At 37.7% G+C, this 576716-nt stretch overlaps 1 protein-coding gene across 1 annotated transcript; it reads left to right on the top strand.

Annotated features, from left to right (window-relative positions):
* The first annotated feature begins 228125 nt into the window (after window positions 1–228125).
* On the top strand, window positions 228126–541959 carry LOC150079251 (voltage-gated potassium channel subunit beta-2-like). The gene is made up of 17 exons (XM_090383003.1): window positions 228126–228164; window positions 228966–229126; window positions 263330–263373; window positions 283154–283191; window positions 296544–296623; window positions 346392–346436; window positions 371665–371709; window positions 371809–371852; window positions 413900–413986; window positions 415760–415845; window positions 419395–419515; window positions 446009–446103; window positions 448578–448592; window positions 452362–452397; window positions 463778–463904; window positions 497190–497278; window positions 541376–541959. Exons 1-17 carry the CDS (start codon window positions 228126–228128, stop codon window positions 541460–541462), a joined length of 1239 nt encoding a protein of 412 aa, XP_090239129.1. The 3' UTR covers window positions 541463–541959.
* Window positions 541960–576716: the final 34757 nt, after the last annotated feature.

The raw sequence follows: 576716 nt of genomic DNA, 5'->3' as shown, positions 1-576716 counted from the left end.
TAAGAGGCAATGTTAATGAGACTATTAGTAATACATGCTGTAGTCTCAAAATCATTGTCCGAAACAATGTGTTAGAATTTTTATATCGTCTGTATACGAGATGATTTTCTCATTGTTACGAACAGGTGGTGCGATGATGGCTATAAATAACAAGCTAGACAGAACTCCTCCTCCTCCTCCTTATAGAACAGAACACCAGCAGAGACCGCCTTGTGTCCATGGGCATCAATCTGTAATACCCTGTCGTGGAGTAGTGATGCTGTGAACCCGAGGATATTACCTTGAATTAGATAGTGGGCTTCAAGTAACCAATTTATTCTTGAAATCCTCTGATTCACGGACAACTGCTTCTGAGACCCTTGGGTGCACCTTGGGCTACGTTGGGCGCAGTTTTTCCGCCCAACGGACAATACGTTTCGAGCTGTTGCCAAAATTTGTGGTCTCTCGATGATGTTCGACTTTGGCCAATTGTTTCCCTAACGAAAATGATGTTCCAGGATGACTCGAGATGTTTTGAAATTCGTCTTAAGAAAGATCCACACCTATGGCATGACCTGGCTTCTACGCTCAAATTCTCTAAACTCATCTCCGCATGGCATGTTGATTCTGCTGCTTCATTCACACCATCAAGCTCTTCCCTCTAATATATATTCAAAACCAATAATTTTCATAAAGTGTGCCTACTCAATAGTGTCCCGATACTTTTAGTAACATGGTATAAATGTGTTTGACAAAATGTGCAGTATAGGTTAAGTCATATTTAAACCATATACAGCTGGCATGCGCATATTTTATTTCCGTTTTGTTAAAGCGTTTGGTCTTTCTAAGTACCCAAACAATAAACTATCAAATAACATTCCTTACCATAGTGTTGAATCAGTCAGAATACGTTACTGATCATTCTTCTAATTCAATATAACGAAGTGAATACTCGAGATTTCACATGTCTCAACAAAAATCTAACATTTTCCTTCAGAGTTGTTTATTGGTGATTGAAACATTATATTAAAGGAGGCGGCAAAGCAACTAAGCAAACCCTTAGCCATAATTATGAGAGCATCCTTGGACTTAGCGGAGGTCCCCACGGACTGGAGATGTGCAAATGAATCCCCAATTCACAAAGGGGGATCGAAGGGTGGCACGAGTAATTACAGACCAGTTAGTTTAACTTCCGGGTAAAATAATGGAGTCACTGGTTAAAGATGCATTGCAGGATCATCTAGACAAGACTGCAGCAATAATTCAGACATAGCATGGGTTTGTTAAGGGAAAGTCTTGTCTGACAAATTTGATAGCATATTATGATGTGGTTACAAAGGAACTGGATGCAAAAAATAATTTTGATATCATATATTTGGATTTCAGGAAAGCTTTTGACACTGTTGCGCATGGAAGACTATTGTACAAATTGGAGCAGAATGGTATTAAGGGTAATTTGCTACAATGGATAAAAGGATGGTTAAGTGGGAGAAGACAGAGGGTGGTAATCAATGGGTGCTGCTCTTCGTGGACTAATGTTAGTGGAGTCGCACAGGGTTCGGTGTTGGGTCCACTGTTGTTTTGTGTATTTATCAATGATATTGATGAAGGTATATCATGCTTAGTGTCAAAGTTTGCAGATTATACAAAGGTTGGCAGGGTTGTTAATGAGAGTAATGGCAGTGTGCTACTGACAGGATCTAGATAATTTGGGCAGATGGGCTAAGAAGTGGCAACTGAAGTTTAACCTTGACAAATGCAAAGTACTGCATATGGGTAGAAGTAACCCCAGAGAAACGTACCAACTGTGTGGTACTACATTTAAGGTGGTAGAAAATGAAAAAGACCTGGGTGTAATTGTGCAATCAGATATGAATTTTTCTGAGCAATGCAGACAGGCTGCCGGGGAAGGTCATGGGGTTTTGTCAATGATATATAGGAATTTTGCTAGCAGGGGAAAAGGAGGTGATTGTCCCTCTGTATAAGGCAATGGTCAGGCCATGCCTTGAGTACTGCGTACAGGTCTGGAGGCCTCATTTTAGGAAGGATGTAGATTTGCTTGAGCGTGTACAGAGAAGGGCAACAAGATTGGTGAGGGGAATGAAGGGATCCTCTTACCAAGAGAGGCTTAAGTTTTGCAAATTGCAATGGCTGGAGAGTAGGCACCTGCGCGGTGATGATCTGATTGAGGTGTATAAGGCCTTGAATGGGTTGAGCACGTTGAATTCTGATGGGATCCTTCCACTTGTTCAGATTACGAACCTAAGGGGGCATAAATTCAAATTAAGAAAAGACAGATGTAGAATAGATGTGCGGAAATTTGCCTTTGGACAGCGGGTGGTTAATTGCTGGAACAAACTTCCATCTGTCGTTGTGGAAGTTGATAGGTTAAATAAATTTAAGGAGGAACTGGACAGGCATTTGGAGGGAATGGTGTTTTTTTTTTTTTTTTTTTTTTTTTGTTGTTGGCTGATGCTGCATAAGCTCATAGACTTGCTTTCTTGCATCACATGCCACTACTACTACTACTACATTGTTGGTTTCTGTAATGAATAATATATCAAAGTTCAATTGATTTTGTTTTTTTCTAGGAAGCTTCATACATTTGCCTTTCCTGTTAACTTTTATCTCTCGGAGATAACTTAATTGGCTCAAATAGCTAGAAGGAAACCTCATCCAGAACTAGTGAACTATAAGCAGTCAATATCATATTTGCATGTTTACTGACGCCATTCAGACTATCCTGCTTTGAGAGTTGTAAATCAATATCATATGGGTATTCAGATAGGTGTTCTATTATGTAATTACTTATGCACATTATTGTATTATTTTTGTCCAAGGAATTTATCGCTAATTCCAGTAGAAAATTACACCAGTTTATTTTTATTTTACGAGATTTGCTTGCTGTAATAATTGTAAAGATGTTACGTAAACTAATCATGGAGTTCCATAAAATATTCGGGTCGTTTCTCCTTTATCCATAACACAGATAATCTTAAATCTAATTAATTCCGTGTTGCATTCTTATGTTCACTTTAAGTTATATTCATCGGCTCTCTTCTTCCAACTATGTGTCGTTGGAGATGTGGAGCTATGTTAATTAAGGTATACGAGTGTTTCTCGCCTTCCAATTCTGGGAACTTCTTTTTGAGCGAACCGAAATTCATGACTGTTCCACGAGTGGCTTATGGATCATAACACGTTTAGTTCCCACCGTTGGGAATATTCAGTATTTTGTGCGTTTACTTGGGTACTTAACGATTCTGCCAGCAGGTCGTGACCACTAGACGAGAACAACGGAGCTATAGCATCCCTGTAGCCGGCTGCAAATCAATGTGTGGTAGCACTCACGTGTCTTATCTGTTTGGGTATTACCGGATAGCAGTGTCATATGTTCATCTACTTCATAATTATGACACACACACACACACACACACACACACACACACACACACACACACACACACACACACACATCAAGAACGTTACGTTATTTTGAATGAATTTAATCACAATATCAAAGGCTGACAAAAGCAAAATCTCTGACAATTACACTTATTTCTCTTTACTTATCAAGCTATTTTATGTTGAGTATTTCCTTCATAATTGCTATAAATATGTTGTTTAGTTAATGTATAATTAATTACACAACACATTCATAGCAATCTGTTAAGTTTCGTCTTACTGTCATGTGCTGGAGGCATAATTCAAATACATGTATTATAATTTTGAAGAAAATATATGAGAACGCTACCTCTTTTATTAGACTAGACAAAGACAGTAGGAAATTTAAAATCGAGAAAGGAGTTCGGCAAGGAGACACAATATCTCCAAAGCTGTTTACTGCTGCCCTTGAGGAAGCTTTCAGAAGATTAAACTGGTCGCAGAAAAGAGTCAATGTGAATGGAGAGTACCTAAACCATTTACGATTTGCAGATGACATTGTGGTAATAAGCCACGATTCCAAAGAATTAGAGGAAAATCTTAATCAGTTATGCAGAGTTAGTAAGGATTTTGGACTAAAAATGAATATGGTTAAAATAAAAGTAATGATGAACAAGTATGCCACAGAAAGGGATATAATGATTGAAGGATCAGTAGTTGAAAAGGTGGAGTCATATACTTATCTGGGACAAGTCATTAGGATTTTGGATGGATAGCATTCAGAAAATATGGTCGCATACTGAGGAGCAATATCCCAATTTGTCTGAAACGTAAAACAATGAACCAATGTATACTCCCCACCATGACTTTTGGAAGTGAAACTTGGGCACTCACCAAAAGAATGTAAGAGAAGCTGAGAACGACTCAGCGAAGAATGGAACGAATTATATTGGGAATCAGACTTAAATAAGAAGAGAAACACGAGAGAAACACATGGATTAGGCAGCAAACTCAAGTAAAGGACATTCTTATCAAAACTAAAGAACTAAAATGGTCTTGGGCAGGACACAAAGCTCGAAGACATGATGACAGATGGACTAAGGAAATAACAGAATGGTACCCAAGAGGAGCTAGAAGAAAACCTGGAAGACAACAACGGAGATGGACAGATGAAATTCATGAGTTTATGGGTAGTAAATGGATGGCCATTGCACAAAACAGAAGGAACTGGAAAGTTTCTGGAGAGGCCTTCATCCTGCAGTGGATTGAAAATGGCTGATGATGATAATGATGATGTTAAGTTAAAACAAATAATATGCAGTTGCGCGGTGAATAAAAAACACAATAAAATCCAAGAAAACTGAAGTCCAGCGAACTCATTTCCACTTTAAAAGACCCGATATTCTGTTGATTCTGAACCTTTCCAAAATGATAGCATGTAATAATCCACTCAACCATGGAGGCTCCGAAAGCAGTCATACTTCAGCCTGGTTCTCTCTCAAGCCTTGCCTAAAGCTGTCTACAGGGGATTTTTCAACTATGCAAAGGTTTTATTATATGATTAGGAACATGGTCGCAAAAATTAAAAAGGAAATTTCTTATAAAGTTATTGTATTATATGTTAATTAATGAATAAATCAGATTAGTGGATATTTTGGTCCACTTAAAAGCCGTTATAAGAAATATTATTAGAATATAATATACTCATATTTTATTGTTTATATTTCAGGTTCTAAGTGAATAGTCAAAATCTGCATCTCGCCTTAGTATCTCTTTTTGCTTAATTGAAAATGCTTTTTGGGGGAGGGGAGAAATTAGTTATCAGAAATAATAACTAATTTCGCAAAGAGAAGAGTTTGTACTTTGCTCAGTCATATTTATATTATTATTATTTTGTTGCTTTAAATTCCCGATAAATCTTAATGAGAAAAAAAAACAAAACTGATTTTAGTTACGTAATAGAAATATATTACACCAGAAGTCCATAAATAATTCAATAATTTTGGGCTTTCTTCTCTAGGGAATCACAATATTAATACAAACAGAACTTTCAAAGTATTTGATCCACGTAATTTAACAATTCTCAAGAACATTTTTTCCCTAGTTGCGAATCAGCATGTGCCTTCTTTATGTCTTTGCGTTATATAAAAATTTTGATACTTGAGCTTTCTTCTAAAAAGCGGTAATGTTAGCCAGGATATTCCAGTTTGTTGTATACTCGTTCTCCATTTCTTTAACTACCATTAAAGCATTATGCAGTACTCTCACAGTTTAAATAACTATTCCATTCTCCAACAGACTTCCTGAGCTCTCAGTAACGGATTGCAATACTAATACTAGAACAGCCCTAATGGGACTTCTTATTTTCTTCGTAACGTTCCATTTTTTTCTATTTTGTTGATACATTCAAGTTCTGTTTTCACAAAGTTTAAATTCATGAACTGCAAAGCTCCCAGACATAGCTGTTTCTTTGTCTTCCAGTGACTCGCTTTTGACAGCGACACGTTTGTGCGCTCTCTTGGCACATTATGGAAAAAAATCAATCAAAATGAGGAAAATATTCACGTGCGCTTCACGCTGAAGGAGAGAGAAGCGATATTCTATACTTATCTGTTTCAAGAAATAATGCCAATGGAAAGAACTGTATAGGAGAAATATATGTGGTAAATTTCAAGACGAGAATTACTCGGTAGGTTTATTTCGTTTACCCTAGTGATTATCCTTCTAGAGAATACTTGCCCATAATTATTTTGGGTCTACAAATATTTGCTTTTTAACTCTTCACTAGTAGTGTGCTCAAGATCATCGATAAATGCGTATCGTGCCGTACTCAGAAACGTGGATATAGCTCTGGGGGGGATTGTCTGGATTGTCTACTAGTGTCGAAAACTATTGATTAATGCCTTGCATGATTCCCGCGATCTTATGTGCAAATACTTCTGATGACAGCTACTTCTGCTCAATATTTCTGATGACAGCCTGCCAGAAATGCATATTTAATATCATCCTCAATCGGAGAAACGATCTCTGTTTTCGATGTTCTACGTACAAGAAAATAACTCAAACGAGTCATTGAACGCAACCTTCTGCTGAGGAGCTCTAGCTTCAAGACCTCATGCACTAACTTATTGACCTTACAATATTAAGAAATGTGGATGATGGCTCCATTCCTCCTCCCGCAAAAAACAAACAAACAAAAACCGCTGTTTGTTTAAAGTGACATATCTACCAAATATTTAATGATAATGCTCTCTCTCAGACATGCCATGATTATCATAACACGTGTTTTCTTCGTAATTGCCGGCTCTATGCTTCAGTTTCAGTACACCCTTTACTAATTTGACTGATTAATTTGGTTTTCTCACATTTCAGCACAGTGCAAGCTCACTTACTGATTTTTACATGTATATTCATTTAGCAGCACCTTACATTTTCTTTTCATGAGAAATGCGAAGTCAGCATACAAACAACAACAGCAAACCTTATCATATTAAGACCGCCCTAGATAACCTCATCTGCCCATGCGTAATATGTCCATAAACTGTGTGTGTGTGTGTTCTCTGTTTGATTTGCCTATTTGCTGTACGAAAAGTTTCTGGAGGAAAGGGAATCTTACTATCTCCTCTGAGACCGAATAATTCAATCAGGGAGTGAAAAAAAACCCATGGTTGATGGGATTCGAACCTGAGCCTTATCCGCTTGTTTTTTTTTTTTTTTTGTTAGTTGTTGGCGTATCGGCTTCTGTGGCCATATTGCACCTCCCAAGGTTTTTGCATTTTCTACTCTGATCCAAGCCCGAAGTGGGATTCGAACCCGCGACCTTTGGGTATCCGCTTGGTGTGAGAGGTTAACATACAGAATAAAACTCATTGACTTCAAAAGAAGGTTAGTGTTCCTCCACGTCGTGCTGTAATGTACCAAAGCCGAACTAGTCACATTGGAGTACATATTACTTTGGTATCAGTGCCGCCGAAAATCCCGACGTCGATTGTATTTAAAAAAAAAATAAATAAAATAAATAGTTTAAGAGTCCATATCTCAGCAATTGTTTGCGATAAAAAATGTTTTTCATGTAATCAAAACTACCGCTAAAAACATTAAAATTTTATTTGAACACATGGAACATGCACCAGGTGGGTATAAAATAAGTTTCTCTATTCAGGAGACCCTAGTGTCAAAACGGTTAGATTTAGCAATGTGAAAATCGGTAGTATGTCATTTAGGTTATGGGGAAGCGATTTGTAGAAGAAAAAAAATTAGTTCAAATTTCCGCCGACAGGACAAAAATGGCGCTGCACATATGTAAAAGTTGTCATTTACTTCAAGACACGCTGCTTACCCAAATGACATCATGGTAGATAAAAGCAAAAAGGCCAATGCCACCATCAATAACCATTTTGGCTCTTACAGAAAAGGAACATGCTCTTTTAGTAAAACTGTTTTATCAGAATAATAGTAACACGAATGCAGCACTACTTGAATATTAAACATTTGCTTAAAGAAACTCTGACGTCAGTGGGATTTCGAAAACTAATAAAGAAATTTGAAGCGACCCAGGACTTAGGTGTAATTGTAGGTAGAGGACGACCACATATCGGAACAGAGGTAGTGGATGAAGTGGCAATTGCAATGGCCTCCAGGTCAGAATGTGAAACGCTGTCAGAGGTGTGTCAAGAGACTTCAACCGTCCTTGGTCTACTGTACGTAAAGTGCTTCGAATAATTTTACGCTGGTTCCCGTACAAGATTCACGTAGTGCAAGAACTAACGTCTTGTGATCAGCAACAACGAATAGACTTTGCTCTACGATTTCGTATGGAACTTGACGAAACATGGGCTCGAATGATCTTGTGGTCTGATGAGGCACATTTCACTCATCATGGTGCTGTAAATACACAACTGCCGAATATGGGGATCTCTCATCCATCTGCTGTGCATGAAAGACCACTACAAAGTCCATACATTACAGTATGGTGTGTGGATTCACAGCTCAGTTTATATTCGGGCCATTTTTCTTTGAAGAGTTTACACCTCATGTCCCCCCCCCCCGTCAGGTGTACGGTAACTAGTGCACGGTACTGCGCTCTTCTTAGAGATCACATTATTCCCGCTCTGCAAGAAAGGCAGTTCTTGAAAACCGTAGTGTTCATGCACGATGGTGCCTCTCCCCACTTCGGAAATAATCGCATCATTTTTAGAGACTTTCCGCAGTTCTGGCCATCCCGATCAACAGATCTCAATCCCTGTGATTTCTGGCTATGGGGATACCTGAAAGACAGGGTTTACCGTGGCTGCATACAGACGCTTGTCGATTTGAAAGCAAGCATTAAGCAGCATGTAGCCAACGTCACCAATGAGATGCTACGCGAAACTGTGTCGCACGCAGTCCTTTGTTTTCAGAATGTCATCTCAAGTGAAGGAAAGCACATAGAACAATATCTGTAGATTTCTAAGTTCTGATGTTAAAATTTAATCGTAAGTTAAGTATTCCATTTCATGTTTAAAGTGTCAATTTCTCCCCTGGTGGCAGAAATTTTAATTTTTTTTTTCTTCTATAAATCGCTTCCCCATACCCTAAATGACATACCCACCGATTTCGAAGTAGTGGGTATGTCATTTAGGGTATGGGGAAGCTAACCGTTTTGACATTGGGGTCTCCTGAATAGAGAAACTTATTTTAAAACCACTCGGTATATGAGTGTATATTTAGTGGGTGCCGAACAGAACACTGTCAATGGCAGAGGTTTTACTGTACTTGTGTTTCACTTGGTCAGTTTTGTTAATACTGTAATTATTTCCAAAAATAAAATGAAAAGCAGTACCACCTTCGCCTTATATTCGATGTCATTAGGGTTTTCTGTCAAAATTAACATCATAAGGTCGTTGATATAGCTCATGCAAGATCTTTTAACAACTGACGGCAACACGTAGCATTGGTACGATCAATCACACTGCCAAAAGCGTCACGCCGAGCAATGCACGTACGCGGAACTCGCAAAGCAGTTGTAGTTGAATGGTTTCAAATGCTTTAAGGAAAGTTCCGGAAAGGGTCTAAAGAAATAAATAAAAAACCAACCAAACTGAAATGTTTGAAATTCTTCACCGACCTAAATTTCCGTGAACTTTCAGAAACTTTCTTATAAAAAGTCTTTCGCACGTACAGCTGTTCTCTTTGCATCGGCCCGCAGCTGACATAAATGGTTCTTTTATTGGGTTGGGTCGTATGGAAGATATGTATGTTTCGGAGAAGTAGCAGGAGATACAACGAGCGATAAGAGATAAATACTTAGTTGAGTGAAAGATCTTCTGCCCTTTCCTTCTCTACAACCTTCCAGGTTTTCAGATGAGGACGTTATACAGTTAGTGACTACTTTATTAGGTACACCCCCTTTTTATGAAATGTGTACTCGTGCATTAAAAGCACGTGTTCGTATCACACGATATAACGAACGCAGGTAAGCAGATACGTAGGGACATGCTATATATGCGTAATTCAGATTGTTCATTTTCCTAACAGAAAACCAGACAATCCTAACCACGCAGTCAACAAACACCCTTGATCTTTTTCTCACGAACAACCCTTCTCAGTGCACTGTCGAGGTGAGTGGTGCTCTAGGTACCGCAGATCACAACTTAGTGATGGTCTCTTCTCCAACGGAGCCCTTCTCTCATGGCCATACCCAACCTCGTGTTGTTTGGCATTACAAAAATGCCAAATGGGATGAGCTGCGAGATTTCTCTTTTTATTTTCCTTGGTCTGATTACTGTTTCAAAACTGATGATGTCAACGTTTGCTCAGATAGGACCGTGTCAGTGAAATTATTCTTGTAAGTCTTTTATTCCACACTCCACCTTAAAAGCTCGTCCTTTATCTAAACTTTGGTTTTCCAATAAATGTGCTAAGGCTGTTCAAGAAGGCGCACTATAGTCATGTAGCTAATGTGCCAATAAACAACCATACCACACTCACACACACACTCGCTGTACGAGAGAAGAACGTTTCATATCGTAGTTGGCTTGTTTCCAGATCTTAAGTTTCATTTTCTGTCTACACCAACTCGAAACAATTGTAAAGCAGTTATTAATCTGTCCAAATTAGATTTCGAATAGGGAAAGAGTAGATAACTTGTCCGAATGGTTGCCGAGCATTCTGGTCTCTTGCTAAAGCTACTGGACGCAAATTTTGCCCATCTCTATTCCCACCTCTGTCAAAACCAATCTATGTTCCGGTTCTGATTTTGACAGAGTTGATAATAGAGTCAAAAGATAAAGACTACCTGGTAGCAGGCTACTTTTCTTCTAACTCGTGGACTGGTGATCTTGATAAACCACCACCTACCATTCACAGTGTACTCCATTCAATGCCTCCTGTGGTCTTCTGTAAAAAGGCTAGTAGAAGGATTTTGACGAATCTTGATGCTAAGAAAGCTCCAGATTATGATGGTATTTCTCCACTTGTTCTCAAAACCTGTGCTCCTGAAATTAATCCTGTTATGTGTCGCCTTTTTCGCTTTCTTATTCCAAAGGTGTTTTTCCTTACAAATCCCTCCAAATCAGTTATTGTCCCATTGCAATTACTTCTACTCTTTCTAAAGTAATGGAGAAACCAATTAACCGCCAACTCTTAAACTATCTGGAAACCTTCCATCTGATCAATGATCGCCAGTATGGATTCCTTAAGTGTCGATCCACTGGTGATATTCTGGCTTATGTTACCCATCTACGGACAAATTGAATGGAAACGTTTGGTGAAACTCAGCAGTTGCTCTTGACATTTCAAAGGCTTTTGATCGTGTTTGACATAAAGGTCTTCTAAATAAACTTCCATCTTATGGTTTGCCATCTGTTTTTTGTAATGGGTATCCAGGTTTCTCTCTGACTGTTCACTGTGGGTGATGGTAGATGGCTCTCTGTCTTCTAACTTCTCCACTAATACTGGTGTTAGCCAAGGTTTAGTTCTTTCTCCCACTCTTTTCCTCTTGTATATTAATGACCTTTGATCGGAAATGCTATCCCTAATTTTGATGTTGATAGCACATTGCTTTTAATTTTGAGAAACCTTTCTCTGCTCAATCAGCTTCAACTTCTCGAATATCCGCTACCAATTCCTTAAATTCTGATCTCCAGGACATCCTTGTCCCACTGAAGAATTCAGTGGGACAAGGATGACTTAGTTGATTTCAATCCTTCTAAAACTTAGTCCTGTATTATATCTCGCTAAAAGGATGATTCCGCTCCAATGCTTATCTTCGATGACACTCCGATTTATTGGTAAGATCACATCTCTCTTTTGGGGATTACCCTGACTTTTAATCTCTCTCTCTTGGAATAAGCACATTAAAACATTGCTTCCTCTGCATCTAAAAAACTGGATTTTCTCTTTCGCTCTCGCCGTTACTTTTCTTCCAAACAGCTGTTCGCTCTGTACAAATCGCAGATCCGCCCTACCATGGAATACTATTCTCACATCTGGGGCCGTGTCCCCAAAACCCCTCTCAGGCTTCTAGATTCCATTCAAAAAAGGCCAGTTAGGTTAATTAATGACTCATATCTAACAGAGTCTCTTCACTCTCAGTCTTATAGACGTTCTGTTTCTGTTGCATGCCTTTTTTGTAGATACTTCCATTGACACTATTCTTGTGGATTGGTTTCTACAGTTCCTTCTCTCTCTCTCTCTCTCTCTCTCTCTCTCTCTCTCTCTCTCTCTCTCTCTCTCTCTCTCTCTCTCTCTCTCTCTCTCAAACCAGTCCGAACACTTGCCGCTACCAGTCAACATTGCTTTACTGTCCAACTTCAAACTCACAGAACCAGCTTTTCTTCGTCATTTATTCATTCAGACTTTCGCTTTCTGGAACAAACTTCCTTCAACGTATTTCCTGAAAATTACAGTCGACAGAAGTTCAAGTCTAATGTTAACAAATATCGTCTTTCATCTTCTCAACCTTCAACCCATGCACGGTACTAACTAGTATAGGTTCTAATACCTCTTGTGTTTGGAGTTTTCATAAAATAATAATAATAGAATGGGCAGTACGAAAGATTTAAGTGACTTTGAACGTGCCACGATAGTTAGCGCCAGATCTGCCGATATGAGTAACTCGGAAATTGCAACCCTCGTGGGGTTTTCACATATGACTTTCTCTCGGGTGTATTGAGATTAGTCCAATGACCAAACAAAATCCAGCCAACGGCGATTTTTTTGTTGAAAATGACATCATTGATACTATTTTGTCGAAAACTACTCATTGATGTGAAAGACCAGTGGAGACTGTTAAGATATGTGGTGAGGAACAAACCAGGAAACATCTGATGCACGACTGCCTGCTGTTCGAAGACCTTCGCTGCCATCTCATAATGAGAATTCACTTCAACCCGGGATCGGGAACACCTCATGTTGATGGAGGAGGATCACTACCGGGCTCTTTCACACTTTGCTCAAGAAATGTTCACCAGACTAAGGACCCTACCGCGACCGCCCTAGAGTCTACTGCTCAATGCCGATTAAAGCAAAGGACATATATATATATATATATCCACAAATGAAGCACGAATACCATCAACTATCTTGACCACTGGAACAAAGTGAACATGAACAAATTCATGATGATGCAGTACCACTCTAATTTTAAAGAATGATGATGATACAATATCACATTACTTTTAGAGGGTGTTGAAGTAGTGCCTTGAGATGACATAATTTTACGTATAGAGGGAGTTTTCTTTGATTTCATAGCTTTTCAAACAAATGATATCTCTAAGATTTCTCCGAGAAAATGTTGCTGTTGGCGTCTGTGCATTAGCTGCGAGTACAAAACATAAGATCATTTTGTTGTAAAGCTTTATTCTTTGAAAACTACCACTGAAAACCGATTATGGTGTTATCGATTTTATATGACTGTCCGGTTCCCCTAATACAGGATTTTAAGACACTGGTATTAATGTTAAATGGGTCTAGTATCTTCAATAATTTAGGTGTAAAAGTTCCACAAGTGCTTTTTAGGAGGAAATGACACTATCCATATGAAGCTACCTTATGCATTCTTTTACAGAATGACGTCAGAAAACCGTTCATTGTCGTTGTGACGTAGCCTGAGTGGTCAATCGCGCGAGTGCAGTAGCACACGCTCTTTGAATGCACCGGGGTTCAAGCCCGTGACTGCTAAATACGATTAATATTTGTATTGATTGATTTTATTGTAAACTCCACTGACCTGGTGCCGGAGTATTAAAAAAAAAAACAAAAAAACTGTAAATTCTAGTTTATATCAAAATAGTTATGATTTGAAGCAGCAAAATGAAACTATTAATTTGAGAGTACACTGTAAAATAAATTAGTTTATTTTCAGCTGCAGTTTATCAGTATGAATGGTGGTAATATTGGGAGAGAGAAAATCTTCCAGTCACTGGCAGATCTGACCACAGCTTTCGAAAAAATTATACCTACAGAATAAAAATGATTATTTTATATCATTTTACCTATTCCTATTCCTTAGTAAACTATTGTCCGTTATTTTGGTAAAAAAAAAAAAAAAAGAGTAATACGTGTTTGCGGTTCTAGTAACTCTGTGCTCAATAAATTTCAGTGACGTTTATACCTTTAATTATACCTTAATCGTAATCGCTGCATTACGATTTGAATGCAGCGAAATCAAACTATATTGCATTTATAGTACACTATAGGTTTCAGTGTAAGTGGTGGAAGATTGGAGGGGGGAGTGGAGGAAGAGGCAGCATAAAGTATACAGTACCTTCCATCAGGTCCTCGTTGATAACGTAGTAATCAACCAAAAGCCCGAAAATTTGAACATTTCAGCATTTCTCGACCAGAAATTCGATCTCGCTTCAGAGGTTTCACCAGGGCTCTTTAGGTCATGGCTACTGCAGAGAACGTGACCTGGCTATAATGTTATCAAGCATCAATCAGTTGTGAATTTCTGTCAGTTTTTCATTCTATACTAATTATCCTCAATAACAATTCACAAATGAAAATTATTTTATAATATGTATAATGAAATTAATGTACAAATCACTGTACATTTTTCTTTACTAAAATGTAAACTAGATATATAGTAAAATTTGCTTGTATATTAATCCCTAAATCACGTTAACATTCTCCTGGTGTAAACCCCTCGCCTTAAGGGCTTCACTTTGATGTAGTTTTCGTATGTCGATATTTCATAACAGGTGATTATTCATTAATATTAGGCTGCTCGCTTGGTGGAATATTATAAGATATTCTTAAAGAAAAGTATTCAGGTATTTCACCTTTTGTTATGCATATTTCAAAATTATATCATGCGTTGAGAATAACACTCTGTTATAGCAACATGGAATGTGAAGACTATTCCTTCTTATAACCTGCTGTAGTTTTTCCTTCTTAACCTACTATACATTTTGAGCTGAATATTTCTCGCTTTAACCAGTACTTTCTTATAATGGGAAAAAACTTTGCCAATCCCATATTGTATATATTTCGGCCTCTTTTGATGTGTGCGTGCAGTTGAGTAGTCGTGAAAATCTTGGGCTTACGGAAATGGCTGATTGTTTCTGGTATACGATGAACTGGCAGTCTTCTCTATACATTCAGCAATTTCGCTGTATTCGCTTCACTAGTGACAAATGGATATTTGCGTTGTTTGTCGTTAATGGGTACATTTCCCAACTTACTTTCTGCGCAAGCCATAAAACGCACTACATTACGAAAGAGCAGCCGTCTGTAAACAATAACAAAAAATATTGTTTAATCGATTAACTGCGTCATCATGATGGACTAATGTAATGGCTCATCATCAAAAACTAAAAGTTATTCTCTTTATTCATAAGAAATATACTAGCTACTTCTGTTAGACATTCAGAAAGTATTGCATTAATGGAATGTAGCTCATTTCACATTTAGAACAACCTGCCATACCCATACTTTCTTTTAAATCAATGGAGAGGAGAGTAGCGCATTAGCAATGTGTACAAATCTGATTTTTACTTGTAAAGTAAGACGTGAGCAGTCAGTTTGATTAATTGTTCAATGATGTATTCAAACACACCGATATCAGCTTACAAATTGCTTTTTTTTTTTCTTTTTTGGTTAGTGTAGTGCAAAAACCTCCCCAGGTTTTGCACTACTCTGATCCAAGCCAGAGGCGGGATTTGAACCAGCGACCTTTGGGTTGCCAGGCAGGCACTTTACCCACCTGGCTAGCCCGGTCGGCTCTAAGAATTGCACTGTTATCATATTAACTGATATCGCTGTTATCATGTTAACTGATATCGATCACTTTACACTACCTTAAAAATCATGAGAAACTTGAGTTATGAACAAAACATGCACTTTTTTCAAAGAAATTAATAGTTGGCCCACCTTTGGCCGTAATGATTTCTGTTAGAAAGCTGATGGTATTTTTCTCCGCTCCTCCTTTAAAACATTCGTTGGCTCCTTTAGGGAGAGAGATCTTTTCTTTATTCTGCATTCCACTTCATTATTCCGCATTCTTAGCCTTTTCCTTAATCTGCTTTCCAAAGACTTTCAATTTGGTTGAGGTTTGATTTTGTGTTGGCCAGTGCAATGTACGGATGCTGTGCTCTACAAACCGCACATTCACAATCCTTGCTCGTGACATGCTGCGTTGTAGTGCAATGTGAAAGAGCAACTTTCATAAAATTACTACACGATAAAGCACGCAAAATTGTCCAGAACGTTAATGTAGCACTCCGTATTCATGGTTTCATATAATGCAGATGGTGGACCCAATCTATACGAGTATGGTTCAGGTTCAATAACGTCGCCTAGCTCAGTACCGTCATCATAACAATATTGTGCGACGTCATTTTGATGTCGCGTCATCTGTGTAGCTCTTACAATTATTTATTACTAATGGCGTCAAAAATTCATACGTTTCGTGAATGACTTTTTTCTGTGATTTTATTCTTCAATGTAAACAAAAGTAATTAAGTTTAGTTAGAATTTTTTTTTCTCAGTGCAACTTTTAAGTTATTTATTAAAGGAGAATATTAGATATAAAATATAGAGTTCAATGATTTGAAAAAAAAAAAAAAAAAAAGTGCTGCCTTACTTTTTTTAATGAAACCCCCAAACACGAAAGATATTAAAACCTATAGTACTTAATATCATACTTGAGTTAAAGGTTAAGAAAATCAAATAAGATAAAGGTGTCTGAAATTGCATTATGTTCTTGTTTATACTCCCGCACGACCACCGGAGGTGGTCGTGCGGGAGTATAAACTAGGTCAGAAGAATTTACAGTAAATCATGAATACAACTGTTAATCGAATTTAGCAGTCACGGGCTTGAACCACGATCCACTTAAATGGCGTATACATCTGCATTCTCACTCCTGACCAATCGGCTGCATCATACGGTTCTTACCGGCCGGTGTCAACTGTATGATGCAGCAGAAAATAGAGCAGAAAAAAGTATAAAATAGAGCAGAAAAATAAATCATGGGATAGTCACAGAGCTATGAAAAGTATTGACGCCTACAACAGGTACAAGTTGATCTGAAATAGTACCACATATAAGGTTAGAGAGGCGAGGTTAAGAGAACAAAGAATAGGGGCTAGAAAATTTTCATGTATGTGAATACGATGAAGAAAGCTAACTAGATTGGACCCTCGTGCAATGGATGTGGGAAAGTCTTAGATAACAGCTGATGTTGCGGATGAATTGAATAGGTACTTTGCATCGATCTTTACTGGCAAAAGGCCTTTCGTGCTGAGAAGAGGCTGTACGAATGAGGCAGTGCCATATGAACTTAGCGATATCGTAATTACAAATGATTGTTCATTTGAAACACGTTTGAGCATAAAGGCAAGTAAGACTTCCGGAGATACAGCATTCTGAAGGACACACAACATGGCTTTGTTGAGAGAGAGAGAAAGAGACTAAAAGTAATAACAAAAATGTAGTAAAAATTATACAAGAGATATTTTTGCCGTAGTAAAATAATGTATTCTTCAAAATCATTTTGAATACCTACAGAAATGAAAAGAAAGCAATACAATAAGTAACGTATGTACAAGTAAAACTACTTTTGTCCAAGACTTCTTCTACAGAAGGAGGGTCCTCCAAAGGGTTACTGGTATCCAGAAGATATTCGAATATCCTTTTTCTTCTTCTTCTAAAAATGGTCGGTGGACACCTACAAAGAATATTTTCAAACAGACTATTTATTTAAAATACGTGCCATTCCTCATTTAAATAAATTATGTACAATGTGCAATTATGTTATAGAGCGTTCGTACATGACGTTTTTGTCCTAAAGTTCCGTTGGTGGCGTAAGATTAAAAATAATAATAACAAAAATTTGAAATTGTCTTAGTTACTTTTCGTGAAATACTTGAAAAGTGCTCTGAGGAAATAAAAATTTAAACTATAGTAGTAATAAACAAATTCTAAACGTAACCGAATGTTTTTTTATTGGCGGCAGTAATGAACTCCAGCTGTTCCTACTACGAGAAACACTCCCAATCCTGACATAGTCTCCTCCTCCTCCTCCCAGCTCTAAAGCTTGGACAGCACTACCATGTAGTACGCGTTCTCCAGGCATCTTCCATACCCAAACATATCTGTCAAAATGGAAGAGCGTGTAGTGTGAATTCTAGCTTCACGAGGTTGTTTCCATTGTTCCATAGTCCAAAGTCCAAGTTCAGTGTGTGCATATGTTATGTGTTTTGTTATCACACGCTCGTAAGCTGCGGTCTTTTCTTGAAAATGCATTGTGTGGCTCTCTACCTGTCGTTAAACAATTACAGGTTTGTTTGAGGCCGCTCACAGATCTAAATTCAAATTCTCTTTGGTCTTAATTGCGAGATGAGCTAATCAGCCTTCTCACGGCGTCAGCTCGGTTCCTGTCAGCTAGTCTTTTATGCCCATCTGGAAGTTTCTGGGGCTCAATGCTACCTATGGATCTTCAGTGAGTGAGTCAGTGTGTTTCGGTTTGGTTTTAGTTTTTATGGCGCATGAGCGACAGAGTCAGTGTGCGTGCGTGTATTAAGCATAAGGCCATGAGGCGAAATGATATATTATGTCTGTAAATTGTGAGTATTCTGTGGTCAGTTTTCCTGTTTGCTGGACAAAAAAAAACCCCCAAGTTTCTGGGTATAAAACCGTGCAACCCACCCCTGAGGCCGATTAACTCAGCCACGATGTGAGAAAAGCCTACAAAAATTCCTCACGCCACTGACAGGTATCGAACTCGGGCATTTTTAACCCGGTCTGGGGAGGACGGTGATTATACCTCTGTATTATTACCCCGAGTGTATATTTACATTTATTCAGCCCATTGCTAATTGGCAACCTTGGGAACGTTTATTTCTTGAGAGTAGCGTGCATAGACATTTTCCCCATGTGGCATCCAACTATCATTCTCCTCTGAAACTTTGCTAGCTATTTTCGTGTGATCATCGTTCGACGTAAGTTTGAAAGGAATTCCATGCTAACGCTGATCACTTTTAAAAATAGGCCTAAATATTTACATATTTCTTAGTCACACACACACACAATTTACTGGAATCAGAAGGATGTCTCATAACGTTTCGTAGGGCAGTGTATATATATATATATATATATATTTATTATTATTTATGAGCGATACGTTTTATTTGATTTATGTTAAATACTTTTATATTCTTCTACACTAGTTTTGCTAAATAAATTCATCTATTTTTTTTATCATTAACTTTAAGACAGATTTCCTGCTCTTACTATGCGATACAGGTAGTCCATGCCTAGATAAAAATGTGAGAGGAAGTGAAATGTGAATGTACACCGTGGACTGAGTTCCCAGTTGACCCAAAGCATCTGTGCGCTCAGTCCACTGTAAAAGTTTGTATATTCGCTCTGCATGCGGAACGACATGAGGCCTGTTAAATGTATTCCTGCATGAATTGATCTTTAAGAAATTCCTCCAGTCAGGATCGATGGGATTTTAACCCACACCTTTCCAAGTGAGTGTCGAAGGTCACACGCGCTGTCAAGACCAACGCCACTAATGGAATCCAAGAGATACGTACGGGAAGAGATGCGAACACGCATCCGTTTCTGCCACTACACATTATTTAACTGTTTGTGTATTTTTATCATTTGTGTTTTATTAAGCGGAAAGTTTCTTTTTTCACATGCCCATTTATGTTTTGTGACTTTTTTTTTATTATTATTATAAGACATTTATTATTCAATTATTATGTTGAATACTGTCTCTTGTAATGGCTTTCTAAGTTTATGGTTTCTAATTATGCAGCGTGCAGTGGGCATACGCTATAAAGTCCGAGGATTTCTCGAGATAGATAATATAAGAACATTGCCGTATTTAGCAGTCACAGAAGCTCGAGCCACGGTAAACTCAAACGCGTATACTACTGTACCCTTGCAATGACCACTCAACTACTTCAAAGCCAATAGTAATTTATGTACAGTGAGCTCAAAAATATAACTTCTTTCCCTTCACATCAAGATTTTTCGCAAAACGTCATACTTTCTTTGTGTCTTCGAATAAAATGCGCAAAAATGACACCAGTATTTTATTTATTATTTTTTATAAGATTAGCTGGTTACCGTAATCGCTAATCTAATAAAGAGCAGTGTACATTATCCCACATCTCCTACATCCCACAACTTGTTAAACTAAGGGTTATTGGCTACGTTTCTGGATCAACTATGTAGACATGTATAGTATCTTATGTAGGACGCCACCTGAACGAAAGTTCAACTTCGCCTTTGTACACTGTGATAGTTACAGAGCACTGTAACAGGTTAGAAATGTCTGTAATATTATATTCGTGCAATGTATGTTGTTGTGTTGTTTAGTTGTTTCTGGCCGTTTTGTCACCAGTCAGGCGATCACCTGGAAAGCCTGCCCAGTGTCCGTCTGCACCACGGGAAGGTAAGCCACAACTACGCATGGAGCATGGCCAGCCTCAACAGTCACGCACTGAATGTCTAAAGAGAGTTTAAAGCCATTCAAAAGAACCCCTTGCTGCGCTGAACCACACACACACACACTCACACGCACACGCGCACGCACACACACACGCGCACACACACGCGCACGCGCACACACACACACACACACACACACACACACACACACACACACACACACACACAAGACAGGACAGCAGAAGACGAAGAAATAAAGAAAAGAATATCATAAAGTAAAAAACAAAATAACTAAAAATAAATAAATAAAATAATAATAAATAATAAAATCTTTATCCATGTCTTTGCCCACGTCTTTATGCAGTGATGCGTAAAGTAGTCCACAAAGATAAACGTGTACTGTCAAACAGAAGTAGTAATGTCATTCAAAAACAAGATCAGCAAGAACAAGTTCTAGATATTATTTTGTTAATCTGGAGTGGCATCAGAAGTCACTGGTTGATGACGGTATCAATGAGCAGAGAAAGGATTCAGTTGTGGAGAGTCTTGATAAAGAATGAACCAGAAAAATGCAGCATCTGTTAAAATCTTCGTGTGTTCTTGAAAACCAGCAAAATTTTGGACATTACGTCATCAGGACGACAAACGAAGCAACAGGTTGTATTTTCATTTATGCAGTGTTTTCAGTTTGATTGCATCAATTAACATTGACGTTGAAAGTCTTCCTGCGATTAAAAGCAGCACTGCAGAAAGTTTGAAGGGCCTGGAAATTGTGACAGATATGAGTATCTTCTCGCATCCAGGAAACAAGTTTGATACTGTTGCCTTAAGAGCCAATCTTAGGTCCTCGTAAATGGAGCATTCAAAAAGTACGTGAGGAGAGTCTTCCAGTAGCCCACATCGACAGAGACTGTATTAGAAAGTCTGAATTGGTAGAGTTTTGCATTAAACAAACCATGTCCAGTTAGTATATAGGAGGTAAACAGTAAGGGTGAAAACCATTTTTTGTGAACGATGAAAGTAGTGCAGTTACGTCAGGAACGAATTTTTTGGTAATAGCTCCTTTTTCGGTAGAATTCCGTGTATTCGGCCAGGTGTTGACTAACAAATTCCAGCATTGGGTTCGTTCAGTTTTGGGATCAGCCTGAGGATTGACAATGAATCCCAGAAATTCCGCAGAAATGCCTCTGCGGATGTAAAAACAAAGTCCTCTAAACACAACATGCAGATCAAGTGGTATAGTGCCCGCAAGAGTCTGTAGAGCTGGAGTTGATATTGTTCGGCAAACGTTAGTCGGTCTCAGACGTAGATAGGACAGCATTTTGTCTGTAAATTGTCGTACAGGCAATTTACAGACAAAATAAATATATGGGTAGATGTAATCATTTACAGGGGATCCTAATAACATAATTTGGTTTTTGTTCGGCAAACGTGAAGTAGGCTGAGGAGAAAGCAATTTTGAATAGTATTTAGCTTAGTTTGTACAGTTTTAAGTGCAGTACGTCTAAACCAAAGACTGGCAGCATAGGTTGTAATTGGGATTATGGCAGCATTATAAAATAGACGCGTAAGATTTAGTGTTCAATCCCCAGCCTTGTATGGTAATTTGGAGCAGCATTGCGGTAAAACTCTTAACTTTGACGGACAGATGTCGAATATCTGCAGTAAACGAAAAGCGGTCGTCGATGATGCTCCTAAAAATTTGGTGCTTCGGACAAGTGGAAGTGATTTCTTGTCAAGTTTTACAACTGGTGGTCTGCCATAGTCTAAAATTTGTGTTTAAAAATCATGATTTTCGATTTGGTTGGGGATAATTTTAATTTGTTCTTAGAGGACCACGACGATAGTTCAAAGAGTACTTAATTGGCATAGAGTTCTAAATCAGATCTGGATCAACTATATGATTAAATCTTTAGACCAAAAATGCAGTTGATCCATGTGTCGTGTCTTATCTAAACGTTAGTTCAACTCCGTCATGGTTCTCTATGATGATATACAAAATCTGTAGAATGGCCAGAAATGAGTGTAATACTATGTTTGCGCAGTGTGTCTGTGTGTTCTTTAGTTGTTTATGGCCAGTTAGCTACCAGGAAGGCTGCTTCCCGTCCACGCAACGAGAAGGTGGGCCCAACTATACACGTACTAAACTAAATGTATTATTAGCAGCACCCATAGGAAGAAGCGCTGGTCGTATGGGTGCAAACAGTCTCCTGTATTCACGTACGGTGGTTAAGAAAGAGTCCTGCATCCACTGGAGATTGTGCAATACCAGTGGATGCCAGCAGCTCCCGTACCCGGGAAGTTCAAATCTGGGTGCGAGCAGGTGAAAATCCAGTCTCTAATAAACTGGAGACTAGTGAATCCTGCCCCGGAAGGAGTTGATCCAGAAACTAATTATTGTATCATGCAGTTGATCTATAAACTAATTATTGTATCACCCTGTTGATCCAGAAACTAATTATTGTATCATAAAGTTGATCCATCTGTTATTTTAACAGGTTGTTGTATTAGATAATTGTTAAAAATTCAATTACAATTGTTACAATTGTTAATAAATGAACCGACAGTTCTCTACATTTTTTGGTAGCTTTATTGAAGAAGCAAAGGAAAATTGTGCGTGTTCGAGATGAAACTTAGCGACCAAGGGCGAAGCCCCCTAGTTATTTATTATTTTATTTTTTATTTATTTCTATTTTTATTTTTTATTTATTTTTATTATTTTTATTTTTTGTGGATACGGGATTTACTGGCACCCACTGGTATAGTGCTACCTCCAGTGGGTGTGGTTTTTCTTCCTTCCTAGGACAAACAAATACTAGGTGGTCCACCTCCTGGTGGTTAGGGATACACTTAGTTGTGGCCCACTCCTCATGGTATAGATGGACATTGGGCAGGCTTTCCAGGTGATCGCCTTCCTGGTGACAAAAAAAGCAAGAAACAACACAATGCAAAAATATAACATAACATTACACGCATTTCTGGGTGTTTTACAGTTTCTGTATCATTCCAAAGTACTTGGGCAGAGCTGAAGTAACGTTCCTGAGCGCTGTACATAAGATACTGTACATGTCTACCTACTTAGTGGTCTGCGCTGTAGCGCAGTGGTATCGTCACCGTCCTCTCCCACGGGGTGAAAGAGACCTGGGTTTGAATCCCGTAGATGACGTGAGTAACTTTTATGTGATTTTTTTTTCACTCCTTGGCTGAGTTAGTTGGTCTCAGACGTAGATAGTAAGATATTTTCGCCCGGAAAAACGGGATTTTTCGTCCAGCAAAGCAGAGAAATCGACGAGAGAACACACGCAATTTACAGGCACAATACAAAAAAAAAATCAAATTATTATATTAGGGCCACCCATAATTATTTATATATATGCCCATATATGTATTATGTCTGTAAATTGCGTGTGTTCTCTGATAGATTTGCCTGTTTTTCTGCACGAAAAAACTCCAGTTTATGGGGGGGAACCTTGCTATATACGCCTGAGACCGACTAACTCAGCCACGGAGTGAAAAAAGAGACAATATACATAGGTAGTTGAATTAACATTTCAGGTTACCCTAAAGAACAGTTTACCCACTTGGTAAGTCAGTTCATGCATCTTGTGGCGCGCCTCCTCCTAACATGAACGGGTGCTGGGCTGGCTTTCCAGCTGATCGCCTTCCTGGTAGTAAAGTGGCCAGAAACAACTACACACACACACACACACACACACACACACACACACACACACACACACACACACACACACACACACACACACACACACACACACACCACAAACGTAGCACAACACACATTTTTGGCCGATTGTAATGCTATGTACCATCACAGTATACCACGGCGGAACTGAATTAACGTTTAGAAACCTCCCTACATAAGATACAACATGTTTTGTACTCCCTGACTCAAACTGTATCACTTGCACCATCTCTCCACAAGGCGTCTGCGCGGGTAGCACAGTGGTATCGTCACGATCCTCCCCATACCGGGTGGAAAAGGCCTGGGTTCGAATCCCGTCGATGACGCGAGGAACTTTAATGGGCTTTTTTCACTCCGTGGCTGAGTTAGTTGGTCTCAGGCGTAGATAGTAAGGTTTTTCTCCCCAGTAACTGGGGTTTTTTCGTCCAGCAAAACAGGCAAATCAACCATAGAACATACGCAATTTACAGACACAAATGTATTGTGTCTGTGTGGTTAATGTATTTAATTACGGGCAACCTTATAATAATAATCTCTCCACAAGGTTCATTTAGTTCCACCCTTCAGAAACTTCGTCCTAGACGAATGGTAGCTTAAATCCTTTTCGAACTCTACAAAATTGACTTATACCGAATTGATTGTCCTAATTCGTGAACTTTCATGCCTGTCTCTAGAGTTCTCTTCAAATATTATTATGGTGATCTTTTTACGTTGGTCTGTTACAAACAAGCTGTCTGTATCGCCTACAAAGGCTAAAACGATGCTCTTAAAAGGCTCCTTTGATATAAATCATCCTTCCATCATTAAAAAACAAGAAAAATCTCTTTTCATAAGTTATTGGGTCTCGTAATTGACTGTAAAATGACCTATACAAAACGTATTTATCATCTTTTTGTTAAAGTCAAGGCTACTATATCCCTACTTCTCCGTCTCTCAGAACAGTCCTTGGGATTAAACCATCGCACCTTACTGCACTCTACAAGCCTGTGTTCTGTAAATTTGTACTAAATGTGCTGGAGCGTGGTTTTGGCAAGTTAAAAAGAGTACCATTTAAACTAAACTTCAATCAATTCAGCGATCTATGCTATCTCGTAATGAGCCCGTCCTGCGGGACTGTGTGCTTCTGTCCTGCAGGTTCTAATTGGATGCCTCCGTTTGCCCTCGTTTTGTTATATAGAGGAGTATGTTATCAATCGGGCATGGGTTCCCTCCTGACTTCTATGATATTTCCTTAAACATTACATCTGGAACATCCTTTTGCAATGCTGGTTTGATAGGTGGGATGTTTCAACAAAAGGATGGTTCACCTACAAATTTATTTCACCGGTACCTTTCACTATCCGTGAATCCAGATTGTTTCACGGATGAATCATTCTGGATAGTGAATCCAGATTGATTCACTAGCATTTGTGCATATGAAAGCGTGTATATACTCTCTATCTTCTGACTGGTCATGACTGCCTTAATGCAAAACTGGCTAGTTTTAATCTTTCACACTTTGTATTTGTGGCCATCCCGATTGGGAGCACACCTCTTTCACGGCAAACTTTATCAGGACCTTCGTCACTTCCTCGTTTATATCATGCAGCTGTTCTCGGAAATGAAACTTCTCTCGTAAGGTCAACTGAAAATATCCAGCTCTTCTAAGATTATTCCTGCCAAGTCTTAGATCTCCAGCGACGTCTTCTGGCTTCTCCTGTGACTACTACCTTTAAAAAAACCTCTTTATTAGAGTCACCAGGAAAGTTACTTCATCTACCGATGTGTATTGTGTCTATAAATTGCTTGTTCTCTGGTCGATTTGCCTGCTTTTCTGGACGAAAAACCCCGAGTTCCTGGGAAAAAACTTTGTTATCTACGCCTGAGACCAACTAACTCAGCCACTGAGTGAAAAAAGACCATAAAAGTTCCTCGCATCATGGATGGGATTCGAACCCGGGCCTTTTCCGCCCGGTGTGGGGAGGACGGTGATGATACCACGGTGCTACCCGCTCAGATCTGACTGGTACCTTGCATTCTTAACAATCACGTCATTGCTTACTCTGCAGGGCAGTGCGGGATTCGCCATTTCTTTAATCTCCCCAAACTCGATTCCTTGCCAAGTTCTTTTTCCTCCTTTCCCTTTCGCTCTCTCTACAACATCCCCCTTTTTAATTGTTTTTATGGCGACTCCGTAGCCAGGTGGGAAGGAGCAGCAGTGCATAGCACACGCTTCTTGATTAGACCGGGATTCGAACCCGTCACCACCAAATACGGAGGATGCGGAAAGGTCAGGGAATGACCACCGCATATCCCGGAGCAATATGGCCTTAGTTTTTTTTTTTTTTTTTATGAGAACCCCAAACACGAGAGGTATTATAACCTATAGTACTTAGTACCGTGCTTGGGTTGGAGGTTGAGAAGACGAAAGAAGATATTTGTTGATATTGGACTTGAACTTCTGTAGATTGTAATTTTCAGGAAATACGTATGAAGGAAGGTTGTTCCAGAAAACGGCAGTTGAATGAATAAATGAGGAGGATGAAAAGTTGGTTCTGTGGATTTGAAGTTGGACAGTAAATGGATGTTGGCTGGTGGCGGCACGTGTTCGGACTGTTTTGAAAGAGAGAGCGGGAATTATAGAAGCCAATTCAGAAGAACAGTGCCCGTGGAAGTATCTGTAGAAGAGGCATGCAGCAGAAACAGTGCATCTATGAGAAAGCGAGTGGAGAGACTCTGTTAGAGATGAATCATTAATTAACCTAACTGCCCTCTTCTGAATGGAATCAAGAAGCCTGAGAGAGGTTTTGGGGGCACCACCCCAGATGTGGGAACAATATTCCATGGCAGGGCGGATTTGCGATTTATATAGAGTGAGCAGCTGTTTGGGAGAAAAGTAACGCCGAGAGTGAAAGAGAAAACCAAGTTTTTTAGATGCAGAGGAAGCAATATTTGTAATGTGCTTGTGCCAAGAGAGATTAGAAGTCAGGGTAATCCCCAAAAGAGATATATCATTTTGCCTAGAAATCGGAGTGTCACTAAAGATAAGCATAGGAGCAGAAGAATCCTTTTTGCGAGATATAAGACAAGATTGAGTTTTAGAAGGGTTGAAATCAACTAAGTTGTCTTTGTCCCACTGGAGAATTACCTGAAGATCGGCATTTAAGGAAGTGGCAGCGGATTTTCGAGAACTTGAAGCTGATTGAGCTGGACAAGGTTTCTCAAAATGGAAAGTTGAATGCAATTTGCTATCATCGGCAAAACTATGGATAGGATTTCCAGTCAATGGAAGGTCATTGATATACAAGAGGAAAAGAGGGGGCGAAAGAACTGAACCTCGGGGGTCACCGGCATTAGTGGAGAAGTTAGAAGACAGAGAACCATCTACCATCACCCTCAGTGAGCGATCAGAGAGAAAACTGAATAACCAATTACTAAAACAGTTGGCAAACCATAAGATGAAAGCTTGTTTAGAAGACCTTTATGCCAAACACGATCAAAAGCCTTTGAGATGTCAAGAGCAACTACTTGTGTTTCACCGAACCTTTCCATTGAATTAGTCCATAAATGGGTAGCATAAGCCAGAATATCACCAGTGGATCGACACTGACGGAATCCATACTGGCGATCGTTGATCAGACGGAAGGTTTCTAGGTAGTTTAAGAGTTGGCGGTTAATTGATTTCTCCATTACTTTAGAAAGAGTAGAAGTAATTGCAATGGGACGATAATTGGATGGGACGGATTTGTCACCCTTTTTAGGAACTGGCTGGATATGAGCAAATTTCCAAGCAGAAGGAAAAACACCTTTGGAATAAGAAAGTGAAAAAAGGCGGCAAAGAATAGGTTTGTTCTGGAGCAGAGGTTTTGAGAACAAGTGGAGAAATACCATCAGGACCTGGAGCTTTCTTAGCATCAAGATTCATCAAAATCCTTCTGATATCCTTTTGACGGAAGACCACAGGGCATTGAATGGAGCGTGTTAGGAATGGTGGGAGGTGTTTTACCAAGATCATTAATACATGAGCTCGAAGAAAAATGGGATGCTAGCAGGTCAGCTTTATCCTTGGCTGAAGTGACAACAGAACCATCTGGTTTGGACAGAGGTGGGAGCAGAGATGGGCAAAAGTTGCGGCCAATAGCTTTGGCAAGAGACCAGAATGCTCGGCTACCATTAGGGCAAGAAGCAAGTTTTCTACTCTTAGCCTGTTCAAACTCTAGTTTGGACTGATTAATAACTGCTTTACAATTGTTTCGAGCTTTGGTGTAGGCAGAAAATGAAACTGAAGAATTAGAAACAAGCCAATTTCGATATGCAACGTTCTTCTCTTGGACGGCCTTAGCACATTTATTGGAAAACCAAGGTTTAGATAAAGGGCGAGATTTTAAAGTGGAGTGTGGGATAAAGGATTTCATTCCTGCAAGAATAATTTCACTGACACGATCTGAGCAAACGTTGACCTCAGAAGTTTTGAAACAGTAATCAAACCAAGGAAAAGAAGAAAAGAAGTCTCGCAGGTCATCCCATTTTGCATTCTTGTAATGCCAAACAATACGAGGTTGGGAATAGGCATGAGATAAAGGTTCCATTGGAGAAGAGACAATCACCAAGTTGTGATCTGAAGTGCCTAAAGGACCTCTCACTTCAAGCTTGTACTTAGAAGGGTTGTTTGTGAGAAAAAGATCAAGCGTATTGGCTGTATGATTAGGATTGTCCGGTATTCTTGTAGGTAAATGAAGAATCTGTGCTAGGTCATTAGTAATTGCAAAAGCCTCAGCATCTCGACCTGCTGGGTCGGTGTGACTAGAAAACGGAAGCCAGCTGGAGTTGTGAACGTTAAAATCACCAAGGAAAATTACCTCACTGTTAGGAAAGTTGGACTGGAGAAAGTCAAGTTGCAAAGAGAGGAAGTCAAAGAGCTCCAAGTGATTAGTGGAGTTGGGAGAACAGTAGAGACAACAGATGAATTTTACACAATGAGGTAGAGAGATTTTAAGCCAGAGAAGATCAAAGAGAGGAGATTCCAAATTGCCAAGTCTCTGACAGGGAATATCAGAACGGACATATGCACAAGTACCACCTTTGAGGCGAAAGGAATCATACAGCAAATAATTTGGACATCTGAGATGAGCAGTAGTTGAATCAACTGATAACTGAGATTCAGTCAGAAAACGTACATGGGGTTTGGAAGACTGCAAGTGGAAATGGACATCGTTAAGATTAGAATTGAGACCACGTATATTTGTGAAATGAATTAGGAAGTCCTTGGGAGGTTTAGATCTTTTCGCAGATAAGCTTGCTCTATTATTTTGACAATTCATGGTGTATTCAATAGTAAGAAAAAGTGGGTGGGACATGCTGTATGAAGTAATGAAATTTTTGGATATGGCGTACATGTGGTAAGAATATACCCAGATCCTTGACATAACGTGGCCTCGACAATGCTCCCCGCATACACACTACTCGGACTCCCTCCAGTCACTATCTGGCAGAGTAGAGGTAGCAAGATTATACACTAGCTGATCCGGAAGCTTCCTAGAGAGTTACCAATAGGTTCAGTCCGGTGTACTAACTAGCGGCCGGCCTGCGAACACCGTTTTAGAGCTGTACCCTCGAAATGTAAGGAATATTGGATCTCGCCACGACATTCATCATAACCTCAAAAATCATCAATCATACTGCATGATGGAAGAGATAGGGAAGGGTTGGCCGGAACTTAGCTCTAGAGACTAAACATGGGTTCCACCATTTCAAGCCTCCAATAAGCAAAGTGGTGGTATTTCACCAGTTGATGAGAGTCATCTACCACCTAGTACTGCCTGGTAACATAGAGGGGCGGCGTTCCTCCATGTGGTGTGGGCGCCACACCTCGACCCCTGCTTACGTTGGTTCACACCTGGGTGGTCACCCACCATGTACTTGTGCATGAAGGTTATACCCAGGATTACTAACAGTCCCACCATCGTGAAGGTGCAAGCAGAGGATTTGGCTGTCATAGACCGTCCGGACTTCGCCGAAATTGGGTCCACTTTGACTTGAGTGTCACCGGAATATCAGTTCCATCAGCGTTTTAGACTCCCAGGTAGCAAGAACAGCTTGTCTGGCATATCTGAGAGAATGTCTGTGACAACCTCAAGGACCATTGTTGCTCCTAAAAACCAAACAACACAACACACACACACACAATTTTTTTTATTATTATTTTATTTTATTTTTTTATTTTTTTTGAATGATATAAAAAAAAAAAAAAAATTCAGTTTATACTCCGGGACGAACACACAGCCAGAGGAGTTCACAAATAAGATACAAAGAATACGAGATACAGCACCATATTTAGCAGTCGCTGGCTTGAGTCCCCGGTCATTCAAATCACAAGTACTTATGCACCCTCGTGCTTGACCATTCGGCTACGGCGGCTTCCAAAACTCCTGATTGGGATTATTTTCGGTCCACCTCCTCGTGTTGGAGACTGGCAATGGGCAGGCTTTCCTGGTGGAAAAGTGGCCATAAACAAGTAAACAACACACACTGCACAAACATAACATCACACAGATTCTGGTCGTTTTATAGAGTTTTGTATCATCACAGTATACCACGGTGAAGTTGAACTAGCGTTCTGGAGTTTTCTTACATAAGATGAGGCGCCTCCGTAGCCAGATGGGAAGGAGCAGCAGTGTATAGTATACGCTTCTTGATTAGACCGGGGTCCGAACCCGTCACCACCAAATACGGAGGATGCGGAAAGGTCAAGGGAATGACCACCGCATATTCCCGGAGCAATATGGCCTTAGTTGCTAATGCTCCTAAAAAGATATTATACGTGTCTACATTCATGTTATTATACCCCATTTTCTGTATGATATTCCAAATTTTAACCTGTATGATAATGGATGGCGGGGTTACCAAAATTTGGCAGGAACCGCCTAGTACAATAAAGAAAAAAAAATTACATTTTTACACATTCTACTTACCGTATTCAAATTCTAAATCCCTTATATCTGAGTTATACGATGTCTGTGATACCGCACAGTGTTTTCATTTGATGACTTCTCCAATACTTCAAATTCATCAAATTTATTCACTATGCTCCTAGCATTAGTGTACATGTAACTGTTTTTACTCTTAATAACTGTAACGCAGCCCGTGCATCTTCTTGTTCCATGGGGGAAGAGGCCGAGCAGGTCTTAAAGTCTCCGACACTTTTCTTTCCAGATTGCTGCATGTTCCAGTAGAAGCAGTGCAAGAATCGCTTTCACTCTGCCAGCGGCTAATGTTCATCTGATAGTCTACGCTAGTAGTTATCGAAGCACCTAACTGCCTCGATAGCAATGAAAATATTCTTGCACTCCTCGCTATTTAAGTGTCTCCCATCCTTGTAGAGAAACAGTCTATCGTGTTAACAAGCACATACCATAATGAGAGAAAGTCTACCCCATGAGCCTTGGACATTCTCTCCATGGTCGAACTGATTGATAAGGCTATCATCATTCCTATCATGTTTGGGTAGGATTGCAACTACTTTCATTTCAGTCCTAACTTGCGATATAACGATAATTAAGAATGAAGTAATGTATCATTTATACTGGATAGTCATTAACCAGATTCAATTCTAAAACATCCATATACTCGGTATCTTATGTACAATGCTCTATCCAGGGGCGTATTCAGGGGTGGGCAGAGAGGGCATATGCACCCCTAACCAAAAATTCGAAATTAAAGAAAATGAACGCAGGAGGCATTCTAAAAAAAAAAAAATTAAGAAACCCGGTCGCCATTCCCCCCACCTCCTTTCAATGACACTTGGATACGCCACTGGCTCTATCTACCTTCCGTTCTAACATATGGCTCTTAATTATAGTAAGCAACTTTGCCTAACCAAGCGTACGACTGCAGAAGATTTAAAGTATTGCTTTATGATGTTTTAATTTGGAATATCATATATATTTTTGAGAATTCAGCTATATTCAAAGATATTTGAGAATGGATATTATAAATTTTAAAAGTAAGTATTATGACAACACATTTAGTATACTTCTATAACGTGCAAAGTAGTGATTTTTCTTTGCCTGGAAGCATACTAGATTCTGTCCTAAACTTTTCTGTGGTATTTGTGAATCAAGTGGATTGCTGTGGAAATTATTTATTTATTATTATTATTACCATCATTATTATTATTTATGTGAAAACCCGAAACGCAAAGTGTGGATAGGATATCCAGCCAGTAGAAAAGGGTGAGAGACGGAGCGGCAGGGATGTAGACCCGTAACTTCCTATCTGGACCGCTACTAATGCAGTCTGTTTGGTATAGTGGGTAGTGATTTACCAAGCTCGTTGATACAAGAGTTGGAAAAAAAGTTGGATGCTGTAAGTCCGATTTATCTTAAGCTAAGAATGCATTGGATCCATCAGGTTGTAGCAGAGGTGGAAGAAACACTGATAGAAGTTGCGACGTGGCTTTTTTCAAAGACCAGAAAGCTCGACTACTTTTTGGACAAGAGGTTAGTCTTTTATCCTTAGGCTCTTCAAAATCGAGTTTGGATTGTTTAATAACTGTTTTGCGACTGTTGAGAGTATTAGTAAATGCAGAGTATGAAACAGCAGATTTGGATTCAATCCAAATCTGCTGTTTCATACTCTGACAATAATGTTGCGATGTGCTACATTATTGTCTTGAAATGCCTTAGCCTTAAACTGTTATATTAAGGCCACTCAAGAATTAACTTATATGCCCATGTGTATGACGTCCATAAATTGCATGTGTTCTTTGATCGATTTGCCTGTTTTTCTGGACGAGAAACCTAATTTTTCGGATAGTGTATAGTGTGTTTAGGGTCTAACGGCACCAGGGATTCCCCCATCTCCGCGTAGTTTATATTGTTGTGTTATACAGTACATTGTACAGTCCAAAGATTTAAAAGTGTATGGATTTTGTAGTGTACCCTTGTTCTTCTGGCCATTTAGCCGCTGGGCTCCTTGTAGGTCTCAACGTTGCCCACACTAAGCCCCATGGAGGCAGACTAGGTACACCAGTAGTTTGTTTTACTCAGAAAATTACTTTGTTTTACCAGTAATTCCTGATATTTCAGTGGCTAGGGCCTATGGGGAAAAAATTGTGGGTGGGAGGGGGCAGTCTTGTTATTTACGCCTGAGACCAACTAATTCAGTGTCACAGAGTGAAAACAGCCCGTAAAATTTCTTCGCGTCATTGATGGGATTCGAACAACACGGGCCTTTGCCATCAGATGTTTGGAAGACGGTGACTAATAACCATTGTGCTACCGCGCAAACAGTGTTAGGCTTAGCCCATTTTTTTTTTTTTTTCTTTTTTCTTTTTCTTTTGGAAAACCAAGGTGTAGATAAAGGATGAGATTTTAAGGTGGAATGAAATAGAATAAAGGCCATTTTGAAAAAGAGACCATAATTACCACAAAACAAAGTTGACGCTACAGGTAGGGTTATTCGTTATTCTTGGAAAAAGTGTGCACGACCACTGTGATGCTTCGGTGTATTCTGTCTATAATTGTGTATTTTTCATTTGATCTGCTGTTTTCTGGATGAAAAACCCAACTTTCCAGGAGAAAAAAATCAAAGCCGTCGTTTGAGACTGACTAACTGAGTCATGCTCTGAGAAAACCCCATAAAAATTCTTAGCATCATTGACGGGATTTGAACACAGGATTTGGATTTTCCACCCGATATGGAAAGTCGGTGATTATGACCACTGCGAGTGGATATCTCTTTTATAGCAAAATATTTTAAAATAACTTCTTCCTGCAGCCTAATTCGCAAATTATATTAGTAAGAAGTTTTGTTATTTAACAGCTTTATCTTGAGTACTTGCTCTGGTATTCTGTGTTGCGACTGTTATTTCACTACACTAAATTTAAATTTTCACTCCATACATGGAATTTATATTTCTTTTCATAACCTGTTCCATTACCTGATGATGATGATCTCTTTAGTTTTTGTGCATATAAGTCAAGTTTGAAGAATGTCTTTAAGATTGCAATGCCTAAACACTGACACCAGAAGCTCTGTTCCGTAATTTTTAATTAATATATTCATATTCTTACACGTATAGAATGAGGAGGAGGATAATATTCTTTAATATTCTTATTACACATACAGAATTTTTGAATGTGTTGTCAACTACCTTTGAAACATATGCCGTATTATTACATCATCATCGACATGTCTGATATTACAATGTAGTGCGCCTGTTTTACTCTTAAGTACAAATCCGTCGTGTTATGCAGATAGCTAATTTAATTGGTTGGACAGATAGATAGATACCGCTGTTGTTGCTTTTCAATCACTGCCATCCAGCTGATTACTGTACCAGCCGGAACATTACACACACATTTCGTTGACATCTTTGGTATAAATGGCTTTTCTGATTATTATGAACTTCGTCTATTAAACTTCTGTTTTGATAAAATTCCCTTATTTATATTCAATCAAGTATTGGAGTTGAGAGAAATACACAGCTTAAATTCTTTCTTTTGAAAATATAGTCTTTGTAGTTGTTCTGTAGTGGTGTGGTCCGTGAGTTGATCCGTGAATTAAACAAGCTTCGAATTCTTTTGTGCTCGCCGAGATTAAATTAAATTATTCAGACTAGAATTCTTGATGCACTTGGTTTTTTCATGACGGAAAGACTCGCTCCATTTAAATGAAACAGAGTTGTGTATTTGTGTTACTCTGGAACTTGTCTTATGGTAATATAATTCAAATATTTGTTGTTTTCTAATTAATATTGCCACAGGCACCGGAGACTTTATTTAAGTTTGTAAGTATGTAAACAAACTTTTAACATCAAATTATCTTATTTTATGTAAATAGCTTTATTCTTCCGTATTCTTTATTCTTCTTTTCTTCTGTATTGCAAACAGTGACTTGCCAAACTGTCCTTTGGATTGCCACATGGCATGGCAAATTTGTAATAGTCGCAGTGCTGCTAGTATTTAACTCTTTTCATAACCCACTAGGCACACCACAAGTTGTAAACTACTTCGATAATAAACTTAAAAAAAAAAAAAAAAGAACGAAAGAATAATATGAATAGTTTATTCAAAAGAGGGGATAGTTTTATTTACTAACGATGTGTTCTCTGTATCCTGTCATCACATTCCGACACAAAGCTATACTTTTTTTTTGTCTTATGTGTAAGTATTTAAACACTGAAATTGTTCTCTCCATTTTCGTCGCAGTGTTTCTCTGTTCTCCAGGCCACGATCCGAGAGATTGATGGAAGTTCAGTAAAATTTGCTTCATCAGAATCCTTACAACGACAGTTCATTACTCTTGTCAGATGCTTTCTTTGTGACCTGTCACAACAGGAGAGCTAAAATCTCTGAATTTAAGCTTCCCTCTTTTTTCAGTGTACGACTAGTTGGCTCATTAATATGCAGTAATCTTCCTAATAAATAGGAGATGGGATCTCAGAGGGGTTTATGATATTTAAGTTTCGTGTTTTACTTAAATTGCCTCTAGCAGTATAGAATTTGGTTGAGAACTTGATTCATCTTGCCATTTCGTTATTTAGATTCTACCGCCGTTCTTCCCCATATCCATTTGTTTATACCGCCTATGACGCGATTGTTCGTCCTACGTTTGACACTCTCTGGGGATCTTCCGCAGTGATCTACACTTTACCTTAGTGTTTGACTTTGAAGTTGGTCGGTAAATTAGAATCGAATAGAAGTGTTCGCCCGAAGCAACACAGCAAGAGAATAAGGTGTGATGACCGCTTTAGTCAGTAACTAAACTTGGTTATTCCGGTTGACTGAAGAACTAACGTTATCAGTGAGATTGATTATCTGACTGATGCTTGTGTTCGTCAGCCAAACATTTCTCTTTGTTATGTACAATTAATAGGCGTCATTTACAGTACTTTTGAGTTTTTCCTTCAAATTGAATTTAGAGCCTCACCATTAAGCAATTAATTAAACCGTCTTTTATTCATTTTATGTGTGATAATACAGATTTTGTGTGTCTACTTTGAAAAATAAATAGTGGTATTTTTGCTTATGAAAAAATTCCGTCATTCAATGGATACTCAAATGGAGCACATCTTTACTGTCACAAACGCTTTTGCACAAAGCGCTGAGGTATTTCAATTAATACTCTAAAAGAATAACAATTTAATTCGTTTACTTAATGTTTTTAGCAATGCTCTCCGACGAAAATAGTTAATTTTTGATACAACTTTCTTAATTTTTCTACTTAGAAATGTTTATTCTTCATGATTCTATTGATATAACGAAATAATTCTATTCGTTGTACAAATAGCATTATTTCGTTATGCACTGATATTTATAACAGGGTTGACCAACTTCTGATAACAAAATATTTCGTACCTTAGTGATTATCCATGAGCCGCAAAACTGTACGCATTTTTGGACTCCTCTAGTGATTAAATGAACAGGCTGTAATTAAATAAAAATTAAAATAAGATAACTGAAATGTGAAAATTATATAAAACTTGATTTGCTTGTTCTTATTTTGTTTTGTCCTTTATTATGTGTCTCCTGTTCTTTGCGTACCGATTTTATTTCTCTATCAAATTAGAATAGAAGTCAGTATTTTCAGAAAATAAAATGGATAATTAAAGAATAAAAATAAATGAATTTTTTATTTTAGTATTTTCAACTTTTACATAATGTGTTCGCTCCAAATTTCGGGTAGCAAGAGAATGTACTACAGTGCTCGTTATATTACTAGCGAACATTTCCCAGATCACAGAAACAGTGATTATACCGAGATGGGCGTGACGCCAACCATGTTCCTCGCAACCCCTCTACCACTACATGATCGGTAGTAGTTGCGACAGAGTGGAGTCTCTTTCTTTCGTGTAATGTGAAATAGTAGATCTAGCTAAAGAACCTGAAGAAAGCTAATCCATAGGGATGAAATTCTAACAGGAATACCGATGCTCTTACCGTATCTATTGAACAAATAGTTTTTGTTGACCTATTTCAGTAATGAGGAGACTGTTACACGCATAGGACAGAAATTTGTCAGCAGCGTTCCCTATATGTCAAGCTTGTTTTCGGAATACATAATGAAAGCTTTACTAAAAATTTTTTTCTCACACACATGTACATTAAATTTGATGATGTTATAATTTTTTCTCTCCTCATTATCTTCTTCTTTTTAAAAATTTTGCATTCTTTTTTCGAACCGTGTTCTTGTTAAATAATAAGCACTTTTTGGTGTGCTTCTTATTTAATTTGATTCATATAAACATTACTTTGCTATTATTATTGCGAACAGCGTAGGTTCTTAGCGTTCTAAACAATAAACGACATACCTTCGCGACTATCTCAGAGGTTACGATCTATGTTTCTTAAACATGATGTAGGGAAAAGCTTGAGTAAGAATGTCTGAAGAGGTTTTCATGAGTCTTTTTCTTTCTTCGTGGCAGAGTTAGTAGGTTTCGAGACAATGTTGCCTCCCCTTTTCCCGGGATTTTTAACCAGCAAAATAGGCAGACCAACCGTACATAACGCGCAGTATACAGGCCAGAAAGGTGATTCAACTGAGAAAAGATCTAATTTTTAAAAAACTATTATTCAGCTTGAATATTCAAACAAGGTAGAAACTCTACACCTGATGAAAATATAAATAAGTTTCTTGTTTATTATTCTGCGTTTGCGGCTACAGGATCAAAGAATCTCACAAAGACACTGTATATTGAATAATTTTTAAAAAATTATTGATTCGCTTTAATGGTTAAACAATTTAGAAACTTTAGACGTGACGAAAACAAGATTAGTTCTTCTGTTTATTATTCTGGGATGGCGACTACACAGGATCAGGAATCTCACAAGACACCGTATATTACCATATCTAATGGTATCATCTCGGGGGAGGGGGAGATGGACTCTGAGAATGGAAGATATTAGAACAGGGGTGGGCACGCATGAGGTCAATGAGAGCCGCATTCCGGTTTTTCATATATTATAAAGAGCCACACCATAGTTACATAGTATTAAATACACAAATTCAAATTTAATTTAATTTAATTAATATGATTACATATTCTACACAAGCCTTAAGTGCTATGTAAAGTATACATATATATAAGAAAATATAATTAAGAGAAAGAAAATACAAAATAATTATTTCAAAATTTTAATAATAAAAATGCATTAATAAAAAGTATAACATTTAACGAAGACCTTTGGTCAAATCTTTGAAATTTGGTGTAAAATTTGTTAAAGCCGTTCGCAGCAATTCAGCGAGATGATGATTGGTCAACTGTGAACGATATTTCGACTTTACGAACTTCATTGTGGAGTACAAAGATTCACAGCAATATGTTGTACCAAAAATTGAAATTAGAAGGCAAGCGGCTTTCTTTAAATGTGGATATTTTGATTCTGGCACGAGTTTCCAAAATTCAATTACATTAGTAGATTTGTGCTGCATTTGCAATGCCTGATCCTCTTTCATCTCTAATAACTCCAATTGCCCAGCCGCTTTTTCAACAAATATTATTTCAGAAATTGGAAATCCATCTTCAATAATATCACAAATAAATGGGTTCACAAAATATGCAAATGTAGATTTCAAACTTTTCAAATCTTCAAACCTATGTTCGAAATCTGCTTGCAATTCTTCCAATTTTTCTTTGTATTCGTCTAACTTTTCTTCTTTGATATTAATTATATTTGCTTTTACTCGTGGAAAATGATTAAATATTTTGTTCTTAAGATCGTACACAAAAAGTCGAAGTTTAGCTTCAAAACTAAATACAGTTTGTGACAAATCAATAATATTTTTTTCCTTTCCTTGTAAAGCCAAATTAAGTGTTTGCAAATGTTCTATAATGTCTGTAAGGAACATTAAGTCAGAAAGCCAAGTTTCATTTTCTAATTCTGGGTATTTTTTACCTTTTTCTTTTGTAAATGTTATGATAGGATTTAGGAGTTCCACAAAACGGCCCAAAACATTGTAAGTTGACAGCCATCTTACAACACACCATAGGGATAAATCACTGGGCAATTCATCTGTTTCGTCATTCCCTCGCAACTCTTCTAAAAAGTTCTTAAATTGACGATGTGTTTTGGCATTTGTTCTAATTAAATTCAAAATCTGCAAAACAATCTTCCACACATTTTCGTATTTGAAGTACTTCGCTATGAGATGCTCGCGGTGAATTATGCAGTGAAGAGGTAAGAAACGTGGAATTTTAGGATCGCTGTTTAAAAGACCAATGAGACCTTGGTTTTTCCCTACCATTGCAGGCGCTCCGTCAGTCGCAACACTTACAAGTTTATCACGAGGCAATTCAAACCTATTCATTACTTCATCAAGCGCATTTCTAACATCGATACCGCGAGTTGTTTCGATAAGAGCTACTAGGTCTAACATTTCTTCCTTCACATTTACGTCTGCAGATACATAGCGGACAAAAACGGCCAATTGTGGAACATCCTGAATGTCTGTAGACTCGTCGAGAGCTAAACTAAATGCTGTACAATTTTTCAAATCACACATCAAACTATTTTCAACATTTTTACTAATTGCACCAATACGACGCTCAGTTGTACGGCATGACATAGGAACCTGTGCGATCAATTTATGCAGTTTTGTATTATCTGGATCCAAAACTTTAACCACTTCTTCCAAGTTTCTTTTAATAAATTCTCCTTCTCCATATGGACGTTTGGCACGAGCAATATTCCAAGCTATCAAAAAACTAGCTTCGTTTGCTCTGTCATCTTCGCGACTAAAAGAAGACAAGAGTCCTTGTTGCTTATGAAGACCAGATTGCAAGGACTTAAGTTTCTCTGTTCGCAATTTTGAATTTAATGGATATTGAGTTGAAAAGTGGGGATGACTTACTTCGTAATGTCGACGTAAGTTGCTTACTTTGTAGTTTGCAATTGTAACTTTACAAATAAGACACAACGACTTTCCATTATTGTCAATAAAAGCAAAATTTTCTACCCAGTCTTCTTGAAAGATTCTATTTTCTTGTTCGTATTTTCGTTTTTTGATATTTTCTGAGGTCATGTTATCAAAAAATTTAAATAACTTTAATTCCAAAGTCTGAAATTGAAACAAAATAATTAGATTAATTTACGGCGCGGAAAAATTACACTCGTAACTTTTTACGCACAAGTCCACTGATGGCGCCAGCAGTGTAAATGCGCACGGATTTATTTATAATCAAAATAAAAATAGCAAGATATCTAGACAAAAAAAAAAAAAATAAACACAACATAAAATCCGTATAACAAAATATTATTAACTTAGTTATATTTTTATAATTTAACAAGATTCACTGAAAAAATTTCTGAAATAATAAAAAAAAACGGATTTAAATTTTCAATGGGAGCCGCACTTAACTCAACGAAGAGCCGCATGCGGCTCTGAGAGCCGCATTTTTTTTTCTTTTTCTGTGATTAATAAAAGTAAAAAGTGAATATACGAGTAGTTATCTCGTTATCAATTAATTACTAAGATTATAATTGTATAGAACACTTAATAAAATTCTATAGTTTTACGTTTCTAAACTTAGCCGTTCAGTTTAATAACAACTGTGTAATATTTATTACTCTTCTCCCATATACCCTTTAAATCTCTTTTCTCTATATATATATCTTTATAAGCTCAACACGTTCACCAGTCTTACAAAATAATACACGCAAAGCATGCAAGAAATGTCTAAAGATTATAGACCATTAAAACTTCATTTAATCTCTGAATTTCTTTTTTCAATACAATTTTTATTAAAAAAAAAAAAAAAAAAAAACAACAACCCAATAGTTGCCGGATTTATATTTTATCGAAATTTGGGATGGCTCAACAAATCTTTCCGAAAGAATTAAATATAAAATTTACGAAAATCCGTCCATTGGCGAGTTTTTACATATCGACTGACCGACGAACGGACATGATAAAGACGATGGGCGCTTAGCATCTTTATATGCGAACGCGCCTAAAAATAGAAAATTGGAACATAAATAATAAACAAAATATATTATGAATGAATTGCAGTTGAAATTGAAGCAAAAATATCAGTAAAGAGAACCCAATAATACAATAATAATGTAATTTGAAGATTATAACATAAACTCCAGGGGCTCACATCTGGTGAGTATGGGCTTGGCACACCTAGGGTCCTGATCTGGATATCATCATTCTTCTCTTTCTTGGTGATTTCTCTCTCTCTCTCTCTCTCTCTCTCTCTCTCTCTCTCTCTCTCTCTCTCTCTCTCTCTCTCTCTCTCTCTCTCTCTCTCTCTCAGGGTAACTCTGGATTTTTCTTTTTCTTTTTTTTTTTTTGGGTGGTGCAGCATAATCCTCAAGCTTCCTTACGCCATATGGCTAATAATAATAATAATAAAGGAAATGTCGATGCAAAATGAAAAAGGCAATGTAATAACTAATAATGAAATTTTAGGAGTGGACAATAATGAACTAATTTATATAAATGTATAACAAACTTAACAAAAAGCAAATCAATATCAATTTGTTGCTATTGTTTGGTTGGTTGTCGTACGGTTTTAAACGCATCAGCAACTTAGGCCATATTGCACTATATATAATATGTCTCTAAATTGCTTGAGTTCTGTGGTCGATTTGCTGTTTACTGGACGAAAACCCCAGCTTCTGATAGAAAAGTCATGCTACCCTTGCCCAAGACTCAGCCACGCTGTGAAAATAAATCCATAAAAACTCCTTGCCCCAATGTCGAGCTGAGGTCTTTTCCACCAGGTGTGGGGGAGGACGGTGATTATATTAACTGTGTTATCCACGAGAGCTCAGTGTGTTTGGTACTTGTGCTAGATACTTGAGGGAGAAAACAAATGTAAAAACATTGAAAAGAAAAATTGAAATGGGCTTTACTTTTGTTTTTTTTTATTATTATTTTTGTAAAAAAATATATAATAAATAAATTTAAAATTATAATTTTATCATAACTGTATAACTTGCAGTAATAAATAAGTAGTACATTTACTTTAAGAAATTTAGAAGAATTAAACATGAACCTTTTAAATAAGATAAGGTGAGATTATTAAACTGATATCTCTCCTATTTTATTATTGCTATACACTAATTATTTATCTGTCTCTTAAGTCTTATAATCATTATTATAATTACTGATTTGTAACTAATGTAAACCCCGCTAGCACCTTGCTGTCCAGAGGTGAGATGAAGGCCGGCGTAGCCGAGTGGTCAAACGCGCCAGTGCTTTGAGTGACCCGCATTCAAGCCCATGACTGCTGAATACGATGCTGTTTCTTGTATTCTCTCTCTACCTTGTGAACTCCTCTGACCATCCCGGAGTATAAACAGAAAAATTTATTTATGATCTCCAACTCAATAAATCAATAAATACATTATTTCCAATGTGACTGAGGCGTGGAGTTTAGCAAAGTGGAATTGGATGGTTCTCTTTTTTGGTGATGCGAAAAGTATGAATGATCGCGAAAGTTCCTTTTTTTTATTTTTAATAGAATTTAATAACTCATAAAATGATATTCAGCTTTATAAATAAAAAAACCCCTTTAATATGCATGATAAATGATAATACACGAATCATCATGAGCCATTTTCAATGCACTTCAGGATGTCCAGCAATTTTCCAGTTCCTTGTTCATCATCAGTAGGCGGCCACTGATGATGAAGCCCACTAGCTTCGAAACGATCGTCTGAGTGGTGGTATCCTCTGAAAATAAATAACAGTAGTCTTCTCTACCAGAGAAGCTTTATTTATTTGAAGTAGTGCAATACCAGCTATCTCGTTGTGAAGGCACGCAAAATATGCGATACAATTAAAACGATACATTTTACACTACATACGTAGTTCAAATTTATGGGTAAACTATGGTGTATTTACACCGATATTATATAGTTAACAGAAATCATACACGAACATCACCAGACTCGATACAATTGAAAATGTTTGTGGTGTCGTTTTATTATAAATATACAAACTAATTCTCTTGGGTGCGTTTTCTTTGCATATTTTCTATTTCCATGTATTATTTCCACCACTTCTTACCACACCACGACCAAGTTCGGTCCGTGACTTTCGGCTCTTCGTATGCAGGCGGAAATAAGTCACCTTCGTTTCGTGAAAAAGTTGGCATATTTTGTAGAGACAAAAATGCAGATAATTAAGCGATACTGCGTGCGCTGCATGTTGCAATCTCTTATTGGCTTCCCTACAATAAATCCCTGCGAAATTCGTTATGCGAGATGTGGCAGGATGAAAAGAATTTCTATTAGAATGAGTTTAGTACGAAAACTTTCGTATACTACAAAAGAATGACCTAGTCCTCTAAATACAGTCCTTTTATACCTTTGAAATGACACTTGTTTTAGACATTTCTAAATAAAATTTGGTACTAGGGGCCAATCAAAACCATTAATAAGTATTAAAATCATTCCTTGTCCAGTTTAGTAGATCTTAATATACTCTGATGATAATTGATTCTTTACCTTAATAATATCTTTTGACTATCAGGGTCAAAAGATATTATGCAGTCTTTCTATGCAGTCAGAAAGATTTCCCACAGGAAATCTTTCTAACTGCATAGAAAGATTTCCTGTGGGAAACTTTTAAGCCTCATTAAATCTTTTCCAAAGATAGCACATTAAACAAACACAAAGTTCTCCTTTCGAGATCGAAAACTGCGCACAATCACCAAATTGCGTCACTCATATGGCGTCACCAATCATTACAAGAACTGTGCTGCAGAATGGCCACTTCCCACCAAGCCTATAAATTTCAAAGAATACTGCTGCGTTCATACACCTGGCTTAACAAACTTCTCTGTCACGATACCTCCTGTGTTAGACTAACAGCGATAATTAATTAATATGTACATAAATGATTATACTGCGAGCTCTGATAATTAAACGCAGTTTTCGCTCATTTTCCCCCCTTTAATGTGACGTTCCGTAGATCTCATTCCACTTTAAGCATCATTCTTAAATATGTCCATATATGACATACTTGTCCACTCTGCCTCACCCCACCCTATCCGCTTCTGCCTGTTCAGTTCGAAGTAATTTCATACAAGGACTAATTTTTTTTTTTTTTTTTTTTTTTTTTTTGATTTGGTAGTTGTTGGCGCATCGGCTTCTGTGGCCATATTGCACCTCCAAAGGTTTTTGCAGTACTTTGATCCAAGCCCGAGGCGGGAATCGAACCCGCGACCTTTGGGTTGCCGGGCAGGTACTTTACCCACTCGGCTAGCCCGGTCGGCTCAAGGACTAATAAAAATTTCGTAAATTTTATTAGTCCTCCTTCCACTTGTTCAATTTTTCAATTTTGTCGGAAATGCATTTGTTACATTTACGCTAAAAAAATCCCAGGTTTCCTGGGATTTTATAGTGTAAATATACTAAATGTACGGTACCGAATATTGGTACATAAATATATATGAACATTTCACACGCGAAGCTCCATCAAATTCCAGAAAACCTAAAATTTTATGGAGTTCCTTACCAGTATGTTTAATTTAGACAGTAGAAATACACTTTCTGAACTGCATTTTATTTATATTTTGTTGGTGGTGGTGTCGCTATACAGTTATTTTGTAATACAGGAAAAAAAACCGCAGCCGAATATGGCGAAATCTTAAAATGTAATTTTTCAGTTTTAAGGTTTCGTCATATCTGATCAGACGAATTTTGTTTGTATGCCCCTGTTTGCTGTTGCTAATAATTATTTTATTTTCTGAAACACTGTATTAACACAACTGATTGTTTATAGTCTTAATTAGTGTGAGGACAAACGTTTTTAAAACCGTTGTCCTCCCTGCTCATAAGGCAATACTTTATTTGATGAATGACAGTAAACTAAAATCATTAGTTTAGTTTATTGGTTCAACGTCAAAAATGCAATCCCCGACAGAGTTCGAAATACCAGATTAAGAACTGGTAATGCATATCAAGGAAACTTATCTGATTCTAAGAATTACAATTTATCATGAGGGAATTCTAACGATATAGTGTGGCAGATTCATAAGTCTGATCTATCCCTTGCTTTCTTTGATGTACAGATCCTTGGAATCTGAATGCAACCACTTTTACTTTAACCCACCTTATCACACGATAACTTTTAGGAACCGTCACTCATTAGGTGTTTTTCGTCCACTTCCATCAACAGACAGCTAGGAGCGAATTTTAGTCAATACTACCTTAACCTATTCAGTAAGAATTCATTCTGTGACAATTATTTCAAGCAATACAGTAGGCAGCAAGTAAAGGAGGCCAACAAACAAAAGTCATGAATTGTTTTCAGAAGGCGTTCGCGGATAGCAGTGGATATAACCACCATCCTTCCCACACCAGGTGGAAAAGGCATGGGTTTAAATCCCGCCAATGAAGCGAGAAATTTTTTATCTGCTTTTTTCACAGCTTGGCTGAGTTAGTCGTTCTCAGGCGAGGGTTGCGTGATATTAGTTGATTTCAATACTTCTAAAACTCAGCCTTGTCTTATATCTCGCAAAAAAGATTCTTCTGCTCCTATGCTTATCTTTGGTGACACTCCGATTTCTAGGCAAAATGATATATCTCTTTTGGGGATTACCCTGACTTCTAATCTCTCTCTTGGCACAAGCACATTACAAATATGGCTTCCTCAACATCTAAAAAACTTGGTTTTCTCGTTCGCTCTCGGCATTACTTTTCTTCCAAACAGCTGTTCACTCTGTACAAATCACAAATCCGCCCTACCGTGGAATATTGTTCCTACATCGGGGGTGGTGCCCCCCAAAACCTCTCACAGGCTTCTTGATTCCATTCAGAAGAGGGCAGTTAAGTTAATTAATGATTCATCTCTAACACAGTCTCTCCATTCGCTGTCTCATAGACGTACTGTTTCTGCTGCATGCCTCTACAGATATTTCCATGGGCACTGTTCTTCTGAATTGGCTTCTATAATTCCTGCTCTCATTTTCAAAACAGTCCGAACACGTGCAGCCACCAGGCAACATCCATTTACTGTCCAACTTCAAACTCACAGAACCACCTTTTCATCTTCCTCGTTTATTCATTCAACTGCCATTTTCTGGAACCTTCCTTCGAATGTATTTCCTGAAAATTACAGTCTACAGAAGTTCAAGTCCAATGTCAACAAATATCTTCTTTCATCTTCTCAACCTCTAACCCAAGCACGGTATTAAGTACTATAGGTTCTAATACCTCTCGTATTTGGGGTTTACATAAAAAAAAAAAAAGTTATCTCCCGGAAGTCCGAGATTTTCGTCCAGGAAAAAATTCGGTCACAGAATACGTGCAGTTTGCATACACAGTATACTGACGCTTCATAGCTTTAGTTACTTTGGCGCTTAATACACTCATTTTCAGAAGGCATCAGCACCCTTAGTCTCCTACCCTCCCCTCTACAACTCAGATCTATCCCAGTAGCACAGTGGTTATAATCACTGACCACCCTACATCAGGTGGAAAAGGCCTGGTGTAGGGAGGACGAATCCCCACAACAGTTCGAATCCTGTCAATGACACGAGTTCCTCGTGTCATTGACGGGATTCCAAATGTTATGGGCTTTATTTACTCCGCGGCTGAGTTAGTCGGTCTCAGGTGTGGATACCAAGGTTTCTTCCTTTCCCCACACCGGAAATTCGGATTTTTCATACAGCAAAACAGGCAGATCGACCAGAGAATACACTCAATTTATGGACATATTACACCTGAGCAGATAAGTTACTTGTTCGGTGGCACTAATATGATTTCTTCCTCTTCTCTCCCTCCTCATAACCCAGGACGTGGGTTGGGGAAATACATAGGGGATACAACCTATTTCTTTGATCTGAATCTTACCCCAGAGACCCTTACTTATGATTCATTGCTTTAGTTATTGATATTGTCTATCCAAAAGTATCCAGTTTTTATGATATTATTCTGTGTAATATCATATTATTTTATGAAATTACACAAACTCCGACCTTTATACAAAACGGTCGGAGTTTGTGTTTATACTCGTAATAAGTCCCATTTTGTTTTCGTTGTTGTTTGCAACTTAGAGGATGCTTCGCCGAAACCTTAATTTAATTTGGGATTAATTGCAAATAAGAGCAAAATTGGTCATCATTATTATTGATTATTACTGGCAGCGGAAGGCGTGGGTGTCTGACCAGAACCTAGCAACTCTACTTGCCTACTTCAAAAACGTCGCTATTGTCGACTGAGGATGTAATTTATCGGATGGAAAGGTATGTTCAAGAGTACAGAGGAAAGTATGTTCTGGGCATATTTGTAGATTACCATGGTGCGTTCGATATGCTTTGGTGGGAGGACATCCTGTCGAGGATAAACAGACAGGATGCTCCAATCAGTTATATTCAGTATTCAGAAAGACTGTCTGAATCTTGATCTTCTCTGCAGACAGAGTTTACTAAAATAAGAAATATTCAAAGAGGATACCCTCGGGGCTCGGTTGTCGGTCCTCATGCTTGGTGCCTTGCATTGGACGAATTCATAAAATCAAAATTATGTTGGAATCGATATCATTGCTTATGCTGATGACCTGTTGCTGTTGATATAAAGATATGCAAGATCTCAATTAGAAGCAAGAACATCCCAGGGCTTTGGAGATCTGTGGATCTGTTAGAGTGGTCTGAGCAGTATATGCTCCAGATCTCAAAGTAAGGAGTATGTAAGACCACACAGATGCTCCTGAAGGGGCATCTGTGTGGTCTTACATACTTCTTACAGCATGCTAAGTATTTGAAAGGCAAGATAAGGTATTCCAGGATAAACAAGATTTTGTATTCCAGGCTCATTTGAGAACTGACTAGGGAATTAAAGGACGAGTATAGTGCTTGCTATATGATTGTCTATTCGTCCCAGTAATGACTGACTTACGCCTCCAGGGCTTGGATTCATAGGATAACCTATTTACACATAAAAAGGCGTATTTTTCAAGCTCAGAGGTTCGCTCTCTTATCCATCACCAGGGGCCTGCCGTACAGTCTGTTCTGATGCACTCCAGGTTATTGCTGGGAAATTATCAGTTGATTTACAGATAGTATTGTCAGTCTTGAAAAAATATTGTCAAAAAAGTCGTGAAAAAAGTATTGTCAGTACACGAAAAAATATAAAAATAACAATTCTGGATATCACTTCATGTCCTGAGGGGGGAAGGCAGTCTAAGAATGATATCAAGGAAGAGAAGAAAAAAAGGATTACTGCCCAAATAATATTGCTCTGGCAACAGAGATGGAACGAATCAGATAAAGGGCGAATAATCCATATATTCCTACCGAGAGTGGAAATACTGTACTAATGCCAGAAATAAATCTTGGCTTCAATTTGGATTGAGTGCTACCTTCCTGATAACAGGGCATGGACTTGCTAAAAGGTTGTGGGGGGGTGGTTAGTGGATGTTAATACCTTTTTTTTTTATTATTATTTATTTCTTTAATAATACATCGCGTTAACCTTCCAGACCCACCTCTTTTAACTTTGTATTTCTCAATTAAATTTCCCCCTTAATTTATCCCCCTCCACGTTAACACCTGACTTGTATACTGCACAGAAGATCACAGATTCTGGGGGAATAATAGTTCGTGAATGTCTCCTCTGGACTGGCTGAGTATTCAGAATGACTCAATACTACACATGATAAACATATACAATTTTGTTTATTTCACGGTATATACATAAAAGAATTGTATCATACAACATCAATTGGTATAATGTTAATAACTGGCATTATATGTGTGTTAAGGTGTAAAATTAATAGCAAATGATATAATATGCCTCTTCGTGTCTTTCTGCTTTTTCTCCTTCTGGTTTAGGTTACATCTCATAACATTATTTTTACTTTCTAACAGTTAAACTTCCCAACTGGAATTACCTCAGTGGGCTTAACACCTCTATGGATATTGTCCTAGATTTATAAATCCCCGCTATAATCTTTCATTAATTTATCCCTTCCAAAATAATTCAATCTTAATATCTTGTAACGTTTCAAGTACATAGAACACCTTTACATCTTAACTTAGAACATACCAGTCTCAAGTACATGTATCTAAATCTTCCTTGCTTTAACTTATCCTTGAGATGAAGTACATACATCTATGAACCCTTTTCTTCCTTTTATACTAATCAATACCAAATCTACTATCAACTAAATAAATATTTTTCTAAAGTCCTTCTCTTCAAATCTAGCTTAAAATTATTATCTCGTACTTACATATTAACTTAGGGAATCACTCTTTACACAACCTTTTCTCAGTTCAGGGGCGACTCATCATCAACAGCATAGCGCATCATCAGGCTTCAACTGAAATTTTTCATCGGCAGAGTACTGCTGTTCATCTACAGGGATTCTCCTACGTTCAGGAACTCGCTCTTCTTGCATTACGGCTATTAAATAAATTGCTCCGGCCTGCGTTTTGGGCGTCTGATCAGTTCGACGAAACTGGGAAGCATAATAGAATTATCAGGACTCTTCTTACTACTTTATTAAGAAGCCTGGCTATGTAGCTCTTCCTTATCTTGCTATACCGAGGCTTTTCGATCCCTTTTTTTTTTTTCAGCTCCAGCATAGGTGTTTCCATCTTTCAACGGTTATCTCCTTCCTATTCCAACAACTCTTAAACAGCAACTCCCACAACTCATTACTCTGTCCGCTACCTTCTGGCGATTCTCCCGGCACTTCTCAGGATTTCTTTCCAGCCGCACATCACTCAGGCATCTCCACGGGAACTCTCAAAAAACTTCCAAACTGCCAAAACTCACAACTCTCCCACAAAAAAACCTCCCTTTCCCTGTCTTGCATCTCCTTTTTGTTTCAGCCGCTCATTCTATTTTGATCCAATCGTCGTTCGTTCTTCATCATCTCATTATTCTCATTCGCTCTCTCCCACTTCTTCCGTTTTTCTTGGCCCTTCCCTCTCCTGGGGTAACTTCCTGTTCACGAGATTTCCAGAAACTTCGATGAACTACTGGGCGTCTAGAAATTTCTAGATATTTCCTTGTGATCATTCCCGATTCACTTACCGCTATTAGTCCACTCTGTTTTTTCTCTACCGCTCCTTGAAATTAATAAGTGCTCAGGGAGTAGGTCTGTTTCATCTAGCGGCTAGCCATTACCACATAGTGTATATCGCATCCAGGGTTTCCTTCACCCTCTTAGTTCTTAAAATCTTCCTCTCCACAAGGGGGAGTCGGTTCCCTTGTTCTTTTCTTCCAAAGAGCTGCTCACTTTCTGTTTATGCGACCATGAACTGGCCTTACGATGCTCCCTTTGTACTAGTGTTCCAGTGCTCCCATTGTTTTGTGTACCGTCCTGCTACCCCCCGTTGTTACGTTAATCCTACCCTACTTGACTGTATGGTACAGAGCGATCGCAATCTAAGCTGAAAATCATCCTATGTAAATAATATTATTTAATATATACATATTTTTCTTGTTATGTTATAATACAGTATTTATAACATAACATTCGCTAGGATAAGTGTAAGAATTTTGTTCTTACAAGGTTATATGAGATAGGTTTAGCTCCTAATGGATTGTGTACTTGTGGCAAAGAAGAGACTTCTATTCATATGATGTTAAGTTGTGTGAATTATGTTGACCTAAGTGACCTATGTAAACGCAAGTAAATAATTACAAGTGATATTTATTCGACCTTGGGAATGAGCGTGGTGAGGTAACTAATGGGAGAAGAGGGATGCGGGTCACGTGGTACAAGTGGGCGATGCAATTCGTCACTACAATTGCATACGTAAATAATTACCTGGGTCGTTTTCTGATTAGTTATCGATCAGTGTATTTCGACAGGTATGTCTTTTACATAGAAAAGATTTGACTTACTTCGTCATACCTCTACATTTTACGTAGAAAAGCAAAGCGAGCAGGGGGTGAAGCCCCCAGCCTAGTTATAGTTATTTATATTTATTATTTTTTTTTATTTATTATTTTATTTTATTTATTTACTTATTTATTATTTTTTGCACCTTGTACTAAGTCTACGCAGGTAGCACACATTAGATTCGAGGATGATGAAAGTCGTCTAGGTATTAGGTGAATCTCATCATCCAGCGCAATACCACCACTTTGCTTATTGCAGACTTGAATATGTGAAACTCATGTTTAGTATGCAGCACAAAGATCTAATAACCCCCATCTCTTTTATCATAAAGTATGAATGGTTTTCTTTTGTGGTTATTATAAGCATCATGGCGAGATCAATACAATTTGATCTCACCATGATGTCCATCATGCCCTCGTGGGTAGCACAGTTGGTAGAATCGCCGTACTCCCTACACCAGGAGGACGGCGATTCTACCAACTGTGCGTTCGGTGGAAAAGACCTGAGTTCGAATCCAGTCGATGAAATGAGAAATTTTTATGGACCTTTTTCACAAGTTGACCGAATTCGTCAGTCTCAGGCGAAGGTTGCATAGTTTTTTCTCCCGGCAATTCGGGTTTTTCATCCAGCAAACAGAAAATGAATCACAGATCACACGCAATTTACAGACGGTATAAACAGTACGATATGGCCCTAGTCGCTGATGCGCCTAAAACAAACAATCGATGCCTATCATAATCCCAAAAGTTAATGCCTTAGGGAAAACCGCGTAACTATACGAGTTAATGCCGTAGAGAAAAATCGAATCGGATGCTCGATTAAGTCCTGATTGTATACAATCAGGGCTTGATCTTTCAGTGCAGAATGTTCTGGCTCCGCCTGTCTTACTATGGATTCGATTGTAAGGGAAACCGAAAATATATTCTGTAATAAATACGGAAAAGAACCCGTGTATGTCTGCAACGTCCTGATTGTATACAATCAGGGCTTGATCTTTCAGTGCAGAATGTTCTGGCTCCGCCTGTCTTACTATGGATTCGATTGTAAGGAAAACCGCAAATATATTCTGTAATAAATAGGGAAAAGAACCCGTGTATGTCTGCAACGTTCGAAAATTGATAATGTGATTAACTACTTATCACTTTTTAAGAGTAATAAAAGGTGTACAGTGATTTAGTTCATTAATGACTCGCATCTGGTGAGTATGGGCTTGGCACACCCAGGGTCCCGAGATGGATATCATAATTCATATCTTCCTTGGTGATTCCCTTCTACTTCTCTTCTCTCTCTCTCTCTCTCTCTCTCTCTCTCTCTCTCTCTCTCTCTCTCTCTCTCTCTCTCAGGGTAGCTTAGAATTTTTTTTTTTTTTTGGCTGGTGCAGCAAAAGCCTCAGGCTTCCTTCCATACCTGATGATGATAATAATAATAAAATGTAAATAAACTAACTGATTACTTGGTCAAAAAATGTGAGGTCATACTGGTAAAATACAGCGAGCAATATGCATATGCTGACACTCAAACAAAATGTTCTTGTGTCTGCAGTTCTGTCCAGATGTGATAAGAGGGAATATGTGCGCATCCAAACTGCGTTTCAGGATAAAGCACAATGCGATGTCTTTTACTTAGACATCAAAGGTGCTTGCGATAACATTGATCACCATTGAAATACTGAAAAATCATTTCCTCATTGACACAATGGTTATATCCTATCTACAGTACAGCCTAAATCATAGAAATCTCATCTTCCCCACTAATACTGATAATATTCTCGTCACAGGCATTCCTCAAGGAGGTGTTCTCTCCAGTGTTATATTTTCAGCATTTCTACAACCACTTCTACAAGAAAATCCAAATCTGCTGGCTTATGCCGATGATTTAAAGTTGTTTATTATTTCCAAATCCTGTGATGACATTTCCAAGGTTAGATTAAAATTTCCAATTTCCAATTAAAATTGCAAATGTTTCAATTCCCAACGTATATGCTTACAAAGACCTAGGAGTTGTTTTTGACAAAAATCTTTCATTTAATTCTCACTATGTATATGTTGCTAAAAAATTCAGAAATCAAAATGGCTGATCAAGCAAGAAACAGCGGCGATTCAAGATAGAAAAACAGTCATAAACCATGTTCAGAGATTCATTTTTCCCATTATGTCTTATGCCTCCGAAATCTGGTCTGGAGCTCCTCAAGTTACCGTAAAAAAATTCCCTGCTCTAGAGTATTGGGTTCTTAGATGGTTGAACAATAAACTTCGTTTTCCCAGTACAATATCCAGGCAACAGCTTTATAAAAACTTAAAAACAAAGCCTCTGCTACAGATGATCAACGAGTCTGGAGTCATGTTTCTTGCAAAATTAATTACTTTTGCAACCAATTCACCAAACCTACCAATATAATAGCTCCCACCAACAGAGAAAACTCAAGAAACCAACAACAATTCAAATCCAAACTCTCCAGACTAAAACAAATGGACAGGATGTTCCCCAATGCGCCCCTTCACCTCATAAATTATCACTACATTGATTGTAAGAGGTTTCTCAACTCTGAAGCCTACAGGAGTCTCATTTCCAAACAAATTATGAGAAATACAAACAGCTGCCTGCCTGCAACCCAGTAACTACATCCGAGAGCCAAATGTGATGTTCTGCAATAGATATTTTTGATCATTATAATTCATATTCGTTGTTAATGTATATATAGAATATGCTATGTATTTTTATATATATTTGTCTCCTTTGTACTGAATTTATGTCCCTAGCCTAGTGCTGTGATCGGCTTGCTGTAGTTGCAATAAATGAATATTTATTTATTTATTTATTTATGATGAATGCCTTATGGATTTACTGTAAACTTCAGGGATCTGCAAGGCTTATGGGAAAATTTTTTTCTCAACATGGTGTGCCCTAAAAGAAATTTTTTAATTTGTTCGTTTTGCAAAAATGCTGAACTAAAGATAGAACTCATTTGAACTAAAGATAGAATTCATTTGAACTGAGGAGGTGGAAGAGTTTTCTTGCTAGTGTCATTAAGTTCGCCTTAAATTCTGGGGAACTGTCAAATCGTCGGATTAGAGTATGACATTAGAATGACACTTACACCCTTCCTGTAAGTACTTGATTACGATATGTAATTACTTTATGCAGTGAAGAGACATCGAAGTAGATGCATAAATCATAAGCAATCACATACAATCAGGAAAGACATATTTAAGAAACTATAAGAGATAGATACATCAGAGTTGTAAATGGTTAAAAGATACGAAATTGAATTTGTCTATTTGTATAATAAAGCCAGGAGCATTGAATAGAATAGAATAGAATCTTTAATTGCAGCAATGATAGACATACAATTAGTCCCGTCACGGCATGGTGGTGCCAGGGGTTAACAAAACATATTTACAAAAGAGATACACATGAGAAAAAAAAAGATAAATCAGATTATTAACAAGGCACAGTTTTACATTTTCAGTTCGACGAGGATACCCTTCCTGTATTTTTTATTATTGACTACTTCTTGGAGGTCCCCGTCGATGGCTTGCAGTGAGGGCAGCATTTGCTTTGGCAGGAATCTGTCGGTTAGTACTAGCCGGTTACGGTTTGCTAGCAGCTGTGCTGAAGACCGGAGATAAGGGGGAGGAATGCGCCAAGAGCAGTGATCCCAGAAGTTCGGCTCTGTAATTTTACCGGTGGCCATCTTGATGGTGAACAGCAGCCTTCTTTCTGCGATGTAGGACCGGAGCCTGCGTAGTTGAAGAGCTTCTGCTAACTGCGTTGATCTGAGAGCTGGGGGAAGGTGGAGTTTGCTGTTGGCCCATTTTAGAAGCCAGAATTCGGTAGAGAATATTCTTTTGACGTTGGATAAGGCGGCCGAGGCCCATATCTCTGAAGCATACAGTATTGTCGGGTAAAGGATTGATACGATGTATCTTTTTACCAGTTGTGGGTCGGTGGTGTGGAGCAGCTGTTGTTTGGCGACCCAGCGTAGTGAGTTCAGCCTCGACTGTATGAGGTTTATGTGATCGTTGAAAGATAGTTTGGAGTCGAAGACGACCCCCAGATCTTTGTGTGTTTGAACACTTGGAACTGAGGAGCCGTTAAGCACAGGCTCCAACGTTGTTGGGCTGCCCTTTAGAGAGTAAGTTATTTGTGCTGATTTTAGGGGGTTTATTTGGAGGTTGAAGGTATTGAGGTAGTCAGCCATGTCCTGCAGTTTGCTAGTGATTTGCTGAGTGATTTCGGCTGCCGAGTTGGATGGCGATATTTTAGTAAGGAGCTTGACATCGTCAGCATATGTGATCCAATTGCACTTATTGGTCACAAATGGCACCATGATTGCTGAGAAGAGAATGCCAGGCAGGACCCCCCCCCTTGAGGTACACCGGCAGTTATGTGGCGCGTGAAGGTCTTTGTTCCGATCTTTAGAACAAGGGTCCTCTTCGATAGGAGAGATTCTAGGAACCAGAGAACATCGCCGCGAAAATTGAAGTAGTTTTCTAAGAGACGTAGGAGATTAGGTATATAGATGGCATCAAAAGCGGAATGGATGTCAAGATATATAACTGACAATTCCTGTCTTTGTTCGAAGGCATCTAAGATGTGCAGAGTGGTTGTTACAAGGTTAGTTATAGTTGACCTTCCTGATATCCCATAGTGTATTTGCTGAGGACTGTCACGGAGAATTTGATGGGTGAAGACGGTAGCAATGCTTTCTCCAGAATTTTTAGCAATACAGAGGCGCAAGCGATGGGTCTATGTTGGCTTGGGAGCGTCGATTGTTGGTGCTTAGGAAGGGGGCCAGACAGAGTACCTGTTCCACTGGGGTGGAAAGAAATGAACTTCGAGGCATCTGTTGTATAGGTTGAGGAGTGAGTCGATGATGAAGACACTTAAACATTTGATTATGAACTGGGGGATGCCATCGTCACCGGTGGTTGTTGTGAGAGGGAGAGTATTAATGGCCTGCATCAGTTGTTGCTTGGAAATTCGGATCGTAGCGAGACTATCAGTGAGATGAGAGCGGTTGAGGAGTGGCCGATTAGGTAGAGCTAGAGGTTGATTAGAAAATCTGGCGACGTAGTTGAGCCAGTCAATTGGGTCGATGTTGCTGGAAGAACTAGCCTTTGTTTTGTAGAATGGTTTTCCCCTTTTTAGGGTTCTTTCGAGGTGCTTTTTAATTGAAGCTGATTTGTTTCTGTTGAATTCGGCCCTGGCTTTGGAGAATGAAATGCGGTCTTGGACATCGCCGGAAGCTTTCCACTTGGCGTGTAGTAATTGTTTGTAGTGGAAACTTTGGTTGAGCTGGGTTAGGTCAACCATTGTCAATAAATTCAATGAATTTGAGCTCTTGGTTAGGTCGACCAATGTTGTTTTAATAGGATAAACAGAGACATGGTTTCATCCAGAGATAGGAGATGAATAATATTATTATGGTGAGTATAGCGTGCTCAGGAGAGAGAGAGGGGGGGGGTCGAAGGGGGAGAAAAGTTATGCCTCTTATCAAAAGCTCTGAAAGCAGTCACACTGTGTTCCCATTTAGATCAAGTTCAAATGGACGTTGATTCTGGTTGGAGCAAGATGACTTGCAGTAAAGAGAAGATGGTAGTCAGGGTACGTTACAGACCAAAACAATTCTGAGTGGTATGACAAATTTTTCTATAGGCAACTTGGATCGGCAGTGAAGTGTTATTTCTCATTATGGTCTGCTTCAGCCTGCGTCTTATAGATTGGAAAACATGGAATGGAAATACACCTTAGAGGAAACGGATTTTTTTATCCATCTGGATGATTGTTATTTATTCCAACATGTCAGAGAAAGTACAAGGGGCTGGAATATCTTCGAGCACATCATCCAAAACTTTTATCCAAGATTTGACACTGGAAACCGACAGCAGATAATGACCGCAATACTGTAAAATGGATATTGTCCAAAGAGTTTTCTGTGGTCAAAGAAAAAGGGTAAGGCTTCAATTTCAAGAGCGAAATTGAATTCCGAGAAATACCTCGGCTCTAGGGAACCGAGGTATTTCTTTGGCTGTTTCAAGTGGAGTGACAACTATGCGCCGTTGGATCAGTGTTCACTACTACGAGAGGTATTCAAGGTTATTATTAGTATTAGTAGTGGAAAACGATACAATGATACAGCATTAGCAAAAAAAAAAATAAAATAAAATAACCCTGAGGTCTCGTAAGACCGAAAAGGCTTACCTTAGGCATGGTATGCACATGATAAAACATCGTTTATCCTTGAAAACTGAATTGAACCTTAGCTCTGTAATAATTAAAACTCCTTATTCCTCAAATTCAAATCCCAGTTTTTTTTACGAGAAATTTGTATATATCATTTCCAAATTCCATAACCATTCCTCACAGTTCCAAATTGATGCAGTCAGATATCCCAGTTTTAGAATGACTTTCTTCTTCTTTTCGCTTACAACTCAAAGATGGTTATCTAAATTTATTTTGTTTAGCTTCCATTTTATGCGTTTCCCCTGACTAGTAATTTTGTGTTATTTTGCTAAAGCTACTCCAAAGTCACATTAGTAACCGCTTGGGCTGTCTCTTTGATTCGCCCGCCATCAGTAAGGACCACCTCTTACTGTACTAATTGATATCTTTAACTGGTTCCCTATCACTCTTTTTTTATCTCTTATTTTAAAAGTTTAAACTTTCCGTTCTTTGTTTTCTCATTGATTCTTTATATCTAGAAACTCAATCAATGTACATCATAAAAATATTTTTCGCTTTATTCTCCTACTATTATACAGTATAAATAAATATGATCTTTATTGTAAGGTTCCTAGGTACAGAAGGTACCCTACCTCTACAAACCCTTCATGGCACTAAGCCAGGGGTTTTTGCAAGGCTAGAAATATTCCAGGGTACATTTTATATCCCTAGTTTTTCTCCTACTTCTATTCCCTGCGTTTCCTGAAGTATCAATACACACAGTGGCAAAAAAATACAAACTTTTATTCAGTATCAAATCGGGCTGCACTTGTTTCGAATAACAGCAAGTGTCCGACTCGATATGGACTCCTATAAGGTGTTTTATGCCTTTCGGTCTAATTGCAGCTAATTCCAGCAAAATATCGCGCAGCTGCGATAAAGTTGAAGCAAGTGGACTTCGTTGCCGAATCGCTCTCTTTCTCCAGCATATTCCACGCATTTTCAATAGGATTGAGATCAGTTGAATGTAGGGAATAGGGAAGATGGTGGAAATCCATATCATGTTCTCCGAACCATTCTTGCATGATTCTGGCACGATGCGCTGTTGCATTGGCATCCATAAAGTGGCCATCACCTTCGAGATAAAAGTGTATTATTGCAGGATGCAGTAGTTCTGATACGAAATTCAGATACCCCTTGGATGGCATTCGATCTACTACCGGTATCAACGGACCCGATCCGTACCAACAAAACATTTCCCATACCACGATACCACCTCCAGAGGCTTGGGTTGTCCTAACAAGGCAAGCAGAGTCCATTGTTTCATGAGGTTCTCGCTACACTCTGAATACAATCAGTGAAAAAAAAAAAAAAAAAAATATATATATATATATATATATGTATGTATTGTGATTCATCTGACCACATGACTTTCTTCCATTTTTCTGCTGTCCAACCAAAACGTTCTCGGCACCACTGCAAGCGGATTTTTCTATTTTTCTCTGAAACAGTTGGCTTCCGAATAGGCAGGCGACTGCCAGTAGCGATTTTTTTCAATTCCCTTGCGTATGCTACGCGTTGAAATGGGGCAGTCTGGGCTTGATTGAATTCAGATATTATTTGCGCTATTTGTTGCACACTGGATGTCCTATGTTTCCGCAGAACCCTCCTTAGAGTATGACTGCTTTACTCTTGAAGTATTGTTTTTCTGCCACATTTACTCCTTTGAGATGTGGAAGAACGCTTGCTTTCCAGTCATAAAAAAAACTTTGAGATGGATTCTTTTGAGAAACCAGTTTGTCTTTCGTTTCTTGAATCGTGGCTCCTGCTAATATGCACCCACGATAAGACCTTTTTCAAAGTCTGATAGATCACGCGTTTTCCTCCATTCTGACTTCAGATTACTGCAGTCGAACAGCATGTGTAGTCTTTATACGGAACGAAGCAACGCGTCATCATCCCACGTCAGAGTTTTCTTTGCATCTATTTGTATTTCTTCTGTCTGTGACTGGCTACATAGGTTAATACAAAGGTTCGTATTATTTTGGCAAGTGTGTGTATTAATCAGGTCAAATGATACAAGTATGTGAGCTTATTTTGCCTTCCTCTCTAGCTGTTCCGGGGCGTAGTTTCTAACTTCAAATGAACTAAATAAAAATAAAACAAAAAATTATCAAAAAAAAAAAAAAAAAAAATCCGTGAGTCAATCACAGGTTGCTCATTTCTAAAATATAACATTCCATCTTGTCAGGCTCTCTACTTCATCTATCTTGGGAGATAACTTATTCCAGTGATAAACAACACTCTACCCGAAGATGAATTTCATGAAATCTAATCTTTTGTTGCTTTTCAAAATTTTATATGTGTATCGTCTTGTCCTTGTTGCGCCTGTCAACTTGAAAGTACTACTCTCTTTAGTTCTGCTTGTTATTTTAAGGGCTTTAAACACCTCTATTGGGTCACCTCTAAAGTGCCTACTCTCTAGGCTTTGCAGTCCACACGTCCAAGATTTTCCTGATAGGAACAACCATTAGCACTCCCAGCAAATCTTGTTTCCTTTCTTTGAATCCTCTCTAGAGCTTCTATCCAGAAAACTGAATTTACATGATATCTGAGGTATCATTGCCAGACCGTCATATAGAAATAGATGCCAGACCAACGCACTCCCGTACAGATCTAAGCTGCGTAGCATGTTCTCCCTGGACAATATTCATTCACCTTAACTCCATCCAAATATTTAATAGGTTATCCATAGACGTTGAGAAGCTGTGCAAGGACAAAACCTACAGATCTTCCACTCTTGCAGATATGTATGCCCTCGTCATACTCTAGGTGAGTCTCTTGGAGATGCCGCTCTATCCACGCTTTGTTGTGTCTTTATGTATTTTTATACGTTGTCTTTGTGTTTATGTATTTTTATATGTTTAAGGATGTATCTGGACTCAGTACACAATGCATTTGTCCGTCATTATTTATTTAATTTCTGTATGTAACTCGTGTTCTCTAGCTGTATAGCTGTAAAGGGGAATTTCTTCGGAAATAAATTGATATTAATAATAATAATAAGTTCATAAGTTCTGTGGGTTTTTTAGGTGAGGCCTAAAGACCTGAATCCACCATCGTTTTATAAAGAGCAATAATAAAATCCTTTCTGCTGGCAAAGTTCCAATTGTCATTGTGAGTATACTCTTGGTCTTCCTGGCTGCATGCTTACGCTTCGATATCTGCTTGTATCGTAATGCCTAAATCTTTTTGTCCTCTTGAGCCACTTTTAATTCGTTGTCCACTAGTCTGTTTCTTTTCTCAGTTGTTATCTTTTAGACAATATGTCTAACCAATCTGTGTCATTCTGTTGTAACACGACATATTCCCTATTGTTTACCATCCTATCTTTATTTGAATCTGGAACAGGTTTTGATAGCTTTCTCTATACCTTCATCAATATCATTAAATCGGAAACAGGTGGTACCCCAACACCGAAGTCTGATGGACTCGCTCGCTGCATTAGTCCACTCTAAAGGAGGTTGCATTAATTACTACTCTCTGTTTCATTTCACTCAGCCAGCCGCTAGCCCATCAGAAATGTCTGGAGATCCCTGGGTTTTGGGTAAGATAAACTATACTCGCTAATCCACATATCAGAAATTAGTATTAATATATAGCTTAATTGACCGAATAATTAATTAACCTTGCTTAATTCATTTCTTTATTAATGTACATAAAAAATGTTTTCCCTTTATCCTTCTGCTATTATTTAAATAAATATTTGTAAGGCTAGAAATCTTCGTCTTGCAACTTTACATCTTGCTTATTAATTGAATAATTAGTTAAGCATGGTGCAAATATCATATTTCTGAATTAAAAAAAATGACTTTGGTAGGACGAGATAATTATTAGTAATTCACTTTACTCCTGGCACTTCGTAAAAGAATTTAATGTTTTAAATTGACAGCGAGTCTTTTGTGCGTCCTTTTGTATCGCACTGAATGCGGAAATAGAAATGAGAACTGCGCTCTTAAGTGACAGTGTTACGAGGTGAAAACCAGCCTTTCTCTCTGGGGAGTGTGTTGTTATTCGAGGTGACCCACACAAGTGAATTAATAAATGATGTAAATTGGAAGCAACACAGCCACAAGGTATCTCTGAGAGGCTTTAGATGTTGGGCCAGTATCGATCGAACCAACCAACTATATTACAATCACTTCGCCTGCAACATTCCTTCGAAGTGTTTCAACAAAACATTATATTATTGAGTCTTCACTTATACAGCTTATCTCTCCCTCTCTCTCTCTCTCTCTCTCTCTCTCTCTCTCTCTCTCTCTCTCTTCTGATACTGACTCAGATTAGTAATGTAATCGACGTCTGTATTTTGTGGCTTTCTTTTCGGATATTTGTTCCATATTAGCTATTTATCCTTTCCTATTATCATTCTAATCATATATTTAATCGCTTTTCGACACTTTGTCAAAGAACTGTATCCAACACTGACAAATGACAAATTGTTGTACATAGACACTGATATTTTTATTCTTATCACTGCGAACTGTATTGAATTCTGCTCTATTAAGAAAGATTAGTCTCTTTTTTCTTTGGTCAACGACAATGCTAAATGTGGGACTGTACGGTTCTATTCTTTTTTATTGTTTGCACACAGCGTTTGGCGTTCTAGGCACCGCTGTAGGGAAATTTTCTTTCGATTCCGTAGTGAATGGCGTGTAAGCAGCTGCCTCTTCATTACCACCCTGGTTGTTAGGGTATACTGTTTCATCGAGATGTTCTCAGCTGATTTACTTCATGCAATAAATTTCCCGGTTATGTTGAAATAAATACGAAATGTCCAAAGCGGAAGAAATTTATATATTTTCTTATCGGGACTACCAAAGGACTAATGATCTACTCTGCACTACAAACGCATAAAATAAAAAATAAAAAAACTATCAAGTTTAGGATCTCCCGACAGTTGCTTCATCTACTCGTGCGTATTGTGTCTGTAAACTGCTTTTCTGCAGAGGGAATAAAGTCCATAGCGTCAATGTCAGGATTCGAACCTAGACCTTTTCTCCCGGTGTGGGGAGAATGGTGATTATAACCACTGTGCTACGTCGACCTGCAGACGTATAAAACTCTCATATTAGGGCCACCTCTTGGTATGGGTAGATGAGTTCGAACTGATCTGCCCATGAGTAATACGCGGATTTTTTTGCGAAAGAAAACCGTAGTTTCCAAGGGGTAGAACCCTGCTGTCCTCGCCTGAGACCAACTAACTCAACCACTGAGTGAAAAAAAGCTCATAAAAATTCCTGGTGCCATTGACGGGATTCGAACTGCACGTTTTCCACCCGGTATGGGGAAGATGATGATTGTAAGCACTGTGCTACACGCATTATTGGTTTTCAGTTTGACGTTCAGGATATGTTTTTTAAGGGTGCGCGGACACTTCATGGAAATAGTTTTGTTATTTATTAATTTTTATTATATTTATATATCTTATATTAAAGTTTTATTATGCTTTAATTTTATTATATTGTATATATCTTATATTAAAGTTTTATTCTGTCTTAATTTTATTATATTGTATATAAAAGTTTTATTATTTCTTAATTTTTTTACATTAAATAATGTGTTTATCATAAGGTTAACAAAAGTTTTATACTTAATTTTTTAAACTCAAATCATATGATTATTTCAGCCTTTCGATATATGGTCATGTCATGAAAATAACTGATTTGGTATGCTAATATTTTTACCGAATGTACTGCATATTATGGAATGGGGAAGCAACATAAAAATAATGAAAAAATTAGTCAAAACTATATCATACATATCATATTATTGTAATACTTAAAGCGCTCATTCAGTCTAGTCCACTTTGTGGGAATGTGTGCGTTTGTTATTCCAGTACAAGAAGACTCAAGTTTCCCGATTATCGGGCATTCTCTTACCTGAATCCACTCAGTTATAGTATATACTTTATACAGCACATATGTGTTATACTCCTCCGTTATGTACTAACTCAAATCGGTCAAAAAAATCATAAATAATAAACTGAATATTTACTTTTTATTTTATATAGTATCATCCCAATATAAATTAATCTCTTGTTTGCCGAAGGTATTACTATTAAACCATTAAGGCATTAAACCATAATTACTATTAAACATTAAAATATAAATACTTACAAAGCATAGTTTTTATATTATCTGTGAACCTCGCCATCTCTTTTTAGTGCCACATTACTGGACAATCTATTTCTCATTCCGTTGAAATAGGACTTAATGCGTTGGTAGTGTTTGCTTTTCTCCACAGTTATAGATTGGTTCAAATGCACAAGTATCAAGTATTTTTTGCTTTAAATGTACACTATATGACCAAAAGTATTCGGACATTCCTTCAAGACTCTTATATACTGTGCAACAAGTCTCCCGCGCATACATATCGGATCAGATTTACCAGTATATATAAAATCTGTTTAGTCTGCTTGTGCAGGATAGAACTTTAGAGGCCTGTGTGGATTGTGGATTGGAACTTTCAACGTATGATGATGATTGGCTATCATATCAATAGCCTTTCTGCGCGCTTAACTGCTACTCTCTGAACCTCTAAATATTCACTATAACACTATAATATTCTAAGGTGGAAGACCGTTGATTCCCAATGACAAAAGGTCTAGATGGCCTCACAAACTCAAGGAATACGTTCGACGAACATAAAGATGGTAGTTCGTGACTCACATCATCTGCAAAAAAACATCAAAGCAGGTCCAGGAGGCCACAAGAACATCTGTCAGTGCATCAATTATCTATCAGGAAGATGCATACTTGGCTTCAGTAGTACGGCAACTGCACAGAAGCCGGATAACACAATCGCCAGTGCGAAACGATGTTTGGAGACGTATCGTTCTCGTCATTCATGGATTCTAGAACAGTGGCAGAAAATACTGATAGAGTGGCAAATCACGCTAGAGAATGCTTCGTTCCGAAGGACGTGCTTGTTGGAGTGTATCATCTTGACCTTGAAGTTTGTTGGAGGCTGTCTGATGTTATGGACTCTTTCATCTGGTTCACCCTTGACCTATTGGTGGTAATAGCTGAAAGAATGAATTATGCAAAACAATCATGACCTAGTTGGACATTTTGGATAATTATGCACTATCTACATTGTGGCGGTACTACGGAAACGGGCCCTGCCAGTGTAAACGTAACAACACGCCATTCAGCGAGGATTATACAGGACTAGTTTGTGGAGAGCGACGTCGACTAATTGGATTGGCAAGCTCCAACGCACTGGTCTTAATCTCGTTAAACACCCGTGGAATGAATTGAAGCGCCTAATTAGGCTCTGGCCAAAACAACCTTCTTCCAAACCGCCTCGGTAGCTTCTTTATATGATGAAATAAGGTGTGATCCGAATTTTGGCCTACTTGCACCACTAGGAGTTAGCAAGAAGTATGCCCAGGACGGGCTGAGGCTGTTATACAGACCATGGGTTTGACTCTCCTATGTATTCCAACCCTCCCGATTGGAACCCAAACCTCTTGAAACGAGTAACGAAACAGCCATCTGTCACGGACGTCTTCTCCGAATATTTTCGGTTATATATGTACACTAGCATGCCATTCCTTTGGAAAACCGAAAACTACATTCCTCATCATAGTGTGTTAATGAAATGGGAAGATATTTGAGTTACAGAATGTTTAGATTTTCTGGACATCTTTGTTCAAATTTGTTCACGATGACTTGGAGCTCACATGACCTGGCCATATCGAAACATGCCACACATAACCTTGCAGCAGAGCTGAATCTCCTGACCTCACTTCCCAAAGAAACCGCTGTCCTAAATGAGTTACGGCAGCTACAGGTAGCTAATGCTAGTGCTGTGAAGTGGAGTTTATATATGGCAGTAGTAATATTGCTGTACATTAGCACATTGAAGTGGCTACATAACTTCGCTCACCTCTATGATCAGTTTTCCGGACGTTAGAGTGATGATGCCAACTGACTGATATCGTCACGAACTGTGATCCAATAGTGGAGTTACTCTAATTAGTAATTAGAGTAACTCCACTGATACTCAATTACTTACTCTAATAGTTTATGCCAATACTGAAGAAGAGCCCACATTGTTCATTTACAGTTACGGAGTGGGGGCAACAACTCTTACAGTAATTTTACTTGAATAGTGATGGAAAATAAATGCTCTTGAAGTGTTGGATACTGGAGTTCAAAGGAAAATTAATATTACCTAATGTAATATACCGATTAAGCTGGGGAAAATTGCCTGCACTCTTATTTTGAAAGCACAATATATACGAGTATATATATATATATATATATATATATATATATAGAGAGAGAGAGAGAGAGAGAGAGAGAGAAAGTTGTATTCGCTTCTTTAGTGTGAGAATAGGATTTTCTCTGTGGCTGCTGTAACAGAAGTGCAGTTTAAGTAATGTAATAAATATGCATTTATACTTGAATTAATTATGAATTACTGCTTCGAAAGCCTTGAATATAGTACTGCGTATGTGTAAGGGGATAGGAAATGCATTTCTCTAGGGGGTGTGCTGCAGTGGACTTGGAGGGGCTGCTCGCGCGAGCCCCTTGTTACATTTTTAGGGATTGTCTGAGCCCCTTGTTATATATATATATTGATAAAATGTAACAAACTATTTTAACCGGGAATGATCCTTCGCTGAAGTTCTTCTTGAACTTGCTCTTTGTTTATAGATTGGCAGCACACATCTGCATTTATCTCCCTACAAGATGTCCAGAATGATGCTAGTTGTTGCCTCGTCAATTATGACAGCTTTGCTGTCGAATTTTATAACGTTTACCAACACTTTTATATTTCAGTAGGAATTGTGTACACTTATGAGCCAAAACATTATGACTATTTACCTAATAGCGTTGGACCGCGTTTCACCGTGATAACTGCTTACACCCGGCGTGGCATCGACTCCAAGAGACCGTGGAAGGTGTCCTCAGGTATCCTTAACCAGCTGGGCAGAAGAACGTCCCCGAGTTCGGCAGCGGAGCAAGGCACTGGCGTGGACAGGAGAATGCTGCTTTCCACCTCATCTCACAAATATTTGAGGGAATTGATTTCGTGAAATTTGGCACTCAGGGAAGCATACGAAATGCTTGGACATGATCCTCGAACAATTCCTACACAATGCGGATCTTGTTACACGGCACGTTATCTTGTTGAAAGGGTCCCGTGCCACCTGGATACACGATCCTCTTGTAGGGCAAAACTTGTTCAGAAAAATTGCTGAGATAAGATCTGGTGGACAGGGTGTGTTCAGTGGGGATGAGGAGACCCAGTAATGTCCACGAAAACATCCCCCTAACCATGATACCATCGCTGCCAGCCTGTTTTCGTCTAACCAGTCTGATTGCAATTGTACACCTGTCGAATACGCACACGTCCATCGGCGTGATGGAGCTGGAACCGTGATTCATCAGACCAGGCGAATCGTTTCCCGTCATCCAATATCGAGGAATGATGCTTGGTGCTAGTTGGACGGTCGTTCAACATGAGCACATGAACAGGTCGGCTACTCCGTAGGCATATCTACAAGAGTGTCCGCTGGATGGTGTACTAGAGAACATTTCTCTGGGCCCCCTGGTTGTAGTCTGCTGTTAATTGAGGGATTGTGACCGTCTGTTGTCCTCAACAGCACAAGGTCTCCCCGACCCGGCACGTAGGGTAGTTGTATGTCCTTTTTCGGATCATCCCCGCTACACTTTCATTATAGCGGTTTTCGAAGAGCCGACATTACCTGAGGTTGCTTAGATGCTGGTCCCAGGCTTTCTAGCGCCGCAAATCATTCTCCGTTCAAATTCGGGCATGTCCTTCCCTTTCTCCATTGTGAAGGCTTTGTACTGATGAACGGACTGGACTACCCTTGCCGTCACTGTATAAATAAAACCTTTCACTTATTACTGTGACCGTTTGACTACGTATAAAAGAAAAGATTAATAAAGATCAAAATTTGCCGTTGTATTTGCATAACTTTTTATGATTACCCAGTCTTTCTGAAGATAGATAAAATACTTAAAGGTTGAAAATATCATATGCTTTGTGTTAACTTAACACTAAGTAAAAGATACAGTAACTTGTGATAAATTTAGACTAAGAGATATATGTTATGAGTGATACGGAAAAGTATATTATTCAGATTAAAAACTGAACAAAACAAGAACAGTGTTATACTGAAGTGTGACACTGTTCTTGTTTTGTCTCTTAAGCTGTTTCTACATTTCTGGCCAAGTTAACGATGGCCACTTGTCTATTTGTGCACAGGTTGTCATAAAACGACAGGAAAGGTTATGCAAAGGTGGCAGTCGGATTTGTTCCAACTTGTGAGAAAGTATTTTGATGCAGGAGTGGATGCTGTCCAGTAATGTTGCTTGAAAAGGGCGTTAGCAGAACTCATAGTTAAGATGAAGAACATTCTCGGTAAGTATAGGCTCTCTTAAGGTTGATCTCTGAAAATAAATTGGTTTATTTAAATCTGTTCAGTGGTTACTTTAATCAGGTATAAAAATGCATCTTAAATAGATGGATTGGTAATAATGTATTAAGATACCATATATAAAAGTAACTAATTATCTTAATTCTTTGATGCTTTGAATTAATTAAATAAAATGTATCCAGCAGCTATAGAGCTGGTAAGTCATGTACACATTATTGCATATACTGTAACTGAGTGGAATTACTAAGAGCACTTCTAACTATTGCAAAACTTTTTCTGAAATGGAAATTTTTGCCACAGTCCAATATTGATTGTATGAACTTTGGGTTCTAATCAGTCATAGAAATAATTATATATTTCTTACTCTTTTAGTTATTTATTTATTTATTCTGTTTATTTAACCAAATGGTTTTGCCCCTTAACATCAGGTTGCAAGTAGGACTTAAGTTTACAATATAGTCATCCTATTTTTGTAATAAAATTACAATGAAATGTAAAATTAGAATACAACTAAAATAAAGGTAAAATTACAAATGGTTGGTATAGATCGTTTAAATTTACAAATTAAAACTTACAATATTATGCTTGTGGCATAGAATCATATTTATATATAAGAACAATTGAATTTACAAATTTATAAAATTTACATTGTCGCACATCGGTATCTTCTTCATCTTTTGGTAGCCTTACTGTCAGTTCATTGTTCTAATGTTCATTAAGACTATGGGGAGTTAAGTCATTCAATGACTTTCGAGTCCGAAACATTTATATTGTTTTTCTGATTTTCTTGTCCTTTACATACATATACTGCTGCTGCTGCTGTTGTAAGGTTTTAGGCGCATCAGAAATATCGGCCATATTGCACCGTATATAATATGTCTGCAAAACTGCATTGTTCTATGGTCGAATTGCTGTTTGCTAGACCAGTGGTTCCCAAACTATAGTGTGTTTAGGGTCTAACGGCACCAGGGGTTCCCCCCCATCTCCGCGTAATATACATTGTGGTGTGATACAGAACACTGTAGAGGCCAAAGATTTAAAAGTGTGTGGATATTGTGGTGTGTAATGTTTTGTACCGTTGTCCATCTGGTCTTTTAGCCGTTGGGTCTTAAATGAGACCCACCGTTGCCCACACTATACCTAGTGGAGGCAGACCAGGTACACCAGTATTTTAGAAATTTACTATTTACTCTGGCAGGTCCTGCCACTTAATTTCCTGAGATTTCAGTGGCTAGGACCTAAAAAAAAAGTAGGGGGGGACGCTAGAAATTGGGTCAGGTCGAAAGAGATATAAGTTATGCGGGTTAGAGTTCATTTTTTTTTTAATTTAATTTTATTATTTTTTTTATTTTAGTGTGGGGCTTGTGTAGTTTTGGCAAGGGTCAAATGCTAGTCGCAAGATAGCTAGAGAGGGAAGGGAGACTGAAGACTAGGAGGTGAAAGACAGAAATATGGGGTCAATAGTGAAGATAACCCAAAAGTCGGCGGGGCAGGCCCATGCCTCACCAGGTGAAGATAGGGGATAGCAGGGGGGGAGGGTACAGAGTAACCATCCCCTGCCAAGGGAAGGGAAAGAAAGTGAATCGAGTGAGGGTACCCGGTTCAGATCGCCTAATGATGTTTTGGCAGCAAACTGCGTAATGTCTTTGTATGCCATTCCTGGGACATGTTGTCCCGTCCTTGTGAGTGGTCAAGTCCAGATAATGACTCCAGTTTAAGCCAGTGGTCAGATCCATGTTAAGTTAATGATTAGTTTTTCAGATTGTAGCTGTTAGGTTTTTGTTTGGTTGACACATCTTAGGATCTTTATTATGGATGACGAGTGGTTCCCAAACTACTGAGATCTTCGAACCCTTTCAAATATCAAAAAAGTTTGCGGACCCCTATATATAATATATTTATATATATATATATATGGTCGACTGCCGTTTCGCGGATCCCCTGGAACTGGTCTACGGACATGTCTGAACTGGTCTACTGGTACATGGACCCCAGTTTGGAAAACGCTGTGCTAGACGAAAAATCTGAGTTTCTGGAGAGAGAAAAAAAAAAAAAAAAACACGCTACCCTGGCCTGAGACCTATTAACTCAGCTGCGTTGCGAAAAAGGCCCATAAAAATCCCTGATATCATCGATGGGATTCGAACTCAGGTCTTTCCACCCGGTGGTGGGAGCACGGTGACAAAACATTACCCACGAGGGCTACGTAACTATGTATAGAGATCGACCCTCATATCATTGACCCCTGCTAATGTGTTAGCTGGAAACATGCCTTTTGTAAACATACCTTGCTTATACAGCGAGATTTTAAGGAATGAAACGAAGTGGCAAGTGTCTATTCGACGAATGTCTACTGTTTATTTTTGGCCTCTTTTTTTAGTATTGACGACATTTAGTATTGAAGGCGCAACCAACTTTCTCGTTATAAGTTTTGATAACGTCAGTGTATTTATACTGTTACGCTGTGCTTATAGGGCTGCAGTCACTCTTTCTCTACTATAATGTAGTTTTCCTGCCCATAGTCACCTATGCGGCAGGAGCTTGGTTTCATCGGGCCACCAATTCCAAAATGAGGTTAAACCTGAATTCCATCCAGCGGAGCATGCTCCTTTCTATTCTCAGAGTCTGTAGAACAGTTTCCACCGCTGCTGTGCGAGTTATTGTGGGGTCCTTTCCTTTGGATCTATTTGTCATCTATCATGGCCTCTGCTATCGACATAAAAAACAAATACCTTCAGACTTACTTGATATCCAGCTAAATTTAAATGAAGATCCTAAAAAAGAGAAATCCGGATGCTTTAACGAGCTAATTAAATAAATGAATAAATATTCATTTATTGCAAATACAGCAAGCCCATCACAGCACGTGGCTAGGGGCAGGTAAAAATACAACGGGAATGACATAAAATAATCGAGTATATGTACATAGCAGATTTTATATAGATATTAACAATGCCTAAGAATTTTAGTTATGAATTTAAAAATTGCAGAACAGTTATGAATTTTAAAAAAAAATTGCAGAACAGGACATTTGGCTTTCAGTTGAAATTACTGGGTTGGATTATTTTTCTTCATTTTATCGGAGATCTGACTCCTGTAGGCTTCAGAGTTGATTAACCTGTTGCAATCAATGTTGTGATGATTTATGAGGTGAAGAGATGCATTGGGGAACATTCTGTCCATTTGTTTGAGCCTGGAGAGGTTGGATTTGAATTGCTATCTGGTAGACCCGATGGGACACTACCCCGCTTGGAGCGGCCACAAGAAAATTCCTGCCTCGTGTGACCTTCTTACTATCTAAATCGGTTAAAACCTGGTGCTCCTTAACTAAAAACCAAACTATTATATTTAGGCCACCCGAATAATTAAATTCATCTGCCGTGCTGTGTCTTACGTCTGTTAATTTTCGTATGTTCTGTGGTCGATTTGTCTGTTTCCTGGACGAAAAACCTCAGTTTCTGGGGGAAAAAACCTTTCTATCTACGCCTGAGACCGACTAATTCAGCCGCGGAATGAAAAAAGCCCATTAAAGCTCATTCCTCGCGTCATCGACGGGATTAGAACCCGGGCCTTTTCCACCCGGTGTGGGAGGACGGTGACGATACCACTGTGCTACCGTGCAGACTGCAGAATAAGAACCATCTTTTAGCTTTTCAGAACTTTGCTTCTGAGGTGTTTGCTCGCAGAAAGAGAATCAACGCCGGAGTAGCGAACGAAAATAGTCCGCCAAATACACCTGTGTGAGTGGGAAAACAGTTTGCTTCTCTGCTATCCTGGATAACAAAACATGTACTTTCAGAGGACACTCAGAGATTTCTGTGCAGTGCTGAGCACCAAAATTAGCTATATTTTCTTCTATGGGTCGTTTCCGCAAGGATCGTCATTGCACTGATCTTAAACGTCATCAATTTGACTTCTAAATTATCCTGGATACAAGGATACTTATATTATTATTCTTTACCAACACTACTGTTTTTTTTTTCTCTTCTCCTGCTAACCAGCATCACTCTTTTATTTATTCTTAAATTAATTAGGCAGATTACATAAATATATATATTTATTTATATGTATATATATTTTTTTTAATCCCAACTAGCACCAATGTATTATTATTTTTTATTTTTTTATTTTTTCTCTGTCGTATTTTACTATATTTTATTTTATTCTCTTTTCTTTCAGTACCAGCACCACGGGGTAGTGTTTTTTTCTCTCTCTCTCTCTCTCTCCTTTCCTTTCCTCTGGAATGGGCCCCAGAGGATCCTGACCTACCTTTTGGCAACGCTAGGTGGGTCAGAGTCTCTTCTGAGACAGTACGTGCTCTACTGGAACTGGCCCACCTTCCCGTGGTGTGGACGAGTACCCAGAATCATCTGTCCAGGTGACTGATGTTTCTGGGTAGCCAAGAGACCAGAACAGAACAACAGAATACACTCAAACCTACACCAACATATTTCCGACCCTTTTGCAGTTTACTCTCTTCTTCACAGAGACACGAAGCGGAATTGAACAGACGTTCCAGGTGCCGCCCTATAGATACAGTATACACATGTCCACATTGTCTTCTACAGTGTGTGCGCGTGTAGCACAGTGGTATCGTCACCGTCCTCCCCAACCGGGTGGAAAAGACTCGGTTCGAATCTCATCGATGACGCGAGGAACTTTAATGGGTTTTTTTCACTCTGTGGCTGAGTTAGTCGGTCTCAGGCGTAGATAGCAAGGTTCCCCCCCCCAAAAAAAAACTGGGGGTTTTCTTCCAGTAAAACAGGCAAATCAACCAGAAAATTCACCCAATTTACAGACATAATACATAAACGGGTGTGTGTAAAGTGACCAGACTTCCCGGATTTCTGTCGTTTGCCCCGCATTGCAAACTGTCCCGGATTAGACATGTAGCTATCGACATCAACAAAAACACAACTAACCGTAGAAACGCTGAAAGCAGTACTACAGGTTAAGTGCAATTTTGCTAATTCTTGTGAAGAATTTTACGAACAATAGCAAATAATGAAGAATTATTAAGAAAAATTCACTCAGCGGAAAAATATATTTAATTTTTCTTGTTTTTATTAAAATAAGTATGTATTTTTATTATTAGTATTATTTCACAGAAAAATTCTAATCTTTTTTCACTAAACAAAAATGAAAGTCGATTAAAAACATGACCCCTCTAACAAGTGGTATTTTTTCTTCTAATTACAACTAGTTTTCTCAGTTCACGTCCTTCACGCAACCTTCTGTTCGTCACCTAGCTTAACACGAGGGGTACCGTATACTGAATTTCGGCCTTTATGTTAAAAAAAAAAAAAAAAAAAAAAAAAAAAAAAAATTAATGAAAATTATACATTTTTTTAAAGAGTATATACATTTTTTATAAGTTTAGTTCAAAGAAGTATATATATTTAATTTATATTTTTGTATGTTTATATTTTTTATAATAAAAAAATAGAAAAAAAAATGTATATTGTTTCTAGGGGGGGTTGTAAAATACCCTCCTCAGATATCCTGCATTGGAATACTAAGGATCTGGTCACTTTAGACCGTATATGTAATCATTTATGGGAGACCCTAATATAATAATTGTCTTCTACAGTGATGCATTCATTTTTATCTTAATTTGTGGTAGTGATGGAATGTTAAATTCTCATCCCACATTTACCCCAGTATAGTGTGGGATGTTTCCTTTTGTATGTCTTGATTATTTTATGCCACAGCTTGTATATTATTATTTCTTTTCTTCTTCGTTATTGTTAGCTGTGCTGTTTCTTATGTTTAGACTTGGGCCAGCTGATGCTAACCACTGTGAAAGGTCTTTGTTCTATATTGCAACATTTTATTTATAACTTTCGGTGTGCTCTGGATCATTAGATTCCATAAAGATTTAAAGAATTTTAAATCGTCTCAAAGAAAGTTAAGAATCTCGTATGGGATAACTGCGAAGAGTGTTAGCAATAGAATTTCCCGTTGTGGTAAGTTCCTTTCAACAACACATTATATACTCACTTCACCATTAAATATATTCGGCTTAGTCGAATGTTGTCAATTGCAAGAAAGGCAGATTTGATACCATAAAGTCAAGGGGATTTGTTAAATGTCGATCTTTGTTGCAGGATACTATGACGATAAGAAGGTTGGTGTGAAAAGTCGGTGTATTCGTTTGCTTTGGAATCGGTTTTATGAGATGCTCTCACCACAGATTATCAAAGATGAGATAACACCACATGTCTGGTGTTATCTCATCTTTGATGATCTTTTCAAATAGGTGTCATATATCTATAATGTAAGTAGAACATACTTTAGTATAAAGAATAGGAATTTATCTGGCCGTACTATTGCTCGGTTCGGAGCAATTAATAAAGATTATTTATTAATTGTAGTATGAATAGATCTTTGCTGTCGCTAAAATACTTCAGTGGAAATTTTAGTTTCTTATTTTATAAGAGATATGGAATTTGTATTTTGAATTTCATAATTCTTCCTCGTATTATAGCATACAGTTACCCATTTTTAAAAACTGCCTTCATCCATTGAGGAATTTATTATAGCTACACACAGAGCGTACAAATAAAGAAGAAATATATGAGCTTTCGGCTATATGGTAGCCTTCATCAGAATTAAAAATACATGAATGGCAGTTGGAATGAAGATGTGCACTGCCAGGTGCGTGAGACGCGAGGTTTAATTGTTTGTTGACGTCTGTGGCTGTGACGCATGATGACGTGGCCAGCGTTTGTCCAATGATAGAACTACTGACTCTGTGATCGGGTTGACTTGGCAACCACTGTTCCTGTTCAAGGATTTATCCGAAGATTTTATATTTAACGATTCCAACCAGGTACGCTTTAGGTAATGGTGGGATCTGTCTACCACCACGACATCGCGGTGTGGGTCGATGTCGTGGTGGGTTGTCCAGACATGTTCGGCGATAGCTGAGTGTTCTATATCCGCTAAACGGATCGCTCTTTTGTGCTCCGAGAGACGTTTCTCGAGTCGACGTCCAGTCTCTCCAAAGTAGCAGCTAGTGCAGTCACGGCAAGAGATGCGGTAGACCAAACCGCTCTGCAGAAGGGTGGGGACAGCTGTTTTCACGTTGGAAATAAAAGAACGCAGTTTCTTGCCTGGGAGTTGGATGCACTTTATTCCGTGCGTTCTCAGGATTCTACCGATCTGTTGTGACAGGTTGGGGTAGTATGGGATGAATGCCCTCGTGGATGGCTCGTCACTGTTGGTGTTGTAGCTGGTCGTCACGATGTCACGTGTCTGTAGATCACACCTGTCGAGGACGTCAATGGGGTAGCCACACCTCGTAAGGTCTACTTTGACCCTAGTGACCTCTTTGCGTCTTTCATCAGCGGAGCTGGAGTGTGTCCAGGCGCGAGTAAGCAAGGTTCGGGCAGTGGAGAGGAGGTGGCCTCGCGCGTGTGCTGACCGGAAGTTGGTAAACTGGCCAGCACACATGGGCTTACGATAAACTGTAGTCCTCAGGTATGTGCCTTCACGTCGGACAAGTGTATCTAGGTATGGTAAAGAGTTGTTCGACTCCAGCTCAATCGTGAATTTTATGAAGGGCGATAGTGAGTTGAGGTATGATAGAAGTCGCTGACCTGAGTCTCTAGGGATGACCACGAACACATCGTCAACATAGCGACACCAAAAGGCGATGTGATCTGGTGCGTGTGCAAACGCACGTCCCTCTAACTCCTCCATCACGATGTTTGCTGTGACTGAGCTGACAGGGGAACCCATGGCCGTGCCATGTATCTGCTGGTAGACTGAGTCATTAAATATGATCGCACCCCCTGTTAAGCACAGTCTGAGGGCGGCGGAAATGTCATCGGGTGTGAGACCAGTTCTGTCGTTGAGGGTTCTATCATTGTCCAAGAGTTGTTTTGCACAAGAAATGGCAAGTTCCACAGGGATGGAGGTAAAGAGCGATATGACGTCGAACGATGCCATAACTTGATCCTGCGAGATGGATACAGTGCGAATCCTCTTTATGAATTCAACACTGTTGGAGACTGTGTGGGTGGTCTTGCCAACTAGAGGAGAAAGAAGTCTCGAGACAAATTTAGACAGCTCGTAAGTCGGTGATCCACAGCAGGATACAATTGGTCTCAGTGGTGTGTCTTCTTTGTGCACTTTCGGTAGGCCGTAAAACCGTGGGATCTGACATCCGGAAGCACGGAGGTGATTACGGGTTGACTGTGTGATCTTCCCTTGTTTCAGCCAACTGTTGATGAGGATATTCACCTCTGATTCCCATCGTTCTAAAACTCTGTTGGGGTTGATGGTCAGGGGTTTGTATACGGTAGTATCTCGTAAAAGTAGTAGCGCTTTCGCCATGTAATCAGTGTGATCCATTACAACCGTACGGCGGCCTTTGTCTGCCGGTAGAATGACGATGGACGAATCCTGTTTCAATGCCTTGAGGGCAGAAAACTGTGTACGGTTGAGGTTAGAAGAGACGGGGCGAGCACGGTGTAGAACTGCTGCAGTCTTCAAGCGGATTGTGTTGGCTACATCTTCTGGGAGGCGTGATAAGCTGGCTTCCACACCTAAGGCGATGTCGGTGATCGGCGGGTGCTTAGGAAGAACGGCAAATGTCATGCCAAGAGTCAATAAGTTTATTTGGTCCGCAGATAACTGTTTGCTGCTTAGGTTCAATACGAAGTCGGTGGAATTAGTGAGAGGGGTATTACGTTGGCTGCGAAATTGACGGGATTCATTAATCAAATTACAAAACTTACGTTTCTGCCGGGCACAATAAAGATCTGATTCTCTGACGGCCTGGTGACATAAAGTGTTGACCACATCGGTGTAAACGGGATCGGGAATCAGAGTCTTAAGGTCGGCTAGTAGGGTTGCCTTGCTCGCTGAAGCACGTTGTATGTCATGATGGAGGCAGCCGATCCATATACGTAGGGTTTTGAGGCCGAAGTTCCGACAGGCACGTCTCATGCGCTCATTAGAAAACGGTTGTTTGTAGCGAAACCCTTTCGGTATAATCTCGTTAGCTTTGCACCTATGCGCAAACCTCAGGTGTTGTCTACTACGGGCTATAAAGATAAAATCTTTCTGTAGTCTCACGACCATGTCGTATGCTGGTTGGCCAAGAATAGTACGAACATAACGAAACAGGCCTACGCGCTCTGGGTTCATTGAGGAATTTATTATAGCTACACACAGAGCGTACAAATAAAGAAGAAATATATGAGCTTTCGGCTATATGGTAGCCTTCATCAGAATTAAAAATACATGAATGGCAGTTGGAATGAAGATGTGCACTGCCAGGTGCGTGAGACGCGAGGTTTAATTGTTTGTTGACGTCTGTGGCTGTGACGCATGATGACGTGGCCAGCGTTTGTCCAATGATAGAACTACTGACTCTGTGATCGGGTTGACTTGGCAACCACTGTTCCTGTTCAAGGATTTATCCGAAGATTTTATATTTAACGATTCCAACCAGGTACGCTTTAGGTAATGGTGGGATCTGTCTACCACCACGACATCGCGGTGTGGGTCGATGTCGTGGTGGGTTGTCCAGACATGTTCGGCGATAGCTGAGTGTTCTATATCCGCTAAACGGATCGCTCTTTTGTGCTCCGAGAGACGTTTCTCGAGTCGACGTCCAGTCTCTCCAAAGTAGCAGCTAGTGCAGTCACGGCAAGAGATGCGGTAGACCAAACCGCTCTGCAGAAGGGTGGGGACAGCTGTTTTCACGTTGGAAATAAAAGAACGCAGTTTCTTGCCTGGGAGTTGGATGCACTTTATTCCGTGCGTTCTCAGGATTCTACCGATCTGTTGTGACAGGTTGGGGTAGTATGGGATGAATGCCCTCGTGGATGGCTCGTCACTGTTGGTGTTGTAGCTGGTCGTCACGATGTCACGTGTCTGTAGATCACACCTGTCGAGGACGTCAATGGGGTAGCCACACCTCGTAAGGTCTACTTTGACCCTAGTGACCTCTTTGCGTCTTTCATCAGCGGAGCTGGAGTGTGTCCAGGCGCGAGTAAGCAAGGTTCGGGCAGTGGAGAGGAGGTGGCCTCGCGCGTGTGCTGACCGGAAGTTGGTAAACTGGCCAGCACACATGGGCTTACGATAAACTGTAGTCCTCAGGTATGTGCCTTCACGTCGGACAAGTGTATCTAGGTATGGTAAAGAGTTGTTCGACTCCAGCTCAATCGTGAATTTTATGAAGGGCGATAGTGAGTTGAGGTATGATAGAAGTCGCTGACCTGAGTCTCTAGGGATGACCACGAACACATCGTCAACATAGCGACACCAAAAGGCGATGTGATCTGGTGCGTGTGCAAACGCACGTCCCTCTAACTCCTCCATCACGATGTTTGCTGTGACTGAGCTGACAGGGGAACCCATGGCCGTGCCATGTATCTGCTGGTAGACTGAGTCATTAAATATGATCGCACCCCCTGTTAAGCACAGTCTGAGGGCGGCGGAAATGTCATCGGGTGTCACACACCTGGTCACACACCTGGTCTCACACCCGATGACATTTCCGCCGCCCTCTGACTGTGCTTAACAGGGGGTGCGATCATATTTAATGACTCAGTCTACCAGCAGATACATGGCACGGCCATGGGTTCCCCTGTCAGCTCAGTCACAGCAAACATCGTGATGGAGGAGTTAGAGGGACGTGCGTTTGCACACGCACCAGATCACATCGCCTTTTGGTGTCGCTATGTTGACGATGTGTTCGTGGTCATCCCTAGAGACTCAGGTCAGCGACTTCTATCATACCTCAACTCACTATCGCCCTTCATAAAATTCACGATTGAGCTGGAGTCGAACAACTCTTTACCATACCTAGATACACTTGTCCGACGTGAAGGCACATACCTGAGGACTACAGTTTATCGTAAGCCCATGTGTGCTGGCCAGTTTACCAACTTCCGGTCAGCACACGCGCGAGGCCACCTCCTCTCCACTGCCCGAACCTTGCTTACTCGCGCCTGGACACACTCCAGCTCCGCTGATGAAAGACGCAAAGAGGTCACTAGGGTCAAAGTAGACCTTACGAGGTGTGGCTACCCCATTGACGTCCTCGACAGGTGTGATCTACAGACACGTGACATCGTGACGACCAGCTACAACACCAACAGTGACGAGCCATCCACGAGGGCATTCATCCCATACTACCCCAACCTGTCACAACAGATCGGTAGAATCCTGAGAACGCACGGAATAAAGTGCATCCAACTCCCAGGCAAGAAACTGCGTTCTTTTATTTCCAACGTGAAAACAGCTGTCCCCACCCTTCTGCAGAGCGGTTTGGTCTACCGCATCTCTTGCCGTGACTGCACTAGCTGCTACTTTGGAGAGACTGGACGTCGACTCGAGAAACGTCTCTCGGAGCACAAAAGAGCGATCCGTTTAGCGGATATAGAACACTCAGCTATCGCCGAACATGTCTGGACAACCCACCACGACATCGACCCACACCGCGATGTCGTGGTGGTAGACAGATCCCACCATTACCTAAAGCGTACCTGGTTGGAATCGTTAAATATAAAATCTTCGGATAAATCCTTGAACAGGAACAGTGGTTGCCAAGTCAACCCGATCACAGAGTCAGTAGTTCTATCATTGGACAAACGCTGGCCACGTCATCATGCGTCACAGCCACAGACGTCAACAAACAATTAAACCTCGCGTCTCACGCACCTGGCAGTGCACATCTTCATTCCAACTGCCATTCATGTATTTTTAATTCTGATGAAGGCTACCATATAGCCGAAAGCTCATATATTTCTTCTTTATTTGTACGCTCTGTGTGTAGCTATAATAAATTCCTCAATGAATCCAGAGCGCGTAGGCCTGTTTCGTTATGCCTTCATCCATGTCCTTTAGCTTTTGTGTGTTTGGTGCAATCCTTCTACCCTGTTTGCCCCGTCTTTATATCTGTGAAATAAAAGGCGGTATGTGTTGGAATAATGGGAAAAGATGATTATTGTCAGTAATGTCTAGTAGTTATACATTTAAATTCCTTAATATAAAGTGGCCTGATCGTGTGGTTAATAGGACCTTCTATCTAATGGCGTGTCGTTCTCTGAATATCTTCGGAATTTGCATAGTCGATGCTGTACGTAACCCCGCGTAAACCAGTTCAAGGTCTATCCTATCGGGATAATATCTCGCGAGTACATATTGCTGAAAATGAACTGTCAGGGTAGGAAAATCAATATGTAGTGAGAAAGAAAGCGATGTTATTGACTACGAACCATTTGATAACAGTCCCAAGAATTGCTGTAACATACACTGTGCTGCTACTTTATTAAGCACACCTACCTAGTAGCGTGTTGAACCTCCCTTAGCCTTCAAAACAGCCTAAATTCGTCTAGGTATGGATTGAACAAGATACTGAAAACGTTGTGCAGGATTGGAGTACAATGTAGACATGAGTGCGTGTGTCACGCAATTCCTTGAGATTCGACGGAGATGTAGGCCTGCAGCGAATAGCCTTTTCCAGCTCATCCCAAAGATGTTCAATAGGATTGAGATCCGTAGAAATGAGCGCCCCACTGAAGCAAAGAAAAATCATTGTCATGTTCCTGGAACCATTCCATAGTGATTCGGGCTTTGCGCACTGGTGCATTATCCTGCTGGAAGTAACCATCTCACTGAGGATAAACTGTCAACATGAACGGATGCACTTGGTCAGCAACGATGTTTAGGTACGATATGGCATTCAGACGTGAATCTGTGGGTATCAATGGACCCAACATGTGCCAAGAAAACATTCCTCACACCATAACACTGCCCTCACCACCTTGCACAGCAGTCATCAGACATGACGTGTCCATGGATTCATGTTGTTTTCTCCAAATTCTGAGCCTTCCATCAACGCGATGCACCAGAAACTTCTACTCGTCAGACCAAGCAACTGTTTTCCAATCCTCGATAGTCGTGCTGGTGTTGCAGTGCCCACAGGAGGCGTACTCTCTTGTTCTTCATTGATAACAAAGTACGCGATGTGACCGTCGGCTGTTTTAGCTTATTCGCGCCAAAGTGCAAATAGTGATTCGTTGCGATATTTTGTTCTGCACACCAAGGTTGTAATTCTGACGTGATGTGCGACATTGTGGCCCGTCTGTTTGCTTGCACAATTCTAGCCATCCTCCTCTGACCTCTTTCATCAACAAGCAATTTTATTCCACAGGAGTGCCGTTGAGAGGATGTTTTCTGTTCGTTGCACCATTGTCGATACACTCTTGAAACTGTGGTGCGTGAAAAGTTCAGGAGAACTGCCTTTTCAGAGATGCTTTGTCCAGCACGTCTTGCGCCTACTACCATGCCACGTTCGAAGTCCGTTAGGTCACTCCTTTTCCCCATTCTTGCCACGGTTTGTACGCTTAACTGATACTAGAAAGGTTGTTCTGCTGCATTTTTATACACAACTGTCGTCATATGACTTGGAACGTTGTGGGACAAACCATTTGTGTGCACAGCAGAGGTGTAACTAATAAAGTGGCAGTACAGTGTATGTACATGGGTAACAACATAGATAGCTGAGTAGGCAAAGCACAATACTGCTTAATGGTAAAACGATTAGGGTAACAATGAAATTTCTACAAAAATACTTATCGGCTATACAGGGTGATTCACTACCAGTGCGACAAACTTGCAGGAGGTGTAGGGGCCACAAAGACGAATCAGAATCACATAGCATTGCAGGGTCCGAAATGCCTTCGTCATGCGGTAGAGGACGTTGAAAGGGAGGTCGCGTGAACAGCGTTCCCGCTGGAAGTCAGCATTTGCGAACCGGTTCCCGAGGCAGTAGGATGGACGAGTATTCAAACGTTGAACTGGCCGACACTCGCGTATGCGCTGCGGACTGTAACGGGCGCGCCGCTCTGCGCTTGTACCAGGAACGTTTTCCGCACAGGCGTCCTCCTCATCATACGATTTTCGCACGTGTGCACAGAAGGTTACGTGAGACTGGTTGTTTCACGAGAGGTACCATGAATCGAGAGCGAACGACGAGGACGCCAGAAAATGAGGAGAATGTCCTACGTCTTGCAGAAGGCAATCCGAGTACGAGTACTCGAGCGAGAGGCCAACGATTGGGTATTTCCCAATCCAATGTATGGAGGATACTGTCAACAAACGAAATGAGTTCATACCATCTGCAACGCGTCCGATCATCGGAGCCTGCGGATTATCCACTCCGGAGGACTTTTGCTACTTGGTTTCTTCAACAGAGTGCGGCAGACAGCGCATTTGCTGCGTCCGTATTGTTTACGGATGAGGCAAGTTTCACAAGAGAGGGAACCTTCAATCAAAATAACGCCCATTTGTGGGATTTGTAGAACCTCCATGGTACGGAACACGTGCAACTCAACGCCATTTCTCTGTCAATGTTTGGGCCGGCATTGTTGGAGACCACCTCATTGGACCGTACCTTCTGCCCCCTCGTCTGGACGGTAGGGCATACTTGATCTTTGTACAGCAAGTCCTGCCCGAACTTATTGAAGAAGCACATGTTCCTCAGTCGTTGCGCCGCTCAGTGTGGTTCCAGCATGATGGGGCTCCCCCACATTACACCAGTGACGTCTGCCAACACCTAAACGTTACATTTGGACAGCATTGGATAGGTCGTGGTGGTCCGGTTAATTGGCCTGCTAGATCCCCGAACCTGTCATGCCTGGACTTCTTCTGCTGGGGTCAAATGAAGACATTGGTGTACGAGACCCCCGTTGATTCAGTTGAACACCTTGTCGCTCGCATCTCTGTAGCTGCCGGGGAGATTCGAGACACGCCAGGAATCTTCCAGAACGTTAGGGATTCCATGCGTCGGCGCTGTGAAGCCTGTGTGATGGCTTCTGGTCGAACTTTCGAACACCTTCTGTAGCATGGCTTTTTGCAATGTAAAACTTGTCATTAAAATGATTTCTGTTACACTAACGAGTTGCTGTTTCTGTTCTTTTTCTTTGCTCTTCTTTGTTCACGCGACTTCCCGCATGACGAAGGCATTTCGGACCCTGCAATGCTATGTGATTCCGATTCGTCTTTGTGCCCCCCCTACACCTCCTGCAAGTTTGTCGCATTGGTAGTGAATCACCCTGTATATAATCAGATGTCCTCAGTTCAGCTATTACCTAGTATCTAATGCAATATTACATCAGCAATCGGTAAACCTAGTATATTACCCCAGTAATTGTGTAATACGAGTATTGATTACCCTGAAAAACAAATTTTGGGTCATATTTTGTTACGGGCATGAAAGTCAGTTGACTAAAGATTCTGTGGTGCTAAACATGGAAATAGTGCTTAAAATGGCAGATTGGCTCTTGTTTTCAAAAAAGTAGTATTTTATATTTATACAAGTTATTTTTTATTTATATGGCAGTAAGATGTAGCTACGAATGTATAAAACACGGAACCTTTCGCTTTTATTCGTCTTCGGGATCATCTATTTTCATTATCCAAGAATAATCGGCTAGCATGGCGGCACTCCGTGTGCTTTTGTATCTTTGTTCCATTGCTGCGATGACTTGATGAGGCGCTCACCATGTTCGTCTCACACCACAACAGTTTGAGGCGCCTCCGTAGCCAGGTGGGAAGGAGCAGCAGTGCATAGCACACGCTTCTTGATTAGACCGGGGTTCGAGCCCGTCACCACCAAATACGGAGGATGCGGAAAGGTCAGGGAATGACCACCGCATATCTCGGAGCAATATGGCCTTAGTTGCTAATGCTCCAAAAAAAAAAAAAAAAAACACCCTAAAATAACAACAGTTTGACGAGAGTCTGCGCGTGTAACACAGTGGTATCGTCACCATCCTCCCCACACAGGATGGAAAAGGCCCGGGTTCGAATCCCTTCGATGACGCGAGGAACTTTAATGTCTTTTTTTTCACTCCGTGGCTGAGTTAGTCAGTCTCAGCGTAGATAGCAAGGTTTTTTACGCAGAATCTGGGGTTTTTCGTCCAGCAAAACAGACAAATCGACCATAGAACATACGCAATTTACAGACACACAGCACGGCAGATAAATTTAATTATTCGGGTGGCCTAAATATAATAGTTTTGGCAGGAAGAAATCCAAGTGTGAGTGCAAGAAATGCATCTTCAATGAGATATTGCACCCCAGTTTTTTGTAAGAAGTAAAGTGTGTTTAGGGTCAAACGGCACCAGGGGTTCCCCCCATCTCCGCGTAGTTTACATTGTGGGTGAACCAGTTGACTGGAAAAGCCAGAGATTTAAAAGTGTATGGACTTTGTATATGTGTGATGCCTTGTACCGTTCATCTAGTCATTTAGCCGCTGGGCCCCTACTGAGGCCCAACGTTGCCCCACTTACGCCACGTGGAGGCAGACCAGGAACCCAGTAGTCTGTTTCACTCTGGCAGGTCCTGCCACTTAATTTCCTGAGATTTCGGCGGCTAGGACCTTAAAAGAAAAAAAAAAGAAAGAAAGAAACGCGTCGACGTAGGGGTAGAATCGTTTAGTTTTGCTAGGCCAAGTTATGGGCGTAAGGTAATTTAGATATGTCAAGTTTTTGGTATGTAGGGCTTTCGCTAGCGTATAGATAGAGGGGGGAGGCAGAAGGCTGGGGGGAGAAAGACAGAAATATGGGGCCAATAGAGTAGGTAGCCCCAGTTTTCAGTGGGACATGCCCATGTCCCACCAGAGTAGAAGATATAGGGTGGAGAGGAGGGGAGGATGAAAATGTCCCCCCTCCCCCCAAGGAAGTAGGTATAAAGGTGAAGGGGCTAGAGTGCCCTCTTCATATCGCCATATGGCTATTGGCAGCTATTGTTTCAAGTTTCTTTACTCATGGGGCAAGCTCCGTCCTTGTGCTTGTGTCCCTCATCTTTAGTTGCAGCCTTTACATTGTGCTGGCTGGTGTCTCAATAGTGGTACTTGATGTCAGTCATTGTAGATGGTGATTAATGTCCTTCTCCTGACGAAGAGGTCTTGTGCGAACTGGGATAATGCTCTATATTCATCCTCAGTATCTATGAAATGGGATTCCAATTTGGTAGGTATCTTATTTTTGTTATAAGTACCCCTCTGAGCCCTTCATATTGTGGCCACTCGTACACTATGTGATTCCAGCTTTCTGTCTCCCCGCACGTACTGTTGGGGTCCTCAGTGAGTCTGAATCCGTGCAGCTTCTCATTGTAGGATCCGTATCCTGTTATTAGAGGAAGTAATGAGATCTTCCACAAGCTGCCTGTAGTTGCCGGCTTTAGCATTTCCAAGAAAACCACTCGAAACATTTCGAAAGGCTTTCCACGCTGATTTCTCGCTATCACTAAGGACACATTCAAACTGTTTGTCTTTGAAACTTTGCCTTATTTGTGGACAATGAAAACGCCTGCCTTAATCTTATCTCTGTAATAAGTCTTGGGAATTTCACTTCCAAAGCCTTCACGAAATTTTTCATGAGTTCCAATTTGATGTGGAGTGGTGGAAGCAAAACTTTATTTGGATCTACCGGAGGTTCAAATGCTGCGTTCTTAATTTCAGGTGTAATGACTTTCGTTAAGGCCAATTCCTCTTCTCGTAGTGCATATCCTTCGCTCGATTATCCCACTCGCAGAGAAAGCAACAATATTTAGTGTAACCCTTTTGTAATGGCGATTACCTTGAAATCACCACATATCTGCCACTCATATTCTGATGGGGTACACCTAAGAGGATGTTCTCCATGTTTGCGTATGTCTTTTTTTGTGGACGGCATACACAAGAGTTATTGAAGGCAGCATATTTCCATTGTATAATTACACAGCCTTAAGGCTAACCTTAGAAGCGTCTATAAATAGTCGCCATTCTTCGGGAACGTGCCTCATGTTCATTGCTGCCGACCATCAACATCCCATCCTTACAAACAGTGAGTCCACCTTCTGTTTGATCGAATTTATCATAGTCTTTATTTCCAGTACGAAATGTTGTCACTTTCACAGAATGATCTAGTAAATTCCACTGTTGTAGCCTCGAGACCAAAAGCTCTGCCTTATTCTTCGGGATTTCGAGATCACTGATGAGGTCATTAAGCTCACTTTCTGTGATGTTATGTGGTTCCGAAGGATAAAAGTTTGGACAAAATGGTGGATCCCTTGACGTAGACGGCTTCTGTACTTCGCGTATATTAAGTTGATTTTCATCAGTATCTTCATCTTCATCAGTGTGTACAGAAAAACGGTCGGGTGGTTTAGGAATAGGTAGTACGTCACCGTGAGGCACGGGAAATTGCAGATGGTATATTTGGGTACGTCACTGTCCGCTTTTTCTTCATTGTCCTCTGTTTTCTAATAGGAGGCACTATACAAAAGTAACAGTCTGTGACGCGCGATTTGTTGGCTCCCTCCATATCACGAGCACTGCGAAAGGCATAAAACATCCCTTTCGGTTCACCCACGCGTTGAGTTTTGATGAGCGGGTAATGTGTGGAGCATGTGTGGAGCCCAGTTCTTGTCTTGGTCGCTTACTTTACACCCAAAGTAGGAGAAGTAGGCCTTTTATGGCTCGAGTTAGAGGACAGTCTCTTGAAGCTAACGTGACTTCTCCACATACGTAACAGAAGTCATCCGGACTATTCACACAATTACGGGGCATATTAATCTTATACGACACAAATACTGCGCAAAAAGTAGGAATCTCGCAGAGAACAACCGTTAACTGAGAAGCAATTACCCACTACCTAGCCGTATTCGAGGATTACTGCAATAGAGTAAATACGGATTTGAGGCGAAGAAAAACCTATCACGTGATGCAGAGTGAGACGAAAGTTGCCGATCACGTGATAAGAGCGTTGTAATACTGAAGCTGCGGTGTTGCCATGCGTTTTTCCGAGAGCCATAGTTTATAATGTAGAATATCTCGCTGATATAAGACCCCAACTGTAATTCGTAAACATTAGCCACATGATCTCAAACATTCAAGTTACTAAAGCATATCCTAAGGTTAAGTTATCTAACTTTACATTTGTCCAAGGCGCCTCCGTAGCCAGGTGGGAAGGAGCAGCAGTGCGTAGCACACGCTTCTTGATTAGACCGGGGTTCGAGCCCGTCACCACCAAATACGGAGGATGCGGAAAGGTCAGGGAATGACCACCGCACAGGAGCAATATGGCCTTAGTTGCTAATGCTCCTAAAAACCAAATCTTCATCTTCATCAGTGTGTACAGAAAAACGGTCGGGTGGTTTAGGAATAGGTAGTACGTCACCGTGAGGCACGGGAAATTGCAGATGGTATATTTGGGTACGTCACTGTCCACTTTTTCTTCATTGTCCTCTGTTTTCTAATAGGAGGCACAATACAAAAGTAACAGTCTGTGACGCGCGATTTGTTGGCTCCCTCCATATCATGAGCACTGCGAAAGGCATAAAACATCCCTTTCGATTCACCCACGCGTTGAGTTTTGATGAACAGATAATGTGTGGAGGAATTGGACAAATGTTAACAACAACATTTGTCCAAAGAGGCTCTTATAGCAAAGAAATTCTTATCTTCAGAAGCACACAGAATGACAATAACTTGACGTTAACCAAAAAAGGAACAAAAGTTCAAGTATAAAACATATAAAAAGTTATGTTTCTACTCAAGGCAGAAGTCGAGCTGGCAAGGCTCCCAATCTTGAAGCCTTCGAGATGAGTACCCCGTAGCTGGGCCCCGATGTTCTATTCTCTTGTTGTTCCAGCCCTTCTTATATTAGGGCTTGGCCTTATACGAGTGCTGTGCAGTGAATCTTTCGCAGGGTTGAGCACCCTCAGTCAAAAACATAGCCAGAATTTCTGATAAAAAAATTAGGTACGGTATATGGATGTCGATGACTGTCCTATTTTATGGGCAAAACGTGAAACTAGCCGGAAGAGTTGGGAGCATGGCGACCATCGCGCAGTATGAGTATTTCGAAAATTCGAGAACTTTACAGTAAATGTCGATGTTGAACTAGCCATCATGGTGGCAGCGTCATGGTTTGTTAAAAATGCATGTTATACGATGGGATATCAAAAGGTTCGTACCCTGACCTAGATAAAACATCAGTAGAAAAATGCCGTTTTTAATATAAGTTGTCTACATATTCAATAACTAACATGTGAAATTTCATTCCCGTAGGTGATCGTACACCAGAGGTGGAGCCCGGAATCTGAGGAAGGACACTGTGGTTGACAAATTGAAATATCAAGCAGTGATGACGTTCCTGCATTTGCACGGCATTAAAGCTCAGGAAATTGACGAGAAAATGACAGCTGTGTATGAGCAGAACTGTCCATCCTATGACACTGTAAAAAAGTGGAAACGGGAGTTCCAGTGCGGTCGTACAAGTGTCTTTTACGAGCCAAGAGAAGGAAGGCCATCAACATCCACATATATTGAGACGGTTGCAAAGGTTGAGCAGCTGGTTCTTAGTGACGGACATGTGACAATTCCTTTCATCGCAAATGCAGTGGGAATTAGTTATGGTCTGCCCACAGCATTTTGCATGTCCATCTGCAGATGTTTAAGATCTCCGCACGATGGGTTCCAAGATTGCTGACGCCTTTGCTGACGCCTTTGCAGAAGCCGTTTCTACCACCAACTTTTTTGCCCAGTGCAGCTTCAAACTACTGCAACCGCCACCCTATTCTCCTGCCCTAGCACCAGGGGCGGCTCGTTGGTAGGCACTGCGGAACTGAGTAACCCCAGCTTTTTAAATCTTAATACACAGTCAACGGAGTTGCATGAAATTTTGTGAAGAACAATGCAACGCAATGAATATTTTTATTAACAGCTCCCGCATCTAGTATACTAATCCTCATTTCAATAATAAATGAATCAAAACACAAAATCGTTTTCAACTTTGAAGTTTAACCGTAGGTGGAACTGTGCTTTTCGCAATTCCAAAATTTGGTCCCAATGGTTGAGTCAATGGCTAGTTGGCAGGTTGCTACTACGCATTTGTTAGAGGTGATAAAACGAGTCAAAGGAATTGTGGAGTGAGCAGTGCCGATTGAACAGTGCACCAAACTTGAATGAAAAAGTTATTAATCTATCTTCAACAAATAAACACCAAAGAATGGATTTTATTTTTAAATAAAATTTCGAGATTACACAAGTCAGTTAATAATAAGTGTCCAGTTAATATTTTGTAGTATTTTTAACTTGCTTATTATTATCATTACCATCTATGTCTACATGTCTTATAACCAAGGCAATTTAATGTAACTTTAAGAAGCAGCACCCCCATACATCAGAGTCAGGAGCCGCCACTGCCTAGCACCATCAGACTTCTTCTTGTTTCGAGAAACGAAGAAACCATAGCGTAGACACCGCTTTGATTCGTTTCAGGAAGTCATCAATGAAGCGGAATCGTGGTTTCAACAAAAAAGTGCGGACTTCTATGATCAAGGCATTAAACAACTGATCCACAGATGGGAGAAATGTGTTACTATACATGGAGAGTACATAGAAAACATAGAGTACTAAAACGTTCCTGTGAAGTTTCACCTTTCTAAAGCTATTATTTCTAGGTAAGGGTATACGAACTTTTTGATACTCGTACATGCAGTTATTGCATGTTTTACGCACAGAATAAACTTAAAACGTTTAGTAACATAATGAAATAAGAAGATATTAGATTAGAAAGAAATGATGAAGCAGTGAATACTTTTTTTCGTTTCCGTATTCATAAATATTTTAATAAAAGAATAAATATCATTCACAAGAATTAATACATTTTTATTGATGGAATTTTCGTTTCAGGCGCACCATCAGTCAGTGCTTGTTGAGGGGGAAGGAGTTCAGAACTACGTGCCTGTAGAATTCCAAAAATTCTTCATGAGTGTCAAAAGTGAACATAACAAGGCAAACACCTTCATCCAAAACAGGTAAATATTGAGTAAACGTTGGAATTAAAAATATTTCTTCATTATTAACTCTTGCTTCAGTATTGCAGCTTAATAGGAGAGTGTTTCAAATGTAAACGAGATTTTAATTGTCTATATTTAACTGTCACGATATCGCGCCGCCGCTCTAAATGTATATTTAGGGATTGGTACAGTAGGACACGTTGGTCGTCCTGTGTGTACAGAGAGTGCTTCGCTGTAGCAGAGACAATAATAGCGAGTTCTTTGAGGGAGAGACACATCACTGCCATAAATGGAATTTCCAAAGAGACCTTCCAAGTTAACAGGGGAGTCCCACAAGGTGGTGTCAGGAGCAGGAGTGCAGTAGCACACGCTCTTTGAGTTGACCGGGGTTCAAGCCCCTGACTGCTGAATACGGTCGATCTGCCAACCCGCCCTGGACCGGGGTAGCAGATTATGGTCCATTTCCCTCAACATGAATCGTTGAGGAGGCTTCCATCCTGCAGTGGATTGATAATGGCTGCAGTTTACCATTTTTATTTAGAAAAATAAAGAAACTTAACGTTGATTTATGAAATGCGGGCTATTCGTATGTGCAATGTAAATAAACAAATATTCATTCAATACACTCTTTTAGTGTGTATTTAATGAAAGCCCCGTGTGCATTGTCTGTAAATTGCGTGTGTTCTGAGGTCGATTTTCTGTTTGCTGGCCAAAAAACCTGAGTTTCCGGGAGGAATAGCCATGCTACCCTCGCCTGAGAGCGACGAACTTAGTCACATTGTGAAAAAAACTCATAATTCCTCTCGTCATCTACGGGATTCGAACTCAGGTCTTTTCCACACGCTGTGGGGAGGAGGGCGATCCTACCAAATGTGGTAGGATCGCCCTCGAGGGCCATACGTATTACTTTAAGTTGCAGTGAAGTTTCTTAGAATAGTGTAACGAAATTCGCCAACATCTGTACCGTCTCGTGTTGAACGTCAGGTATTCTGTCTGATGCTAATGAATACCGTCAGAATACCTGACGGTATTCATTAGCATCAAATGATTCTTTCATGTTTACTCTGCCATACCAACATGACTCGCATCCTTGATGAACGCTGATATACAAAACCAGACTGTTTGAGGTATGTTAAAACATCCTCAGATCTTTTCTCCACACTGGGTGGAAAAGACCTGAGTTTTAGTCCCATTGATGGTGTGAGGAATTTTTATGGGCCTTTTTCACTACTTGGCTCAGTTAGTCGGTCTCAGGTGAGGGTAGCATGGTTTCCTCTCCCCGGAAACTCGGGTTTTTCGTTCAGCAAACAGAAATTCTACTACAGAATACACACAATTTATAGACAATATATTCGGAACAATATGGCCTTGGTTGCTGATGTTCCTAAAACCCTACTACAACAACAACCATAAGTAATAATAAACTAACACGAGGTACGTTTGTTTTCAAGAATTCCTTTTTGATGGTGTTGATCATATACGAACTGCAGTTTTCTCTGACGCACAACTGAAGGGCACATACAATGTTAACTCTTTTATCTGTTACAAAAATTAACTTGGAGAGGATGTCTTGCTGAAGATCTCATTTTCAGAACTCAACTCAGAGTGTCAGTTGATACATGTCGACGATGCCACTTGGCCTCAGAAACGATCCAACACATTCGCAGGATGCAAGGTGATCACCGGACAGAGTATACTCGTAGACACGACCAGGTGGCCAGAATAAAACATCAGAAGCTAGGGAGGAAATACCAGTTGATCAAAGAAAGTGTACCATATTACAATTACGAACCCCAGGCCGTACTTGAGACCCCAACTCACAAGCTGTTCTTGGACCGCGCCATAAAAACGGACAAGACAATCCCACACACCAGACCGGATATAACCTTTGTAGACAAGAAGGAAAAGACTACCTATCTGATTGACATAGCGGTGCTCAACGCTGGCAACCTCCAGAAAACCCAAGGAAAAGATCAGGATATACACACACACCTAAGACAGAAGATCAAATATGGCATATGCAGCAAGCAACAACCATCCCGATCATCGTGTCAACCACCCTTACGATGCCAAAGGCTCTACATAACAGCCTAGCAGCAATAGATCTGCCAGAAAACACATATAAGGAACTCCAGAAAGTTGAAGTCCTGCATGCCTGTAGGACAGTCAGGGAGTTCCTTGATCAATAGTAACACCAGACATAACTACTCTGTGCACTTGTTAGCAGTACCGGCTAGGGGATGGAACTCCCATCAGAGAGAAATAATATAAAAATAACAATAATAATTATCACTGTAATTAGCAATATATATTATCATTATATTACGAAGGGGCACATAGATACAAAGGAAGGCACTAAATAGCCATGGAGAAATAAGGTCGATTCTTATGATTAAGATCAGTTTTATTGTAGCCAAAAAAAAAAAAAAAAAAAACCTTCAAAATAAACTGATAAAATATCCAAATTAATACAGCAAAAATGCAGTCACGATTCGATAAAGATACTTCTTATCACGATGCGGACTTGGCAAATTTATTTATTATTTAACCAATTTGAGACCATCGTCTCACACATGAACACAAAGCTTCTAGCGGGGTTATGGTCCATGATACCCGTGCGCCTTAAAAATCTGAACAAACATACACATCTTATCGCGATGTATATGATGTATATGGAAGAGACAAATTAGCATGGCGGAATAAGATTTAAGATGCTTCAAAGCACTTAATTTTTCTGATTAATATAAACTTGATTATCGTCATTGCTATTGAAGTTTGACAGTCGAATTCGTTATTACTATTGGTACAGTAGTCAGTGATAAAATACTTCCATGATATGGAATTAAAAAATAAATAAATAAAGAAGGAAATTAGCTACTTCTTACAATAACTTCCACACCTCAGTACTATAAAATAAACAGGAAATTAGTAAGATTTTTTTCGTGTATGATTACCCCAAGCACGAGAGGTATTAGAACGTATTGTACTTAGTACCGTGCATAGGTTCAAGGATGAGAAGATGAAAAAAGATACTTGTTGACATTAAACTTGAATTTCTGTGTATGTGTGTGTGTGTGTGTGTATATATATATATATATATATATATATATATATATATAGAGAGAGAGAGAGAGAGAGAGAGAACGAACGTCTATGGGACAGAGAGTGGAGAAACTGTTAGAGAGAAGTCATTAATTAATCTAACTGCCCTCTTCTAAATGGAATCTAGAAGCCTGAGAGAGGTTTTGGGGGCACCGCCCCAGATGTGGAAACAGTATTCCCAGGTAGGGCGGATTTGCGATTTGTACAGAATGAACAGCTGTTTGGAAGATAAGTAATGCTGAGAGTGAAAGAGCAAACCAAGTTTTTTAGATGCAGAGGAAGCAATATTTGTAATGTGCTTGTGTCAAGAGAGATTAGAAGTCAGAGTAATCCCCAAAAGAGATATATCATCTTGCCTAGAAATCGGAGTGTCACCCAAGATAAGCATAGGAGCAGTAGGATCTTTTTTGCGAGATATAAGACAGGACTGAGTTTTAGAAGGATTGAAATCAACTAAGTTGTCTTTGCCCCACTGGAGACCACTTGGCAATCAGCATTTTAGTAATTGATCGTGAATATTCGAAAAGTTGCTGCTGTTTGTGCAGGGCAAGATTTCTCAAACTGTAAGTGGAATGCAACGTGCTGTCATCATCAAAACTTGGAAAAATCCCAGAATCTGGGATTTTTCGTCCAGCAAACACACCAAATTTACTTACAAAATAAATATATGGATAGATGTAATCATTTACTGGGAACCCTAATATCATAATTTGGTTTTTTGGTTTGTTGAGTTATTGGTTTTTCACCCGCACAACATAGAAATTGGCTCGTTAACACGCACTTTGAAAATAATATACGTGATAACCCATATAATGGTGCATTGTAACCAGAATGGTCGATTATAGTGTGCATAGTGTTAGGGTCGGGCACCACCTGTGGTTTCCCACATCTGCGCCATATGTACACTGTGAAGAAATACAGAACACTGTAAATGCCAGAAAAAGTGTAGTGTGTTGAATGTGAATGTGTAGTATTGTGTTGGGTTCTGTTGTGTGGCCTGGCATTTGGCCGCAGAACCCCAGATTTGACCCCACGTTGCCCGCACACACCACTAGGAGGTAGCCAGGTTGCCCATTATTCTCTGGCAGGTCTCCGTCAGGGTCGCCTGAGCTTCCTGAACGGAGACCAATTAAAAAAATAAAAAATAATAAAAATAAATAAAAAAATAATAAAATAATAATAAATAATAAAAAAGTAATAAAAAAATAAATAATAAAAAAGTAATAAAAAATAAATAAAATAAAATAAAATAATAATAAAATAAAATAAGTAAATAAATAAAAAATAAGGTAGAGTGCGGCAGTACAGGGTGTACGGAAGAAGATGGGGGATGATAGTAAGAGTAAGGGATGTAGGTGAGGGCATCCCCTAAATTGACAGTGGAGCATATGCTCCACCAGGAGAAAAGGGGGGAGGGGATAACTCCAGAAGCGTAGAAAAGCCACTCAGCGAGAGTGCTGAGTGTGACTTATATTTTGCGGTGGAGTGGTCAAGACCACTGGAGCCTTCCCAACCATATGGAAAGTTAGCAGGTAATCCTACTCTGGATGTTCCAGGGTTAGCAAGTCGATGCTGGTAAAACGGTCAAGTACAGAATTTTTATTTCAAGTTTGAATAAGTCCCTTACAGGTTTGTATCCCTGGCTTGAGTTGGTTGTAGAGTCCTGCGCCTGGTCGATTTTGAAACATTTTGCGAAGCTCAGAACAACTATTCTACAAGTGCAACCCCATCTAAACCGGTACAAATACCGGTTTTCTCTCACCGCCGACCGTCCTTGCTACTCTGCTATGACCCACAACACAACTACCCTTCTACCCTTGTTATCTGACAAGATTGCTTTCTCTTTTTAACAAAAAAAAAAAAAAAGTAACTGTTGGGCATTGGCGTGCAGTTGAAATAGGAATAGTTCCAAAGCAAAGTAGTATGTGGATCAGCTTTTTTCTTTTTTAACAAAACAACAAGCGGCCCCTAGCCAGAAACTGGCAAATCCGCTATGTGCATACATATATATATATATATATATATATATATATATATATATATACATATATATATATACATATATATATATATATATATATATATATATATATATATATATATATATATATATATACAATGATATATATATATGATACCTATAATGATACAATATATAGGCGTCTCCGTAGCCAGGTGGGAAGGAACAGCAGTGCGTAGCACACGCTTCTTGATTAGACCAGGGTTCGAGCCCGTCACTACCAAATACAGAGGATGCGGAAAGGTCAGGGAATGACCACCACATATCCCCGAGCAATATGGCCTTAGTTGCTAATAACAACATACAACAACATACAATATATAATGATATATACATATAATCGTGTTAATTATAATGTTAAAAATGTAATGAACATGTAACATGTTCACACGGCAAATCACATCACGCAACTAATCAGAAGTATTAATTTTGGTATAGGAACCAGAAGACAGCGGTCTTTTTCTGTCCTAGGAAGAACGAAAACCGCACCCACTGGAGGTAGTGCTATACCAATGGGTGTTAGCTAATTCTGTGTCCACAGCTGCCCAAACTGGGGTACCAGCTTAAATAAAGGAAAAAAAAAAGTAGGTGGCAGGCGATATTAGTTTTAAGAAATATCGATAGACATTGCAGGTGTTGGGTTGGTTCCTTGGTGTTGATAAACTTGAGAAGAGTTGCTTTCTTTTGGTGAAAACAGCAGAGAAGAACTGTTGTAGAGCTGAGAACGATTGAGAATTTTCAGTCAGCGCCACTTCATTTCCTTCAGAGAAGTTGCTGACAGCAGCTTGTAGTGTAGATCTGTCATCGTGGTACAGGTTGCAGCGATATAGAATAATAAAATAAATCTTCTGTTTATACTCCGGGACGACCAAACGGTCAGAGGAGTTCGCATGATAAATTGAATACAAGAAACAGCACCGTATTCAGTAGTCACGGGCTTGAATCCCGGTCACTCAAGCCACATGTACTTAGGCACCCGCTCGCCTGACCACTAGGCTACGGCGGCCTGTGCGTCCAGGTTTCCTCAGCACCACGCAAGCAGAGATTGGTGTCAGACAAGCCAAATTGAAATAGTTTAGAGTTGATGGAGCCGTGCCCAATAAGTATGTACGATGTTGTTAGGCTGGAAGAAAACCATTGGCGGACGTTCTTGTTGAGAGGGAAGGTAACTGCAGGAACAAAAGGGCGGGTGACTTGACCAGTAGTACTGGAATCCCATCGTGATTGCCACACACTGATAAGTTCATTCCAGATTCTCCGTTTCTCGTCTTTGATGTTAGCAGTTAAGTTGCATGAGATGCCGAGAATCTCGCCGGGAACTCCGTGCTTTAGACGATAGCATAGTCCTTTGAAGATGACATGCAGGTCTAGTGGTAAGACTCCAGCAAGGACCTGCAGAGCAGCAGAGGACACTGTCCTGCAGGCCCGGAGCATGGCAAGCAGCATAATCCGTTGAATGGAGATGAGCTTGGAACGGAGTTTAACATTGACGGCTCTATGAAACCAGACTCCCGAAGAATATGTTGTTATTGGTACGAATACTGCTGTATAATATAGTAAGAGAGTCTTCCTATTTAGTCCCCAGTCCGATTTGGAAATTCGGATAACTGCTGCAGTGAACTTCTTAATCTTCGAGGCGAGGTGATTAATATGAGAGGAGAAGGTTAACCTGTCATCTAAAATTACGCCAAGATGTTTTAATTCAGGAACAAAAGGGATTTGCTTTCCGTCTATCTTTATATTTGGAGGTCTTCTGTAATCTAACTTGCCCTTAAAAACCATTAGTTTTGTTTCTGTGGCTTATATTCGCAGTTGATTAGCTTATATTCGCAGTTGATTGACCACTTGATTAGCTCAGAAAGAGTTATATTGGCTGATTGTTCTACTTGAAGACGCGATCGACCTGGAATTAGAAGAACCAAATCATCGTCGTAGGCGAAGGCAGAGATATTGTCAGGTTTTTGCTGAGCCAGCTGTCCAAAACTATGTTCCAGAAGAGGGGTCCCAGAACTGATCTCTGGGAGGCTTCCTCTTGAGATGGTCCTTGAGAGAGACTGCTGTTTCGAGATTACTTGGATGAGTCTATTTTAGAAGTAGCTTCTGATAACTTGGAACAGTTGCTGAGAGCACTTGGCTTTGGTAAGACGATTGAGAGCGGCTCTCGCACCAGAGGGAATCGAAAGCTCCCTTGAAGTCAATGAATATGGCCATTTCATATTTAGCCCTCAAAGCTGATATGTGGTTAACTAAAGAGACCAAGGCGTCTTCACAGGATTTTCCCTTCTTGAAGCCAAATTTGGATGGAGACATTAAGTTTTGACCTTCAATTAAATCTGCTACTCTGGGTGCTAACAGTCTTTCAAATATTTTGCCAAGGTTTGCCAAAAGAGAGATGGGTCTGTATGCTATGGGATCTGATTTATTTTTGTCCGGCTTGTGAATAATTTTGATCAGAGCTACCTTCCAGAGATTAGGAAATATCCCCTCAGTAAGACATTTGTTGTACATAGAAGTATTTCTGGAACGATTTCGGCAAATTTGATAATTACAGCATTTTCCACAAGATCTAAACCCGGAAATTTATGGATATTTATTTTGCTTAGGGCCTGCTTTAGCTCAGGAAGAGTGAAGAGATCCGTTTCATATGATGAGTGGTAGGTTGAGTTGCTGTTCATGATAGATATTTGTTCTGGAGTTTCTGCGGTGAGATCGTCCAGGGGAAGCAAGCGATCCAGGATGGCGTTAACTGAGTCATTCCAGTTAGTGGTTTCTGTATTTTTGTTCACTACAGTGTTGTACACTCCATGAGAGTGTTACTTGTTTTTGCTAATTTTATATAATAGACACTAGGGATCAGAATTTCCTGTGGAGTGAACTAAGTATTGCCAGGAGGCAAGTTTTTGTTTTGCAATTGTATTTATGTATTCGTTCCGCTGGCTTTTATAGATATTTTTTAGTCTGGTGACTTGTGGTTCAGGCCAGTACCTTCTCCGTTGAAAGTCTCTGCGTGCTTTGTGTACTTATTTGCGCAGAGTGGAAAGTTCAGCTGTCCACCATGGAACTGTAGTATGCTTGCTAATTTTCTTAGCGGAGCGTTCTGTAGCACGAAGTAAGGCAGCCTGTACATAGAATGCATATTCTGAGGCATTGAACTGGTTCAAAGACCGGCGAGTGTCAACGTTAAAATCCTGGTGAATTGAAGACATAAATAAAGGCCATTTGATGGTTTTGATAGAAAATCTTCTAAGATCTTTTGGAGGAGGAGAAGGAGGGGGATCTGTAGTATTTAGAAGGAGAGATACCTTAAAAGTGATTGCTCGGTGGTCACTGTTTGTGTAGTCAGTACGTATGGTCCAATCAGAGATCCTCGAGGACATGGCGGACGTTGAAATGGTTAAATCAATGTTTGATTCTCCGTGGACGTTTGAGAAGGTGTGCGGTTGGTTGGGTAAGTTGTGCAGATTTAAATTGTAGGTGAATAAAAATTCCTCGAAAATCCTACCTCTGTTGTCCAAGACACTGCTGAACCATAAGAAAGATTTTGCGTTTGAATCAGTTGTAATTATTAAATATGTGGGATTTAAAATAGCAAACACCTGTTCTAGATATCTTTGTGATAAATTAATATCTGCTGATGGTGGACAATATAGTGACAGTAAGTAGAATGAGAAAGTTGATGTAGAGACTAAAATACAGGTGGAATTTTGATTACACAAGCCAGAGATAACAGTGATATCCAGCTTGTTGTTGAATACGACGATAGTAGATTTAGGATCTGTTGCAGAGGACTGGTTGATTCTTGTAGTCATGGGATATTCCATAACTTTGGAAGATTGCCCATAAATGTGCTTAGAGACATAAGGTTCCTGAATGCATATAATATCAAATAAATTTTCTGTTGCAATGAGCCTGATCTGAACAGCAACGCATCTAGAGTGTTGTGCATTGATCTGCATGATTGTAAGTTGGAAGGGAGAGTCTGGTTCGCTGCCTAGCTATTCAGAGAGAGGCACACTGCCCGTCTTTGGTCTCGAGATCGCTTGTACCGCTGGTTGTTCATTATGATTGCCAAACGATGGTATTACCAAGAGACCTGCGGGCCAGATATCTGTGTTTAGATATCTTTCTATATTGGGACTTTTGATCTTAATCCGGAAAGAGGAATAGGATGGGTGCCTGGTATGGACCTTTATGGGGGTACCGGGTATGTTGAGCTGCTTCAGAAGGGTTTCAATTTGTTCTACTGTTGTTTCCGGGCATAGTCGACTTATAAAAATGCTGGAGGGCCTTTCCCTCCTTCCTCTACGCTGCACCGTTTTAATACCCAGTGTGTTAGGGTTAGAGCCAATAATGGCATCATTCTGAGCTGCTTGGGTGAAGAAGATCTTGTCTTGCTTGGAAGTAACGTTACTGTTGATAGGTGCTGATTTCATTCTCCATGCTCTTGGTTCAACTGTCTTCTTGGAGCTACTTTCAAACGGCATGTTGTGACCATCAGTTGTATTTGTTGCGTTACTGTTCGTTGTTGGTCGGAAGTAATGTTAGTATCAATGAAGAAGTCTTTCCACGGTCAAGTCGCATGTTTGTGTGCTCCCAGTTTAGTTACTATGTTCTTGTATTAGCTTCACCAAACTGATCCATATTGGACATCTGCGGAATCCAGGAAGTGTAAGCTATACGTCAATCCTTTCCATTTAATTCCATAAGTAACAGGTACAGTGCAATTTTCAATTTTAAAATTAATAGTATGTGGATCAGGCAGATATACCAGAAAGGCGGATCCTCCGCAACAAGTAAAATGGGTTTGCCATTTTATTATTATTATTGTTATTAGCCATATGGTACAAGGAAGTCTGAGGCTTATGCTGCACCAGCCAAAAAAAAAAGAAATTCCCGAGTTACCCCCTGAGAGAGAGAGAGAGAGAGAGAGAAGTAGAAAGGAATCACCAAGAAAGAAAAGAATGATGATATCCGGCTCAGGACTCTGGGTTTGCCAAGCCCATACTCATCAGATGTGAGTCCCCGGGGTTTTCACAGGATTACGTGTTACCGTGAAAAATGGCAAATTGTTGCGTGATAGTTTGGTGAGTACTACAATTGAGTGTATCAAATAGAGACCAGAAAATCATATAAGTAAAAGGTTTGTGAAACAGAGAATTTTTGATCACTTAGAAAGGAGGAATGCAGAAATTCAGAAAATAAAATAAAAAAAAAAAATCATATAAATTTTTTCATCCATTTATTTCGCGTAAAGTGTATTCAAGCCGATCCCACTTATTAGCATTAGTAGATTCGTATGATGCAAGAAAGCAAGCTTATTAGCATCAGACAAAAAAAAAAAAAAAAACTTTCCTTTGCAGCCTTTAGTATGGATGACTGTCCATCCATACTAAAACAATTTTACAATATGGAGAAATTGTTATGCTGAAGATAATAGGCGCATACTCAACCAATCCGTGCTTGCTGGAATAGCAGCGTGGTTTAGTTGAATGATGGAAAGCTAGAAGGAAATGACCGGCACCGAAACCAGGTGAAAGGAAAAACAACTATTATTATAAAATTAAAAGAAATACAGTATCATTAAAATAAAATATATTAATATATTTTATAATTAGTAATTATAATTAATACATATAATATACAGTATATAATTAATTTCTTATATAATAATTGCTTATTTAATCACTATTAAGGAGTCGAGTTTGTTTATAATTAATACAGATAGCCTGTTCAGTATGCATGAAAAAATATATATAATAATTGCTGGAATTCCATTAGTCCGATTTTAATGAAATTTAGAAACGGTCGGCAAATCATTCTAAAATAGCCAAATATAATTTTTTATGAAAATCTATCCACCCGAAATCGAGTTTGTTTCAATGCGGACGAATATAGTGAAGACAGTGGCGCTTTAATAAGCAATAGGTTTGTAAGCGTGTTAGCATATATGCAATCGCCCTCACAAACGAAGGTGTTTAGTGCGCTCTGTCAAAAATATGAACGGTATTGTGATCACTTTATTAACCATTTACAGTACAGCATGTTAAACGTTTGTATTTTCGGTCTTCCTTTGTCATGCACTGAATTCACCGAATTATCGTACTCAACAAATTGTTATAGCCGGTTTGGTGAGTACTACGTGGTGAATTGGTGGTATTTACCTTTCACTAAATCCTCATACACTCAACTGCTACGCTTCGAATTGTCGCATACAGCACACTATCATGCATTGAACTGCCGTACAATAAATTGTCTTCCACCAATTTGTCTCTCTCTTCTAGACAGGCACGGGTTCGAACCTCGTCAGAAGGTGGGAGAATTTGTGAAGACCTGTTGAAATCGGGCTGTATTAATCCATCTTAGAGAGAGTACTTCTCCCCCTTCCCCATCAGTTGTTCAGGATTTTTTCAGGGCACAGCATGCAAGTTGGCTGATGAATACATAATACACGACCATTCATGTGAACCGAAATAAGACGTGACCTGGCGTATTATGAACATAGTTGATATGTCGAATCTAATCAGAAAGCATTTTCAAACATTAGTAGGAGTGGTTGGGAGGAAACGGAAATAAAGAAAAAAAAATTGAACACAGTCAAGTTTCCTTTTATACTTTGCAACGGCTCTTTGGCTAGCGTAGTTGACAATGAGCAGCGAATATTTAGGGGGGGTATACGATTGAGCGCAGCGACCATTTATTTTACCACAGCTAGCTATCAAATAAATTTCTAGAAGTTCGTATTCCATTTTGAATTCGATATTAAGAAATAGTCATTGCTGTGCTCGTCAAGCTGTATACCAACTTCAAGTGTAATGAAATTAGAAAGATAAAGATACAGATGCGTGACATTCTTAATGACATGACTTTTTTTAACAAGGTAAGATGACAATTAATTAATTTCTGACTTAAAACATTTCTTAATAAATTCACATGCATTAGAGGATTAACGTAAATACGGGAATCTTTTTGCATTACTTTCCCATAATACATTTAAGTACAAAATACAAAGGTTTATATGAAAATGGAACGTTGTTAAAGAATAAGCTAATTTTTTGAAAGATATTTATGCAATAGCTTAACAGTAGTTAGGAAATTTTAAAACTCAGTTTGCTTTCGTGGTAAAGAGAATTCAAGCATTCTTTTCGTTTTCATCACTTTTCCTGAAATAAGGTTTCGATTATTTAAATATCACAGATTTCGGTACCTTTTAAATTGAATTTTTTACATAATACCCTCTTTTTCCCGTACGAGTGGTAGAATTCTTACGGAGAGTACATTTTCTTGCGATGCCACTTGCCCCAACTTGGAACCCATTATCAAAATTCTTCTGGAATGGATTACGACGGTACAAAGTTGATTTATTCCTGACAGATGGATTTCACCATTTCTTGCCATTAGAAATACAAATGTTTCTAGATTGATATTCTAATTTTATTTTTCTTTCCTTTCAACTGCAGGTTAAGTCACAACTGTAATAGTCTAAATCATTTCCGTGACATATTTGTTTTTGTTTCAGTGAAAAGAAAAAGTACCATTATGAATTTGCGTGAATAAATTTACACATCACATATAAAGAATTTCGTTTTAACTTATACAGTACGTCTCTGTTCAAGTATCATTGATATTAAATGCTAACTGAAATCATCTTTGCTACTTCTCTCAAACCGATAGCTGTTTAAACTTACTTTTTATCGCCCATTACCTGAATATGGCATAAAATAAAAGCGCGAACATCATTATTTATCCGTGATAGATGTGTCAGTATTCAATTTGTATCTTTTATAAATATCAGTGCTAAAGGTAAAGGTTTTTTTTTTTTTTTTTTTTATTACTTTTATTTAGCTTGATAGGAATCAGTAACTCGTGCTGCCACAGGTAACACTAGTTTTTTTTTTTTATATATTCTTGGGAGGTTATTTTGAAAATATTGTTCTGTGTTGATTTCTATGTGCTACCTTCCTGACCGAAAGTATCGTTATTTATCCATAAAGTTTACACAGTCGACAAAAATATTATATCTGCTCCCAGTGCCGTCGTGGTATGGTAGGCATTCAAGCAAAATGCCTATAGCCCCATTTGGATAGGGGCGCTTCGCCGTCGTGCGGATTATTTAATTTTATGGGTAATCCATATGCTCTAGGCCAGGGGTGGACAATGAGTCGATCGCGGATTTAATTTCGGTTGATCACGACGAATTTTAAGTATACAGTCATCCCTCGATTTGTGCACCTTGTGCAATTAAATTTTTGAGATGGTAGATCGCGGCACATTTTGAAGGAAATAAAGTAGATCGCATCACAAATTAAGTTGGCCGCTCCTGCTCTAGGCAAATGGTTGATTTTATTTTTTTTTTTTTTTAAATCTGCAAATGGTTGATTTTTTTTTTTTTTTTTTTTTTTTTGTTAAATCTGCAAATGCTTGATTTGCCTAGGGCGTAAAAATATCTCACGACGGCACTGTCTGCACCTAAAACGAGGATTATAGAACAGTCGAAATAGTGCAGGGGTGCTCACGAGTGACGAACGATATTATCCCGTATTTCAGTCTGAATATATTCCTGGAGTAATGTACGGTATTAATTAATGTATTCTATAAATATGTATAAAATATATTCTTTATAGTAGTGTCATGAAAACGTTTTCGGTCACGGGCCCCTTTTTGATAGCTTTACCAGCGGACTCCAAAGAGCAAAGTGGTTTGCTTTATTGTTCTCAGTAATATAATGTAATTGACGAACAAATATATAACTCACCTTCACCATTTCCCTTCCGCTTCAAAGTATGCAGATAAAAAAAAAAAAAAAAAAAAAAAAATGGAAAGGAAAAAAAAAAAAAATGGAAATAAAATGAAATTTTGTCTATCTGTCATAGACCCATGGGGGTTGCTGAGGTGGGATAAATCTCTCTCAGAACATTTAAGAACATTTTGTTTTATAGTATATAATTGTACTTTTACTTGTTTACTTTTGTAGAATGCAGAACGCCCCCCCCCCCACCTCACAAACAAAATTCCCAGGCGCGACACTGCTGTTCATACGTAGGGCATTCGATACATAGCCGCTTATATCTTGTCTTAGGCGCCTCCGTAGCCAGATGGGAAGGATTTCTGAATATTTCTGAATTTTCAGCAGTGCGTAGCACACGCTTCTTGATTAGACCGAGGTTCGAGCCCGTCACCACCAAATACGGAGAATGCGGAAAGGTCAGGGAATGACCACCGCATATCCCGGAGCAATATGGCCTTAGTTGCTAATGCTCCTAAAAACCAAATAACAACAACAACAATATCTTGTCTTCTGGATGTGTTAGTTAGTCTCCACAAGTTACTTGTCAGACTTAAGTTACTGGTGAATTTGTACCTTTTTTTGCTATGTAACTCATTCTTGTATTATTTCAAACTGGGTTTCCACGGAGTTCACCCCGCGTAAACTCAAAGTTTGCGTGCCACTGCTTTCTGCAATATATTCTGTACACTGAAATAATTGTTAGTAATCTAAATGACATTAAATTTATTCAAAAATCTCAACCAACTAAATTTCATTAGTTTAAGTCACTAGAAGAAACTCAATTGTTGCGGTGATTTGTTTCTAATGGTTGTACAATGCGCATGCGCTTACTGAAACGGAAGAGTTCTACTACTGTTTTTGTGATTTTTAACACTTAAAAGAAATGCAGTACATATAATCATAGAAGTTACTAGAATGATATGAAAAAAATTTTGTGCGTTAGCAAAAATTTAGGCAGCGCGTTAGCAAACAAACAAAAATAAAAAGCACACAGTGACGACTAGTGCAAACTGAGAACATTTCATTTTTGTGCATTCTCCGCATTGGCCATTCATTCCTCCAACCAGCGCATAGCAACAAGTTGTTTTTTTTTATTTTTAAATAAGAAAATACAATAAAGCGTGTGTACCCCGTATGCACGAAAGTTCTTTTGTGAAAACATCATTGGCTTGGAAGTGATTAGCGAAATCCCTTTGTAGAATAGTATGGCGTCACAGTCATACTTCCTGCAGTAGTAATTGCAGGAGTTATTATTGTATCATCAAGACTACAAGTATTCAAGTATTTTTGTTAAGTTATTGGTGGTCCCCAGGATTTCCCCTATCTCCACCGTATATTAGGCGAAAAACTACATCAGCACAATCAGGGGCGTTCCTAGGCTATGTGGCTCCCGGATGCCAATTGAAATCTGCCGCCTCCCTTTAAAATTTTCTTCATATATGTATGTAAGTTTCCGGTTTTCAGGCGCCCCTTGAACGTTGGCGCCCAGGTGCAGTGCACCCCTTTCATTCTCGTGACGGCCCACCCCTGGGCACAATCATAAGGAATTGACACACAATCATCATAATCGACGTCACAATGATACTTCCTTAGTGTAAAGTGTATCTAGGGTCAAACGGCACCAGGGGTTTCCCCCATCTTTACTTTGTGTGGTGATACAGTTCACTGTAATGGCCAGAGATTTAAAAGTGTATGGATCTTGAAATGTGTGGTGTCATGTACCGTTGTTCTTCTGGCCATTTAGCCGCCAGGCCCCTGCTGAGGCCCGACGTTGCTCCACTTTCTCCCCGTGGAGGCAGACCAGGTACCTAGTAATTTGCATTTACTCTGGCATGTCCTGCCACCTATTTTCCTGAGATTTCAATGGCAAGGACCTAAAAAAAAAAAAAATAATAAATAAAAACATATATTGCACGTTGTATGTTGATCACATACATGTTTCCCTGTTTGAAGGGGTTGCGTTTGAAAATTTAATGGCCGAGGAGAGAGCGAAATAATTTAAAGAAGCTAGAATTTTGGTGTGGGTCTTGCGCTAGCGATAGAGAGGGGAGGAGACTGAAGGCTAGAGGGGAATAGCTAGGAAAGACTGGGGTCAATAGAGTAGACGACCCTAGCATGTGCCAGTGGGGCATGCCCATGCCCCACCAGAGAGAAAGATGTGGGAGGCAACGAGAAGGCTGTCGCCTCCCCTGGCAGAGGGGAAGGCGACAGCCTTCTCGTTGCCTCCCCCTTGCCATCCCACTTCCTTAGCGTGAGGTGACCCTCATATTTTCTGCAGTTACTTCAGCTGGAAGTATGGTTGCAACAATACAAATATTTGACCACGACATACGGCCGCCGTAGCCGAGTGGTCAAACGAGCAGGTGCTTAAGTACACGTGCCTTGATTGACCGGGGTTCAAGTCCGTGACTGCTAAATACGGTGCTGTATCTTGTGAAATCATCTGAACGTTTGGTCGTCCCGGAGTATAAACAGAAAATTTTATTTATTTGCATTTCCGTGACATTCCATTGTTAGGTGCCGCTATGGATGTTTTCATATCAGTAAATAAAAGTAAGCATACATACCTTAACAGTGCAATTAACTGCCCGATTTGTAAAATATGGTCACGTTTTTAAGAACGTTAGCATATATGCATAATGTGCCTATTTCTTTCACGCCTGCCCCCCGCTAGCATGTAACAACTCAACTTAACTCAACTCTCGAGATGGATTTTCATGAAAGTTATATTTGAACCTTTTAGAAAGATTTGTTAAGCATTCCAAATATCATTAAAATATGACTAATACAAATGCTACAATTATTATTTCTTTGTCCGGCCGTCTGCATGTAATAACTCTTCCCATGGATGGATTTTAAGGAAATTTTGTATTTCGCTCTGTAAGAAAGATTTGTCGACCCTTCCTACGTTTTAAAATCATGCCAATAGAATTCCAGCAATTATTATTTTCTGTTTTAGGAATATATATATATATCACATGGGCTATCCATATACTGTAGCTGAAACACTGGATATTATGCTTGCTAACATACACTGAAACGAAATTTTCCTTGTTCGCGCATAAATAGTGCTTTTTGTTGTAAATCGTGAATTATTAACATTTGCTAACGCGCCCGAAATGAAATTCCACCAGACGGTGTCAAAAGCTGCCTTAAAATCTATAAAAATCACCAATACGTAACGGGCGTCAGAATTATCTGCTAGCTGAGTGGTTTTCAGTAGTGCATCAATAGTTGAGCACCCCTGCTTGAAGCCAAACTGGAATGTAGAGGCGAGTCCTTTGGTTTCACAGACAGACTGAAGATGGATGAGAAGTAACCTCTCAAATACTTTTCCTAATATTGGCAATAGAGCAATTGGACGGTATTCTTTGGCTACACCAGAGGGACGATTTGGATCCTTCAGTAAAAGCCCGAGGTTGGCGTGTTTCCAACGTGTAGGAAAGGAGCCTTCATTAAGACACGTGTTGATTAGTTGTACTAGAACATCGGGTGCAACAGACCAAAGGTGCTTGATGGACTCCCCCTCGATGAGGTCCAGTCCGGGAGATTTTTCCATTTTTGGTTTTATTTATGGATAATGCAACCTCCTCTTCTGTGAAGGGTTCTTCTGTGACCGAGGGCAAATAGCCCTGATTCTCAGTGATGACGTTTCTGTGTACTTCAGTGTCATGATCAGGATTGTTTTGGAAGATTATTCTGTCTAGAATCTTGTTCATTGTCTCTTCCCAGGAAAGCGTCTCTGAGGAGCCGTCAGAACGGATAGAATTTATAATATCTGTGGACCCAACTTTGTTCCTTATGAGCTTGTGCACCAAACCCCAAGGGTTTTTATTGCCTTCCATCTCCACCAGGACACGCCAGGAACTTTGTTTGGCATGATAAATTTTGTTCGTGTATTCTCTCCCGATTGCATTGTATCTTTCCTTGTACCTTGCTACTGTTTGTGGTGGGTGTATTCTTCTTTTTCTTTGTAACTCTTTCCTTGCACGCTGGAGAGAGGAGTAGATATCTGTTAATTCTTCTGACCACCAAGGACAGTTCCTTGGTGGTCAGATACATTTTCGGGTACATTTTTTCATCGAGGCACATGATGCTTTATGGAGTAAGTCTTGCAGGAAATTAGTTTTCTGGTAGCTGTTCATGGTTCGAAACCGCTCAGCTGAATGGTGGTGAAGAGCATCTCGGATAATGTTCTCAAAGATATGCCATTTCGTAGTTCTAGTGGAGAATCTGATGGTATCGTGAACGTACATCAAACGAGTAGAGGTGCTGTTTTCAGTGCTATATGTTATTAGTCGATGATCACTGGTGGTGGTGGCAGTGTCGTGTACTTGCCAGTGCCTTAGTCTGTTGACAAGAGAGAGGGGGTTAATAATGTGATATCCAGATTAGACTCTCCATTTCCCGAGCTGTACGTAGTTGGCTGTCCAGGTAGGTTGACTATTACAAGTCCACGAGCGGCGATGAATTTCTGTAGTAGGTCTCCTCTGGCATCAGTGGTGGCATTATGCCATTGGGTTGATCGAGCATTTGAGTCAGCAGCTATGATAACATCTGCATTTCTAAGGAGGTCATGGGCTCGTTTAAGACGAGAAATGTGTGGCTATATCTCGGTGCCAAATTGGAAATACGCCGTGAGAAATATGATGCAGCCAAAGTTGCCCTCAACAGTTGCCCCAGCCAGATGTGGGCAGCATAGGGAATCAATTCTAGTGATGACTAGATCCGGATTGTGGACAATGATGGCTGGAAGACAGTTCTGTTGTGTAGTTTGAATTTTTCTGTACATTAGGGGATAACCAGAGACCCTGCCAAATATGCAGTAGGGCTCTTGTAGAAGGAGAAGATCAAGATTTAATTCCTCCATGAGGAGATGGAGCTGAGATGCCACTGAAGTTGATTTTTGTGCGTTTATTTGGGCTATTCGAAGTCTGGATGATGGTAAGTACGCTGTCCTACTTTCCATAATTGGTGTTATTGCGTATTATTTCAGGTGCTCTCTTGTAAACAAGGCATGATCCATTTCTCACAGAGTGGTCACTTGGTTTGTTGATGGCTTTACGATTGGCGTATTTAGGTGGCGAAGTTTTATGGGGCCTTTCTTTGTAAAGGTGGCCGGCTTCTGCACAGAAGCCGGCCACCGGTTTTTGTAAACATACCGGTTTTTGCTTCAGACATTTGGCTGATATGTGTCCGTATCCTAAACAGTTATAACATTTCAGAACTGGTACAAAATCCCTTATCCTATATGAGGAACAGCCTAGAAAGACTCTTTCTTGAATAATTAATTGTTTTCTGATTCTGGGAGATACTTCTATGATTCAATTTCGGCGATCACGTACCCTGGTTTTAGTGGAGTATTTGTAATTTCACTATAAGCATCCTCCTTCTCCATAGTCTCATAAAGATTCCTGTTGTAGATCTCTTTAATTAAGTCATCCTTCTGGATGGAACTTTCTACATCAAATAATATCAAGCTGGGCCCCATAAGCTTGGGGGTCTCGAAGACAAGACTAGTATCCACTTCGGTCCCGCAGGATTTTATCTTATCTAAGTCAGATTTCGTGGCTGTTTCAAGAATGATTTCTTTGTCCTTGATCTTGCGGAGGATACTTTTGATCTTGACATTACCTAGCTTTGGTTTGATAGTCTGAAGGATTTTGTTTTTCACTCCATCACTGTCAGCAATGTCGCAGCCCTCTCGAGCTTTAATGATGGGCATGTGTTTATATTCAGGGGTAGTTACTTTGGGCATTTTTGCTACAGCTGCATATGATAATTCTTGGGTCCTTACAGATGGGTCTACAGATATGGCTGTGGAGGTCTGGACGTCCGTAGGTATGACAGCAGGACTGTTGACAGTCGCAGTTAGTGTACAGTTAGTCAACTGGAGTTGTTCGTTTGTGCCTTTAAGTTGTTGATTTTCTATTATCAATTCATACAACATCTTCTCAAGGGAGCCCCAGCAACGTGTTATACATAGCGAGGTAGTTTTAGGGATCATACTGTTGTCACTGTTTAAGCAACACTCCACTTTACGTCTCAAAAGAGGGATTATCTTGCGATTGGGTATGTCATTGCTCAGAAATTTGGAAGTTCCTCGTCAACTTCAGCATCCTCCCAAAGCTTGGTGGGAGGGCATTTCAAGTGACCTATACATTTTTCTTGGTTAGTACCACCTTCAGCGAAGTTTTGCATACCACACTGGCTGGCATACAAATGTCTATCACTGAAATGCCGCCTTCTCCTTCCATTATTAAAAAATTCCAGTTTGGAGGTAACTGAATTATTGGGGGCTACTCCACAGTTGTTAAGGTTGCAGTTATCATTTACAGCGGATTGTACCTGGATATTGCGCTTTTCGTCATGAATTAGTTCTGAAGAGGAAGATGTATTATGTGTATGTGCTTTCATGATTTCAGAGCTGTGCAGAGCAGCAGGACTGTCAGTATAATTGCTACAGCTTTTACAACTGACGGATTCAACTCTCTATCTGCGTTTGATAGAGAGTTGAATCCATCAGTTTTACTATAATTATCAGGCTCACTTGCCTTTCCTTTGGTTTTCATTACTTTGTTTTGTGGAATTTTCTTATATTCATGCTTGGCATAGGAAGAGTTTCCTCTTTGCGAGTGGCAACTTTGATAGTTTATTGACACAGCAATCCCCTAGGATAATCAAGCAGCTAACACATTGAACAGTCAGCGAAGCAAGCTTCCGACACTGACTGCATGTGGTCTTTTCGGTGTTGGCGCTTTTCTTCTGTATCGGACTTGGCATATTTAGGCAATAAACAACTCTTACAAATTAACAGAACCAAATATGGAGGATGCGGAAAGGTCAGGAAATGACCACCGCATATCCCGGAGCAATATGGCCTTAGTTGCTAATGCTCCTAAAAACCAAATAACAAATAACAAACAAATTAACAGAAGTGGAATAGTTTGTTTTTCTGATTTGGAGCGAGGGCTTTAAAGCAATTCGTTACAACAACGACTAGCAGATGTATACTCGTCCACACCACGGGAAGGTGGGCCAGTCTCAGTAAAGCACGTACTCTTCTCGAAAGAGACTCTGGCCGCCGTAGCCTAGTGGTCAGGCGCGCGGGTGCATAAGTACACGTGCTTTGAGTGACCGGGGTTCAAGCCCCTGACTGCTGAATACGGTGCTGTTTCTTGTAATCTGTCTATCTTGTGAACTCCTCTGACCGTTTGGTCGTCCCGGAGTATAAACAGAAAATTTATTTAAAATTTATTTACTGGCAACACCAGGTGGGTCAGGATCCTCGGGGTCCGATTCCAGAGGGATAAAAACCCACCCTTGATGCAGGTTATGAAAAAAATAAATAAATAAATAGCGCTGGTAAAATTAAAAAAAAAGTCAGGTAAATAAGGAATTTGATTCTTTAAGTAAATAAGGAATTTAAACGACCCTCTTAAGTGCTAACCTTGACCCTGAAAGGTTTCCGAGTGGTCAGCTTTAGCGTTGCCAGGGTAGTAGAAGGAAAACTTTGTTCTGATGAAACATTACTGATTAGTTGAATAATAACACACACAGAAAAATGAAAATAAAAGGTTACCTGTCACATAGAATAATGTACTCGAACCGCCAATGGGTTCCTCATACTAACAGGAATGTCCTGTTATACGTTTCATCGCGATAAACTGTTTTAAACAATATATTTTTTGCGCTAAACACGGAACAACAAACTGCGTGGTCACACTTCCCGTCCTTCCAATACCAGACTTCAATCAGATTCGCCTGCAATGCATTCTTACATTGCAAGAATTACATTGTATATGTGAACAGAACATTGTATATGTGTAAAGGGCGGTTCCTAGAACGTCTGTTCAACTCCGCCTCGTGTCGCTGTGAAGGCCAGAATCAACTGTAAAGGACCAGAAATGTCATTGGTGTGGGTTTGTGTGTTCTATTCTGGCCGATTGGCTACCCAGAAGCATCAATCACCTGGAGAGATGATGCTGGATACTCGTCCTCCGTAGCCCAGTGGTCAGGAGCGGGAGTGCAGTAGCACACGCTCTTTGAGTATACCGGGGTTCAAGCCCCTGACTGCTGAATACGGTCGATCTGCCAACCCGCACTGGACCAGCGTGGCAGATTATGGTCCATTTCCCTCAGCATGAATTGTTGAGGAGGCTTCCATCCTGCAGTGGGTTGACAATGGCTGCACTTTACCTTTTTTTTTTTTTTTTACTCGTTCACACCACGGGAAGGTGGGCCAGTCTCAGTAAAGCACGTACCCTTCTCGAAAGAAACTCTGACCCACCTGCTGGCAACACCAGGTGGGTCAGGATCCTCGGGGTTCCATTCCAGAGGGATAAAAACCCACCCTTGATGCAGGTTATGAAAAAAAAAAAAAAAAATAGCGCTGGTAAAATTAAAAAAAAAAAGTCAAGTTATGAAGGCCTCTTGTTCCGGGCTCCATAATCATAAATAAAGAATACAGTTCGACTGAAAAAACTGTATCTAGATTTAATAGGGACTACAAAGGCATAAAATAAAATGAGACAAATAAATAGAAGCTTTCGAGATTAGGGATCTCTTCTTCAGCTGTGAAAAATATATAAAAAAACGTTACATACGGAATGTGCCGAGCGTGGTCATGTCAGGCAAACAGAGAGCGTGCACGTAATGCTGTGGCATTTACTGGGCAGAACTAGGTAATTGTTGCTGCGAATCAGTGGTGTATCCAGGTATCATCGTAAGGGAGGGCATGGCAATCAGAGTTTTTTGATTTTTTTTTAAGAACGCCTCCGGCCTTCTTTTTCTTTAATTTCAATTTTTTTGGCTATGGGGACAAATTTCTCCTTCTGCCTACCCCTGAACACGCCCCTGCTGCGAATGTAGGGTGCGCACATAAGCTGAGTGCCAGCACTTGTCACAATTTAAAATACAATAAATATTTAAAAAATATATAATTTATATTTTATTATTATAAAATATAAAATTTAAAAAAATTCTAAAATAAAATTGCTGCCCTAGGGTAGCTCACTCCAGACAGAACGCGAGGAAAATTTTTAAAAAAAAAAAAAAAAAATAGTAATAATGAAAACAAGTGGTGCTGGAAGAAAAAAATAAATAAAAATGCAGCCCTGGAGTGGCAGAACATGTCTGTTAAATAGCCTGCCCTCACCCGCCTTATGATGGTGGCGCGGCTGCCCCACTAACCCCCTTCCCTCAAGAGTAAAGTCCGCAGCGAAAACGCTGCGGAGCTTAGTCTACTCGCGTCCCTAGCCCTATCAAATTTTCGTGTACCCCTTGTCGCGAAAGGCGGTTCGTATGTTGTGAGGAGAAAACCGGAGTCAATCCCGGTGAAAAACCTCACGACCACGGTTTGAGACCACCAAACTCAATGCTGAATATCCCCTGGGAAATTCCCATGAGGGTAGCAGCTGGAATCGAACCTCGATCAGCTATTCAGCAAGCTGGCAACGTTGCCACAAGGCTACCGTGGCCCCGTATGCTATAACTTTAATTTCAGTATTTCACATCACATTTCTCACCAGTCACGTGTGATGTGATTGATAAACTTCTGTTACATTCCATTTTTAGGTGTTTTCATATCAGTAATGCCATAATATACAATATATATATAGCCTGTCCGATATGTATGATAAAATAAAGTAATAATATATAATGGTTGCCGGATTTCTGTTGGTCCGATTTTAATTAAACTTGGGATTTCTTCACAAATCTTTCTAAAAGAACCAAATATAAAATTCCATGAAAAGCCATTTACTCTGAGTCAAATTATTAAATGTGGACAAATAAATAAATGAAACTTGTCGGATTTCTATTCGCCCGATGTTAATGAAATATAGAATGGCTTGACAAATATTTTTAAAAGACCCAAATATAAAATTTCAAAACGATCTGTCCACTAGGAATCAAGTTGTTACATATGAACGGAGATGATGAAGACAACAGGCGCATTATGTATTTATGCTAACGCTCCTAAAACATCAAATGTTGCAATACCGTGTATTACTTCACTTATATATAGCTGATGAGCTTGAAATTTAGCTGTATCCCATATTGGCAGCTAGACTACAGTTTATTCAGGGTCTGGAGGAATGTCCTTGCTGAAATGGATTACATGACTCCGTACTAGTTCTGACGTGCTCGGCAGGCTGATGAAGGTGAGGAAAAATTCTGGCCCCCTGCTTTATGGTGAAAATACTTTTAACTGTTTGTGTATACTGTTGAGTGAATGGTAGGTTAGCCACTGTTGCATGGACGAAAAGCTTTCCTTCAGTGGACGCTGTCCTTAATTTCCGATATCCGTTAAAGCAAGGGTTTGCTGTATTGTATATTCGAGTAAATATCTTACCTTATTTGAAGTATATTTTGAGTGATATCAATAGTGACAAATGATGCAAGGAAGCAAGCTTATACAGCATAAGTAAAAAAAGAAATAACCTACCTATCTCATCTGTCCATCCCCTCTAATAATTTCAGAGCTATAGAGTAGGACAGTAAATGAGAATGTCTTATAATGGGGATTTTAACTCTCCAGATGTAGACTGCAATTTGTGGTTGGATACTCTCACACTAACAACACTTTTTAAATTTATTGGATGACTGTTTAATACAGCAGTACGTTAGAAAGGCAACAAGAGGCAGCAATACTCTTGGTCTTAATATTATTCAAGAAATCGATATTTGCTTTTATGGAAAGTGGTTTTTTGAAAGCTGCGATAAAAGGAAAGTGGGAGAGAAATTGTTGAAGATAAACATGAAAAAGGCACCTGGTGTGGATGGAGTCTGTCCAATTATATTAAGGGGGACAGCAAATAAGGTAAAGAAACTCTCAGGCATAATAATGAGAGCATCTGTGGATTCAAAGGAGGTCCCTAAGGACCGATATGTGCGAATGTATTCCCAATTCACAAATGGAGGATCGAAAGGTGACATGATTAATTACAGATCTGCTATCATAACGTCCGTTCCGGTAAAATAATGGAGCCACTGGTCAAAGAAGTAATGCAGGATCATCTAGACAGGAATGCAGTTATACTACAGTCAGAGCATGGATTTGTTAAGGGGTCTTTGTCTGACCAATCTGATTGGATACTATGATGCCTTGACAAAGGAACTGTATGGAAAAAAAATTTTTGATATTTACTTGGATTTCAGTAAGGCTTTTGATAGTGTTGCACATGCACTGTGCTGCCACTTTATTAGGTACACCCCTGCTGTGCACACAGATGGTTTGGCCCACAAATCACATGACCACAGTTGGGGATATAAATGCAACAGAACAACCTTTCTATTATCAGTTAAACGTACAAACCGTAGCAAGAGTGGGGAAAAAGAGTGATCGGGCGGACTTCGAACGTGGCATGGTAGTAGGTGCAAGACGTGCTGAACAAAGCATCTCTGAAACGGCAGTTTTCCTGAACTTTACACGCAACACAGTGTTTCAAGGGTGTATCGACAATGGTGCAACGAACAGAAAACATCCTCTCAACGGCACTCCTGTGGAATAAAATTGCTTGTTGATGAGAGAGGTCAGAGGAGGATGGCTAGAATTGTGCAAGCAAACAGACGGGCCACAATGTCGCACATCACATCAGAATACAACCTTGGTGCGCCGAACAAAATATCGCAACGGAAAACTAGTCGCACTTTGTCGTGAATGGGCTACAACAGCCGACGGCCACATCGCGTACCTTTATTATCAATGAAGAACAAGGGAGCACGCCTCCTGTGGGCACAGCAACACCAGCACTGGACTACCGAGGATTGGAAAACAGTTGCATGGTCTGACGAGTCGAAGTTTCTGGTGCATCGTGTTGATGGAAGGCTGAGAATTTGGCGAAAACAACATGAATCCATGGACACGTCATGTCTGACGACTACTGTGCAAGGTGGTGGGGCAGTGTTATTGTGTGAGGAATGTTTTCTTGGCACATGTTGGGTCCATTGATACCCATAGACTCACGTCTGAATGCCACATCGCACCCAAACATTGTTGCTGACCATGTGCATCCGTTCATGTTGACAGTCTATCCTCAGTCAGATGGTTACTTCCAGCAGGATAATGCGCCGGTGCACAAAGCCCAAATCACCATGGAGTGGTTCCAGGAATATGACATTTTTTATTTATTTTTTATTTTTGTGTTTTTGTATGGGCGACTCCTAGAACAGAGGTTAATCTCCGCCTCGTTGCTCTTTTCAGTTTTTACAGACTCTGTGAAGGTAAGGCCAGTGTGTGTCGTGTTAAAAAAAAAAAATAATAATATAATAAAAATAAATAGATAAATAAAAAAAATTTTTTTTTTTTAAACCAAATCCACACAGAAATATCCCAGGTTGAATGAAGATAGATGAAACGGAAGGGGGGAGAGAGAGAGGGGGGGGGGGGAGTTTTTATTTTCCCACACGGGGGAAAAAAAAAGTTTTTCATCCCACACGGGAGAAAGTTGTTGTTTTGGTTTTTAGGAGCATTAGCAACTAAGGCCATATTGCTCCGGGGATATGCTGTGGTCATTCCCTGACCTTTCCGCATCTTCCGTATTTGGTGGTGACGGGCTCCAACCGCGGTCTAATCAAGAAGCGTGTGCTATGGCACTGCTGCACCTGGCTACGGAGGCGCCACGGGAGAAAGTGATAGGAAAGAAAAACTGTGTTTGTGAGCTTATGTGTGTGTTCTGTAGCGTGATGTTGTGTTTTGGCCACCAGGAAGCAGTGGTCACCTGGACGACTTCCTCCAAGTACTCGTCCCTAGCAGCAGGAGGGCAAGGCCTCCCCTACTATCTGCACGCCCTCCTCCCTGGGAACTCTTTCTCCAGGGAGGAAAGAAAAACTTGTATAAGATGAAGAGAGGGAAGGAGTAAAGAGGAGAAGGACCATCCCGGCCCAGGGAAGTCCCAGTCCAGGATGGATTGCTAGAACAACAATGCAAACAAAAAAAAATAAAATAAAATAATAATAAATAAAATAAATTAATAATAATAATAAATAAAAATAATAAATAAATAATTTTTAAAAAATAAAATATAAAAATAAATATTAAATGAATAAAATAAACGTATAGTGTGAGAGAGGAGCTTTCCTGGTCTGGGCAGCCCCAGCCCAGGTCAGAACGCGGAAAAAAAAAAAAAAAAAGTTTAAATCCCACAACCTGGTCAAGGAAAAGGATAGAGCATCGGCCATGATGTCAGCAGGCAGAATGATGTGAAAAAAGAAGAAAAGAAAGAAAGAAAGAAGGAGGGATTTTTTTTAAATTAATTATCCCACAGGGGATGGATAGGAAAAGGCTAGCAGAAGAGTGCCAGTGCTACTAGTGCTAGCAGATCATGAGAAGAAGAGAGAGAAATAAAATAAAAATAAAAAGAACTAATTTCTTCCCATGCAAGACGAAAGAAGTGCTGAGTCGGCATTAAGCCAAGCGGACATTAGTTATTGAATTGCAGAAGCTTCTAGGATGATCCTCCTTCTACGATAGTGGTCTCCGACAGTTTTTAAATTCTGTACAGTGGGATAAACTGACGATATTACCAACAGTAAATTCTAAGTGGGAAGCATTTAAGGAATTAATCGTGGATGCTACTAAAAGTTTCATACCTATTAAGAAATATTGTTCAAGGTTTAGGCCTAAATGGTTATCCAATGCACTAATGAGACTCGTAACAGAGAAGAAAAATGCATGGGATGCCTATAAATTATCAAGCGACTCAGAAGCCTACGGCAGATATAAGCTAGTCTGTAATCAGGTCACAAAGGAGGTTAGGCAGGCGAAGGCAGATTACGAGAAATCCTTGGCAAAAGATGGTAAGAAAATCAGCAAGGATTTCTTTATTTATATAAACTCTAAAAGGAAGGAGATGAATCTGATTGGTCCACTTGACAACGATGGTTCGACTGTTGATGATCCTGCTCAGATAACAAACAAACTGAATGAGTATTTTGCATCTACATTCACACATGAGGAATTATTAAGGTTTTAAAATGGCAGAAGGTTATCAAATTGTAGCAGGATACTGATTTTTGTAATAACTGAAAGCAAAGTGGAGGAGAAATTGTTGAAGTTAAACATAAGAAAAGCACCTGGGTGGGTGGGATCTATCCAGTTATATTAAAGGAGGCGGCAAAGCAACTAAGCAAACCCTTAGCCATAATTATGAGAGCATCCTTGGACTCAAGGGAGGTTTCCACGGACTGGAGATGTGCAAATGTATCCCCAATTCACAAAGGGGGAGCGAAGGGTGACACGAGTAATTACAGACCAGTTAGTTTAACTTCTGTTCCGGGTAAAATAATGGAGTCGCTGGTTAAAGATGCATTGCAGGATCATCTAGACAAGACTGCAGCAATAATTCCGACACAGCATGGGTTTGTTAAGGGAAAGTCTTGTCTGACAAATTTGATAGGATATTATGATGTGGTTACAAAGGAACTGGATGCAAAAAATAATTTTGATATCATACATTTGGATTTCAGGAAAGCTTTTGACACTGTTGCGCATGTAAGACTATTGTACAAATTGGAGCAGAATGGTATTAAGGGTAAGTTGCTACAATGGATAAAAGGATGGTTAAGTGGGAGAAGACAGAGGGTGGTAATCAATGGGTGCTGCTCTTCGTGGACTAATGTTATTAGTGGAGTCCCACAGGGTTCGGTGTTAGGTCCACTGTTGTTTTGTATATTTATCAATGATATTGATGAAGGTAAATCAGCCTTAATGTCGAAGTTTGCAGATGATACAAAGGTTGGCAGGGTTGTTAATGACAGTAATGGCAGTGTGCTACTGCAACAGGATCTAGATAATTTAGGCATATGGGCTAAGAAGTGGCAACTGAAGTTTAACCTTGACAAATGCAAAATACTGCATATGGGTAGAAGTAACCCCAGAGAAACGTACCAACTGTGTGGTACTACACTTAAGGTGATAGAAAAATGAAAAAGACCTGGGAGTAATTGTGCAGTCAGATATGAAGTTTTCTGAGCAATGCAGACAAGCTGCCAGGGCAGGGCAAGGCATGGGGTTTTGTCAATGATATATAGGAATTTTGCTAGCAGGGAGAATTAGGTGATTGTTCCTCTGTATAAGGCAATGGTTAGACCACGCCTTGAGTACTGCGTACAGATTTTGAGGCCTCATTTTAGGAACGTTGTAGATTTACTTGAGCGTGTACAGAGAAGGGCAACAAGATTGGTGAGGGGAATGAAGGGATGCTCTTACCAAGAGGCTTAAGTTCTGCAAATTGCAGTGGCTGGAGACTAGGCACCTGCGCGGTGATCTGATTGAGGTGTATAAGGGCTTGAATGGGTTGAGCACACTGAATTCTGAAGGGATCCTTCCACTTATTCAGATTACGAACCTAAGGGGGCATAAATTCAAATTAAGAAAAGACAGATGTAGAATAGATGTGCGGAAATTTGCCTTTAGCCAGTGAGTGGTTAATTGCTGGAACAAACTTCCATCTGTCGTTGTGGAAGTTGATAGGTTGAATAAATTTAAGGAGGAACTGGACAGACATTTGGAGGGAATGGTGTGTTTTTTTTTTTTTTTTTGGCTGATGCTGCATAAGCTCATACACTTTCTTTCTTGCAGCACATGCCACTACTACGCTTGAATACCTCTACCGCAAAGTGCTGTAGTGCACCTAAGTTCCTTTTGGAATGGACCAGGAGTTCTACTTGGTCAGGAGAAAATCCCGAAATTACTGCCTGAAGTTGCTGTCTATGGTCCTCGTAGATAGTACATTCAAAGAGTAGATGTTCCCAACTCTCGACAGACCCACAGAAACAGAGATCGGTATTTAGTAGACCTAGTTGGTGGAGTTTCTGGTTGAGAGATCCATGTCCAGTGACCAGAAAGGAGGTTTCCATGCTGATTGAGAATCAATTGTTGACCGCTTTGCTGGTTGCGAATGTGACATCCGGTATAAATGTTCTCGTAACAACACCTTTTGTGGTCGTGTCCCATCTTGTCTGCCAGAAATTGATTAGCTCGTTATAGCAATGAGCTCTTTCCTGTTTGGTATCACTGTCCAGGTTGAGTTCAATATCCAGTATTTCAGTAGGGATTCTTTTCTTCAGGCGGTATTAAAGTCCTCTGTAGAAAAGGAATAAGATAAGGGGGATGTTTCCAGATATTACTTGCAATGCTGAAGTTGACACAGTTCTACAAGCGCAATGGGTATCAAGAATAATGCTTCTCTGAGTTAAGCTTCTCTCAGATTTTGCAATGGTCGCTCGGTGAAACCACGCTCCTGCAGCGTAGGTAAGAAAACAGCTTTATAGTATAACTGTAAGGTACGCTTAGAGAGACCCCAGTTTTTTCTGGAGATTCTGGTAATTGAGGCAGAGAATTTTCTGATTTTGGCGTATAAATGTTGCAAGTGTGGTAAGAAGGATAGCCGGTGATCAATAACGACCCCAAGGACCTTGTTCTGTGTCACCAAGGGGAGCCGTATTCCGTCTATCTTGACCTGAGGGGGCTGCCGAAGATCCAGTTTAGTTTTAAAAATCATCATATTTGTCTTGTGGGGCGCCTCCGTAGCCAGGTGGGAAGGAGCAGCAGTGTGTAACGCACGCTTCTTGATTAGACCGGGGTTCGAGCCCGTCACCACCAAATACGGAGGATGCGGAAAGGTCAGGGAATGACCACCGCATATTCTCGGAGCAATATGGCCTTAGTTGCTAATGCTCCAGAAACCAAAAAAACAAAAAACATTTGTCTTGTGAGGATTAATGTGCAGTTTGTTAGTCTTAGCCCAGTTGGTAAGGTTAGTTAGTACTAGGTTTGCAGTATCTTCCAGATCAAGTCTTGAATGTCCAGAGACAACAATGGTAAGGTCATCAGCAAATGCAATGACCTTGGTGTGTTCAAATGATCTGCTCAGCCAATCTTGTAAAACTACATTCCAGATCAGGGGTTCTAGGACAGATCCTTGGGGGTAGCCCCTAAGGACTAGTCTGGTGACGTGCCGATGTTTTGTTTCACCATAACTGACCTTTCAGAAAAGTAGTTTCTGGTTAGCCAGTAGAGTTGTGAGGAGCAGTTGGCTGATCAGAGACGCTCCATTGCACTCTCCCACCAAACTTTGTCAAATGCTTCCTCCAAGTCAACACAAACAGCAAGCTCATACTTTGACTTAGATGGTTCTAGATGAAGAACCAGGTCGAAGAACTAGGGCATCTTCGCAGGAGCGGCCAGGCGTGAAACGGTATTGTGCTGGGGAAATAAGATTTTGTGATTGGAATAAGTTGACAATCCTCAGGGCCATGAGGCGTTCCAGGATTTTGCCTAGGTTGGCCAAAAGTGCAATTGGCCTAAGGGATCTTGGCTCCATTGGTGGCTTCTTTGGTTTAGGTATAAGGCGGAGGAGCGCTTCCTTACAGTACTTCGGAAATTTTGACTACAGGAGGCATTTGTTAAACAGGAGTTGCAGTAGGCTGGGTTTTAATTTATAAAATCTTTGTAGAAACATATACTCAATCAAGTCGGGGCCCGAACATTTTTTTTTGGATTAATTTTCATCATAGCTGTGTCAAGTTCTTGTGGGGTAAAATGGTTAGTACTGTTGGATGCTATATAGTTAGCATTGTTTCTTCTGATTGTCATGTATTCTGGCATATCTGCTGATACGTCATCTGGAGGAAACAGTTTATCTAGTATCTCGTTGACTGAATCTTCCCAGTTGGTGGTTTCCTTCATAGCAGTGGTAACCAATCCATAGATTTCTGGGACAAAGGTTTTGCCCCTCGTGATTTTATACAGGAGCCCCCATGTGTTATTATTACTTGAGTCTCTGACAAATCCAGTCCAGGTTTCTCTTTGGCGAGCAGCAATAGCCTTGGTGTATTCATTCTTTGTCAGGTAGGCAGTGTGAAGACGTTCGACATCAGGGGGAGGCCAGTCTCTATGGCGGTGGTATTCTCTCCTGGCACTGTCGGTGTCTTTCCTGAGTTTGTTTTGTTCAACTGTCCACCAGGCACAGGGTCTTAGCACGATAATCTTTTTCCTAGCAGACTTGTACGCTGCTTTTGATAAAGAATTCTGAATCTTATGTCCTAGTTCAACTGCTGAGATGTGCTCCAGGCCCTGGATGTTTAAATCAGGGAAGTCATTCTGGATGGTGTCATCAAAAGCGGTCCAGTCAACTGTTTTCGTGGAGAACCTAACAAAGTCCGGGGTCCGGTTCATGAATGTTGAGTCTTTCAAGTTCAGGCAGAGGTTAAATAGGATCACTCTATGGTCACTGAGTGTCCAGCCTGGAATGACAGTCCATTCGCTGACTGCTGTCCTGAGATCCTTGGTCGAGACTGTAATGTCAATGTTGGACTGACCTGATGGACTGCAGAAGGTTGTTAGCTGGCTGGGCTGATTGTGGATAGTAAGATTCCTAGACAGGATTAAGTCTTCCAGGAGAAGTCCTCGAGGGTCCGAAGCCGGGGAGTGCCAGAGTGGGGATTTTGCATTAACATCTGAGGTGGTGGTGATAACTTTAGAGCCAAGAAGGTCCAATGCATGCTCAATATAGTGGATTGACTCTTCAACATCCATAGATGGTGGGCAGTATAGAGATATTAGATAGAATGAGTGTGAGTAGAATGTTATCTGAATACAGGTTGCAAATTTTGTGCATAACCCATGGATCACCAGTACAACAAGGTTTCTATTAAGCACCACAAGACAGGATTTTTGGTCTTTTGTAGTAGAGTGGATGACTTTTGCATGTATGGAGTACCCCATAATCTTATCACTGTTGGACATCGGAGTTCTGGAGGCATAGGGCTCTTGGATGGAGATTATATCTATTGCGTGTTCTTCTGCTGCTGCCCTTCTAATTTCATCAGCAACTGCCCGAGACCGGTGACCATTTATTTGCATTATTCTAAGTTTTGTAAAGGGATTCTTGTTCCTAGAGTTTACTGAGGCTGAATATATTAGGAGTGGTTGTGGTGGCCTATCATCGTCTGACTGTTTCTGTAGGAGGTTTAGAACAGGTTCATCCATCAGCGGTCGTTAGTCTTGCCAGGTTGAGGGCTCTTTGATATTCTGGGCAAGCTGCATCTCTGACCGAGTGACCATGCTCTTTCTTTCTCCTTTTTCAATGAGGACAGCAAGGACTCTCATCCCTGTGTGGGCATTCAGCAAGCACCATGTCCACTGCGGACACAGTGTCCACATGTAGGAGCGGAGTGGGTACAATACTGTGCTGTATGCCCAAAGCCAAGACACAAGAAACACTTTGTTAGTACTGTGAAGGGTCTGAATCGGTGAGCCCAGGAAGATTCTGTCATGGGACATGATGTACTTGAAGAGCCTGGGGGACACTAATGACGCGGTGCGTTGCCGCAGATGAGCGAGCCTTCATAGAGAACCTGTACACCATCTCTTGTTTAATCTCTTCAAAAGAGATGTCAGGGTTTTTGTTAAACAATTCCTCCAGTATTTCTGTATCAGTGATAGTATTGGGCACATCATAAACAAGGACTGATGGATCGGTGCGTTTAGACGGGTTGCTGGACAGGCCAGATGCCTGCAGTGCAGGTGCCGTGGAGATTGATGTCAGATCTTCCTTGTTGGTGGATTCCAGGAGGACTCCTCGGTTGCGAATGACACGTAGCGATTTAACTTTTAGTGCTTTAAAGTCTTTCTTTTGGGTGGTTAGAACCAAATCGTTGTCCTCCTCGCTTGTCTTAAGTTGGGAGCCTTCAGATGCACGCAGCAAGAGGATGCGCTGATCCTTTTTAGTGGCTTGTTTCCGTTGGAGGACAGCTTGTGGTTGCTGACTGATGGGAGATGGGTGTGCTGACCCCACGACAGAAGCATAGGATTTTGATGGAAGTCCACTTTGTTTCTCCTTTATCATCTTGACAGGCTCTGGGCCCTCACTTGAGGGCAAGGGTAGCTTGGAGATGGTACCAAGGACCTGCTCCAGGATAGCCGTATGGGAGGAAAGTTCCTCATTAGCAGCCTTGAGCTTAGCATTTTAAATAAGCAGGGATGTGGCTATTGACTCTAAGTTGTCCCACATCTCCTGAATGGAATTAGCAGCAAATCTGATGAATCTGTTTATTTCCTGGTTCAGAAAGTTTGCCAGGCCCCTATGCAGCATGGAGATGACCTGGTGGAATGAGGCTGCATCATTGTAGTCCAGCCCAGGGACTGAAGCAGTATCAGGAACAGCAAGTCTGCTAGAAGGCCTGAAGCAATCAGTTAATCCAGGGCAGAGGGAGGAAAAGGAGTTCGGTGCTGTGGCAGAAGTTGCTGGAGCAGAAGATGGAGCGAGAATGTGAGCAACTGGTGAGGCCAGGATCGGATGTGAGGACTTAAGATGGTTGTAGGATAGATGTGTGGATGTTTGCCTTCAGTCAGCGCGTGGTTGATTGTTGGAACAAATATAGTTGGGGAAGGATGTTACGTGGTTGTTTCCATTAAGATCATTACTATATTTAATACTACTCATATACCATGTGAAATTAATAATATAGTTTGGGAGGCCCTCCCTGTTTCAGCTAGTGATGAAATTGTGGCCATAGTGGCAGTTGGAGCTGTCAGAGTTTAGAGTGCTCTGATTGGGGTCTGAGGGCTGCTTGATTGGATGATTGGGTGGGGAAACTGGATAGAGGGCTTGAAGATGGGGAACAGGGGCTGCTGAGGCAAGAGATTCCAAGATGGAGGCAGCAACACGGTTTGAAATGCTAAAGTTTAGCTCAGCTGTGGGAGACTGGGGTGGATCAGCAGTAAGGATCCTGCTGTTTTTATCTTCTGGAGACAGGTTGTTTGAGGAGGAGAGGGGATGGGCCCGGGACCTTCTCTTGGTCTTCATCTTCTTCCTCCTCCTTGGTTTACCTCCTGACTTAGGTGAGAGGAGGTGCTCGGGGTCATAGGGTTCTTCCAAATTAGAGCTTGATTCATCCAGGGAGCTCATTACTAAGCATTTTCCCCAGTTGGGTTGAAACTTTGAACTTAAGTGAGCTGTCTGATAATTATTGGGTTCTCTTGATTTCCGTTGAAGGCACTTTTCCTGAAAACCTAAGTTCAAACTATTGTCACTGGGGGATGCTGCCAAATTACTTGATTTGCATAAAGAACCCGGATGAAGCATATTCTGTAGCGGCCACGTAGTACTTACCCTTAATTTCCATATTAATCAAAGTCATTATAAAATGTTCAAAGCTAAATCTTTTATCAATGATCTCTATTAATAATCATTAACTATGACGGCACCAATGAATCTCCTAACGAAGTTAATTAATTAATTAATTACAAACAATTATAAGCCCAAGCATGGAATAAGTGACTAGATTCGGATTGGCTAAGCCAGCTAATCCAGACCAGATCTTGTGATCAACAGTTCCAGACAACGGCCTTTGTTCTCAACAAATGAGGAAGAAGCAATGGCCACCTCCAGGTAACATAATTATTGAAGACAAAAACATTTCCCCACAATACTCAAAAAACTTTTTAGACACATCATTCTAAAAACATATGAGGCAAAATCGGAAATCCTAAAGAGTTACTAGGCACAATTCAAACTACCTAAAGTTAGTCAAAACTTATATATCATCAAGTTGGAAATTGCAGTGCAAAACAACGGCCAAACCTATATGGCGCTGGCTTGCTGTCCTCCGTTGGAGTTGACAGCACAAGACAAAAACTAAAAACTGCTATATCTCCAAAACACCTTAGAAGTTCGGCACAAAATAATATCTGTGGACTCACCGTCACCTAGGGAACTTGGATATCACGAAAAAAATCCAATATAGGGGAATTACACTACTTTTAAAAACACATAGAAACGGAGCACCAAATTACACGTCCATACTCTCGATTAGCCGAGGCTCGAGGAACATGACAATGACTTTTCTTGCTGCAGTGGCCCGCTCATTTCTTCGGATCTCAATGCTATTGACATCTTTGGGATAAGCTGGAAAGGGCTGTTTGCTGCAGGCCTACACCTCCGTCGAATCTGAAGGAACTGCGTGACACACTTATGTCTGCATGGTACTCCATTCCTGCACAACATTTTCAGCATCTTGTTCAATCCATGCCTAGACGAATTCTGGCTGTTTTGAAGGCTAAAGGAGGCTCAACGCGCTACTAGGTAGAGGTACCTAATAAAGTGGCAGCACAGTGTATATTACTGTACAAACTGGAGCAGTGTGGCTTTAAAGGCAAGTTGCTGATATGAATAAAAGGATTGTTAAGTGGAAGACAGAGAGTGGTTGTCAATGGGCACTGCTCTTCGTGTTATTAATGGAGCCCTCCCAGAGGTCAGTGTTTGCCCCATTGTTGTTTTCAGTATTTATTGATGATATCGATGAAAGTGTATCAGGCTTAATGTCTAAGTTCGCAGATGATACTAAGGTTGTCAGGGTGGGTAATGACAGTAATCAGGGTGAACTACTACAACAAAATCTAGGAAAATTAGGTTGATGGGCTGTGAAATGATAGTTTAAGTTTCACATTGACAAATGCAAGGTACTGCATATGGGTAGCAGTAATCCATGATTAACATACCAACTGTGCGGTACTACACTTAGGAGAGTGGAAATTGAAAAAGACCTGGGATAATTGTGCAGTCAGATATGAAATTCTCTGAAGAATGCAGACAGGCTGCCAGGACAGCTCATGGTGCTTTGTGAATGATAAACAGAAACTTTGCTAGCAGGTATAATGAGATGACTATTCCCGTGTACAACATCATGGTTAGGTCGCATCTTGAGTACTGTATACTGGTTTGGAAGCTTCACTTTAGGAAGGATGTAGATCTGCTGGAACGGGTACAGAAAAGGCCAACGAGATTGGTCAGGGGAACAAAATGGTGCTCTTACCAAGAAAAGCTTCCTTTCTGAAAATTGCAACGTCTGGAGACTAGGTACCTGCGAAGATATCTGATCGAGATGTTTAAGGCCTGGAATGGATTGAGTAAGCTAAATGTTCATGGCATTCTTCCTCTTTCTGAGACTACACATATGAGGGGGACATAAATTCAAGTTGAGGAAAGATGGTTGTAGGATAGATGTGTGGATGTTTGCCTTCAGTCAGCGCGTGGTTGATTGTTGGAACAAATATAGTTGGGGCAGGATGTTACGTGGTTGTTTTCCATTAAGATCATTACTATATTTAATGCTATTCGTATACCATGTGAAATTAATAATATAGTGTATTAAGCTGTTCGCCTAAACTACTATACATTAAGGTGACGTTTCAGGCATCTTACCGATACACTGTATATAGGCTATAGATCTTGAAGCTGAGGTGACATCGATGGTGGTTTCCTATATAGGGTGCTGCTGAAGGTCAGAAGATTTTTCGGTCTCTTTAATATATTGAAGGTGGATATTGCAAAGAAATCTTCCAGGGACTGTCCATTGAGGATTCCTGAGCGGTCTTCCGTTATGCTATATCACATGGGAGAGTGACAGTTGACGTCTGCAGAGAGAATGATCCTTCTATTGGGTAGTGAAGTTTGTACTGTTCAGAAGTAGGTAATAGCCTGTGCAATATCCTCACTTGAGCAGTACATTGAGATGACGTGAAGGGAGCCAATGGTTCTGATAATCTGGGCGCAGACCGCCCAGGGGGAACATAAGAATGTATTTTGGTGACTTATTGTGGGGTTCCTTACGAGGATGGCAGCCCAAGGGGTGTCGATTTTGGACGATTTTGTATGTAAGAGCGTAAACTCTCACTTGCTTGGCTATCGAAATACGAATTCGATATTTTCTTCAGCTGCCTTCACTCTAATTTGGTTGACCACAGCGCCGCATGCGCATTAATTTGCATAAACATTGAGACTGGAGTTGACTCTTTTAGAATTTGCTGCCATAATTAATTTTGTTTTTTGATTATCTTTGGCCTTCAGAGACTGGACATTTGCTGTCTCTGATAAAGAGTGGAGCGGTTTAGCTAGTTTGCATAGATGGGGTTATCCTCTTTGTTAAGACATGTGTTAGAATCATGGCCCTTTTGTGAATAGTTCCCGCACGTAGAATCGACCTGGGCGCTAAGTGTGCGTGGTATGGCCGAAGCGGCAGCAGCGGAAGCATTTTGGGACTGCCACATGTGGGTGTTCTGCCTCAGAGTGTATAGACGGTTGATCGCTAACGTCTTTAGATGGAGATTCAGTGCCCAAACGGGGAGTTACACGCCTTTTTTTCTTTTTGGAGGCCGAGCAGGCTGTACCGTTTATAATATCCTTATTACAAAGTCTGTTTCTTTAGTAATGGATTTATTTAGGCTACTTATGAAAAAGGTGAAGAGTAGCGGACCCAGCCAGGAGCTTTGAGGAATGTCTCTCCTGATATTGAAGGAGAGGAGCAACAACTGCAGCATTAAACGGTACGAGTAGCAGATTTGTCGATTGAGAAACTTTTTTTTTTTTTTAAGTTCATTGCTTCCAGGTAGCCAAAAGCTTTTAGCAAAATCAGTGCAGGCTATATCTATTTTCAAATTAGCATTTAAATTTATTTTAAGGTCAAGTGTTAGTAAATTTGTAATGGTAGGTATGAAGCCGTCGTGCATTCGTGAAAAGTATTCTTAAAACTACAGATAATTCAATGATTTTAGTCGGGGTATTTAACTTATCGATGGATCGATAGCCATAGGATTAAGCCGATTGCCTTTTTTGAATTGAAGAGTGATATAGGCCAAGGGGCTTAGAGGGGAACAGGTATCCTGTGTGTTATCAGACACTCAGCCTAAAACACTGATGGATCCAATATCTCTCTGTTACAGAAGATTTAGGAGAAGTCCGGTTGGCCTGCCTCCCTAAAATCCACTCATGCACACCTTCTCGATGGTAAGCCCTGTTACGTCACTTAGGTGGCAACGAACGTGTAGAGTGGTTCTCTTCAAGACGCCTGGTCAGCGTGAAGAGGAAAAGACCAAACCCTCCAGCAATATGAAAGCACGACGAAACAAATGGCCCTCAGTCCCCAGCAGCTTTCACTCTCCCTCTTACGGCAGCGAGAGGATTAGAGTGGAAGCAGAGGGTGCTAAGAATCTCTGGGTACTACCAGGCTGCCATGCACGGAAACTGAACTTGGCCTGTTATAATGTAAGAACACTCATCGGTGAAGACAGGATATTAGAGCTGGAAAAGGAATTAGAAAATGTGAATTGGAATATCATCGGTTTGGCTGAAACAAGAAGAAGAAATGAATCACTTATAAGTTTATCAAGTGGAAATCTGCTGTACACCAATGGTAACAGTGAAAGGAGTGAAGGTGGAGTTGGGTTTCTGGTCCATAAAGATTTTAAAAACAACATTTTGGAATTCAAAAGTACATCACCAAGAGTGTCAAGACTAATACTCAACATTTCTAAGAGATACAAGCTAAAGATTATAATGATTTATGCACCAACATCGAGCCATGATGATGAGGAGGTTGAAGAAATGTACACCGAAATTGAGAATCTTCTAGATGAGCAGAAAACCCACTACACTATTATTATGGGAGACTTCAATGCTAAGGTTGGAAAAAGACAAAACAGCGCAGAAAAGGGAACTATAGGAAATTTTGGAATTGGTGAAAGAAATGAAAGAGGTGAAAGACTTGTGGAATTTGCAGAATCTCAAGGACTGTCAGTAATGAACACTTTTTTCAAGAAAAGGGTGAACAGAAAGTGGACATGGAAGAGTCCAAATGGATTAACTACTAATGAAATCGACTTCATCCTCACTAACAGAAGATATATTGTGAATGATGTTACCGTCCTGAATAAGGTAAATGTTGGAAGTGATCACAGAATGGTAAGATGTACACTTGATATAGATGTAGGAAAGGAAAGGAAAAAACTGACTCGAGTAAATAATACAAAGGTCTTTGAGATAACAGAAGAGGAGAAAAAGCAGTATGTACTGGAACTTAAGAACAAGTATGAGCTTCTGCAGACTGCTGAGGGCCAAGATATCGACGAGGAATATTACAACTTTTTGAAAGTGATAAAGCCAAAGAAACCTATAGGGAAAAAGAAATCCAAAGAAGAAAAAATTAGTCAAGAAACACTTGTTATGATGAACCGAAGACGACAAATGAAAAGCAAGAAAAACACTGACAGGGAGAAAATTGAGTATACTGAGTTATGCAAAGCCATTAGAAAGAGACTCAGAGAGGACATAAGAAGATTTAACACAAGAAAAGTAGAACAAGCATTAAGGGAAAACAAAGGATTTAAATCAGCAGCCATGAGCAGTAATACAGAAAGACAAATGAAACTGAAGAATAGCGATGGTGTACTTATAAACAGCAGAGAAGGCATAATTCAAATAGCAGAAGACTACTATAGAGAATTATACAAGGAGCAGGGGAATGATGCTAGCAATGGGGAAGATGGATTGCAAAGTAGCAACACATACGACATACCCAATATTCTTCCTGATGAGGTAGAACATGCATTGAAGAAAATGAAGAATCAGAAAGCCCCGGGGGAAGATGAAGTTACTGTTGAGTTGTTAAAATTGGGAGGAAGAGACATAACACAAAAACTGGCAAGGCTCTTCACAAAGTGCATTAGAAAAGGTGCGGTACCTAAGCAGTGGAATAATGCAATCATAGTTTTGCTGCATAAGAAAGGAGATAAATCAGAAATTGGAAATTATAGACCAATTAGCTTGTTATCCCACATCTACAAGTTGTTCACAAGGGTCATTACCAACAGATTAGAAAGAATACTTGATGAGAATCAACCGAAAGAGCAAGCTGGCTTTAGGACAGGATTCTCAACTATGGATCACCTTCATGTAATATCACAGCTAATGGAGAAAGCAAATGAATATAAAACACCATTATGCCTGGCATTTGTGGATTATGAAAAGGCATTTGACTCCATACAGCATAAGGCAATGTTTCGGGCACTGGAAAGACAAGCCATTGATACCCCATATATTATGATTTTGAAGAAAATATACGAGAGTGCTACATCCTTTCTTAGACTAGACAAAGACAGTAGGAAATTTAAAATTGAGAAAGGAGTTCGACAAGGAGACACAATATCTCCGAAGCTGTTTACTGCTGCCCTTGAGGAAGCTTTCAGAAGACTAGACTGGTCGCAGAAAGGAGTCAATGTGAACGGAGAGTACCTAAACCATTTACGATTTGCAGATGACATTGTGGTCATAAGCCACGATCCCAAAGAATTAGAGGAAAATCTTAATCAGTTATGCACAGCTAGTAAGGATTTTGGACTAAAGATGAATATGGCTAAAACAAAAGTAATGATGAACAAGTATGCCACAGAAAGGGAAATAATGATTGAAGGAGCAGTAATTGAAAAGGTGGAGTCATATACTTCTCTGGGACAAGTTATTAGCTGTAATAATGATAAATGGCTGGAAGTCAAGAGAAGAATAAATTTTGGATGGATAGCATTCAGGAAATATAGTCACATACTGAAGAGCAATATTCCAGTTTGTCTGAAACGTAAAATAATGAACCAATGTGTACTCCCCACCATGACTTATGGAAGTGAAACTTGGGCACTCACCAAAAGAATGGAAGAGAAGCTGAGAACTACACAGCGAAGAATGGAACGAATCATATTGGGAATCAGACTGTTAGATAAGAAGAGAAACACATGGATTAGGCAACAAACTCAAGTAAAGGACATTCTTATCAAAACTAAAGAACTAAAATGGTCTTGGGCAGGACACATAGCTCGAAGACATGATGACAGATGGACTAAGAAAATAACAGAATGGTATCCAAGAGGAGCTAGAAGAAAACCTGGAAGACAAAGGCGGAGATGGATAGATGAAATTCATGAGTTTGTGGGTAGTAAATGGATGTCCAGTGCTCAAAACAGAAGGAACTGGAAAGTTGCTGGAGAGGCCTTCATCCTGCAGTGGATTGAAAATGGCTGATGATGATGATGATAGGCCATTGTTATGCGCGTTAGTTGATATGCTTAAAGCGCCTGTTGTCTTCCATATCGCATGTAACAACTCTACTCCTAATGGCTGGATTTTCTTGAAATTTTATATTTTCCTCGTTTAGAAAAATTTGTTGAGCCATCCAGAATTCATTAAAATCAGACCAATGGAAATCCAACAATTATTATTTCTTTGTCAGTTCACCCGCATGTAATGTGTGTATGCATTTTCATGATTGTCATAAACATAATTCCTACCATTGTTTGGCGCTTAATGGCCTTTAGCTGCCGTTGCGCCTTAAAATCTCAACAACAACATAAACGTAACATCCACATAAATATAAAAAATATTAAACTTTTTTAGAAATATTTGTCGAGTCCAAATTTCACTAAAATCGGAAGGGTAAAAGTCCGGAAATTAGCTCTCTGTACATTAAAAACGTTTTCTTCCTATATATATTCGAGCCATGGGAGAAAAGGGCGGGCAATTACGTGACTACAAATGCGCAGGTAAATAATTACATTGTTGTCTTCCATTCAAAGATAACTGCCTCCATAACGTTCTCCAACCTCATGCACGTATATAGAACGGGAGGCCTTGTCCTCCTGCTAGGGACGAGTACCTCGAGGAAGTCGTCCAGGTGATCATTGCTTCCAGGTAGCCAAAACACAAACACAAAGGCCTTCCACAACATCACGCTACAGAACACACACATAAGCTCACAAACAGTTTTCTTTCCTATCACTTTCTCCCGTGGGGATGAAAAACTTTTTTTTTCCCTCTCTTTCTCGCCTTCTTTTTCATCTATCTTCATCCATCATCGGATATTCCTATGTGAATTTAAAAAAAAAAATTATTTATTATTTATTTATTTTTTTACACGATACACACTGGCCTTACCTTGACAGAGTCTGTAAAAACTGAACAGAGCAACGAGGCGGAGATGAACTTCTGTTCTAGGAGCCGCCCATACAAAAACACAAAAATAAAATAAATAAAAAACCTCATGCACCTGCTTCACCCTCAAATACATGACCACGCCCGGTATCATTTGATATTCCATTGTAATATCAGTTGGTGAAGGGACCCAATATGTATATAGAGTTTAGTATTTTGTAAATATTTTAGTCCTGCTCTTTCGGATGCAACAATAATTCCTCATTCATTATTGAACCCGAAGCAAAAGGCCTTTTCCTAAGTGACCTATTAATTAAGTGAGAGCATACATTTGCGCGATATTTTTCCTATGTTGTATTAGTATTTAAGAATAAACAAGGATTTACCTTTTTATTCTGTCGGAAGGAATTCTTCTTGATCAACTCTCCTTTTTGTGAATTATAAAATAATGAAACAAATTGTCGTTAAATTAATCTAAAATAATTTACAAACAAACCCCCAGGATCGGATCGGCACACGCCAACCCAACCCCAGGAATATCAAACCCCCATGTCACCTCTAGTATTGGAAAACATTTTGTCAAAATTGCCACTCTAAATAGAAGTAAAATATTCTTAAGAGCGATTAAAATTTACGATTAAAATCCACTACAATTTGCTCCCCTCATACACTACCCTGCCATAAAAAGGTAACTCCTTGTTTATTCTTAAATAAAAATAAGTGACCTGCGTTTACATAAAACAGGTAAATAATTACATAGTGATATTTATTCGACCTTGATAATTCCGCGTGGTGGGGTCGCCATTGGGAGAAGAGGGAAGTGGGTCATATGGTACAAGTGGATGTGGCAATTACGTCACTGTAAATGCACAGGTGAAGAATTACATAAGTCATTTCCTGATTAGATATCGATGTGCGTTTCGACAGGTGGTCTTTTATGTAGAAAAGATTTGACTTACTCCGTCATACCTCTACATTTTATGTAGAAAAGCTTGCGCGGAGGTTGGCGAGCGAAGCCCCCTAGTTATTTTTTTTTTCATACACTACCCTGCCATTAATATATGGACATCCCCTGTTGATAGTTGGTCGTGTCCTACGATTTTGAATGCAAGATGATGCGATCGATGGACTGAATAGACTTCCACCGTGTAATAATAATAATAGGGTGCCACTTAAGCAGTCGGTATGTACGTGAATATCAACGGAACTGAAGATCCCTAGGTCGACGATTGGTAATGTGATCTGCAAATAGGAGTGAACTTGTGCTGCAACCCCCAAGAAACGACCCAAAAAGCTTCTGAAGTTGATGGAACGCGACAGGAGAGCTGCGAAGAATAGTCCGCTTGAAACGCAGGTCGTGCCTGATGCCCGGAGTCAATTGTGTAGAGAACCTCTGAGATACGTGTGAGGAAAAATTGTCCCAAAAGAAGAGCTTAACTGGTTGCCACTTTGAATGGAGAATGGCGAAAAATATTGGAGGACATTTAGAAAAAACTGGTGGAGAGTGTTTCACAAAGACTAGAGGCATAACGACTAAAGGTTTTAGCACACGTTGTTATTTTTTATGTAAATAAAGAATTTTTGGATATGCAGTCGTCCGGGTATTAATGGTAGGGCAGTTTTATATACTACTCTATATTTTAGCTCAAGGGCTGGATATTGTTTGTTGCCGTGCGCTGATTGGAGGGTGGCGCCTCCGTAGCCAGGTGGGAAGGAGCAGCAGTGCGTAGCACACGCTTCTTGATTAGACCGAGGTTCGAGCCCGTCACCACCAAATACGGAGGATGCGGAAAGGTCAGAGAACCACTGCATATCCCCGAGCAATATGGCCTTAGTTGCTAATGCTCCTAAAAACCAAATAACAACAACAGCTGATTGGAGGAATGAACGGCAATATGGCGGATGCGCAGAAACGACATACTCCCCCCAGTTCATGCATAAAAATCGTTGCTTTTTTGTTATTTTTATAAATCATGTATTATCGCTATTTATTATAACGTTCCTGAAATAGCGCACTGCGTTAACGCAGTGCGTACATTAACTAACTTGTTTGTTTTCAGGGAACATTCCGTCTTTAAAAGGAAATGTTTGTGAGATGTATTAAATGCGATAAGAATCCTTCCATCTAGAAAGCCATAGGAATATTTTCTGGTCCACTGCTGTTCTCTCAGGGGAAGCGATTAGTGGGATTTAAAAATAAATTAGAGTTAACTTCGAAATCGGTAGCAAGATTTCGAAGCGAATTAATCCATCCAGATCTCTGGATAGGCTAACTGCTGAGGCAGTTTTTGTGAGGTGGGGGGGAGGAAAGACACCAGTCTTAAAGTTGACTTAAAAAAAAAATTCATTGAGAAGTGGTTTGAGAGATGAGAGTTATGTAGGGCATTGTTTTGAATGTTATTAAGATAGTGCGTAAAATCTTTATTAATTAGAGACTTAAGTTGTTATTAAAAACAACATATTAAGTTATTTGTTATGTGTTTGACTTGTTATTACAAATAACATACTTATGTTGTTTGTAAGTAGGATTCGGTATAAAACTTTTTCTTCGATGTAAAATTATCACATAATTATCATTCGTTTAGGTTCGAATCCGGAAAGGCCGCTTTAGTCGAGGCTGTAGTTAGCTGTTCTCAAGCGTAGAGAATAGCATTTTCCATGTGATTTATTCCTGGATCCCCAACTCCAAGTGAATATGCACCTATGCAGACATAATACACAATAAAAGAGATCAGTTTGTTTGTTAGTTATTAATTTTTAAGGGCATTAGCAACTAAGGCCATATTGCTCCGGGATATGCGGTGGTCATTCCCTGACCTTTCCGCATCCTCCGTATTTGATGGTGACGGGTTTGAACCCCGGTCTAATCAAGAAGCGTGTGCTACGCACTGCTGCTCCTTCCCACCTGGCTACGGAGGCGGCTGAGATCACAGTAAGTATATTTGAATCAGCGCACTGTTGACCAAAGTGGTTCATTTGTCAAGGAAATCGCCCTCCGTCTCAAACGACCAACAAACGCCCACTAATATAACCGAGCAATTTTTATGTCTTTCCCAGTGCACATAACTTAATAGTTGTGCAACATTTTCTAACTATTTTTTTCTCTCTCAATTAAATGGATAAGGTTATTTCTCTTTCCCATATAAAAATGATGCGCCATGTTGTGAAACCATGTAGCAGTATCACTTTGACAGTCAATGTTGCTTTTTTTACGAAACTAAAACATTTAATAAAGGTTTTATTTTCATTATTAAATCATAAAAAAATATATTAAAGTGAGATCAGATGAAAGTACTAAAAATAATATGGTTAAATTGCAAACAGTGCTTGATGTGACACTATTTTTAAAGTTAAAGCTAAAAAAAGTAAAATTGGTGGGATGGTTTGCAAATTTCAGAAACATGAAAAAGGAGCAAAGAAATCTCCCTGCCCCCCCAAAAAATCAGTTACCTCCATTAGGTTGTCAAGCATCACACATTGGTTCTGAATTACATTTCTCTCGTAATATTGCGCTCTCTTTATAACAGTTTAAGAATTAACTACCTTAGGTGAATTAAACTATTTATTACAGAGACGAAAAAATGGATAGCTCCTTGTTGTGAATACTACTTGCATGCATGTTTGAAATCAGCAGTTTTTGAAGAGGTAAGGTAACCCGTCCTACTTCAAGAAATGTTGCCAAAGATTTCGTTGATTATATTTTCTTTAGTGAAGACGTTAGAAAAACGTGACACATTTTTCTAACGTTAGACTGCTAAACATAACTGCAATCACGAGATAACCACCCTGCATTGCAGTGATTTTCTCTCTCTCTCTCTCTCACACACACACACACACACACACTGATGAGACTTGGGAAATGGGCTGCTGTCTGTCTGGCATCGCGCCATGGTTAACCTGCTGTGATATTAATCCGATCACAACTGGATTCAAACTTGTGTATCTATCCATAGTGGTGAAAACGGTGCGGTCGCAAGAGTGGAGGCACCCCGGATTTAGACGAAACTACGTTTCACATTATTTAATTCATTTTACAAGACTGTTGATTGCCCAGACGTTGGGTTTTAAAACGGAAGTTTCAACCTTCCTTTGAGAAAATGAAGGCACAAGAGATACATAGGCAGAGGTATGATATACCTCTGCCTATGTCTCTGTTGTTATTATTTTGGATTTTTTTTATATAACTCGGGCTACTTCTGTTTATCCAATCCTCTATACCACCTTCACACATTGGTTTCCCCATTAGTTTATAGGAAACCAATGCGTGAAGGCCACTTTATAAATTATGGATCAGTTCAGGGTATATGCTTTCCCCCGTGAGTTATTCCGGATTTTTCATGCCTCACAATATGTAAATCTGTAAACGTGAACCCACACGTTACAGATATAACACACAATGGCGCAATGTGGTCTAAGTCGCCGTTGTGCCTAAAACCTAACAACATGTGTTTGCACAAATAATTGTTGTTGTTTGTTGGATTTATTGGTGCAAGGGCTACTAAGGCCATAATGCACCGCACAAATAGCATATGGTGAAAGTACTGATGTGGGGTTTATGGAAGCACTTTAAAGGCTCCAAAGGTAGAAGTGTGGAGTTAGCGAGAGTAGTAGTAGGGTTTTAGGAGCATCAGCGACTATGGCCATATTGCTCTGTGTGTATATTATCTGTAAATTGCGTGTGTTCTGGGGGCGTCCGTAGCCAGGTGGGCAGGAGCAGCAGTACGTAGCACACGCTTCTTGATTAGACCGGGGTTCGAGCCCGTAACCACCAAATACGGAGGATGCGGAAAGGTCAGGGAATGACCACCGCATATCCCCGGAGCAATATGGCCTTAGTTTCTAATGCTCCTAAATGCTCCTTAGTTGCTAATGCTCCTAACTCAGCCATGTTGTGAAAAAGACCCATAAAAGTTCCTCCCATTATCGACCAAAAGTATTTGAAGCGATCGCGTTTGTAAAAACACAAGAAATCATAACGAACAAATTAATGATGAGGTGTGGTCTGCCTTTTGGTCTCAATGAAAACATTGTTTCGTCGCGGAACACATTAGACCATTTCCTTGTAGCAGTAATTGTGCCTGTTTCTCCTTCAGTGCAATCGCCAGTTCAGCTACAGAAAATCGACATATTGGCCGTGCCCTGATCCTACGTTTCATTTCGTCCTGAAGGTGTTCGAACTGAGTTTAGTGTGGGCTCTGGGTCGACTAGGTGAATTATTGGTGATTATGGGGTATAGTTTAATACGCGTAGGTTACACCCCGTTTGGCCTCTCCCGTATTGTGAAATTAATTCATAACTGGGTTGTCTGTCAGATGTTATACCATTGGAGTACCTACCCGCTCACCGATAAAAGCCGAAATACCCCTAAAACGGTCAGCCGGTCGTTTTAGGGGTATTTGCATGATGTGCCCACTGAGAATAAGTAACAATAATCTTCTCTACTGGGTAGCGTTATCTATTCGAGGTATAATGAGATAGGCAACTCGTTGTGAAGGAATTCACAATATGAGATGTTATGTGTTTTTTTTTTTTTTTTTTGGTAGTTGTTGGCGCATCGGCTTCTGTGGCCATAATGCACCTCACAAGGTTTTTGCAGTACTTTGATCCAAGCCCGAGGCGGGATTCGAACCCGCGACCTTTGGGTTGCCAGGCAGGCACTTTACCCACCCGGCTAGCCCGGTCGGCAGATGTTATGTAATGGTGCCACTGCACAACTTCTGTTGATTTATTATGTATAGAAATGATGCTAGGCGCCTCCGTAGCCAGATGGGAAGGAGCAGCAGTGCGTAGCACACGCTTCTTGATTAGACCGGGGTTCGAACCCGTCACCACCAAATACGGAAGATGCAGAAAGGTCAGGGAATGACTATCGTATATCCCGGAGCAATATGTCCTTAGTTGCTAATGCTCCTAAAAACCAAATAACAAACAAATGATACTAATGCTTCTTAAGACACAGTAAAAAAAGATTAAAAACAAAACCATATACCTGATAGTGATAAGACTTGTTTTGAAGAACACGGCTCTTTAAAGTTCTGTTAAACAGAAGAGAAAATATAGATTTAATGGACTGGAAGAAATAATGATAAGCATTGTATAACCAGTAATTGGAAAAGCCGCCATTGCCGAATTTTTCCTGTGAACCTCCAAAGTAGTCTGGTATATAAGGAAAGTTCATGGATATTTTCTTTCTTTTGTACCAAAGGAATTAAGGCTATAAGACGTTAATGTACTGTCTGTAAATTGCCTTTATTCCATAGGCAGTTTGTTTCTCCGGAGGGAAAAATCCTCGCTCGAAACAGACTAACTTGGCCACACTGAAAAAAGTCTATAAAATTCCTCCCATCTTGGAGGAATTTGATCAGGTCTTTTACATCAGTTTGGAAAAAGGCCTGGATTCGAATTCTTCTGTGCTATCCATTAGGATCAGATATGGGGTGAAGGAAGTCACTGTACTTTTCGGATCCGAACCCATGCGACTTTGTGGTCGCCCATATTTACTTTTGTATGCTGGTAATCTCAAGATAATGGAAATGTCTTATGTGAAAACTGCTTCCACCCTATTGAAGCCACAGGGGAACACAGCTCTGACCAGTGGCGTATTCAGGGGTCAGCAAAGAGGGCATATGCCCCCTTAACCAAAAGTTTGAAATTAAGAAAAAGAACGCAGGAGGCTTTCTAAAAAAAAAAAAAAAAAAAAAAAAAACAACTCAAAAGCCTGGTAGGTATGCTCCCCCCCGCAATCACCTTACAATGATACCTGGTACGCCACTGACTGCTATTATTTTCTCAGAAATTCCAAGTTCTAGGTGTGTGTGTGTGTGTGTGTGTGTGTGTGTAATAGCAAATTAGTAGATGATAGGGACCATCCACACCATATTTAGATAACAAACAATTTTAATATAACACATTAATACATACAAAATATTGAATGAAATACAGTATTACATATGTCCAAATTATACAGTGAATTTTTTCTTTCTATTCATATAATTTTCTCATAATCATATATCATTTGGCAAATTACTAAATTATACAGAGTGTTCTATAATGAATATCCTTCTCGGCCTTTACTGTCGTCCTTTCCGCTAGGGGTTTTGGTGGATATCGGCGTGATTATGAAAAAGATTAAGTAGTCAAAAATACAAGCGATTTCTCAAAGCGACTCATTGCTGTTTTTTTTTACTAGTATTTGATAAGTGATTTTTATCAGAAACTGAACTTTCTCCTGCCAAGGTCAATGAACTTTATTTGAAAATTTTCGTTTTTTTTTCGGAAATGGGCCCCCTAAATTCCGTTTTGCCTTAGGCCCCATGAATGTATAACGCTCCACTGAAACACAATTACTTTATCTCCAATCATGCTCGAGACCGCTACGACTTTTTTTTTTTTTTTTTTTTCTTTCTCCTACTCACTCTTTCTATCTGGACTCCGTTATAGGCTGTGAACTTGGTTTCCTCTGTTGACAGAAATTTTGCCTCTCCTTTCCTGAATGTCAACAGTCTGTCTTTACTCTGAATGCATTCAAATTGGGTTATCTTTCAATCTGGGTTATTTCGTGTCCCATACTTTGAATGCCTGGCTTATTCAAGGCGGTACCAAATCCTAAACTACAAGTGAAATTTCTTGCACGAATTTATCGTCATACTTGCAAGAGGTAATTTTTGTCTAGAATGACCGATCAACCGGCCGATACGCCACCCTGAATTTTCTGGTGCATAATAACCTTTTTTGACCCGCACTTCCCATCCAAAACTTTCATTTTGTCTTGCCACCCTTCCTTTTTCCTGCTTTCACTTCAGTCTCTCTTTATCCCGCCAAAATGTCTACTTATATATCACAAATTGTTTCATTAAATTTTTCCTGCCCCTATCAACGACGTTCAATTTTTTTCTCCTACGCGACAAACGAATCACACCTAAACTAGGGAAGGGTCGATCAGGTAATGGTCGCCTCTATTGTGTTCTCTGATCTCATCCAGGTCATTTCCGGTCTACAAAGTTTGCCTGTTACCTAGTAAGTGCATGCAGTCCTTCAGCTCTATTGTATTTACTTTAACTTAAGGTATTTCTACCTCAATTCATGGGCAGTGCGTCAAGAACTCGTTGGTGTTCATCAGCCAGTGCTGCTTGTTCGGCACATCCTGAGGTGTATTACGACGATTCCTCTCTATGCTTCAGAAATTTGGTCATCTGCCCCTGCCTCATACCTTCAGAAGTATCTCAGTTTAGAGTACTGGTTGCTTAGATGTATGAAGGGTGGTAGGCCACCCCCTAACTATCTCCAGATCTATCCTAAAAGCAAATCTGGGCACCACTCCCTGGAAACATATCATCATGACAAAAAAATGTCCTCGCGCTTGCACGGCTTATAACGAGGCGAATTGATGCTCCATCAGTATCCACATTAATCTCTGGCCCTAGGAGGGCAAAAGGGGAGCACCCCGACTCCTATGTCCCTTTACGTCTTACGCTGTCAAGCATTGATTCCCTGGGTTCGGCCACGTTTCCAGCCAATTGTCTTCGGATCTTCAATAAATTTAGGATCCACCCTGATTGGTTCCGTGAAGACAAGCCCTACAGGAAGGAAATCCTCAAGAACTACTACCAGATAATGAACTTATAATACTCACCTGCTCCTGGACATGACAGACTTTTTTTTCTTTTTTTTTTTTTAAATTTGTCTATGACAAAGACTTTGTCTCCATGCAATCATATATTTTGTACATTGTATATTTAATCCTGTAAAAGTCTTGGGTGGAGCACGCATGTACTCTTGTTTATTGTACATTGTGTTTCTCGCACCTTAGGAAGTAAATATTCACAGTAAATATTCACACCCTTCTGGCACAGAGCCGTCCCGGGGTGACCCAAGGTTTCTTGGGAAATAAACTGATTTTAATAATAATAACTTGAAGTACATGAGATCAGCTACTTTTCACCTGCTGAACCCCCCCCCCCCCCCAATACATTCTTCAAGCTTACGCTCACGTTACAAAGTGCTATTTCTAGTTCAACTTAATTCAGTTTAACCGTTATATAAATTTTCAAGATTATTCATTTAATTTTCCCCCCCTTTGGAAGAGTTCTTACAATTTATTCTTATTGTATTTTCTTTTTGTAAATCGTTGGTGATTATTCTAATAATTTTTGCTCTAAATAATATCCTATAAACTGGTTGCTGTTTGCAAAAATAATTTGCACAAACTTCGGGAACTGAAGCAAACAATTTTAACGGTTGTGAACAACATTAATGAAGAAATGCTACCTGGGATAATAGAACCTTTGCAAAAATTACTATGGTCGTCTTTGAAAAGAAGCTATTTCACCCTTCCAGCACTTCTGATGTCATTGACTGATGTATATCATATACATATAATTCATCTCCAAAAATTTTCTGGACAACCCTGTTTTTCCTAATTCATTGGACCTTCTCGAATGATCAATTAACTTAGCCCGGTATATAATAAAGCGAATGAGCCATACGAGTTAGTTGTTCACGTTATGGCATGTAGAGACGAGTTAACTGATTTCAAATGAGGGGTTGAATGTCACATCGTTGATTTGTTGCCATGCAATTGCTGACAGCTTACATCATCCAAAGTCGCCCGTCGGCGATATTATCGCTAAATGGGAAGGTGACTGAGCTACCACCGTCTAACAACACACAGGATGACCATGGAGTATTACTTCACGTGATCAGAGGGTATTCTGAGGGGTAGTACGACAGTCTTGTCACACATCATAATGAAACGTCAACTAGGCGGTTGTACGGTTTTAGGCGCATCAGGAACTTAGAGCATACTGCGACGTATATAATGTCTGTAAACTGAGTGTTCTGTGGTCGATTTGCTGTTTGCTGGACAAAAAACCGCGTTTCCGGGAGGTAAAAGCCATGCTACCATCGCATGAGATGCTAGGAACATTGTAAATAAATTGGAAGTACTGGTTAAGTTATCAAATGCAGACATTGTAGGAATATCAGAGACATGGTGTCTCAGCCATAAGTGATGTTGCATTTTAATATGGGGAATACAGTGTAAACAGGAATAACGGACAGGACAGGAGAGGGGAGGAGTTATGTTCTTAGTTAAGAAGCATATTAAATCTAAAGCAGTGCATCCAATCGACATTGATGGCCATGTTCAGTCAGTTTGGTGTGACATAAGTACTGGGAAAACGAAAATGAAAGTAGGAGTGTGCTATAAGCCTGATGGCTATGGTAGATATAAACTAGTCTGTAATCAAGTCACAAAGGAGGTGGGGCAAGCTAAAGCAGATTACGAGAGGGCTCTGGCAAAGAACAACATCTAAGACTTCTATGCTGCTTACTTTAACAGTAAAAGGAAGGGGTTGAATCACACTGGAGCACTTGATGTCACCGAATTAACTGTTGATGACCCTGCTCAGGTTGCTGAGAAACTCAGTAGTTACTTTGCATCTGCATTCACACATAAGGAATTCATTAGGGAGGGAATGCCAAAAGTTTATCAAACTCTAACGGTGAGCTAAATGATTTTGTGATAATTGAAAAAGAAAGTGGAAGAGAAATTGTTGAAGCCAAATATAAAATAATAAAAATAATAATTTTATCCAACACTGGGAGACCCCGGTGACAGCGGATCACGGTCAGACTAAACACTCTATAAGCAGATATATAAATTGGCTTCTGGAAGACAATAATCCACAGCAATAACAGTAATTCTCAGAAATTAATATGACAGGATCAGGCGATATACTGGATCTTGAGGCATGAGGATCAGATGCAGTAGATGTTGGCGATTGTAGATTATCTCTGTTTGCACCCATTGAAGCTCGTCCGAAGAAGGAGTCCTCTATAGACTATATCTATAATGTAGGCTTTCAAAATGTGAAATCTTGCAAAAACGAATTTTTAGCAAAATTTTGGAAGGTGATTTAGATTTCTTTAGAAGGAAGTAGTTGACCTGCGGTTCCAGGAGCAAAGTTTGGGGTCATAGTGTTGAGTGGTTGTTTGAGGTATTCGCAAAGTGAACTGAACAAGAGGTGAGTAGAATCCTCTTTAACGTTTCTACCCCACGCACTTAAAGCAGTATCGGAGAGGTTGAAATAAAATAGTTTTGAGTTTAAGGGTCCATGGCCAGAGAGTAGAAAGGAACTGTAAAGATTTGGTGTAAACTAGGTTCTAACAATTGTAGTTTTTCTAACTTAATTGACGGTCGGAATAAATTTTTTGGTTGCTGCTCCTTTTGAAGAGGCACTCCTCTCTGTTGACACAATTATACTAGAAAGTTCCAACACTTCTTCCTTTCCTTCGCAGGGACAGTAGATGTATCGATCTCGAAATTATAATATTCAATGGTATTGCCATGTCTGTTGTGGTAATAGAATCTGCGAAAAACAACTGAGAGGTCTGAAGGAAGAGTTCTTATCAAAACTGGTGAGCGGGGATAGAAACAGTTCTGCAAATATGCAGGAGGGCAGTCAACAAAAATTCTCCGTATAGATTTTGCTTGAACCGTGAGAAGTTTATCTCTTTAGAATCAAAAGGTGGCCGCAAAAGTGACACTGGGCACAATTACAGATCTGTAAAGCTGACGTGAAGGTCTTAAAATCGGCCCCAGTCCTGTCGAATGATGATAAGCATGGCTGTAAATTTCTTACCCTTTAGGGCTAATTGTGGAATAAGAAGGTTGGGTGAAAGGTGCTTCATCAGTGAGGACCCCTGAATATGCGGTTGACATCAGGGCCGTTTTAAGAACTCTCGAGCCCTCCTGCGAATTTCTAAATGTGACCCCTATTCAATTTAAATTTTGTTTTATTTTTCTTCTGGGTCTCTCTTAGTCGCATTCCTAACCCTATGTATTAAAAGAGCTACTGGAAACTATGCTCATTCACCACGTCAAGGTGGAAACCCTTCGATGGAGTTTTTCTTTTTTATTCTTTTTCTTGTTTTTCTTATTTGACCAACAGGACGTAAAATACTATATTGGTGAAGACTGACTGGTTATTATATGACAAATAATAGAACCAGTAAGGTGGCCAACTGCAATAACGCTGACGATTATGCGGCGAATCTACATACTACAATTCGCCGAGCAATAACCCCAGGGGCTCACATCTGGTGAGTATAGGCTTGCCACACCCAGGGTCCTGAGCTGAATATCATCATTCTTCTCTTTCTCGGTGAATCCTTCTACTTCTGACTCTCTCGGGGTAATTCAGAAATTTAATTTTTTTTTTTGGCTGGTGCAGCATAAGCCTCAGGCTTCCTTGCACCATATGGCAAATAATAATAATAAAATTTGTCCACCAGCAGCGGACCTATAAGGCATCCGTGACGTCACTTTGCACGGAGCGTAGCAGACACTTAAAAATTATAATTACATAATATATAAGTATATATATTATTAATTTATAATCATAAGCAAAAATTAAATTTGCTAATAATTGTTTTAAATATTAATATTTTCGGCACTATTTAAAGAAAGCCTAAAACATTATTCGTATATCATTATGTTCCGTGTTTGCGGAGCTTTCGACCACAACGTAACATATAGGACAGAGGGTCTTTTAAAAAATTATTTAAGATCAACAAGCGAGGCCCCCAGTAGGCCGAAGCCCCTGGCGTCCACCGGGTGCGCCCATGCGTTAAAACGGCCCAGGTTGACATTAACTATTAGAAGGGTTTTCCCATTTAATTTAACAAATCAGAGATCCGTTATAATTCAATCTGTCCTTAAAGAGCATTAATTTTGTCTTTAAAGGAAATATTTTGAACTTTTTTTTAGAGGACCAAGAAATAAGGCTGCCTATTATGATGTTCCCGTGCAGTTCAAGCTCAGCCGCGAATTACCACTGACGAGGATGGTGATATCTTTAGCGTATTGCTAGTTTTGGACAGCCAGCCATCTAGAAAGAGGTTCCAGATCAAAGGGCGCAAAATTGACCCTTGAAGGAAACGAGTGACAGTTCTTGACGTAGGCTGATGTTTTAATAAATAGCAACATCATAAATAATAACCCTTCTCTTTCAAAGCCTTTCCACTCTCTTCTCTCTCATACACGTTTATTTTCTGCTTCATGCCTTTTCTGTGGGTACCTGTATGGGCACTGTTCTTCCGAATCTGTAATTCCCCCTCTCTCGTTTCCAAACCAGTATGAACATATGTAGCAACAAGTCGGCATCCATTCACTGTGCAACTCCACACTCACAAAACCAACTTTTCCTCCTTGTGTATTCTCTTCTACTTTTGTTTTCTGGAACAACCTTCCTTCACATGTATTTTTGCCGAAAATTACAATGTACTGAAATTCATGTACAGTACTAAGTATTATAGATTCCAATGCTATTCGTATTTAGGACGGTTTTAAAAAAAATGCATGATGTGCGAAATTTACTTTGTACACAAGCACAGCTCTTCTCTTTGCATTCCGTACTAACTTTTTTTTTTCTTTTAACTTAAGTTACCATATACGACCAGCACTTTATTTTTTTATTTTTATTATTTTTTTAATATTCTTCTTCGAAGTTCCTGTACACTTTATTATTTTTCTACAAATATTCCGTTCTCTTCCCGAGCCAGACTCTAACCTTTTGACCTCTCCTACTGTTCTCCTGGCGAGGTCTTTCCTCCCCCTCATTGCTCCTTTGTTTTCCTCCTGGCGATGTAGTGCTTTATCCAGGGTCCGATTTGCCTTGCCTGTGAGAACTAATTTTCATAAGAGTTTTTTTCTTTGACCTACTTTCTAAGGTTATTTATTTTGCATGCAAGCGACTTTATACTAGTCTTTTATTTTGTGAGTTTTAAGATTCTCTTGTAAATAATAGAATTATTTTTATTTTCCTGTTATTTAATTATTTATTCATTCTTCTGAGAATGAACTGTTATAATTTGTTTATTTATCGTATTATAATTAAAAAAATTGAGTAATGAAGGCAAGATACGTATAAAATCATGCAGTGATTTCATTTTTATATTTGTTGTTATAATTACGACCATGCGCAATGGTCACGTTATTGTGTAAAGTTTTGCATGAGTTGCTAATGTAATTGGCACTGTAAAAATGGCTTTTATCATGAGTTGGCAACCTATGTCCCACATTTTGGTTCAATCTTGCCCGCCAACTAATCCCTTATAAACGAATGTTTCAACGATTTCAAACTTCGAATAAATTAGCATCTTTCCCGCTGGTATTACATTATGATGAAGTTTTTGGCAACTTATTCACGCCCAACAGGAGTTAACAATGTTATGCTGCAGCTGGTTCAAAGAAGTGCAACCTCCCTCCTGCTACAATGGTCTCAACTAGGTGCACCCTCTTTACAGTGGACAAGTTGAATCCCACCCTTGAGGGATCGGGCGGGTCCACTGTAGCAGACTGTCTTTGCCAACTCACTCATTTTGCTAAACAGAATGAAGGAAACATTCCATTTCCATTGTTGAAAGAGTATTTCGCAAGAGGACATTACACATTGCTCGACAAAATTAACAGAACAAATGTTTTTCATGAATATTTTACTGTGAACAGTGCGCCGAACGCGAATATTTTATATAATAAGCATCTTGGCATGCAAATTGAGTATCCAATAGAAATCAATTTACCACCTTACATTATGCAAATTACGCAAATTATTCCTATAAAAACACGGGTTGCAACCACATAACTTCATTCTCGTCGTTCAGATGATTCTTTAAGATGGCGGGCCGTTGAGCGACTTGAACCAGGACAGTCGCAGGTGGCACGTTGGCTTAATGTGTCACGCAGTGTCGTCTCTGCACTATGGAAGTAGTTTTGGGAGACAGGAATCATTAGAAAAAGAGCTGACCAAAGTCGTCCGAGGGCTACATCAACCAGGACAGACCGCTATCTAGATCTAACAGCAAGATGGAACCCTACGATGTCCTGTCATCAACTGTCTCTTGAGGTTGCTGCGGCCACAGGTGAAAACATTTCCAACCGAACTGTGTTATGCAAATGGAGCCCTGAAAATACAAACCAAGGCTACGCAGGGAAGCCAGTGGTTTGTATTCCATTAACCTCAGATCTCGTCGAAACTGGTGCCATGAACACGCGACTTGGAGCCCTGACAAATGGGTTACAGTTCTGTTCTCTGATGAGTCCCATTTTAGCCTTCAAACAGATTCTAGACGTTATTTCGTCTGGAGACAAAGAGGAATACGGTATCATTCCTCCAACATCAGAGTAAGGGACTTACAGTGGAGGCGGTGTTCTCGTTTGTAGCGGAATAATGATCAACGGCCCCACCCGTCATGTTTTTGATAGAGGTACTGGAACTGCGCCGAGGGACCGAGAACAGATCCTCGAACCCTATGTGCGACTTTTTAGGGGTGCGGTTGGCCTAGATTTTCTTTTTCGTGCACGACAATGCCACTGCACAAAAAGCTCAAGTGCTGGAGAAATATCTTGAAACTGAAGATATCCAGCGATTTTTGTGGCCAACACGATCACAGACTTAAATCCGATCGAACATGTGTGGGACGCCCTTGGGCGACGCGGACAGCCAATTCCTCGATAACTTAATGAGCTAATCTGCGCTAGTGGAAGGATGGGATTTGTTGCCACAGAATCTTATAGGCGCCTCCGTAGCCAGGTGGGAAGGAGCACACGCTTCTTGATTAGACCGGGGTTCGAGCCCGTCACCACCAAATACGGAGGATGCGGAAAGGTCAAGGCAATGACCACCGCATATTCCCGGAGCAATATGGCCTTAGTTGCTAATGCTCCAAAAAACAACAAACAAACAAACAGCCACCCTTATATCCAGCATGGTTCTCCGCTGTCAGACCTGTTTAGCCGTTGGAGGGGATCATACGCCGTACTTATATCATGTGACAATACTTTCGAGCGTCTTGTATCGACTTCCGTAATGTAACTTTTTTTTGTAATCTTATACAACCCCTATAAATGCCCCTTTATACCTGTTCGAAGTTTCTCTCTGTCTCCTCATTTCATAGTTATTCTGTAGTACTATCATACAAAATTTTGTCCCGCTTCATCGCAAGCTGCACGAGTTATACCACGTTTTCTACGCGTTCTGTTAATTTTGTCGAGCAGTGTAGCGTAGTTCTCACGGAAGGAGTTTGTAAGAGGTTATAATTGAGCTAGGAAGAATCAGTTGTGTAGTCCAATTTATACTCTTTCGTGTATTTTAGCATCACAGAAAAATCAAGAAATACGATGAAATCTCTTAACTGTTATAATGAGAGTTAAAATATAATAGTAGAGTATTTACAATTAAAAACATCGAAAGAAATGTATGAATGGCAAAAATGACTTGCGTCACTTTATAAGGCTAATAAAAAAAATGAAGAAAAATTACTTACGCCACTGTCACATAAGTTAATAAAAATGAATGAAAAGAAAAATCTATCACTTCATCTTAATTTTCACATGAAATGAAAAGTAAGCAAACAAATAGATACATGAATAGTGAAAAATATGTTTTTTTTTTTTGTTTTTTTTTTTATGAGAACCCCAAACACGAGAGGTATTAGAACCTATAGTACTTAGTACCGTGCTTGGGTTCTTGCTTACTTAGTACCGTGCTTGTGAAAAATATGTTTGAAAATATAAAGAAAAACACAACATAACTAGGCATCTCCGTAGCCAGGTGGGAAGGAGCAGCAGCAGCAGTGCGTAGCGCAGGCTTCTTGATTAGACAGGGGTTCGAGCCCGTCACCACCAAATACGGAGGATGCGGAAAGGTCAGGGAATGACCACCGCATATTTCCGGAGCAATATGGCCTTAGGTGCTAATGCTTCAAAAAACCAACATAACTAAATTCTCTCTCTCTGATGGCGTTGAAATCTGTTCTTCATGTAAGTCTAAAGACCTCTTGTCTTCTCCTTTTGCAGTTGGTGTGGCGCACAAAAGGGATAAATGGCAAGAGTTCCATCAGATTCGTTTTCTTCAATTTCGTCGCTGGTTTTGTCGGGTATAATTTCTCGTGTGCGATAATTGAAAACAGTTTTAGTTAGCTCTTAAATTCAACAAAATCTAACCAAATTTTGCTTTAAATTCAAAATTGGAAAAATGCATAAAATCTTAAAGGGTCTCCTTGTAGGAATTTCAAAAGGACAACTGTTTTTCATACCGAATCCATTGCATCTATAACAGTGGCGAAACTTCCATCTGTCGTGGTGGAAGTTGATAGGTTGAATAAATTTAAGGAGGAACTGGACAGGCATTTGGAGGGAATGGTGTGATATATTTTTTTTTGGCTGATGCTGCATAAGCTCATACACTTGCTTTCTTGCATCACATGCACCACCACCACCACCACCACCACCACTACTACTACTATGTATACTAAGCCTAAAAGTTTGGAATTACAGCATATGACAATAGTTTTCGTTAATGTAAAGTATAATACAAAAAAAACCAACCCACTACAAAGTATTTTTAGCTTTTTTTTATTAGGCATTGAAAAATTTACAACAAAAAATATTGAAATGATTAATATTAACGGTTATACTGATTTTTCATAAAAACCACGAAACTTTATCATTGCCTTACACAGACTTCGCATTCAGGCGATTAATTTTATAATAGTGTGTTGATATTATTCCAAGTGATGTGCAAGGTTTCCCAATATATTTTGTGAAGTTGGGCAGATTTTACGGACTTGCCGTTCCAGATGAACCCATAAAAGCTCTACTGTAAGTCAGTCGATTGGGGTGACCACACCATAATTTGCAATACACCCCTTCTTAAAAAACCCCTTCACAATTTAGAACTATGCTAAGGGTCATTGGCTTGAAATTTTAAAATTTTCTTAGAATTCCTTCAATTCTGATTGTGACTCACTCCAAAAAAAAAAAAAAAGCAATCCCAGATCGTGGTGGCACACCACCGTGCTTGACTGTAGTACCGTTTTTTTTTTTTTTTTTTTTTCTCAGTTGTTCGTCTCACGTAAATTCTACGCTTGGCTCCAAAGTTTTAAATTGGATTCATCGGTCCACAGTACGTTTTTCCACTCTTCAATTGTCTAATGTTGATAGCTTTTAGCCCAAGCCAACCGATTTTCGGTTTTAGTAAAGGTTTTCGGACCGCTACCCAACTATGAAGCTCTTGTTTAAGACGAAGTTTTACAGTGGATGAAGACATGGGAGTTTCTCTGTTCCCATTGAACTCAGCTCGGATTTCAGGTGCAGTAAATCAAGAAATCAGTTATGGTCTTATTTTGTGCTTCTGTTGTTACACGGTCGTGGTTTGTTCTTTAAATTGCCAGTCTCCTTGAATCGTCGAATGGTAGTTTGTACTTCTTTAAATGAAACACCTAATTTAATGCCAATACTTCTCATGAAATAACTTTACTTATACGGAGTTATAATAACACTTCTTCTTTCAGTACTAATTTCCTTATTTCTTGCCATGTTTATCACAAAACTTACACTGAATGATTTTGTAAGTAAGGGCTCTTACTCTACAATTTATATTGTTGCAAAACAATAGAATCATCTATAATATTGAAACATTACTTCTCCTTTCTAGATAGTGGTATAAATTGCTGACTTTTTAGAAAGTTAGCAATACAGATTTTCTAGAATCATCTACAATGTTCAGTAATCTTCTATAATGTTTTTCTGTATTCATGAACCTTTTACACCTTTCTGGAATATTCTAGAAAAATCTTAAACATTATTTAAGTTTTTTGTTTTTATACATAATGTAAAATATTTTAATAAAATTTGATAAATAAGTTGGTTCTATTTTAATAAACACTCTGAGAATTAAAAAAAAAAAAAAAAAAAAGAAACGTGATTCCAGACTTTTAGGCTGGAGTGTGCTTCGCGTATTATATTCTGGTGGTCCTTGGCAAAATTTCTGCTAGTTACGATTTCACAGCCCTAGTTTCTTCCTCCTAAAAATTGGCATATGTTTTCGCATTAATCGACAAGAAAAATACGGATTGCTACCAAATTTTCAACATGTATTCTCTTTTTGGTGGGATGGTTCCAAGTTCAATTCCGACTTCGTAGCATTCCCTTCTGAGCCTCCCCTACAGAAATATTAATACAAATTTGGAACAGGAGTTCTGATTGTTTAAAAAATTTCAGTGCTTACTTAAATTATTTTACGCATCTTTGTAACAAATGTTCATGTCAATGGACTTAACGTTAGCAAATATTCATGATTTATAAATCATGAATATTTGCTAACGCGCCTGAAATGTACGCGCATTGCATACATTAACTAATATAGTAGTAGTAGTAGTAGTAGTAGTAGTGGCACATGATGCAAGAAAGCAAGTGTAGGAGCTTATGCAGCATCAGCCAAAAAAAAAAAAAAAAAAATCACACCATTCCCTCCAAATGCCTGTCCAGTTCCTCCTTAAATTTATTCAACCTATCAACTTCTACAACGACAGATGGAAGTTTGTTCCAGCAATTAACCACCCGCTGGCTAAAGGCAAATTTCCGCACATCTATTCTACATCTGTCCTTTCTTAATTTGAACTTATGTCCCCGTAGGTTCGTATTCTGAACAAGTGGGAGGATCCCATCAGAATTCAGCGTGCTCAACCCATTCAAGGCCTTATAGACCTCAATCAGATCACCGCGCAGGTGCCTAGTCTCCAGCCACTGCAATTTGCAGAACTTAAGCCTCTCTTGGTAAGAGGATCCCTTCATTCCCCTCACCAATCGTGTTGCTCTTCTCTGTACACGCTCAAGCAAATCTACATCCTTCCTAAAATGAGGCCTCCAGACCTGTACGCAGTACTCAAGGCGTGGCCTGACCATTGCCTTATACAGAGGGACAATCACCTCCTTTTCCCTGCTAGCAAAATTCCTATATATCATTGACAAAACCCCATGACCTGCCCTAGCAGCCTGTCTACATTGCTCAGAAAACTTCATATCTGACTGCACAATTACTCCCAGGTCTTTTTCATTTTCTACCACCTTAAGTGTAGTACCACACAGTTGGTACGTTTCTCTGGGGTTACTTCTACCCATATGCAGTACTTTGCATTTGTCAAGGTTAAACTTCAGTTGCCACTTCTTAACCCATCTGCCCAAATTATCTAGATCCTGTTGCAGTAGCACACTGCCATTACTGTCATTAACAACCCTGCCAACCTTCGTGTCATCTGCAAACTTCGACATTAAGCCTGATATACCTTCATCAATATCATTGATAAATATACAAAACAACAGTGGACCCAACACCGAACCCTGTGGGACTCCACTAATAACATTAGTCCACGAAGAGCAGCACCCATTGATTACCACCCTCTGTCTTCTCCCACTTAACCATCCTTTTATCCATTGTAGCAACTTACCCTTAATACCATTCTGCTCCAATTTGTACAGTAGTCTTCCATGCGCAACAGTGTCAAAAGCTTTCCTGAAATCCAAGTATATGATATCAAAATTATTTTTTGCATCCAGTTCCTTTGTGACCACATCATAATAACCAATCAAATTTGTCAGACAAGACTTTCCCTTAACAAACCCATGCTGTGTCTGAATTATTGCTGCAGTCTTGTCTAGATGATCCTGCAATGCATCTTTAACCAGTGACTCCATTATTTTACCCGGAACAGAAGTTAAACTAACTGGTCTGTAATTATTCGTGTCACCCTTCGAACCTCCTTTGTGAATTGGGGATACATTTGCACATCTCCAGTCCGTGGGAACCTCCCCTGAATCCAAGGATGCTCTCATAATTATGGCTAAGGGTTTGCTTAGTTGCTTTGCCGCCTCCTTTAATATAACTGGATAGATCCCATCCGCCCCAGGTGCCTTTCTTATGTTTAACTTCAACAATTTCTCCTCCACTTTGCTCTCAGTTATTACAAAATCATTAAGCACACTGCTACAATTTGATAACCTTCTTCCATTTTCAAACTGTAATGATTCCTCACGTGTGAATGTAGATGCAAAATACTCATTCAGTTTGTTTGCTATCTGAGCAGGATCATCAACAGTCGAACCATCGATGTCAAGTGGACCAATCATATTCAGCCCCTTCCTTTTAGAGTTTATATAAGTAAAGAAATCCTTGCTGTTTTTCTTAGCATCTTTTGCCAAAGATTTCTCGTAATCCGCCTTTGCCTGCCGAACCTCCTTTGTGACCTGATTACAGACTAGCTTATATCTGCTACAGGCTTCTGCGTCGCCTGATAATTTATATGCATCCCATGCATTTTTCTTCTCTGTTACGAGTCTCATTAGTTCATTTGATAACCATTTAGGCCTAAACCTTGAACAATATTTCTTCATCGGTATGAAAAGTCTAGTAGCTTCCACGATTAATTCCTTGAATGCTTCCCACTTAGAATTTACTGTTTGTAACATCGTCAGTCGATCCCACTGTACAGAATTTAAAAACTGTCTGAGACCACTGTACTCCCCTTTACGGAAGCAAAAACCCTTTCCTTTACCCCTGACGGTAGTTACCTCTTTGAGTAAATCCCACTTCAGCACACTGTGATCACTGCCACCTAGTGGTTCCTTTATCTGTGATTCTTATCCGCAAACATAACATCTGGAATGAAGTGAAGTTTTTTGGTGATACACATGTACCTTTTGTTGAGATATGCCATCAATTTTTGTCATAACTTTATTAATTCTAAATGATTAGCAAATGACATTACGTGGTGATTTTTCCATGGAATTTTTCTCTCCAAATAACCGCTCTTATACCACGCGATTTTAAAAAGGTTAATTTAGCCTTATTGACTAAATGTACTTTACAGTTAGGTAACGTTTCAGGAACCTTGCCGGAACCCATCATCATCAGACTGTACTTTAGTACTTGACTTTACTAAAGGACTGAAATGAATTTTTTAATTCGTTTCAGCAGCGATTCTTTTCTTTCTGAATGTTGGTGTTTATGTTTGTATATAAAACCCCAGCAAGGATCTGAAGCACCATTTTCGAGACCGTCCGACAGACTTGAACAGTAGCAAGTAGCATGTACCTCTGCATCATTGTATTCAGTGCTGTAGTCGTAAAATTAGCAGAAGGTATTCTCTGTGAATATTACGTATGCAGCGAGTATACTGTGCTTATTAATCGAATTCCAGAGGGTATACGGCGTATACCTGTGTGTGTGTGTATGTATATATATATAGTGGCGGACAAAAAAACTGCATCACTTGTGAATTTTGCAAATAATGTGTTTTGTGCTGCATTATGGGTTGCAGAAACGTTCGAAATGCATTTGTTAGGTGGGATATATATCTCTGTGAATGAAATTCAATAAAATGACTCCACCTGATATACCTAATTGCCATAAATATCTTCTCAAAGGATAAAATGCGTAATTAATGGAAATATGAGAAATCATGCAATTTGCATTAATGACAACCAAACGTACATTTACGTGTACAAACTGAAATGGCAAGTTAACGTAATAGTATTATGTACTGTAAATCAGCAAAATACGCTTTACGTGGCTACTGTGTTGGAGGGTGATATGCGCTCCTTCTCCTTTTCCTGACAGCCTGCAGCATCTTCCCGTCATCCTCGCACTCTTCTTGGACAGACGCTGAACGTATTTAGAGTATTATGTTGGACCTAATCTGTCTTAACTTCTGTAATTAATTAATGACTTGATCACTGTATATTTTATTTTACCCAATATTGATATTGTATTCATTTTTATAATTCTGTTTACCCTCCTACCATTTGATTGCTGTCAAGGGATAGATGTAACTTTTTCTTTACCTGATTAAATAATAATAATAAAGTCCTCAATATTTTGTTGTTCCTCCTCGAGCTGCAATTATAGCCGTGCAACGATCTGGCATAAAGTTAATCAACTTCTGGATATGCGGTTGCCCAATTTCGTGGTACCATGCCCTTACAGTGCTCTCCTGAAGCTGAATCTTACTTGTTGGCTTCTTCTGAGCAATTTTAGACGACATTATGTACCAGCAATTTTCAATAGGGTACAAATGTGGACTGTTGCCGGGCCAGTCCAACACTGTAATGCCAGAATTTCTGAGGTATGACTGCTAACATAACCTAACCTGAATATCCTATATGTTATAATGAATTAAGAAAATTTAAGGCTGAATTGAAAAGAGAGGGACCTGTAAAGTAAAAATGATTAAATTAATAAAAGTAATAGTAGCTAGCATCAGATATGGGTGGGCAAATTTGGCTATAAATCAAAAAAGGGGAGGGGTAAACAAATATGCAATCAAATCTGATGTTATCAACAGTAAATATTGATATATGATCAGATATTTCATCAGGGGGACTACACCTGATGATGTATCAAGGACTACGTTTCTATACTTGTCCATATCTGTGGAAGAGAAGTAAATTTAAGGTCAAAACTAAGTGGGATCAAAAAGGGAACAGCAGGGGTAGTCCCCTGATGAAGTACCTGATCATGTGGCATAGTATTTAGGGTTAGGCGCCACCTGCGGTTTCCCACATCTGCGCCGAATGTACTCTGTGATGGAATGCAGAACTACTGCATAAGCCAGAAAAAAAGTGTAGTGTCTTGTGTATGCAGAATTGTGTTATGTTCTGTCTTTGTGTCTCTGGCTACTTGGCCGCAGGGCACCTAGTGGCACTCTACATTGCCCGCCACCACCACTGGAAGGTGAGCCAGGCTGCCTTCATACTCTGGCTGATCTCCGCCAGGCGCCTGAGTTTTCTGGACGGATACCAAACAAAAAAAAAAAAAAAAAAAAGGGGAAGATAGTAGAAGTGGTGGAGTCAAAGTAGGCAACAGGAGGAGGATGAGGAAAGAAGGCATCCTACCGTGGAAAGAAGAGGTGGGAAGGGAGAAGTAGGAATCAGTCCTGGTCTGGGAACCCACCGAAGGCCAGAGAAAGGAAGACGGCTTGCAGAACAAGGGAGGGCTGAAAAGTAGGGAAGGTGCAACGGGAAGTGCCTGAGTTTGATTTATATGTTCAGTGCCGTCATTCTAACGTGGAAGATGTCCAATTAGGTATTCATTCAGTTCTGATTGTGGCCGGTGATGAGGGAAGAGCGGGTACGAGGAGAGATCATAGCGGTTTCAGGAACGTCTGGTGTGGATGTCTATGTTGTGTGATCAGACGTGGAGAGATGATACCAACGCCTTTTGAAGACTTCTGAGGCATATCTGCTAAAAACTAAAAACGCTTTTTTTTATTTTAACAGGTTTCTTTCCGGGTTGAGTGTGAGTAAATTTATATCCAGTGACAGTTGATTACGTAGGTCATGTATCAATATTTACTTTTGCTAATATCAGATTTGATTGCATATTTGTTCCCCCCGTTTTTCGTGGGGGAGGGAGAGCAAAATTTCTAGCCAAATTTGACCACCCATATCTGATGCTGGCTACTATTCCTTTTATTAATTTAATCATTTTTACTTTACAAGTAAAAATGATTAATTGGCTTTTCAATTCAGCCTATAATTTTACTTAATTCATTATAACATATAGGATATTCACATTCTTTCTTTCGTTTTCGCACCACCTACAATATCTCCTATTTCTGCTATCCTATTCCTATTAGATTTTGGAATTTTGTGTAATTTACGCTTCCATCTTCACACTTATCTGACTTATTAATTCCACCTTGCATATATAAACTTTTGCATCCTTTGCTGCTGCTTTGCGCGCTCAGGTGCATTTGTCATATCTTATTTCTTTATTTTTATCTCTCCACTGCTACTTCACGTTTTAACCCATTATTATATTTCATGCACGCGCACGCACACACACATGCGGCATATGTACTTATATATATTAAAAATAATATATATTGCCTACAAAGTATTGCTTACGAATCAAATTCTAATAAATTTATTTTTTAATTTTCTGTAAATATTTAATAATATTTGATTTTTCAAGTCTTTCAAAAACCAGAAGGTACACACTATTCAACTGAAAAAATCCAGAGGGTATATGACGTATACCCTCCACAACAGCCCTGACTGTATTGTAATTTCACATGCTTGGCTCTATGGAATCATGCCCCAGCAGTGTACATGGCTGTAGGGACAAACACAGCACATACATGTATGTGCTGTGTTTGTATGTTTGTTTGTTTGTATGTTTGTTTGTTTGTATGGTTGTATGTTTGTATGTTTCTACATGTATGTTTGTATTTACTACATACATGTAGTAAATACATGTATGTAGAGTTTTACTCTTCAGAATCCTTCTATCTTGAAAATTTTATTAACATTCCAGTAAATCTTTTAACTTTAGCAACAAGGTGAATGATTCAATTTATTCTTGAAAACAATCATGTTGGTTTTGTCAGGTGAAACTTTTAAGTTTATTAATCCATTCATACAGATCGTTGAAAACTACTTTTTTTTTTCCCCTCTGACTTTCTAGTGCAGAGAGGGACCACCAGAGATGATGATTGTGAGGTCGTTTGCGTACACTGTGGTATGAATATTGTCAAAGTGACAAATGCTGTATAACACAGTGTTCCATACAAGAGTACCCAAAATAGATTTTTGGGGCGCCCTCGAGTAACCGGTCTTGAACACAGTCTGATGCCTTGTTAGTTATGTTGGTTTTTTGAAGCATTAGCACCTAAGGCCATATTGCTCCGGAAATATGCGGTGGTCATTCCCTGACCTTTCCGCATCCTCCGTATTTGGTGGTGACGGGCTCGAACCCCTGTCTAATCAAGAAGCCTGCGCTACGCACTGCTGCTGCTGCTCCTTCCCACCTGGCTACGGAGATGCCTCTGATGCCTTGTGACCACAAGAACCTTTCTGTTCTGGAAATACCTTCAGACCATTTGGCAATCTGACGGGGGATGTCCAGGATTTACAGATTCGCTACTGATTTTAATCCAGTTGACCGGAAAATTTTGCAGTCCCCCCTCCGCCTAGTGATGCTCTTTTCTGATGATGTTGTAGGAAAAACTCGTCAGACTGCATTCTACAAAAATATTTATACATAAAACGTTTTTTGTGATGAGCTGATGCCCTGTTCTCTATTTTAATACTTTTCATTGAATAATGCCCACAACTGTAAAAGCAGCACTTGACATGATCTGATTTACTAAAGTCAAAATTATCGAAAAAGATTTCTTAGTCGTAATTTAAATATGATGTAAGTTAGTTTAGTAAACTTTTAAAAATGCCTCTGGAAAATAATTACACTGAAGCTTAAAGCGTAATTTCTTCAATCAGGGCTATCATTTTCATGATGTAAACTTTACATCCCTTATACCCAGGGCTATAGTGAGTATACGCCGTATATCCTCTCGATTTTTTTAGGTGAATAGCGTATACCTTCTGGTTTTTGAAAGACTAAAAAATTCCAGAGGGTATACGGCGTATACCGGTGTGTGTGTGTGTGTGTGTGTGTATATATATTTATTTATTTATACATTGGTGTTCAAAGAAAGTGCATGACCCCTTAAAATTGTAATTGTTGCCCGAATAACGTAAGTATATGGCAATATTTCTTACAGATTGCATCAGATAAGATTGACAAGCGTAGGTGATAACGTAATATTGCATCAGCTGTTACTTTCATCTATATAAGCACCCCCCTGCAAGAGTTGCAGTCATTCCTTGCTTCTATCAGGATGGTGAGTTACGTGCAGTGGACGCCACGAAGAAATAGTGCTATTATTGCTTCACGTGAGAAAGGATGTTCTTCCCGTCATATTGCTTATAGAGTGTCTTGTAATCAGCCGACAGTGAGTAGATTTCTTTCCAAACTCAAGAATACTGGTTCTGCTGGTAGGAAAAAAGGAACCGGACGCAAACGAGTCTCTATTCCAAAATAGGACTGCGTTTTGAAGCGCTTATGCCTTAAAAACCGTAAAGCTTCTTCGTCTGAGCTGAAAAAAGAATGGGAAGAACATACAGTCAGAAGACGCCTCTTCAAAAATAGACTTGTAGCCCGTCGTCCTAAGAGAAGTCCTTTCTCACACAAAAAATGAAAAAGGCCCGATTACTTTGGTGTAAGGAGCATGTCAAATGTGGACATGTGTTTTTGTAAAGGGCGGCTCCTAGAACGTGAGTTCATCTCCGCCTCGTATCTCTGTGAAGATCAGTATCACTACAAACGGGCCAGATGTGTGTGACGTAGGTTTGTGTGTGTTCTGTTCTGGCCTCTTGGCTACCCAGAAGCATCAGTCACCTGGTTATGTTGTTATTTGGTTTTTAGGAGCATTAGCAACTAAGGCCATATTGCTCCGGGAATATGCGGTGGTCATTCCCTGACCATTCCGCATCCTCCGTATTTGGTGGTGACGGGCTCGAACCCCGGTCTAATCAAGAAGCGTGTGTTATGCACTGCTGCTCCTTCCCACCTGGCTACGGAGAAGCCCCAGTCACCTGGACAGATGATTCTGGGTACTCGTCCACACCACGGGAAGGTGGGCCAGTCCCAATGGAGCACGTACTGTCTTGATACGAGACTCTAAACCACCTGATGTTGCTAAAAGGTGGGCCAGATTTCTCTGGGGGCCCACTCCAGAGAGGGAAAATTAATAAAAAAATAAATTAATTAAAAAAAATATAAAAATTTCCCGTGGTGCAAAAAAAAATAATAATAAATAAATAAAATAAATAAATAAAAATCCCCGTGGTGGAAAAAAAATAAATAAAATAACAATAATAATAATAATAATTCCCCGTGGTGAAAAAGAAAATATATTAAATAAATAATAATAAAAATAAATAAATTCATTCCCTGTGATGAGAAAGAGAGATCTGTCTGGCACCAGTGAGAGTCTAAATCCCAGGTGTCAGAACAGAGCGCCAGTAAAAAAAAAAAATATATGAAGTTAATAAATGAAAAATAATTAAAAATAAATAAATAATTTTAATCCCAAACCCTGGCTACAGTGAAAAAGAAGAAGCAGAGAGAGAAAAAAAAAAAAAGTGAGAAAGAATAAAAAGTGAGCCAAGACTGCTCCTAGTTCCAGGGCAGGCCTCGGAAACAGTGCAGAACGCAGATTATAGGGGGGGGGGGGAATTGCAATGAAGTAACAGTCAGTAGAAGTGACTTTCAGTTGGCAGTGGCATTGTTAATGATCTGGATTTCCACGTCGGTGTTTGGCGATCAGTGTCCTCCTCCAGGCAAATACCTCAGCTACAAAGGTCTGGAAGGCTTCGAGGTTGTTCTGGGTACATATCAGTTGATGCAGATCTGCTGGGGGGGAAGTCCTGGCTCTTATTTTGTAGACGGTTTCTGATGTCGTTGTAATGTACACGCTCCAGAAGCAAGTGTTTCCAACTTTCACTTTGTCCGCAAAAGCAGTAGGGAGTGTCCGTGAGTCCCAGTGTATGCAGTTTCTCATTTAGAGAACCGTGTCCGGTAATGAGAAAGGATGATTCAAGGCTGAGGGAGAACCATCGGGCGTTATTTTTAGTGGTTGCAAAGGTTACCTCCTGAAGAAAACTCCGAGTTACTACCCCTACATAAGAAGAATCCCATCTGGTCTGCCATACATTGAAGAGTTTATTGAGACATCGAGATTTCTCCTGCTTTATATCCGTAATTATTGAGAGTTCTATATCCAGGATCGTTGCCGGAATACCTTTTTTTAATTCGATAGCAGAGCCCCTTGTAGATTGTATAAAGGTTGAGAGGGAGGGTGCCTGCTATTACTTGGAGAGCTGCTGTAGAAACTGTACGACAGATTCATTGGGTAGCCAGTAACATAGCTCTTTGTATAGAGTTTAGCTTTTCTTTCATCTTAATGATGGGTACTCTGTGAAACCAGGCCCCGGCAGCAAAGGTTACTATTGGGAGAAAGAAGTTTTATAATAAAGAAGAAGGGTTCGTTTTGATAGTCCCCACTCACTTCTTGAGATCCGTATAATTGCAGCGGAAAAACTTTTGGTCTTGGAACTCAGATGCTGTAGATGGGGGAAGAAAGACAGGCGGTTGTCTATTACTACTCCCAGGACTTTTGTCTGTTCTATGAAGGTTAGCTGGCTGCCTCCGTAGCAAGGAGCAGCAGTGTATAGCACAAGCTTCCTAATTAGACCAGGGTTCAAGCCCATGACAACCAAATACGGAGGATACGGAAAGGTCAGGGGAATGACCACCGCATATCCCAGCAATATGGCCTTAGTTGCTAATGCTCCTAAAAACCAAATAAACAAACAACAAACATGAAGGTTAGCTGGATTCCATTGATTTTGACTTGGGGAGGGGGGCCCTTCGTAAGTCGAGTTGGTTTTTAAACACTATCTTAGTTTTGGCAGGGTTAATTTGCAATTTGTTGATTGTTGTCCAGGTAGAGAGATGGTTGAGCACTCGCTGTGCTGTGGATTCGAGGGCTGCTCTGAATGACCAGATGAGGTCGTCGGCGAATGCTTTGATTTGCGTTTTTTCAAAACGGTTACTGAGCCAGCTCTGGAGTACCATATTCCACACTAAGGGGGACAGGGAGCATGTCAAATGGATCCCCGAGTAGTGGAAGTCAGTTATTTTCTCGGATGAGAAGAAATTCACCCTGCATGGCTCTGATAGGAGTCAAACGATTCGCCGTATACGTGGTGAAGAATACCATCCAGACTGTATGGTGTCTACAGTGATATTCCCTACCAGCCAAATGATATGGGGGTGCATTTCGTATCGCGGTGTAGATCACCTGCAGTTTAAAGAAGGTTCCGTAAATGCCAATGGATACCTGGCTATATTGGAAGGCAAATTTCTGCAAACCATTAGAGACCATTTCAACCTGCCAAGTAACTGCATCTTTCAGGACGACTCTGCTCCTTGTCATTGAGCGAAATGTGTAAGTAGACACTTCTGTAGTTACGCTAGCTTAATTTCTGCATTACAGGTTCGACATAATGTGTTTACATTTGTTACAGGTGAAAAACTGGTTGGAAGAACGGTCCATTAAAACTCTTAGCTGGCCAGGAAACAGCCCGGACCTTAATCCTATAGAGAACTGTTGGCATCGTGTGGAATCTGCAGTTACCAGAAATAAACCAAAGGCACTTCGTGAACTTCAGGAAGCCATAAATCGTGTTTGGAACCTCGAACCATCAGTTGATTATCTTCAGAAATTGGAAATTGACCTTGTCAATTCCCCGACGGTGTTTTTTTTTTTTTTTGGTAGTTGTTGGCGCATCGGCTTCTGTGGCCATAGTGCACCTCCCAAGGTTTTTGCAGTACTTTGATCCAAGCCCGAGGCGGGATATGTGAGTAAAAAAAAAATATATATATATATATATATATATAAAAAATAAATATATATATTTATTTATGTGAGTTTTTTATATTAAATCATAACTAATATGAAAAAAAAATTAGAAAAACTGTTGTCATACGCTGTGATTCTAAACTTTTAGGCAGTAGTGTGTATATATATTTATTTATTTATGTGAGTTTTTTTTTTTTTTTTTTTTTTGGGTAATTGTTGGCGCAACGGCTTCTGTGGCCATAATGCACCTCCTAAGGTTTTTGCAGTACTTTGATCCAAGCCCGAGGCGGGATTCGAACCCGCGACCTTTGGGTTGCCAGGCAGGCACTTTACCCACCTGGCTAGCCCGGTCGGCCCCGACGGTGTGCTGCTGTCATGAGGGTCAGAGGCGGTTCAACTAAATATTAGTTTGCACCTGGTGAACTTTTCATTTTGTTTCCATTTAAAATGGCAAACTGAAGCACTGATAACATTACAGCCATAATTGTCGTGTTTACCAAAGCTGTTGTATAAAGGTTGCAAATGCTCATTTTGGAATATTTTGAGAGTACCTGTCAAATATTACTTAGCTTTGCCTTAACTATTAATAAATATCTTTTGTTTATATTTCTATTTGTGGTGCTAGTCATTAATGTAACATACCATCGCGAAAAAGGGTTAGAAATGTGAAATTCCTAGGTGATTCTCTTTCTTTGTACACCAGTGTATATGTACACTGTGCTGCCACTTTATTAGGTACACCCCTGCCAAGCACACAAATGGTTTGGCTCACAACGTTTCAAGTCACATGACCACAGTTGTGGATATAAATGCAACAGAACAATCTTTCTAGTATCAGTTAAGCGTACAAACCGTAGCAAGAATGGGGAAAAGGAGTGATCTAACGGACTTCAAACGTGGCATGGTTGTAGGTGCAAGACGTGCTGGACAAAGCATCTCTGAAACGGCAGTTCTCCTGAACTTTTCACGCACCACAGCTTCAAGGGTCTATCGACAATGGTGCAACGAACAGAAAACGTCCTCTCAATGGCACTCCTGTGAAAGAAAACCGCTTGTTGATGAGAGAGAGAGAGAGAGAGAGAGAGAGAGAGAGAGAGAGAGAGAGAGAGAGAGAGAGAGAGAGCTCAGAGAAGGATAGCTAGAATTGTGCAAGCAAACAGACGGGCCACAATGTCGCACATCACATCAGAATACAACCTTGATGCGCAGAACAAAATATCGGAACGGACCACTAGTCGCACTTTGTCGCGAATGAGCACAGCAACACCAGCACTGGACTATCGAGGATTAGAAAACAGTTGCTTGGTCTGACGAGTCCAAGTTCCTCGTGCATCATGATGATGGAAGGCTCAGAATTTGGCGAAAACAACATGAATCGATGAACCCATCGTGTCTGACGACTACTGTGTAAGGTGGTGGGGGCAGTGTTATGGTGTGGGGAATGTTTTCTTGGCACACGTTGGGTCCATTGATACCCATAGATTCACGTCTAAATGCCACATCGTTGCTGACCAAGTGCATCCGTTCATGTTCACAGTTTATCCTCAGTCAAATGGTTACTTCCAGCAGGATAATGCACCAGTGCACAAAGCCGGAATCACTATGGAATGGTTCCAGGAACATGACAATGACTTTTCTTTGCTGATGGCCCGCTCATTTCTTCGGATCTCAATGCTATTGAACATCTTTGGGATGAGCTGGAAAGGGCTGTTCGCTGCAGGCCTACACCTCCGTCGAATCTCAAGGAACTGCGTGACACACATATGTCTACATGATACTCCGTTCCTGCACAACGTTTTCACGAGTTTGTTCAATCCATGCCTAGACGAATTCAGGCTGTTTTGAAGGCTCAACACGTTACTAGGTAGGTGTACCTAATAAAGTCGCAGCACAGTGTATATATATATATACACTGATACACTGTGCTGCCACATATTCCGGTGTGTGTGTGTGTGTGTGTGTGTGTGTGTATATATATATATATATATATATATATATATACAGGGTGTTTCAGTTAAACGTTTCAGAACTTCTAAGAGGGGTAGGGTACATCCTGACAACTCGAAATCATATAGCAATGTGGGGTCGGAAATGCTTTCCTGAAGCGGTGTTGTACACAGAAGCACCATAAAGAAAAGAGACCGTAAGTGAGAAATCGTTTTAATAATACATGAAAAGAAGCAAAAGGTACATGGATTAAAGTAAGTGTTCGAAGTTTCTTCCACGGGCTACAATGCACGCCTCACATCTCCGACGCATGGACATCCGAACATTCTGGAATACTCCAGGCGAATTTCGAATTTCTTCGGCAGCTACTGCGATTCCTGCTGAAGTGTTGTTTTCCGATGAGGCATCCTTCACAAGGGAAGGAATTTTCAACACGCATAACGACCATATCTGGGCGGTCGAGAACCCGCATGCAATACGACGTCGTGCAGCACAGATTCGATTTTCGGTCAATGTATGGGCCGGTATTATGGGAGATCACCTCATCGGACCTTACCTGTTACCGTGTTGTCTAACCGGACCTATCTACTTGATCTTTCTGCAGCAAGTATTGCCACAACTTTTGAGAGATGAACAGATTTCTGCATCGACGCAACGGACAATGTGGTTCCAACACGATGGACCCCTGCCCATTATAGCGGAGATGTTCGTAACTACCTGGATGTCACATTTGGTCAACAGTGGATCGGACGTGGTGGTCCCGTGCGTTGGCCTGCTCGGTCACCCGACCTATCATGTCTTGATTTTTATTTCTGGGGTCATATGAAATCGCTAGTTTATGACACCCCTGTTGACAATGCTGAGGAGCTGGTTGCAAGAATCGCAGTAGCTGCCGAAGAAATTCGAAATTCGCCTGGAGTATTCCAGAATGTTCGGATGTCCATGCGTCGGAGATGTGAGGCGTGCATTGTAGCCCGTGGAAGAAACTTCGAACACTTACTTTAATCCATGTACCTTTTGCTTCTTTTCATGTATTATTAAAACGATTTCTCACTTACAGTCTCTTTTCTTTATGGTGCTTCTGTGTACAACACCGCTTCAGGAAAGCATTTCCGACCCCACATTGCTATATGATTTCGAGTTGTCAGGATGTACCCTACCCCTCTTAGAAGTTCTGAAACGTTTAACTGAAACACCCTGTATATATAACATGTAGTGGATTGTGCTTTTCTGCTGCCACTGATGTTAGCTTTTCTACTGTTTTTTTTTTTCTTATTTATTTTATTATATATTTTGATTACTTTTTATCTCTCTATTTAATTTTGGATTATATATTTAGATATATGGGTCTGCCCCATATACCCTCTGCATACGTAACATTCACAGAGATACCTTCTGCTCATTTTATGACTACAGCACTGCTTATACCACTCTTTATGAATTAATTATTTTCATTCAGTATAATACTGTAATGTGTTACTTCTGTCGTTACTTTTGTAATTAATGACTGGCTTCGTTTTCAGATTTAAAAGAAACAAGGTTAAGGAACTTGTAGGTCAGTGTAAGTCATTTTTTTTTTAAAGTTGACGACTTACATTCTGATTTTCACCAACTCAATTGTTAGAGAAGGAATCTCATTCATAATTTCAGGATTTTGAAAAAAAAAAAAAAAAAAAAAAAACCCTGAAAACATTTATGATTTTCCTTTTTTTTTTTTTTTTTTAAGAATTTTTTTTGCCTTTTGAAATAGAAGCATTCTGAAATGTTCAGGTTGAGCTCATTGACATGTGGGCTAATGATGAACTGTAAGACGCATGCCATTCAAATACTCGCGCTTTTAATCTATAGTACATTTTAGAAATGTACTATAGATTAAAAATTTCCCAATATCAAAGAGCTTGCAGCAAAATTGTTAGATGTTTTTGAAAGCACGTAATATGTGAGAAAATATTTCCAATAATGAAATTTGTAAAATAAAGTTCCTCAAGAATAACTGATGAATGTTTACATCACTGTTTATGCATATATATCCATTATCAGTGGCGGTTCTGAAATTATCTGAAAAAGAGTTTGAGGGTGGCTAAAGCAGTGTTCAGGAAAATCGTTCTGCTTTAATCATTATGTATCAGTGAAAAAAAAAAATCGTTATTTTTATCATTAAGGGAACTGTTTTTTTTTTTTTTTAAACGGGCCCCGAAGCGTGTGTCCCTAACCGTAAGTGTATTGTACCTGTAGAAGTGTGTTCACGTGCGAATTTACATAGTGCTATGACAAGCTGGAATAACTTATAACTTACGGGAAAAACCCTATACCTCCGTCTGAGATCGCCTAACTACAGCCTCGAACGAAGCGAGCTTTATAAATTCCTACAGAATTTAGGAATATAAATTCCTGAGTTCGAGTCCTGTCGACGAGCGGAGGAATTTCTTAAAGATCTCTTCAATCGGGGTTGTAGCTCTCCGATCTCAAGCAGAGAGAGTAAGGTTTCCTCTCAGCTTATTTCCGGTTTTTCAGCCCCCATAACATGTAAATCACCCGTTAACACACACACACACACACACACACACGCGCTCGCGCGCAAGTACAGACAAAACACACAATACAATACAGTGTAGTGGTTTAAGTTAGGGTCTCCAAACTTTTAGAGAAGCGGGCCACACGTGAATACATATTTGGCGGGCCGGAGAAAATTCCTAATTCCTGAAAACTGTGTTCTCCGCATAACTTTAGTGTTATGCAGAAAAACAACATTTTATACCTACATTTAGATTCACAAATAAATCGATGGATAAGTAATATAAAATATACCAGTTTGTTTTATATCAAATTTTAATTATTACTTATTTATTGTAATAATCAAAAAAATACAGTTAGTAATACAACAAATTTATAATTAATGCTGCGATGAATGTGATTGTAGAGTGCGACTAAGTTTCGTAATGTCGGGTTTTAAAGTAGTAGTTCCAATTCTTAAAAAGTCATGTAAATGCGGGTCAGTTAGACATGATCGTATTTTTGATTTTACATATTTCATTTTTGAAAAGGTCTGCTCGCATATCTATGTACTTCCAAAAATTGATGTAACGTTTTTGCAAAATTTTTAATTTTTGGATAAAATGACTCAGATAATGTTGAATAAAATTGAATTAGATTTTCATTTTTAAATATTGTATTCAGTGCATCATTATATTGAGGATCTACCACTCTAATTGTAAATTCTCATCAACATCGTTGACAGGTACGTCAAACGGATTTTGAAAAAGTTCAAACACATTTCAATTATTTTTTAAAATAATTGAAATGTGTTTGAACATTTCAAAAATTTTTTTGAAATGTTCCAATTTTTTAAAATAATTGAAAGGAGAAAATCTATCCGCAAAAATGTTTCCTGCAACAAACTAACGTTTTGAACAAAATTTTCAGTGGAAAAATTACAACTAGGCATATTTTTAGATAAACTATCGCAACATGGAAATGAGAAAAATATTCCGAAGTAGTTGACTTTTTAAATTACTGCAGTTTTGTTGAAAATGCTTTGACATTATAATACAATTCGTTGACAAGTTTGTCTCGTCCTTGTAGTTTCATATTAAGAAAATTCAGATGTTCAAATATATATCTGTTAAAAAGGCAAGGTTCCCCAACATTTGAGTTCTGACCGTTCTGGAACAGGTTTTAATTTATCGTTCATAAATAAATTGACATGACTGAATCTACGCCCAAACATTTTCGCAAACATTTGCTGGTGAATTATACAATGAAATTGCATTGGTTTTTTAATATTTTTACTCCCCAGATATTTTATGAAGCTGACCCACGAACCCAATTTTAGTACCGATCATCCGTTTTAGCGCCATCCGTCCTAACCGCTGATAGCAAATTCCAATTCAATTTGAGGCCGTCAAGTGCTTCTGACTCACTCCAAAATATGCTTTCACCTGTTGTATCTTTCAAGCGCTTTTTAATGCTCGTTTGTTTGTTATTTGGTTTTTAGGAGCATTAGCAACTAAGGCCATATTGCTCAGGGGATATGCAGTAGTCATTCTCTGACCTTTCCTCATCCTCCGTATTTGGAGCTCACGGGCTCGAACCCCGGTCGAATCAAGAAGCGTATGCTACGCACAGCTTCTCCTGGCTACGGAGGCGCCGCTTTTTAATGCAACTAGTTCTTCATTTACTGCAAAATTTTGATTTACACCTCTGATATAAATTAGTAATTTAACTGTATGGCTTGTATCTTCACGCTCATCAATTGCTATACAGTTCAATTGAACTGTATGGCTTGTATCTTCACGCTCATCAATTGCTATTGAAAAAATGTGTGAATTCACAAACTTTTTCTACGAGTTGATTTTGAACATCGGCTCCTAAATCTTCTATTCTTCTCGTTACAGTTGATGAAGATAAACTTACAGACGCAAAATTCTTTACTTTCTCAGGACATACTTCTGCAATTGCCAAACAAATTCGTTTTACAAATTCTCCATCGGTAAAGGCCCTTCCTTCTTCGGCAATGATTTGGGAATCTCGAAAAATATGCTCTAACTGCAAATAAATTTTGATGAGTAAAAGTTCTAATCTTCTGTTATTGACTTTGAAAAGTTTGGGTTAGTTCTTGGAGTTTTTCTGCCGCAGAGCTCCTTGAAATTTATCGTAATTTGAGGCATGTTTTGTGGTGTCGTGACGTTTCACATTATATTCCTTGAACACTGACAAGGCTTCATTGAAATAAGACACGTGCAAGTATCATTGAGCAGTGCAAAAAAGTAATTAATTGGCCACGGCTCATTAAAAACGTGACACTCAGCATCAACTTCGACATGATTTTTATGGGAGTCACTGGAATAAAAAAAAATACTAGTAAATATTGAAGTAAGCACTGAACGTGTCTTAAAACTTTATGAAATATTTTAACATAAAAGTTATTATTATATTCATATCACGTGAAATTAATAATATAATTTATTAGGCTGTTTGCCTAAAAAAATAACTTTATTACAATATAAAATATAGTTTTATATTATAATAATATAAAACTATATTATTAATTATAATATAGTTTAATAAGGGGACGTTTCGGGTATCTTACCGATACTCATCTTCAGACCATGCTGTGAGGAGAACAGAAAGGGCTAAAAATTTTGAATATTTTAGGATATTACAGTTATAATTATCAATAATACAATTGCAATTACCAATATTACAATTTGCAAATTACGATTCTAAAGTATTAAGTTTGAATTGCTGTTACAATAGAAAACAGTAAATTAAGGTAATATAAAGAGATTAAATTCATACATGCCGACAGCCTCCTCTTGCCAATGCTACCGGAAACTTTATGGGCATACAGGCTTCCAGGTTAATTTTTAGCAGAGAGATTAATTCCATTAACCAATAGGATAAGTGTCATGTTTTTATCCTGGTGACTCCCATACTCTTACCGATACAAATCATCAGACCATGCTTCAGACCTCGCAAAAGAATTAAATTATTTTGCGAGCCGAATCTGGCCCGCGGACCTGGGGTCCTGGTCTAAGTCACTGATATCCAACAACAGATTCCTCTAGTCAACAACGAGAATTGAACCCAGACTTCTCCAAACGGCTGGCAGACGACGATGTAAATTGCAGACTAGGCTTGTAGTGGAGGGCTCGGGAGTGAAGGGGCTATAGCCCTATTCACCTCTATCTGGTATCGCCTCTGTACTATCATCGTTCCAACAGATGTCTATTTTATTGCTGCTAAAATCTGTCGTAGTCCTTAACTAAAGTAAAGCAGAATGCCAATTCTAATTTTTTTCTAAATTTTCAAGTGTTGTTTCAAAATTTTCTTCGTTTATAAGCTATAGTTTAGCACTATTAAACGGTAAGGTAAGGTAAGGTAAGATAAGATAAGGTAAGCAGCAGCCATTATCAATCCACTGCACGATGGAAGCCTCTTCAACAATTCATGTTGGGGAAAATGGACCATAATCTGCCATGCGGAAACGGTATCTCTCTCTCTCTCTCTCTCTCTCTCTCTCTCTCTCTCTCTCTCTCTCTCTCTCTCTCTCTCTCTCTCTCTCTCTCATGTATTTTCGCTATTTTTGTTTTGCAGTTAGAGGCAAAACTCCTGTATTTAAATGTCTTACAACTAAGTCATCATATTATTCGATTGCTTTTTGGTTGTACCAGCTTTTTTAGAATTCTTGGTAAGTAATGTTGAATAAAATACGAACAAATTCAACCATAATGCAGGATGTCTACATAGAAATGAAAAAAACTTTGAAGGCTTACTTTTTATTGAAGAATGCAAAAAGAGGAATATTCACACAGATCATAATGAGTATGCTTGAGTTTCCTATATGCGCGAACATAACATCCTGGTTGATTAGGGTCCATAATGTTGATGTCTGTGATGGTAACCCATCACAGACATTCAATATGTGCGCCATTCTTAGCTTAGCTTTGAGTTACAACGGTATTCATTTTCCTTCCACATACTGTCTAACGTATCAAGGGGTACAGAAGCTGCTATTGTTGATGTGATGCACTTTTCCAGCTGAATAATGTCCTGTACCTTTGTGAAGTACACTTTACGTTTCACATACCTCCACAGAAAATTTCGAGCGGGGCAAGGTCAGGCAATCTCACTACCCAAGGAATGGATCCATCTCTACCTATCCAGCAGTCTGGCATCCAGGGTCAAAGAAGGAGCGGACAGTATGAGACCAGTGAAGAGAAGGAGTTAGAATATGAGAGTAGGATTGCAGTCCTCTTAATTGTGGTGCCTCAAACAGCTGAAGCATAAATACGCATGACCTCTCTTTGATGACTTTAATTCGGCCCATCAGTAGCACACATTTCTCTATCAGGGGCTCACGTCTGGTGAATATGGACTTGGCACACCCAGGGTCCTGAGCTGGATATCATCATTCTTCTCTTTCTTGGTGGCGATTCCTTTCTATTTCTCTCTCAGGGTAACTCGGAAAATTTTTTTTTTTGGCCGGTGCAGCATAAGCCTCATGCTTCCTTGCACAATATGGCTAATAATAATAATAATCTCTCGTGAATAGCTCAGCAAATTATATACAAGAGAAAGCGAACATAATTCAATCTCAAATACATAATAAAAAGTTAAGTCGGTAAGTTAACGAATCTATGGTTACGAGATGATCGAGACGCAGAGCGAATTCAAACGTTCAGGAGCAGTAGCTGATGCTGTAATACGTTCTCGATTAACACATTTACAAACAGATTTCTGTGGTTGAAGAAGAAAGGCAATACCGTCCACTAAGATACAGTTTGTTTTTTTGTTTTGAATTCTGTTTATACTCCGGCACGACTACATAAGTCAAAATAGTTTACACTTAATATCTCTCTCTTGGGCGCCTCCGTAGCCAGGTGGGAAGGAGCAGCAGTGCGTAGCATATGCTTCTTGATTAGACCGGGGTTCGAGCCCGTCACCACCAAATACGGAGTATGCGGAAAGGTCAAGGAATGACCACCGCATATCCCGGAGCAATATGGCCTTAGTTGCTAATGCTCCTAAAAACCAAATAACAAACTAACAAACATCTCTCTCTATCTCTGGGTAACTCAGATATTTTTTTTTTTTTTTTTTTTGGACGGTGTAGCAAAAGCCTCAGGCTTTCTTGCACCATATGGCTATTAATAATAATAATAATAATAATAATAATATGGGCTCTAACCACTTTGAACTCTCAACCGAATGTGCTATTGCAATGCCGCGCTGCCACTCAACTATGCGTATGTTTGATCGGTTCGTAAAGCCGTTCTTTGTGCTTTGAAATAAAATGTTTTCCGTGTAACGATGTGTGCGTTATTTACTTTCTTCTAATCTCTTGTTGAAAAAGTACACAATGTATACAATATAACGCAATATACATTATAAGGTGAGCTTGTGATGCAAAGTGACGTCTTATCGCACACTCGGGTTCCACCATCATATTATAAGGTGTACCATTTCGCTTCTTCTTTTTTTTTTTTTTTTTTTACGTGAATGCATCTTTAAATTCTGTCCGGTATAGGGAGGGTCAGACGGATTCATGCCTTAAATGCTTGCGGTTGTGTCCCCGTACACAACCCACCCCATTTTTTTTTTTTTTTTTTTTACAGGGGCCAAATACCGACGCTAATTAGATATCGGTGTACAAAATGGTAATATAAAACATCAATATAGGTCTCTACGAAAACTCTAGCGACCAAAAAAATGGCAAGATTTGTCGCTCTTATATCTCGTAAACTATAATTCATAATCTAATGATTTAAATTTTGTTGGATAGAGGGTTTATGTCCGTATCTAAAATGCTGGATAGTGGGGGGTAGCGCTTGCGCGTGAACACTGAAAATGGCGACGCCGCGCGGCGTTTGGGCAGTGTAACTTTGGATTGAGAAGAGATAGGACGTTGAAATTGGTGTCGATTTGTAGAGAATAACAGGATCTACAATATTATTTAGCAATATTAACCGATAAAATTTTTTTAGTTATAAGCCGTTAAGTGTGCTGAGTTGAAGAAAATTTTCATAATGTGGAAAAAATTGCAAAGGAAATATGAACAGAAATGTAAGAAACGTATATCATTGGAAAGAAAAAATCAAAAGTTCAACGTGAGTTCAACTTGAAGTATTTTTCTACATCGCCCACTACTCTGGGCATCACTTTAACCTTTGTAAGAAACATCGATGTAAATACTATGCCATATGTATCTTCTCCTATCATCGGCCTTTGATAAATAAAATTGTACTTCACTTATAACCACCAAGACTTTATTCATTTACATCTTACCCTTCCTCTAATAACACAAAGACGGATTCATGCCTTAAATGCTTGCGGTTGTGTCCCCGTACACAACCCACCCCATTTTTTTTTTTTTTTTTTTTTTTTTTTTTTACAGGGGCCAAATACCGACGCTAATTAGATATCGGTGTACAAAATGGTAATATAAAACAACAAATATAAATAAATATTTCTTGTTTGTCCTGACATAATTTATTTCGCTTCTATTATGAAACTGCATTTTAAAGAACTCCACACATTATTCTCCATTTAATTGTTTCACCCTTTTCTTGGATATTGATGAAATACCACTTGTTAAACAATTAAATTATATATCAGTTCAGTCTGCTTCGCATCTTTATAAATCATTCGCAAAAATCATTCCGCTTACTTGAGAATAGCAAGATATTTAATTTTCACCGTTCTGTAAAATGGATCGCATTATGAGTTCGGCAGTGCACGTAGCTTCTTTAACCTTGAACTCTGAGGGATCTTGGGTAATTCTGAAACCATTTACATTTTTTTTTTTTTTTTTATCGATAAAAGTACAGTACTGTTATTCCTTCTTTCAAATGACAGCGAATAAAAGATGAATAAATGATTTGTTCCTCGCTGTAGCTGGCACGGATCCTGTTTTTCTTCTTGTTATGATGCAATAAGCAATGCGAGCCAAAAAAGAAAAAAAAATATATATATAAGATGCTAGGTTGCATAAAGTATCCGTGTTTTATCTTTTGTGCTGGTTGGTTAGAAGTCTACTTGGCACATTGCGGCCTTCCAATCACTTCCTTCGCTTGGTATCTGCAGTTTCTTAGCCAAGACAACAAATATAAAGGGGTTGCCCAGTTGTTTCAAATACTGATAGCGTGTTTGTGTGTTACTGCCATGTTTTTCCAGTCAGGAATAAATTCGCGGAAGAATCATCCTAACGCACCAAAGAATAATGCCCAGAAGAAAGTTCAAAATAATAATAAAAAAAATTCCAGTACAGCGCAGAATACTTCACATCCTGTTCTGAATAATTCCCATTCTGCACCGAATAACTGCCTTGCTGATAGGAACACTTATAATGCACAGAACAATTCTTATAACGTTAAACTTCCTCCCAGAAGTGTCACGAATGTGGATATCGCCGAATGGTGTGATATATTGGATAATATCGCTCGTAGAAGGCAAGCAAAGTAAGTAAAAAAACTCTCTCTCTCTCTCTCAAAGAGATAACTCTTGCTTCCGTAAACTCTAGATTCTTTTATATGCAGACTACTCAGTGTTAACGATAATTGTTTGAATTCTATTGGAATTATAATGGGGAAAAAAAAAGAAAAAAAAAAGTCACTAGCATTTTTAAAAAAAATGTTAACTGACATTTTAAAATAATCTGCGTATAGGAGAACATTACTAATAACGGAATGCGGCCTTCGAGCTCAGGAATGATCGAAGCTATAGTACGGTTGATAATGTCAGCTGAGTTTGCCCTCAGGTAAATTGTTTAAAAATGTCTTGCGATTTAGTAGTATAAGGAAATCTGGAAACTTTTCTGTGAAATAGGCAGATCCCATTCAGTTCGTGATATGTTCAGTACAAGAGAAACGTGAACTTTATTTCAAGTGACTTTTTTCTTGATTCGAGATTCTTCACGTCTAATCTCTTCTCTCTCTCTGAATGAAGTGTAATTCATGATGGAATGATGTGAACAATTTATACAATTCATTAATCATATCATTTTTCAAGTGACTTTTTTTTCTTGATTCGAGATTTTTCACGTTGTCTAATCTCTCTCTCTCTCTCTCTCTGAATGAAGTGTAATTATTCAGGATGGGACGATGTGAACAATTTATTAATAATATCATTTTTAGCCAAGACAACAAATATAAAGGGTTGCTGGGATTATGGGTTTCCTGGGACGATGTGAACAATTTATTAATAATATCATTTTTAGCCAAGACAACAAATATAAAGGGTTGCTGGGATTATGGGTTTCCTGGCTTTACTTGACCGTGGTTCGATCCCACATGACTTTAGCATACTTGCTATGTCCTTGTATTCTTTCTAACTTGTAAACTTCTCTGATCCTATGTGGATTCCGGAGTTTAAACAGAAAATTTATTTTTTAATGTTATATTATTATCCGTTTATTAACGGATAATAATAAGAACAAGAAATGACAAGAAACTGTGGGTCACCCCGGGACGGCAGTGTGCCAGGAGGGTGAGAGATTTGCATACTGAGGTGCGAGGAACCACATGTACAAGAGTATATGCGTGCTCGACCCGAGATATTTGTATAATTGAACTTACATACGTTTCAAATAAAACAAAGTTTATAGTAATAGTCATCAGAATTTAAAAAAATAATAAATAAATTAATTAATTTAAAAAAATGAAAAAAAAAAAAGAAGAAAAAATGCAGCAGGCAAAAAGTCGAGGTGTAGGCGATCATCACAGGTTCAATAGTTGGTAACAGTTCTTGAGGCATTCCTTTCTATTGAGCTTGTTCTCACAGAACTTATCAGGGTTGATGCCCAGTTTATTGTAGATTTGGAGGCGGTTGGCCGGAAACATGCCCCTAAGGGAATCAATGTTTGTGAGTGTAAACCGCAGAGGGTGGCAGGAGTCATGGCGTTCACCTCTTGTGTTCTTTGGGCCAGAGATTAACGGGGATACAGATGGAGCATCTATTCAGCCTGTGATAAGCCGAGCTAGCATGAGTACATTTCTTGTCGTGATGAGAAGTCTCCAGGGAGTGGTCCCTAGATTAGCCTGTAGGACGGATCTGGAGATAGTAAAAGGGTGACCCACCACCTTGTTCATCCATCTGAGCAACCAGTATTCTAGACTGAGGTACTTTTTTAGGTGGGAGGCAGGAGCAGAGGCCCAAATTTCAGATGCGTACAGAGGGACAGGGGTAATGCACCTAAGAATGTACCGACAAAGCAGCGCTGGCTGATGCACACCAACGAGCTCCTGACGCACTGCCCGAAGTTCCGCGTACGTCTTCTGTCTCATCCTGACAAAGTGAGGCTGGAAGGTGAGTCCAACTTCCCAGGTGAGGCCTAGGTCTGTGTGGGAAGTTACCCTTTGCACCCTTTCCCCGCCAACGAAGATTTGAACATCATTTTTAACTCTTTTTTTTTTTTTTTTTTTGTTATCGGTAGTTGAGCAGATTTGGAAGGGTTCGGATGCAACCCAATTATGGCTAGATAGTTTTCCAGTTTCATTATCTGTGTAGAGGCCTGTTGGTTAATATCTGGGATCTGATCAGGATGGTTTGAACTCATGTAGAACTTCAGATCATCGGCATAAGAGACAAAGTTAGAATTACATGCTAGGAAAGGTTCCAAAAGTGCTGCGAAGAGAATTGTTGAAAGCACACTCCCTTGCAGGATGCCTCTTGTGACGTCGAAAGTTACCTGGAAATCGTTGACAGAACAGACAGATGTCTGAGAAGTAGGATGGACTTCAAGATTTATAGCAAGGTATCTGCCAGACCGAAGTAGTACTTCAGAATAGTAGACAGCTGGTAGGTATATCTGTCGTATGCCGATTTAATGTCCAGGAAGATGATGCCAATCTGAGATTTGTTATTGATGGCCTGTTGGATTCTGAAGAGGGTATCTAGAAGATTTGTAGTTGTTCATCTCTTGTGCAGTACGGTATGAAGGTACTCGGGCCTGTGACCAAAGCAGTGCTGGGCAATTGCTGGCTGAATCGCTTTTTCAAAGATTTTAAGTAAAGAGCAACTGATGGAAATTGGTCGCAGATCTTTCGGAGATTTAGGTTTCCTAATCTTTGGAATGGGCTTGACGTGGTAAGATCTCCAAATTGATAGAACTCTTCCAGATTGTAAGATTCGTCTGAAAATGTGGAGTAGAGGGTCAACGATATACGTACTGCATATTTTTATTATGAATAATGGGAAACCGTCTGGTCCTACAGTAGCTTTGTTAGGTAATTTGTTGATGACATCAATCAGGGTCTCCCTAGATATTTCTATATCATTCATCTGTGCCCTAGGTAACCAGTCCTCCTGTGAGCGAGGGGAATCTGGATCTGGAACATTTGCCTGCAGGAAATTGCACTGTACCCATTCCTGGACAAGTTTTTGATCATTGATATGATGATTTGTCTAGTGTGATAGAATCCTTCTACCCTTCTTCAACCTATCAAGAATAGCTTGGTTTAGGACTTGTCTTTTCTTTTTTAAGAAGTAAGCTCTTTCTTTCTTAAATATAGTGAGGTCTGAGGAAAGTTGAGATTTCTGCCATTTCTGGCAGGCCTTCTGCTTTCTGATGAAGGCCAACTTGGTTTCCTTATTAAAACACCGATTCGACTTGCTACAAATCCTAACTTTCTTGGATGCACCACGGAGTGCAATTAACTTCAATTGTTTGGATAAGGCCATAGTGGCATCCTCTATCGACTCAGAATAGAGGCATCCCCAGTCAAATCCGCTCAGGCACTGTAAAATGATATCCGGCTTGAGATATTTAGTAGAGAAGGCAACCCTAGGCAGTTCAGCAGCATACTCATCAAGTAACTCGGGGTAATTGCCATGCATGGATAACTGGCATGCGATTGGCAGGTGATCTGATTGAAATTGTAAATTGCTAGGCAGGAGCTTGATGTCTGGTAGGTTATGGAATTTTAGGTCGAGCGCTTGGCCTCCTCTAGTAGCCGGCGCTAAGAACCGTGTAAGATCAAAGGTCCGAAGAGTCACCTCAAGGTCCACAAGAGCATCTTCGTGCTTAGGGGTCGGCAAGTTTAAATCACCTGCAACTACAGTTGGAGTTCTAGGTACTAAATTTGTTGCCAACCTGGTGAGCACCTCAGATCAGATATATGTTAATGCTAAGCACTTAGCTCTAAGATGAATGAGGTGAGGCACGAAGGTAAAATTCCTCTTTGAAGTTAGAGTGAGATCTTTGTTGAATCCTGTTTAGGTGCGAGGAACGTTTAATAGGGTTTTTTTTTTTTTTTTTTTTTGTGGTGGAAAAGTTCGGGTTCGAATCCTGTAATGATACAATGATTTTTATGGACTTTCACAACGTGGCCGAGTTAATCGGCCTCAAGCGAGGGTTACATGGTATTTTTGACCCAACGTTTTGGGTTTTTTTGTGAAGCACAACATGCATATCGATCGCAGAACTCATGCACTGGTCATTGTTATATCTGAAACTCCACAACGACAGCAACTCGTCCATAAAATCCAATGCTATGGAGCTATCGTGCTTGTACTAATATCGTTTCCTGAACTCCTGGTTGGCTGTATTCGATGACGATTGACAGGACGTACGCACCATCCTTCTGACTCGCCCCCTTCCCCAGTCTCTTTCTACCAATTTCTGCTCGAACGTTTCCATGTGTAGTGACACCGTGCCTTCCATTTGGCGATCGTGCGCTCATTGACGTGGGGAAGTGTCACTCAGGCTGCTGTAGTCTACGGATCCCATAGGTCCGCGAGAAGATGGATATTTGCTCATTATGTGCAAAATGAATAAATTAATGATAAAAAAGATAAACGTGCCACCTCACTAATTCTGAGAAGTAAATCGTCGAGTCTTTTTCTAAAATTTCTGGAAGTCAAGACGTAAAAAGCGAGTATGTATCGAGCGGACAGAGACAAATTTTTAATTTGTCTCTGTCCGCTCGATACATACTCGGGGCTGGATTCCCGTTAGGCACTGTACCTAGAGCCTACAGACAGTTTTAAGGCCTACGAAGGAAGGGGGGAAAATAGGGAGGAAAAGGTTTTTCAGATTTAAAAATAATGCAACTATAAAACTTCAACATTATACTTGAAAATTAAAAGGAAACAAAATCTACAATATCGTCAATATCTAGATTACTTGCAGTAGCGCTGCATTCCTATGTACACCCAGTAAGCAAAACAAAATAGAAAGGGTGCAAGAATTTTTGCTGATGCTGTCGAGGCAGAGTTAGGTGGGTCGGAAAACTGCTAGTTGGGGGGGGATACAAGGACTAATAGATTAACAGTAGCCACTGCCAGAGGAGGAAGTGATTCTTGCACTGCTTCTATTGAAATGAGCAGAAGCCTGAAAAACAAGATGCAGGATATTTCAGAGACTGCTGGGAGTCATTGTGGTACAAGTAAACACATGGGTTGTGTTAGGGTAGCCAAGAATAGAAACAGGTGCATGTATACCTGCGTGTACACCAATGCTAGGAGTTTGGTAAATAAATTTGATGAATTTGAGGTATTGCTCAAAACATCAAAGGCAGATATTGTTGGGATATCAGAGACGTGGTGTCACACAGATATAAGGAATGCGGAACTGGAATTTGGGGAATACAATGTGTATAGAAAGGATAGACAGGACAGGAGTGGAGGAGGGGTTATGCTATTAGTTAAGAAACACATAAAGTCCAAGGAAGTGAAGCCAGTCGACATCGATGGACAGGGCAGTTTCGAGTCAGTTTGGTGTGACATAAGCATAGGGAAATCAAAATTGAGAGTAGGAGTGTGCTATAGGCCTAATGACTCTGGTGGGTATAATAAGATATTGTACAGGGAAATAGAGTGGGCCAGTAAATCAGAGAGTCTTATAATGGGGGATTTTAATTTCCCAGATGGAATTTGTGGGTTGGTCACTCTCACACTAGCAAGGCTTTTGTGGATTTATTGGATGATTGTTTTCTACATCAGCATGTTCGTGAGGCAACAAGAGGGAGCAATACTCTTGATCTGATTATCAGTAGTGATTCTTCATGCATTAAGAATCTGCAGATAAATGAACCACTAGGTGACAGTGATCACAGTGTGTTGAAGTGGGATTTACTCAAGGAGGTAACTACCATCAGAGGTAAAGGGATGGTCTGAGATGGTCTGAGACTGTAAATTCTATACAGTGAGACCAACTGATGATGTTACCAACAGCAAACTCAAAATGGGAAGCATTCAAGGAACTAATCTTGGAGGCTACCAGGCTTTACATACCAACTAAGAAATATTGTTCAAGGTTTAGGCCTAAATGGTTGTCAGATGAACTAATGAGACATGTGGCAGAGAAGAAAAATGCATGGGATACATACAAATTAATGGGTGACATGGAAGCCTATGATAGATATAAGTTGGTCTGTAACCAAGTCACAAAGGAGATTAGGCAGGCAAAGGCAGACTACGAAAAATCCTTGGCAAAGGATGCAAAGAAAAACAGAAAAGAGTTCTTTACCTATTTAAACTCAAGAAGGAAAGGGATGAATCAGATTGGTCCATTGGATATTGATGGTTCAACAGTTGAGGATCCTGCTCAGGTGGCTAACAATCTAAACGAGTATTTTGCATCTACATTCACACATGAGGAGTTATTCAGGAAGGAGAATGATGTAGGTAAAGTAAACATTGGCAGTGAGCTGGATGATTTTGTAATAACTGAGAGGAAAGTGGAGGAGAGATTGTTGAGGATAAACATAAAAAAGGCACCTGGGGTGGATGGGATCTATCCAGTTATATTAAAGGAGGCAGCAAAGGAAGTAAGCAAACCCCTAGCCATAATTATGAGAGCTTCTTTGGACTTTATATTAGACTGGAGATGTGCAAATGTAGCCCCAATTCACAAAGGAGGATCAAAGGCTGACACAAGTAATTATAGACCTGTTAGTTTAACTTCTGTTCCAGGTAAATTAATGGAGGCACTAGTTAAAGAAGCATTGCAGGATCATCTAGACAAGAATTCAGTTATAGCTCAGACGCAGCATTGTTTTGTTAAGGGCAGATCTTGCCTGACCAATTTGATTGGATACTATGATGTAGTCACAAAAGAACTGGATGCAGGGAATAACTTTGATATTATATATTTGGATCTTAGAAAGGCTTTTGATACTGTTGCACATGGAAGACTGCTGCACAAATTGGAGCAGTGTGGCATTGGAGACAAATTGCTGCTATGGATAAGGGGATGATTGAGTGGCAGAAGACAGAGAGTGGTAATCAATGGACACTGCTCAACGTGGACTAATGTTATTAGTGGAGTTCCTCAGGGTTCAGTGTTGGGTCCTTTGTTGTTTTCGGTGTTTATGAATGATATTGATGATGGGATATCAAGTTTAATGTCCAAGTTTGCAGATGATACAAAGGTTGGCAGGGTTGTTAAGGACACCACTGACGCTATGCTGCTGCAACAGGATCTGGAAAGGTTGAACAGATGGGCTGAGAGGTGGCAAATGAAGTTTAACATTGACAAATGTAAAGTACTACATATGGGAAACAGTAACCCCAGAGCAACGTATCAACTCTGCGGTACTACACTGACAGTGGTGGAGAATGAAAAGGACCTGAGGGTAATTGTGCAGGCAGATATGAAGTTCTCTGAACAGTGCAGACGAGCTGCAAGAGTAGCTCATGGTGTCTTGTCAATGATATACAGGAATTTTTCTAGCAGGGATAAGGAGGTGATTATTCCCTTGTATAAGGCAATGGTTAGGCCACATCTTGAGTACTGTATACATGTCTGGAGGCCTCATTTCAAGAAGGATGTAGAGCTGCTGGAACGGGTACAGAGAAGGGCAACAAGATTAGTGAATGGAACAAAGGGTTGCTCTTACGAAGAAAGGCTTAAGTTTTGCAAATTACAGAGTCTGGAGACTAGGCACCGGCGAGGTGATCTGATAGAGGTGTATAAGGCTTTGAATGGTTTGAGCATGCTCAATGCCAATGGGATTCTTCATCTTGCTCCGAGGGCATAAATTCAAATTGAGGAAGGACGGATGTCGGATAGATGTGCGGAAATTTGCCTTTGGCCAGCGGGTGGTTGGTAGGTGGAACCGACTTCCATCACTTGTTGTTGAAGTTGATAGCCTAAACAAATTTAAGGCTCAACTGGACAGGTATTTCGAGCGAACGGATTGGTGAAATGGGAGTGGTGTGGGTTTTTTTTTTTTTTTTTTTTTTTTTTTTTTTGGCTGATGCTGAATAAGCTTGCTTTCTTGCATCATATGCCTCTACTAATTCTAATGCTAAAATTTTTTGCCCTTAATGTTGAATACTGATAAGCATTAACCAATCAGAAAACAATATCAAACAAAATTTCGGCGCCTTCATGAACTGCCGCCCTTAATAGAAAACAGAACGGGCAAAAGTAGGAGTGTATTAATGACAGTATAACATTGGATCGTCAACATGCTTATGTTTTTTATGCGCAGTTAATAAAATTGCATTATTAATCTCTCTATTTCTTTTTTAGCCTCATTATTTTTGCATTAAATATATTTAAAATAAAACTTTCTAGATAATGGAAAAATCGAAATAACGGCATCTTGAATCCCCGAAGGTGCCGTTATTCTGAAAGTCTGCTGTACATAGAAGTGCCAACGACGATAAGCAATCTTGGTTCATAGCTCATGTTAAGCATAGTGTGACCAACTCTTGATCAGCCAATTCGGGATATTGACATGAAAAATCACGATTTTTTTTTATTGGTACATCAGATTTAAAGTGACCAGAGCCTTAGTATTCCAATCCCCCTAGGAACAATATACACTTTTTTTTTTTTTTTTCTCAATTTATTTTTTTATAAATAAAAAAATATTCACATACAAAATATAAATTAAATGCATATAGTTCTTTGAACTAAACTTATTAAAAAAAATCACACTTCTTAAAAAAAAATAAATAAATAATATATATACTGTATATATTATTTATTTATTTTTTAACATAAAGGCTAAAATTCAGTATACAGTACCTCTGGTGTCTAAGTGACTGGTGGTGAACAGAAGGTTGTGTGAAGGACATGAACTGAGAAAAATAGCTGTAATTAGAAGGGAGAAAAAAAAATACTTGTTAGATGGGTCATATTTTTAAATGACTTTCATTTTTATTTAGTGAAAAAAGGTTAGGTTTTTATCTGTGAAATAATACTACTAATAAAAATGCAAACATCTTTTAACAATAAAAACAAGAGAAATTAAATATTTTTCTGCTGAGTGAATTTTTCTTAATAATTCTTCGTTATTTGCTATTCATAAAATTCTTCACAAGAATTAGCAAAATTGCACTTGTAGTATTGCTTTCTTCTATGGCTAGTTGTTTTTGTTGATGTCCACAGCTACATGTCCAATCCAGAACAGTTTGCAATGTGGGGCAAACAACTGAAATCCTGAACCGTCCCGCATAATCCAGGATGTCTGGTCATTTTAATCAGATTGTAAAACACCCCAGATCCCCGCATTATCATATGCATGCCAATGAACATGTTTCACATGTATTGCGATGTGGCAGCACACACACACACACACGTGTACCAATTAGAAGCTTGGATTTTGTTCGTGTCCGGGAATCTAAGACAAATAAACATTGAAGATGTAAATGAAGATTCATTTTATTTAAACTTTCTATACACATTCATGTTATGCTAGTTAATGAATTTTAGTACGATCTATTATTATACAGTATTTTATATTTATTTTACGTTATGTGATGATAAATTGGGACAAATGGCATCCTGCCTACGGTTCTTTCAGGACACCTCTATAGAGAGCCAAAAATCGGAATGTCCGACAAAATTCAGGATGGTTAGTCACCCTAGTTATACAGTTCTTGATCTGCTTAAGTGTCGCAAATGAGCGCTCTCCTTCAGCATTCAATCCAATTATGGATAGATAAATTTTTAAAGCTATGTGTACGTTTGGGAAACTAGTAATCAGTTTATCTTTTTTTTGTGCCTTTATTAATTCTGCCACAGACATTTTGTCCTTGTATAGTGCCGAAAACAATAGGAATTCATCAACAAAGTCTACTTCTAAGTTGGAAGAGTAGGGTGTTGACTATGCTGTGGCCTTGGATCAGATTTCTTCTTTTGACATAGATTTTACCTATAAGAAAACTGAAGGTATCATGCAGTGTACTGTATGCATCACGTCCTTTTGTCATTTCTGTGACTAATACGTCTACAATACGATAAAAAAAACTTGAATTCGAAAGGTATCTTTTGCACTTAATTCTGCTGGTACCAATTCCTCTGGTGTTTCATGAAACGGTTTCTTCCTTTTCCCCTTTCTGTCTTCATATTGTCTGTAATCAGAATTTGGAATGAATTCTTTTGCTGTTTTTTTCAAAATCATCAAATTTGTCTTCATCTCGAACATCAATCAAATAATCCAGAAGAGCATCATATAATTTCACAATTATGCATGACTCAGCTCCAGGTTCTTGAATTGTTTATTCGCTCCATATGTTTTTTAGGTCTTCCCAAATGACAGTCATTAATGCTATTTCTAACCTGTTCAGTTTATTTATCAAAGCTTTTGCTTCATGAACCACTGTCAGTTTTTGTTCTTCACGTTCTGAGATATCAACTGAGTGCTGCACGAATTTTACTGTAATTTTTTTTTCAATGATCTCGCAGCATCGTAATGTGATGACCCTCTTATGTCTGATAGATTTTTTAACTGAGATTGTATTTTCCAGTATACTCAATTTAGACCATCTTTGTGGTGAGGCTGCAAAGAATGTGAACAGTGACTGTAAAGTGCCGATAAAATTAGTTGCAGCCAAACAGATTTCTGTGGATGTAGTCCCTACTAAATTAAGATCGTGTGAAGCATGGAATCATACTGCTAGTTAGTTGACTTCCTTGAATCTGCCTTGGACTCCAGAATACATCACACTGACATTAGCAGCATTTTCATATGACTGAGATCTGCAATTTGCTACATCTATTCCATGTTTATCAAGAACAGATGCCATCATGTCAAAAAGGTATTTTGCATCAAGCTTTTCAATGGGAACAAACATCAAGAAATGCCCATGTACTTTGCCATCTGGTGCACTATAGACATAGATGCGGATGCGTCAAAAAATCCTCAGTCGAACAAACAAACTTTGCCATCTTTTCATACATAACAAATAATGACCGACAACTGATCTGCATGACTTATATCAGGAGTTGAATCTTTATTTTACCCAAAGTTTTTTTTTTCTTTTCTTTTTTCATAACAAGATTCGTGTTTTCGCATATATCCGTCAGACCTTCCAAATCATGTCAAACAATTATTCTAGGATCAGAATATGAAACATTGAAAATACAGCTCACCAGTCCTTCTTTTAAAATTCACAATATTTTCTTCAAATGTCACACCACAAACTTATTCTGCTATTTACTACTGCTCTCTTTACATATAACTCACATGTACAGATTTGTGAGTATAACTGTTTTGAACAGGAGAATGCACGTTTAACTCTTTACAAAACAATTCAGTTTAACAAGATAAGCATGACAAACAGTTGAACAAGATAAGCATGTAAACAAGACAGCAGTAATAATTCAGGCACAGCATGGGTTTGTTAAGGGGGAGTATTGTCTGACCAATTTGATTGGATACTATGATGTGGTCACAAAGGAACTGGATGCAAAAAATCATTTTGATATCATACACTTGGATTTCAGGAAAGCTTTTGATACTGTTGCACATGGAAGACTACTGTACAAATTGGAGCAGTATGGCATTAAGGGCAAGTTGCTACAATGGATAAAAGGATGGTTGAGTGGGAGAAGACAGAGTAGTAATCAGAGTAGTAATCAATGGACACTGCTGTTTGTGGACTAATGTTATTAGTGGTGTCTACCCCAGGATTCGAGGTTTGGCCCATTGTAGTTTTGTATATTTATAAATGATATTGATGAAGGTATATCAGGCTTAATGTCAAAGTTTGCAGATCATACAAAGGTTGGGAGGGTTGCTAATAACAGTAATGACAGTATGCTTGCTGCAACAGGATCTGGAAAAGTTGGGCAGATGGGCTGAGAAGTTGCAACTGATGTTTAACATTGACAAATGCAAAGTACTGCATATGGGTAGAAGTAACCCCAGAGAAACTTACCAATTGTGTGGTATTAAACTTAAGGTGGTACAAAATGAAAAAGACCTGGGAGTAATTGTGCAGTCAGATATGAAGTTTTCTGAGCAATGCAGACAGGCTGCCAGGGCAGGTAATGGGGTTTTGTCAATGATATATAGGAATTTTGCTAGCAGGGAAAAGGAGGTGATTATCCCTTTGTATAAGGCGGTGGTTAGGTGTATTAAACTCTGGCAGTAAGTTAGATAATCTTGTAATAACTGAGAGTTAAGTAAAGGTGAAATTGTTGAAGATAAACATAAGAAAGGCACCTGGGGTGGATGGAATCTATCCAGTTACATTAAAGGAGGCAGCAAAGGAAGTAAGCAAACCCTTAGCCATAATTGTAACAGCTTCCTTGGACTCAGGGGAGGAACCCATTGACTGGAAATGTGTAAATGTGAAACCAATCCACAAAGGGAGACAGGTAATTACAGACCTGTTAGTTTAACTTCTGTTCCAGGGAAATTAATGGAGGCACTGGTTAATGAAGCATTGCAGGATCATATAGACAAGACTTCAGTCATAGCTCGGACATAGCATGGGATTGTTAAGGGGAAGTCTTGTCTGACCAAGTAGATTGGATACTATGATGTAGTCACAAAGGAACTGGATGCAAAGAATAATTTTGATATCACATATTTGGATCTTAGAAAGGCTTTTGATACTGTTGCACATGGAAGACTGCTGCACAAATTGAAGCAGTGTGGCATTGGAGGCAAATTGCTGCTATGGATAAAGGAATGGTTGAGTGGGAGAAGACAGATAGTGGTAATCAATGGACACTGCTCTTCATGGACTAATTTTATTAGTGGAGTCCCCCAGGGTTCAGTGTTGGGTCCATTGTTGTTTTCTGTATTTATTAATGATATAGATGATGGTATATCAAGTTTAATGTCCAAGTTTGAAGACGATACAAATGTCGGCAGGGTTGTTAATGACAACCCAGATGATACGAATGTCGGCAGGGTTGTTAATGACACTAATGACAGTACGCTGCTGCAACAGGATCTAGAAAACTTGACCAGGTGGGCTGAGAGGTGTCAACTGAAGTTTAACATTGACAAATGTAAAGTACTGTATATGGGAAGCAGTAATCCCAGAGTAACATATCAACTGTGTGGTATTACACTGACTATGGTAGAGAGTGAAAAGGAACTGGGGGTAATTGTGCAGACAGATATGAAGTTTTGTGAGCAGTGCAGACGGTCTGCAAGAGTAGCTCATGGTGTCTTGTCAGTGATATACAGGATTTTTTCTAGCAGGGATAAGGAGGTGATTATAGTCTTGTATAAGGCAATGGTCAGGCCACACCTTGAGTACTGTATACAGGTCTGGAGGCCTCATTTTAGGAAGGATGTAGAGCTGCTGAAATGAGTACAGAGAAGGGCAGCAAGATCAGTGAATGGAACAAAGGGTTGCTCTTATGAAGAAAGGTTTAAGTTTTGCAAATTACAGTGTCCGGAAACTAGGCACCTGCTAATTGATCTGATTAAGGTGTATAAAGCCTTGAATGGTTTGAGCATGTTCAATGCTGATGGGATTCTTCCTCTTGCTCAGAATAATCGCCTGAGAGGGCATAAATTCAAATTGAGGAAAGACAGTTGTAGGATAGCTGTGCAGAAGTTTGCCTTTAGCCAGCGGGTGGTTAATTGCTAGAACAAACTTCCATCTGTCATTGTAGAAGTTGATAGCATAAACAGATTCAAGGCAGAACTAGACAAACATTTGGTGAGGGTGGATGGGTGAAATGAGAAGGGTGTGTGTGTGTTTTTTTTACAGTCTGCCAAACCCCATGTACATTTTCTGACAGAATCTTAGGTATCGGTTGTTTCAACCACTGCTCATCTCATTTGCCCAAATTATTCGCTATATGATTCCTTTTGCCTCAAAGGTAGTACTTGTGCATATATCTGTTTCGATATTCCCTGTCAGAGACTTGGTAATTTGGAATCTTCCCTTTTCAGTCTTCTCTGGCTTAAAATCTCTCTACCTCATTCTGTCAAATTCATCTGTTGTCTCTACCATTCTCCCAATTCCTCTAATCACTTGGAACTCTTTGACTTCTTCTCTTTGCAACTTGACTTTCTCCAGTCCAACTTTCCTAACAATGCGGTAATTTTCTTTTGTGATTTAAACATTCACAGCTCCAGCTGGCTTCCATTTTCTAGTCACACAGACCTAGCTGGTCGACATGCCGAAACTTATGCAATTACTAATCACCTTGCACAGATTGTTCGTTTATATACCAGAATATTAGACAATCTTAACCATGCAGCAAACATGCTTGATCTTTTTCTCACAAACAATCCTAAGTACACGGTCAATTTGAGTAGTCCTCTAGGCACCTCAGATTGCAACTTGGTGATTGTCTCTTCTCCAATGGAACCTTTCCCTAATGGCCATTCTGAACCTCGTGTCGTTTGGCGTTACAAGAATGCAAAATATGATGACCTGCGAGATTTCTTTCTTCTTTTCCTTGGTCGCATTACTGTTTCAAAACTTCTGATGTCAGCGTTTGTTCAGATTGTGTCAGTGAAATTATTCTTGAGGAATGGAATCCTTTATTCTATATTCCACCTTAAAATCTTATCCTTTATCCAAAACTTGGTTTTCCAATAAATGTGCTAAGGCTGTTCATGAGAAGAATGTTGCATATTGTAATTGCCGTGTTTCCAGTTCTTCAGTTTCATTTTCTACATACATCTGAGCTCGCAACAATTGTAAAGCAGTTATTAATCAGTCCAAACTAGATTTTGAAGAGGCTAAGAGTAAACTTGCTTCTTGCCCTAATGGTATCAAGCATTCTGGTCTCTTGCCAAAGTTCTTGGCCAAAAGTTTTTCCCAGCTCTACTCCCACCTGTCAAAACCAAATGGTTCTATTGTCACTTCAGCAAAGGATAAAGCTGATTTGCTAGCATCCCATTTTTGTTCCAACTCATGTATGATTCCTCCTGATCTTGGTAAAACACCTCCCACCATTCCCAGCATGCTCCATTCAATGCCTCCTGTCGTCTTCCATCAAAACGATGTCAGAAGGATTTCGACTAATCTTAATGCTAAGAAAGCTCCAGGTTCTGATGGTATTTTTCCACTCGTTCTCAAAACCTGTGCTCCTGAACTTACTCCTGTTCTTTGCCACCTTTTTACACTTTCTTATTCCAAAGGTGTTTTTCCTTCTGCTTGGAAATTTGCTCATATTCAGCCAGTTCCTAAAAGGGGTGTCAAATCCCTCCCATCCAATTATCGTCCCATTGCAATCACTTCTACTCTTTCTAAAGTAATGGAGAAATCAATTAACTGCCAACTCTTAAACTACATAGAAACCTTCTGTCCGATCAACGATCACCAGTATGGATTCCATAAGTGTCGATCCACTGGTGATATTCTAGCTTATGTTACCCATTTATGGACAAATTCAATGGAAAAGTTCGGTGAAACACAAGCAGTTACTCTTGACACCTCACAGGCTTTCAATCGTGTTTGCCATAAAGGTCTTCTAAACAAGCTTCCATCTTATGGTTTTCCAACTATTTTTAGTAATTGGTTATCCAGTTTTATCTCTGACCACTCACTGAGGGTGATGGCAGATGGCTCTCTGATTCTTCTAATATCTCCACTAATGCTGGTGTACCCCAAGGTTCAGTTCTTTCACCCACTCTTTTGCTCTTTAATATTAATGACCTTCTTTTATTGACCGGAAATCCTATCCATAGTTTTGCTGATGATGGCACATTGCATTCCAGTTTGAGAAACTGCACCCTGCTCAATTAACTTTAACTTCTTGAATATCCGCTACCAATTCCTTAAATGCCAATCACCAGGTAATTTTTCTAGTACGGCCTTTGCCGTACAACTTAGTTGATTTCAGTCCTATCTTATGTCTCACAAAAAGAGGATTCTTCTGCTCCTATACTTATCTTTGGTGATACTCTTATTTCTAGGCAAGATGATACACAGTCCATTCCGGTTATTTGGGACACATCGGGACTAGTGCATTTTGGCCCCATTAATCGGCTGCCCCCAATTATTTGAAGTTTTGTGTAAATAGTTAAAAATGCAACGTACCCCCCCTTACAATTATTTCACTGTACAGTCAAATCGCGTTACGATGGAGTCACCATCGTAACGTGATTTGATAGGTAGCATAGTAAAATACCGTTCACTATATGATGTGCAGTAAGCAACGGTCATTGTGATCACGTTTGCGAGTTGAATTTTAATTCTATTAAACAGCGATTCTAATTAGCGAAAATAGAAGGAATATTATCCACAGGCTATAAAAGCAAAGATATATTAAGCACAAACTTACCCTTTATTACCTTACCAATTAAAAAATTAAATGATACGTAAAATTCGGAAGAATATACGTCATAATCGGAATAATTAATACGTACTGTAATAAGTACATAAGAACTAGTTGACATTTCTGTTCACTGACATTTGTGGGTGGGATTAAAATTTAAAACAGTAAAAAGATAAGTGATCAATAACAAAGAACACAGCACACACAAATTGCAAGTGACACGATATGCACAAGTGAGAACGAGTTACAAAGCTTTAAAAGTAGGAATGAAGAGAAGAGCTGAAAATAAATATTTTTATATGATTGAAGATTTCATGGAAGTGTAAACACATTTAACCATAATAACCCGCAGAATTCCATCTGTCTGCATTATCGCAATTTCAGTAAGATCGAGTTTACTGTCCGTTTATGATAGATTTCACTAACAGAAAAGCCCAATAAACAGGTGACTGCTGATTGTTTTATGGTTGTGACCTCCAGAATTTCGACCGAACCATGTGGTGCCGTCGGAGACAATCGTAGGGTAATCTCCAGTGCCGCAGTCTCCTGCCCCGATTAAACGGCATGCTCTCTCAATTAAGCAAAGTAAATCCAGGCTATTTTCTTGATTGGTTTCTGTTTTTTAAGATTTGCCCTAAATAAATGGCTGCCCTGATTAACTGGTGTCCCAAATAACTGGAATCCACTGTATCTCTTTTGGGAATTACCCTGTCTCCTAATCTCTCTTGGCACAAGCACATTACAAATATTTCCTCCTCTGCATCTAAAAAACTTGGTTTTCTCTTTCGATCTTGGCGTTACTTTTCTTCCAAATAGCTATTGACTCTGTACAAATCACAAATCTGTCTCATAAACATACTGTTTTTGCTGTATGCCTTTTCTATGATACTTCCAGATACTTCCATGGCACTGTTCTTCTGAATTGGCTTCTGTAATTCCCACTCTCTCTTTCAAAACAGTCCGAACATGTGCCGCCACCAGCCAACATCCATTTATTATCCATCTTCAAACTCACAGAACCAACTTTTCATCTTCCTCGTTTATTCAACTGCTATTTTCTGAACAACCTTCCTTCATATGTATTTCCTGAAAATTACAGTCTACAGAAGTTCAAGTCTAATGTCAACAATTATCTTCTTTCATCTTCCCAACCTCCAATGCATGCACAGTACTAAGTACTTTAGATTTTAATACCTCTCATGTTTGGGGTTTTCATAAAAAAAAAAAAAAAAAAATCTCCGTAACAAACATTGACAAAAGCATCAAAGAGACAAGTTCTGTTATATAAGGCAATCCAATGTCTTCATGTCTTGGTACAGATAATAATCTATTTCATTTAAAAATTTAGTTGCCTATGGTGAGTTTCTGTTCCAGTTATGTGCAGATTGAAATCATACATAACAAGACATTCACACTTCCTTGCCCATTCCATCTGTATGTAGAGACTTTCTCATACTCTTCACAATCCTCTAGTCGGTGGGTTATTCCCACTCTCATTATACGTTTGCTTCCAGCTAACTTGCACTACACAGATTCTGTGCTGGCAGGCATAACTCCTGAGTCAGCAAAAGCTATTTTTGCATTCAGGCTGCTTTTGAAAAAGAACATGACCCTACCATCCCCATCTCTCCTAAATAAATTATATGTACCATTACGGAACTCTACATACCCAATTTTCAGGTAACACTATGTTCTTGTAGCCCTATTAAATCAGCATTATTTGTCCCACACAGGAGTTTGAATTCACCCATTTTTATGACAACACTTCTGACATTACTGTAGACACCATTAAAACTAAGTATTCTTTTATAGTTTACTACCCTGACACACCGCTTGAAGTTATTTAGGCTTGTTTTTCTAGTTTTATCCTCACACTCATTTCAAACATTGCCACCCTCAGAACATCTTGCCAACATTGGCTGTTGCAGCAACAACTAAGAATTCTTGAGATTGTGTGCAAGCATTACTCTGACTCACATCATCAGATAATGATTCTTGCACTGCTTCTATTAGAATGAGCAGAAGCCTGAAAAACAAGATGCTTGATATTTCAGAGACTGCTGGGAGCCATTGCGGTACAAGTAAACACATGGGTTGTGTTAGGATAGCTAAGAATAGAAACAGGTGCATGTATACCTGCGTGTACACCAATGCTAGGAGTTTGGTAAATAAATTTGATGAATTTGAGGTATTGCTCAAAACATCAAAGGCAGATATTGTTGGGATATCAGAGACGTGGTGTCACACAGATATAAGTAATGCGGAACTGGAATTTGGGGAATACAATGTGTATAGAAAGGATAGACAGGACAGGAGGGGAGGTGGGGTTATGCTATTAATTAAGAAACACATAAAGTCCAAGGAAGTGAAGCCAGTCGACATCGATGGACAGGGCAGTGTCGAGTCAGTTTGGTGTGACATAAGCATAGGGAAATCAAAATTGAGAGTAGGAGTGTGCTATAGGCCTAATGACTCTGATGAGTATAATAAAATATTGTACAGGGAAATAGTGGGCCAGTAAATCAGAGAGTCTTATAATGGGGGGATTTTAATTTCCCAGATATTGACTGGAATTTGTGGGTTGGTCACTCGCACACTAGCAAGGCTTTTGTGGATTTATTGGATGATTGTTTTCTACATCAGCATGTTCGTGAGGCAACAAGAGGGAGCAATACTCTTGATCTGATTATCAGTAGTGATTCTTCATGCATTAAGAATCTGCAGATAAATGAACCACTAGGTGGCAGTGATCACAGTGTGTTGAAGTGGGATTTACTCAAGGAGGTAACTACCATCAGAGGTAAAGGGAAGGGTTTTTGTTTTCGTAAAGGCAACTATGATGGTATGAGACAGTATTTAAATTCTATACAGTGGGACCAACTGAGGTTTGTTACCAACAGCAAACTCAAAATGGGAAGCATTCAAGGAACAAATCTTGGAGGCTACCAGGCTTTACATACCAACTAAGAAATATTGTTCAAGGTTTAGGCCTAAATGGTTGTCAGATGAACTAATGAGACATGTGGCAGAGAAAAAAAATGCATGGGATACATACAAATTAATGGGTGACATGGAAGCCTATGATAGATATAAGTTGGTATGTAACCAAGTCACAAAAGAGATTAGGCAGGCAAAGGCAGACTACGAAAAATCCTTGGCAAAGGATGCAAAGAAAAACAGAAAAGAGTTCTTTACATATTTGAACTCTAGAAGGAAAGGGATGAATCAGATTGGTCCACTGGATATTGATGGTTCAACAGTTGAGGATCCTGCTCAGGTGGCTAACAATCTAAACGAGTATTTTGCATCTAAATTCACGCATGAGGAGTTATTCAGGAAGGATAATGATGTAGGTAAAGTAAACATTGGCAGTGAGCTGGATGATTTTGTAATAACTGAGAGGAAAGTGGAGGAGAGATTGTTGAAGATAAACATAAAAAAGGCACCTGGGGTGGATGGGATCTATCCAGTTATATTAAAGGAGGCAGCAAAGGAAGTATGCAAACCCCTAGCCATAATTATGAGAGCTTCTTTGGACTCAGGGGAGGTACCCATAGACTGGAGATGTGCAAATGTAGCCCCAATTCACAAAGGAGGATCAAAGGCTGACACAAGTAATTATAGACCTGTTAGTTTAACTTCTGTTCCAGGTAAATTAATGGAGGCACTGGTTAAAGAAGCAGTGCAGGATCATCTAGACAAGAATTCAGTTATAGCTCAGACGCAGCATGGTTTTGTTAAGGGCAGATCTTGCCTGACCAATTTGATTGGATACTATGATGTAGCCACAAAAGAACTGGATGCAGGGAATAACTTTGATATTATATATTTGGATCTTAGAAAGGCTTTTGATACTGTTGCACATGGAAGACTGCTGCACAAATTGGAGCAGTGTGGCATTGGAGGCAAATTGCTGCTATGGATAAGGGGATGGTTGAGTGGCAGAAGACAGAGAGTGGTAATCAATGGACACTGCTCAACGTGGACTAATGTTATTAGTGGAGTTCCTCAAGGTTCAGTGTTGGGTCCGTTGTTGTTTTCGGTGTTTATGAATGATATTGATGATGGGATATCAAGTTTAATGTCCAAGTTTGCAGATGATACAAAGGTTGGCAGGGTCGTTAAGGACACTACTGACGCTATGCTGCTGCAACAGGATCTGGATAGGTTGAACAGATGGGCTGAGAGGTGGCAAATGAAGTTTAACATTGACAAATGTAAAGTACTAAATATGGGAAACAGTAACCCCAGAGCAACGTATCAACTCTGCGGTACTACACTGACAGTGGTGGAGAATGGAAAGGACCTGGGGGTAATTGTGCAGGCAGATATGAAGTTCTCTGAGCAGTGCAGACGAGCTGCAAGAGTAGCTCATGGTGTCTTGTCAATGATATACAGGAATTTTTCTAGCAGGGATAAGGAGGTGATTATTCCCTTGTATAAGGCAATGGTTAGGCCACATCTTGAGTACTGTATACAGGTCTGGAGGCCTCATTTCAAGAAGGATGTAGAGCTGCTGGAACGGGTACAGAGAAGGGCAACAAGATTAGTGAATGGAACAAAGGGTTGCTCTTACGAAGAAAGGCTTAAGTTTTGCAAATTACAGAGTCTGGAGACTAGGCACTGGCGAGGTGATCTGATAGAGGTGTATAAGGCTTTGAATGGTTTGAGCATGCTCAATGCCAATGGGATTCTTCATCTTGCTCAGAATAATCACCTCAGAGGGCATAAATTCAAATTGAGGAAGGACGGATGTCGGATAGATGTGCGGAAATTTGCCTTTGGCCAGCGGGTGGTTGGTTGGTGGAACCGACTTCCATCACTTGTTGTTGAAGTTGATAGCCTAAACAAATTTAAAGCTCAACTGGACAGGTATTTCCAACTAACGGAAGGGTGAAATGGGAGTGGGTTTTTTTTTTTTTTTTTTGGCTGATGCTGAATAAGCTTGCTTTCTTGCATCATATGCCTCTACTAATGCTAATGCTAATAAGTGGATTGGAAATGTGCGAGTTCACAAAGAGAGAGATTTAAACATGACATGATTAATTACAGGCATGTTACCTTCTGTTTCAGGAATATGAAGAAAAGCAGGACGGTCTAGACAGCAATGCAAGTCACAACAACAGCAATGCTACAGTCACAACATGGATTTGTTAAGGGTTAGTCTTGTCAGATCCATGACATGATTAATTACAGGCATGTTACCTTCTGTTTCAGGAATATGAAGAAAAGCAGGACGGTCTAGACAGCAATGCAAGTCACAACAACAGCAATGCTACAGTCACAACATGGATTTGTTAAGGGTTAGTCTTGTCAGATCCATCTACTTGGATCCTATGATGCAGTAACAAAGGAACTGGATGCAAAAAAATAATTTTGATATCATATACTTGAACTTCAGGAAAGCTTTTGTTACTGTTGTACATAAAAGACTGCTGTATAAATTGCCGCAGTGAGGAATTAAGGGAAAGCGACTGCTATGGATAAAGGGATTATTGAGAGAGAGAAGACAAAGTGTGGCTAATGGACTCTGCTCTTCATGGACTAATGGTATTGGTGGAGTAACCCAAGGTTCAGTGCTGAGCCTATTGTTGTTTTCTATATAAATGATATTGACGAAGGTATGTCAGGCTTAATGTCTTAGTTTTCATATGATACAAAGGTTGGCATAGCAGTTAATAACAGTAATCAAAGTATGCTACTGCAATGAGATCCAGAAAAACTGGTGAAGAGAACAAAAGGGTGATCTTACCTAGAGGCGCCTCCGTAGCCAGGTGGGAAGGAGCAGCAGTGCGTAGCACACGCTTCTTGATTAGACCGGGGTTCGAGCCCGTCACCACCCAATACGGAGAATACGGAAAGGTCAGGGAATGACCACCGCATATTCCCGGAGAAATATGGCCTTAGTTGCTAATGCTCCTAAAAACCAAATAACAAACATAACATCTTACCTAGAAAGGCTTCAGTCCTGAAATTGCAGCATCTGGAGACAAGGCACCTGTGAGGTGATCCAATTGACGTGTTTAAGAACTTGAATGGATTTAGCAAGCTCAGTGCTGATGGTATTCTTCCTCTTGCTCTGACTATGCACATTAGGGGCCATAAATTCAAATTGAGGAAGGATGGGGTGCAGAATATGTGTGGTGGTTTGCCTTCAGCCAGAAGGTGGTTGATTGTTGGAACAAACAACATACTTCCCTCTGTTGTTGTGGAAGCAAGTAGTTTGAATAATTAAAAATTCAAGGTAGAACTAAATAAATTATTGGGAAGGATAGGCAGGTGATGTGGGAAGCTTTGGTTTTTTTTTTTTTTTTGGCTGATGCTTTATAAGCTTGCTTTCTTGCATCATATGCTACACTAAAACTAATCTATAACACTAGTCAACATGATTTTTTCCTCCAAGAACTTAAATGCTGTTTTTAACCAATTTTTATGTGTAGCTTTCAAAAATCACCATGATAGTTTCATACCACATCACAGTTACTGAATATAGAGTGAGTTATGTTTTAAATATACCACTTTCGCATAATCTAGCCAATAATGTATGACATACTGATTTATTTTAAGAGATATAAGCTAATTCTCTTAATTTTAGCAATTGATTGATTCTGGCCTCTGTTTTCTTGTGATGAACATAATCAGACTTCTACCTATGGTTTTTTAGGTTCAAATTCCGATCAAACAACCCCTCAAGAGTAGGAGAGTGCGGCCCAAAATCCTGAACACACCAATTGTATTTAAAAAAACAAGGTTAAAGTCAATATCTCAGAAACTGTTTGCAATAAAAAATGTTTTTCATGTAATCAAAACAGCTGCTAAAAATTTTATTTGAACACATGGAAAATGTACATTGTAGTTATGCAAACAGTATATGATAATGTTAATATTTTATGTCATATTAATGAATAAACAACACACACTTTATATATATATATATATATATATATATATATATATATATGCATAAAATAATATTTATAAAGATACATTGTGCGCAATACCGTAAAGGTAATCCATCACAAATCTATTTTCACAATTGTTCACAACCATCATTATTCTCGTTTCTCTGTTGCCTTCTTGTGTTTTGGATAGGATTTACCACGAAGTATGCATTCAGTCTGGTTATCGACCTGTTGCTGTTCTTTCTGAAATTCCTCGATGATCCTATATACGCCAATATGTCCAACTATACACTCCCATCTTCTATGCCAAGCCTCGACACTGTTTTATGTTCAATGGAATAGTATATGAACCATAATGTTTGTGGAGTGCGAATTACCATGCCATTACCCATATACCATCTAATTCTTCCATATATATATAATTGTCTTCAAACCACTCTATCATATCATTAGCTTCCCTCAGTAAATGTGGCTTCAGAACATTAAATGCTTGTGGTATCTCACCAGAATGAATAAATACCAAGGCACACACAAATGTCAAAGCAACAAAAAAACTAAATTCTTCATTGGTGCTGTACTGAGATGCCAGAACACCTGTTTGAATTTTTCTCAAAGCACGTTGTCCCAGGTGGAAAAAACAGACCTTATTAGACCATTAAGGAATTCACCTTTGAAGTCATTTATTGGAGCTAATTCCAGGTCAGTTAATATGGCCTGAGGTCTCAATTCAATTTCGTTTTCTTGGGCAAAGTCAATCATACCTTGAAACAAACTTTCATAATTTTCTACATTCTTATTCGTCATCAACACAAACTAAGGGAAGAATTCGATAGCTTCCATTACAGATGGGTGCATGTATTGCATATAATTGATTAAAAAAAAAAAATTGTGGGCACGGTTTTAAATGTACCCGCCATAATCCAATATTGAGCACATGATAGGAGTTGAATACTTACTTTTGTTGTAAATAGAAGAATTTTTTCCTCTCCTACTGAAGAATCTTTAACTAGAAATCCCATTTTCTTATTATTATAATAATAATAAGAAGAAAATATCCTGCTGGTGCCTATGGTCATGCCTAATGTACTTGTCAAAGAATCCTTGAAAGTACAACTAATAACAAATACCTGTATAATTACAGTTCTAAAACTGTAATTATACAGGTATTTGTTATTATGCTAATGATATTTATGACAAATGTTATGCAGCTGCCAAAATACATTACTGTAAATTTTCATATTCTGAAAGTAATTCTTAATTCAAGTTTTTTGTCTTTACCATTTTAATGCTATACCTATAATTATTGCTCAAAGGCCCTGTACAAATACCAAAAATTCAACTTGAAAAATTACCAATTAAATGCAATATAATAAAGTAAAATTAAGTTGTTATTTGCTGATTGTATTTTAAAACTGTTTCTGTAACGGAAAACATTAGCATTAGCAAAGGCACATAATGCAAGAAAACAAGCTTATATAGCATCGGCCAAAAAGGGAAAAAAAAAAACCCTTATCATTTCACCCATCCACTCACTCCAAATTTTGTCTAGTTCTGCCTTAAATCTATTTAAGCTATCATCTTCTACAACAACAGATGGAAGTGTGTTCCAGCAATCAACCACCCGCTGGCTAAAGGCAAACTTCTGCACATTTATCCTACAACTGTCTTTCCTCAATTTGAATTTATGCCCTCTCAGGTGATTATTCTGAGCAAGAGGAAGAATCGCATCAGCATTGAACATGCTCAAACCATTCAAGGCTTTACACACCTCAATCAGATCACTTCGCAGGTGCCTAGTCTCCAGAAACTGTAATTTGCAAAACTTTAGCCTTTCTTCGTAATCTTGTTGCCCTTCTCTGTACTCGTTCCAACAGCTCTACATCCTTCTTAAAATGAGGCCTCCAGACCTGTATACAGTACTCAAGGTGTGGCCTGACCATTGCCTTATACAAGGGGATAATCACTAAGGCTTGCATAAAACCGAGAAATTTCAAAACCAAGTTTGACTGAAGTTTACTTTTAAAACCGATTTTCTCAGACTTAGGGAAAATAATTAAAAGCTTATAACACAGGTATTTATTTTATCTTGGGTAGATTGTACAAACTGTAATCAAATCTTTTAAACAAAATCTATCTCCTGTTATAGTAAAAAAAATAAAAAAATTAAAATGCTCCAAAAAAGTAACCAGCTTGAGATTATACAAAATTACAAATTGTATTCAAATCCTCTGAATAAAAACTAACTTCTCAAATAGTAAACAAAAAATAATAAGCCCTATAATAATAATAATAAATAAATAAAAATAATGTGAAAAAAAAAACGGCTCGGGGAAATTACTTTACTATTTATTGCTCAGCTTTTTTCTGAAAATGATACTTTAAAAAACACAGTATATTAAGCATTTTTCCTGATAGACTTGACCTTATTTTTGTGTTAAAGAGACCAGTGATTGAAAATGCTCTCTCAGATTGGACACTTGTTGGTTTAATGGTCAGCAGTGCTCTATAAACTTTCTCCATCCTTTCACTTCTACTGCTAGTTGCCTCCAAAATTTTAAATTCTTTGCTGATTTCCAGTTCACTGAGATATTTTGAAGGCTCTTCAGTTAATCTCTTTATTATACTATCATACTCTCGCATGAGTGTATCTCCAACATCGGAACTAGACGAGTCTTTGTTTTCTTCTAAAATAACAGTCCATTTATTTTCAATTTCTTCATTCAGTGCTAAGACTACTTCGGAATGTTTTGCAAATAATCTCTGATAAATCTCTTCAGCTTACTTGGAAAATCAAAACTTGCTTACTTGGAAAATCAAAAGTTCTTGAACCTGAATCTTCTTTCCTAAACTTTTTGGGGTTGTGTAGATAGCTCAGCAAAGCCACAGTTTGGCAATTTCGTCTTGCATTGTAACGCTGCAAAAGGCTTTGGTGAAACTTTAAAGCATATGGGTTTTCTGCTGTATCAAGCTTAGCAAGCAGAAATTCTATTGAAGACTCTGCTTTAAGTAAGTCTGTATCCTCTGAGGTTATAGCCTTCAGAATCATTTCAACTGGTCGCAAAGTTTCACATAGCAATTCAAGTGTTTTCCAGTCATCGTCAGACACAGCTGCAGTTGACAGTACTGCACATAGAGCATTTGGATTGTAATTTTTCAATTTCAAAAATCTCTCAATCACATAGAATGTGCTATCCCATCTAGTCTTGCAATCTAATATAAGTTTATATTCTTTCCCATTAAATTTTGCTTTAACAAAATTTTATAATATGTCATTTTTGGTAGGCAATTTTCGAAAAAGCTTGCAAATTTTTCTGACTTTGTTAATAGTTTGTGCAATATTGGCCACTGGATTGAAGAAATAAATGAGCTCATCGGTAAAGTCGGTTTGATAAAGCATGCCTTGCTGTCTTTCTTCAACTTCATCATCACTACTTTCTTCATTATTTTCATTTTCTTCATTGTCTTTGGGAGACTCAGAGATTGTGGCACCATAATTGATTGCTTTTTCATAAAGACATCTATAACTGACGAATGTATACAATGGGCTATACATTGTTGATGATTAGGCGTAATTTGCTTGCCAAACTTAATCATCATTGCTGCTCCATTGGTGGTGCAGGCAACAATATCCTCATCCAAGTTCAAATCAAATTCCTTCAAACGTCCATTCACAATTTGCTCAGTTCTTCTGCTATCAAGTGAACCATTAATCTCAATAAGACCTAACTACCAATGATTGTCTTTTGAATGCACATTTATATTCATATAGCTTTTTTATTTTGTATAGACATATATTCGTCTAGAGTCAATGAATACCGTGCACCCTAAACCAATGAATTTTTGAAATGCTGAATGAGTTCTTCTTTCTTAGTTTTATAATAATTCAGAACCATGTTTTTAATTCCATTCACTTAGACTGGTGGTAATTTATTGTATTTATTTCTCTGAAGGTGAAGGCTTGATTGTATAAACTCGCTCTTGGCAATTGAATTAAAATAAAATCCATCTAAAGCAGCTAATTTTGAAATCTCTTCTTCCATAGATTTTTTAACGATCAAGTTTTCTAATGTTCTTACCATTTTTATGGGAGGTTCACTGTTATCTTGTGTAATGTCAATCTGATACATTTTCTTTAAATGCAACATCAAAGATGATGTAGATCCTCCAGACGACTTCATTATCTCTTGACATTTCGAACATTGTGCTTCATCTTTGCTTTTTCGAGCAAAATAATTCCATACATTTGATTTCATCTTAGACATATTAAGAGTAATAAATATTAATTAGTAGGAATTTATATCACCGACAATTTTAAATAAAAATATTGAAGATAACAAAGGCAGAATACGATGTGTCACTCCCGCAAGCTCTGAACGAAAACTCTAAACGAGGCAAGTTTCAAAATTTTCACGAAAGAAATTTTTTATTTATTTACTTGGAATTTTTTTTTTCCCCAATTAAATCTATTGTATTTTCAAAATTACATAAAAGCTAAATTTGGTGAAGCTGCTTTTTGGAGAACATTTGATCGCAAATTTAATAGGAATAAAGAAGCAAAAAACTTTCTATGATTGAAATTTGATGCAATATTTAGCGAATTTGTTTCTAATGGGTAACCATCAATAAGGCACGTTCCGTAACTTGCCTGCGAACAAGATAGATGGAATGGAGAAATGTTGAGCATTTTCTTTTACGATATCGCTCCAACTCACTCAGTTGTAAATGAGTACACCTGCATCATGCCATGATACAGGTGGGAAGATAAAAGGTATCCCTCCTATTTTTGGGCCACTTGCCCATGAGATTTGTACCTAAAAATAAAATAAACTAGAAAACATGTTTAAAACATAAAGCAGTTGAACGATCCAGACAAACGAACAAACAAAAGAAAATGTGCATAACAAAAAACTATATTCGAGGGCTAACTAAAAAAATATTCGAATCCGGTTTTAGAAGCTCGGTTTTGGTTTTAACAACTCGATAGAAAACCAGATTTAACCGGTTTTATAAAACCGGTTTGCAAGCCCTAATAATCACCTCCTCATCCCTGCTAGAAAAATTCCTGTATATCATTGACAAGACACCATGAGTTACTCTTGCAGACGGTCTGTACTACTCAGAAAACTTTATATCTGCCTACACAATTACCCCCAGGTCCTTTTCACTCTCTACCACTGTCAGTGTAGTACCACACAGTTGATACATTACTCTGGGGTTACTGCTTCCCATATGCAGTACTTTACATTTGTCAATGTTAAACTTCAGTTGGCACCTCTCAGCCCACCTGCTCATGTTTTCTGGATCTGGTTGCAGCAGCGTACTGTCTTCAATGTCATTAACAACCCTGCCAATATTTGTATCATTTGAATCATCTTCAAACTTGGACATTAAACTTGATATACCATCATCAATATCATTAATAAATACAGAAAACAACAATGGACCCAACACTGAACCCTGTAGGCTTCCACTAATAACATTAGTTCGCGAAGAGCAGTGTCTATTGATTACCACTGTCTTCTCTCATTCAACCCTCCCTTTATCCACAGCAGCAATTTGCTTCCAATGCCATAATGCTCCAATTTGTGCAGCAGTCTTCGATGTGCAACAATATCAAAAGCCTTTCTAAGATCCAAATATATGATATCAAAATTATTCTTTGCATCCAGTTCCTTTGTGACCACATCATAATATCCAATCAAATTGGTTAGACAAGACTTCCCCTGTAACAAACCCATTCTGTGTCCTAGCTATAACTGAAGTCTTGTCTAGCTGATCCAGCAGTGCTTCTTTAACCAGTGCCGCCATTAATTTCACTGGAACAGAAGTAAACTAACAGGTCTGTAATTACCTATGTCTCCCTTTGATCCTCCTTTGTGGATAGAGGTCACATTTGCACATCTCCAGTCCATGGGTACCTCCCCTGAGTCCAAGGAAGCTCTCATAATTATGGCTAAGGGTTTGCTTACTTCCTTTGCTGCCTCCTTTGATATAACTGGATAGATTCCATCCACTTCAGGGGCCTTTCTTATGGTTATCTTCAACAATTTCTCCTCCACTTTACTCTCTGTTATTACAAGATTATCTAGCTTACTGCCAGAGTTTAATAAACCTGTGGCATTCCCCTCCTTCAATAACTCCTCGTGTGTGAATGTAGATGCAAAATATTCATTTAGTTTGTTAACTACCTGAGCAGGATCATCAACAGTTGAACCATCAATATCAATTGGACCAATCTGATTCATCCCCTTCCTTCTAGAGTTTACATAAATAAAGAACTCTTACTGCTTTTCCTTGCATCCTTTGCCAAAGATTTCTTGTAATCTTCCTTCGGCTGCCTTACCTCCTTTGACTTGGTTACCGACCAGCTTATATCTGCCATAGGCTTCTGTGTCACCTGATACATTATATGCATTCCGTACATTTTTCTTCTCTGCCACAAGTCTGGTTAGCTCATATGACTTCCATTTAGGCCTAAACCTTGAACAGTATTTCTTAGTTGGAATGAAAAGCTTAGTAGCCTCAAAAATTAAAACTCTGAAGGCTTCCCATTTAGTATTCAACATTGGTAACATCATCAGTTGATCCCACCATATAAAATTTAAATAGTGTCTCAGACCACCGTGGTCACCTTTACTAAAGCAAAAACCCTTCCCTTACCCCTGATGGTAGTTACCTCTTTGAGTAAATCCCACTGCAGCACACTGTGATCACTGCCACCTAATGGTTCCTTTTTCTGCAGATTATTAATGCATGCAGAATCACTACTGATAATCACATCAAAAGTATTACTCCCTCTAGTTGACTCCCGAATGCTGGTTTAGAAAACTATCATCCAATAAATCTAAAAAAGCCTTGCTAGCGTGTGAGTGACCAACCCACAAATTCCAGTCGATATCTGGGAAATTAAAATCTCCCATTATAAGACACTCTGAGTTATCTGTAGAGTTGTTTATTGTACTCATCAGAGTCATTAGGCTTATAACACACTCCTCTCAATTTTTCTTTCCCAATGCTTATGTGTCACCAAACTGACTCGACACTGCACTGTCTAGCCATGACAACTGGCTGTTCTTCCTTGGATTTTATGTGTTTCTTAACCAATAGCATAACCTCTCCTCCCTTCCTATCCTGTCTATCTTTCATGTACACGTTGTACTCCCCAAATGGCACCTCCGTAGCCAGGTGGGCAGGAGCAGCAATGTGTAGCACACGCTTCTTGATTATACTGGGGTTCGAGCCCATGATCACCAAATACAGAGAATGTGGAAAGGTCAGGGAATGTGGTGTCACACAGATATAAGGAATGCAGAACTGGAATTTGGGGAGTTGTTTGTTATTTGGTTTTTAGGAGCATTAGCAACTAAGGCTATATTGCTCCGGGGATATGCAGTGGTCATTCCCTGACCTTTCCGCATCCTCCGTATTTGGTGGTGACTGAATCCAGTTGTGAAAGGATTAATATCACAGCAGGTTAACCATATCCAAAGTGCAATCTGGTATTGTGGAAGTGGTCAGTTGGAATAAATTTGAGGAAGAACTAGATAAATTATTTATTGGAGGTGTTGACAAGTGATGGCAGGTTTTTTATTTTTTTTTCTGATGCTTTTTAAGCTTGCATCATATACCTCTAATAATATTAAATGTCTACATTAATATCACTGATAAATATTAAAAAAAAGGTGCTAAATGCTGATTTTCCACATTAGTCCATGAAGAGCAGTGACCACTTATATCTATTCTTTGTCTCCTAACACACAAAGCTCTTTATCCATGTGCATTATGGCCACAGAAGCTGATGCACCAACAACTAACAAACAACAAACCCTTTATCCATAGTGGTGGCCTTTCCCCTAATGCCACATTACTCCAGTTTATTCAAGAATTGGATGTGTGCAGTATCAACGATTTTACAAAAACTAAAATGGATGATATCAAAATTAATCTTTCCATCTTGTTTCTTTGTGGCAACCTCATAGTAGCTAATCAAATTTATGATGCATGATCTCCCTTTAACAGAGCTATGCTGTATCTATGGTTCTATCAATATGATCTTGCATTACTACTTTAACTAATGATTCCATTACTTTCTCTGAAAAATTAAGTTGATAGGTGTAAAGTTACCCACTCCACACTTTGAATGACATATGTTAATAGGAAATAGATAGTATGAATCAGAGCTGTAATATTCAATACGTTCTACGTTTATATTAATATTTGTAAAATAATAAGAGGAGTTTACCTCAATATAGTATGTAGAACACTTTCTCAATGGAATCATTGAGGTAAACTCATCTTATTATTTTACAAATGTTAATAGGAAATGCATTTATACCTCTCCAATCCGCAGTTTCTTCTCTTGAATCTATGGATGCTCTCATTATTATAATTAATGGTTTAACTGTCTCTTTTTTGCCCTCATTTAGTATAATTTTATAGATTCTGTCTGCTCAGGTGCTTTTAGCTGCAGTAATTTCTCTACAATCTTACAGAAAGTTTGTAGAGAAATAAGGGAAACTTATTACAAAATCATTTCACTCCAAATAAATGTTTGATAGACTTCTGCTAAATTCATCTCTGAAAAACTTCTTTGTATAGATGCAGAATATTTATTCAGTGTATCAGCAGTCTGTAATGGATCATGAGTAGTCTTCTATTTTCATGCCCATTGGACCAATATAATTCAACCCTTTCCTTCTAGTATCAACATACAGAAAGAACTCCCTACAACTTTTCTTTATATGCTATTAGCCAAGGACTTTTTGTAATCTGCCTTGTAGTTTGTGCTTATTGTAGGGCACTATCTCTCTCTCTCTCTCTCGCTTTCTCTCTCTTGACAATTTATGATTTTTTTTAATAAAATTTATTTATTTTTCCTGCTATTAAGCTTATCAATTCATATGACATCAATTTTGACCTAAATCTTGAACAATAGCTTTTATTGCTATAAAATGTTTAGTGGATGGCATCTAAGAATTACATCCGTAAATATTTCCATATTTGCCTTTACATGATTATTAGCCATATGGTGCAGGGAAGCCTAGGGCTTATGCTGCACCGACCAAAAAAAAATTTTCTGAGTTACCCTGAGAGAGAGCTGAGGACCCTGGGGTTCATTCTTTAACAATATCAATTGGTGCCACTGAATAGAGTTTTTAAAAAACATCTAAGCCATTATAATCACCTTTGTGAAGCTAAAATCTCTACTCTTTACCCTTGATTTTAGTTAAAACTTCAAATAAATCCAATATCAATATGTAGTGATCACTGCCACCTAAAGGTTTTAACCTGAAGATCCTTCCTATATGATGAATCATTACTGATAACAAGATCAAGAACATTGTTTCTCCTCTAACACGTTGGTTTATAAAGCAGTCATCCAACAAATCAAGAAATGTTTTACTACTGAGTAAATTGCCAACTCGAGTTCAATTAGTAAATCTATGATAAGGCATTCTTAAGTGCTGGCCCACTCTGTTGGTGTGTATATTTGTTATACTTGTCACAGTCATTTGGCCTCTGACAGACTCCACCTCTCACTTTTGTATTTATGTTGCATCAGATTGACTACACCGACAGCCTGTTTACTGTTTTAGAGTCTGTGCTTCTTAAATAAAAGCATCACTCCTCCATCCCTTCTTATGTTTGTTCTTTCTGTACGTGTGATGATCACGATATTCAGATTTTGCATCCCCAGTACCAGAGTGATGCCACATTTCTGTTATACCTGTAATGTCAGCATTTGCCTTAATGCCTTAAACTCCTTGCATTACTGTACAAGTAAGTAAATGTGTGTGTGCCTGTTTGTATTTTTTTTAATATCTCATACTTCGCCCATGCGATTGCTAGTTTCCCATGTTAATAGAATGTGATAGCAGTGGCAAATGATGCAAGAAAAAAGCATATACAGCATCAGCACAAAAAAACACAACACAACACTTTCCACATCACCTGTCCAACCTCTCCAATAATTTTTCTAGTTACTCCTTAAATTTTATTCAAAGTATGCACTTCCTCAGCAATAGATGGAAGTCTGTTCCAACAATCACCTACCTGCTATCTGAAAGCAAATTCCTGCACATCTGCTCTACAATCATCCTTCCTCAATTTAAATTTATGCCCCCATACATATTGTCTCAGCAAGTGGAAGGATGCAAGGAGCTTATTCAATCCACTGAAAGCCATAAGCATACCTCAGTCAGATTTTCCTTGCTGCTGCCTATTGTCATAACTTTACAATTTGCAGAAATAAAGCCTTTATTGGTAAGAACATCTTTTGTTCTCTTAACTAATCTCATTCCCCTTCTTTGCATTCATTCCAACAGATCAGCATCCTTTCTAAAAGGTTTCCAGACCTGTATGCAGTACTCAAGACATGACGTAACCATTGCCTTATGCAACAGAGTAATCATATCCTTGTAACTTACAAAATTCTACTTTATCATTTTGTGTTGCATATTTATGTATTATTTATGTTGCATGAAATACAAATCCCATGAGATAGCCTGGCAGCCTGTGTGCACTGCTCAGAGAACTTCATGTCTGACTGTACAATTACCTTCAGGTCTTTTTCATTCTCCACTGCCCTCAGTATGGTGCTCTGGGATTACTGCTCCCCATATTAAGTACCTTGCATTTGTCAATACTAACCTTCTATTGCCACTTCTCAGCCCATCTGAAACAAGACATTGCAACAAGATCTAGACTAATTTGTCTAGATCTTGTTGCAGTACTGTACCCTGATTACTGTAATTAACCACCCTGCCAACCTTTGTATCATTTGCAAACCTAGACATTAAGCCCAATATGGCTTCATTAATAAATATAGAAAACAACAATGGGCCCAGCACTGAATCCTGGATGCTGACTGGTTGTGGTATGTGTTTGGAAAGAGAAGGGGAATCATATCTGTATGTCATATAGATATGATGGACACAATGACAAGCTGGGCTTGCTGCTTAGGGGGTTTAAAATGCTGGTGAAACTGATATTGAGGTGGCACTTCAGTCAAGTGAGCTGAATTTTGGTGAAGTCCGGTCATTTGGCAACAACTAAGTACTCTTCTTGCACCTTCCTGATGTGGGGGGGGACTGTTAATAACCTTGTGTACAAATCCTGTGTGCATGTCCTGAAATACGGCACCTAGTATACTGAAGGTTACCACCCAGGTAACCTTTAATATATTAGGTGTAAATGTAAACTGGGTTTGAGGTGGGACGTCCACACCAGACAGAGGAATGCTGCTCCTCTGTGTTGCTAGGCAATACTATGTGCTAGATGATGCTCATCAGCTGGTGCAATACCACTAGTTTGCTTATTGGAGGCTTGAAATGGTGAAACCCATGTTTTGTCTCCAGAGAAAAACTCTACCAACCTCCATCTCTTCCATCATACAGTATAATATGATGGACATCATGGCAAGACCTACTCTTCCTTACATTTTGAAGGTACAGCTCTAAAATAGTGTTCACTGGGTGGCCAGTAGATAGTCCACTGGACCGAACCTTTTGGTAACTCTCTAAGAGGCATCTGGATCAGCCAGTGTATAATCTCACTGCCTATGGTTCCCCAGATAGTGATTGGAGAGAGTCTGGTTAGTGTGTATTCTTGTGGTGGGGGGAGGAATTGTCAATGCTGCTTTATGTTAAGGAGTTGGATAAATAATTCTTGTCACGTGTATGCCATATCCAGAAATTTCATTACTTCATACAACATGTCCTCACTTTTTATTAATAGTGAATATTCAAACTAAAGAACAAACTTATCTGAAAAAGATCTAAACCTCACAAATGCTTCGTTCATTTCACAAATATATGTGGTGTCAGTTTCCAATTACTGTGATGTCTGTTTTCACTTACGGTATGCCCAATCCTGCTTACTTTTTCTTACAGAATCCCAATTAGCGATTGATTTGATCATTGCTCATCTCAGTTGTCTTTTGTACTTGTGCATAGGTGGGCGCTACAGGTGGTACTTGTGCAAATGTCCACACTGATATTTCCTGTCAGAGATTTAGTAATTTGAATTCTCTTCTTTTCGATCTTTGGCTTAAAATCTCCCTACTCCATTCTGTCAAATTGATATTTTTCCTCTTTGTTCTCCCAAGATAGCTGGAACAAGTTGCCACCTCTCAGGTGGTTGAGGCCGATGGTGAGCTATAGTGGGCTCGCGAGAGCCTATTGTTATTTTTTTTTGAAAATTTGCAAGCCCATTATTGAAACGATCATTGATTTTACAAATGAAATCCTGAATGCAATTATTGAGTATCCAGAGCCGAAACTATGGTTGGGCGAGCGGGGGCCCCATCCACAGCATTTTAATGGCACAATCAGTCAGTTATATATTTTAAAATTGCTTCATTTTTTATTTAATTACAGTCGGACCTCTGTTTAACCAACTTCTTTATAGCGAATTTTTTTGAATTCCTCTTTTAAAGTGGTTTCCGTTGAACGAAGAAAATTTCCATGTAATGAACGCATTAGAAGAGAACTTTGTATGCATTGTTCTCACCCCTGGCCTTTAGGCAATTTAGGTAATTAGAAAGTGCCAATTAAGGGTGAAAGGGATTACCATTTCATAATGTTAGTGGTGTCCGTAAAACCTATGTAGTCACATACCGAGAAGTCGCGCTAGTCAATATGTTTTCCATAGCCAGTCAGAGGATTAAGAAGATTCTCGACACGGATTATAGCCTCTGGTCAACCTGTGCTGTGGTTTCCCTTTACTCCGACAAACGGGCATATGTTTTTCAGAGAAGTCAGTGATCCACGCCTTCCAGTAAATTTCTCCATCTATGTTTACATGGTCACAGTAGCTGAATATTCGAGTGATTCCGGCATTTTGCTCAGTATTCAAAGAACTAGTGAAAGCAGCAATGTAGGGGGTGGGGATTGAGGCAACTAAGCTATTATATAAACTTTATGAAGATGAAATATTGGCATATTTTGAAACTTCGTTGAGGCTTTCACTGTGTAGAAAATGTTCTAAACCTTAATGGCATACAGGCAATAATTAAAAAAAAAAAAAAAAACTGTATGCATATCACCACTCTCCAAAAAACCATCGCAAATTAAGGATGATTGCTAAAGAACTTAATGTGGAAACTATAAAGATCGGTCGTGTGTTGGGGCCATGATGTAGCTTGCGGACAGCAATTGCGGGTTGAAGGAATTATCCCTTTTAATCTGGAATTTTGTATCCATTTAGCACTAATGATCGACATCCTGCAGGAGCTCTCTTACCTTTCAGAAGCTTTACAGAATCACTAGGGTAAAAGCAGATAAATTAATTATTTGAACTATCAATGCTATTGCTAATTTGAAAATTTCTGAAGGAAATTATTAAGCTAAAATTGAGAGCATGTTGAAGTGGAAAGAATTTGAAGGAATCAAATTCGAAAATAAGAACACATTTAAAAAATTACCTCGTGACAAGTTATTAAATGCATTGTTTTATCTTTTAAAGGATAAGTTATTAATGCAACAGAGTGATTTTAAATTATATAAAGAAAATAATGATACTGTTGGAAGAAATTATAAACATATGCTACCAGAAATCGTGGAATATGAAAGAACTTTCATTTCGGTGGCAAGATAGTGATAACCGAATAAGAAATTTGTTTTCTGATAAAATATGAAATAAAAATTAATTATTTTACAAATTTTGTCAAAGACAGTTTATCTTTAAAATCGAGTGAAATTCCCTTTTCAATTAAGAAAGCCAGAAATATCTTTGAAACCATTGCGATTAGCACTGCTGAAGCTAAGTGAGCTTTCAGCATAATGAATATTGTGACAAATGAACATGTTGCAGATTATGAAGACCATACATCCAAATGGAAAACCACTGCTTCAATTTGATCCGGATCGTTCAAATCATTCCTCTGTAATCATTGCTTAACTATTGAGCAAAGAAGAAGATTGACAACAAATATTAATAAAGAAGTAAATTGCATGTGGCAATTTTTAGAATAAAATTTTCTTGAATATTTGCGTAATAACTTTTTTTTCACATAATCTGTGATTTTTGTGTACTTTTTCTAGAAAGTTTGTTTTTTATGTAATATTTATTTTTTATATTGTGGAATGTTTTGTGATAGTTTTTATGTTATTTGTGATATGTGAAAGATTTCATGTTATTTTTTTTTTACGATATTAAAATTTTATCATAAAAAAAATGTATCCATTTTCCATAATTGTTAAAAAAAAAAAAAAAAAAGAAAGAAAGAAAGAAAGACAAATAAAAAAGTTGCTCATGTGCCAAACATGCTCAACCTTTTTACGAAGTTTAAACAACCTTCGCCTTTCTTTTAGGTACATTTTGATTTGTATATATTGATTACGAAATAAAAGAGCTTTTTTTATTCTAAATATTTTATTGATCAATCACAAATTTACATAATTTCTGAAAAACAAGATGCAATGGATTTATGATAGCTAAAGTAAGAGATGTATACTTGTGATTGCAACCTATCTAAATATCTCTGGAAAACAGCGTCGATTGAAGTATCGATCTTTGTAGTTGAAGCGACATACGCAGCAGTAAGCGGCTGTGTATATCGCTTTAAGAATGTAAGCGGCATTACATTCCATTGTTAGGTGCCCCTAACAATGGAATGTAATGCCGTCACTTCCATGATGGATCAAATTTACTGGGTAGAAAGTCAGAAAAACTGCGAGCCATTGTTAAAAATATTCACAGTGCTCACCACTGGTTGAGGCTGACAGTTTGAATTAGTTCCAGAGTTAACTGGATATTTGCCTGGATGAGGAGGGAGGCATTTAGTTTGCGTTGGATAATCACAACTTGAGGATTCTGTTGGTAAGCATAGTTTTGTGTTATTAGAGCTCTCTTTCGAGTTTCTTCCATTTTCTTCTCACCGCTATTGTTCTTTGGTCACTCCACTTAGGCGCCATAGCCGAAGCTTTAGGGAGGTGGCCACTCCTTTGCCTGACCACCACAGTCTCTATTCTCGCAAATTTGACTGGGGCTATTTTCCCCCTTCCGTGACCTTGGACGGGCATCGCTCGGAGCTGCCAGTTTCACCTTTTTGTGCCTCTCCTTTTTTACTTCCTTCTCACACTTACCCAGTGCTTGTTTCAATAACACGTATGCGGCGCAAATTTCACCATCTGCATAAAGATCTATACAGCAGACCTGACATCACCTTTAGATATTAAATTTGCACTATAATGGACGCTCATTAAAAGTGAATAATGCTCGTTAAGTATCGAAAAATTTTTCTTGGTGCAGTTTACCAAATTAGGAAGTGAATCCTATAATTACTACAACTTTATAGAGTTTTGTGATCGCTCACTATGTCGCGTATCACTATGTAATATGAGCACAGCTAATAGGGGAACAGAGTTCTTCATAACGTATGATAAGTTATTCTCTATTTATCGCCATTATTGTAGATTCTTTTAGTGCTGTAGTAGGAGGTTAGATGGAATTCTGAAAACTAAATACTCTTAAGCTACTTGTGTGTGAATAAATGCAGTCTTAGCAGGGAAAAAAAAAAAAAAAGCCTTTTTACTGGGTATATACAGCTGCACTTCATTAGGAATTCAAGAACACCAGCATGCAGGAAGCGACCTATGAGATGAGGACTGTACCAGCAACGAAAAAGAAGTGGAAGAAGCTGGACACGCCCAAACCTGACAGAGAAACGCGAAGCCAGAGTGCTCAGCTAAAGGACACCCGGAAGGATTCCCTCCCACAAATTGATTTGACTGTGGAGAAAAAACAACCAGAGGCCTCTGCACCCTTGGACCCCTCCTGGCCAGAGGGCACATTGTTGGAAAAAACTCAAATCCTGCGTACCGCCCTTGAGGATCTGATGAAAGACTCTAACAACCGGATAACCACTGGTGTTAGGGGACAGATTGTTTCCCTCTGGACAAAGTTGGAGACAATTCTCTACCAGACAAACCTAAAATATGAAACAGCTGCTGTGAAACTGGAGGCATACCTAGATGGTGGGGCAAACAAAATGCAACAGCGTGCCCCATCTTATGCACAAGCACTGAGGACGTCAGCCGGTGAATCAGCAATAAAAAGCAGTGTACCTGCTACAACAAAAAAGACCTTACCAAAACAACCACACCTGGTGGTGCTCCGACCAACAACCATTGAGGAAAATCAAACAAGCGAACAATTAAAGATGCAAATCATGACCAGCCTAAAAGAAGAATTCAAGACAACCAGAATAAAGTCGGTCAGGAAAACTAGAAATGTCGGAGTACTGATAGAGACAGAAACAAGGGAGGAAGCACAAAAAATTATCACTAATACCAAAATCACTGAGCTGGGGCTCACAGCGACTACCCCTAAAAGAAAAGGGCCCTCAATAGTTATTTATGACCTGGATAAAGACCTGACCCCGGATCAACTAACAGAGGAAATCTATCAAAGAAACCTGATGTCCGCTCTCCCAGAACACAGAAGGGACGAACTGCTGACACCAAAATATTCAACCAAGTCCAAGAATGGCACTCAACGAAACTGGATAATTGAACTTGTGCCTGCAGCATGGAAAGTATTAAACACCCAGAACAGAGTATATGTAAATTGGGGCAGCCACCGCTTCCGTGAAGATGTGGCTGTACCCAAATGCTTCAGGTGCTGTAAATATGGGCATACAACGCACACCTGCACCCAGACTGACCCCACATGCGGCCACTGCTCGGCAAAAGGCCACACTTACAAGGATTGCCCTGTACTGACCCAATCTGCACCAACTGCAAGAGTCTGAAGCTGGACTGCACCCACTCAATCAGGGATAACAAGTGCCCCACCCACCTACCTGAAAATTAAGAGCTTGTTCCAATCCAGGCTGGATTATGAGGATGCGCCTTAGAGGATACAATACTACAGAGGTAAAATTTCTGCAGATCAACGCACAGAGGGCCAGAGCAGTAGCGGATCAGATCCATATCAAGGCTGAAGAGGAGAATGTAGATGTCATGATAATACAAGAGCCATACTCACACATGAAGATAGTCAGGGGATACCCCTTGACCTACAAGATAGTACAATTCGAGGACGACACCCCCTGGGCCGCAGTCGCGGTCAGAAATCCGGATATTACGGTGACCAAAATCACATAGCTTTGCACAGCCTGGGCTGCATGTGCCCACCTCACCACAGCTCTGGGGTCATTTTATGTTATTGCCCTCCACTGTCGACCGGGCGAAGACATAACTTTCGCCACAAGATACCTCCAACTGGCTGCTGACACCCTTCCCAACGCTAAAATTATAGTAGGGGCAGACGTGAACTGCCGGTCACCAATGTGGCATAGTCACACGCCAGACAGACATGGCACCAGAAACGGAACTATATTGGAAGAGTTCCTTGCAAATTCAACGTTGACAGTGTTAAACCAACCAAACAATCTGCCCACATTTAGTAATACACTGTGGGAAGCCACCATAGATGTCTTTTTTTTTTTTTTTTTTTTTTTTTTATGAGAACCCCAAACACGAGAGGTATTAGAACCTATAGTACTTAGTACCGTGTTTGGGTTGGAGGTTGAGAAGACGAAAGAAGATATTTGTTGACATTGGACTTGAACTTCTGTAGATTGTAATTTTCAGGAAATACGTATGAAGGAAGGTTGTTCCAGAAAACGGCAGTTGAATGAATAAATGAGGAAGATGAAAAGTTGGTTCTGTGGGTTTGCAGTTGGACAGTAAATGGATGTTGGCTGGTGGCGGCACGTGTTCGGACTGTTTTGAAAGAGAGAGCGGGAATTATAGAAGCCAATTCAGAAGAACAGTGCCCATGGAAATATCTGTAGAAGAGGCATGCAGCAGAAACAGTACGTCTATGAGAAAGCGAGTGGAGAGACTCTGTTAGAGATGAATCATTAATTAACCTAACTGCCCTCTTCTGAATGGAATCAAGAAGCCTGAGAGAGGTTTTGGGGGCACCACCCCAAATGTGGGAACAATATTCCATGGCAGGGCGGATTTGCGATTTATACAGAGTGAGCAGCTGTTTGGAAGGAAAGTAACGCCGAGAGCGAAAGAGAAAACCAAGTTTTTTAGATGCAGAGGAAGCAATATTTGTAATGTGCTTGTGCCAAGAGAGATTAGAAGTCAGGGTAATCCCCAAAAGAGATATATCCTTTTGCCTAGAAATTGGAGTGTCACTAAAGATAAGCATAGGAGCAGAAGAATCCTTTTTGCGAGATATAAGACAAGACTGAGTTTTAGAAGGGTTGAAATCAACTAAGTTGTCTTTGCCCCACTGGAGAATTACCTGAAGCTCGGCATTTAAGGAATTGGTAGCAGATTTTCGAGAAGTTGAAGCTGATTGAGCAGGGCAAGGTTTCTCAAAATGGAAAGTTGAATGCAATGTGCTATCATCGGCAAAACTATGGATAGGATTTCCAGTCAATGGAAGAAGGTCATTGATATACAAGAGGAAAAGAGTGGGGGAAAGAACTGAACCTTGGGGGACACCGGCATTAGTGGAGAAGTTAGAAGACAGAGAGCCATCTACCATCACCCTCAGTGAGCGATCTGAGAGAAAACTGGATAACCAATTACTAAAAACAGTTGATAAACCATAAGATGGAAGCTTGTTTAGAAGACCTTTAAGCCAAACACGATCGAAAGCCTTTGAGATGTCAAGAGCAACTACTTGTGTTTCACCGAACCTTTCCATTGAAGTAGTCCATAAATGGGTAACATAAGCCAGAATATCACCAGTGGATCGACACTGACGGAATCCATACTGGCGATCGTTGATCAGACGGAAGGTTTCTAGGTAGTTTAAGAGTTGGCGGTTAATTGATTTCTCCATTACTTTAGAAAGAGTAGAAGTAATTGCAATGGGACGATAATTGGATGGGAGGGATTTGTCACCCTTTTTAGGAACTGGCTGGATATGAGCAAATTTCCAAGCAGAAGGAAAAACACCTTTGGAATAAGAAAGTGAAAAAAGGCGGCAAAGAGTAGGAGTAAGTTCAGGAGCACAGATTTTGAGAACAAGTGGAGAAATACCATCAGGACCTGGAGCTTTCTTAGCATCAAGATTCATCAAAATCCTTCTGATATCCTTTTGACGGAAGACCACAGGAGGCATTGAATGGACCGTGTTGGGAATGGTGGGAGGTGTTTTACCAAGATCATTAATACATGAGCTGGAAAAAAAATGGGATGCTAACAGGTCAGCTTTATCCTTGGCTGAAGTGACAGCAGAACCATCTGGTTTGGACAGAGGTGGAAGCAGAGATGGGCAAAAGTTGCGGCCAATAGCTTTGGCAAGAGACCAGAATGCTCGGCTACCATTAGGGCAAGAAGCAAGTTTTCTACTCTTAGCCTGTTCAAACTCTAGTTTGGACTGATTAATAACTGCTTTACAATTGTTGCGAGCTTTGGTGTAGGCAGAAAATGAAACTGAAGAATTAGAAACAAGCCAATTACGATATGCAACATTCTTCTCTTGAACAGCCTTAGCACATTTATTGGAAAACCAAGGTTTAGATAAAGGACGAGATTTTAAAGTGGAGTGTGGGATAAAGGATTCCATTCCTGCAAGAATAATTTCACTGACACGATCTGAGCAAACGTTGACATCAGGAGTTTTGAAACAGTAATCCGACCAAGGAAAAGAAGAAAAGAAGTCTCGCAGGTCATCCCATTTTGCATTCTTGTAATGCCGAACAACACGAGGTTGGGAATAGCCATGAGATAAAGGTTCCATTGGAGAAGAGACAATCACCAAGTTGTGATCTGAAGTGCCTAAAGGACCTCTCACTTCGACCGTGTACTTAGAAGGGTTGTTTGTGAGAAAAAGATCAAGCGTATTGGCTGTATGATTCGGATTGTCCGGTATTCTTGTAGGTAAATGAACAATCTGTGCTAGGTCATTAGTAATTGCAAACGCCTCAGCATCTCGACCTGCTGGGTCGGTGTGACTAGAAAACGGAAGCCAGCTGGAGTTGTGAACATTAAAATCACCAAGGAAAAAGGAAAATTACCTCACTGTTAGGAAAGTTGGACTGGAGAAAGTCAAGTTGCAACGAGAGGAAGTCAAAGAGCTCCAAGTGATTAGTGGAGTTGGGAGAACGGTAGAGACAACAGATGAATTTGACACAATGAGGTAGAGAGATTTTAAGCCAGAGAAGATCAAAGAGAGGAGATTCCAAATTGCCAAGTCTCTGACAGGGAATATCAGAACGGACATATGCACAAGTACCACCTTTGAGGCGAAAGGAATCATACAGCGAATAATTTGGGCATCTGAGATGAGCAGTAGTTGAATCAACCGATAACTGAGATTCTGTCAGAAAAAGTACATGGGGTTTGGCAGACTGCAAGTGGAAATGGACATCGTTGAGATTAGAATTGAGACTACGTATATTTGTGAAATGAATTAGGAAATCCTTGGGAGGTTTAGATCTTTTCGCAGATAAGCTTGTTCTATTTGTTTGACAATTCATGGTGTATTCAATAGTAAGAAAAAGTGGGTGGGACATGCTGTATGAAGTAATGAAATTTTTGGATATGGCGTACATGTGGTAAGAATATACCCAGATCCTTGACATAACGTGGCCTCGACAATGCTCCCCGCATACACACTACTCGGACTCCCTCCAGTCACTATCTGGCAGAGTAGAGGTAGCAAGATTATACACTAGCTGATCCGGAAGCCTCCTAGAGAGTTACCAATAGGTTCGGTCCGGTGTACTAACTAGCGGCCGGCCTGCGAAAACCGTTTTAGAGCTGTACCCTCGAAATGTAAGGAATATTGGATCTCGCCACGACGTTCATCATAACCTCAAAAGTCATCAATCATACTGCATGATGGAAGAGATAGGGAGGGGTTGACCGGAACTTAGCTCTAGAGACTAAACATGGGTTCCACCACTTCAAGCCTCCAATAAGCAAAGTGGTGGTATTTCACCGGTTGATGAGAGTCATCTACCACCTAGTACTGCCTGGTAACATAGAGGGGCGGCATTCCTCCATGTGGTGTGGGCGCCACACCTCGACCCCTGCTTACGTTGGTTCACACCTGGGTGGTCACCCACCATGTGCTTGTGCATGGAGGTTATACCCAGGATTACTAACAGTCCCACCATCGTGAAGGTGCAAGCAGAGGATTTGGCTGTCACAGACCGTCCGGACTTCGCCGAAATTGGGTCCACTTGACTTGAGTGTCACCCGAATATCAGTTCCATCAGCGTTTTAGACTCCCAGGTAGCAAGTACAGCTTGTCTGGCATATCTGAGAGAATGTCTGTGACAACCTCAAGGACCAAGGTCTCCTTGGCTTCCAGGAACATTGCTAATAATACTACCGACTGGTCCGTCCAAGAGGCCTGGACAACATCTGATCATCGAGCCATTACATTCCAACTCAACAGATCACTGACTAGAGTACCGGCAGCTAGACAAACCACTCACAGATACTACATATCCAACGCAAACTGGGAACTCTTCCAAAGTACCTTAAAAACCAGCATACAACAGAGACAGAGTGAGCTTGAGTGCCTCGAAGACCCAGATCACCTCCAAAGCAAGATAACAGAGATCATAATGCACACAAGCGACATCGCTATTAAAAAGAAAAATCCAACCCCTGGGGCTGTGCCGTGGTGGAACCTAGAACTGCAACGACTCCGGAAAGAAACACAAACCAGAAGAAAGGCCTTTCAGCGGGCCAGGCGCTCCTGGCCGACGGCAGAGGTTGAAGTACTCTGACAACGCTACAAAGAAGCAAGGAACACTTACACAGCCCAAATCAGAAGCTGTAAACAGCAATCTTGGGAGTGCATGGTCTCCACTATGGGAAACGAGAACCCTTGGGGAATTGTCTACAAACTGACCATGAATAAACTCCCCCGAGGGGAAGTTATTGCCGCCACCACATTGACCCAAGGAGGCATGTCCACAACCTGGGAGCAGATTATTTCCAATATCCTGGACACAGTCTTCCACCCGGCTATACAACCAGAGACAACAGAGCAGATCCAACTCTGCTTAGAAAATGAAAGCTATCAAACAGCAACGACAGAACCTCACTTCACCATGGAGGAGCTCAAGAGTGCTGCCACCCTCATTAGGGGAAATAAATGCCCTGGACCAGACCTCTTGGAGCCCGAAATCATCAAAAAGACAGTACAGTGTTCCCCGAACCTGTTGCTCAACCTCTTCAACCTCTGTCTTCACTGTGGCACCTTCCCGACTTCGTGGAAGAAAGCAAACGTCAAACTAATCCTGAAAAATCCGACCAAACCACCACACCTCCCAGAATCGTACAGACCGATCGCACTTCTCACAGTTGCAAGTAAACTACTTGAACGCCTTCTCTATAGACGAATAGAGCAATATTATGACAGGGCTGGCCTGGTCTCACCCAACCAGTTTGGCTTCAGGCGGGGGTCGCTCAGCCATGGATGCCTTAATACACCTACAAGAACAAGTAACAAGATGCACCAAGAAGTATTTCCTTGTGATTGCCGTGGACTTTGCTGGGGCCTTCGATGCACTTTGGTGGCCAAGCATCTTGGCAAGGCTTCGGGTTGCTGGGATCCCAGGCAACCTCTACAGGGTCATCAAGAGCTACCTCACAAACAGATCCATCAGGATTGTTGCTCCCTATGGGACCCTCTCCAAGAATACATTTCACGGCTCTCCACAGGGTTCGATCCTTGGACCACTACTGTGGAACATAGTAATGGACTCCTTCCTAGCTATGGACCTTGATGAGGTAAAATCGCAGGCCGTTGCTGATGACCTCTTACTAACAGTGTCAGCGGACTCAAGGACACAACTGGAGACACTGGCAAACCGGGCTCTGTCCACCCTTCAGGAATGGGCAAAGAAAAATCAACTTAGAATATCCCCTGCAAAGACAAACTCCATTCTGCTCAAGGGGTGCCTCAACCTCAGGCGGCCTCTACAAATCAAGATTGACCAGAAAACAATTAAATTCTCAAAGCAGCTGAAGTACCTAGGCATGATTCTAGATCCAAATCTATCATTTCAGGACCACCTGAAATATTTGCGTACAAAAGTCAGACGATACACTGCATTGGTTGCCAGAGTCACTCGCAGAGACTGGGGCCTAGACAGACGGGTGCTACGTCTTTTCTATAAAACCATCTTCACCCCAATAGTCATGTATGCATCTGGCGCATGGTATCAAAAAGCCACAACTGTTGTCAATAAACGAATCATTGACTCGATTCACCGATCAATCCTTCTGACCATTACTCGAGCTTGCAGCACAGTGAGCACGCATGCCCTGCAAGTCCTTGCTGGTGTCCTTCCACTGGACTTAGAGATCATTTGACGGGGCCTCACGCACCACCTGGACAAGGGTATCCCACAGACATGTTTGGGATTCACCACCGACATCATCAATAGCAGGACTATGGAAAAGAAAAAGCTGCATGCTCACCTGCTGCAGATGTGGCAGGATAGATGGGCCACCTCGCAAAAAGGCGAAATCACCAGAAAGTTTCTGCCCAACATTAGCCGGGTTTTTCCGAACTTCCCACCCTGGTTTTCCCTGGGCCTACAAGTCACATACCTATTGACAGGACATGGAGCTCTGAATGCAAAGCTATCCCTACTCAGAATACAGGAAGATCCCACCTGCACCTGCGGGGGGGCTGGAGAGCTGGCAGCACCTCATGCATGATTACCAGCTGTATGACGACCTCCGCAGCGCATTCATCACCAAAATACAGTATCTACCATACGGCCAGGAGTACCACATCTTGGACACCAGGGAAGAATATCAGGCTTTCTCCAGCTATGCACTGGCCCTGTTCACAAGACGGAGAGCTCTTATCGCAGCAAATCGCAATCAACAACTGACACAATAAGGAAATGAACAAACCTCAAAGGAAATCATCCCGTGGAAGACGCCTGAATCCAATGGTCTCCGATAATCAAGGCACTAAACCCTGAAGTGGACCTAAAGTTGAATAAATGAGAAATGACTCTATAAACAACATTGACGCAAACACCACATGGATGGGAAATGTCACAAGCAAGACCCCACAAACGCCGACAAGCAAACCCGGACCTTTTGACGGTAAAGACTGCAGAACGGACGGGAACCACCCATGACCGATCATGCTTCGGTCCGATCGCTCCTGGAAACGGACTAGAACCACTAGCAGCTCCTCTGCCAAATGCTATATGGCGGGCTGAATGGGGTACCCTTACCCTATTCATCTTAAATTCCCTATCCCCGGCAGGAGGGAGAGGAGACATGTTCTGTTTCCTCCCTCCCCTGCCAACCCATCTCTTCGCCTGGTGAGGCATGGGCCTGCCTCACTGACCACCTGGGGTTGCCTTCTCTATCGTCCCCATGCTTCTGCCTTTCCCCCCCCCAGTCTTCAGTCTCTTCCCCCACTCTAACTGTATACCTTATCCATGGCAGGGGGAGATAGCTCTTCTTCATCTCCCCCATCCACCATCCAAACTCCCCTCTATACTGCCTAGCAGGGGTCATGTCCTCTATCGACCCCTTACTTCTACTTCTACCCCCCCAGTCTTCAGCCTCCCCTTCCTCCCACTTTTATCTTTCATCTAACGTATCGCCCACACGTCTAAATTTAATAACAACAAAATTCTGCCCGACCTATTAGGCCTTTTAACACATCTTTCTAGTGTTCAACCCCAACCAGCGATTTGCTAACAGCAATCTCCTTAAGAATTAACGTCAAACGCCTATATATATATATATATATATATATATATATATTTTTTTTTTTTTTTTTTATTATTATTTTATTATTTTTTTTTACTTTTATCATTATTATTTTTTATTTTTATTTTTATTTTATTATTTTTTTTTTACTTTTATCATTATTTTTTTATTTTATTTTATTATTATTATTTATTTTTTATTTATTTTTATTTTTTTTATTTTATTTTATTATTATTATTTTTTATTTATTATTATTATTTTTTTATTAATTTATTTATTTTTTAGGTCCTAGCCACTGAAATCCCAGGAAACTAGGTGGCAGGACCTGCCGGAGCAACTCGTCATGATGCTGGACACCCCGCTAGCCTCCACGTGGCAAGGTATGGGCAACGTCGGGCCCTACCAGGGGCCAGGCGGCCAATAAGCCGGACAAACAATGGGCACAACAGATCACACTGCACAGACATGACCCACACACTTTCAAGTCTCTGGCTTGACAGTGTACTGTCCTCGATACAGCAAACATACGCGGAGATGGGAGAAATCCCAGGCGCCGTCTGACACGAACATACCTTATACCTTATATATGGTGAATACTATTACTATAACTTCACTAATCACTTAGAATTTCAACTTCCTTTCTTTGAAACGTTACTTTCTCTGGTCCAACTTTACGAACAATCAGGTAATTTTCCTTGGTGATTTTAATGGGCAGAACTCCAGCTGGTTTACATTTTCTAGTCACACAGACTCAGCTGGTCAAGCTACTGAGGCTTTTGCAATTACTAATGATCTTACTCAGATTGTTTATTTACCTACCCAATCATAACCACACTGCCAACACACTTGATCTTTTTCCTCACAAACAACCCTTCAAAGTACGTGGTTGAGGCAATTGGTCTAAGCACTTCATATCACAACTTAATGGTCTCTTCTCGAATGGAACCTCTCTCTTGTGGCCATTCTCAACCTAGTGTTGTTGTTTGGTATTACAAGAATGTAAAATGGGATGATCTGCAAGATTTCTCCTCTTCTTTTCATTGGTTAGATTATTTATTATTTATTTTTTAAAAAATATTTTGATGTTAGTATTTGCACAGATTGTTGTTGAAATTATTCTTGTAGGGATGAAATTGTTTATTCCACACTCCATCTTAAAATCTTTTTCCTTTATTTAAACCTGGGTTTTCCAATGCACTAAGGCTCTTTGAGATAAGATTGTTGCCTTTTGTGGGCACGCATAAAATCCCCAGCTTCATTTTCTGCCTACACCAAAGCTCGCAGAAATTGTAAAGCAGTTATTAATCAGTCCAAAGCAGATTTTGAATAGATTAAAAGTACAACACTTGTCCATATCGTGGTCAGGCATTTTGGTCTCTTGTCAAAGCTCTTGGGCGTGATTTTTGTTTATCCATACTCACACCATCTGTTAAAATCCGAAGGTTCTAGTGCTACCTCTGCTGAAGGTTAAGATGACCTGCTAGCATCCTACTTTTCTTCTAACTCCTGTATCAATGATCTTAGTAAACTACTTCCTACCAGTCCTAGTACACTCCATTTGGTATCTCCTGTGGTCTTCTATCAAAAGGATGCCGGAACAAGGAACCATTAGGTGGCAGTGATCAGGATGCCGGAACAAGGAACCATTAGGTGGCAGTGATCACAGTGTACTGATGTGGGATTTACTTAAAGATATGATTACCATCAGGGGTAAAGGAAAGGGTTTTTGCTTCCGTAAGGGTGAGTACAGTGGTCTCAGAAAGTTTTTTTAAATTCTGTACAGTGGAATAAACTGACGATTTTACCAATAGTCAATTCTAAGTGGGAAGCATTCAAGGAATTAATCGTGGATGCTACTAAAAGTTTCATACCTATTAAGAAATATTGTTCAAGGTTTAGGCCTAAATGGTTATCAAATGAACTAATGAGACTCGTGACAGAGAAGAAAAATGCATGGGATGCATATAAATTATCAAGCGACTCAGAAGCCTATGGCAGATATAAGCTAGTCTGTAATCAGGTCACAAAGGAGGTTAGGCAGGTGAAGGCAGATTACGAGAAAACCTTGGCAAAAGATGCTAAGAAAAACAGCAAAGATTTCTTTACTTATATAAACTCTAAAAGGAGGGGGATGAATCTGATTGGTCCACTGGATATCAATGGTTCAACTGTTGATGATCCTGCTCAGATAGCAAACAAACTGAATGAGTATTTTGCATCTACATTCACACACGAGGAATTATTAAGGTTTGAAAATGGCAGAAGGTTATCAAATTGTAGCAGGATACTTAATGATTTTGTAATAATTGAGAGCAAAGTGTAGGAGATTTTGTTGAAGTTAAACATAAGAAAAGCACCTGGGGTGGATGGGATCTATCCAGTTATATTAAAGGAGGCGGCAAAGCAACTAAGCAAACCATTAGCCATAATTATGAGAGCATCCTTGAACTCAGGGGAGGTTCCCACGGACTGGAGATGTGCAAATGCATCCCCAATTCACAAAGGGGGATCGAAGGGTGACACGAGTAATTACAGACCAGTTAGTTTAACTTCTGTTCCGAGTAAAATAATGGAGTCACTGGTTAAAGATGCATTGCGGGATCATCTAGACAAGACTGCAGCATGGGTTTGTTAAGGGAAAGTCTTGTCTGACAAATTTGATAGGATATTATGATGTGGTTACAAAGGAACTGGATGCAAAAAAATAATTTTGATATCATATATTTGGATTTTGTGAAAGCTTTTGACACTGTTGCCCATGAAAGACTATTGTACAAATTGGAGCAGAATGGTATTAAGGGTAAGTTGCTACAATGGATAAAAGGATGGTTAAGTGGGAGAAGACAGAGTGTGGTAATCAATGGGTGCTGCTCTTCGTGGACTAATGTTATTAGTGGAGTCCAACAGGGTTCGGTGTTGGGTCCACTGTTGTTTTGTGTATTTATCAATGATATTGATGAAGGTATATCAGGCTTGATGTCGAAGTTTTCAGATGATACAAAGGTTGGCAGGGTTGTTAATGACAGTAATGGCAGTGTGCTATTGCAACAGGATCTAGATAATTTGGGGAGATGGGCTAAGAAGTGGCAACTGAAGTTTAACCTTTACAAATGCAAAGTACTGCATATGGGTAGAAGTAACCCCAGAGAAACGTACCAACTGTGTGGTGCTACACTTAAGGTGGTAGAAAATGAAAAAGACCTGGAGTAATTGTGCAGGCAGATATGAAGTTTTCTGAGCAGTGCAGACAGGCTGCCAGGGCAGGTCATGGGGTTTTGTCAATGATATATGGGAATTTTTCTAGCAGGGAAAAGGAGGTGATTATCCCTCTGTATAAGGCAATGGTCAGGCCATGCCTTGAATACTGCGTACAGGTCTGGAGGCCTCATTTTAGGAAGGATGTAGATTTACTTGAGCGTGTACAGAGAAGGGCAACAAGATTGGTGAGGGGAATGAAGGGATCCTCTTACCAAGAGAGGCTTAAGTTCTGCAAATTGCAGTGGCTGGAAACTAGGTACCTACGCGGTGATCTGATTGAGGTTTATAAGGCCTTGAATGGGTTGAGCACGCTGAATTCTGATAGGATCCTTCTACTTGTTCAGATTACGAACCTAAGGGGGCATAAATTAAAATTGAGGAAAGACAGATGCAGAATAGATGTGCGAAAATTTGCCTTTAGCCAGCGGGTGGTTAATTGCTGGAACAAACTTCTATCTGTCGTGGAAGTTGATAGCTTGAATAAATTTAAGGAGGAACTGGACAGGCATTTGGAGGGAATGGTGTGTTTTTTTTTTTTTTTTTTTTTTTCTGATGCTGCATAAACTCGTACGCTTGCTTTCTTGCATCACATGCCACTACTACTACTACAAGTTTGAAGTCCTGATGGTATTTCTCCTGTGGTGTTTTTCCTTCTACTTGGAAATTACTCATACCTTTCTAGTTCCTAAAAAGAATGACAGATCCCTCACATCCAGTTATCATCCTATTTCACTTACTTCTACTCTTTCTAATGGAAAAATCCATTAACCACTAACTCCTGTACTATCTAGAAACCTATCTGATCAATGATTTTCAGTGGATTCCATCACTATTGATCCCCTGGTGATATACTGGCTTATGTTACCCATCTATGGACAAATTCTATGAAAAGTTAAAATAAAAAAATAAAAAACTTTTATGACAGACATGATCAAAGGCTCTTGATCATGTTTGTCATAAAAGCCTTCCAAATAAGTCTCTATCTTATGGTTTTCCAACCATTTTTTGTAATTGGCATCCAGTTTTTTCTTCTTTTTAATGGCTCATTGCATGATGGTAGATGGCTCTCTAACTTCTCCACTAATTCTAGTGTTTTCCCCATGGTTCAGTTGTTTCTCCCACTCTTTTGGCTCTTAAATTAATGACCTTCTTCCACTGACTAGAAATCATATCCATAGGTTTGCTAATGATAGCACATTGCATTCCACCTTTCTGTTTGAGAAAAACTTGCCTGTGCAAACAGCCTCAATTTCTTGAATATCTACTACCAATTCCTTAAATGCTGATCTCCAGTAATTCTCCAGTGGGGTAAATATAATCTAGTTAATTTTAATACTTCTAAAACTCAGTCCTGTCTTATACTTGCAGAAAAAATTCTGTTCCCTTAGTTATCTTCGATGATACTCGTATTTCTAAACAAAATCATATTATGATTTTTTTTTTAATCTCTCTCTCTCTCTCTCTCTCTCTCTCTCTCTCTCTCGGCAGTAACACATCACAAATATTGCTTCCTCTGTGTCTAAAAAAGAGATTTTCTGTTTTGCTCTTGGCATTACTTTTCTTCTAAATAGCTACTCACTCTGTACAAATCTCAAATCCACCCTACCATGGAATCCTCTCTCAATTTTCTGTACACCATTCAAAAGAGCCCAGTCAGGTTAATTAATGACCTAATTCTTAATTCTTAAAAGGTCTCTCCACTACCTGTCTCATAGATACATCCTTTTTTATACATACTCTGATGTGATATGGTGTACAAATTTCCTTTGACAAATGATAATCCAAGTGCCAAGGTAGCACAAATTTAATAAATTGGCAGCATTTTCAAATTTTTTGTGTATATGTTTCCCTTACTTCTCAATATAATTGAAGATACAGAAATAGATGAAGAATATAGGTCAGAAAAAAAGGTGTTTATCCTTTTTTTTTTTTTTTTTTTTTTGTTTAGGGGGCCTAAACAGATATAAATGCCTACAATCATGAGCCACAGGCTGCAAGAGCAGCAGTTCCTTACCACTAATTATGCATTTTTAAAAATAGATGAAGATTGATTAAATTCTGTTATCAGTGTTTGTTTACATTTTATTTTTTTTTTAACATTTAAAAATTAATTGTGAAAATCACACAATTATTACATGATACTAAGCCGACCGGGCTAGCCGAGTGGGTAAAGTACCTGCCCGGCAACCCAAAGGTCGCGGGTTCGATTCCCGCCTCGGGCTTGGATCAAAGTACTGCAAAAACCTTGGGAGGTGCAATATGGCCACAGAAGCCGATGCGCCAACAACTACCAAATCAAAAAAAAAAAAAAAAAAAAACATGATACTAATAACATTTTTATTATATGATTTTAATCATATAAATACTAATGAAGAGACATAAAACATTATTAAAAAAAATGCAGAAAATCAAAAAAAAGAAATAATAATAATAAAATAAATAAAAATAAACAAATAAATAATGGATATTTTGAAAATCCAGTCAAACTACAATTTGTGACATCCTAGTTTTAAATTCTTGGGGCAGGGGGTATTACATTTGTGGATTCACATGCAGCTGTGGCTGCTGAAGTTAAGAAACACTGTTGTGGGTTCAACACCTCTGCAGGAGATATTTTTCAATATCAGTTCTGTCAGTTTCAGTGTGAGAATGTACTGGATGCTAATGAAAGAAGAAAGTACTGCTGTACAGTTCTTTCTAGAGAAGGTTTTAACTCTGCAAGGAAACTTGAAATATAGAAAATTATCTCTTATGCTTGGCACTTTAAGAATATCTCATAGCAGTGCTGAGTATAAGAAGATATTCATCAAGATGAAAAAAAAAACCAAAAAACTTCTCTTTCTGATGAAATTTTGGGAACGCTCTTGACAGCCAAGTCTATATGGCAGGGCCCTTGTTATAAACAAAAGTTTGACTCAGCATTCTCACATTCATAGCATTAAAGTAAGTTTTGGTGCAGAGGAAAAATTCTGTATATCTTTTCTTTGAAATTCCCATAATCACTTGGTGGTGGTTAGCAGAAATATGCAGAAAGAAAAATCATACACATATCAACATTTGAAAGAAATATTGCACTGGTAAAAAAAAAACAACCCTATGTCTGTATCTTAATATTAGCAAAATACATCTTTTAAGTCCAAACTCGGAATTTTAAAAATCTACTTTTTCAATTATCTCCTGCTTTCCAAAAGTTAGAGGTCTGCAGCTGTGTACAATACAGTGATCTTAGTCTTAGTTGTTTTTGTGCAAAAACAAACAACAAGGAGAACAGTACAGCCTTTTATAATAATTTCTTTATATAACATGATTTATAGTCATAGTTTTAAAGTGACTTTTAAATTGATGTTTTCTGAATGTTTTCTCTAACTCCATTTGGCACTTTTGTGACTTGGCTGCAATGGTTGGGGATACACTCTCCATACCTTAGTTATGCCACTTGTAATAGGTTTTGTGCAAATTTCTTTGCAGGTAAGATCATTTTGTTTCATAAATGAGAACTGTATGATTCTATTTATATTTAAACTATGTTCCTTAAGTTTTAAGGAACACATTTTATTTCATTTATTTTATTTAATAAAGGAAACAATTTTTAAAATAAATGTTATTGACTTGGATGGCATGTTGATTGTTATTTATCTTAGCAAGGAGATAAAATAACAGATTATTTATATCATCATAATGCTAATAGATATGCTATGCTGCTGATAGTAACCATACACCTCCATGTTTAAAAGAACCTTTATTGATACACTGTTTAATAAATTTAATTTTATAATAATAATCATGCTAAAGTGATGGCTACTTTGGCATTAATTACACACTATCCTCTTTTTGAACTCTCTACTCATTTTTGATGACTTCCTGTTCGAAGTTACTAAGCTCAATGTTTCAACCCCTCTACTCCCTTTTGTTGATCTCCTTACTTCTAGCATGAATGTAATTTCATTTATACCACATTGAATGGCAGGTATGGGCAATTTTTCCAAAATCCCATGGGCATCCAATTACTCTTGGTAGTGTATGTTCTACCATCTTAAGGTTATATTTCAGTAACAGTTATCTGAAATTGCAAAGACCTTTTTAATTTAATAATTGCTGAAATTTTCAATATATTAAGTTATTCATGGGCTGTGGTTTCATGTTTAGTCCTGGTGAATGTGGGATAGTTGAGAAGGGAACATATAGATATCATAACAGACTGTTTTCCATGTAATGTTATCCTTCATGTTTGCCTTTTATTTTTTTTTACAAATATTTTTATTATGAAAGTTCAACATAAAGCCATTAGTTTTGCAATTCTGTAGCTGCCAAGCCCCCATTGCAAGCCTGGAATGTATGGAAGACGGTTTCCTCTCTAGTGATAGCTCTATGGCCACCAATCCCCCTAGCCGCCAAGTGTCTCTCTCCTATCCAGCTGCAATGAGATACAGGTAGTGTGTGTTTTTTTATTATTTTTTAAATTTAATTTAATTTTTTTTTTTTTTTTTACCAATTTTGCGAATACATGCAACATTTCTCAAACTATGGTAATAGGACCCTTGCGAGTTCATAGAGATACACCAGTGTCTGCAAATTATGTCTGAAATTTCTTATAAATATTTAAAAAGCTGGAAGAGTTTATAGCATCAAAACAATTTTATTAAGTTTGGGGGTCCACGGAAAATTTTTCCAACAAAGTGGTCCTGATGTCACTGAAATTTAAGAACCACTGCTCCATTATGATACACATATATACTCCCCCCCATAGTATACAAAAGTATTTGGATACTATGAGAAAAAGGTGACAGTGTTTTTCAGATCAGATATTATGCAGAGTATGAAGAATTTACAAGTTTGATGCACGCTGACAGAGATATTCCTCCTGCATGAGTTTAATCAAGTGTGTTGTATTGGTCAGTATGAAAAAACCCTTGTGCACCTTTTTAATATAGCTCACAATGGTTCTTTTGAGGCCATGTAGAGAGTTTTTAATGAACAAATCAGTCCATCGGTGTCATTGTATTTTCTCGAAACTGGAGGCATTGATCTGTTTAAACGTGTAAGGGTTTCTTATATAAAATTTCTTTGGTGTTTTAAAAATGGTGTTATCAAGGATTTCAACTTATTGCTCTTTCTGCAAGGAACTCTTACAAAAATCATTAGTCCGATACCATTGTATAAAACAGACTGAAACCAACTGTGGTTCACAGTTTTGAAAAGGACTGCTCTGACCCAGTGATAGAACAGCTCTTTTCAAAATGTTCACTTCATTGTCATTACACCCAATTACTTCTATCTGATGAACAATGTGTATTGCTATCCATTTCTCCAGAGAATTTTTATATCCCATCCAGAAATTTTCTTCAGAACATAATACTGTTGACTTCTTTCCTGCGCATTTACTTTCATGATGCAAAGTGGCACATGGAAAAGATGGGAAATTTACTTTCATGATGGGAAAAAGTGGCAAATGGAAAAGATGTTGATGTAGCACTCTGCATACAGTGTATACTCTGAAGACTGCTCCTGTAAATTAGACAGTTTTGTAAATTTGAAGAAATTTTCTGGATAAGTGCTTCAAACTGTTTTTATCTGTGTTTGTTAAAGTATTGATGTTCAGCTTTGACCTGATCGGTTTCCCTTTTCTTGATGATGATTTTCAAATTGGCAGACTGAGGAATGCTGTGGAGCATTGGAGCTCACCCTATGCTTAGTACTGCCCTGTGGCATCTCACCAACTATACACCCTGAAATTTAATTCAGCATGTTTCAGTGTGGCATATTGATTCTAAAATTTTCATTCCTCTATGCTATTTGACTGTTTGAACTATAACTGCAGTCTTGTCTAAATGATTCTACAATGCTTCTTTAACAAGTGACTCCATTATTTTCCCTGAAACAGAAGTAAACTAACAGATCTGTAATTATCCATGTCACCCTTTGTCAATTGGGGATACAATTGCACATCTCCAGTCCGTGGGAACTCCCCTGAATCCAAGGATGCTCCCATAATTAATGAAAATTTGGGTTTGCTTACTTCCTTTGCTGCCTCCTTTAATATAACTGGATAGATCCCATCCACCCTAGTGCCTTTCTTATGTTTAACTTCAACAATTTCTCTTCCACTTTGCTCTCAGTTATTACAACATCATTTAGCTCCCTATTGGAGTTTGATAAACTTCTGGCATCCACTTCCCTATAGAATTCCTCATGTGTGAATATAGATGCAAAATACTCATTCAGTTTGTCAGCTACCTGAGCAGGGTTATCAACAGTCGAACCATCAATATCAAGTGGACCAATGTGATTCATCCCCTTCCTTCAAGAGTTTACATAAGTAAAGAAGTCTCTGCTGTTTTTCTTTGCATCTCTTGCCCAAGATTTCTTGTAATCTGCTTTCGCTTGTCTAACCTGTTTTTTTTACTTCATTACAGACTAGCTGATATCCATCATAGTTTTCTCTATCACCTGATAATTTATACGTATCCCATGCATTTTCCTTCTCTTTCACGAGTCTCACAGGTGCCTCCATAGCCAGGTGGGCAGGAGCAGCAGTGCGTAGCACACGCTTCTTGATCAGACCGGGGTTCGAGCCCGTGACTACCAAATACGGAGGATGCGGAAAGGTCAGGGAATGACCACCGCATATCCACGGAGCAATATGGCCTTAGTTGCTAATGCTCCTAAAAACCCAAATAACAACAACAACGAGTCTCATTAGTTCATCTGACATCCATTAAGGCCTACCTAAACCTTGAATGGTATTTCTTATGAAAAGCCTAATAGCTTCCAAGATTAATTCCTTGAATGCTTCCCATTTAGAATTTGCTGTTTGTAATATCATCAGTTGGTCCCACTGTACAGAATTTAAAACTGTCTGAGACCACTGTAGTCACCTTTACGAAAGCAAAAACCCTTTCCTTTACCCCTGATGATAGTTACATCTTTAAGCAAATTCCACATCAGTACACTGTGATCACTGCCACTTAGTGGTTTCTTTATCCTCAGATTCTTAATGCATGAATAATCACTGCTGATAATCAGATCAAGAGTATTGCTAATCTGATTGCCTCAAGTGGCATCCAGAGGCTGTTCCATAATGCTTTTGTAGAAAACAATCATCCAGTAAATCCACAAATCTTGCTAGAGTGCAAGTGACCAATCCACAAGTTCCAGTCAATATGTGGGAAGTTAAAATCCCCCATTATAAGACATTATGATTTTCTGGCCCACTCTATTTCTTTGTACAGTGGTTCGTTGGACTCAACAGAGTGATTAGGCCTATAGCACACTCCTACTCTCATTTTTGCTTTCCCAGTGCTTGTCACACCAAACTGACTCAACATTGCACTGCCTACCCATGTCAATTAGATGCACTGCATTAGACTTTGTGTTTCTTAACTAATAGCATAAGCCCTCCTCTCTTCTTGTCATGTCTATCCTTTCTGTACACATTGTACTCCCCCAAAGTCCAATTCTGCATTCCTTCTATCTGTGCGACACCATCTCCCATATCCCAACAAAATCTGCCTTTGATGTCTTGACCAGCATATCAAATGCATTGAATTTATTTATTATACTCCTATCATTGGTTTACATTCAAGGAAACATGCACCTGTTGTTACCCTAACACAGTCCATATATTTACTTGTTCCATGATGACTCCCAGCAGTTGTTGAAATCCCCAGCACTTTGCTTTCCAGGCAGCTGCTCATTCCAGTAGAAGCAAGAATCGCTTTCACTTTTGCCTGCTATTAGTATTACTCAGTATTAGCCACTATCAAGGAAGCCGCAGTCTTTTGCTGCACCAGCTGAAAAAATAATAGTAAAATAATAATAATAAAATTAAATTTCATTAAAAATAAAGAATGATAATGAATAATAATAAATAAGATTATAAAGGAAGATATAAAAAAATAAAAGAAGATATATAAAAAGAACTAGAAAATAAACTAATTGTGTATTTCCCTTCTCATGCAGGCAAGTATCCAGTTGGCCTTTGAATATCTTAAAACTATCAGACTCCACTGACAGTTTGAAGAAGTTATCTCTGCGGGTGGTGTAGGTTAACAGAGGTAATTTTTTACAAATCAGTCTAGACCCCCTTCTCCTGTAATTTGAATTTATGGCCCATAGTTATAGAATTGTCTACTACAATGTACTACAACGTCTACTACAGTTGGCTTCCGTAGTCGAGTGGTCAGGAGCGGGACTGCAGTAGCACACACTCTTTGAGCAGATCGGGGTTCAAGCCCTTGACTGCTAAATACAGTCAATCTGCCAACCCGCACTGGACCAGCATGGCAGATTATGTTCCATTTCCCTCACCATGAATTGGTCAGGAGGCTTCCATCCTGCAGTGGGTTGATAATGGCTGCAGTTTACCTGACCTACTACAGTGAAAATTTTGCCTTCGTTGAATTTGCCATTACTTCTTAGAGCCTTATTGACCTCAAACAGGTCTCATCTGAGGCATCTGGTTTGCAACCTCTGTATCCCACATAATTGAAGTTTTTCCTCATACAGTTGCCCTTTTGCCAGTATTACTATGCCTGTCTTTGGACTATTTCAAGAAGCTCAATGGCTTTTTTCAGATGAAGTCTCCATACTTGGACACAGTATTCCAAGTGTGACCTTATAGAGTTGTATTGTGACTTTTTTTGATCGCTACAAGATTTTGTTCAATAAATGATTTATAAGGTGCAATGGACTTTCCTTGCCACTTGTTTACAATGCTCAGAGAACTTCATGTCTGACTGAATCGTAATTCTCAAATTCGTTTTTCCTTCTATTGTTTTTAATTAAACCCTACCAAGTGTATAAGTTATTTTGGGGTTTCTATTTCCCAAGTATAAGACCTTGCAGTTTGCTGCATTAAAGCATAACTGCAACTTTTTCTTACCATCCTTGAAGCCTGTCTAAATAACCTAGAAGGAGGAGGAGTGCTGCTTGGCACTGAACATTAACAACTTTCCCAGTCTTATGTCATCTTTAAATTTTGACATGACTTCCTCTATCCCCTTGTCAATCTTATTTATGAAAATGAGAAGCCACGGTGGTCAAAGAACCGATTCTCAGAGACCCCAATTGTGACATTACAGCAATCTGAAGAATATCCATTAATCACAACACTTTGCCTCCTGCCCTGCAACCACCCTGCAGTTCATCTTAGAATCGTTCCGGTAATCTGAACATGTTCTCCAGCTTATACAGTAACCTGAGTCAAATTCCAAATTTTGCCTTGCTAAATTTCAAATAAACTATGTCAAAGTTATTTGCTGCTTCCAAATCAAGAGTAACTGTGCCAAAATAGCTAACTAGATTAGTTAAACATGATTTTTCCTCAGCAAAATCATGTTGTATATCCTTCAGAATGCTGTTTCTATCTAAATCTCCCTGGATTGCACTCTTAATCATTGCCTCCAAGATTTTCTCTCCCACCGAAGTCAAGACTAACTGGTCTGTATCTAGAGACTTCATTTTTAAACTTGCCTTTTAGTACTGGTGTGATTTTTTTTTTTTTTTTTGGCTGATGCTGCATAAGCTCATACACATGCTTTCTTGCATCACATGCCACTACTACTATTACTATTTTTTTTTATGGAAACCCCAAACACGAGAGGTATTAGAACCTATAGTACTTAGTACCGTGCTTGGGTTGGAAGTTGAAAAGACAAAAGAAGATATTTGTTGACATTGGACTTGAACTTCTGTAGACTGTAATTTTCAGGAAATACGTATGAAGGAAGGTTGTTCCAGAAAACGGCAGTTTGAATGAATAAATGAGAAAGATGAAAAGTTGGTTCTGTGAGTTTGAAATTGGACAGTAAATGGATGTTGGCTGGTGGCAGCATGAGTTCGGACATTTTTTGAAAGAGAGAGCCAGAATTAAAGAAGCCAATTCAGAAGAACAGTGCCCATGGAAGTATCTGTAGAAGAGGCATGCAGCAGAAACAGTATGTCTATGAGACAGCGAGTGGAGAGACTCTGTTAGATATGAATCATTAATCAACCTAACTGCCCTCTTCTGAATGGAATCAAGAAGCCTGAGAGAGATTTTGGGGGCACCATCCCAGATGTGGGAACAATATTCCATGGCAGATCGGATTTGCGATTTATACAGAGTGAGCAGCTGTTTAGAAGAAAAGTAATGCCGAGAGCGAAAGAGAAAACAAAGTTTTTTAGATGCAGAGGAAGCAATATTTGTAATGTGCTTGTGCCAAGAGAGATTAGAAGTCAGGGTAATCCCCAAAAGAGATATATCATTTTGCATAGAAATCGGAGTATCACTAAAGATAAGCATAGGAGCAGAAGAATCCTTTTTGCGAGATATAAGACAAGACTGAGTTTTAGAAGGGTTGAAATCAACTAAGTTGTCTTTGCCTCACTGGAGAATTACCTGAAGATCGGCATTTAAGGCATCAGCAAAACTATGGATAGGGTTTCCAGTCAATGAAAGAAGGCCATTAATATACAAGAGGAAAAGAGTGGGGGAAAGAACTGAACCTTGGTGGACACCGGCATTAGTGGAGAAGTTAGAAGACAGAGAGCCATCTACCATCACCCTAAGTGAGCAATCAGAGAGAAAACTGGATAACCAATTACTAAAAACAGTTGGCAAACCATAAGATGGAAGCTTGTTTAGAAGAACTTTATGCCAAAGACGTTCAAAAGCCTTTGAGATGTCAAGAGCAACTACTTGTGTTTCACCGAACCTTTCCACTGAATTTGTCCATAATGGTAACATAAGCCAGAATATCGCCAGTGGATCGACACTGACGGAATCCATACTGGCGATTGTTGATCAGATGGAAGGTTTCCAGGTAGTTTAAGAGTTCACGATTAATTGATTTCTCCATTACTTTAGAAAAAGTAGAAGTAATTGCAATGGGACAATAATTGGATGGGAGGGATTTGTCGCCCTTTTTAGAAACTGGCTGGATATGAGAATTTCCAAGCAGAAGGAAAAACACCTTTGGAATAAGAAAGTGAAAGGCAGCAAAGGATAGGAGTAAGTTCAGAAGCACAGGTTTTGAGAACAAGTGGAGAAATACCATCAGGACCTGGAGCTTTCTTAGCATCAAGATCAGAAATCCTTTTGACATCCTTTTGACGGAAGACCACAGGAGGCATTGAATGGAGCGTGTTGGGAATGGTGGGAGGTGTTTTACCAAGATCATTAATACAAGAGTTGGAAGAAAAATGGGATGCTAGCAGGTCAGCTTTATCCTTGGCTGAAGTGACAACAGAACCATCTGGTTTGGACAGAGGTGGGAGCAGAGATGGGCAAAAGTTGCAGCCAATAGCTTTGGCAAGAGACCAGAATGCTCGGCTACCATTAGGGCAAGAAGCGAGTTTTATACTCTTAGCCTGTTCAAACTCTAGTTTGGACTGATTAATAACTGCTTTACAATTGTTGCGAGCTTTGGTGTAGGCAGAAAATGAAACTGAAGAATTAGAAACAAGCCAATTACGATATGCAACATTCTTCTCTTGAACAGCCTTAGCACATTTATTGGAAAACCAAGGTTTAGATAAAGGACGAGATTTTAAAGTGGAGTGTGGGATAAAGGATTCCATTCCTGCAAGAATAATTTCACTGACACGATCTGAGCAAACATTGACATCAGAAGTTTTGAAGCAGTAATCCGACCAAGGAAAAGAAGAAAAGAAGTCTCGCAGGTCATCCCATTTTGCATTCTTTTAATGCCAAACAACACGAGGTTGGGAATAGCCATGAGATAAAGGTTCCATTGGAGAAGATACAATCACCAAGTTGTGATCTGAAGTGCCTAAAGGACCTCTCACTTCGACCGTGTACTTAGAAGGGTTGTTTGTGAGAAAAAGATCAGACGTATTGGCTGTATGATTAGGATTGCCCAGTATTCTTGTAGGTAAATGAACAATCTGTACAAGGTCATTAGTAATTGCAAAAGCCTTAGCATCTCGACCAGCTGGGTCGGTGTGACTAGAAAACGGAAGCCAGCTGGAGTTGTGAACATTAAAATCACGAAGGAAAATTACCTCACTGTTTGGAAAGTTGGACTGGAGAAAGTCAAGTTGCAAAGAGAGGAAGTCAAAGAGCTCCAAGTGATTAGTGGAGTTGGGAGAACGGTAGAGACTACAGATGAATTTGACACAATGAGTTAGAGAGATTTTAAGCCAGAGAAGATCAAAGAGAGGAGATTCCAAATTGCCAAGTCTCTGACAGGGAATATCAGAACAGACATATGCACAAGTACCACCTTTGAGGCGAAAGGAATCATACAGCGAATAATTTGGGCATCTGAGATGAGCAGTAGTTGAATCAACCAATAACTGAGATTCTGTCAGAAAAAGTACATGTGGTTTGGCAGACTGCAAGTGGAAATGGACATCATTGAGATTAGAATTGAGACCACGTATATTTGTGAAATGAATTAGGAAGTCCTTCGGAGGTTTAGATCTTTTTGCAGATAAGCTTGTTCTATTAGTTTGACAATTCATGGTGTATTCAATAGTAAGAAAAAGTGGGTGGGACATGCTGTATGAAGTAATGAAATTTTTGGATATGGGTAAGAATATACTCAGATCCTTGACATAATGTGGCCTCTACAATGCTCCCCGCAATCACACTACTCGGACTCCCTCCAGTCACTATCTGGCAGAGTAGTACCAGATAGTGACTCCAGTCACTATCTGGCCGGTGTACTAACTAGCGGCCAGCCTGCGAACACCGTTTTAGAGCTGTACCCTTGAAATGTAAGGAATATTGGATCTCGACACTAGGTTCATCATAACCTCAAAATTCATCAATCATACTGCATGATGGAAGAGATAGGGAAGGGTTGACCGGAACTTAGTTCTAGAGACTAAACATGCCTTTCACCACTTCAAGCCTCCAATAAGCAAAGTGGTGGTATTGAACCTGTTGATGAGAGTCATCTACCACCTAGTACTGCCTGGTAAGATAGAGGGGCAGGATTTCTCCATGTGGTGCGGGCACCACACCTCGACCCCTGCTTACGTTGGTTCACACCTGGGTGGTCACTCACCATGTACTTGTGCATGGAGGTTATACCCAGGATTTCTAACAGTCCCACCATCGTGAAGGTGCAAGCAGAGGATTTGGCTGTTACAGACTGTCCGGACTTTGCCGAAATTGGGTCCACTTGACTTGAGTGTCACCCGAACATCAGTTTCATCAGCATTTTAGACTCCCAGGTAGCAAGTGCAGCTTGTTTGGCATATCTGAGAGAATGTGTGTAACAACCTCAAGGACCAAAGTTCTTTTAGTTCTTTGGATTGGACTTCCCCAATCTGAAGGAATCACTTGAGTCCAGCGATATTTTCATAGTGGTTCTGTGCACTCTCTGGCTGCCTTCCTCAAAATTACAGGTTATATGCCATCAAGTCCATGAGCTTTGCTTGCTCTTAAACTTGAAAATTTTCTAACAAACAATTATCTATAATTTTGAAATTGCAAATTTTGTGTCTCACTTGCACCACCTCTCCCTACCATGAAGGGTCTTTTATCAGCAACATCAGCTGGATTATCTAAGACTTTCCCACACCCATTACACAAGTGTCCGATCTGATTCATTTTCTTCTTTTTTGTATTTACTTACATGGAAACTTCTTTTCCTCATTCTTTGTTCTCTTAGTCAGTGCTTTCTCATACTCAACCTTTGCCACCCTAACCTTTTCTGTGGTTCTATTACAGATCAACTTGTAGTTGTAGAGCTTCAATACATTTCACCATGATATAATTTTCCCATTCCATATCTTTCTGCTTTTTTGTACTGGTTAGCTAAGTATTCATTCAACTTTGGCATCTTCGTGCTGTGTTTTCCTAATGGTATTTGTGTTTGTGGCTTCTGTGATTATTGCTTTAAAGCTGTTCCATAATTTTAATTTATTAACCCTCCATCTGCAGTCTGCAGATGGAGGGTTAATAAATTAATAGATGCCATGTAGCATCTATTAATTGATAGATGCCATGTAGCATCTTAAACTGGCATAGTCCCCATTCCTGAAATTAAATGCCCCCGTGCCTCTACCTTTGCAGCATATTTCTTCATCTTCCAACTGATGACTATGTGATCTCTACCTGCCAGTGGTTAAGCCCTACGATGTCCATGAGTAATGATTATGTTTGGGATATTTTTATCCCTAGTATTTTCTCTAACATGCTGGTACAAATAATAATATAGTTTGTTTAAAAATTTAGTTTTCCATGCTGAGTTTCCTTCCAACTTACTCCAATCAATTAAAATAACCAATAATAAGACGTTCACATTTGCTTGCCTATTCCATCTGCATGTAGAGATTGCTACATGCTCCTTCCAATCTTCTGGTCTGTAGATTACTGCCACTCTCATTATACCTTTTCTTTCAACTAGCTTCACTGCACACATTCTATATTAGTATTAGCAATGTCCACATGCTGCACCAGCCAAAAAAATAATAAGAAGAAAAAAATAAAAATAAATAAATAATTAATAAAAGAAAAGGAAATAGATAATCTATGCATTTTCTTTCTCCCATAGGTAATTATCCATCTGACCTTTGAATTTCCTGAAACTGTCAGCCTCTACCACCCATGTAGGTAACTTATTCCAGTAATTTTATAACTTGCAGGCTAAAATAAAACTTCTTGCAATCCAGTGTAAACATCTCTCTTGTAACTTGAATTTATGGCCCCCAGTTCTAGAATCATTTATAACCGTGAAAATTTCAGTCCTCATTCATTTTACTTATGCCTCGCAGAGCCTTAAACACCTCAGTCAAGTTTCCTCTAAGATGCCTGGTTTCCAAGCTCTGCAACCCACATATTCGAAGTCTTTCCTCATATGGACCCTCTTTTGTCGATCTCACTAGGTGAGTTACCCGTGTTTGGGCCCTTTCAAAAAGCTCAATGTCTTTCATTAGGTGCCATCTGTATACTTGAACACAGTATTCCAGGTGTGGTCTAATAATAGCCTTGTATAATGGGATTTTTATATCCTTATCTCTACTAGCAAATGTTCGATAAATCGTCGATAGGACACCTTGCAACCTGTCTACAGTGCTCCGAAAACTTCATCTCGTTTCACCACTTTAGTTCAACTCCACCAAGTTTATAAGCTATTTTGGGATTACTGTTCCCCAGGTGTAATACCCTACACTTTGCCGAATTAAAGCATAGCTGCCATTTTTCTGACCATCCCTGAAGTCTATCCAGGTCACTCTGAAGAAGCTCTGCTTGGCGATGATCATTAACTACTCTACCAATCTTTACATCATTTGCAAATTAGACATTACACTGTGTATCCCTTCATCGATGTCATTCATGAAATATCAAAAACAACAGTAGTCCTAATACTGAGGTTGATGTAAGAAGTGGGGTTCCCCACTTCTTACATCAGCACAATTTGAGGAATAACTAGTTATCACAACCTCCTGCCCTGAAGCCATCCTGCTATCCATCTAAGGACTTTCCCTGTGATTCCAACCTGTTCCAGCTTATCAAGTAATCACTCATGTGGGACTGAGTCAAATGCTTTACTGAAATCCAAATACACAATGTTGAAATTATTCCCAAAATCCAGCTCATGAGTGACCCTGTCAAAATAGCTAATCAGATTTGAAAAATATTTAAGGGCAAAGGCCTCATGCTACAAGGTAGAATGACTAACATATAGGTTAGTGCAAAAGCATCATTTTAACATAGCCATCTACCAAAGTAGTTAAATTAATTAATTAAATTGGCATCGTTTTGGTTATATCTCATATTGTGAATGCCTTCACAATGAGTTCCCATGGTATTGTACTACCTTGAATAAGTAACACTTCACCAGTGGAGAAGACTACTGTTATTTATTCTCAGCAGATACCACCACCCAGATGGCACCGTTTTAAATCTTGTTGTCTTCTCTTCGGTGGGTGGTAGATGGCTACGTTAAAGTGATGCTTTTGCACTAACCTATATTTTAGTCATTCTACCTCATAGCATGAGGCCTTTGCCTTTAAATATTTTATAGTCTTCTCCACTGGTGAAGTGTTACTCGAGGTAGTATAATACCATGGCAACTCGTTGTGAAGGCATTCAAAATATGAGATATAACCAAAACAATGCCAATTTAATTAATTAATTTAACTACTTTGGTATATGACTATGTTAAAATTATGCTTTTGCACTAACCTATATGTTAACCAGATTTGTTAAACATGAATTTCCCTTTACAAAAACCATGCTGAGATTCCTTCAGAATTCCATTTCTATCTAAATGATCTTGAATTCTACCCTTGATCATTGCCTCCATGATTTTCCCTACTACTGAAGTTAGACTGACTGGGTGGTAATTTCCTACTTCACTCTTAGAATCACCCTTATGTATTGGACATACATTGGCACTTTTCCAATCCAATGGAACCAGTCCAGTGATGCTCTCATAATTAGCCTCAATGGTTCAATGCACTCACTTGCCACCTCCCTTAAGATTATAGGGTATATTCCATCAACCCCAGGAGCCTTACTGGCCTGTAGGCTCGAAAGTTTGTTTTCATTAAATACTCATGTGAGATTTTCAATATCATTAATTACATATTTTTAAACTTCACTCCCATAATTTCTCTTTGACATAAAGGGTTTTTCCTCTGTAAATATTGATGCAAAGTAACTGTTGAGTTCATCTGCAACATCATCTGGGGGTATCTAATACTAACCCATGTCCATCACATGAGGGTCCGATCTGGTTTGTCCTTCTTTGCATTTATATACGTGAAGAATTCCTTATCCCCACTCTTTGCTCTCTTTGCCAGCGATTTCTCATAATCTGCCTTTGCCAGCCTATCCTTTTCTGTGGCACTATTACAAATCACTTTGTAGCTGTTATAGGCTATAGTACTTTTTATTGTTCTGTAACTTTTCCATGTCATCTTCTTCTGCTCAAATAATCTGGCAACTTCATTATTATTCATCCAACTTAGAATCCTCCTCCTTGATTTTTTTTTTTTTTTTTTTTTTTCAGTGGTATATACATATTCAAGGCTTTTGTGATTAATGTTTTAAAGGTATTCCATAATTCAGTGGTATTTGCTGTTTGTGCAATATCTACCCAGTTAATAGAGGCCATGGAGCACCTCATGGCATTGTAATTTCCTTTTCTGAAATTATAATTCATTCCTTTGCCTTTAATTACTGCTGCCTCTCTCTCTCTCTCTCTCTCTCTCTTCTTCGTCCACTGTAGAACTCAGTGATCACTTCTGCTATTGGTTCCTGTACTGTCAGCCCTATTATGTCATCTAGTTCATGGGTGATGTTGAGGTCTAAAATATTCTTTTCCCCAGCAGTTTCCCTGACATGTTGGTACAAATAAAAAATCATCTAATTGATTTAAAAATTTTGTCCCTCATGTGGAGTTTCCTCTCCATTTGCTCCAGTCAATTAGAGGCAAATTAGAATCGCCCAAAATAAAACATTCATGCTCACTTGCCCATTCCATTTGCATGTAGAGACTCTCTCATCATAATCTTCACAATCACCTTGCCTGTAGATTACTCCCGCTCTCATTATACCTTTGCTTTCAACTATCTCACACCATACAGATTCTATATTAGCATGCATAACATCTGAATCTGTGTGTGAACATGAATTCCTCTCAAATTCATCTTACCCATTGCTTTCACAAAACTCTTCATTAGACTAAGTTTAATGTGTAGAGGTGAAAAATCCTTACTGGATCCATAATGGAACATTCTGCACATTACTCATTCCTGGCTAATGTGCTTCTTTGAGGGCAGTCTCATCCAATGTAACAGTCTGTGGTAGAATGGCTGCCCCACAGACATAAGAAATATCAGTTTTTGTGAACCCTCCTTGCATGCCTGTTAGCACACCAATGACTTTGCAGTCACTGCAGATGTTCTATCAATGAGTGCTGTATTGAATTTATTCAAGTTGTGTCTTTGTGTTTTAGTATGTCTCCTTTAGATGAACAGAGTGTACAGTGGAGGTGGATGGCTTCAAGTTTCTGTTATGTAAGAGAACAGCTTTCAAACTTTGCTATGAGGAGCTGATGAAGAGGTGATGGTGTAATGTATACTTGTGACAGTTCCCTAAAAACTCCATTGATATAATGGCATTAGTGGTGTAGATAGACTATTTACTATAAAGAATGTAACCAAAACTTTTTCTTTTTCAACTTTGTTAAGAAGATGATGTTCTTCTTAACCAAATATTTCTGCTTTAGTCTTGAGGAAAGAAGTTTGGCTTTATTTTTGGAGTGAGTGGGATCTCTAATGAGGTCATTCAATTCATCTTCATTAAACAATCCTGACTCTGTCTCTTTTCTTGTATGTACCGAGGATTAGCTGACGTTATGAGGTCTCCACCAGATGAATCTTCATTACATTCCATTGGTTTTCTAAAGAATAATGGCAAGTACTAGATACATCTAAAGAATCTAGTACATGCTGTTGTTGTTGGGGATTGGTCTCATCACTGACTATAGGTTTGGATAAACAACCTTGTGCTTATTCTTTGCTGAGAATCCTGTTACATTCACATTACAAAAGTAAGTCACCAATTTGGACCTATTGTTTCCTTCAAATCATGGATAAAGTGGTACAAATAACGTGATATCATGCTTTATTCTATTTACCTAGAAGACAATATAACAGGTAAATTTTTCAGATATCTTCATGATTGTATGCCATTGAAATTTATCTAGGAAGGAGCACTCGTAGAATTTCTTGGGGTGATTTTTATACTTTCGAGGCATGACGACAAATGTGTTTCTGTAATTCGTCAGATCTTACCTGAAATAATTATTATAATAAAATAATTAAATTATGAAATTACAAGGATATTGATACATTCAAACAATTATATAAATGTGAATGTATAAATAATAATTATAGTCATGTAGATTGGCTGAATCAGTATTGTGAGTAGTATGAACAGTCTCTCATGACTTCTGTTCATGTCAGTCTCATCACAAAAACCATTGTGCTAGGAGAGAACTAAAATCAGCATCCAAAGAGCTATCTAGTCCACATATATATTTTTTTTCCAATGAAAACTACTTCTTATCCTGTATAGTAATGATTAGTAATTATTTTTGAAACAAGAAAGCTTCAAAAATCAAAACCAAGTTTCAGCTACCACTTTATTTCATAAGCTGCCTCTGTCTCTGATTATAGGTCCAAAGAAAATCTATATTTGAACATAACCCAAACTCTATCACTTGAAGGAACCCAAATCAAGACTGCCCAAATGGCCTTCATCAGGAAGATAGTGGAACAATATCAAGATAAACATTAGCTGTTTAGCTATTGTGAAAAATTATATCACATAAAGATTTAGATCTGATGTGAAGTGAGGGTTGGCATTTTAGTCAGAATCTCCTGAATATCAGATCAGAGACCTGTAATTTGGGCAATATTATCACAGTAGTTCAGGACTTCGTACTCGTAACTAATTGTGAAACGTGGCCATCGGCTCCAAAAACATACTTCAACAAATTTGTGAATTGGCTCAGCAAGCTCACAACCACATAAATTTTTTCATCCTCAGAGTCATCCTCTAATTTAATAAAACCTAGAAGTTATCTCATGAAAATAGGAGAGTTGTAGTAACATTTTAACACTAGATAATTTTCTTTGCAATTGCTCCAAGTGAAAGTAACTGTTTTTATATTTTGGCTGACTCTTTTTTTGGGGGAAGAGGGCAGCTCCCACCCACATCATAGAACGACTAGATGCACCTGAGATAATGGAAGTTGTTAAAACAACTGGGATTGCTAGAAGAGGTCACCCAAACCCTAGACTTCCACTCCAATGTTAACTTAACTTTAACTGTTTGAAACATGTTCTGATCAGCCTAGGACGAGAATACAATGAGAATAGAAGGCATACAGAACCGTTAAACTAGTTGAATCATACAGATTACTTCAATTGTAATAACTGAGGATGGTTCAACAGTTTCAGTACACGCACACGCACACCCAACCATCCAAACCCGATTGGCAGTTATCAAAAAAGTGGAATCTAAAGAGTAGTCATAGAGAAGAACCATGAGAACTGAGCATACATCTAATATTTTTATTTGGGGCGGGGGGGGGGGGGGGGATTGGTGCCACTGCTTTAACCTAAAGAAAATTACCTTGCCTTGCTCAAAATGTAAAAACAGAAAGGTTTCTGTTATTACATTTTCCCCTCTGTAATTTTCTTTGCAATTGCTCCAAGTGAAAGTATACTGTTTTTATATATTTTGGTTGACCCTTTTTTGGGGGAAGAGGGCAGCACCCACCCACACACACATACAAAAAAAACAAGCATTCCACTCATTAATATTATGAAAATTGCATCCTCTCTCTCTTGTGTATAAAAACACCAGAACAACAGACTTTACACTCTGGACTATATCCTCTTTGCCAAACAACTGGACATACTGTGGGTGTTGGAACATGGATCAAACAGGAGCAAGAGTCCACCATCATAATCCTGGCTGCTGGTTTTCACTTCTGTGAAGGAAAGATCATAGAGGAGGAGGCATCACTCTTCTGTATATGCACCCAAGCATTGAATGAAAATCCCCACTGTGAGGCCTCTCAGTCATTCTAAATTGCAATAGTAGTAATAGTAATCTAATAGACACCACACTCCACATTTTTCTGCTCAGAGATGCTGCAGACTAGATAATCAGACATTTACATCCCTCAACTCCCACTTAGTATGTGGAGGTTTCAGTTTGTCTCAAAACTCATAAAGCCTTAAATAGTTTCTCTGTGCACTTAAAGAAATTAATAGCTGCCCCGATAGAAAACATCAGCTGTAGTTGCATTCAGTTCCATGCTGTGCACCCCTGAAAACACCCAAAAGAATTGCTAACTATGATGAGTCCACCTGCTCTTCTGTGCAGTGAATACGGCCATCAGTGCCTGCCAAGTGCTAATGGCTGTATTCATCACAAGTCACAAATTTCTGAACATTATCAAAATGTACGTATGTTGCATCTGTAATCTCATGATCAGTTCTGGAGAGTGATCGTGGTCAGTTGTATTCAGAAACAGTATATTATGCATTTCTTGATCTATTTACACTGTATCAAGAAATGCATAATTTGTCTGAAATACACACACAACCAACCAAACCCAATTGGCAGTTATCAATAGCAAAGTAGAAGCTAAACAGTAGTCATAGAGAAGAACCATGAGAACTGAGGATTCATCTAGTATTTTTCTTTGTGGGTGGGGCTTAGGATTGGTGCCATTGCTTTAACCTAAAGAAAATTACCTTGCTCAAAATGTAAAACACTGCTTTTTACACTATTGTACCAAAGTTTTGGGACACCTCTGATTGCAGGAAATTGTATATTATTAAGAAAAATGCAAAATTATACTATAGACTTACTCACCAAATGGCTCATCATGGTTTCAGCTTATCCATCATTTAAACTATCTTAGTATCTAACTGGTCAAAAACCTGGTGGATCTTACAAAAACAGTGTCAGCTTGTGGTATAAGAAAGTAGTGGGCTGCAGCTTGCATTTTGATTTTTGAATTATTATAGTTTCAAAAACTATTACCTATAATTATTTATAAGTAATAAGTAATAAATATTTATAAGTAATTTTAAATTTACTGCTAAACTGTATTCATAATTCTGCACTTCTCTTATCCATGTAAAAGCAGAACAAAATGTTATGCCTAAGCACTCACTGAGTAATTGAGTTATAAACAATACACAGCTCAATCTGTATTGCTATAATAATGTGTATGTGTTCAGAATTCTGTACACATGGGAAATACCATTGAACATAGATCTCTATGCTTGTTGCTAGCTGAGTTAAATTGTAACTTGGCTTCAAGCTGCCACAGCAATTAGATAACAGTCATAACATAAAACAAAAGTAGCACCATTCTTAAAATGTTAAGACCAAATTGTCTTGATAGCAAGAACAGAATAGACCAACAGAAATCAAAGCATATTGTGACATCATGCTTTGCACAAAAAGCATTCCATAAATTGGAGATATTGTGCGAATTTTCCAAAATCCTCGAACCTCACTCTGGCTGAAATATATCGCATAGAGTTTAATTAAAATTATTCCCAACAATCTCAGTCTTTTTTCCCTCCAAGTTTGATTAGTATTGAGATCCTGTCAGCCATACAGATTACAAAACAACTGATCACGGCCATCAACTCAATCCAAAAATCTGCCATCACTGGTCTATGGGGGAACCCCCAATTTATTATCAGATGTCCAAGTTCTTGCACCATCAACTTCCATCTGGCTTTTTTCAAACGGTGTCCTCTCCAAATAACTCTTTCCATCTCAGTGAAATACTTGTAAAATCATATCATTGCAGGGTTTAAAAATAAATAAATAAAACCTGAGAACTTGAGTCATTTCAGGCCCATCTTGTACTGCATCATTTCTGAAAATGATAGAGAAAATGCATACTCTTTTGTGCCTCAGAAATATAAATCATACATGATGTACGCCAAAGTATTCACAATGCTGTTCCTGCAAAGTTTGCTATCCTTACCCTGCTGGCAACACCATACTAATTTTCAACAGCAATGCAGAAGTTGCATTAACATATATTGATTTTAAAGCTATATTTGACTCCATAATATATTAACCTTGCTTTATTTTTTTTTATGAAAACCCCAAACGCAAAAGGTATCGAAACCTATAGTACTTAGTACCACGCATGGGTTGAAGGAGAAGTATGGGGGGAGGAGGATGCCGGAAACTTTGCTCTAAAGACTAAACATAGGTTTCACCACTTCAAGCCTCCAATAAGCAAAGTGGTGGTATTTCACCGGTTGATGAAAGTCATCTACCACCTCTGACCACTTTTAAATAAGTGACAGTATGCTGTTGTCTCTCTCTCTCTCTCTCTCTCTCTCTCTCTCTCTCCATTGCTTCCAAATTGAGCTGTCAAGCTGTGCAATGATCTCCATCAACATTCAAGAAAAATTACGGTGTATCTTCCACAAGGAGGAGGAGCTCTCCTTAGATTTCAATTCACCATCATTCAGTCCCTTATGACTAATAAACCTAAATCTCATCAGTGTAGCTTATGATGTAGGTGACCTGAAATATTAACACATCTTGCCATCTAACAACCTGGCGTAGTTCATTTTGTTAGACAATTTTCGAATCCTCTAAAATCTAAATACATGGTGTATTCATTGAAGAAATCCTGCCCCACTAGAAAAAATTCCCATAACCATTATCTCAAAACATTCTGACCCTGGGCGTTAGCTTTAATGCAGAGTTAAGGTTCACCTACCAGAGACTTGCTCTTCCTTTGTGTATCTGACTCGGATATATTTTGCAGGACAGCACCTAAAATATATAGATGATAAAACCATAAACACCAAGTTTGTCAAAAACAATTGTCTGCCTGCCACTTCTGTATGCTGTGGAAATATGAGCTTCTACAGTCCCTGCCATTACTAAACCAACCTTTGCAGCAGAATGCTGGCTCATAACTGACAGGTGAGCACGTTGAAAAAGCCACATCAGCAGGTGCATTGGTGTGTGTGAAGTTGAGTTTTTTTTTCCCACCATTTACATTTTTTGGAAATAAGACTAGAAATATTTTAAAATATGTACTTCCAGTGCCATTTTCTATTTTTACAGTATAAAGGATAAGAGTATAAATAATCAATATTTATCTTTACTACAACAGCAAACTGGAGTGCTAACAATGAAAAACTTTCTTGGATTACAAAGTATTATGCAAGTGGGCATGCTGGTGTTCATTGCACACCATTCAGTATAACTTTAAAAAAGAGGGAATAAGGAATTTTAAATAAAGGAGACTGTTTTTTCTTTTTTAGTTAAAATGTTTTTTTGTGAAGTCTGCCAAAAAAAAGCTATTCAGGAAGGCATGTGGGAGTCACTGTATACACCAGTAGTGAGAGACCTGTTTGCTCTATGGCTATAATTCTTGAATTTTAATACAAATAATGATGTAGCTCAGGAATCAAAATGACAATGAAGGAATACTAAAATTCACTTGGTCATTACTTTACTATAAATTTTATATCTCTTATACAGGGTGTCCATAGACCTCCTTTACAAAAGTAAAATGTTATTGTGGGAATAGCTTTTGTGTGAGCTGTAACTTTTATGGTTTCATTCTCAGATGCCAATGTAATGTGTTATACATTTGTTGCCCTCAACATCTTAACTCATTTTCTGCCACCTATATTGATACGTGATGCAAACCTAAAACCACATCCAGGTGATAGAGGATATCTTCAAGTTTTAATCTTCAACGTGGGCACCTTTAGTTACTCTGTGGGTGTCCCATTTATAATCCAGTTCTTCCCATATTTGGCACAACATATCCCTGTCAGTGTGGTTGATTTCTTCACAAGTGCATTAAGTTCCATAATGGTTTCTGGCATATAGGTGGAATGTATACCTTGCTTTTTCGTGAATCCTCAGAGAATGAACAATAAGATTCAGATCAGGATTGTGGGGCTACAAAATCAATCCTCTTTCAATCCACTTCATAGGAAACACTGTGCTCAAGTATGTGCACAAACTTCTTTGTGGTAATGTGATGGAGCTCTGTCTTCTTGGAAAATCAGGTCACTATCATTTTCATCCTGCACTTGTGGCATAAGGAAATTCTATAACTTGCCCTGATATACAATGCCTATGACAGCTTCTTCAAAGAAGAAAGGACCTTACACTTTGCAACAGCTCATTGCACAAAGGGCAGTTATTTTTAGACTGTCTTGCTGGTATTCAGAATTTTGTGTGGCTTTTATATGCCCTATATTTTCACTTCTCCCCCCCCACTGGTGTGAAAAGTTCACTCATCACTAAAGATGATTCATTTCAGGAAATTGTCACTGACTTCCATAAGCTAAAACATTTCTGAACAAAAGTCCATTCTCTTGGATTTAACATTGATTAACAGCTTCTGTTATGAGCTGTAACTTTTATAGTTTCATTATCAGATGTCAGTGTAACATGTTACACATTTGTTGACCTTCACATTTTAACACATTTTCTGCTGCCTATATTAAGAGAATGCATTCAATTTGCTGTAATTTTTGGAATGTTGAGAAATAACATTCCAAAAATTCTTAAGTATGGTTGAAAAGTAAAAGTCTGGAATTCATAGCTAAAATCAATCACTGACTTTTGGGCTGAGCCATAAATGAGGGAAAAAACAACTCAAAATTGTGTTGAAAGTTTATTCTGTGTACATAAATTAACTTAAGAACAAGCAAAAAGCAAATAAAAATGTTTACCAATGTCTGCTAATAGCCTGCCCAGAGTTTTCTCAGTGTGTTGACAGTATCAAAAAGTTAATTTCATTTGCTTTACTTTTACACTACTCATATATTGACTGGTTAAGAATGATTGCCTGTATGCATTACGGCACATTACTTATAGTACTTTGATGCTTCTGTGTGTCAAATGTGGCAAACATGTTAGGCCCACAACTGGCAGATTTTATGTATTTCCCTGGGCTTCGTATAAAACTTCTTTAAACCATCCCCACTGTGCACTCAGTGACCTTTCTCCAGCCACCACCTTAACTAACATGATTATACAAACAAGTGCCTTTTATGAATTTTTTGTTCCAGTACATAACTGTAGGTCTATATGGTGGCTTTTTTTTTTTTTAAACCATGTTCAAAATTTATGCATAACAGTGGTGACAGACTATAGCTCTTTGAATCAAACTGTGCATACTGCCATCTCAGGAGTTGTGAATTGTGCCATGATCACACCTTTGTCATTATGCTGTCATCTACTGCAGTGTGCATATTTTTTCTTGAGTGAATAAAAACTTGAAAGTACAAGGTAGGTTCAAAAAATATTTTTATTCACTCAGAAGTAGTTTTGATAGAAAGTTTAAATTTTTTCTGTTTGATACCTTAATCTCTGTAGCAACCACTCAAATCTTGCTCTCAATCTGACAATTCATTTTTTTCATTGCAGTGCTGTATGAAGTGTCACAATGGATAAAGTGGAATACAGATCAGTGGTTCAGCAAAGGAAAACACCCAAAATAATCCAAGAAAAAATGGTCGCTGTTTATGGAGAAGGTTGCCCGGGTTATAGCATTGTTGCACATTGGTATAAACAATTGAAATGTGGAAGAACCTCAGTGCATGTTGAAGAAACCCTGGGACACCCAGCAGCTGTTATAACAGAAGAGTGTTGCAAAAATTGAGACATTAATCCTGGAAGATCGCCATATTAGCATCAAAGAACTAGCTGCAGAGCTCCAAATTAGTGTAGGGTCTGTGGAGGACATCTATCAACAGTTGCATATGAGTCAAGTGTCTGCTAGAAAGGTTCCCAGACTTGTGACCCCATACCACAGGGGTTCTTAACCTTTTACAGGCCCACACCCTCTACAGAAATCCATGGTTACCCCGAAATCCCCCCACCAAAAAAATTTTCACAGTTATCGGTTTTGTTTGTGTTTTTAGGTTTAATTAATTGGTAAACATAAAATATATAAAATCAAACGTATTTATTACATATTGCACTTTCAAATCAGTTTCTTAAAGATGCAATAAGAATATAATGCAGATGAATATAATGAAACCCAATAAGAATTCACTAGTTCCACAACATATAATAGTTTCAATGCACAAACTAATTTTTTTTTTTTTAAATATTTACTAGTGGCAAATTTTAAATATATAAATAATTTCAAAAATTTTATTGAAAAGAAATATCTTTACGAATCAACATATTTTTCTTCAATTTTAATGGGACCATTGTTGCTGTTTGGTGTCAACCAAAGCTTGAAATTGCAGAACAGTTTTTGACAGAGCAACTCGCATGTCATCTGCAGGATCTATTTCGTTTTGATTCTTCGTCTTCATCAACCATTGTTGAAAAACCTGACTCACATAGGTATGTGGTAACAAAAGGAACAATGTGACTGATAAAGCTCACTTCACAATCTTTGGATAAGCATAAGCCAAAGAGCACCAGAATTCATCAAGTCTTTACTCAACTCACTTTTCAACAATTCATTTGCTCTTAAATTGATTGTCATCTTGTGATATATCAGAACCTTCAATGTCATCAAGATTAGCAAGAAAAGAATTGTGAATCCATGTGCCGATTTTTATTTCCTCCAAGCTGAAATAACCATGAAAAATTGTTTGAAGGGTCTCCAAGTGATTGCACATTCTTTCCTGGAAGCTAAATGGTAATATTTTGTCACTTTTCATATCTTCCTCAAAAAGTACTTTCTCAAGAATCAGAAAATTGGCATAATGCCTGTTTTGCACTCTTCTCTGCTGATGAGACAGTTTACCCAGAAATGCATTTGATGTTTTGGCAGTGTGCACGATTGTCAAAGACAGGCCTTAAATGGACATATTTGTGCTGTTTAGATGAAAGAATATATCTGCCAAATATACTAAAGCAAGAATAAAATCCTTGCTTTCAGTGGATTGGAGAAAGGAAATCCACTTTCTGAACTGCTCAGAAAGTGAATTTCCTTTCTTCCTCAAGCAAAGTGAGATTTCGACACAAAGTTCCAAACATTTTAAAACTTGACCTCTGAAAACCCTGCAGACTTCTGTGTAGTATAGAACTTTGTGTTCTGCTTCCATTTCCTTGCAAAACTGCTTGAATAGGTGATGGTTCAAGGCTGTGGCACGAGTAAAGTTGACTACTTACACTGCTATTGACAGGACATCCTTCAGAGTTTTTGCAGAGACTTAGAAGCCAGAGCATGAGACTGCAGGAAGCAATGAATTACAATGACGTATGGAACTTCTTTCTTCACCAGAGCAGAAAATCCAGATTTCTTTCTTAGCATGGAAGGTGCTCCATTGGTGCATGTAGAACCAAGGTCTTTCTTACAATCAACCCCTTGCTTGAGAGGGAAATTTTTCACAATTTCAAGACGGTTTGAGGCCTTTGATCGTTAGAACAGGGTTGCAAGAAAGAAATTTTATTTTTATAGTACCAAAATGCACATACTGAATAAAAACAAGCAGCTGACTGCACTGCAGTATATCGGTAGTCTCTTCCAACTGTGTGCTGAACTGATAAAGCCTAGTTTTTAATTCTTCCATAATCTGTGTAAGAATATTCAAAGACATTTCGGCAGTTTCAGAACAAGTAACGTAATTTGACAAAGGAACTGCCTCAATCTTCTGCTGTTCTTTACCACACCCCAGCTCAAACATTTGCACAATATTGTGTGACTAATGTCTCACAATATTGTGCAACTTAGTGGCTGCAATTCTGTCCAGACACAATAGGAGGGAGTATATGATGAGAGCCTTGTCAATCAATTCGTCCCTGGAGAGATTGTGCAAGGCTCAAGGGGTAGAAATTTTTTCAGCCTGATTTGTGCTTGTTGACAGGAAAGACTGCTTCTGCAGGGATGGGGTACACTTAAATAGAAAGGGTGCAAAAATATTTGCTGATGCTATCAAGGCAGTGTTAGGTGGGTCGGAAAACTGTTAGCTTGGGGGGGGGATGCACAGACTAAAAGGTTAACAGTGGCTGCAGGCAGAGGCAAAAGTGATTCTTGTACTGCTTCTATTAGAATGAGCAGCAGCATGGAAAGCAAGGTAATGGAGATTTCCAGGACTGCTGGGAGTCATAGTGGAACAAGTAAATACATGGGCTGTGTTAGGGTAACTAAGAGTAGGAACAGGTGCATGTATACTTGCATGTACACCAGTGCTAGGAGTATAGTTAATAAATTTGATGAGCTTGAAGTGCTAGTCAAGACGTCAAAGGCAGACGTTGTTGGGATATCAGAGACGTGGTGTCATACAGATATAAGCAGTGCAGAATTGGAATTTGAGGAGTACAATGTGTACAGGAAGGATAGACAGAACAGCAGGGGAGAAGGGGTTATGCTGTTAGTTAAGAAACACAAAATCTATGGAAGTGCATCCAATTGATGTTGGTGGACAATGCACTGTTGAGTCTGTTTGGTGTGACATAAGCACTGGGAAAGGAAAAATGAAGTAGGTGTGTGTTATAGGCCTGATGAGTATAATGAGCGATGAGTATAATGGGCCAGTAAATCAGAATGTCTTATAATGGGGGATTTTTAACTTTCCAGACGTTGGCTGGAACTTGTGGGTTGGTCACTTGCACACTAGCAAGACTTTTTGTGGATTTATTGGATGACTGTTTTCTGCAGCAATATGTTTGAGATGCAACCAGAGGGAGTAATACTCTTGATCTGATTATCAGCAGTGATTATTCAAGCATTAAGAATTTGCAGATAAAGGAACCACTGGGTGACAGTGATCACAATGTACTGATGTGGGAATTACTTAAATATGCAACTATTATCAACACTAAAGGGAAGGGCTTTTACTTTCGTAAGGGTGACTACAGGGGTCTCAGACAGTTTTTAAATTCTGTACAGTGGGATCAACTGATGATGTTACCAATGTTGAATTCTAAATGGGAAGCCTTCAGGGTCTTAATTTTGGAGGCTACTAGGCTTTTCATTTCAACTAAGAAATACTGTTCAAGGTTTAGGCCTAAATGGATGTCAGATGAATTAATGAGGCTCGTGACAAAGAAGAAAAATGTATGGGATGCATATAAAGTATCAGGTGACACAGAAGTCTATGGCAAATATAAACTAGTCTGTAATCAAATCACAAAGGAGGTCAGGCAGGCGAAGGCAGATTACGAGAAATCTTTGGCAAAGGATGCAAATAAAAACAGCAAAGAGTTCTTTACTTATGTAAACTCTAGAAGGAAAGGGATGAATCAGATTGGAACACTTAATGTAGATGGTTTGACTATTGATGATCCTGCTCAAGTAGCTGATAAACTGAATGAGTATTTTGCATCTACATTCACACATGACTAGTTATTCAATAAGGGGAGTGCCAGAAGTTTATCAAACTCTAACAGAGAGCTAAGTGATTTTGTAATAACTGAGAGCAAAGTGCAGGAGAAATTGTTTAAGTTAAACATTAAAGAGACACCTCGGGTGGACGGGATCTATCCAGTTATATTAAAGGAGGCAGCAAAGGAAGTAAGCAAACCCTTAGCCATAATTATAAGAACTTCCTTGGACTCAGGTGAGGTCCCGATGGTCTGGAGGTGTGCAAATGTATCACCAATTCACAAAGGGGGTTCAAAAGGTGACACAAGTAACTATAGACCTGTTAGTTTAACTTCTGTTCTGGGGAAAATAATGGAATCACTGGTTCAAGAAGCAGTCTAGACAAGACTGCAGTAATAGTTAAGACACAGCATGAAGGTTTGTTAAAGGGAGGTCTTGTCTGACCAATTTGATTGGATACTATGATGTGGTTACAAAGGAACTGAATGCCAAAAATAATTTTGATATCATATACTTGGATTTCAGGAAAGCTTTTGATACTGTTGTACAAATTGGAGAGGTATGATATTAAGGATAAGTTGCTACAATGGATAAAGGGATGGTTGAGTGGAAGACGACAGAGTGGTAATCAATGGACACTGCTCTTTGTGGACAAATGTTATTAGTGGAGTTCCCCAGGGTTCGGTGTTAGGCCAATTGTTGTTTTGTATATTTATCAATGATATTGATGAAGGTATATCAGGTTTAATGTCCAAATTTGCAGATGATACAAAGGTTGGCAGGGTTTTTAATGACAGTATGCTACTCCAACTGGATTTAGTTAAGTTGGTCAAATGGGCTAAGAAGTGGCAACCGAAGTTTAACATTGACAAATACAAAGTACTGCATATTTGTAGCAATAACCAAAGAGAAACATACCAACTGTGTGGTACTACACTCAGGGAAGTGGAAAGTAAAAAAGACCTGGGGATAATTGTGCAGTCAAATATGAAGTTCGCTGAGCGGGGCAGGTCATGGTGTCTTGTCAATGAGATATATAGGAATTTTGCTAGCAGGGACAGGGAGGTGATTATCCCATTATACAAGGCAATGGTAAGGCTACACCTAGAGTACTGTGTACAGGTCTGGAGGCCTCATTTTAGGAAATATGTAGAGTTTCTAGAATAAGTACAAAGAAAGGCAACAAGATTGGTGAGGGGAACAAAGGGGTGCTCTTACCAAGAAAGGCTTAAGTTCTGCAAATTGCAGCACCTGGAGAGTAGGCATCTGCAAGGTGATTTGATTGAGGTGTAGAAGGCCTTGAATGGGTTGGGCAAGCTGAATGCTGATAGGATTTGTCCTCTTGCTCAGATTAAAAACCTGAGGAGGCATACTTTCACATTGAGGAAAGACAGTTGTAGAATAGATGTGCAGAAATTTGCCTTTAGCAAGCGGGTAGTCGATTGGTGGAACAGACTTCCATCTTTTGTTGTGGAAGTTTATAGCCTAAATAAATTTAAGGCTGAGCTGGACAGGCATTTGGAACGAATGGAGGGATGAAATGGGAGAGGTGGGTTTTTTTTTTTTTTTGGCTGATTCTGCATAAGCTTGCTTTCTTGCATCATATGCCTCTACTAATGCAAATGCTAATGACTTCATGTTTTTTGCAATACAAAATATAACTTTATAAGATTTTTCTAGGTAAGGTTTTTGTGTGGGAACAAATCCAAGTTTCCACAAAGTCACTGATATCTCAAATCTATCTTTCTTCTGTTGAAATACCTCAAGACTATACAAGACATTCTCAGGGTGAATGGAAGAAAGGTGCTCTTTCACTTTCGATGGCTTAATGTTATCGTTGCAAAAAATTTTTACACATAAGAAGCACTGAGGGTTCTGTATGCATTGGCATTCTATGATGAATGTGAAGCCATAAGGTACATATGATTCATCATAATTCCTTTTCTTTGGCATTTCAAAAATTTTTTAAACCTAGGGTGCAGTAGAGTCATTTATGTATTAGTGTGCACTATGGTATATAAAACATTATTCAGTTAATGCAATAAATATTAAAAGTCATATTCTAATGTGAATAAAGGGAATATTTTCAAACTAGAAATTTAAGTACTAAATAAAGGTATGAAATTTTATGAAAAATTTCATACCTTTATGGTAATAAATGCAGAGTTCAAAACAGAAGAACTTGGTTATCTTCAGCAACTAGCAATGAAATAGTGACCGAAAGCGGTGATCTCCTAGGATATAAATATGTACAAATCATGGATGACCTCTAGGTTCCCATCTTTCCTCAACAAAACAAATGCTTTGGAAATCCCTTTTCAGAAGTTAGAAGAAAACAGCTTTCTAAAAGACAAGGAGCTCTAAGGAACATGGGCCTTTGAGATCGCTAATGGGCATCGTAGGAAAAATCAGTGGCATGGGCCATAGGCCTACACTACTGTATTGCTCCAATGTCTCCTATTTGTTTGGTTCTCTTGTCACAATTTCCTAGCAAATGGATTAACCACATGGTGATACCCATGTCAGTAGGTGTGTGATAATAATTATTTTGGTTGCACTGGTTTTCCCAGATATCCCTTTTAATTTTTGTAGGCTCTATGAACCTGAAAGCCCAAGTTTCTCTCACACCCCCAGGGGTTGCAGGCACCACCAGTTAAGAACTTCCTGCCTTACCATAAGAAAGAAGGAAAGGGCACAATGTGCACATGAAATGTTGTTGATGTGCCAGGAAAAGCAAGAGGAGTTTTTTTGCAGTTAGTCACCATGGATGAAACTTGGATCTATCACTATAATCCCGAAACTAAACAAATGTTAAAATAATGGAAGCATGCAGAATCATCCCCCCCCCCCTCGCAAAAAAGAACAACAAAGATGCAGCCAAATGCTGGAAAGGTGATGCTGTCAGTGTTTTGGGATCAGCATGGTGTAATACTAAACTTCAAAAGGGCTGTATGATCCCAAAGTATTATTTCAACCTTCTCATAAAGCTACATGCTGCTATAAAAGGAAAAAAGGCAGCGTGTGTACCCTGTATGCATGAAAGATGTTTTATTTTATGTGAAAACATCTATGGCAGCACCAGAGTAAAACTGTTTAAATTTTTGAACGGTTTGATTGAAACTTACTTGCTTACTTATGCTACTTAGAACATTGATCAAAATCTTGAGAAGCAGATTTTATTAAAGTCTGCATTTTATTCTTGCATAATATTACTACACGCTGCTTACTCTACTGAATCAACATTAGTGACCGAGTTGGCATTATTTAGGAAGTGACGTCATTTACATATCTTAGTAAGAACTTACTCTACTGAATCAACTACTTACTCTACCTTATCAATGTTAGTGACTGAGTTAGCATCATTATCCCCATTTAGGAAGTGATGTCATTTGCATCATTTAAAATCTAACAGCCACCTAATAGGAAGTGACGTCAGTTGCGTTATTTCCATAAAAAAATTCATTTACAATCAATTGCATCATTTCCATTACCATAAGAAAATTTCATTACAAATTAATTTTACTCTAGTGCCGCCATAGATGTTTTCACATCAAAATGTCTAATCCACCAAAATTATGATCTACAGGGGCTGTAATTTGTCGCAGGCGAACCCATCTATCTGAGATAAAAGTTCATCTGCAATCATACTAACTTTGTTGATAATTAAAATATGTACATTTTTGAAAAGAGTACGATATTGTTGAGCAACTTCATAAGACAGAGGTAAATTCTTCGATATCGAAATTTTTAATGTGGTATGTACGGCAGTACTGTACCATGAATAGCTACAGCAGCTTTTCCAGTAGAAGGACAAGTTATATAAGCATTGCAGAAATTATTGGTGCTAGTAAAATGATTATAAACTTCCATCAATAATCGAATCATGAACATCTTGCCACACCAGTAATGGCCAGTAAGGAATATTTGGATAGGGTGACGATTAGCTCGAAGTAAAGTATAAATGACATGCAATAAAATTCCTTCCTATTTTAAATTAGCTTTTTGCATTAAATCCCAAAACTGATCATTTGGCATTAAATTTTCTCATTTCTTTGCTATTGTCCAAGCTCATTTAAAGTTGCTAGTCTAAGATCGCTATTCATTTCACTGTTTGGATGTTTGTAGAAATCTTTAAATGGATCAGCATCTTCATGAATCAACATTGCAAAGTTTTATATATCACTGATGATGGCTGCATCAACTTCTATGTCAGTATGGTATTTTTCACGACAGATCTTCATAGTTTTGTGAATATCTAAATCAGATTCATAATTTTTACGATGTTCTAAAATAACTTGTTCATTTTCATCATACAAAGGCGAGAAATTTCATTTTCCGAAAGTATTTCCTCTTCTTCACACTTCAGAAAGGTAAATGAAGAGTAACCATTTTTTTTTTTTTTTTTTGTCCTCGCCTTTTCCCAATTATTATATGGGGTCAGCTTTTTTTTTTTATTGTTTTGGCATGCAATTTTTACGGCTAGATGCCCTTCCTGACACCAATCCTCACCCTTTATTCGGGCTGGGGATATGCGGCGGTCATTCCCTGACCTTCCGTATTTGGTGGTCACAGGCTCGAAGAAGAAGCATGTGCTATGCACTACTGCTCCTGCCCACCTGGCTACGGAGGCGCCCAAATGAAAAGTAACCATCTCTCTTTTATATTCATTCAAGTCATTAGCCATATCATAGTTTCGTTGTTGAAGTATTTTTGGATATTGACGTCCCAAGATGTAAGTATAATTGGCAACGAAGTCAGCTAAAGTAACATTTTCTAGTTCTGGACGTCTTCTCGTACTTATTAAACCAATTCTCTTTCCAAATGTTGATAGAATTGTCACTCATGTTTTCTCGTTCCATTTCTTCATTCAATTTTCTATTACGCTGTCGCCCGATAGGCCACACGGTAGGTATATAAATTACAACAACTGAACTCTCTGACATCAGTTGTCGAAGAAAATACCAAGCAGCCTCTTGACTAGTAATTTTGACAGAGTTGAGCATGCCAGTGCTTAATTTTCTTGTAATTTCAACGATGTCAAACTCAGGATACTCGTTCATAATTTCAATAATTTTACGTTGTAGATTGCTAATCCCGCGATTGGTTTTATTTACATATTCGGCAACATAAGCAGCACAAGAATATACTTCTGTGATAAACTGAATGTCCATGTTAGACTTTAAAACCCAAAACACAAAAGGATTGAAGGGGTTATGCCATTTTTGATGAGGTTCTTGTTTCAGAAATACTTTGGATGAGTAATAACAGCTCAAAGTAAGTTGATTATAATATGATTCTGAATGAATGTGATTTTCTTTAAAGAAGTGATCAATGCTAGTATATTCGTTGTCCTCTAGATTCTTCCACAATTTCTTGTATTCAGCATTATATTTGACTCGTCAAGTGTCTGCTTTTGGCATGGGAATTAAAATCGCTGTAGATCGTGATGGTATAAATGGGGCTTCAAAACAACAAATCTGTTTGTTGGTAGCTTGGATCCTTTTTTAACAAGTAAAAGTATGTTTATGAGTTTGGAGTTTGATATTACCAGAGGCATTTTGCAGTAGAAATGGAGACGAGCTGATTTATCATAGCTATCATTGCTTTCATACCGTTTCCCATAGATCCTTTAGGAGCATTATTAAGCCACAAAAGAATGTGAGCATTTGGACTGCCACGATGTTGAAATTCAATCAGTTTAAAATAGTTGACGATGTAATATTGTTGAAATGGACTGAAATGCTTAGGCTGAAGTAAAGTTAAAATACAATCTACAAATTTATTAAAAAAATGAATCGCACGTTACCCCATCTTCATTAACTAATGTCGACTTTTCCATAAAAGGAAGAGCTTCTGCTTGCTCCTTGGGGATATCCAAAACATCATGTTTTAATTTGTATAAAAATTTTTTTGGCAATTTAGGCCAACCAATTTCATTTGCACTCAAAGTTAAGAAGAAGAACATTTTACCAAATTGTCTGATCATCACAAACAGATCTCTTTTACTTTGTGTCCAGTAATAAGTTTAATTAGGAATAGATTTCAAAAATGCCAAATTGTTTTCAATGCAGTTATTGACGTATTCTAGAGACTGGATTTGTTCTTTGGTGGGCTTAGTGTCTTTTCCAACATATTTAAAAACAACTGTTAATGAATCTCGAGTTCTTAGTCTTATTTTCATGGCCGTATAAAGATGATAAGGCATCACGCCATGACAATTTGAACAATGAATGTGATTTTTCACTCGATGCCATCATAAATGGTGTTACTCTTGATACTGACCAAGGTAAATGCTAGGAAAGGACAATTCCCCAGTATATTCGTCAAAAGGCAAACTTTGTGGAACATTTCATTCACCAGGAGCTATTTGTAAATATTTGTCATTGCTCTACAAAAGAGTTTGTTGTTGAGCAACTAAAATTTCTTCAATAGGTATAGTTTCACTCATTTCATCACTTGCAGGAGTGTCATCATATTCCATGTTTTCATCGAAGAATGCTTCGTAAATCTTGATATCATACAGACGATACAAAGGAGTCGTAAATAGATACTTTAACCAAACCCTTTCATTTATTTATGAACAAAGCCCATTAAATAACTCGATTTATGAATGATTTATGAATTTTTTTACATTTGATATGAATGTTACCCCAATAATCATCATCTGTTCTCCGAGGAAAATGATTGACCATCGAATTAACATTTACAGGAACATTTATATTTTGGCCCAAAATTGCATATTGGCTGAAACCATGTCTTAGTCTTCTAATTTGCATGAATAGTATACAAGGAGAAATGAGTCGCTCAGTAACTAAATCCAGTCGAGGCAGATGAGGTGGAATAGCAGGATAAACGAAACTGTTGCTCTTCGAAAATGTTGGAATGGAATCATTTTTGAGAGATGCTCGACAAGTATTACAAGCCTTCATAGTCATTATGTCTGCAGTTGGAAATTCTAGGAGAAGTAACAGGTAACTTCCTGCAATGCGCAATTTTACATTATTTTCATACTGTAATTGATCGCAGATATCACAAACAGCTCCAAATGCATTTTTCAGAAATTGTCATTCAAATTCTTTATAGGAGTTATGGGTCATGTTCGATGTTCTTGTAAATGATTTCATGCTTGACTACTGTTGAAACCTGTGGAATGTCTACAACAGTCAATTGAGCTGGAATATGATTTTGTTTCTTTCTGGATATGCAATCGAAGCTGGTTGTTGCAGTATACTATGTTTAGCTGGTTCAGGAATCAATTGAAAATCCTCAGGTAATTCATTTGAACTCAAATCTTCTAGATCAAAATCTTCAGGAAGTTCTTGAATATAATTACGTGATGTTGACGGTCCAGCTTCTTGATGAGAAATCGATAGAGAAGGTTGATGTTGATCGAAATCTTGAGAAGCAGATTTTATTTAACTCTGAATTTTTTTTTTTTTATTCTCTTTATGTTTTTGCACTTATTCTTTTGTTGATGTGGGAGGCTTCTTCGGTGGCTTTGAAGCTTTTATTCTTGCCTACTTCTTTCGATTTCGCTCAGCTGGAGTTTTAGCCATCTTTGAAATACTTTTATAGGTAATTTTACAATGTAATTCAATAGTTAGCAAAATCCATTTGTAGACTAGTATGACATCATAACCAAAAACTACTGCAAGAAGTTATTGTTCGTTGAAGTGATTGGTTTTTTTTGTTGTGTTCTTCAATCAAAACCGTTTAAATTTTTAAATGGTTTGGTAGAAGCTTCGGTGGCTTCGAAGCTTTTATTCTTGCATAATATTACTACCCACTTCTTACTCTACCGAATCAACATTAGCGACCAAGTTAGCATCATTTAGGAAGTGACGTTATTTCCCTACCTTAGTATGAACTTACTCTACTGAATCAACTACTTACTTTACCAGATCAACATTAGTGACTGTGTTAGCATCATTACTGCCATTTAGGAAGTGACGTCATTTGTGTCATTCAAAATCTAACAGACACCTAATAGGAAGTGACATCAATTGCATCATTTCTGTAAAAAAAAAAAAAAAAAAAAAAAAAAAAGTTACCAATCAATTGCATCATTTCCATTACCATAAGAAAATTTAGTTACCAATCGATTTTACTCTATGCCACCATAAGTGTTTTCACATCAAAAAGATGGGGAAAGCTCTCAAAATGTTGTTATTATTATTAGCCATATGGTGCAAGGAAGACTGAGACTTATGCTGCACCAGCAGCATAAGGGAAGAATGATGATATCCAGCTCAGGACCCTGGGTATGCCAAGCCCATACTCACCAGATGTGAGCCCCTATAGCATTGTGCACATGTTCCATGATAATGTCCCTACTCATTCCTTACATGTTGCAGTGAGGTGTGGCCACAAATGTAGGTATAAATATTGCTGTATCCTTATTCTCCTGACCTTGCACTCTCAAATTTCTTCCTCTTTCCTACCCTGAAGTTGTTTCTTCTTGGAAAACACTACTGCGGATAAAGAGGTGATTTCTGCTGCCAAATCATGGTTTGAAGGACAGTCAGAGGACTTCTACAGAACTGGCCTGCTGAAGTGTATTGAGAGGTGGCAAAAATGTATCATTTTGTCTGGTGTTTATGTTGAAAAAGTGTAATACATGGTTTGTTTCAACCTTCTATCATCCTACTTCTGGGTTAATGCAAATCTTTTTTGAACTTCTCATATTCTCTATCGCCTAGAAGTGATTTCAGGTATATATCACATACTCTATTCACATAATATTTCATTTTTGTAAAGGAGGTTTGTGGATACCCTTTACATATATATGAGATCAACTATTTCTAATTATAATAATTCAGAAATTATTTTTGTAATATATTTCAGAAATTTAGGTAAATCAGGTTTAAGGATCTCAGGAATTGGATTAGGTAAGTGGTTCAGTTATTGATTATGTAGTTAGTAATTGTTCCTTAAATGCATTTATATATCTTGATAATTTTGTTTCAGTTTTTAAAATGAAATCTGTAACTTTATTTAAGGTAAGTAGTAATGGCCCAATAACCAAAATTTGTGACCATACTTGAATGCAGTATATTGAATAATTCATTCTTCTGCAGTTGCTTTATTAATTTAAAGAATTACCTGAATAGCTGTGCTCTCATTAATTTAAAATTGAGTATATAAATTATAACTGTATATGTGTAATTATATTTACAAAATTATTTATCATAGATATAATTTTGATATACAGATGCAATGTCCAGCAGCCTCAGGACACAAAGAAGGCTAGTTTTTGAATTTTTTGTTCGTTTTGAGTATAGACCATATTTGGTAATAAGAACAAGCAATATCTTTAGTAACAGCAGCCTTTATATCCAAAAAAATTATATACAGGCTATCTTACTTTCAACGGAGAGTGACCTAAAGTTAGAGAATTTGTAGCAAAAATGAAAGCTGTGCAGAAAATCAGCACAGGAGTTGGCATATAGCACATTTTATATACAAACTTAGAGCCGTGAGAAACTTTTTATTACCATCATTTTCCTATTAAAAATAATCAGTGATCAGGTTAGATCTCAAGAATTAGAATTATGTCAGGATTAATTTTAGTTGTCCTCCAGGAATTCTAAAATAAGCACTGACATAAATCTAACAAATATTTTAATCCTAGAACCAAAGAGTTTTGCAGATTCCTTTGGTAAACTCTTACCAGATCAATGAGTTCATGCTGTGAAAACAATTGAGGGCTGGACTCAGTCTCCAGGCATGTTCAGAAGCTTGACTTTCAATGCTCTCTGCTACAACATTCTCTGGTATAAGTGGAGGACATGGAATCGGTAGGTTATCTCCATGTAGGATGGATCCGATGGCAGATGGAATATTAGGATACACGTAGTGGACATAGTGTGTTTATAATGTTGGTGCTCACAAATCTGCACTTAATAGCACTGTGAAGATTCAAGACTGCAAAGCTAGATGAGTGTGAGTTGTGTTGGCATTTTGTGTGTGTTGTTCATCTGGCCACTTAGTTACTGGGAGGTGCGATCACCAAGGAAGGCATCTCCCAGCTTCTGTCCATAGCACAAGGAGCTGGACCAGGACAGAAGCCGGACATTCACGAGGCTGGCTCTGCTCTGGCCAAGACGAGAGCAGGGGGCAGCATAAAGAGAGGAATAAAACACATAGGATAGAGAAGAACAGGTAAAGTGGTGGGGATCAGTGGTGGCTTGTGACTCTGATGTATGGGGGTGCTGCTTCTTAAAGTTACATTAAATTGCCTTGGTTATAAGACATGTAGACATAGATGGTAATAATAATAAGCAAGTTAAAAATACTACAAAATATTAACTGGACACTTACCATTAACAGACTTGTGTAATCTCGAAATTTTATTTAAAAATAAAATCCATTCTTTGGTTTTTATTTGTTGAAAATAGATTAAATTTTTCATTCAAGTTTGGTGCATTGTTCAATCAGCACTGCTCGCTCCACAGTTTATTTGACTCGTTTTATCACCTCTAACAAATGCGTATTGGCAGGTTGACTCATGTGGAACTGCGTAGTGCATAGTTCAACCTACGGTTAAACTTCAAAATTGAAAATGATTTTGTATTTTGATTCGTTTATTATTGAAATGTTTATTGGAAATAAAGGATACGTATACTATGTGTGGGACCTTAATAAAATTAATAAAAATATTCATTGCGTTGCATTGTTCTTCACAAAATTTCATATAACTCCGTTGACCGTATATTTAGATTTAAAAAGCTGGGGGTGCTGCAGTTCCGCACTGCCTACCAACAAGCTGCCCCTGGCGGGGATAATGAAAGAGACGGCATCCCCTGACAAGTGCAGAAAGTGAACCTAAAATAGGTGGGATCCCCAAAGAAGGGTGTCAAGAAAAGTAAAAGGATGATAGGCAGAGAAAGCCATAGTGTTTGCAGGGTGATCATCAAACGCCCACATAGGAAGGGCCTAAAGTATCCGAGAGGAACCCACGGAGGCCAGTATGCCATCAGCACAAAGGAGGCCAGGACAGCAGAGGTGTATAGCAAGAATACCATCTGAGAGACGCAGCAGAGGTGCCAGGCACGGGAAACCAATCCGGGCTACCTGAACCAGCAAAAAGAAGCAAAGCCAAGAGGTTCTGGTGAGAGCACAAGCATCTGTGGTAAGAGGCATGGGCTTCAGATGGAATACTGCACCCGGGGTAGTGCAAGAAAATGCTAAGCGTCCAAAGTAGTTGCGTTCATGGTGGGTGTAGTCTTTGCCTTTGAAAGGTGTGGCATTGGAAGGTCTTTGTTTGCGATAAATTGCTGTTCAGGTTGCAGTGTCTTGATGCCCAGCACTTGTAGCACTCTCAATCAAAAGTCAAGGTAGATTGGAAAAATGTTCATGATGTGGTGCCAAGTTTCCTGCTCTCCACAAGAACAGCGTGCATCTTCCTGGATTCCCAGATCCCACAATTTACTATTAAAGCCTCTATGCCCTGTGAGGAGAAAAGTTGTATGTAGGTTTGGATTCAGCCATGAAGTGGTTGCAGTGCCTAATTACGGTACGGACTAGCAAGGCCCTTGACCAGGGTACCATATTTTTAAAATCATGGGAAAAAAAAATATATATAAAAAAAAAAAAAAAAAAATATATATATATATATATGTGTGTGTGTGTGTGTGTGTGTGTGTGTGTTGTTTGTTTTTTAGGAGCATTAGCAACTAAGGCCATATTGCTCTGGAATATGCGGTGGTCATTCCCTGACCTTCCCGCACCCTCCATATTTGGTGGTGACAGGCTCGAACCCCGGTCTAATCAAGAAGCATGTGCTATGCACTGCTGCTCCTTCCCACCTGGCTACGGAGTCGCCATATATATATATATACAGACTTTCTCAAAAATACATGGCATAACTTCAGGAATGAGTTCCTCATATGTAGACAATAAAAATATTTTATATCAACATGGTTCCGGAACTGCTTGGTTCCCGAGTTATTAACCGGAATGTCTTATCTCCCGCAGGTGATTTCCTTCATCACAAGGTACTGACAGAATCTGGTGGTTTTCCATTCCGACAATGTACTCAAATCAGGAGCAAGCGGATATGCACTTTATGTACGGTTTGGCGGACGGCAGTGCTTTGGAAGCTCGTCGTTTGTACCACGAAAGGTTCCCAGAATGAAGATGTCCAGACAGGAAAACTTTTGAAGGTATCCATCGCCACCTTTGTGAACATGGGACTTTTACACCTTGTGCTGCCGACAGAGGACGACCAAGATCTAAGACTCCTGAAGTAGAGGAAGAGATTTTGGATGTTGTGCATGCCACTCCTGGAATAAGCACACGCAGAATAACAATACAACTGGCTGTTCAACGTTCGACTATTTGAAGAGTGTTGCGAGAACACCAACTGTATCCTTACCATCTGCAACGGGTACAGACCTTGTCACCAGCAGATTAACCCTGCACGAGTAATGTTCTGCCAGTGGTTCTTGCAGCAGTATGGTACAACTCCTCACTTTTCTGCCTTAGTGATATTCACAGATGAAGCACAGTTCACACGAGACGGAATCCAAAACTTTCACAATCAGCATGTATGGGCTGAGGAAAACCCACATGCAATTCTTCTATCATATCACCAACAGCGGTTCAGCCTCAACATCCATGTTTTTGGTGATAAGTTATTTGGGCCCCATGTACTTCGAAACAAACTCACAGGGCAGGCGTACAGGAACTTTCTGGAAAACAACATGCCTGATTTCTTGGACGACATGCCACTGATCATTCGTCAACAAGCACACTTCATGCATGATGGCTCTCCCGCACATTTCAGCCACTATCCCGCAATTACCTGAATCGAAGGTTTCCTGGTCGGTGGATAGGTAGAGGTGGATCAACCGCCTGGCCTCCACGCTTAACTGATTTAAACCCACTAGATTTCTTCTTGTGTGGCCATTTAAAGTCATTGGTGTATTCGACTCCGGTAGCTGATGTGGAAACTCTCTGCAATCGAATTGTGGCAGGTTGTGAGACAATATGAAACATGCCAGAAATTTGGCATCGTCTTCACAAGTCCATGAGAAATCGATGTGAGGACTGTATTCAGACAGAAGGTGGACATTTTGAACAATTACTATAAGGTGATGTGAACAGTTAAGTGGCATTGACAGACCTTCAAAACTCTGAAACCAAGCATTTCCGGAACTATGTTGATATAAAATATTTTTATTGTCTACATATGAGGAACTCATTCCTGAAGTTATGCATGCAGTGTATTTTTGAGACACACTGTATATATATCCGAGTATGAAAAAGCAAATAGTAAATTGCTACAGAAATGGATAGCTCGTTAATTATAGTTGATACATTGAAAGGGTTAGCCCTCGAAAAAGTCCCTTTCAATGTATCTTATTGCCATAATTAACATTTTAATAGTATTTTTTATATATTTTTATAATGTATTGCTTATGTCATGGCATATATTTATATTTTTTTCCAGGTCACGTTGGGTACCCGATATGGTTTTTGGTTTACCTGATAAGCTAGTATATCATATTTTACCTTTAAAAACTCTTACCACTATTAACTTAACTCATATTCATATATATATATATCCCGTTAGTAAAGGGGACGCTGAAAAATCTTTCTGCCCAGGAAAAAGAAATACCTTCAACCGTGCCTGAGTAGCTATCTTATGATAGTCACATTGGGAAAAAAATTTCTGGTAATTTCACCCTTTGGGCTGGCTGTCCACCTGTTCTACCATCGGCTGACAAGATCCTCCCAGATATGTTTGTTCTCGTGACCAATATCAGTTGCCTATCTTGGTTCTGATAATGAAGACGTCTGCAGTTTTGGTGTGATTAACAGTATGAAATCCTGCAGTAGATAATGTGGAGGTCAAGGGGGAGTTTTCCTGTAAGGACTTGAAGTACCACAGTGGAAGCTGTGTGACATGCCATGGAAAGTGGTAGAAGGATGGCTCTCTGCATGTAAAGAGAGCCGTGAGAAACTATTCCACTTATCATTGTGCAGAGATAAGTGGAATAGAACCAGGGTATGTCTGCCGTGGGCAAAAGTTGATGACGTTGTAGAGCAGATATCATCTTTTAAGAGCATAGAGGGTGATATTGTTGTACACATTGGTGCTAATGACATTAAGAGTAAGAAATCTGCTGACTTACTTAACAAGTACAGATCAATTTTGAAAAAAAAATTAATGTTAGGGTTAAATTTGAAAGCTTAATTAAATTCTGCCCAGACACGATAGGAGGGATTATATGATGAGAGCCTTGTGAATCAATTCCACGAGAGAGAGAGAGAGAGAGAGAGAGAGAGAGAGAGAGAGAGAGAGAGAGAGAGAGAGAGAGATTGTGCAAGGCTCATGGGGTAGAAATTTTTTCAGCATGGGCTGTGCTTGGTAACAGGAGAGTTTGTTTCTGCAGGGATAGGATACGCATAAATAGAAAGGGTGCAAGAATATTTGCTGATGCTATCGAGGCAGTGTTAGGTAAATTGGAAAACTGCTGGCTTGGGGGGGGGGGATTCACAGACTAATAGATTAACAGTAGCCACAGGCAGATGTTGAAAGTGATTCTTGCAATGCTTCTATTGGAATGAGAAGCAGCCTGGAAAGCAAGGTACTGGGTTTTAAGGACTGCTGGGAGTCATCATCATGGAACAGGTAAATATGTGGTTTGTATTAGAGTAACTAAGAGTAAGAACAGGTGCATATATACTTGCATGTACACTAATGCTAGAAGTATAGTAAATAAATTTGAGCTGCTGGTGAAGACATCAAAGGCTGATGTTGTTGGGATATCAGAGACATGGTATCACACAGAGTAAGGGATGCAGAATTGGAATTTGGGGAGTACAATGTGTATAGAAAGGGAGGAGGGCTGATGCTGTTAGTTAAGAAACACATAAAATCTAAGGAAGTTCATCCAGTTGACATGGGTGGACAGTGTAGTGTTGAGTCAGTTTGGTGTGACATAAGCACTGGTAAAACCAGGTTGAGAGAAGGGTGTGCTATAGGCCTAATGATTCTGATAATTACAACGAACAACTGCACAGACAAATAGTGGGCCAGTAAATCAGATTGTCTTATCATGGGGGATTTTAATTTCCCGGATATTGACTGGAATTTGTGGGTTGGTCATTCACACACTAGCAAGGCTTTTGTGGATTTATTTGATGATTGTTTTCTACATCAGCATGTTTGGAAGCAATTAGAGAGAGTAATACTCTTTATCTGATTATCATCTGATTATCTTCATGCATTAAGAATCTGCAGATAAAGGAACAACTAGGTGGCAGTGATCACAGTGTGCTGAAGTGGAATTTACTCAAAGAGGTAACTACCATCAGGGGTAAAGGGAAGGGTTTTTGCTTTCGCAAAGGTGAAAGAAAAAGCTGCGGTCTGAGACAGTGTTTAAATTCTATGCGGTGGGACCAATTGATGATGTTACCAACAGCAAATTCAAAATGGGAAGCATTCAAAGAATTAATCTTGGAAACTACTAGGCTTTACATACCAACTAAGAAATATTGTTCAAGGTTTAGGCCAAAATGGATGTCAGTTGAACTAATGAGATATATGGCAGAGAAGAAAAATGCATGGGATACATATAAATTAATGGGTAACATGGAAGCCTATGATAGATATAAGCTGGTCTGTAACCAAGTCACAAAGGAGATTAGGCAGGCAAAGGCAGATTATGAGAAATCCTTGGCAAAGGATGCAAAGAAAAACAGGAAAGAGTTCTTTACCTATGTAAACTCTAGAAGGAAAGGGATGAATCAGATTGGTCAACTGGATATTGATGGTTCAACTGTTGACGATCCTGCTCGGGTGGCTAACAAACTAAATGAATATTTTGCATCTACATTAACACATGAGGAGTTATTCAGGGAGGGGATGCAAGAGGTGAATTAAACTCTGGCAATGAACTAGATGATTTTGTAATAACTGAGAGGAAAGTGGAGGAGAAATTGTTCAAGATAAACATAACAAATGCACCCGGGGTGGATGGGATCTATCCAGTGTATTAAAGGAGGCATCAAAGGAAGTAAACAAACCCTTAGCCATAGTTTTGAGAGCTTCCTTGGACTCAGGGGAGGTACCCATGGACTGGAGATGTGCAAATTCTCAAATTGAGAATTTGCACATCTCTCAATTCACAATTCTCTTTTGAAAATTTCTCAAAGGAGGATCAAACGGCAACAAGTAATTATAGACCTGTTAGTTTAACTTTTGTTCCAGGGAAATTGAGGGAAGCACTGGTTAAAGAAGCACTGCAGGATTGAACTGAAGTCTACACAAGACTTCAGTTATAGCTTGGACACAGCATGGTTTTGTTAAAGGGGAAGTCTTGCCTGACCAATTTGATTGGATACTATGATGTGGTCACAAAGGAACTGGATGCAGGGAATAACTTTGATATCATATATTTGGATCTTAGAAAGGCTTTTGGTACTGTTGCAGTGGAGTCCCTCAGGGTCCATTGTTGTTTTCTGTATTTATAAATGATATTGCTGATGGTATATCAGGCTTAATGTCCAAGTTTTCAGATGACACGAAGGTTGTCAGGGTTGTTAAGGAAACTAATGACAGTATGCTGCTGCAGCAGGATCTAGAAAAGTTGAGCAGATGGGCTTAGAGGTGGCAAATTAAGTTTAACATTGACAAATGTAAAGTACTACATATGGGAATCAGTAACCCCAGAGTAATGTATCAACTCTGTGTTACTACTCTTGGGTAATTGTGCAGGCAGATATGAAGTTTTCTGAGCAGTGCAGATGGTCTGCAAGAGTAGCTCATGGTGTCTTGTCAATGATATACAGGAATTTTTCTAGCAGGTATATGGAGGTGATTATTCCCTTGTATAAGGCAATGGTCAGGCCACACCTTGAGTACTGTATACAGATCTGGAGGCCTCATTTTAAGAAGAATATAGAGCTGTTGGAACGAGTACAGAGAAGGGCAACAAGATTAGTGAAGGAATGAAGGGCTGCTCTTACGAAGAAAGACTTAAGTTTTGCATATTACAGTGTCTGGAAACTAGGCGCCTGCAAGGTGATCTGTGGTGTATAAAGCCTTGAATGGTTTGACCATGCTCAGTGCTGATGGGAGTCTTCCTCTTGCTCAGAATAATCGCCTGAGGGAGCATAAATTCAAATTGAGGAAAGACAGTTGTAGGATAGATGTGCGGATGTTTGCCTTTTGCCAGCGGGTAGTTGATTGGTGGAACAGACTTCCATCTTTTGTTGTGGAAGTTGATAGCCTAAATAAATTTAAGGCTGAGCTAGACAGGTATTTGGAATGAATGGAAGGGTTAAATGGGAACGTGTTTTTTTTTTTTTTTTTTTTTTTGGCTGATGCTGCATAAGCTTGCTTTCTTGTATCGTATGCCTCTACTAATGCTAATAAAAGAGGCACCTGGGGTTTACGGGATCTATCCAGTTTTATTAAAGGATGCAGCAAAGGAAGTAAGCCAGCCCTTAGCCATAATTATGAGAGCTTCTTTGAACTCAGGGGAGGTCCCCATGGGCTGGAGGTGTGCAAATGTATCACCAATTCACAAAGGGGGTTCAAAAGGTGACACAAGTAACTATAGACCTGTTAGCTTAACTTGTGTTCTGGGGAAAATAACACTGGTTTATAGTGTATCTGGGGTTTGAGTAAAAGTATGTGGCAGTTATTTATGAATGTTTACTGATTACCAAACTGAAGTCCATTTGTTTCTATCACGTAAAGATTTTTGACAATTCATTAACAAAATATTACCTAGGTATTATACGCAAATGTGTACATAACTATAGTTTCTGTAATGGTTTACAAGTTTTATACCCCTATATTCGTAATCAGTATCAAATATTTGCCCCATAAAACAACAGATTGTGCATATTTAACCCATAACCAAACACACTGCAAGGTAGCTGACCTTGACCCAGGAAGGTAGACGGCCCCACCCCGCTCTTCTGGCCCAACTGTGATTCCCAGAATTTTATTTTCCGAGTGGAGTCTGGGAGACTCCTGTGTGTAGTTACGGGTGAAACTTGTCTGAGGATGCACTCACTTGTTTGTACAGTCCTCTCAACCACAGAGCCTATATAAGTGGCACATCCCTTATGTGGTCACCGTACTCCTGTAAAAACTGTCTAGAGCTCTCATTGTGTGTTAGTTTTCTTTTAGTATGGCAACCAGAAAGTGTGTAAACAGCCCTAACATATTTTGTTACATATGTGGTTGTTTTGTTCCTGTAAAGCAGAGATGAAATATTACCGGTTTTGTAAAAAAATCGTATTATGCATACTTTGACATAAAACTAGGCGATCAGGATAAATTGTGGGTACTGCATAAAGTATGCCCTACATGTATCAAACATCTTAGAAAATGGAGTTGGGGAAAAAAGGTGTGCTTGCCATTTGCTATTCCTATGGCGTGGCGCGAGCCACACAATTTTGTCTATGTCACATACACAAAATTGACATTAAAGGTTACAATTCAAAAAATAAAAAGGACATCAAATATCCAGATCTACCGTCAGCCATAAGACTGGTTCCGCATGGACCTGATCTTCCTGCAAAACATCCACATCTTCCACCGAAGCAGAAGCTAAAGAGGTTAGTGAAGAACATTATCAATCTGAAAATATTTTAACGCCACAGCAATTCACGCAAGTCGAACTGAACAATTTAGTAAGGGACTTGGGTCTTCCAAAGTATGCTGTTGAAATTCTGGGATCCAGACTTCAAGTGAAGAACTTACTTGCTCCAGGCACATAATTTTCCTGGTACAGAAATCGTGAAAGGGAGTTTATACAGTATTTTTCACAAGAAGGTCCTCTTGTATATTTCAGTGATATTGCTGGTTTAATAAGTGCCTTAGGAGCTCCATCATATATTCCTAGTGAATGGAGACCATTTATAGACTCTTCTAAGACTAGTTTAAAAGGTGTTCTCTTGTATAACGGAGATAAGTACACATCTGTGCCAGTTGCTCATTCAGTCTACTTAAAAGAAACTTATGACAATCTGAAGTTGCTTCTGGATTAAATTAAATATCAAGATCATGAATGGCAACTATGTGGAGACTTAAAAGTGTTATGTATGTTTGTGGGGGCAACAGGGTGGGTACACTAAAATGCCATGCTTTATTTGTGAATGGGACAGCAGAGCTAAAGCGCTGCATTGGACAAAGAAGCAGTGGCCTTGGAGGCACAATCTTACACCGGGGTCAAAAAATGAAGCCAGATAAAATACTTTTACCTCCACTGCATATCAAGTTAGGCATAATGAAGCAATTTGTTAAAGCATTGAATAAGGATGGCAACTGCTTTAAGTACCTTCGCAATAAATTTCCCCGTTTATCTGATGCAAAACTTAAGGCGGGTATCTTCATTGGTCTCCAGATTAGAAAATTGGTTTTAGACGGTCAGTTTGAAACTCTATGACTGACGTTGAAAGGGAAGCCTGGATTGCTTTTAAAAGTGTAATGGAAATCATAAATTGCAGGATTATGAGAAAATTGTTCAAAATATGCTCAAAGCTTTGCAATTTAGGTTGCGATATGAGCATCAAAATTCACTTTTTGTATGCTCATCTTGATTTTTCCCCCGAAAATCCTGCACAGATGAGCGAAGAACAAGGGGAGAGATTCCATCAGGACAAAAAGGAAATGGAGCAGAAGTACCAGGGAAGGTGGAATACAAGCATGATGGCCGACTATTGCTGGTATTTAAAAAGAGAGAAACCCGGCACTGTACATAAAAGAAAAACAATTAAACGTTCTTTTCAAACAAAAAGACGAAGGTCTGATTAATGAAAGTTTCAGAATTTTGATTAATACTTGTTAGTATTTATGTATATTTTGATATATGAAAATGTAATCCCATCAATTTGTCATTACTAAATATAATAAAGTTATATACTTTTGTAAAAAAAACAGTACTTTTTTATTTCTTAAATTGTGATGTATCTGGATGTGATCGAAAAAAACCTAAGTCATATTTGAAATCACAACAACATATTTCAGCAGTTGTTGTTGTTGTTTTGGTTTTTAGGAGCATTAGCAACTAAGGCCATATTGCTCCGGGAATATGCGGTGGTCATTCCCTGACCTTTCCGCCTCCTCCATATTTGGTGGTGACGGGCTCGAACCCCGGTCTAATCAAGAAGCGTGTACGCACTGCTGCTCCTTCCCACCTGGCTACGGAGGCGCCATATTTCAGCAGTAGGACCTATTGAAATTCAAACCCCAGTGAACAAACTTAAATTTGTAAACTAGTGTAATGGAATCATTGGTTAAGGAAGCATTGCAGGATCATCTAGACAAGACTGCAGTAATAGTTAAGACACAGCATGGGTTTGTTAAAGGGATGTCTTGTCTGACCAATTTTATTGGATACTATGACGTGGTTACAAAGGAACTGAATGCCAAAAATTATTTTGATATCATTTACTTGGATTTCAGGAAAGCTTTTGATACTGTTGCATATGGAAAAGTGCTCTACAAATTGGAGAGGTATGGCATTAAGGGTAAGTTGCTACAACCCTTAATGCCATATAATGAATAAAGGGATAGTTGAGTGGAAGATGACAGAGAGTGGTAATCAATAGACACTGCTCTTCGTGGACAAATGTTATTAGTGGAGTTCCTCAGGGTTCAGTGTTGGGCCCATTGTTGTTTTGTATATTTATCAGTGATATTGATGAAGGTATATCAGGTTTAATGGTCCAAGTTTGCAGATGATACAAAGGTTGGCAGGGTTGTTAACGACAGTAAAGACGGTATGCTACTCCAACTGGATCTAGATAAGTTAGGCAAATGGGCTGAGAAGAGGGTAACTGAAGTTTAACGTTGACAAATGCAAAGTACTGCATATTTGTAGCAATAACCGAAAAGAAACATACCAACTGTGTGGTACTACATTCAGGGAAGTGGAAAGTGAAAAAGACCTGGGGGTAATTGTGCAGTAAAATATGATGTTCACTGAGCAATGCAGACGGGCTTCCAGGGCAACGTATGGAGTCTTGTCAAAGATTTTTAGGAATTTTGCTAGCAGGGACAGGGTGGTAATTATCGCATTATATAAGGCAATGGTCAGGCCACACCTAGAGTACTGTGTACAGGTCTGGAGGCCTCGTTTTAGGAAGGATGTAGAGCTGCTAGAACAAGTACAAAGAAAGGCAACAAGATTGGTGAGAGAACAAAGGGGGTGCTCTTACCAAGAAAAGCTTAAGTTCTGCAAATTGCAGCACCTGGAGAGTAGGCACCTGCGAGGCGATCTGATTGAGGTGTATAAAGCATGAGTTGAGGAAGCTGAATGCTGATGGAATTTTTCATCTTGCTCAGATTAAGAACCTGAGCAGGCGCAGTTTCAAATCGAGGAAAGACATTTGTAGAATAGATGTGCGTAAATTTGCCTATAGCCAGTGTGTGGTTGATAGTTGGAGCAAACAAACTTCGGTCTGTTGTAGTGGAGGTCAACAACTTAAATGAGTTCAAGGCAGAACTAGACAAATGTTTGGAGTGAATTGATGGGTGAAATGGGAAAATTTTTTTTTTTTTTTTTTTGCTTGTTTTTGTTTTTTTTTTCCGGCTGATGATGCTGCCTTAGCTTGCTTTGTTGCATCATATGCCTCTACTAATGCTAATGCTAAACTTTTACTGCTCTCTAAAGTCAGGGAGAGTATCACCTCTGAGCCATATCATTTCAACGATTGTAATTCTTAAATGGAAATGGAAAACCCACAGAATAAAATTTGCTTGAAACAAGCAAATTTTAAATAAAAAAAAAACAAGCTTTTCCCACCTGTTGATTATAGCTGTATTGGTTACTCATCATGCTTCACCTATGGCGTTACTAATAAGTATTACTTATTCGAGGAGTGAAATACCATGGCAACTTTTTATGAAGGTATTCACAATATGAGATATAATTAAAATTACCTTGGTAGTAAAAATGATGTGTGTACACCACCCATGGATATGTAAACTCCTTTATACTCTTAGGCATTTAGCCTAAGAGTATGAAGGAGTTGTTTAATCTAAAAGAATTATCTTTTAGATTAAACCACACACACCATAGGGCATCTCACATATTGTGGAGTTATACTTCATAACAGGGTTGTTACTATTGCAAAGAAGGGTACCTGCCCACTCACCAATGAGAAGCCAGTAAACTTCTAAAGGGTGCCATCTGGGTGGTTGGTATCCACCGAGAATAAGTAACAGCAATAGTCTTCTCCGTAGGTGAAGCGTTACTTATTTGAGGTAGTGCAATACAATGGCAACTCATTGTGAAGATATTCACAACATGAGATATAATTAAAATGATGCATTAAAAACTACCTTGGTAGTAGAAATGATGTTGTGTGTGTGTGTGTGTGTGTGTGTGTGTGTGTGTGTGTGTGTATTACCCATGTATTAAAACCCAGGTGCTCACATCTGGTGAGTATGGCTTGGCAACACCTAGGGTGTTGAGCTGGATATCATCATTTTTCTCTTTCTTGGTGATTCCCTTCTACTTGTGATCCTTGTTCTCTCTCTCAGGGTAATTCAGAATTTTTTTTTTTTTTTTTTTTTTTTTTTTTTGGCTGGTGCAGCATAAACCTCAGGCTTTCTTGTACCATATAGCTAATAATAATAAATAAATAATAAGAAACTTCTTCATACCCTTAGGCACATGGCCAAGAAATATCTTTTAGGTGATGAGACCTATTTAGTAGGATGAATATCAAAAATGGATTAAGTGGTTTACTTCAGTAAACCTCTTTCTAGCCTCATTGTTCTTATATTTTCTAATTTAACAAGTAGAATGAGTTATATACTTTTTTTTCTTTTTTTTTTTTTATGTGAACCCCAAACACGAGAGGTATTAGAACCTATAGTACTTAGTACCGTGCTTGGGTTGGAGGTTGAGAAGACGAAAGAAGATATTTATTGACATTGGACTTGACTTCTGTAGATTGTAATTTTCAGGAAATACGTATGAAGGAAGGTTGTTCCAGAAAACGGCAGTTGAATGAATAAATGAGGAAGATGAAAAGTTGGTTCTGTGGGTTTGAAGTTGGACAGTAAATGGATGTTGGCTGGTGGCGGCACGAGTTCGGACTGTTTTGAAAGAGAGAGAGCAGGAATTATAGAAGCCAATTCAGAAGAACAGTGCCCATGGAAGTATCTGTAAAAGAGGCATGCAGCAGAAACAGTGCGTCTATGAGAAAGCGAGTGGAGAGACTCTGTTAGAGATGAGTCATTAATTAACCTAACTGCCCTCTTCTGAATGGAATCAAGAAGCCTGAGAGAGGTTTTGGGGACACCACCCCAAATGTGGGAACAATATTCCATGGCAGGGCGGATTTGCGATTTATACAGAGTGAGCAGCTGTTTGGAAGAAAAGTAACGCCGAGAGCGAAAGAGAAAACCAAGTTTTTTAGATGTAGAGGAAGCAATATTTGTAATGTGCTTGTGCCAAGAGAGATTAGAAGTCAGGGTAATCCCCAAAAGAGATATATCCTTTTGCCTAGAAATTGGAGTGTCACTAAAGATAAGCATAGGAGCAGAAGAATCCTTTTTGCGAGATATAAGACAAGACTGAGTTTTAGGAGGGTTGAAATCAACTAAGTTGTCTTTGCCCCACTGGAGAACTACCTGAAGATCGGCATTTAAGGAATTGGTAGCAGATTTTCGAGAAATTGAAGCTGATTGAGCAGGACAAGATTTCTCAAAACGGAAAGTTGAATGCAATGTGCTATCATCGGCAAAACTGGATAGGATTTCCAGTCAATGGAAGAAGGTCATTGATATACAAGAGGAAAAGAGTGGGGGAAAGAACTGAACCTTGGGGGACACCGGCATTAGTGGAGAAGTTAGAAGACAGAGAGCCATCTACCATCACCCTCAGTGAGCGATCAGAGAGAAAACTGGATAACCAATTACTAAAAACAGTTGGCAAACCATAAGATGGAAGCTTGTTTAGAAGACCTTTATGCCAAACACGAACAAAAGCCTTTGAGATGTCAAGAGCAACTACTTGTGTTTCACCGAACCTTTCCATTGAAGTAGTCCATAAATGGGTAACATAAGCCAGGATATCACCAGTGGATCGACACTGACGGAATCCATACTGGTGATCGTTGATCAGACGGAAGGTTTCTAGGTAGTTTAAGAGTTGACGATTAATTGATTTCTCCATTACTTTAGAAAGAGTAGAAGTAATTGCAATGGGACGATAATTGGATGGGAGGGATTTGTCACCCTTTTTAGGCACTGGCTGGATATGAGCAAATTTCCAAGCATAAGGAAAAACACCTTTGGAATAAGAAAGTGAAAAAAGGCGGCAAAGAATAGGAGTAAGTTCAGGAGCACAGATTTTGAGAACAAGTGGAGAAATACCATCAGGACCTGGAGCTTTCTTAGCATCAAGATTCATCAAAATCCTTCTGATATCCTTTTGACGGAAGACCACAGGAGGCATTGAATGGACCGTGTTGGGAATGGTGGGAGGTGTTTTACCAAGTTCATTAATACATGAGCTAGAAGAAAAATGGGATGCTAGAAGGTCAGCTTTATCCTTGGCTGAAGTGACAACAGAACCATCTGGTTTGGACAGAGGTGGAAGCAGAGATGGGCAAAAGTTGCGGCCAATAGCTTTGGCAAGAGACCAGAATGCTCGGCTACCATTAGGGCAAGAAGCAAGTTTTCTACTCTTAGCCTGTTCAAACTCTAGTTTGGACTGATTAATAACTGCTTTACAATTGTTGCGAGCTTTGGTGTAGGCAGAAAATGAAACTGAAGAATTAGAAACAAGCCAATTACGATATGCAACATTCTTCTCTTGAACAGCCTTAGCACATTTATTGGAAAACCAAGGTTTAGATAAAGGACGAGATTTTAAAGTGGGGTGTGGGATAAAGGATTCCATTCCTGCAAGAATAATTTCACTGACACGATCTGAGCAAACGTTGACATCAGGAGTTTTGAAACAGTAATCCGACCAAGGAAAAGAAGAAAAGAGGTCTCGCAGGTCATCCCATTTTGCATTCTTATAATGCCAAACAACACGAGGTTGGGAATAGCCATGAGATAAAAATGTTCCATTGGAGAAGAGACAATCACCAAGTTGTGATCTGAAGTGCCTAAAGGCCCTCTCACTTCGACCGTGTACTTAGAAGGGTTGTTTGTGAGAAAAAGATCAAGCATATTGGCTGTATGTTTTGGATTGTCCGGTATTCTTGTAGGTAAATGAACAATCTGTGCTAGGTCATTAGTAATTGCAAAAGCCTCAGCATCTCGACCTGCTGGGTCGGTGGGACTAGAAAACGGAAGCCAGCTGGAGTTGTGAACATTAAAATCACCAAGGAAAATTACCTCACTGTTAGGAAAGTTGGACTGAAGAAAGTCAAGTTGCAACGAGAGGAAGTCAAAGAGCACCAAGTGATTAGTGGAGTTGGGAGAACGGTAGAGACAACAGATGAATTTGACACAATGAGGTAGAGAGATTTTAAGCCAGAGAAGATCAAAGAGAGGAGATTCCAAATTGCCAAGTCTCTGACAGGGAATATCAGAACGGATATATGCACAAGTACCACCTTTGAGGCGAAAGGAATCATACAGCAAATAATTTGGACATCTGAGATGAGCAGTAGTTGAATCAACTGATAACTGAGATTCAGTCAGAAAAAGTACATGTGGTTTGGCAGACTGCAAGTGGAAATGGACATCGTTGAGATTAGAATTGAGACCACGTATATTTGTGAAATGAATTAGGAAGTCCTTGGGAGGTTTAGATCTTTTCGCAGATAAGCTTGTTCTATTAGTTTGACAATTCATGGTGTATTCAATAGTAAGAAAAAGTGGGTGGGACATGCTGTATGAAGTAATGAAATTTTTGGATATGGCATACATGTGGTAAGAATATACCCAGATCCTTGACATAACGTGGCCTTGACAATGCTCCCTGCATACACACTACTCGGACTCCCTCCAGTCATCTGGCAGAGTAGAGGTTTAGAAGATTATACACTAGCTGATCTGGAAGCCTCCTAGAGAGTTACCAATAGGTTCGGTCCGGTGTACTAACTAGCGGCCGGCCTGCGAAAACCGTTTTAGAGCTGTACCCTCAAAATGTAAGGAATATTGGATCTCGCCACGACGTTCATCATAACCTCAAAAGTCATCAATCATACTGCATGATGGAAGAGATAGGGAAGGGTTGACCGGAACTTAGCTCTAGAGACTAAACATGGGTTCCACCACTTCAAGCCTCCAATAAGCAAAGTGGTGGTATTTCACCGGTTGATGAGAGTCATCTACCACCTAGTACTGCCTGGTAACATAGAGGGGCGGCATTCTTCCATGTGGTGTGGGCGCCACACCTCGACCCCTGCTTACGTTGGTTCACACTTGGGTGGTCGCCCACCATGTGCTTGTGCATGGAGGTTATACCCAGGATTACTAACAGTCCCACCATCGTGAAGGTGCAGGCAGAGGATTTGGCTGTTAGAGACCGTCCGGACTTCGCCGAAATTGGGTCCACTTGACTTGGGTGTCACCCGAATATCAGTTCCATCAGCGTTTTAGACTCCTAGGTAGCAAGTACAGCTTGTCTGGCATATCTGAGAGAATGTCTGTGACAACCTCAAGGACCATACTAAGTCTTAAAGCAACGAGGGAACAGATATCTCTTGTTGTGGCAGGATTAGGGACCTGAATATTGAGGATTTGCATTGCATGGAGCAATAGATTTGAATGCAATTCATCATTCTCTGAAAGGAGTTGAATTACAGCTAGAACAGGAACTAAATTGGCATTATCTAAAATAATGAAATAAAGTTTTATAAGGTTGTATATATTTATTGGAACATTATTAAGTAATGGATTAAAGAGCTGAATGAATACAGATAGCATTAGCATTAGTAGAAGCATTTGATGCAAGAAAGCAAGCTTATGCAGCATCAGCCAAAAAAATAAAATTAAATTTAAAAAAAAATAAAATAAATAAATAAAAAATAACCACTTCCACTTCACCCCTCTGTTCGTTCGAAATACCTGTCCAGCTGAGCTTTAAAATTATTTAGTTTAAGGCTCAGCTTTATCAACTTCCACGACAAGGGATGGAAGTCTGTTCCACCAACCAACATCTGCTGGCTCTAGGCAAATTTCCTCACGTCTATCCTGCATCTGTCTTTCCTCAATTTGAATTTATGCCCTCTCAGGTGATTACTCTGAGCAAGAGGAAGAATCCCATCAGCATTGAGCATGCTCAAACCATTCAAGGCTTTGTGCACCTCTATCAGATCACCTCGCTGGTGCCTAGCCCCCAGACACTGTAATTTGCAAAACTTAAGCCTTTCTTCGTAAGAGCACCCCTTTGTTCCATTCACCAATCTTGTTGCCCTTCTCTGTACTCGTTCCAGCATCTCTACATCCTTCTTGAAATGAGGCCTCCAGACCTGTATGCAGTACTCTAGGTGTGGCCTGACCATTGCCTTATACAAGGGAATAATCACCTCCTTATCCCTGCTAGAAAAATTCCTATATATCATTAACAATACACCATGAGCTACTCTTGCAGCCCGTCTGCACGCTCAGAGAACTTCATATCTGCCTGCACAACCACCCCCAGGTCCCTTTCATTCTCTACCACTGTCAGTGTAGTACCACAGAGTTGATATGTTGCTCTGGGGTTGCTGTTTCCCATATGTAGTACTTTACATTTGTGAATGTTAAACTTCATTTGCCACCTCTCAGCCCATCTGCTCAACCTTTCCAGATCCTGTTGCAGTAGCATAGTGTCAGTAGTGTCCTTGAAAACCCTGCCAACCTTCGTATCATCTGCATTCAAGGGACAAAATGATTAAAGGTGGGTTTCGTTTCTTTTCTTTTCTTTTTTTTTTTTTTTGCAAAATTTATAAATTATTATTCCAGGATAACAATTTAAAACTGTTGTCTTCGCTCAGTTGTCCAGCTTCCCTACAAGTTTTATTGACAATTAATATATAATAGGATGAAATATTTAATTTGCTGAGAAACCTGCATTTCTAATAGTGTATTATAATATGATATTATATTATAAAATATTATATATAACATTTTGTGTACAAAAACAGACTTTTTTTATATAGCTCGGTGTCAACTGAAAAAAAATGACATTAGCAAAATTTCCTGTTTTTTCGAAATAAATTTATGACAAGAACAACTTTCCCATTGACAAAAAAAGTAGTTGACTAAAATTTGCCTAAACTTAGAAATTATAAAATTGAAGCAATGGTTTTGTCAATCAACTATGATATGAAGCACAGTCAGGCATAGCAATAAAAAGAAACTGTCTCCACTAAGCAGAAAGTAAAGTTGCTGAAGCATGTTGCAGCATCTCTTATCAGTTTTTACCAGACATTTATATATAGTGGTTTCATCTCTTGATGCCTCTCCCATCCACTCATTCACCTGTAGAATTTATGAATCATTAAAAGTGATCAGATATTAAAGTTTCTGAAAAATATACAAAAATATTTATAAGATAATCTATGCCTTCATTGCAGTAGCTGTCCTGCCTGTGTACTGTAATAAATGAGAAAATCATTCTCTCTGTCTCGTGTGTGTGTGTGTGTGTGTGTGTGTGTGTGTGTGTGTGTGTGTGTGTGTGTGTGTGTGTGTGTGGGCTTTTGTGTTATATTGATTTCTTACATGCAATTTAAATATTTCAGGAACCTGGGTAACTTTTGGATCCCAAATATCAGAAGAGGTATGTACTAATGACGAATACAAATTTATATCTAATTTTGTATTAAAACAGGTTCAGTTTTGAATCTGATGACTGAAGTAACTAAATGTGGGTGCTACTTTTATAATCAGTGCTGTTCAAATGAACAAAGATTGTATAATCAATGCACACAGGTGTCAAACCACAAGGGTGAAAATTTACTTTTCACCCTTGACTAAATTTACCTTATAATAATGACCTTTCATTATTAAAATTGCAACAACAAAGGTTTACAACAAAGTAAATAACAAAAATAGTAGATGTATATAGTTAATAGTATATAAAAAAACTGTTACAAAAATATATACATCATATTTTTATTAATAAAATATTTGAATTAATAATTGATACTTTACCAAATAATAGTTGCATTGTAAATTTTATTTTTTGATTCTTCTAGTTTCTGTTGCAACTGGAGAAATATTTTTCGGAAAAAAAAAAAAAAAAAAATTGTGGTTCTTTAACAAAATATATAAGATCTACAACTTCCGAAAATACTTTTCAGAATTAGCAATAGAAATTTTGGAAAGCATTAATGAGGTTGATATAAATAAAGAATTTGCAATAATTAAAGTATAAAAAAATTAACAAGCAAAATTATGCTTAAATACAGGGTGTTTCAAAAATGGTCAATAATTTAAAGGTGAAAGAAAAGTAGAAACTAAAATAAGCAAAAAAGTCCCAGTGAACATCAGGCCGCAAATGAACCGTTACGAGATAATGCACATTTTCTGTTAAGATCCGCCACTGACTATGGGAGCTCTAGTTCAGCAGAAGCTGTGAATCCTGGGGGCGCCTCCGTAGCCAGGTGGGAAGGAGCAGCAGTGCGTATCACATGCTTCTTGATTAGAACGGGGTTCGAGCCCGTCACCACCAAATACGAGGATGCGGAAAGGTTAGGGAATGACCACCGCATATAGTGGAGCAATATGGTCTTAGTTGCTAATGCTCCTAAAAACTAAACAAACAACAACAACAACTGTGAATCCTTTGCTAAGGGTAGTTTTATTAAACATAAGATAATACATTTTTAATTTTTGGTCAACACAACAGGATTTTACAGATGTTACAAAAGGTGTTCAGAATGCTGTCCTTTCATCCATATGCAGCTTTGTAGTCTTCTCTGCATTGAGTTGTGAATCCTCTCAGACATTCCTGGATCATTTCTGATTTGCTGAAAGGTTCCTTCAACCCAATGCTGCAATTCCTCAACTGTTAATGTCAGAAGTGTACACCAAGCAGCTTTTTACATTGCCCCAGATACAAAAATCCATAGGATTTAAGTCTGGTGGTCTGGGAGGCCACATTACAGGCCCACCTCTACCTGTCCACTGTTGACCCTACCTCTTAGTAGAGAGGTAGGGTCAATGGTGGTAAGGTCTTCTTCTCTACTAACTCACAACTCGAACAAAATGTGCCAGTGCATCATCATGCATAAACCACATGTTCTGGAGTTGCTGAAGTGGAACATTATCATCAAGGAGGTCTGGAAGAACATTCTGCAGGAACTGAAGGTAGAACTCTCCTATTAGCCTGTTTGGCAAAAAGTGTGGTCCAATTAGACAGTCTCCTAGTAGTCCTGCCCAGACATTCAACAAGAAACATTGCTGATGTCGTGACTCATGAATTGCATTAGGATTTTTGTCAGACCAAACATTGACAGTTATGAAAATTAAAAATACATCACAAGTAAAACCAGCTTCGTCAGTGAACAAATTGTTGTTTAAAAATGGGGGGTTCAGGACACGTTGTTGTTGCATCCACTGGCAGAAGTTCACTCTAGGAGGGTAGTCTGTATTGCTGAGACCTTGTACACACTGGATATGGTAGGGGTAAAGTAACTGGCAATGAATCACAGCAGTGTGTGGCAAATTTGTTACACACTGCTGTGATTCAGTACATGTTCTTGCAGAGCAACCCTCCTTGTCAAAATTCCTGGATTTTGTTCTATTCTTTCTAACACCCTTTCCTCAACATCAGGTGTTATGCTTCTGGGCCTACCGGCATGTACTCCATGTGTGAAGCACCCATGTTCTCTAAAGCATTGATGTTCCCTGATGAATGTGGACTGCCTTCGGCAGGGAAATGCTTCTGGTACAAACGTGCAGCCTTGAGTGCACTGCCGTTGGCTTTGCCATGCATGAAGTGCACGTCTGCATATTCTTCGTTGCTGTAACCTCTTTCCATGTTGACTACCCTTTGACAAGTACTAGTATGCTTGTACATCTCAGAGCATTGAGAGAGTGGAAAGGGAGGAATAAGCATAACCTAACCTGAACAAACAAGTCAGTGGTGGATCCCAACTAGAAATGTGCAATATCTTGAAAACCATGTTTACTAGGCTTTTTTGCATATTTTAGTCTGTACAGTTCACCTTTAAATTATTTACCGTCGTATATTATTACATTATCTTTCTATATATTAAAATAATTTTCCTCCTAATGATATTTATTCATTACGTGGTAATACATAACAAATACTAAAATACGTAACAGAAGCTTGTTTAACTGCGGTAAAACAAGCTTTTGTTTTAGCATGATCATGTTGGATAAACCTCATGCATGTGCTTTGTTTGTCTAGTATGACCACGCAGTACCATTCTTGATTTTTATATGTAATGTATCACACACACACACACACACACACACACACACACACACACACACACACACACAGTGTCGAAAGCTGCTGGACGTATTTTATTTTATTTTATCAAAAGAAGCGAGCTCAGCGAGCAGGGCCCCCTAGTTAATATTGTTATATTATATAAATTATTATTAACATAAAAAATTTACATATAAAATTATAAGTAAATTATTTTTTGTATTTTTATATATATATAATAGAAATCTGGCAATTACTATTTATATTTTTCTGTACAATTTGTAAGGAAAAAAGAAACTCTTAGATTAAATGTAGTTTTAATGCAGTATTGTTAGCATTACACTGTCCATGTACACTTTGCATGTATTGTTATGCAAGACTCATGAACATGATGATGCTTGTGAAGATATACATTTATACAAAGAGAAAAAGAAGACTTAAAAGTATATGGGAAAGAGTAATAAATATTATACAATTGTAATTAATCTAAATGGCTAAGTTTAGAGAATGTAAACCTATAGAATTTTATTAAGTGTTGTATAAAGTATATCTTATTAATTAATTGATAAGAAGATAACTATATTTACTTTTCATTTCTATTAGTCACAGAAAATTTTAAAAAAAATTATTTAATTTGAGAAAAAAATTGAATGTGCCTGAAATGTAACACTCTATATACATTAGCTAACTTATTAAATTTATACATAGGCAAAGAACCCTTTCTGTTGCAGTGGATACTTTCATTGTACTGTATATGATTAGCCTGTTGTACATGAATTTCTTTCCACTTTATTGAGTTAGGTAATGATTTTATCTCTATTTATTAATATCAGTTTAACCAATAATAGTTTCGCTAAAGAAGATAAATGATAAAGAAAATATTAAAATTGAGAATCAGAAATGGGTTAATGTTCTACTGTAAAACAAAAATTGGTAGGAGTACAGATATGATATGTTCTTTCATGCTATAATGGCACCAACAACCATATGAACCATACAAAGCAAAATCAATAACTAGCCACGAAATGTGTCTGAGTTCAAGAACAAATAGGAATATTATGTAATGACTTTCACTGCACATAAATTGCAATAAAGCAAAAAAGCAGTAACATAAACTGAAGCACTGTTTACAATGTGACATTTTTTTTTTTGTCTATATATTCATATACATCTGATTAGGATTACATAAAAGCAATAACATTATAACATCATATGCAACTACAATAAGCGGTATGCACTATATTTTCGTAATTTTAGTCCCGCCAGTTGGCTCAAAGGAGGGTTCTGTCACAGAACCCAAAACGTAGCCTATAAAGTTTTAGTAAATTGGGAGAGAGTTAAGCAATCACTTTCTTCTAGTATGCTTTAATACTGTGGCCATACTACTAGGTCCATCACCATGTGGTGGTTAGGGCAGAATTTATAGTTTCGCCACTGTTTCAATAAAATCAAAATTTTATTGCCATCATGTGAATTAAGTGTCTCCTTATTTAAAATTCTTCAAAATCTCCCACTTCAACCCACCTAATGATAATTTATACATGCAAATAAATATGTCTAGGGAAAGCAAGATTAACTTGGCAGCAGGTAAGCGGTACCTGTCAAGTGCCTCGCAAGAAAAAGTTTTTGGCATTAATTGTTGGTTCAAGATTAATTTCTCAAACTTTCTGTATTTTCCTATGTATAGATCTACTTTTATCCAAGTAGTTTTCGAAGAAATATTTTTGTTTTTCAGAGTAATAGCTCAATAGAATTGATTATATCATGGTTGCACATCAAATGATTGTCATTCTAGTTCAAGGTCACACATGAATTATTTTCTGTAACTTTATAACTAAAGCATCATCTCAGTCTTGAATAGAACATTTCAGAGCTTTTGAAGAATAATCCAACTGAAAACACGTGGAAACTCTCAATAGTGTTTGTTCCCTTCAGTTATTCTTAAAGTTATTTTTGTGTACAGTTTTTGTGAATAAATACTGCAGAATTGAAAACAATGGAATATGCTATGCAAACATATTTAAAAAAAAAATTTTTTTTGGAGTCCATTTTAATTTATAGACTTCTTTAAGTGGTATACAAAAGCAGAATTTTAAGCAGAGAAAAGTGCGGAAGCATAATTTTGAAATTTGCACACGTAGTGGTTTTAATGATTTTATCAAGTTGAAAATAGAAAGATTGCCAGTATCTAAAATCCATCTGTCTATTGTGTGTGTGTGTGTGTGTGTGTGTGTGTTTTAAATGTTTATATATACATAGATAAGCAGAAACTTGTATGCATGCACACTCTTGTTGTGTGTTTAATGATTTTCTTAACCCAGAAATGGAAATGGCTAATACTTTGATGCATATACTTTATATTTATACAGTTTAGTTTTTAAATTTTTAGCAGAATTATTAAAACTTTCAGCATATTTCTCCTTATGTACATAATAAAGGTTCAAAATATAATTTTTAAATTTTGCACCCTTATTGATTTTATAAACTTGAAAATGGAAGCAAAATTGAAGCTTATATTTTAAGTTAATGAGATTTTTTTCTTATTTTGAGCAGAACTAATAAAAGTATGTTTCATTTAAAATGTGTCAAAACACAGAATTTTAAAATCGAAAAAGTTTTAATTAAAAAAATAAGTTACAAATAATAATTAATGCAATCCATTCACAAAAGGTCCAACATATGGTATATACTGCAAGGACAATTTTAAAAACTGAAAAATTTTTCCAGAAATAATAAAAAAAAAAAAAAAAAAATTTAGGAACCTCTAAGTTCCCACGTGCCTGCTGCTGGGTTAAAGTCTCCAAATATAAAGGACTAATCTTCAAGTTGAAATTTATGTACACAGAGTAATGAACTTCTGCCTAGGTAAGAGTTTATTACTTAGCTCACTGAAATCCTTAAATTGGGCAGAAGGGCAGACATTATCTAAATTGAAGACAGAGACCAGATTTGCATTCACTTAGTAGTAGTTCAGAGTAAAAAGATTAAAAGCATGCTTTCATTTTGATTATAAAACAGTGTTTTTAGAAAAATTGCTACTCCCCCACCTTTTCTATGAGTTCTTTTATTATTCCAACAGTAGTCACAACCCTTATAACAAAATGGTTGTATGGGACCTAATGTGCCTAACTTTCTATTTTATGTATGAAATTTTTTTTTCCTGCTTGGAGTATGCCAATGCTTTTACCTTTTCTAATGGATTAAAAAATTTATTAAATGCATTTCTTTATTTTTTTTAATAAAAAATTTGAAAATTAATTTTTTTTTTTTTACACTTGTTATTTTTGGCAAAACAGAACTGTCAATTCTACTGAAAAAAGAATTATAAAAAGAAATTATAGATGGTGAAACTATCAGCCACTTAACTTTTCCAGTTCATAAAAGAATTAAGCCAGTGCCGGATTGGGCTAGCGGGATCCTTGCCTGGGGCACAGTTCTTTAAGGGGCGCCAAGTTTAACAAATCATGAAAAAAAAAAAAAAATAAATAAATATATATATATATATATATATATATATATCCTTAGTAAAAGGAGAGCTGGAAAATCTATCTGCTCAGGGCACGAAAATACCTTGGTTGGCACTGCATTAAACACACAAAATTTCAAAATTATGCATTCACACATATTAATGCTTAGATGTTATGTATATAAATATTTAAAGTTTATTATTTATAATATGTCGACCAGATATTGATGTCCATAATTGTGAAAAATGGGCATAAAATTCGGGACGACAACTTTACCTGGTTTAGATAATATATACTCTAAAACTGAAACAGAAATATTTATAAATGAGAAAATATGGTTTAGCATATCAATAACATATTTGAGGAACAGTGAAGAAGTATTACAATAAAATAAAGAAGAAAAGCTATAAAGGTCTTACCAAGCTGTTTATATTTTATTCAACTTCTTTCTGTCCTAGTCGTATTTTGATCAGTAAAAATTTTTACACATTAAATTTACTTAACATGTCAACATTAATGTTTTCTACATCCACACAGTTTTGTTGAACTGACCAATGAACCTTGAAAGATTGGCTAGTATTCAAAACACATCCTTTAATTAATGTAGTGTGTTAAAAAAAAAATATATATATATATATATATATATATATATATTTATTTTCCAAGAAAACTATATTTTCTCTGAAAATAAAATTTGTAAGAATACTTTCTTGGAAATCTTAATCTGTTATTAATAACACTAAAAACTAAATTAGTTTTTAGTGTTATTGATAGCAAATTATAAATTATAAAATTTTTCAAATGAATTATACACTTTCTTAAATATAATTTGAGAAATCTCTGATGGTGTAGCCAGTTATAATAAATTTGAATAATGGTTCATGAATTTCTGAAAATATGCTTTCAACATTTCCACTATGTACTAGAATGGCAAAAAAAAAAAACAGATAATTTTTCAGTTTCTGAGGTCTGCTCTTGCATTACAAACTTTGGAGGGGGATGGGGGAAAGACCATTGACTGTAAGAAGATTTCTAAGCCTGCCATCATTTTTCTGTTTCAGTTCTTCTAAAATGAAATTTTTAAGCAAAGACAACTGACTAAATACTAAGTTTTCATCAATTTGAAATTCCATATCAGTAATATTTTTATTAGATAGTATGAATCAGAGCTGTAATACTCAATATGTTCTACGTTGATAATAATATTAGTAAATTAATAAGAGGAGTTTACCTCAATATAGTACGTGGAACACTTCCGTATGATACCCTCCAGAAATTAAAACGGGAAAAAACGAAAAAATCGGCAACTTACCAGTACATTAAAGTAAAATATAAATAATTAAATAATCAATTTAACACAATTCAAAATCAATTTAAAACAATTAAAATTCAAATTAACGCAATTAAAAGAATCTAACGAAAATATTCAAAACGATTTTCCTTCCTTAGGAAGGGAAATATTCAAAGGAAAATATTCAAAGGAAAATATTCAAAACGATTTTCCTTCCTTAGGAAGGAAAATCGTTTTGAATATTTTCGTTAGATTCTTTTAATTGCGTTAATTTGAATTTTAATTGTTTTAAATTGATTTTGAATTGTGTTAAATTGATTATTTAATTATTTATATTTTACTTTAATGTACTGGTAAGTTGCCGATTTTTTCGTTTTTTCCGTTTTAATTTCTGGAGGGTATCATACGGAAGTGTTCCACGTACTATATTGAGGTAAACTCCTCTTATTAATTTACTAGTAATATTTTTATACATATTTTACATGTATTTTAACACATACTTCCTCCATACTTCCCAAGCACGGTACTAAGTACTATAGGTTCTAATACCTCTCGTGTTTGGGGATTCACATAAAAAAAAAAAAAAAAAACTGATATAAAAATTCTTTTTAAACCCATCCATTTCATAAATTTGAATTTATTGGAGGTTCAGCCCATTTTTCTTGGTATTTATTTATGAGTAAATTTTTAAATATAATTTTCCCCTTTGAATTTGTGATCAATTAAAATTTTGCATGCACTTAGGGAAACAAATTTTTCTTCGGTGCTTAATTTAAGCAGTTCAGTTGTCTGAAGCATGTAATTTGTGGCTACTATTATGCAATTTTTGGAACATTCAATTTTTAGTAATTGGTTATCAAATAAGCCAGCACACATGGAAATAAGCTTCATTTAATGGTGATTCAAAACTTTTTACAACAAAATTCATCAGTTTCTCTTCTCCAAGGAAAAATACCTTCAGTACTTCAAAAATGTTTAATACTCTATTGATCACTTGGTGTAAACAAGTGCTGCAAATTCTTAGTGCATCTACTGTGCACTCAAAATTTGCACCACTAAGCCCACTTAGGGATAGAAAAGAAGGAAGGAAAATATATGCCCAGCTGTGATTCTTATCCAGTGAGTTTTTAATGTTTTTTTTGGATGAAAATTTTGAACCTTGATATATGTTACATTTTTTAAAGAACAAAATTCTCAATATTACAAAGTTCAACAAACTAGGAATATTGAAATGAATATTGAAGCATGAAAATAACATTGTATCCTTGAGCAAAACAAACTGTCATCCTTATTTTTTTTTTAGGAACAGCTCTTGAAAAACTTATGGGCCTAAGGTGATTTTTCAGAACTAGAAATGCAAATGTGTTTTATAAAATCATGTTTGGTAGATCTAGTTTGAGATAGAAAATGAATTCTTGCAAATATAAATAATAAAAACTGCTGGGCATAACTACATTATGCTTAAAATGTTGTAAACGTTTTAAGCATAATGTAGTTATGCATAAAAAGTTTATATGAAATGTTGTTTTACAACATTTTAAATGTTGTAAAACTGGCACATTTATGCATCCAGAAAAAAAATGTCCCAGAAAACTGAGACATCTGGTCACATTGTTGTATGGATATGTGACACTGTCTGTTGAGTAGTCATCTCCTTGGATGATGGATAATAAATTAGCCACTCTGTGTATATGTGATGATAACTACAGTTGTTTGTGTTCTTTAATGAGATATCAGTTAATTTTTTTTTTTTTTTTAATGGATAACACTTGAGTGTGTGTGAAGTGAGAGAAAAAAAGGAGGGAGATAGAGTGATATAAGGTAACAAAAAATATGTACCATAAGAGAAATAATTATAAAATTGACAAAATAAGGATGTTGAAACACACCACTTATAAAACCGGTGTCAGCGGCAAGGATTGCAAGCAAAATAGCAATGTGTTTTCATTTCTGATGTAAACCACAAGCCAAAGTTTAAAAAGCATAAATACAAATAAAAATGAAAATAAAATTTTTTATAGCAATTAAAATGATGAGGGGAGGTTACTTGAAAATGGCTTGTGAACTTTACAGCTGACACTATAAATTTCAAGAAACATAAAACTTATTAGACTAATTCCAAGTAAAGGTAAAGAGATTATATATATAATTTTCTTTTGTGTGTGTGTGTGTGTGTGTGTATATAATTTTTTTTGTGTGTATACAAAAAAAAAAAAAAAATTACCAATGTTTTATTGAAAATAAGTGAATTTGGATAGTCTGCCAATTCCAAATCACCTATTGGTTGTACTGTGTTACAGGGTTTCTCTAACTTTTTTTTTTTTTAAATTTTGGTCCACCAAGGCATTACTTCTAATGGTCATGTTCCTCTCAAACACTTTTATGAATGGCAATTTTCACTTATTCATTCAATCACTGATTTGTTCATTTAGAATGAAATGCCATTAAGAATGTGCCAATATACATGTAACTTAGCATTAGCATTAGTAGAGGCATATGATGCAAGAAAGCAAGCTTATTCAGCATCAGCCAAAAAAAAAAAAAAAAACCCCACTCCCATTTCACCCCTCTGTAAACTTTGTGAGTTAGAACTGAGATTTTTGTAAATGAATCACTTACATGTTGCCAAACTAAGAATTTTTGCTAAGAAGAAGACATTGGACAATTTCCCTATTGGCTGGCCGTCATGATTATGGTCTGTTGGCCAATCTGAGCTTTTCTTTTTATAGCTCTTTGGCTGTAAATGGTGCTGCATTTTTATGCTCCAAATGTAAGAAATGCAGTGAGCTTAAGATAAAGCTTAGCATATTAAAAGATGAATTTGAGTCTCCAAGGAAATGATTAGATGCCTTAGAAAGTACTAAAATTGAGAGTTCAGCAGATATTGAAGTGCCTAGTAATATGTTGAGTCCAGCGTACCCAACTGATCCAACCTAAGGATGAATCTTCAGATGCCAGATGCCCTGATTCATAACAAGGTAATTTTATTAGGAGATTCTATTATGAGGAAAACTGGGAACATTTTCTGTAAGAAAGGCATATGGATTAAAACCAGAGTATGTCTGCTGTGCTAAGATTGAGGATGTTACTAACTGGTTGTCAGTGCTTAAGGGAATCTTTTCCTCAAGGGAGGTTACTATTCCTCTCTGTAAAATTATGGTGAGACCTTATTTGGAATATTGTATTGAGGGCTACAGCCTTATCAAAAAATGGACATAGAACTCTCTTTCTAGAGAGGATCCAAAGAACGGCATCTGGATTGGTTGGAAGTGCTAAGGTTAAGGTCTATGAGGAATGTATGAGAAAGTGTAGATAGCAGAGCCTAGAGACTAAACATCTCAGCAGTGACCTGATAGAAATGCTTAAGGGCCTTAAAGGAATAAGCAGAATGATTGAGGTGTTATTTTCACATTCGCAGGTTAAACAAGAACTAGGGGACAAAAATATAAAATTTTGAGAAGCACTAGAAAATTAGATCTCGTAAAGTTCACCTTCAGGCAGCATGTTGTTGATCATTAGAATCGGTTTCCTCCCAGGGTATTTTTTTTTAATGAAAACCCCAAACATGAGAGGTATTAGAACCTATAGTACTTAGTACCATGCATGGGCTGAAGGTTGATATGTTTAAAGCAAATACATTTTGACATTAGACTTGAAATTCTTGTAATTTTCAGGAAATACATGTGAAGGAAGATTGTTCCAGAAAATGGAAGTTTAAAGAATAAATGAAGAAGAAGAAAAGTTGGTTCTGTGGGTTTGAAGTTGGACAGTATATGGATGTTGGCTGGTGGCGGCACGTGTTCGGACTGTTTTGAAAGAGAGAGCAGGAATTATAGAAGCCAATTCATAAGAACAGTGCTCATGGAAGTATCTGTAGAAGAGGCATGCAGCAGAAACAGTACGTCTATGTGAAAGCGAGTGGAGAGACTCTGTTAGAGATGAATCATTAATTAACCTAACTGCCCTCTTCTGAATGGAATCAAGAAGCCTGAGAGAGGTTTTGGGGGCACCACCCCAGATGTGGGAACAATATTCCATGGCGGGGCGGATTTGCGATTTATACAGAGTGAGCAGCTGTTTGGATGAAAAGTAACGCCGAGAGCGCAAGAGAAAACCAAGTTTTTTAGATGCAAGGGAAGCAATATTTGTAATGTGCTTGTGCCAAGAGAGATTAGAAGTCAGGGTAATCCCCAAAAGAGATATATCATTTTGCCTAAAAATCGAAGTGTCACTAAAGATAAGTCTAGATAGTTTGAGTTGGCATTAATTAATTTCTCCATTACTTTAGGAAGAGTAAAAGTGAGTGCAATAGAATAATAATTGGATGGTCAGGATTTGTTGCCCTTTTTTTAGGAACTGGCTGGATATGAGCAAATTTCCAAGCAGAAGGGAAAACACCTTTGGAATAAGAATGAGAAAAAAGGTGACACAGAACAGGAATAAGTTCAGGAGCACAGGTTTTGAGAACAAGTGGCAAAATATCATCAGGGCCTGGAGCTTTGTTAGCATTGAGATTGTTTAAAATCCTTCTGACTTCCTATTGACAGAAGACCACAGGAGGCATTGAATGGAGTGTAGTGGGAATTGTAGGAGGTGGTTTACCAAGATCATCAATACACTAGTTGCAAGAAAAGTAGGCTGCTAGCAGGTCAGCATTACCTTTGGTTGAAGTGGCAATAGAACCATCTGGTTTTGACAGAGGTGGGAATAGAGATGGGCAAAAGTTGCAGCTGATAGCTTTGGCAAGAGACCAGAATGCTTAACTGCCATTTGGACTAGAAGCAAGTTTTCTACTCTTAGCTTATTTGAAATCTAGTTTGGACTGAATAATAACTGTTTTACAATGGTTGCAATTATTTCAAGTAGAGAGTTTCAATTTTCAAGGCGAAATTGGATTGACTTGGGGTTTTTTTTTTTTTTTTTTTTTTTTTTTTTTCTTCTGATGCATGAAAGAAATTTTGCATCCCATTAAGAGATGCAAAATTATGTACAAACTGTATAGTGTGACAGGATGGTGTGCCTTTTTTGCAAATCGCTAATTTCGTTTAGTTCTATCAGCAGACAAGGTATAACTTTAAAATATGATATATTATAATTGTTTGATGCCTATTCACTAAGTTAGTTTCTATATTACAATCAGAAGAACAAGATATCGATCAGGAATAAAGATGCTATATGTTTCAAAACATTTTAATTTGGTGATTGTCATTATATTAATGTATAACTGTAATATGTTATCAGAAATGGATAGGTATGAGTTGTTTGCTCTGATTGGCTATCAGTGCATACTGCTACTTAACGAAGTTACAGTAGCCTGACCATATAGGATGAATGGGTGATATTATATTTATTTTAGTTTAGTCTTAGAATTTGGTTTAATTTGGTTGTGTGTTATCTGCAAAACAGGGTAAACTTAAATTTATAAATATGAGCATAAGGATAATTAGGTAATTACTTTTTTTATATATATATATATATATATATAAAATATATATATATATATATATATATAAATATATATATATAAAATATATATATATATATATATATAAATATATATATATAAATATATATATATATATATATATATATATTTATATATATATATATATATATATTTATTATATATATATATATATATATATATATATATATATATATTATATGGAGAGAATATTACACATAATATAAATATTAAGTTAAAACAATAAAACCAATAAGAAACACATTTTTCATGAACAGTGTTCTGTAGTTTTACTGTAGGCTATCAAGGTACAATATGGCAAATGTCATGATTTCAAAAAATGTGATGTGGCACAGCAAAACAAAGCTGGTTTTTAATAATCACACAAAATCGGGAATGAAAATATAAACTAATAGTTTTCAGTCAGAAAAAAATCATATAAACCAGTGTGATTTATTTTTAACCATGAAAAATTATCTTAGATTGCTAATCTTTTATTCTTAAACAGGTTGCTGAAGAAATTGTAGCAATAGCCTATGAAAATGGAATCAACTTGTTTGACACTGCAGACATATATGCTGGTGGAAAGTAAGTAATTCAAGTGCTGTGAATTAGAATTTTGTATTACAGTAAGAATAAGAATGAAAAGCTTTACTGGAAATTTTGTTTTCTTTTTTTTTTTCAGAAGAAGAAAAAAATGTCTGCAGTTCTTCTATTTGGTATTTAGGTCAGTGTTATCATTTAATTGGATTTTTGAGTCCAGATTCTTCATTGACTTCTAAACTTGCCCCTTATGTCACTACTTTATTTAATAGTATATCACCAGCATTAGTTAAGGGGAATGTCTATCCACAAATCTGTTTTTGTTTGAGGTATGTGTATATATAAATATATATACACAGCTGTTGACATAAAGGAGGTTGGAATTATATTTTAAAAGCAAATATATATATATATAAATAAATAAAAAATAATAATTAGTTAAATAATTGAGGTAGATGATCCCCTTAACAAAAAAATATTTGTGCTCATAATTTCTACATTCAGTAAAATTGGTAGTTATGAATAATGGAGGACTTTCTGTTTATTTGAATCTGATTTTAACTGTTTAACGTAATAGTTTTTATCTAAGATTGATTAGTCATTATCTGATTAGGCTGATCTGGTTTTTAGTACAGTCCAATAATACAAGATTACCATCCATAAAAATGTCTCTTTTTTATAACAACTGTTTTTAATATTATTTTTGGATTGTTCTTTGAGCACTGGATTCAGTTTATGCATTCACTCTTGGTAATATTTTCAAGATTGCTGTGGATATTGTTAAAAGTTCATACTGTTTTTCTTACTATTATTACTATTGTTCAACTACTAGAAAAAGTTCATACTTTTTCTCTAAACAAGTAAATTTTTTTAGTATACATTAATATTAAAATTTTTGGGGTATTGCAAGGTATATCATTAAAAAATAAAGAATATTACTATACAGGAAAAGTATATTTCTTTTTCTTTTTTTTTCTCCTAGTGATCCCAAACACAAATGTTTATTGGAAGATATAATATTTCATTATTGTTAATGGGCTGAGTGTTGCGAAGATAAAAGAAACTAGTTGATACTGAAATTGAATTTCTGTAGGTTGGAATTTCAAATTGGATCTCTTATTTGTGTCAGATGAGAGACAATATTATGAAGTATTTCTTTATGTTAATCCTCATTTCCCCTGTGTTTTTGAATTGGTATTGTTCAGCTAAACCTTTAATGTCTGTGCATGCAGTAGATTATTTATATTAGAAGTGATTAAAATAAAAACAAAGTGCCTGCTTACTTCCATCATTCTGTGTTATAATTCAGTGCAAACTAAGTGGAAGCAGAAGGTGATGAATTGGTTTCTTCAAAGTTTAGTTGTGGGATCCAGTTATGTTTCCTATTTGAAACTTTGTATTTTGGAGAGTTTCATTCTACTTAAAGAGGCCTTCTGTTCATTTTTGTTTTTGGCTTTGTTTTGAAGGGGCCAGAGAGATTTGATACATGCTTTTTAAACGAAGTGGCTGATGTGAACAGAGGCAGATTGGTAACCACAAAAGAACAAGGGAAATTTTCTGAGGAGGGAGTCCTCTCAACTTTTTAAGTATAAGAAATGGTGGATCACTTAATTTCAGTTGAAATATATCAGTAGATAAATTATAATCTATAAAAGTGGAATTAATATATTACTTTTGATCTGGTTTATTTTTTGAAATTGTATAAATATAGTGCAAATGCATCAAGAATACATAGCTATATCTGAATAAATCAGATTATTAAGATTATTTTGAAATTGTTATTTCAGAAAATAACCCAGAATAGAGAAGTAGAAATCAGCATCTAGCTGATATCTATCCCATAGAGGTAAAGATATGTTAGTATTTTCCTCAGTTTTGTTGAGGTCCATTTTCCACTTATGTATTATTGCTGGAAGGCATATCCTAGCAGGCCTAGGTTTGCTAGGCTTAGTTTTTTACAGTGTTGACCAAAGAGGCTGGCTGAAATATACCCAACAAGGGTGGGTGGAAGACTTCTTATTTTGGTAGCAGAATAAGGCTTTGAATTTGGCTTTGTCCTCTAAGATAAAACACTGGATCATAAGCTTCTATGTACAGGCTGTGAATTGGTGAGGTTTTGTAGGTGCCTAATGCAGATTGAAAGGCACTGTGTTGAATAGTGTTTGAGATATTGTAAGAAGTTTTTTTTTTTTTTTTTTTTTTAGCCAAAGCATATCCAATAGCTCCATAGTCTAATTGTCAGATTAAAACATGCTATGAACTGAGTAATGAATGGCAGTTGGCATCCCAAGATGTTGAGGATGCTGCATTAATTTTTGGAGGCAGTAGTTTGCAGGTAGGTGATATGTCTATGAAAATTTAGTTCGGTGTGTAAAACCAAACCAAAGAGTCTTATGGAATTTTTCACAGGTATTTTGATGCCTTTCTGTTTTTTAGACATGTTCCAGATGAAAAGACCTCAAGTTACAAAAGTGTATTACTATAAATTCCCCCTCAAAAATTAATTGAGAACCAATGCATTTTATCAAAGTTCAGTTTTAGTTATTGCCAATTGCAGTTGTCTTTCAGTGGTAGCCATACTGTACTTGATTGATTGTCTGCATACATCTAAGTTTCCACTGCGGTTGGAATATCTCAAGTTATGTTACTGGTACGTAATGCAAAAAGCATAGCACTTAAAATTGCTCCTTGAGGTACTACTTTTTCTTGCATGTTAATTGTGGATAATACAGGCTGGAATCATACTAAAAAGGTCCTAAGATGGAGAAAATTCTGAATCAATCAAGGTAGGTTACCTCCCAGTGTAAGGTTGTATAAGTCTTGGAGGGGTCCATATCTCTGGTTAAAGTGGGTTCAGCAGAAAATGTACTCGTTGAATTGACAGTTTTTTGACTAATAGTACTACAAAAATCAAGGTTTTTAATTGAAATTTCTCCTTTCATTGATTTATAGTGTTATGTCTCAGAGTTTGGCACTTTGTTCCTTGCAGTTTTATTTTTAGATGATGTTATTAAACATACTGGCACTGAAATACGAATACTGATATATGTGAATGATTAAATAGATTTATATGGCCATGTCACATTGTTGGTTGCATAAAATTGGAGAAAAATTAAACTTAAATCTGTAACTGCATTTTAGACAATGGATTAATTATAAAGAGAGAGAAATGCTCTATCATAACATTTACACATTATCGTAAAAGAAATACTGTTAATTACATTTGTAAGCTGTATAATTAACCTCTTGCTGTGCAAACAATATAGTTCAAGGCATCAGTTTTATAAGTAATGTTATATCAAGTTAACATTTATTTTATTATAACAACTGCATCAAAAATGAGACCATAATTTGCTTAAATCCTCTCAACTAATGCACATATGGACTCTGTTTCCAGTATTTTAATAGGGTCTTTTGGCAGATATTACAAACTTTTTTAAAACTCTTATCTATCTATACATTAAAAAGTTTTCCTCCTAGTGATGTTTATTTGAGCCAATAGGAGAAGAGGGTGAGGCACTTATGTCACTACAAATGCAATTAATTATTGACAACTGCCTCCATAATGTTCACCAACCTCGTCCACGTGATTCACTGTCTAACATTTGATGTTCCATTGTAATATTTTTTGTATATTAATGAATATTATGTATTTGTAAATATAGTAGTTTAGTATTTTGTAAATGTTTTAAATATTTGTATAGTTTGTAAATATTTTAGTCCTGCTCTTTCGGATGCAACAATAATTCTCAGGTATTATGGAACCCGAAGCAGAAGGCCTTTTCCTAAGTGACCTATGTAAATGCAGGTAAATAGCAATATTGGCTGAAGCCCAATATAGTATACACCGGCAGGTACTTCAATGAAAGAAAGGAAGATGGCGATAATTGACAGGTGAAGGCACCTTTGTTTTGTGTCGTCGAGGATGGGAGGTTTAGCTTAGGTAGGGTGTTTATCCCTCCATCCCACTGTTTTAAAATTGGAAAACGAGTTCCTGATTTAAAAATGGCAGCAAATGCGGGGAAAAACACCCTAGGCATATCAACCTAGGAGGACAGTGGGGGGAGGAAAGCAGTAGCTCTGCCAATCACTGCTTTCCCACTGTTTTGTTTGCCACCATGTTGGAGACTGTACACTGTTTTTGAGTTTTACCGTGATATTTATTCGACCTTGAGAATGCCGTGCACTACAAATGCACAGGTAAATAATTATATAGGTATTTCCTGATTAGATTAGATTTAGACCACTGTGTTTCGACAGGTGTGTCTTTTACATAGAAAAGATTTGACTTGCTCTGTATACCTCTACATTTTACGTAGAAAAGTGTATGCGGGGGTGGGCAAGTAAAGTAAGCAGGGGGGGAAGCTCCCTAGTATTTTATTAAGAAAAAAACCAAAAATAAATATTTAATAATACCTTGACTCAACTTATACCGTCTCTAATGGTATTCTATAATTTTGTCAAAATTATGCAATAAAATTCTATTTTAGTTTCATTCTTATTTGAATTCTATTGAATGTTTTTAATCATGTTAAAATATGACATGTTTCCTGTAAAATGCTTAATAACAATATTGTTCTATGAACAATATTAAGCTTCTTATTACTGTATATTATTTTACTTGTTAGTAATTGTAACTTCCCTTTGTTATATAATTAATACAGTAATGAGGTTATTAATTAAACATTTTTAAAAAATTTTATCAAAGATACACAAGGAAATGTACATAGTACATATTATTCAAATTTTACTGTTTGTTTCATAAAGAAGAAGATGCAGAACCTACCCTCACTATCCAGTAAGAGAATTCAAAAATTGTCATGCTGTGTTTCTGGATTATATCCAGAAACTGCATGTCATATGATAATAATTCAGTGGTTGTGTAGCTTCAGTTCTGTTGATATCCTACACATTATTGTTTAGGTTGAAGGATCTGTACTTCATGAAACAAAAACTAATATTTGAGTATCACACGGACTCGATGTATTTATTTACATAAAATCTTTATTATCTTGATTTTTAGACAAGGATGATGTACATATTTTGATAACTTTACACAATTTTTAAAACGTTTACTGATCTTCAAAAGATAAGAAAACAAAAATGTAAATAAATCAAAAACCTTTTGTTAGTGAAACATTTGTTTTTGATGCATCTTAATAATCACAAAAAATGGGAAAATTTTAATCTGAAGTTATAGTTATTAAAGTTAATGCATATGATCTGTGTGCAGAAATACAAGTATATACACTGCTTGAGAAAATTACAGAACACCTAGAAAACATGGTATAACCTGTGCAGCTTGCGATGAAGCGGGACAAAATTTGATATGATGGTGTACCTTAGAATAACGATGAAATGAGGAGAAGCGAGAAACTTTGGACAAGTATAAGGGACATTTATAGGGGTTGTATAAGAATTACCAAATATTCACATTACAGAAGTCTATATAAGATTCTTGAAAATATGGTAACATGTCATCAGTACAGCATATGATCCCCTCCAGCGGCTAAAGAGACATGGCAATGGTGAATCATGGTCAATATAAGGGTGTCCGAAAAATTCTGGGGCAACAAATCCCATTTTTCCACCAGCACGCACCTAACCAAGTGACAGAGCAATGGGCTGTCAGAATGAATTGCAATACCCAAGAGCATCACACAGATGTTCGATTGGATTTAAGTCTAAGGATTTAAGTCTGTGTGCAGTGGTGTCATGCATGGAAAAAAAAAAAAAAAAAAAATGGGGCAACCACACCATAAAAAGTCACACGTAGTGTTCGAGGATCTGTTCTTGGTACCCCAGTGCAGTACGGTATCCCTATCAAAAACATGAAGGGGATGCAACTGTTGATCACTATTCTGCCCTGTACGAATGAGAACGCTGCCTCCACCATAAGTGTCCCTTTCTCTGATGTTGGAGGGATGGTACCACATTCCTCATTGTCTCCAGATGAAATAAAGTCTAGAATCTGTTTGTAGGCTATAATGGGACTCATCAGAGAACAGACCTGCATCCCAATTGTCAGGGCTCTAGGCCACAGGTTCATGGCCCAGTTTCAACGAGGTCTGCAGTGGTTTGGGGTAATGGAATTCAAGCTACTGGCTCCCGTGCATAGAGTCCACTTCAGTTGAACCTTCTTAACACAGTCCTGTTGAAAATGTTTTCACCTGTGGCTGTAATGACCTCAAGAAACAGTTGATGACAGGGCATTGTTTGTAGGTTCTGTATAGCTGTTAGAGTCAGATAGCAGTCTATTCTGGTTGACATAGCCCTCAGGCAACCTTGGCCACCTCTTCTTGTAATGGTCTCTGTCTCCCGAAACTGCTTCCATGGTGCTGAAATGACACTGCATGACACATTAAGCCACAGTGTCACCTCTGCCTGCAACTGCCCAACTTCAAATTGTCCAATGGTCCACCATCTCAAAGAATCATCTAAACAATGATGACTGGCCATCCTGAGAAATGAAGATGTGGCTATCCCACTGAGCAAGTCAAAAAATGGCAATGAAGTGATGTGGTCCCAAACATGTGTTTTTATAGGCATGAATAATTTATATAATGTGCTGCTATGTAATGTAATAGATTAATTTCTATTGGATACTTGGAATTTGCATGCCAGGATGCCTATTATATCAAATATTCACCTTCGGCGACACTGTTCACAAAAAAATAATCGTAACAACATTTTATTTTGTTAATTTTGTCAACCTGTGTAGCATTAGCATTAGTAGAGGCATATGATGGAAGAAAGCAAGCTTATAACAACATAAGCAAAAAAAAAAAAAAACTACTTCCCATTTCACCCATCAATTTGTTCCAAATGTTTCTCCAGTTCTTAATTGAATTTATTTAAGCTTTTAACTGCCACAACAACAGATGAAAGTTTGTTAAAACAATCAACCATTCATTTCCTCAAGTATTCTACAACTGTCTTTCCTCACTTTGAATTTATGCACCCTCAGGTGTGTAACTTGATCAAGAGGAAGAATCCCATCAGTATTGAGCTTGCTCGAACTGCTCAAGGCTTTATACACCTTAATCAGATCACTTCACAGGTGTCTAGTCTCCAGACACTGCAATTTTCAGAACTTAAACCTTTCTTGGTAAGAGCAACCCTTTGTTCCCCTCACCAATTCGTTGCCCTTCTCTGTACACAATCCAGCAGCTCTACCTCCTTCCTAAAATGAGCCCTCAAGATCTGTTTGCAGTATGTACTTAAGGTGTGGCCTGATCATTGCCTTAAATACAAAGAAATAATCACCTCCTTATCACTGCTAGCAAAAGCTGTATATCATTGACAAAACCTCATGAGCTGCTCTGGCAGCCTGTCTGCACTGCTCAGAAAAATTCATATCTGACTGTACAATTACCCTAGTTCTTTTTTCATTCTCCACTACCCTGAGTCTAGTTTTTCACAGTTGGTACATTACTTCAGTTTCCAGCTCTCAGCCCGTCTACCCAACCTTTCTGGATTCTGTTGCAGTAGCACACGTCATTAACAACCCTGGCAACCTTTGTATCATGTGCAAACTAGGACATTAAAGCCTGATATATACCTTCATCAATATCATTGATAAATATAGAAAACAACAATTGCCCAACACCGACTCTTAGTTAGGGAACTCCACTAATAACATTAGTCCACAATGAGCAATGTTCATTGAATATCACTCTGCCTTCTTCCACTCACCCATCTCTTTATCCATAACAGCAACTTGCCCTTAATGCCATACTATTCCAATTTTTAAAGTAGCCTTCTATGTGCAACAGTATCAAAAGCTTTCCTGAAATCCAAGTATATGATATTAAAAATATTTTTTTGCATCCAGTTCCTTTGTGACTACATCGTACTATCCAATAAAATTGGTCAGACAAGACTTCCCCTTAAAAAAACAATGTCATGTCTGAATCTATAACTGCAGTCTTGTCTGGTTGATCCTGCAATGCTTCTTTAACCAGTGACTCCACTATTTTCCCTGAAACTAACAGATCTGTAATTACTCGTGTCACCTTTGTGAATTGAGGATACATTTGCACATGTTCATGGGTCCAGTCCCCTGAATCCAAGGATGCTTATTTATCATGGCTAAGGGTTTGTTTACTTTAATTTCTGCCTCCTTTCGTATAACTGGATTGATCCCAGGTGCCTTTCTTGTGCTTAACTTCAACAATTTCTCCTCCAAATTGCTCTCAGTTAAAACAAAATCATTTAGCACCTTGTTAGAGTTTGATAAACTTCTGAACTTGGCTTCCCTACAGAATTCCTCATGTGTGAATGTAGATGCAAAATATTCATTCAGTTTGTCATCTACCTGAACAGGATCATCAACAGTAGAACCGTTGGTATCAAGTGGACCAATCTGATTCATTCCCTTCCTTATAAGTCTCTGCTGTTTTTCTTTGCAGCCAAAGATTTCTTGTAATCTGCTATTGCTTGCCTAATGTCATTTGTGACTTGTTTGTTTATTTAACTGTCATATTATATAATACTTTATAGTCCTAGTTACGCTCGTTATTTTTATCTTTAATTTAGATAGTGATTTTGTAGGTTACTACTTATTATAAATAAAACTGTTGTTTCATTTGAATCTTGCCGCCATTGTTATAATATAGAGTGAGTGGTAGGGAATTCAAATTTTTTAATTTTGGTAAATAGGTAGCTCTAATGTAAAACTAGCTAGTGTAATATGCAGCACTGTACTTGGAATCTGTTAGCTTAGTATAGTACTGTCAATTGAATTGTATTTAAATGGAAATCGTGGCCCAGACTGGAGCAGCAAAGTAGTGGGAGTGCTGTGGCTCAGGGGAGAACCAAAGGGGGAGATTCTCCAACACATCACAGTCTAAAATAATGAGAAAAATGTGAAATTTTTGCAGACCTTTCTGAAACAGGACATGATTTAGCCATAGAAGTTATCTTTATGTGTGCTAGGTGCAGAGAGTGTCAAGAAATTAGGCACCAACTCAGTGTTCTGATGGACGTCTATGAGAGTTTGAAGAGTCGGGTAGATGCCCTCGAAGGGTTAAAATAGGGGGCTCAAGCTCTCAGCTGCCCAACTCAAAGCCAGAGCTCACTCCTGTACACCAGGCAATACAGTGGCAATCTTCAGGGCAGAATGTGCTAGTCCCACAGGAGCTAGTTATTGTAGGTGACTCAGTGGTTCGACTGTTGATGATCCTGCTCAGATAGCTGACATACTGAATGAGTATTTTGCATCTGATTCACACATGAGGAATTTTGTAGGGAAGTGGAGTTCAGAAGTTTATCAAACTCTAACAGGGAGCTTAATGACTTTGTAATAACTGAGAGCAAAGTGAAGGAGAAATTGTTGAAGTTAAGCACAAGGAAGGCACTTGGGGTAGATGGGATCTATCCAGTTATATTAAAGGAGGTGACAAAGGAAGTAAGCAAACCCTTAGCCATAATTATGAGAGTATCCTTGGACTCAGGGGAAGTCCCCGCAGCCTGGAGATGTGCAAATGTATCCCCAATTCACAAAGGGGATCTAAGGGTGACACAAGTAACTATACACCTGTTAGTTTAACTTGTGTTCTGGGGAAAATAATGGAGTTACTGGTTAAAGTGGTGATACAGGATCACCTAGACAAGACAGCAGCAATAGTTCAGACTCAGCATGGGTTTGTTAAGGGGAAGTCTTGTCTGACCAATTTGATTGGATACTACAATGTGGTCCCAAAGGAACTGAATGCTAGAAATAATTTTGATATCATATACTTGGATTTCAGGAAAGCTTTTGATACTGTTGCACATGGAAGACTGTTGTACAGATTGGAGTGGTGTGGTATTAAGGGCAAGTTACTGCAAGGGATAACGGGATGGTTGAGTGGGAGATGGCAGAGAGTGGTAATAAATGGATACTGCTCTAACGTGGACTAATGTGTTATTAGTAGAGTCCTCCAGGGTTCAGTGTTGGGCCCATTGTTGTTTTGTATATTTATTAAAGATATTGATGAAAGTATATCAGGCTTAATGTGGAAGTTTGCAGATGATGATACAAAGGTTGGCAATGACAGTAATGGAAGTGTGCTACTGCAACAGGATCTAGAAATTTTCGGCAGATGGGCTGAAAACACACAGAGACATGACAGTTATATCCAGTTTTCCAACCTAAGAAGACCGATAAAAAAACAATATTAATCTGGTCTACCAAAATGACTTATATAATCTACAAAATGCAATGCTGAACAGGCATGATATGGAAGCATTGGAAAATGGGTTATAAAAACCATAACCATGTGAATAAAATTGATGCCATCAAATTAGAAGATTTTGCTAAATATTACAGTGAGCTATATACTGAAAAATCTGATCACAATAGTAAGCTGGATAACACCTTCTCCTCATATTACAGTGATATCCTGACACAATTTGAAGTTAATCCAGATACTCTATTGAATACACTTAACAAGTTCAATTTAAACTATGATACAGACACTGATAGTATTCCCATGGCCCTCTGGAAACACTGCTTTGTAGTTCTGCAACAACTTTTACATCTGATAAATGCCATCTTCAAAGAGGGATCACTCCCTGCAAGATTAGAGGACACTACCATTACCCAACTATTTAAAAAGGGTTCAAAAGACAGCCCTGCCTCCTTTAGACCCATACATAAAGATAACCCACTAAGTAAGATCATTGAGAATATTTTATATTCTCAGCTATGTTGCTTTGTGAAGAACAAATTCAGCCACATTCATCATGGCTTCCTTATGGGCAGGTCAACAGTGACCAGCCTACTTTCCTTAGAACATGATATCAAACATGGACTTGACAATAACAACCAAATATACATCATATATCTGGACCTGCAAAAAGTCTTTGATTCAGTACCACACAATTTGCCCTGCCTCAAATTAAATCACATAGGGATATTACATAATGCCTTATCACTAATATTAAACTTCTTTTACAACAGGAAAAGCAGAGTTCTTTTTGATGGGAGCTACTCCTCCACTTTTCCTATCCAAAGGGGAGTCCCACAGAGTTCTCCTCTTGGTCCACTATTATTTGAAATATGCATAATGACAAGATTGTAGGCAACATGTTGACATTAAAATGCTATCATATGCAGATGATAGCATTTTGATAGCATGCAGATGATAGCATATACAAAACCATTAAATCAACACAAGACTGTGAAGTACTGGAAGAAGGATTAGCCACTATCACTTTGTGGATTAGAAATAATGGCCTAACACTGAACGTAGACAAATGCTGCATCATCTTTATTGCAAACTATCATAAAAAACATAAAATCAATTATCCCTACAATACTAATAATCATGAGATAAAGAAAGTACAAGAGGTTTCAGATTTGGGAGTATGGTTCTCTGCCAAGGGAAACTTTAATATACATATCAATAAGACTACAGCAAAGGCCTCCAAATCTCTTGGGACTACTTAAAAGTATCTGCTTTGACTTTTCCAACATACAACTCATAAAAACAGCATGTATAATGATCATCAACCCAATACTTGAATATGCTTCACAGATCTGGAATCCTCACACCAAAATACTCATAAAACAACTGGAACATATTCAAAAATCCATAGTTAGATTTTTAGTGTACAAGTCTAGGTTGGAAATGGACACAAAATCTTATTATGAATGGTGCATTCACTTTCGGATGGTACAACTCCCCCAAAAAAGGGCTGTGGCGGACTGCAAATTCCTGATGCATCTCTTTGCTGGAAAGCTGGATGCCCCCGAGCTGCTCTACCTGATCAATTTTAGCTGCCCTCCAAGAGCATTGAGAAGACACAATCTGCTGGCACTAGAGCCATTCAGAACTGATAATCTAAAATTCAGCTATTTCAATAGAACTGCAAGATTGCTCAATGAATCCAACATTGATATTCTAGCTGAAGATATCAATATCAAAAAAGAATTACAAAGGTCCTATAATCAAGAAACTAAAAAATGAGAATAATAAATGATTAAATATATATGTATGTATATATTTATTTAACTATAAATAATTTAATAAATAAATAAAATAAAATAAAAAAAAAATATATATATATATATATATATATATATAATAATAATAAATAATACAAGAAATTAACAAAAAAAATGGATAATAATAATATAATATGTTGATCACTCAGAGTTAACTATAAATTATGAACAAACAATAAAATATAATAACAAAGGTTTTGTTAGCAATACACAAATCTCTGTCATCCAATCTTTGCCTAAATGCAAATCGCCTGTATTATATAGCCCGTCACCACCAAATACGGAGAATGCGGAAAGGTCAGGGAATGACCACCGCATATCCCGGAGCAATATGGCCTTAGTTGCTAATGCTCCTAAAAACCAAATAACAAACAACAACAACTGTATTATATGATATTCTCTTGTACATGCTGTATTACAGGGGCGATCAACTTAATTTGTAATGTGATTTACTTTTTTTCTTCAAAATGTGCTGTGATCTACCATCTCAAGAATTTCATTGCACAATGGTTAAAAAAGTTAATCAACACATATTGAAAAATGTAGTTTATAAATTTTAAAATTAAATACAATTCAGAATTCTTATTTAAATTTTTAATTTATGCGAAGTTTGTCTTCGTGTCATCTGCCAAGCTTTCAAAATCGGGGATATACCGTGATAAAGTCATCAGTAAAGAATCTTCTGTATGCAAGTCCGTAAGAGTAGAGCGATTCTTTGTTTGTTTCAAATACAAAAAGGCCGATTCACATAGACATGTGGAACGAAAACAGGAATTTAAAAGATCGCTGCATTTTTTTTAATTTGGGTACTTTTCTCGGCAAACATATTTCCAAAAGTCGTCATCTTGATGATCTGGCTTTTAGGAAGATATCATTTCACAATGTAATAATTTCATTTTCAAGTAATATTTTCTCCATGAGAAAAATCTCAGCGTTTTTTTTTTTTTTCTTCTTCTTCTCTTCAATTTGTTTTGTATTTAAGTCGACATTAAATGGATAAGAAATATATTGAACCATGTCTTCAATTGTTTTAAAATCACTGAATCTGGTTTAAAAATCATCCACAACTTCTTCAATTTCAGAAACATATTTCTTACTATTAAATTCAAAAACAGGACATTTTTGCAAATGATCTTGCATATTTGCAAAATGATCAGAATTTTTTTTTTTCTTTGAGATCCTTAGACATTGCCAAAAATTGATATTTAAACCCCAGGGGCTCTCATCTGGTGAGTATGGGATTGGCACACCCAGGGTCCTGAGCTGGATATCATCATCCTTCCCTTCTACTTCTGACTTTCATTCTCTCTCTCTCTCAGGGTAATTCGAATTTTTTTTTTTTTTTGGCTGGTGCAGCATAAGCTTCAGGCTTCCTTGCACTATATGGCTAATAATATGCAGAAATACTACTAATCAGTACGTTGAAATGCCTTTCTAAATTTCCTTTTTTTTTTTTTTTTTTTGAGTATAGCCAAGGAAGCATTGCAAATCAAACAACATTTTTCTTTTATCATTACAAAAAAGTATTCTAGATCTACTCTTGATGAAAATGATACGTTTTGCTCTTTTTTGTAGTATTGATTTTAAATCAAAGGGTATTAAATTAACTTATAAGTACTGTCCAGTTATTATTAATATTATTAATATTAAGTAAGCTAGATAAGAATACGACATATACACCGCTCTCCACAACGTAACTGCGTGCATTTTCACTAGACAGGCCTAGGGCTGTTCAGCGACAAGAGTAGTCACGTGGTTCAACGGATTTGTAATAAGCGTATATATAGTGGGGCACATAATAATATTTAGATTTTGACTAATCTGTTTTTATATATATTTAAAATTCATTGTGATCGACCAAAATTAAAGCCACGATCGACTTGTTGGCCACCCCTGTTGTATTATATACCATTTATTTATTGACTGTAAATAGATCTGTACTATTATTGTTATTCCTCCCCTATAAGGCTTAGGCTGTTCTGAAGTAATAAAAAATAAATAAATAAATAAAAAAAAGCGGCAACTAAAGTTTAACATTGACAAATGCAGAGTACTGCATATGGGTAGAAGTAACCCCAGAGAAACCTACCAACTCTTGTTTTACTACACTTATGATGGTAGAAAATGAAAAAAACCTGGGAGCAATTGTGCAGTCAGATATGAAATTTTCTCAGCAGTGCAGACAGGGTGCCAGAGCAGGTCATGGGGTATTATCAATGATATACAGGAATTTTGCTAGTAGGGAAAAGGAGGTGATTATCCCTTTGTATAAGGCATTGGTCAGGCCATGCCTTGAGCACTGTATACAGGTCTGGAGGCCTCAATTTAGAAACGATGTAGAGTTGCTTGAGCGAGTACCGAGAAGGGCAACAAGATTGGCGAGGGGAATGAAAGAGCGGTCTTACCAAGAATAGCTTAAGTTCTGCAGATTACAGCACCTAGAGACTTAGGCACCTACGTGGTGTGATCTGATTGAGGTGTATAAGGCTTTGAAGGGGTTGAGCAGGCTCAATGCTGATGGGATTCTTCCTATTGCTCAGATTACGAACCTGAGGGGGGGTATGAATTCAAATTGAGAAAACACAGTTGTGGAATAGATGTGTGGAAAATTTGCCTTTGGCCAGCGGGTAATTGATTACTGGAACAAACTTCCATCTGTCGTTGTGGAAGTTGATAAATTCAAGGAGGAACTGGAAAACTTTTAGAGGGAATGAATGTGTGAAATGGGTTTTTTTTTTTTTTTTTTGCTGATACTATATAAACTTGCTTTTTTGCCTCACATGCCTCCTACTGCTGGTACAGACTAGCTTATATCTACCATGGACTTCTCTATTGCCTGATAATTTATATACATCCCATGCATTTTTCTTCTGTTCTGCTAGGCTCATTAGTTTATCTGACATCCATGTAGATCCAAACCTTGAATAGTATTTCTTAGTTGGTATGAAAAGCCTAGTAGCTTCCAAGATTAATTCCTTGAATGCTTCACATTTAGAATTTTCTATTTGTAATGTCATCAGTTGGTCCCAATGTATAGAATTTAAAAACTGTCTGAGACTGCTGTAGTCACTTTATGAAAACAAAAACCCTTTCCTTTATCTACAATGATAGTTACATCTTTAAGTAAATTCCACATCATCACCCTGAGATCACTGCCACCTGGTGGTTCCTTTGTTTGCTGATTCTTAATGCATGAATAATCACTGCTGATAATCAGATCAAAGGTATTACTCCCTCTAGTTGCCCCTCAAACATGTCTCTTAAACATGCTGTTATAGAAAGCGATCATCCAATAAATCTACAAAAGTCTTGCTGGCATACTAGTGACCAATCCACAAGTTCCAGTCAATATCTGGAAAGTTAAAATTCCCCCATCACAAGACATTCTGATTTATGGCCCATTCTATTTCTCTGCAGAATTGTTAATTGTACTCTTCAGAGTCATTAGGCCTATAGCATACTCCCATTTTCGCTTTCCCAGTGTTTGTCACACCAAATGACTCAATATTGCTCTGTTTGCCCATGTCAACTTGATGCACTTCCTTAGATTTTGTGTTTCTTAACTAACAGCATAACCCTTCCTCTCTTCCTAATCTGTCTATCTTCTCTATATGCATTGTATCCCCAAATTCCAAATGCTGCATTCCTTATATGTGTTTGGGCACCACATTTTTGATATCCCAATAATATCTGCCTTTGATGTATTGACCAGCACTTCAAATTCATCAAATTTATTTACTGTACTCCTGATATTGGTGTATTTTCAGGTGGTAGATGACTTTCATCAACCGGTGAAATACCACCACTTTGCTTATTGGAGGCTTGAGTGATGAAACCCATGTTTAGTCTCTAGAGCAAAGTTTCCGGCATCCCCCTTCCCCCATACTTCTCCTTCAACCCATGCACGGTACTAAGTACTATAGGTTTTGATACCTTTCGTGTTTGGGGTTTTCATAAAAAAAAAACAAAAAAACTTGCAAGTAAAAAGTAAATTGCAGCCATTATCAACCCACTGCAGGGTGGAAGCCTCCTCAACAATTCATGCTGAGGGAAATGGACCATAATCTGCCACGCTGGTCCAGTGCGGGTTGGCAGACGACCGTATTCAGCAGTCAGGGGCTTGAACCCCGGTCTACTCAAAGAGCGTGTGCTACTGCACTCCCGCTCCTGCCCACTCGGCTACGGAGGCCTTTTTTATTAATTATTATTAGCCATATGCTGCAAGGAAGCTTGAGGCTTATGCTGCACCAGTCAAACAAAAAAAAAATTTCTGAATTACCCTGAGAGGGAGAGAGAGAGAGAAAACAAGAATCTAAAGTAGAAAGGAATCACCAAGAAAGAGATGAATGGGTGGTCAATCCCATACTCGCCAGATGTGAGCCCTGTGGGGTTAAATCTGGATCTTTAAGAATAAAAAAAATATTTATATAAATATAAACATAAGTTATCCATATATTGTAGCTGAAGCACTGGTCTGTGGTATAAAATGGGGAAAAAATGTAATATTAAATTAGCATTAGTTGAAGCATATGATGCAAGAAAGCAAGATTATGAAGCATCAGCCAAAAAAAGCACCTTCCCATTTCACCCATCCAGTCCAAATGTTTGTCTAGTTCATCCTTAAATTTATTTAGCTATCAACTTCCACAACAAGAGATGGAAGCCTGTTCCAGCAATCAACTACCAGCTGGCTAAAGGCAGACTTCTGCACATGTCTTCTACAACTATATTTCCTCAGTTTGAATCTGTGCCCCCCCTCAGGGTCTTAATCTGAGCAAGCAGAAGTATCCTGTCAGCATTGAGCCTGCTCAAACCATTCAAAGCCTTATACACCTCAATCAGATCACCTCGCAGGTGCCTAGTCTCCAGATGCTGCAACTTGTAGAACTTAAGCCTTTCTTCATAAGCACACCCCTTTGTTCCTCTCAGCAATCTTGTTGCCCTTCTCTGTACTCTTTCAAGCAACTCTACATCCTTCCTAAAATTAGACCTCCAGACCTGTATACAGTACTCAAAGTGTCTCCTCACAATTGCCTTATACAAAGGGATAATCACCTCCTTGTCTCTGCTAGCAAAATTCTTATATATCATTGATAAAACTCCATGACCTGCTCTGGCAATCCGTCTGCACTGCTCAGAGAACTTCATATCTGACTGCACAATTACCCCCAAGTCTTTTTCATTCTCCACCTCCCTGAGTACCACACAGTGGGTACTTTTCTATTGGGTTACTGCTACCCATATGGAGTACTTTGCATTTGTCATTGTTAAACTTCAGTTACCACTTCTCAGCCCATCTGTCTAACTTTTCTAGATCCTGTTGCAGTAGCATAATGTCTTTACTGTCATTAACAACCCTGCTAACCTTGGTATCATCTGAAAACTTGGACATTAAGCCTGATATACCTTCATCTATATCATTGATAAATAGCAACAATGGGCCCAGTACCAAACCGTGGCCGACTACAGTAATAAAATTAGTCCACGTAGAACAGTGTCCATTTATTACCACTCTCTGCCATCTCCCACTCAACCATCCCTTTATCGATTGCAGGAACTTGCCGTTAATGCCATACCACTCCAATTTGTACAGCAGTCTTCCATGTGCAACAGTATCAAAAGCTTTCTGAAATCCAAGTATATGATATCAAAATTATATTTTTTTTTTTTGCATCTAGTTCCTTTGTGACCACATCGTAGTATCCAGTCAAATTGGTCAGACAAGACTTCCCCTTAAGAAATGCATGCTGTGTCAGAGCTATTACTGCTGCTGTCTTGTCTAGGTGATTCTGTATCACCTCTTTAACCAGTGACTCCATTATTTTCCCTGAACAGAAATTAAACTAACAGGTCTGTAACTATTTATGCCACCCTTTGAACCCCCTTTCTGAATTGGGAATACATTTGCACATCTCCAGTCCATGGGGACCTCCCCTGAATCTAAGGATGCTCTCATAATTATGGCTAAAGGTTTGCTTACTTCCCTTGCTGCCTCCTTCATTATAACTGGATAGATTCCATCTGCCCCAGGTGCCTTTTTTATGTTTAACTTCAACAATTTCTCCCCCACTTTGCTCTCAGTTATTACAAAATCACTTAGCTCCCCGTTAGAGTTTGGTAAACTTCTGGCATTCTCCTCCTTGAACAACTCCTCAGGTTTCAATGTAGATGCCAAATACTCATTCAGTTTATCAGCAACTTGAGCAGGATAATCAATAATCGAACCATCTACGTTAAGTGGACCAATCTGATTCATCCCCTTCCTTCTAGAGTTTATATAAGTAAAGAACACTTTGCTGTTTTTCTTGGCGTCCTTTGCCAAAGATTTCTCGTAATCTGCATTCGCCTGCCTAACCTCCTTTGTGACTTGATTACAGACTAGCCATATCTGCCATAGGCTTCTGTGTCGCCTGATAATTTATATGGATCCCCTGCATTTTTCTTCTCTGTTCAAGCTTCCTTAATTCATCCAACATCCATTTAGGCCTGAAGTTTGAACAGTATTTCTTAGTAGTCTCCAAGATTAAGTCCCTCAAGGCTTCCCATTTAGAATTCACTTTTGGTAACATCATCAGTTGATCCCACTGTATAGAACTTTAAAACTGTCTGAGACCACTGTAATCATCTTTACGAAAACAAAAACCCTTCCCTTTATCCTTGATGGTAGTTACATCTAAGTAAATTCCACTTCAATACACTGTGATCACTGTAACCTAGTGGTTCCTTTATCTGCAACTTCTTAATGCATGAATAATCACTGCTGATAATGATATCAAGGGTATTACTCCCTCTGGTTGCCCCTCAAAGATGTTTCTGCAGAAAACAATCCTCATTGTACTCAGAGTCATTAGGCCTACAACACATTCCTACTCTCATTTTCCCTTTCCCAGTGCTTATGTCACCCGAAACTGACTGAACATTGCACTGTCCACCCATATCAACTGGATGCACTTCCTTAGATTTTGTGTTTCTTAACTATCAGCATAACCCCTCCTCCCTTCCTACCCTGTCTATCCTTTCTGTACATTGTACTCCCCAAATTCCAATTGTGCACTGTTTATATCTAGATAGTATGAATCAGAGCTGTAATACTCAATATGTTCTACGTTGATAATAATATTAGTAAATTAATGAGGAGTAAACCTCAATATAGTACGTGGAACACTTCCGTATGATACCCTCCAGAAATAAAAACGAAAAAATCGACAACTTACCGGTACATTAAAGTAAAATTTAAATAATTAGAGTACTTTAATTATTTAATTATTTATATTTTACTTTAATGTACCGGTAAGTTGTCGATTTTTTCGTTTTTTCCGTTTTAATTTCTGGAGGGTATCATACAGAAGTGTTCCACGTACTATATTGAGGTTTACTCCTCATTAATTTACTAATACTGTTTATATCTGTGTGACACCATATCTCTGATATCCCACCTAGTGGTTCCTTTATCTGCAAATTCTTAATGCACGCATAATCACTGCTGATAATTAGATCAAGGGTATTACTCCCTCTGGTTGCCATTCAAACGTGCTGCTGCAGAAAACATTCCTCCAATAAATCGACAAAAGTCTTACTAGCATGTGAGTGACCAACCCACAACTTCCAGTCAATATCTGGAAAGTTAAAAATCCCCCATTACAAGACATTCTAATTTACTGGCCCATTCTATTTCTCCGCACAACAGGTCATTGTACTCATGAGAGTTATTAGGCCGATAATCTACTCCTACTCTCATTTTCCCTTTCCCAGTCTTTATATCACACTAAACAGACTCTACATTACACTGTCCACCCGTGTAAACTGGATGCACTTTCTTAGATTTTGTGTTTCTTAACTAACAGCATAGCCCCACCTCCCTTCCTACCCTGTCTGTTCTTTCTGTACATATTGTACTCCCCAAATTCCAATTCTGCACAGATTATATCTGTGTGACACCATGTCTCTGATACGCCAACAATATTTGCCTTTGATGTCTTGATCGACATTTCAAATTCATCAATTTTATTTACCATACTTCTAGCATTAGTGTACATGCAAGTATATATGCACTTGCTCTTACTTTTAGTTACCCTAACACAGCCCATGTATTTACTTGTTCCATGATGACTCCCAGCAGCTCTTGAAGTCCCCAGCAACTTGTTCTCGAGACTCTTGCTCATTACAATAGAAGCAGTGCAAGAATCACTTTCGCCTCTGCCTGCGGCTACCGTTAATCTTGTAGTGTGTGATTCCTCCCACTCTAGCAGTTTTCCTACCCACCTAACACTGCCTCGATAGCATCAGCAAATATTCTTGCACCCTTTCTATTTAAGTGTATCCCATCCCTGTATAAGCAGTCTCTCCTGTTAGCAAGCGCAAACCACTCTGAAAATAATTCTACCCCATGAGTCTTGCACAATCTCTCCAGGGCTGAACTGATTGACAAGGCTCTCATCATATACTCCCTCCTCTCATGTCTGGGCCGAATTGCAGACACTTTCAAATTTAACTCTAACTCACAACTTTTTTTTCAGCATTGACCTATACCTCTTAAGTAAATCTGCAGATCTCTTACCCTTAAGGTCATTAGTGCCAACATGTACAATAATATCACCTTTTGTGTCCTTAAAAGATGATATCTGCCCTGCAACGTCATCAAGTTTTGCTCTCAGCAGACATACACTAGTCGTGTTCCACCTATCCTTTTTGCATAATATAATCCCCATCTCCCTGACAATAGAATCACCGACAATAAGTTCCTGTGGGACCAGCGCATTCTACCTTGGAGATTGCCGCTGTGTTGCCTGATGCACAGGAGTGAGCTCTTGCATTGAGTTTGGCAGCTGAGAACTAGATGGGCCCTCATATTAATTTATTTGAGGGAGTTTACCCTACACCTCAAACTCTCATAAATACCTATCAGAACGCTGAGTTGACACCTAATTTCTTCAGTCTTTGTACCTAACACACACACACACACACACACACACACACACACACACAAGACATTCTCCTTGGCTAGGTCATTTTCTGTTCCTGAATGTTCTGCAAACATTTCACAAGTTGCTCATTTTTTTAGGCTGTGATGTGTTGGAGAATCATCCCTTTTTGCTTCTCCCAAGCCACAGCACTCTCCCTACCTTATGCCTGTTGCTTTGCTGCTTTAGTCTGGGGCATGATTTATGTTTAAATACAATTTAATTGATTTAACAGTGAAAATTAATAAGATTAATAAATTTAAGTGATAATACTACACTAAGCTAATAGATTCCTTAATGTGATGCTACTTATTATGCTATCTAGTTTTACATTGTGCCTTACACTATCAAGTTAGAGACATATGTTATGCTATACATACGATCACAATCTTAAATTAGTTGTATCCTTAGCTAATACAAAAAAGGTATCTGCCCAACAAGTGATTAGAACCTTCGAGTTACTTATTTATCACAATTAAAACCCTACTATTCCTCTGCACCACTGGTTAGGTGCTACGATATTCGTGCCAAAACGTTGATACAGTAATGGTACGAGTAGTGAGTAAGCTAAATTTTAAAAATATAAGCTAACGAACATTACAAAGATTATTTAATCTATTTGTAAAACACAATTTAATATATTAATTTATCCATTTGCAGGAGCATAAAAATTCAGCGTCTGGCACTTATAATCTCATTCCAAGTATGATTGGTTCCTATCATGAATGGTTCCATTGGTTCAACCAGGAATGATTCCAATTACTGTGAGAATCCCATGAGCTCTCTTCTACAGTTTCACATGTAGTTCTCCACCATCTTAATTGTAGACCTTAGAGAATAACATACCATCCAAATTGTATGTTATTCTGTGAATATTGCTGCCCATATGCAGTACCTTGTGTGTACACATTGGCTCTCTTTGATTAAATCTGTAACTAGAATGGTAGACCAGTTGCAGCACTAATTGCAGAGTTGCAACTAGTTGACCAGATGCAGGCTGTAATTGCTCATGTCACCCTTTCATCCTCGCTTATGAATTAGGGATACACTTGCACATCTCCAGTCCATGGGGACCTTCCCTAAATCCATGAATGCTCTTATAATTATAACTAAAGATTTGCTTACCTCCTTTGTTCTGTCCCTTAATATAATTGGATAGATCCCATCCACCTGAGTTGCTATTTTTGTTTAACTTCAACAATTTCTCTTCCACTTTCCTCTAAGTTATCACAAAATCATTCCGTTCAGTATTAGAATTTGTCACACTTCTCGCATCTCCATCCCAAAAAAAAAAAAATTTTCATGTGTGAATGTTGTAAAATACCTATTCAGTTTGTCAGTAACCTGAGAAGGATCATCAACAGTTAAAACATTCATATTTGTTGCACTAATATGATTCATTCCCTTCCTTCTAGTATTTATACAAATAAAAAAACTTTTGTGTTTTTCTTCTCATTCTTTGCCAGAGACTTCTTATAATTTGCCTCAGTTTGCCTATCTCCTTTGTGACTTGATTGCCGACTACTTTATATCTACTGAAAGCATCTGCAGCACCTGATTTTATACATACCATGCATTTTTCTTCTCTGCCACAAGTCTCATCAGTTCATATGACACCGATTTAAATCTAAGCCTTAAACAGTCTCTTAGTTGGTATAAAAATCCTAGTAACTTCTATGATTGCATCTTTGAATGCTTGTCATTTAGAATATCCTGTTGGTAACTTCATCAGTTGGTCCCACTGCATAGAATTTAAAAACTGTCTGAGACCATTGTAGTGACCATTATGAAAGCAAAATCCCTCTCTTTGCCCTTAACAGTAGTTAGTAAATTCCACATTTCAATACTTGGTGATAACTGACACCTAGTGAGTCTTTTATTTACAGATTCTTAATGTGTGAATTGTTGCTGCTGATTGTGAAATCATAAGTACTGCTTTTTCTTGTTGCCTCTCTGACATGCTGGTGTAGAAATCTGTCCACTGAAGTCCTGCTACCATGTGAATGACCAACCCACAGGTACCAGACAATATCTGGAAAGTTAACATCCCTCATTATAAGACATTCTGATTTACTGGCCCACTCTATATGTATGTATATACACTTGTTTGTTATACTCATTACAGTCTTTTTTTTTATTTAAAAGCAAAAGGTATTAGAACCTTTTGTGTTTGTAATTTCGTCTTCTCAATCTTTTTAACCCACGCATGATACTAAATACCATGTGTGGGTTGAAGGTTGAGAAGATGAAAGAAGATGCTTGTTGACATTAGACTTGAATTTATGTAGATTTTAATTTTCAGGAAATAGGTATAAAAGAAGGTTTTTCCATAAAATGGAGGTTGAAGAGAAAAGAAGGTTTTTCCATAAAATGGAGGTTGAAGAGAAAAGAAGGTTTTTCCATAAAATGGAGGTTGAAGAGAAAAGTTGGTTTGTGGTTTTGCCAGTCTGAAGTTGAAAAGTAGGTGAATGTTGACTCATTGCAATATGTGTTCTGACTGGTTTAGAAGAGAGAGAGAGAGAGAGAGAGAGAGAGAGAGAGAGAGAGAGAGAGAGAGAGAGAGAGAGAGAGAGAGATTATAGAATCTGATTCACAAAAACCGTGCCAGTGGAAGGTATCTATAGAAAATGCATGCAGCTGAAACAGAATGTCTATGAGATGGAAAGTGGAGAGACTTTTTAAGAGAAGGTCATTGATTAATCTGACTGCATTCTTTTGAATGGAGTCTGGAAGTCTGAGCGAGTTTATGGGAACGCCACTCTGCATGAAGGAACAATATTTCATGGTAAATTGGATTTAAGATTTGTGCAGAGTGAGTAGCTGTTTAAAAGTAATGCAGAGAGAAAAAGTGAAAACCCAAGATTTTAGATGCAGATTTTAGATGCACATCACAATATTTGTGATTGCTTATGCCAAGAAAAATTGGAAATCAGGGTAAGCCTAATAGAGATATCTGACCTTGTCTAGATAGAAATCTGAGTGTCATCAAAGATAAGCATAGGAACAGAAGAATCCTTTTTTTTCCCTTTCTTTTTCTTTTTTTCTCAAGATATAAGACAGGAATGAGTTTTAGAACTCAAATTATCATTTCCATCAGAGAATTGCCTGTAAATTAGCATTTAAGTAATTGGTGGCAGATATTTGAGAAGGTGAAGCTGTTTATGCAAGGCAAGGTTTTTTAAACTGGAAGATGGAATGCAGTGTGCTATCATCAACAAAACTGTGGATAAAATTTCCAGTCAATGAAAATGGTCATAAGTTTACAAGATGAGAAGAGCAGGAGAGAGTACTGAACCTTGAGGAACACCAGCATTAGTGGAGAAGTTAGATGACAGAGAACTGTCTATCATCACTCCCAGTGAGTGGTCAGAGAGGAAACTGGATACCCAATTATAAAAAACAGTCAGCAATCCATAAGATGGAAGATTATTTAGAAGACCTTTATACCAAACACAATCAAAGGCCTTAGAAATGTCAAGATCAACTGCTTGAGATTTACCAAACTATTCCTTTGGATTTTTCCATAGATGGATAGTATAAGCCAATATATCACCCATGGATTGACAGTGAAATAATTCATATTGGTAATCATTGATCAGATGGAAGATTTTGGAGTTGGTGGTTAGGATTTCCCCATTACTTTAGAAAGAATAGAGGTAAATGAAATGGACCATAATTAAATGAGAGAGATTTGTCATCTTTTTTTTTGGGAATTGACTGGATATGAGCAAATTTCAAAGCAGAAGGAAAACCATCATTGGAATAAGAAAGTGTAAAAAGGCAACACAAATAGTAGTAAGCTCAGGAGCACAGGTTTCAAGAACAAGTGAAGAAATACTATCAGGACATGGCACTTTTTTGGCATCAAGATTGTTGAAAATTGTTCTGACAGCCCTTTGATGGAAGCCCACAGGAAGCAATTAGTGGAATGTACTTTTATGGTAGGAGGTTGGTTACCAAAATTGTCAATACAAAGAATAGAAGAGAGAAGTACAATGCTAATAAGTTGGCTTTATATTTAGCTGAGGTGACAATAGAACCATCAGGCTTGAAAGAGGTGGGAGTATAGATGGCAAAAGTTTTGTGTGAAGCTTTATCAAGAGACCAGAATGCTCAACTACTGTTTGGACAAGAAGCAAGTTTTCTACTCTTAGCCTGTTCAGAATCTATTTTGGATCGATTAATAACAGCCTTACAATTGTTGTAAGCTTTAGTGTAGGCAGAAAACGAATCTGGAGATTTGGATTAAAGCAATTATGATATGCAACATTTTTATCTTGAATATCCCTAGCACATTTATTGAAAAATGAATATTTTAGTTAAAGGACGAGATTTTAAGGTAGAGTGTGAAATAAAGGATTTCCTCCCTACAAGAGTCATTTCACTGACACGATCTGAGCAAATATTGACATTAGATGATTTAAAACAGTAATCTAATCAAGGAAAAGAGGAGTAGAGATCTCACAGGTGATCCCATTTTGCATTCTTAATGTCAAACAAAATGAGACTAAGAATTACCACCAGAAAAATGCTCCATTGAAGAAGAGACCATCACCAAGTTGTGATCTGAGGTGTCTAGAGGATCACTCATTTTGACTGTGTACTTGGAAGAGCTGTTAGTGAGAAAAAGATCAAGAGTATTGGCTATGTAGGTACGATTGTTTGATATTTGCGTAGGTAAATGAGCAGTCTGAGTGAGGTTATTAGCAATTCACTGAGTATCTTACCAGCTGTGTCTGTGTGACTAGAAAACTGAAGCCAGTGTGAGTTGTGAACATTATTTTTGCCAAGGAAAATGACCTCACTGTTAGGAAAGTTGGACTGGAGAAAGTCAATTTTTGAAGAAAGGAAGTCGTAAGAGTTCCAAGTGACTAATGAAATTGAGAGATCTATGGAGACAACAGATGAATTTGACAGATCGGAGTACAGAAATTTTAAGCCAGAGAAGATCAAAAATAGGAGATTCCAAATTACTAAGTCTCTGAGAAAGAATATCAGTGCAGACATATGCACAAGTACTACCTTTGAAGCAAAAGAAATCATACAGCAAAGAGTTAGGACCACTGAGTTGAGAAGTGGTTGAAGCAACCAATAACTGGAATTCTGTCAGAAAAAGTAAGTAGATCTTGGCAGACTGTAAATGGATATCATTGAGATTGGAACTGAGACCACTTATATTTGTGAAATTAATGAGGAAGTGTTTGGAAGGGTTGGTTTTTTTTTTTTTTTTTTATTGACGATAAGTTTGTTCTATTAGTATGACTATTATTGATGATGTATTCAGTAGTAAAGAAAAGGAGGGAGGTGCATGTATGAAGTAACGAAATTTTTGGGTATGGCTTACACAGAAAGAATATATCTAGCTTCTTGACATAATGTGGCTTAGGGTAGAAGCAGTGAGATTATACACTAGCTGATCTTGGATGCCTTCTAGAGAGTTACCAATAAGTTCAGTTCAGGGGATGGCGCAGTATAACCGTAGTCGTTTTTGCTCCAATAAAATCAATCAGTTCAGGGGACTATTTAGATGCTGACCTGTGAACACCATTTTGGAGTTGTACTCTTGAAATTTAAGGAAAATTGGATTTTGCCATGATGGAAGAGATGGGTATTTGGCAGAGCTTCTTTCTGGAGACTAAACATGAATTTCACCACTTCAAGCCTCCAAAAAGTAACGTTCATAAGACACATCTACCACCTAGTATTACCTAATTACTGAGATGGATGACATTCCTCTGTGTGGTGTGGTCACCTCCAGTATACTAGGTGCAGTGGTTCAAGACTTGCACACAGGGGTTATACCTAGGACTATTAACAGTTACACCATCATGAAGGTGCAAGCAGAGGATTTTGTTGTTGTTGTGGAATAACTGGACTTCACCAAAATTTGGTCCATTTGACTCAAGTGTCACTTGAATATCAGTTCTATTAGCATTTTAGACTCCAGTTTACAATGCACTGGCTTGCCATACCTAAGAGAATGTGCTGGAAGAAATGAATGTAAGAAAGACTAGAACATTGGGGCATGCCAACATTAGTGGAGAAATTAGAGGACAGAGGCTTATTTACCCAGAATAAGCAGTGAGAAAGAAAACCAAATATCCAATTGCAGAAAAAATAAATAAATAAATAAATGAAGAAGAAAGAAAGCAAGCAAGCAATCCATAAGATGGAAATTTGTTTGGAATACCATTATGCCATATGAAAAGGGACGTGAATTTAAATTTCAAAAATGATAGTTATACAATAGAAAATTTATGAAAATTTGCTTTCATTCAGAGATTCATTGTTGGAACAAACTTCCATCTGGTATTGGGAGGTTGGTGGCTTCGATACATTTAAGCAAGGATTAGATGGATTGATATTGATGAAGGCATATCAGGCTTAATGTCCAAGTTGCAGATGGTACAAAGGTTGGTAGGATGGGCTGAGAAATGGCAATTGAAGTTTAACATTAACAAATGCAAAATACTGCATATGAGTAGAAATTTAACATTAACAAATGCAAAATACTGTATATGAGTAGAAATTTAACATTAACAAATGCAAAATACTGCATATGAGTAACATACCAAATGTGTGGTACTACACTCAGAGTAGTGGAAAATGAGAAAGACCTGGGGGTAATTGATATGAAGTTCTCTGAGCAATACAGACAGGCTGCTAGAACAGCCAATGGGGTTCTGTCAATGATATAAGGAATTTTGCTAGCAGGGATAAGAAGGTGATTATCTCATTGTATAAGGCAGTAATCAGGCCATAATCTTCAGTGCTGCATATCAGTCTGGAGGGCTAATTTTAGGAAGGATGTGGAGCTGTTGGAATAAGTGCAGAGAAGGACAATGAGATTGGAGTGGAACAAAGGGGTGCTCTTACCAAGAATGAACTAATGAGGCATATGGCAGAGAAGAAAAATGCATGGGATACATACAAATTAACACATGACACAGAAGATTATGATAGATATAAGTTGATCTGTAACCAAGTTACAAAGGAGGTTAGGCAGGCGAAGGCAGATTACGAGAAATCCTTGGCAAGGGATGCAAAGAAAAACAGCAAAGAGTTCTTTACTTATGTAAACTCTAGAAGGAAGGGGATGAATCAGATTGGTCCACTTGATATTGATGGGTCAACTGTTGATGATCCTGCTCAGGTAGCTAACAAACTAAATGAATATTTTGCATCGACATTCACACATGAGGAGTTATTCAGCAAGGGGAATGCCAGAGGTGTATTCAACTCTAGCAGTAAGCTACAGAATCTTGAAATAACTGGGAGTAAAGTGGAGGAGAAACTGTTGAAGATAAACACAAGAAAGGCACCCGGGGTGGATGGGATCTATCCAGTTATTTTAAAGGAGGCAGCAAAGGAAGTAAGCAAACCCTTAGCCATAATTATGAGAGCTTCCTTGGACTCAGGGGAGGTACCCATAGACTGGAAATGTGCAAATGTGACCCCAATTCACAAAGGAGGGTCAAAGGCTGACACAAGTAATTATAGACCTGTGAGCTTAACTTCTGTGCCAGGAAAATTAATGGAGGCACTGGTTAAAGAAGCACTGCAGGATCATTTAGACAAGACTTCAGTTATAGCTCAGACACAGCATGGTTTTGTTAAGGGGAAGTCTTGCCTGACCAACTTGATTGGATACTATGATGCAGTCACAAAAGAACTGGATGCAGGGAATAACTTTGATATTATATACTTGGATCTTAGAAAGGCTTTTGATACTGTTGCACATGGAAGACTGCTACACAAATTGGAGCAGTGTGACATTGGAGGCAAATTGCTGCTATGGATAAAGGGGTGGTTGAGGGGGAGAAGACAGAGAGTGGTAATCAATGGACACTGCTCATCGTGGACTAATGTTATTAGTGGAGTCCCTCAGGGCTCAGTGTTGGGTCCATTATTGTTTTCTGTATTTATAAATGATATTGATGATGGTATATCAAGCTTAATGTCCAAGTTTGCAGACGATACAAAGGTTGGCAGGGTTGTCGAGGACACTACTGACACTATGCTGCTGCAACAGGATCTGGAAAGGTTGAGCAGATGGGCTGAGAGGTGGCAAATGAAGTTTAACATTGACAAATGTAAAGTACTACACATGGGAAACAGCAACCCCTAGAGCAATGTATCAACTCTGTGGTACTACACTGACAGTGGTAGAGAATGAAAGGGACTTGGGGGGTGGTTGTGCAGGCAGATATGAAGTTCTCTGAGCAGTGCAGACGGGCTGCAAGAGTAGCTCATGGAGTATTGTCAATGATATACAGGAATTTTTCCAGCAGGGATAAGGAGGTGATTATTCCATTGTATAAGGCAATGGTGAGGCCACACCTAGAGTACTGTATACAGGTCTGGAGGCCTCATTTCAAGAAGGATGTAGAGCTGCTGGAACGAGTACAGAGAAGGGCAACAAGATTAGTGAATGGAACAAAGGGGTGCTCTTACGAAGAAAGGCTTAAGTTTTGCAAATTACAGTGTCTGGAGACTAGGCACCAGCGAGGTGATCTGATAGAGGTGTATAAAGCCTTGAATGGTTTAAGCATGCTCAATGCTGATGGGATTCTTCCTCTAGCTCAGATAGCCCAAGTTGCTTATGCGCCAATAAAACCCAAATCAAATCAAAACCTCTAGCTCAGAAAAATCACCTGAGAGGGCATAAATTCAAATTGAGGAAAGACAGATGTAGGATAGACGTGCGGAAATTTGCCTTTAGCCAGCGGGTGGTTGGTTGGTGGAACAGACTTCCATCCCTTGTGGTGGAGGTTGATAGCCTAAATAAGTTTAAGGCTCAGCTGGACAGGTATTTTGAATGAACAGAGGGGTGAAGTGGAAGTGGGTTTTTTTTTTTTTTTTGGCTGATGCTGCATAAGCTTGCTTTCTTGCATCAAATGCCTCTACTAATGCTAATACTTCAGTTCTGCAAATTGCAGTATCTGGAGATTAGGCACCTGCAAGGTGATCCGATTAAGGTGTTTAAGACTTTGAACACACACACAAGGACAAATTCAAACTGAGGAAGGAAAGAAGGATGGTTGCAAAATAGATGTGTGGAGGTTTGCTTTTAGCCAATGAGTGGTTGATTATTGTAACAAACTTCCATCTATTGTTGTGAAAGTTGATAGTTTAAATAAATTCAAGGAAGAACTAGAGAAACTATTGGAGGGAATGAATAGGTGAAATGGGAGGTGTTGTGTGTTTTTTTTGGCTAATGCTATATAAGCTTGCTTTCTTTCATCACATGCCAATGCTAGACAGATTATTGGGGGGGGGGGGGGGGTACAGATGAAAATAGATGGGTAGGTGTTTTTGTCTTAGCTGTTTTAGTGTTGGCTATTTTAATTGCCACTACTAATTACTAAAACTAAAAGCCATAGAAACACAAGGAGTTTTAGAATTGCTTGAATTTCACCAATTTTTTTCATTAAATTTGTCCAAAGATAAGTGATATAAATCAAAATATCACCAGTGGATTGACACTGATGCAATTCATGTTGGCAATCATTGATCAGATGAAAGGTTTCAAGATAGTTGAAGAACTGGCAGTGTACATATTTCTCTATTACTTTGGAAAGAATAGTGGTAATTGCAATGGGATGATAATTGGGTCGGAGGGATTTTCCACCAGTTATTAGGCTGGATATGAGCAAATTTCTAAACAGAAGTAAAAAGACCAGTGGAACAAGAAAGTTTAAAAAGGTAACACAGAGCAAGCTCAGAAGCACTTGTTTTGAGAACAGTTGGTGAAATGCCACCAAGTTCTAGGGAAAATGGGAAATTTTGTATAATTCTTGCCAGAATTACAACAGATCCATAGGCATTTGAGCTGGAGAATATTTAAATGATATCATTGAACATTAACAAAATTTAAATCTTACCAAAACATTTGCTAACAGCATGGACTATAAATACACCTTTTTATAGCCATTCCTTTCTGATTGGAGAAAAATCATATTTTCTACCTTAGCTATTCTTGACCTACATGCTATTCCATTACTCTCAATAATCAGTTTACATTGACAGCTCTAAAACTAACAATTAAGTAGGGTTATCAGCAGTTTTTGAAAAGTAACAATGTCACATAAGATTTACATGGAATGTAGCATGCTCGCTGCAGAATTAGCAGTGAGCATACAAACAGTTTTTTGCAACTGATAGCTATCTGGCAAGGCATGTTTTTAATGTTCATGTGACCAGCTTATTTTGGAAGAGTATTCCACACTGAACATTCATTTCAAAAGAAGGGAGAACTTTTCTAAGTATAAAAGTTTCAAAAGACAGGTTAATGCTTTTGTTATGCTGCAATGCAGAGGGTGACTTTAAGTAAAAATTGCTTCTAATTTATACGTCAGAAAATCCTTGTACTTTTAATGGGAATATCAAAAAGCTCCTTACCAGTTCATTGGAAATTGAGTAAAAAAGCGTGGATGACAGCTAAAATCTTTGAGGATTTTAGCTTAGAAATTTTCCTCCTTAGTAGAATTTTGGAGGTAAGCACTGCAACTGTGCAGTCTACTTTAACAAAGTTAATAGTGTTCTGTCCTCCTCTTGCACCATGGCAGTTATTGGTGAAGTATTATATTGATTAATTTAGACTTACATGTTGCATTGTCCCCTTCAGAGTAGTCTCCTCCAGAGTTTATACATCAATCACAGTGCTTCCCCCACTGTTTGAAGCATCTCTGAAACTCCTGTTCTGTGATACCATCCAGTGCTTTGTAATTCAGCTTGACTCTCTGTGTTGACTTTGTATCTGATCTTTGTCCTTTTAATTGGATTTTCCCTTTGGGGAACAGGAAAAAGTCATAGAGGTTAATAGTGTTGGGAGAATAGGGAGGATGTGGGATCATTGCTGTTTTGTTCTTGGGTAAAAACTGCTGAACTGCTAAGTTGTGTGACTGGTGTATTATCGTGATGCAGCAGCCAATCCTGAGTGCATTTTCTCTTCACATCCTCCCTCAAATGCCTGAGGACCCCGATGTAGTACTGGGGATTTACAGTTTAGGCTGGCAAAAGGAACTCCTAATGAAAGATTCCCTCATTGTTGAAGAAAACAGTCAGCATGCTCTTGATATTTTATCTGAACTGACTTGCCTTTTTTTTTTTGATGTGGAGATGATGGACTTTTCGACTGAGTGGATCGCTGCTTTGTTTCTGGATCATAACCATAAAAAAAGCTGTTATGACCTTGGAAAGGAAGTTTTCAGTCCTTTCTGGCCTGTACTTTCAGGTCCCTGTATACAGAAAGCTGCTTCTGTTACTCTTTGTCATTAGCACACAGGGCACAAATTTTGCAGCAGTCTGCCTTGCTTTAAAATTTTCAGATAAAATGCATCAGCCTTTACTGTACAATAGGTCTAGAACATCACAAATATTGTTTAGTCATATGGCAAAATCCTCAACTAAAGTTTGGCCACCTTGGAAATGCAAATACAATTGAAAAGTTTGTAGTCTACTCATAGCATCATCACTAAATGCTTGTTTAAACATTTCGTGTCTCCAAAGGCATTTTCCCAAGTTTACGTCAAAATTTGATTCAAATTCGCTGTTCCTTAATGTCTTGGAGAAGACTTTATTATCTTATTTGGCTACAAAAATTGTAAGACACATGCAACAGAAACACACTCAAATACGAATTTCACAAAACCACAACATCCTTTTGGCCCAATTTGTTACACTAACTCGCAATGAATTAGTTTGATAGTATTTAACAGCACACTACTGCTATACTACATGCGGTTATTGCTCTGCATGGCCAGTCTGGAAACTTTCAGCCTGCACTTCAAATGTAATGACTAGATCAGTTATTTCTTCTCCAAGCCATGATTCAGTGAGATAGGTACACATCAAATAACATATTAAGCAGTAAAGTTTCTAATTTTGAAAGTTTATTCCTAAGACTTTCAACATTGTGATCATGACATTTAATTTGTCTAAAATTATCGCACAGTTTAAAAATACTCTCACAGGCAAAGAGCGATAGTAATGTATTTCTCTTTTCCATTTCTTCTTTAGTTATTGAAGCCATATTCCCTACCTGAAATCCTTGTGGGAAAGAAAGAAAGAAATGCTGCTCTATTTCTCATCTTTATTGACATTCAGATCTCAAGACACAATCACATATCTTTAGTGTAGGTAATTCTGATGCTGTTTTTCTTCAAGACAGCTACTGATACTGTATGGATCAAAAACCCACCCTACCATTGAATATTGTTAAGACATCAGGAAAAGTGCCCCAAAAGCATCTTTTAAATTTCTGGACTCTATCCAAAAAAGGGCCATTCTGGTTGATTAATGATTCTTTTCTCACAAATTCATTTCACTGTCTATTACACAGGCATTCAATTTATGCTGATTGCCATTCCATAGAATTTCCATGGGCACTATTCTACTCAATTAGCATCTATAATTCTACTTCTTTTCCAAACCAGTTAAAACTGAACAGCCTAACTTTCATTTCCATTCTTTTGAACAACACTCCTTTGTGTGCATTTCCTGAAAATTGCAGTTTAAAGAGATTTAAGTTCAATGTCAACAAATATCTTCTCAACCCTTGACCTATACACAACATTAAGAGTATTATTAGGGTTTTTTTTTTTTTTTTTCAATGAAAAGTCTAAATACAAAACATTTTAGAACCTATAGTACTTGGTACGACATTTGGGTTTCAGGTGGAGAAGACAGAAGACACTTGTTGACATTAGAGTTGAATATCTGTAGATTGTAATTTTCAGGAAATATATGTGAAGGAAGGTTATTCCAGAGAACAGAAGTAGAAGGGGTAAATGAGGAAGAGGAAAAGTTGGCGCTTGTATTTGGACTGCTTTAAAAGAGAGTGGGGAAATTACAGATGCCAATTCAGAACAGTACCTATGGAAGTATCTATCTGAAAGGCATGCAGAAAAAAATTAATGTCTGTGAGACAGAGAGTGAAGAGATTTTGTAAGGGATTAATTAACCTGACTGCCCTTTTTTTGTATGGAGTCCAGAAGCTTGAGAGAGTTTTGGGAGCACCGCCAAGATGTGGGAACTATATTCTATGGGAGGACAGAGTTGAGATTTGTACAGAGTGAGTAGTTGTTCAGAAAAACAAGAAATGCCAAGAGCAAAAATGAAAATCCAGTTTTCGATACAGAGGAAGCAATATTTGTGATGTGCTTATGCCAGTGTAATCTCCAATAGAGATATGTAATAAAGACAGTTGTAGAATAAATGTGCAGAAATTTGCCTTTAGCCAGAGGTCGGTTAATTGCTGAAACAAACTTCCATCTGTTGTTGTGGAAGTTGATAGCTTAAATAAATTCAAGGAGGATCTGGACAAACTTTTAGAGGCAATGGATATGTGACATTGGGTTTTTTTTTGGCTGATGCTACATAAGTTCATATGCTTGCTTTCTTGCATCACATGCCTCCATTACTACTACTACTACTACTATATGATCTTGTATAATATCTGAGTATCATTGAAGATGAGCATTATGCTCTTTTCTTTTTTCAAGAATTAAAACACAACTGAGTTTTAGAATGACTGAAGTTACTAAGTTTCCTTTGTCCCATTGGGGAATTACCTGGAGATCAGTATTTAAGGAATTAGTGGTGGATATTTGAGAAGCTGATGCTGTTTTTGCAGGGGATGGTTTATCAAAGTGGAAAGTGAAATGTATTGTGATATCATCAGCAAAAGTATGGATAGGATTTCCAGCCAGTGGAAGAAAGAACTGAACCTTGGGGTAAACTAGCATTAGTTGAGAAGTTAGAAGACAGAGCCATCTGCCATCACCTGCAATAAGTGGCCAGAGAGAAAACTGACTACCCACTTGCAAAAGAACAGTTAGAGGCTCATAAGATGGAGTCTTGTCTGAACAAGACCTTTGCCAAACATGAACAAAGCCTAGAAATGTCAATGGAACATGCTTGAGTTTCACCAAATTCCATCAAATTTATCATCTGTAACATGAGTTAATATATCACCAGTGAGTTGACACTGATGTATAATCCTTTTTGGCAGTCATTAATCAAAGGAAGGTTTCTAGATAGTTTAAGAGTTGACTGTTCATGGATTTATTTGAATAGAGACATAAGTACATTTGGGCAATAATTGGAAGGGAGGAATTTCTCATCCTTTGTAGGAAGTGGCTGGATATGAGCAAATTTCAAGGCAGAAGAATACATACCAGTGGAATAAGAAAGTATAAAAAGGTGACAGAATAGAAACAAGTACAGTAGCACAGATTTTGAGGAAATCCCATCAGGACCTGGAGTTCTCTTGGCAACAATGAAAGGGACCTGGGGGTGGTTGTGCAGGCAGATATGAAGTTCTCTGAGCAGTGCAGACGGGCTGCAAGAGTAGCTCATGGTGTATTGTCAATGATATATAGGAATTTTTCTAGCAGGGATGAGGAGGTGATTATTCCCTTGTATAAGGCAATGGTCAGGCCACACCTAGAGTACTGTATACAGGCCTGGAGGCCTCATTTCAAGAAGGATGTAGAGCTGCTGGAACGAGTACAGAGAAGGGCAACTAGATTGGTGAATGGGACAAAGGGGTGCTCTTACGAAGAAAGGCTTAAGTTTTGCGAATTACAGTGTCTGGAAACTAGGCACCAGCGAGGTGATCTGATAGAGGTGTACAAAGCCTTGAATGGTTTGAGCATGCTCAATGCTGATGGGATTCTTCCTCTTGCTCAGAATAATCACCTGAGAGGGCATATATTCAAATTGAGGAAAGACAGATGTAGGATAGATGTGCGGAAATTTGCCTTTAGCCAGCGGGTGGTTGGTAGGTGGAACAGACTTCCATCCCTTGTCGTGGAAGTTGATAGCCTAAATAAGTTTAAGGCTCAGCTGGACAGGTATTTCGAACGAACAGAGGGGTGAAGTGGAAGTGGTTATTTTTATTTATTTATGTTACTTTTTTTTTTTTTGGCTGATGCTGCATAAGCTTGCTTTCTTGCATCAAATGCCTCTACTAATGCTAATTCTAAAATGCTAATGCTAAACAAGATTATTCAGAGTTCTAAGTATAACTGCAGTTAAAATACACCAAAATTTTCAGAAGTGACGGCTTCTTTTGTTAACAGAAATTAAAATATCAGCATATCTTTAAATAACATGTCAGAATTACAACTTGGTATTTCATTGTTATAGTGTCATGGGGATGATCCTCCAAATGCACACAAAGACTGGAAATGACTCAGAATGTGCCAGTTGAAACAAACCATTTATCCCAATTAGGAATCACAGCTTTGGACATGGGATGAATAATGGTCGGGGCTTCCTCCCATCTCTGTTAATAGTGTTGTATTCTGAAGAGAAAATCTAAAAGTGGAAGAAAGAACTGAACCTTGGGGTAAACTAGCATTAGTTGAAGTTAGAAGACAGAGCCATCTGCCATCACCTGCAATAAGTGGCCAGAGAAAAAACTGACTACCCACATGCAAAAGAACAGTTAGAGCCATTTCCACATCAATATCAATACCTATGCAATTAATCAATGATAACATCATCATGAGAAATTCACTGGGTTTTCTTTCATACATGCTCGGCCATGACAGAATCCCCATAATCTGCTATCTCTGTTACTCTAAATGTGCTCCTCATGTGTTCTCTAAATCTACATATTGTCTCAACACGTAACACTCCTCACAATTCAGGCGTTTGAGCTTATATAATGTTCCACTTATAATCTGCATAGGTAGAGGATATCCTTCACCCTTGATACAACTGTTTTCAGCCTCTGACCTGGTTGCTGCACACAGGTTGAAAATTTGAGATGGACCTTAATGGATTTTCTCCATTCATTCAGTTTATTTTGAGGTAGAAATGGGAGGGGGCCTCACTTGCCTTGATGTATTGGTTTGTAGAATAAAATCGAATATCAAAGTTTATAAGAAGCTCCTGTGGTGTCAGGGGTAGTACAAACATTACAGTACATCACACCCGTGAGCCACCAAATATGGAGGATGCAGAAAGGTCAGGGAATGACCACCGCATATCCCCAGAGCAATGTGGCCTTAGTTGCTAATGCTCCTAAATAACAAAAACAACAACAATACATCACAAGCCAACACCCATAAAAACAATTTAGGGCCTTGCTGGATCGAGTTAACTTTTCCATTGCAACACCTCCGATGATAGATTGGAGGAGGTTAGATGTGTCCCACCTAGTCTCCAAAAGTTGGACTACTCTTAACGGATTTCGGTTGTATACAGTTCTGTCAAAGATGAAGGATCCTGTACACCTGTGGGAAGGTACAAGTGGAACAATATTTGAGATCAACTGTCTGAATTTTGAGAGTGCTGCATAGTGGAGACAGCATGCAAATTTAAAAATTGCATAGAAGAGCATACTAGAGCTCTTCTATGCAATCTTTAAATCTGCAGACATCATGGGAATTCTTGTGTGGCTTAGCACTGGGAAGAAACTAAGTGAATTTTTCCAATTGATGCAGTTATCATTGATCATTAACATAGGTATGGGCAACTGGAAAGGCTCTTGGATTTGTTTTTCAGAACACAGTTCTGTTAATAGAGATAGAAGGGGACATAATTCATACCATGTCTGAGGCTGTGATTCTTGGATTCTTGGATGGTATGAATAGTCCCTCCCCCGCTCATGTATGGTAATCCTGCTTAATTTTTTTTTTTTTTTTTTTTTTTTTTAAAGGATGTACTGTCACATTTATTTCACTGTTGACAAAGAAGGTAACCACCTTTGAAAGCGTTGGTACCTTTTATTATTTTAATATTTTAAGTTGTTATTTTATTATTTTATCAGTATATTGTATTTTAATTTATATTATTTTAAATATATCTTTTTGTATTAATTTTATTTTGTGTTTCTTATTCTAACAAACTATTCTCTCATTCATCAGTTGGAGTATATATTTACAGTTTTTATGAGTGATTCCAAATAATTTTTGTTCTCCAATGTTAGTGATTTATAACTTGTCCTTTTATTTAATGAATAGTTTAATAAACGATTATTAAAAATGATTAAAAAGAAATGAAAACACATACTCAAGTGTTCACAACGTAAGACGTCACTTTGAAGTCACACAAAAAACTGAAGGGCAGCTGGGAAAAAAAAATGAATATTCAACACCCTGTGCTGAATGCACATGGAACTGGGAAATATTTCTTCCATATGAACTTGGCAAACTGGAAGTAAACATTTCCCTTTTAACATAATACTACAACACGATTCAGTTAGGTGAATTGCTTAAGTTAATGTTGGTGCAGCAGATTCACTTCAATAGTATAGGTATATAGCAATAGAGATACATGTTAATTTCCGTTAGAAGTATTCTTTTTAGAAACATAGAAGAGCATACTTGTTATTGCATAACAATAACGAGTTTATTGTTATGCAATAACAGTTGCACTAACAGTTTATTTCTATGCAGTAACAATTACTTAACAATAACGAGTTTATTGTTATGCAATAAATATGAAGAAATTTAGAAGCAAATTAGATACTATATGTACATTTTGATACTTGCCTAAGTTGAAAATTGTATCAAAAATTGTAGTTAGTTAATATTTCTGCACTGTTTAAATAAAGTACATGAGAAAGTACTTTATTTACACAGTACAAGGGTAAAGTCTCCAAATTTTTTATTGTTGTACACATTGGCACTAATCATATTAAGAGTAGGAGACTGGTGGAATTACTTAACAAGTACAAGTCACTGTTGAAAAAAAGCTGTGAATTAGGGTTAAATTTGAAAGTATCTGCAATTCTGCCCAGACACGATAGGAGGGAGTATATGATGAGAGCCTTGTCAATCAATTTGGCCCTGGAAGGATTCTGCAAGGCTCAAGGGGTAGAATTTTTTCAGCCTGGTCTGTACTTGTTAACAGAAGAGACTGCTTCTACAGGAATGGGATACACTTAAATAGAAAGGGTGCAAGAATATTTGCTGATGCTATTGAGGCAGTGTTAGGTGGGTCGGAAAACTGCTAGCTTGGGGGGGGGGATACAAGGACTAATACAAGGATTAACAGTAACCACTGGCAGAGGTGAAAGTGATTCTTGCACTGCTTCTATTGGAATAAGCAGCAGCCTGGAAAACAAGATGCTGGGTATTTCAGAGACTGCTGGGAGTCATCGGTACAATTAAACACATGAGTTGTGTTAGGGTAGCTAAGAATAGGAACAGGTGCATGTATACTTGAGTGTACACTAATGCTAGGAATTTGGTAAATAAATTTGGTGAATTTGAGGTATTGCTCAAAACATCAAAGGCAGATATTGTTGGGAAATCAGAGATGGTGTCACACAGATATAAGAAATGCAGAACTGGAATTTGGGGAGTACAATGTGTAAAGGAAGGATAGACAGGATAGGAAGGGAGGAGGGGTTATGCTATTAGTTAAGAAACACATAAACTCCAAGGAAGTGAAGCCAGTCGACATCACTGGACAGTGCAGTGACATAAGTCAGCTTGTTGTGACATAAGGATTGGGAGATCAAAATTGAGAGTAGGAGTGTGTTATAGGCCTAATGACTCTGATGAGTATAATAAGAAACTGTACAGGGAAATAGAGTGGGCCAGTAAATCAGAGTCTTATAATGAGGGATTTTAATTTCCCGGATATTGACTGGAATTTGTGGGTTGGTCATTCACACACTAGCAAGGCTTTTGTGGATTTATTGGATGATTGTTTTCTACATCAGCATGTTCGGAAGCAACTAGAGGGAGTAATACTCTTGATCTGATTATCAGTAGTGATTCTTCATACATTAAGAATCTGCAGATAAAGGAACCACTAGGTGGCAGTTATCACAGTGTGCTCAAGTGGGATTTACTCAAAGAGGTAACTACCATCAGGGGTAAAGGGAAGGTTTTTTGCTTTCGCAAAGGTGACTACGGTGGTCTGTGACAGTATTTAAATTCTATACGTTGGGACTAAATGATGATGTTACCAACAGCAAATTCAAAATGGGAAGCTTTCAAAGAATTAATCTTGGAAGCTACTAGGCTTTACATACCAACTAAGAAATATTGTTCAAGGTTTAGGCCTAAATGGATGTCATATGAACTAACGGGACATATGGCAGAGAAGAAAAATGCATGGGATACATATAAATTAATGGGTGACATGGAGGCTTATGATGGATATAAGCTGGTCTGTAACCAAGTCACAAAGGAGATTAGGAAAGCAAAGGCAGATTATGAGAAATCTTTGGCAGAGGATGCAAAGAAAAACAGCAAAGAGTTCTTTTATGTAAACTCTAGAAGGAAAGGGATGAATCAGATTGGTCCACTGGATATTGATGGTTCAACTGTTGATAATCCTGCTCAGGTGGCTAACAAACTAAATGAATATTTTGCATCTACATTCACACATGAGGTGTTTAGGGAGGAGAATGCCAGAGGTGAATTGAACTCTGGCAGTGAGTTAGATGATTTTGTAATAACTGAGAGGAAAATGGAGGACAAATTGTTAAAGATAAACATAAAAAAGGCACCCGGGGTGAATAGGATTTATCCAGTTATATTAAAGGAGGCAGCAAAGGAAGTAAGCAAACCCTTAGCCATAATTATTATAAGAGCTTCCTTGGACTAAGGGGAGGTACCCATGGACTGGAGATGTGCAAATGTGACCCCAATTCACAAAGGAGAATCAAAGGGTGACACAAGTAATTATAGACCTGTGAGCTTAACTTCTGTTCCAGGAAAATTAATGGAAACACTGGTAAAAAAAGCACTGCAGGATCATCTAGACAAGACTTCAGTTATAGCTCAAGACACAGCATGGTTTTGTTAAGGGAAAGTCTTGCCTGACCAATTTGATTGGATACTATGATTTGGCCACAAAGGAACTGGATGCAGGGAATGACTCTGATATCATATATTTGGATCTTAGAAAGGCTTTTGATACTGTTGCACATGAAGACTGCTACACAAATTGGAGCAGTGTGGCATTGGAGGCAAATTGGTGCTATGAATAAAGGGATGGTTGAGTGGGAGGAAAACAGAGAGCGATAATCAATGGCCACTGCTAATCGTGGACTAATGTTATTAGTGGAGTCCCTCAGGGTTCAGTGTTGGGTCCATTGTTGTTTTCTGTATTTATAAATGATATTAATGATGGTATATCAAGCTTAATGTCCAAGTTTGCAGACGATACGAAGGTTATCACAGTGTGCTCAAGGGTTGTTAAGCACACTAATGACAGTACGGTGCTGCAACAGGATCTAGAAAAGTTGAGCAGATGGACCGAGAGGTGGCAAATGAAGTTTAACATTGACAAATGTAAAGTACTACATATGGGAAGCAGTAATGTATCAATTCTGTGGTACTACACTGGCAGTGGTAGAGAACGAAAAGGATCTGCGGGTAATTGCATTAGCATTAATAGAGGCATACGATGCAAGAAAGCAAGCTTATGCTCAGCCAAAAAAAAAAAAAAAATCCCCCATTTCATCTCTCCATTCGTTCGAAATGCCTGTCCAACTTAGTCTTAAAATTTATTTAGGCTATTAGTTTCCACAGCAAAAGATGTAAGCCTGTTCCACCAATCAACTATCCGCTGGCTAGAGGCGCCTCCGTAGCCAGGTGTGAAGGAGCAGCAGTGCGTAGCACACGCTTCTTGATTAAACCGGGGTTCAAGCCCGTCACCACCAAATACGGAGGATGCGGAAAGGTCACGAAATGGCCTTAGTTGCTAATGTTCCTAAAAATCAAATAACAAACAAACAAACCCGCTGGCTAAAGGCAAATTTCTGCACATCTATTCTACAACTATCTTTCCTCAGTTTGAAACTGTCCCCCCTCATGTTCTTAGTCTGAGCAAGACGAAGAATCCCATCAGCATTCAGCTTGCTCAACCCATTCAAGGCCTTATACACCTCAATCAGATCACCTCGCAGGTGCCTACTCTCCAGGCGCTGCAGTTTGCAGAACTTAAGCCTTTCTTCATAAGAGCACCCCTTTGTTCCCCTCACCAATCTTGTTGCCCTTCTTTGTTCTCGTTCTGGCAACTCTACATCCTAACTAAAAAAAGAGGCCTCGAAACCTGTACACAGTACTCTAGGTGTGGCCTGACCATTGCCTTGTATAATGGGGTTATCACCTCCCTGTACCTGCTAGCAAAAATCCTATATATCATTGACAAGACTTCATGACCTGCCCTGACAGCCCGTCTGCACTGCTCAGAAAACTTCATATTTAGCTGCACAATTACCCCCAGGACTTTTTCACTTTCCACTTCCCTGAGTGTAGTACCACCCAATTGGTATGTTTCTCTTCGGTTATTGCTACCCATATGCAGTACTTTGCATTTGTCAAGGTTAAACTCCAGTTGCCACTTCTCAGCCCATTTTCCGAACTTATCTAGATCCAGTTGGAGTAGCATACTGTCATTACAGTCGTTAACAACCCTGCGAACCTTTGTATCATCTGCAAACTTGGACATTAAACCTGATATACCTTCAACGATATCATTGATAAATATAAAAAACAACAATGGGCCCAACACTGAACCGCGGGGAACTCCACTAATAACATTTGTCCACGAAGAGCAGTGTCCATTGACATTGCTCTCAAATCCCTTTATTCATTGTACAGCAGTCTTCAATGTGCAACTATCAAAAGCTTTCCTGAAATTCCAGTATATGATATCAAAATTATTTTTGGTATTCAGTTCCTTTGTGACCACAACATAGTAAGCAATCAAATTGGTCAGACAAGACCTCCCTTTGACAAACCCATGCTGTGGCTTAACTATTACTGCAGTCTTGTCTAGATGATCCTACAATGCTTCTTTAACCACTGATTCCAATTTTTTCCCCGTAACACAAGTTAACTAACAGGTCTGTAGTTACTTGTCATCTTTTGAACTTCCTCTGTGAATTGGTGATACATTTGCACACCTCCAGTCTATGGGGACCTCCCCTGAGTCGAAGGAAGCTCACATAATTATGGCTAAGGGTTTGCTTACTTCCTTTGCTGCCTTTTAATTAATTGTGCAGGCAAATATGAAGTTTTCTGAGCAGTGCAGGCGGTCTGCAAGAGTAGCTCATGGTGTCTTGTCAATGATATACAGGAATTTTTCTAGCAGGGATAAGGAGGTGATTATCCCCTTGTATAAGGCAAAGGTCAGGCCACACCTTGAGTACTGTATACAGATCTGGAGGCCTCATTTTAAGAAGGATTTAGAGCTGTTGCAATGAGTACAGAGAAGGGCAACAAGATTAGTGAATGGAACAAAGGGTTGCTCTTACGAAGAAAGGCTTTAGTTTTGCAAATTACAGTGTCTGGAGACTAGGCACCTGCGAGGTGATCTGATTGAGGTGTATAAAGCCTTGAATGGTTTGAGCATGCCCAATGCTGATGGGATAAGGAGGTGATTATCCCCTTGTATAAGGCAAAGGTCAGGCCACACCTTGAGTACTGTATACAGATCTGGAGGCCTCATTTTAAGAAGGATTTAGAGCTGTTGCAATGAGTACAGAGAAGGGCAACAAGATTAGTGAATGGAACAAAGGGTTGCTCTTACGAAGAAAGGCTTTAGTTTTGCAAATTACAGTGTCTGGAGACTAGGCACCTGCGAGGTGATCTGATTGAGGTGTATAAAGCCTTGAATGGTTTGAGCATGCCCAATGCTGATGGGATTCTTTTTCTTGCTCAGAATAATCACCTGAGAGAGCATAAATTCAAATTGAGGAAAGAGAGATGTAGGATAGATGTGCAGAAGTTTGCCTTTAGCCAGCAGGTAGTTGGTTGGTGGAACAGACTTCCATCCTTTGTTGTGGAAGTTGATAGCTTAAATAAATTTAAGACTGGGCTGGACAGGTATTGGGAACAGATGGAGGGTTGAAATGGGAGAAGTTTTTTTTTTTTTTTTTTTTTGGCTGATGCTGCATAAGCTTGCTTTCTTGCATCATGTGCTAATGCTAATTACAGGGGAGTCAAAGTAATCAGGCTTTACTGTAATAACAAATGTAATGCTACCTGTCAGTCATACTTCCTTTACATGCTGATTGCAGTAAACAAGCCATTGTAATAATTAGTATTGGTAGTGGCAAATGATTCTAGAAAGCAAGCTTATACTTGCTTTCTAGACTATCAGCTAAAAAAAAATTGCAATAATTTTTCTAGGTTTTTCTTTGAATTTATTCAAACTAATCACTTCCACAACTACACATGGAAGTTTTTTCCAACAATCAAATACCTTCTGGTTGAAGGAAAACTTCTGCAAATCTATCTTGCAAACAACCGACCTAACTTTGAATTTATGTCCCATTTTTTGTGTAGTTGGAGCAACTCATGTTTAGTCTCTAGAGCAAAGTTTCTGGCATCCCCCCTCTCCCCATACTTCTCCTTCAACCCATGCACGGTTCTAAGTACTATAGGTTTTGATACTTTTCTTGTTTGGGGTTTTCATAAAAAAAAAAAAAAAAAAAAGAGGAAGAATGCCATCAGCATTGAACTTGCTCAATCCATTCAAGGCTTAAACTCTTCAATGAGATCACTTCACAGATACCTAGGCTCCAGATGCTGAAATTTGCAGAATTAGTCTGTCTTGCTAAGATCACACTTTTGTTTCCTTCAGCAATTTCATTACCCTTCTCTGCACCATTCCAGCACATCTGCTTCCTTCCTAATATGAGGCCTTTAGATCTGTATGCAGTACTCATGATGTGGCTTGACCATTGTCTTATATAGTGGGATAATCACCACCTTATCCCCTTGCTAGCAAAATTCCTTTATATCATTGATGAACTCTGTTAGCTGTCCTGGTAGTCTGTCTTCACAGAAAACTTCATACCTGACTACACAGTTACCATCATGTGTTTTTCATTTTCACTATCACTATTCTTAGTGTAGTACCGCACCATTGGTATATTAATCTGGGATTACTGCTACTCATATGTGCAGTAGCTTGCATTTGTCAGTGTTAAATTTCAACTGCCCATTTCAACCTGTCTGCCTAATTTTTTACAACTTGTTACCATATCTTACCTTGATTGCTGTCATTAACCACCCTGTCAACCTTTGTCATCTGCAGATTTAGGCATTAAGCCTTATATATCTTCATCAATATCATTAATAAATATAGAGAACAACAAGTGGGGCCCAACACTGAACTGTAGGGGACTCCACTAATAACATTAGTCCACAAAGAGCAGTGTCCATTAATAACCACCAAGTGTTCTTCCACTAAACCATTCCTTTTCATAGCAGTAACCTGCCCTTGACACTACACTATACCAATTTATACAGCAGTCTTTATGTGCAGTAGTATCAAGAGCTTTCCTGAAATCCAGGTATATGATATCAAAATAATTTTTTTGCATCTCTTACTTTGTTACTGCATCATAGTAGCTATCAATTTGCATCAGTCATAGTAATCAAAGAAGCTACTAGGCTTTTCAAAAAACAAAGAAATACTGTTCAGGGCTTAGACCGAAATGGATGTCAGATGACTTATTGAGACACGTGGGAGAGATGAAAAGTGCATGTGATGCATATAAATTATCAGGTGATACTGAAGTCTATGGTAGAGATTAGTCTGTAAGCCAGTCACAAAGGAGGTTAGGCAGATTATGAGAAATCTCTGGCAAAGAATGCAAAGGAAAATGGCAAAGATTTCTATGCTTATATTAATGGTAGAAGGAACAGGTTGAATTACATTGGGCCACTTGATGTTTATGGGTTAACTGTTGATGACCATGCTCAGGTTGCAGACAAATTGAATAGGTATTTTGCATCTACATTCACACGAGAGGAATTCTTTAGGGTAGGGGATGCTAGAAGTTTATCAAACTCTAATGAGGAGCTAAATGACTTTGTAATAACTGAAAGGAAAGTGTGGAGGAGATATTGTTGAGAGTGAACGTAAAAAATGCACTTGGGGCAGATGGAATCCAATTATACTATGGTAGGCAGCAAAGGAGATAAGCAAACCCTTAGCCATAAGTATGAGAATATCCTTGGATTCAAGATAGGTCCCTATGGACTGGAGAAGTGTGAATATATCCCCAATTCATTAAGGGAGACCAAAAGGCAATATGAGTAATTACAGACCTGTTAGCTTAATGTCTGTTCCAGGGAAAATAATGGAATCACTGATTAAGAAATTAATGCAGGACCTTTGGAGAAGCATGCAATGATACTGTAATCACAGCATAGTTTTGTCTAACCAATATGATAGGTTACTATGATGCAGTGATCAAGGAACTGGATGCAAAAAAAAAATAATTTTGACATCATATACTTAGATTTCAGGAAAGCTTTTGATACTGTTGCTCATAAAAAAACTGCTGTACAAAATGCTGAACAGTGTCACCTTAAGGGCAAGTTACTGCTGTGGATAAAGGGATGGTTAAGTGGAGAAGACAGAGTGGTTATTAATGAGAACTGCTCTTAATGGACTAATGTTATTAATGGAGTTCCCCAGGGTTCATTGTTGGGTCCATTGTTGTTTTCAATGTTTATCAATGATATTGATGAAGGTATATCAGGCTTCAACGTCTAATTTTGCAGATGATGCAAAGGTTGGCAGGGTAGTTAATGACAGTCATCAGGGTGAGCTACTGTAACAAGATCTAGGAAAATTGGGTTAATGGGCTTGAGAAGTGGCAGTTGAAGTTTAACATTGACAAATGCAAGTTACTGCACATGGGTAGCAGTAACCCCAGAGTAACTTACTGTGTGGTACTACACTCAGAGTGGTGGAGAATGAAAAAGGCACAGGGATAATTGTGCAGTCAGACATGAAATTCTCTGAGCAGTACAGATATGCTGCCAGGACAGCTCATGGGGTTTTGTCAATAATATACAAAAACATTGCTAGCAGGGATAAGGAGGTGATTATTCCTTTGTATAAGCCATGATTAGGATGCATCTGGAGTACTATATACAGATTTGGATGCCTCACTTTAGGCAGTATGTAGATCTGCTTGAGTGGGTGCAGAGAAGAGCAACCAGATTGGTGAAGGTAACAAAACAGTGCTCTTACCTAGAAGGGCTTCAGTTCTGCAAATTTCTGCATCTTGTGAGACCAGGCGCTTGTGGGGGAGACCTGATTGAGGTGTTTAAAGCCTTGACTGGATTGAGTAAGCTGAAGGCTCATAATATTCTTCCACTTGCTGAGACTACATACATGGGACATAAATTCCAATTGAGGAAGGATTGTTGCAGGATAAGTGTGCAGAAGTTTGCCTTCAACCAGTAGGTTGTTGATTGTTGGAACAGGCTTCCATCTGCTGTTGAAGTCGATAGGTTGAATATACTCACGGGAGACCTAGATAAATTCTTGGAGGATACAGATGGATGATTTTTTTTTTATTTTTTTCCTGATGTTATGTAAGCTTGCTTTCTTGCATCATTTACCATTGTTACTACTACTATCCAATCAGATTGTCAAACAAGATAGTCCATAACAAATCCATGGTGTGACTACATTATAATTGGATTTCTGTCTAGATTGTCCTGCATTACTTCTTTATCCAGTGACTCCATTATTGACAAATGCAAAGTATGCATATGGGTAGCAATTATCCCAGAGTAACATACCAACTGTGAAGCACTACACTTGTGGTAGTGGAGAATGAAAAAAGTGCTGGGGATAATTGTGCAGTCAGATATGAAGTTTTCAGAACAGTGCAGACAGGCTGCCAGAGCAGCTCATGAGGTCTTGTCAATGATATACAGGAACTTTGCTAGCAGGGCTAAGGAGGTGATTATCCATTTATATAAGGCAGTGGTCAGGCCACACCTTGAGTACTGAGTACAGATCTGGAGGCTTCATTTTAGGAAGGATGTAGAGCTACTGGAATGAGTACAGAGAAGGGCAACAAGATTGAGGCAAACAAAGGGGTGCTCTTACCAAGAAAGGCTTAAGTTCTGCAAATTGCAGCATTTGGAGACTGGGTACCTGCAAGGTGATCCGACTGAAGTGTATAAGGCTTTGAATGGTTATAAATTCATATTGAGGAAAGTCAGTTGCTGAATATATGTGTGAAACTCACTGGCCTTTAGCCAGTGAGTAGTTGATTGCTGGAATAAACTTCCTTCTGTCTTTGTGGAAGTTGATAGCTTAAATAGATTTGAGGAAGAACTGGACAATCTTTTGGAGCAAATGGATAGGTAAAATGGTTTTTTTTTTTTTTTTGCTGATTGCTCATGCTGTATAAGCTTACTTTCTTGAATCATATGCCACTACTAATGCTAATATTTTCACTAATAAAGAGACAGCTTTTCTATAATTTTATTGCACCTTCATAAGGTGCAAAGAGTTTCCGTATGAGTCTCTCTGCTGCCTACTGTTTTTCTCTTTACTATAGAAAACTTTTACATCTGCAGCACACATAGTCAGCAGCCAAAAGTGTATACCACAGCACCTAGGAGTGACATCACTGAATGTCACAGCATACACAGTGCTGCCACGAGCAGCGCCTGTCAGTTTTCAGTACGAAGCCCATGCAATGCGGAAAGGAAGGGCCTGATAGAGTTTGAATTTGAAATGATTTGTGGTGTTAAGCTGGGGAAGGGCCAACATCTCAGCAGTAGTGGGTCTTGTTGGCCACTGTAATGAAGGTTTGATAAGAACAGTCTGAAGAGGGACTCACAACCACCCAATGTGCTGGGATAGGGAGATCACCACTGGTTCACAGTCAAGGTGAACAGCAGTTAGCAAGTGTTGTCTGAGACAACAGATGGCTCTTGATCACTCTATTAATGTCAGACCACAACCAGGACACAGAAAGACAAACCTCATATGCCCGTGCTAACTGACCATCATCCACACCACTGCCTGCAGTGGATGCAAGAACACTATTCCCAGACATTGGAGAAGTGGAAAAGAGTTCCCTGGCATAATGAATCACATGCATCATATTGATGGATAGGTGCATATTTGACAATGAGTAGGTGAACAGCTGCAACAAGACTGTACAGTTGAATGAAAACAGGCCAGCATGGTTGGTATGATGGTTTGCAAGATGTTTACATGAGAATTACTGGGTCGTCCATCTCCATTGAACACACCCTCACTGCCAAATCCCATCTGAGCATTTTTTTTTGTACCAAATTTTTTCCTCCATGGCAACTGTCTATCCAGGTAGCATTGGACTCTTTCAACAAAATAATGCCCCATATCATAAGGTCCACATTTTGCAGGATCATGTACAAGCATTTCATGTGCTCCCCTGGCCACCAGATCACCCTGACATCAATCTCATTGAACATTCGTGGAATGCAGCATTCGCCAGTGCATTCCAGTTCCTCACTTTGTTGCTAAACTCTGGGATTTCCTTCTGATCAACACAGGTCGTCCAGAATACCTGAGGCCATCTGCAATCTCATAGTCAGTGCCCTACTGGGCAAGCAGTTTTCATGGTGAAAGATGGCCCCACATGGTATTTGGTAGGTGATCGTAATGTTTTTGCTCATAGGTGTGTATATCTTATAGTTATCACAGTGTCATGCATTTTTGGGCAAGACAATTTTATTTTTTTGGAACTCGTCCTCCTGCTATACCATTATTTGAATACATGGTGTTCATAAATTGGGAAGTTACTCCATGCTTTACCTAGATTGATATCCATGATTTGTGTATTAGTTCTGGGAAGATAATGTTATGTTTAGTTAAAGGAAAACTTTGTTACTTTTTGATAGCTGTTTCTTTAATTACAGCTTGGCAAGGTGTTCAAAGCCTGTGAAATTTTGTTTTTGGACCAATCCAATACAAATAACAAATTGCATAGTCCTCTAGTTATAATATATGAGCAAAAAAAAATATATGCAATAAGTGATTCTGAAATTCTTTTTTATCAGTTAGTTATAACCTTAAATTTCTGTATTAAAATATACATATTTTAACTGACTTATATTATTTTTAGGGCAGAAATCTTACTTGGTAAGATACTCAAGAAAAAAGAATGGAAGTAAGTAAGATTTAGTGTTCTTTTTCTGCAACTTTGAATTTGTGACATGCATGTAATTTTAATACTATAATCTGTATATGTTTAAGTTAGAGGACAAAATTAATCGAAAATAATTTGGTTTGAACTTAGAAAAATTTTCTAACTTCACATAATATACCTTTTGAAATTTGTTCTTTGAGATTTAAATTCCAACTGTGTTATTAACTTACATTGAAAGAGTATTATTATATGTATTAGTCATATAATGCAAGGAAACCCAGTCTTTTACTGCACCAGCCAAAAATTTATTCCTAACATATATACCAATGAAGTTAACTTGTTCCTGTAATAACAACTTGCTGGCTAAATGAAATCTTCATACAATCTAAGTCTATACCTCCTTCCCCCCTAATTTGAAGTTATCCCCCAGGTCTAGTATCATTAATAACTGAAAAGTTCACCTCCAATGAAATTATTATCTTTTCTCAGAGCCTTATAGATCTTAATCATATCCCTTTTAAGATACTTAGCTGCCATGCTCTGTAACACACGGTTCCCCATGTCTTCCCTCACATGATGTCCTTTTTTTTTTTCATTTGCGCTAGGTATATTGCTTGTTTTTGAACCTTTCTCAGGCATGGTCTCCATACTTGGATGGTTTTCCAAGTGCAAACTTACAATAATCTTGTACAGTGGTATTATGACCACCCTGTTTCTGCAAATAAATGTTCAATAAATCATCAGTAGAATACCATGGTATTCTAACCACCTGTATGCAAAAAATCTATACTATATGCAAAACTTTGTCTGCTTGTATTATAACCTCCAAATCTTTTTCTTGAAGTACCATTTTTAATTTAACTGCTCGAAATGTCAAAGTTATTTTGTGGCTGTTATTTTCAAAGTGTAAGACCTTGCATTAAAATATAGTCAAACAGCATTAAAACTACATAGTTTTCCTTGAGGAGCACAGCTTGGCACTGATAATTAATCACTCAGAGAGCAGTTATCAATGAGCACTGATCTTGGAATAATGTTATTACCATCCCTCAGTGTTGAGCCCATTGTTCAGTGGGTTCAGTACTGCGCTCACTGTTATTTTCTATATTTATTAATAACGCTGATGAATAACATTGATGAAGGCATATGAGCTTAATGTAAAAATTTGCAGATGATACTAAGGTTGGTAGGGTGGTTGATCACAGTAATCGAGGTATGCTAATGCAACAAGGTCTAGACAAATTAGGTAGGTGGACTGAGAAGGAGCAATTGAAGTTTAATATTGACAAATGCAAGGTATTTCATAAGATGAGCAATAATCCCAGATTAACATATGAACTGTGTGGTACTACACTCAGGATAGTGGAAAATGAAAAAGACCTGGAGTACAACTTATGGGGTTTTGTCAATAATATACTGGAATTTTGCTATCAGGGATAAGGAAGCGGCTATCAAATTGTATAAGGGAATAGTTAGAACACCTTTTCAGTACTGCATACAAGTCTGAAGGCTTCATTTTAGGAAGAATGTAGATCTGCTGGAACAGGTGCAGAGAAGGGCACAGAGGGATTAACAAAAGGATGTTCTTACCAAAAAAGGCTTCAGTTCTGCAAATTGCAGCATTCTGGAGACTAGCCACCTGTGAAGTGATCTGATTGAGGAGTTTAAGGCTTTGAATGGATTGAGCAAGCTCAGCACTGATGGCATTCTTCCTCTTACTCAGACTACACTCATGAAGGTGTGTAAATTCAAATTTAGGAAGTCAAGTTGTAGGATTGACTTGCAGAAATAGTCTACAGCCAGCAGGTGGTTGATTGTTGGAACAAACTTCCAGCTGGCGATGTAAGGTGGGAACTTTGAATCAATTTAAGGGTAAACTAGATAAACTGTTAGAAAGAGATGATATGGGGTGTTTTTTTTTTTGTTGAAGCTGTATAGATTTTGCTTTTTTACATCATTTACCACTACTAATATTAATGCTAACATTTGGTTTGTTTCAGACAATATAGTCTTGGTTAACTTTAGTGTAGCTTCGTGAGGCATGGTACATTAATTACTATATCATCGGACTCAAATTTCAATACAAATAGTTCTTCAAAAATCAAACTCCGTAATATGTGTTTGTCATTAAAGTTCAAGCTTAGAACACACCAGAAATCACTTTGCATGCATTTTTCTATTGTGAGCTAGGCATATCACTCAGTTCAGGTAACTTTCCCCATTGCTGCTGCTTCCACAAATGTGTGAAAGTTTTCTTATTATCACCAAACTTCTCTATTTTAAGTTCATATGGTGTCCAGTTTTGAAAGTAGTTTTCAGTCATGATAAGATTGTTTTCCAGTGAAAGACATGCATTGTAGACTGTATTAACAAACTGTTAATGACATAGTGCAAGTTTGATCTATACCCAGAAACGTGACGCTTCAGATAGCTACATTTCCCATGGTGGACAGTATAAATGGTTCACCAGTATTTTGATTTAATAAGAGATGCAATGTCATTCAAATGTTTTTAACTTTTTTTTTTTTGTTGATAATACCCTTGCAATGAGATAATAACATTCTTTAATAATTATAAAAGTTTTTTTTTTTTTTTTTTTTTGTCCTCGCTTTTTCCCATTATATATGGGGTCAGCGTTTTTATTGTTTTGGCATGAAATTTTTGCGGCCGGATGCCCTTCCTGACGCCAACCCTCACCCTTTATCCGGGCTGGGGATATGCAGTGGTCATTCCCTGACCTTTCCGCATCCTCCGTATTTAGTGGTAATGGGCTCGAACCCTGGTCTAATCAAGAAGCGTGCGCTATGCACTACTGCTCCTGCCCACTTGGCTACGGAGGCGCCTTCTTTAATAATTATAAAAGATAAAAGATATAATTACAGAGATCTCATAAACAGAGGGATTTACGAAATTATAAAAGACAAAAAGGTATAATTACAGAGATCTCATAACCAGAGGGATTTACAAAACCAGAAAAGCATTAAGCTGGATAATTTAACAAAGGTTAAAAAAAAAAAAAAAATGCAGTTCTGGGGGAAACTTAGTCATAATTAGTTTAAAGCAGGTATTGTTCAGATGATTAAAGAAAATGATTAGACAGAAAGCACAGCTCTGACCCGCACATTACTTTTAAGTGGTACCAAGTTCTTGCCTGTAGTTAGTTTTTGTACTTCCACAAATCCAGATTGAAAGATTATAATTATTGCATTTGGGAAGAATCTGTTTAATGATTTTATCCTGTTGAAATTAGAATAAGGTGTGGGTTGTTCCTAAGCAATCTAATAGTGATTCTCCAGCCGATATATTCCTAAATGTTACTGTGATTCTGAATCTGAGTACATAAGTTAATAAACATTTTGAAGTTGCCAATTCCGATCCTGTGTGTAATGGGTGTATGGATAAGGTTGATGCATAATTAACGTGACCATGCGTCCTATTTTTAGGTGGCCTATCCTGTTGTCCCCAAGCACAGCTTCAGGACGCCGAAATGTTCCATTTTCAGAAAGAGAGCAACCCACGGTAACAATTTCAAAAAGAAGCACGAAAAATCAAAAAATCATCCGACGGTAGCGCCTAGTAGCGTGGCGATGACGGCATGGCAATACGTCTCACACATATGTAAGTCGGTCAGAAGCCTAGTAGCTCGGTTGCGAGTACGTGTAGATGCCGCGTACATCTTTCTTGACAATTGATTATTGTTTTTTTATTGACGTGTGTTATTGTAGTCAATTTAAATTTCTTGTACACGAACCCTTCATTTTAACAATGCCTAAACGCAAGTGCACTTTTAATGTTAACTTAGAAACTAAGAACCCGTTTATAAAGCAAAGAAGTACTCCATCGGACATCAGATGTGAAAAGTGTCGCACAGAATTTAGCATAGCCCATGGAGGTGCTAGCAACATTAACCAACATTTAAGATCAGAAAAACATAAAAATTCTGATCTTGCTGCCACTTTGAGTTCTTCAATGCTTAATTTTTTTAAGAAAACGGATTCACCAACTTCGAAAGATCTGGAAGTTGCTGCGACAGAAGGTGCCTGGGCTTATCATACGGTGCACAGTTTTTGCTCAAACGATTGTGCTTCTAAGTTAATTCAAACATGTTTTGAACAAAAATTTAGATGTGCTCATATGAAAACAGACGCTATTGTTGTAAATGTGTTAGCGCCAATAGTAATAGGTGAATTAAAAGATCGCCTCAGCGAATGCAACTGTGTTACTATATTAACTGATGCTTCAAACCACGGATCCAAGAAAATATTCCCTGTTTTAGTTCGCTTCTTTTTGCCATACGAAGGCACACAAGTCAAACTTTTAGAATTTCAAGACAAACCGGGCGAAACATCAGATGTTATTGTCAATTATCTAATGAAAGTAGTGACAGAAAATAATTTGACTTCAAAAATCGTGGCATTTTGTGGAGATAATACTAACTGCAATTTTGGCGGATTGAAAAGACGAGGCGTCAAAAATGCAAAACTAAATTTATCTCTCGGAAGAACATTGATAGGAATCGGGTGTGGAGCTCACATAATTCACAATGCAATTAAAGCTGCCACAGATTGTCTACCTGTAGACTTTGAATGCATTATTGTGAAAATATATTCACATTTTTATATCTATAGTGTTCACGTGGTAGCTCTGAAAGAATTTTGTAATGAAGTTGCCACAGAGTATCACAAATTGCTAGGTGGCTTGCGCTTATGCCTGCTATTGAAAGAGTTTTGAAACTGCACAAGCCATTAAAAAACTACTTTTTGAGTATCGATAAATGTCCAAACATATTGAGAACCTTTTTTTGAAAACCCTAACTCTGAATTATGCTTTTTTTTTATGCATGCACAGTCAGCAACGTTCCATCAAGCTGTGTTAAAGATCGAGGGTCAGAGTATTTCTGTAATTGAAGTCACGAAGGAAATAAATCAACTTAAAGACAATTTGGCCTTGAAACAAAGTACTCTGTTAACATCTTCCCCACTCCGTTTGTAATTTAATGGCAAAATTGCAAGAAAGTGGCTGCAGTGGTGTTGACAAAGAATATATGAAAACTACAGCTGCTGAGTTCTATAAAATAAGCAAAGAATATTTGGAGCAGTGGACTTTGTTCTTTGAAGAATTAGAAATATTTGAATGGGCAAATTTAACCAAAATACCTACGTGGGAAGAAATTCAAAGTGTAATGGATGTATTGATTGAAAAGGGATTTATTAATTGTAACCAAGATACAGAAGTATTTGATGAGTATTCACTTATTTCTAACTACATTACACCGCAAAAAGTGACAGAATGGAACACTGGGAATGTTTCAACCGAAAGTCGTTGGGTGGAATTGTTCAAACACTTTCACACCAATAATTTGAATCATACAAACTTTCGTATAATTATTGAATATATTTTATGTATGCCCGGCACTAATGCACCCATAGAAAGGGTCTTTTCTCTTATAAATAAGTTATGGACGAGCGAAAAAACACAGTTGCAAGTCGTAGTTCTTAAAGCAATGTTAATTACCAAAGTAAATTTTAAGAAATCCTGCCAAGAATTTCATTCTTATTTGAAATCAACACCAAATATACTCAAGCAAATTTGTTCTTCAGAAAAATATAAGACCACATAAATTATTTATTTTCATGTCTTCATTCCTGTTCTTTTCATTAATAAATAAAACTATGAAGAAATATGCGTTTTCTTGAATACACATACTATTACCTAAAAATTAGTAATGTCTCATTTTGAGGAAAAAAATAAATGGTCACGTTATGCATAATGTATCATTAACAGATATCTTTAAATATTTTTTGGTTGGTAAGACCATTCAATAGCCCATTACAGAATCTAGTATTGAATACTCCAAATTTTTTTGAAGTAGGACAAAAGGACCTTGGGGTGCAGCAGAGTATAGATACCAGATAGTCATTAATGTATTTTGTTATGATAAAATGCTCCGAGTGTTTTTGAGTAGAGATATGAAATTACTCAGTGAGGCCAAGGAGTTTCTGAATATAGGGAAAGCTCAAAAGATGTCTGTAAATGAGTCAAAACAGGGGATGTTTTTAGAAATGGAATGAAAATAGCTGTGAAGAGTAGAGCTGGTAGGGTCCCTTTTTGTGAAATTCTACATTAATGTTGTCTACTGACTGTCTCATTAGTTGCTGTAAAGTATACATTTTGTACTGACAGAAGCTGTTCAAGAAAATTATAAAACATTCCACGTATCCCACAGTATCTCTTAAAAAGCTTGAGAAGATGTTGAGTTTGCAATACGTTAAAAGCTGCTGTGATGTCAACAAAGATAATGTGCATGCCTGTTCATTATTCCAAGCCATGAGGGTTTTCTAAGGAAATGACTGCATGCAAGTGATAGTAGAGTGACCTTTCAACTCATAATAAATTGATTGGGGACTCTATCATGCTGGCTTCTCATACTGGCATTTTAAAATGAAAGATGAAATGGCAATAGGTCTAAATTCAGATTGTTTTAGAAGGTGCCACTTTGAGACCTGGAATGACTGTATGTAGACCACATTTTAGTGACAGTAGACTGGCAGAGGATTTTGTTAAACATTGTAGTTGGTGTCACTATTGATGAAACTAACCACTTTTAAAGTAATGGAAGGAATAAGATTGATACCCCTGGATGTTTTATTTGTCATGGCATTTATTGCATTGATCACTTCCTTCTCTGAGAGATAGATGTTAGAAATGCCAGAAAAAGTGAGGTGGAGATCCTCTCAAAGAAAGCTGTCTGCTTGAACATCGAAGTTGTGTCTAAGAACAGAATCAGCCTTGAGAGAAAAACTAATCTAAGGATTCTTGCTTTTGCTCTTGAAAGGCCTTTCTCTTGGCAAGAAGTTGGAGTATGTCATGTGTGAGGGGAAATTTTTGAAAGTTTTATGAGCTTCTTGCTTTCTTCTGAATGCAAGCATCAGTTGGTAATTCCACCCTGGTTTTAATCCTTGGTAGAGGGGTATGCAAATCCATTGTAGCATGTTTTGAAATTAATATAATTTCAATATTAATGTACTTAGGCTTGTATATGCAAGTAGTGTACCTACAGGGTTTGGTAGCTGATGTGGCATTGAGTGTTTTGGTGATTTGCATTTGTATTTCCTGTGGTTGATGGTTAGAAGAATAATGTATGACATCAGGTATTGCAACAGAGATTGTCACCTCTTTGGGAAAAACAAAAACTTGTTGTAGAGTAGAAGGGGATTCCATCCAGAAGAGAGATTGAGTAAGCTAGTTTCTCAGTGAATGTATTCCACAAATGTTTGGAAGAAGGAATAAGTATGTTGAAATCTCTGCCCAAAAAGGATGGGGGGTTGTTAAGAGGGAGCTATTGATGTAATCCAGACATAGAGATCCACAATTTGTTTTAAAGAGAAAGGTTCCAAAAATGGCTTCAAAGTAGTGTTAACATTGGAGCAGGATTTTATGAGAGATGCATCATTTTAAAAACAGATCATGACTCCATCACCTGTTTTGTGTTGCCTGTTCATTGCCAGACATTGAAATATGAAATTTGCTATCAGAGAAGAAATATGCAATTCGTTTTTTTAGCCATATTTCCATTATAAGCAGAAATTGATAATCACCATCCACAAATAAGTCCATTTTTCATCTTGTTTTTCAGACTATGGATGTTCTGAAAAAAGGAGCTGATACTGACAAAGCTAGAAAATATTTACCTTTTTTAAACACCGGAGCCAAAATTCACTAGCCAAAGCTACATTTATCACCTAACTTTCTGTTGGTAACATGAGCAGGAGTTTCCATTCTGATTCGGTTAAGAGAAGAGTGCAATTAACAGGACTCATAAGACTTTTATTGCAGTTGAGTCTGGACTTCATTTCTGGTTTCAAGAAGAAGCTCTCTGTAGTTGGAGGGTTTCTGCTTGCTAGCCAATTGAGCTAATGTCAAAATGTGGACCACATACACCAGGTTGCTAGTCACAAATGTGCTGAGCCCAGTCCCGTATATTTTAAGATAGCTCTGTACCCACCCACTTTTTTTCTTTTTCTTTTTTTGGAATTTTTGAATTTGCTTTGGCATGATGTTTTCATGGTCACCTGAAAATAAGAAGTACTAATAATATAATGGTAAATTTGGCACATTTATAAATATTTTCTTATACAAACATGTTATTGAACAGTCACTAACTCTGCAGTAGTATTGTGTGGTGTGAATGACCCTGTGAGAAAATATTTATTGCTAGTGACTCATTGGTTGAGAATTCTTAATTGTTACTTTTTTTTTTTTTTTTTTGTACCTTTTTATTGGCATCTTTAGTCCTGTATGTGCTACTGTTTGGACTAGTTTATATTGTTGTTCACTTTGTAAACTGTGAAAGTCTGAGAAACTTTGTTATATCACTTATGTTACTCCATTCTGGTGTCCATGTCCATTTTGTGGTGTGTAGTGGGACATTTTTCATCAAAATTAAATTTACATATTTCAGTTTTATTTTTGAATTATCATATTAAAATGTTTTTTGTGACATCATCATCATTCTTATCATTAGTATTATAATACAAATACTGAAATTGTCAGTAAACTAATATTATATTGTGTTGTTATTATTATAAGGGACGCGACAGCCCAGTGGTTACAACACTGGACAACTAACCTGATGGACCCAGTTTCATGTTCCTCTTTGGCTTCTGCCAAAGTGGGAAGCAGACATCATCCATCATGGTCTCCCACCATGATAGATGATCCCTCCATCATGGTGGGAGACTAGCATAATAATAATAAATGACAATAATAATAATAATATTGCAAAAGTCACTTCAGCAGACCTACTTCCTCTAAGGTTGTAGCGACGGCTGAGGCAGAGTGGCACCATCTGGTGTCACTCCCAAGAACTAACACTATCACTGGACGTAAGCTGAAGCTAAACAGGTCCACCTCCATAGATAGATAATAATGTCAAAGAGAAATAATCATACTGCATTTACATCAGGATGAAAAGAAGTAGTCCTTTCAAGAGCAAGAATAGGTCATTCCCATCTGACACACCTTCATTTACTCGCACGGGATGATCCACCACAGTCCACATTGTTCTATAAATCTGACTATGAAACATATTCTGATTGACTGCCACTACTATAAAGAAGACAGAACTTCAACCTTGCTATCACTGGTTAATCTTCGTCAACCAGTAACGCTAGAGAATCTGATTGGTGACAAAACAAACTTTCCGAGTTTTTTAATTTCCTCAAGAAAACTGGATTTTTTAATCTTTTTTGATTACAGATTTTTCTGACCGTACGAGAATATCTGGTTTCTTTATATAATAAATGAATAGGTGCATTATAGCCAAAACAGCTTATGCACCATTAAACCCCCACAACAACCAATCATACTGCATCGAGTGTGGCACAGCATAAAGTCACTCATGTTCAGGCGTTGGATAGAGGGGTCAGTTCAGAAATTCGGAGAGGCTCCCGAGGAAGATAGTGGAGCAAATGGTGCTGTTCCCTTATCTTATCTTATGGCTATCACAAGGGAAGGGCAAGACCATCCAGCTCAACCAATTGGAAGTGCTTCCTGCACTAATGACCACCCAGGGAGGAAGAAAATGGCTGGCCAACACATGAAGTGGAGCATCGAAATGAATATGTTCATCATGCAACCTACAAAATAACCAAGCTAGAGACTGATTGACAATGTACTTGCATGTATAATAATATGACAGTGTATAATTATTATTATAATTATTAGCCATATGGTGCAAAGAAACCTGATACTTATGCTGCTGCACCAGCCAAAAAAATTTCTGAGTTACCCTGAAAGAGAGAAAGTTAGAAGCAGAAGGGAGTCATCAAGAAAGAGGAGAATTGCATTAGCATTCGTAGAGGCATATGATGCAAGAAAGCAAGCTTATGCAGCATCGGCAAAAAAAAAAAAAAAAAAAAAAACACAAGCTCCCATTTCACCCCTCCGTTTGTTCCAAATATCTGTCCAGCTCACCCTTAAATTTATTTAGGCTATCAACTTCCACAACCAAGGATGGAAGTCTGTTCCACCAACCAACCACTCGCTGGCTAAAGGCAAACTTCCACACGTCTATCCTACATCTGTCTTTCCTCAATTTGAATTTATGCCCCCTCAAATGATTATTCTGAGCAAGACGAAGAATTCCATCAGCATTCAGCATGCTCAAACCATTCAAGGCTTTATACACTTCAATCAGATCACCTCGCAGGTGCCTAGTCTCCAGACTGTAATTTGCAAAATTTAAGCCTTTCTTCATAAGAGAAACCCTTTGTTCAATTCACTAATCTTGTTGCCTTTCTCTGTACTCGTTCCAGCAGCTCTACATGCTTCTTCAGATGAGGCCTCCAGACCTGTATACAGTACTCAAGGTGTGGCCTGACCATTGCCTTATATAAGGGGATAATCATCTCCTTATCCCTGCTAGAAAAAATCCTGTACATCATTGACAAGACACTATGAGCAACTCTTGCAGACCGTCTGCACTGCACAGAAAACTTCATATCTGCCTGCACAATTACCCCCAAGTCCCTTTCATTCTCTACCACTGTCAGTGTAGTACCACAGAGTTGATACATCACTCTGGGATTGCTGCTTCCTATATGTAGTACTTTACATTTGTCAATGTAAGCTTCATTTGCCACCTCTCAGCCCATCTGCTCAACTTTTCTAGATCCTGCTGCAGCAGCGTACTGTCATTAGTGTCTTTAACAACCCTGCCAATCTTTGTATCATCTGCAAAATTGGACATTAGGCTTGATATACCATCATCAATATCATTTATAAATGCAGAAAACAACAATGGACCCAATACTGAACCCTGAGGGACTCCACTAATAACATTAGTCCACGATGAGCAGTGTCCAATGATTACCACTCTGTCTTCTCCCACTTAACCATCCCTTTATCCATTAGCAGCAATTTGCCTCCAATGCCACACTGCTCCAATTTGTGCAGCAGTCTTCCATGTGATACAGTATCAAAAGCCTTCCTAAGATCCAAATATATGATATCAAAGTTATTCCCTGCATCCAGTTCCTTTGTGACCACATCATAGTATCCAATCAAATTGGTCAGGCAAGACTTTCCCTTAACAAAACCATGATGTGTCCGAGCTATAACTGAAGTCTTGTCTAGATGATCGTGCAGTGCTTCTTTAACCAGTGCCTCCATTAATTTTCCTGGAACAGAAGTTAAACTAACATGTCTATAATTACTTGTGTTGCCCTTTGATCCTCCTTTGTGAATTGGGGTCACATTTGCACATCTGCAGTCCATGGGTACTTCCCCTGAGTCCAAGAAGCTCTCATCATTATGACTAAGGGTTTGCTTACTTCCTTTGCTGCCTTCTTTAATATAACTGGATAGATTCCATCCACCCCAGGTGCCTTTCTTGTATTTATCTTCAACAATTTCTCCTCCACTTTACTCTCAGTTATTACAATATCATTCAGCTCACTGCCAGAGTTTCACTCACCTCTGGCATTCCCCTCCCTGAATAACTCCTCATGGGTGAATGTAGATGCGAAATACTCATCATTTAGTTTGTTAGCCACCTGAGCAGGATCATCAACAGTTGAACCATCAATATCCAGTGGACCAATCTGATTCATCCCTTTCCTTCTAGAGTTTATAATGGTAAAGAACTCTTTGTTGTTTTTCTTTGCATCCTTTGCCAAAGATTTCTCATAATCTGCCTTTGCTTGCCTAATCTCCTTTGTGACTTGGTTACAGACCAGCTGATATCTATCATAGGCTTCCATGTCACCCATTAATTTATATGTATCCCATGCATTTTTCTTCTCTGCCACATGTCTCATTATTTCATCTGACAGGCGTCTCTGTAGCCAGGTGGGCAGGAGCAGCAGTGCGTAGCACACGCTTCTTGATTAGACCGGGGTTCGAGCCCGTGACCACCAAATACGGAGTATGCGGAAAGGTCAGGGAATGACCACCGCATATCCCCGGAGAAATATGGCCTTAGTTGCTAATGCTCCTAAAAACCAAACAACAACTGTTCATCTGACATCCATTTAGGCCTAAACCTTGAACAATGTTTCTTATTTGGTATGTAAAGCCTAGTAGCTTCCAAGATAATTTCTTTTAATGCTTCCCATTTTGAATTTGCTGTTGGTAACATCATCAGTTGGTCCCACCGTATAGAATTTAAATACTGTCTCAGGCCACGTAGTCACCTTTAAAAAAGCAAAAACCCTTCCCTTTACCCCTGATGGTAGTTACCTCTTTGAGTAAATCCCACTTCAGCACACTGTGATCACTGCCACCTAGTGGTTCCTTTATCTGCAGATTCTTAATGCATGAAGAATCACTACTGATAATCAGATCAAGAGTATTACTCCCTCTAGTTGCCTCCCGAACATGCTGATGTAGAAAACTCTCTGATTTACTGGCCCACTGTATTTCCCTGTACAGTTCCTTATTATACTCATCAGAGTCATTAGGCCTATAACACACTCCTACTGTCAATTTTGATCTCCCAATGCTTATGTCACACCAAACTGACTCGACACTGCACTGTCCAGTGATTTTGACTGGCTAATGATGATGATATCCAGCTCAGGACCCTGGATGTGCCAAGCACACACTCACCGGATGTGAGCCCCTGGGGTATTAGCACCTGATTATTAACAAGATATCGTTATTATTTTTATTATTATTGTTGTTACATTATTTCTTCCTGATTGGGGGTTCCATCTTGTGACTGGTACTGTTACCAAGTATACATTGTGGTTGTTAATGTCTTGTTTTATTGTTGGTCAAGGAACTCAGTGACCAACAATCTACAGGTGTTCAGGATTATCATTATTTATCCCAAATGAAAGTTGAGTTATTATTCATTAGTGGTATTATTGTGTAAAAATAATAAAACATATTTCTGTTGATTTCTATGTCTGGGTTATACAGAATTTTCATGCAGTGAATATCATAAGAACCTCCAAAAAAATAGAGATGAATAGTGCATAGTTGCCAGCTCTTCAGATTTACAGTTGAGAATCCATCTTTTTGACTTGATTTGACCCCTTCACTGTCATACTAGAGTTCGTACTGTAGAATTTCTCCATCTTTTTTTTTGCAAAAGCACCATTTTTTATCTATTTTTATTTTCGCAAAGAAAATAGTAGAACAAAGCTAAACTCAGAAATTTTTCTTAATTTTGTTAATGATATGGCCATAATGAACAGCAGTGAATAGTTTATCATAAGTAATATTAGTAGAGGCATATGATGAAACAAAGCAAGCTTATATAGCATCAACCAAAAAAAAAATCCTTTTTGTTTCACCCAGCCATTCACTCCAAATGTTTCTCTAGTTCTGCCTCGACCTTATTTAAGTTAATGACCTCCACTATAGCAGATGGAAGTTTATTCCAACAATCAACTACCCTCTGGCTAAAGGCAAATTTCTGCACATCTATTCTACAACTGTCTTTCCTCAATTTGAATTTATCTCCCCTCAGGTGATTTATCTGAGCAAGAGGAAAATTCCCATCAGCATTGAGCATGATAAAACCATTCAAGGCCTGATACACAGTGGTAAGCTGCGAATATTTTAACAATGGGCTCGCAGTTTTTCTGACTTTCTATTGAGTAAATTTGATCAGTCACGGAAGTGACATCATCCGCGGCTTCCACTAGAGGCACTTCCTACGCTCGCACTACTAGTAGTGTGATTAGAGCGCGTGATGCATTTTTCATGGCCAGTATGATATCTTGAGTCGGGCAGATTTAGGGGGTGATCAGATGCAGCTTATTACCCCTTTAACCGTGTGTATAAGTCAATGTGTAAAACATTCCTAGGTCTACCTAATAAAAAAAAAAAAAAAAAAAAACTTGGTCGTCATGCCTCGTCTTACGATGATAAATGGATACGACAGTGTCTGGAGTTCTAACTTTTTAGAATTTTTGAATAGTATGACAATCATGCTTCCTGAAGTTACTACTGCAGTAAGTATGATTGCAACAATACAAATATTTGTCAACAATTTCTTTTTTCTTCTCGCATTTTCATTACATTCCATTGTTAGGTGTCCCTAACACCTGCATATCTCGCTTCAACTATAAGATCGGTACATCAATTGGTGCTATTTTACAGAGATATTTAGATACACTGCACTGCACTCGCAAGTATACATGGCACCTCCATAGCCAGGTGGGAAGGAGCAGCAGTGCGTAACACACGCTTCTTGATTAGACCGGGGTTCGAGCCCGTCACCACCAAATACGGAGGATGCGGAAAGGTCAGGGATTGACCACTGAATATCCCGGAGCAATATGGCCTTAGTTGCTAATGCTCCTTAAAAAAAAAAAAAAAAAAAACAAAAGGCAAGTATACATCTCTTACTTTAGTTATCATAAATCCATTGTATCTTGTCTTCCGGAAATTATGAAAATCTGTGAATGGTCAATAAAATATTTACAATAAAAAGCTCTTTTATTTTGTAATCGATATATACAAATCAAAATACCTAAAAGAAGCGAAGGGTATTTCACATAAATCATCTACTGCGTGTACTTGGCACGCACAACTTTTTTATTCATCTTTTTTTTTTTAACAACTAGGGAAATATAATGGATACATTTTTTTCATGATAAAATTTTAATATTGCAAATAAAAAATAAGATGAAATATTTCCCATATCACAAAGCATTCCACAATAAAAACAAATATTACATAAAAAACAAACTTTCTAGAAAAAGTACACAAAAAATAACAGATTACACAAAAAAAAATTATTTCACAAATATTCAAGAAAAATTTATTCTAAAAATTGCCATATACAATTTACTTTTTTATTAATATTTGTCGTTGATCTGCTTTGCTGAATAGGTGAGCGATGATTACAGAGGAATGACGTAACGATCCGATCAAATTGAAGCAATGGTTTTCCATTTAGATATATGGTCATCATAATCTGCAATGTGTTTAATTGTCACAATATTATTCATTACGCTGAAAGCTCACTCAGCTTCAGCACTGCTAATCGCAATGGTTTCAAAGAAATTTCTGGCTTTCTTAATTAAAAAGGAATTTCACTCAATTTTAAAGATAAACTGTCTTCGACAAAATCTCTAAAATCATTAAAATTAAAAAACAGGGTGATAAAGCTATGCCTAATAACTACTGACCTATTACTATACTGAATACAATTGCAAAAATTTTTGAACTCCTACTTTATAAATATATTAGTTCCTGTCTTCATCCTTTTATCAATAATCATCAGTATGCTTTTCTTCCTAGGATATTATTATTATTATTAGCCAAATGGTGCAAGGAAGCCTGAGGCTTATGCTGCACCACCCAAAAAAAAAAAAAAAAAAAAAAAATTTCTGAATTACCGAGAGAGAGCGAGAAAGAAAGAAGTAGAAGGGAATCACCAAGAAAAAGAATGATGATATCCAGCTCAGGACCCTGGGTGCGCCAAACCCATACTCACCAGATGTGAGCCCCTGAGGTTAATCAACTGTTTCAAATCTGGCTTGTTTTCTCATTTCTTACAAAATTTCTCATTTCCTGTAGTTTGTCCAAACTATCTTGGACAAACAAAATCAGACTTCGCTTTTCCTTGATATTTCATGTGCATTTGACTCTGTCCACATCGATCTTTTGCTGTTCAAGCTGTCATTGTATGGTCTATTATCCCTTTACTAGATTTGCTTGAACCACTGCTTAGAAATTGGAAACTATCCGTAATCATTGATGGCACTTCATTGACTCAGTTTACTGTTTCGCAAGGTGTTCCTCAAGGCTCACCATTGGGTCCACTCTTCTTTATTGTTTATACTAATGATTTGTCAACCTTATTTCAGTTTGTTAATTTTGAGTGGCAGCTCTATGCAAATGATATTAAACTTTACAAAGTTATTAGTTCTTCAACTGACAGCGATGAACTCCAATCCTCTCTTGATTCCCTCTCACTCTGGCTCAATAAAAATAACTTGTTTCAAACCTGTTAAAATGTAAATTATGTCATTTTTGCTCGAATCGTGTTGTTAGACCATCCGTCCTTACTGATTATTATATTGGAAACTCTTTAATTGCAAGTACTGATTCGTTCAAGGATTTAGTTGCCCTATTTCGATCTGACTTTCATCCCTCTTCCCACGTTGATCATGTAATATCTCACACTTCTAAACTTCTTGGATTAATCAAGTGTTCTTCCTCTGTTTTCAAGAGTGACAACGTTGTAATTCTTCTCTATAAGCAGCTTATACTTTCCATTTTTGATTATTTTCTGGGTGTCCTACTGATATTATCTGGTCCCCACAACGGTTTGTTGGTTTTATTGACGCATTTGCAACTAAGGCTATAATGCGCCAAAACCAGGTGATATATAAAAATTTAAGGTCCCCACAATAGGAATATGTTTCTCACAGACTTGAGAGAATTCAAATTAAATTCATTAAGTTCTTATGCTATTGAAATCACATTGCCTTTCACCGTCAAAATTATGGAACTCTTTGTGGTCGCTTCAGAATCATTCCTCTTCACTCGAGATGACAACTCCATGGGTCTCTTTTTGTTTACAATATCATAAACTCTGTTATCGATTCTCCATCTCTTCTTGAACAAATACCTTTCGCTATACTCCTTTTGAATTCTCATTATAAAATTAATTTCTCACTGCCGTTCCTCGTACTCATCACTTACTTAGTAGTCCTCTGTTTCGTTTCCTTCAGGTAATAAATAACTACAATATTGATTTTACTCTTAATCCATCTATCTATAAGAATTTGCTCCTTACTCCATTTTCTTAATGTAAATTTTGTATATATTTTAATTCTAGTTCTATATTGATTACTACTGTTTTTTATTTTATGTGATTCCTAGCGTTCTCACCTTTATTTATGGAATTTGTGCCCTGTGTATATAAAGAAATAAATTAATTAATTAATTTTTATTTCATATTTTATCAGAAAACTTAAATTTCTTATTCAGTTTTCACCGTTTTGTAACCAAGATGATTAGTTCTTTCACATTTCACGATTTCGGGTAGCATATGTTTAAAATTTCTTTCATTGGTTTCTTTATTTAATTTAAAATCACCCTGTTGCATTAATAACTTATCCTTTAAGGATAAAACAATGCATTTAATAACTTGTCACAAGGTAATTTTTTTACTTTCGATTTTGATTCCTTCAAATTCTTTCAACTTCAACATGCTGTCAATTTTAGCTTCATTATTTTCCTTCAGAATTTTTCAAATTAGCAATAGCATTGATAGTTCGAATAATTAATTTATATGCTTTTACCACTGTGATTCTGTAAAGCTTCTGAAAGATAAGAGAGCTCCTGCAGGATGTCGATCATTGGTGCTAAATGAGTAAGAAATTCCAAAATTAAAAGTCGATTTAATAATCCTGGATTATTTAACTTCTGATTCAAAATGTTTGCACAAAACGGGATAATTCCTCCAACCCACAATTGCCGTTCGCAAGCTACAAGCTGCTCAACGTGGCCCGAACACACCACCAAGTTCTTTAGCAATGATCCTTAATTCGCACTAGTTTTTTGGAGATTGGTGATACAGTTTTTTTTTTTAATTATTGCCTGTATGCCATTATATTTTAGAACATTTTCTACACAATGAAAGGCTCACCAAAGTTTCAAAATCTGCCAACATTTCATCGTCGTAAAGTTTTTGTAATATCTTAGTTGCCTCAATCCCCCCCCCCCCCCTCTGCATTGCTACTTTCACTAGTTCTTTGAATACAGTGCAAAATATCGGAATCACATGGATATTTTGCTCCTGTGACCACGTAAACATAGACAGGAAAAATTTATCGTAAGGCACTTCTCCGAAAAACATATGCCCGTTTGTCGGAGTAAAGGGGAACCGCAACACAGGTTGACTAGAGGCTATAATCTGTGTCGAGAATCTTCTTAATCCTCTGACTGGCTATGGAAAGCATTGATTCACAACATATTGACTACGACTTCTCGATATGTAACTGCATAGGTTTTACGGACACCACTAACATTGTGAAACAGTAATCCCTTTCACCCTTAATTCGCACTTTCTAATTACCTAAATTGCCTAAAGGGAAGAAGTGAGAACAATGCGTACAAAGTTGTCTTTCCTAATCCGTTCGTTACATGGAAATTTTCTTTGTTCAACGGACACTATTTTAAATGTAATTACCAAGGGGAATCGCTATAAAGAAGTTCATTAAACAGAGGTCTGACTGTAATTAAATCAAAATTGAAACAATTTTAAAATGCATAATTGATCGATTGTGCCATTAAAATGCTGGAAATGGGGCCTGCTTGCCCCACGGTAGTTTCGGCTCTGGATAATCAATAATTGCATTCAGGATTTTATTTGTAAAACAAATGATCATCTCAACAATGAGCTCGCAAATTTTCAAAACAAATAACAATGGGCTCTCACGAGCCCGTTATAGCTCACCACTGCTTATACACCTCAATCAGATCAACCTTGACAGTGCCTGGTCTAAAGACTCTACAATTTCCAGAACTTAAGAATTTCCTTTGTAACAGCAACCCTTTGTTCCATTTACCAATCTCATTGCCCTTCACTGTACTTGTTCCAGCAGCTCTACATGCTTCCTAAAATGACGCCTTCACACCTGTATGTAGTACTCAAGGAGTGGCTTAACTATTGCCTTATACAAGGAGATAATCACCTCCTTATCCCTGCTAGCAGAATTCCTGTATATCAATGACAAGACATCATCAGCTACTCTTGCAGCCTGTTTGCACTGCTCAGAAAAATTCATATCTGACAGCACAATTACCCTCAAGTCTTTTTCTTTCTCCACTGCCAGAATGTAGCACCACACAGTTGGTATGTTGTTCTGCAGTTACTACTACCTATATGCAGTACTTTACATTTATTAATGTTAAACTTCAGTTGCCAACTCTCAATCCATTTGCTCAAGTTTTTTAGATCCTGTTGCAATAGTGCACTGTCATTAACAACCCTGTTGTTAACCTTCGTATCATCTGCAAATTTAGACATTAAGCCTGATATACCTTTTGTCAATATCATTGATAAATACAAAAACAACAATGGACACAACATGGAACCATGGGGACTCCGCTAATAACATTAGTCCATGAAGAGCAATGTTCATTGATTACCACTCTGTCTCCTCCCACTCAACACCCTTTATCTATAGCAGCAACTTGCCCTTAATGGCATACTGCTCCAATTTGAACAGCAGTCTTCCATGTGCAACAGTATCAAAAGCTTTCCTAAATTCCAAATATGTGATATCAAAATTATTTTTTGCATCCAGCTCTTTTGCGTCTACATCATAATATCCAATAAAATTTGCGGGACGAGACTTCCCCTTAACAAATCCCTGCTATATGTCTCTTAACTGTTACTGCAGGCTTGTCTAGATGATCCTGCAACACTTCTTTAATCAGTGACTCCATTATTTTCCCTGGAACACAAGTTAAACTAACATGTCTATAGTTACTTGTGTCACCTTTGGAACCCCCTTTGTGAATTGGGAATACATTTGCACACCTCCAGTCTATGGGGACCTCCCCTGAGTCCAAGGAAGATCTTATAATTATAGCTAAGTGTTTGCTTAATTCCTTTGCTGCCTTCTTTAATATAATTGGATAGATCCCATCCACCCCAGGTGCCTTCCTTATGTTTAACTTCAACTATTTCTCCTTCACTTTGCTCTCAGTTATTACAAAATCACCAAGCTCCCCGTTAGAGTTTGATAAACTTCTGTCATTCTCCTCCTTGAATAACTCATCAGGTGTGAATGTAGATGAAAAATACTCATTCGGTTTATCAGCTATTTGAGCAGGATCATCAGTAGTCAAAACATCTATGTTAAGATGGACCAATCTGATTCATCCCTTTCTTTTTAAAATTTACATAAGTAAAGAACTATTTGCTGTTTTTTTTTTTTACATCCTTTGCCAAAGATTTCTCGAAATCTGCCATCACCTGCCTAACCTCCTTTGTGACTTGATTACAGACTAGCTTATATCTACCATAGGCTTCTGTATCATCTGCTGAGCACTAGTAAGGCTTTTGTGGATTTATTGGATGATTGTTTTCTACATCAGCATGTTTGGGAGGCAACTAGAGGGAGTAATACCCTTGATTTGATTATCAATAGTGATTCTTCATGCATTAAGAATCTGCAGATAGAGGAACCACTAGGTGGTAGTGATCACAGTGTGTTGAAGTTGGATTTACTCAAAGAGGTAACTGCCACCAGGAGTAAAGGGAAGGGTTATTGCTTTCGTAAAGGTGACTACGATGGTCTGAGACAGTATTTAAATTCTATACAGTGGGACCAACTAATGATGTTACCAACTGCAAATTCAAAATGGGAAGCATTCAAAGAACTTATCTTGGAAGCTACTAGGCTTTACATACCAACTAAGAAATACTGTTCAAGATTTAGGCCTAAATGGATGTCAGATGAACTAATGAGACATATGGCAGAGAAGAAAAATGCATGGGATAGATATAAATTAACACGTGATACAGAAGCCTATGATAGATATAAGTTGATCTGTAACCAAGTTACAAAGGAGGTTAGGCAGGCGAAGGCAGATTACGAGAAATCATTGGCAAGGGATGCAAAGAAAAACAGCAAAAAGTTCTTTACTTATGTAAACTCTAGAAGGAAGGGGATGAATTAGATTGGTCCACTTGATATCGATGGTTCAATTGTTGATGATCCTGCTCAGGTAGCTAACAAACTAAATGAATATTTTGCATCGACATTCACACATGAGGAGTTATTCAGCGAGGGGGATGCCAGAGGTGTATTCAACTCTGGCAGTAAGCTAGATAATCTTGTAATAACTGAGAGTAAAGTGGAGGAGAAATTGTCGAAGAAAAACACAAGAAAGGCACCCGAGGTGGATGGGATCTATCCAGTTATATTAAAGGAGGCAGCAAAGGAAGTAAGCAAACCCTTAGCCATAATTATGAGCGCTTCCTTGGACTCAGGGGAGGCACCCATAGACTGGAGATTTGCAAATGTGATCCCAATTCACAAAGGAGGATCAAAGGCTGACACAAGTAATTATAGACCTGTGAGTTTAACTTCTGTTCCAGGAAAATTAATGGCGGCACTGGTTAAAGAAGCACTGCAGGATCATCTTGACAAAACTTCAGTTATAGTTCGGACACAGCATGGTTTTGTTAAAGGGAAGTCTTGCCTGACCAATTTGATTAGATACTATGATGCAGTCACAAAAGAACTGTGCAGAATTATTCCCTGCATTCTGCAGGGAATGTTATCCCCCTGCAGAATGCAGGGAATAACTTTGATATTATATACTTGGATCTTAGAAAGGCTTTTGATACTGTTGCACATGGAAGACTGCTGCACAAATTGGAGCAATGTGGCATTGGAGGCAAATTGCTGCTATGGATAAAGGGATGGTTGAGGGGGGAGAAGACAGAGAGTGGAAATCAATGGTCACTGCTCATTGTGGACTAATGCTATTAGTGGAGTCCCTCAGGGTTCAGTGTTGGGTCGATTATTGTTTTCTGTATTAATAAATGATATTTATGATGGTATATCAAGCTTAATGCCCAAGTTTTCAGACGATACAGAAGGTTGGCAGAGTTGTTAAGGACACTACTGATGCTATGCTGCTGCAACAGGATCTGGAAAGGTTGAGCAGATGGGCTGAGAAGTGGCAAATGAAGTTAAACATTGACAAATGTAAAGTACTACATATGGGAAACATCAACTCCAGAGCAACGTATCAACTCTGTGGTACTACACTGACAGTGGTAGAGAATGAAAAGGACCTGGGGGTAATTGTTCAGGCAGATATGAAGTTCTTTGATCAGTGCAGACAGGCTGCAAGAGTAGCTCATGGTGTCTTATCAATGATATACAGGAATTTTTCTAGCAGGGATAAGGAGCTGATTATTCCCTTGTATAAGGCAATGGTCAAGCCACACCTTGAGTACTGTATACAGCTCTGGAGGCCTCATTTTAGGAACGATGTAGTGCTGCTGGAACGAGTACAGAGAAGGGCAACAAGATTAGTGATTGGAACAAAGGGTTGCTCTTATGAAGAAAGGCTTAAGTTTTGCAAATTACAGTGTCTGGAGACTAGGCACTGGTGAGGTGATCTGATAGCGGTGTATAAAGCCTTGAATGGTTTGAGCATGCTAAATGCTGATGGGATTCTGCCTCTTGCTCAGAATAATCACCTGAGAAGGCATAAATTCAAATTCAGGAAAGACAGATGTAGGATAGATGTACGGAAATTGGCCTTTAGCCAGCGGGTAGTTGGTTGGTGGATCAGACTTCCATCCCTTGTTGTGGAAGTTGATAGCCTTAATTTCGAATGAACGGAGGGGTGAAGTGGAAGGGTTTTTTTTTTTTTTTTTTGGCTGATGCTGCATAAGCTTGCTTTTTTGCATCATATACCTCTGCTAATGCTAATCTGATAATTTATATTCATCCCATGCATTTTTCTTCTCTGGACCTCCTACGGACCTCCTTTGTTCATCTGACATCCATTTAGGCCTAAACCTTGAACAATATTTCTTAGTTGTTATGAAAAGCCTAGTAGCCTCCAAGATTAAATCCCTAAAGGCTTCCAATTTAGAATTCACCATTGGTAACATCATCATTGATCCCACTGTATGGAATTTAAAAACTGTCTGAGAGCACTGTAGTCATCTTTAGGAAAGTAAAAACCCTTCCCTTTACCCCAGTGGTCGTTACCTCTTTGAGTAAATTCCACATCAGCACACTGTGATCACTGTCACCTAGTGGTTCCTTTATCTGCAGATTCTTAATGCAGAAGAATCACTACTGACAGTCAGATCAAGAGTACTACTCCCTCTGGTTGCCTCCCCAACATGCCGTATTTACTTGTTCCACGATGACTCCCAGCGTCCTGGAAATCCCCAGCACCTTGCTTTCCAGGCTGCTGCTCATTCTTATAGAAGCAGTGAAAGAATCACTTTTGCCTCTGCCTGCGGGTACTGTTAATCTTTTAGTCTGTGAACCCCCCCCCAAGCTAGCAGTTTTCCGACCCACCTAAAATTGCCTTGGTATCATCGGCAAATATTTTTGCATTTTTTCTATTTAAGTGTATTCCATCCTTTTTTCAGCGCAGGAATGGTTTTTCGATCATTCTGACACATATTCTGTTTGCAGTAACCCCAGAGATAAAATCATATGCGTTCCAATCAGGTTACACTGGATGCCCTCCCAATCAACCCTGACGCCTCCATAGCCAGGTGAGCAGGAGCAGCAGCAGCAGTGTGTAGCACACATTTCTTGATTAGACCGGGGTTCAAGCCCGTGATCCACCAAATATGGAGGATGCGGAAAGGTCAGGGAATGATCACTGCATATCCACGGAGCAATATGGCTTTAGTTGCTAATGCTCCTAAAAACCAAATAACAGCCCTGCCAATCCTTTGCCATAAAGCTAAGTATAGCTGTTAGAAAAACCACCTCATCAAAAATGTCATCGAGGAATTGCAGTATAACTCCTGCAGTATTCAATGTTGCCAACCAAACTTCTAAACCTTTATCTATAGAGTAATGACATCGTTATTAAAAATTTGAAGAATGGGGAAACTGCAAAAAAAAAAAAAAAAAAGAAATAGTGTGATGAATAAAAATTCACCCTCTTTATAAGAATAATAAAAATTATTAGACTCCATCATTAAATTATTAATACTTCATCTTATTTTTAATAAGAAACAAACTGAAAGAAAAGGCAAACACCAAAAAGAGCATCAGTAATCTCTATGTACTGGGGATATCAATAATGATCATCCACTTTGGAACAAAGAGTCATACAACAAAAAATGATTCTTGTGTATATGCACTCTGTGTGTATTGAAAAATTGTTTGTACACACACACACACACACACACACACACACACACACACACACACACACACACACACACACACACACACACGTGTGCCAGTGTGATTATTAAATAATGAGACTGTTAAATAATATTTCTTACCTTGCAAGATATCCCCTTCAAAATAATTGTCTTGGGCTTGCACGCACTGTTCCATATGTTATTTCCAAGCACAGAAACATTTCTGGAAATTCTTGTAATTTTGTTCATTTTTTCATGAATGTCTTCAATGGACTGAAAATGGGTACACTTTTCAGTTTAGGGAAGATAAAAAAAGTCACAAGGGCTAAGTCTGGCAAGTAGGCCAGACTTTAATGGCCACACTGTGTGTGTGTTAAAAAATATAAATGACATTGCCAATGGTTGTCTGATTTATAGTGTATGTGTATCGATGCATGTCGCATGAAATATTTCCTCAGAAATGTTTGTTTTGGAAGGCATATTTCCTCAGAAAGGTTACAACCTTATCTATTAAAACCATATCTAAGGACTACTTCCCAAATTTACCAAGCTACAACAAGATAGTGTATGTATCCTCTTATTACTCAGATCCTGTGTGGAAAATCCTAGGAGCTTAGTTCATAATACATTACTTTGTGTCATCAGATTACTAGAAGTCTACAAACAGCATCTCATGGAAACAAAGCTGAAAATTTTGAGGCTGTGAGAAGTTCCCTGTTCACATTCTGTATTTCAGAGCTAAAGGAACTTTACATTGTGTTGAAATGCCTATAGGAAGGTAGCAGAAAGTCATAAAGAATGAAGGAAAAGATATAAATTTGATCAAAAGTCGCTTCAATGTAGTTATGTTTTTATTTTTATAAAGAGGGTAAAAAAAAACATTTCTTACATAATGTTATTTTTTTACTTATGGGATAACTTGTAATTAAAAAATAATTGATTATGAGAGAATATTATTTTCTCTTTTTCTCTCCTGACTAGTTGGTAATTATTTTTCAAGTTCTTACTTTTCCAGGTGCGTGCGTGCACGCTCACACTATATTCACAAGCTCTGCATGAGGAAACATGATGTAGTAGTTTCAGCAAAATAGATGTGGTTTGAGCAAATTAGTTTCAGCAAAAAACATAAAACAGCCTTATGATGATATGTAGCAGCATGTAGCAGCAAGTCATAAAGAATGAAGAAAAAGATATAAATTTGATTAAAAGTCACTTGGTCCATTAGGTATACCTAATGGAAAATGGCTGATGTTTAATTTAACTAAAGTATGGTCCTATTAGCCTGCATCGAATGCTAACAAGTTTGTATTAACAAAATTATATATATATATATATATATATATATATATATGGTTCTATATAAGGGTAGATTTTGATTTAAAGGTACTTTTTGTGGATTTGCAGGAGATCCAGTTACATTATCACAACGAAACTTTTTTGGGGTGGAAGGTAAGTATGTGCTTTTTTATTAACATATGTTGAAATATTCAAAAGTTCCTATACTTTAATAAGCAGCCTAAATCAATATTTTTCTGCTTTGTACACTAGAGCAGAAACAGAACGAGGACTTTCAAGGAAACACATAATCGAAGGCAAGTTTGGGTAAATGATCCTTTGACCACTCTTTAAGGTTGTGTGGCTGAAATTATTGCATGCTTTTAAATTACTTAGTTTCAAAAGCATGTATGCATGCAGCATTTTTAGTGATGTAATGCTTGCAACAATATGTTTGTTTGTTATTTACCTTAGTGATGCTATTATAATGGTGGATCAGGTGAAAATTAAGTATTATTGGCCACACAGTATACATATTTAAATGAAATGATCTGAAATCTGCAGTGTTCAGACATTATCACATCATGTAACCAGGAAAGTATAGAAACTATATGCTTGGCATAGAATTCTGCTGGTTGCAGAAGTCTATGCCAATTCTGGTTGCAGAATTCTCTGCCAAGACAGGTTGATTGCTGCTGAACTCAACCTGTCTTGGTCTTCTGGATCCAAGTAAGGGTTACATCCTTTTAGGGCCTTTTCTAATGGTATGAAAATATGATAATCATATGAGGAGAGGTTAGAGCTTTATGGAGGATGTGGGAGCTGTTTCAGCTTATACTATGTGGACATGTATTATTGTTAAGAGCAACTCCTAGAGTTTCAGTTTAAATCCACCTTGTACCATTGTAATTTTACAGAACTTAAAATTCTTAACACTTCCCTTCACTGAACATTTATGCACTATCTTCATGAAGTATTTATACTATATATATTCTTTTTCTTTATATAAATTAACTATCCACTCAATTTTTACAACAAACCAGACCTATCCAAAGCCATTTGTCTCAGCAGAAATTTTCGCATTTTAAACACCTGATTGGTGACACACAAAGTGCATTTAGATTAAAAGGAGTTTCAATAAGTTTAGTCTCTTAACCAGGAGAAATTGTTCCCACAGTACTTTCAAGTTCTGTCTTGAAGTCCAAATAATATGAACAGTCATACAAAACATGGCTCCAACTCTCGGCCTCTCCACAAAAACAGAGAGGTGTATTGCATAAGCTGAACTTTTACATTTTCTCACCATGTCCTGTAAGAATATAAGAGCTGAACATGCTTATAGAGAACCATTTTATTTGTCCTTATGTCCATCAGATAAGAAACCTGAGACTAAATTTCTTAGTCACTAATTCATAATAAATTTCTTAGTCACTAATCCATAATAAATTTCTTAGTCACTAATTGAGCTTCGGATGTGTCCCATCTGTCCTGCCATTTGTTCACAAACTTAATCTACCATCTTTGTTTCTCTCTCTTAGCATCTTCTTGTCAATCTCAATCTCTTCTGTGTCAATCTCAATCCCCATAAATGCAGTTGGAATCTGTTTATGGATATGAAAACATAGCCCTCGAAATACTAAGAAAAGTTCAGTGGTTACACTCTGGTTAATACTTGCAATGCAGCTGTTGATACTGTTCAACAAACACGTAGAATATTCAACAGCATTGTCCTTTGCAATGACATGAGTTTTAGTTGAAATCTAACAATTACCACCCTATGGTACCATTCCCAGCAGCATAGGTAAGCACAGGGAGGAAGACTGTAGAATAGTATAGCTTCAAAGTTTTTCTTGACAGTCCCCACTTTGCTCTTGATATCTTAAAATTAGCTGCAGTGAACTTCTTAACTTTACCAGATAAGAAAGATGTAAAGAAAAATTAGCTTTTAATCAGTTGTCACTCCTAAATATTTCACTTCAGTTACAAGAGAAAGTTGAGTTCCATTAATTATAATTTGAGGAAGTCTGTTTAGATCTAATTTAGTCTTAAAAATAATCATCTTAGTTTTAGAAGAACGAATGGTAAGCTTGTTCTGAAGAGTCCACTTATACAGATCCTTTAATACATGGTTTTGCAGAGGACTCTAAAGCCCTTCGGAAATTACCTTCAATTGAAATAGTTAAATCATTGGTATATGCAATAAGTGTAGTCTTATCAATTTCAGCTTATCCTGGCATACCTGTGCATAGTGATGCTCATTGACCATATGAGATGTTCCATTATGTGCAACAAGACAATAAAGTAAAGTGCAGCCATTATCAACCCACTGCAGGATGGAAGCCTCCTCAACAATTCATGTTGAAGGAAATGGACCATAATCTGCCACGCTGGTCCAGTGCGGGTTGGCAGATCGACCGTATTCGGCAGTCAGGGGCTTGAACCCCGGTCTACTCAAAGAGCGTGTGCTACTGCACTCCCGCTCCTGCCCACTCGGCTATGGCAACAAGACAATACCATATGTTAACAAACTTGGCCACCTGCAGTGGCCAAGTTTGTTAACATATTGATCAAAGAGGTCTCCATCCTCTTCCCAAATGTACACCAGATATTCCATGCACACACTCTTGCAAGCTATGCATTGTTTGCCACTAAACATTTTGCTACCCAAATTGTAAATGTATAAATGGTTATGAATTACCTCATGGACACTGCCATAGTTGGTGTTGAATTCATTTTTCAATGAACATAGGATTACATGTTAATTAGCCTGTACCATATCACCATCTTTAAAATGGTTCCTGATCAAGTCATTTCAAGTCCTGGGTGGATTGCCGTTCCTGTTAAACTTTCTTGTACCACTGAAAAACTTACCTGTTTCAAGCAATCTTTTCCATACATGATTACCATACAGTGAAAAATGTCCACTGACCTTTTCCTTTTAGTACACAGAACTGTATTGTGGCCACTGTGCAACTTTGTATGAATCCCTGTTTCTACTTGTTCATGAGGTAAATTCAAAAAGTTTCCAGAATTTTATTATGAAAGTTTATTGAGGTTAGTAAGCCCAACCTAAAGTTGTTGGGCTTACTAACCTAATCGCATTCAAGGTACCTTCCTTCTGCGCACACACATACACTTGCTCTGTTGGTCTTCCCAAGCTTTGAAATTTTCTTTAAAATAATGTTTTTTTTAGCACATGTAGGGCCACTTCAGTGTTTTATTATTATTAATATCAGTTTATTAACTGCATGAAGCTGTAGATCACCCTGGGACAGCAATGTGCCAGAAGGATGTAGAATTTACAAACTGAGACGCAAGGAACACATGTACAAGAGTACATGCATGCTCATCCCAGGAAAATTATTATTATTATTAATATCAGTTTATTAACCACAAGAAGCTGCGGGTCACCCAAGAACAGCAGTGTGCCAAGAAGGGTGTGGAATTTACAGACCGAGATGCAAGGAACACATGTACATGTGTGCTCAACCCGGGAAAATTACTAGAATTAGCTTACAAATGCAAGATAACAAAAACAAAGTTTGTAGTGAAATACAGAAAGGCAAAAGAAGGAAGATAAATGCAGCAGTAAGAAATGTCCAGGAGCAAGTGATTATCATAGATTCATGAGCTGGTAATAGTTCTTAAGGATCTCCTTTTTGTAGAGTTTGTCTTCACAGAAGTTATCTGGGTGGATGCCTAATTTATTAAAGATCTGAAGGCAATTGGCCGGAAACATGTCTCTCAGGGACTCAATATTTGTTAGCATAAGCCACAGAGGGAGGCAGGAGTCAGGATTTTTTCCCCTTGCCTTCTTTGGACCAGAGATTAATGGGGATACCAATGGAGCACCAGTTCACCCAGTTATAAGCCATGCAAGCATGAGGGCATTTCTTGTTGTGATGAGATGAGGAGTGGTGCCCAGATTGGCCTGGGCAGTCTCCAGGGAGTGGTGCCCAGATTGGCCTGGAGGATAGATCTGGAAATAGTAAGGGGGATGGCAGCCCACCACCTTGTTGCAGCCAGTATTCCAAACTTGAGGTACTTGTTTAGGTTGGAGCAAATGACCAAATTTCAGAGGCATAGAGAGGAATAGGGGTAATACACCTCAGGATGTACCGAGCAAGCAATGCTGGCTGATGCACACCCACAAGCTCCTTTATCATCCACTGTAATGAAACAACAACCCTGAATCCCCATTTTCAGTTTAGGGAATAGCCAGAAGTTAGATGGTGCAAGGTCCAGGAAGTGGGGAGACTACTGCACAGCTGTGGGGTTTTTTTTTTTTTTTTTTTTTTGCATCCAAGAACTGCTGAGCTGCCATCATCCTGTGACTGGGCACCACTGTCATGGTGTAGGATCCAGCCATCCTTCCATTTTTGAGGTCACCTTTGCTCACATTCCCATGCAAATGTATCAAAACCTCAATGTAGTAAGCAGCAGTAATGCTTCTCCCCCAGTCACAAATTCATGATGTGCTATGCCCTCATCATCAGAAAAAATGAACAGCATGACTTTGATATTTTGATTTTGTTGCATGAGACTTCTTAGGCCATGGGGACATTTTTGTGTGTCATTCGGATGATTGCACCTTGGCTTGGGGGTCATAGGCAAACACCTAACTCTTATCCCCAGTGACCACTTTTCTTAGGAAGCTCGAATCCTGCATAAATTTTTCATACAAATTGCCCATAATGACTTTCCTGCAGTCCACTTGATCATCTGACAGCAAGCATGGAGTGAACTTTGCACACACAACACCTGTTTTCTTTAAAGCATTATCTCCATAAACTTTCTGTAATGCTTGCAGACAGTTTCTATAGCACTTTTCCCAAGTTTAAAGAAGAACTTGATGTTAGCACACTGTTCAAACTGCAGCATTCCACAATCATTCAGCTGCTACACATGGGTGAAGTGGCTGAGCCAGTTCCCACTGGCATGTGGGTGAATTATTTAAATATATATCATAAATGAGAATATGCACCAAAGTCAACATCAGTGCCCATGAAATCTTATGGCCATAGTGCAAACCATTTAAATAACAATGTGCAGTTCCGGGAACTTTCTAAATGTACTGTGTACATTCATCTCATGTAATTTCATCACTATTTATGCCTGTACAACCTAACCTAGAGGGCATTATAGTTTATCATGCACATTTTTTCCTTAAATCAACCAGTTACAGATCAGAACATTGTAAAAGTCTGTTATATTCTCTTGATCCACCCTTATAGTACATAGCATCCCACAAGTTCTGATGCTATCTTTGATTGTACTTAGTTAAAGATACACAGTACATGAATATTTAAGCACTTATATTTTGAAGCTTTTGTGTTACTGCTTGATAATTAATCTGAATTAATTTGATAACACCGTATACTTGTTATTTTTTATATTTTTACTTAATCACACATGGATTTTGAATTATTTAAATATACATCATTAATATATTTAAAACGTTTAAGTTAGCTAGTAATGATTATATAAAATAGTAAGTATACTAGTTGAAAGTCATTATAAACTAATCTAGGCAAGATTTAAATATGGTGCGAAGACTTTGCCGGGGAAAGGATGAGCTGCTCTGATTCTTGGTAGAACTAGATTGTAGACAGTTTCCATCATCCAGACACAATCATATCCATTGTGCTTATTAGAAAACCTGAAGTAGCAAAAACTGTTTAGACACCAGAGCAAAAGTTACTGTTTTATCTTTTCCTTCAGCGCCTCTGTAGCCAGGTGGGCAGGAGCAGCAGTGCGTTGCACACGCTTCTTGATTAGACCGGGGTTCAAGCCCGTGACCACCAACTACGGAGGATGCGGAAAGGTCAGGGAATGACCACCGCATATCCCCGGAGCAATGTGGCCTTAGTTGCTAATGCTCCTAAAAACCAAATAACAAACAAGTCTTTTCCTTCTCCATACACGTAACATAAGTAATATCTTTTTTGAGAATATGAGAGCTGTCAATTGCTATCATGGGTTTTTTGCTAATATCATTGAAGAGGCCTTCAATAAAATAAAATAATTAATTTTCTGTTTTTATTCCGAAAAAGTCACACAAGGTCAGAGGAGTTTACCAGATAAAGAGAATATGAGAATGTCACTTTATAGTAGAGGTGTCAAACACACGGCCCACAATACTCTAGAGTACGGCCCGAATCAGATTAAAATTTAATTGGGAAATATTCAACAAAATAAAACACAGATAATATTTCATTTTAAATCTAAAAATCATAAAATTCTCTTTTGACCCTGGTTTACACATGGCCTTTTATAGGCAAGGCAGCATGTCCCCTCTCATTATTAGGACCACTGTTGTTTTTGATTTTCATAAATGACCTATCCCTTCATCAATGAAGGGATAGAGAATGTGGTGTCTAAATTTGCAGATGATGTAAAGATTGGTAGAGTAGTTAATGAGCACTGCCAAGCAGTGTTTTTTGTTATTTTATTTTATTATTTATTTGTTTATTATTTTTTTTTTGGCTAGTGCAGCATAAGCCATAGGCTTCCTTGCACCATGTGGCCATTGCTAATAATAATACTCTCCGACTGCTGTTCCCCTCACAGCATGTCATCTTTTATTCTTACTTGCCAAGACACTTTTTTGAAATGCACATGTTTTCTGCGAGATTCTTAGCTATGTTTGATAGTACATACCTTTGCGAGCAGTTATTTTCACTCCTGAAGACAATTTAAACTTCACATGGGCAAGAGTAACAAGTGAGCACTTGTTATCCATACTGAAAACTGCATTATCACAAAAGCTTATACCTGATATTGATAAAATAGTTTCTCACAAAAGATGCCAAGTTTCTAGCAAACAGTGTTAAATTAATTTTTAATCTTTTTGTTGTGATACCTTTGTAGTGATTTTGAATCTATTCGATATTAAAACATAAAATTATATGTTTCTTTTTATCTATAGTTCCTATCTGATTTATATGCATGTATGTGTTAATAAATAAATAAATATAAATACTGTACATATAAATATTGAAAACCAATGCATTTTCAAGTCAAGTCAAGTCAATATGCAGCCCACACTGATCCTCAATAAGGTTTAGTGTCCCCCATTCCTATTTGAGTTTGACACCTATGCTTTATACAATCACCATGGTTCTAGCACATAGGCTAGAACTAGAACCATGGTGAACTCAAATATACATAGTATTGTACTCTTCTGTTTGACTACTTCAAGGAAACTGCTTATTTGGGGGGGGGGGGGATCACAGGAATGACACAGGTTAGGAGCATATGCCAAAATTACACTTGCACCCTTCTCAAGAGTACTTGTGTGTGACCCTTTAGTACTTTATGCATAGAAAGAGATATGGAAATAGATGCAAAAACTACCAGCATGTAATAATTATAAAAATCAATAAAATACAAATAATTTCCTGAGAGAAACATCCATGGGAATTAACTAATTCTAATAAGAGATTAAACACAGCACTCATGTAAATTTTAAAGGCAAAAAATGTTTGAGTGTATTGAAACAAGCTAGAAAGAAATCTTTACAGAAAACATTCCAATAACCCAACCATTTATAGGCTGGTAATGGTGAGAGATGAGAATTTATCTTTCACCAGTTCCACACTACCATGGTGATACTGATAATTGGCATTTGAGACTTAAAAATGATATCCACAAGAATTTTGGGACTTTTTGAAAATTGAGGAATCTTGAATCCTCTAAATGGGTCATTGGAATGTTTTCTGTTAACTTTTCTTTCCATTGTGTTTCAATAAACTTGAATTTTTTTAACTTAAAATTTACTTTGGGTGCAGTTTGTTTAATCTCTTATTAGAATTAATGAAATACAAAATTTAATTTTTTTATATAATAATGTGAGGAAATTGTAAATAAATTAAATGAAGTTAAGCTTTTGATTAGATTAGCCAGTGCTTAAAATTAAATCTAACTAGGGGCAGTCCCAAAAGTTTCTAAAGGCTAAAGCAGTGTTTAGGGACATAATTTAGCTTTAATTATGTAGCAATAAAAAAAATCCATGTTTATTTTGGTCATAAGGGTGTGCTGTAGCTCCTTTAGTCCCTCATGGGCCTGTCCATGGGGTAAACAGCGACTTGGTGCCAGAGATGTTGGGATGTAAAATATGATGAATATAATACATTTAGGAGAGAAAAGGAAGTCATTCTTTTTTACCAGATCTGGAGTTAGATTATGTTCATGCGAATGTTAAGTCTATGTAGAGCATAATGACTTGCACCAAAAGGAAAATAAGAATAGGAGTATGTTAAAGTCCAATTGACTCAAAGGAATATTACAGTAATCTGTTTAGGCAACTTGGCTGGGCAAGCAAGTGCGATTCTTTCGTTATGTGCAAAATCAACCCACCTGACCATTGAATTTTGAGTCAGTTTGGTGTAACATAAGCATTGGGAAAACAAAAGTGACAGTAAGAGTGTTATAGGCCTAATGACTGTGATGAGTATAATGAACAACTGTGTAGACAAATAGAGTGGGGCCAGTAAATTAGAATGTCTTACAATGCAGGATTTTAACTTTACAGATTTGACTAGAACTTCTATGTTGGTCACTATAATAAACAACTGTGTAGACAAATAGAGTTGGCCAGTAAATTAGAATGCCTTGTAATGCATGATTTTAACTTCCCAAATAATGATTGGAACTTATAGATTGGTCACATGCACAGTAGCTAGAATTTTGTGGATTACTGGATGATTGTTTTTACTCTATGTTAGAAAGGCAACAACATGAAGCAATACTCTTAATCTGATTATCACCAGTGAATCTTCATGCATTAAGAATCTGCAGATAAAAGATCCACTAGGTGGCATTGATCACAGTGTATTGATGCAGCATTTACTTAAAGATATAACTACTCTCAAGGGCAAAGGGAAGGCATTGGTTTTTGTAAAGGTGACTATGATGGTCTCAGACATTTTTTAAATTCTATGCAGTGTGACCAACTGATGAAGTTACCAACAATAAAATATAAATGTAAAATAATTGTAATAAATGTAAATATAAAATAATTGTAGATGCTACTAGGCTTTATATACCAACTTAGAGATATTGTTCAATGCTTAGACCTAAATGGATGTCACTTGAATTGATGAGATTTATGGCAGTGAATAAAAATATAAATTATCATATAAATTATGATAATTTATATTTGCATATAAATTATCAGGTGGTACAGAAACATGCATTAGACGTAAACTAGTTGACCATAAACATAAACTAGTTTCCATAAGGAGGTTAGGAAAGATAAGGCAAATTACAAGAAGTCTCTGGTAAAGAATGAAAAGAAATGCAGCAGACTTGTTTACACATGTAAACAGTAGAAGGAAAGAGATTAATTACATTGGTCCATCAGATATGAATGGTTTAACTATTGATGATTCTGCTCAGGTTGCTGACAAAATGAATAGGTATTTTGTGTCTATACTCCCACATGAGGAATTTTTTTAGGGATGGGGATGCCAGAAGTGTATTGTATCAAATTCTAATAGAGTGCTAACTGATTTTGAGATTACTGAATGATAACTGAGAGGAAAATAGAAGAGAAATAGTTGAAGGAAAATATAAAAAGGCACATGGGGTGGGGCGGGCTTTATTCACTTATATTAAGAGAGGAAGCAAAGTAGATAAGCAAACCCTTAGCCATAATTATGAGAGCATTCTTGGATTCAAGGAAAGTCTTTATGGGCTGATGATATGCAAAATATTCCTAATTCATAAGGGGAACCAAAGGGTGACACAAATAATTACAGAGATGTTAGCTTGACTTCTCTTCCAGGGAAAATAACAGAGTCACAGAAGGAATTTGTTAATGGTCAAGCTTGTCTGATCAATTGGATAGTATGACATAATAACAAATGAAAAAAATTATTTTGATATCATATACTTAGATTTCAGGAAGCTTTTAATACTGTTTGCACATAAGGCTGCTGTACAAATTGGATCAGTGTGATATTAAAGACAAGTTACTGCTGTGGATAAAAGGATGGTTGAGTGAGAAAAGAAAGAGTAATTACTGATGGGCCCTTCTCTCCTTGGACTAACATTATTGGTGGAATCACCTAGGGTTCAGTGTTGGGTCCAGCGTTATTTTCTATATTTAGGTCTGTAGATAGAGGTCTAAGTTTGCAAATGATACAGAAGTTTGAAGAGTTTGTTTTTTGGTTTTTAGGAGCATTAGCAACTAAAGCCATATTGCTCCGGGGATATGCGGTGGTCATTCCCTGACTTTTCCACATCCTCTGTATTTGGTGGGCATGGGTTTGAACCCTAGTCTAATCAAGAAGCGTATACTACACACTGCTGCTCCTGCCCACCTAGCTACGGAGGATTTGAAGGGTGATTAATGACAGTAATCAGGGTATGCTACTGCACCAAAATCTAGAAAAATTAGCAGATGGGCTGAGAAGTGGAAATTGAAGTTTAACATTCACAAATGCAAGCTACTGTATATCAGTAGCAGTAATCCAAGATTAATATACCAACTGTGTGGTATTATGCTTAGGGAAGTGGAGAATGTATTTTGCTGCCAGTTTTGAAGTTCTCCGAGTAGTGCAGACAAGTTGCTAGGATGCTCATGGGATTTTGTCAATGATATTCAGGAATTTGCTAGAAGGGAGGTAATTATCCCATTGTATTAGGCAATGGTTAGGCCACTGCATACAAATCTGGAAGCTTCGTTTTAGCATGGATGTGAATGGAAGCAACAATTAGGGAGGGGAACAAAAGGGGTGCTCTTATCAGAAAAGACTTTATTCTGCAAATTGTAGCATCTGGAGATTACACACCTCAGAGGAGATCTGATTTAGGTGTTTAGGACTCTGAATGGATTAAGTAAGCTCAGTACTCATGTCACCCTTCCTCTTTCTCAGACTACACACACACACACACACACACACACACACACACACACACACACACACACACACACACACACACACACACAAGGGGCATAAATTCAAATTGAGGAAGGATGGTTGCAGGATAGATGTATGAAAATTTGCCTTCAGCCAACAGGCAGTTTATTATTATAAGAAACTTCCATATGGTGCTGTGGAATAGTTTTAATAAATTGAAGGAAGAACCAGACAAATTATAGGGGGGGACAGGTTATACGGGAAGCCCTCCTTCGATTGATGCTCTATAAACTTGCTTTCTTGCATCATTTATCTCTACTGATACCTCATATAATTGGGAATTATGGACTGCCAACTGCCAACATGCAAAATATATTTTTTTTTTGAACCAGCTGTCTGATTCTTATTTATTCTAGCATGTCACAGAAAATAAGAGGAGGTTTTAATATCCTTGGTTTGATTCAGTTTGGATATAATACTTAATGAGAATCCACAGAGGTTGTTGAATTAAAGGAAAGGTGAAGGTTTCAATTGCAAACAACAGAAATCTAGTGATCTAAGGAATCTTTTGGATTCTGTTAACTTCAGAGAGAACGATATTTTCTTCAATATGGGATAAAACAATATATCCTAGAAATCATAAATGTATTTTTTCCAGTTTAGAAGTTTCACAAAATAAAGCTCCAAAACGGATGACAAAAGAGGTTTAATAAGAGTCTAATTGAAAGGGGAGAAAGCATAGGACAATTACAGAGTATCATGCAACACTGATTTATGGATTTATGTGAGCATTAGCATTAGTAGGGCATATGATGCAAGAAAGCAAGCTTATATATAGCATCAGCCAAAAAAAAAACAAAAAAAAACCCTTCCCATTTCACTCTTCCATTCAAAAAATGTTTGTCTGGTTCGGCCTTGAACAGAAGAACGTGTAGATGAAAGCTGCACATGAGAAATTGCTCAGAAAAACTTCTAGAAATGAGGTGGAGCAGAGAGTTTTACTCATTAGCATTAGTAGAGCCATATGATGCAAGAAAGCAAGCTTATGCAGCATCAGCCAAAAAAAAAAAAAAAAAAACTTCCACTTCACCCCTCCATTCGTTCAAAATACCTGTCCAGCTGAGCTCCACAACAAGGGATGGAAGTCTGTTCCACCAACCAACTACCTGCTGGCTAAAGGCAAATTTCCGCACATCTATCCTACATCTGTCTTTCCTCAATTTGAATTTATGCCCTCTCAGGTGATTATTCTGAGCAAGAGACAGAATCCCATCAGCATTGAGCATGCTCAAACCATTCAAGGCTTTATACACCTCTATCAGATCACCTTGCCGGTGCCTAGTCTCCAGACACTGTATTTTGCAAAACTTAAGCCTTTCTTCATAAGAGCAACCCTTTGTTCCAGTCACTAATCTTGTTACCCTTCTCTGTTCTCATTCCAGCAGCTCTACATCCTTCTTGAAATAGGCCTCCAGACCTGTATACAGTACTCAAGGTGTGGCCTCACCATTGCTTATACAAGGAAATAATCACCTCCTTATCCCTGCTAGAAAAATTCCTGTATAACATTGACGAGACACCATGAGCTACTCTTGCAGCCTATCTGCACTGCTCAGAGAAATTCATATCTGCCTGCACAATTACCCCCAGGTCCTTTTCATTATCTACCACTGTCAGTGTATTACCACACAGTTGCTACGTTGCTCTGGGGTTACTGTTTCCCATATGTAGTACTTTACATTTGTCAATGTTAAACTTTATTTGTCACCTCTCAACCCATCTGCTCAACCTTTCCAGATCCTGTTGCAGCAGCATAGCGTCAGTAGTGTCCTTAACAACCCTGCCAACCTTTTTATCGTCTGCAAACTTGGACATTAAGCTTGATATACCATCATCAATATTATTTATAAATACAGAAAACAGTGATGGACCCAACACCGAACCCTGAGGGACTCCACTAATAGCATTAGTACACGATGAGCAGTGTCCATTGATTACCACTCTCTGTCTTCTCCCCCTCAACCACCCCTTCATCCATAGCAGCAATTTGCCTCCAATGCCACTGCTCCAATTTATGCAGGAGTCTTCCATGCGCAACAGTATCAAAAGCCTTTCTAAGATCCAAGTATATAATATCAAAGTTATTTCCTGCATCGAGTTCTTTTGTGACTGCATCATAGTATCCAATCAAATTGGTCAGGCAAGACTTTCCCTTAACAAAACCATGCTGTGTCCGAGCTATAACTGAAGTCCTGCAGTGCTTCTTTAATCAGTTAATAGATGCTTCTTTAATAGATGATCCTGCAGTGCTTCTTTAATCAGTGCCTCCATTAATTTTCCTGGAACAGAAGTTAAACTCACAGGTCTATAATTACTTGTGTCAGCCTTTGATTCTCCTTTGTGAATTGGGGTCACATTTGCACATCTCCAGTCTATGGATACCTTCCCTGAGTCCAAGGAAGCTCTCATAATTATGGCTAAGGGTTTGCTTACTTCCTTTGCTGCCTCCTTTAATATAACTGGATAGATCCCATCCACCCTAGGTGCCTTTCTTGTGTTTATATTCAACAATTTCTGCTCCACTTTACTCTCAGTTATTACAAGATTATCTAGCTTACTTCCAGAGTTGAATACACCTCTGACATTCCCCTCACTGAATAACTCCTCTTGTGTGAATGTCGATGCAAAATATTCATTTAGTTTGTTATCTACCTGAGCAGGATCATCAACAGTTGAACCATCGATATGAAGTGGAACAATCTGATTCATCCTCTTCCTTCTAGAGTTTACATAAGTAAAGAACTCTTTGCTGTTTTTCTTTGCATCCCTTGCCAAAGATTTCTCGTAATCTGTCTTCGCCTCCCTAACCTCCTTTGTAACTTGGTTACAGATCAGCTTATATCTATCATAAGCTTCTGTGTCACGTGTTAATTTATATGTATCCCATGCATTTTTCTTATCTGCCATATGTCTCATTAGTTCATCTGACATCCATTTAGGCCTAAACTTGTATATAAAACAGAAGAGAGAGAGAGAGAGAGAGAGAGAGAGAGAGAGAGAGAGAGAGAGAGAGAGAGAGAGAGAGAGAGAGAGAGAGAGTAAATCGTATAGTTGCATTACTCTGTTGATATGGAAGAGTCATAGAAAGCCCAGCAGAAGGGTTTAATTATTATTCTACAACAATAATTACCAAAGGAACCATTTTAACTATAGGAGAATAGCGATATGGTAGTCAGACTGCCATGAAATGTGTGATATAATGATTCTCCGGGAATAGTTTGTTAGAAAATTTATAAAAATATAAATATAAAATACAGTAGAACCTGGATAAGAAGTTTTCCAAGGGACTGGAGGTTTAGAACGTCTTACACGGGAAAACGTTTTAGAAAGGAAAAGGACCTAAGGGTATGAAATATATAACTACACAAATGAAAAGATACAGATACATAAGTTAAAGATCATTTTAAGTACTATTTCAGAATTTATAAATATTTTACTCTGCCTATGGGAAGCATTTTTAAACTGAAGATTTCTAATTGCTTAACATTCTGTTCATTAAACCCATTACCAAGTTGGAAGAATGAGCTCCTTTGTAGGTTCAACATACCTAAAAGGTCACAATTACAATAAGACAGAGCAACAATCCACTAAGTAATTCAGAACTGTTCACAATCATCAGAACTTAATGCTTAACATGGTCTATTTGGTTTGGTTTTTTTTTTTTTTTTTAGGAGCATTAGCAACTAAGGCCATATTGCTCTGGGGATATGCTGTGGTTATTCTCTGACCTTTCCGCATCCTCCATATTTGGTGGTCACGGGCTCGAACCCCGGTCTAATCAAGAAGCATGTGCTATGCACTGCTGCTCTAGCACACCTGGCTACGGAGGTGCCAACATGGTCTACATATCCAATTATAGATATCAATGAAAACAAATTGTAATATGTCACTTCCATTATATCAAAATGTTTATACTAAAAAGGTTTTAGTGCTGAAAGCCTCAGACTGCAGAAAATTCACTAATCCAACAAGTTAGTGCCAAGCAGCAGTTTAGTTTGCAGTAAACCACCAAAGTAGGTGAAATAACATTGTTTCTGTTATATCTCATATTGTGAATGCCTTCACAATGAGTTGCCCTGATATTGCACTACTTCAAATAAGCAACGCTTCAACAATGGATACTCGAATAGGCAACACTTTGCCAATGGATTCTCGGCAGATACCACACCCTAGGTGCTGGTATCCGCTGAGAATAAGTAACATTTGTCTTCTCCATTGGTGAAGTGTTGCGTATTGGAAGTAGTGCAATATCAGGGCAACTTGTTGTGAAAGCATTAACAATATCAGATACATGAATATCAAAAATTATGCCATTTCACCTACTTCAGTGGTTTATTACGAACTAAAATGATGCTTGACACTAACTTGTTCAATTACCAAATGCTTATATTGTTTAATATTTTTAAATATTAAAAATAAATAATTTCTTTATTTAAAAAACATTAAGTGGGAAAACGTCATTATAATAATGCACTGTGTATTCTTTATCACAAACTTTTTATGCAAGAAAACTTTTTACCTGGGAAACTTCTTACATGGGAAAATAATACATTACAACATATAGAGTTGAAATTGGGACTTGAAAAACCAAACCTAGTACAGGAGAAAACATCTTATGCAGGAATATCTTATCCGGTTTCTACTGCATCAAATATTTTATTCTGATTTGGGATAAATGTGAATCTAATATTTAAAGACACCAAGTTTCTAGAGAGGTTCAAAGAAGGATAACTATGTTGGTGAGGAGAGCTAATCATTGTACATGTGAAGAACTGCTTAGGAGGTTTAAATTGCATAGTTTGGTAACCAGACACATAAATGACATGTATAAAGTCCTAAGGGCATCAATAAAATGAACAGGGGAGTATATTCAGATTGGTAGGCAGGTGAGACAAGAACTAAGGAGCACAAAATTAAAACTTTAAGGCACAATAGAAGGCTGGCTCTGATGGAGCTTACCTTTGAATAGGGTATTATAAATTATTGGAATAAATTATGTTTCAGGGTGAACAAGGTGGAGAGCCTGGTAAAGCTCAAAGCAAGAATGGAGAGTCGGTTTTTGGCAACCGGAAGAGTAAATGCTTAGAATTTATTTTATTTATTTTTGTTTTGAAGATGAAGAGAAACTTTGCTTCCTTTCATCATTTAGCCATTCTAATATACTGCTATCACCTTCATTGAGTAATTGTAGAGAAAACTGGTTACCCAATCATAAAAACAGAAAGCAAAACAAAAGAAAATTAAAGAAAAGTCTTCTAAACGAGAAGCAAAAAATGTTAAGAGCAACTGCTTGAATTTTGCCCAACTTTTTTCCCCTTTGAATTTAATATCACCAATATGGATCAATTTTGAAAGAATCCACATTGCAATATTTTAATTGGATGAAAAGTTTTGAGATGATGTAAGAGTTGGTGTTTGATGGCGGTTCTCCATTACTGTGGAAAGGAAGTTGAGTAAACATAGTTTGGAAAGGAAGTTGAGTAATCATAGTTTGGAAAGGAAGTTGAGGTAAACATAGTTTGATGGTACTCAGAAAGAAGGGATTTGTCACCCTTATTAAGAATTGGTTGGATATGAGCAAATTTATATGTTAGAGGACACACCAGTGGACTACGACTGTAAAAAGGTGAGGGCTGGACTGCAGAAGTTTTCTTTTAGTTTTGATTGTTAATTACTTGAATAAATTAACAAATTTTGGTTGTTAATTATTGTTAGTTTTGGTTGAAGGAATTACTGGAATAAATTATTTCCATGGGTAGTTGAGACTAACAGCTATCAGGAAATTCAAAACTGGGGTGATACAGGTTTCTATATATTATGGTATCTATAATTAAGGATGCACTGCTGGGTTACTTTGAAAATCTTGACATTTTAAGAGTAATAACATAGGTGTGTTAAATGAAAATCTTGTCTGACCAATATGGTAAAGTAGTATTATAAGGAAGTTGCTAAGGAATAACTCCTCTCACCCTGTAATAAAACAGATTCATTCTAAGTTACTTGCCTGTAAGAAATTGAACCAAACCATGACATTCTTCTGGATCCCAGGACATTCTGGAATAGCCGGCAATGAAAGAGCAGATCATGCAGCCAAACAACCAGAAACCACTATTTCGCAGACTTTTCAAGTCCCATATACAGATTACAAACACATTATCTGTAATGCATGTTATAATAGCTGGTCATTAATCTGGAAAGGTTATCCAGGAAACAAACTCTACCAAATAAAACCAGAACCAAAGCTGTGGCTCTCCAGCTTCCGAAAAAGCAGGGCGAGATGAAATAATTTTAGGAAGGCTAAGGATTGGGCATACTCACTTCACTCACCTGTATCTATTAACTAATGACAATGCTCCCCCACTGTACATCATGTCAAGTACAACTGACCATTCACCATTTTGTTAGTGGACTGTCCCCACTTTCAAAATATCTGCTTAACACCTTTAAATCAATTACTAATACACAGTCATCAATAAATTTATTGCAGATTCTGGGAGTGATTCTAATGAAAAAGAACTATTTACTTTCCTAAATCATATAGGGATATATCATAAAATATAGTTATTACAATGAAGTTAATATTTCATAAGGCGCCTCCATAACCAGGTGGGCAGGAGCAGCAGTGCATAGCACACACTTCTTGATTAGACCGGAGTTCGAGCCCGTGACTACCAAATACGGAGGATGTGCAATATGGCCTTAGTTGCTAATGCTCCTAAAAACCAAATAACAACAATATTTCATATTTATTCACCATTAGAAAGACACGATATGGCCTTAAGCAGCCTATATGTCATTAAACTCAACAACAACAGCTAAGGAATTTGATATAAGAAATAAATTTTGCAAATAAATATCTTTTGCATAAGTGGGATTGGTGTGGTGTTATTACAGTGGATAAAGGGATCATTAGTTGGTAGAAGAAAATGAACTATTATAAATGGTCAATGCTCCATAACAGCATATTTTCCTTGATTCCCATTTTAACAAGCACTGCAGGATCATCTAGACAAGAATTCAGTTATAGCTCAGATGCAGCATGGTTTTGTTAAGGGAAGGTCTTGACTGACCAATTTGATTGGATACTATGATGTAGTCACAAAAGAACTGGATGCAGGGAATAACTTTGATATTATATATTTGGATCTTAGAAAGGCTTTTGATACTGTTGCACATGGAAGACTGCTGCACAAATTGGAGCAGTGTGGCATTGGAGGCAAATTGCTGCTATGGATAAGGGGATGGTTGAGTGGCAGAAGACAGAGAGTGGTAATCAATGGACACTGCTCAACGTGGATTAATGTTATTAGTGGAGTTCCTCAGGGTTCAGTGTTGGGTCCATTGTTGTTTTCGGTGTTTATGAATGATATTGATGAAGGGATATCAAGTTTAATGTCCAAGTTTGCAGATGATACAAAGGCTGGCATGGTTGTTAAGGATACCACTGACGCTATGCTGCTGCAACAGGATCTGGAAAGGTTGAACAGATGGGCTGAGAGGTGGCAAATGAAGTTTAACATTGACAAATGTAAAGTACTACATATGGGAAACAGTAACCCCAGAGCAACGTATCAACTCTGCGGTACTACACTGACAGTGGTGGAGAATGAAAAGGACCTGGGGGTAATTGTGCAGGCAGATATGAAGTTCTCTGAGCAGTGCAGATGAGCTGCAAGAGTAGCTCATGGTGTCTCGTCAATGATATACAGGAATTTTTCTAGCAGGGATAAGGAGGTGATTATTCCCTTGTATAAGGCAATGGTTAGGCCACATCTTGAGTACTGTATACAGGTCTGGAGGCCTCATTTCAAGAAGGATGTAGAGCTGCTGGAACGGGTACAGAGAAGGGCAACAAGATTAGTGAATGGAACAAAGGGTTGCTCTTACGAAGAAAGGCTTAAGTTTTGCAAATTACAGAGTCTGGAAACTAGGCACCGGCAAGGTGATCTGATAGAGGTGTATAAGGCTTTGAATGGTTTGAGCATGCTCAGTGCCAATGGGATTCTTCATCTTGCTCAGAATAATCACCTCAGAGGGCATAAATTCAAATTGAGGAAGGACGGATGTCGGATAGATGTGCGGAAATTTGCCTTTGGCCAGCGGGTGGTTGGTTGGTGGAACCGACTTCCATCACTTGTTGTTGAAGTTGGTAGCCTAATCAAATTTAAGACTCAACTGGACAGGTATTTCGAGCGAATGGAGGGGTGAAATGGGAGTGGTATGTTTTTTTTTTGGCTGATGCTGAATAAGCTTGCTTTCTTGCATCATATGCCTCTACTAATGCTAATGCTAACAACCACATGCCTACCATAACCAGGAAATGTTGCAAAAATAAGACTAGCAAAATTTTTCCCTTATTCCCCCCCCCTCTTTTTTTAAACAAAAATTCTTACCTAAAAGTGAGCAAGGAATTTTGCTGTAACAAGGCTTGGTCTCAGTAATAGCAATTAAGCTTCACTGCTAGTAAATTCAGCATTTTGCATCTGAGTCTCAGTAAATAACATACTCAACAGTGTAGCAAGAGGATGGTGCATGAAATACTTTAAATGATATACAGGGTGATTCACTGCGACAAACTTGCAAGAGGTGTAGGGGCACAAAGACGAATCAGAATCACATAGCATTGCAGGGTCAGAAATGCCTTCGTCATGCAGTAGAGGACGTTGAATGGGAGGTCGCGTGAACAGTGATCCCGCTGGAAGTCAGCATTTGCGAACCGTTTCTGTTGAAGAAACCAAGTAGCAAAAGTCCTCTGGAGTGGATAATCCGCAGGCTCCAGTGATTGGACGCGTTGCAGATGGTATGAACTCATTTGGTTTGTTGACAGTATCCTCCATACAGTGGATTGGGAAATACCCAATCGTTGGCCTATTGCTCAAGTACTCGTATTCGGATTGCCTTCTGCAAGATGTAGGACATTCTCCTCATTGTCTGGCGTCCTCATAGTTCACTCTCGATTCATGGTACCTCTCGTGAAACAACCAGTCTCACGTAACCTTCTGTGCACACGTGCGAAAATCGTATGATGAGGAGCACGCCTGTGCAGGAAACGTTCCTGGTACAAGTGCAGAGCGGCGCGCCCATTACAGTCCGCAGCTCCATACGTGAGGTGCATGTCGGCCAGTTCAACATTTGAATGCTCGTCCATTCTACTGCCTCGGGAACCAGTTCGCAAATGCTGACTTCCAGCGGGATCGCTGTTCACCCGACCTCCCGTTCAACGTCCTCTACCACATGATGAAGGCATTTTGGACCCTGCAATGCTATGTGATTCCGATTCGTCTTTGTGTCCCGAACACCTCCTGCAAGTTTGTCGCACTGGTAGTGAATCACCCTGTATATGTATGGTATGCCTGGATTGCAAAATTGACCAGTTGATAAAATGGGCAAATTTTTGCCCATTCCATAAATTGGCTTCTCTTGCCTCAGCAGTCTTTCAAGTCTTTTTTTCTCCTCATGAACTCAGCAGTCTTTCAAAGAAATCTTTCAGCAACAGGTTGCTGAAAGATTTCCCTTAGTCTTATATCGTGTTGGGGTTATAGGGAACTGGCACATTGCTATAGGACTTTCCTTAATCATATAGCAAGTTGGGATTAATAATAACCTCAACAATACAGTTACGTCAGTTGTGACAAGAGCAGTGACTTACGAGCACAGCTCAGTCATGTTTTTGTTTTTGCAAACATAGCTCCTCCTCCTCCCACCATTGATAATCTTGACATTTTGGTGTGTTTATTCCTCCTTTACTTAGATTAACCTGGAAGTCTAAAGTGTGTGTTTGTATGTGTTTGCTAGGCTGCTAATTATAATTAACATAGATGAAAGTCTAGCAAAAAAAAAAAAGGTTACTTTATGCTATTCTGGAGGGGTTCAAGTGAGAGAGAGGGAAATAACACATGCACACATTATTAACACCCCCCCAGACTTGAATCCCTCTTGAATAGTTGTACAAACTGACCTAACCTTTTTTTTTTTTTTTTTTTTTTTTTTTTCCTCTCTTTACTAGACTTTCATTTCGAATTGTTTATTTTATTCATCTTTTTTTTTTTTTTTTTTTTTTTTTTTTTTTTTTTTGCACTTGAAGCCATCCTGAACAGCCATTATTAAGTAACATAACCTTTTTTTTTTACTTGACTTATACACTAACCTAAATGGATATTGTATACTAAAGATTAACCCGAATAACACATTATTTGAAATTTTATTTAATATTTTGTAGCTAAACAACTTTTGTGGTGGGTTCTACCAATAAATAGTTTGTATACTCGGAGACATGTCTATTCATATTATTATATGATATTAAATGGTCAGTTCACAAAATGGGCAAGAGGAGAGGCCATTTTACGGAATGGGCAAAATTTTTGCCCATTTCATGAACTGATCAATTTCACAATCTGGGCATAACACGCGCGCATGCACGAATTTTGTCCTTAGCAAAAATGAAACAATTTCCCTACTGTTCAGTTCAGTGGTCACAGCATATCTTAAATACTCTATATAGGTGTGGAGGTCTCATTTCAAGGAAGAATAAAAAGGGGAACATCAAGAATTGTTGTTTCAGAAATGTATTCTGCAAGATGTAGATTTAGCGTTCATTTGGGATTGATTGAAGTGTTTAAGGCTTTACAAGGTTGCATAAACTTAATCGTATTGGCGAACTCTTCCATTAAGACCATGTGATATTGCACGTGCTACTGGCCTAAATGAGGCAACGCCGAGAATTAGAAAGAATGCAGAGAAAATAAAAACAACTTTCATAGTAGGAACAACTCAAAGTGTAATTAAAATCCATTAGATCAAGACACAAAGAATTGGAAGAGATGGAACAGCTGTCATCTATTTGGATAGAAAATCAAACAAAAAAACAAGTTTGCTTACAATAGAAGCAAAAGCATTAGCAATATTTTATTACATAATAGTTGTAATAAAATACTTACGTATTTTATTACGATTATTTATTGTGTTTGGTAATGTTTTGGTTACAAATGTGTGTTCAATCTTGGGTGGTCCGCACCTAACCCTATTTTTCCCATAGGGCCTGTTATTTTTATTGCACGATTTTGCATTGCACGAGGATTTCTAGGAACACAACTATCGTGCTATACGAGGACTGAATGTACTACTAATAATGCCATTAATAATATACCATAAATTCATAACTGAAAAAAGTTTAACTGTGTATTTTTTAAAAATAATGAAGATTTTATTAAAAATAAGAAGAAACTAAACTTATTGGTAAAGTGGAGAACACATCCAATTAATTTCGCTCAAAGTGTTTCAAAATTTCATATTTTTTCTCTATCAACAGAGGCGGACTGGCCATAAGCCTTACCGGGGAAACCCCAGTGGGCCGGTGTGATTTTGGCCATAAACGCTAGTATGAGGCCGCCACAAATTTTCCCAGGTAAGAATTTTTGACCCAGTCCACCTCTGTTTATCGATATTGCTTTTCTTTTTCTCTATGAATCTGTAAAATACAATTTTCTCTATGAATACAAAAAAAGGTGTGAATTTTCACACCATTTTTGTATTCATATTATGTATTTTATTCATTTTACTCAATGAGGAGGCACACTTGATACACATAAACAAAGCTGTGCGCGTGTAGCAACTGAATAAACAACACTGTAAAGGGAGAGACACACACTAACATCTCACTATCTCACATTTTACTAAAATAAGAAGGGGGTTACTACCATAAAACAATAAAAACTATTTCCAGCTGTGTTTCTGCTAGTAGAATCTGTTACAAACTGGTAGTAAACTCGATCTAATTGCATTTGTGGGTTTTTACGTTATTATAGCAAAAAGCGTTTCCCCTTCACTGATATAAAAAACATAAATACATTTTCAGAATCTTCTCTTCATTGCTATCGCGTTGCGTTCAGTTGGGGTGATTTCGCATTCGACTGCCATTTCTTGTAAACACAAAGGCGATTCGTGCATAAGCGAATTCAGTTCGTGTTATATACAATATCGTTCCCCTATTTATAAATCATGTATGATCGAATTCGTGTAGTGTAAACACGTGTTATACGAGGACTGACTGTACTTGCAAATGAGGCAAGGAAGCAGGCTTATACAGCATCAGCCAAAAAAAAAAAAAAAACACCCACCTCATCTATGTATCAATATATATTTATATTAGGTGAAAAAATAAGTTTGATATATCTGTTATAACATGTATAATATGTTTTGACAGGTGTATTTACGTATTTGATTTTTATGATGAAGGTTTAACTTTAATATCTTAATTTAATACTTTTTTTCCCAACTCTAAAGATTTGATGGTGGTATCTTGACCTGTAGAGTCTAGGTGGTATCTTGACCACCTAGACTTGTAAAGTCAGATTTAAAGATAGATTTAGCTTACATAGATTTAAAGACAGATTCATTACATATTTGAAAGAAGTAAATAAAGTATAAAACTAGGGAGATGCTCTAAGAGGCATCTGGATTAGTATTTGTAATCATGTTACTGCCTGTACTGCTATTTGTATTGTGAAAAGAACTAAATCACCCCAAAACTTCCTAATCCATATCACAGATATATGTGGTTTCATTTCCAGTCTCAGTAATATCTATTTCTACCTACAATCTGCCAAGTCGCACTTATTTTTTTCTTACAGAAACTCAATTATCAATTACTTCAACCACTACCCATTTTCAGGTTCTGAACTGTTGGGTTCAGGCTGTCGGGTTCTGAACATATTCTTTGAAGAAGAATAAACTGCACTATGCCGTATTTTCATAATTTAAAGATAATTACAGGTAGTTCCCGGGTTTATGAGTTTTTTTTCCCCCAAGTATCAAGTATCAACAAAATCGAAAATGGTCGAAAATCGACCATTAATTGCAAAAAATGAATGTTAAACATTCATAAATACCGCATTCCAAACCACGTACATAGCTATACAATACAGTGTACCCCGCTTTACGATATTAATCAGTTCCAGAGACACAATCGTATTGTTAAAATATCATAATGTGAACCCAATAACACATTGTGTTTTTTGGTAATTCATTTCAAGATCTCAGAAGTTAAAATTTTCGCTGTATAACTAAGCTATTTATCTCTCTAAAATGTCATTTTTAAGGTCACGAGCGTGACCTTAAGGCCATATAAAAGGTCGTGAGCGTGGTTTGTAAATTGTATTAGTTACCAATTCAAATCATTAAAATGCACTACACTTTCTTCATTATCATATGTTCCGTTATAAGAATCAATTTTAAAAGCCTTTGTGATATTTTTCTAAATCACATTTCTGGAGGTCACAACCATAAAACAATTTACACTTTCTGGTTTATTGGGCTTTTCTGTTACTGTAAACAGTTATAAACGGGTAGCAAACTTGATGTTATTGCATTTGCAAAAATACTGATAGCTGGAATTGTGCTGTTTTTTACGTTATGGTGAAATGTGTTTCCCCTTTACTGGAATCTTCAATCGTATAAAAAACAAATTTTCAGAATCTTCTCTTCATTCCTTTTTTTTTTTAAGCTTTTTAAACTTGTTACTCTATGCGAATCGTGTTAGTTGCAATTTGTGTGTGCCGTTAAAAAATGCTTATGTATGCAATTGTGAAATTTATAATTAAAAGAAAAGATTATCTCAGAAACAAAAGCCTCTTGAAACATTTCTGAAGACAACGACTCCTTGTGCAACAAACCGAGTGCCGAGACAGTAGTGAGTGATCAACGAGTGTGCATTTAGTCAATGATGATGATGAAGAATAAACATTCTTTAACATTTGTAAGTCGTAAATAATTTCTCTATTATAATTTGCTTGATTTTACAGGCTATGTTTGCATTTCTTTCGATATGTCATTTAAACATAAACTAATTAGCTAATTAATTTCATTATTGAGAACATAACCCCTATTTATTTCCCATAGACCTTATGTCTATGGGAAATAAATTCCCGCTTTATGAGCGCACGCTAGGAACAAATTAAATCATAAAGTCGAGAACTACCTGTAATTAATCACTGTACATTACAAAAAACCCATTTTGAAATGCTGTAGTTCCTTAATCTGTGGGGGATCAGTACAGATATTAATCCCCACAGATTAATATCTATGCTAATGCCACACACAAATGAAGGAACCATAGATTGTCAATTATTCCAAAAGATATGGACTATTTTGCTGTAAGTACAGTTATTATTATGATTACTAGCCATATAGTGCAAGGAAGCCTGAAGCTTATGCTGCACCACAAGCTAAAAAAAAAAATTTACGAGTTACCGAGAGAGAGAGAGAGAGAGAGAGAGAGAGAGAGAGAGAGAGAGAGAGAGAGAGAGAGCTCAGGACTCTGGGTGTGCCAAGCCCATACTCACCAGATGAGCCCCTGGGTTTATTATTTAAATTATGAGAATTCAGTGTGGTGAAACATTCGGTGTTCTGAAACATTCTCTGATTTATTGACAGAGAACTTGAAAAGTTGTGAAAAATTTGCAGAATTTCTTTGTTCCAATTTTAATGAAATTTGGAATGGTTTAGCAAATCTTTCCAAAAGATCCAAATAATGGATTCATCAAAATCTCTTCACTGTAAACCTAGTTGCTGCAAAGACAGACAGACTAATGGACATGGTGAAGTCACTAGATGCTTTACACTTATGCAAATATGCCTAAAAAATTAATATTACGTATGTGTACATTGCATTACATCTCAGGCATGTTCAATTATCAAATAATAAACCTTAGGGATGTGCTATTTGATAATCGAAATAGCACACATTATACTCAGGAGTTGTGCTATTTGATAATTGAAATAGCACACATTATACTCAAAACCACACCATGTGATGTTGATGTGATAAGTAGCTGTGAGATGAGATTTTTTTTTTTCAAGTGGGGAAGGGGGTGCACAAGGAACATAGATTAACAACCCTGCCAACCTACATAGGTTGGCAGGGTTATTAAGGACACTACTGATGCTATGCTGCTGCAACAGGATCTGGAAAATATTGAGCAGATGGGATGAGAGGTGGCAAATGAAGTTTAACATTTACAAATGTAAAGTACTACATATGGGAAACAGCAACCCCAGAGCAATGTATCAACTCTGTGGTACTACACTGACAGTGGTAGAGAATGAAAAGGACCTGGGGTAATTGTGCAGGCAGATATGAAGTTCTCTGAGCAGTGCGACGGGCTGCAAGAGTAGCTCATTGTGTCTTGTCAATGATATACAGGAATTTTTCTAGCAGGGATAAGGAGGTGATTATGCCCTTGTATAAGGCAATGATCAGGCCATACCTTGAGTACTGTATACAGGTCTGGAGGCCTCATTTCAAGAAAGATGTAGAGCTGCTGGAACAAGTACAGAGAAGGGCAACAAGATTAGTGAATGGAACAAAGGGTTGCTCTTACGAAGAAAGGCTTAAGTTTTGCAAATTACAGTGTCTGGAGACTAGGCACCGATGAGGTGATCTGATAGAAGTGTATAAGGCCTTGAATGGTTTGAGCATGCTCAATGCTGATGGGATTCTTCCTCTTGCTCAGAATAATCACCTGAGGATAGATGTGCGGAAATTTGCCTTTAGCCAGCGGGTAGTTGGTTGGTTGTGGAAGTTGATAGCCTAAATAAATTTAAGGTTCAGCTGGACAGCTATTTCAAACGAACGGAGGGATGAAATGGAAGTGGTTTTTTTTTTTTTTTTTTGGCTGATGCTGCATAAGCTTGCTTTCTTGCATCATATGCCTCTACTAATGCTAATGCTAACCTCTTGACATGATATTTGGTACAAAGGTCCACAAGACTGCTCTAAAGTTCTGGTAACAGTAAACAGTTTAATCTCTGTTATACTTTGTTAATTTAAATTCTATAATATTTTGCAAATTTAAGTTTTGTAATTTTTCTTAGTTTCAAATCTGACCTAAATAATATTTGTTAGAAAAATCCACTTTAGTACTTTGTCCAAGGGTGTCATGACTTGGACAGAAATGGTTGTAGGCATTTCTGGTGTGTATCATGAATTACTTGCGTATATAGCCTGTGACACGTATTCAAGGTCAGTCTAGTAGACAAACTCAGCTCAACTGATGATGCTTTTCTTTGCACCCAGTGTAAGAAGCATACAGATTGCAAATTAAAACTTTGTGCATTACTAAAAGAAAATTTTTTGTATGTTCTCTGTGATGTAAACTCTTCTGGCAGTATGTGTCTATCCTGGAGTATAAACAGAAAATTTATTTTATTTTATTTTATTTATATCTACCTGTTTTAGACATTTTTTTTAACCACCCATTTTTCTGAGATTTTTATGTTTTATATATTGTTGAAATGAATTAGTTAGTTGCATGCAAAAAACATAACATTAAATTGATCAGTTAAAAGAAATAATTTTTTTTTTAGATTTTTGAATAAAAATATATTATATTGTGAAGTAAAATGTGTATGTGTGTGTATTTGTGCATGCACATACTGTCTGATTTTGAAATGAATTTCATTGACTGCATGGTTCATTACAGAATTTAATTGATTACATAACTAGGACTAGGAGATCCTGCTCATAAAGAAGTGTGCGATGTATTGGTTAAATCTTCATAATAACAATTAATTGCATTTGATAAATCTGAATTTTATTCTCCATGCTGTTATTTTTCATAACTTTTTTTTACACCTTTGTCTGGTTTTGTGGTGCATTTGTTTTCTTAACTACTATTATTTCAAATGGTTGTGTGTTGCTATCCACTATATTTAATTTAAAACTTTTTTTATTTATAGTTTCTAAATATATAGTTTCAGTTTAAACTTGTCTTTTTCCTGAGATGTATGTTTCTGTGTATTATTTATATTATTTTATTTTATTATTATTAGCTGTATGGTGCAAGGAAGCCTGTGGCTTATGCTGCACCAGCCAAAAAAAAAATTTCTGAATTACTGAGAGAGAGAGAGAGGAACGATGATATCCAGCTCAGGACCCTAGGTGTGCCAAGCCCATACTCACCAGATGTGAGATGGGATAAGTTCAATTTTTCTCAGTCTCATGAAATTATAACTCACAAAAACAGCTGAACAAAATAGAAAGCTTCTACTAGTTAGAAAGAAGGACACAGACAAACAAAGATTTTTCCTGTTGAAAAATTTAAAATTAGATAAACTTTAAAAGTAAATAAGACTTGATAACACCCTTAGGTTGCTAGAAATCTCAGCATTACTGCTGAGATTTTATTATTTAATTTTTTTTTTCTTTTTTCTCTTTTACTTTCCCTGTCCCGACACAATCAGGGTACTGGTGCAGTTATACCACATGTACTAGAGGATGATATGCCACAGGTTCCATAACAAAGAGGATTCTTCTCATATTTGTGTCCTTTTTTGTTATATATGGACTTGTGGCATATCAACCACAGGTCCATATATAATTCTATCCCATGATGCTTCTATCCCTTCATGGGATAGAAGCATATCCCATGCTTCTATTTAAGCATGGAATATGCTTAAATAGAAGGGGTGCAAGAATATCTCCTGACACTATTGTGGCAGCGTTAGGTAAGTAGGTAGATTAGAAAACTTACTAGTTTGGGAAACATGCACAAACTAATAGTTAACAGCAGCTGCATGAGATATGAAATTGATTCTTGAATTGCTTCTAATTTGATATGCAATAACCTGAAAAACATTAGGATCATTACATGACTTGTGTAAGACTTACCAAAAACACAGACAAGCACATGTTTACTTTCATGTATGCTATGCTAGAAGCAGAGTGAATAATTTTAAGAATCTGAAGTATTGGTTAACTCATTACATGCTAACATTATAGGTATAAAAAAAATCATGGTGTCACTCTGATATTGGGATGCAGAATTTGAATATGGTGAATAAAATGATATGCAATAACCTGAAAAACATTAGGATCATTACATGACTTGTGTAAGACTTACCAAAAACACAGACAAGCACATGTTTACTTTCATGTATGCTATGCTAGAAGCAGAGTGAATAATTTTAAGAATCTGAAGTATTGGTTAACTCATTACATGCTAACATTATAGGTATAACAAAATCATGGTGTCACTCTGATATTGGGATGCAGAATTTGAATATGGTGAATAAAATGTGTAGAGAAAGGACAAGATGTGGGGGGAGTCGTGAAAGTCATACTCTTCTTTAAGAAGCACAAAATCTGAAAGTTTACCCAGTTGATGTGGATTGCTGCTTGTAATAATGAATCAGTTTGGTGTAACATAAGCAGTGAGAAAACAAAGATGAGATTAGGAGTATTTTATATGCCAAATGATTGTGAATACAGACAATTAGAGCAAGCAAGTAAATTAAAATGTCTTATAATGACATGGGTTGCCAGCTCACTCGGTAGAAAAATACTTCTTTATTTGCTGAATAACTCTTTCTACGTCAGCATGTTAGAGAAATAAGAAGAGAAAAGAATATTCTTGATCTATTTATCAACAGTGATTCATCACATATGAGGTATGGCAATTAAGTTCCTGGACTGGTGCTGTTGTGGTCATGTTCAATAAGTTTGAAAATAAAAGGAAATGGTATTTTGTAGTTCAAGCTTCCTCCAGCAGATGGTACAGAGATTGTCCAGTAGGCTGACAGGTTTCAAGTAACAACCAGTTTTGTTAGTAGCATTAATGTTCCATTTCATGATTTTGCGATGGAGCAATGAACAAATATAAAATTATGCTTTAAACTGGAAAAATCTGCAACAGAAATGTATGAAATGTTAAAAATTGTGTATGGTGATGAAATGTTAGTCATACCAGTGTGTTTGAATAGTATAATCAGTTCAAAGATGGTTGTGAGGATGTTCATGATAACCCAAGAAAGAGCTGCCTCCGTAGCCAGGTGGGAAGGAGCAGCAGTGCATAGCACACGCTTCTTGATTAGACCGGGGTTCGAGCCCGTCACCACCAAATACGGAGGATGCGGAAAGGTCAAGGGAATGACCACCGCATATCCTCGGAGCAATATGGCCTTAGTTGCTAATGCTCCTAAAAACCAAACAACAAACAACAACAAACAATAACCCAAGAAGTGGACATCCGTTACCCTCTTGAAATGAGGAGAGTTGTAGAAGTTTGGGAAATTGAGGGAAGAGATCATTGTTTGACCATCAGAATGATGGCTGATTAGTTGGATATGAATAAAGAAATGATTCATAAAATTCTGCATGAAAATTTAGGGAAAAGGATGGTCTTTGAAAAATTTGTGCTGCACAGCCTCATGGATAAGCAGAGGCAGCAAAGAGTGTCATTATGTGAAGACTTCATCCAGACTTGTCAAGACAATCCTAATTTCCTCAGCAGTATTGTCACTTGGGATGATTGTTGGGTGTTTCAGTACAACCCAGAAATGAAATATCACAGCATTCAAAATCATCACCGGCCCAAAAGTTTCATTTTCAAAAGTCCAAGATCAAGATGATGCTGATTGTTTTTCGATGAACTCACAAGGAATTTGCACCTGAAGAGATAGTCAATGCTGCCTTCTATGTACAGGTGCTTCGAAGACTGTTGAAGCACATTTTTTTCCAGGATGAGGCCACAATTTCAAGAGAAAGGCAGCTGGTACTTGTTGCATGACAATGATCCTTCCCATTCTGCAGATCAACCATTCACCTTACTCACCTGATTTAGCACCATTGGGCGTCTTCCTCTTTCCTAAGATGAAAATTGCACTCCTAGGAAAGAGATTTCAGGATGTTGAGGATATATATTTTCAGAAACTTTTAGAATGGTGTAATACAGGGTTTCCCAAACTTTTTCAAGTGTGAACCAGTGGTTGTAGATTTTTTTTTTTTTTTTTTTTTTCATGGCCCACCTATAGCTATAAATTAATGTATTTTTAATAAATATACTTGTAGGTTCAGGAAATAATGTTACCACCATTAGGACATTTAACATACCAGTAATAATCAATTCAGTATTCATTAACATGTAAATATAAATGAAAGATAGGTAATTCATTTCTTTGTTTATCATCAAAAGTTTACATAAAATTGACATATTTTTGAGTCTGTTTTTGGGCAAATAAATATTTATTTAATGAGTAGGGTGATGCTGTTTTCCATCACACAGTAATTTTAAATCAGGGAGAAAAGATGTCAACTTGATTCTCAAATCTGGCTTGACGTCCAATCTGTTCCAGCATTTGTTTTTTTAAAAAACTAATGTTGAGAATCCAGTTTCACATTTGTAAGTTTGTTACTAATGGCATAAGAAATTTCAGTGCTTTTTCTGATAAATGCTTACATTCTTCACAGCAACTTAGCCAAAAATTTATCAGTGAGATTTGATTGAAGTGGTCTTTTAATGCTGTGTCACATAGCAGTTCAATAACAGAATCAATTCCTTGTTCATTGAGACAGAATTCTACCACATGCTCCACATTAAAAGTAAATGAGTATCGAATCCACATTTTACTGTTGTCAATTGGAGGAAAATATTCTTGAAAGTTTGATTTCACATAAGTTTAAATAACTAGGACGCCTTAATATCACATAAGTAGGACACCTAAATAACCAATTAAAATCATTAAACCTGTCTTTAAATTTGAATATTGCATCCTTTTCTGTTGGAGAATATTGCTTCCAAAACAATACATACTCATTCTTCATTTCATTTCAATACATTCCCTCTTGATAACCATTAGATTTCACTGTGTAATAGATGTTCATAATCGCTTCCTAATTTTTTTTTCATAAAGCGGTAAAGATTCTGGAATTCAAGGAATGGGCTTTTATATAGTTAACAAATTTGACACCTTGAATAGCTGTATTCAAAACCAAAGGCCTTTTTTTACAGCTGACGCTTTTCTGTGAATACTATAAAGCACTCATTCACAATCTGAACCCACCTCTCAGACCCTCAGAAAAAGTCCCATACGGGAACCTGCCATTGACCGGGTGCCGTCCCAACTCAGTCCGACGCATTTGTTCCAATCGATTCCACTTTGAGTTATATAATTATTGATTAATTTAAATAGTTCTTCAGCCATTGTTCTTGATCGTAGGGGTTTACAAAACAAAAAATCTTCACTGATGGTGTTCTTAAAATCATAACTTACAAAGCACATTAAATTGGCATTATCTGCTATATCTTTACTTTCATCCACTTGTAAAAAAAAAATTGACAGCTTTGAATGTGCTCTATGAGAGTTTCTTCAATATTATTGGCCATTTACACAATTCTATGCTTCACCATATTATTTGATAAGGACAGTAAATGCAGCTGATTTTCTTTCTTTTTATAAAGGTGAGATGTAATTACTTTTAGTGCAGGAAGTATTAACTTCCTGCACTGCAAATTACAGTGTCTGGAGACTAGGCACCAGCGAGGTGATCTGATAGAGGTGTATAAAGCCTTGAATGGTTTGAGCATGCTCAATGCTGATGGGATTCTTCCTCTCGCTCAGAATAATCACCTGAGAGGGCATAAATTCAAATTGAGGAAAGACAGATTTAGGATAGACGTGCGGAAATTTGCCTTTAGCCAGCGGGTGGTTGGTTGGTGGAACAGACTTCCATCCCTTGTCGTGGAAGTTGATAGCCTAAATAAGTTTAAGGCTCAGCTGGACAGGTATTTTGAACGAACAGAGGGATGAAGTGGAAGTGAGTTTTTTTTTTTTTTTTTTTTTGGCTGATGCTGCATAAGCTTGCTTTCTTGCATCAAATGCCTCTACTAATGCTAACTTTTCATCAATAGTATGACTCTCATCAACCGCTGCAATACCACCATGTTGGAAGCTTGAAGTGGTGGAACCCATGTTTAGTCTCCAGAGCTAAGTTCCAGTCAACCTTCCCCATCTCTTCCATCATGCATTATGACTGATGTCTTTTGACATTATGATAGACATCATGGCAAGATCCAAATTTCCTTACATTTTGAGGGTACAGCTCTAAAACGGTGTTCGCAGGCTGGCCGCTAGTTACTACACCGGACTGAACTTATTGGTAACTCTCTAGGAGGCTTCCAAATCAGCTAGTGTATAATCTTTCTAATTCTACTCTGCCAGATAGTGACTGGAAGGAGTCCAAGTAGTGTGTATGCGGGGGGCAGGGGGGGCATTGGTGAGGCCATGTTATGTCAAGGATCTGGGTATATTCTTACCATGTGTATGCCAAATCCAAAATTTCATTACTTCATACAGCTTGTCTTCCCCCTCCTCTCTTACTGTTGAATACACCATGAATTTTCAGACTAATAGAGTTAGCTTATCTGCAAAAAAATCTAAACCTCCCAAACACTTCCTAGTCCATTTCACAAATATACGTGGTCTCAGTTCTAATCTCAACAATGTCCATTTCCACTTGCAGTCTGCCAAACCTGTGTACTTTTTCTGACAGATCTCTGTTATTGGTTGATTCAACCACTGCTCATCTCAGTTGCCCAAACTATTCACTGTATGATTCCTTTCGTATCAAAGGTGGTACTTGTGCATATGTCTGTTCCGATATTCCCTGTCAGAGACTTGGTAATTTGGAATCTCCTCTTTTTGACCTTCTCTGGCTTAAAATCTCTCTACCTCATTCTGTCAAATTCATCTGTTATTATTATTAGCCATATGGTGCAAGGAAGTCTGAGGCTTATGCTGCACCAGCCAAAAAAAAAAAAAAAAAAAAAAATTGCGGGCCTACCCTGATAGAGAGAGAAGTAGAAAGGAATCACCAAGAAAGAGAAGAATGATGATATCCAACTCAGAACCCTGGGTATGCCAAGCCCATACTCACCAGATGTGAGCCTTTGTCTCTACCATTCTCCCAACTCTACTAATCACATGGAGCTCTTTGACTTCCTCTCTTTGAAACTTGACTTTCTCCAGTCCAACTTTCCTAACAGTGAGGTAATTTTCCTTCGTGATTTTAATGTTCACAACTCCAGCTGGCTTCCGTTCTCTAGTTACACAGACCCAGCTGGTTGAGATGCTGAGGCTTTTGCAATTACTAATGACCTCACACAGATTGTTCATTTACCTACCAGAATACCGTACAATCCTAACCATAGCCAACACGCTTGATCTTTTTCTCTCAAACACCCTTCTAAGTACATGGTCGAAGTGAGTGGTCCTTTAGGCACCTCAAATCACAACTTGGTGATTGTCTCTTCTCCAGAGGAGACTTTATCTCATGGCTATTCCCAACCTCGTATTGTTTTGGCATTGCAAGATGGGATGACCTGCGAGATTTCTTTTCTTCTTTTCCTTGGTCGGATTACTGATTACTTTTTCAAAACTTCTGATGTCAACGTTTGCTCAGATCGTGAGAGTGAAATTATTCTTGTAAGAATGGAATCTTTTATTCCACACTCCACTTTAAAATCTCATCCTTTATCTAAACCTTGGTTTTCTAATAAATGTGCCAGGGCTGTTCATGAGCAGAATGTTGCACATCGTAATTGGCTTGTTTCATTTTCTCCCTACACCAAAGCTTGCAACATTTGTAAAGCAGTTATTAATCAGTCCGAATTAGATTTTGAACAGGCTGAGTAGAAAACTTGCTTCTTGCCATAATGGTAGCTGAGCATTCTGGTCTCTTGCCAAAGTTATTGGCCGCAACTTTTGCCCCTCTCTGCTCCCACCTTTGTCAAAACCAGATGGTTATATTGTCACTTCAGCTAAGGATAAAGATGATCTGCTAGCATCCCATTTTTCTTGCAACATATGTATTAATGATCTTGGTAAAATACCTCCCAACGTTCCCAACATGCTCCATTCAATGCCTCCTGTGGTTTTCCATCAAAAGGTCAGAAAGATTTTTACAAATTTTGATGCTCAGGTCCTGATGGTATTTCTCCACTTGTTCTCAAAACCTGTGCTCCTGAACTTACTTTTACTCCTTTTCTTTGCCACCTTTTTTCACTTTCTTATTACAAAGGTGTTTTTCCTTCTGCTTGGAAATTTGCTCATATCTAGCCAGTTCCTAAAAAGGGTGACAAATCCCTCCCATCCAATTATCGACCCACTGCAATTACTTCTACTCTTTCTAAAGTAATGGAGAAATCAATTAACCACCAACTTTTAAACTACCTAGAATCCTTCCATCTGATCAATGATCACCAGAATGGATTCAATCAGTGTCGATCCACTGGTGATATTCTGGCTTATGTTACTCATTTATGGACAAATTCAGTGCAAAAGTTCGGTGAAACACAAGCAGTAGCTCTTGACATCTCAAAGGCTTTCGATTGTGTTTGGCATAAAGGTCTTCTGAACAAGCTTCCATCCAATGGTTTGCCAACTGTTTTTTGTAATTAGTTATCCAGTTTTCTCTCTGACCGCTCACTGAAGGTGATGGTAGATGGCTCTCTGTTTTCTAACTTCTCCACTAATGCTGGTGTCCCCCCAAGGTTCAGTTATTTCCCCCACTCTTTTCCTCTTGAATATTAATGACCTTCTTCCATTGACCGGAAATCCTATCCATAGTTTTGCCAGTGATAGCACATTGCATTCCACTTTCCAGTTTGAGAAAACTTGCCCTGCTCAATCAGCTTCAATTTCTCGAATATCTGCTACCAATTCATTAAATGCCAAACTCCAGGTAATTCTTTAGTAGGGCAAAGACAACTTAGTTGATTTCAATCCTTCTAAAACTGAATTTTGTGTTATATCTTGCAAAAAGGATTCTTCTGCTCCTATGCTTATCTTTGTTGACACTCTGATTTCTGAACATGATGTTATCTCTCTTTTGGGGATTACTCTGACTTTTAATCTCTCTTGGCACAAGCACATCACAAATATTGCTTCTTCTGCTTCTAAAAAACTTGGTTTCTCTTTTGATCTCAGTGTTAATTTTCTTCTAAAAAGCTGTTCACTCTGTGCAAATCCACTCTACCATGGAATATGTAGGGCAGATTTGAACACCGCCCCAGATATGCTCCCAAAAGCTCTCTCAGGCTTCTAGATTCCATTCAGAAGAGGGCAGTTAGGTTAATTAATGACTCATCTCTAACAGAGTCTCTCCGTCTCTGTCTCATAGACGTTCTGCTTCTGCTGCATGCCTTTTCTACAGATACTTCCATGGGCACTGTTCTTTTGAATTGGCTTCTTTAATTCCTGCTCTCTCTTTCAAAACAGTCCGAACGCGTGCCACCAGCAGCCAACATCCATTTACTGTCCAACTTCAAACTGACAGAACAACTTTTCATCTTCCTCATTTAGTCATTCAACTGCTGTTCTCTGGAACAATCTTCCTTCATATGTATTTCCTGAAAATTACAGTCTACAGAAGTTCAAGTCTAATGTCAACAAATATCGTCTTTCATCTTCTCAACCTCCAACCCAAGCACAGTACTAAGTATTTTAGGTTCTAATACCTCTCGTGTTTGGGGTCTTCTTAAAAAAAAAAAAAAAAACTAGGGTATCCTGTCTCGGCTATTAGTTTTGCAACTTCATATGAAGCCATAACTAAGCCTTTATTAGCATTAGTAGAGGCATATGATGCAAGAAAGCAAGCTTATGCAGCATCAGCCAAAAGAAAAAAAAACAAAAAACCACTTCCACCTCACCCCTCCGTTCATTCGAATTAGCTGACCAGCTCAGCCTTAAATTTATTTAGGCTATCAACTTCCACGTCAAGGGATGGAAGTCTGTTCCACCAACCAACTACCTGCTGGCTAAAGGCAAATTTCTGCACGTCTATCCTACATCTGTCTTTCCTCAATTTGAATTTATGCCCTCTCAAGTGATTATTCTGAGCAAGAGGAAGAATCCCATCAGCATTGAACATGCTCAAACCATTCAAGGCTTTATACACCTCTATCAGATCACCTCGCTGGTACCTAGTCTCCAGACACTGTAATTTGCAAAACTTATGTCTTTCTTCGTAAGAGTACCCCTTTGTTCCATTCACTAATCTTGTTGCCCTTCTCTGTTCTCGTTCCAGCAGCTCTACATCCTTCTTCAAATGAGGCCTCCAGACCTGTATACAGTACTCAAGGTGTGGCCTGACCATTGCCGTATACAAGGGAATAATCACCTCCTTATCCGTGCTTGAAAAATTCCTGTATATCATTGACAAGACACCATGAGCTACTCTTGCAGCCCATCTGCACTGCTCAGAGAACTTCATATCTGCCTGCACAATTACTCCCAGGTCCTTTTCATTCGTTACCACTGTCAGTGTAGTACCACAGAGTTGATACGTTGCTCTGGGGTTGCTGTTTCCCATATGTTGGTTGGTGGAACAGACTTCCATCCCTTGTCGTGGAAGTTGATAGCCCAAATAAGTTTAAGGCTCAGCTGGACAGGTATTTCAAACGAACAGAGGGGTGAAGTGGAAGTGGTAATTTTTTATTTATTTATTTTATTTATTTTTTTTATTTTTATTTTTTGGCTGATGCAGCATAAGCTTGCTTTCTTGCATCAAATGCCTCTACTAATGCTAATGCTAATATGTAGTACTTTACAATTGTCAATGTTAAACTTCATCTGCCACCTCTCAGCCATTCTGCTCAACCTTTCCAGATCCCGTTGCAGCAGCATAGTGTCAGTAGTGTCCTTGCCAACCTTTGTATCTTCTGCAAACTTGGACATTAAGCTTGATATACCATCATCAATATCATTTATAAATACAATAAACAATAATGGACCCAACACTGAACCCTGAGGGAATCCACTAATAGCATTACTCCACGATCAGCAGTGTCCATTGATTACCACTCTCTGTCTTCTCCCCCTCAACCACCCCTTGATCCATAGCAGCAATTTGCCTCCAATGCCACACTGCCCCAATTTGAGCAGCAGTCTTACATGTGCAACAGTATCAAAAGCCTTTCTAAGATCCAAATATATAATATCAAAGTTATTCCCTGCATCCAGTTCTTTTGTGACTACATCATAGTATCCAATCAAATTGGTCAGGCAAGACTTTCCCTTAACAAAACCATGCTGTGTCCGAGCTATAACTGAAGTCTTTTCTAGATGATCCTGCAGTGCTTCTTTAATCAGTGCCTCCATTAATTTTCCTGGAACAGAAGTTAAACTCACAGGTCTATAATTAATTGTGTCAGCCTTTGATCCTCCTTTGTGAATTGGGGTCACATTTGCACATCTCCAGTCTATGGATACCTTCCCTGAGTCCAAGGAAGCTCTCATAATTATGGCTAAGGGTTTGCTTACTTCCTTTGCTGTGTCCTTTAATATAACTGGATAGATCCCATCCACCCGGGTGCCTTTATTGTGTTTACCTTCAATAATTTCTCCTCCACTTTACTCTCAGTTATTATAAGATTATCTAGCTTACTGCCAGAGTTGAATACACCTCTGGCATTCCCCTCGCTGAATAACTCCTCATGTGTGAATATCAATGCAAAATATTCATTTAGTTTGTTAGCTACCTGAGCAGGATCATCAACAGTTGAACCATCAATATCAAGTGGACCAATCTGATTCATCCCCTTCCTTCTAGAGTTTACATAAGTAAAGAACTCTTTGCTGTTTTTCTTTGCATCCTTTGCCAAAGATTTCTCGTAATCTGCCTTTGCCTGCCTCACCTCCTTTTGTAACTTGGTTACAGACCAGCTTATATCTATCATAGGCTTCTGTCTCATGTTAATTTATATGTATCCCATGCATTTTTCTTCTCTGCCATATGTCTCATTAGTTCATCTGACATCCATTTAGGCCTAAACCTTGAACAATATTTCTTAGTTGGTATGTAAAGCCTAGTAGCTTCCAAGATAAGTTCTTTGAATGCTTCCCATTTTGAATTTGCTATTGGTAACATCATCAGTTGGTCCCACTGTATTGAATTTAAATACTGTCTCAGACCATCGTAGTCACCTTTACGAAAGCAAAAACCCTTCCCTTTACCCCTGATGGTAGTTACCTTTTTGATCACAGTGTGCCGAAGTGGGATAAATCCCACTTCGGCACACTGTGATCACTGCCACCTAGTGGTTCCTTTATCTGCAGATTCTTAATGCATGAAGAATCACTACTGATAATCAAATCAAGAGTATTACTCCCTCTAGTTGCCTCCCGAACATGCTGATGTAGAAAACAATCATCTAATAAATCCACAAAATGCTTGCTAGTGTGTGAGTGACCAACCCACAAATTCCATTAAATATCTGGGAAATTAAAATCCCTCATTATATGACTCTCTGATTTACAGGCCCACTCTATTTCCCTGTACAGTTTCTTATTATACTCATCAGAATCATTAGGCTTATAGCACACTCCTACTCTCAATTTTGATCTCCCAATGCTTATGTCACACCAAACTGACTCGACACTGCACTGTCTAGCGATGTCGACTGGCTTTACTTTCTTGGATTTTTTGTGTTTTTTAACTAATAGCATAACCCCCTCCCTTCCTATCCCGTTTATCCTTTCTGTACACATTGTACTCCCCAAATTCCAGTTCTGCATTCCTTATATCTGTGTGACACCACGTCTCTGATATCCCAACAATATCTGCCTTTAATGTTTTGAGCAGTACCTCAAATTCATCAAATTTATTTACCAAACTCCTAGCATTGATGTACACGCAAGTATACATGCACCTGTTCCTATTCTTACCTACCCTAACACAACCCATGTGTTTACTTGTACCGCAATGACTCCCAGCAGTCTCTGAAATATTCTGCATTATGTTTTCCAGGCTGCTGCTCATTCCAATAGAAGCAGTGCAAGAATCACTTTCACCTCTGCCAGTGGCTACTATTAATCTATTAGTCCTTGTATCCCCCCAAGCTAGCAGTTTTCCGACCCACCTAACACTGCCTCGATAGCATCAGCAAATATTCTTGCACCCTTTCTATTTAAGTGTATCCCATCCCTATAGAAGCAGTCTCTCCTGTTAACAAATATGCTGCCTACTCTTCCTCTCTCACCTAAGCCTGTTGTCACAAGATGGGGAACATGGTTATAGGCGGCAATGTTTTATGCTAAAACTTTTGATTCTATAAAAGAATTGTTGATTCCTTGGATAGTACGCATTTAGCAGCTATTGGTAGTGCTAAGGCAATGCTTTCCGATTCTTTGGTTAGAAAACATGTATTTTTCGTCCAGAACCATTTCAGCTGGTTACTAGTTGTATTTCCAACTTTAAACGTGGAGACTTCCTTTGAACAGCACAATTTGAGAGATGGAAAAAGTTCAGTTGGAAATTTCCGTCATGCCTGTAGCCAAAGGAGAAAAAATAAGAAGATAATACAATAATGTTTTTGAAAAGAACTCAGGATTTCAAACTTTAAGGTAAGTTTTACCTCCAGTTTTACCCCCCCCCCCTTCAAACCAGTCTAGCTGCAGTCAAGATTAGGTTGCAAAATTTATTCATATGAATAATGTGAATCATAATCTTCAAAATATTTTTCCCTAAGCTTTGCTTTAAAAAATAGAAATCTCCTGGAAAATGATGAAAGTGCCCAAGAAGCAAGAATTATGTATTCTTCATTTTGTGAAAAATTTAGTTTTTAGCACTTTCAACATTTTCCATTTCTGCTCCTTAATTTGTTGAGATAAATATCAGTCTAATTTTGTGGAGATGGATAGTTTGAATAAATTTAAGGAATATTTGGAAGGAATGAAGGGTGTTTTTTTTTGTTAGTTTTTTGTGCTGATAAGCTTTGCTTCCTTGCATCATGCAAATCCTTCCTTTCATGCAAATACTAATACTGAAAATCTGTTAAATTGTCTGAACCATCACACCTTCAAGATTAACAGAATATAATTGCTTTTTGTTATTCTCTGAAAATACATAACTGAATTTATTACTCACTGGTCATATTTCAAAATGAACCAAAAAAAAAATTTGAAACCCTCCTACTTCTGCTTTTGTGGTTATCATCCACCACCTTTTTTTGTGTTTATTTCTTTTTTTAGTCCTGACAACACCCAGCTTGTAATCAGAAAAGCAGCACTTACTGGATCCTTTTATTGTTGCTATTTATTTTCAATTACAAAATTGTCTACTGTGTCAACAATTCTTCTGGATGACTAGGATTGACAATTAAAATAAACATATGGAGAGCACGGCATTTATTTTCTTGCTACTTTCCAAAGTAAGAAACATTTGTACTTTGTAAAGTACATCAGTCATCTGGAGCTGCCTTTAAGGAATGTTGATCGTAGTACATGATTCTATCAATGATTTCTACTAGATGGTTGTCATTCAAAATTGTATAGTGATGACGCTGTAATCAATTTTATCTTATCATACATTAATTTTTTTCTTAATGGTTATGTCAATAGATAGATATTGGGCCAATTGAACAGTGTGAGCAGGGATGTTGTTATAGGTAGCTAGTAGAATCCAGTTTTGTGATCAGGCCATTTTTCAAGAATTCCTCATGCCTTTTCTTGACAATATTACATTATCAAAATGCAGAGGTGTATTCTTCCAGCAGGACACAGCATCACCACAATTTTCACTTAATGTCCAGCAGTTCCTTGATGAAGAGTTTCCTAATAAATGGATTAGAAGGTGAGAAGCATTCAAATTGCAACCACCATTGTTGAGTTCTCCCTCTGGGAAGATTTTAAATCTGTTATTTACCATGATCTTCCTATAATGATTGCAGTACTACACAGGAAATCTTATCTGAATGTACTAAGATCAGTGAAGACATGTTATTGAGAGTTCAAGCATTGTGTATCCTTATAATCAGGAAGTAAATTAATGAAATATTTGAAAATAACCTGTAATTTAGTATATGAACATGAATTAAACTGACACAAATAATTTTTCAATTTATTTCATCTATGGCATGTAACTGTTTAGATACTCTGTGTATTGCTGGACTAGCATGCACGTATTTTTCCTCTTGAAACACAAATATATGTTTTCATGTCTGAGTTTCGAAAGAGGCCTTCCTATGTACATTTCTGTTATTCTTAAAAAAAAAAAAAAAAATATATATATATATATATATATATATATATATATATTAACCAATACTATAAGAAAGAAGTAGTAGACAACATTTCAAATTCAACAGATACTGCAAATAATAATGTGCCATGATAAGTATCTAAGTCTGAAATTTATTTATTTATTGCATTTTTTGTAATAAGTATTTCATCCATTTTGAATTACACTAAGGAATTGTGTGAGTCAAAAAGGGAATAAAAAATAATAATTTTACAGACATATTTATGAAATCAAATCCCTTCATTTTAACAGCTGTTCTAGTAGTTCATTAAATGTCAGCACATTTTTTACACAGTTAATATACCATTATAATATTTTGAAATACTCTTAAATAAAATACTATGCATGTTATTACTTTTCATGATTTTTGTGTGATAATTTCAAGTGAGTTGTATTCTTTAATACAACTCACTTGCTCAGTAAATTTGTTTTTTTTATAACACACACAAAATTTTAACATTGGAACTGTGCATGTGGTATGTAGGAATGCTAAATAAATTTGTTAAAAAAGGGAAGGGGAAGAATGTATAACCTACATTTCAAAATTGCAGAATTTTTTGTTTTATTTTTAATTCCTTTACTTTTTTAGGATTGCAGTCATCTTTAGAGAGACTACAGTTAAGTTATGTAGATATAGTTTTTGTTAACAAAGCAGACCCAATGTGTCCAATGGAAGGTGAGTAAGGCATTTGTACCTTTTTTATTGTTGCACTTAAAATTTAGTCATCGTTTTCTATTTTCATTTGGTGAATTTTATTTGTTATTCTTATTTCATTTTTGAAGTAGTCTTGTGACTTATTATAAGTTATAAAATATTGTTATTTTTTTAAATCCTTAAAAGCCTCCCTACAAAAAAGCCTTAAAATTAATATTATACAGTAAACTCTTTATTTATAGGATCCTTTGAATTTTGGAATATGCTAGATTTTAAAATCTTTAAATTTTTAAGAATTAGGTGTGGCTAGTGGTTGTGCAGTTTTAGAAAAGCACATTTCAGTAAATACATTAACGAATTTTCAAAGAGGTTCTGTGTATCTACATTTCTTAGTATTCTTGAATTTGGGCATGACGATTCAGAATGTGACCTTAGTTTTTGCATAACGTCAATAGTTTGCCAAGAAATGAAAGAAAAATAAATGTGCATTAATACTATATCAGATTTATTAATATTTAGTTTCTGTACAGAATAGAATATTAATCTTTGCTAAAAGTAAAAACAAGCTAAAAAAAATCAGAAATTAAAAAGTAAAAACTCCTTGGATTAATCAAAAAAATTTCCTTAAAAATGTACATTTGAATGTCTTAGTCTTTTCGTCATTAGCATGATTGTCCCAAACCAAAAACCAGATATAGTTGCCCATCGTAGTTCCATCCCACCTTATTTGGTATCTATTTTCCATTTACTTTATGTTCTGGTGGAATCCTTCTTCCTACTCTTCACTAACATCACCAAGATTTTGTATGGAAAAAATCATCCAGGTGAGAGTACAAGTAATGGAGGTTGAATTGACATTCTGAATCCCATTTCTCTGTAATTTTCATTCAACTTTTCAACTGGTTCTTTGTAATTCTCACTCCTAACATTACTAAGAATGCTATTCAGTGCATGGAAAACAACTGCTAGGTAATTTTGCCTTCCAGTTCTTGTGAAGCCAATGTCTGTTTAACTTGTGGACCAATAAATATGCCACCTTTCACTTTTGCATCAGATTTTAGAAATATAAATTATATATGCTTGAAGGTGCCAACTTGGGGATCCAGTGCTTTAACAAATTGCTTGATGCAAAGATGTGTGGTTGTCAGTCATTTAATACATTTTCAGATACATAGTTCCTTTATTATATTGAAAGATGGATCTATTAAGAAACAGAACTTCTCACTAAAGGAAAAATCTCAGTTACACTCATTGTTCCCTTATTTTCATTGGAGTTATTTAGCACACCTCTGTTTATTTAAGTTATTTTGGCCCATTCATCTTTTTTTTTTTTTTTTTTCATGTTATACTGTTTGTTCCAAAACATAGATAGATATGTTTGTCATAATGACAGTTATTTGACAAATATTACAGATTACATCTCCATTCACAATATATACTGGAGAACAGTACAGTAATGAAAAAATCAGATAAAAAATTTAGGCAAAGAGATATATATATTACCAAAAATAATTTAGAATTATTTTTGGTAACTTTATGGGAATTATTTTTGGTAACTTTATGGGAATGTGATCCCATAAAGTTACCAAAAATAATTAGGCCTAAAGCCACCATTATTATTAAAATGGATGGTGCCAGATTAAGTTATATAGAAAACTAGCAAAATATCTACTTTATATTTCAAATTTTCAATATTTTACTCAATGAAGAATATTTTTTAAACTTACTGAGCAGAATAATCATATGAGCATACAAATTAAAATTGTCCAAGTTTTTTTTTTCCTACCTTTGCAGAAGTAGTGCGTGCCTTTACTCACTGTATTAACCAAGGAATGGCCATGTACTGGGGAACATCTCGTTGGACTGCAATGGAAATAATGGTATGTTATCTTAGTTGTATTAATTGTATTAATACAAAGAGCAAAAGTTTTGAAATTTTCTTTTTTAGAACAGAATGAGGGCTGTTCAATAAAAAATTATCATAATTTATTTTTACAACATGCCTTTATTAATCATCCCTATTTTGATGGTTCTCCCCATTTGATGAAACATACTTGCTCCAAGTGTCTGCCATTCTTCAAATTCATGGTGGAAGCCATTTTTTGACATGCCTGTAAGAATAGTCTTCGATGTCTTTACAACTTCTTCTGATGATTGGAAATGTTTTCCTCTCAGCTCCTCCTATAACTTTGGAAATAAAAAAAAATTGCAGGGCTTGCAGAATGGATGAGGAACACATTTGGCATTAACACTGGCTAAGTACTTAATGACAGTACGAGCAATGTGACATTTTGTATTGTTGTGATGCAGCATCCATCCACCTGCATGCAGTTGTGGTAGTTTGTGATGAATGTGATCCCATAAAGTGCACAGTACAATTCCGTAGTAAGGTTACATAATAGTCGTATGACGTGACACACATGCTGGTAAAGCATTCCTTGAATGTCAAAAAAAGAGACGACCTTAATTTTTCCTGCAGAAGTTACAGCTTTTGCTTTTTTTTAGTGTTGGCAATGACAGACTCTTCTAAACAGAGTTTTGTTGCTTAATCTCTGGGTTGAAATGAAGCCATGTCTCATCCATCCTTGTCACCTTGTGCAGAATCTCACCATCTCCAGTAACCATACATTGCAGCTCCTGACAAATCTCCATGCAAAATTTTTGTTGCTCAGGTGGAGTAGTCTTGGAACCCAGTGAGCAAAAACACATGTCATATGCAAATGGTTGTGGAGAATACCATGCATGCTTTCTACTGATATTCTCAACATCTCTGCCAGTTGCCTTATTGTTATACAACAGTCTTCTCTCATGATTACAGAAGCAGTGTTTATGGTTTCTGTGATGACAGCAGTGGTTGGAGCTCCAGAACCACTGATTTTTGTGATTGGCTCATGTCCATCTTTAAACATTCTAAACCATCTGTGAGCTGTGCTATATGGAAGTGTAGATTCACCATATGCCGCTTTTGACATTTCATATGCTTCAGCTAATGTTTTCTTGAGATGGAAACATAATTTGAGAGCATCATACTGTTCCTTGTGTCATGTCCATTGTTACCTAGGCAAAACTGAACAGGCATAACCTTAACCAACTGCTATGGTCACACGATGTCATGAGAACTGCATAGTTGCTATATGATGCAGCTTGGTTTGGTCTTAAATTCAACAGCTCAGCTAGAAATAGCAAGTAGTACAGTTATTTGTGAAAAATTTATAATCATTTTTTATTGAACAGCCTTCATAATATCATACATACTCATATTTTAATGATTATTTTATTCGTTCATTCTCAAGAATAGAGAGAATGGTTTTAAGTGTGCAGTACAGTTATATTTTTTCCTTCTCTCTAATAGTACCTTATTTAAAGCCTTAATACTGAATTATTAATATTATGAGTGGTTAAAAAAATGCAAGAAATCAAGCTTACTCGGCACCAGCCACAAAAAAAAATCCCATATTACTTATCCATCCCCTCTAATAGTTTTAGTTTTTCCTTGAATTTATTCAAACTATCCACTTCCATGATGCCAGATGGAAGCCTGTTTGAACAATCAACTACCTACTGGCTGAAGGTAACTTTCCACACATCTATCCTGCAACCATCGTTCCTCAGTTTCAGTTTATGCACACTCATGTATAGTCTGAGAAAGAGGAAGGAGTCCATCAGCATTGTTTCTCAATCCTTGCTTGAATCAGATCAACTTGCAGGTCAATAGTCTTCAGATGCTCTGGTTTGCAGAAATGAAAACTTTACTGGTAAGAGCACCCTTTTTCTTCTCACTAATCTCATTTGTTTTATTAATAGACAAAATATCTTCTTTGACTCGTAGATATTTATTTGTAGTTTAATGTATTTTGGGGTCGGGTTGGAGCTCCTTAACCTTCAATTTCAGGTGCATTGAATCATTGATGTTTCTTCAGGTGTTTAGAATTCATTCTAGATAGTTTTTATATTCATTTAAATTTTGGAGAGTGGTTATAATGAAGCATTCTACAGAAAATATAGAGGTAATTGCTCTTATTCTTTTATTAATTGATATTACAATGTAGAACTTACTGAGCCTCACAGCTTTGTTTCTTACTAATTAAGCCCGTTATTACGTGGACCAGGTCATGGGCATACAGAATGGCCTGAAGCACAGATCTGATTTTTTTTTATGGACATGCTTCTCAAATTCTAACAAATCAGAGATGCAGAGCGAAAGTCAAAAATATACCAAAGGAATATTAAAATTCATACTTATATCACTGATGGTAATTTAAATTTTCAAGTTTTTCTTTTTTTTTTTTTTTTGGCATTTTGCATATGCTGATGCGGCTGTCACTAATTTAAAAATACCCCACATACCCATATAGAGAAACAAAAGTTAAAGTTAATTTATGTTATACCTACCATTCATTAAATTTTGACAGAATTCTGCATATAACTTTACTAATGATGAAGAGTACAATGGGCTGCAAAATTCTGTCATGAAGAATGTCACTGGAGCTCATTGTGCAGAACATGACCATAACTCATGCAGAAGGAGAACCAGCTACAATGGTAATGATTTACTGTGGGGTATCCTCCTTAAGTCATTGTTAAAAATTTTTTGAGTAGTACATGACTTTCTAATTTCAATCAGAGCTATTTTGTGTGCAAGAGTTCCACTTGCTTGCAATATAACCACAATGCCTCTTAGGATAGGTAAAAATTCAGTGACAACTGTAGCAGGTTTTATCTTATCATGGTGTAAGAGGATATGCAATTTTTGACTTCTGTTCTGAGGAATGCCATTGGCCATAAATTTCAACATAATACGTGAGCCTCTAATTCCAACCAGAGCTGTTTTTTTTGCGTTGGAAAGTTTCCTGTGGCCAATATGACTAAATTGTTATAGTGGTGAATTTCTTTTCGGCATTAACTTTTATTCCTGTATGACTGCCTTGCATTCTTCATATTAAATTCATTCAGTTCACCAGTCCATTAACTTGTTAAAACTGATGTGACAGGTAGGCATGGCTACAAAAGCTACTGGATCCAATTAGTACTCAGCGGGAAACTTCTAGTTATCCTTTCTAGTTACCCAAAGCATAAATCACATTTTCAGATTTTCCCATTTTTTATGAGAGATCTGAGAGGTACACGGAAGTAACTTTGAGGCTATGTACAGCCTGTTGGCTGAGAGGAATGTGGGAGAATTATAATGATAGAAATTCTTCACTGGATTTTCCATACATATTATTATTTTTAACCAGCTTGCTGATCTAATTATCCTTCTAACTAAAATGAATATTTTTTTCATGCAGTACTGTTATATTTTAACATAATATATGTTATATTTTAGTAAGGTATGCTACCTCAGTGTTCACAAGCAGGTTGTACCATAATTTTGGAGTGAAATCCAGGAAGGCACTCTACATTTAGTCATAATTTTTTTCTTTCTTCAGGAGGCATATACAGTTGCGCGCCAGTTCAATTTGATTCCCCCGCTAGTGGAACAAACAGAATATCATATGTTTCAAAGAGAGAAAGTAGAAGTTCATCTGCCAGAGCTATATCACAAAATTGGTAAGATAATAAATCATTCTTTCTGTAATATGTCATTAAGTTACAATTTCATTTTCTAAGACTGTCATATGGTATTAATATGTTTAAAATTATATCATGCATTTCCTTCAAAATCAAAAAATAAAACTAGTTAAACCCTCCTTCATCCACATTTCATTGTTCCTTTTTTACAAATGAGAGTGCACCATTATAAATTTTGATAAATTGTTTTAGATGTACTCTTCTTGCTGTCTATAGTTATGGCATCACTAGCCATACCACAGTTTTATTTTAAACACAAAACATGATTTTAATTTAAACATTTTATAGAATTTTTAAAAATAAATTGGACAGTCATAAATCTATTAAATGGAAACCAGATGGATTTATGAATTTTGGATCTTTTAAAATTTCACTATGGGAACTAGTTGCTTGGTTCCATGATTATCAACTACTTAAGTGAAACCTTGTTTGATAGTGGAAATGAAAGAAATATATCCCAAATCCCTAACTACTACAAAGAATTGTTCCAGAAGTTTGTTAAATTCAGCTGTTCAAAATTTGGGATCCATTTTCCCATAGAAACAATATGATCATTATTGTAATTCACAGAAATACATGAAACAAATAAAAATTATATTAATAAAAAAATTCTGTAACTCTTTCAATTGAAAAAAAACTGATCCCCCTTCATTTTTATCATATTCCCCCAGACACACTGCTTCTACCACATTGGGAACAAGCTTATTCCAGTGTTCAGCAACCTGTTGCCCATAGGTGAATTTCATGAGTCTAGCTGCCCCTGATATTTTATATTTGTATCCCATGTTCTTATCCCACCTAAGAGGAAGAATAGATCTTCATCATTTTCCTCAACCCCTTCAGGGATTTTTACACCTCAATCAGATGTCCCCATTAGATGTGTAGTTAACCAACTTTGCAGTCCATATCTTCTAAGCTGTTTTTCATATGTGCATCAATTTGAACTTATCACTAATCTAGTTGCCTTTGAACCCTCTCCAGAAGTTCTGTCTTTTTTTAGGTGTGGTCTCCATACCTGAATACAATATTCAAAATGCGATCTAACCATTGTCTTGTATGGAAGAATAATGACATCTTCTTCCTACTAACAAAGGTCCTATGAATCACAGACAGGACACTGTGTGCCTTCCTAACAACCTGTTTATACTGCATAGAAAATTTCATGGAGGGTTGAATTGAAACACCTATCTTTTTTGTCTTGAACTACTTTTAGATCCTCTCCTCCTACTTATATGTAACTCAGATATTTCTGTTTTCCAAATGAATAACCTTAAAGAAGCATTAAACTTTAGTTGCTTTTTTTTTGGATACAACCGATCCAAGGCATTTTGAAGCGTCATGGCTTGGCTCAAATTGTGAACCTTTCCCACCTTCACATATCAGTAAATTTTCCTTGGATACCCTCATCAATATCATTTATGAAAAATAAAAATATGAGGAGATCCAACACCAAGCACTAAGGGACACCACTTGTTACTCTAATGAACTCTGAAGAATGGTCATTTGAAACAACCCTCTGTCTCCTATCTTTTAGCCAGTTTGCCTGCCTGCTATCTAGCATAGGATCTTACCAGTATGGCTGCAATATAAACCAGTTTGTTCTGGTTTATATTACAGCCTTCCATGAAGGACAGTACCAAAAGCTTTACTTAAGTCTAGGTGTATAATTTAAATTTTTAACTGCAGCCAACTATTTAATGACTACATAATAGTAATTTTGCATGCAAGAGTTCATTAATGGGAGGTCAAGCATGACATCCCCTTAATGAACCCATGCAGGATCTGTTCAAGATACCATTAGCATTAGCAAAGACACATGATGCAAGAAAGCAAGCTTATGTAGCATGAGCCAAAAAAATCCCCTTATTTCACCCATCCACTCGCTTCAAATGTTTCTCAAGTTCTGCTTTGAATCTATTTAAGCTATCAACTTCTACAACAACAGATGGAAGTTTGTTCCATCAATCAACCACCCGCTGGCTAAAGGCAAACTTCCACACATCTATTCTACAACCTTCTTTCCTCAATTTGAATTTATGCCCTCTCAGGCAATTATTCTGAGCAAGAGGAAGAATCCAATCCACATTGAGCATAAATCACATTCTTGTGAATATGGCCCTGAATCTCATCCTTAACCATGGACTCCATGAGTTTCCTTATCAGAGAAGTCAAAATCACTAGCTTGCAGTCATCCAGCTTCTCTTTATGGCTACCTTTGTTTATTGGGAAGACATTAGCACTTCTCCAATACAAGGAGATCCTCTGGAGTCTACCAACACTCTCATTGACATTCCCAATGGTTTAATACACTCACAACCCTTTGTCTCCTATTTAATTATAACTGAATATTTTTCAGCCTTTTTAATTATAACTGAATATATATCATCTTTCTCTGAAGCCTTGCTCTCCTTTAACCTCAATAGCTTTCTATAAACACTTCTCTGAGATAATTATAGCACTTATTTTATAGCAGTGTGACTCTTTAGCATTTTAGAAAGGTCCAAGTTTGCTTTTGACTAGAAATGTCACTGAGAAATATCTTTTCAACCCATCAGCTATTTTTCCTGAGTTTTCAATGGATATTACATTGCAACTGGTTACGAGATTTATTTTATTTACTCTTTTTTTTTTTTTCTTTTTTTTTTGTATTCATATGAGAATAACTTTCTGTGCCCATTCTTAGCTCTCTTTATAGTGCTTTCTCATAATCAGATTTTGGCCATCTTACCCTCAGAGGCTTTGTTACATATTCTTTTAATGCTCCTACAACATAAATCATATAAATTTTCTGTAACTGTTCTGTGCTTATATATAAAAGAATATTGCCACATCCAAAAGAGCAGGAACTAATATATTTAATAGATAAGATACAAATTATAGAAAATGTTAGCTGATGAAATTGTATACACAATGTTGTATATATAATGTTAGCTGATGAAGGGACTCATCATATAATTTGTATCCTACCTATTAAATATTTTAGTTCCTGCTCTTTCAGATGTGACAATGTTTAGGGGAATGAAGGGATCCTCTTACCAAGAGAGGCTTAAGTTCTGCAAATTGCAGTGGCTGGAGACTAGGCACCTGCGCTGTGATCTGATTGAGGTGTATAAGGCCTTGAATGGGTTGAACACGCTGAATTCTGATGGGATCCTTCCACTTGTTCAGATTATGAACCTAAGGGGGCATAAATTCAAATTAAGAAAAGACAGACGTAGAATAGATGTGTGGAAATTTGCCTTTAGCCAGCGAGTGGTTAATTGCTGGAACAAACTTCCTTCTGCCGTTGTGGAAGTTGATAGGTTGAATAAATTTAAGGAGGAACTGGACAGGCATTTGGAGGGAATGGTGTGATTTTTTTTTTTTTTTTGGCTGATGCTGCATAAGCTCATATACATGCTTTCTTGCATCACATGCCACCACCACTACTACTACTACTACAATATTCTTTTTATATATTATAGAACCCAAAGCAAAAGGCCTTTTCCTAAATGTTCTGTGCTTATTTACTTTGTTAAGAGTTTTCAGTTCAACTCTTAACCTCACCAGTGATTCATTTTGGCATCTTATATTTGTGAAATTTGACCACTTTATGAACACTGCCCAGGCATGACAGGAGGGATTTTAGGAAGAAAGCCTTGTGGATTAACTCTAGGCTTGAGAAACTCTGCAAGACTTATGTGACAAAATTTTTCTCAGCAAGACCAGCCTTAGTTGGAAGACAGAATTTATTTTGTAAAGATGGCATTCACTCAAATGGAGGAGGTGCAAAAGTTTTTGCTAATGTCAATGAGGATGCAATAAGAGTTCAGGGAAACTGTTAGTTTGGGAGGTTAGGAAAATCAGGTGAATGGTGTAGGACAAAATTACCTTTTTACGCTCTCTGAGAGTGCTTGTGTGCAATCATTAATAACCTTAAATATTAAAAAGGAAAGTGTAACAGAAGCAAAATCCTTTGGCAATTGAAAATCACATGGAACAACACTGTTAATTATAGGTATGTTTAAGTAGTTGTCAAAATCAATGAAGTAAATAAACTTAATTGGTTTATACAGTAATGCCAAGAATATTGTAAACAAATTAAATGTATTTGAGTTTTTCAGCAGGTCAAGTAATGCTGATGTGGTTGGGTTTATTGAGACATGGTGCCACTCGGAAATGCAAGATGAAGAATTTAATTTTGGTGAATACTCTTTTAAGGATCTCTCCTTAGGAAAGAACAGAGTAGTGGGGAGTGATGCTTCTGAATCTTGCCTGAGTCAGACCAAGGAATGAGAATGTTGAGTGAGTGTAGTGTGAAATGACTTGCAGTAAAGGGAAGATAATAGTCACGGATGTTACAGGCCAAAAAACTCTGAAGAGTATGACAAAAATCTCTTTAGGCAATTTGAATGGGCTAGCAGATATGACTGTCTCATTATGGGCAACTTCAACCTACCTCTTATGGACTGAAATAAGTGTACTGAAAATACACTACATGGTAACAGGTTTTTGAACAAACTGGAACTAGATATATCCTATATCTAGTTCTCATTAAGAAGTCTAACTGTTTCAAAAACTTGTTAGTGGAGGAACCAATAGCAGGCAGTGACCACAGCACCATTAAATGGATTTTATCTAAATAAACCTATGTAGTCAAAGGTAAAGTCAAGAAATTCAATTTCAAGAGAGAGAGGACCACAGTGGAATGAGATATTCCTTGGGCTTGGTTAACTGGAACGATTACTGTATGGTGTCAGAAACAAATACACTATGGGAAATGTTCAAGGAATTTATCCTCAAAGTCACATTTATACCGGTGGCACCAAATTCCATTAATGTAAGATGCCAAAATGGATGACAGATGAGGCTCGGAGTTTGACTGAGCAAAAGAAGAAAGAATGGAACAGTTGCAGACAATCGTGTGATTCCAATTTGTATGAACCTTATAAGGGAATATGTAATAAAATGATGGGGTAAGATGGGAGAAAGCTGATTATGAGAAAACACTAGAAAAGAGAGCTAAGAAGAGTGACAGGTTGTTCTTTATGAATAAAAAAGAAGAGAGTAAATCAAATAGGTCTCTTAATTGGTTGCAGTGGAAGGTCCATAGCAGAAATGGCAAATGAATTGAACAGATTATTCTCATTGATATTTATTGTTGAAAGAAGCTTGAAATTATGTATAATGTTAAGGTACCAGATTGCTGCAAAATAAGAGCCATAATGATCTCAGAAAAGCATTTGATAGAAAAGTAACTAAGATTAAAGGAGGGCAAGGGTCCAGGGAAGCATGGTATATATTCAGTTATAATTAGAAAGGCTGCATATGAATGCATCAAACTATTGGGAATGTTAAAGCATCATTGAACTCCATGGAGATTCCCTTGGACTGGAGAAATGATAATGTCTCCTCATTCCACAAATGTGGTCTCACAGAGGAGACAATTAACTATAGGCCAGTGAGTTTAACTTCCATGGTAGGGAAACTCATGGAGTCCATGGTTTGGGACCATCTAAATTGAATCCCAGCAGGTTTTAAATCATAACACCCAAGTCTTTTCTGCCTTTTACCAATTTTAGCTCTTTGTCCCCTACCTTATACATGACTTCAGGATTTCTGATTCTAAATGCATAACCTTATATTTAGAAGCATTAAAACTTAGTTGCATATATGGTCCAAACAATGGGAACTAGAGTTTTAATGCTTCTAAATGTAAGATTATGTATTTGGAATCAGAAATCCTGGAGTCACATCGAAGGTAGAGGATAAAGAGCCAAAAGTGGTTTAAAGCAAAAAAAGACTCGGGTATTATGATTTGACCTGACATGAAATTTTCCATGAAGTGTAAACAGGCAGGTAGGAAAGTGTATGAATTATAGGGAGAAGGACAATTATTCCTCTTTAAAAGGCAATGGTTAGAAGGTATTTGGAATATTGTATTGTGGTCTGGAGACTCCACCTAAAAAAAAAAAAAAAAAAAAAAGACATAACATCTGGAGAGGGTTCAGGGATGAGTGACCAGATTGGTCACAAATGCAAAGTGACACACATATGAAGAATGGCTTAGAAGGTATGGACTGCAAAATTTGACAATCTAATATCTAAGAGAAAGTTTAATTGAGATGCACAAAGCCTGGAAGGTTGGCTAAAATAAATAAGGATGATCGATTCTCCCTCGTGGGTGAGACACACACATCAGGGGACACAAAAATAAAATATCAGGATATATAATAGAAGATTGGATCTCATGAATTTTACCTATGGACAGTGGGTTGTCCAATTCTAGAATAAGTTGCCTCTCAAATGTGGTGGAGGCAGTGTATCTGACTAAGTTTGACGCAGAATCGGATGATTACCTTGTGTGAATAGGAATAGTATAAATATTCTGTTTTATTTGAATGTTTTTATTATTGCTTTATTTATTTTTGGCTGATGCAGAAAAAGTTTGCTTCCTTGAATCATTTGGCCTCACTAATATTTTCCATATGATATTTGTATCTGACACCATAGAGTGGTCTGTTCAGTCAGTTGAACCCAAGAAATATTATGTTCCATTATGATTCCCCCTCTCTTATAATTGATGCTTGAAATCTCTTGAAATTGCAGTTTAATTAGTGCTATTCAGATTTAATTAATTTGTTTCAAATATCAACGTAATGTCCTTTTCTGAACAGAGGTTTTATAGTATTTTGGAATATTCCCTTGATATATTAAACGTCTGTTTGTAAAATTTAAATTCATCCTAGGAAGATATTTCACACAAATCCTGTTTATTTTTAATTCATAATGATGTTGCATGTCAAGGGATTTTCATAGTGTCATAATTATGGTTAATCATGTTAACCTTTAAATATATGATGTAATTGATTTTTAATGTGAGATGTTTAGAGGTTGATTACCTATTAACATATTCTGATGTGCTTCATCATGAATCTGTGCAATGACTGCATTAGCATTAGTAGATGCATTTGATGCAAGAAAGCAAGCTTATGCAGCATCAGCCAAAAAAAAAAAAAAAACCACTTCCACTTCACCCCTCTGTTCGTTCGAAATACCTGTCCAGCTGAACCTTAAACTTATTTAGGCTATCAACTTCCTCGACAAGGGATGGAAGTCTGTTCCACCAACCAACCACCCGCTGGCTAAAGGCAAATTTCTGCACGTCTATCCTACATCTGTCTTTCCTCAATTTGAATTTATGCCCTCTCAGGTGATTATTCTGAGCAAGAGGAAGAATCCCATCAGCATTGAGCATGCTCAAACCATTCAAGGCTTTATACACCTCCATCAGATCACCTCGCTGGTGCCTGGTCTCCAGACACTGTAATTTGCAAAACTTAAGCCTTTCTTCGTAAGAGCACCCCTTTGTTCCATTCACTTATCTTGTTGCCCTTCTCTGTACTCGTTCCGGCATCTCTACATCCTTCTTGAAATAAGGCCTCCAGACCTGTATACAGTACTCTAGGTGTGGCCTGACCATTGCCTTATACAAGGGAATAATCACCTCCTTATCCCTGCTAGAAAAATTCCTATATATCATTGACAATACACCATGAGCTACTCTTGCAGCCCGTCTGCACTGCTCAGAGAACTTCATATCTGCCTGCACAACCACCCCCAGGTCCCTTTCATTCTCTACCACTGTCAGTGTAGTACCACAGAATTGATACGTTGCTCTGGGGTTGCTGTTGCCCATATGTAGTACTTTACATTTGTCAATGTTAAACTTCATTTGCCACCTCTCAGCCCATCTGCTCAACTTTTCCAGATCCTGTTGCAGCAGCCTAGTGTCAGTAGTGTCCTTGACAACCCTGCCAACCTTCGTATCGTCTGCAAACTTGGACATTAAGCTTGAGATACCATCATCAATATCATTTATAAATACAGAAAACAATAATGGACCCAACACTGAACTGTGAGGGATTCCACTGATAACATTAGTCCACAATGAGCAGTGTCCATTGATTACCACTCTCTGTCTTCTCCCCCTCAAACACCCTTTATACATAGCAGCAATTTGCCTCCAATGCCACAATGCTCCAATTTGTGCAGCAGTCTTCCATGTGCAACAGTATCAAAAGCCTTTCTAAGATCCAAGTACAGTGGTACCTTGGTTTGCGAGCATAATTCGTTCCGGAAACGTGTTCGTAATCCAAAGCACTCGTATATCAAAGCGAATTTCCTCATAAGAAATAATGGAAACTCAGATGATTTGTTCCAAAACTCAAAAATATTCACATACTGTAAAAATGATTAATACAAAATACATACATACCTTTTTATATTTTTAAAAGCAATCGAATTTATTAATTATTGGGTAGAACAACTTTCACTGTCACTAACGGAATCACTACTATCTGTTGACTTTTTCTTTTTGTGCGACTTTAACAAAGAACCTCTCCAATGACACTTGCTTTTGCCTCCTTTTGAGGATTTCGCGGAAATATGACATTGCATTGTCGTTAAACAGATTCATCGCTTGCACTGCCACAGCCTTATTCGGGTGGTGCTTTTCTACAAAATTTTGCACTGTTTCCCACATTTTACACACCTCCCTAATCTCATTTGAAGAGAGGAATGTCTCCATTTTTTTCTCCTCTTCCTCAGACGAGATCTCCTCCATCACCCCTTGCTGTTGCTCGCGATGCAGATCCATCAGTTCGTCGGTGGTAAACTCCTGGTCATATTCCTCCACCAGCTCTTGAATGTCGTCCTTATTCACCTCCAGTCCCATGGTCGTCCCCAAGGACACAATTTCATCGACAACTGGCAGCTCCTGTTCATGAGCAAACCCCTCAACGCAATCAGACCACAGTTTTTTCCAAGCAGAATTGAGGGTTCTCTTGGTGACCCCATCCCAGGCTTTATCGATGATTTTGAGGCAGTTTACGATGTGGAAATGATTTTTCCAAAACTCTCGGAGGGTAAGGTTAGTTCCTTCGGTCACCTCGAAGCATCGCTAAAATAGTGCCTTGATGTAAAGCTTTTTAAAGTTCGAAATGACCTGCTGATCCATGGGCTGGAGTAATGGAGTGGTGTTGGGAGGAAGGAACTGGACCTTAATGAATTCGAATTCTTCCAGTAAGTCGTTCTCAAGGTCTGGAGGATGAGCAGGAGCATTATTCATAACCAGCAAGACTTTGAGTGGCAGTTTTTTTTCTAAAAGGTATTTCTTCACTGCAGGACCGAAGACCTCATTGATCCACTCAACGAACAAGATACAAGTGACCCAAGCCTTGCTGTTGGACCTCCACATAACATTTAACTGGCTCTTCTGCACCTTGCATTTCTTGAAGGCTCGTGGATTCTCAGAATGATACACGAGCAGGGGCTTGACTTTGAAATCACCGCTTGCATTAGCGCACAGCAAGAGGGTGAGATGGTCTTTCATGGGCTTGTGACCAAGCATTGCATTCTCTTCTGCTGTAATGTAGGACCTCTTTGGCATCTTTTTCCAAAAAAGCCCCGTTTCATCGCAATTAAAAACTTGCTGCGGCAGGTAACACTCGGAAACCATGAGCTTCTGGAACTCGGCAACGAACGCCTCAGCTGCCTTAGTGTCCGAACTCGCAGCCTCTCCGTGCCTCACAACACTATGGATGCCACTCCTCCTCTTAAAGTTATCAAACCATCCCCTGCTCGCCTTGAAGCCTTCTTCGTTTTCTGTAGACGTACCTGGCTGTTTACTGACGAGGTCGGCGTACAAGGCCTTTCCCTTCTCACAGATCAAGTTCTCGGTCACAGTATCACCTGCTAGTTGCTTCTCATTTATCCACACCAAAAGCAACTTTTCAACATCTTCCAGAATACGTGGCCGTTTCTTTGATATTCTCGTGACTCCTTTTGCTACATCTAGTCCCCTTAGTTCTTCTTTGATATTGTGCAAATTGTTGACATAGACTTCTTATAAAATCTTGCGATGGCGGCCACTTTCATACCTTGTTCGTGCTTCTCGATGATTTCCTTCTTAATTTCTACCGTAATCATCTCCTTCTTCTTACCGCCTTCCTTTTCAACCCTCTTCTTCATTGGGGCCATTTTCGTAGTTTACAGTTAATAAATAACAGTCACTAAATTTGAACACAAAAAAAAAAAAAATTGGTTTACGCACATACACGTGGTCACAACGCTAGCACGAATGTTCACTACAATGTTGACTGTATACGAATGAGGTATGCCGACTGAGACCGAACATGCGAGACGATTAACCACAATCCCGAGCAGCACGTGATCACGTGATGCTCGGTAGGCAATTTTTAGGAAATAAAGCACAATTACAAAATGAGGAGGCACCCTTGATACACATAAACAAAGCTGCGCCCGTGTAGCAACTGAATAAACAACACCATAAAGGCAGAGATACACTATTAACACCTCACATTTTCCTAAAGCACATTTCAAGGGGTTACTACAATAAAACAATAAAAACAATTTCCAGTTGTGTTTCTGCTAGTGGAATCTGTTATAAACTGGTAGTAAACTCGGTCTAATTGCATTTGCGATTACTGTATACCGATATCTGGAATTGTGTTGGTTTTTACGTTATTATGGTGAAATGTGTTTCCCCTTCACTGATATAAAACACATAAATACATTTTCGGAATCTTCTCTTCATTCCCATCGTGTTGCGTTCATTTGGGGTGATTCTGCGTTCGACTGCCATTTCTTGTAAACACAAAGGCGAATCGTGCATAAGCGAATTCGGTTCGTGTTATATAAGATATCGTTCCCCTATTTATAAATCGTGTATGATCGAATTCGTGTAGTGTAAACACGTGTTATACGAGGACTGACTGTACTCGTATTGCAAGACCTTGCTCGTTTATCAAGTTAAAATTTATTAAAAATTTTTGCTCGTCTTGCAAAACACTCGCAGACCAAGTTACTCGTAATCCAAGGTACCACTGTATATAATATCGAAGTTATTCCCTGCATCCAGTTCTTTTGTGACTGCATCATAGTATCCAATCAAATTGGTCAGGCAAGACTTTCCCTTAACAAAACCATGCTATGTCCGAGCTATAACTAAAGTCTTGTCTAGATGATTCTGCAGTGCTTCTTTAATCTGTGCCTCCATTAATTTTCCTGGAACAGAAGTTAAACTCACAGGTCTATAATTACTAGTGTCAGCCTTTGATCCTCCTTTGTGAATTGGGGTCACATTTGCACATCTCCAGTCTATGGATACCTTCCCTGAGTTCAAGGAAGCTCTCATAATTATGGCTAAGGGTTTGCTTACTTCCTTTGCTGCCTCCTTTAATATAACTGGATAGATCCCATCCACCCCAGATGCCTTTTTTATATTTAACTTCAACAATTTCTCCTCCACTTTACTCTCAGTTATTACAAGATTCTCTAGCTTACTGCCAGAGTTGAATACACCTCTGGCATTCCCCTCGCTGAATAACTCCTCATGTGTGAATATCGATGCAAAATATTCATTTAGTTTGTTAGCTACCTGAGCAGGATCACCAACAGTTGACCCATCAATATCAAGTGGACCAATCTGATTCATCCCCTTCCTTCTAGAGTTTACATAAGTAAAGAACTCTTTGCTGTTTTTCTTTGCATCCCTTGCCAAAGATTTCTCGTAATCTGCCTTCGCCTGCCTAACCTCCTTTGTAACTTGGTTACAGATCAACTTGTATCTATCATAGGCTTCTGTGTCACGTGTTAATTTGTATGTATCCCATGCATTTTTCTTCTCTACCAAGGACATCTGACATCCATTTAGGCCTAAAACTTCAACAATATTTTTTAGTTGGTATGTAAAGCCTAGTAGCTTCCAAGATAAGTTCTTTGAATGCTTCCCATGTTGAATTTGCTGTTGGTAACATTATCAGTTGGTCCCACTGTATTGAATTTAAATACTGTCTCAGTCCATCATAGTCACCTTTACGAAAGCAATAACCCTTCCCTTTACCTCTAATGATAATTACCTCTTTGAGTAAATCCCACTTCAGCACACTTTGATTACTTCCACCTAGTGGTTCATTTATCTGCAGATTCTTAATGCATGAAGAATCACTACTGATAATCAAATCAAGAGTATTACTCCCTCTAGTTGCCTTCCGAACATGCTGATGTAGAAAACAGTCATCCAATTAATCCACAAAAGCCTTGCTAGTGTGTGAGTGACCAGCCCCCAAATTCCAGTCAATATCTGGGAAATTAAAATCCCCCATTATAAGACTCTCTGATTTACTGGCCCACTCTGTTTCCCTGTACAGTTTCTTATTATACTCATCAGAGTCATTAGGCCTATAGCACACTGCTACTCTCAATTTTGATCTCCCAATGCTTATGTCACAACAAACTGACTTTTAGCATTAGCATTAGCATTAGTAGAGGCATATGATGCAAGAAAGTAAGCTTATTCAGCATCAGCCAAAAAAAAAAAAACACCACTCCCATTTCACCCCTCCGTTCGTTCGAAATACCTGTCCAGTTGAGCTTTAAATTTGTTTAGGCTATCAACTTCAACAACAAGTGATGGAAGTCGGTTCCACCAACCAACCACCCGCTGGCCAAAGGCAAATTTCCGCACATCTATCCGACATCCGTCCTTCCTCAATTTGAATTTATGCCCTCTGAGGTGATTATTCTGAGCAAGATGAAGAATCCCATTGGCATTGAGCATGCTCAAACCATTCAAAGCCTTATACACCTCTATCAGATCACCTCGCCGGTGCCTAGTTTCCAGACTCTGTAATTTGCAAAACTTAAGCCTTTCTTCGTAAGAGCAACCCTTTGTTCCATTCACTAATCTTGTTGCCCTTCTCTGTACCCGTTCCAGCAGCTCTACATCCTTCTTGAAATGAGGCCTCCAGACCTGTATACAGTACTCAAGATGTGGCCTAACCATTGCCTTATACAAGGGAATAATCACCTCCTTATCCCTCCTAGAAAAATTCCTGTATATCATTGACAAGACACCATGAGCTACTCTTGCAGCTCGTCTGCACTGCTCAGAGAACTTCATATCTGCCTGCACAATTACCCCCAGGTCCTTTTCATTCTCCACCACTGTCAGTGTAGTACCGCAGAGTTGATACGTTGCTCTGGGGTTACTGTTTCCCATATGTAGTACTTTACATTTGTCAATGTTAAACTTCATTTGCCACCTCTCAGCCCATCTGTTCAACCTTTCCAGATCCTGTTGCAGCAGCATAGCGTCAATAGTGTCCTTAACAACCCTGCCAACCTTTGTATCATCTGTAAACTTGGACATTAAACTTGATATCCCATCATCAATATCATTCATAAACACCGAAAACAACAACGGACCCAACACTGAACCCTGAGGAACTCCACTAATAACATTAGTCCACGTTGAGCAGTGTCCATTGATTACCACTCTCTGTCTTCTGCCACTCAACCATCCCCTTATCCATAGCAGCAATTTGCCTCCAATGCCACACTGCTCCAATTTGTGCAGCAGTCTTCCATGTGCAACAGTATCAAAAGCTTTTCTAAGATCCAAATATATAATATCAAAGTTATTCCCTGCATCCAGTTCTTTTGTGACTACATCATAGTATCCAATCAAATTGGTCAGGCAAGACCTGCCCTTAACAAAACCATGCTGCGTCTGAGCTATAACTGAATTCTTGTCTAGATGATCCTGCAGTGCTTCTTTAACCAGTGCCTCCATTAATTTACCTGGAACAGAAGTTAAACTAACAGGTCTATAATTACTTGTGTCAGCCTTTGATCCTCCTTTTTTGAATTGGGGTTACATTTGCACATCTCCAGTCTATGGGTACCTCCCCTGAGTCCAAAGAAGCTCTCATAATTATGGCTAGGGGTTTGCTTACTTCCTTTGCTGCCTCCTTTAATATAACTGGATAGATCCCATCCACCCCAGGTGCCTTTTTTATGTTTATCCTCAACAATCTCTCCTCCACTTTCTTCTCAGTTATTACAAAATCATCCAGCTCACTGCCAATGTTTACTTTACCTACATCATTCTCCTTCCTGAATAACTCCTGCCTGAATACCTTCCTGAATAACGACTTGACACTGCACTGTCCAGCGATGGTGACTGGCTTCACTTCCTTGGATTTTATATGTTTCTTAACTAATAGCATAACCCCTCTTCCCTTCCTATCCTGTCTATCCTTTCTGTAGACATTGTACTCCCCAAATTCCAGTTCTGCATTCCTTATATTTGTGTGACACCACGTCTCTGATATCCCAACAATATTTGCCTTTGAAGGATGTAGAGCAAAGGATGTTTTGAGCAATACCTCAAATTCATCAAATTTATTTACTAAACTCCTAGCATTGGTGTACATGCAAGTATACATGCACCTGTTTCTATTCTTAGCTACCCTAACACAACCTATGTGTTTACTTGTACTGCAATGACTCCCAGCAGTCTCTGAAATATCCTACATCTTGTTTTTCAGGCTTCTGTTCATTCCAATAGAAGCAGTGCAAGAATCTCTTTCACCTCTGCCAGTGGCTACTGTTAATCTATTAGTCTTTGTCTCCCGCCAAGCTAGTAGTTTTCCGACCCACCTAACACTGCTTTGATAGCATCAGCAAATATTCTTGCACCCTTTCTATTTAAGTGTATCCCATCCCTGTAGAAGCAGTCTCTCCTGTTAACAAGTACAGACCAGGCTGAAAAAAATTTTACTCCTTGAGCCTTGCACAATCTTTCCAGGGCCGAATTGATTGACAGGCTCTCATCATATACTCCCTCCTATCGTGTTTGGGCAGTATTGCAAACACTTTCAAATTCAACCCTAATTCACGGCTTTTTTTCAACAATGACCTGTACTTGTTAAGTAATTCCACTGTCTCCTACTCTTAATATCATTAGTGCCAACGTGTACAACAATATCACCTTTTGTGCCCTTAAAAGATGATATCCGCTCTACAACGTCATCAACCTGTGCCCCTGACAGACATACCCTGGTGCTGTTCCACCTATCCTTTTTTATCTACCATGTTCCCTGTTTCCCTGACAATAGAGTCACCAACAACTACTAGTTCCTGTGGGACCAGCGCATTCTGCCTTGGGGGTTGCCGCTGTGTTGCGTGATGACCAAGTGCACGCTCTGGCATTGATGTGGGCAGCTGAGAGCTTGATGGGCCCCTCAATTTAGTTCCTTTGAGGGCATCCACCGTCCTTCAAGCTCTCATATAGGCTCATAACAACGCCGAGTTGTTGCCTGATTTCGATACACTCCTTGCATCACGCACACACAAAGACATTCCCCATGGCAATATCATGTCCCGTACCTGAATGCTCCACAAACATCAAGCAAGCAGTGCGTTTTAAGAGGCTGTGATTCAGAGGGCAACTGCCCCCCCCCCCCCCCCCCAGTTCTCCCCTGAGCCACAGCACTCCCATTAGCTTGAGCCTTTTGCTTTGCTGCTCTGGTATGAGTCATGATTTCTATTAATTTCAATAAAATTTCAATTTCAGTTCAAAATTATAACCCTAAACTTGTATCCCAACACAGTTATAACAGTATATATATTTTTCAGTGTCAGTTATTAATTATCTTTGAGTTGCCTTTATATAACTTCCGTATCAGTTATGTATTAATTATTATGTTACGTTTGTAATCTAAGTCGTTATATGTATTTAGTTAAAAGTACAATTTAATTGAGAACGAAGTTCAACAAGTTTAATAGATTCTACCGAGCAACTGACAATATTATAACCTATACTATAACAACGCTATCTAGTTCGGTATTAATCTACTGTTAGTTGTTGGAGTGTTGATACATGTTACTACAGACACAAGAATATTATACAGTATAATAAAATAGCAAGCATAGACATATGCACACCTCTTATTATAATCAGTTTTATACTATAAAACTGATCATAATATGAAGGAAGATTAAATATGAAGTCCCCCCCCCACAGTGGCACAAGATCTGCTACTGATAAGGAAAGTTTCTTTTTGCTGTTTTGAGGGGAGACAGAGACTTGGACCGAATTTAAAGACGGAAGAGTTCAATACTTTATACAGCAAAAAACTGTAGAGTATAAATATGACAACCATGAAAAATAGTACATGTACTCTTTTTAAAAATAGTACGTGTGGAAACGATGTGTCACCTGAACTTTTGAATGCTTGTGGACTTTATACAGTGCAGTAAAATTAAAGATCATGAATTGATTTCACAGTCAATTTATTAGCTTCAAATAAACAAAGGTGTGAACATAGCTGGGGTGGTCAGGGTCCAAGTATGTTTTAGAAGGAGCAGGAATGCTACAAAAGTTTGTTTGTTTTTTTTGTTTGGTTTTTCCATGGAAATATTAATTATAACATATATACACGCCAGTGATACATTCCTCAGCAGAAAAAAATAATATTAAGAATAACATAAAGCATTATGAACTAATACTAGTTAATCTAAATGTGCATACTAAACCATTGGAATATATTAAAGATCCTGTCATTAGAAAAACTGCCTCAGCAGTTATGATGGAGATTTTGAAAAATCTTAGAGGCTCACATTTGGTGAGAAAAAAAAGGTGCATGTGCATATTTGTTCTACTTGACTGAACCATGAGAAAGGAAAAAGAGAATTGCTTATTTATTCTCCACAAAGTGGTAAAGCAATATTAGTAGTGGCAAATGATGCAAGAAGAAAAAAAAACACTTCCCGATTCACCAGTCCATCCCCTTCGTTAGTCTGAATAGTTCTTCCTTTAATGTATATAAACTTATCACTTTCACAATAATAAATGCAAGTTTGTTCCACCAATCAACCACTAACTGGCTGAAGGGGAAACTTCCACATATCTCTCCTAGAAAGGATGGTTGATCCTGCCTCAGTTTGAATTTATGCCCCCTCAATAGTCTAGTCTCAGCAAGAGGAGAAATGCCATCAACTTAGAGCTTACTCATTCCATTCAAGGCCTTAAACACCTCAATCAGATCTAGTCACAAATGCTGGGTTTACAGATGCAGAGATTTGCAGAATTGAAGCCTTGCTGGGTAAGAGCACACTTTTGTTCCATTCACCAGTCTTATTGCCCTTCTCTGCACCCATTCCAGAAGATCTACATCCTTCTTAAAATGAGGCCTCCAGACCTGTGTAGTGCTCAAGGTGCAGTCTAGCCAATTCCTTGTACAATGGGATAATCGCCTTCCTATCCTTATTAGCAAAGTTCTTGTATATCATAGAGCTGTCCTCGCAGCCTGTCTGCACTGTGCAGAGAACTTCATAACTGACTGTACAATTATATCCCATTTATTTTTCATTTTCCTCTACCATGTGTGTAGTAGCACACAGTTGATATGTTAATCTGGGATTATTGCTACTCATAAGCACAGCCTTGGATTTGTCAATGTTAAACTTTAACTGCCATTTCTCAGCCCATTTGTCTAATTTTTCTTCCCACACTCAACCATCCCTTTATCCATAGCAGTAACTTGCCATTAATGCCACACTGCTCCAATTTGTACAGCAGTCTTATGTGCAACAGTATCAAAAGCTTTCCTGAAATCCAAGTATATAATATCAAAATTATTTTTTCCATCCTGTTCCTTTGTTACAACATTATAGTATCCAATCAAAATGGTCAGGCAAGGTTGCCCTATAACAAATCCATTCTGTGACTGCTGTCTAATTGCATTCTGGTCCTGCATTACTTCTTTAATTAGTGACTCTGTTATTTTCCTTGGAACAGAAGTTAAGATAACAGGTCTGTAATTACTTATGTCAATTTTTGATACCCCTTTGTTAATTGGGGTTACATTCACACATCTCCAGTCCATGGGGGCTTCACCTGAATCCACATACTCTCATAATTATGGCTACAGGTTTGGGTATATCCTATCCACCCTGGGTGCCTTTTTTTATATTTATCTTCAACAGTTTCTCTTCCACTTTCCTCTTAGTTATCACAAAATTATTTAGCTCCCTGTTATAGTTTGATAAACATCCGGCATCCACTTCCCTAAAGAATTCCTTATGTGTGAATTTAAATGAAAAATAATTATTCAGGTTTTCAGCATCCTAAGCAGGATCATTAATTGTTAAACCATCAACATCAAGGGAACCAATATGATTCAACCCCTTCTACTCTTAGTATAAGTAATGAAGTCTTGGCTGCTCTTCTTTGCCACTTCTCATAATCTGCCTTACTTGCCTACTGACCTTTGTGACTTGATTGCATCTAGTTTATATTTTCCATTGACTTCTGTATCACCTGATAATTTTTATGTATCTCATGTATTTTTACTTCTCTGCCATTAGTGTCATCAGTTCATCGGAATCTATTTGGGTCTAAGCCGTGAACAGTATTTCTTAGCTGGTATGAAAAGCCCAGTGGCATTCTATGATTATATTCCTGAATTTCTCATTTAGAATTTGATGTTGGTAACTAACAGTTGGTCCCACTGCAGAGAATTTAAAAACTGCCTGTGATAATTTAATCACCTTTTTGAAAGCAAAAGTCGTTCCCTTTTTCCTTGCCAGTAGTTACTTCTTTAAGTAAATTCCATATCAGTACACTGTGATCACTGCCACCTAATGGGTCTTTCATTTTCAGATTCTTAATACATGAAGCTTTTCTGGTCATAATCAGATCAAGAGTATTACTTTCTCTTGTTATCTCTCTAATATGCTGGTAGAAAACAATTATCCAGTAAATCCACAAAAGGGTACTCTGAGTCAAGCCACAGCATCCTTCCTTGTAAGGTGTTCTGATTTACTGGCCCACTCTATATGCCTGTACAGTTGTTCTTTATACTCATCACAAACTTTAGGCCTATAATACACTCCTACTCTCATTTTTGTTTTCATTGTGGTTAATATCACACCAAACTGACTCAACACTGCACTTTCCATCCATGTCCACTGGATGCACTGCCTTAGATTTTATATGTTTCTTAATTAAGAACACCAATGACAAGGTGTCAGCTCTTTTTAGTTTTTTACAGCTTACTAATTTATATACATGTATATAAAATAAGCATTATATTTTTAGAATATATACTGCCTTTTAAACTTATACCTTTTGACCACGTAACCTCCTTTTTAAAGTTACCAAAATGTATTTTTACCTTTGTCTTGGTGCATAATAGCCACTACTGCTGATGCACCAGAAAAATTCCAATCCAACCAACCATTAAGAACACCCCTTCCCTTTTTGTCTGTCTGTCCTTTCTGTATACATTGTACTCCCCATATTCAAATTTGAATCTCTTGTATCTGAGTGACACCATTTCTTTGATATCTCCTTTTTTTTTTTAAATCACTGCCACCTAATGGGTCTTTCATTTTCAGATTCTTAATATCTAAACACCGATATCATATTTGATATCTCCATAATGTCTGCATTTAATCACTTAACCAGTACTTTAAATTCATCAAATTTATTTACTGTGCATGCTGTATACTTGCATTAGCATACATGCAAATATACTGGTAACTGTTTTCTCTCTTAGTAACCCTAACATGTCCAGTGTATTTACGTGCTTCATGAGGATCCCAGCAGGTCTTGAAATCTCCAACACCTTGTTTTCCAGGCTGCTGTACATTTCATTAGAAGAAATACACTATCCCCAGTGCCTCTGGCTACTATTAATCTATTAGTCTGTGTACCCCCCCTCAGGATAGCATTTTTCTGACCCACCTAACACTGCCTTGATTGTATCAGCAGATACATGATTAAAGTATGCAGGAGGAAATGATTTTGTTGACAAATTTAAAAAAAAAAACAAAAAAGTTGAATCAGTCAGACACCATACTAGCAGTTGAAATTTAATATATTCCCAGATAATTAATTGTCACTGCATAAATTTAAATTGCCTCCCGTCGTTTTGCATTTACTAATATGCATAACAGGAATTTAATTTCATAAATTTGAAATGATTTTATTATGGTAATGGTATTTGTTTGAAAACCTAGTGGCAAATAAACAGATTATTTTAAGTTAATTTTGATTTAATTATGCAACTTTCAAATTTCTACATACAGCAGTCTCTTTTCTATCTATGACAGGGGAACGTTACTACCAGATTTTCCTTGTCTTTAGCCATTGGTTCATTGATGTACATCTTCAAATCCAATTTCACTGTTTTTTTAAATACCTTTTTTCTTTTTTTTGTAATATAATGAAAGGGAGAGAAAATGTGTTGGCCAAAAAATACATGGTGTTTCAAAAAAATGCTAACACTTATATGGATTTATCATTTTTAATAGAAACAGAACAGATAATACACTGTAACATGATAACAAATGTATGTTCATAGGTTCAAAGAGTCTCCACCTGCTTGCGATTATTGTCAACACATGCCTGGAATCTTCTCCAGAACCTGGAGACACATTCTTGTGGTATTCTTGCAGTTACATTTTCAATTTTCGGTCAGAGGTTTTGCACATCACTTGGCTTGGCACCATAAACACATTCTTTTACCATACCCCACAGCCAGTAATCACAAGGCATAACGTCTGGCAAATGTGCTGGCCATTTCAGAGGCCGTCTCTGCCACTCCATCTCAGTCCAAATTTACTGTTAAGATGGGCACATATATTCAAAGAAAAGTGGGGTGGAGCACCATCCAACTGAAAGTATCCAGTAAGTCAGATTCGTAGCGGTAGGTTGTCCTCCGCATACTTTTACAATATGTGCAAGAAGTCACCAATATTGATTGTGGTGTTTTCAAAAAATGCACAGCCTTACTATCCCTGCCACAGTGACTGTATGCCAGACATTCATTTTAGAACCGGCTCTTTCATGCTCACACATGCAACATGAGGATTGTCAGTACCCAAGAAGACACAGTCATGTTTGTTCACGTGTCCACTTATGTGAAAGGTTGCCTCATTGCTGAATGCCACTAGCCTGTAAATGTTGGGTTCCAAATTCTTCATCTCCATGAAAATGTTGCAAGCATCAACACGAACAGCTTTGTCTGCAGGAGATAAGGCTTGCACGATCTGCAAATGATATGGCTGCATTTGCAGGTCCTTATTCGAGATTCTTCACACAGCAGCAGTAGTAGTATTGGAGGCATGTGATGCAAGAAAGCAAGCATATGAGCTTACGTAGCATCAGCCAAAAAAAAAAAAAAAAAATTTCACACATCCATCTTCTCTAAATGTTTGTCCAGTTCCTCGTTGAATTTATTCAAGCTATCAACTTCCATGACAGATGGAAGTTTGTTCTAGCAGTTAACAACCCACTGGCTAAAGGCAAATTTCCACACATCTATTCTACAACTGTCTTTCCTCAATTTGAATTTATGCTACCTCAGGTTCGTAATCTGAGCAAGCAAAAGAATCCCATCAGAATTCAGCATGCTCAACCCATTCAATACACCTTATACACCTCACAGGTACCTAGTCCCCAACCACTGCAATTTGCAGAACTTAAGCCTTTCTTGGTAAGCGCACTCCTTTGTTCCTCTCACCAATCTTGTTGCCCTTTTCTGTACATGCTCAAGCAACTCTACATCCTTCCTAAAATGAGGCCTGCAGACCTGTACACAGTACTCAAGGCGTGGCCTGACCATTACCTTATACAAAAAGATAATCACCTCTTTTTCCCTACTAGCAAAATTCCTCTTTATCATTGATAATTCCTCATGACCTACTCTAGCATCTTGTCTGCATTGCTCAGAAAACTTCATATCTGATTGCACAATTACTCCCAGGTCTTTTTCATTTTCTACCACTCTAAGTGTAGTACCACATAGTTGGTACGTTTCTCTGGGGCTACTTCTACCTATATGCAGTACTTTGCATTTGTCAATTTTAAGCCTCAATTACCACTTCTCAGCCCATCTGCCCAAATTTTCTAGATCCTGTTGCAGTAGCACACTGCCATTACTGTCATTAACAGCCCTGCCAACCTTTGTATCATCTGCAAACTTTGACATTAAGCCTGATATACCTTCATCAATACCAATGATAAATATACAAAACAACCCCAAACCCTGGTGGACTCCACTAACAACATTAGTTCATGAAGAACAGCATCCATTGATTACCACTCTCTGTCTTCTCACCCCCAACCACCCTTTTATCCATTGCCGCAACTTACCTTCACACCACCATCATCGGCCATTTTCAATCCACTGCAGGATAAAGGCCTCTCCAGCAACTTTCCAGTTCCTTTTTTTTTGTGCAATGGCCATCCATTTACTACCCACAAACTCATGAATTTCATCTATCCATCTCCATCATTGTCTTCCAGGTTTTCTTCTAACTCCTCTTGGGTACCATTCTGTTATTTTCTTAGTCCATCTGTCATCATGTCTTCGGGCTATGTTTCCTGCCAAAGACCATTTTAGTTCTTTAGTTTTGATAAGAATGTCCTTTACTTGAGTTTTCTGCCTAATCCATGTGTTTCTTTTCTTATATAACAGTCTGATTCCTAATATAATTCGTTCCATTCTCTGCTGTGTGGTTCTCAGCTTCTCTTCCATCCTTTTGGTGAGTGCCCAAGTTTCACTTCCATAAGTCATGGTGGGGAGTATACATTGGTTCATTATTTTACTACATTTCAGACAAATTGGGATATTGCTCCTCAGTATGTGACTATATTTCTTGAATGCTGTCCATCCAAAATTTATTCTTCTCTTGACTTCCAGCCATTTATCATTATTACAGCTAATAACTTGTCCCAGATAAGTATATGACTCCACCTTTTCAATTACTGCTCCTTCAATCATTATTTCCCTTTCTGTGTCATACTTGTTCATCATTACTTTTGTTTTAGCCATATTCATCTTTAGTCCGAAATCCTTACTAACTCTAAATAGCTGATTAAGGTTTTCCTCTAATTCTTTGGGATCATGACTTATGATCACAATGTCATCTGCTAATCATAAATGGTTTAGGTACTCTCCACATTGACTCCTTTCTGCAACCAGTCGAATCTTCTGAAAGCTTCTTCAAGGGAGTAAACAACTCCCTTGGGAGTTGTTTACATCCATGTGTTTCTCTTCTTATCTAACAGTCTGATTCCTAATATAATTCCTAATATTGTAAACCAGCTCCCTTGGGAGTTTTTTACTCCCTTGTAAACCAGCAGTAAACAACTTCGGAGATATTGTGTCTCCTTGTTGAACTCCTTATCCCCTCTCTCTTTGTATAATTCTCTATAGTAGTCTTCTGCTATTTGAATTATGCCTTCTCTGCTTTTTTTAAGTACACCATCACTATTCTTCATTTTAGTATCATTTGTCTTTCTGTATTCCTGCTCATGGCTGCTGATTTAAGTCCTTTGGTGTCCCCTAATGCTTGTTCTACTTTTCTTGTGTTAAATCTTCTTATGTCCTCTCTGAGTCTCTTTCTAATGGCTTTGCATAACTTAGTATACTCAATTTTATCCTTGTCAGTGTTTATTTTGCTCTTCATTTGTCATCTTCGGTTCATCATGACAAGTGTTTCTTGACTAATTTTTTCTTCTTTGGATTTCTTTTTACCTATAGGTTTCTTGGGCTTTATCACTTTCAGAGAGTTGTAGTATTCCTCGTCGATAGCTTGGTCCTGAGCAGTCTGCAGAAGTTCAAACTTGTTCTTAAGTTCCAGTACATACTGCTTTTTCTCCTCTTCTGTTATCTCAAAGACCTTTGTATTACTTACCCGAGTCAGTTTTTTCCCTTCCCTTTCTTTTCTTACATCTATATCAAGTGTACATCTTACCATTCTATGATCACTTCCAACATTTACCTTGTTCAGGACAGTAACATCATTCACGATATATCTTCTATTAGTGAGGATGAAGTCGATTTCATTAGTTGTTAATCCATTTGGGCTCTTCCATGTCCACTTTCTGTTCACTATTTTCTTGAAAAAAGTATTCATCACTGACATTCCTCGAGATTCTGCAAATTCCACAAGTCTTTCACCTCTTTCATTTCTTTCACCAATTCCAAAATTTCCTATAGTTCCCTTTTCTGCACTGTTTTGTCTCTTTCCAACCTTAGCATTGAAGTCCCCCATAATGATAGTGTAGTGGGTTTTATGCTCATCTAGAAGACTTAATTTTGGTATACATTTCTTCAACCTCTTCATCATCATGGCTCGATGTTATTGCATAAATCATTATAACCTTTAGCTTGTACCGCTTAGAAATCCTGAGTAGTAGTCTTGACACCCTTGGTGATGTACTTATGAATTACAAAATGTTGTTTTTTATATCTTTATGGACCAGAAAGCCAACTCCACCTTTGCTCCCCTCACTGTTTCCATTGGTGTACAGCAGATTTCCACTTGATAAACTTATAAGTGATTCATTTCTTCTTCTTGTTTCAGCCAAACCGATGATATTCCAATTCACATTTTCTAATTCATTTTCCAACTCTAATATCTTGTCTTCACCGATGAGCAATCTTGCATTGTAACAGGCCAAGTTCAGTTTCTGTGTATGGCAACCTGGTCATACCCAGAGATTCTTAGCACCCTCTGCTTCCACTCTGATACTCTCACTACTGTAAGAGGGGGAGTGAAAGCCGCTGGAGACTGAGGGCCATTTGTTTCATCATGCTGTCATGTGCTGGAGGTTTGGTCTTTTCCACTTCACGCTGACCAGGCATCTTGAAGAGAACCACTCTACATGTTCAGTGCCACCTAAGTGACGTAACAGGGCTTACCATAGAGAATGTGTGCATGAGTGGATTTTAGGGAGGCAGGCCAACCAGATTTCTCCTAAAATTTCTGAAATAGAAAGATATTGGATCCATCAGTGTTTTAGACTGAGTGTCTGATAAACACAGAATGCCTGTTCCTCTCTAAGCCCCTTCATACCATACTGCTCCAATTTGTTCAGTAGGATTCCATGCACAACAGTGTCAAAAGCTTTCTGAAATCCAAGTATATGATATCAAAATTAATTTTTGCTTTCTTTGGGCTATGTAAGAAAGCTTCTTTTGTTACAGATGTTTCAAGGGCTGTTCATCGTTGACTGCTGTTCCCTCTGTAATTGTCAGCAACTGAGCCAAGTTTGACAAACTTGTAAACACAATAAATGATCAGTCTTGAGGGTGGATTCGCAGTTGAAATGTTTTCAATATTTGTTGCGAACCACCATGGGTGACTGGGAGATCCCATCCATGCAGTAGCCTTTCTTCTTTGCTCCAAAGTCAATCTCATTGCTGTTTCAGTCAACTTCAAAGAAAATCAAAATATTTCCCATAAACATTAACATTTTTTTTTTAAGCACCCTGCATATGCAAACTCATCTTCATAATGTTCACACATATTAAATACAGGATGTCCACAGACCTCCTGTACAAAACTGAAACATTATTGTGTGAATTGAGTACATGATACAAACCTGAAACCATTTCTAGGATTGCCTGGAAATGGTTTCAGGTTTGTATCATGTACCCTTGAAGGTAGATAATATCTTTAAGTTTTTATTCACCAACTGGAAAATGTGCATGCTACAGTAGACAAGAAGCATAATCACAAAACTATAATTATGGCAGAATTTATCAACAAAATTCTTGATGTTGTTTGACAGTTTCTGTATGAGCTGTAACTTGTATGGTTTCATCCTCAGATGGCAGTGTAGCACATTACACACTGTTGACATTTATGTGTTAAGCTCATGACTGGAATGTTTTATCGATTTCTCTGGCTTCGTGTAAATCTTCTTTGACCTATCTCCATTGTGCTGCCCCCACTGACTTTTGTTCAACCACCACCTTGATGGCCAAGATGATTCCACAAACAGGCAGCCTCTTATGACTTTCTATACCATTGCAGAACTCTAGGACTACTTGGCGCATCTTTTTAAATGTATTCAAAATTTATACATAACCGCAGTGGCAGACTGAAGCTCATCGAACCAAAGTACACACTGCACTTTCTTAGAGTTATTAAATTCTGCCATGATTACAGTTTTGTGATTATGCTGCCATCTGCTTCAGTACATACATTTTCCAGTTGGTGAATGAAATCTTGAAACTATCCTATATCACATGGAAGTGGTTTCAGGTTTATATCTTGCACCTTATCTGCACAGTAATGTTTTAGTTTTGTAAAGGAGGTTTGTGGAAACTATACTAAATTTATTTTGTAAAGGCCAGGGGTCAAAATGGAAAATTTTACAAAACAAAATGTCCATTAATAAAATATCTTATTTTTAATAATCAAGTGTGTGGTGAACCAGAACAGTGTTCTAATGTGCTCTTATCCATTCTGAGCCCTGGTAAAAGCATAAAGAAATCAAAATGGCATCTATCAATCACCAAGATACAGTGATAGATGCCATGTTTATTTCCTTGTGCTTTCATAATATAAATTTAGTATTTTCAAGATGATGGTAAAAAAGATGGTAATAATATTCAATTGAAGCATCAAGATTTAAGTTATTTGTAAGTAGTTTTTACTTATTTTGATAGATTTCAAAAATTATTTTCAAATGAGAAATGTTGTGAATCGTTAACAAATATTTTAACATACTTATAAAAAACAAATTAATTGCATAATATATAAAAAAAATTTTCATAATTATTGGGCAATATATGATCAAAAATATCTGATCACCTTTAGGTATTGGAACCATGACATGGTCACCTCAAGCATTTGGAATGTTTACAGGAAAATTTGATGAAGGGGTACATCTTTTGTCCAGAGGTTCTATCAAGGTTAGGGTTGGTATTAAGATTTTCATTTTATCCCTTGTCTGTGTTGTGCTCGTGATTGGTAGCATAGAGCTGAGAAGTAAAGTCTTGTGTTAGGTATTGGTTTCTTGTCATTAAAGAAAGTCTGTCTTAAGTATTTAAAAATATATATATTATTTTTTTTAATAGTTTACAATGAAAGTCTGATGCTTTTTGTTTCCTGTATGTCACAATGGTTTGTAACCTTTTATACCCAAGACATTAATTTTATGAGTAAATCAATGAATACCTTTTAATATGACTAAAATAAAATAATATATATATATATATTTTTTTTTTTTATGAAATCCCCAAACACGAAAGGTATCAAAATCTATAGTACTTAGTACTGTGCGTGGGTTGAAGGAGAAGTATGGGGGGGGTTATGCCGGAAACTTTGCTCTAGAGACTAAACATGAGTTTCACCACTTCAAGCCTCCAATAAGCAAAAGTGGTGGTATTGCACCGGTTGATGAGAGTCATGATTATACTCATAAAATTATTCCATCATTGTACTTCTAATTATAACCAGTAAATAGTATCTTGTAGCCAATCTTGAGTAACAATACGAAAGTATTTTTGAGAATACTTTTGTATTTTTACTTGGAATATAATTAAATAAATTATATTTTAGTTCCAAAATTAGCTTTTGAGAAAGTAGTGAATGCATGATTCTGGCCAGATACTATCTGAGAATGAAGTGCTGATGAGCATTCCATTTGAACACAAAAAGGCTAAGAGCAGCTTTGGAGGAAGTACTGAAATATAAGTAGAGCAAATTGCATTGGTCAACTCATAAAATGTTACAAAACGAAAATACCCAATCTGGACAAATTTTATGCTGCTGAACATGAAAATCACATTAAAATTTGTCAATTGGCTCTTATTTTCGAATTACAGTTGGGATATTATATTAGTGAGTTACTCTATATTATAATCTGTGACTCTCAGAAAAACGCATGGTACCATCACATGATAAGTTGTTGTCGCCTCAAATGTGTCTTCAACTCTGTTGCAGTAATCCTTGAATATGGCTAGATACTGGGTGATTTGTTCTCAGTTAACGGTTGTTCTCTGTGGGATTCCTACTTTTTGCACAGTATTTGTGTTGTGTAAGAGTAATATGCCCTGTAATTGTGTGAATAGTCTGGATGACTTCTGTTACGTATGTGAAGAAGTCACATTAGTTTCAAAAAAGCATCCCTTAACTCGAGCCATAAAAAAGGCCTACTTCTTGTACTTTGGGTGTAAAGTAGGTGATCAGGACAAGAACTGGGCTCCACACACATGCTGCACTACCTGTTCATCAAAACTCAACGTGTGGGTGAATCAAAAGGGATGTTTTATGCCTTTTGCAGTGCTCATGATATGGAGGTAGTGAACAAATCACGTCACAGACTGTTACTTCTGTATGGTGTCTTCTATTAGAAAAGGGATGACAATGAAGAAAAAGTGGACAGTGACATACCCAAATATACCATCTGCAATTATTCCCATGCCTCATGGTGAAGTACTACCTATTCCTGAACCGCCTGACTGTTTTTCTGTACACTCTAATGAAGATGATGACACTGATGAACATCAACTGATGATTGAAATGTTATCAGAATAAATAAGTACTGGGACCAACTAATGATGTTACCAACAGCAAATTCTAAATGGGAAGCAGTCAAGGAATTAATCGTGAAAGCTACTAGGCTTTTCATACCGATTAAGAAATACTGTTCAAGATTTAGGCCTAAATTGATGTCAGATGACCTAATGATACTTGTGGCAGAGAAGAAAAATGCATGGGATGCATATAAATTATCAGGCAACACAGAAGCCTATAGTATATATATAAGCTAGTCTGTAATCAAGTCACAAGGAGGTTAGGCAAGCAAAGGGAGATTACAAGAAATCTTTGGCAAAAGATGCCAAGAAAAACAGCAAAGACTTCTTTACTTATATTTGCTGATGCTGTCGAGGCAGTGTTAGGTGGGTCGGAAAACTGCTAGATGGGGGGATACAAGAACTAATAGATTAACAGTAGCCACTGGCAGAGGTGAAAGTGATTCTTGCACTGCTTCTATTGGAATGAACAGAAGCCTGAAAAACAAGATGTAGGATATTTCAGAGACTGCTGGGAGTCATTGCAGTACAAGTAAACACATGGGTTGTATTAGGGTAGCTAAGAATAGAAACAGGTGCATGTATACTTGCATGTACACCAATGCCAGGAGCTTAGTAAATAAATTTGATGAATTTGAGGTATTTCTCAAAACATCAAAGGCAGATATTGTGGGGATTTCAGAGACGTGGTGTCACACAGATATAAGGAATGCAGAACTGGAATTTGGGGAGTACAATGTCTACAGAAAGGATAGACAGGATAGGAAGGGAGGAGGGGTTATGCTATTAGTTAAGAAATACATAAAATCCAAGGAAGTGAAGCCAGCCGACATTGCTGGACAGTGCAGTGTCGAGTCAGTTTGGTGTGACATAAGCATTGGAAGATCCAAGTTCAGAGTAGGAGTGTGCTATAGGCCTAATGACTCTGATGGGTATAATAAGAAACTGTACAGGGAAATAGAGTGGGCCAGTGAATCAGAGAGTCTTCTAATGGGGGATTTTAATTTCCCAGATATTGACTGGAATTTGGGGGCTGGTCACTCACACACTAGCAAGGCTTTTGTGGATTTATTGGATGAGTGTTTTCTACATCAGCATGTTCGGGAGGCAACTAGAGGGAGTAATACTCTTGATTTGATTATCAGTAGTGATTCTTCATGCATTAAGAATCTGCAGGTAAATGAACCACTAGGTGGCAGTGATCACAGTGTGCTAAAGTGGGTTTTTCTCAAAGAGGTAACTATCATTAGGGGGGAAGGGTTATTGCTTTCGTAAAGGCGACTACGATGGACTGAGACAGTATTTAAATTCTATACAGTGGGACCAACTGATGATGTTACCAACAGCAAATTCAAAATGGGAACCATTCAAAGAACTTATCTTGGAAGCTACTAGGCTTTACATACCAACTAAGAAATATTGTTCAAGGTTTAGGCCTAAGTGGATGTCAGATGAACTAATGAGACATGTGGCAGAGAAGAAAAATGCATAGGATACATACAAATTAACACGTGACACAAAAACCTATGATAGATACAAGTTGATCTGTAACCAAGTTACAAAGGAGGTTAGGCAGGCGAAGGCAGATTATGAGAAATCTTTGACAAGGGATGCAAAGAAAAACAGCAAAGAGTTCTTTACTTATGTAAACTCTAGAAGGAAGGGGATGAATCAGATTGGTCCACTTGATATCGATGGGTGAGCTGTTGATGATCCTGCTCAGGTAGCTAACAAACTAAATGAATATTTTGCATCGACATTCACACATGAGGAGTTATTCAGCGAGGGGAATGCCAGAGGTGTATTCAACTCTGGCAATAAGCTAGAGAATCTTGTAATAACTGAGAGTAAAGTGGAGGAGAAATTGTTGAAGATAAATACAAGAAAGGCACCTGGGGTGGATGGAATCTATCCAGTTATATTAAAGAAGGCAGCAAAGGAAGTAAGCAAACCCTTAGCCATAATGATGAGAGCTTCCTTGGACTCAGGGGAAGTACTCATGGACTGGAGATGTGCAAATGTGACCCCAATTCACAAAGGAGGATCAAAGGCTGAAACAAGTAATTATAGACCTGTTAGTTTAACTTCGGTTCCCGGAAAATTAATGGAGGCACTGGTTAAAGAAGCACTGCACAATCACCTAGACAAGACTTCAGTTATTGCTCGGACACAGCATGGTTTTGTTAAGGGGAGGTCTTGCCTGACCAATTTGATTGGATACTATGATGCAGTCACAAAAGAAATGGATGCAGGGAATAACTTTGATATTATATACTTGGATCTTTGAAAGGCTTTTGATACTTTTGCACATGGAAGACTGCTGCACAAATTGGAGCAGTGTGGCATTGGAGGCAAATTGCTGCTATGGATAAAGGGGTGGTTGACGGGGAGAAGGCAGAGAGTGGTAATCAATGGACACTGCTCATCGTGGACTAATGTTAATAGTGGAGTCCCTCAGGGTTCAGTATTGGGTCCATTATTGTTTTCTGTATTTATAAATGATATTGAAGATGGTATATCAAGCTTAATGTCCAAGTTTGCAGACGATACGAAGGTTGGCAGGGTTGTCAAGGACACTACTGACACTATGCTACTGCAACAGGATCTGGAAAGGTTGAGCAGATGGGCTGAGAGGTGGCAAATGAAGTTTAACATTGACAAATGTGAAGTACTACATATGGGAAACAGCACCCCAGAGCAACGTATCAACTCTATGGTACTACACTGACAGTGGTAGAGAATGAAAGGGACCTGGGGGTGGTTGTGCAGACAGATATGAAGTTTTCTGAGCAGTGCAGACGGGCTGCAAGAGTAGCTCATGGTGTATTGTCGATGATATATTGCTCAGATATATTGCTCAGAATAATCACCTGAGAGGGCATAAATTCAAATTGAGGAAGGACAGATGTAGGATAGACGTGAGGAAATTTGCCTTTAGTCAGCTGGTGGTTGGTTGGTTGGTTGGTGGAATAGACTTCCATCCCTTATCGTGGAAGTTGATAGCCTAAATAAGTTTAAGGCTCAGCTGGACAAGTATTTCGAATAAACAGAGGGGTGAAGTGGAAGTGGTTATTTTTTATTTATTTATTTATTTATTTTATTTATTATTTATTTTTTTATTTTATTTTATTTTTTTTTTTTTTTTGGCTGATGCTGCATAAGCTTGCTTTCTTGCATCAAATGCCTCTACTAATGCTAATAAACACTAGAAGGAAGGGGATGAATCGGATTGGTCCCCTTGATATCAGTGGTTTGACTGTTGTTGATCCTGCTCAGATAGCTGACAAACTGAATGAGTATTTTGTATCTACATTCATGAGGAATTCTATAGTGAAGTGGAGGACAGAAGCTTATATAACTCTAACGGGGAGTTTAAAGACTTTTATAATAACTGAAAGTAAAGTGGAGGAGAAATTGTTGAAGTTAAACAAGAAAGTCACCTGGGGATGGGATCTATTCAGTTATATTAAAGGAGGTGACAAAGGAAGTAAGCAAACCCTTTGTGGAGGAGGAAGAAATGGAAACAGCACATCATCCATATTTCCTCAAAAACAAAAAATCCAAGACTGAGAAGAGCAAGTCCTCAGCACTTCAGAAGCTATCCAGTGGATCCACCAAGCCCAAATAATGGCCAAATTCATACAATGGAATTGTCATAGATTCTGGCAGAATATTGATGACATCAAATCCCTCCTCTATGGGCATGAACCATGTGCCTTTATTTGCAGAAGATATATATCTAAAGGCAAATGAGGATCCTATCTTATGTAATATCAGCATTGATATGCAAAGACAGAATGGGGGAATGGGCCTGCTCAGTGGAATAATCATCCCTTTCAAAATTAATCCCTGTTACAACCACCATAGAGGCAGTTGCCACTCACTTTTTTTTATAGGGTTTCTCCTAACAATTTGTTCAGTATAATTGCCACCTGCTATATATAAGGCAGACCTTGATGATGTCATTATGCAACTGCCTTCTCCTGTTCTCTTATTAGGGAATCTTAATGGATATCCTACACTGTGGGAGTATTGCAGACACTAATCTTTGGGGGACATATAATAGAGCTCATGCTCAAATATAATGAGCTCTCCCTCCTAAATGTGAGAACAAAAATCTTTTCTCACATGCCCACCCATGCATTTACTGCCTTTGAGCTATCTGCTCCCCTTCTCTCTCTCTCTCTCTCTCTCTCTCTCTCTCTCTTACTTTTGCTTTCAAGGGAAGTTGACAAATCCCTATAGGAGTGATCACTTGCCTATGATATCTATCGTGATTGAGAGAAGACCATGTCAGCCATCAAGAATATCACAGTGGAAGTTTTATAAAGTTGATTGGAACATCTTTGAACAGCTACTTAGGCATCGTAAGGGTCAGTGGACAAAGAAATAGACACAGGACAGTACACTTTGAAAGCATAATTAACATCATAAGAGTCAGCCAGGTGCCCATCAGTGATGTAGCAGTATACATTATTGGAGTTATTGTCCATGCAGCAGCAACAGTTGCAATTCTCAAAACATCTGCATAGTTCCTATCATTTCCAAAACTTTGTAAATCTTGGTGGAACATGCAACAGCAAGGAAACCTCAAAACAAGGCTTGCTTTTCTGTAGTAGGATATTCAGACAGTATCCCACTACAGAAAATTTATTATCCTTTAAAAGTGCATGTGCCGAAGCACTTTACATCTGATGTCAGATCCAAAAGGAATCTTGGATCTGCTTTACTTCCTCCATAACTCAAAAGTAAGCTGGGACAAGATTCAGCAAATGAAATTGCCAGTGTATGTTTGTACCATTTGTTTATTCTCCACATGCAGCAATTCTGCTTCCGGTGGACAGATTTTGATGAAATTTTATATTTAAGACTGCCATGTCCTTTAGTAATCCTAGAGTGCAGTGGATGTCCAACTACAGTTGCAAATACTCTAGGGTAAATGTTCAAAATCTCTGCAATAACATTAGCACAATTTGGCCTCAGTATCCCTTGTGTCATTAAACCCAATATCAACAACATCATTCCCTTCAGAGTTCATAGCTCTAAAAGAGAAAATCAAGAAATATGCTTTTCACTTTTAGAGAAAAGAAAAAAGAGAATTAAACTTCTCTTTTAAAGGTCTTGAATAATACACCAAGAATAATACACAGAAAGAGTTAAGAGCAGCATTCATTCTCTTATGAGTAAATGCTGTAGGGCTAGATGACATCCACTATAAAGTGACCTTTCAACATAATCTAAGGTTCATCTTCTGATCTTATTTAATAGAATCATTCTTCCCAAAGTCAGGAAAGAATCTAAGAAACTATCATTCTGACAAGCTGTTTCTGCAAATTTCTAGAAAAAATGGTTAATGCTTGTGTTATTTGGTATTTGGAAGGTCTCCTTTCCAGGTCACAGTGTAGCTTCCAAAGAAACAGGTCCACTTTGAATCATTTAATCAGGCTTTAAACATACATTTGCAATACTTTTATTAAATCTAAACCTCTGGTATCAGTTTTCTTTGACATCAAAAAAGTATATGACAAAGTCTGTTGATCTGACATATTACAAGACCTCCGTAACTTTGATTATAGGGATCTCTGTAACTTTGATTATAGGGATCTATTTTTATTATTAAAAAAGGAAGAAACATTTTGTCTATATCATCTACATGTATTACATGCAGACGACAAAGATATAATTGCCTGTTTCTGTTTGTCTGATTTAATGAAACTTAGGATGGCTCTACAAATCTTTTTAAAAGGCCCATATATAAAATTTAATAAAATTTATCCACTAGGAGTTGAGTTATTATGTGCCATCCATATTATTATGTGTCTTAAAAATGTTTGATCAAATGTGAAATGTTATAGCATTTCACATTTGATCAAAGAGATCAATGAAGGGATAGAGCACGTGATGTTTAAATTTGCAGATGATGTAAAGATCAGTAGAATAGTTAATGAGCACTGCAAAGCAGGCTCCTTCAGAGGGACCTAGATAGACTTCAGGGATGGTTAGAAAAGTAGCAGCTTTTCTTTAATCTGGCAAAGTGCAGAGTCTTGCACCTGGGGAACAGTAACCCCAAAATGACTTATACACTTGGTGGAGTTGAACTAAAGTCAGTAATGGAAGAAAGGGTCTTGGGAGTTATGATACAGTTAGACATGAAGTTCTCTGAGCATTGTAGACAGGTTGCAAGGAAGGCCCATGGTGACGTATTATTGATTTTTTGAACATTTGCTAGTAGATATAAGGAAGTCATAATCCCACTATTTAAGACTATGGTTAGACCACACTTAAAATACTGTGTGCAAGTGTGGAGACGGCACCTAAAAAAAAGAAACATTTGAGCTTCTTGAAAGGGTTCAATGATGAGTAACTTGCCTGGCGAGATTGGCAAAAGAGCATCCATATGAGGAAAGACTTCAAATATGTATGTTGTACAGCTCGGAAACTAGGCACCTTAGAGGAGACTTGATTGAGGTGTTTAGGGTTCTGAGAGGCAAAAGTAAAATGAACAAGGAAGAAATTTTCATGGTTATAAATGATTCTAGAACTAGGGTCCATAAATTCAATTTGGGGGGGGGGAGGATGGTAAGACTGGATTGCAGAAAGTTTTATTTAAGCCAGCGAGTTATAAATTACTGAAATAAGTTATGTACATGGGTGGTCATGGCTGACAGTTTGGGGAAATTCAAAGGTCAGCTTTTCTTCTTTACTTATTAATTATTTAATTTATTATTATTATTTTAATCCTTTTTTTTTTTTTTTTTTGGGTGAAGCAGCATAAGCCTTAGGCTTTCTTGCACCATATGGACATTACTAATTCTAATACTAAATACAGCCAATAAATTTAGACTGGCACCACCTGACCGTGCCGAGGCCAAAAAAGGTGTGAAATATCACTAAAATGACACGATAAACCAACCACAAAAGAAAAATAGATATAAGACAAATGAAGCAAGGAATAAAAATATAGATGACAATTGCATCCAGTCTCATCAGAGGGCCCCTGGATACAATAGCCATGATGTGATTTTATTGCTTCAGCGGGCTAGCATTACAGTTAATGTCTGTCCCCATCTGTTGCAGTAATTTGTATTACATTTGGAATGCAGTACTGTTCACGTCTGTTGTATCCAGAGTTCCTCTGACAAGATTGGATATACTTCTATGTTGTACTGAATAACAGATATGGAAACATCACGTGACCCAAAGAACTAAAAGAGCATAATCTGAAACCTTGCTGTTGTTGTTTGGTTTTTTTTTAGGAGCATTAGCAACTAAGGCCATATTGCTCCGGGGATATGTGGTGGTCATTCCCTAACCTTTCCGCATCCTCCATATTTGGTGGGTCATGGGCTCGAACCCTGGTCTAATCAAGAAGTGTGTGCTACGCACTGCTGCTCCTGCCCACCTGGCTACGGAGGTGCCCTGAAACCTTGCTATCAGTATGGCTTTTCCCTTGTAGAGTAATACTTGAACATATGAAACATGATATTTCTATTGGTCTGATTTTAATGAAATTACTCAAAATCTTTTAAAAGTCTCAAATATAAAATTTCATCAAAATCTGTCCACTGGAAGCAGAATTGCTGCATGTGGAGAATAAACAAATGGTACAAACATACACCGAGTAATCACTGAATTATGACCACCTAACTAATATTTCGTAGGTCCTCCTTTTGCACTCAGTACAGCAGCTATCCGATGTGGCATTGATTCAACAAGATGTCGGAAGCATTCCGCAGGTATGGCTGACCAAGCTGTATGTAAGTGTAATGCGGTCAGCAATGCAGGTATGGAGGTGATTGGTGTATCCAGATGCCTGATATGCCTTTCCATAGTGTCCCACTAGTGCTCTATGGGATTGATATCAGGGTAGTTCGGATGCCAGTCGATGTGCTGGAAGTCAGAACTGTGTTCCTCAAACCATTCCTGCACAACAAGTGCCTGATGGCTCGGCACATTGTCATCTTGGACGACACCATCGCCATTCAGGGAAAAGTGTAACATAGTGGGGTGTACACAGTCAGCAAGCAGTTGACGATAGCGGAGACCAGTGATACATTGTTCCACATGCACCAGGAGTCCAAGTTGCTGCCAGTGAAACCTCCCCCACACCATACAACTGCCTCCACCGGCCTGCGCTTTTGATACCATGCATGATGGATCAAGAGCCTTGTGTCGTTGACGCCAAATCCGTACACAACCATCCACAGAGTGGAGTAAATAATGTGACTCATCCGACCAGCACACCTTCTTTCAGTCTTCTAACGTTCAACTTGCATGCTTTTTGCAACGGGTGAGGCTTTTACGCCAATGAACCTTGGCTAGGAGAGGATGCTGTAGGGATCGTCTGCTGGTATAGCCCATACATGTGAGTGTGTGTGTGCATGGTGATGCCAGATATTGTTCTGGGTTGGCCCATGTTGTATTGGGTAGTCAACTCTTCAACAGTACTGCGCCTGTTCGAGTCGTTGAACCCGGCGCTCACCTCTTACGTCAACCTTTCGCTGACCTTTCCAGTTTTGCCATCAGGTCATTGTTTGACCATTTTGACGGCAGTCCTGGTACACTTTAACTATAGCATCTCTCGAACATCCCACCAGTTCAGCCGTTTGGGAAATCGCGGCATCAGCTCATCAAGCACCCACAATCTGTCCTTTATCAAAGTCCGATAAATCCTTCCTTTTACCAATTGCGCTTTGAATTTTACTACCAACTGAACCACTGACACCTTATCTATGTTACGTAGGTCAACTAACTCTGTACTTTCGTATCTCACGTGGTCAACGGGTCGCATTCAGTTTTTGTAGGTGTGGTCATAATTCAATGATCACTCAGTGTATACAGATAAGCCTAAAAAAACAAGTTTGGTAATATACACTAATTGTGTTGTATTTTGGGCGCATTCAATTATCGTATAACATACCTCAAAAGTTAAAAACTTCTACATTGTACAAAGGAAGTGTTTACTGAAACCGCCAAGTGATATTCATGTAATGTGAATACTGGGAAGTGAAATTTGTGTAACAGTTTTTTTAAGGGGGGGGGTGAAGGATGCACAGGGGAATAGGTTAACCTATTAATATGATATATGGTACACAGGTCCAGAGGAATATTCTAAATAAAAACTGAAATTTTGAAAAGGATCAGAGCTGGTATTCTAGATTTACTGCAACATTTCTGTTGGAGCAAGAGATTCAAAGTGGGGGGGGTTATGAAATTGGAGTTGGACCTAAAACCTTCATAGGGACCAGCAATTATTCAGATTTATACAGCTTTATTAATCGCTTATACAGATTTCTTTCTTTTGGGGATGGGGAATAGGGTATATACAATTTTTAATCTGGTCCCATTCTAGTGAGTATGAAATCATAAAAAAAAGTCTTAAAAGCTTTCCAGGGATCAACAAAACATACCCTGAAAATTTGGTGTCAATCCAACTTTTCTTTCTCATGTAATGCTTGAGCATCAAAGCGGGTGGGGGCTGTTGAATCAAAATTGATCTTAAAACTTTCCCAGCGATTAACAGAATGTACACTGAAAACTTGGTTTTCAATCTGATATTTTCTGGTCAAGTAAGGGTCAAAAAACTGATATAACTGATATAGAAAACTTGAAATTTTATGGAAAAAAATGTTGCTGAATTATTTCACTGAAATAATTCAGCAACAATTAATGGTCTAATTTCAATGAAATCTGAGATGCTCAATAAATATTTTTAAAAGACCTAAATATAAATCTCATCTTAAGTCCATCCATTGGGAATCAAGTTGTTATCTGTGGACAGACATAGTGAAGATAGGTGCTTTAGACCAGTGTTGTTATATATATTTCATTAATAATATATTTGATATACAAATGGTAAATGAAAATTTGTGATAACAGGTACATCTGAATTTGATTGAATAAAATCATTTGAAATAATCTCTCAGAGAAGAATAAAGCCACCTGTAGCAAGAGAATAATCATTACTTACATAGACATTGACAGAGTAATTCTAACTCTCAACCATAATTGAATGAATTGATTTTTTAACTTATTGATTATGCCCATCTATTAATCTAACTACTAATCATTCAAATAATACAAGCATAATTAAGCAAATGAGTTGAATGATTTGTCATAATTCATTTGATTATATTCTCTTGATTATATAGGCAAATTTTAGTAGTTTTTCTCCTCTATCATTCCATTTTTTTACTTATGTATTTTCCGAGGACTAATTCCTCCCCCTTGTGTTGTCTGAATCCTACTTGAGCATTAAAGTCTCATTTATGACAATTGTGGAATTTTTACCTTGGGCTATAGCTGATGTTAAACTATAGAATTCGTCAGCTTCTTCAATTTGGGTGGTGGTGGGTACATAGACTTGAATTAACATTCAGTATTTGCCTTTCTCCAGTTCTAGTTTCATTGTTGCAATTCTATCTGAGTAGTCCTTGAGTTCAACAATTTGTTTTTTCCATTTGCTTTTGACCAAGAATCCCACTCCATTTGTGTCATTGTTACTATCTACATGGTAGAACAATGAGCCATTTTCTCTTGCTTTCGTCTTGCCCTGCATAATGCAAAAATCACAGGTAACTGCACATCTTCAACACTGGATGGATTCCTACCTTACAGTGTTGAAGATGTGCATTTACCGGCAGTTTTTGCATTAATGATAGTCAAGATGTCTGCAGTCCTATTCATATCGTAATTTCTCCTAACTAGATTTGTTCTTTGCCTTGTTGATTTTTACCCAAGTAGCCACTGATTGAGGACATGCATACTGTTTGCTTCAAATGCATGTGTGAGCTCCGCTACTATCCATAACAATGCTTACTCTGTTTCAGCAGCTATGTCATGAAGTTGTTGATGTGTGCTTTTTCATTAGTGCACTCTTAATGACTGCACCAAAGCAGTCATTAAGAGTGCAGTCATTAATGACTGCACTCTTAATGACTGCTTTGGTGTCGGTGTCTTAATGACTGCTTTGGTGTTGAAGTGCTTTGGTGCAGTCATTAATGACTGCACCAAAGCACTTCAACTCTTCCTATACCTGTGGCAGCACCTGTGACAAGTGAGGCACTTGCCACAGGTGCTGCCTAAAATAGATACTATTAGATGCACTACTGCATATGAATGCATGTTAAGATACAATATGAATTAGGCACCGACAAGGTTTTGCCTCAGGCACCACAAACACTAGCACCATTTCTGATGTCGTGAGGTATTTCATTTGCCCGAATACTGGAATCTCTAATAAATTGTAAGACAATATTAGTTAATTATTGGGATGACAGTTTGAAAAGAGTTTATTGCCTTTTTGTGTGGCAATACCATAAATGTTCCACAGGAATATTTTCTGCCATTTTAGGGAACAGATTTTGGTAATTGGAGTAATTAACCTCTTTAAGAACTGTGGTCATCTTAAAAATTTTGATAAAGACAGAAAAGATTCCTTAAGCTAGTGAGAAATTGAGAATATCTCTCAAGATTTGATTTTTGGAGGTGGGAAAGTACCATCCAGATCTGGTGAAGAATTATGATGAAATGAGAGATTTTTGAGGTGACTTATGTCATAATTTTGTTACAATTATTGATATACAGTCAAAGCTCTTTATGGAGACCTTCTTTTGTAATGTTCCAACATGTTATAATGTCTTATGTGGTTGATCCCAGCCAATTTCTCATTAACCTAATGCTATTTTACATTCAGTATAATGACATTGAAAAGAAAAGGATTTCTTTATAATGACCATAACTTTTTTATTACAATATTTGCATTTAAAAATGACAGAATTCATACTGAAGTAATTGCTGAGCTTGCAACCTGACTATGAGAAATCATTTGTAAAGATTTCCCACACTCTTTTCTTGCAGTGCAGTAATAAAATGAACATCAGCTAGAAGTTAATTTCATTAGTTAGAATGTATGTTTATTGGTATGGCTCCAAGAAAGTGGATAGCTTTGCCAATCACAGATAAAGGATTTTGAAAGTTGTTGATAATGGTGTGTATTTTAAGACTGACATTGCCAAACAGTTCGGCTTTCCTAAGAGTACTCTGTCCACTATTCTGAAAGGTTGGAAAAAGATTGAAAGTTTAGAGAAATCTGCTGCACTGGTTAGGATTCAAGCATGAAAGGCAAAGTATCCAGATCTTGAAAAGGTACTTTTGGAATGGCTAATGATGATGCATGCAAAAAATGTTCCCATAGATAATAATTTTTTAAAAGCTAAGGCTGAATCATTCACACATCAAATGGATATTGAAGAATTTAAAAGTTCAGATGGATGGTTTTCCATCTGAACTTTTAATTGATTGAGACTCGTCATGGCCTGTCTTTCAAAAAAAGTGTGTGGCAAAAGTGCAGCCATGGACACTGATGCTACAAAAGAATATCATTTAAAAAATGTTTTGTTGAGATAAAACTACAATAACATTTTTAGTGCTGATGAAACTGGACTCTTTAATCATTGGGAAAGCCCAGAAGCCTCGATGATTTAAAGGTTTGAAGACATTACCAATAGGGCTTACAATACTGGGATCCCAGTCCTTTTTTCCGGTATTGAAATACCGGTATTGATACAAAAAATACCAGTTTTTCGGTACTAATTTAAAAAAAATAATTGTTTATAATTTAATCACATAAAGGTTATAAAATCACCTTTATATGATTATGACGTCATTATCTCTACTAGCAAATGTTCGATAAATCATCGATAAGACACCTTGCAACATTGCAACCTATCCAAAATTCTCAGACAACTTCATGTCTGACCGTATCAAAACTCCCAAGTCCTGTTCCTCCACTACTGACTTAGTTCATCTCCACCAAGTGTATAAGTTATTTTGGGGTTGCTGTTCCCCAGGTGTAAGACCTTGCATTTTGCTGAATTAAAGCATAGCTGCCACTTTTCTGACCATCCTGGAAGTCTATCTAGGTCACTCTGCTTGGAGGCGATCATTAACTACTCTACTGATCTTTACATCATCTGCAAGTTTAGACCTCACGCCCTCCATCCTTTCATAGATGTCATTTAAGATAATCAAAAAAAAACAGTGGTCCCAATACTGATCCTTGGGGGGAACCCTACTTCTTACATTAACCCAATCTGAGGAATAACGATTTATCACAACCCTCTGCCTGATGCCCTCAAGCCATTGTGCCATCCATCTAAGGATTTTCACTATGATTCCAGCCTGCTCCAACTTATAAAGTAACCACTCATGTGGGACTGAGTCAAATGCTTTGCTGAAATCCAAATAAACAATGTCCAAATTATTCCCTAAATCCAGCTCACGAGTGACCTGTCAAAATGGCTAACGAGATTTGTTAAACATGATTTTCCCTTTACAAAACTATGCTGTGTATCCTACAGAATTCCATTTCCATCTAAATGATCCTGAATTCTACTCTTGATCATTGCCTCCATGATTTTCCCTACTACTGAAGTTAGACTGGCCAGTCGGTAATTTCCCGTTACACTCCTAGCCTTTATGGTCCAATTTACACCAATCCAACGGAATTTCTCTCTCCTGAGTCCAATGATGCTTTCATAACTAGCCTCAATAGTTCAATGCACTCACTTGCCGCCTCCCTTAAGATTATAGGGTATATGCCATCAACTACAGAAGCCTTACTTGCCTCTAGGTGCAAAAGTTTTCTCATTAAATAATCATTTGAAATTTCAAAATCATTAATTACATTTTTTTCAACTTCGCTTCCATAATGTCTCATTGACACAAAGGTTTTTTTTATGTAAATATCGATGCAAAATAACTGTTGAGTTCATCTGCAACTTCAGCTATGTTATCTAATACTATCCCACGCCATTACATATGGTCCAATCTGATTTGTACTTCTGTTCTTTGCATTTATATATGTGAAGAATTCCTTAACTGCACTCTTTGCTCTCTTCTTTATTCCTTATTCCCACTTTTTGCTCTCTCCCGAACTCAGTAAAGATACTATAGTGAAAATTATACTTCGCTGAATAAAACATCTTTCTCCTTCAGAAAATGATGAACATAAAATTCAACCATGGAAGACCAACATGGAACAGAACATCAGTGTTCCACAAATTCTTTCCAAAATAAGAAATTGCCTGGCTCCAATGAAGTTTTAAAAGATGAACTTGAGTCGGAAATTAATGAAATACTTTTAACTCTTTTTGCTAAAAAAGTTCAAAGCCTAGAAAATATGGACTGAAATTGGCTACGATTATCTCAGTATAATAAATAAATCTTTATTTGTCCTACCAAATTTAAAATATAGGTGTACATTGGTAATAGTACCAGAATAGAATCCGAAAGGGCGTTTTCTGCCGCTAATCAATATGAACCAAAATTAGATCCGTTTTAAATGATCACACTGTTGATTGCTTATGTTTCTTAAGAGCTCACTTTATTCGAACAGGTAGTGTGGATGCTTAAACATGACTAAACTTTGCAGTAAAAATATGTATTTTTTTGTTTTTAGAATAACTGTATTTTTAATGATTTTTTTCAGAATATTTATTATTGCAATAAAAGTTTATTTAAAACATGAATTCAAGTAATTGCTTGTTTTTTTCCTTACTTTATTGCACCTAATTGCCATCAAAATTTATTAAGAAAAGCATTTCTTTTTGGAATACCGGTATCCCGGTTTCATAAATTAAAAATACCGGTATTAAGATTTTGACCAGTATTGTAAGCCCTAATTACCAACTATGTATCGAGCTAACCAAAAGGCATGGATGACATCACAAATCTACAAAGAATGGATCAGACTTAGATTGCAGGATGAGTGAGAAAAATATCAAAATTTTGCTGTTTGTGGATAACTGCATCCCTCATTGTCAATTAAACGACCTAAGTGCAATCACTGTCGAGTACCTCTCACCCAATATAATGTCAGACCTTCAGCCACTTGATCAAGGTGTAAGCCAGTGTTTTAAGAAAAACTACCAAGAATGCTATTAAACAAAATTATGCTTTGTCTTGAAAGCAAAATCAATGTGAAATCAACATCCTGCAGGCAATGTATTTATGTATTTCAGCATGGGATGAAAAAGTGATTGGCAGCTGCTTCAAACATGCTGAATTTACTTGAATGATGAAATTTCGTGTGTGGAATTTTGCATGCTTCTTCCTCTGTTAATTGCAAAGAACAGTCCGATAATAGGGAAGAAATATTGAATATGTGCATCACACCTAAACTTACCGGAAAACTTAAGCTTCAAAGAGTACACAGAAGTGGATGCAGACATTGAATGCTTCAGGATATGCATGAATGAAGAACTCATTGCAGATGTAATGGAATCTTCTGAAATTTGTAGTGATGAAGATGAGGAATCTACCGTGGTTGAACAATAAGTTTCAGTGAAAGATTCTCATCAAGGATTAGAACTTTAAGTAATTTTTTTTTTCAAGCACATCCTAACTGCTATTGTGCACCTTCATAATTCTGTTTTAAAACACCTTTTAAAAGGTGTTTTAACTATCTTTTAAAACTACCATTGAAACAGTATTTTTGACACATTATTTTAAAATATGAAACAATTCTCTTGTTAGGTCTTGATAGGTATGTAGCCTGTGTAGTGAAATTTACAATTTAATTGTAATCTTACTGCACTATACAATCAATGCAAAATTTACAATAATAATTTTCTTATTTAATACTGTATTACATATTATAGATAAGATTATACTATATTGTATTAATAGAATTACATTAAATATTCAAGCTTTTATTTGTTTTGTTGCTGATTTTATGAACGGTTGATATAACATCCTTTTGATGTAATGACTATTTTTCTCATTCCCTTGGGGGGGGTCGCTATATAGAGCTTCAACTATAATTGAATTCATTTTCAATACACCACTGAAGATCATATTTGAAGACAAGCATAAATGGTAACTGTGACTCAGTTAAGTAGCATGGAATTTCTTTATCATATTATTTGAGGAGCAAATACACCAAAACATTCCATAAAAACCATTGCATAACTATAACCAGTCCTTGAAACTTTTCTTCCCTTCTTCCAAGTTTGTTCCATTAATTTAACTTCAACTCTCATTGCAGAATTTTGCCATGTTACATGAAAAGAGTAGTTCAGAAGAAGGGCGGAGCCCAAGGCATCAGTCAAAACTTCAAGAAATAAATAATCTTTCAGAAAAATTGGGTTGTACTCCTACCCAGTTAACAATAGGTAAAAAATTTAGATTTAATAGAAATTTAAATGACAGTTACCAAATTTTCATTATTCTTAATAAATAATATTTATTTCCTAACTCATAACTTATGTATAATTCAAAAAAAGCATGTATTTAAACATGTTTTTAAATTTTTCCTTTCACAAATTTAACTTTTAGTCAGTTGCATGTGCACATTTGAGATTAATGTTACTCAGGTATCAATTCACATATACAGTTTCAATGTGTGATATTTGTATTGAATGTCACATATTGATATAAATATGAAAGCTTTTGTTCCCTTTTCTTTAATTTTTGAGCAAAAATTTCAAGTTAAGAAAGAACCAATAAATAAATCATAAGTTAGCAAAAGTTTATATTTTATATAGAACTTGAATAAATCCCAGTAGAGAATATAGCTGCAGTTGAAGCAACTAGCTATTTTGACCAGCAGTGGGCATACCCATTGTAATAATTCATGTTACACATACCTGTCAGTCAGTCAGTCACTTTGATTATGTGACATGCTCCTGTCTCTTCAAGTTACCATTTTCTTTTCAGGATTAAGTACAAAAGCACATAGTCATTCAGAACATGAAAAAATCAAGTTTCAATTTTTTTTTCCAAATTCCAGACAATTGTTTTAATTTTGTTTGTGTTTCAAGCTCTAAGAATTGATGAAGAATAAGTTATGTTTTTCAATAAAATGCATCATAAATTTAGTTTAAGTAGCAATTTTTTTTAATAATAATAATAATAAAACAAAGCTCACATGCAGTTACAGTAGAACACGGATTAAGTCCCCAATTTCATCTCTATATGTTGTAATGTATTATTTTCCTGGGTAAAAAGTTTTCCCGCATAAAAAGTTTATGATAAAGAATAGACAGTGTATTATTATAATGATGTTTTCCCACTTAATACGTTTTTTAAATGTAGAAATTATTTATATTTAACATTAAACAATATAAACATTTGGTAATAAAACAACTTAGTACCAAGCATCATCACAGTAAACCACCGAAGCATCACAGTAAACTACCGAAGTAGGTGAAATGGCATTTTTTGATATATCTCATATTGTGAATGCCTTCACAATGAGTTGCCCTGATATTGCCCTACCTCCAATAAGCAATGCTTTGCCAATATAGAAGACTAATGTTACTTATCCTCAGCTGATACCACCACCCAGGGGTGGTAGTATCTGCAGGGAATCCATTGGTGAAGTGTTGCCTATTCAAGAATCCATTGTCGAAGCATTGCTTATTCAAGGTAGTACAATATCAGGGAAACTCGTTGCGAAGGCATTCACAATATGAGATATAACAGAAACGATGCCCTTTCATCTACTTCAGTGGTTTACTACAAACTAAAATGATGCTAAGCATTAGTGAATTTTCCTAGTCTGAGGCTTTCAGCGCTAAAACCTTTATAGTATAAAATTTTGATATAATGGAAGTGACATAGCCTGACGTAGCCGAGTGGGCACTCTTTGAGTGAACTGGGGCTCAAGCCCGTGACTGCTAAATACGATTAACGTTTGTATTGATTGATTTATTGTAAAATCCACTGACCTAGTGGTCGTGCCAGAGTATAAACAAGAACATTAATGTTAACTAGGGGGCTTTGTGTTCTGCTCACTTTCCTCGCCAATCCTTGCACTTGCTTTTCTACGTAATATGTAGAGGTAGGATGGAGTAAGTCAAATCTTTTCTACATAAAACACACACCTGTCGAAATGCACTGATCGATATCTAATCTAATATATGGGGTGTTTCAAAACTGATGGTCAATAATTTAAAGGTGAAAAGTACAAACTAAAATAAGCAAAAAAGTCCCAGTAAACATTGGGCCGCAAATGAACTGTTTTCGAGATAATGCACATTTTCTGTTAAGATATGCCACTGACTATGGGATGTATTATCTATAACAAGATAATACATAAGATAAATGTACTATATTATGTTTTATTAAACATAAGATAATACATTTTTAATTTTTGGTTTCAACACCACAGGATTTTACAGATGTTACAGGATGTTACAAAAGGTGTTCAAAATGCTGTCCTTTCATCCATATGCAGCTTTATAGTCTTCTCTACATAGAGTTGCGAATCCTTTCAGGTGTTCCTGGGTCATTTCTGATTTGCTGAAAGGCTCCTTCAACCCAACGCTGCAATTCCTCAACTGTGTTAATGTCAGTAGTGTACACTAAGGTTTTTGCATGACCCCAGATTAAAAAATCCGTAGGATTTAAATCTGGTGATCTGGGAGGCCACATTACAGGCTCACCTCTACCTATCCACTGTTAACCATACCTTCTAGTTAGATACCGAGTCACAACTTGAGCAAAATGTGCCGGTGCACCATCAAGCATAAACCACATGTTCTGGCATTGCTGAAGCAGAACATTATCATCATCAAGGAGGTTTCGGAGAACATTCTGCAGGAACTGAAGGTACAGCTCTCCTGTTAGCTTGTTTGGCAAAATGTGTGGTCCAATTAGATGGTCTCCTAGTAGTCCTGCCCAGACATTCAACGAGAAACGTTGCTGATATCGTGACTCATGAATTGAATTAGGATTTTCATCGGACCAAACGTAACATTTATGAAAATTAAAAATACCATCATGAGTAAAACCAGCTTCGTCAGTGAACAAATTGTTGTTTAAAAATTGGGGGTTCGGGATACACTGTTGTTGCATCCACTGGCAGAAGTTCTCTGGGAGGGTGGTCTGTATTGCTGAGACCTTGTACACGCTGGATATGGTAGGGGTACAGTAATTGTTGATGTAAAATTTGCCACACACTGCTGTGATTCAGTACATGTTCTCACGGCGCCTCCGTAGCCAGGTAGGAAGGAGCAGCAGTGTGTAGCACACGCTTCTTGATTAGACCGGGGTTAGAGCCCGTCACCACCAAATACGGAGGATGCGGAAAGGTCAGGGAATGACCACCGCATATCCTGGAGCAATATGGCCTTAGTTGCTAATACTCCTAAAAACCAAATAACAACATGACAGTACATGTTCTTGCAGAGCAACCCTCCTTGTTGAAATTTCTGGATTTTGTTCTGTTCTTTCTAATACCCTTTCATCAACATCAGGTGTTATGCTTCTGGGCCTACCTGCTCGTACTCCATGCGCGAAGTGCCCATGTTCTCTACGGCATTGATGTGCACCTGTTGGGCTGCCTCCAGTGGGGAAATGCTTCTTGGTACAAACATGCAGCTTCGAGTGCACTGCCGTTGGCTTTACCATACATGAAGTGCATGTCCGCATACTCTTCGTTGCTGTAACCTCTTTCCACGTTGACTATCCTTTGAAAAGTACTAGTATGCCTGCTATGTCTCAGAGCATTGAGAGAGGGGAAGCTAAAGCTACTTTCAGACCATTATCAGATCAAGGGAGACGCTCTGCAGTTCCTCACGCCACTCCTTCAAAATAGAATAATCCAGCTTACTGTCCATGGGCACATATATTTTCTAGCTAGCATGGTGCGGGATGCTGACACTGGCCATTAGGGTAACCTCCAGGCCAGTATGGGACAGAGCTACAAAAAGCATGCTCCACCATAAGAATCTCTTTCCCTATGTTCTCTTATTCCTACCAACTGGGGTGGTTGAGTATCCTTCCCCCACCCTGGGTGGCCCCTGTCCTCTTTTGCATGGTGGCTCACCCACTTTTGCCTCCCACCCTCTGGACCAGGATGGACATCTTGTACCAGGGGTCCCCTTACTGTCTCCCCTTTCAAACCAGGTGAGTGCCTCAAATATTGCTCCCCCTCTGTTCTCTACCCCTTTTATCTCACCTTCTTCCTATCTCCCCATTATTTCTATTCCAATAATTTTTTTTTTTTTTTTTTGGGGGCTCTCCTTGGATGCCTAGGCTACACCAGGACTCACCCCACCAGATCTTTCTCCTCTCCAGACCTGCCTCCCCAGGGTAGTGACGGAAATTGCGGATGTTACTGGCTCTCCACAGGCCCCCCGGCTAAGTGGCCTGAGGAACAACGCTACCCACACTAATACTTCACAAAACACACACACCATGGCCTTATGCAGAGTATTGTATTCTACACAGAGTAAAAATGCAGGGTTGGGGAAAACCCCCGGTGCTGCCAGACAAAAAACAGTATGTCACTATGATTGATATCTAATCAGGAAATGACCTATGTAATTATTTACCTGTGCATTCGTAGTGCGCAGAATTCTCAAGGTGGAATAACATCACAATGTAATTATTTACTTACTTGGATCACTTGGGAAAAGGCCTTTTGCTTCGAGTTTCATAATGCATGAGGAATATAGTTGCACCCCAAAGAGCAGGACTAAAATATTTCACTGAAATATTTACCAACTATATAAATATTTAAAATATTTACAAAATACTAAATTACTGTATTTACAAATACAGGCAACCCGTATAACACGTTACTTCTACAACACTGTATTGCGGAAACCCTCGCACAGCACGGTACTTCTACAACAAGGTTTCGCTAGAGCGAAACCTTGTTGTACACAGTTTGAGAATTGCTGGAAATCTCGCATAACATGGTATTTTTGAGCTTTTGTGCTGGGAAAACCCTGCTATTATGTCAGATGTAATTTTCAACATTTCCATTCCTTTTTGTGACTTCCTGCTGTTGACTTGCTAGTTGTTATTGCCTTCATGATATTTTTCTAAAGCACATTTCTGGAGGTCACTACCATAAAACAAAAACAATTTGCAGTTTCCGGTTTATTGGTTATTGGGCTTCTCTGTTAGTGTAATCAATTATAAATGGGTAGTAAACTCGATCTTCTTGCATTAGCATTAGTAGAGGCATATGATGCAAGAAAGCAAGCTTATGCAGCATCAGCCAAAAAAAAAAAAAAAACCACTCCCATTTCACCCTTCCGTTCAAGAGGATCTTATGCAAGAGGATCATACCAATAGCTTATTGCATATGCAAGAAGTACCAATAGCTGGAATTCTGTGGGTTTTCACGTTATTATGGTGAAATGTGTTTCCCCTTCCATTAAATAATCAATCATATAAAAAACATAAATAAATTTTCAGAAACTCATTAATCCGTATCGTGTTTGTTGCAACTTTTGTGTGCTGTGGTTTTTTTATTAATTACTTATCATTTTTACTGCTTTAAATTTTACAACCACAAAAAAAAAAAAAAAAAAGTCAGTGAACAGAAATATCAATTAGTATGTACATATTATAGTATCTATTAATTAAGCTATGTATGTAAGTGTAAATTTATTTTTATTTTGCTAACTGGAAAATATTCTTCCAATTTTCGTGTATCACTGTATTTTGTTGGGAGATCCCTTAGTTAGGTTCTGTACTATTGAACTTGTGCTTCTTTGAGACTATAAAAAATAATTGTGACTTCGAAGAGGGCAGTTTTGCAAGGTAAGATGTTTATTCAGTTATTACTATTTAAGTTATTATTATTATAAAAATATATATATATATATATATATATTTTTTTTTTTGTTAGCGCATCAGCTTTTGTGGCCATAATGCACCTCCCAAAGTTTTTTGGGTTTACTCTGATCCAAGCCCGAGGCAGGATTCGAACCTGGAAACCCAAAGATCATGATCTTTGGGTTTCCAGGCAGGCACTTTACCCACCCAGCTAGCCTGGTCGGCTTATAAAAATAAAGTTAAAATATTAAGCTATTACTACTATAAAAATTAAGTTTCCGATAGTTATAAAAAAAAATGGCATATTTTTGTTAGCTTTTGGAATGTAACTCCCTTTTTGTACTGGTTCTTAGTCCCGTATAACACGGCTTTGCATTACACAAGATTTTGTAGGAACCAAACTACCGTGTTATACGAGGGTTACCTGTATACAATATACATTAATATACAAAAAACTTGACAATGGAACATCAAATGTTAGACAGGGAAGCATGTGCATGAGGTTGATGAACATTATGGAGACAGTTGTCAATAATTAATTGCATTTGTAGTGACGCAATTGCTTTGCCATCTTGTCCCATTGACTCGAATAAATATCACTAGGAGGAAAACTTTTTTAATGTATAGAGAGAGATATTGCAATTGTTTTCATCAATATCCATAATTGGATACATAGACCATGTTAAGCATTAAGTTCTGAATTACTTAGTTGATTGTTGCTCTGTCGTATTGTAATTGTGACCTTTAAAGGTATGTTGAACTGCAAAAGAGCTCATTCTTCCAACTTGGTAATGAGTTTACCAATAGCAGAATGTTAAACAATTAGAAATCTTCAGTTTAAAAATGTTTCCCATAAGCACAGTAAAATATTTATAAATTCTAAAATAGTACTTAAAAATCATCTTTAACTGATGTATGTTATCTTTTCATTGTTATTTGTGTAGTTATTTTACCCTTAGGTAACTTTCCCTTCTTAAGAAGTTTTCCCACACAAGAAGTTCTAAACCTTCAGTCCCTTGGAAAACTTCTTATCTGGGTTTTACTATATATATATTTCCAAAGTTTCATCAATGGAATAAGGGGATATACAGCATTCAGGAATGAAAGAAGGCATTTGGTAAGCCCCTCCATCAAACAGACAACAGCTTTCATGCCTTTTCCATTACAGGCTTCTCATTTCCAAAATTTGAAAATTGCTGCTTCCATCTTGAAAGAAGTGTAAGATAGGTTCTTGGTTTGGATATTGGTAGGGCTGCCAGGAAGCCAAATCAAAAATTTGTACTCTTTACCTGCATTTGATTTTGATCATAGAGAGACTTTCTGCTCTCTTAAATATAAACCCAAGACTCAGTGTTCGGTACTCAGCACTAAGGCTTATGTTCAACTTAGAGACTAATGTGGTTATCCGTGGTTCTGCCTAAATTGATGTTTTATTAAAAATGCCAATATTATTTTAACTATAGATAAGGATGCTTGTCTCGAAACTGAACACAAGCCCAAGTCTTAATAGCAAATACTCGGAATTTGGTTTTCAGTGAGAGCAGAAAGTTTCTCCATGATTTAAATCAAACATAAGTAGAGTGTATGAATTCTGATTTGATTTGAACTCTGAAATCCTATGATATTGTACTGTGTAGGCCAACTGAGGCTCAAACCCAGAATAACTCATGGAGAAAATCCCTATTCCCTCTACCTGAAATTGGCTAACTACAGGGCACCTCCGTAGCCAGGTGGGCAAGCGCAGCCGTGCATAGCACACGTGTCTTGATCAGACCGGGGTTCGAGCCCATGACCACCAAATACGGAGGATGCAGAAAGGTCAGGAAATGACCACCGCATATCCCCAGAGCAATATGGCCTTAGTTACTAATGCTCCTAAAAACCAAATAACAACAACAACAACAACAGGTAACTACAGCCAGTTTCAAGTAGATTGAAGAAGCCTTTAGAAATTCCTCTAATCTACAATGGGCCTTGAACCCAAGAGGTCTGGGTTCGAAGCCCAAGTGACAAATCTGTCATATTTTGATTGAGGACTAGGAGCTTAGGCAGAACCATGGATAGCAGTATTTGTTGCTAAGTTGAATATAAGTCCAAGCCTTACCACTGAGTACTAAGTACTCAGCCTTAAGCAAAAGCAGTCTTTCCATGATCGAAATTGAACAAAAAAAACCCAGGAATTTTGATTTGATTTCAATACTGCATTGAAATGCCCTGCAATCCTATAGTATTGTATTTCTCTACTTTCCTGAATATGGACAGATATTTTGTTTTTCCGAGAATAACTGCATAAGAACAAATTGTCAAGTGCAGAGTGACCAGGCCCAGAGTGCCAAGTGAGCCATCAGAGCAATTTTCAAAGCAATATCAAAGTATTTTTCTTATAAAGCATCTGTTGCAGAGGGTGCTAGAAAGCCTTCTAATTTAAATAATTATTTCATTTTGGCTTTACGAGAGTATCCACGAGTTGGACAAGATTTTGCAGCTCCGGTGCACGCTAAATGTTTATTTATATTTTGCTGTTTTATTGACTTAATTATTATATTAAATTATTTTCTGTGAGTGGCTTTGTAGTCCTAGTCAAGGACTACAAAGTCCTTGACTAGGACTTGGTTTATTTTGAATTTAGATAACGATTTTCAAGGTTAATACTTAGTGTCCATAGATTTTACCGTTTGTAACTTGCCGCCATTTTTATACAATACAGAATAGTGTAACGTATATCCCAAACTTGATAGCATAAGGTTTAACGTAAAACTAGATACAAAATACATAGCACTGTATTAGAAATCTGTTAGCTTAGTTTAGTATTATCAATTAATTAATTAAAAATTTATTAAATTTTATTGTTAATTAAATTCTACTTAAACAGAATCATACACAGACTAGAGCAAGAAAGCAACGAGCACAAAGTAGCTGTAGTACTGTGGCTTGGGGAGAACTGAAGGGGGCGATTTTCCAATGCATCACAGTCTAAAAAAAATGTGAAATGTTTGCAGACCTGCCTAGAACAGGACATGATCTAGCCAAGGAAGATGTCTTTGTATGTACTAGATGCAGAGACTGTGAAGAAATTAAGTGCCAACTCAGTGTTCCGATAGGCGTCTATGAGAGTTTAAGATGTAAGGTAGATGCCCTCGAAGGTATTAAAGTGGGGGACCCATCAGGCTCTCAGCTGCACAACTCAATGCCAGAGCTCGCTCTTGTGCATCAGGTACCACGCGGCAATCTCTAAGGTAGAATGCGCTGGTCCCACCGGAGGCTAGTTATTGTCGGTGACTCTGTTGTCAGGGAGAGGGAATATATTATGCAAAAAGGATAGGTGGAACAGGACCAGGGTATGTCTGCTGGGGGCAAATGTTGATGACCTGGAGGAGAAATTGTTGAAGTTAAACATAAGAAAGGCACCTGGGGAGAATGGGATCTATACAGTTATATTAAAGGAGGCGGCAAAGCAACTAAGCAAACCCTTAGCCATAATTATGAGAGCATCCTTGGACTCAGGAGAAGCCCCCACGGACTGAAGCCCCCAATTACAAAGGGGGATCGAAGGGTGACATGAGTAATTACAGTAAAGACCAGTTAGTTTGTTTAACTTCTGTTCGGGGTAAAATAATGAAGTCACTGGTTAAAGATGCATTGCAGGATCGTCTGGACAAGACTGCAGCAATAATTCAGACTCAGCATGGGTTTGTTAAGGGGAAAGTCTTGTCTGACAAATTTAATAGGATATTATGATGTAGTTACAAAGGAACTGGATGCAAAAAATAATTTTGATATCATATATTTGGATTTCAGGAAAGCTTTTGACACTGTTGCGCATGGAAGACTATTGTAAAAATTGGAGCGGAATGATATTAAGGGAAAGTTGCTACAATGGATGAAAGGATGGTCGAGTGGGAGAAGACAGAGGGTTGTAATCAATGGGTGCAGCTCTTCATGGACTAATGTTATTAGTGGAGTCCCACAGGATTCGGTGTTGGGTCCACTGTTGTTTTGTATATTTATCAATGATATTGATGAAGGTATATCAGGCTTAGTGTCGAAGTTTGCAGATGATACAAAGGTTGGCAGGGTTTTTAATGACAGTAATGGCAGTGCGCTACTGCAACGGGATCTAGATAATTTGGGCAGATGGGCTAAGAAGTGGCAACTGAAGTTTAACCTTGACAAATGTAAAGTACTGCATATGGGTAGAAGTAACCCCAGAGAAACGTACCAACTGTGTGGTACTACACTTAAGGTGGTAGAAAATGAAAAGACCTGGGAGTAATTGTGCAGTCATATATGAAGTTTTCTGAGCAATGCAGACAGGCTGCCAGGGCAGGTCATGGGGTTTTGTCAATGATATATAGGAATTTTGCTAGCAGGGAAAAGGAGGTGATTGTCCCTCTGTATAAGGCAATGATCAGGCCACGCTTGAGTACTGCGTACAGGTCTGGAGGCCTCATTTTAGGAAGGATGTAGATTTGCTTGAGCGTGTACAGAGAAGGGCAACAAGATTGGTGAGGGGAATGAAGGGATCTTCTTACCAAGAGAGGCTTAAGTTCTCCAAATTGCAGTGGCTGGAGACTAGGCACCTGCGTGGTGATCAGATTGAGGTGTATAAGGCCTTGAATGGGTTGAGCATGTTGAATTCTGATGGGATTCTTCCACGTGTTCAGATTATGTACCTAAGGGGCCATAAATTCAAATTAAGAAAAGACAGATGTAGAATCAGATCACCTCGCCGGTGCCTAGTTTCCAGACACTGTAATTTGCAAAACTTAAGCCTTTCTTCGTAAGAGCAACCCTTTGTTCTATTCACTAACCTTGTTGCCCTTCTCTGTACTCGTTCCAGCAGCTCTACATCCTTCTTGAAATGGGGCCTCCAGACCTGTATACAGTACTCAAGGTGTGGCCTGACCATTGCCTTATACAAGGGAATAATCACCCTCCTTATCCCTTCTAGAAAAATTCATGTATATCATTGATAAGACACCATGAGCTACTCCTGCAGCCCGTTTGCACTGTTCAGAGAACTTTTGTGCTCTTAAAAGATGATATCTGCTCTACAATGTAGTAGTAGTAGTGGCATGTGATGCAAGAACGCAAGTGTATGAGCTTATGCAGCATAAGCCAAAAAAAAAAAAAAAAAAAAAAAATTGCAAAAAAATCCCTTCTAAATATTTGTCCAGTTCTCCTTAAATTTATTTAACCTATCAACTTCCACAACGACAGATGGAAGTTTGTTCCAGCAATTAACCACCATTTGGCTAAAGGCAACCAAATTGCAGTGGCTGGAGACTAGGCACCTGCGTGGTGATCAGATTGAGGTGTATAAGGCCTTGAATGGGTTGAGCATGTTGAATTCTGATGGGATTCTTCCACGTGTTCAGATTATGTACCTAAGGGGCCATAAATTCAAATTAAGAAAAGACAGATGTAGAATAGACATGCGGAAATTTGCCTTTAGCCAAATGGTGGTTAATTGCTGGAACAAACTTCCATCTGTCGTTGTGGAAGTTGATAGGTTAAATAAATTTAAGGAGAACTGGACAAATATTTAGAAGGGATTTTTTTGCAATTTTTTTTTTTTTTTTTTTTTTTTGGCTTATGCTGCATAAGCTCATACACTTGCTTTCTTGCATCACATGCCACTACTACTACTACATTGTAGAGCAGATATCATCTTTTAAGAGCACAAAAGTTCTCTGAACAGTGCAAACGGGCTGCAGGAGTAGCTCATGGTGTCTTATCAATGATATACATGAATTTTTCTAGAAGGGATAAGGAGGGTGATTATTCCCTTGTATAAGGCAATGGTCAGGCCACACCTTGAGTACTGTATACAGGTCTGGAGGCCCCATTTCAAGAAGGATGTAGAGCTGCTGGAACGAGTACAGAGAAGGGCAACAAGGTTAGTGAATAGAACAAAGGGTTGCTCTTACGAAGAAAGGCTTAAGTTTTGCAAATTACAGTGTCTGGAAACTAGGCACCGGCGAGGTGATCTGATAGAGGTGTATAAACCCTTGAATGGTTTGAGCATGCTCAATGCTGATGGGATTCTGCCTCTTGCTTAGAATAATCACCTGAGAGGGCATAAATTCACACTGAGGAAAGACAGATGTAGGATAGATGTCCGGAAATTTGCTTTTAGCCAGCGGGTAGTTGCTTGGTGGAACAGACTTCCATCCCTTGTTGTGGAAGTTGATAGCCTAAATAAATTTAAGGCTCAGCTGGACAGGTATTTCGAACGAACGGAGGGGTGAAGTGGAAGTTCCCCCCCCCCTCTGGCTGATGCTGCATAAGCTTGCTTTCTTGCATCATATGCCTCTACTAATGCTAAAAGACGATATTTAAGAGATCTGTAGATTTACTTAACAAATACAGGTCAATGTTGAAAAAAAGGTGCGAGTTAGAGTGAAATTTGAAAATATCTGCAATTCTAACTAGACATGATAGGAGGGAGTATATGATGAGAGCCTTTCAATCAATTCGGCCATGGAGAGATTGTGCAAGGCTCATGGGGTAGAATTATTTTAGTGTGGTCTGTGCTTGCTGCTTCTACAGGAATGGGATACACTTAAATAGAAAGGGTGCAAGAATATTTGCTGATGCTATCAAGGCAGTGTTAGATGCATTGGAAAACTGCTGACTTGGTACGATTCACAGACTAAAAGATTAACAGTAGCCACAGGCAGAGGCAAAAATGATTCTTGCACTGCTTCTATTGTAATGAGCAGCAGCTGGAGAGCAGGTTGCTGGGAAATTCAAGAGATGGTGGGAGTCATCATGGAACAAGTAAATACATGGGCTGCATTAGGGTAACTAAGAGTATGAACAATTGCATGTATACTTGCATGTACACCAATGCTAGAAGTATAGTAAATTGAACTGCTGATCACGACATCAAAGGCAGATATTGTTGAGATATCAGAGACATGGTGTCACACAGATATAAGCAGTGCACAATTGGAATTTGGGAAGTACAATATTAGCATTAGCATTAGCATTAGTAGAGGCATTTGATGCAAGAAAGCAAGCTTATGCAGCATCAGCCAAAAAAAAAAAAAAAAAACCCACTTCCACTTCACCCCTCTGTTCGTTCAAAATACCTGTCCAGCTGAGCCTTAAACTTATTTAGGCTATCAACCTCCACCACAAGGGATGGAAGTCTGTTCCACCAACCAACCACCCGCTGGCTAAAGGCAAATTTCCGCACGTCTATCCTACATCTGTCTTTCCTCAATTTGAATTTATGCCCTCTCAATATGTACAGAAAGGATACACAGGGAAGGAAGGGAGAAGGGGTTATGCTTATAGTTTAGAAACACATTAAATCTAAGGAAGTGCGTCCAGTTGATATAGGTAGACAAATTGAATCAGTTTGGTGTGACATCAGCACTGGGAAAGGAAAAATGAGAGTAGGAGTGTGTTGTAGGCCTAATGACTCTGATGAATACAACGAACAGTTGTGCAGAGAAATAGAGTGGGGTAGTAAATCAGAATGTCTTGTAATGGGGGATTTTAGCTTTCCAGATATTGACTGGAACATGTGGGTTCGTCACTCACATGCTAGCAAGACTTTTGTGAATTTATTGGAGGATTGTTTTCTACAGCAACATGTTCGAAGGACAACCAGAGGGAGTAATACTCTTGATCTGATTATCAGCAGTGATTATGCGTGCATTAAGAATTTACAGATAAAGGAACCAAGAGGTGACAGTGATCACAGTGTACTGATGTAACTACCATCATGGGTAAAGGGAAGGGTTTTTGTTTTCATAAAGTGACTACAGTGGTCTGAGACAGTTTTTAAATTCTATACAGTGGGATCGACTGATGATGTTTAAAACAGTGAATGCTAAATTGAAAGCCTTCAAGGAATTAATATTAGAAGCTACTAGGCATTTCATATCAACTAAGAAACACCGTTCAAGATTTCGACCTAATGGATGACAGATGAACTAATGAGGCTTATGGCAGAGAAGAAAAATGTGTGGGATGCATATAAATTATCAGGTGACACAGAAGTATACAGCAGATATAAGCAAGTATGTAATCAAATCACAAAGGAGGTTAGGCAAGTGAAGGCTGATTACGAGAAATCCTTGGCAAAGGATACAAAGAAAAACAACAAAGAGTTATTTACTTAGGTAAACTCTAGAAGGGAATGAATCAGATTGGTCCACTTAATGACGGTGGTTTGACTATTGATGATCCTGCTCAGATAGCTGTCAAACTGAATGAGTATTTTGCATCTACAATTCAGACATGAGGAATTCTGTAAGGAAGAGAAGGACAAAAGTTTACTAAACTCTAACAGGGAACTAATATGATTTTGAAATAATGGAGAGGAAAGTGAAGAAATTGTGGAAGTTAAACATAAAAAAGTCACCTGGGGTGGATGAAATCTATCCAGTTATAATGAAAGAGGCAGCAAGGGAAGTTAGCAAACCCTTAGCCATAATTATGAGAGCATTCTTAGATCCTCGTATACTGGTGATGTGCAAATGTATCCCCAATTCACAAAGGGGCTTCAAAGGGTGACACAAATCATTATAGGCCTGTTAGTTTAACTTCTGTTCCATGGAAAATAATAGAGTCGTTGATTAAAGAAGTGTTGCAGGATCACCTAGACAAGACTGCAGTAATAGTTCAGACACAGCATGGATTTGTTAAGGGGAAGTTTTGTCTGACCAATTTTATTGGATACTACAAAGGAACTGGATGCAAAAATTAATTTTGATATCATATACTTGGATTTCACGAAAGCTTTTGATATTGTTGCACTTGGAAGACTGCTTTACAAATTGGAGCAACATGGCATTAAGGGTAAGTTACTGCAATGGATAAAAGGATGGTTGAGTGGCAGATGGCAGAGAGTGGTACTAAATGGACACTGCTCTTCGTGGACTAATGTTATTAGTGGAGTCTCCCAGGGTTCGGTGCTGGGCCCATTGTTGTTTATTGTATTTATCAATGATATCGATAAAGGTATATCAGGCTTAATGTCCAAGTTTGCAGATGATACAAAGGTTGGCAGGGTTGTTAATGACAGCAACGACAGTATGCTACTGGAACAGAATTTAGAAAAGTTAGGCTGATGGGCTAAGAAGTGGCAACTGAAGTTTAACATTGACAAATGCAAAGTACTGCATATGGGTAGCAGTAACCAAAGAGAAAGTACCAACTGTGTGGTACTACACCCACGGAGGTGGAGAATGAAAAAGACCGGGGGGGGGGGAGTAATTTTGCAGCCAATTATGAAGTTTTCTGGGCAGTGCAGACAGGCTGCCAGAGCAATTCATGGAGTTTTGTCAATGATATATAGGAATTTTGCTAGCAGAGACAGGAAGGTGATTATCCCCTTGTATAAGGCTTTGAGTACTGCGTACAGGGTATATAGGGCTCATTTTAGGAAGGATGTAGAGTTGCTAGAACGAGTACAGAGAAGAGCTACAAGATTGGTGAGAGGAACAAAGGGGTTCTCTTATCTAGAGAGGCTTAATTTCTGCAAGTTGCAGAATCTGGAGACTAGGCACCTGCGAGGTGATCTGATTGAGGTGTATAAGGCATCGAGTGGTTTAACCCCTTCATGGATTATCCCGAGATATCTCATATTTAGGTTTAAAAGTTATTTGGAACATACACGAAATATCTCGGGATACAATAATACCTCCAAATTTAGGACTGAAACCTAATTTTGCATTAGGCAGGTAAATCCTGAGTTTTCTCAGGATTTTCTTACGCCTGGCAGCAAACGACTGGCTTTCATTTTACTTATATTGTACAGCAATGTCAGAACAGTATCGTGCATTCCTGTGCTGCCAGTAAGCAAAATATAATTTGCCGTCTTAAATGCAGAATACTAAACCCATGAAAATAATCCACAAAAACAATATCGAAAAATATTTTGGCACCCTCTTGAACTTCCACCCTTAAGCGACGCTACCTCACCAGTCCACCTGTGCCAGCAGTGTGTCAGAATGTAGTTAGTTCGCGATTACTGCTTGTAGTGGGAGGCTACTGCTTGTGTGTTCCACTTGATTTTTTTAATTTGTTTATATAATGAGTAATGAAGACTTTTTCTGTGCCTTTCTTTTAGCTCAAGTGCTAATTTATTAAAAAAATCTGTATAATTTGCACACTTTTTGGTGTACCCGAGATAACTCGGGATAGCCCGAATAGGTTAATTACTCCCATGTATTTTTTTTTCAAAAAATGAATAAATGCCACAAAAAACTATACAATGACTATTCGCACAATACATACTTTTAATCTGTAAAATAAAAAAAAAATCAATCCGTTAAGGCACATTTTCTGGAAAAAATTTTCCTTCCCGGAACATTTTTTTCCAGAAAATGTGCCTTAAATGGGATACTTCCGCTTGCTCAGATTAAGAACCTGAGGGGGGCATAGATTCAAATTGAGGAAAGACAGCTATAGAATTGATGTGAGGAAGTTTGCCTTTATCCAGCGAGTAGTTGATTGATGGAACAGACTTCCATCTATTGTTGTGGAAGTTGATAGATTAAATAAATTTAAGGCTGAATTTATACACAAACTATTTGGAGTGAATGGATGGGTGAAATTGTTGGAAGATTTTTTTTTTTCTTGAATCATATGCCTCAACTAATGCTAATGCTAAAGAAATTACTTAAAAAGATGAAAAGGTGTGTGTGTGTGTGTGTGTGTGTGTGTGTGTGTGTGTGTGTGTGTGTAATTAACTTTAATGACACATCACATGCAAAATGACTGAGAACTGAAGTTATTACAAAAGGAATTTCCACCTTTTCTCATTCTCCATTCTCAAAGTAGTCAACCTATATGCTCCACTTCTTATACAGAAATGTCTTAAAGTGTTGTGAGGCTGGTTAAAATAGTGAAAAGACTCTGCTCTAAAGAATAAATAGTTCAGGAATTTCAAGAACAGAAATTCTTGAAATTCTGATTTTAATTCTTCTTGCATGCAAGAAGAATTAAAATCAGAAAATATGGTGAACTCGTACCTATACACAATGTAATTCTTACATTTTTTACCCCATTCTTACCAACAACTGTTAAAGCCAGCTACCTCAACTGTTATATGACCAGACATTCCAAACCCTATCAAATGCTTCGTGCAAAAAATATGGCTATGCTCAAATAGTATGCAAAGAGGATTCTGTGTGCCCAAAATGTGAATCTAAAGAGCATATACAAACAGACTGTACAGTGCAAACTCCACTCTGTTCGAATTGTAAAGGTGATCATTCAGCTTTTTCCAAAGATAGTAATAGAGGCATGTGATGCAAGAAAGCAAGCGTATGAGCTTATGTAGCATCAGCCAAAAAAATAATAATAAATAATAATAAAAATAAAAAATAATTCACACAACCATTTCCTCTAAAAGTTTGTCAAGTTACTCATTGAATTTATTTAAGCTATCAACTTCCACAATGACAGGTGGAAGTTTGTTCCAGAAATTAACCACCTGCTGGCTAAAGGCAAATTTACGCACATCTATTCTACAACTGTCTTTACTCAATTTGAATTTATTCCCCCTTAGGTTTGTCAAACTTCATAATCTGAGCAAGTGGAGGAATCCATCAGAATTCAGCTTGCTCAACCCATTCAAGGCCTTATACACCTCAGTCAGATCACCTCACAAGTGCCTAGTCTCCAGCCGCTGCAATTTGCAGAACTTAAGCCTCTCTTGGTAAGAGAATCCCTTCATTCCTCTCACCAATCTTGTTGCCCTTCTCTGTACACACTCAAGCAAATATACATCCTTACTAAAATGAGGCCTCCAGACCTGTACGCAGTACTCGCGGTGTGGCCTGACCATTGCCTTATACAAAGGAATAATCACCTCCTTTTCCCTACTAGCAAAATTGCTGTATATCATTGACAAAACCCCCATGTTTTTTTTTTTGTTAGTTGTTGGCGCATCGGCTTTTGTGTCCATAATGTACCTTCCAAAGTTTTTGCATTTTACTCTGATCCAAGCCCGAGGCAGGATTCGAACCCGCGACCTTTGGGTTGCCAGGCAGGCACTTTATACCCACCTGGCTAGCCCAGTCGGCCCAAAACCCCATGACCTGCTCTTTCAGCCTGTCTGCATTACTCAGAAAACTTCATGTCTCACTGGGCAATTACTCCCAGGTCTTTTTCATTTTCTACCACCCTAAGTGTAGTACCACACAGTTGGTACATTCCTCTGGGGTTATTTCTACCTATATGCAGTACTTTGCATTTGTCAATGTTAAACTTCAGTTGTCACTTCTCAGCCCATCTGCCAAAATTTTCTATATCCTGTTGCAGTAGCACACTGCCATTACTGTCATTAATAACCTGTGCCAACCTTTGCATCATCTGCAAACTTGGACACTAAGCCTGATATACCTTCATCAATATCATTGATAAATATACAAAACAACAGTGGACCCAACACCGAACTGTGGGACTCCATTAATAACATTAGTCCACGAAGAGCAGCGGCCATTGATTGCAATCCCACTCAACCACCCTTTTGAGGGTGGTTGAGTGGGATTGTGAGTTCTGGAAAACTTTTTAAAGAAAATCCAGACATATAAGACAGAACACAAAGTAATCTACCAGGAAACAAAGAAAACAGATTTTATAGAGTGAATCACATCATTCATATGCAGTTTTAACCAAGAAATATCACCAACAGAAGTATGTATACCTCCAAGCACATACTTTGAAGATTTAGACTATTAGCAGTCTCTTAAAGAACATGTCATCAATCAAACCAATAACACCCAGGTTATGATACCTCCAAGCACTACTTCACTCCCTCCAGAAACAATGAAGCTGAAGAGAGCATGCCCACTAAAAATGAGTTTGCAATTTTCTCCAGACATGGAGATTGATGTTGTGACCAAAATTGATGAAACTCTTTCAGAAATTCACATGGAGGAGAATATCGACTTTCAGCAGTTTCAAAAGGGCTTGTGCATTGGATGCTTCCATATTGAAAATGGCACCTTGTTGGTTGCTCATGGCCCACTGTGGTTAAGGTGACTAAAGAATGGCGTCAAACAAGTCAGCCCACTTCTTTCTGCCAATAGAACTGTAAAGGATTATGGCAAGGGTTTTAGAAAAGCAAAGGATGCAATGTGTTGCATGAGCTCAATGGCAGGTTACTCTGCAACAGTTGATATCACAATAGAATATGGGGGAATGCAAGAACATTATCTCAAATGACAATGCAGTGCATGCTCAGACATATGGGGTTTCACAAGAGACACTCTTTCCTCACTGCTGTTCATCATCGACAGCAAATGTTGTGGTGTCAACGTGCTGGCTGGGCACTGGAGGACTGGAAATGGGTGTGCTGTTCGTATGAGTCCAAATACCTGGTGGAACATGCTTACGGATGCCTTCATGTGTGTGGCACAAGCAACACGAGTCCATGGACCTATCATGCATGTTGTCTACTTATCCAGGCAGGTGATGTGGTTGCTTAATATGGTGCATGTTTTACTGGCAAGAACTAGGACCCCTGGTGCATATGAACCAACATTTCACTGCACCCTGCCATGTTGTATTTTTTCTGGACAGAAATGGGATCTTCGAAGACAATAATTCACCGTGTCATTGGGCCTGCACTGTGTACAAGTGGTTTAAGGAACACAGTGAAGATATCACCCATCATGACTCCAAATTTACTTGATCTCAATCGAAATGAACGCCTGTGGATTGTTTTGGAAGAGGAAGTGAGACATTGAAAAAGGCCTCCGTAGCTGAGTGGTCAGGAGTGGGAGTGCAGTAGCACACGCTCTTTGAGTAGACCGGGGTTCAAGCCCCTGACTGCTGAATACGGTCGATCTGCCAACCCGCACTGGGCCAGCATGGCAGATTATGGTCCACTTCCCTCAGCATGAATTGTTGAGGAGGCTTCCATCCTGCAGTGGGTTGATAATGGCTGCACTTTACTAACCGCAGGGGCTCACATCTGGTGAGTATGGGCTTGGCACACCCAGGGTCCTCAGCTGGATATCATCATTCTTTTACTTGGTGATTCCCTTCTACTCTTGTCTCTCTCTCTCTCTCTCTCTCTCTCTGGGTAATTCAGAAAAAAATTTTTTTTGGCTGGCGCAGCAAAAGCCTCAGGCTTCCTTGCACCATATGGCTAATAATAATAATAATAAATAATAATATTTAGACATTTGAAGAATGCCTTGCAAGCAACCTGGCTGTGAATTACTACAGATGTATTCAAACATAGTTGAGTCAATGCCTACGCAAATTTGTGGCTGTTACCCATGCGAATGGTGGCCCAACATGGTATTAAGTAAGTGGTCATAATTCAGTGATCACTCTGTGTATTGCACTGGGTCAGCCATGCTCACTGGCTGAACTAGATAATCTCATCTTACAACTTTCAACATCTAACAACTGCTTTCTCTGTGCTGGATGATTTATTGGACATTGTCCATTATGGATGGCTAATCAGACAGACACCTGTGGCCATATGATAGAGTCATTTCTTAAGAAACATAATCTAGCACTGCTAAACAGAGGCTGCCAAACCTACATTTGTTTTCCTACAGGCTCAACCATTCATCTATCGATATGCTTTCCTATATTGTTTCCAGATGTTGAATGGAAGGTTTTAGATAATTCACTAAACAGTGATTTTATCTATAATTTTGAACTTTACTCTGTGAAATCATATTACCATTAAACAGCCAAACTAAATGGAAATTCTGTAAAGCAGACTGGATGAAATACCTCCAGGAGTTCACATTTGGTGAGTATGGGCTTAGCACACCCAGGGTCCTGAGCTGAATATCATTCTTCTTCTTTCTTAGTGATTCCCTTTGACTTTTGGCTCTCTCTCTCTCAGGCTAACTCAGGAATTTTTTATTTTTTTTTTTTTTGGCTCATGCAGCATAAGCCTCAGGCTTCTTTGCACCATGCAGTTAATAATAATAATAAATTTAGCTTCAATATTGTAAAAATGATCATATTCAGCATCAAATTATAGATGATGTCACTGAACACATTACAAAACAAATAATTGCAGCTGCTGCCACAGGGCGCCTCCGTAGCCAGGTGGGAAGGAGCAGCCGTGCGCAGCACACGCTTCTTGATTAGACCGGGGTTCTAGCCCGTCACCACCAAATACGGAGGATGCGGAAAGGTCAGGGAATGACCACCGCATATCCCGGAGCAATATGGCCTTAGTTGCTAATGCTCCTAAAAACCAAATAACAACAACAACAACAACTGCTGCCACAGCTATACCATAAACCTCAAAACAAAATGTGCACATGCACTAACCAGTGGTGGCATGATGTATGTCACTAGCATGAGCATTAGTAGAGGCATATGATGCAAGAAAGCAAGCTTATGCAGCATCAGCCAAAAAAAAAAAAAAAAAAAAAACCACTCCAATTTCACCCCTCCGTTCATTCCAAATACCTGTCCAGCTCAGCCTTAAATTTATTTAGACTGTCAACTTCCACAACAAAAGATGGAAGTCTGTTCCACCAATCAACTACCCACTGGCTAAAGGCAAACTTCCACACATCTATTCCACAACTGTCTTTCCTCAATTTGAATTTATACCCACTCAGGCGATTATTCTGAGCAAGAGGAAGAATCCCATCAGCATTGAGCATGCTCAAACCATTCAAGGCTTTATACACCTCAATCAGATCACCTTGCAGGTGCCTAGTCTACAGACAATGTAATCTTCAAAACTTAAGCCATTCTTCGTAAGAGCAACCCTTTGTTCCATTTACTAATCTTGTTGCCCTTGTCTGTACTCCTTCCAGCAGCTCTACATCCTTCTTAAAATGAGGCCTCCAGACCTGTATACAGTACTCAAGGTGTGGCTTGACCATTGCCTTATACAAGGGGATAATCACCTTCTCCATGCGGCACCTCCGTAGCCAGGTGGGAAGGAGCAGCAGTGCATAGCACACGCTTCTTGATTAGACCGGGGTTCGAGCCCATCACCACCAAATACGGAGGATGCGGAAAGGTCAGGGAATGATCACCGCATATTCCCAGAACAATATGGCCTTAGTTGCTAATGCTCCTAAAAACCAAATGACAAACAACAAACCTTATCCATGCTAGAAAAATTCCTGTATATCATTGACAAGACACCATGAGCTACTCTTGCAGACCATCTGCACTGCTCAGAAAACTTCATATCTGCCTGCACAATTACTCCCAGGTCCTTTTCATTCTCTACCACTGTCAGTGTAGTACCTCCCCAGGGCAGGCGTATATTGGATTGTGATTCTTGTGAGCTATAAAGTGCTATTAGTGAGAGATATACAAGGACTATTGTATATTTTTATCGTTTTTAGTGCAGAAAATTACAAGGAAGCAGTCAGATACAATTGCTTAGACTCCCGCCTCCACGTGGCCTGGGGTTGGCAGCCAGGCAAGTCCTTCTTGGCGAAGTGGAGTCTGAACTAGATTTGGAGTGAGAATTATAAGGATAAGTGGACACTATGAGTGTGTATAAATAAACGTTTTGAGTATAGTAGACAAGTTGTAATTGTCTGGACTGTTGTGAATTTCAGCGTTTTGGTAGAATTTTAAAAGTTTTACTGTATTATTTTTGTAGGTGTGGTCTAGTAATAATTACTATATATGCACCCGAGTGCTTAGGAATTTAGTAATCAGTGTTTGTTTTTTGGGACAGGAGCATTTCCAGTCCTGGAGCAAATCCAGCTAGTTAAATATTTAGATTGCTAAGTTTGATTGCTTAGGATTAAAATCTTATTGTTTGAGTTATTATGGCTCATAGGAGTGAGGAGTCCTCATCTGAGGAGGATCTGCTGGTGTTGGATGATGAAGAGTTGGAGGAGATGTGGTTTCAAGAACAATTAAAGACGGCAGTTGGTAGTTTAGAGAGAATAGAAAGTGAAGAAAAAGGGAAAGATGGAGAAGAGAATAAGGAAAGAAGGGCACAGAAAAGGGTACGAGTAGAAGATTAAGAGATATATAATGGAGATAGTGAACATATGATATAGAAAAAGATATTTGGGAGGAATTTTTGGAAATAAGACAAGTACGGACTAGGCTCCAAAAATTTCTATTTTGTGATGCAAATAAAGTAACTAGAGCTGCCACGAACAAGATTATTTCAATGTGGGATACGTTGGAAGATAGAGCAATTAGATTGTTTGTGGAAAATCGATTAATGGTACCTAGAGTAAAAGACTGTAGACAGTTAATTCAGGATCAAGAACAACAATTTGAAAGTTATGCTTCTGTATTAGAGAAGGGAAGAGAAAAGTGAAGGAAGTTAAAAAGGGAGGTGAAACTATAGTGGCCTTCATTAAGGCGAATACAGATAAATATACTACGAGTGAACAAGTTGAAGCAGTGGTGAATGAGGATATAAGACTTTTAATGAAGAAAGTTAAAGTAATGAGAACAAGAAAGATTAGAGATAGAGGAATATTGGTTGAAGTTGATTATATGAGTAATCTATGTGAATTACAGAATAATAAGAGGTTGAAAGAGTCTGGTCTTAAAGTTGAAGTTCCAAAGAAACCTGGTTTAAAGATAATAGTATATGATGTGAATAAGGATATACAGAAGGAACAGTTTATGCAAGAACTTTGGGATAGAAATTTGTTTGATCATGGATATAGTTTAGAAAGGATTAAAAAGGAAGCAATTGTGAGGTCTATTTCTTCAAGTAAGGAAGTAACTGGATTTTGGAAGTGCCCAAGGAGTTGAGACATATATTAATAAATAAAGGAAGAGTCTATTGCCAGTGGACCTCATTTCGGGTGAAGGATATTGTCCTCATTCCAAAATGTTTTAAATGTTTATCTTATGGCCATGTGGCTTATCAGTGTAAGGGGAAGACCACGTGTGGACATTGTGGAGAGCGGGACACATTTTTAAAGATTGTAAATACATCATTTATAAATACAGAAAACAACAATGGACCCAACGCTGAACCCTGAGGGACTCCACTAATAACATTAGTCCACGATGAGCAGTGTCCATTGATTACCACTTTGTCTTCTCCCACTCAACCATCCCTTTATCCATAGCAGCAATTTGTCTCCAATGCCACACTGCTCCAATTTGTGCAGCAGTCTTCCATGTGCAACAGTATCAAAAGCCTTTCTAAGATCCAAATATATGATATCAAAATTATTCCCTGCATCCAGTTCCTTTGTGACCACATCATAGTATCCAATCAAATTGGTCAGACAAGACTTCCCCTTAACAAAACCATGCTGTATCCGAGCCATAACTGAAGTCTTGTCTAGATGATCCTGCATTGCTTCTTTAACCAGTGCCTCCATTAATTTCCCTGGAACAGAAGTTAAACTAACAGGTCTATAATTACTTCTGTTGCCCTTTGATCCTCCTTTGTGAATTGGGGTCACATTTACACATCTCCACTCCATGGGTACCTTGGGTACCCCTGAGTCCAAAGAAGCTCTCATAATTATGGCTAAGGATTTGCTTGCTTCCTTTGCTGCCTCCTTTAATATAACTGGATAGATCCCATGCACCCTGGGTGTCCTTTCTTATGTTTACCTTCAACAATTTCTCCTCCACTTTCCTCTCAGTTATTACAAAATCATCTACCTCACTGACAGAGTTTAATTCACCGCTGGCATTCCCGTTACTCAATAACTCCTCTTGTGTGAATGTAGATACAAAATATTCATTTAGTTTGTTACCCACCTGAGCAGAATCAACAGTTGAACTATATTTATCCAGTGGACCAATCTGATTCATCTCTTTCCTTCTAGAGTTTACATAGGTAAAGAACTCTTTGCTGTTTTTCTTTGCATCCCTCGCCAAAGATTTCTCATAATCTGCCTTTTCCTGCCTAACCTACTTTGTGACTTGGTTATAGACCAGCTTATATCTATCATAGTCTTCCATGTCAACCATTAATTAATTAATTAACCATTAATGACCACCACATATCTCCGGAGCAATAATGCCTTAGTTGCTAATGCTCCTAAAAACCAAATAACAACTCTTGACTACCCAGAAGCATCAGTCAACTGGATTGATGATTCTGGGTACTCATCCATATCATGGGAAGATTGGCCAGTCCCAGTGGAGCTGAGCTCGCACTGTCTCAATTCGAAACTATGACCCACCTGATGTTGACAAAAGATGGGTGAGATTCCTTTAGGGCCCACTCCAGTGGAGGGAAAGAAAAAATGTTCCTGTATTGTTAAAAATAAATAAATAAATAAAAAATAACAATAAATTTTTTTTAAAAAAAATAAATAAGTATATAAATAAAAAATAATAATAAATAAAAATTAATTAAAAAATAATAGTAATAAATAAATAATTAAATAAATAAATAATGATAAATAAAACATTATACTTCATATTCGTAGCTCCTATAACAGTTAACATCCTTTACAGCAGACAATACCTTATCATCAAACCAGACTTTGTACAAATAAATAGATGGCTTAAGTTATACTGCTCCATATAAGCATTCTAAGCTTGTAAAGTACAATGTTCTATATCAAAAGCCAGATCAAAGCCAATCCAAATGTATGCAGTTCAGTTCGAGTTCAAAGTCAAAACATTAATGTAAATGGCATCCCAAGACATCTACTGGCCCCCTAATATACAATGTGCACAACCTCCACCTATGGAATGTTGCTCCCTATTAATTATCTCCACCATCCAAAGGAGTAGCATTATTCGTAGCTGTATAACTAATTCTTCTTGTGAAAACATCAGATGCAAACTGCTGAAGAGCAACCTAAGAATCCTTGTCTCCAACCAACAAAGTTTCATGCCCATGAGATAGTGTAGAAACTGACAAACAAAGAACATCTCTAAAGTCATTATATAGCAGACAATCAAATAAAATATGGCTCCAATTTTCATTTTCTCTGCATTGACAAGCTTCCATCCTAGAAAGACCAAAACAACAGATTTTCATTAAGAGATCCATGTCCCGTTAAGGGGAAGGATGTATATAAGTCTAAAGAGAACCAAACAGGTTTCTGCTTTACACAAAAGGTCACCTCAGGGAAAAAAGTCCTAGTAACAGATCTGACAGATGACATATCCCAGCGGGCCTGCCACAGATTTTTCATTTCATTCCATGAACGATTGTGTTCTTGCTTAACATCTGAATGAATATTCAGAACCAAACCCATAATTTCAGTTGATATTTGGTTTTTTAACCTATAACAAAGACCTCTGTAAGCTACATGAAGATCCAATGGCAATACACCTGCAAGAACCTGTAGTGCAGAAGTTGAAACAGTACGACAGGCTCTTAACATACATAATAATATTGCACATTGCATAGTAGCCAACTTCAAGCGAAATTTAACAGTTCTAAATGGTGTATGGTTTCACTTCCTGTGAAACCATACACCATTTAGAACTGATTCACTTCCTGTGAAACCATACACCTGCAGTGTAAATGGCCATAGGAAGGAATACAGCATTATAATAGATTCCCATGGTACGTCTAGAAAGTCCCCAGTCTGAACGAGAAAATTTTGTAATAGCACCAGTGAATCTTCTGATCTTTGTTGTTACACTATTTAAATGAGAGACAAAATTAAGCTTCGAGTCTATTTTCATCCCTTCATTAGACAGAAAGCCAAAGAATTGTGGAATTCTTTTGCTTCCTCAATCACCAAAGAATTAGACAACTCAGTGGAAAATTTCCATCAGTTGCCTCCCCAATCCTAATGTGAAATGGACAGGAAATTACCTGCAGGAAACAGCTCCAAGTAATCAAGTTTTTGAAGACTTTTGCCATTTTATTGACTTAACTGTCATATTAAATCATACTCTATAAGTATCTTTTTAGTCATAGTCATGCTTGTTAGTTTATTTTTAATTTAGGGCTGTACCCTTGAAATGTAAGGAAGTTGGACCTTGCCATAACGTCCAACAACATCATAGTTTAGTCTATTCTTAAAAACCACCATGTTTATTTTCATTGAGCTACTACTTAATTTTTTTAGTTTGTTCCAATTATAAGTCATTTAATAGATAGCTTCCATAGCAGATCTGGATGAACCACTGATGAAAATGGTCACTTCCTCAGTGCAGGTGATGGCATGAGTCTTAGAGAACATATGACACAACTATTCATTCAAAACAATATTCCAAATGAGGATCCCAGGGTAGATCCCTGGGGACAGCCTCTGGAAATAGCACTCGTAACATGCTGGAATTTTGATTTAAGAATAAGTTTCCTGACCTGGAAACTTATTCTTAAATCTGATCTGGAAGTAACCTCTGATGATCTTGATTAACTGCATAGAGCAACTAGCTGTTCTAAGGTTTTTGAGGATGCTCTCCCACCAAAGGGAATCAAAAGCATCCTCAAAGTCAACAAATATGTGAAGCTTATACTCAGAATGAGAAGACTGAACACTAAAAAGCAGGTCTACAGTTGCATCTTCACAGAACCTCACTTCATGAAAGCCATCTTATAGAAAGTAGACCTTGAGAGACAAATAGTTTGGATTCTTAATGTAATTAGGTGCTCTAAAAACTTAACAAAATTAAATAGGCCTAAAAGATTTAGAGTGAGAAGGTAGTTTATTTGGCTTGTTAATAATTTTGACTACTGTTACCTTCTGAATACTAAGGAAAAGGCCTTCCCAGAGACATTCATTAAACAACAGTAACAAAATTTGTGGTTAAATTTGTAGAATCTAATAATGAATACATTTTCTAATAAATCAGTATCTGAGCATTTAATAACATTGATATTTTTAATAACAGTCTTAAGCTTGTCATTTTGTGAAAAATGAAGTAGTATCTTCAGTATGATATGTGAGACTGGCATCCAGATTGTAGAATGTTCAGCAGTTTCACAAACAAGATCAACAGGAAAAAGGTGATCCAGGATTGTCTCTATGGTATTTCATAGAGACAGTCCTGTTTTGATGTCATTGTTCAAAACAGTTTGGACGAGTAGGTGTGGATTTTGTAAATTAAGTCCTTTGGGTTGGAGTTTAGAACATAGTAAATTTGTCCAAGATTTTCACTTGCAGATTGAAATCTTTTTGACATAAGGTTTTTAAGATTAAGATAGATATTTTTTAAATAATCAGATTCTTCCTGTGACCAGTGTCATCAAAGTTGATATTTATGTGTAGCCTATGAACTTCTTTACGAAGGATTGTTCAGCCTTGGTTGCACCTGGGTCAATTTTACTGTTATATATATATTTTTTAGTACTTTTAATACTCTTATAAGAAACCTTGATTAGAGAATCTTGTATGAAAGAGGCAAGGCCAGTGGCAGAAAACAGTCAAAATATCAATATGTTCAGGCAGAAAATCAATTTTAATAGAGGCCTCAAAATTTTCCCATTTGATGTTTCTAATAGAAAATCTAATAAGTTCAGGTAAAATAAACTGATCATTAAACAAACAGGTTAGAGGTACCATGGATACTGAATGTGATTACCCTATAATCAACTCATAGTCCAATCAGAAATACAATCAACAAAGTTATGACTAGTCAAATTAACATTGATATTAGTATCTCCAGTAAAACTGCTGTATATATGCAGTTGACCCGGTTGATTCATAACAGATAGATAGATTATTTGAAGTAATAAATACTTCTAATCTATCCCAAGCATCAGCAGAATCACTGTCCCATAAAAAAGATTTAGAATTAATACTAGATGTAATTATAATATTTGAATGGGCCAAAAGGTTAAGTGCATATTCCAAGTAACTTATGGAATCATCTATCTGCAGGTGGAAGACAGTAGGTGGAAAATAAGTAAAATAAGAATGAAGATGAAACAGAAACTAAAACATGCCTAGCAAATTTATTACATAAACCAGTATTCATAGTTACGACGTAACTGTTATTCATTACTAAAATACAAGTCTTGAGATTCTCCTCAGCAGAGTAAAATTGTTTAATCTCATTTTTGTTTTAAATCTAAATCTTGTTTCCTGTTTTATTTCTTCAAGTCTATTCAAAGTCTATTAAATTCTTATTACATAGATTCTCTAGGATATGTTTTATCATGTCTTTAGAAATTAATCTTGAACAAATATCTCATAATTTTTGACATATTTTGTATACTTTAGCTACATAAAGTACGCAGTGGTCTTCTACGCTTTTCTGAATTTCATCTGCCATCATCCTCAATCTCTGTCCATTAATTTGAATAATTATGACACAAGACAAGTAATGGGAACTTGAGTTAGTATTGTTATTGTAGCTATTGTCTATAATTCATTCTTGTACATGCTTGTTCCAGAGCCTTTTGATATTTAGAGCAATTGGTGTCACAAAGAATGATGATAATCTCTCACACAACACTTGAAATTTATGCAGCTTGGTGGTTCATAAGGACACTCAGCAAAGATACTATGTTCACTTCAACTGCAATGTCCACAAAAAGTGAAATTATGTGAGCAATATTGGGTTGTGCACCCATATCCTAAACATAATGTTACTTTGTAACAACTGTAAAGAGGCAAAGTTTATGTGCACTCCAACCCAAAAATTATTTTATACAAATCGTCAAGGTGTTTATAGATAAGAGGAGCACAACTTAACACCCACTTAATCAGATTTGAAGTCTTGTTTTTGTTTGAAATCTAAGAGTTATTGCCTGTTTTTCCTTCTTCAAGTGAAAATCCAAAGTCTATTAAATTCGTATCATATAGATCCTCTAGGATGTCATCTTTTGCCATGTCTTTAGAAATATCATACACCAAAATGGATGGGTTAGCTCTCTTAGTGTTCGAAGAAAGTTCTACATTAGAAAAAGTTTCTGAATAAAAAATGCTATCTAAATCTTTTTTTAGATACTGTCTCAAGGATTATTCCCTTATTTCTAGTGTGTCTTAAGAATTTAACTTTGACGTTTCTAAATTCTTTCTTTAAAGTAAAAATTACTGGGTCTATAACCTCCTGACAAAATTTCAGTTCACTGGTCTGTGAAGCTTACAGAATGAATATTCCGCTGTTTCTTTGTAGATTTAATTTCACGAGAAAATTCATTTCCCATATCAGAAAGGCGAGGAACAGAATGAGTCTGGTTTGTCAGCTAAATTCTTTTGAAGAACCTAGACAGAAGAGATATTACTGTTGGATATAGTTTTTTAGACTTTATGAATGAACTGTCTGAGAAGCAGAGTAAGTCTTTAAATTTATCAAAAGGATTTGCCCTAATTAATAGTTCCCTACTGTAAACAGTCAGCCTTTCATTTTCAGTGAGCAATGCTGCTGTTGTTGATAGTTTCAAAATTTCACCATCTATCTAATAAATATTTGATGATGGCTTTGGCAATCCTGTTAAATTCCAAAGTAAGGTAGTTAATAGTTTCCTTTTTCAAGCAAGTAACCTCATACATGAAAGCAATATCAGGATGTTCAACTTTTTTAATACAACTTAGGCTTGGAACATCAATATGTTCATCATTCCTTTTTCTTGGTTTAAAATCTTTATAGTCTGAGAATAAGCAGGATGTGCCAATATTTCAAACCCACATTTGTGGGCACATCTCCCAGCAGCATGTGAATAATGCACAGAGACATTATCATGGAGCAAACACACACCTCTTTGACAGCTTCCCCCCATCTTTTTTCTTTTATAGCAGCACATAGCGTTATGAGGAGGTTGGAATAATACTTCACCATCACAGTACAGCCCTTTTGAATGTAATCTCTTACACCAGGCTGAACCCAAAAAACTTACAGCATTACCTTACCAGCACTTGATTGCACACTGTTGCCTTTTTGGGGATGGCAATTCTGTATGCCTCCATTGTTTTGACATTTTAGTTTTGGAGTTGTCGTTTCGGAATTTATGTAGTGATAGATCCAAGTTTCATCCATTGTGACTAGGCGTGAAAAACTCATCTTGCTTTTCCTAGCACATTGACAACATTTCATGTGTGCATTGTGCCCTTTTCTTCTTTTAAGGGATCAGAATTCTGGGAACCAATCTAGCAGACACTACTCATATTGCAACTGTTGAGATGATTTTCTCCACAGATCGTACACTAATTTGGATCTCTGCAGCTAGTTCTTTGATGCTAATATGGCAATTTTCCAGGATTAATGCCTCAATTTTTGTAACACTCACTTCTCTTACAGCAGTTGCTGGGTGTCCTGGGACTCCATCATACACTAAGGCCACATGTGAATTGTTTATATATATATATACACCAATGTGCAACAACAACACTGTAACCTAGGCAGTTTTCTCCATAAGTGACCATTTATTCGCAGATTGTTTTGGGTGTTTCCCATGCAGAAAGAGGAATTGAATCACTGATCTTTATCCATTGTGACACATCACTTCATTTAGCACTCCAAAGGGAAAAAAAATGAATTGTCAGATCACAACCAAAGTTTGTTTAGTTGCTATAGAGATTTCAAGGTATCAAACAAAAATTTCATTGTTTTATCACAACTATTCTGGGTGAATACAGATCTTTTTTTGAGCCCCTCCCCCATAGATTAAGAGTAGCAAGCTTTCCAGCAGCCTAAAAATCAAGGTGTCGGGGATTTTTTTCAAGACCTCTTGAGGGTCCTTGTGAAACAAGCAAATACATGGGCTGTGTTAGGCTTATTAAGAGTACAACCAGTTGCAGGAGCATAGTAATTAAATTTGATGAATTTAAAGTACTGATCAAATCATCAAATGCTGAAATTGTGAAGATATCAGAGGTATGGTGTCAGTCAGATAATAAGGGATTCAGAATATGGGGGAGTACAATGTGTATTGCCGACGAGGTGGCAGGGCATTATGCTCTTCCTTAAGAAGCACATAAAATATATGGTAGTGCATCAAGTGGACATGGGTGACCAGTGCAGTTTTGAGTTACTTTGGTATGACGTAAACACTGAAAAAACAAAAATTAGGGTAGGAGAGTGTTATAGGCCTGACTATCAGTATAATGAACAACTGTACAGACTTATAGAATGGGCCATTAAATCAGAATGTTGTATAATGGGGCACTTTAACATTCCATATATTGATTGGACCTTGTGGGTTAGTCACTCAAACAGTAGCAAGGCCTTTTTAGATCTATTGGATGATTGTTTCCTACACCAGCATGTTAGAGAGGCAACAAGATATAGCAGTATTTTTGATCTGATTATCAGCAATAACTCTTCACGCATTAATACTCTGCAGATAAAAGACTCGCTAGATAGCAGTGATCACAATCTATTGATGTGAGATTTACTTAAAAATGTAGCTACTGTCAGAGGCAAGGGACAGGACTTTTTCTTTTATAAAGGTGACTATAGTGGTCTCCAACAGTTTTCTAATTCTATGCAGTGGGACCATATGATGAAGTTACCAAGAATAGATTCTAAATGGGAAGTAATAAATGGAAAAAATCATTAATTCTTCCAAAGTTCATCCAAAGTAATTAATTCTTTCTTAATTTGTTCCAAGGTCAACACTTCAGAGGAATTGACACTATACTTAAGAGTTTAGCATTTAATAAAACAATATAAATATACCAGTTGCAGTATAAATAACAATAATAAAAATATACCTATGAGTATAATAAAAAAAATAATGAAAAAATGAGTATAATAATGAATATACCAGTTGCAGTATAAATAACAATAATAAAAATATACCTATGTTTAGGTATATATACCTATAATAAATAACAATATAGGTATACCATTTTTACTTACCTACATGCAGATCTTTACATACAAGTAGCTATTTATTTTTATAGTTATAGTGATGCTTAAGATTTTGCATATAACTACAACAAATAGAAATTTGTAGGAAAATTTTTGTTAATCTATGATTGCTTGTATCTGTTGCTGTCAACACTGAAAGAAAAAAAAAAATTTTTTTTAATTTCCTTTATAGCTTCATCAAGAGTATTGCAATAACTGACATTTATTAAAGCTTGTTCTTGTTCATTCTGGTGAAAATTTTTTATAAATTTTTGATTCGGCAAAAAAAAAAAAAAAAAAAAAAAAAGAAGAAGAAGAGAGAGAGAGAGAGAGAGAGAGAGAGAGAGAGAGCTAACACTCAAGGGGAGAAAAATAGTGGTACTATTTCTATTACTGGAACCTTTTCATGCAGTGGAGGAGAGGAGGTCTGACTTTTTTCTATTTGCAACTAGGTACTTAGAAAGTGTGACATAGTCCTTCTTTGGTGGAAATTTTGCTTATGTTTTCTTAAAAGCCCCCCCCCCATACTTAAAGATGTTATGCATATTGTGCATTCACCTTCATTTTCAGTCCAATTTTTTTTTGATAAATATCCATTCCTACAAATATTTTCTCTTATAAGCATTTACGTGCAGGAATTATACTGAACAGCGAGAAAAGAGTCGCTGTAAGTAAAATTATTTTATACTTCTGCTTACTATCAGTGTTTTCCTATGACTATATTCATGTGAGTATCATAAAAAGGTTCTGGTCTTGGGTATTCTAGGCAATAAACAAATATGACACTACTTATTAGTAGTGCATGAGCAAGGAAATATACAGTTCATAACAATATAATATACACCTGTCTCTGCTGTTTATTAAGCAGTGTTAACTGTCATGCTATATTAACAAAATTGTGTATTATTAATTTTAACCACATATATTTAGTTTAGAAAAACAGGGAAAAAAAATTCCAAAACATTTTTGGGCACGCCATCACCTATACCAAAATCTGCATGGTCCTGGAAAAACAACCTTATGCTACCGCATCAGTCATAGCATATATGATGATACGTATTGATTGTGTGTGTTGTTATTCACCCAAGGGGTCCAAAATAGTAAATGTAAAGTAATTTTTTAACTTTTCTATGAAAAGAACAATAGATAAAAATACCAATTTTGTCCTCGAGTTGGTTAACTAATTAAAATTACACTATAAATACTTAGAAAAGTTTAATGTATCAAAAACTAAACTACATCAACATATTTAGCATGGTGCTTGAAGAATGAAAATGTCCACTGTGTCCTAGTTGGTGCCTCATCTCCAGAACAACTGTATGACCACCTCCAAGCTCTTCAGGTATGGTATTATCTGTTAATTTTTTTAAATTAAAAATGGCTTCTTATGAAATAAATTACTATGGGATGTATATTCAATATAAATAATGAACATATGACTTAAACAAATCTTAACTTTTGTACATATCTGCCTGACAAAATTCAGTTGTCTGCTTATAACCACTTGCTTTTTTAAGTATGCACACTTATACATTATCCTTTGCCACCATTGTGACATCTTGCCCTTAGAAAGTAATGGTTAATTACTTTACTCTTTGACAGTAATTAACTAATAATTATTGTCACATAGCTGGTTAAATACTTTAAGGCAGTGGTTCCCAACCTACTGAGATCTGCAGACCTTTTCAAAAATCAAAAAAAGTTCATGGACCCCTTTAAAAATCGAAAAAAACTGTGGACCCTATATTATTATTATTAGCCATATGGTGCAAGGAAGCCTGAGGCATATGCTGCACCAGTCAAAAAAAAAATTCTGAATTACCCTGAGAGAGAGACAGAGAGAGAGAGAGAGAGAGAGAGAGAGAGAGAGAGAGAAAACAAGAGTCAGAAGTAGAAGAAAATCACCAAGAAAGAGAAGAATGATGATATCCTGCTCAGGGCCCTGGGTGTGCCAGGCCCATACTCACCAGATATGAGCCCCTCGGGTTTGCATATGTTATATGCATATATATATATGGATGACCACCATTTTGCAGCCCCCAGTTTAGGAAACGCTTCTTTAAGGAATTAACTATTACTTTCTATGGTGAAGTAATGGCTATTTTATGTGACAACTGCTACCTCGATAGTTGTGGTAACAACTTTCGAGGTAGTTGTGGTAACAGGTTGTCATATAACAGGATGTTCTTTCAACCAGATAGAAGAACAAGTGGGATAGCTGAAATTAATTTATGATTTTAGAAACATCATACACCAATCAAAGAAGAATATGCAACCATTCATACCAAATCAGTTAAACCACCATTAATTACTCCAAGATTGAAACAGATAATGAGAGAAACTTGCAAATGCATTCTTAGTGAGCTGACTCAGAGGCAGTTGATGGAAATGGGATAAGCATAGGACCAACAACCATTGGGAAAAATCTTCACAGAATAGGTTACCATGGTCACACAGCTGTTCATAGATCAAAGCCCTTTCCTAACACTGCATTTCATTGCCTGATATAGAGAATGGAAGCGTTGAATATTACAGCAGTTGTAGAACGGAGTGATGAATCACACTACACAGTCCAAAGTATCAGATGGATATCTGGTTGCAATGTATGCCCAGAGAATGATTTCACCCAGATTGTATTGCACTAACAATGAAGTTTGGTGATGGTGATGTGATTGTATTGGCCATTTGTAGTTTCATTATTATCAATGAAACTACAAATGCAACTGTATATTGTGACATTCTGAACAATTCTACAATACCTTTATTGTGGAAATTCTCTGAAGAAAGATCATATTTGTATCAGTGACAAAACGTGGTTCTCTGCAACAATGGTTTGAGTAGAATGATGTGTAAACCTGCCTGATGCCATTAAAACCCATGTGGGTCACATTTGATACTAATAATTTCTGCTTTTTTCACTTTAGCGTTCTAATACATTTTGGAGGATCATCTGCTTCACGTTTTTTTTTTTTTTTTTTTTTTTTGTTAATTGTTGGCACATCAGCTTCTGTGGCCATAATTCACCTCCCAAGATTTTTTGATCCAAGCCCGCATCCTTTGGGTTGCCAGGCAGGCACTTTACCCACCCGGCTAGCCCGATCGGCCTGCTTCATGTACCTGTTGTGTTCGAATAATACACAAGAGCAATAGTTATAAGCCTACTTGAAACATTTGGTATTCTTTATCTTAAATTGTATGTGTCTTTTCTGTTTCCTGGGTACAGTTTAAAATGAAATGTTAGATTTCTTTCATTTTTATGTATTAGTGTTATTTTCCTGTTTAACTTTTCTAATCATGTCATAACCTCTAAGACTTAAATAATGGGTGTAAATTATGTACTATCATTTATTGTGTTCTAGAAGTGCTTTGAAACCCAAGACATAAGCTGATTCATTTTTTTTTCTCCCCATTGAATTTTTAAAACGTGACACAAACTTTGCATAATTAAAAAGATATAAAGTTTTGTTCAGTAGCCACTATTACTAAAATAAACAACAAAAACCACAGTATTCCGTAGTACTAGATAGAAGCTGATTCTAAATTTTGAAAATAATTTTGCATCTCTCACCTTAATATGAAAAGCATCATATCAAAGTGAGAGATAACAGTACCAAGTTCCTAATGTTACACTTGTAGCTGTAGAGGCCAATGTACATTCAACAAAGAGTTAAAAGTATTTGTGCAGAACAGTTTCCTGATTGAAATGTATTCTAAATATTTCTGGAAGCTATCCTTTCTCTTTCTTCAGTAGAAAATTGTAGCAAAAAAGAAGGCCTAGAAAAAGACACAATTAAATATAGTATACTGAAAAAAGAGAAAAGGCATTCTCTAAAAATACCTACAATATATCAGTCTGGAAACTGTTCCTCACAGATACATTATAATTCTGTATCGATTGTGCACATCGGACTCTTCAACTTATCTCAGCCTATAGTCAGAAACTTCACTCTCCTGGAGGCTAAACACTTAAGAGCAGTGCCATACCTAGGTATGGGCAAACTGGGCAGGAATGCAGGGGAACCGAATTTCGATGATATTTTAATTCTTTTAAATATAAAAAAAAAATTTCTTAATAAAAATTTTAATTATACAGAAAAAAAATTCAATATTACTTATTTATATTACAGTGAATTTATTTATTTTATAATCAGATGTTAAAAGAAATAATTTTTGCCTATTTTTATTATTTAAACCTAGTTTTAATGCAACAAAAACCGACAATAATGCAGATTCACATCTGAAATCATTTGCTTTGCTCTGAATATGACATCACATCACCTAGAATGAAAACTACTGAGTTCCGTTCTTGGCATCATTAACAAGACGGTTTAAGCTCACATGAGAACTCTCAAAATCATAAAATATGCATGCAACAGTAGAAGGAATTAGAGCTCCGGTTAAAATCCAATAAAATTATGAATGTTGTAAATCAAATTTTGATAGAGAAATTAAAAAATACCGGAAAATGATTTTGGAATGAGTAATTGAGATAATTAAATTTTTAGCTTCACGAGAATTTAGCATTGGGATGAAGCAATGAAAAATTATTTGAAGCAAATAATGGAAATTTTTTGGAAATAATGGACAAATAGAGTTATTGTCTAAATTTGATCCCATACTTAATGAACATGTTCATTGAGTAGAAAATGAACAATGTACATATGCATATTATTTGAGTAATCGAATGCAAAATGAATTAATTGAAATGATAGGCGGAATAGTATTAAAAGAGAGTTGTAGAAGAGTTTGCAATGCAAAACATTATTCAATTATTTTAGATTGTACCTTGGATGTAAGTCACTTAGAACAAATGACGGTCATAATTAGATTTGTTTCTATGTCCAGCTGCACTACAAAAATTTGTAAACTTTTTTTGGGATACTTAGCAGGGCGAAGGTAAAGAAAGCCAACATGAGAACGACGAGAAACATTGGATAACTTACGTGTAAAATTAGTTTCCCGATACGGCACTCTAGTGCTGCTCGCTCGGTAAACAGACGGTAGGTGTTATCGGTCTGGAGCAAAGTCAATATATTGATTGACAGGTAGGCGTGGCAAACAATGTGCTGATTGGTGCGCGAACACAACACACAATAACATCGGGTTAGTATCATTTTAGTAGCACTCAGAAGCACTGATGGTAACTTGCCCTAATGAATGCTTTCCATAATGGTGAAAAAAGGTCAGGTTACCTCTACTTGAATCACATGGTAGCTTGAATCCCTCCCTAAGTGGAGGGGGTAATCTAGCCTTTATTCTTTAGAATCAGTCATATTTAGAAATACATTCATAAAAAAATAAATTTTTTATGACTGTATTTTTATTTTCTTGTTTAATAATATGCCCTAATGGTGAAAAAAGGTCAGGTTCCCTCCATGTGAATCCCATGGGAGCTTGAACCCCTACCGAAATGGAGGGGGTAACCTAACCTTTTTTCTTTAGAATCATGTGGACTAGCGCATAAATTGTTTATTAACAAAATATTATTTTTTTTATTACTGTACTTTTTATTTTTAAAGACACTCGTGCGGATACACATATATCATAACATCAATCAACACCTCAACAGCTATTCACTATATATATATATATATAGAATCTTTCTTTCTTTTCTTATATTATTTCCTAACCTAACGTTTAAGGTTAGGTCACTAAATATAAGGAAACTGTTTCTATTATTTCCTAACCTACCATTTAAGGTCAGGTTACAAAATATAAAGAAACCCTTTCCTTTTTTCGTAACCAAACCTAAATCAACAGTATAGTAAAAACACTCATGAACTCCAAAAATCTGCTTTTAATAATGAGAAAAAAACATAATGAACATAAAAATGAACAGAACGAAACTTTTATTAATTTAGTTTTCATCAAAAAACCAAATGTTTTATTTTTCTTACAAATTTCTTCCATCTTTAAAAGATTCAACGCTTCTATTACCTGTTTACCGTTCATTACAAAACTAATATGCACCATTCTTTACTCATAAATACACCATTATAATGCCAACCAATAACTACACAGTAGTTTGTCCTCTGTCGCACCCACCAACAATCATTTCATTGTTTGCCACACCTACCTGTCAATCAATATATGCTTCTCGATTTCGGCTCCAGACCGATAACACCTACCGTCTGTTTACTGAGCGAGCAGCGCTAGAGTCTGGTACCGGGAAACTAATTTTCCGCGTAAGTTATCTGACGTTTCTTGTCGTTCTCATGTTGGCTTTCTTTACCTTAGCCCTTAGCAGTTCAGGGAAAGGACTAACAGAAACTATACTAAGAATGTTAGAAACGAACAACATTGACCTAAGTAACTGCCATGGGCAAGGGTTGATAACAGTAGTGACAGGAAAGGTAAACGTAATGGCGTACAAGCAAGAATTTTACAAGAAAATAGAAGAGCTGTTTATGTTCCGTATGTTGTGCATAATTTAAATTTAGTTGTATCTGTGATGCATCACATTCTTCAACAACAGCAGAATTATATTTTGGAACATTACAAAGCTTATATGTGATTTGCACTGCTTCGCCAAGTAGTTAGGATATTTTAAAAAGGCACATAAAAATTACTGTGAAATCTCTTACCAGAAACAAGATGAGAAGGAAAGATAAAAGCCATTGAAGCAGTACGATATCAGTTACGGGATATTACAACTGCATTAAATGGAACAGGCCAAAGGATATGATGCAAAATTGCAGTCTGAAATACAAGGTTTGTTAGCAGAAATTGTTTCTTTTAAATTTATTAAAATTGTAGTTATTTGGTTTGAAAACCAGTTCAGAAATGGGTAACTTGCCTGGTCAGAGTGGCAAAAGGGGTGTCCATATGAGGAAAGACTTTGAATATGCAGGTTGCACAGCTTGGAAACTAGGCACCTTCGAGGAGACTTGATTGAGGTATTTAACACTGTGAGAGGCAAAAGTAAAATGAACGAGGATGAAATTTTCATGGTTATAAATGATTCTAGAACTAGGGGCCATAAATTCAAGTTATGGGGGGAGAAGTTTAGACTGGATTACAGGAAGTTTTATTTTAGCCAGTGAGTTATAATTTACTGGAATAAGTTACCTACATGGGTGGTAAAGGCTTACAGTTTGGGGAAATTCAAAGGTCAGCTGGATAGTTAACTGCGGGAGGAGGGAAACGCATAGTCTGTCCATTTCCTTTTCTTTTATTATTTATTAATTATTTATTTTATTATTTTTTTTTTTTTTACTTTTTTTTCTCTCTCTTTTTTTTTTTTTTTTTTGGCTAGTGCAACTTAAACCTTAGGCTTTCTTGCACTATATGGCCATTACTAATACTAAATATTGAGTATTATAAATAAAGTAGGTGAAGCCATGCAAAGTAGTAAAATTGATATGAACACTGCAATTATATTGATAGAAGGTGCTCTTAGTCAATTAAACAAATTTAGAACATCAGGATTTAAATTATGTATGGATAAAGCTATAGACATTGCAACTGCATTGGAATAATATACCATACCATCAGTTTTACCAGAAGTGAGAGTTTCTGGAAAAAAGTGCGAGTTTACCTATGAAACTTCATCAGATGAATGCTCTGTTGATCCAACCAAAAAGTTTGAAATGGAGTTTTTTAATATAATGATCGATGTAGCTGTTGTTTGCTTAGGAGAAAGATTTGATCAGATGAATGAAATATCCTTGGCTTTTCATCTTATTCTAAAATCAGAAAACTTCACAAATTTATTAGAAAGTTCAATAGAAACAAAATGTCAACACTTTGAAGGAATTCTCACTGTCGAAGATGAAGCCGCGACATCGATGCCAAAGAGTTGTGGCAAGAAATCCAATCTTTGCAGCATGTTTTAAAAAGAAAAAATTTTGGTTCCTTAGAATTACTGACATTTATTCTAGGAAAAAACTTAGTTTAATTATATCCCAACGTCACCAGTTCTCTTCTGTTATTATTAACATTGCCAATTATGGTTGCATCTGGAGAGAGAAGTTTTCAAAAATCAAAATTATTAAAACATATTCACGAGCAACGATTGGCCAAGAAAGAATTAACGGATTCACCATTATGTCAATAGAACAAGATTTACTAAAAGATATAAAAACATAGGATGTTATAGACAGATTCATATCAAGTAAATACTTAAGGTTGTGAAATCTTTTAAGTTTATATAAATAATTATGATTTGAATAATTTTTGGTGTTTCCTTTATTTTTCAATTTTATGAATTCCATCTTTAATTTTTGCAGGGGGGGGTGCAGATGAATATTTCGCCTGGGGCCAACAGAATTCTAGGTACGGCACTGCTTACAAGGGGCGTTCGATAAATTATCTACCTACCTATGAAGCAAATGAAATAGAGGCAAAAATCTTTTTTATTTTTCAATTTAATTCCCCTGAACTTTAATACACTTGTTTCATTTTGTTGGCAATGAGGAAATACCAGACAAATAAAATTCTTTGTCTTGTCCATCAAAGAACGCAGAAACAGCAGACTTCAGTTCATCATCATTAGCAAAGTGATGGCCACATACATTTTTCTTGAAATGTTGAAACAGGAAATAGTCACTGGGGGCCCAGATCCTGCCTGTAAGGTGGATGGGTAAGTTCTGTAAAATCACAGTCTCTCAAAGCAGTAGCAACAGCATGTGTGACCAGCACTGGTACATGTCCTGAAGAAGCAGCACACCTCTGGAAAGTTTTCCATGGCATTTTTCCTTTGACATCCCTTAGGTTGTACAAAAGAAATGCAGATGACTTCCCAGTGACTGTCTGCTTGTGTTCCAAGTACTGAATATGCATAATTCCCTCATCTTCCCAAACAATGGCGGCCATAATCTTGCCGGTTGAAGGTTGTGTCCGAAATTTTTTTGGTGGGGGAGAATCCTTGTGCTTCCATTAGATTGATCCTTGCTTGGTCTCAGGATCCCAGTGATGAACCCATGTTTCATCACCTATACCAATTCTGGAGATGCAAGTCTCAGAGCTCTTCCATAAAGCTCTAAATTCTCCTCTCAACACCGTACTCTGAATTGCTTCTGCACAGGGGTCAGAAATCTTGGGACCCACCTTGCGCTTACCTTGGTCATCCCCAAATGTTCATGGAGGATGACTAATTCAAATGTTCATGATGGTTATAACTGTTCCCTCAGAGATTTGGAACACCTTTAAACATCTGTCATTCAGCATAAGAGTTTCCACAGCTTGGCACATTTCTGGAGTGGTCACAGGCATTCCTGCACATGGATCATTTTTGATGGCTTATACCCCACTTGAATTGTTTTGACCAGAATTTCACCTTGTACTGACTGTAAAGGCACACTCTTGGGAAAGACAGCCACCATCCTTTTGTGAATGGCCTTTGGCCCATTTCCTTCTTTGGTGAGAAACTTGATGACTGAACGTTGCTCCAGCTTCAGCAAATCCATAATTTTATACAGGTGTCTTCCTTCTTTCTGTTACAGCAGCACAACCTAAAAACATATGGGATCAAAATTAGTATGATTCAAATTGAGATCTGTAGGAACATGATAAATCATGAATCATTGAAATATAACTATGGGAAAGTACCTTAGATAGATAATTTATTGAACGCCCCTCATAGATGCAATGTATTTAATTTCTAACACTCAGCCTTGGCTTCCAATATGCTGTGGAACAAAATGAATCCAGTTGTGTCAGCAATTACTCAAGTTCCATGTCAGAGAATGCTCTTCTGAATCTGGCTCCAGGATAGTTAGCCAGATAATGAATGCTCTAAATACAAAGGATGTAGCCTTAATGGGTGAATCAGTTATGGAAGAACTAGGAATATTTTTTTTTGCAATAAAAATGTTAACCATAGTATATCTGTCAGGTAAAACTTGATGTTTCTAACCACTTGCTGTTTTTTAAGTGAACTGAAAGGAAATAAGCTATCTGTTAATAATGTATTTCCTGAAAATTACAAGTTACAGAAATTAGCCTATTCTCAACAAGTTTCATCTATTTTCTGAACCTTTGACCATTGTATTCATTGTACTAGAATAGTATATAGCTGATTCATTTATTTATATTAATTCTGTTTTGTATGATTTACTTTTTAATGTTAATTTGCATTTGGTTTAATCCTTTCAATTGGCTAGGTTGGCATTCAAATTTATATTTTGTTTGTTGTTTATTTATTTAACATAGAAAAGGCAATGGCCATGGCATATTTTATAATTTTGAGTTTAATTTGTTTGTTATTTTCTTTCCGTGTTTGGATTGTATAGGGATACCTGTTGGCATTTTGCTGACTAATGACCAATAAATACACTCCTTTTGGAGTTTTTAAGCACCAATCTTCCCTTGATGAAGTGGTGCTCATGAATTCACTGTCTTTATATTTAATTCCATTTATTTATTGTGAAAGAGTGGTATCCACTTGGTGAGTGTGAGATACATTTCCTTGGAGTGGAGTTGTGTGTGCACTGCTACATTACCTTATCTTTTTTTATTTTTATGATTTTACTTTATTCTTTTGAAGATATCAAGATATCTTGGTATTCAGGTAGCAAAACCATATCATGCCAAGTATAACCCTAATTAGTGCCCTTTTTTAATCATAATTTGAGACACTTCAGATACCACTTTGCTGTTGCTCAGTAAAATTACGCTAAAATATGATTAATTGTTAGTCATCTGTGATTTGATGGATAAGCAGGTATAGTAAAAGCAACTCCCCAAAAGTGAACGTGCAGCAGAACAAAGCTTCCAAAACATGTAGCAGCATCACAGTTTCCTGTTTTATCAGAGGAAATCACTCAATGTTGTGACATCTAATAGCTCTCTGAATTTCTAAAAGCAGGAAGGCATATTCAATTACTTTAGAATAAACAAAACTCTGTTTAGTAGAAGTGTATGCTGAAGTTTTGGATCCAGTAGCTGGGAACAAAACAAACAAACAAACTGCCCATTTTGCCACTATAGGCAGCTAATGCTAGGGAATAAAGAACCAAAGGATGGGGAGTGTGATATGAAAATTTACAGATGATGATATAGGGAGAATGGTTTATGACCAGCACCAAGCAGTGCTTCTTCAGAATGACTTGGATAGGCTTCAAGGGTAGTCAGAAAAGTGGCAGCTATATTTTTATGCAGCAAAATGCAAGGTTTTACACTTGGGAAATAGCAACCCCTGAATAACTTATATACTTTGTGGGGTTGAATTAAAATTAGTAGATGAAGAAAGAAATATGATATGGCAGGATGTGAAGTTCTCCAAGCAGTGTAGACAGGCAACAAGGAAGGCCTATGGTGTCCTATTGATGATTTGTCAAACATTTGCTTGTACGGATTGTATGGTCATTATCCAACTTTATAAAGCAATTGTTAAGACTGTGAATAGAGTACTTGGAATACTGTGTATAAGTATGGAAAGAGACTACATCTGAAAAAAAATTGAGAGTCCCAAAGATGGGCATCCACTTGGTGTGATTTGCAAAAGGGAGGCCTTGGAATATGTAGGCTACAGAGATTGGCAACTGAGCATCTTGGGGGGGGGTACCTTAGAGGGGATAATAAAATGAATGAAGGCAAAATCTTCACTGTTATAAATGATTTCAAACTAGATGACATAAATTCAAATTACAGGAAAGAGATTTAGACTGGATTATAGGGACTCTTTTTAGCAGGTGACTATTAACTGTAGTTAATTGTTAATAAGTTACCTCCATGGGTGGGTGAGTGAAGCTGACAGTTTGGTGCAAAAGGTCAGCTGAATAGTTACATATGTGAGGAGAAATAGGTTTTTATACACACACACACACACACACACACACACACATTTATCTTTTTTATTTTTTATATATTTATATTTATTTATTTTTTTATTTTTAGACAGTGCAACAAAAGCCAATCATCCTTTCGCTTTTCTGCATCTGTTTAATGTAATTAGTGTTCGTTTTTATACAGTAAAAATTGAGCATTAAACTTACAACTTTGCTATTGCCAGTAAGTTGTATATGTGACTTGCAAAATGAGTGCCAACATGCTGCAGATATTGACCATGCAGTATGCCATCAGGGCTTAATAAAATTACGCTGAAATCTCACCGATTGTCATTCATCTATGATTTGACAGACAGCTGGATATAGCAATAAAAATGACTCTTCAGTGAGCATGTAAAAGGAAACAAATCTGCAAAAACATGTAGCATCACATTTTCTAATTTTATCAATGAAAATTGCTCATAGCATTGTGATATTTAATAAAACTCTGTTTAGTGGAAGTGCGTGCAGAAGTTTTGGGTTCAATAGTTGGGAATAAAATGAAAACTCTTCCTCTTCCCACTGATATGAACTATTGATGGACATTGAAGAACAGTTGAATAAAAAAATAAAAATAGCTTGCAATTCAGATGTATAGGCCAACTGAAGTGTTGACTAAAGCCATACTTTTATGGCATATGTGTTTTGTTGATTTTGGAGGTAGTAATATGAAAGTAGAAGTTGAAATACTGTTGTATTAAATGGTTGAAATACTGTTGTATTGAAGGTAAATTTCTGGATTTAAAAATAAAAGGGGGGTGCCAGTCTGTGCACAGGTGGGACAGAAGCATGACTGACAAACATTTATCAAGCACCGCAGCAAAAGTAAAAGAAGTGGCTGAAGTGGAATGAAAATGATGAAATGCATTTCTCACAATGAATAATTTAACAGCAAAAAATGTTTTTTTGCAAGCTTGAATGAAGTTCTCATTTCATCAGTACAAATTTTAAATGTTATTAAGAGCAGTCCACTGAATTCACAACTGTTTGCACATTTCTTAAATATTGTGAGAAAGGTACACTTGAATATGTATGATTAATTTTATGAATATTAAGTACAAATTACTGAGTAAAAGACACTTAACTCCACATAAGTTGAGTTAAACTTATTAGTTTACTAATAAGTCCCCATACACTAGTTGATTAAAACTACTGCTTGGATGAAATTATGCTTGTCCTCAATCACTGTATAATCCTGCTCTATATGAGATCTTATGCTGTTGCCTTGTATCCCACAAAGCAATGCTGGGAGACCGTCACATCATGGGTACTGGTCCACTTAACAGATTTGATTATAATCCCCCATAGGTAGGGCAATGTAATAGAGTAGAATTGCCTAGTGATTGAGTGTGGGGTTAATTTCATCTACATAGTAGTTTTAACCATACAAAGTGTATGGTCTCATGATTCAATACATAATAAACTAACAAATTAACTCACAACTTATATGGATTTGTGTCTTTTATTCAGTAATTTTTAATTTATATTATTTATAGAATTAATTGTTTACAATTTGGCATTAAGAAATGGGTTTGAGCAGGTAGAGTTACTAATTCAAGCTGAAATAAAGTATGATGGCTGTTGAAAGGGAGGTTTTGAAATGATTATTCAAATTAAAATATAAATTTGAATTATTTTTGTGCAGAGATTGTCTAGTGATTGACAATCACTTAGATATTAATTTCGTTATTTATATAATTCATTATCAGCTAAGGCTATATTGCACTGTATATGTCCCTCCGTAGCCAGGTGGGAAGGAGCAGCAATGCGTAGCACACGCTTCTTGATTAGACTGGGGTTCGAGCCCGTCACCACCAAATACGGAGGATGCGGAAAGGTCAAGGAATGACCACCGCATATCCCGGAGCAATATGGCCTTAGTGCTAATGCTCCTAAAAAAAAAACCAAACCAAACCAAGCACTGTATATAATTATTCTGTAAAAGCAGAGCCATGCCGAGGGTGAGGCGAATGAGGCTCTTGCCTCACATGAAAAGCCGAAAGGGGCACCAAAAGAAAGATTAAATAATTGCCATCATCATTAACAATAGGGTGCAATTTTTAATTATTGCCTCAGGTATTAAAGTTGCTCGGCATGGCCCTGTGTGCAAGCATGGTTATGTGCTGATTTGTATGCTGTACAGGCTGAAACCATACTTCCTCTGCCTGAGATTGGCTAATTACAGCTGCAGTTGAAGAGACCTTTAAAATTTCTTTGAGTCTCCAACAGGATTTGAACACAGACTTTTCCAAATGAGCACCAAGGTTGCAAAACCATTATACTATCATGGAGGATAAGTATTTTTTAAGAAGAAAAATTTCATATTGAGTGATTATTTTCAAGCAAGGAGCTGTAACTAGTCTTTTCAATTTTTATAATAGATGTGATTGATTATAATTCTTATGCTCATTAAATTTGAATAGTAGAAGTATCACAAGGACTGTTTCTTAACACCTGAATGTGCTTTCATGGGTGTTTAGTGGCCTTAAATAGTGTTCAAGGATAAGGCCTAAATGGATGTCAAATGAACTAATGAGACTCGTGGCAGAGAAGAAAAATGCATGGGATGCATATAAATTATCAGGCGACATAGAAGTCTATGGTAGATATAAGCTAATTTGTAATTTAGTCACAAAGGAGGTTAGACAAGCGAAGGCAGATTACGAGAAATCTTTGGCAAAGGATGCAAAGAAAAACAGCAGAGTTCTTTATTTATGTAAACTCAAGAAGGAAGGGGATGAATCAGATCGGTCCAGTTGATATCGATGGTTCAACTCATGATGATCCTGCTCAGATAGTTGACAAACTGAGTGAGTATTTTGCAACTACATTGACACATGAGGAATTCTGTAGGAGGCCAGAAGCTTAACAAACTCTAACAGAGAGTTAAATGGTTTTGTAATAACTGAGAGCAAAGTAGAGGGAAAATTGTTGAAGTTAAACATAACAAAGGCACTTGGGGTGGAGAAGATCTATCCAGTTATATTAAAGAAGGCAGCGAGGGAAGTAAGCAAACCCTCAGCCATAATTATGAGAGCATCTTTGGAATCAAGGAAGGTCCCCTTGGACTGGAGATTTGCAAATGTATCCACAATTCACAAAGGGAGATCAAAGGGTGGCACGAGTAATTACAGACTAGTTTAACTTCTGTTCTGGAGAAAATAATGGAGTCACTAGTTATAGAAGCTTTGCAGAATCATCTAGACAAGACTGCAGTTAGTTCAGACAAAGCATTGGTTTGTTAAGGGACAGTCTTGTCTGACCAATTTGATTCGATACTATGTTGCGGTCACAAAGGAACTGGATGCAAAAAATAATTTTGATATCATATACTTGTATTTCAAGAAAGCTTTTGATGCTGTTACACATGAAAGACTACTGTACAAATTGGAGCAGAATGACATTAAGGGCAAGTTGAGCTGGACTTATCTATATAGATAAGTTGGACTTACATATATATATATATATATATATAGATATGGTATAGATATACCTTATCTATATGATCTCTTAAGGATATAAATAATGGCTTGATCCATTGGCTGAATAAAACTGGTGGTTTTGGGAGGCCGTATATTCATCAACTTAAGTGTCTCAGCAGAATATGCTCCGCAATGATTTAGAGTTATCAAAATGTTCCCTTTTTTTTGAAGCCATCCTTCTTTCTGCTCTCAATAATTAAGATTAAAAATTTTGACCAAAAGCTAAGCACTTTGAATGGCCTCAAAATTGCGCAGAAGCTGGTTGACTCTTAAAACATCTTGGCTTAGAAAATTTCCCAACCAGAAATGGGCATAGTTTTGTACTGCCATCTGCTTTGCAGTATAACAGGATAGTGAATCTGTGTTTACTTAATTTTTAACCATTACAAGGTTCTTGAAATAGCAAAATTTTGTTTTACAGCAAATTATAAAATATACCTGTGTTGTCAAGATTTAAAATACTTTTCGCTTATTTTTTATTTTTTCAGGAATGGGCTGTATAGAACAGCCATTTTGTTTCCTTTTCTTTTGTCGATTGAACTAAGCTCACTCACTGCAGACATTTTATGAAACTAACTTATTCCTGTCCTTAATTCTCTGGAACCAACTACTGCTGCATTTGAAGTCATTAATTCCAGGTTATTGAGCGAGATAATCGGCCTTTTCTTTCAAAATCTAACCTGGTACTGGCAAATTAGATGATGTACATATTTGTAAGTGGTATTAGCATTAGTAGAGGCATATAATGCAAGAAAGCAAGCTTTATTCAGCATCAGCAAAAAAAAAAAAAAAAAACACAATCACTACTCCCATTTCACCCCTCTGTTCGTTCGAAATACCTGTCCAGCTGAGCCTTAAATTTGTTTAGGCTATCAACTTCAACAACAAGTGATGGAAGTCTATTCCACAAACCAACTGCCCGCTGGCTAAAGGAAAATTTCTGCACATCTATCCGACATCCGTCCTTCCTCAATTTGAATTTATGCCCTCTCAGGTGATTATTCTGAGCAAGAGGAAGAATCCCATCGGCATTGAGCATGCTCAAGCCATTCAAAGCCTTATACAACTCTATCAGATCACCTCGCCGATGCCTAGTCTCCAGACTCTGTAATTTGCAAAATTTAAGCCTTTCTTCGTAAGAGCAACACTTTGTTCCATTCACTTATCTTGTTGCCCTTCTCTGTACTCGTTCCAGCAGCTCTACATTCTTCTTGAAATGAGGCCTCCAGACCTGTATACAGTACTCAAGGTGTGGCCTGACCAATGCCTTATACAAGGGAATAATCACATCCCTATCCCTGCTAGAAAAATTCCTGTATATCATTGACAAGACACCATGAGCTACTCTTGCAGCTCATCTGCACTGCTCAGAGAACTTCATATCTGCCTGCACAATTTCCCCCAGGTCCTTTTCATTCTCTACCACTGTCAGCATAGTACCACAGAGTTGATACGTTGATCTGGGGTTACTGTTTCCCATATGCAGTACTTTACATTTGTCAATGTTAAACTTCATTTGCCACCTCTCAGCCCATCTGCTCAACCTTTCCAGAACCTGTTGCAGCAGCATAGCATCAGTAGTGTCCTTGACAGCCCTGCCAACCTTTGTATCGTCTGCAAACTTGGACATTAAGCTTGAGATACCATCATCAATATCATTTATAAATACAGAAAACAACAATGGACCCAACACTGAACCCTGAGGAACTCCACTAATAACATTAGTCCACGTTGAGCAGTGTCCATTGATTACCACTCTCTGTCTTCTGCCACTCAACCATCCCTTTATCCATAGCAGCAATCTGCCTCCAGTGCCACACTACTCCAATTTGTGCAGCAGTCTTCCATGCGCAACAGTATCAAAAGCCTTTCAAAGATCCAAATATATAATATCAAAGTTATTCCCTGCATCCAGTTCTTTTGTGACTACATCATAGTATCCAATCAAATTGGTCAGACAAGACCTGCCCTTAACAAAACCATGCTGTGTCTGAGCTATAACTGAATTCTTGTCTAGATGATCCTGCAGTGCTTCTTTAACCAGTGCCTCCATTAATTTTCCTGGAACCGAAGTTAAACTAACAGGTCTATAATTACTTGTTTCAGCCTTTGATCCTCCTTTGTGAATTGGGGTTATATTTGCACATCTCCAGTCTATGGGTACCTCCCCTGAGTCCAAAGAAGCTCTCATAATTATGGCTAGGGGTTTGCTTACTTCCTTTGCTGCCTCGTTTAATATAACCGGATAGATCCCATCCACCCCGGGTGCCTTTTTTATGTTTATCCTCGACAATTTCTCCTCAACTTTCCTCTCAGTTATTAGAAAATCATCTAGCTCACTGCTAATGTTTACTTCACCTATGACATTCCCTTTCCTGAATCACTCCTCATGTGTGAATGTAGATGCAAAATACTTGTTTAGATTGTGAGCCACATGAGCAGGATCCTCAACTGTTGAACCATCAACATCCAGTGGACCAATCTGATTCATCCATTTCCTTCTTGAGTTTAAATAGGTAAAGAACTCTTTTCTGTTTTTCTTTGCATCCTTTGCCAAGGATTTCTCATAATCTGCCTTTGCCTGCCTAATCTCCTTTGTGACTTGGTTACAGACCAACTTATATCTGTCATAGGCGTCCATGTCACCCATTAATTTGTATGTATCCCATGCATTTTCTTCTCTGCATATGTCTCATTAGTTCATCTGACAACCATTTAGGCCTGAACCTTGAACAATATTTCTTGGTTGGTATGTAAAGCCTGGTAGCTTCCAAGATTAGTTCCTTGAATGCATCCCATTTTGAATTTGCTGTTGGTAACATCATCAGTTGGTCCCACTGTATAGAATTTAAATACTGTCTCAGACCATCATAGTCGCCTTTACAAAAGCAAAAACCCTTCCCTTTACCTCCTTGAGTAAATCCCACTTCAGCACACTGTGATCACTGCCACCTAGTGGTTCCTTTATCTGCAGATTCTTAATGCATGAAGAATCACTACTAATAATCAGATTAATTACTCCCTCTAGTTGCCTCCCGAACATGCTGGTGTAGAAAACAATCATCCAATAAATCCACAAAAGCCTTGCTAGTGTGTGAGTGACCAACCCACAAATTCCAGTCAATATCTGGGAAATTAAAATCCCCCATTATAAGACTCTCTGATTTACTGGCCTATTCTATTTCCCTGTACAGTATCTTATTATACTCATCAGAGTCATTAGGCCTATAGCACACTCCTACTCTCAATTTTGATTTACCTATGCTTATGTCACACCAAACTGACTCGACACTGCCCTGTCCATCGATGTCGACTGGCTTCACTTCCTTGGATTTTATGTGTTTCTTAACTAATAGCATAACCCCTCCTCCCTTCCTATCCTGTCTATCCTTTCTGTAGACGTTGTACTCCCCAAATTAAAGTTCTGCATTCCTTATATCTGTGTGACACCACGTCTCTGATATCCCAACAATATCTGCCTTTGATGTTTTGAGCAATACCTCAAATTCATCAAATTGATTTACTAAACTCCTAGCATTGGTGTACAAGCAAGTATACATGCACCTGTTTCTATTCTTAGCTATCCTAACACAACCCATGTGTTTACTTGTACCGCAATGACTTCCAGCAGCCTCTGAAATATCCTGCATCTTGTTTTTCAGGCTTCTGCTCATTCCAATAGAAGCAGTGCAAGAATCTCTTTCACCTCTGCCAGTGGCTACTGTTAATCTTAGTGACAAATGGGCCTGGAGTACTGGGGTCCATAGTTTAATAATTTTTCAAATAGATATTTACAGTATACCCAGTATAAAATAAAAATATAAGTACATTCAGTAGCTTTCGGAACACGTGTCCCTTTATCAACTGACAAATTTGAATACATTACAAGCAAAGTGTGGCACGTTACTCATGCGTCATTGTTGTAGCACGGACGTGTGCTGCCTTACGTCAGTGATCATCCATCAATAAAACGGTTGTCTCTAGGATGGGATGTATACGCATGCCTTTCTGGCGATTTAATGCCTTAGGGTCGTTTATTATGTTTAGTGACTCTAGCCATAGGCGGTGGCGAAAGTGTCGCGCGTGGTCCACTATCTCAAAGTCGCGTTTGGGGTCAAGATCGTGGTTGGTAGCCCAAAAATGTTCTGCAAGCGCGGACTGGTCAGTTTCGGCAAGCCGGATTGCTCTGTCGTGTTCCGTGAGGCGATCTTGGAGACGTCTCGATGTCTCACCTACGTAGCAACTGTTACAGGCCCTACAGGTGATACGGTACACTACATTGCTGCGTAAGACAGGTGTGACAGGGGTCTTCACACTGGAGACAAGTGAACGTAGGTTCCTACCTGGTAATTGCACACATTTGATGTCTTTCCAGGGCTGAATTGATCGACAAGGCTCTCATCATATACTCCCTGGTAATTTGATAGGTGGAACAGGACCTGGATTTGTCTGCCAGGGGCAAAAGTTGGATGATGTTGTAGAGCAGATATCATATTTTAAGGGCACAAAAGGTGATATCGTTGTACACTTTGGCACTAATGATCTTAAGAGTAAGAGATCTGCAGATTTACTTAACAGGTACAGGTCAGTGCTGAAAAAAAAAAAGTCACAAATTAGGGTTAAATTTGAAAGCGTCTTCAATTCTGCCCAGACACGATAGGAGGGAGTACATGCAACCCCCATATAACACAATACTTCTATAACACAATTGATAAAGTGTGGTAATCCTCGTGAAACACAGTACTTGTCTAACAGGTTAGAGAATTGTGGCAACCTCGCATAACACGGTATTTTTGAGCTTTTGTGCAGGGGGAAACCCTACTATTATGTTGGATATAATTTTTCAATATTTCCATTCTTTTTTGTGAATTCCCACTTTTAGCTTGCTAATCGTTATGCATAGAAAAAAAATATTGGGAAATCCTCGTGTTAGGTTCTGTGCTACTGAACTTGTGCTTGTTGAACATCTAGAAAAATCTAGATTTCAAAGTTTTATTATTATTGGATAAAGTGCCAGGCCATCCAAAAGATTTAAGTCATGCAAACGTTGAAGTGAAGTTCCTACCACCTAGTACAACTTCTTTAACTAGATCAAGGTATCATATCCACCTTTGAAACTCGTTACAATGGATTTTGGAAAAAATTGATTCCAAACTGAATTGATGAAAAGTTGAAATTATGGAGGAATGGAAACATTTTTCAATTGTGGACTGTATTGGAATCATAGCTTTATTGCTCAAAGAAGTAAAACTGTCAACATTAAATGCATGTTGGAAAATCTTTGGCCAGAGTCAGTTCATTTAGGAAATATGGTCGAACCGACAGAAAATGGAATCCATGCAATAGTAGAACTTGCTAAATCGGTAAGAGGGAAAGGTTTTGATGGACTACAATACTGAAGCCCTCATGAGTAGTACAGTTGATAAAATCACCATCATCCCCACACAGAGTGTAAAAGACCTAAGTTCAAATCCCCGTCGATGATGGGAGGAATTTTTATGGGTCTTTTTCAAACGTGGCTGAGTTAGTCAGTGTCAGGAAACTCATGTTTTTCAACCAAAAAAAAAATGGAAAATCAACCTCAGAATACATGCAATTTGAACACACAGAGCAACATAGTCATAGGTGCCAATGCTCCTAAAAAAGAGCAAGATATGATTGCTGAAGATGTTCAAGAATTACTCGTAGAAGAGGCTGGCAAAGTGGATTTGGTGGAAATGGCATCGGAGGCAAATCAAATCAATTTAGAGGATGATAGCGCAGATTAAAAGTCTGAACTTCCAAATTTTACACTAAAAAGTATACAGAATGGCACAAAGTTAGCCAAGCAATTAGAATCTTATTTTTTGAATTGAGATTTTTCAACTGAAAGGAGCCCAAAGTTGAAAAAGGAGCTTAAAAAATGCTTAGTTCCATATGTTTAAATTACAACAATGTATCAAGCAGAAGCAAACAAGCCCAGATTAATCATTTTTTAAAGAGAACAGAAGATACACGAAATCAAAATGGTGTATTTATTCAGTTTAACATTTTGTTAACGAAATGGTGTATTTGTTAGCTCTTGGAATGTAACCCCCTCCTTTTTGGTTCTTAGTCCCATATAACACAGTTTCGCACTACGTGAGATTTTATAGGAACCTAACTACCATGTTATATGAGGGTTACCTGTATATAATGAGAGCCTTGTCAATCAATTCGGCCCTGGAGAGATTGTGCAAGGCTCACGTGGTAGAATTTTTTTCAGCATGAACTGCTTCTACAAGGATGGGATACACTTAAATAGAAAGGGTGCAAGAATATTCGCTGATGCTATTGACACAGTGTTAGGTGGGTTGGAAAACTGGTAGCTTAAGGGGATTCAGACTAAAAGATTAACATTAGCCGCAGGCAAAGGCAAAAGTGATTCTTGCACTGCTTCTATTGTATTGAGCAGCAGCCTAGAAAGCAAGTTGCTGGGAGTCATAATGGAACAAGTAAATACATGGGCTGTGTTAGGGTAACTAAGAGTAAGGACAGGTGCATGTATACATGCATGTACACCAATTCTAGAAGTACAGTAAATTGAACTGCTGATCAAGACAATTAAAGGCAGATATCGTTGGGATATCAGAAACATGGTGTCACACAGATATAAGCAGTGCAGAAATGGAATTTGGGGAGTACAATGTGTACAGAAAGGATAGACAGAGTAGGAAGGGAGAAGGGGTTATGGTGTTGGTAAGGAAGTGCATCCAGTTGACATGTGTGGACAGGCCAATGTTGAGACTGTTTGGTGTGACGGGAAAAGGAAAATAAGTGTAGGAATGTGTTATAGGCCTAATGACTCTGATGAGTACAACGAGCAGTTGTGCAGAGGAATAGTGGGCCAGTATATCAGTATGTCTTGTAATGGGAGATTTTAACTTTACAGATATTGACTGGAACTTGTAAGTTGGTCACTTGCTCACCAGCAAGACTTTTGTGGATTTATTGGAGGATTATTTTCTACAGCAATGTGTTCGAGGGGCTACCAGAGGGAATAATACTCTTGATCTGATTATCAGCAGCGATTATTCATGCATTAAGAATTTGCAGATAAAGAAACGACTAGGTGACAGTGATTGCAGTGTACTGATGGGGGATTTATTTAAAGATGTAACTGCCATCAAGGGTAAAGGGAAGAGTTTTTGTTTTTGTAAAGGTGACTACAGTGGTCTCAAACAGTTTTTAAATTCTATACAGTGAGATCAACTGATGATGTTACCAATGGTGAATTCTAAATGGGAAGCCTTCAGGGATTTAATCTTGAAAGCTACTAGGCTTTTCATACCAATTTAGAAATACTGTTCAAGGTTCAGGTCTAAATGGATATGAGATAAATTAATGATGCCCGTGGCAAAGAAGAAAAATGCATGGGATGGATATAAATTATCAGGCGACACAGAAGCCCATGGCAGATATAAGCTAGTCTATAATCAAGTCAGAAAGGAGGTTAGGCAGGCAAAGGCAGATTACAAGAAATCTTTGACAAAGAATGTAAAGAAAAAGAGCAAAGCGTTCTTTATTTATGTAAACTGATGAGCGCCTCCATAGCCAGGTGGGAAGGAGCAGTAGTGCATATCACATGCTTCTTGATTAGACCGGGGTTCGAGCCAGTCACCACCAAATACAGAAGATGCGAAAAGGTCAGGGAATGACCACCGCATATCCCAGAGCAATATGGCCTTAGTTGCTAATGCTCCTAAAAAAAAAACTACTGATGAACCTGCCCAATTAGCTGATAAACAGAATAAGTATTTTGCATCTACATTCACACATGAGGAATTGTCTAGGTGGGAATGCCAGAAGTGCTAAGTGATTTTGTAATAACTGAGAGCAAAGTGGAGGAGAAATTGTTGAAGTTAAATATAAAAAAGGCGCCTGGGGCAGATTGAATCTATCCAGTTATATTGAAGGAAGCAGCAATGGAAGCAAACCCTTAGTCATAATTGTGAGAGCATCCTTAGAGTCAGGAGAGGTCCCCATGGACTGGAGATGTGCAAATGTATCCGCAATTCACAATGGGTGACACAAATAATAATAGACCTGTTAGTTTAACTTCTGTTCCGGGGGAAAAAAGGTGTCACTGGTTAAAGAAGTGATACAGGTTCACCTAGACAAAACTGTAGTAATAGTTCAAACAGAGCATGGGTTTGTGAAGGGGAAGTCTTGTCTGACCAGTTTAATTGGATACTACAATGTGGTCATAAAGGAACTGGATGCAAAAATTAATTTTGATATCATAAACTTGGATTTCAGGAAAGCTTTTGATATTGTTGCACATGGAAGACTGATGTACAAATTGGAGTGGTGTGACTTAAGGGAAAGTTCCTGCAATGGATAAAGGGATGGTTGAGTGGGAGATGGCAGAGAGTGGTAATAAATGGACGCTGCTCTACATAGACTAATGTTATTAGTGGAGTCCCCCATGGTTTTTTGCCATGCTCATTGTTGTTTTGTGTATTTATCAATGATATCAATGAAGGTATATCAGACTTAATGTCTGAATTTGCATATGATACAAAGGTTGGCAGGGTCGTTAATGACAGTAAAGACAGTATGCTACTGCAACAGGATCTAGAATAGGTGGGCAGATGGGTTGAGAGTTGACAACTTCAGTTTAACATTGACAAATACAAAGTACAAATGCATGGGTAGCAGTAACCCAAGAGAAACATACCAACTGTGTGGTACTACACTCAGGGAGATGGAGAATGAAAAAGACCTGGGGTTAATTGTGCAGTCAGATATGAAGTTCTCCTATCAGTGTAGATGGGCTGGCAGAGAAAGTCATGGAGTTTTGTCAGTGATATATAGGAATTTTGCTAGCAGAGATAAGGAGTTGATTATCCCCTTATATAAGGCAATGGTCAGGCCATACCTTGAGTACTGCATACAGATTTGGAGATCTCATTTTAGGAAGGACATAGAGTTATTAGAATGAGTATAGCAACAAGATTGATGAGAGGAATAAAGGGTGCACTTACGAAGAAAGGCTTAAGGTCTGCAAGTTGCAGCATCTGGAGACTAGGCACTTGTGAGGTTATCTGATCGAGGTGTATAAGGCCTTGAATGGTTTGAGCAAATTTAATACTAACTGGATATTTCTGCTTGCCCAAATTAAGAACCTGAGGGGAGCATATCGAAAAATATTTCTTGACCGAATGTCTAAGAATATGAAAGAGGTTGTTTATGCATGGGTATGGCACTTCCATCATTTCTACTACATAGGTAGTATGAATGCATCATTTATTCATATCTCATATTGTGAACATCTTCATAACGAGTTCACTACTTCGAATAAGTAACAGTTCTCTGGTAGAGAAGACTGTTACTTATACTCAGATGAGCACCACCACCCAGACAACACAGTTTCAAAGCTAGTTGGCTTCATCATCTCTGGGTGAGCAGGTACCCTGTTGCTGCCCACCTAGAAAGTTCAGCCAAGAAAAAATTTCTTGTGCCCACCCAGAAAGTTCAGTCAAGAAATATTTTTCAATTAAACCATGCACACCATTAAGCATCTCTCATATTGTGGAGTTATACTGCATAACTGGGTTGTCACTATTGCAACAGGGTACCTGCCCACCCACCTTTGATGAAGCTCACCACCACCACCTAGATGGCACCACTTCGAAATGGTGCCATCTAGGTGGTGGTGGTGACCATCTGAGAATAAGTAACAGTAGTCTTCTCTACAGGAGAAGTGTTACTTATTCAAAGTAGTGCAATACCCAGGAAACTCGTAGTGAAGACATTCACAGTATGAGATATGAATAATGAATATGAATATGATCGGCCCTGGAAAGATTGTGCAGGGCTCAAGGGGTAGAATTTTTTTCAGCCTGGTCTGTACTTGTTAACAGGAGAGACTGCTTCTACAGGGATGGGATACACTTAAATAGAAAGGGTGCAAGAATGTTTGCTGATGCTATCGAGGCAATGTTAGGTGGGTCGGAAAACTGCTAGATTGGGGGGATACAAGGACTAATAGATTAACAGTAGCCACTGGCAGAGGTGAAAGTGATTCTTGCACTGCTTCTATTGGAATGAGCCGCAGCCTGGAAAATAAGATGCAGGATATTTCAGAGACTGCTGGGAATCATTGGGGTACAAGTAAACACATGGGTTGTGTTAGGGTAGCTAAGAAAAAGAACAGGTGCATGTATACTTGTGTGTACACCAATGCTAGGAGTTTAGTAAATAAATTTGATGAATTTGAGGTATTGCTCAAAACATCAAAGGCAGATATTGTGGGGATTTCAGAGACGTGGTGTCACACAGATATAAGAAATGCAGAACTGGAATTTGGGGAGTACAATGTCTACAGAAAGGATAGACAGGATAGGAAGGGAGGAGGGGTTATGCTATTAGTTAAAAAACACATAAAATCCAAGGAAGTGAAGCCAGTCGACATCGCTGGACAGTGCAGTGTCGAGTCAGTTTGGTGTGACATAAGCATTGGGAGATCAAAATTGAGAGTAGGAGTGTGCTATAGGCCTAATGACTCTGATGAGTATAATAAGAAACTGTTCGGAGAAATAGAGTGGGCCAGTAAATCAGAGAGTCTTATAATGGGGGATTTTAATTTCCCAGATATTGACTGGAATTTGGGGGCTGGTCACTCACACAGTAGCAAGGCTTTTGTGGATTTATTGGATGATTGTTTTCTACATCAGCATGTTCGGGAGGCAACTAGAGGGAGTAATACTCTTGATTTGATTATCAGTAGTGATTCTTCATGCATTAAGAATCTGCAGATAAATGAACCACTTGGTGGCAGTGATCACAGTGTGCTGAAGTGGGAGTTACTCAAAGAGGTAACTACCATTAGGGGTAAAGGGAAGGGGTATTGCTTTCGTAAAGGCGACTACAATGGACTGAGACAGTATTTAAATTCTATACTGTGGGATCAACTGATGATATTGCCAACAGCAAATTCAAAATGGGAAGCATTCAAAGAACTTATCGTGGAAGCTACTAGGCTTTACATACCAACTAAGAAATATTGTTCAAGGTTTAGGCCTAAATGGTTGTCAGATGAACTAATGAGGCATATGGCAGAGAAGAAAAATGCATGGGATACATACAAATTAACACGTGACACGGACGCCTATGATAGATACAAGTTGATCTGTAACCAAGTTACAAAGGAGGTTAGGCAGGCGAAGGCAGATTACGAGAGATCCTTGGCAAGGGATGCGAAGAAAAACAGCAAAGAGTTCTTTACTTATGTAAACTCTAGAAGGAAGGGGATGAATCAGATTGGTCCACTTGAGATCGATGGGTCAACTGTTGATGACCCTGTTCGGGTAGCTAACAAACTAAATGAATATTTTGCATCGACATTCACACATGAGGAGTTATTCAGCGAGGGGAATGCCAGAGGTGTATTCAACTCTAGCAGTAAGCTAGAGAATCTTGTAATAACTGAGAGCAAAGTGGAGGAGAAATTGTTGAAGATAAACACAAGAAAGGCACCTGGGGTGGATGGGATCTATCCAGTTATATTAAAGGAGGCAGCAAAGGAGGTAAGCAAACCCTTAGCCATAATTATGAGAGCTTCCTTGGACTCAGGGGAGGTACCCATTGACTGGAGATGTGCAAATGTGACCCCAATTCACAAAGGGGGATCAAAGGCTGACACAAGTAATTATAGACCTGTGAGTTTAACTTCTGTTCCCGGAAAATTAATGGAGGCACTGGTGAAAGAAGCACTGCAGGATCATCTAGACAAGACTTCAGTTATAGCTAGGACACAGCATGGTTTTGTTAAGGGGAAGTCTTGCCTGACCAATTTGATTGGATACTATGATGCAGTCACAAAAGAACTGGATGCAGGGAATAACTTTGATATTATATACTTGGATCTTAGAAAGGCTTTTGATACTGTTGCACATGGAAGACTGCTGCACAAATTGGAGCAGTGTGGCATTGGAGGCAAGTTGCTGCTATGGATAAAGGGGTGGTTGAGGGGGAGAAGACAGAGAGTGGTAATCAATGGACACTGCTCATCGTGGACTAATGTTATTAGTGGAGTCCCTCAGGGTTCAGTATTGGGGCCTTTATTGTTTTCTGTATTTGTAAATGATATTGATGATGGTATATCAGGCTTAATGTCCAAGTTTGCAGACGATACGAAGGTTGGCAGGGTTGTCAAGGACACTACTGACACTATGCTGCTGCAACAGGATTTGGAAAGGTTGAGCAGATGGGCTGAGAGGTGGCAAATGAAGTTTAACATTGACAAATGTAAAGTACTACATATGGGAAACAGCAACCCCAGAGCAACGTATCAACTCTGTGGTACTACACTGACAGTGGTAGAGAATGAAAGGGACCTGGGGGTGGTGGTGCAGGCAGATATGAAGTTCTCTGAGCAGTGCAGACGAGCTGCAAGAGTAGCTCATGGTGTATTGTCAATGATATATAGGAATTTTTCTAGCAGGGATAAGGAGGTGATTATTCCCTTGTATAAGGCAATGGTCAGGCCACACCTAGAGTACTGTATACAGGCCTGGAGGCCTCATTTCAGGAAGGATGTAGAGCTGCTGGAACGAGTACAGAGAAGGGCAACTAGATTGGTGAATGGGACAAAGGGGTTCTCTTACGAAGAAAGGCTTAAGTTTTGCAAATTACAGTGTCTGGAAACTAGGCACCAGCGGGGTGATCTGATAGAGGTGTACAAAGCCTTGAATGGTTTGAGCATGCTCAATGCTGATGGGATTCTTCCTCTAGCTCAGAAAAATCACCTGAGAGGGCATAAATTCAAATTGAGGAAAGACAGATGTAGGATAGATGTGCGGAAATTTGCCTTTAGCCAGCGGGTGGTTGGTGGGTGGAACAGACTTCCATCCCTTGTCGTGGAAGTTGATAGCCTAAATAAGTTTAAGGCTCAGCTGGACAGGTATTTCGAACGAACAGAGGGGTGAAGTGGAAATGGTTATTTTTATTTATTTATGTTACTTTTTTTTTTTTTTTTTTTTTTTTTTTGGCTGATGCTGCATAAGCTTGCTTTCTTGCATCAAATGCCTCTACTAATGCTAATGCTAATGCTAATAAATGATATAAATAATCTTAGAAGCTACTAGGCTTTATATACCAACTAAGAAATATTGTTCAAGATTTAGGCCTAAATAGATGTCAGATGAACTAATTAGACATGTGGCAGAGAAGAAAAATGTATGGGATAGATATAAATTAACAGGTGACACAGAAGCCTATGATAGATATAAGCTGGTCTGTAACCAAATCACAAAGGTAGGCAAGCAAAGGCAGTTTATGGGAAATCTTTGGCAAAGGATGCAAAGAAAAACAGCAAAGAGTTCTTTACTTATGTAAACTCTAAAAGGAAGGAGGTGAATCAGATTGGTCCACTTGATATCGATGGTTCAACTGTTGCTGATCTTGCTCAGGTAGCAAACAAACAAAATGAATATTTTGCATCTACATTCACACATGAGGAGTTATTCAAGGAGGGGAATGCCAGAGTTGTATTAAACTCTTGGCAGTAAGCTGAATAATCTTGTAATAACTAAGAGTAAAGTGGATGAGAAATTATCGAAGATAAACATCAGAAAGGCACCTGGGGTGGATGGAATCTATCCAGTTATATTAAAGGAGGCGGCAAAGGAACTAAGCAAACCCTTAGCCATAATTATGAGAGCTTCCTTGGACTCAGGGGAGGTACCCATGACTGGAGATGGGCAAATGTGACACCAATCCACAAAGGAGGATCAAAGGGAGACATAGGTAATTACAGACCTGTTAGTTTAACTTCTGTGCCAGGGAAATTAATGCAGGCACTGGTTAAAGAAGCACTGCAGGATCATCTAGACAAGACTTCAGTTATAGCTTGGACACAGCATGGGTTTGTGAAGGGGAAGACATGCCTGACCAATTTGATTGGATACTGTGATGTAGTCACAAAGGAACTGGATGCAAAAAATAATTTTGAAATCATATAATCGGATCTTAGAAAGGCTTTTGATACTGTTGCACATGGAAGACTGTTGTACAAATTGGAGCAGTGTGGCAAATTGCTGCTATGGATAAAGGGATGGTTGAGTGGGAGAAGACAGAGAGTGGTAATCAATGGACACTGCCCTTCATGGACTAATGTTATTAGTGGAGTCCCTCAGGGTTCAGCGTTGGGTCCATTGTTGTTTTCTGTATTCATTAATGATATTAATGATGGTATATCAGGCTTAATGTTTGCAGACGATACGAAGGTCAGCAGGGTTGTTAATGACACTAATAACAGTACGCTGCTGCAACAGGATCTAGAAAAGTTGAGCAGATGGGCTGGGAGATGGCAATGGAGAAGTTTACCATTGACAAATGAAAAGTACTGCATATGAGAAGCAGTAACACCAGAGTAACGTATCAACTGTGTGGTGCTACAGTGATGGTGGCAGAGAATGTAAAGGACCTAGTAATAATTGTGCAGTCAGATATGTTTACTGAGCAGTGCAGACAGTCTGCAAGAGTAGCTCATGGTGTCTTGTCAATGATATACAGAAATTTTTCTAGCAGAGATAAGGAGGTGATTATCCCCTTGTATAAGACAATGGTCAGGCCACACCTTGAGTACTGTATACAGGTCTGGAGGTCTCATTTTAAGAAGGATGTAGAGCTGCTGGAACGAGTTCAGAGAAGGGCAACAAGATTAGTGAATGGAACAAAGGGTTGCTCTTATGAAGAAAGGCTTAAATTTTGCAAATTACAGTGTCTGGAGACTAGGCACCTGCGAGGTGATCTAATTGAGGTGTATAAAGCCTTGAATGGTTTGAGCATGCTCAGTGCTGATGGGATTCTTCCTCCTGCTCAGAATATTTACCTGAGAGGGCATAAATTCAAATTGAGGAAGGACAGTTGTAGGATGTATGTGCAGAAGTTTGCCTTTAGCCAGCAGGTGGTTGATTGCTGGAACAAACTTCCATCTGTTATTGTAGAAGTTGATAACTTAAATAGATTCAAGACACAACTAGACAAACATTTGGAGCGAGTGGATGGGTGAAATGAGATGGGTTTTTTTTGGCTGATGCTATATAAGCTTGCTTTCTTGCATTATGTGCCTATGCTAATGATGCATTCATACTACTTGGGTAGTAGAAATGAGGGAAGTGCCATATCCATGCATAAACAACCTCTTTCATACTCTTAGACATTGTCAAGAAATATTTTTTTATTAAACCATGCAGACCATCATGCATATCTCATATTGTGGAGTTATATTGCATAATTTGGTTGTGACTATTCCAAAAGGGTACCTGCCCACCAACTGACGATGAAGCCAACTAGCTCCAAAACAGTAGTCTTTCCAAAAATTAATTTGAGGTGTAGCTGTAAGAGACTGCTGGATGTGGCTAATATGGTGCAATCTAACCATTTAGTAGCAGTACTGATAAAATATTTTATGGGATTTAATACAGCCTTAATTAAAGGCAGCAATTATCTAGGGCCAAAAGCAGAGACAATTCCTATATATTACAAAAAAATTAGGGATATGTGCACACAGTTAAGGGAGAAAATTATAGATCCTTTTAAGGGTGGTTTAAAACGACTCTACTGGACACTGTTTAACTCTGCCAATTTTTAAAAAACTAAATATTTATCAATTTTTGATTTTTAAAAATTGGCGGAAACTACCCATCGCATATTGATTTTTTGTGGAGGGTTGGTTACGGAAACATACCAGTGAACGATATCGCGTATAGATTTTGTCAGACAGGCAACAGATTATGCCCATTTTGTACTGAAATTGAAAGAGTGTACCATTTATTTTATTACTGTCGATTCGCGCAGGAAGTTTAGAAGAGTATTTGTAGATTTTTAAGGATAAGACAGTTCACACTAGAGGAGGTAATTTACTTGCAATTCAATCATCCCTTGGGCAAGAAAAAAATGTTCACGATATTTTTAATTACAGAGGCAAAATATCATGTGTGGAAGCTTCGAAAATGGAAAAGGTTTGGGACCTTTAGGGAATCTCTCTGGGACTTGAAACAAACAATGTCTGCTTCCATGCAAAGGTTTTTACAGTTGGAAATAATAAGTTTCTGAAAAGGGGGAGAGCCACCTCTTCTGTGCAGTTTGGTTGGAGATGAGGTTCATCTAAAGTACTGGTTTTAGTTATTTGGAAAAAAAAAAAAAAAAAGCACCTGGATCCTTTTTCGTTTATTACAAAATTCAATTTTCTTGATAAAGATCTAGATCTCTTAGGCTCTCATCAAAACAGCTCCATGATATAGGTTTGAATTTTATAACTCATTTGTTTGGTTTAGTAGATCTGGTCCAATGGGTTAATTTTCACATTAAATTCACAACTAGCTTCGAAACAGTAGTCTTCTCTACCAGAGAAGTGTCTTATTCAAAGTAATGCAATATCTAGGCCAACTCGTAGTGAAGGTGTTCACAATATGAGATATGAATAAACGATGCATTCATACTACCTGGGTAGTAGAAATGATGGAAGTGGATTGAGGAAAGACAGTTGTAGAATAGATGTGCATAAGTTTGCCTTTAGCCAGCGGACAACTTAACTTTGTTTTCTTCAATGCTGCACATCTCACGACAACACCTCACTCTCTCCTACTTCTTATCTACAATAAGTGTAGATAAGATGAGATAAAACTTAAAAAAGGCACCTGGGGTGGATGGGATCTATCCAGTTATATTAAAGGAGGCAGCAAAGGAAGTAAGCAAACCCTTAGCCATATTTATTAGAGCTTCTTTGAAATCAGGGGAGGTACCCATAGACTGGAGATGTACAAATGTGACCCCAATTTACAAAGGCTGACACAAGTAATTATAGACCTGTGAGCTTAACTTCTGTTCCAGGAAAATTAATGGAGGCACTGGTTAAAGAAGCACTGCAGGATCATTTAGACAAGACTTCAGTTATAGCTCAGACACAGCATGGTTTTGTTAAGGGGAAGTCTTGCCTGACCAACTTGATTGGATACTATGATGCAGTCACAAAAGAACTGGATGCAGGGAATAACTTTGATATTATATACTTGGATCTTAGAAGGGCTTTTGATACTGTTGCACATGGAAGACTGCTACACAAATTGGAGCAGTGTGACATTGGAGGCAAATTGCTGCTATGGATCAAGGGGTGGTTGAGGGGGAGAAGACAGAGTGGTAATCAATGGACACTGCTCATCATGGACTAATGTTATTAGTGGAGTCCCTCAGGGCTCAGTGTTGGGTCCATTATTGTTTTCTGTATTTATAAATGATATTGATGATGGTATATCAAGCTTAATGTCTAAGTTTGCAGACGATACAAAGGTTGGCAGGGTTGTCAAGGACACTACTGACACTATGCTGCTGCAACAGGATCTGGAAAGGTTGAGCAGATGGGCTGAGAGGTGGCAAATGAAGTTTAACATTGACAAATGTAAAGTACTACATATGGGAAACAGCAACCCCAGAGCAACGTATCAACTCTGTGGTACTACACTGACAGTGGTAGAGAATGAAAGGGACTTGGGGGTGGTTGTGCAGGCAGATATGAAGTTCTCTGAGCAGTGCAGATGGGCTGCAAGAGTAGTTCATGGAGTATTGTCAATGATATACAGGAATTTTTCCAGCAGGGATAAGGAGGTGATTATTCCATTGTATAAGGCAATGGTCAGGCCACACCTAGAGTACTGTATACAGGTCTGGAGGCCTCATTTCAAGAAGGATGTAGAGCTGCTGGAACGAGTACAGAGAAGTGCAACAAGATTAGTGAATGGAACAAAGGGGTGCTCTTACGAAGAAAGGCTTAAGTTTTGCAAATTACAGTGTCTGGAGACTAGGCACCAGCGAGGTGATCTGATAGAGGTGTATAAAGCCTTGAATGGTTTAAGCATGCTCAATGCTGATGGGATTCTTCCTCTAGCTCAGAAAAATCACCTGAGAGGGCATAAATTCAAATTGAGGAAAGACAGATGTAGGATAGACGTGCGGAAATTTGCCTTTAGCCAACCGGTGGTTTGTTGGTGGAACAGACTTCCATCCCTTGTGGTGGAGGTTGATAGCCTAAATAAGTTTAAGGCTCAGCTGGACAGGTATTTTGAACGAACAGAGGGGTGAAGTGGAAGTGGGTTTTTTTTTTTTTTTTTTTTGGCTGATGCTGCATAAGCTTGCTTTCTTGCATCAAATGCCTCTACTAATGCTAATGCTAAAGTGCTTTAGGGATCCACCTCAAAAAAAATCTTCTTCATTCCTAAAACATTCACCACAATATTGTTAGTTTACTCATGGGAGATGTTGAATGTTGTCTCAGTGTGCTTCTCTGTTATTCTTGGATCTTGCATGATCATGTCATGAATGACATCCATATTTGTAGGTACCAAATCTGTAACAGGCCCCCCACTGTGGAGTGTATCTTCAACAGTGAATCCATGCTTAAATTCTGCAACCCAGTTTTTGACTGTGGCATTATGAAGGACAAGATTTTCCTAATGTTTGCTGCATGTCTTCATGAATTTCATTCAGCAATATTCCCATTAAATGAAGGTACTCAGTGACTACAACGCTTGATTATCTCAACAAACACTATTTTCATTCACTTTCCACACTTCAATGCCCTCTGTAAAGGAGCTTATTGGTGGAATTACTTCCATTGTGAACTTAAACTGAATGATTTTTATAATTTCATACGTCACCTTACTATTTGACATTTTCGTGAACCTTTTCAGTCATGGTGGGTTTCAAAACTAATGGTCAATATTTCAACTTCAAGTTGTAAAGAAAATACTTGTCATTGATGACCTTCCTGTTTAGAATGTTTGGATGATGATTAACTTGCAGGATCATCTAGACAAGACTGCAGCAATAATTCAGACACAGCATGGGTTTGTTAAGGGAAAGTCTTGTCTGACAAATTTGATAGGATATTATGATGTGGTTACAAAGGAACTGGATGCAAAAAATAATTTTGATATCATCTATTTGGATTTCAGGAAAGCTTTTGACACTGTTGCACATGAAAGACTATTGTACAGATTGGAGCAGAATGGTATTAAGGATAAATTGCTACAATGGATAAAAGGATGGTTAAGCGGGAGAAGACAGAGGGTGGTAATCAATGGGTGCTGCTCTTTGTGGACTAATGTTATTAGTGGAGTGCCACAGGGTTCGGTGTTGGGTCCACTGTTGTTTTGTGTATTTATCAATGATATTGATGAAGGTATATCAGGCTTAATGTCGAAGTTTGCAGATGATACAAAGGTTGGCAGGGTTGTTAATGACAGTAATGGCAGTGTGCTACTGCAACAGGATCTAGATAATTTGGGCAGATGGGCTAAGAAGTGGCAACTGAAGTTTAACCTTGACAAATGCAAAGTACTGCATATGGGTAGAGTAACCCCAGAGAAACGTACCAACTGTGTGGTACTACACATAAGGTGGTAGAAAATGAAAAAGACCTGGGAGTAATTGTGCAGGCAGATATGAAGTTTTCTGAGCAATGCAGACAGGCTGCCAGGGCAGGTCATGGGGTTTTGTCAATGATATATAGGAATTTTGCTAGCAGGGAAAAGGAGGTGATTATCCCTCTGTATAAGGCAATGGTCAGGCCACGCCTTGAGTACTGCATACAGGTCTGGAGGCCTCATTTTAGGAAGGATGTAGATTTACTCGAGCGTGTACAGAGAAGGGCAACAAGATTGGTGATGGGAATGAAGGGATCCTCTTACCAAGAGAGGCTTAAGTTCTGCAAATTGCAGGCTGGAGACTAGGCACCTACGCGGTGATCTGATTGAGGTATATAAGGCATTGAATGGGTTGAGCACGCTGAATTCTGATGGGATCCTTCCACTTGTTCAGATTACAAACCTAAGGGAGCATAAATTCAAATTAAAAAAAGACAGATGTAGAATAGATGTGTGGAAACTTGCCTTTAGCCAGCGGGTGGTTAATTGCTGGAACAAACTTCCATCTGTCGTTGTGGAAGTTGATAGGTTGAATAAATTTAAGGAGGAACTGGACAGGCATTTGGAGGGAATGGTGTGATTTTTTTTTTTTTTTTTTTTTTGGCTGATGCTGCATAAGCTCATACACATGCTTTCTTGCATCACATGCCACTACTACTACTGTCAATGAAGGAGCAGTTGTCTTGTTGGTTATTCATGAATCTTCAAAAAACAAGAATAACTGCATCTATTGCGGTTATCATGACAGATGCAGTTCTTGACAGAAGTATAGTTGACAGATGCAATTCATTTTCTGGCCATCATTAGTATTACTTGCATACGATGCAAGAAAGCAAGCTTATGCAGCATCAACCAAAAAAAAAAAAAAAAAACCCTCCCATTTCATCCCTCCATTCATTCCAAATGCCTGTCTAGCTCAGCCTTAAATTTATTTAGGCCATCAGCTTCCACAATAAAGATGGAAGTCTGTTCCACCGATCAACGACCCGCTGGCTAAAGGCAAATTTCTGCACATCTGTTCTACAACTGTCTTTCCTCAATTTGAATCTATGCCCCCTCAGGTTCTTAATCTGAGCAAGAGGAAGAATCCCATCAGCATTCAGCTTGCCCAGCCCATTCAAGGCCTTATACACCTCAATCTGATCACCTCGCAGGAGCCTGCTCTCCAGGCACTGCAATTTGCAGAACTTAAGCCTTTCTTGGTAAGCGCATCCCTTTGTTCCCCTCACCAATCTTGTTGCTCTTCTTTGTACTCATTCTAGCAACTCTGCATCCTTCCTAAAATGAGGCCTCCAGACCTGTACACAGTACTCTAGGTGTGGCCTTGTACAACAAGATAATTGCCTCCCTGTCCCTGCTAGCAAAATTGCTATATATCATTGACAAGACTCCATGATCTGCTCTGCCCTGGCAGCCCATCTGCACTGCTCGGCAAACTTCATATTTGACTGCACAATTACCCCCAGGTCTTTTTCACTTTCCACTTCTCTGAGTGTAGTACCACACAGTTGGTACATTTCTCTTGTGTTATTGCTACCCATATGCAGTACTTTGCATTTGTCAATGTTAAACTTCAGTTGCCACTTCTCAGCCCATTTGCCCAAATCTAGTTGGAGTAGCATACTGTCGTTAACAACCCTGCCAACCTTTGTATATCATCTGCAAACTTGGACATTAATCCTGATATACCTTCATCAATATCATTGATGATACACAAAACAACAATGGGCACAGCACCGAACCCTAGGGAACTCCACTAATAACATTTGTCCATGAAGAGCAGCGTCCATTTATTACCACTCTCCGTCGTCTCCCACTCAACCATCCCTTTATCCAATGTAGCAACTTACCCTTAATGCCATACCTCTCCAATTTGTACAACATGTGCAACAGTATCAAAAGCTTTCCTGAAATCCAAGTATATGATATCAAAATTATTTTTGACATTCAGTTCCTTTGTGACCACATCATAATATCCAATCAAATTGGTCAGACAAGACCACCCTTTAACAAACCCATGCTGTGGGTTTGTTAAAAGGAGCATCATATGCTCTAATCTTTCAGTATAAAATTCATTCTTCCAATAAATACTGTTGCTCCTAAAATCACTATTGCATTTTATACACTAGTATATGAAACAGATTCATCACAGTGTACCTCTTTGAACACAGAACTTTAACTTAATTGTAGAACTCAATGTTGGGCATTGGTCATTGCTAAAAGAACAACTTTTTGTTCACTTAAGGATCAATACAATTTTAGCACAAATTGGATGAAGTATTTTCACTTCTTTCTTCCATGTGTCACATATAATATAATATCGGTGTTTAGATACACCATAGACACTCTTAAAAAAACTACAAAGTAGTTGTTGTGGGCATCATTTGCTCTTTCTCATATTGTGCTCTGCCTTCACGACGAGTTGCCATGATACTGCACTACCTCAAATAAGTAACACTTCACTAATAGAGAAGACTATTGTTACTTATTCTCAGTTTTCAAGGCTATTGGCCTATCATCAGTGGGTGGGCAGGTACCCTAGTATTGCAGACATGACGACCCAGTTGTGAAGTTAATCGCACAATATGAGAGATGCCAAAAGGTGTATAAGATAATATTTAAAATAATTAAATGCACATGGCATAATACTTTAAGAGTTTAGGATCTATATAATATCGGTGTTTAGATACACCATAGACACTCTTAAAAAAAAGTTGCCCTGATACTGCACTACCTCAAATAAGCGTTACTTATTTGAAGTAGTGCAGTATCATGGCAACTTGTCGTGAAGGCAGAGCACAATATGAGAAAGAGCAAATGATGCCCACAACAACTACTTTGTAGTTTTTTTAAGAGTGTCTATGGTGTATCTAAACACCGATATTATATAGATACTAAACTCTTAAAGTATTATGCCATGTGCATTTAATTATTTTAAATATTATCTTATACACCTTTTGGCATCTCTCATATTGTGCGATTAACTTCACAACTGGGTCGTCATGTCTGCAATACTAGGGTACCTGCCCACCCACTGATGATAGGCCAGTAGCCTTGAAACATGTCTGGGTGGTGGTACTCACTGAGAATAAGTAACAATAGTCTTCTCTATTAGTGAAGCGTTACTTATTTGAGGTAGTGCAGTATCATGGCAACTCGTCGTGAAGGCAGAGCACAATATGAGAAAGAGCAAATGATGCCCACAACAACTACTTTGTAGTTTTTTTAAGAGTGTCTATGGTGTATCTAAACACCGATATTATATAGATACTAAACTCTTAAAGTATTATGCCATGTGCATTTAATTATTTTAAATATTGTCACATATAATGTATAAAAGAAAGAGTTCGGTGGGATAGATACATCTAAGCAGCCCTGTATTAGCCCATAAGCCTTTTCACATTGAGCTTACTGGAGTGCATACAAAAAACGTTTGGCCATTTTTATATTGTACTACATATGGTGCAATTAAATAATTATATGATATTAATTTTATTTTATGTGAAAACATCTTTAGGAAATGTACACTCGAGATTGTATTTTCAACACTTTTCACAATTTGATAGTAGACAACAAAAGAAAATCGAAACCATTTAAATTTTTAAAATTGAACAGCTAGAACTGGAGTTATGAACAATATAATGTTTATGGTCATGCCCACTAATCACTCTATTGAATCAACATTAGTGACTGAGTTAGCGTGATTAAGGAAGTGACATCATTTGAATCACTTCCTGTTTAGGAATTGATGTCATTTGCATCTCGCATTTTCTTTATCAGTCAGTTTTGATTCTGTCCAAAATATTTAGTATGAATGATGTAACATTTTATGCTCACGCCCGCAATTTACTCTATAGAATCAATGTTCGTGACTGAGTTAGCGTCATCTAGGAAGTGATGTCATTTGCATCACTTCTCTCTCACATTTTCGTTACCAATGTTTTACTTCAGCCCGAAAAATTTGATAGGTGATGCCAAAGATGTTTTCAAATAAATAAAAATAAAAAAAAGCCTTCATTATCACAAATTATCTACCTCCACATTATTAAGAAAAAATTTATTCCAACAATTAATTACTCTTTGGCCGAATGCAAATTTCCTTTTCCAATTTAAATTTATGTTCCCTTGTGTGTTTCATCTGAGAAAGAGTAAAGATGCCTCAGCATTTAGTTACTTAAGCCTTTAAAGCCTAGTATACTTCATCTAGCTCATCACACAGCTGCCTAGTTTCTAGAGTGCAATTTACAGAACCCAGTATTTTTTGGTTAGAATTCTCAAGAAACACTGGTGTTTTTTTTTGTTTTGCCAACAAATCTTGTTTCTCTTCTATGTATCTTTTCCAACAGATAAATGCCATCCTAAAATGAAGTTTCTAAACCAGTATGCAGCATTTCACTTACGGCCTAACCATTACTTTATACAAAGAGATAATCACCTCTTTCTTGTCCTTGCTGTATATTGTAATTTCTTGTTCTTGCTGTATATTGTAAATTTCTTGTATATTGTTGACAGAATCACCATTGACTGTTCTAGTAGCTTGCTTGCACTGCTTAGAGAATTTCTTGTCAGATTTACCATTACAGATCTTTTCCATACTCCACTACCTTGACTTTGGTACCACCGAGATAGTATGTTATTCTGGGATTACTTCTGCCAAGATGCAGTACCTTGTATTTATCACTGTTAAACCTCAATTGCCACCATATTACAGCCCATCTGCTAAATTTATCTAGATCCTTTTGAAGTAGCATATCCTGATTATTGTCTTTAAACACTGTGGCCACCTTTGTATCATCAGCAAACTTATAGATATCACACTTAAAATATACACCTCAAATCATTAATAAATATTAAACACAGTAAGGGACCCAATGTCTGTCATGGACTCATCACACTAGTCCATGACAGGCAGTAACCATTTATAACCACTCTTTGTATCCTACTACTTAACCATTTCTTAATTCATACTAATAACTTGTCCCTAATGCCACATTGCTCCAGATTATATAGGAATCATACATGCAGTACAGTATCAAGGGCATTATTTAAATCTGAGTATATGATGTGAAAATTATTCTTTGCATCACGTTCCTTTCTAACAACCTCATAGTAGCTAATCAGATTTTTATCTCCCTTTAACAATCTGGGATGAGGCATGATCTCCCTTTAACAAATCCATGCCACCCTTGTGAGTAGGACATTTGCACATTTCCAATCTGCAGATACTTCTCCTGAATCTAAGGATGCTCTCATTATGATGGCTAAAGGCTTACTACCTCTTTTGGAGCTTATTTTAATATAATTGGATAGTTTCCATCAGTCCACATGTTCTGTTCACTTTTAGATGCAACAGTTTTTCTTTCACCTTACCTCTGTTATTATAAGATCATTTAACTTCCAGTCAGTATTAGACTTCTGCTATAGTAGAGAGTAGCCTTGTGCAGGCAAAGTTTTTACTGCTCCTGGAAATAGAGAAGTTTTTTCTGTTTTATTAGCTTAAATTGGCATATTAACTTATTTTCTAGAGTAGCTTTATATTCCTAGTTATGATACTTAGTTTAAAGTTTAACTTAGATAGAGATTTTGTAGGTTATTACTTAGTATCGGTAAGGGTATCCAATCCACCTGTTACAAGTTTTGCAGCTTCACTGAATGAGAGAAGTTTTTTAGCCATATTTAGGCGCTTTATTGACCAATTGTTATATTAAATTATTTTCTATAAGCAGCTTATAGACCTAGTCAAGATCCTTGGTTTATTCAGAATTGAGACGGCGAGATTTTGGAAGTTAATTAATACTTAAGTGTCTGTAGATTTACCATTCGTAACTTGCCGCCATTGTTATACGATACAACGTTATATCCCGAACTAGATAGCGTTAGCTTAGAATAGTATAGTATATTATATAATATTGTCAATTAATCAGTAAAATCTATTAATCTTGTTAAACTTCATTATCAATTAAATTGTACTTTTTAACAAAATGCATATAACGACTTAGATTTTACAAACGTAACATAATTAATTAATACATAACTTGATACGGAAGTTATATAAACAGAACTCATAGATAATACTCGATACTGAAAAATATATATAGATATATAGTGCTATAACTGTGTTGGGATACAAGTTTAGAGTTATAATTTTGTACTGAAATTGAAATTTTATTGAAATTAAAACGAAATCATGACTCAGACCAGACCAGAGCAGCAAAGCAAAAGGCTCAAGCTAATGGGAGTGCTGTGGCTCAGGGGAGAACTGAGGGGGGGGGGGGGCAATTGCCCTCTGAAACACAGTCTTTTAAAATGCACTGCTTGCTTGATGTTTGTGGAGCAATCGGGTACGGGACATGATATTGCCATGGGGGATTTCTTTGTGTGTGTGCGATGTAAGGAGTGTAAGGCCTATATGAGAGCTTGAAGGACAGGGTGGATGCCCTCAAAGGATCTAAATTGAGGGGCCCATCAAGCTCTCAGCTGCCCACATCAACGCCACAGATTGCACTTGATCATCATTCAACACAGCGGCAACCCCAAAGGCAGAATGCACTGGTCCCACAGGAACTTGTAGTTGTTGGTGACTCTATTGTCAGGGAAACGGGGAACATGGTAGATAAAAAGGATAGGTGGAATAGGACCAGGGTATGTCTGCCAGAGACAAAGGTTGATGACGTTGTAGAGTGGTTATCATCTTTTAAGGGCACAAAAGGTGATATTGTTGTACACGTTGGCACTAATGATATTAAGAATAGGAGACAATGGAATTACTTAACAAGTACAGGTCACTGTTGAAAAAAAGCTGTGAATTAGAGTTGAATTTGAAAGTGTCTGCAATTCTGCTCATACACGATAGGAGGGATTATATGATGAGAGCCTTGTCAATCAATTCGGCCCTGGAAAGATTGTGCAAGGCTCAAGGGGTAGAAATTTTTTCAGCCTGGTCTGTATTTGTTAACAGGAGAGACTGCTTCTACAGGGATGGGATACATTTATATAGAAAGGGTGCAAGAATATTGGCTGATGCTATCGAGGCAGTGTTAGGTGGGTCAGAAAACTGCTAGCTTGGGAGGACACAAGGACTAATAGATTAACAGTAGCCACTGGCAGAGGTGAAAATGATTCTTGCACTGCTTCTATTGGAATGAGCAGCAGCCTGGAAAACAAGATGCAGGGTATTTCAGAGACTGCAGGGAGTCATTGCAGTACAAGTAAACACGTGGATTGTGTTAGGGTAGCTAAGAAGAGAAACGGGTGCATGTATACTTGCGTGTACACCAATGCTAGAAGTTTGGAAAATAAATTTGATGAATTTGAGGTATTGCTCAAAACATCAAAGGCAGATATTGTTGGGATATCAGAGATGTGGTGTCGCACAGATATAAGGAATGCAGAACTGGAATTTAGGGAGTTCAATGTGTACAGAAAGGATAGACAGTATAGGAAGGGGGAAAAGGTTATGCTATTAGTTAAGAAACACATAAAATCCAAGGAAGTGAAGCCAGTCGACATCACTGGAAAGTGCAGTGTCGAGTCAGTTTGGTGTGACATCAGCATTGGGAGATCACAATTGAGAGTAGGAGTGTGCTATATGCCTAATGACTCTGATGAATATAATAAGAAACTGTACAGGGAAATAGAGTGGGGGCCAGTAAATCAGAGAGTCTTATAATGGAGGATTTTAATTTCCCAGATATTGATTGGAATTTGTGGGTTGGTCACTCACACACTATCAAGGCTTTTGTGGATTTATCGGATGATTGTTTTCTACATCAGCATGTTCAGGAGGCAACAAGAAGAAGTAATACTCTTGATCTGATTATCAGTAGTGATTCTTCATGCATTAAGAATCTGAAGAAAAAGGAGCCACTAGGTGGCAGGGATCACAGTGTGCTGAAGTGGGATTTACTCAAAGAGGTAACTACCATCATGGGTAAAGGGAAGGGTTTTTGCTTTTGTAAAGGCGACTACAATGGTCTGAGACAGTATTTAAATTCTATACAGTGGGACCAACTGATGATGTTACCAACAGCAAATTCAAAATGGGAAGCATTCAAAGAATTTATCTTGGAAGCTACTAGGCTTTATATACCAAGTAAGAAATATTGTTCAAGGTTTAGGCCTAAATGGATGTCAGATGAACCAATGAGACATATGGCAGAGAAGAAAAATGCATGGGATACATATAAATTAATAGGTGACATTGAAGCCTATGATAGATATAAGCTGGTCTGTAACCAGGTCACAAAGGAGATTAGGCAGGCAAAGGCAGATTATGAGAAATCCTTGGCAAAGGATGTAAAGAAAAACAGGAAAGAGTTCTTTACCTATGTAAACTCTAGAAGGAAAGGGATGAATCAGATTGGTCCACTAGATATTGATGGTTCAACTGGTGATGATCCTGCTCAGGTGGCCAACAAACTAAATGAGTATTTTTCATCTACATTCACACATGAGGAGTGATTCAGGAAGGGGAATGCCAGAGGTGAGTGAAACTCTGGCAGTGAGCTGAATGATTTTGTAATAACTGAGAGGAAAGTGGAGGAGAAATTGTTGAGGATAAACATAAAAAAGGCACCCAGGGTGGATGGGATCTATCCAGTTATATTAAAGGAGGCAGCAAAGGAAGTAAGCAAACCCTTAGCCATAATTATGAGAGCTTCTTTGGACTCAGGGGAGGTACCATAGACTGGAGATGTGCAAATGTGACCCCAATTCACAAAATGGAGGATCAAAGGCTGACACAAGTAATTATAGACCTGTGAGTTTGACTTCTGTTCCAGGAAAATTAATGGAGGCACTGATTAAAGAAGCACTGCAGAATCATCTAGACAAGACTTCAGTTATAGCTCGGACATAGCATGGTTTTGTTAAGGGAAAGTCTTGCCTGACCAATTAGATTGGATACTATGATGCAGTCACAAAAGAACTGGATGCAGGGAATAACTTTGATATTATATATTTCTATCTGAGAAAGGCTTTTGATACTGTTGCACATGGAAGACTGCTGCACAAATTGGAGCAGTGTGGCATTAGAGGCAAATTGCTGTGCTATGGATAAAGGGATGGTTGAAGGGGAGGAGACAGACAGTGGTAATCAATGGACACTGCTCATTGTGGACTAATGTTATTAGTGGAGTCCTTCAGGGTTCAGTGTTGGGTCCATTGTTGTTTTCTGTATTTATAAATGATATTGATGATGGTATATCAAGCTTAATGTCCAAGTTTGCAAACGATACAAAGGTTGGCACGTTTGTTAAGGACACTATTGACAGTATGCTGCTGCAACAGGATCTGGAAAGGTTGAGCAGATGAGCTGAGAGGTGGCAAATGAAGTTTAACATTGACAAATGTAAAGTACTACATATGGGAAACAGCAAACCCAGAGCAACGTATCAACTGTGTGGTACTACAATGACAGTGGTAGAGAACAAAAAGGACCTGGGGGTATTTGTGCAGGAAGATATGAAGTTTTCTGAGCAGTTCAGACTGGCTGCAAGAGTAGCTCATGGTGTCTTGTCAATGATATACAGGAATTTTTCTAGCAGGGATAAGGAGGTGATTATTCCCTTGTATAAGGCAATGGTCAGGCCACACCTTGACTACTGTATACAGGTCTGGAGGCCTCATTTCAAGAAGGATGTAGAGCTGTTGGAATGAGTATACAGAGAAGGACAACAAGGTTAGTGAATGGAACAAAGGGTTGCTCTTACCAAGAAAGGCTTAAGTTCTGCAAATTGCAGTGCTTGGAGAGTAGGCACCGGCGAGGTGATCTGATAGTGTATAAAGCCTTGAATGGTTTGAGCATGCCCAATGCTGATGGGATTCTTCCCTCTTGCTCAGAATAATTACCTGAGAGGGCATAATTTCAAATTGAGGAAAGACAGATGTAGGATAGATGTGTGGAAATTTGCCTGTAGCCAGTGGGTAGTTGGTTGGTGGAACAGACTTCCATCCCTTGTTGTGGAAGTTGATAGCCTAAATAAATTTAAGGCTCAGCTGGACAGATATTTCGAACGAACGGATGGGTGAAGTGGAAGTTTTTTTTTTTTTTTTTTTTGGCTGATGCTGCATAAGCTTGCTTTCTTGCATCATATGCCTATGCTAATGCTAAAACCCATTTCTGAAAATCTCATGTGTAAATGTAGATGCAAAATGTTTGTTCAGTTTATCAGCAACCTGTACAGAATCATAAACAGTTATACCATTCATATTAGGTGAACCAATATGAACCAATAATTGTCCTCTTCGTTCTATTGTTAACATGCACAACAGATTCCTTGTTGCTTTTCTTTGCATTCTTAGACTTCTCATAATCCGCTTTAGGTTGCCTAACTCTTTGAATAACTTGTCTACACATTAGTTTGTACTTATTGTATTACTCTATATCCCCTCTCGATCTATAATCATTCTAAAAATTTTTCTTATCTGCCACTATGCTCATTGGTTCTAACTTGTATGGTTTGAATTGAATTATTCTTGTATTAATTAAAACACTGAAAAACTATTTCTATAAGAGAGTGAATCTTGTTACAGCAGTAGATTTTATCTTGTCACTCTCTTAGTATCTAAATTTCGGTACATTTAAAATTCAAAACAAAGGTTCTTAAATACAAGAATAGCAAAAGTGCATATTAATCTGTTATATGCACAAGAACTTTGAAATATTTTGTCCTGAACAAAATGTAATTAATTTTCTTTTAAAACATTAAAACAGAATTTTCTTTTATTAATTTTTTTTCAGATAGTTCCAAAATTAACAACAGGTGTCTTAAATGAGATTGAAAAGGTTGTGGATAACAAGCCTATACGACAACCCTTACAAAGGTGACTAATGCTGCAAAGAGACTCCTTACTTCCAAGGAGTCCACTTGGTCCTGGTGGTTCTGGTGGAAGTGAAGAACCAGCACTTGGAGCACCAGGAAGGGAAGACAGTGGAATGGGAGAAAGTAACACACAGGCAGGTGGCAGTGGAAGGTTTATTGATACACTATTATCAGCATGTGCCATACAGTGAAGAAGGTGAAATAATCGTACTGCTTTTACCTATTACAGCACACAGAATGCCAACTTCCACAGGTGGCTTATTCTGAAAAGTATGCGTCCTTCTGAAGTCCACATTGATTTCTTCCAGGATGTCTTTGGAGTTGTCCATTAGTCAATTCATCGAGTAATTTCTTGCTGGATGAATCTATAGTTTTACTAGATTAAAATTCTTGCCTCTAGTTCATAGTCACGACTATAGAGTTCTTTAACTTTAAATCATTTTTAGTAAACCAGGGCATTCCAAGATTTAGTCAGGCTTTGGTAGTCATTTTAGACCAGTAGAGATATAGAACTAACAATCCAGAAAAAAAAAAAAAGTGGAATATAGAGAATTGCTTCTGGAAGGTATTATAGCTCTTTAGCTCATTCAGATAAAATTCTTATCAAGTTGTCCACTATGAAAATTCAGAAAAATTAATTCTGTAGCCTTACAAAATTTTTACATTTAGCATGGCATAGCAAATGCATAGGTAAGTTGAAGTTTCTGCGTGTGATGAAACCTCTAAATGAAAAAAAATAGGATCAGAGTTGTTTAAAAGGTTTTCCATTGAATTTTTATGAATATTTTGATACATAACAGAATATAATTTTTTCTATGATTAGCTGTTAAATAAAGAATATATGTATGGATACTGAGTGATTGCAGATCTTTCTATTAGATTAACATTATTAGAAATAATTATATATTTTTTCTTTGTCAGTCTGTCTGTCTTAACAGTGCTTGCAACAAATTTCTATAATTAATATCCATAATTATTAATACCAAATAGAGTACTATTGTATTAAAAAGCAATTAATTACACAAATAAGGCAAAGAAAACCTATTAAAAAATGCATTCCTTGAAATTTATTATATAATCTTGAATGGTAATTCATATACTAATATTCCATGTAATAGAACAGTGTAATATCGCTTGAATAATTTCTTCTCTTTCCTTTCACTGGAGTTCATGGGAATAGTGGGTAATAATGCATGAGTGATGACTTATTTTGTGCATGTGATTACATATTACATGTGACCTTTAAATTAGACATCATTAAAAATATCTAAACTATTACCTCTGTATTATCACATATCCTGTGTAATCTTCTTTCCTTTTACTGCATTACAACAAATGTGTTTTATATCATTTAAACTGGAGTGTAATGTGAAGCAGTTAGCACATATGACTGCTTTGTGTAGCTATTCTACACAAAGCTCTATGCCTCTCACCCTATACCATAGTATAGGGTGAGAGGCATAGAAATATCTTAAGAAGAATAGTTTAAACAATATTTTTGCTGCTATTTATATTTATTAAATATATGTTAAAGTCTGAACACCAAACCTACACATAAGTCATACTGCTGATAAAAATCAAATATTTTAAAGTATTGTTCATTTACAGTTGTACAAGATGAAAATTTAATATGCAAAAAACTGATGCCAACTACTCAGTAACCACAATGAAAGAATATAATTATGACATAAGGAAATTATAATTCCTTAGTGATACTGTCAACAATGGCATGGGTGTCACCAGAAATTTTCATGGGGGGTGTCAAAATTGTTAAAACAGGAAAATTAAAAAATTAGTAATCATATATCCTTATAATCAGTAAGTTAAATATGAGTGATAATTTTATAGAGAGGGAGAGGAAGTGACCCATTTGACCTTACTGACAATATCCATGAATAATAGCAAAAGAAAAGAAAAAAAAATGTATAGTATGTTATATTTACCCATTGCCAGTGAAGAACTTTGCAAAAATTTGCCTTATTCCCCTCCCCCTTTTTGACAACCAAAAAAATCACTGTGTTTTATAGTTTCAATTATTATAATACATATTATGGTGATGAAAAAAATAAATATGTGTTGTTGTGTTAACATATTGTTATCAAAAATGTCCCAGGAAACAAACTGCTCTCTGTGACTGTGATCTAATAAAAACTTTTTAGTAAAATGAAATGTGATAAAATCTGTTCAATAAAGTCGCACTCATGGGATTATTACCAATCATTTTAAAGCATTCCCACGATAGGAATTCTCCAGAAAGTAAACAAAAATAGACTAGTACTTAGATCCAACAAAGTAATATTTCAGCATTGTTGATATTTATTTGTAATGAACAGGTATCTAAGATTATAAGCACCGTTTAAAAATATCTCTATTCCAGTTTTATCTTGCTTTATTATGCAATCGCCATGATTTATTATTGTACAACCAAATCAAATTACACTCTAATCTTTTGAATATAACAAAGCAGATATATAAAAACAAACAAGTATATATCTATTTTGGAGTTAATAATTGCTTTTAATTCTAGATCATGTTTATTTAAAATAGATGTTTTTTAACCGGCAATAATGATACTGCATAAAAATATGAATTTTTTTTTTTTTATCTAATTTTAAAAAAAATTACTTTGATCATAATCTGCAGAAATATATTTTTTGTAACAGTCAGAATATAAAGTAAACTTTGTTTTCAAGTGCTTTTCTTAGTTTGAGTATGCAATATTAATGCAGGGTTTCAAAAATCACACAACCTTGTATATTCTGCCATGCATAATAATAATAATAATAATCATCATTTGAATCTTTATGCATAATTATAATAATTACCTTCACAGCATGTGTTAGAAGTGAGTGCCACCTTCATAAAAGCATTACTGGATGAGTTTGCAAACTTGTTGACTGATGCACAAAGACCTTAACAAAATTCTAAATGTTAGTGCTGATGGATTTGAAACCTGATTAAAAAAAAAAAAAAGTTGCATGAGTAATGCTGCAGTGCTGCTTTAGTGTTTCCAAACCTTGAGGGATTGTTAAAAATATCTTTTCTTAAAGAGCCCCTTTAAGAAATAGCCAGGTGACATCAAGTCTAAAGAGCTTGCCAGATATCTTGCTTATCATGCACTTTCCAAATTCATTGTCCAAACTGCTAAATTTATACTGCTCTGTTTTGCCAAAAACTCAAATCACATTCAATCTTTAACTTGGAACTATTGATGACAATATGTAAAAAAAAAAGGGACCAACTACATGCCATCCTGTTATCACACACCCAGTGCCAATCATCTGTGAGGTTTTTCATACCATATATGTAATTAGAAATTCTGTTTAGTCCAAATCCACAAATTTTGGCTATTGACACATAATCATTCAAATGAAACTGGGCTTCAGAGAAAAATATGCTTAAAATTCCAGGTTTGTTTTTAATAAACCCTGTGAAATCAGAAACAGTAATGCATTCTTTTTTTCTTTTTTTTTTGTTCTTTTCTCTGGAGCTTTCAACTCTTGAACAACTTAATATGGTAAAGATAGAAGTGGAGATATTTTATTCATTTATAATCAAACAGGCAGTCTCCTGTGACATTCTGGTCAGTGATTTTTTTGATGACCTCATAGTACACTGATGCACATCATTAAGACTTTAATAATAAAATTCTAAATGCTAGTGCTGATGGACATACATTCCTTTTTTTTTTTTTTTTTTATCTTTGTTATTCTTTTGTTTGGGGTTGCACATATTGAAATTTATGTTTAAACTCCTCTTGACACCATTTTAAGGATTTTGAAGCAAAATATATGTCCAGTGAACACATGTTGCTGCTTTGCAAATGCCAAATTCATTACTTCAATTTCTTGCAAATGGGACAAACTGGTCAACTATATTGCATGTGAGCAGAAAAACAATCATTTCTGACACTTGGCATACCACTGTTGTTTATGGATGTGAAGATTATTATTATTATTGTTAGATATCACAGTGAAATATAGAGGACTACATGACTTTTGAAAGGCTGTATATATTTAAAAGTTATCTGATAATGTACAAGTAAAAATTGTTACTTAAGAAAATTATAAAATGTTACTATTGCATTATCATCAAAATAAATATTAGTTTTAATTGTAAACAGAATTTGATTTATTACGCATTTCCCATTCATATTAGGCATATTTAGTGTGGCCACAATTCACTTAATTTTTATACAAAATTAAGTCTGTCAGCATTATTTTTATTATACACTGCCATTGGATCTTAAAGCATTCAGAGTTCCAAAGAGCTTAGAATAAAAATAAATAAATAAATCAAATGCCTCATAACATCTTAAGAGCTGTTGGAAATCTCACTTATTAAGCGTTTTAGTTAAACTCAAGCAATTATAGGTTTTAATTCTAAACCCATGTTTCTGTTATCTTTAGAATATGCTTTTAATTATTATTACATTGACAATACACAATAATAAGCATGTCTGAACAAAACTTGAATGATCATTAACTACATTTTGAGATATTTTTAGTAGACAGTGTCTTAAATTTATATATCTTCTTTTTTTATTGCAAAGATGAATTTATGAAGAAACTGCATGATAAAAGTATTTCAAACTAAAATATTAGGTAAAAGATGTAGAAATAACCTAATTTAATATTGTTATCAGGCCAACAGTGCAGTTTTAAATGTACTATAATTTTTTTCCTGGATAACTAGGCTGAAGTACATTTATATCATATCAACAGCTAAGGAAGATTTTTTTTTTTTTTAGTTTTTACATCTTTATTTTCAGGTTAACACATTTTTGTAGTAAAAAGCCATAGATTGCATTATTATAACAATGAACTTTTGAAAAATCTTTTAATTTATATAATATATAAGACAGTTTGTAAAAAGGATGAGTTTCATTTTTTTTTTGTTATTAAGAAAAGTGTGATTAGTTTAAAATAATATACTTATTTTAAACTACAAATTCAGAAGAAAAAATAATTTTTAAAACTGCACTCTAACATATGTTTAGTAAATAATATCTCATGTTTATGCATAATCTTTTTTATTTAAAAAATAAATTTACTAAAGAAATCGCATGATAAAAATATTTTATAAACTTTAAATATTAAAATATTAGATGAGAGATGAAGAAATATTAAAACTGATTAATCAGCAAAATTAAACCTAAATTTGTCTTTTAATTTATAAAACTCAAACCTCACTAGCATTCTTTCCCATTGTGTCATAAGAATAATCAGAGTAGAGTCTTCATTGCTTTATGGGGCTTGATGTAGACAAAAAAAATTTCATCTAAGCTAATACCATTTATGGCCAAGGTTAAATTCAAGTCAGAGGGCCAGTGCAGTTGCACAATTTGAATGAGCCCTATGACAAGAGCTCTAAGAATAAACCTCACTCTAGCAGAAATGCCTGTATCATTTTAATTAATACAAGAAGTTTATGAGGAAATAATTACATCTTCTGGTTGGTGATTTCTTTCCTGTAATTATAAAACTTTTTAAAAATTTTTATAGTTAATTTATCAGAAACATACTTGCTTAACCAGTGTTCACTACAGCTTTGGCTCAACTACAGGTACTTTATTACCTATTCTGATTCCTATTGTAGTTTTACATAAAAAATAAATAAATAAACAAATCTAAGTATATCCAATATTTTATTTCTAAAAATAAATATTAGATCTCATAGCAAAAAGCAATTGTACATGTTTATATTTTTCTCTATAATAATTCCACATTTAGAAATTATTAAATTTCCTGAAATCTGTCATGCATTATCAAAACCATTTTTGAATATATGTTTGTACAGCATCCTGCCCTAGTTCTGTATCTACAAAGACAAATCATATATCATATAAAAGGTCTTGATGAGGAACTGTTTAGGATATTGAACAGAACTAAATATATAAATTGTTAGTTACAAAGAGATGTAAGTGAATAATTGTGGTTGGAAATAGACCTCAATTAGAGTATTATAAGCAGTTTAGCAAGAGGTAGCATTGTATAATGGTGAGTTGTTTTGTGCAGTGTAGTTTTTTTTCTTGGTAATGTAATCAAATCCAACTGTGGAGTTGAGTATTTCCTGTCCCCTTTTTTTTTTTATTCTATTTTCCAAAAAATAAAAATAAATGATGATGATAAATATAAATGAGAAATCTTACTGCTGGGAATAGACCAAATATGTAACCTATATTTATGATCATTGTATAATCATTTAATAACCTTATAATCATAGTACTGATTCTTAACTTTTAACAGCATACATTCTGAAATATATTTAAATAATCAACCTTTCAAAAAATATTTATTACCAAATTAGAAGTAAGAATAATTATTATTAAAAGAAAATTAACTTTTTAATTGACAAAATATATATTTTTTTATTAAACTGTAATTTACAGATTAATTTACAGATTAATTAATTGTTGTAAATTACAGATTAAACTGAAATCTGTAATTTACAACAGATTAATTTAACTAAATTACATGAATTCAGCAAAAATTATAACTTTCAAATTGGAAAACAGTATATAAGGTAGATGGGGGGGGGGTTAATACAAAAGTATATTTGTTGAAATCAGTATTGCATTACTTGGTAAGTCTTAACTGAAAATGCCTGTTCTGTATGCCTTTTTCAGAATACAGCAGTTCACAATTTACATCAAATTGTTTGAAATAACAAAAATTTATATATAAATTTCTTAACATAAAGATTAGAACAAAGTGGTACAAAGATGCCTACATGACTGTGATTATATCTGGTGAAAATAGATGTGAGTGGACCACTATATTGGGCCCACTGTCAACATGCAAAATATACATGACTGCATTCCACATGTAGTGTATGGTCAGTTTGCTTGTTCCTGAACATGGGGGGAAATATATATATATATATATAATTTTAAGAGCAGAGAAATGAAGATAGATGGAAGAGAAATAATAAGCAAAAATAAGTAAGACAAAAAATGTCTTTTGTTTTTGTATGATGGGTTCACTGAGTTCCAGCTTCACACATTTTTCATCTGTGGCAAGCTACTTTTTTATTTCTTCATGTGTTCTGTGGAACCATTCATAAGATATATGCCAACATATTAATGTTTCTTCCCTTTTTTCACTACTTTCAATTAAATTTAAATTTTTTCAAAAAGAATTTTTATAAAGTTTCTAACTAATACTTTTTTGACATATATTTTATATCAAAAACAGAAACAAGCATTGTTATTTTTTACATACAATTTCAGTGATTGGCTCTTGAAAAGGATGCTGAGATTGTACATTGTGTAACAATATCCACTTTTCTTTAGATATCATATTATATCATATATATTTTTATGTTGTTTTATTATATGTACCATTCTCACTCCATCTCTTCTCTTTTTACTATTCCTCTTTATCTTCTTTTTATTTTTCTTACTCCCTCCTAGTAACTACTCTTTGGTAATCTATATTCTTTTCCCCCACTGTCTTTCTCTTTCACTATTATTTTCTTACTAATCTCTCTATACTCACCCCTCTTTTTACTGTTTCTCCACCTAATCTATTCCCTTTCTTCACTCACCTATATATATCTTGTTAGTCTTTCACTATTTTTGCCATACTAATTTTTTTTATTATTCCCTCTTTCATTCCTTCTCACCTTGCTTTTTCTACCAATCTTCTCTCTCTCTCTCTCTCTCTCTTTTATTTTTCATTTATCTAGCTCTCGTATTTCTATTACTTTTATTTTCATTCCTCATTATCTTTCTCTTTCACTATTTTTGTCTAACTAATCTCTTACTATTCTTACTCCCTCCTTATTACCTTTCTATTTCTCTCCACTCTTCCATCTGTCTTCATTCCCTGCCCTTAAAACTTATTAATCATTATGCTCGTTGAGTTGGTCTTGCCTATCCTAGTAATCCTAGTCCATGAATATTCTGTTTTTCTTTCCTCTCTCTTTTCTATTTCTTACTATTTCATTGTCTTTTAATATAAAGTTAACACACACACACACACTAAACTCTCATAACTCTCCCTCTTATAGTACTATTCTGCTTTTAGCACTCTTTTCTTCTGGTCCCATGATTGGTCCTATAAAGTGTCATACATTTTTTAACATCTGTAGTGCTTCCTTTTAAAATCCTTCCTCCTTATATCACTTTTTTTAAGTCCCAAGAAAGAATAAACCAAGATATAATCCTTTTTTGTCTTCATATTTGGTTTTGGAAATGGATAATAAAGAATAAATTCTAGAAATGATTTATGGTGCAGTTTATAGTTGACTTCTGAGAAATCATTCTCGGTGCAGGTGACATTTATTTCATATTTAATTCAAACCTTTGAAGGTAGATGGCTACTCTTTACAACTCTGTCTAGCTATTCATCATCGCATTTACATGCTCTTCTCTGCTTTCCTTGATGGTGCAGTAATTATCAGTATCTTTTGTGTGTGTGCTCAATATTGTATCAATAAATTTCATTAATGACAGCATTTATTATTATTATTCTGTTAATACTATGCCTATGTTTACACAGTAATGCTCAGATGTGTTTAGTTTAATTTAATAAAATCTTTTTAATCTTGGGTAGTAAAAATTAAAGCAAGAAAATCCTGCAATTGTTATTTCTGTTTTTCATACATATCACATACAGTATGTTATCCATATTGTTTATTGTCTTCACCATGTCCATCCACCTTAATGTAACAACTTGACTCCCAGTGGACAGATTTCCATTAAATTTTATATTTAGTAACTTTTATAAAAAGATTTGCAGAATCATCTTGAATTTCATTAAAATTATAAAATCAGAAATCTAGATTTTTATTCATTGCCTCATAAACACTACAAGAGAAAGCTAAAAAAAATCAGTGTTATCTACCAAAATGTTAATGATAATGACCAACAGCCTGCCAAAAGGGTGTCTTGCTTATAATGCTTTCCAACACAGTGCTTAGAAACTGGTCCCTTAAACAGCTATAATGACAATTTAGTCTGTGCGTGTGTTTGCATTGTACTGGTGCTGATAAGCTTTCTTCCCTTGTATTATTTGCCACTACTAATACTAAGTCAATATTGTTGAAGTTAAACATAAAAAAGGCACCTGGGGCAGATGGAATCTACCAAGTTATATTGAAGGAGGCAGCAAGGGAATTAAGCAAACCCTTAGCCTTAATTATGAGAGCATCCTTAGATTCAGAGGGGGGGGGGGGGTCCCTGTGGACTGGAGATGTGCAAATGTATCCCCAATTCACAAAGGGGGGGTTCAAAGGGTTATGCAAATAATTATTGACCTGTTAGTTTAACTTCTGTTCTAAGGAAAATAATGGAGTTACTGGTTAAAGAAGTGATGCAGGATCACCTATACAAGACTGCAGTTCAGACGAAGCATGGGTTTGTTAAGGGGAAGTCTTGTCTGACCAATTTGATTGGATACTACAATGTGGTTACAAAGGAACTGAATGCAAAATATAATTTTGATATCATATACTTGGATTTCAGGAAAGCTTTTGATACTGTTGCACATGGAAGACTGATGTACAAATTGGAGCGGTATGGCATTAAGGGCAAGTTGCTGCAGGGATGGTTGAGTGGGAGATGGGAGAGAGTGGTAATAAATGGACACTGCTCTATGTGGACTAATGTTATTAGTGGAGTCCCCCAGGGTTCGGTGCTAGGCCCATTGTTGTTTTGTATGTTTATTAATGATATCAATGAAGGTATATCAGGCTTAATGTCTAAGTTTGCAGATGATCCAAAGGTTGGCAGGGTTGTTAATCATAGTAAAGACAGTATGCTACTGCAACAGGATCTAGAAAAGTTAGGTAGATGGGCTGAGAAGTGGCAACTGAAGTTTAATATTGACAAATGCAAAGTACTGCATATGGGTAGCAGTAACCTAAGAGAAACATACCAATTGTGTGGTACTACACTCAGGGAAATGGAGAATGAAAAAGACCTGGGGGTAATTGTGCAGTCGGATAAGAAGTTCTCTGAGCAGTGCAGACGGGCTGCCAGAGCAGGCCTTTTGTCAATGATATATAGAATTTTGCTAGCAGAGACAAGGAGGTGATTATACCTTCGCATAAGCCAATGGTCAGGCCACACCTGAGTACTGCATACAGGTCTGGAGGCCTTATTTTAGGAAGGTATGTAGAATTGCTAGAATGAGTGAGTACAGTGAAGGGCAACAAGTTTGGCGAGAGGAACAAAGGAGTGTGTTTACGAAGAAAGGCTTAAGTTGCAGCATCTGGAGACTAGGCACCTGTGAGGTAAGCTGATTGAGATGTACAAGGCCTTGAATGGTTTGAGCAGGCTCAATGCTGATGAGATACTTCCGCTTGCACAGATTAAGAACCTGAGGGGGCATAGATTTAAATTGAGGAAAGACAGTTGTAGAATAGATGTGCAGAAGTTTGCCTTTAGTCAGCAAGTACTTGATTGCTGGAACAGACTTCCATCTATTGTTGTGGAAGTTGATAGCTTAAATAAATTTAAGGCTGAACTAGACAAACATTTGGAGTGATTGGATGGATTAAATGGAAAGGTTTTTTTTTTTTTTTTGGCTGATGCAAGAAAGCAAGATAAGCTTGCTTTCTTGCATCATACGACTGAACTAATGCTAATGTTGCATCTTCCAGAGCAAGAATGCCAAACTCAGAAGTGTTCATGGGCTGTACCAGTGGCTCTGGCTCTCGGTTGATCTTAGCTGCACTAATGTGCACACAGATACCAGTGTAGCATTATTAAAAGAAATATCTTTGCATATTTCCTTTTACATTAAAATTCATAATCCCTTAACAAACACACAATTTATGAATTTTATATCAATTTATTTCCTTTCAGTATGTATCGTTATTTACCATTAATTACTTTCATGTGGTTTAGCACTGCTAACCTCTAAAAGGTGACATCACTTGAGGGCTACATATGGCCCACATGCCACCACTTTGACATGGCTGTTCTAGAGCAACTTTAAGAAACAGTTTTAAAGTTTTGATTGAGATGGCACATAGTAAAATAGAGTGAGACTTCAAGTAAGTCAGGGCTCACACTCACATCTGGTGAGTATGGGCTTGGCATACTGAGGGTCCTGAGCTGGATATCATCATTAATCCTTCTCTTTCTTAGTGATTCCCTTCTACCCCTCTCTCTCTCTCTCTCTCTCTCTCTCTCTCTCTCAGGGTAACTCAGAAATTTTTTTGGCTGGTGCAGCATAAGCCTCAGGCTTCCTTGCACTATATGACTAATAATAGTAATAAAGTCTACAATGAAATTAATAATATCAACAGCCATAAGCATTGATATTATTAATATTTTTGTAATCAGTAAGATTTTGATCAGTAAGAATTACTTCTTTCTTTAATTTTCTAATAAAATATATATTTTTTTAATTTTTAATAGTACAGTTAATGTACACATTGCATTCTTGGAAAATGTTAACCAAATTTACACTAATTTAATTTATTTCCTATATAAACTTGCTGCAGTGTGTTCCTAAATATTTGAGAATAATTTAATTTTTTTGAAATGAAATATGAATAAATACAATTACTGTACATACCTGATAAATTAATCTTGCTTGAAAAATTCATTCAAAGAAAGCTGACAACATCCCTTCTTTTATTGATCATAAAGAATATATCTTATAGCAAACTGTGATATCGCAAAGTTCTCTAGAAACATTACTGTTTCTTTCACTATTGGGATCAGAATCTACTGACTCCTATCATCTTTTCCAATTTCATGATTTCTCTTAAACTTTTGAGGTTCAGGCTCTTCAAAGAGGTCCCAGACATTATTATCACTATGAATCTTTTCTGCTGTTTCCACTTGTGCCTGTAACTCAATAAAATCATCAATCATGAGATCTCTGTGACATTTTCTTGCATTCCTTGAAAATCCTTCATAATCATGGATGAGTGGCAGGCAAAACTTTCTGCAACAATCCATCATAGTGAATTACTTGATATTTTTCCAGCTTGCAACAATGTAGAAACATCCTTATGGCAGTAAGAATATTGCCATAAGGATATTAAACTCCTTCCAAAACTGCATGAGAGTTATTTCCTTCTGGTCAGTAGCTGAAATAGCCAATCATGGTTCTCAAATAAAAAGGTGAAAATGACCCTTGTTGAAAAAGGAACATACATAAAAATTTATATTAAGTACTGTAATATTATACCCCCAAAAATAAAATAATAATAATTTATTAAAAATATTCATACATGGCTGAATTTATAAGCTTAAAAACTGTAAGGTGTGAAAATCAGTAAACAGATCACAGATTATGAAATTGGAAGAAAAAAAAAAGTAACTATTAAAACTATAAAAATGATATTTTAGTTTTACAATGCTTATAATAATTTATTGGTTGGGAAAAATAAACCAGTGAATAAAATTCATATGCAGTCATGTTATAAGCTGCTAATATATAAAAAATACCTGATATAATCATTTGTTTTTATGCATAGTACAAGCATTGTCCAGAAAAAAAAATTATTGACAAATACAAGTAGATCATAAAATCCTGGCCTTTTATGGTTAATTAATTTAATCTGTAAATTGGAAACTAGACTCTTAAGCTTTCTCATTTATATAATTTTCTTCAGATTTTTTATTTTTTTTTTGTCAAAAGAATCAAAAAACATGGGAGGGGATACATTCAATATTTGCAGTTGGATTTGATCATATATGCACAACTCACTCACTCAACATTTCCTCAACAGTGAAGTGGCTAAATTGTGCAGTCCCTCATGTCTAGCACTGGTTACAATCACCATCTTTCATTACCCATTGGAAAATGGCTATCTTTTGAATAAATGGCAATTTACAAACTTATGAGTGTTTCATTGCTTTAGCTGCCTTGGTGCAACTTAACAACAAATGCAATTATTTTGTGTAATTTCATTATTAAAAATTAATTAATTTAATTCTACTTAATATCATAAACTGAGTTCCTTGTCAAGGCCTTCTGAATGTTTGATATATATCTTTTATATATACAAAATTCGAGGGAAAGATCATGAACAGACATATAATCAAGAATGGCTTTAATCATATAATGTATATGATTCATATGCCACCATTATAAATATCAGGTTTCAAAATTCAGGCTGTACAACTACTTAGTTTTTAGCATTATTTCTGCCTTTATCTCTTACCTGAAAATGCTTATTGTGAAACTAATTATTATTTCTACTCTTCAACCAGATCTTATTTTTTAAAATAAAATCATAGCTATTTGAAAAAAAATATTTTTTTTTTCACTATTATTATAAATAGTTTTGAAGGGTTTATGATTTTTTGTATATCTTAAATTAGCATAAATTAAACAAAACAATTTATATTTCCATAACTGCTAGTGTTATCTATAGTTTGGAAAATAAGCTAGCATTAAATGTTAATTTTTGTTTTTGTAAATTAGCATCACAGCCTCTGAAGCTTATTTCGGTCACATAAATAGTGTGTCACAGACCATATCTGAAATTCATCTGACTGTAAAGATGCATACATGACACTTATATAAGGACAAGTCATCACAGTTGGGGGTGTGGGACAAGACAAGTCAATCCAACTCCCCCACCCAACTGATTTGAGCTGTATATATGTATATTTGTGGCTAAGTGTTAACCACAAAAAAACTGATAATTACAGAGATGATATTTCAGCATTATAAATTTTATATTATTGATAAGTATTAATTTCTATAGACTGTAATTACAATCTACAGAAATTCAAGTCTAATGTCAACAAGTACCTTCTTTCATCTTTGCAGCCTTCAACCCATGCATGGTACTAAGTACTATAGGTTCTAATACCTCTTGTGCTTGGGGTTCTCATAAAAAAAAAATAATAAGTTAAAAAAAAAAATTGATCTGAGCTCACATGGTCATTTGCATTACAAAGTGGAAAGCACCCATCTCAGGGTTGGTGATCAGTAACAGTTTACTTATAAAGGAAGAAGTTAGAAATTACTCACTTTTAAAATAGTTTGAACATTTTCCATCCATTATCAGCTATAATGAAAAAGAATTAATGCTTTCATTTCAAGGTTATTTTTTTTTATTTGGTTTTTTTTTAGGAGCATTAGCAGCTAAGGCCATATTGCTCCGGGGATATGCGGTGGTCATTCCCTCACCTTTCTGCATCCTCCGTATTTGGTGGCTCATGGGCTCAAACCCAGGTCTAATCAAGAAGCATGTGCTACCCCCTGCTGCTCCTGCCCACCTGACTACGGAGGCGCCTCATTTCAAGGAAAATAATACCAATGTTAGTATATAATTCTGATGTGAGAACTGAAGGGCATAACTAAACTATGCAGGTCCACTAAATAGAAAAAGAGATATATACTTCAATGTATAATTAATATATATATATATATTTATTTATTTATTAAATTTATAGGCTCTTAAAACAGAGAATTTAGATATGACCATATGCACTATGATTTCTGATTTTTAATATTCCATCTCTCTCTCTCTCATATATCTGAAGAGAACAGACAACAGTGTCCTTTTGTAATCTTGACTGAAATATATTTTACAGAAATGAAAATTATATACACCTGAAATCTGCATTCATTTCCAGTAATTTTCATACGTGGCTAACTGCTGATGTAATTTTTCTTTAAAAAATTATGTTGTGTGTTGTGGAATTGGGTAGTTTGAATAAATTTAAACAAGAATTAAACAAATTATTGGAAGGGATGAATGGATGAAGGAAAAGTGTGGGATTTTTTTTTGCTGATATAGAAACTTACTTCCTTGCATCACTTTGCTCTTACTAGTAGCATTTAAATAAAATTGCATGCAAAAAAAAAAAAAATAATAAATAATATATTCATTTATAATAACGTATGTTACAAAAATTGTGAATGAATTTTTAAAGTTAAATAACCATAAATTCATAAGCTCTGTTTACTGTACTAGTCATAAGTGTTATTTTTTGATTGAGTAATTCTGAAATAAGTGTGTTATTTATATTAATTCTGATCAATATAAAAATAAATACTGTCATACTTGGGGGGATGAAATATTTTGACTACTCTTATATCATTTTAATAGCATATTATAAGTAACAGAAGCAGGAGCTAGCCAAACCTTCATATTCTACTTGAATACTCAATGAAAGTTTGAAATGCTACTTTTGAAATACTTTCCTTAACTAAGAAATTTTGATATTTTTTGTTATCATCTTCATTGCAGTACACATTACTTTCTCTATAGACTTGGAGTTTCCATTCCTGCAGGTCTGTTTTCATCTGAGATAAGGTCAGCAAAGTTGTCAGGGATATTCTATGTTGTACCAGAAGCACTTGACAAGAAACAAGCAATGCAATGTGGTATTAAGACACTTACTGGTTTTTTGCCACATTTGATGTTTCTTTTGGATATTAATATATAAACATGTAAGCATATCTCCATACAGACTCTTCCTGATGAGATTTCCTACCTTTATATAGATGATGTCATGGCTTTCAGATAAAATCTTTGAATAACACTCTGCCCTCTGATTAGTCTATACAAAACTGTTCATGTTGAATTGGTGGCTTTTCAAACTGATGACCAAGGTTTCACTTCTTAATGTTAAAGAAAAGCTGCCTTGTCCTTGTGGTTTGAGTTATGACCCAAAGGTGGTCACCTAACTGCTGACAAGATCACCATATATAAAGTATATTTCTCACTTTGTGAGGAACAGAGGCATATAACCACTGTTCGGAGATCATCTTGGATTATGACTCGAGGGTGATCACCAAAATCTGCCAAAACAGTTACTTTGTACAGTGTATGTTCTTCATGCTGGTTATCCATGAGCTGCTTTTGGCTCAACAAACATACAAGGCAACCTTGAAAGGATGACAGCTCCACTCAGAAAAAGAAGCAACACCTGCTACACTGCAACAGGATACTACAGGTTTAAAAATTGGCATGTAGGGTTATGGCCAGTGGCAGAAAAGTATTTCTGAGGTAACATTCCACAAAAACCTTCTTTAAAAAGTATTAAAGCAAGCTTGAAGTTTTTTTTTTATTATTAATTTAATTTAAGGTATAAATTTGAAATATGTTGAGTTAAATTATATTCCACTTTAACATATATTTTTGAAGTAAAACGATCTACAGTTCAGAAAACTGCCACTGTTACAATATTCTGTTTATTAATAAATCTAGTTCCATTTCTTTGGCCAAAGACTATAAATCTGTCATTCTAAAATTTCAAATTTTCCACATTATGTAAATTTTTAATACATTCTTGTTATAATAACTTAAACTCATTGGTCAGTTGTTGATATATTTGTACCATGTACCTAAGTTGTTTTTAGCATCATGGTGCAGAGGTAAATTGAAATGGAGAAAAGTGAAAATTTTTAGGTTCTTCAACCTGCAAAGAGTAAAATCTGTCTTCAGTTTAAGATTGTTACTAAATATAATACCACTCTTATACCACATTAAATTAATAATATAGTTTATTAAGCTATTTGCCTAAACTATTATACATTAAGATAATGTTTCAGGTATCTTACCGATACCCTCATCAACTGATGATGAGTATCGGTAAGATACCTTAATGTATAGTAGTTTAGGCAAATAGCTTAATAAACTATATTATTAATTTCATGTGGTATAAGAGTGGTATTATATTTGGTAATAATCTTAATGGAAAACAACCATGTAACATCCTTCCCTAACTGTATGTCTTCAGTTTCTTAAAGGTGATACTTTATAATTTCTCTAGTAACTGAATTGCTGTTCATATTACACCATCAGAGCAATGAGATTGATGAGGGGGAGAAAGGGGGTGCTCTTACCAAAAAAGGCTTCAGTTCTGCAATTGCAGCAACTAATTGAGGTGTTTAAGGCTTTGAATGGCTTGAGCAAACTCAATGCTGATGGGATTTTCCTTTTGCTCAGACTATGCACATGAGGAGACAAATTCAAATTGAGAAAGAGTTTGCAGAATAGATGTGCAGAAGTTTGCCTCAGCCAACAATCTTCCATCTGTTGTTGTCGTGGAAGTGGATAGTTTTAATAAATTCAAGGGAGGACTAAACAAACTATTGGAGTGGATAGATAGGTGAAATTGTGATTTATTTATTTTATTTTATTTTATTTTTTGGCTGATGCTGTATAAGCTTGATTTCTTGATCATTTGCCACCTGCAATAGAAATCATAAGGACAGCAGTTCAGTCACAGAATTACATATAATTTATAATTTAATTTACATATAATTTATAATTTAATTTATAATTTAATCTATATAATTTATGCAATTTATCAAAAATTTTTTGATAAATTGTATAAATCGTTTCTAAAAAAAAAAAAGGGGGGGGGGGAAACAAAACATATGAAATGGTAGCAACACTTTAATTCCATTGCTGAAGTTTTGTACTAAAGCAGCTACAACTTTTGTTTTTACCCTTTGTCTGTTATCAGCTTTTAAATGCTCTGCTTTTCTCTCTGATATTTCCATTGTATATCATTTTTATCTTACTAATTAATTCCAAGGGCAGAATAGGTAAATAAAATACTTTATACTAATTTTAGAATGGTCAGTTATCAATTATTTGTGATCATTTTATTTAAGAAGTCACCAACAAGCTTTTTTCTGGCTTCCTGTTAAAATTTTTTTGTAATGTTAAAAAAACAAACAAACAGGCATATTCTTCTGCAGTACTTGACATTGCATATTAACTTTGAAATTTAACCTTATCTACAACGGGCATTGTTATCTATAATACCTGCTAGAGATAAATGTTAGCAGTGCAGGAAAAATTTATAAAGATTGTAGATTTGTACATTTATTAAAATTAGGACTGTTTTCAGTCATTTGAAATCAAACGGCATGATCATATATTTTTTGGAGATCCAGTGGAAAATATAAGCATGATAATATTTAGTTGCCCAGAGTTTTTAAGTGCCTTCTTGTTATCAATTGCATATGCAAACAATTGCAATGACTTACTTATTTTGTCATATGCCAGTTATTCACACTGTCCAAAGTTGTTAGACTTTCTCATTCCTATTCTACTATTAATGCTAAGTTCACCAGCTTATTCGTATGATATAACATTTCACTTGTTTACTTAAATCAGTGGTTATATCTGTTAACATGTGTATGTATGTATGTATATATATATATATATATATATAGTTGACTTGGATAAGCTATAAATTTAATCATCTATAATTAAATCTTGATCTTTCTTTCTCTCCCTGTCTACTCCCTCCTTCCCTCATGCACATATGTGTATATATATATATATATATATATATATAAACACACACACACACACACACACATTAGAACTCTGTATAACAGATACCAAAGGAAAAATAATTATAAAAATGCTTACTGTAACAAGGTATAATATCATGTAGTTTTAAACACATGGTCTGTCTGGTAAATTATATTATATACTGTGACAAGTGTCTATTATAGAGATGTTCTGCTATACTTGGATATTCATGTGACATAACATTTTCCAATCTCTCACTTTCTATTCAGACATGGCAGTCACATGTCGTTACTGCCGACTATATTTTAAAGACTGAAAAAATTGTGTATCTTCTATACATTTAGTTAATCATTCTACTGTTTGTAACAGCTTCACTCTTGGAAAATAATTTTTCTATAAGTGCATATATACATAAAGTCAAATTACATAAAAGATGTTTATATTCCTGTGTGTAAAAGCTACTTTGCATTGTAATGATCTGCATCATGTTTTTGTAATTGGATATTTTTCAGACATTTTATAAAACACAATGTTGTTTTGTTCTTTACCTGTAATGCTATGTGTGTGTGTTTATACTTCTGTAATGCCATCTAGACTTCTTTCTTGATTATCAGATTCATATTTACTTCTAAAAATTTTATTTTGTTTACTGTTGCTAATAATTGTAAGAAGAATGTTGAAACAAGATGTAAATTATTGATACAACTGCTAAGTATTCTTCTCATGGGTTGAATAATTCAGATCTACAATTAACTTTTTAACAAGAAGACCTGGACTAAAATTTCATTATCTTGAAAAATTAATGTAATTTGAGAAGGAAGATATGTGAAGATTAATTATGTAATAAAACACTCATACCATGTAAATAATTTAGAGTTAGTTTATTAAGTTTATGACCTAATTACATTAAATTTGATACAAAGGTAATGTTTAAAATCCCTTCCCAGATTCTCTGATCAGACTCAGAGCCAGAACTAGGCAATCCTATGCCTGGGAGAAAAGTTTTATAAGTATGCCCCCATTATACATATGCAGGTAGTCAATCTTTCAGTAGCGTAGCTAGGGTCATCGATGTCCGGGGGTAACATGTTTTCCTGGTGCCCCTGATTGTGATAGATAATTCCTTCAGTGTGCGCCTCTGAAGCTCAGCACCCGGGGGAATTTTATGAATTTATAAAAATTACCATTCAAACGGTCTATGATTTGCATATATTTATTAATAAAATAATTTAAATAATACAATGAATATAAAATAAACTTACAAATATTCATTTATATCTACAGCGAATTTAATTCTAAACTACAAAGAAGGTATATATAACTACAAAGAAATTAGAAAACCAGATAGTTTATGTTTATATATCTAGTACAAAATCATAGAAAAAATACTGTGAAATATAGTACTTTTAACATTATAACAAACTAAAAATATGCAATGAAGGTATATTATTTTAATTGAATTTTCTCGCTTTGAAGGACCTTTCACAAGATGCTACTCTTACATGCAGGGTAAGAAGAATTCATAGCACTATTTCTATATTTGGATAAGATTCTATTAGACAATAATCATGAACAAACTGGAGAAGTTGTAAAGGGATTACAGATTTTATATCCTGCAGAATTGATAAAACATAATTTTTCAAATGTTGAAATATCAACAGATATTTGAAAAATTCTGTTTGTCCTCCAGGACAAGCCAAAAAGCTCAGAGTGTGACGTCACAAAACAGGCTATACTTTATAGAAGTTTGTAATTGGAGTTTCTCTGTTATTTTCAAAATTTGTCAAACACTGTTCCTCTCTGATATTTTTTTCCGTAAGTGATTATAAATGCCAAATTTATAATTTTTTTCACTCACAAAAATTTCTGGACTCATAAGTAGCACGTACAAAGATAATGCATTATTTCTTTTAATAAAATTTTTATTTTAAACAAAAAACACAAGTTGACCAGAAGCTATTATCCGTGTCGGGAATACGCCTTAATCTTCTGACTGGCTATAGAAAGCAGTTGACTAGCATTACTTCTCAAATGCTAGTCAAAAAGTATGTAGGATAGGTAGCTGCATATGTTTTACGTTCCACTTACATTGTGGAACGATAATCCCTTTAACCCTTAACTTGCGCTTTCTAATTGCTTAAATTGCATAAAGGCCAAAGGTGGAAACAAAGCATACAAAGTTAAGTCACTCGTAAATCCATTCATTATATGGAAATTTTCTCTACAGAAACTTTTAAATGTAATTACCAAAAGGAATTCAAAAAATTTGCTATAAAGAAGTTCGTTAAACAAAGGTCCGACTGTAATTAAATCAAAAATTAAGCAATTTTAAAATATAACTGGTTGAATGTGCCCTAATGCTGCATCTGGGGCTGGCACCCTGCTTGCACCACCCTAGTTCCAGCTCTGATCAGGCTAATACACGACCTAGCTAAAACTAAAGTTAAAAAGAGTAAAAGGAACAAATTAATTTATGAACATAACAACAGTATTGTTGAAGTTTATTAAAGATTATAAAAACTAGTGTTACAAAGAATAATGAAATATGTTATATAATAATAATTTTAAATGTTCAAAGACTCTAATAAAACATAACTGATAACATCTCCTTACTCCATAGCTGTCAAACGAAGACAGCCGCATAGGGATGCAAAATGCTAGTGGGATTTTTTTATTTTATTTTATGCCAAGAATAAATGGTAATATTCTACTTATTGACCAAGAGGAGACCAAGCTTATGAAGCCATGATACCACAGAATTAAATTTAATTTTAACCTTAACTGTTATCATTGACTAATGAAGCCTTGATACTAGTTGTTCCAAGTAGAATTAATTACATTTAATCTTTAATGGTTTGATTAACGATTTTTCATCACAACTCAAAGTTACATGATTACCAGAGAAGGGAGCCTTATCTGTTACTGCAGTTGGTCAAAAGCTGTTGTCATTTCAGGGGTTATGCTTATTCCTTGATTTGGATCCAAAAAGTTTGATGGAGTGCTTCTTTAAATTTCCTCCTGTTGTATTTGCAATGTTATCAAAATTCCATACAACTGTATATGCTCATACAAACTTACTACAAAGGCCCATACCCCCTGAATGCTTAGAGTTCAACATCCAGCCAGCAACCCTAGTAACCTCAAAGACTTGATTTACAAGACTGATTGATCATGGAAGAACCTACACTAACTTTTATTTTTAAACAGGGAGTCATATAGGCACCTTTCTTCTAGATTAGTAGAACATAAAAAAAATCTACAGTACCAAATAAGTCAGGTACAACATGGAATTTCAATACACTGCATTTCTATCTAAAAACAACACTACTCAACTATACTCATAAAGGACATAGCAGGAATATTGCAGCTTGATTTATTAAGTTCTTATTAGGTTATAAGCACTTAATAAACTAAGTTTGAATTATTTACATGGTATAAGAGTGTTTTTAGCTTAATAAGATAAGGATATAGCATACTAGATAAATATATTAAATAGAATAAGAAAAAAAGAAAACAAACATTTCAAATGTATGTGAGAGGATAGAACAGCTTAATTTTTTTTTCACATGTTTTCATATATATTACTATCCAGATAAGAATCTATCTATCTATCTATATAATAAATCTACACTTATGCATTCAGATAAATAATGGTTCCATTTTTACTAAATTTATGAATACTGAATATATTTTATAAATTTCAAGTTAGGCTGTTATAGATAATTTTAACAGGTGTTCTTCAAACTGCAAATCATAAACTAGCTTATAAATGTAGCCTAGTCACATACCTTATAAATATTAATTTAGATTATCATTCTGAAATTTTAAAGAAGTTTTATCGTTCTGTACTATTCTGCCAAAGATGGATTTTTACCATAAGCATCTCTCTGTTTTGTTATATGTTCAGCAAAAGATGTTTTTATTTTAATTGGTTCCTTTTATTGCAAGGAAATGGAACAAATATGTATTAATTTTAAAATTAGAAGAAGGTTTATTTGAATTGGACCAAAAATGTATAGGGGAAATACTGAAAGAATTTGCATGGAAGAAAATGGGGAAGGCCAAAAATGTGGAGGTGGCAGATTTCGGAAAGTGAGAGTGCAATGAGAATTGGGGAAAATAATAATTAGCATTAGCAGAGGCATATGATGCAAGAAACAAATCAATAGCAGTAAAAATGCCTATCTTATATGATGGTCTAACTTTCATCCCATTCACTTCAGAACTCAGTTGGAAGTAACCCTGTGGATTTTAAGAAACCAGTAATCATACTGATTATGAATGGGATTAATGGCTCTCTTCTTTTTCCATGGTCAACTCTTCTAGATACATTATTTATTTCTTGAAATTTGGTTACATGCAAATTGTAAGAATAATGGCATTGTATTTTTGATGCAGTTCAGATTTTTGAAATAACTAACTATAACAAAGATTGCTATACTTTTTTTTATGTGACATCAACACATTTTATCAGCCTCTTTACTAACCCTGTCATATAATAGAAATTTTTTAAAATATCAGAAGTTAAATGCATGACAAATCTTAAATTATTTTTTACTGAAAAGCAGTATCATAATTACCATCATGGGTGCCAGCATACACAATTTTTAATATTTTCATTCCCAATTAATTATTCCATTTACACACATCACAAAAATTTTAACACTAGAAGTAGTGTTAAAAAACCTATACATAACTAAAACCCTGTAAGCCTCATTTCTTCTGTGATATCATAGTAATACTGCAAAAAAAAAAAAAAAAAAAAAACTTCTAACATTTATTATTCTTTGTCTTAATTAGTAGAACTCAAATAGAAGTGAATACAATATTTGTAATTTCTGTTGTTCTATATTAGAATGTGATTCAACAAGATGCATCAATATGCATCCATCCACATTTGATAAAAACATGCCTCCATAATGTAAAAGCATTTTTAAAGATTTCAATAATTACTCATCTACAAGGTGCTTGGTGAAATTAGTTCATGAAATCACACTATATTATAGCAACACTTTTTTGTGCTCTGTGAGTTCTTACATATACTGTCCCCTGAAAAAAAAAAAAACACTAAAAAAAAAAGCTATTCTGAAACTACACTATTTAGGCTAGTTCCTTAGTGAAGCAAAGCCAAACAGTTCTAGTATTTACAAATGATAGGTACTGTATTACACAATAACAAAGTTTGACAACTTTTATGTTCCAGGAGTGAGTTAATTTAGATAAACCATATTTTTAAATTGCCTGGTGCCGACAAAATGCATTTGCTGAGAGAAAACTTCTAATCAAGTAGAAATGCAGGACATTCCCACATATTCAAGTGCAACAGAAAGTAAACAGATATGAATAAAACAAAAACACAGACTATGGAAATTAAGTATATGTGTAAATACAGATAGTCTCCGATTTACATCATTTTGATATACTGTTTTTAATTTTAAATTCAAAATTCGAGCTTCTTCCCCCATCAAGAAATAATGTAATGAACAAAATCTGGACAACAAGGCCCTGCTTTTCTGACAACATTCCTGGCCATCCTGATAATAACATTAAAGACCAGGATAATGACATATGTTGTTTTCATGCCAAAAAACAATTTTTTTTTAATGCAATTGATAGACCAAGGAGTGAACACAACATTCAAAGCCTCTTATTTCCAGTGGACCATGCAATAACTGATCACTGTGACAGACATAAGGATACAATATAAAGAAGTCCACACACAATACTGCATCATTGTGGAAGAAAGTCACTCAGGCTACAGTAAATGCCGTATGGAAAAATATGTGGCTAGAGTGCATTCGTAGTGTTCAGTAACTTGCTAGTGTTATTGTAATTCAGTTACAGATTGTGGAATGGGCATGAGACTGGCTTTCGCAAAAAGAGTAATAGGTTGGAAACACTGGAATCATGATGCTGAGCTGATTTAACAAGGATCTGATTGAGTTAGAGCAACAAAGAATGCAGAAGGAAGGAAGAAATGCAGCCAGCACTACAGATAAAACAGCTTACAACAAAAGGAGGATAATTGATGCCATCAGTTTGTTCAAACAAGATGGCCGTTCTTATAATGACTCAAACATGGAATGGGCAGTAAGTTAATTCTTAGCAATGCATATCAAGAGATATGCAATTCATTATGTTCTGTCCTTGGCATCTTAAAATTAATAATTTGGTGAGACTAGTACAGTATATGTATAGTTGATTTGATTTTGATTTGATTTGGTAGTTGTTGGCGCATCGGCTTCTGTGGCCATATTGCACCTCCCAAGGTTTTTGCAGTACTTTGATCCAAGCCCGAGGCGGGAATCGAACCCGCGACCTTTGGGTTGCCGGGCAGGTACTTTACCCACTCGGCTAGCCCGGTCGGCATATGTATAGTAAATGTTTATATATACAGTATAATACATATGTGTATATATATATTTTGCTTTCCTGTTTTCATTTTAATTTGTTTTTAAATAGTTAAGTGAAGCTTCAAGTAAGTTAACAAGTCTAATTGACCATAATTTAAAAATCATTTAAAATTAAATTATATATATATATACTGTATATATACACAGGTAACTCTCGTATTACACGGTAGTTTGGTTCCTACAAAATCTTGTGTAATGTGAAACCATGTTATACAGGACTAAGAACCAGTACAAAAAGGGGGGGGGGTTACATTCCAGAAGCTAACAAAAGTACACCATTTTTGTTTTTTATAACTATCAGAAACTTAATTTTTATATTAGTAATAACTTAATATTTTAACATTATTTTTATAAAGTTATAAATTGTAATAACTGAACAAATGTCTTGCCTTACAAACTGCGATACTTATATGTCAGATAAAGTATGTTCATTTAATTTTTTCCTCTTCATTACTGCTAAGCACAATCTCTTCTGCAGTATATCTAGATTTCATGTTTAAAAGTCATGAACTGCACGCTTTGAAGTCACAATTTTTTATGATCTCAAACAAACACAAGTCCAATAGCACAGAACCTAACCCAGGGATCTCCCAACAAAACACAGTGGATCCCTGCTTAGATATAAAGCACAAATTTAACTTTATTACCTTACCAATTAACAAAGTTAAATGATATGTGAAAATAGGAAGAATATTTTCCAGTTAGCAAAAAATAAAATAAATTTACGCTTATGTACATATCTTAATTAATACATACTGTAATATGTATACACTAACTAATTGATATTTCTGTTCACTGACTTTTTTTTTTTTTTTTGTTGTAAAATTTAAAACAGTAAAAAGAACGTGGCACACAAAAGTGAGATACGGAGTAAAGAGTCTCTGAAAATTTACTTATGATTTGAATATTTCATGGAAGGGGGAAACACATTTCACCATAACGTGAAAACCAACAGAATTCTAGTTGTCGGTACTATAACAAATGCAAGAAGATCGAGTTTACTATCCATTTATAATTGATTACACTAGCAGAAAAGACCAATAAACCGGAAACTGCAAATTGTTTTTACTGTTTTATGGTAGTGACCTCCAGAAATGTGCTTTAGAAAAATACCATGAAGGCGATAACAACTACCAAGTCAACAGCAGGGATTCACAAGAAACGAAAATGTAACATAATAGCAGAGTTTTCCCAGCACAAAAGCTCAAAAATACTGTTATGCAAGATTTCCCACGATTCTCAAACCATGTTAGAGCGAAACCGTGTTAATTAAGTACTGTGTTTTGCAGGGATTGCCACAATTCTCAAACCGTGTTAGAGCGCATCTGTATTATACGAGGTTGCCTGTATTTCTTTAACAAAATGTTAACAAACATACACCCTTCTAGATTTCGTGTATCTTCTACTCTTTAAAAAAATCAGTAATCTGGGTTTGTTTGCTTTTGCTTGATAAATATTTGTGAATTTCATCGTATGGCACTAAGCATTTTTGAAGCTCCCTTTTGAACTTGGATCTCCTTTCATTCAAGAATCTGCATTTAAAAAATAAGATTCTAATTGCTCAGCTAACTTTATGCCTTCCCATATGCTTTTTAGTGTAAAATTTGCAAGTTTAGAATTTTCATCTGCGCTATTGTCCTCTGAATTGATTTGGTTTTACCTCCGATGCCATTTCCACTAAATCTGCTTTGCCAGCCTCATTTTCTACCAGTAATTCTTGAACGTTTTCAGTAATCATATACATTTTTTAAATTTTTTAGGAACATAGGCGACTAAGGTCATGTTACTCTGTGTATATTGTGTGTGTGCCCTGAGGTCGATTTTCTGTTTTGCTGGACAAAAACCGAAGTTTTCGGGAGAAAAAACCATCCCACCCTCTCCTGAGCCCGACTAACTCAGCCATGTTTTGAAAAAGACTCATAAAAATTCCTGCCGTTTTTGACAGGATTCAAGCTCAGGTCTTTTCCACCCAGTGTGGGCGAGGAGGGCGATTCTGTCAACTGTGCTACCCACGAAGACTTTAATAGTCATATCATCAAAACCTTCCCCTCCTACCGACGTAGCAAGTTCTATTATTGCACCGATTCCGTTTTCTGCCAGTTTGACCATATTTCCTGAATGAACTGACTCTGGCCATACATTTTTCCACACATTTAATGTTGACCATTTTACTTCTTTCAGCAATAACGCTATGATTCTGATACAGTCCACAACTGAGAAATATTTCCATGCCTCCATTACTTCAATAGATCGGAATCAATTTTTTCCAAAATCCATTGTAACTATTTTCTGATGTAATGAGTTTTAAAGTAGTAGTAGTAGTAGTGGCACTTGATGCAAGAAAGCAAGTGTAGGAGCTTATGCAGCATCAGCCAAAAAAAAAAAAAAAATCACACCATACCCTCCAAATGCCTGTCCAGTTCCTCCTTAAATTTATTTAACCTATCAACTTCCGCAACGACAGATGGAAGTTTGTTCCAGCAATTAACCACCCGCTGGCTAAAGGCAAATTTCCACACATCTATTCTACATCTGTTGTTTCTTAATTTGAACTTATGTCCCCGTAGGTTCGTATTCTGAACAAGTGGGAGGATCCCATCAGAATTCAGCGTGCTCAACCCATTCAATGCCTTATATACCTCAATCAGATCACCGCGTAGGTGCCTAGTCTCCAGCCTGCAATTTGCAGAACTTAAGCCTCTCTTGGTAAGAGGATCCCTTCATTCCCCTCACCAATCGTGTTGCTCTTCTCTGTACACGCTCAAGCAAATCTACATCCTTCCTAAAATGAGGCCTCCAGACCTGTACGCAGTACTCAAGGCGTGGCCTGACCATTGTCTTATACAGAGGGACAATCACCTCCTTTTCCCTGCTAGCAAAATTCCTATATATCATTGACAAAACCCCATGACCTGCCCTAGCAGCCTGTCTGCATTGCTCAGAAAACTTCATATCTGACTGCACAATTATTCCCAGGTCTTTTTCATTTTCTACCACCTTAAGTGTAGTACCACACAGTTGGTACGTTTCTCTGGGGTTACTTCTACCCATATGCAGTACTTTGCATTTGTCAAAGTTAAACTTCAGTTGCCACTTCTTAGCCCATCTGCCCAAATTATCTAGATCCTGTTGCAGTAGCACACTGCCATGACTGTCATTAACAACCCTGCCAACCTTCGTGTCATCTGCAAACTTCGACATTAAGCCTGATATACCTTCATCAATATCATTGATAAATATACAAAACAACAGTGGACCCAACACCGAACCCTGTGGGACTCCACTAATAACATTAGTCCACAAAGAGCAGCACCCATTGATTACCACCCTCTGTCTTCTCCCACTTAACCATCCTTTTATCCATTGTAGCAACTTACCCTTAATACCATTCTGCTCCAATTTGTACAGTAGTCTTCCATGCGCAACAGTGTCAAAAGCTTTCCTGAAATCCAAGTATATGATATCAAAATTATTTTTTGCATCCAGTTCCTTTGTGACCACATCATAATAACCAATCAAATTTGTCAGACAAGACTTTCCCTTAACAAACCCATGCTGTGTCTGAATTATTGCTGCAGTCTTGTCTAGATGATCCTGCAATGCATCTTTAACCAGTGACTCCATTATTTTACCCGGAACAGAAGTTAAACTAACTGGTCTGTAATTACTCGTGTCACCCTTCGAACCTCCTTTGTGAATTGGGGATACATTTGCACATCTCCAGTCCGTGGGAACCTCCCCTGAATCCAAGGATGCTCTCATAATTATGGCTAAGGGTTTGCTTAGTTGCTTTGCCGCCTCCTTTAATATAACTGGATAGATCCCATCCACCCCAGGTGCCTTTCTTATGTTTAACTTCAACAATTTCTCCTCCACTTTGCTCTCAGTTATTACAAAATCATTAAGCACACTGCTACAATTTGATAACCTTCTTCCATTTTCAAACTGTAATAATTCCTCACGTGTGAATGTAGATGCAAAATACTCATTCAGTTTGTTTGCTATCTGGGCAGGATCATCAACAGTCGAACCATCAATGTCAAGTGGACCAATCATATTCACCCCTTCCTTTTAGAGTTTATATAAGTAAAGAAATCCTTGCTGTTTTTCTTAGCATCTTTTGCCAAAGATTTCTCGTAATCCGCCTTTGCCTGCCGAACCTCCTTTGTGACCTGATTACAGACTAGCTTATATCTGCCACAGGCTTCTGCGTCGCCTGATAATTTATATGCATCCCATGCATTTTTCTTCTCTGTCGAGAGGCAACCAGAGAAAGTAATAATCTTGATCTGGTTATCAGCAGTGATCATTCGTGTATTAATAATTTGCAGGTGGTTATAATGGTTATAATTAAAGGTGGTTATAATGACTTGATCTAATGGCTGAATGAAAGAAGTTGTATTAACCTAGTACAACTGTGGTGGTAGGAACATGACCTAAATCTTTTGGATGGCCTGTTGTGCTATCCAATAGTAATAAAACTTTGAAATCTAGATTTTTCAACAAGCACAAGATCAATAGCACAGAACGTAATATGGAGATTTCCCAACAAAATAAAATACAGGGATTTCTCAATAATTTTTTTTTTTGACTAGCGAGTGAACAGTGCGGATTCAAAAAGAGTGGAAATGTTGAAAAAGTACATCTAACATAATAGCAGGGTTTCCCCTGCATAAAAGCTCAAAAATACCTTGTGATGTGAGGTTTACCAAAATTCTCTAACCGTGTTAGAGCGAAACTGTATTGTGTGAGAATTTCCACAATTTATCAATCGTGTTCGAGCGAATCAGTATTGTAGAAGTACCGTGTTATACAGGAGTTGCCTGTATATAATTTCCTCTTTTTTTGCTATTTTTTTATACTTTACAACAGAGTAGGAAAAATATGTAGGAATTTTTTTTACATAGGTTTGTTTTATACACCAAAAAACAGTAAAACTTACATTACATATCTATTAAAATTATATCAGTGCAAATTTTAGTATTCATACAGTGTGATATTCACTTTCAGTCTTCATGATTAATCATTTTCAATTAGCAGAGTTCAGACAAAAATTCTCTATGCCACCCTGTACATCAACAAAAATGCTCATTGCCATGGTAATTTTCCATAGAATTTAGGTTTCCTTCTTTTCTACCTTCTTGTTATCCCCATGTAAAATATGAATCAGTGTACATCCCCACCCTGTGGGGTGTACACTGACCCATATTTGACAGTACATTAGTTGTGATTTGTTTATAACAAGAATGTTAGTTCTAATGAAATAGACAAATTATTAACAACTGTGGCAACACAAGAAAACTGCAGTGCTCTGCAGCACTCTTCAGATATCTATCTTCAAATAATAAACAAGATATCTATCTTGTTTATTATTTGGAGTGAGTGAATTCAAGATTATACACCATGGAAGAACTAATTTTCAACAAATTTTTTGTTTGATTTTATTTTCTATTTTTTATTTTTAAGATTATAGAACAAGATTGCATTCTGTAATTGGACTGTTTAGCACAAAGTAAAGAAGACATTGTTCTACTCATCTTCTGCTGATTAAACATCCACTCGTAACCTAAATTTTCATATGAGTTCTCTGTGATTTTTCACTGAGATAAACTGTCAGATCCAGTTTACCAAATAACTTGACTAAGCTGCAGAAGTTAAAAGTAGAAGAGTTTTAATCATCATTAAATGATAAATTTTCTTCATGGGTATCACAAAATGAACTATTACAATACTTTTATACACCATACTAAATATTTTAATATATATATATATATACATCATTATGTTAAAAATGCTATACCAGGTCCTTGTTTACAAGCACAAATCAGAACATGGAGTACAAATTGCCATTTTCAAATTGCTGATTTATAAGAAGAGTCATAAGAAGCATCTTTCATCCAATGCCTGAAACTCTCACAAGCCTATTGGTTCCCTCCAACACTTTATTTAATTCATATTATCTTATTGTTAAAGAGCCCATTTCATGGTTCCCTTGTATTTCTAACTTGATTTCTATTTAATGCAACATTGCTAAATTTCTTCATATTAAAGGCTTCCTATATTTATTTATTATTATTTATTTTTTTTTCAAAACCTCTGCTTATACTCCTCCTTATACTCTGCATGAACACTAGCTCAAAGGAATATATAATTAATCATTTTGACAATGGAAACCATTCTTAACCATATTTAGCGGTCATGCAGCGACAGTCCACTTAAACGTGTGCTGCTGCATTCTAGCACTTGACCAAGTGCAAAGTGTGTTAGTTGTCTGATGGCACCAGGGGGTTCCGCCATCTCCACATTGTGTACTCTGTTTGTGTAGCACAGAACTCTGTGTAGGCCAGAGATTTAAAAAGTGTGTGTGGGGGGGGGGGGGGGGGGTGGAAGGATGTGTAGCCTTGTGTACCTTTGTTCTTCTGGCCATTTAGCTGTTGGGACCCACTGTTACCGCACTTGGCCCCGGGGAGGTAGGTCAGGTACCCAATAGATTTTATTTTGTACTCTGGCAGGCCCTGCCACCTAGTTTCCAAAGATTTCAGTGGCAAGGGCCTATTTGAAAAAAAAAAAAGGGAGGGACCCGTCTCCTCCCCCTTGGCCGAGGAGGAGAGTGAAAGAAAACCAATGAGAGTGCTCGGTTTGATTGCCAATGTGGCTTGTGGCAGAGAAGCTGCTGATATCTCCAATGTCTAGGTTTAGAGTCTTGCATGGGATCAGGTCCTGTCCAGGATTTGTGGTTATTTCCTTGTTTCTTTTAATTCTAGTGACCATTCAGTGGATTGCGTTTCATTTGACCAGTAGACTGCATTAGGCCAGTCTTATTGCTGCAGTATGCTTGGGAGCATCCCAGCATTGCTAAATCAGATTCTTTGGCATTCCATTCAGCCATTCCATTTGGTGTTTATTGTATTCATCTATACTAGTTTAAAATCTTCCCATTCCACTTTACTTTTTATAGCTTTTGGAGGTTTTAGTCCAGGAAGAAGCTACACAAGATGTATTTACCCCCTAGAGAGCAACTTGATGGCGGCAGCAACAAATATGTTGGATGGCTGTGGAAGCAGTTCTCAGTAATTACTGTTTCCTAGAGTTATAAGGAGCCAGACAATCTGATCTCCAGCCCAAAGAGAAAGAAAAATTATGCTGATTGGCTTTGGCCTGCATCTTTTGAATATACAGTGATCTTTTTAGGACAGTAGAGGATTGAATGTTAACAGATAGAGATGAGATTGGTTCAATTGGCTGGCTGCTAATTGAACACTATTCTCTTAGCATTATCTCTCTTGGGGCATTCAGTTCTCAAACTACATTAAACTTTTTATTCAGTAGAATTAAACATTGATTTTTTTAACAATGCACCTTTAATACTTGAAGTGGTAATGACAAGAGTGATGACTGAAATACTGTTATGAGTCAAAGAATTTTTTAGGGTTTATAATTAAAGCTAATGCCTTCATATACTGGTTGCTGATTTGAACATGGATATTTTTATTAGATAAATCCAATCTATTATACATTATCCAAACCATTTTGAATATATATGTTTGTTCATGATAATGGTCTTGAGTTTTGCATCTACAAAGATAAATCATATCATTTGAAAAAGTCTCAGTCAGGAATGAAATTAATGATGTTATCCAGAATGTAATGAGTTAATTTTTAAAAACAAAATTTAATGATGTATTTGTGCAAATGACTAACATTGTGAATCATGATATTATAAGCACAACTATAATGGATAAATCCAGTAGTGTAATGAATAAGAGTTTCACTATTTACTTCAGGTACACATAACCAAATCCAGAAATGGGTGGACTCTTTCTTTTTCTCTCTTGACATAAAAACTGAACATAAAGATAGAAATTTACTGATTAAATAACTAATCTAAACTAACCATTGAACATTAAACTAGAACCTTATTTTTGACCTTTATAAGTAACTTCCGTAGCATATTCCAATGCCCTTAGATCACAGATAACACAGAATCCAGATACCTCTGGATAAAGTAAAACGAATACTTTGCACATGTGTTACAGTATAGTACTAACTCATATAACATGCATTCTCATGCTTTGAATATAGCCAACTTTTCAAAAATATTTTTTACCAAATTAAATCATCATTAATTTAATAATAAAGGGGTAGGCCTTTATTATTAAATTAAACCAGTGATCTTTGGTCAGGAGTGTAACCACCAATTGTTTCTATGTCAAAATCAATTTTGATTTATATTATTCAGACTTGTAGCTTCTTTTTTGGGAATGTAACTATAAGTCCAATGACTGGCCATACTTCAATTTTTTTTTAGTTGTTCCTAAAACACAAAATAGCCCAGAACACAGAAATAAAGAAACTAAATTCAAAATGAAACACAGAAAAATATATAAAAAAATTAATATAGAAATAGGGATACTGGGACTTCTGACACTCACCCTGTACAATGCAGCAGTGTACTCCATTAGCATTTGCTTTAAAATCCACAAGGAGGCAATTTTGCCCTATTCATGATAAACAATGATTTAAACTAACTTTATTCATACAATTATTTTACTTCATACTGTACATATATTTCTTATTGGTTAATAAATAAGAAAAAGATCACTGAAAGCATCATGAACTGCATGTACTTACACAATCAATGCTTTAAACTGAATGAGCTATTCAGCCTATTAAGGAAACTTTACTCAATTTACTTCATTCCATATTATATTTATTTTTTTATCAGTTAAAAAAAAAAGAACAGGACCATTGAAAATTAGCTTTCTGTCATGCTTTAAATTATTTTATACAGTAAAACCTTATTTTAATGGACTGTGCGGGGGTAAGGCCTACCATTAAATCTGATTCTTTGTTAAAGTTGAATGAAATACATATAGTCACTGAAGTTGCTAGAGCATGAAAAAGTGGTGTAATATGAAATAAAAAACATTAAATGTTGTAATACTCTGTTTACTGAAGACCATTAAAGCAAGGGCTTACTGTACAGTTGTCCTCCCAACCTGGTATAATGCACTTCACTCAGCACTTGTTTGCTGTGCTCTTTATTTTTTGATACTCCCCACCCAGAGTTCTGCTCTGTTCCCCATGTAATAACACTATTCATTCCCAAATGCCTTGGGAGGAATTACCTATTTGCAGGTAATTGCCAGAGAGGCTCAGTTGAAAAAAAAAAAAAATTATTTAGTTTGATTTTCCAATCAATTGTAATTCACAATGTTTGCCTTCAAAGGTGTGTTCTTTGATTTAAATTGACTTTTAATACTGTGATTAAAAATAAAAAGACTGAATTGTTAGCCAAACAGAAAATGTCACAAAGCATTTCCAATTTATGACAAGGAGAAATTCTGAGTGCTTGTTTATTGTCCCAAAAGTTATTTTTCATGTCTATGGATAATTTACATCTCTGTGTTAATTTTCTGAAGCTGTTTCTACTGCTACAAGTTTCCACAGCTGTGAAACACAGTGGTAATTCAATGCTATAGGTGGAAAATATATAAAAATGTTCACTGCACCATTTCTTTCATATTACAAAAATACACTTTATACATCCTCCCACCTGGCAGTTTTATGGGAAAGGGAACTCCCTCTCAGAGGTTTTAATTAACTGAAGCTTATTGAAGTATTGTTTGTAAAGCTTCTCTCTAGGAACTGCTGTTTCCTGATAGGGAACGCTTTTAGCTGCACACCATGCAGTAGCACTGCTCAGCAGCATTGTTTTCAGTTTACTTTTGGTTTCCCATCGGTTCTGGTTTCTGTATCTGAGTGATTGATTTTTAGTTTACTGTGCATGGCCTCAAAGAGATCAAGTGAGTCAGCTAATGCTAATAACACAAAGAAGGTAAAAAGCTATCAGAAAAACTTGGCATTGGAAACTAAACAGGATGTTCTAAAAAAGACTGAGTTCAGGAGTGTGCCAGATCTAAACTACATTTAATGGTTTTGAGTGATTTTAAAATTAACAGTATTGCAGATTGTTATTTATTGTAAATAATATAAATAAAGTATACATATAAGGTACCGTAATTTTAAGGTAAGTTTTGTTGAACATATTTATTTGTGTTTGTTTTTGTAAACTGTACTTATGTTTTGTTGCATAATTTATGTATTTAAAGTTTATATTTAAAGGTTTAAATGTTTCTGCTACATTGAGTATTGTTATTTAGAGAAATGGTGCCTTACAATCAGCCAGAAACACTGGTCATGGCAACGATTTAAAATTATTTACATTATATCCTATGGATAAATCTCCCCTGCTTAATGCAGATTTACTTAGCATTGTTTTTATGGCCACAAATAAGGGCACTGAGCAGGGGATATCTGCATAAAAAATTTATCAGAAGACTAACTTTTTAATTAGGCTAACTGTATTATATCAAAAGATGAATTGCAGAAATTTGGCAATTAAAATTAGCTATCACCTAACACTAAGTTTTGAAAACTAGTGGGTTAGCATAACCCCTCCAGCAAACCAAAAAAGAAGAAAGCTTTTGTTTAACCTGCATTATATCACCATCCCTGCATGTTTTTGGCTCTATCTTTTTTGAGGGGGGGGGTTGAGGATTCTCTATCACTAAGAGAAGGGGTTTTAAAAAAGAAACTTAGTAACAAATGGGCCTGGTGTACTGGGGTCCATGGTTTATAA

Source organism: Mastigoproctus giganteus, chromosome 10, assembly GCF_048544385.1.
Source record: "Mastigoproctus giganteus isolate SK-2022 chromosome 10, ASM4854438v1, whole genome shotgun sequence".
NCBI lineage: Eukaryota > Metazoa > Arthropoda > Arachnida > Uropygi > Thelyphonidae > Mastigoproctus > Mastigoproctus giganteus.
This window is presented reverse-complemented; position numbering and strand designations above follow the sequence as displayed.

Bases quoted from the DNA above. Each gene is read 5' to 3' on its own strand.
- LOC150079251 (XM_090383003.1), top strand. From the start codon at position 228,126: ATGCCACTTGTAATAGGTTTTGTGCAAATTTCTTTGCAG. The intron at 228,165-228,965 runs GTAAGATCATTT...TTATTATGAAAG, and splicing joins TTGTGCAAATTTCTTTGCAG to TTCAACATAAAGCCATTAGT. The intron at 263,374-283,153 runs GTAAGTGGTTCA...TAAATATTTCAG, and splicing joins GATCTCAGGAATTGGATTAG to GAACCTGGGTAACTTTTGGA.